We start from the raw sequence: 497082 nt of genomic DNA, 5'->3' as shown, positions 1-497082 counted from the left end.
GTACTGGTCCAAGCAAAAACTGCTTCATCTCTACTACCAGGTATTAGTCTGCACACTCTCAGCTGTGTTTCCAAGCAACATGAATTCCCTCATCTCTTTGATGCATTTCACCTCAGTTTCTGTCACACTGAGCTCCTACCTCACCTTCAATTGTGATACAGCCTGCTGTTGGTGCTTCCCAAAAGTTCTTGTCTGAGTGCTGGTGTACTTTGTAACTAGATTGTGGCATTTGAACAGCCGCAACACACAGATCCATACCTACATTTACAGTATTCTGGATCTGTTCCAATGGCTGCCCTAACAAGGATATTTTTGAGACCTCACAGCTTCAATCATATCCATACTTTGAATTTCTGGGGCATCTCTGAATATCATACCTCATGTGACTTCACAGTCCTGGTTAAGAGGAACTCGAGCATTAATGTTTACTGATAGTACAATTTCATCTTCTATATTCTGGGATGATCCACAGTAAGCTATCAATTTCAATATATCGAAGTCCCCCTTCTGGGACTTAACACTAGATGTGGATATTTCTGGTCCATTTGAAACCTAAGATGACATTATCGGGTTCCAGTGGGGATACATGCCCAGCTGTTCTCAGCTTTAAGGATACACATTCCTTCCAACATCCGTGGAAAAAAATCCCTGACTTATATAAGGAACCAAAAGCAGAGACAGCTGCTCATTATACTTTAGCATCTCTCAGTCACAGTATTAGACACATCAACCGTGTTTATGATGCCCAATATTTTTGAAATGCCAAACAGACTACCTTACTGTATTGATACTTATTGCATGACAGTTCTTACTTGTATTGCCAGCATGTATATATATTTGCCATTGCTAAATGTTTAAAGTGTTAAGGTCCACCAAGGCTGCATGTGATACTGGCTTAATGACATGTGCCCCTTACAACCTAGAAAAGCAAATGAGGAATCTCACTCACATAGTTGCAGTAAGAATTAACGTTTCCTAGACCTTTCACCCACCTGATGTTGTGTTAATACCCTTGTGGATCTGGTTCCATGTGAAAAATATTATCTATTGTATCATCCGCAGCTACACTGATTCTACTTGTCCTGATTTATTCTGATTTGTCCTGATATAAAGAGTCCTGCTCTTTACATCTTTTTCTTTGGTGTGTTCAGCCTGGAGGAGACTGAGAGGAGACCTCATTGCAGTCTACAACTTCCTCATGTGGGGAAGAGGAGGGACAGACACTGATCCCTTCTCTGTGGTGCCCAGTGTCAGGACCTAAGGGAATGGCCTGGAGGGGTGCCAGTGGAGGTTTAGGTTGGATATCAGGAAAAGGTTCTTCACCCAGAGGGTGGTTGAGTGATGGAACAGGCTCACCAGGGAAGTGGTCACAGCACCAAGCCTGACAGAGTTCAAGAAGAGTCTGGACAATACTCTCAGGCACATGGTGTGACTCTTGGGAGTGGTCCTGTGCAGGGCCAGGAGTTGGACTCAATGATCCTGATGGGTCCTTTCTAACTTGCCATATTTTATGATTCGGTGAGTCCTATCCTTCCTCCTGTCCTCTATCACTCATTTCCTGAAGGCACTAGATTTCTTTATTTCTTCTCCTTATTACAGGCAGAAAATTGACTCAGCTGGCTAGAGTAGGGAAAGAACATTTCTTGTATCCCAAATGGTAACTTTCTGCTTTACTCTCACTTGTAAAAAAGGTTTCACAGCACCAAGCCCAAAGCCCCTCTCACATCCCTATGCAGCATCCTGCTGTTATGCATGCCCAGTCCTTTTAAAGAAGCTGGGGTCCTGTGAGAGCTGAATGAAGAACGTCATTTTATTCAGTGCCTAACATAAGGCATGGGGGGTGGCTGCCCACACATGCAACAAGTACAAAAATCTGTTTCCAAGATGCTTCCCACACATTTCCAAATCTTCCCTTGTTCCCCTGATACTATCCTGAACCTGGAGCCTAGAGTCAGGACATATTACCCCACCTTTTATTCTTTTATCATCTTCTCTGAGTACTCTACTTCTAGACTAAAAACTACTAGAATGTGCAGAAAGCTGTGGAAGACCTCTCTTGTTGGAGGGACTACAAGGTGAAGGGACAGACAGAGAGATGGGCTTTGAGGCATCAGTGCATCAAGAACAGACTTAGGTTCCCCTTCTTCCTTCAAGTAATGTTTTGTTGTATAGTACCTTTCTACATAAGCACAGAACAGAATCACTTTCTACTAAACTTATCTCCTGAGAAGAACCAGCCACTTTCCACACCTGTCTAGTCATGTGATTTGGAAAAAGAGACAGCAACTCAAGGAATGCAGCAGTGGTGCCTCACTGTCTCTCAGGGGCCCATTGATGGACTGGGAACATTTACCTGCCTGAAAGCTCAGTTTCAGGCTGGTGGCATTTGTCCTTAATGGGTATTAGCAGTGCTAAAAAGAAGACTTCTGACTGTCTCTTTGACAGTGAATTACTTCTGGTGACTGAAGGCCTGAAGAGTTCAGTTCCTCGCTTCTCTAAATTTTCTTTTGACTGCTTTCTGGGATGGTATGGGACTCTTACACATGCCAAGAAGGTCTCCTACTTGACAAAGAAAGGAATTGGTTGAAGAAATACAGGTTTCCAAGACAGAAGACAACTCCATTGAGGACTGTGAAAAAAGGTCAGAATCACCCTCATGTCTAAACAGGGGGTTCAGCTTGCTGTGCAGATCAATGATAGGTGTCTACTAGCCCAGACCATGCTGGTATTTTAAGCAAGAATCCATAGTGAGTTGTTACTTCTCTGGGGTAGAAATATAGCTCTGCATTAGCCTGTGTAGAGGCAGCTCATATCATTTCTTCAGGAGAAAGAAAATCAGCTCATTTTGTGAAATAAGAAAATCTCAGTGGGACAAGAATGAACAATCACAAACCAGTTATATATATGAATATTACTTTTTAACTAACTTTCATATCATTTCCATGTGTTGAATGAACTAAATCATTCTAGGATTTGTTTACCTTGATCTGGTTTTCTTTAGATATAGTACTGTAAAGGGAATATTGATCCTTCTTTTAAAAGAAAAGTTCCTAGCCCGTTTACTTGTAACCATAGAATTTAAAATATATGTAAGTGTACTATTGAATCAGTAGATTTAAGGAAATTAACAACTCAACTTTACTTCTGTACCAAGATCCAGTGAACTTTACCTTTGTGCCAAGATGCAATACACACAACATTGTGTGAAGTTAGTAATATTTCTGGACACATCTTATTGCTAACCCCTAGCTCTCTTCAGAAAAAAAAACTTTAGCCAGGTCTGTTCATAATGAGTGCTATAGGTGCACAGGACTTGCAAAGAGGTGAATAGTGAGAGCAGAACACACAGAGATTGAGAGGGGAAAAATTTTTGCTTCACAATCCATCTCAGAAGGCCAAAATTGACTCTAAAGCAAACAGACCTATACCAACAAAACTGTTTTTAGTAAATGTTTTCCTGGTCTCTGCCTAGGAAAGGAAAGTTGGGTTATATTTTCAGCATTCATAACTCAGTCATTTTGACTGTTTATTGTGAAAAACCGTGATACAGATAATATTGATAGTTATACTATGTGTGGATGTATTACTTTAAATCAACAGCAATTTATTTTAAAAACTTTTTATTATAGATTTTCTGCATGTACCAAGAAGTCTCTTCTTACTGCAAATCTGAGAAATTGAGAGTGTCTGCCAGACAAAACAGCTGTATCAATAGGTAATTTTTTCCCATTCCTCTGGTTTATGTGGAGCACTGTGTGAAACCCAATACTGCTTTTCAACCCTTTTTCTCTCGGTTGCAGCTAGCAATCTCTGGTTGGGAAAAATGATGAAGATAACTTTTAAGGGTATCAGAGAGTGACAGGTGCTCATTGGTCCTTAATTCTCTCTTCTCTTCTCTTCTCTTCTCTTCTCTTCTCTTCTCTTCTCTTCTCTTCTCTTCTCTTCTCTTCTCTTCTCTTCTCTTCTCTTCTCTTCTCTTCTCTTCTCTTCTCTTCTCTTCTCTTCTCTTCTCTTCTCTTCTCTTCTCTTCTCTCCTCTCCTCTCCTCTCCTCTCCTCTCCTCTCCCCTCCCCTCCCCTCCCCTCCCCTCCCCTCCCCTCCCCTCATGTGCATTTCTTATTGTTTAACTTTGCCTCTCTCTATCAGCAAACACTTTGTATGTGGGAAGCACACAACACACAAATTCAGTCCTGCTCTAACTGCAGTAATAACAGTTGGAGTTCTTGATGGTCTGAACATGCATAAGTCAACAGGCACCCGTGGGATGCACCCGTGATGCTGAGGGAGTTGGCTGATGTCATTGCAAGGCCACTCTGGATAAATTTTAATCAATCATGGCAACTGCAAGAGGTACCTGAAGACTGCAGGAAAGGAAATGTTATTCCTATCTTGAAAAAGGGCAAGGAGGAGCCAGGGAACTACAGGCCAATCAACCTCACCTTGATCCCTGGAAAGGCAGTGGAGTGGCTAATCCTGGAAACTAGTTCCAGGCACATGAACAAGAAAATCATCAGGAATGGCCAGCATGGTTTGACCAAGTGGAATACATGTTTGACCAACTTGATAAATTTTTACAGTGAAATTTCTGGCCAAGTAGATGAGGGGAGAGCAGTGGGTATTGTCTGCCAGGACTAAGGGTATCCTCGGCTGTGTTAGACAAGATATAGACAGCAGGTCAAGGGAGGTGATCCTACCCCTTTACTCAGTGACTTGTGAGGCCAAACCTGGAGAGATGGTCCTGCTTAACCTAGAGAAGAGAAGGATGAGATGGGATCTCATTAATATATGTAAGTAACTGATGGGAGGGTGCAAAGTCAATGGATCCTGGTGCCCAGCAGGACCAGTTTGTGCAGTGGGCACAAACTGAAACACAGAAGGTTCTGTGAATACGTCAGGAAACACTTTTTTACTCTGTGAATGACCAAGCACTGGCACAGGTTGCCCAGGCAGATGTGGAGTCTCCATCCTTATATTCAGAAGCCCATCTGGACATGATCCTGGCCAAGCAGCCCTAAGTGATTCTGCTTGAGCAGAGGGGTTGGACCAGATGAATTCCATAGGTCCATTCCAACCTCAACCATTCTGTAAGTCTGTAGTTCTTCTCATAAGAGTAATTTAGACAAGAAACCTTAGAAGCTTAAAATCAAATTTGATCAGTTTAAGAAAAAAATTACGTAAGAAATTTGTCCGTAATAGGACAATACTAGAACTGGTGATAGTGGAAGTTTCTCATTCATATGTGTCTTCCTTTAAAGTTACCCTTAAAAAATTCAGTAATTCTTTTCATTAAAAATACGTACTGATAGAGGTAAAAATGAGATCTTTAAAATATTATAAAATTATTTATGCTGTTTAATCATGCAATGATATGTGTGTTATGCATAATTTAGGTTGCTTTTTTTACTTAAAAAATAATGAGCTAGGTATTTTACACACACAGCCACAAGAAATCTTCCCCATAATCAAACCACTATGTCAACTCTCTTTATGTTTAATGAGCTGGCTCAGTTAGAATATACAGCAATATCCTTTTTTATTATGGCTGGGTGTATAATACAAGGGGTCTCAATAACAAAGAAAGAGCTGCAGGAGTTGGCCAAATGTGAGCTTCAGCAGAGACTCACAGACACAGTTTTTTCCATTCTTATTTCTAACTTCTACTGCTATCCCCTCTCTACCCTGCTCAGATTCATAGTTTATTCAGCTCCCTTCTATGAATTTGGAGTCAGCAGCTGGATATTGTACATACCCAATCCCTTCACGAGTCTTGATTATTTTATCATCTTATGGACTGACCCTCAGAAGTGAAAAGTCATGTGCTTGTGACTCAAAGGGAATTGTTCATGAGGGTCTGCGATTTGGCAAGAAGTGCTCAGTAATTCTGTGTTTAAAATATGAATGCCTTCTTTGTACACAATTTTAGAAGTAACAATAAATCTATTGTATTTCTATTCCAGTGTGTTGTAATACAGCCTGTGCACCAGCTGTTCCTGTTTACAGCATGAGAAAACCCTTCATCTTAAAGGCTCATTTAAACAGAAAGCCTGCTGTATATTCTGATCATGCCATAAGCATGTAATTCTTATGAACAATTATATGATCTAATCATATTATTTGATGATTATTTAGATCTAATTAGGTTAGGGTTGAGTGAACTTTGATCTTTCATATTATATTTTCCATAGATATCTGTGCATGGAGATGTATATACAGATTTAACTTAGAAATAACATGTTTATTATTATTCTCGGTCTACTAAACAGGTAGTAAGGTGCTAGTGTAGAATTAATTGGTTTGGTTTAATTAACTGAGTTAATTTGCATCTTCTTCTGTTTTCTCAAAATCGCCCTATTTTTTAATCTAAAAGATTGTGTCGACATATGCAATATGTAGAGTGCCCTTCTATTTATGTAATACTGATAATAAGCCACCACACAATTCCTCTTAAATTCTCAGTAATGAAGTGCTGGCATGTGTCTGATTTTTCTCCACATGGTTTTAACGAAGAGCTTTTCAGTTTTACTAGTACATAATTAGAATATATGCATAAATCCCACTCTATTGCTCCAGTGTAATTAAAGATCTTTCTTCAAGAAGAAAATTATAAAGCTTTTCTAAGCAGAGTTGCTGAAACCTGAAATCCTTGACTAAATGCATTTTTATGCATGAATCAATCTTCTGAAATAGTTCTGAAAACAATTAATAATGGTCTGCTTAAGAGAAAGCATCTTAGTTGTTTAATGTGGGAGGGAAGTTTCTCAACATTTTCTTCTGCACAACTTTCATAACAGTGTTAAGAAAAGCAGAATGTTCAGGCATTCTGCTCATGTGGAAGATACAAAACTCCTTTGTGCTAATTAGCTTTAAATAAAACTCCTTTCAGGTAAAGTTATTTACATGTCTGGATGTCTTATAGTATATACACCAGTAAGGTATAAAGCCGACTCACTCTAAAAATAGACTATTTTTGGCTACTCAAAAAATAGACATTATAGAACTATATAACTAATATTAATTTATTTAAACTTTACCTCCTTTTGCCCAGGGTGCAGCAGAGGCAGCTAACAGCCATAACACTTTGCATATCTATTTCTGGGTTTCTTTTCTTGCCTGGGTTGGTTGGAGGACTTCCAGGAATTTGTCTAAGAATTTCGAGGTGGCTGCTGGAAAAGTGTGAGTACTAGAGGCTTTTGCAGAAGCCCACATTTTCTCTACTCTTCCTTTTATCACCAATGTTACAGAAGCTTTTCTTGCTGCCCTGAATGTCCCTGACTGGATTTATTTCTATCAGAGCTTTAACTTTCCTAACCAGATCCCTGGCCATTTGGACAATATCTCTGTCCAGGTTGCCTGTCCTTGCTTACACCTTCTGTACGCTTCCTTTTTGTGTTTGGTTTTGTCCTTGCTTACACCCTCTGTACGCTTCCTTTTTGTGTTTGGTTTTGTCCAGGAGCTTCTTGTTCATCCACTCAGGCCTCCTGATGTTTTTTCCTGGCTTTCTCTTTCTTGGGATGCATTGATTCCAAGCTTGGAGGGGGTGATACTTGAAGATTAACCTGCTTCCTTGGCGCCCTGCTCCCTCTGTACCAAGCAGATACCTGAAGAGGCCCAGTCTGCTCTCCTGAAGTCCAGGGCAGTGAACTTGCTATGCCTCATCCTCACTGCCCCAAGGACCTTGAACTCCACCATTTCATGGTCTCTGCAGCCAAGCCTTCACATTTCCCACCAGCCCCTCCTTTTTGGTGTCTCCACAATGCCAGTAAGATCACTGCCCTGCAGTTGTGTGCACATCTCTAATTCCTTGTTTATGCCCCATACTATGTGCCTTTGCATAGTCCTTTGCATTTGAGTCCCTCATGAAGCTGACTTACCAGCTGGAGTAGCTGAAGCTCCTTTGTGATGCTCTTCAGGTGCTCTCATGCTGACCTGATCCCTCTCCAGGTGCTGGACATCTCTTCCTGGCACTGGCATCAAACTGGTAGGAATGGAATGGATTGACATTCCTCTTCCCTGGAAACTTTAAAGTTATTCTAAAACTTAGTTTTATATAGTTAATTTTACTTTAAATCATTATATGATCCTATTATGAATAAAATATTTCCTCTGTCATGTTCCCTTACTGGTAGCTGCACAAAATGTGAAAATATCATGAAGATTTCATATGGTTTCTCTTCAAGCACAGAGACTTGAATGATCCCAGATTTTGTATTTATTTTTAATCAGAAATGCTTCTTGGAATTGGACACTGCCACTTCCCAAAGGAACTGTGGTTGAAAAAAATCACTAAAGATAAAAAGATGAGATAAAAAGAAATAAAATGCCTTGTTTTTAAATTGAGTTCTTGAAGAAATACCATTGCTAAAAGGGAAAAACAGTAGAGATAAACCGCCTATGAAGCTCGATGCATTTCTAACCTAGGGAGTAGAGCACAGCAGTTTTATAGTCAGGAGCAGCAGAGGTTCTATTCATCTATTTTCTGCTTCTTTTGTTTTCTCTGCTTATTCTGATTCAACCACCTGTACAGTTTCTATTATTTTGATTTAATTACTCGGTACTGCTTCTTCTTATCTGGGCAAGTGCTGATATTTAATCTCAGTTGCATAATATAAGCAAGTTTAGCACCTCTGAGCATCTCTTTACCTGTCACAGCAAAGGACAACAAAACGTTTTGCAGTTCTTTCTCTTTTTCATTGATGGATGTCTGTGTTGTAAGCCTATGTGATTTCACTATTTATCCACACTTTTGAACTTCGTATTTAAAAAAAAAAAGTAAGAGACTGTGAGGAAGGTCCCAAATCATCCTTCAAAGTCCAAAATGTATCTCATCAAGAATGAGGGTAAAATATATCATTTCCAAATGACTGTAAGCATCACAACACTAAGTAATCATCTCTGTAATTTCAACTGCTCCTAAAAGTAGTGGTTTCTATGGATAACACTAAATTAAATGCAGAGACAGATGACAATAATGCCATGCATATAAGTTACACCTGTATCTTCCTGTGTAGGGTTCCTTGAAGACAATACCTATAATGAAGACATAAAATAAGTGAAGAAACTCTCCCTGTAAAGAATGAATTCTTGAATACAGAGGCTATAGATGAGCACTGAGGGAGCAGAACTTGCTGATGAAGCAATACAGTTGGACCTGGAAGACTACAAATAAACACAAAAAATTGTAGCTCTGGTGGAAATACATATGCTTTCCTGAAGGCAAAATAAAAAATCTATTATGCTGTGGAACATATGTACAAAAATATCTAGCATGGCTTTCATGTTGTCAGTTATTTCTAAAGAAGTGGAATTAATAATTTTATGTGCTGTGTAAAGAATCGCTTATATCTGCTGCTCTTCATTGTCACAGCAATTTTATTTCTCAACAACTTTCTCGACTTGAATCATTGCCATCAACTTCACCTATTACTTGTAGATGTGCTTTATTGCTTTCCTATCCTTCTCCTTTAGGTGGCAGATTGCTTCATCTGGATGTTACCTTTTCAGTTAGTAAACTCTTGATCTTCACATCTGTTAATTTCACAAGGAAGTGGAGGAGGATGTTAGTATCTATCCACTGACCACTTACCTACATCACGGAACTTTGTCAGACGTGACAGGCTGTTTATTAGTTGTAGTGTGTGTTATTAATATATATTGGTGGATTAAAGGACAAGATGTTGTGACTGATAGCTCTTTTACCATACCATCTAAAATTAGACTATAAATACTTATTTATTTTTGTAAAACTGTCATTTAAATTCAGCAGAACAAGAACAAAACTGAAATTGCATGCCTTCTACCACTGTGACTGAAGTTTAAATTTAAACTCGTATTATTTCATCAGCCCAGTTAAAGAATTTTGCCATTGAATCACTGTTTAGATATGGTTTCTACAGGTGCTTTGTGACAGACACTTAGCATATTCCCCACAACCTGAGATCCTTTCCCAGTTCTGTGAAACAGGTACACCTCTACAGAAGGTTATATCTGTTTTAAAAGTGAGCCTGAAAAGGCAATGCCGAAGAGCTGTAAATTATATTTACGATTTGCTATTGTAATCTTAATTTAGATACTTTATGCATCATTACAATAGTAATTTACCACATAATCTCATCTTTTCACCCCATATTATCCTGTGCTCAAGGGATAGTCTCCACATAGCAGACAGTTACTCAGAATCACTTTTTAGTCCGTATTCTTGCACTCAAGAACTATGAAATTCTTACTTTCCATAAGGTGATAAGGTGACAATTTAAGAAATGTAAGCATCCAGCTTCCTAAATCAATGGGAGCAAATCACTGCCAAATAAATTAGGTTTAAAATATTGTGTTTATTGCTTTAGAAATTGAGTGAATCTTTTTCTACTATAACATTTTGCAATAGGGTCAATTATTTTAATTTACATGTACTTACATGTCTGAACAAAAGCACAGATTATTGGCAAAAAATGCCAAAATTATTGATGAATTCTAATGCCAAATTTAATCCGCATCTGGTGAGAGCAGTAAGATGGGCTACATTGCTGCAGCAGTTACAAATTAAAATAATCATTCAGGAGATGCACAGGATGGGATTCACTTCACCTGCCTTCTCATGACTACAGTACAGACAGGTATAGAACTCTAAGCTAGTAATTCAGGATTTCCCTTATATACAGAGGGAGAAAATAGCCAATTTCATGCTACTGACCTATGGCATCCAACCTGCTTCAGGTGCCAACATTAAGATGAGACAAACAATTCTTTAGAAACATCTGTTTTATTCTACTGATTATATGAAAGGGGCCTAAATGGGTAGCTCAGAAAATTTCTCTGCTGCTCAGAGGCATTCCATCCATATTAATTTATGTAAAAACCATGGTGCAACTCACCAAGCTGAAACTTAAGTGTTGCAGACAGAGAGAAAATATATTTCTCCATTAGCTACAAAACTGCCTTGTCTCTTCTGGAGATCATCAGCCATCTTAGCTCCATAATGCTAATCCTTTCCTAGATAATGGTGATTTCTCTCCAGTGAACTAGCCAATGGGAAGATACAAACCTCTAGGCATTTAAGGGCTACATCATGATACATGTATAGAAATGGCCTGAATAAAGGTCAATGCCTACTTCTGGCATGTGCATCTCTTGTGAGCTTGATTCGTAGCGCAAATATTCCTTGAGGGTCAACCCTGGGATAGGTTTAAATAGCCACTCGTGATGAGTGGCTATTTCCTTGGCATTTTCCCTGATCCTCACAAATTGCATTTTTTTTTCCAGCAGAGTATCCTTAACTGTGAAAATTGCCAGAACTGATTCTCTTTCCCTCTAATGCAAGAAATAGAATGTTAGCATGTAGAAGAAAACTATGTTGAGAAACATGAGGAAGAAACATGTTGAGAAACTCAGAAAAGCATCCACATTTCATTACATATGAAGATTTTGTGGCATGTCTTAGGAAATATTCTATATAAAGTAACAAAAATCTTCATACTATGACATCATGTCCTTGAATACTTGATTCCAGTTTCCTTTCTGTCTCTATTCATGTTCTTATCTTCTTTTACCCCATGCAGACCTATGTTTCTTACAGCCATTATTCCTACTGTTTTCTTTCTTACTCCACTATGGACTTAGTTCCTTCCATGTCTCTCAGGCTTTGAATAGTGCCTTCTCTTTCTCTGAGAAGTGTGGTCCTCTACAGATTCCGGTGCATGATCAGATTCTTTCTAGAAACTTTCAAGTACTCATCTGTTCAGCGTTAACCACTCCATTCTTTCCCTTTTGTTTTAAATTGTCATCACAAAAATTCTTTTCTGTCTGGGTTACAGTTTATCTTCTATGGGGTGGGATGTTATCTTTCATGTTCCTCTAATGTGCCACATGCGCTTACACTCATATATATTTGCATGCTTGAACATAATTTTGAATAACTATTTAAAGAGTAGCCAGAGTAATATGCATAGAGCATGCCACAATACCAAAATATATTACAAAATCATACAAATAAATATAAGTGAACATGAAGAAACCTTTCTGAACAGATGTTATCAATTACTAACATTATCTTTCATCACGTGCTGTGCCTTCTCTGTGTCTGCTTTCCGAATTTGTATAAATGGCAGAAACACCTAGAGATGAATTTTGCTAAGAAACCTGAGCATTCAAAGAAGCATCAGTTAAAAGTGTGGGAAAAAAATGTTGCAAATATTTATGTTAGGGATCCATAGAACCAAAAGTTAAACCCTTATTTCACTACAATGGTGGTCTCAGTCACCATTAACCTTCACCACTCAAAGGGTGGATGGACAATCTGTGATTTTTTTTCTGGATATGCTTGTCAAACTGAACAATGTTTTTTTTCAGGTATTTTTTTCATTGCACACTGTCATCTCTATTTTAGTTTAAAGTCATTCAGGCATCACCAAAAGCTTTTGATAAAGAAACTCTTTAGACATATTAGTCTCAATACGTGTTTAGACTAATACATCTAAAGAGTTTCTTTACCTAAAAGGGCCCTATTGAGCTTCTGGGATAGTAAGGATGTACCTAAACTGTGTAACACAGGCACTCAGCAGTGCACCTGCATTCCTGGTTACTCCATCATACAGCGTCAGCGTTCTGTGGGAATACACCACAGGCCGAGCTTTGCATAAGATTTTCATGCTCTCGGACCCAAGTTTATACATAGGCCTAGTGCACACTGACATGGAAAAACTGAAAAAGCCCTTTAGTTGCAAACTGATTCCATTATGGGAAGTAATAGCAGTGTATATCCTATGAGCACTTATTTATTATTTTAGATAAAGCATCTCATATACCTGGGAATGTTGTGTTTGCCCCAGGTAGCCTCAGGACTAACAATGGTGAGACTATTTAAGACATCTTTTTTGTGGAGAGAGCTCTTCTCCCTTGTGAAAGGGTATGCTAAGCAGCAACGACATTCTTACTACCCCAATACTTGGACCAAACCCATATCCCACAGCAAAAGTGAGATTATAAAGATTCAGCATTAAATAAATGCACTGCTTTGTTGGATAAAAGCATACGGGGCTGATGAACTATTTCATTGGCCTACTTTTTATTACAGCTCTGAAATACTCTTCTTGATGGGTATAACTAAGGGTCCTACAGTCAAACAAATTTTGAATAAAACTATGGCCAACACAAGTGGCAGCTCTGAAGACCTTATTTCCTTGGGCATAAGCAACTGCACTACGAAATTCTACTGACCAAGAAAGATTCTTTTCCAAGCCTATTTTTGTGCTCCTCCTGTTCCTGAAATTCAGCCCTGTCAAACTTATGATTCACAGTGACAGTCTGCTGCTTTCCAAGAAAATTTGAATCTCAGTTTAGGTACTGAAATAGAAATAGGTGAATAGGTGCCAAGGACAATGATAACCACACTTACAGGCCTACCATAAATCAGGAAGTTTTTCCTAAGACAAGACAGAACGTTTAATTAAGTGTAAAATATTGACTTGTGTGGATAAAGAACATGTGTAGAAAGAATGTCTAGCAGAATTACTGCATGGGAAAAGTACAGAACCCTTCAACTGAGTCCAGCTCTCATTTGTTGCCTTTACTGCTTATTTCTGATGGTTTGGAAGTAACATAATAAATAGAAAATTTACTGCAGTCATCTAGACAGCAGTTTTTAATGCAATAATAAAACCAGATTTGATATATCTTCCTTTGTTATTTATGTCAGTGAAAGAGCCAGTAAATGTACAGCAATGTAACTAAGAGCATAATTTGCCCTACTAGCTGGAAAAATCAAAGCTGCAGGGAATATACAGAATGAAAAACCCATACCCAGTAGACAAAAAGGTTAGACTCCCAGATTGCCATGTCTCTGTCCATCTTCACTTCTTAAACTGTATACCCTTCATAAAAAAGCTGTCTCCTACTGGTTGATTTTAAGACACTTCATCCAAAGGTGGCTGCTAGGATCGCTAAGAGCATTAAACATAGATAATAATAAATATTGTACAATGATTACTTGTGTTGTCCTATGCTATGCTGTATGTCAGAAACAAATAATGATATTTCATTGAAACAAGTAATCCAAAGAGTGTACCAAGTTTGGGATTTCTAATATAAATATTTTATTAAGATTCGGATATTTCTGGAAACTTAAAGACTTACTTGCCTTTGTTTTAGTAGTCAGTAAGAAAGCAGTGAACTTAAAATGACTAAAAGCTATTTTTTTAAAAGAGATTTTACATTACTTTTGAAGTTCTGTATAACCATGAAAAAACAATTTTTACTATAATTTAATTTTTCTGGATGGGTGCATCTGGCAGATAAGAGATCTGAAAATGGGATTCCTTCCAGTGCTGTAAGAGGGTCTTGGATAAAACTGGACAATTCCTCTCTAACCCTGTGCAGTCAAAAGAATTGGTTCTATACTCAGAGATATCTCTCTGTTTCTAAAGTTGCTTACACTTCCCTTGATTTAAATAGCTGTATGAAATCCTAACTAATCTACAAGGAAAAACAACAACAACAAAAAAAACTTGAATAAAAATAAATTTTAAAAAAACCAAACAAAAGAAAAACAAACATTCCCCCCCCCCACCAAACAGCACTCATTGCTGTCTCAATAAATTCTTTTGAATAGAAAATAAAGATCCTACAAACACCAGATAAACAATACAATTTCTTATGTAATACTTCATTTGTAGCAATCAACATTTACATTTGATGGAATTCAGTTCCTCAGGATGTTAAAATGGTTCTTATCTGCATTTAATTGATAAAACTATCTTTTAAAATGCTAAGTATCTGTTCCATGACATTATGCTTTTCACATTAGATAAAGCCAATGACAAGAAAATGGTTCACTCCAGAAATGTAAACATCTACAGAAGTAATGCTTCAGAACAGACTGAAAGTACATAATAATGTTTACCACTTCCCATGATTCCATTTGTGTATCTCAGATCATTCTGTATATATTAGGAAAATTAGCCATGCGATTTCTGACATTTTTTTCACTTTATAGATACTGTTGCCAGGTTTACTTAATCTGGGCAGTATCTACACCTATCACAGAGCATTCCTCTCAGAAATCTTCCTGAAACTTCCTAGTGGAATGGTTTCCATTAAAGGAGAACTAAACTAAGGTCAAAATTTGCTGTAAAACACACTTTTGTATTTTCAAGCGCCTTCCAGGTCACTCCAGAAGACCATGATATGTTTGTGAGATGGCTAGCAACATCCACTTTGTCTTTAGAATTACCAATAAATAGATATTTTAACGAGCAAGAGACACTTTTTATTCAGGTCAGAAATCAGCAGATTTCACAATGTGTAAAAGAATAGTCTAGAACATTGAGCGATAAACCCATGGACTTGGAACATACAGGAGTCAGTGATGAGGCTTGAACAAGGTAGGCACAGGAACATAATTCCATACTAATTGTGTCTCTGAAATATTTTTATTTTTAGGACAGGTGATTAAACTGTGGAGAGCTTCAGAATATTAGTTTTCTGATGAGAGCTAGAGAAATTTCAGTGTCTGATTGTAAAAGACAGAACAGTTAGGGTCGTCTCCATGCTTATTTAATCCTGAGCACATAAGAAACAGGAGACAATAAGGCATGCATGATTCATTTTGGAAATGGGCAAGTCCGGAGAGTTCCTAATGAGACTGCAGTGCATAAATACATACAATATGGCAGAAAAGTCACTGGTTCAGAATTCTTGTTCAGAAATATAAACTTCTAAAATTGTTGTGAGAATTCCTGAAATTTCTTCTGACAGGAAGGACATGCTAGGGCAAGCAAGGATTGTAACTGCTCTCACATGCTCCGAGGTCCCCATGCTGACCTTTTATAAGTGAACACTTTTTTCAGCATGATCAGCAGTGTTGTACCAGTTATTCAGCTGTTAATGAAGAAAAACTTAGCTGTTAAAACCCAGTACTCTTTAGAAAGAAAGAGAGAAGAGGAACGTGTCGCAGGTATAGCAAATAACAAAAGAAAATGGGCATAAATTAACCAATGACAGTGTAACCCAATTTTCTCTCTCTTTACCTATCTTCACAAATTCTGTGGGCCATGTCAGGAAGGAAGAGGATACTTTTATAAATACTATTTTTAGTATTTTACAGTGTGAATAATCATAATATTAATATATTATTATAATGTATACAATATATCTATTTATAATTCACAACCATAAAGTAAATGTATCATCATGCCTCTAGGTCTTTCCCCTAAATGTTGCTGGTAACAGTGAATTAAATATAGTTACAAACTAGCTACTTTTCTTTTTCTTGCTACTTTAAGCTCTATTAAGAACATTTTTAAAGTTCTACTGACCTCTGTAGACACTAAAACACAACAGAAAATTCTCACATCTGGAAAAGTGAACTTATTTACATGCATTTTCTTAGCAGTCAGTCCATCAGCTCTAGTTTTTAATGAAGCATTTTGTTTTCTTCTGGCAGAACTATTTATTTGTGTTAGAAACATGCATAATTTCCAGGAAAAGATTCTTGCAGCCACCTGTAGATGCTTCATGAATGACTGATCTACACAGATGCCATAGGTAAAAGGAAAAACAATTTGAATTGTAAATTGAAGCTTGCAGACTACTAAATCTTGCTGTATGCTACTCTGGGCAGTATGTTGAAGACCCTGGAGATATTTCTTTAGCTGTCATTTGAAACAGGCACAAATAAATGAACCAAGGACAGCAAACCATTAATCACAGCTACACTATCAAGGCTAACCTACCAAAAGGAGTGACAATGTACAACTGCTGAAAAAAATAAAGACATGTAATGAAAGATTTTACTTTTATGTTTGGTACTGAGGATGGCTCACCTGAAGCAGACTTTTTCATCTCTTTTCAACTGCTTTAGGGAAACACCATCTCTCTTTTTGGGACTGCTGAGGTGGGACAGCTGCCTAGACACCGATGAAGAGCATGTGAATTTTGCTAGAAGAGATGAACTGAACAGAGCTCACAGTGAGAACAGAGAGGAACCAGATGGACCCCTGAAATTTGAGCTTAATGTTTGTCACCAGGATCCAGAATACAAGTCCCCAGCTCCCTTGCCACATGCTCAGGTCAAACTGATCACCAGCTGGGAAGCAGGATGGAATGTAACAAATGCCATTCAGGTAACCTTTTATTTCCACACTTATTCCACTCATCATTTAAAAAACTGGTCATCACTTAGCCTGCTCTATTTTACTTAGCTGTACCATCATTTTGCTTATTCTAAAAGGTTTCTATGAATTTATTACTCACATATTTGAATCTTTCTGCATAAGATTAGCACTCTGATAAAACAGAGTTCCAAAGAGAAAAATGATACATATGTCATCTGAAGTTTAAAAAGTGTTTAAATTAGGTGGAATTGAAAAGGTGGTGATTGCGCCTGTTTTGGAAGTGCCAACATTATCTTTAATAAGCATATTTGAATTCAGAGATGTTTGATAGAAATGTGAAGTAAACATCTGATAAAAAGAGGATGGTAAGAGCCAGACTGACGTCAGACATAAATTTACTGACATGTAAATTAAACTAGAAATAAATTGAAGCACGAAGCATAAGAAGTGTAATAATACTTGTCAGTGTTAAAGAAAATAGTTAGGTTGAATAGACTGAAAGCATTTGGTCCCAACATTCTGTGTGGAATTTGAGTATCTTTCCAAATCCTTAAATTTAGCATTAAGTGTTTCAGAATCTTTTTCTCACTTTTCATGATTCATTTCCTTACATAATTCTATCATTACCACTAACTTTCTGTCTGACATGGTAAGAAGAAAGCAGCATCCACAGACACATCTAGTCCCAGTAACTGTTGCTTAAACACTTTTTTATGCCACTTTAATTATAGAAAAATAATCTTTCCAGTGTCACACAAGTCTGACTATGCCGATGTACATTTGTTTACATATCCAGTTCATCCCTCAGCTCTGCAAGGGAGGAGAAAAAAGGACATATTTCTAACCCTGGTGTATTTTCAAACATGAGCACCACCACATGAGAGCCAGTGCAATAACAGGGCACAGTAGCATATCATACTCTGAAAGTGTTCAGCTGTGAATAAAAGTGTGAAGTCCTAAAATACCCCAACTGCATTCTAGTAACACATTTTATCTTCAATCTCCCTCAGCAGCATCTAGTCAGGACAGGAGTCTGGGATGAGAGCCCATTGTCTCTGTGAGTTTTGCATTTGATTTCACCAAAGCCAAGATTTCATTCTGGAAGTCAGTTTTGTCAGTATTTGCTGTACGACCTTTTGGCAAATCACATTCTCTAACCCATTGTTTTCCTTTCTGAAAAACAAAAACAATAATGCCTCTGTAAACATATCAAAGTCCCCAAAAAACACTAAATGTTGTGTACAAAATTACTGTTAATTATTAATAATATAGCTTTCAATTAAAAAATAGACTGATAATGTATTTTAACACAATCAAATATGCAGTTGTCTATTTAAAATCAGGAAAAATTCAAGCTAACTTATCCAATCAAATCAGTAGCTATGGTCTTAGTCAAAACTCTCAGCATGCTGAGTGTTAATTACCATGGCTCTCATTTGGTCAAATATTTTAGAAACTAGCATTAAAAGAGCAGTTGGCTACAGCCAACTGTATTGAGGTTTTCTCCTAAGGCAGGCTGAAGGTTGCAAAGCCTGGAAACTGCAGTTTTGCTAATAGTATAACCAAAGTGCCCTACTGACACTTTATTAAACTGTGTGCTTGTGGGACCAGGTATGTGAATCTGTGTACACATATTTGTATTATTCCTATTTCCCAATACCCGGGATTGGGAGCAAGTCATTTGGTTTAGAAACAAAGGCAGAGAGCAGAGAAAGGGAAGGGGAAAGGCAGGAGAGGAGAGAGGGGAGAATATTGAATGGGCATCTGTCAGTAGAAAATAACAGTTTGAAGAAATTTCTATGAATAGCTTTGAAAAGAAAGTCAGAGTTGTGAACAGAATGATTAAAACAATCTAAGTGTTCTTGACTGGTGAAGATAATCTTTGATAAAATGACAGTTGTTTTGCCCTACCCAGAGGAAAGGGCAGAAGTGTTTTGCATGACAATTAGAGGTAAACATTTCAGCATAATTTTTAAGTGTTCTAAACAGTTATTTCAGTGAATTCAATTAGTCTAAAAATGAAATTATTTTGCAATCCAGATTTATTATGGGAACAATTAAATCTTTGGTCTCTGAAATTAAATACAAGGGTTTTCTCACAGTGTTTTAAATATGAGTCTTTTCAAACAAACAAGAAGAGATTTTTATTTTGTTCTTAACTTGAACTGAAAAAATATGCACTTTTGGTGCTGATACTGTATGTGCAAATGATTGCTTCAGACATTTAAGTTTCCAGGGAAACATGTTTCGTATTTCAGCACTGCACAGGCAAATCAAAACCTGTTTTCAGTTAATCTGGGTAAGGACAGAGACCATAAAGCTGAGTTAATTCAAATGGGAAAATGTACTGCATCATCTGGCAGAGTGATGCAAGTTGCATTTGTTTGTATGTAGCAGTAAAAGGCCAAAATTATTTGTAATGACTTGTACACTAGTGCTGGATAGATAAGCAAAGCAGTAGTCACAAAGAAGAAGGTAGTTAAATTCCAATGGTACAGTATTTCACAGCAGAACCAAAGGACAATAAAGATTATTTGCCAGTCACATGTAGTAGGATTTTTGCAAAGACTATGGAGAAAGCCAAACTAAAAGAAAAAGGCATTCAGTCTATAGTGTCATGAAGGGGCACAAGACAATGAAGAAAAACCAAGCGAGAAAGAGAAGTGAAATAATGGAAAGAAGTGAAAAAATGTTAATCTTACCTATAATTTATACCTGTGTACTTTATAAATGTAATTTATACCATTGTGAGTTGATCTCCACTTAGATCTCAGGAGGGCCTAACAGTGAAAAAGATCAACCGCTTTACCAGAAAGCTTCAAGTGTCTTCCAGTACTATGATGCCTGAACAATCTTTAAAATACAGGCTAATATAATTGCACAACTTTTCTCAGAATGTTTGGTAAAACATGATGTATCAAATCTGGCTGGAAAGCAGCCCAACAGAAAAGGACCTGGGGATGCTGGTCAACAGCAGCGGAACATGAGCCAGCTTGTGCCCAGGTGGCCAAGAAGGCCAATGGAATCCTGGTCTGTATCAGCAATAGTGTGGCCAGCAGGACCAGGGCAGTGACTGTCCCTCTGTACTCAGCACTGGGAGGCCACACCTCAACTCCTGTGTTCATTTTTGGGCCCCTCAGTACAAGACAGACATTGAGGTGCTGGAGCATGTCCAGAGAAGGGCAACAGAGCTGGAGAAAGGTCTGGAGCACAAGTCCTATGAGGAGCAGCTGAGGGAGCTGGGGCTGTTTAGCCTGGAGAAAAGGAGGCTCAAAGGAGACCTTACGACTTTCTACAATTACGTGAAAGTAAGTCGTAGCCTTGCAGGGGTCGGTCTCTTCACCCAGGCAACCAGTGACAGAATGCAAGGACATAGCTTCAAGCTGTGCCAGGAGAGGTTTAGCCTGAACATTAGGAATTATTTCTTCACTGAAAGGATTGATAAGCATTGGAACAGACTGCCTAAGGAGGTGATGCAATGACTATCCCTGGAGGTGTTCAAGAAATGACTTGCCGCAGAACTTAGTGACATGGTCTTGTTGACAGGGTGGTGATGATCTTAGAGGTGTTTTCCAACTAAAATGATTCTGTGAAATCCAACTACACATTCTCTTTGATTCAATGCATCTAATACCTAATGTTGCCAACGTTCATATCCTTACTTTTGCAAAAAATTAGGTTGTACAAAGATTAGAAATACCTGCAGCAATGGAAATTTTCTTGTTCCATGATCAGAGTAACACAATATGGTGCTTGACTACTGTCAGTGCTTCCAGGAATAACAATAATGAAATTAGTATTATTAATCATTACTTTTCAATGTATCAATAATAAATTAGCAATTATTTCTGTAGAAATCATAACTATTCTCATTATATTTATATTCTGTGTATTATACATGAGTTTAGAAAAGACTCAAGACTTCAATAATCATAATTTTAAAACCTGAATATCCGTATTCCTTTCACTGCATGCCTTTATGACCATATTTCTGTACTGAGTTCCAGTTTTAACTTAGGTAACTGCAACTCCTAAATGCTTAACTGGAAAACACACTGATGCTGAGGAACAGAATTAGCAGACATGCCTCCAAAGTATAGAGGCAAACATCTGAGGAGTGTCTAAAAACCCCTCTCTTTAAGCTTTACTGACACAAAATGTAAGCATTTTCCAAATATAAATATTTACATGCTTGTAGTCTTAGAAAACAGATCATTAGATGTGTAATGATATAAATCCTCTCATCCTGAACCTTAAATAATTTAGTCATGTTTGGCTAAATAGCCACTTGGATTTTAACTCCAGCACTTGATCTAAAGCATTTATTTTCCAGACGCAAGAACAAGGATCAATCCTTTCTTGAGCACAGAGCAGTAATTTCCTTGAATTATATGTTATATATTGAAGCTGAAGGCATATGCATTGAAGCTAAAGTCATACTCTGAACTAAATTACAGACATCTGAGAGAAACTAACTTCTGCATTTCATATCAAGATGTGGTATGGAGAATTGAAGGGAGATGCCCAATGCTGATATCTAACCTAGGACCAGAAAGTAATTCAAGTTTCCAAATGAAATGTCAAAAAATGACAGCACAAAGTAAAATTCCAAGATAGTAGGACTATTGTGGTGCCCATAAAAATTCCACATAGTGAGTATGATTTTAGCTGAAATGTGCCAGCAATACTGGCAAATTTATTTTTCCAAGGCTTGCAACCACAAACCCTTATAGCCAGAACTGCAGACCCAAAAAAAGCCCAGTGAGGGCCGTCTAAATTCTGATCTGTTTTTTCTATGATAGAATGTCACCATTATGCAACGCAATTGATAAAAGATATATTTTAGGGGAGAAGACTCTGTAACTAGTGTTTGTACCCTGGTTTTCCCTTCTGATTTTCTCTTGAGGGGACAAAAAGATTCCAGACATACGTCACTACTTTGTATAACCTTTTATTTCAGCTCAGACCCTGTGGTAGGCTTCTTTTGTGCACATATTCATATAGTACAGAGAAGGCTGCATTCAGGATATATATCTTCTCTATTCCCAATCCTACTTCTTATCACAAAAGCTTTTTATCAAAAATGTGTTATCCTGCAACAAAGAAATAACATCTAAATCAGAGAAATATCTTTATTTGACATGTAAGCATGGTGCAGCCAACTGATTTTGAGTTAACTAACTGCCATTCCCATAAATCTCATTAGACAATGTACTTTATCAGTCTGCTTTTTCCTTGGTCAGCTGCAAACACTAAAAAAAGTTATGAAGACAGAACTCCTAAACACAGAGAAGTGGCTCATCTAAAATGGTTCCAGGAATAAATATTTGGATAATTCTCATGGGATTTAAGTTGCTGTTTTGTAGGTTTTGACTTTTATGTCGTATGTCACATTATTTGGGCAATAACCAGGTGTGAGGGAGGGAGTATTGATGGATTTACGTTAACATATTCTACTGTAACTATTATGGAAACGTTAGGATGTCAAATCAGTTTCCATAGCCCCTCCATGTCAGGTTTTCCATCAAGTAGAAACTGTGATATAACATAACTAGTCCACAAAATTATTCCTTGGACATACAGATAGTCCCAACATATGGACTATTGGTTCAGAAAGCACAATACTAGCTCCTGAAGCCCAGAAAAAAGCACATGGGTTACACAAGCAACAGACCAAAGTATTGCAATTCTTTAAGCCTTCTAGGTGTTAAAATGACATATCAAAATATCTGTAGAAGTTAAAGCAGACCTTAGATCATGCTTGCCCTCACCACGTGTTCAAAATTGCTGTTCTCAACAAATGAGTTAACAAGAGTTACAGGAGGCGTCTCTCTCTGTGTGTCCTTCATAAATGATTCTAATAGCCTCAGTAGTTTGGCTACAACTGATATACTTTATTATATAATTTATTATATTGATCTAATTTAAGCTAATCAGCATATATCTCATATGAGAGGGAAACATTCTAAAATATAATACTCAAAAAACCCATGGAATTTAACATGCAACCTCAGCCTTAAATCTCAGTATCTTGATTACACTGTGTGTAAGATAGATATATTTTTAAATATTTATTCTTAACCAATACTTTATTTTATATCTTGAACAGATTTTTACCTGAGTTTTACAGACATACCTGTCTAATGTTTCATTCTTTTGATAACAGTAGCCAGAATCACTGCTGGGCCTAAAGAAATATGAATAATTCTGTTCAGAACCTCAAATTATAATCTTACATTTCAAGAAAGTATTTATTTGACACTTGATTTTTAGCAATGACAATTATCTATCATTTCCAACAACTTCAGCAGAAACTCTTCTTGCCTTGTACTTTTGAAATCTGTGTATTTCAGCATCTAAATTTCAAAGCCACCATGTCTTCTTGAGTTTACTCCTAGAAACAGCAGCTTGGTCACTGCAATGCATAGTATACTTATCCTGGGATTGATGTTCAGTTTGTCACAGTCTGGTAAAGAAAGTGCTTGAGAAAATTTGCAAGTGGCTATTTCTTGTAAGTGAGGACTTCTCATTGACTTTTCAGTTGTCATATAAGTTTGAAAATTGTTTCATCTGGAAAATCTACTACTATTAATCTTTTAGAGCAGCTATTTTATAGATGTGAGTCCTCCTACATGAAGCAGATGGTAATAGAAATTGTGTGCATGTAAAAGGACAAAAGAACTAGGAAGTAAGCATATAGTAGTATGGCAAGTAAACTGGGAGGGACCAGCTCAACTCTTCTCCTCACAGTGGTGCTTTCCACTGGTAATAACGTGAATTTTTTGCATTAATTGGAATCTGCAAGTTGCTCTAGCATGCTGCCAACAGATCTCGTTAGTAAGGACATAGAGTCATAGAATCACGGAAGATCCCGAGATGAAACGGACCCATAAGGACCCATCATTGGGTCCAATACCTTGCTCCAGCACCTGCAAGGTGCAGTGCGTGGTCCTGCCTTCAACACTGACAGAATTCCTTGGGTGGATGCACTGGAGGAGTCTGTCAGTATTTTAACCATTTTATATCTCACTCAACTTAAGTACATCTCCATCCAAGGGCTTCAAACTCTGCCATTATTCAAAGGCCAGCTACTATCAGTGGTGTTGCTAGAGCTTAATAGACAGTCTGTCAAGTGACAGAGGTATGATTTACATACTCATTTACATATATTTGCAGAAAGGGTGTGTTCATTTCCATTTCTTCCATAACACATATGAAACAAATGGTATGTGTAAGTACCTCAGAAACCTGAACATTGTGCCTCCTCCTCCTCCCAGGCCTCTTTTTATTTCATTTCACCATTAGGAAGCCTTCAAAGCACCCAGGAGATGGCCTGCTCTGGTGGTGTTAATGCCTAAAAAAAGCTCTTGCATTGGTACATAGATAACTTAGAAACATGCACACACACTACACCACTCCTTTTCTTTGCAAGACTTTTTTATAAGGAAAATCTTACCTGCATTAATACATACGGTCATGACCAGCTTCCTCTTCTCTGTACTGCTGTCCCTATCCAGGCACACAACTAATGCTGGCAGTCTCTCCTGAATGTCTGCCTCGTGCCTTCCTCCCTGAGGTCATTGCTTGCACCAGACTCAGGCTCTTGGAGCTCCTACGGACGCAGCTGATAGACGCCACATCCTTCCCCCTCGCCTTTGGGAGTGTGGGACTGAGGCAGAGTGTGTTTTCCTGGGCCCGTTCAAGTTCACATCTTATTTAGATCCTGCTGCTGCATACATAAAATATTGGTCTGTCTTTCCAGCAGTCAAGCAGTTAAACAGAGTTCCTAGTCTTTCATCCAGTGTCTGCCCACACCAGAATTCCTTCATTCCCTGTGTGAGTCCTTGTCCTTGCTACCATGCAGGCCTGTCATCTGGCATCATCTTTCAGTCAGGCCTCTTTCTAGAGACTCAGACTAGGTCCCTGTCCTGCTTATTTTTATTGTAAAACCTCACTATTACATAATCTGGTTTACCAATCCACAAGGCTAAAACTGATATGAGCACTTATAATTCCCTGTCTGGGTCACAATAACACACTTTTCCCTAACCTTTCCAAGCTCACCCCATGCATACCCACCTGGAAAGCTGATGCAGTTCCATAACTCATAAGACCACAAGCTTTTGCAAGAAAGTCTTCAACCATCAAATCAAATGTAAGCTGCTCATTTTTTCTATAATAATCTACTATTTTTCTTCCTTCATCTATTGACTTTGGTCTCTCTTTTTCCAGTTACAATTACCATTTTCAATTTGTTAAATACTTAAACAAGCATTCCTATCAACTGATATGAAGATATTCCTCTGATACTCTTAGAAATGTCCTTTTGATGAAAATTGCAGAGTTATAAGCTACATTGAAACCAGCGTTTCCTCTCTTGACTCACAGTACCTGGTATTGACTCAAGGTTTCCTTGACTCCCCTCTCCACCTGTATTTTTTTCGCGTTATCTTTCCCCTAGATATTAAATTCTTTGGAGAAGAGAGCATCTCTTTGTGCTTTGTTTGCACATTGCTTTACACAATGGGATTACATTCAAGAACTTCCAGGTGCCCCAATACTGAAAACAATTTTGAAAGTGAGTCTCAAAATGTTTCCTATTTTACAGAAACTCCTTACAAAATAATGATTGTTTAAATGTAGCCTGTGATAAATCAGTTTGACATTTGATTCAGTTTCCCCTCTTTTCTCTATAAGGAATTGATTCTCCTTGCTATTGAGACTCATTGTAGAGGCTGAGCACAAGATAAATCAGCAAAAGAATGTGATAAGAGTACCTTTAGAATATTCAGCCATTAAAATGGGCATTCCATCTTAAAATCCAGATGGCAAAGAAAGAAAATGACAGAAATATGATATCAAAGATAAATGGATAGTGGCGTTATGAAAATTTTACTCTTTGAAACAATAAATGTTGCCAAAAACAAAGTATCAACTAGTCAGCTGCTTGAAAGCAATGATCCCTTTATTCCATGGGAGAACCCAATGTGCCACGACTTGTTGCAGAACAAGGATCTCTGGCTCCCTCAGGTGAAGGGAATAGCTGATGTACTTTCCCACTATACTAAAATCAAATTAATCTACCATACTTTTTGGTGTCATCAATCCCTGCAAGCATTTTTAACAAGCTGAATTAAAACAGATGGTGTAATTTCTCCTTCTCTTTTTTAAATTCATGGTAGGTCACGTGGTATTTAAATACACTGTTATTAGGCAGCTTTGAATTTCTGTATCTGTTATATTTGGCTACTTCATTGTTGTGGTGTTACATTAGACAGTTAACTTTCAAAACAAAGCCCAAATTACCTATTATAATTATTCACCAGCTTTCTGTGACTGAGATCATTTGTATACTTGTTCCTCTCTATAGCATATGCCATTGACCAGCTATCACTACTGGAAAACATTCTTCTTAAATATGTTCTTTCTGCCCCTGTTCTTAAACTTACGAGGTATGTAACTTCAGCAAATTTACTTTAATAAACTGTATTTAGTAATATAACTCCTCCCAGGATAATATTCCTCCCAAGACAGCAAGAACAGAGTGACAGGCAGCAGAAAGTAAAATATTTTGTCAGATGGTATTCCTTTCCTGTTTTTTCTAAACTTCTTTCACTTCCATTAGCAAATTTTCGGAAGGGAGCTCATTTTTTTATGAAGTAAAAGAGTGAGCCCTAGGGTTTGTCAAGCAATAAAAGTTAACAAGCTCAGCACTTGCAAATGCATAGGAGAATTTAATGCTGAAAGTAAGGGACATCTGAATTATTATAATGTGCTGGTAGAATCAGAAAGAGTGATGTTTCTCTAGCAGGCTTTCCACATGGTAAAGTTTCTTCCACACAATCCATAGACAGTTAACCTTCAGTTTACTTCAGTGTATGTAATTCCTGACAGCAGTAGATTCACTGAAATGGTACAAGGTCTGTCTGATTGAGCAAATAGAGCTATGTGAGAAAATAAAAAGCCCTAAATACTGATTATACACAGCATTGAATATGATATATTGTAACCTAGTTTTAGCACAGTAAGCTGTATAAAACATTTTACCCCTAAAGCTAAGTAAAAGAAATTGTCTTCTATTTGTATGTCTTCTCCCTCTTCTCCCCACATACACCATGCTTCCTGGAAGGCAATGTTTCTCTGTATTCTTGGCCAGTGGCACTGGTTTTGCCATATGTACAATGCTGTGTTACTAAATAACTAACAAAAAAATGAAATTTAATATTTACTTCTTGAAAATGTAAACATATGAGTCAAAGTGAAGAAACATTCACTTCAGCTCATACACACAGGCTGCTATCCATTTCAGTTTCTCTTAGTCCATTTCTTGAATTGACACAAATAACGGCACCAGTAGATTATGTTTTGTAGTCTTTACAACAAACATTTTTTGTTGGTTTATGTTATCAGTAGCAATGGCAGTTTCAGGCCTTTTCCTTTACTCTACAATATTTCTATTCATGATGTTTTTTATTGCTGTTTCCCCCTCCAGAATCATGTTTGGTTCAGGCTAGTTCCTCCCTGATAAGCAGAGAACATTTTTCTTTTCAATTTTAAAACCCATTCTAATTTAATTATTTCAGACTAAATCTGGCTATTTCAGAAACTGTGAATTGTTCTATTGAACCTTGAAAAAAATGTGGATTGAGAATAAGAATTATAAACAATATAGACCCAATATATCTTATTTTTATAAGAAACTTGTTTCTTTTTTTTATAAGAAGTTATCTATTTTTTTCTGTTATAATGACTGTTACTGCTCTCACTTTACTGTCACTCTAGAAGTTGGCACTGAAGTTTATTCTATCTCACTACATTTTGAACCCATTCTCTTGTCTCATTGTCTACATGATTTCTGCAACTCCAAATGACATCTCCTCAGCCACCTTCCCTTGAGGGACTTGAAAATCTCCTTCTAAGCTTTAGTTGGAACCTGGAGTTTAAAATGAATTCTCCAGTCCTGCCCTTGTTGCCTTTACTTGCCTACTGATTTCTTTCACTTTGGCTGGAAAGCCAACTGCTCTCAGACAGAGCAGTTTCTTTTATACTTTTTGTTGTTGTCATCTCAGGCAAAAAATAAAATACCTGCACAAAACTGTAGGCTTCCCTCTGCTCCTTGGATGGGATTTCAGAGACTCTTTACTATCTCCTAAATTGTGAGGAGCTGCCATTCCACCCTTGAAGGTCTCCTTTCCTATTCAGAAAGGATAATCAGCTGCATAATGCATACTTTCCCTCTAGCTTTCTTCTTATTCCTGTCTTATGCTTAGTTAGGTATTTTTCATATCCAGTCATTTTTCCTCACAGCCTCTTGCCCATCATATTCTCCTACACCTTGTTTCTGCCTCATACGGTTCACAGTCTTATGTTCTAGTGTTCTGCACTTTACCTGAGGGCACTTTTTTTCCCCTCTTCCTGCCTCCCCCAGTGCAGTTACGTTCCCAAGTTATCCAGCTTCTTGTGCTTCCTTTGCTCTTCCAGGGCCTGCCATTGTCTCGTGGCCTTAGTAAAGGAATTCACTTGACTCTACAGATGACAGAGAGAGACACAGGAATCTCTGATGGAGATTCACAAAATCTAAAACAAGTGCCCTGCACTGTGGAAACAAGTAGTCATATGGTGATCCTTATTTCTATCCATCCTTTCTGGAGCTACCAGACCCCTTCCAATTCAGATATTCTGTGATTCTGTCGTTAGCTTAACTTTTTGCTGTGTTTAGGTAGGAAAAGTAAGGAATCCTGTTCCTAGTAAGAGGACATCAAAGCAAGGTAGATTTGTCATGTGTGTCTCTTCTGCTACTGTGTGCACTCATTCATTGAACATCTGTTTTAGACAGCGGTTGGGTGAGATTAGCCCAATTCATAGATGCTAAGAAGAGATAATTTCCTTGGGTACCAAAGAGAGTAAAGAAAGTAGTCACTTTAGTAACTTCAGTTACAGGCACTGAGTTTTCACCTAAAATTCATTAATTACACCTTGTGAATAAATTTCAATTTTGCTAAAAATTTGAATGTAAGAAATGAAAATTATTTAGGAGAAAGGAACAAAAATCAAATGCAGCCTTGAAATTAATTTCTCAAACATGAGATCACTACAGATTTTAGCACCAAAGTAGGAACAAAGGAGAGATTCAATAGAGCTGAGAAGTTTTCTCTGCACTATGAGAATGACTCAGGTTAAGAACAGAAAAGAAAACTCTTTTTTCAAATATACAAACTTTTACAGCAATTGCTTAGCTAACTGTTTTAATAATGAAAGAAATGCTTTTATTTCAATCCATACAGACAGTTTTTGTATGTAAAAGTTGAGAATAAACCTGAGGTCTTCATCAAGGATCAAAAATAATCAAGGTCCCCAGTTTCTTCCCTCAGTTCCTCTCCAGTGCAATTGCAGACTAAGAAAATAAATAAATAAATAAATAAATAAATAAGAAAGAGGAAAATAAAACAAAACAGACAACACAGAAAAGGAATATTACTTATTTTATAACTCCAGTCTTTTTTTTCCTTGGCCCGTAGAGGTCAAGGACCTCTACCACAGTCTGTACAACAGAATGAGAAATACCTCCACAAGTAGTAATACTTCAAGTATTTTACATCTAGAGACCTTAAAAAGATGTTTTCAATGAGCATTTTATACATTATATGCCTGGTTTCACAATGTAGAACCATATTCAATTTTTTTTTAATTTAAATGAGAGTTTACCTAACTTTGCTTTTATGATGAGTGCTCAGAGCATGCAATAAAACCCATTCACATTTCTTTTCTGACCTTTATTTTTTTCTCTTTGTTATTAATTATGCATATTTGGGAATGTTTGTCTAATCTACTTGAAATTAAGGGAATTATTCTACTTTGTTAAACATTAAGAATGATGTGGTCTTTTATGACATTATGGGACAGAGACACCTCCATTATCAGAATTCATTTGCAACCTCAACTTTATTTGTATCTGTGCATGATGAATTATCAGGCTGTAAAATCAGTTGCTGCTTCTTTTATCCTAAAGGTAGAAGCCTCCAGGGGTGCCACTGAAGTTTAAGTGAGGTTAAGAGAGGAAAAGCAGTAGAAATTTGTGTCTATACCCAGCCTAATGGTAAACCAGCATTTTTTTCTCACGTATTCCAGAGGAATAGAGTATGGTACTCTGTATCATTTTAGTGATTCCTGCAGACCAAACATAATAGCATACCACTATTTATGTCTTTCATCTAGACAATTAACTATATTCTCCCCAGGCTGTGCTCTGGGACAAATTTCCCCTTTATATGCTGAAGTCTAGGAGTCATTACAGCTTGAGTAAGAGTCCACCTAAATTTGGTGGTTAGGTCTGTACTGAGGAAAGAACAGGATAATATCTGCCAGGGGAGATATGTCACCTTTTATTCATGACAAATCCTATGCTGGTGTTCAGAAAATACAACTCAGCTTCTATAAGATGTAACCTGTCTTCCTTTTCAGCTCTCAGAGGTGCATAAGGTTTTTTTCCAATGCAAAGTTCTTTGCAGTATGGTGTTGTTTTCTTCCATTTCCCTTCAGCATTACTTGTTAAAAGTGACAAGAACTGTGGCTTGTCCCATCCAGGCAGCATTCAAGAAAAGCTCCTAATGAGCCAAATGCTTTCTCACAGCCTGAGTTTGAACTTTCTATGCACTTGAATTCTTCCTTTTGTTATGTCAGTGCACGCTCAAATAAAGTTATTTGACTCCCCACTGCTTTGCTTTGCTTGTATTCTCCCAAAGCCCCCCCTCTGCTTCCCCTCAAGCTCTTTTGGCCATACATTCATGGAACTCACTTGCATGTTGCTGTGCTGGATGTTTGGATCACTTGCCTGCCTTCAGGTGAAATCCTGGGCTATAATGAGTGAAATAGGTAAGCAGCCAGGGAGTCTATGTTGCTCACCAAAACTAACTTTCAGAATAATGTTTGTTTTAGTTTCAACTGACTTACTTTTTTTATCTCTTTTTCCTCTCTGATGCATAACACATAATAAGAACTCTCATTCTCCTATGAAAGGATGCTTTCTCCTTTGGGACCAAGCAAAAAAATGTTTTCTTAAAAGGTAATTTGCTTGGGAGATTTTCTTTGTGTGATTCAGTTCATTCTTGCAGAGAGCTCTGGATTTATGCAAACTAACATTTTCCATCAAACCATGAGGAATTAAGAATCAAGCATATTTCAGTTTGGGGACAAATATTTAAACCAATAGCAAAGCCAATGGGATCAGATTTCACATTTAGTAGCAGCAATTTTTTTTCTTTGTTTTCCCAGACATTTTCTTTCCTCTGTTCACTTTTCTTATCTTTAGGAGATTCTTAAGACTAATATATCCACTAAAAGGAGAAAAAAATCAGTGGCTTCTGTCAGTCAAATGGACAGATACATTCTGCTGTGCAGACCATGCAGCTTCTTTACCTGCTTAACTTATCACAGTATCTTCTGAGCAGTCTGTATCTGCCTTATCATCTACTTATGGTACCTGAAGGATTGACAGGTAAGCACTTCTAAAGTTTCTGTCAGTATATAAGGCAATTGAAGGCATTAATCACAGAATAAACACCTTAGTCACTGTTGTCCCTGCAGCTGAAAGAGGCTGGCACTGGCAGAGAGAAAGAATAAGAAAAATCAGGAAAAACAAGATTGCTGGGGTCTAATACAACCATCCCTGAAGTTAAAGGAAGATTTTTCACTGACATTAGAGGAGATGGATCTGCTGCTAAGGTCAGACAGGCCATAGACAATATTTGAAGTTTTCCACGGAACAGCTCATTGTATTTTTGAATTCAAACTCAGCTGAGCTGTGAACAAACTGTGAAGTGAGAGGGAAAGTAGATGAATTCTTTTCCTGAAATCTATAGAGCAGTGCCAGGAGTTTGGGTAGCCAGCCAGGGAAATGGAAATTCTTACTGCTGAGAAGTAATAGGATATAACTGATATTGCAAATACGTGATGGGATGATCTATGCACCTGGAATTTAAAAGTTATTAGATAAAACATGTTTACCTAAAAAGAACAGGCAAAAGAAATGAGGGTGGCACTCTATGTTAGAGAGATGATTATCTGTGTTAGAGCTATTGTCTGGAAAGAAAAATTGTACTGTTCTTGGTGACTTCAGTTTTAAAGACCTACGGTAGGTGTTCTATGCAGTATGTAGTAAAACACCATTGAAGTTTCTAAAAATTACAGATGGTAATTATCTAACACAAAAAGTATTGAACCTAGCATAAGATAATTCTACTTTGAGCCTCATTACATTGGATAAAAGGGAACAAATTGGAGGATCTAATTACATTAATTATGGGAAAACAGAGTACTTCATACCTCAAAAGTGAATTTTTCAAACCTGGAGAAAATTATGAGAGATAATTCATTAGGAAGAATAAATACGGACAACCCATTGTGAAAGAAACTTTAAAGTTGCTTAACAAGAATTTATGAGATGTCCAGAAGGCACACCTCATAATTAAGAAACAGTATACCAATGTGTTAATACCCCTCCTACTTCAGGAGTTAAGTGAATGTATCAATTAAAAAATTTTTAAGTATATGTATATAGCAAAAGGGAGAAATAAAAGGTGAGAGTAATAACTATATGTTACAAACAGTAGCAAAGAGAGGAAAAAATGGATCTCCCAGTAAACAGGACAACAAGAAAACAGTTTTTAGGAATTAGTAAAAAAAGAGGCTAGGTTTAGTGTAAAAATTCAAAACAGAAATACTAACTGTGGCAAAAATTAAGTATAAATGGAAGTGTGTGTCTATCTATGTGACTATGTATGCTTGTCTGAAAGTACCAGGAAAAACAGCAGAACAAAGTTAAAAACGAGGGTCTGCATTAACTGCTACAGAGCAGCATATAAGTGATTTCATTTAAAAGGAGAGGTAGAAAAACTCACCTATAACTAAGTGTTAAGGGAACCAAGTAGAAGAAGGTATTTATAAAACATGCAGATAAGATAAACGCTTCTGTGAAAGCCAGGAATTTTGCCTAATATTTATGAGGGATGAGACAAAATAATGAGGCAAAATATCTAAAACTGCATCTGTTCCAGAAGAGTATAGGAGGTAAATCAAAAATCTGTTTGTCATCACTAATCAAGATGAACACCAGAGACATAATGAGCACTGGGCTGGTGGCATCTCTTGTCCCCCTTGGTGCACACAAATGATCCTGGCCAAGTCAGGGAGACACAGGCACCAGAATATGTGGATGTAAGTATGGGAAAAATTAACTTAGAGATTTTCTCATGTAAGAACACCTTAATCTTCTCTGAGATCACTCACTGAATTTTGCAACAGTGATTTCCTACTTTAGTAGAAGGAGGTTCTAAGACTCTTCTTAATTCTAAAAAAATAGATGCAGCTGTTCATAAGTAGTTCCTGTAGAGAACCAGGAGGACCTGCTCATAGCACAGGAGAATGTGCCATTTTGTAATTTTTCAGGATATGCATTATGCTATTCTGCATAAGACATTTAAATGTTATGTCTCAGAGTTTCTACACTGTGTGTACACACTCCATGCTCAGCATGGACATCGCTGAAAGGAAATTCATCTCAGCTCTGCTAATGGCCTATTGTAAGATAGGTGTGAATTTTAAATTGATGTGTCTAATTTTTCCAAGCTTAGACTTGGACAATTAACTATGAGATAACCTCAACTGTTATTTAAAATGGATGTTGAAATGGATCTCAATAGTATTTTGAAGGCAGAATGCCCAGCAAGTTTTCACTTGGGAGGCATAACAAAAGACACATCTGACCAGGTAATATTCTTATTCAATTACTACCACATGTGGACTCTTCAAGAGATTGTGGATATCATCCCAATATTTTAAAAACCCGATAAATCCTGACTAGTGAAACCTGGCAACAATGCTGAGAAAAAGAATGTAATTGTTGCTACAGTTTTTAATTGATAGAGAATAAAAAGCTAGAAATATAATTAGTGTCAATCATTATGTTTCTAGAGAAAGAGTTCTTACAGTCCTTATTAAACACACTTCAAATTATTCTTTTATGACATTGTAATTTAGTCAGTGAAAGATAAATAATATATTTACATTTTTAAAAGGAATTTTGACACATTAATATACAACATGCTGATTTAAAAATTAGTGCAACCACAGAGTACATCTTAAATGGATTAACAACTGCCTAAGTGACAGGTTCCAAAAAAGTAACTGTCAATGTGGACATATTGTCAAATGAATGAGTTTCTAGTAGTGTTTAGGAGGTTACCTGGTAGAATGATCAGCATCTGGTCCAGTATTATTCAATGTAGTCAACAGTGGTTTGGAAGAAGATGCAAAATCACTGATGATCACGGTGGTGACTGAGAAAGGAAGACCATGGAGGTCAAGCAAGTAGCTTCCAACAAGCAAGTAGCTTTCTTATCATGGCATGAGATTAAGGGATGTGCTATGTTTTTAAATTTATATTAATAAAGTTCCTTCTTTGTATAAATACCACAGCAACCAAGGCTTGCATCTGTTTGGGAAAATTATGTATTTCAAATAGCAACAAATGTTAAACAGCATAATTAAATATTTTGTGGAATTATACTGAAAAGCAGGGATCTTGAATTTATCTCCCTACTCTTCCAAGATGATTCATGTAGGATGCTTTCCGGTATAGTTTCTATGTCTAACCCATGTTCATGCAAGGTATCAAATGCATAGTTGGGGAAAATAGTCAAACTCAAATGAACCATTCCAGTGGAGTAACTACACTCCACTGAGTGGAGTGAGAAAGGCAATCAGAGCCAATTTGGAAGTCTGGCATATCAGCATGTATTCTGCATATAGGAGAGATGTCCTAAGGGAATAATTTTCAGTTAAATTCTTCTTCATTTCTTAATTTATTTTTCCATATGATTAAATCTTAAGGTGAGATAATTTTCTCTGTCTCTGTCTTGATTTTTAGCATTTCTTTTGACTCCATTTAATTTTATTGTCTTTTGGCATGCCTCAACTCTGGCCATGATTTGACCTTCTTTACTTTTTAATTACTTTTCAGTTTGCTTTTTTTTTTCAAAATGTCATATTTCAGGTTAAAACAACCTATGAAACAAAATATTTTGCTTGGGACTAAAAGCTTTAAAACTGAATATGAAGGAATTTTGATATCTTTCTCTGAGTGTCTGTCCATGCTCACTTTTCAATTTTTTTAAACACATTTTATTCCTTGGGGGATGCTTGTCCTGAGGTGAAGGAGTGTGATAGCCGTATGATAGCAAAAAGCCCATTTTTTTATTCAGCACTGAATCAGATGTCAGCTATTTTTAAATAAGAAGCCAGCCTTGGCGGTGTGGGAAACACACACACGTAGTTCAAAGAGTGTAGTCAAACCATCAGCAAAGTGTTTTAATGTGCAGATGTAGAATGGAATTCCTGTTCTGCTTGTTTTTTTGAAAAGCCTATTGTAGGTGGATTGGTGATTCCTGGTGACACCTGTCGTACCTGGATGCTTCTGCTTGGGAGTATTCTGACAAGGCAAACAGCTTCTAGCTGATTCCGACCTTTTCTTACCTGCCCTTTCTGCTCTTCTCCTTGCTATTTCTCCAAAGGCTGGTCACCAGCTGAGCCCTCAGTTCTTTGTCCCGCCTTGGCCCAGCTGCCCACGGCTGTCTGCTCTGGGTGTTTGACCAGGACCTCCATCCAGACACATTGACTGACACAGAACAGTGCACTTCCATCCTCAGTCTAGGGTGAAAATACCCAAGTCTTGCAAATGTCGTGGGACGCAAGGGAAGATGCAACCCCCTGGGCAAGTTTGGGCTCTCTTCTCACCCAGGGTGGATGGAGTGATGGTAAATAACACAACCACTCAAGATGCTCCATGGCAGAGGATAGTTTCAAAAACTCCACCTCCTCTGTCCCCAGATGTGTGAGTGCTTTTTCCCTGTGATATTCTATTCCATGAACAGATCACCTTAAAGCAGCAAATTTGAGCTAACACATTTGACTTTGCTCTAGAACAGTTGGAAATAAAGCCACTCAGACTAGAACACTTCCCAGACAGAATGCTGAAACTAAGAGTTATGAGGCAATTTAGGGAACAGTTCCTTTTGCTGCTCATTTTTTAACTGATGCCTCACAGCTAAGGCTGTCTGTGCCATAATTTGGACATGAGACACAGGATCAGAAGATTCAATAAACACAAGTGCTGGGACCAGGCTGGACGAAATGTGCAATGAGAAATGGTGCAAGAATTACCTGAGTCCCTTTTTCCACTAGCAAGGAACCATTGAAATTTTGTCATGCTCTATCTGCATTCTCTGTGCACTCACCTCTCATGAAAGGGGCACAAAAGGCACCTTCATCAACATCCATGAAAGGATTTCTTTAAGGAGGATGAATTTTCCACGTAAAAGTCACTTTTAGGAATAATCTAAAGTTGCTGAGCAGCTGCAAGCCAGAGAATACAGACTGGTGCCTGTTATATTACATCGACAGTAAAACAATTTATTAAAAATATCTCTTTTTTTAGCTAAATTATTTAAACTTGATAATGTTCTTGATAATTGTCCTAACAGAAAGTATTGCTTTTGGAAAGGTAAGAACTGGAGAGCAGGTACAAAATTAATTTTGAAGCCTGGAAGTTTACATTTGTTCTTTGAGTTCTGGTGACCATCAATTACAGTTTTGGTTATTTTGTAGAATTTTGTTATTACTATTCTTTTATTTTAAATAGAAAAAAAAAAGTTCCTGGAAAGGCAGAAAAAGCATTGTTCTTTCACCACAGACATAGTTACTGTATTGGCATGGTCAGTGTTTTCTCATTTCTCTCCACTAAACATGCTCTATATTCAAAAAGCTGTAAAACCAGTTATGTCCACAATGTTTGCTTTCTATTAGTAATTGAGACCTGAAGTTTACAAACTCTGGAAAAAAAGATGTCAAAGACAAAAGCTGAAAGAAATACTTAGAGTTTCTATAGAAATGTTCAATTTAGAAATTCTAAACTCTAAACTTTGGAGCAGACAACCATACATAATTTTAAGAAAAAATATATATAGGCAAAAGTGGGTTTATTTAATAAGGTCTGAATTCACAAAATGAAAAAAAAAATTCAACCCAAAAAAACCCACCTCTATCATCCTGTGGTCTGTGTTAGCTACTGAATTAAACTATTTGGTATAAACAACAGCAAGGAGATGTTAGAGGTCAGAATTACGTTATGCTCTGATTAAACTGACAATTACGCATGGAAAAGCAGACACCTGTGGGAAGGACTGTAAATGGCTGTGATAAGGTCTCTCAAAATCTTCTGCTTTGGTTTAGGCTGAGGCTGGTCGTCCTTAACAGATTGAATTCAGCAGGGGAGAAGCCATTGTGTGGGTAAGGCCTATGCTGACACTTACCTGCAGGTTAATTATACAGTGACCCTTTGGGTCAACAGATACAGTTTGAACTCCCGTTGCAGATTAGGCAGCAAAATAATACTGTGAGTATGGAACAAATGAGATAAGCTTGGTACAAACTGCAAGGAACTGAGAAAACATCATTGTTCTTATGTTAGTATGGAAGACAACTCTGTGGCTTTATCTTTTTGATTTTTTCATAGACTTGGTTTATTTGTGGTGTTTTTAAACTCAATCTGTTATGTAAATGTTCTCCAAGGATTGTTTTCATAGAAAGGAAATCAAATTCACTTCTTTAGGCAGCTATCTAACTTCCCAGTCAGTGAAAGCCATGATTAAAAATGGCATCATATCAAAAGCTGTTACATGTGTGCTACCTGCAGCCTGGCTGCAGCCAGATATCTAATCTTTTTAAGAAAGTAGACTGCTTGATGGCAAAAATGGTAGAATTTTGAACACTTATGTGAAGTTCATATACAAAATAAATGCTAATTACACTGCAAGGTAATTGGGTCATGAGACCGGTATTAGAATGGAGACATTGAGAGGAGAGATTTGGGTGACTAAGTACCACAAGCTGTGTAGTTGAATGTGCCAGCTCCTAAATGAAACGGCATCTGCGACTTATACAAAACCAATGCTGTAAATGAAGTCATGGAAAACAACCAAAAAAGATATCTGGCCAATGACTTTATTATTATTTCAGTAATAATAACTGAGCTACTTCTGTTTCAACACATAAAGGCATAGACCTTTCTAGCTGAAATATATTAGTGCATGTATTTAATTCTTTTGGCTCAAATCCAATTGAAAGCTGAAGATACCTGCTTCTAGAGTGAAGCCTGGTGAATTAGACAACATTGCTCTTTCATATGATAGGTACTCTATTTTTCTCATTGGCTTAGAGAAAAAACACTCCTCTAATTTAAGGATTTTTTTCTTTCCTGATTGATGGTCATCCCACAGTCTGCCCAAAAAGAACTGCTATTTTGTGTCTGGAAGAGGAGAAGACTACTTTTTATATGTTGATGATTATTTAGTGTTTTAAAAAATGCCTCTCTTCAGAGCCCTCTTTATGAATCACGCTTGGGAGTACTTGAATCACATGGAAGTGAGATGCTAGGTATAAGCCCTACAAAGCTGAGACAGGCACCTGATTTCTTGATGACCTCTATCAGAGATGAGCTCTTAGACTGCTTTCACAGAAACTGTCTGATAGTCATAAAACCAGAGAAAGTTCATGGAAAACACCTAAGGAAGAAGTATGCCTGAAACTCTGGTCCCCCACATGGCCTCATGGTCATGATTGTGCATGGTAAAGTCTAAGATTAAGATTTATACCATTAAACTCACCTCTTCTGTTTTGGCTCCTGAAAGTCAACAGCACTACCCACTCAGGAAGTGAGGGAAGTGTGGGTTGCCCCTTCTGTGGAGAGACCTGTTTCTGTTGGGGGTTCATAGGTTTTGCAAAGCAGATAGGGTTGCTCAGGTTTGGTTAGAAATAAAATCTAAGTGTGTGTGGTCCAAGTCAACTCCTTCTGTCAGGCCAGAATAAAAAGCATGAGCAAAAAATACTCAGATTTCATCATGTGATGGGATGCAGTAAAAATATTGAAGTGAAAATTTCTGCAGAACTAGTTGTTTTTCTGCAGGAATGTGTTTTGTTTCCTCCTTACCTTTCTTCAGTTGTCATGAATAAAAATGCCTGACCAGTGTGACTCATGTGCAAGTCCGAATTTCAGGTTTGTAACATAAAAAGAGAAATGTCATAGAAGCATCTTTCTTAAATTGGATGTTTTTATTAATAACTAATTTTCAAGGGCTGTGTTGGTTTTCTGCTGATGAAAATGAAACTACATAAAAGTGTAATTTGTCCCTTAATAGAGAGAAGAAAGAGGGAAAAAGACAAAGAAGTGCTCATAGTGTTCTGTGAAAAGTAAAATTCCTTCTTTTTTTATCAGATAAAACAAGTAAAACTGTGTTCTTTTCAAAAACTGTTTAGTGAAAAAAAAAAAGTTTTTATATGTTTTGCATGTATTTTTAAACACCTAAAGAAGTTTGCACAGTGTAGAATCTCAGCAGTGAGAACAACCATTTTAGCAGCGGACTTAGCAAGAGCAAAGGCCACATGAGGCAGAAGCTGTGGAGGAAGCACAAGCATAGTCTGATGCACTCTAATGCCATTTTCTCTCCAGAGGTCTGTTAAAAATCCTTAGACTGAAGAGAATTGTCATTACTGAATCTATCTACACTGCTGTTCTTAATTGGAGTGAAACGTGTACAGATGATGCTAGAGATGCTTAATTTTACTGATACTGAACCTGTTTCATTAATATGCATGTTGACTGAATAACTAACTATGAACCTTCTAAAATGTGCTTCTAATCACATCAGCATTAAATATTAACTAGAAAGCTGACTCTGTCATTCAGTCACATTTTCATTTTCCCAGCTTATCATTATGTGGGTGTTGATAGAAGTAGTTACTTTTGCTGGTAATTTCATTTATCATAAATAAACACATTTCTCATGGTTGTTATTTACTTAGCAGAATGGAGCAGTCCTTACACCGTGCAGCTGGGTGAAAGCAACGTTCGATGGAGGACAGGTTTGGGGTGCAACTTCTAGTAAACATTTTGCCTCAGGGATTTTGTGCTATCTCTCTCTCTTTTTCCTCTTCAGGGAATATTTGTCCTAGGATTGCCGTATGCTCTCCTCCACAGTGGATACAGTGGTCTACTTCTCATTGTCTTGGCTGCAGCATTATGCTGTTACACAGGCAAAATTCTAATTGCTTGCTTGTATGAAGAAAATGAAGATGGGCAACTGATACGAGTGAGAGACACGTACGAAGATATTGCAAATGCCTGCTGCAAAAAGTTGTCTCCCAGTCTAGGTGGCATAGTTGTCAATGTGACCCAAGTGGTGGAACTGCTCATGACATGTGTTTTGTATCTGGTTGTTAGTGGGAACTTGCTGTCTCATAGTTTTCCATATGTACCAGTGACTGAGAAAACTTGGTCTGTAATTGCATTTGTTACTCTCTTGCCTTGTGTATTTATCAGAACTCTCAAAATTGTTTCCAAACTCAGCCAGCTTTGCTCTTTGGTTCATTTTGTTATCATCCTTGTAGTGATAACTTACTGTCTCACACAAATACATCAGTGGTCCTGGGCAAAATTCAGACTCTCCCTTGAGTTTGAGGACTTCTTGGTCTCTGTAGGGGTGATCATCTTCAGTTACACTTCACAAATATTTCTTCCCACACTTGAAGGTAACATGAAAAACCCAGGGGAATTTAGATGTATGCTAAATTGGACTCACTTTTTTGCCTGTATCTTGAAAACAACCTTTGCACTGACTGCTTTCTTGACCTGGGGTGAAAAGACAAAGGAAGTTATTACTGACAACCTGCCATCATTTTTTGAAACCCTAGTGAATTTATGTCTCTTAACCAAGGCTTTTCTTTCTTACCCTTTGCCCTTTTTTGCAGCCACAGAAATTGTGTGTTCTTGTATTTCCAAAGGTAACCATTCCAATTACAAATCTCCACTACTTGCTCTGGCTGTAAGAGGCTCATTTCTCTTGTTAACTCTGTTGATGTCCATGTTCACACCACATTTTGCCCTGTTGATGGGTTTGTCAGGCAGTGTAACCGGTGCTGCTATGACTTTTCTTCTTCCTTCTCTCTTCCATTTAAAACTTAAATGGAAAAAACTGTCCTTCTTAGAGAAATGTGCAGATATCTCTGTTTTTATTTTGGGCTTCCTTTGTAGCCTTGCAGGCATAGTTTGCTCAATAAAAGGGCTGCTTGAAGTATTTGGAGGAGTGTAAAATATTTCCTGAATGACAAATAAGGATCAAATCTTATAAATGCTTTCACCCTGTTAGTCAGTATATATGAGATTTTGTCACTAGGTAGAATTAAGCATATGCTTAAATGTTTGCAGATTCAAGTCTTTAACTAGAAAATTATGTGGCTCTAAGCAATCTGGAAAATAACATTCATAGCCAAAAAGTACAAAATCAGGCCTCTTTAAAACATTGAGAAGAAAGGTGTTGGAGATGGTTTAGCATAAAAATAATTTTAAGTAATCCTACATAGTTTTAGCCATACATGACATGCACATCCTGAAATTACTACTGCAAGGGATTCCACCAATTTAGCCAGAAGGTTCATAGGGTTAGATACTGTTCAGTCTCAAAGCTATCAAAGCTAGCTTACAGGATGTAACTTGGAGAGGTCTATTATTGAAAATGGATGAAATATTATTTCACCTCATTGGCAAACTGCAATTCAACATGTGAACAGAACAAATTAGTGAATTTTGGTTTTTATGTAAGACAAATTCTACTACTTGTTTTTTAAATGAATAGGCAAAAAGAGAGCTCAGTTTAAAACAGCTTTGAAAGTGTGCTTTTATCACAACTTCAAATGGGAATACAGTCAAAGGCGCATTCTAACAGTTCAAAGTCTCGGAAAAGAGAATTTTTTCTGAAATAAGCTATAGCCAGTGACTGCAGCTTTTCTGCAAGTCTACCTCCTAAGATTCACGTCTCTGCAATGCAGCTACTCTATTGGTTGAGTGACTAGAAGTCTCGCTGGTAGCATGAAAAAGTTAACATGCAGTTCACTTTCCCTCTTAGGCAGGAAATTTCTTAGATCTGTGTATTTTATCTGATTCTATTAAAAGCTCAATGAAGTAAATCAAGTTCAATAAACAGACACAGTTAACTTCCGGTACAATTTGGTAGATCTTTAGCTTTAAAAGATATTGGATTAATAAAAAATCAGCATTGCAATGTATTTCACATTAGTGATAAAACATTATGACAAGAAGTGTCAGAGTGCTCTAATGAATACATATTATCTTATCATACTAAATCTCTGTTATAAAACATAATTAAAGTAATTAATTCAAAGAAGAAAGTGTGTGTTTTTATTATGAACAATTTCACACAACCTTGTACTGTGTCATATGGAAAAGTCTTTGTACATCAGTGTAAGACTGGGTGACAAAGAGCCCAGCACTATCTGCTTAACTGAGCTATTTTTGCTATGTAGTGTCTCAGCATTAATGCTTCTGTCCTGCGTGAGCAACAGTTGCCTCTCAAGGCTAATTTGCTGAATGATAAATAACATGCAACTAAACTAAAGGGAGGAATTCTGGAAAGCCTTGTATGTCACTCTGTTCCTTTCTTGTCTACTAATGTACGCCTGTCATGGGGAATAGCGATGAAACGTTTATTAAAATAAATTGCATTACTACAACATTATCAAGAAAACTGTGGAAATAGCTAGTATCTTAGAATTTTATTACTTATTTGGTGCAATGGGTCAAATTCTGCACTCAAATCCTCAACAATTTTAATGATATTTGATAAAATTTGTGCGGGAACAAATAAGAGACTTTTTATTTTTATGTAAAATGTCAAAAATACTTTGTTCATTGAAAGGGTTGAAAGCTTATTATTACTGCTATGACACAGTCAGAAAGATATTATTACTTGGATGATATTAATCAAAGGATATCATTACTTTCTGAGTGGAGGAGCTTCACAGATAAACAAACACACAGGAACAGTATTTGTTCTGTTTATCCTGTATACATCTCTAAGGACAGAGGGAGGTTGTCCAAAGAGTTTTGTAAAAAGTCTTTCAGATACTTTGCTTAAGAACTCTCCAAAAAAAATCTCTTTTCCAATCTCCTACTTTTATTTAATGTGCTTTGTCTCTAACTCTTCAGAAAATCCTGGGATTCCCTCAGTGCATTTGCTGTTGGGAAAACCTTGAAAACCAATATAAGCAATTTATTTTGTGGCAATTTTAGGAATTCCCTAGTTCATCACTGTGATTCAAAATTGGCTTTAGCTGTACTTTCTTCTCTTAGCCTTTTCAAGAAGTCAGTGCCCAGTCCTTTCAAGTCAAAGATGGTCATTCCCCATTTAATCATGCTCCCTCTTATATAAGGTCTTTCCTACAAGGATAAATGCTTCCTGCTTTATAACATATGTACTATTATTGTCCTTATTTAATCATTTATGTAATTTCTGTTAACATCAGGGAACAGCAAGGGCTATGATTAACAAGTCAATACAACTGTAAATGCACAAAAGTGAAAGTCATCCAAGTGCAAGGCCTCAAGAAGACACTTACAAAAGCCACTAGATTAAGAGAGAAAGCATAGTTCAAGACTTTTTGTGGCCAACACTCAGCAATTTTGATGTGTGCCATTGTTGTGGGACACAGCATATGTATGAGCTTTGCTTTAAAGCCATGCCCAGACATCTTGATGAGAGACTGCCTTCTGGGGTCAAGTAAGTGAACCTCCCAGTTTGGAAAGGCAGAGATGCATATACATACCCTACAGACCAAGCCTGAATCTGGTTCTCAGCACATGATGAAGACAAATATTCGTGATGTAAGGCTAACTCACTGGATTTCATTTCCTAAAACACACAACTGCATCTTTTTAGATATAAACTTATTTCTGAACATTTCCCAATGGCAAAATTCTATTAAAAGGGCACATAAAATAATTGCAACTTTCTATATTAGACATTAAAATACCATCTATAGAATATGTTTAGAGAATCTGGAAAGGTGGCGTTACTATAAATTATGAACCAAGAGGATCTGCATTTATCTAAGTAATGACTGCTTGGAATTTTTGTCACTAAATTTATACTACCAATCATTAGAATAACTGAAACTAGGGAACTAAAAGGCTGACTAAATATTAGTATATTATTTTGGCCACTCCTGGATTATTCATTGTAATATGATGGTGCTTTATCAAAATTAATTCTGAAAGCAAACAACTGACAGTAGTGAACATGAAGAAAATGGTATAGAACAAATTTTGTGCTGAAATAAAGCATTTTCAAACACTCTTGCTTCATTTGTTCTGTCAGTAGAAGTATGAGTAAAGGAACCTGCTTCCTTTCAGCAGCATCACAGGCATTGCCCAAAATGCTTCTCCCATTTTGTAGGGAACACCAAACACTGCATTCCTAGTTCTGACAGTAGTCGTGCAGATTTAAGTCAACCAGATTACCCTAAAATTAAAATATAGGCTCAGCTAAGTTATCTTAGGAATTTCAAGTGTTTATTTATTAAGGCTTTTCAAAGATTAAATCTGAAATTAGACCGAAAACCTTGCTCTACTGACTCAGTGGGAGAACAATAATTAACTTATGTGGAACAATGCTCTAGCCTCTGTGGTCCATTAACAATACTTAATTTACTTTTGCACCAAAATTGGTCATCACTTTACTTCATCACTGTAATTTATTTTTGACATTACTCTACCTCTTCTCTTTTTCCAGCAGTGAGATTGATATTTTTTCCTGACAACGCTGCTAAAATGTTACAGAGATGTCAGAAGAGTGGTTGAAAAAATTCTTGAGGCTAACACTATTTCATTAACTCTTCATCCTTGATTGCTCACTTTATTTTTATTTTCTGAATTCTGAACTACATGTACAAAATGCACGACATGGTAAACTCTGAAGAAGTGATTGTATAAAAATTGAACAAATAAAATGTCCTGCAAATGCTTCATTAACTCAAGTTACAATTTTCAGTGCTTCTTTTTAGAACTACCACATTTTAAAAACTGATAGCCGATTTCTAGAAATCATTTATCCAGTTCTTCTGCATTATTTATAATTATCTGGATGATATATTGGTCTTAGAAAATATTCATCTTCTAAAATGGAGTAGAAAAAGAAATATATCTCAAAAATATTTCTATAGTATTCTGAGATTTAGTTGTCCCAAGAGTTCATATGGGATATAAAATATTGGAAAATTTATTGTGTTCTTTAGTTGCTCACAATGTATGTAAAAATACATAGTCTAAAAATCCACCTAAATATTTTTGTTCTCAGCATAAGTATTTGTCAAGCTGTTGACACACTAAAGTTAACTTCTTCATTTTTCCACAGCGTCATTACCTTTATGTGGTCACCCCTCAGATGTCCAATATATTTGTCTTCAAGCTGTCTCTTAGAGGGGTGGGAGTTCCAAGATCTTCATTTTACAGTTTTGGGATGAATACTCAGAGCAGAGATGAACCCAAGAGGGAATCCCAAGGAATTTCTAGGTTAATACTTGTTGTTGTACCGTGCCTTTGTAGTGATCCTGACAGTCAACATTTCTTTTTTTTCTCTCTTATTCATCCTTCATTTTATCTCCTCTGTCAGTTTCTGCCAGGATAACATGAAGGTATATAGCACAGCAAGCACCGCATTACGCAGCATAAATATTTAACTGAAAGCTGCCTTTCTCATTTGTTTTTTTTTTCTTTCAAGATAGAAATATAAAATTAAATAGCTAAATAATAATATATAGAGGGATGCAGCACATGGGAGACAAATTAAAGACAGAATAAATGCAACACAAAAAGCAAAAGAGGAGATGAGGGAAAAATGTGGAAGAGGAAAACTGAAAACTGGCAAAAGTTTGAGAAGTAAAAAGGAAAAGAAACATTACAGAAATTAAAAAGCTCTGAAGGAGAGAAGGGAATGGCAATGTGGGAGAATTCATTTAATGTATGATTTAACATCATCTATAAACATTTTCTACAGTTTTGCACAAGCAGTAATTCAAGCTATTCCAGTTAACGTAAGTCAATATATTCTCTGTGTGAACAGTTTTCCTTTGTTTCACTTCCCCAAACCTCTTATGAATTCAAAACATTTAAAATAAAATCATCCTCATCTGCGTGGAACTACTTCCATATTTTATGTTTTCTGTTACCCAAAGGAATTTGAAAACATGCTAAATAAATAGTATTATAAACAGATTCGCTTTCTCTGTGTGTCTTTATCTATTCCTCTTCTTGACCTCTACTGCAGCAATGATTCAGAGATATGCACTGCTTCTAAGCAGTTTTTGCCTAGCAGCCCCAAAGCCAGTGCAGAAAAAGGTCTTAAAATTGGTAAAAGATTTTTCACCATGACCACCATAGAGGCTCTTTTGCACTTTGGGCCAGAAACAAAGCTAATATCCCTGCAGAATTCTCTGTCTGGAAATGGCTTAGATCGATTTATGTGCCTGGTAGCAAACTGCACCGAGGTGGGAGTTGGGAAAAGCTAACACTGAGATGGCATTGTACTTACCCCTGTTGCTCCTTGGGTGACTCAACATGTAAAATGGCAAATTGTACCAGCATATAAAATAAAATATCCTTGTGAGGTCCTTCACGCTTGCAATAGGATCTAATTAGACAGTTCCCCCAAAATCAGCAATGTGTGGGAGCAAGATCCAGTTCCCTCCAGAGAGTTTGGAATAGACCAGCAGGAGATAAGGCTGCCTTTGGATGTAACGTGACTTCTGATCCAAATTCTGCATGGATGCTTCAAAGCAAAGTTTTTGCTCCTACATTAAGACAAGTTTTGCTATATGCTTTCTATGCTAAGCTAAAGTGCCAATGATGGCACAAAGAATTATAAGAAATCAAGGATTTATTAGTAGCTAATCAAATAAATAAATGGGGAAAAGGATGGAATAATGGCCTTAAGGAACAAATTCGAAAGTGACTGGAGAAACAAAGAATGGGAAGAAAAGATTGAGTGCAGTAGAAATTAAATTGAAAGGTATAAGGTTAATCTTAATTTCACTCTGTGCAAAATTGAACACAATTTAAATCATAGATAAAATTTAAGGATTTCATCAAGGTTATCTTTTACCCTGATCTTTTGGCTTCAGTGATAGATTGAAAAGGAACTGTGTTCAATAAATAATGTTCTTTTGTCATGGGTTACCATCTACAATGCTGTTTTCCTACACAAGGCTCTTGACACCCATAAAATTGTTCCTACTCAAGGCGGAAAACAGCAAAAACAAAATAAAAAAGGCAAGAAAAGTAATAATTAGCAATGAATTCTGAGTGTAGCCTACCTTAGGCCAGGACCCCAGACAGCATGGGATGTACAGCTAAGTCAACAGGTGGCCATATTGTTAGCACTGTAGCAATGATAATTATTTGCAATAATAATGTAATGAGCAAAGATGGGGTGAAGGCAGAAGGATTAAAGGAGAGCATAAGCCATGCTACATCTACCAAATTCCTAGTGCAGCTGCTTCAGGGACACTAAGCCTCCTGCAGACAGCTGCATCCCCCTGTTGCCATCTGTGGCTTGCATCTCTGGTGCTACTACTGCCGACAACTTGCACAGTTGCAAAGGCCTAACCCTCCATCTGCAGAAAATATCTGCTCCCACACCTTCTTGCAGGGAGCATGGCTGCCACCTGATCCGTAGGATACCAGGGCTTTCCTGAGATTTAATCAGCTGTTAACTAACCCTAGGAGTGATGTCTAGAGAGAGGAATGTCTTGCCAGCTGAGACATCAGATGGGAATGTAGGATAGGCATTAAGTTATCAGTTTTATTAGACAACACTAATCTCATTGGTACAGACTTGCTAATTACACTTCAGGAGAAAGTTTTATTACAAATGGTCTGATAGAAATCTGAAATGGGTCAAATTTTAAACGTTGGTTAAGGTAAAACAATCCAAGTCAAAGTGGGTCCACTGACTTCCAAAAGACTTCCAAATGAACATAGTGAAATAGATCAGAAACAGAAGATTTATAAACACATTTTCCCTTCCTTCCGTCTCGCCCTCAGTCCCTTAGGACTCACAGTCAGAGACTTACTGTGCCACTGTTTCCCCTTGCTCCCCAGAAAAAGACTTTCTCATCAGTTAAGACCCAGTGTGAAGACTGTTCCCTGTTCTTCTTGAATAGACCCTCATTCTCCACTTTTTGTGGATGTGCTCTTTGTCCCTGCCTCTCTCACTTGCACATCACAAGCAACTCACTTCTGTGCATTTTCAGCACCCTTCAGGAAACAAACCACTTCCCTAAACCTCCACAGGTTGCTTTTGGCCTGGTATAGCAGCCAGGGCAAGGGAAACATAAGCAGGCAGCCTTCTCTCCTAGATCATCGGTGCTGGTTCAATGTGCTGCTTTTACATGATAATCCACAAACAGGCATCTAAACTCATGGGCTGGCTAATACAGGTGATCATTTGCATTAAAAAAAAAAATTCTCCCATAGTCTTTCTAATTGTACCAGTCACACGCCTTGCTGTTGTGGGCCCAACCATAATACTCTGGAAATGGAAGTTGTGCAAAACAAGGTACTACCAAATAAAATATATCTGCTTTACTTACTGTGGGTAAACCCAATCTGAGCTTGATAGTTTACATGTCACAGTGACTCTGTGCGTGAAACATGTGAGACCATCAGGCCCTAAAACACCAATTCAAATCAGTTAAGTATTGTGCTCTCAAAATCAGTTACCCAACCAAATAAAAATTTAAAGATCAACATCGTGGAGGTCTTATTATTAATCTTGCCATAATACAGCCATACAGAGAGTTCCAGGTCAGAGCATAGTGTATCAATTGGGTCTGGAGTACAGCAGAGCTGTTTTCAGAGCCCTGGAGCATCATCAAACAGGACAAGAGGATACAAATTGCAGTGGCTTTGAGAGTCATTAAGCCCACAGATCTCAAAGTGTGAAGGGCTGGATCAGAAGTCCTAAAGAAGTCTTATACTCCTAGGATGGACAATATGAGCAGCTCTGAAGGACACTTCTTAAATAAATGTCTAATGCAAAGCATTATCCCTGATTGTTTTCCATCCAGGCTTAACTTAAAGATCCAACACCTCAATTATGCCTCAAGGCTACAATCTAAGACTTACTTGCTGGCCTAACCTGTTTACATCCCTAGGAACAAAAAGCTGACCTTGATTTTCAATGACGCTTCTATTCTAACTCCAGAAACTGGAAATGTGTTTATTTGACAAGACCCTTAGCTGAAGCAAATGCAACACCTTACTTGCTGTTCATCTTTTCTGTCAATGCAGCATTTTAGCCTAAGGCCTGATTAGGATTTTTTTAGGGTGATTGGACATGATAAGCTCCTGGAATAGTGCTAAGCCAGTGTAATTGGAAGAGGTCTTAGAAGAGATCCAGCCTCTTAATGACATATGGTCAAAAGGTTACTTTGAAAACCAAGAGGTCTTTCTGACTCCGTTTTTCAGCTCTGCAATTTCTTCTGGACTGAACCTGGGAATGTGGTTCTGAGACTTTCTTCTAAAGATAGAATAAAGAAAGCAAAGCTCTGCTTACTTTGTACGATAGTGTATTGGAGCACTGTATTTTACTGCTTAATGTTATTAAAACTACTGATAAAAGATTGCTTTATATCAATCGTTAATTTCTAACACATAATATATTATATATAAGAACCACAATTTAATTTACCATTGGACTGAAACAATCTTAGAATACATAAGATAAAGCACAGAATAAAATTGGATAAGACAGAATAGGTTAAGAAAAAATAATTTTATATCTTCCTGAAAACAAATACCATTGATATTGCAGGGAGAGGCAGTTGTAAATGAGAATTACTAATATTGATCACATTTAAAAGTATGATTGAATCACAATATGGTCAGAATCTTGCTTTTATGCAAGAAAGTCTATGTACAGCATCATCTATTTAGGAATTACAGACCTAAGTTATATTTATTTCACTGAAGATTTCTTCCCCCAAATTAAATAGCAGAAGTAGAGAGCTCTGGAGGGAGATAGGTACAACAAATCCATAAACCAAGACAGAGGTCTTTGAGAAAATATGGAGTTTCCTTGACTACAGTATAAATCCTAATCTTTGAAAACCTTAGCTTTATGGAAAAATACTATTGCATTTCATTTCATATAAAAAGCCTATATTATATTCTCCTTTAAAGCTCTTGACAAAAACAGTTGACAAAATCATCCAGAGCTGTTTTATGATGCAGCCTACTGCAGGAAAGGCAAAACAGAGAGCAATCTGCTGTTTTAATTACATGTTCGAAGCAAATGCAATATCTGCAGCTTTACTAAACATCGACCCTTTAACTGAATGTGCCCTACAAACACATTAATGCCCATCTGGGAAATAATCCAATGAAATAATCCAATCATACCAACAGAGAACGACTGTTAGATTGGCAAGTGAGGGCTCATACACTTTGGTCAGTAGCAGGATGTTCTCTATTATCCTGTTGCCAGAGCTAATAGAATTCCATAGAATTATTCATCTTTATAAGAAACTTGAAAATCCAGTTGACTTGAAATGAGTCAAACTACCATCACTGTGAAATTAAGCCCTGTTAGGTTACACAGATATTAGTTGGCAGAAAAATAAATGTAAACTCAATTTCTCTTTGCTAGCTTCACCCCTTGCTTCACAAAGGTGCTTTTTTTTTCCCCAGCAAAAGGGAGATGATATTGCTATTGTTGGCCTCCTTAAGTTTATTGTATGTGAGCTGTGGTACAGAGAAAAAAATTAATTCAACGGAGGAAACTGTTCAGAAAATTGATTGAATCCAGAAAATCTCCCAACTGCCTGGAAGGACCTAGTTCAGTCTCAGAAACAAAGGCTACCTGCTTATTACCTTTGAGACTCAGAGAACACAATATGCAACAAGTGGAAAGGAAAATTTTCTCCACATTACTACAATGGTATTTACTGCCACCAGTTGTGCCTAAACTACAGTGAAAGATTCCGAACTTCCCAGTTTTGATGTTACAATGGCTAACAAAGTCATAGAACTGGCTAGTGTCTCACAGCTAGGTAAAATCTCTCTGAACCAGTGAGGTCCAGCCAACTGATATTGATTATTATATTTATTTAGAGCCACTGCATTTTGATAGTTATGAGGAAATTTTGAAGTGTGGAGAAGGAGTTACATTGCTGGCAAGATACATCTGCTGGCATAAACACAAAGCTGGCAAAAAGATAAGATAAAAAAAGAAGTAAGTGATTGGCCCAAGACTGGAGAAAGCAAGCTTGTCTTTCTGTTTCCTGCCCAGATATTCTATTCATTCTGCCTAAAATGTCATGATTTTAAATTGCATGTATAGGTCCCTAACTACTGGTCAATGCAATGGGTTTTTTTAAAAAATTGACTGTCTCCAAAGGAAAAAAAGTGAGATCAGACTCCAACTATTTGATTAATAGCAATTTGAGGTTGCTAACAAAGTTCCCATTCATGTTAGGCTTTTTGTTTGTTTGAATGTTGATTCTAGAAACCAAGAAAGCATTTAGTTAATTCCTCTAAGGTCTTGAGCAAACAGCAGGAGGTAATAGCTTGTATTCATTTCTAACCTTAAAAAGCAAGGGTTTTCATGAAAGTCAAACACTCACTGGCAAAGTGCAAACTGTAAAGGAGTACTTTACTCCTGCTGCCTTCATCAGAAACTGTGGAAAATGGCCACACTGAAGACATGAGACCCTCTTTCCAACTAAAAATTCTAATTTGGCAACAAAGTTGCAATAATAAATCAGTTTTCTGTTGGAATTCATAACTGTGTAATGTTTACAGTTACTAAGCATTAAAGAATACCTAATTTTGCTGTATGTTGAAAAATGAAGCAACTACAGGAAAGCTTTAAAATTTTTTACTTCTTTTTATTTTTCATCCTCACTCAAAAGATTCCTTTAGGATATTTTGGAATATTTTATTTTTGCACTATCCAAATTATACAGAATTTCACACACAACTTCCTTGGAGCAACATCGTTGTGTGAAATTACTAAAAATCAGTAATTTATTAGTTCAGACCAACTTTTTTCCTTTCATTTTCTCAGGATCTGATGAAGTAGTTTGCATTCTTGGGAGACCAAATATTAGCAGTAGCTATGCCACTCCCTTCATACCTAAAACCTAGCCACATTTATGCCTAAGACAAACAGAAGGTAGATTCTGACTGAGAGTCTGCACACATAACCAGGCACAAGAGACTTCAGAAATTAACCTTGTAACCCTATACCCTTATAATCTTGTATGAGACATTCCCATGCAAATGAGGGACTGCAACTATAGCTCACTGTGTAAGATCAAAAGTCCATCCAGAAGTGTAACACCTCTCTGTCAGTGACCAAATACAGATGTCTGGGTAATGGTGTACAAACAAAGCCAGAATATGTCAACACTTCTCCACAATACTTTTTCAATCTCCAGTGTTGAGTGGTTCAGCAAATTCCTGAAGGAGAGATATTATCTGTATTTGTGTATTATCTGGTGAATTTTTCTTCTGTTAATTAGCTTTCTGAACAGCTGTACAATTTTAATATCAAAATATCCTGTGGGAAAGATTCCACAGTATAACTAATTTAGTTAATTTTCAACCTACGTCTCAAAAATATCATTTGAACCTTCACTTGCTTTTGTAGAAAAAAAAATATTATTGACTGTCTTGTCCAGGCCATGCTGGCTGTACAAAATTAAGTTGTCTCTCCCAGCTGAACATTCCTAAACAATTCAGTTGCTCCTCTTATGGAAGCTATTTAGACTCTGGTCGCTGCTATTGTCCTTCCTTGAACCTTTTTTCAGCTCTGCCCTGTCCCTTCTGGGCATGAGAGATAGGAGGGAACACCAGAAACTGAACATGGTATTTTAAAAGTGTACATAACCTGACATGCTGTTTTGTTCTCTATTTGTGTAGTAATCATTTCCTGCTCTTTTATTGGTAGCATTGCTCCTGCTGTGGTGGCTCAAGGACATACCAAAGCAAGCAGCTTGGAAATGGAGGCAATATGTTTATCAGAGCAAATGAAAAAAAACCAAAAAACTTTTGGCATGCGTTTCACAAAAGGGATCATATGTTGAAGAAGAAGTGTAATACCTAAAAATTGTTTTATTTTGTACTTGCTTCTTTGACTTTTAGTGAATATAAAACTGACATTTTTACAGAAGTATGTATTGCATATCCAAGACCTTTCTTTTTGTTGAGCTGCAGCAGAAGTACAGAGTTTGTGACCCTGCATTAAATTAGGATTATTTTTTCCATTTTTTGTGTTACTTCACAGAAATCAAAACCATAGAATGACAGACTCATAAAATATGCTGAGTTGAGAGGGACATCAGGATCATTGAATCCAACTCCTGGCCCTGCACAGGACACTGCAAGAGTCACGCCATGTTCCCGAGGACATTGTCCAAATGCTTCCTGAACTCTGACAGATTTGGTGCTGTCACCACTTCCCTGGGGAGTCTGTTCCAGTGACCAGCCACCCTCTGGGTGAAGAACCTTTTCCTGCTATCCAACCTAAACCTCCCCCTACTCAGCTTCATGCTGTTTCCTCCCATCCTGTCACTGGGCACCAGAGAGAAGACGTGCCTGCCCGTCAGCTTCCCCTCATAAGGATGTTGAAGACCACAATGGAGTCTCCCGTCGGTCTCCTCTCCTCCAGGCTGAACAGACCAAATTACCTCAGTGTGACTTCCCTTCCAGACCTTTCACCATCCTCGTGGCCCTCCTTTGGACTCTCTCTCTATTAATGTCTTTTTATTGTGGCTCCCAAAACTGCACACAGGGGTCGAGCTGAAGCTTGCTCAGTGCAGAGCAGAGCGGGACAATTCCCTCCCTTACCCGGCTGGCGATGCTGTGCCTGATGTTCCCCAGGACACAGTTGGCCCTCCTGGCTGCCAGGGCACTGCTGACTCAGGTTCAACTTTCTATTGACCAGGACCCCCAGCTCCCTTTCCATGGGACTGTTCTCCAGCCCCTCATTCCCCAGTCCACACACACAAGCAGGGTTACCCCATCCCAGGTGCAGAATCCAGCACTTGCGCTTGCCAAACTTCAAATGGTTGATGATGCCCATCTCGCTAATTTGTCAAAGTTTCTCTGCAAGGTCTTTCTGCCTTCGAAGGAGTCGACAGCTCCTCACAGTTCAGTGTCCTCAGCAAAGTTACTTAGTACTGCTTTGAGAATAACTGGTCTGCAATCTCAGAATCCCTAACTGAAAGGATTGCAAAAAATTATTGTCAGAGTCGCCATCTTCCATACCTTCCATATAGAGGTAGTTTTCAGGAACGTATTAGTTCAGCTGTATTTCATCCTCAGTTTCCTTTAGATCTCCTGGCAGTTTGCTCCCCGGAGGAAAGTGTAGTGCCGACTTGCCAGCTGGGGTTAAACCACCGCAATTTGTTTTACAACCTCCTCCACAGACCAGTTTAAAAGAGATTCTCAGACTCGTCCTAGTAAAGGTGACTTCTGGAGTGTGAATTTCTTAGATCTTCCTCGCTGAGGAAACGTGCAAGAATCCCTTTGGATTTTCTGCTGTAATTCCTCCTCTCATTGATATGTCAATTGACCTTAATGACTCCAAGGGAGGCAGCCCACGCCGCAGGGCTTTGAGGAAGAGTTTGCTTTTAGTTTTAGGTGTTTGGCAAGTATTCCCTAAGACATTCATTGTTGGCCTGTGATTTGTATCATTATGTTTAATTTGCCACTCTTCAGGTTTTCTTCCCTTTCGCTTGCTTGGACATGCTTTGGTTTTTTGCAGGATATCTTCTTACCTTTTTCAGCATTTCTTTTACTGGTTTTCTGTCCAAATCAAGACTGTAAAACTACATACTTAGGTGGATAAAACAGAGACATGCCTTTAGTATATAATTATTTTTTAAAAATCTTTAACAATCCCCCCCAACACATAACTATTTCTTTCATTATCTTTCTTTACTACTTTTTAAAGTCTCTTTTATTAGTTGTTTTCCTTTTTTGCCATGTCATATTCTCACAGTAATTTCGTTTATTTTTCTGCTCATTCTTTCCTGCCCTCTAAAATTCCTTGCTCATAATTTGGTATAAATTGCTGCATTTCTTTACTTTTTTGACTCTTTTATTTTCTGTTGGCTGGAACCTATGGAGCACATTTTTGGGTTCAGCTGTGTCACGTGCTGATTGCAAATGCTTAAAGTCAGGTAATTGTGATTAACATACAGCCATTAATGCACCAGAAACAGAATGTGTCATGTAATGTAAGCAAGAACTTTTCTGAGCTGCTGCTCAGAGTTAAAGTATATGCTGCGATCTACACACTTAAATGAAAATCAATAGATAGCTGTGAAATGAAAACACCTCAGGGAGATTCAGGTTCTACTGAAAGCATTCTCTTGGGGGAGGGTGCAAACGTATCAGACACGAGCAAAAGCCATTGATTGAGAGATGAAGGGAAAGAGAGTTCCAAAAGTTCTCTTTAGGAGGCTTATTCTGTCCTGTATCCTTAGCACCCTACAGATAAGCATCAGGCAAATTTAATTCTTTCCTTCAATTGGTTTAGCCACAGAGAAGAATTGCTGTCCTAAAAAAACATGTATGAAATGCCCAGCCTAAGATGACTCACGTACTTAGAAGACCTATAGATCTTGCCTTTATCAGAGACACCGAAAACAAATTTTCAAAGGATGGAGTGTCTGAGATGACTGATGTAATGAATTACCTAATCAATTTTCTGCTGAAGGACAAGGCAATTTCCTGTCTAGACTATACTGTAGAAGTGCTTGATACTAATTTCCAGCAAGCAAAAGAATAGCTGTCTGTGACTGTTTCTGTTCACACAAAACCTGCAGAAAACACTGCAAGTTTTTTAAAGTAGTACTGAACTGACTAAAAGGCAGGATACACAATAAAAACATAACATCCTGCTCTCCTCAGTGTTTCTATTGAGAGCAGGCAGTGTTTATTTCCAACTTACCAGTTGAAAAAATTGTGATATTAAAGCCAACCTTGCCTCAGGTCCTCTCTTACAATCTCTAGGCTGCATGACTGAACTGTGATACTCTCCTATCTGTTATATCAAATTAATAGAATTATTTGTGAAATAAAATGCCTTTTGAAAGTAAAGGTATCACAATTTGACTGATAGGTTGCTTCCCCTGCTCAGCCATTTTTGTCTCTATTATTAAACTGCAATTCGAATGACAACTTAAAACAATTCTTTTTGTTTCTGAACTGGATTAGTCTCATTAAATGTACTATTACTTTGCAAACAATTTCATTTCTTTGATTATTTGTCACACACTTGTTGCCACTATATATGTTCTGTTGGGTACTTGCTATATGTCTGTTACAGGAGAATCACCTCTTCAATGTTAATGTTAGTAGCTCCTTGAAACAATTAATTCTTGAGTTGCAGCACTTCCATGTGTTTTTATTCATCACATATATTCAGCTAATGGCATAAGAGAAAAAAAAATTAAAATTACAAAAATTATAAAGGTGACTTATGAGCACTGTGGTCTTCCTTAAGGACATGCATACTTCTTGTGGTTTCACAATACTTTATTCTAACATCAGGAGCTGATTTCCATCTATCAATACAATACAAGAAGAAAATTTTCAGAGGAAAAGTCAAAAGAGAAATATTTGCCATCAGTTCAAGACTCAAGTACTGAATGGTACAAATGCTCTGAAACTTTTAAATGTTGAGAGTACTCAATAAATAGAAATAGATGCTAAATGTTTTTCAAATTAATCACACTAAAAAGTAGGTGGGAGGTTTTGGGGGGGTGGGGAGGAATGGGTATTGGGTTGTTTTTTTGGGGAATTTTTTCATAAAAACACAGAGACATAAACAGCCTGGGTTGGAAGGGGCATGTGGGGTTTGTCTTGTCCAGTCTCCTGCTTAAAGCAGATACAAATTAGAAGTCAGGTCCAAAGTGGATATGCCTTTGTCTTCTCTACATCCTGAGGCTGAGGTACTCAGATCTTCACTGCATCTGCCCTTCTGGCCACCCAGCTCAGTCCCCTGAAGGCAGAGTTTGGGGCAGAGAAACACTGAGCTGAGCTGGGGATCATTAATGGAGAGAGAAGGATCAGACGGGATGGCAGATCTCATATACTTCTGCAGTCCTGGGTACCACAACCTTTGTCTCAGGAGCCAAGGAAACTTGCTCCAGAGCTGCCTCTGTACCAGACATCCTCCCCACAACCTAAAAGATGGTAACGAGGTCACTTCACTGTTCTAGGGATATTTTGTTCTAGCATATTACTTAAGCACACTACTGGATATCCTTTGATAAGTGAACGTCACATGAGATAAACCAATAGGTTTACAATTTCTGAGCTGCATTTCCATAGGAGGTTTATGTTTGGTGATTCAGTAGGTTGTACATTTCATCTTGTATTTTCTTGCCTTTACAATAGTTTAATTTAACAACTACAAAAAAGGATTTCCACATCATTGTAGGACCAGGAAAAGAAAAGAAAATAGAAAGAAAAGGTCACTTGTTCACAAAGGTTTTGAAATCCTATCCTGAAATTATGGTTATTGTTATGGCCCTACTGAAAATCAGAAGGAGTTTTACATCACAAAATGTGGAGCTATTTGAGTTAGTCTGTAGACACTAGAGTACATAAAGCATTTTAAATGCCTGAAATAGAAAAAGTAATACAGTTAACAGTATTGAGTATATTTTTGGCACTAAACAACTACAGATCTTATTCCTGACATATTTAATCAGTCCTATTAAAAAAAAAAATAGCTTTTAGGAATACCTGTGCTGGAATAAAAAATGTGTATGGACTTCATCATTTAAGCCTGTGTTAATGAACAGATTAAATATCCACTCTGGAGACATTGGGAGTACTAGGACAAAGCTGTAAGGCAGGTACCTCTCTACTATCTCAGTGCAAGCAAAGAAGGTGGATTTCTGACTGTAAAAGTATTTTCAGCAGCTCTGAAGATCAAGTTAAAAGAGTATTTGAGATTGTTCAAGCTTAGTTACTACGTTTTATGATGACAGAAGGAGTGACATAGGCTGTCAGCAAACATCTCGAAATTAAATCTGCATGCTATGTAAAATAATACTCCTCCACTTCCATGGCACTACTGTGGACTTCCTGAAATGAGATACGAAGGAATAGAACAGTTAATTATATTCTGATGTCAGAATATGATTAACTTCTTTTTCAGAAGAAGAGGTCAGTTTAAGAATCAAACTTTCAATACCACTTTCCCAGTGAAAATTGTTTCCCAGTTATAAACTTCCTGTAAAAGAGATTGCACTAAAGAAGCACCTATACACATCTTGCTCTTGTATCACAGGTGCAGGAACAGTGCTTGCTTAGTGCCAGAATGAGTGCGACTGCAAGTACCTGTGGAGCTAAAGCCGAGCTATGGTCAGCTAGTACAGCTCAAATTTCTACTCATCTTCAGGGCAAATCTAATTCAAGGCAAATTAATTTCAAATTTTTAGAGTTTATCTGCTTACAAGTCTCTCAAATATTATATCAAAGTGCCTGTCTCCTAATGCAGGGATGACACAGCCATTTTAAAATGTGTACAAGAACACACTATGCACATTGAATGGTGGCAGAGGTGTCAAAAATATGGTGTTGTGTACCCAGTAGGCAAATTGATTGGCAAGTCAGTACCAGTGACATCTTTGCATTTAGCACACCCATTTAGCACCCTGACTGGGCTTGGAGGCAGTGCGAGGGCAGCTCCAGCATTCCCATGGCAATGGTGTGCTTTGCAGGTTATGATCATAAGAGAAGGTTAAATTCTCCTTTGTCTTGTGCATTATGCTGTCATTTAAATCTGGTGGATTGAGCGCAAACATGCATCAGAGCAGTAGTGGTGCAAGTACACCCAGTTACACTGGAGCTGGGCAGGGGGTAAGTTTACATCAGTGAAACCGCCTCAAGAAGCTGCCTCGTCTTCCTCTCCAGGTGCTTGGTCCCGACCCCTTGACTCTCCCAGCACCCTGCTGGTACAAGTACTTCTTCAGCCGTTCATAGATCTAGCACAGATTCCAACTGAAAAAACTGGCCTTTGTTGTGGGGTGGTATATTTGTTTTAATCCAGGTCAGTGCCCCATACAGTTGCCATGCAGAGCTCTGCAGACCCAAGAGTTGGCACAGGAGCTGAGGCAGCAGCACTGCTGCTGACATCAAATCACCGCCTGAGGGACAGTGTCTTGTTCCAGAAAAAGGTGTGTCCAATAGCCAAATACCAATTACAGAAAAACCTGTCTAAACTGGAATTACATATGGCACTTCCCATAACAGCAGAGAAAATTACTGGAATCTCTCATCTCAGGTAGTAGTTATGTGGTCGGTATCATTGGACTCCACATCTCCAGGCCTGCGTTCCTCCAGGCTGGCATCACTGAACCTACATCCGCAGGTGGAAGCCTTGTAAAACTGCCTTAGGAGAATAGGCATGCATGCACACATCACACACACATGCACACACACACAAGCATGGTTTCCACAAGAGAAAAAAACTCTACACAACCTCTTTGAGGTCTGTGAGGCTCTATAAAAATGTTGGCAAAATGTTTCAAAATAAGCCTCAGTCGCTTTAGCCTTTGCATTCTAACTGACTGGTTGCAAATTTTTGGATTGCTAAAGAAGGAAAAGTGTAGCATTTTTTGTTGCCAAAGACCAGTGCAATGATCACACTTGACTGCCATTTCCCTGACTGCATCATGTTTTATATCCTCTCTGCATGAAACAGTAGCAGTACATTAGGTATATTACAACAACATCTGCCCTCAGTAAGAGGCAATATGCTCTTGTATTGCATAGGAAAAGTCTATGAATGAAGCTGATATAATTAACATCCATTTTGAAGGCAACAATTATTAAATAAATAAAAACAGAAACTAAAGAGTAACCAGTGCATTACCATGTATACAGAATTTTTCAGCCATCGGTATCCATTTTATTCTGGACTAGTTATTTTTCTCTTCTATATTAGCACAATTCTTTGTCTTTTCAAGACACAAAGCTATATGCAGACATGTACATTTCATCCTGATGCCAGTATAGATGATACTAGATTATACCAGTATAGATAGAAATAGATGGTGTCTCTGGACCAGATCAGAAGCTGAAGGAAATTGGCTTCAATGTATCCCTGACAGTTCATACCAGCTGAGAAACAAGATTGCTCTCTTTATGTGAAATGGAGTTTCAAAGACAGATCAGAGCACTTTTATAAAATGACCTCAGTTTCTTCAGCAAAGAATTATCTTTATACTCCCCATCTTTCCAATAGGTGGTTTTCTACTTTTTCTTTCATTTATCCTAACAGTTAGTTTGTTTGATCTTTTTCTCTTCAATTTTTTGTGGTATGAAGTTGAATTTGACTTGGCATGTTAGGGTTTGTTTGGGCACTTAGAAACATATGTAAAAATTTGTTTAGGCAGCTGCAAATAACACACATATACCTAGAATGTACACACATACTCCCTATATCCTACATGATTATTATATACCCCAAATGGTTATTAAGAACTGTCATATATTGAACATGGAATTATTTAAACGCCAAAACCCTGGAATATCTGAAATCTTCACCCCTCTAATGTTAGGGATCTAACCATTAGGACTCAGTCTCAAAACCTCCACCTGATGAGCAGACTTACTCATAGGGTTTTTTAAATAACTCGTTCTCTCGGGAAATGGACACATTTGATTCTTCCTCAGTCAGAGTTTTCAGACCTCAGTCTCTTACCACTGAGGGAAATATTCTGAGCAGGATAGAGAGCCTGGAGGGTGCAGCTGTGATGGTTGTGTGTCCCTTGCACTGTTGATGGAAGTGGGGCACTGTGCAAAGGGGCACTTGGTTCCTCTGGGGCTGGAGCACATTCCTCTGCAGCTGAGAAGTAAAGACATGAAGCGGCAGGAGAGTTTCCTCCTTTCTGAATCAGTAATTCTGCATTTTGTGGGAGACTCCCAGCCTGCCAGAGCTACCTTAAGGCAGTCTCTGACCTGGAGTCTGGCACACTCTCCACACAGATCATGGATGCACCAGAGCAGACATACAGGACTCCACACTCTTTCCAGCTCTAACACAAACACAGAAAGGCAGGCTATATCATGTACCTTAAAGACCGGGATGCAGTCTGCACAGGAATTTTTCTGAAACAAGGTTATTAATTCTAACTTTCTCATTTGAGTCTCATTCACTCTCTACAGTTATCTCTATCCGTTATCCAGATACCTCCATGTAACAGGAATATGAAAGGCTTGTTTTATGGTCTAGATTCAAGATTATTCTTTGTCCATCACATTAAATTTTACTATCCTTAGTACTACTTGGTTTCTAAAAAAATATTAGTTTTTTACTTTTTATTGACCTGTGCTGGTTACATGAGAGAGCCTTTTCTCAAACACAATTAATTACTTGCCCAAGTCCACCTGATTTCTGGATTCCTGACAAAATGTTTTAAATTCTTTAAAATACTGAAACTCACCAAAGTACCTGAGCACACACTGGACTTTAAGCATCCTCTCAAGACAACCTTTCTTCAGAGGGACTCTTAAGAAACATGGTTTAAGTGCATGTTAACAACTGGTTTGCCGACAAGAGGCTATACTGCTTTAGATCCCATCCTGTTCTGGTTGAAGTCATAATAAAAGGATATTGTCAAAAGCAGTGACTATTGAATTAGTCTGTTAACCTCACTGCTTTGAGACTAATCTGGGAAAAATTCCAATGTGCTTAATTTTACAGTAACTCTTCAGAAACTCATAAAACTTTTTCCTTACATATTGAAATACAAGGTATCTTATATAAAGAAAACAATTTGTACCCTCATTTCCTTGAATGTAATTTCATTTAAAAAAAAGAAAAACAGTATACAAGAAAACTTCTTGCCCTTACAAGGTCTTAAAATAATTAATAATATGAATTTATATCATCTTTGTAAGCAAATATATTAGAACAAATTTTGTGCCATGGCCTGTTTGGAACAGAGTGATTAATCCCAGGTACACCGGCTGAGGTCACCAATGCGCTGATGGTACAACACCATTTATGACTTCAGTATGTTTAAAGTCTCCTGATAAATAAATGGGGTGTTAGACTAATTAATACTTGTGAAGTGCTCTGAGTACCTAAGATGAAATTTGTTGAAAGAGCACTGTTGGGGCCCCTCTCCCAGGGCTCCATGGCAGGGGAGGGACCCCAACAGAGCACATGCTTTTTTCTTATTCTTCTGCAGAATGAAAAGCAAAGAAATTTACAGAATTGCAAATAAGTACTTGTTAATCAAGAGCTTTAATTAATGAAAAATAACAGGAATTTTCTGCACTATGTCTGTGAATATCTTCAGAAGAAAAATATTTCGGGTTTTATGCACAGTTGTTGATTTCTGACTGGTATTTGACAAGCACAGAGCTGGAAGATAAGCTCAGAGGAGGGTGTGCAGGGAGGAGGCTGTTGCCCCTATATGCAATGCTGAGCCTGGATGCTTCACCACGGACTATGATGCTACCAGAGCTGTCACGGGCTCCTTAGCTCGACTCTCACTTGTCCTCAGCTACAGCTTATTTTTCATAGCAGGTGTAAGAGGTTCTAAGTCTGCTCAACTAAAATTAAAGAGACTGATGTTTATATATGAACGTGCTCCTTTCACCACTGGGAATATGTATCTGTTTAATGTATAGAATATAGAGTTATTCAGTGTTTGTTTACTGGCCATGTCCAAAGAACTGTTTGTTAGTCTGCTCAATGCATTCTGTTCTAGCTTATAAAAAATCAGATCTTCTCTGTGGAACATGTATTCCCATGCTCATCTTTCCTCTCCCCACATGCTCATTTCAAAGTTCAGACATCAGGTTTCACCCGAGAGTGACAACTGTGCACACATTTTTGCTGAAAAGCTAATGGACCATCACATCCTGCTGTGTAATTTTCTCACCATTCTTTGAATTCTTCAGGATGAAGATGAGGATGGCTGTATAGCAGGCTGCCTGTAAACCTGCAGTCTAGCTCAAAATGGACCTGGATCCTGTGTACCTGGATTCCAAGACAAATGCTTTTATTTTCTAGACTATGTTGGAGATCTAGCACTAAAACTTCAGCACTGGCTCTCTTTGATCTACACCATATGTATTTTGGCAACCTGGCCCTGACACCACATATCACTGATGTGACCTCTGTTTCTTTACCATGATGTTTATGAGATGCAATACAGACTTTAGCTGAGAGAAAGCAAACCTTGCTTTTGTCCACCACTATGATGCCTGGTCTTCCAACAATGGTGCAGGTTATTATACTGAGTTTAAACTCTTAGGGATTTTTTTCTAGAATTTAGACAGCAAACAGTTGGCCAGTGCAGTTTACTAGACAACGCACATTTTTCCTTCTATGGACAAAATCTACCTTCTAACTGTAGCAGTCTGAGGAAGGTCCAAATAAAGGTAATCATTCCTAATATCCACTGTAGAGGGAAAAAAGGTTTACAACTACTTTTCTCAAAACAGCACAGATAACTTTTCATCTCTTTTTATCTCAGTTAAGAATCTCAGGGAAGAATCTGGCAAGCTAATGTGCAATGGCCTGCAAAACATTTGCTACCTGTACAAAAAATTTCCCACTGGGAAAGCTCAGGCTTTCAAGAAATCCTGCAGGAAATAGCTCCTTATCCAGCTACAAGCACCACTCACAAAATGAAGCTCTGTTGCTAAAGGGATCCAACATTACAGAGAAATTTATCTTTTACAGAGATTTTCCTACCTCTTACTGTTTTCTGCAGATCCGTGCAATTTTTTGTGTATCTGTGGGTTAAAGGAATCTTGGCACTTGCTGTATCAACAAGCCAACTCTCAAGCTTCAGCTCTCTTATCTAAAACCCATTTTCTAACTGTAACCTCGCTATTTATATATATATTGATCCTATATAGGAAGAAAAATGGCCAGTGCAGTTTCAAATGGTGCGAGTGCTCCTTCCTTTGATAGATTAGTCAACAGAATAATAGATTGCAATGTAGGATTTTTTTTTCCCCACAGATTAATTTCACTCTGTTGTGTTCAATATTATTAGAATTGTTACCACTGTAGCTGATGTATGGCCTGTGATATCTCACTAACAGAGTGCCTATCATGTGTGCACGTGTGCATGAAGACTGGCTGTTTTATCTACCGTTTCAAAGAAGCTTAAAAAAAATATGTGTGGAGCATTGCTTTCCTTGCAGCTGCATGGACCACAGACTCTTATTTAGTCCTGAAATATTTAGAAAGGTGAAGTCAATAGAAACTTTAACCTTCTGAAGTTGAGTCTTGATTTCGCAGGTCCTTTGCTTACTAACTTGGTTTGAAACATACAGGATTGTGCTCCTAACTATGCTGCAATGCTGCTGTTGAGATTACATGAGGGCTTGGTAAGAACAAGGCTTGTCAGAAAAATCTTTCAGCAGCCTCTAGCTCTACTAAGACAAAGTAAGTTTAACAGTGACTTTCCACCATTATATTGGAAGCAGGCTCTCTCTCATATGTTTTATTAAAATAATTTGCAACCCAGATTAGCTTCATTGACACCTTGCTCATGGCTTCTCTTGTCAGCCCTTGTTTTTCCTCACACTGCTAGAACACATTACTTATGTTTTTTCAACAGTGTGAGTGTTTATGAGATGAGATATACTTCAGATTTTGAGTGGGAAATTAGTTAATTATGGATATTTTGCCTTTTGAAAAAACACTGGTTTTTAGTCTGTTTTTATGTCCAGGTTTTAGACCTTCATCTCTCTTGTAATCTATTGATTAAGGCTGTCACTTTAGTTCAGCTAAGGATGCTCAAGGATACCAGTTGTTTCAATGTTTATGCATTAAGATCACTAACATTCTTTCAAACTATCCACTTAAAGTCTTTGGCAAAACTCTTTGTTTTCCACAAAACTAAGCAGAACCTGAAAGTTAAGTGTACCCTGTCCCTAATTATGGCTTTTACAAATTATGTTTGTTTTCTGGAACTGTGTCTAATGCAAGTAAAAGGCAAAAAGAGACAGAGTGATCCCTCTAATTACATCATTAGCACCATCAGAGTGTTTACCTGGAAGGTAGACACAGGCCTGGGTACAATCTTGATCTGCATGGAGAGCTGGCAGCTATGACTGCACTTGGCAATACCAGGATAGACACCACACCCCTGGCAGTAAGAGGAAGCTATTTCCCTCTACTAACTCCTGCCCTTACAGCCCAGTAAGTCAACACACTTAAGAGGCACAGGAACCTTTCATTCTTGCTTGGCTGTTGGTCTCTTAATTTATCACTAAACACATTTTTCACTAGGTTATAGGGGTTTGGCTGTCTCCTGCTCTCTTCTTTGAAGATTTTCTCCTGTGCACAGATATGGAAATGTAGTGAATCAGAGAGCATTCCACCTAATAGTCTGCCCATAGACCTGCTAGTCTTGGGAGGCTCCTTGGGTTGCCCTATAACCTATGGTTAACAAATTTATTTGAGAAACTGAAACCACCTTCAAATTCCTGCTTCAGCTCAGGTAAAGGACTGATCTGTACGTTGCCGGATGCCCCCATGATCTGTGCTTCTCAAGTCCCTCTGTGAGCAGGGCTCTCAATCTCTCAATTCTTTGCTGTGTTAAAAGTCACTGAAAATTACAGACTTCAGATTTCTCCAGGAAGTTATGAAATGTTTTGGATGTCATATTGCTCATCATAAGCAAAACCTTTGGGACCCAAAACAGAGTAGCAATAAAAAAGATGTTTTATGTTCCACACTCTCCTATAAAAACAAGGTAATATCTGCTTTGGAAGGAAGGATTCCAAGGAGTAACCTGAGACCCTTTGCTCAGGAGTACAGAGACAGGCTGCTATTTGGAAAAGTCCAATTTAAGCCTCCAGAACAGTCTCACCACTGCAGCAGTTCCCAATGTGAATAAGCTTCCTGACAGAGGATGTGTGAAGCCACAAGAATAACCATCTGCTGTCTCTCCACAAGCCAGTTTACAAACTCTTCCAGGATCCTGGACTCCTTGAAGGTGCACTGCACTCCTCCTGACTGGGGGAAAGCCTCAGTGGACTATATATGAGTCGTGACTGGACTAAAATTCTCTCTGTTGCTTTCACTCTATGATTTTGTCTCAAATGTAATTAATGAGAAAATGACCTATACTCCTTCTCCCTTCTGTGTGTCTGAGATAATACCCAGACTTATTTCCTTTAGCAAATAGCTTTACAGAGGGAGTTCAACTTCCTTGTTTTCCAGATTAACTCAGGTTAATTAATAACAAATTCTTCGTCATTAAACTAAGGATAATTCCTTAGGGAAAAATCCCCTTTTGTTTCATCTCATTCTTTTATCATTGTCCAAAGAGAATTTTCATTTCATAATGACAAACCCTAAACAATTCTCTTTTGATTAAAACCAAAAAGTCTTATCATACTTATTCTCATGCTTCTGCCATTCCTGCAAAGCTCTGCAGGTACCAAAAGCCACTCCCAGATCACCCTCAGTCCCAAAAAACAAACTGAAATTTGCCCCTTTCACCTCCCCCTTCTCTCTTTCCACAGACTGAGGACTACTTGTATCTGGCATTTTGGAGCAATCTGTGAGTAAGGCATTGAGAGATCTGAATCTAGATCTTGTATTTAGAACCAGTTATGGGAAGTGGAACATATAGTCTCAAAACATGTATTTTCCCTTATAGTACATTTGGAGGACCACAGTCAACAAATACTTGTGGAATATTTCAAGTGAGTAGAACTGTCCCAAGTTGTTTATTTGTGATTTCACTTCAATAGATTTAGTGACATTTTGGCACTGACTGACAATCTAGGTATTTAACCTGTCTAGATATAACACAGACAAGGTCATATTAATCAGCAAAGTAAACAGTGAATTTGACATACTAGAGGTGCTGCAAAAATATTAATGAATAAAAGATGCCAGTTTTAGTTCAAGTAACTCCAGTTCCAGGATCTCCAATAACAGAGGTATGTGTACATGTGATAGGTGAAACTGTCTTTGTGAAGGAGGATCATAAATCTTACGTTAAAGCAGTCTGTTTCCACCACAGTATACCTTAATGTTCATGTGAAACAGAGCCTGTTCCTAATGGCTCTATCCACAAAAAAAATTCAATCGCTTTGTGTTGATTGCTTGCTCCGGACACCAAAATTCCCTTTAAAAAGAGGCAGTTAAAGCTTTCAATTTTTGTGTTTCCTGTCAAGGCACTGAGGGAGGTGAGTGAGTTTTGGGACTGCAAATACTTAAAACCATCTCAAAGCTTGTTACATAGGAAGTGAGGCAATTCACAGGGCAGAATACTTTGTACTCCTGGCAGCAATATCTTTCCTTGTTTAAAGTTGCCTTGTTTGCAGAAGGGCCACGCATGGGTGTACATGAAAGCAACTAAAGCTGCTGTTCACAAGGTTCCCTAAATACATTAACCTTGCGCTGGAATGGGGCAGGGATTTACTTTAATGGTTACAGCAGGAGCAATGAGATTCTTGAATTGAACTCTCCCTTATATCAATATTTAACTTTGAGGAAGGCTAGAATTCAGAGAGATATTGCTTTTCCCCCCTTGTTTTAATTGGTATCATCTTCCTCTCCCAAGATACTTGAAGATTGTAATAAGAAATATTTAGATCCCTCTTTCCACATTCATTGAATATACTGATATTATATTTTATTAGAGTCTCAAATAGCTTACATCCTCTTCTTAATAACCGTATGCCTTACAAGCTTCTGTTTCCTCAAGCTACAGACAAATCCTATTACAGGGAGTAGATTAAACTGGGCCTTGACAGATCTTTGCAATTCACCGACAAAAAAGGACAAGTTGTCTTACTAATAAGACGACATCATGATCACACTAATATTATGCATCTCAGTGCTCTCAGATGCAAAAACTTTTATGCAAACCCCCTCCAGCAGGCACATTACCCAAATAAAACCCAAGCAATTTTCTTCTAACAATAAGCTAAACTATCTAGTAGAAAGAATTACTTCAGTTTCATATTGCACACCAAGGAGCCATCAGTCAACAACTGCATGCTTGATCATGCCCTCTGGCTCCACATCCGCAAGGGACCCAACTCATCCAGATTTTCTTCTGCCACTATGAATGATGTGTATACTTTTGTGTACAAACATGAGCCCTGAACAGAGGGCAGAGACAGGGCTGAAGGAAGAGAGCACAAAGAAGCATTTTGTTCTACTTTCTCTTAGGCTCCACAGTGTAGCAGAGGATAGATTTTTGGTGGTGAATGCAAGGGGAGAGAATCACAGTGCACAGAAAAAGCAGTTGTACCCTTTAAAATGCTCTGAGCTCTCTAATAATGCCTAATTCATGAGGATTTTAACCAACATTCTTTTAATCAACAGAAACCAACCTAAGTGATCGGGTGCTTTCAGTCCCATTTTAAAAGTGGCCATGCAATTTCTTCAAATCATTTTGATGTGTGCAAGGATAAAGGAAACTAGTGGCACCACCAAGAGAGTATCAGACCAGCTTTCAGGGCAGTGGTCTGAGAAGAACCTCTTGCAGCAATTCTGTTATCCAGGATTTCACACTCCTGGAGAGCACCCATGACAATTAGCAATCTTTGATTCCTTGGACATTACTGCAGAAAAGTTAATAAAACCATAAATAGGATCTACTTCTGAGATTCTGGTCAGACTTTCTTCATGTTGCTGTTAACTGAATAGGGCATAAATTCACACAGATGGAGTTATTTCAGACAGGGATTATGGCTGCATGGAAAAAACAGTAATGAACCTTCTCCATCAGTATATCCTTTGGAAAGATTTGAGACGAGTTATAGTCTCAGGTACTTTTTCTGTGGAGCCCCCAGGACACCCAAGAAATCTCATTTCTCCAGGCAGTCTGAATGTGCAGATGAAAGGAGAATCTACTCCTTATTGAGCAACAATAATTTAAAATCTCTATTAACTTACCTACTGCTGTATTTTTACCTTTCTTGAGTTACAAAATGGTAGAGCGGTCATAACACTTTCCTTACAGGCTACACTATAGACTGTGCAACTAAGACAGATGGAATAGAATGGCTTCAGGATAAATATGAGAGAGCAAAAACTAATTCAAAAATTTAACATATATAAAAAAATTAACTTTTTGCCATGTTCAACAGGTAGGTCTAAATCTCCACACAGGAGTATAGATCCATTTTTTCTGTTCTTTTTGATAGCTATTTTTTTTCGTTTTGCAACAGACTGGCAGAAAATGATTGTGTTCAAGTGCTAGTTCAATAAAATTTGGGGCAGATATATAAAATTCGAAACATATATAGGCAGCAGTATAGGATCCTGTTGCCAAATCCATTTAGTTGTATTCAAACTCACCATGTTTAGCCAATTATAGTTATGTTTACTGTTTAAGACTGGCAGTATCTTAGGTTTGTTATTCTCCCCCTCATACTAATCATACTTGAGTACCGCTGACTTGAGTTCTGTCCAATATTTTTTGTCCATGATCTTTCTGTAGACTTTTTTTTCAAAATAAAACATCGTATAAAAAAGTCAGGAATTCAAAGTCATGGTTCCCATGGTAACATTAAATCTTTCACGTTGCATTGTACATGCACTAAAAATAAACATGTAATAAAGTACTGCATTTTGTATGTCAAAGGGAGCAAGTGAATAAGGCCAAGTACAAGGTCCTGAATGTGGGCCAGGGCAATCCCCAATACAGGCTGAGCATAGAATGGGTTGAGAGCAGTTCTGAGGAGAAGGACTTGGGATGCTGGTTAATGAGAAGCTCAACATGAGCTGGCAGTGAGAGCTTGCAGCCCAGAAAGCCAATCATATCCTTAGCTGCATCAAAAAAAGTGTGAAAGGAGGTGATTTTTCCCACTCTACTCTGCTGTCATTAGACCTCACATGGAGTACTGCATCCATCTCTGGGGCTCACATTAGAAGGAGATGGACCTGTTGGAGCAGATCTAGAGGAGGGCCATAAAGATGATATGAGGATGAAACATGTCTCCTCTGAAGACATGCTGAAAGAGTTGTGGTTGTTCAGCTTGAAGAAGAGAAGGCTTTGGGGAGACCTTACAGCAGCCTTCCAGTAGCTACAAGACAGCTGAATAGGAAAAATTTACAGGGGCCTAGTGATAGGACAAGGAGCAATGGCTTCAAACTGAAAAAGAGTAGGTTTAGCTTAGATGTTAGGAAGAAATTCTTTCCTGTGAGGGTGATGAGGAAATGCAACAGGTTGCCCATCCCTGGAAGTGTTCAAGTCCAGATTGGATGGAACTTTGAGTAACCTGCTGGAGTGGGAGGTCCCCCCCTGCACATGTCGAGGGGGTTGGAACGAAAAGATCTCTAAAGTCTCTTCCAACTAAAACCATTTTATGATTCTGTCAAGTGACTGCAGCTTTCATTTTACTTGCCTGGATTTTACAGATTGAAGTTTCCAGCCCCAATATCTCAGAAATGTGGTTTTACACTGACACAGATCCATAATGTGCAGCATCTATTTACAGCAAGTACATACAATCTGCCGGATGGGCAGCACTGATTTACACCAGCTGAGCTTGGGACCATCTGTGCATGTACATTTGGGGATGTGCTGAGTCTGCAAAGGGGCAGGGGCAGCACATTCCTGTGCGGCACACAGGCATTCTGGGGAGTTCCCTTACAGCTTCAGCAGTGCCAGAAAAAGGGGGCAGGGGCACTACAGACCTTACCCAACCTGTCATTGGCATATCATCACAAATACCAACAGGAGCAGCAATACACTTATAGGCCAACCTGCTTTTCTCTACAGTTTGCAGCCCCTTGGCAATTGGAAGGTATTTCTAAATGGAAAAATATACTAACAAAGTAATTATAAATTCCATGCAAATCGAGACCTACAGTGTCTGGAAGTGCAAAATAAGGAATAGCAGCATAAGCAAAGAGCTCCCCTCCATATTGAGGAAGGAAGAAGTGTTTTGTATATGCTTCTTGTCTTCAAATGGACTTAAATACAATCAAGGGCTTGTGGGCACAGAGAAGGGTTCTGAGATACTTCTTCTCTCCAGAGATTGTGGAAACCAGAACCCAAAGTACATAGGGACTTTCAATAGCTCTTTTATATGCAAGGCATGATACCTTTCATATGAAGGTATCCTCAAAATCATATGGGTATCTGATGTTCAGTCACTGAGACACAATTTCCTTTTACCTCCAGAACATGTTTGTACAATTTTGGTGTCCCTCATCTTAGACCATCTCATCTTTGAAGGAGTTGTTTTCTCATCACTGAAGATGCAGCCTGAAATACCACATGGCTCTTACTCATGACAAGCCTCTGAGATGCTGTAATGCTACTAATGCATCCCATAAACCACACTAACACAGTTTTGTTCGACCTGCAGTTACTAAATAAATGTTATCCCTTGTATATCTCCATTTAAAATGAAAGGATATCTGAAGAGTAACTGTGGCATTAGGTGAGTTTAGCTTAAAAACAAACAACTCTTTGTGTTTGAGGTTGGGTTTTGTTTGTTTGTTTTGTTTTGAAAGATCCTAAAAAACAACATGCAAAGAAAGACATAAAAACATGCATGGTATAAATGTTATGATCCAATAAGGATCATAAGCAGTAGGCAGAAAAACAGGATATGTTTGTTACTGGAAGAGGACAGGGAGGCAGTATCTCTATTACAGTGTTTTTTCATGTGTTTTGGAAAGAGGCAATCCATACATACCCTTAACTTACCTCATACTCATATTTTGTGAAATGAGTTTAATGTAATGACTGTATCTCAAAAATATGATTCCTGTCCTAGAGGGTAGAAGCACTTTCTGAACATTTCCATGTGACTGGTATGATGTTTGGACTTAGTTAAGTACATTTTGACTCTGAAAGTAGGTTTGAGTCCATTTGCTACACCTCTAACATGAAACAAGGGACATCTCCTACATGTTTAATGTCCAGATTATGTAGAGGCCTCCGAATTTGTGAATGTGTGAAATTCAGATGTGTGAAATGCTTTGCTATGAGTCATCAGAAAAGAGAGCTCACTTTAGAGCTCTTCGTGATGCGTGCTTGTGCTAATGATGATGGGTGAGCCTCTCTTAAACTTTGTGTTAAAATGACACTCTTGTGAAACAACAACACATGTCAACAGGAAAAAAAAACTCTGAAATGCTGTGACCAGCTCAAGTTCTCACCTACTTCTACAGTAATTCTAACACCACTTCCTGTAATACAGTAATTCTCAGCATAAACTCCTGTTTTGGAAAATTCATGACTTTTCACAATCTTTGTCAGTTCATTTACTTAGTTAAGAATTTTCTCCCTTCTTTGGAACCATTGAATTCACTGGCCAGGTTTATGCAACAGTAAATATTCAGTGAAAGGTGTATGTCTATATTGGGGGACATGTCTATCTTCTGTACCTAAGGGGCCAAGGGATTTTTTTTCACAGAAAGCACACACCAAATATTTAGCACAGTGACGTTCTATGTAACAAGCTCTAATGGAATATCTGAGGTTTTACTGATGGTTGGCATAAGTTTTCAGGAAACATAATGCTAGACTGGCCCCCCTGGAGTGTCTACCTCAAATGAACTCAGATGTAGAAACATTTTCCCTTTTCCAAAGAGAAAACTGTGATGGCAGCTGGATAGCAGAGCTGTTTCACACAGATGTTATTGAAAGTAGGGTTTGCATCCTAGATCAAATCAACATATGGCATACTAGGTACAATTTTATTTTTCTATCTTTACTGCTACTGTCTAAAGTTATTTATTGCTGGCAAGACTGAAAGAGGAACAAGCTAGAAAGTATTCCACAGCAACTGCTGTGTAGGACACAGGGATACACCCTCTTTCAAATGGATGAAGTATTTTAAGATACCCCTGGTGTTCTACAAGTCTAGTGGCATGGATCACAGGTTCATGCCTCATCTGCTTCCCTGCAAACTTGGTCTCCTTCAGGTAACTAGCAGATAAGACTTACCTGCATGTACTGCAGTGAAGTTATCTTCTGTTCCTGTTTGGTAGCAGATAGTGAGAAGAGGTGATGCCTTTCTGCTCCAGTTAACTATGTCCTGACAGAGGTCCATGCATGCTGTCCCTTAAGGAAAATAAAAACCAAAAAACCATAAGAATATTTTCTGTTTGTCTGTCGGATTTTTTAACTGTGCAACTCCTATCAGACTAACTGTATGTGTAAATTCAGTGTAATTAGACACATTTTAACACTTCTCACCTAATACTTTAATCCCCTCTAGACCAAGGATATCCCCAGTTAGGGGGGAAACACAAAAAGCCTATGCAGTTAGGATGTTTCTGTAGGTTAAGGCAGTGGAAACACTTGACACACAGAGCCCGGTTTCTGACAGGACTAATCAGCCAGAACTTGGCTTGTGAGTCCCTTGATTAACCATAAACAAAATACCGTTCTAACAAACTTTACATAGTGCTTTGGAGGGTCAATCCTCCATCCCATACTCTCCCAACTCTACAGTATTGACCTCAGCTATAGGGCATTCACACTTTCCACTCCTAAAGTACTCTTCCACAAGATGTCTTTTCAATCGTTTGCCTTTCTGTTTATCCCAGGTGAACTTCTCCAGACTTTGTCCCTTGGGAGCTTTCTCATTATTCTCTTCTTTGCTCTGAGGCCTGCAGTCCTTACTGGACATCCAGCTCCAGTGTAGAAAAAAGCAAGAGGCTGTTGCTCTGTGCCCATCTTCCTGCACCCTTTCCAACTGCTGCTTTGGCTGCCATTGCATTTTCTTCCGACCCTCTGGAAAACCTGGTAGGCTTTTTTCTTTACTTTTGATTCTCATTTTTTAGGGTTCCCTATCTATTTACATGCTCCAGGAGACTCTTGCAAATATCTCAGTCTCTTACTCCAAAGTTCCTTACAATTCCTAATAAGAAAATGTGGGTATGAGAACATATACTTATTAATTCACTGATGCACATGCACTTTTAGCTCTTCTGTATGTTTAATTCTTTCTTTCTGTATATCTAACTCTCTTGTTTCTCTGTAGTTCCAGGGGAATGTCTCATTTTTCATGAGATCCATGCCAAGAACTACTTATTTTAGTTCAGATCATCTGATTCTTGCTAATTACTTAAGGGAAAATGATCATGTAAGAAACACCTGGAAAGAAGTACAGATGAACTACTGGACCCCAAAAGAATATTTCAGAATATTATAATAGACCAATGTACATTTGTAACATATCATATCTAGTAATTATGTAAGTGCCAAAGTTAGTTCCTTTTACATAAAAAGAGCTACTACAAATGCCATACTTATTTCATTTAAAAGTACTTGAGGAAATACATGTTCTTTGAATCAAATACAGAGAATTAGAAACTTCTGAGGAAGAGGCAAGACACAGAAACAAAATTCCAGTGTTGAGAATTACCTGCTGTTAGAGATTCAAACTGGAGTAATGAGGTCATTAGTTTTATCTTTCTTTAGTTTCTACGCTTTGTGGGTTTGGTTTTTTATACATATTTGTGCAATACCTAACTGTAAGTGGGTGCTTCTATAAAACAGCTCACAGTTAATAAGCTAATGTAGACAGAAGAAATTACAAACAACTCAAGCAGCTAATATGTTGACTATTAATTAACATGAGCGATTTATTCAGTGTTGTAGCCAGACATAAAACCAGACTGAAAGATGAAAGGGCAATTTAGAAAAAGACTATAACTTACACCGTTATCAGCTGCAATATCTGAGACCTCAAATACTGGCCTAATTACAGCTCATCTGAAATGTATCAGGGCCTTATCCTCTACAGGAAATATTAATAGAAAATTACTTGCTTTTCAAAGCCAGTAAGCCCATCTGCAGGTCCCATATCAGCTCCCTCCAGACATATATCTTTTTACACATGGGTGGTCTGTCATATGATGATTGACTCAATCTTGACAAGAAAAGGGATAGAAAAATTATCGCTTTGTGCAGATATGACCACTTGTGACTTTGGCAGGTGAATCAGTACAGATTGCCCAACACCAACTTAATTGCAAGAGATAACATTTTCATCAGTTCTTCCATTTTCATAAGCACCAGCCAACATGCTTATCCTTTCTGTGTTAACTAATCCCCTCTCAGATTATGACTCCTGCCATATTTTGTCCATTGGGACCAGCCATAGGTAACACTAATATTCAGCAGCACTGAAGCTATTGAGCATTCTTTTGCATAGCAAAGTAGCATTGAGTAGCACTCTGCTACACAAATGCAACTACTTGCAGCTAAGGTATTTCTCACTGTCAGCAAACACATCACACTTCCACCTTTTACTGAGGTGGTATGTATGTATGCATGTTCAAAGGCAGATGAAAAACTGTTCTGCGAGGATACTGGCACCCTGGGTTATGAGCAGAAACAGTGATGAGCAGGTGGTTTGAATACCAAAACTTTACCAAGCTTTAAACTTTTGCCCAGGTTTAGGATATTAACAAAATTACATAGGATGATAGTCCCTCAGACCATGGGAGGGACTAAGCCAATTCTGAAGTATATTCAAATCTCTAGGATATTCAAATCTCATCAAACCGTGATTTTTATATTTTTCCTCCCCAAAGGCTGGCCTTTGGTACTCAGTTGAGGTGTTTTAGCCGGTCACAAGGATTATTTCTAAACTTGCTCATCTTGATTCTCTTGTAAAGGAAAAAAATCTCTGTTCTTGCCTTTCTGAATTCATCTGAAACCAAAAGCAGGAGGTACTATTACACCAAATGGGGCCAATGCTTACTCACATTTATTTACAAAACAGATGCTTTCCAAAAGTAAGGTACAAGAAGGAACACAAACACCTAGTTACAAGATCAATCTTTAAGCTATGTTTTAGAATAACCTTTCAGTGCACCTGAATGTCACTGAAGCAGAGAAAGAAAGGAAATCAACGACTAAAACCTCAATTGAATAGTAAAGAACTGGCAGATGTGGAATCTGAATATTATAGCTTCTAAGCAGAAACAGTAAGTCTCTCAGTGTGGGACACTTTTTTGTTTGTGTTAATTATATTAATTAGAATTAGAACTTCCACCACTCCAATTTCTTGCAGCTGTGTGGTGCTAGCTGTTATTGTTATCACTCACAAAAAATACTCCAACAGAGGGCACCAAGAAAATTACTTACAATCTGAACACCCACACAATCCTGTCACATTGGAAAGACTGCAGACAGCACAACTAATAAAGTTATTGTGCTATTTTGAAAGAATAATAACATGTTTGAAGAGACTACATTAACCCTGTTGTAAAGTATTGATTGCACTCTATAGTAAAGGAAATGAAACAACAAAGACATAGTGTTTTAATTCTTTTCTTATTTGTTCTTGCTAGTTTTTCCCTTTTTCAATTTACACCTATATTTGAGAACACAGAGAATGTATCACCTATGGTTCACAAAGGCAGTTTTATTTTCATAGACACTTTTTCAGCAACTTGATGTTTTTAGGATTATAGTTCAATTCAAGCAAGTGGTTGTGAATATGAAAGAAATTCCCATCTAAAATGGCTTGAATCCTGTTTATCATGTTTCCTTCTCTGTAAGAAAAAAAAAGTCAATTAAAATGCCAAAATATGTCTGCTGATTGGTTCTGGACATTTCAGTTTAGACATGTTACCAAAAAAAGGTATAATTATCATTTCAGTTGCTAAGAAAATGCTCTAATTTCATACCAGTGCATTACAAACAAGCAAAGCAAGTAAGGCCTTTTGCAATAATTTGCTGTTGTTTTGAAAGCACATCTGCTTGCCTACATCTAAAATACAATGCCCCAGTATAAAACTGTTATAGATGAGACTGAGGCAAATATTCAGGATGATTTTAGGATTTAACATTTTCACAGCATTTAAAGCACTTATGTCATTAAAATACTGAGATTCAGTTACTTCTACTAGATTTGTTTAAACCTGATAAAAGCTACTTTCTTATTCTGTGCTAAACTGTAAATTTAAAGGCAAGAGAACAACTGAATTATCAGAGAATGATGGATAATACAAACATCAATACATAAAAATCAGTTATCATTCTGTCATATTGTAAATGAACACAATTTGTAATCAGTCTCTGTGGTGATTTCATATATATATAAAATCACTTCACCTTTTTTTTTATCTCCTCAAATGGTTCTTATAAGAGCATGATTCCTGTAATTGCATTTCCTTCCTTTTCTATGAGAGTATCTGTAAAGACATTTGGCATCTCATCAGCAAAAACAGCAGATGGAGAAAGGCCTTCCTACGTGCTCTGTCAAGGGAATTGCAAGTTTAGGTGGGGTTTTAATAGACATCAAGGATTTAGTGACATGCCAAAGATTGCATGCCTTCACTGTGCTTATTATTTGTGCCTTTCTCTTTTAATAGAAATGAAAACAATTACTGTGCAGAAAACATTTAACTTCTCTCTGAGAGTATCATACCATATGGTGTGGGGGATGTATAGCTGACAAAATGAATGTAAAAATGAAGCACATACACTTCAGATGATGCTAGTTGAACTAAATTTATGCTTGAAATTTTAACTGAACTGATAGAAAAGTTTACAAATAGCAAAAAACTTCCTATGCTAAAAGCACTTCAAATAAAACATTAAAATACTTGTTAGTGAGTTTGACTTTATTTAAAAATGGCCTTGGGGACCAAAGAACATTTAAACAGACAACTACGTAGGCACTGTAATTATAAGAATTAAATCAACAGAGTTTTCCCAAATAACAGTCTTGTTATCACATGATAGCACATGAAATTGCAAACAGAGCACATACTTTTCTCAGTTACTGGGAAAAGAGATTTTCCTGATAGGACATGATATTCACAAATGAGGCATGAAGATATTTGTACTGGCCATTCAAGGAGAGGAATAAAACCCTTTTTGGTAAGAGAGAAAATTCACAGCTTGTATCTTGCATATTTCTCAGGGAGTCATTAAAAAAACCTGTATCTGATGACTTAAACCCTCAGCAAATTTACCAAAAAACCCCCAGACTATCCTGAATTTTCACTTTCTGTGAGTAAATAAATGTGCTCCCAGAAAGTTCATTAGCATTCTCAAAATCCTACAGGACATGAAGTCAGTGTCAAAATTCTCCATGTGGCACACGTGAAATGCTTGGGCTTGTACAGATTCTAGAACTTGATGAAAAGATTTTGTAAAGGGCCTTCAACAGCCTAATCTCTTTCAATCTTTCATGGTATGAGTTCCCTGCTTGTCTCATAGAACAGAGAGAATTTCTGTCATGCTCTAGAATTCAGTGAGGAAATACAGAAATAAGAGAACTCACCATTAGGTAGACCTTCATTGACATGGTGACAATATTCACATCCTTGCAGCAAATCTTATCTGCAGAAAGCGGGAAAACAGAAAGAAAAAAAAAAGAAGATTAAATAAGATTTTGGGACTTTGGGAATAGCATAGCATAGAAATATTAGTTACAGTGTTATAAAAGCACAGGGGAGTTGTACCAAGAACACTGCAGCTGCGCCAAGATCTCTTGAATCAGGTTTCAGACAGCTCAGTATCTGCATGCACAGGGGAGAAACACGAGCTATTAATTGCAATATTAATCATATATTACCACTGTAGTATTGCAAGCAAGCATGTCACTGCATGTCCAAGACCAAATGTCAGTAATCTCTGCAACTGCTGAATTCCTTACACCAAACTGCTACAGAAACTTATTTTCTGGGGGAAAAAGTAAAGGTATGTTTCAATTGGGCTGCCTGAGCAGATCCCTGACCAAAATTCACAACAGTGACATAATTTTAAAGTCATTTTCTGAATACTAAGCACCAGGCATAGAACACAAAGAAAGGTCTTGAGGAGTTTCTCTGCTCACTTTTCCTATGCATTTTTTTTTCCTGACTTCTCTTTCTCTTTGATCAGAAGATTATTCTGGCCTCAATATCATCCTTTCCCTCACCACTGCCTGCTGTCCAAGGACAGCTGCATGCCCAGCCAATGTGCTCCTTTTAGTGCCCCCACCAGAGAATGATGATTTAATTTTGGCTTCCTTGAAACAGGAATGTGCTAAGAAACCAATAATTTACATTTCTGGTGTACCACTTCCCAAAATGGTACTAAAGCATTTCATGGTCTGTAAACCTCTTAAGCTATACCTTTGAAAATCTTTTGAGGTGATCAGTGTGCAAATAACACACATCTTCAGGGTGCTCTGCCCGCTACTCCTGAACTCACTGAATTTTATAGCTGTGCAAGAAGAGTCACAAAAAACCTAATGGCACATCCCCATCAGTTTCAAAGAGGCACCAAAGCACAGAAATGAATGTGATCAGTCCCATGTATCATCAGCCAAGATTGTTTTCCCCATACAAACAAATGCAGAAAATAAGCTCTTTCTTTTCCTTTCAAACAAAGGACACTCAGATTAGCTGAAAGGCTCAGGTGACTGGATACAAGACATTAAGACATTTGTCTGTGAAATACAGTTCAAATTCAGACCAGAAAGCTGAAGTTCTTAGACATCCAGATCACAGAAACTGCCAATGCTGTGGTGGGTAGCTTTGGCAAAGACAAAGGATTGCATAACCCGAATAACTGAAACAACCTCTAGCATCCTGGATGTTTCCCTGGGCACGCAGAATAAGGCTGAAATACATTGGTAAGATGTCTCATGGAAAGTTGCATTTTTGTTAGTTGCGCTGTATCTGTACTGGGGATAAACAGAGGGTTCAGTCTCTCAGGGCTGTCAATCTGTCATCTTACACACACAGAGAGAACAGGTTTTGCCTTTTAAAAGAAAGAACACTGTGAACAGAAACTCATCATTAATCAAGGCTTATTTCTCCATGTGAAGGAAAAAAAAGCAAAGTCAAGTCACCATCTCCACATTTGGAGCTCTATTCCACTTCACAAGCTGTGGATAAAGAATATAAAGTAGAACCAGAAAGTTTGTCCTTAGAGAGAGGAAAAAGAAACACTTAGGTCTCTGTGTGGGATATGCTGGTCTGTGGAAGTTGAATAAACTTGTACAATACACAATGCGATGACTCACAGAGCTTGATGGAGGAGCACTGTATGCTATCCATCAAACATTTGCTTCAAGACAATCCTTGAAACTTTGAACACAGCAGGGTGAGTAGATCACAAACCTCTCTGTAATCCCTGCATGCTGCTAGGCACTCTACCTGCCTTATAGCAACAGTGGTTATAAAAAACCCTCCATGTGCCAACCTGAAATAAATTAATGAGACTAGTTATAATTTATGACTGGATAGGTAGGCTTCCACTTTGCGATCCCAAAGAGTTGCTGGAGTAATCGTTGTAAGCATAAACCAATAGAAAAACCCATCTCCTCCAGGTGTTAGAATTGCAGATTTCATTGTAAATCAGGCATGACTCAAATCCCTGACAGTTGATGATTAAAAAATTACAGTAAAAATAATTTTAAATCCTTTTTAACAATATATTCTTATTAGTTTTATTACTGACAACCCTCTCTGAGATCTATTGTACATAGATAAAACAGTAATTAGTGTAGGCAAAAGCAAAGACTAATTTAGAGAGAGATTAGCAAGAGCAATTTTTGGAACTTAAAGGTTGAAACATTTTCAAAATTAAGTTTATTAGTCAATGAAATCTATTACAAGGCAAAGTGTTGGTTAAAGACTTAGACTCCATGAAAAATAAAGACTGAATGCTTCTACAGGCCTTTAACTTAGCTGAACACAAGTGTGATCATTTAAAAGAGGGTATCATTGGATGACACCACTACTGATACTCTTACACATAAAGCACACAAATGATCCATTCTATTGGCCTTAAAAGCTAAATTTTGAAATCTCAACAATTTTTACCATTTTTAGTGATTTAATATATATTTTTCTCTCGGTGTATTTTGAAAATGCCCTCAGGAAGGGTGCAGGGGAAAGCAGGGAGGCAGGGCAGAGAGTTATGAGATCTGGCCCAGTCTAGCAAACTATTATCATAAGGCATGATGAAGGAGGCTCTGGTTTCAGTGGGACTGTTCACAGTACCACGTGGAGAACTTCTGTTGCTGGACAGAGCTCTCATTGATTATATAACAACCAAATAACCAGACCTGAAGTGCTACAAAATGCATCATCTGAGTGCATTGAAAAATAAAGGGAACATATTCTCTAATCTTTATACTTGTAGATGTTACTTGCAACCTCAAATGCAAAAATGTAGGCAGAAGTGAGATTTTAAGCAGACTATACTGCTTAATAAATGAAATATTTAGCACTCTGGAATTAACAATTCTAATCCTAAATGCCAGGCAACCACTTTTGAACTGCTACCATAGCTAATTACTCCAGTGGGAAAGGAAACAGCAGAAAGGGCATTTCAGCTGTGCAAGGACAGGTTCTCTCTGAATTTATATTTTGTCCAAATAAAACCTGTAGTTAGATGGAGTTCATAGGAATCTTAACCCTTCCTTCTTAGGAACTGAAGGGTTTCTGATAATTGTCTTTTTCTTCCTACTGAATAAGCAAGTGATTTTCTCTAAGACTAAGATAATTTATATTTATAGTTTTCTTTTTTCATTTTATCATTGTCTATTATCTCCTCTGGGAAAATGATGTAATGATATTGTTGTCTCAGTGGTGTTATAACTAGTGCTATGATTATAGTGGTGCCACATGGTGAATAGTCATTAAGTGCTGGCACTCAGGTGGGCACTGGAAAAACAGTAAACAACCAGCTACCTCTTCTCACTGGTACACCAAATGAGAGAAACATGCCAAACTATTGTAAACAGGACCTTAGAGGTATTATGTCATTTCCTGGAGGCTGAAATATTCCTGACTGAGAAAACCTGAAGATGAGGTCCACTAGAAGTTACTATGAAACATTTTTTGGGGCTCAGATTCATTCATAATACCTCCTTTGAGGTGTCTGAGACTAACAGACTACTACTTTGGAGTATGAGCAGCCAAGAGGGGGGACGAATAGACTAGAACGTGGAGAAAACCAGGCTGAGATACTACAGATTCCCTCAGGTCTCCCAGACCGGTTTTGAGCTAGGAAGATAATAAACCACCCAAACCCAAGCTGAGGGTGAAAAATGGCCAATCCTTCATACAGAAACACCACCTTGCAAACTGTATCAATGTTACTTCTGCCATCAGTACTGTAAAGATGTAAGATTCCTGTTTGCATCCTAAATGTCCCTGCCTAGAAGAGATGGCAGCTCGAGAACAGGATGGGATAATGCAGAGTGCAACAGTAAAATGTATTGATCCAGCTGTCGAACCTGGAGAAATGACTTTCGTGTAGGCCAAAGGAAGATCCACAAGCACATTTCAATCTGCAAATATTGCTGAGAACCTGAGGACTGTGGTTTTTTCAAGGGAAGGGGCATCTGCAAGGAGTTAGGTAAAACAAAGGATGTGGGCTTATTTACAGCACATAAAAGGAAGGTAATGTAATACAGTATATTTGTCACAGAGGATGAAGGTTGACATGGCACTTGCCATAGGTATTCTTGAACTATTCTACTGTCCTCTAGTCTGTCATTGTTGAGATAAAATGGACAGTAATACAACTCAGCTGAGTAAGTGAAAGCCGTGATAATAAATAATCATCCCAGCACAGACAGGAAAAAAAGCATCCAAGTTCATTATAAAATCTGCCAGATTATTCTACATAAAGTGAAAAGTCATTTTCCTTTGATCTTCATTGAAAGGAAGAGAGTTCAGAATCCAGTGGAGGTACATTTTTAAAACTAAAATAATCAATTGGACCGGGTAAAATAATGCTCTCACAGAAATGCCTGAATGAACCATTTTTTAGAAAACAACAAATTCTATGACAAGCTTCCAGGTAAACCCTACTTTCTGTTCTACAAATTTTTTACTTTTCAACACTCTCCAGACTCAAATAAAATTATTATTAAATGTATTACAGTATCCTGTTTCAGGTAGCACTGTCTTCCTCAATGCTTTTCTCTCCAACTTCTCTGATTTGTTCCTATAAAGTTGTTCTAGACAAGGGAGAAATCTTCCAGGTATTACACAACTAAAGCTGGATATAAGAAATGTAAGTTTTAAATTTAGAACTTAAAAAAAAAAGAAAAAAGAGAGAGAGAGAGAAGAATAGAACAACTTTACACACAGCTTCAACCTCCTGACATACAGTAATTCAGAGTGAGTCACCTTCCATCCAGCAAAGAGAGAGTATGGTAATTCAACTGCCGATAAACTCTTTGGGCAGAAGGTAGCCTATTTTGGATAAAATATATACACATCTATTCTTGGAGTAGATAGCCTTTTCCATTTTAGTAGCTTATTTTAAAAACTGAGAATTGAAAACTTCATCTCTAAAATGAAGGGATAAAAGTGGAAACTCAGGGCTTTATGGTAGATACCTGAAATCTTGGAGTTAAAGTACACAAAACTGAGGTAGTAATATTCTAAGAACAACCAGAAAATAGCTGTCAGACCCCAGAGACAAAGTCTTTATGAGTTTGTGAGATTTATCTGATGAGACTTTCCACTTTTGAAGAGAAGTTTAGTAGCAGACTTATGAAAGACTATTCTAATAGAGAAAGCTTTTGTGGAGTGACATGAACAATCACTATACCAGATGTCAGTTATGACTTGTGAGTCTGCTGAGTATGTATTAATGTGGCTTGATTAATTTCCCTTGGGGATGAAATCTTCCTAAAACTATAGACAAGATGGCAACCATGATTTTTTGGCAATTCTTTCTGCAAAAGTATTTTCCGAGCATTAACATTTCCTCAGGTTTATATGAGATGAAGAAATAATTCAATATCTATTCCTCCTTCTTTGAGAGGTCGTATATCCCTACCCCAGCTGACAAACTTACATCATCGGCTGAAGAAGAGAGGGCTATATTTTGTTTAGCATCTTTCCCTTCCTAGGTCTCCTTTTCCCTGCAGGTAATATCAGTAAACCTCTACCAGGTATGAACTTTCCTTTTCTAGTGGGCTGTCACTGATCAGCAGTGTAGCCACAGATATGAAGTGCATATAGCTGGGACCCAGTTTAGCTTTCAGTTGGAAGGCAGTGAGATTGCAAAAATAAATGTGAGTATAGTCCTGGACTTTAAATATCTTTAATCATATTCCTGTTCCCTTGAGTACAGACTGAGTGATTGAAGATTCCAATTCTTATTTCTGGCTATCATTAAAATTTGTGAGGGTGAGGTTGAATCATATACTGGGCTCCTTCAGTCTCTTTCTTATTCAAATCATAGCCATCTTTTGGGTAACAGCAAGAACCTGAATACATTCCTTCATAATGGATAAATGTGCCAGAGCACTGGCTAATATTTTTTATATTGTCACTTACTCATGGTTGTTTATGCTCAGGGTTGTTTTCTTTAGACCATTTTATATTCAGGCAGACTTCTCAACACCCTCATATGTATCAATTTCCAATTAACAAGAAGACGTGGAAACAAAAATTTGGATCTCATGGAAGTTTGGGACACACCACTGTAACACCAACAGTTATTACAGGGGGACTAATTTTTCTCCTAAAAGTCAAGCCTAGTTTTCTTTCATTTTGGTAACAGGTTTACAGTAGTCTACATAGGACATTTATGCCTGGATAAGCCAAACAAAGTCCCTACCTATCCCATCACACCTGCTCAACACTACTGAGTTCTGCATTACTTAAAAGTCATTTGTGATTGATAAGCTTTATTTATTTCACTTCAAAGTTTTCTGATATAGGTCTTCCTTCAGATAAGGGTCCTACAATGTGTGCTGTTGAGGATCTAATGGTAATCTCAAGAACAGTATATCTGTTAAGGGAAGGAAGACTGAATTCTCAATCTATTGTACTTCTAAATAATTAATTTGCCTTCAAGCCCCCTTAATAAACTAATCACTGGATGTAACACAACTGGACATAGCAGCACTGTGAGAGATCTTGAGGCTACAGATGACTTGCATGTCATTACTACCCCTAGATAAATCACACCATTCAAATGAAGTTGTTGAAATTTTGTCAGTAAAGGGGCCCATGGTTTGACATTTACAAATGCATTTCAGATGTCTCTTTTCTATGAGATGTCTCCTCTGCAACTTCTGAATCTTTTAAACTTTGGGGAAAAAAGCCTAGAAAAAGAGATATCATAGAATCATAGAAAGGATATTCAAGATCATCCAGTTCCAACCACCCTCCCCCAGGCAGGGATGTCATCCACTAGACCAGGTTGATCAGGGCCCCATCCAACCTGCTCTTGAACACTTCCAGGGATGGGTCATCCACAGTTTCTCTGGGTGACCAGTTCCAGCACCTCATCACCATCACAGTAAAGAATTTCTTCCTAGTGTCTAATTTAAACCTACTTTCCTTCAATTTAAAGCCATTCCCCCTGTCCTGTCACTACACGTTCTTGTAATTAGTCTCTCTTCATCTTTCATGTGTACTCTCCTCCAGTAATAGAAGGCCACAATTAGGTCACTCCAAAGCCTTCTCTTTTCCAGGCTGAACAAACACAATTTTTTTAGCTTGTCCTCATAGGAGAGTTCTTCAACCCTCTAAACAACTTGGTGACCTCCTCTGGATTTGCTCCAACAGGTCCATGTCCTTTCTGTGCTGGGGATCCAGAGCTGGATGCAGCACTGCAGGTTTCACAGGAGCAGAGCAGAGGGGCAAATCCCCTCCTTTGCCCTGCTGGCCACGCTGTTTTGGATGCAGCCCAGGATACACTTGGCTTTCTGGGCTGTGAGTGCATGTTGCTGGGTTATGTACAGCCTCTCATCCACCAGCACCCCCAAAATAGTATTTAAGTGTTTCAAGGCCTATCATTTGACAATTCACAAACTGCATGCTCTTTACAGGTTCTCAAGACAAAATTATCCAGTTCTGCACTTCTTTATATGTACAAAATATCTCCATGTTGCTTCTGCTAATCACAACATGCTAAGCCTGGGTTAAAGGTGGAGGAAAAGTGTAACTTTATTTCGCATCATGTTGATTTTAAGTTCATTTCTTTCACCCGTTAACTTTTTACGAACATTTTACTTGCTGAATTTTAAGTGTTCATGTTTACTCAATTAAGCCACAAGAATATGCAGGTTTTCCTAATAAGGAAACAGAAGCAATACTGTGTGATTTATCCTTCTGATCACAGACAACCATTTAGCCCCAAAAGCTGCTGCTAAAGTGGTAACTCTAGAAAACCCATTTTTGTGTTTTCCTTTTATATTAATTTTTCTATCAGCTTTTTGTTTTCACTGCATCACATTAACACCTGCAAGACCTCATTCAACTCAACCATTCTCTACTGTTGGATCTCTTTGTCTACTGCACTTCAGTGGCAACAAATGCTCTAAGGCCATCTGTCCATTTTTCTTCACAGTTTCTCATGAATCTTTGCAGAGCACATTGAGTGTCTTTTTGGAGTTGTTCCAAAACCTGAGCAAACACCTTCAACTGAGTTCAAGCTCAGCTTTAGTGCTGTGGACTTTAAAGCTGTACCTGCTTTCAAACCACTGCAAGCAGCAGGTGCAGGTACAGGTACAACAATCTAAAAAAAAATTGGCCAATCAGTACAGCAGTGAAATGTACTTTTGCAAGTCCTCAGAAACTTTCAAAGCCTTTTTGGTGTCTTCCCCAATGGCACAAAATAATGTTTCCTCCTATGTTTCTGATGAGGAGTATGAATATGAAGCTGTGATGAATGGCTTGGGGATAGAAGTCGACTGGTAAAAGTCTTGTAGGTAATGTGGAAAGGTGCATTTGCTTAAACACATACATACAGAAAATGTGTTGCAAGAACTTGTTCAAAACCAAGCAGTTCTGAGGAATTTAATGCCTTCATAATCACCAATCAATGAATCACTCAGTTATTCCGAGTTTCATCTGTTAGCTGTCTCCCAGAGACCAGCTCTCAGTGTCCCTTGCTTTAGCCAAAGAGTGCCTTACAGAACAAGACCCTATTAAAACAGAGACTTTTACAGAACTTGATATTTAGACAAACTCAGGGACCAGTTTCTTTCTGGGCTGGATCTCAACATGAGGAATGCAGAGTACAATGTAATTTTGAAGAGATGAAATTCAGTAAAACAATTTATTTCAGAACAAGGCCATGCCTCACTCCTTCTTGAAGGCTATTCCCATGCTATATTTCAATTGTCAACTATTTTGTCTGCTCAAAGAAAAAATAGACAGTATTTGGTTAACAACAGGAAATGTGCTCTTTTTAAAAAATCACAGGCTATTTTATCAAAACTGCAGAAATGACAAGCAGACCCAAGTAATACCCCATCTCTGGATAGATGGTGGAAAGTTCTACCCTGGAAGGTGGACATTGCCGAGAATGGTGGTCAAGTGAGAATGGGAGGCTCAGGATGGGAAATTATAGGATGATAAAATAGAATAATAGAATCGTTAAGGTTGAAAAAGACTTCCAAAATCACAGCGCCCACCCTTTGACTGAACAAAATGCCACACAGTAATCTCTGTAGCCACTCAAGCCTGTCACTAGCTTTGATGACAGGGGGCTGAAGAATGTGAGCAAGAGCTGCAGATACTCTGTCACCGGGCAGTTCACCTGTCGCATGTCCTGGTCTCACCATGAACCACAAGTATCTCGGTGAATGTGGGCTGCTCATATTTGGAAGTTATTATCCAGGTCCACCTGTGCACACATGGTATACATCAGTGAATCCTCATCCTTTTCAGAGCTTCTGACTGTCCCACATTTGCTTCCAAAAAGCAGCTGTATGAGGGGAAGCTGTTGAAAGGCATCAGTAAGACTCTCAGCATTGTCTCTTCCTCTTCAGTCCATGTGTTCATGGTTTCTTAAAACAAGAGTGTTGGCTGCTGATTCTCTGTGAAATTAGCATACTCTCAAAAAGTCTCTGTGAGTTCTAGGCATTAAAATAACACATGTAATTGAAATTTGAAGTATATTTCATAGAGGTATTCTTTTCAGAAGTCAAAATACAATGAAACCCCTGCCACAGGTATTGTTGGATAAGGAAACCTCGATCAATAGAATTCTCAATATTCTTTAGGATCTCCAACCTCGAAGAGCTGGAACTTCAAGGCCTTGGATCTTGCTAAGGCTCACAAAATAAATGAGCAGATTTTCTCAAAGGAAGCAAATGTGCAGAGGGGTGGAAAGTTGGATGGTAGCAGCAGGATAATGAGAATACTTGACTATCTTTTTTTTGAAAAATTTCATTTAAATCTCTCCAAATCCCCTTGTGCTCTAGGAGAATGGTTAAAGGTTTCTTTAAAAAAAAAAGAAGGAAGAGGGAAATATTTTTCCTGGTTAGGAATACGTAATTTACTATAAGATATCTAGACTTTACTTACTGTTCAAATACCATAGGAACATACCATGTTAGATGTGGATTCTATCTTAAAGCACTGGAGTATTGCTAATTTAAGATATTTTGCTGTGAGATGATATATTGTGCTAGACATCTGTCAGTCACTATAGATATAATTAAGTGATAGCCTGTGTTAAAAAATATGTTATGGTGGGCCTAGCAACACCCAGAAGTATAATGGGAAGGTTTTAAGCAGGAATGCAAAGAGGGTAGAGGCATCTAGTAGAGTTTCAGAACCAGTTTCTTGAAACTGACAGATTTATTTGACACTTTATTTAGGTGTTGTAATTATTAAGATAAAGACTGCACCTTCCCTAAGTTCCAAATAGCCCTCGGGCTGGAGGGAAGGGTGTTACTGTGGGGTGTCTCCATTTTTCTGCTATTACATTAGACTCGCATTTAGTATACAAGTTGTTAGCTCAGACACTTTTTAAAAGACCTGCAACAGGTAATATAGATTTGCTTGTTCGTAACTGAAACACAAAAATGGGTAAAACATTTAGAGCTCTAAAAATGTAAAAGCTGGAGAAAAATAAATCCATTCCTGTCATATAGCATAAAAAATACCTCAAACCTGAAGTGTAAGTATTTGTCAGGATGTCAAGTACGGTAGAAGGACACATAGAGCAAACTACACATAATAGTTCAACAGATGCAGACACACAGAGGGAAAAGTGGAATTGTATGCACACCTCACCTCTACCTCTCAAGCTTGAACTCACTAGTCACAGAAAGAATAGCAATCAAAATCCTTTTTGTTGCTTTTTAATAGCAATGGAATAGTGAGAAAGGATGAAATCTCAGGGGACTCCTACTGGAACATATGTAAGCTATCTGGATAAAGCCCAGATGATTGTTCATCATCAGTAGGATCCATCACCTCAGACCAATGAAATAAGCAGCAACCTGGAGCTGCACGTTCACCATCACCTAACCACCTCTCCCACTCCAGACAATCTGCAGTGCTGACCACTGGAGATAGCTGCAAACCTGTCATGGAGGTAAAAGGGAAGGAAACACTGGTCTTCCTCTCCTCTGCCCTCCCAAACAACTCCCGAGTTATTTGGCTTGAAGTCACTTTTACAGTGTTAGTTGCATAGCTCCCAGCATGAAGGCAGGCATCAGATACCCACGTACTCCCTCACACCAATATGACTTGGTACATCTTTTTCATTAACAACAGAAATGGTGGTGTATCCCCAGGCATCAGAAGCTGGGCTGGCACATTTTTTTTGTTCACCTTCCTCAGAACAATTTCCCATCTGGTACGTGGCCCATCCTTCCTGAAATACTGGGTGTCATGAGATCATCTCACACAGCTCCCATTCTTCTTGAAGTTTGAACAAAGAGCCAGTGTTCACTGAAGCACATCATTTTATAGTTCATGGTAAGCATGCAATCTGATTTTCAGCCACTCCACCCAAATGAAGGACAGGGTTTTCCAGGTGTAGAGTTTTTTTAGTGTTGGGCATGTGTGAACTACACATTATTTTGTATAACACATTGTGGTTCACTTTTTTTTTTTTTTTTTTTTTGCTGTGAAAACTTGAGGGCTTGTGGGGCTTAAAGGCAAACCTATCAATTGCCAGACAACGGCTGGAAAGGATTTTGAATCACAGCAAACCTTTGATGAACCTGTATTGAATTTCGAATTTGCAATAAAACCTGTGAGTTTCCAGTGGTTTCAGGTTCAGTTGTAATCATTATACAACATCTCTAATTACAAATTGCCACGCAAAAAAAGAAAATCTAATAAAAAATAAGTTAAAATAATTGGAGTAAATTATGTTTATTTAAACATAAATTCCAGCACTGGTGACTTTATCTGTTATTCCAAATGATTTTTGGAGTACTAAGCTCTGGCAGTGTAAGTACCTGCAGTGCTTTTAGAAACAGAGAATAAGGCCTTTATTATAGGGCATACCTGGGGTCTGGATCAGGAGAGAGTATCCTTTGTCGCAACCCCGGGTGTCAGAGTCGCACAGCTGCACACAGACCTGTCTGAAAGGTCAGATAGTGATCACACGTGGAAATGATAGGATAATGGCAATACTGTTTATTACCGTTCCAATTGCGAACAATGAGCCTTTACTGGCGTTAGGAGCCAGACAAGTGTTGCCAAAGAAAGCAAAAACACGAATTCTGACTCGAGGATACAGCCAGGCTGTTTGATGCGCGCTGATAATACCACGCTCGCCGCCCGATCTATACCGCGTTTCCAAGAGCGGGATGAGCCAACAGATCCCACCCGAGGCGCAGGGACTTTCCCCCGCAACCAGCGCCCGAGACCCGCCGCCCCCGGCCACGCTCCCTGCCCCGACCTCCCGCCCCGCCAGCTCAGCCGGCGCCCTCTCCCTTCCGCCCCTCTCCTCCTTCTCCTCTAGAAGCGGCAGGTTCCCCTCAGGCTGGAGGTTGAGAGCAGGGGGCTCGCACAGCCGCCTGTAGCAGCTCCGGTGCCGTACTGAGTCGAGCCGAGCCGAGCGGAGCCGCACCGAGCCAGGCTGCGCCGTGCCGGAGAGGGCGGAGAAGAGCCGAGCCAGCCGAGCCAGCCGAGCCGAGCCGTGCCGAGCCGCGCCGCGCCAGGGACAGCCGATCCGAGGGGAGCGGAGCCGATCCGGGCAGCGCCGATCCGAGCCGGCGCTGCCCCCGCGCCTGCAGCAGGAGGCGCTGCCGGGCGCCGCTGCGCCCGCGCCGGGCTGCGGGCCGGAGTCCCACATTCCCCGTGCCAAGTGCCGGGGAGCGGGGGTTGGACGTGAGCGCTCGGCTCCTCCCTCCCGCCCCACTCGCCCAGCAGCAAAGTAACTCCGGAGTACGAGGGGAATCGGTGCCACCGCCGCCGCGTTCGTCGCGCCGCAGACGGCTGCCCCAGCGGGCGGCCCCAGGGCCAGCGGGCGCCCCTCGGCGCGGGGGTCTCCTGGCGAGGCGCCGCGGCGAGAGGGGAGGTCGAGCTGCGCTCCGCCCGCCGCCGCGGGCCGGGGCAGCCCCGGCCTCTTTCAGAAACTTCTCCGCAAGTCGGTATGGGCAGGGGGGCCGGCGCCGCCGCCTCGCTGCCGCTGCTGGCGGCGCTCGCCCTGCTGGCCGGCAGCTCGCCCGCCCTGCTCGGGGCGGCCCGGGCCCAGCTCTCGGCAGGTGAGTTCTTGCTCGGCGCCCAGGTAAGGGCGGGCGGCGCGCCGGGGTCGTGTCGTGCCCGGACTGCCTGCCGGGAAAGGGAGGGGAAGGAAGGGGAGAGGGTTGGGAAGGGTCGCACTGCTCCGGGGCCCGGCTCCCGCCCCGAGGACCGGCGGTGGGGCTGCAGAGGGGCTGCCCCACACCCCCACCGCCTCCGCTCTGCGGGGCGCGTTGGGCGACCCACGCGTGTGCGCAGGCTGCTGGTGCGGGGCTCGCAGGGGCGGGCGAGCGCGGGCTTCGAGCGCCTCACAAACTCCCTTTCCTCACCTCCTCCTCCTTCTCTCCCCCGGCCAGCCTCCCAGGTGCCGGCGGGGCTGGAGCTGTTGTCGCCCCTTCCCCCGCTCAAACTTTTCCCGGCGTTTCCCTGCCCGGCGCGGAGGGCGCAGCCCGGCCGCTCCCCTCGCCCCGAGGCGTGGGGCGGGGAGACACGGGGGCCACTGGGATCCCCCCTCCCCGCACTAAAAAAAGAGTGGTGGGTGAGAAACAGGACGGAGAGCACCGATAGGGTCGGCGTCTGTTTTGTGTGAAAGATGCGAATTTCTCGCCCCTTCCTCCCCGGCCGCCCAACGCCACGGGGTCTTGCGGAATTAAAGCCCGCGGAGCCGGGCGGTGGGAGCTGCGGCCGGCGCGGTGGTGAGTTGTTGGCCCCGGGGGAGCCTCGGGGCAGAGAGTCCGGGGCTGGAGCGGCCGCTCCGGGAAGAGGGGGCAGCATCTCCCGTGCTGCGCCGGGGCGATGCGGGGCACTGGGGACTCTTGCGCCGGACCGTCACCCCCACCTGCTCCGCTATAGTTTATGAAGCACCCTTCGTTTGCTTGGGGTGAAGCTTTATCGTGAACGTGTTCTTATTTTTCGCGGCGTGAAGTGTTACGCGAAGGACTGGCTGAAATAGAATTAAGGCTCTTGTTTTTCTTTCTTCCCTCCCCCACTTTCTTTTGAATAGTACTTGCGAATGCATCGGGTGCATCAGTGGGACAGGCATTTGAGATCTTTATCATAGGCTACTGATTTGAAAACTGCCGTTAATAAAAGTATCTACACTCTTGAGACTTTAAAGGACTGATGTGTGATGTGACTTTAAAGGGGCTTTTCTTCTTTTCCTCCTGGTCCTCCTATAAATTAGTTTTTAATTGAGACATTTGAAATGTCATCGATTAAGAAATACGCTGAAGCAGTGCTGGTCTGAACAGATTATATCCATCCTTGTGTGTCTGACTTTGGTGTGTATAATTTAACGTCTCTGTGTCAGAATTGTAAAATTACATAAGCGCCTACGAGCCCTTTACCCGGGAAGGGAAATGTACCATATACACAGCTGGTATGTTGTAGAAACAGCTAAAATAAAATATTCCCAAGCGTAATATCTTTTCATTCAAAACCATAGCTAAGTCAGACCAGTGATTTTGCTTTACTCTTAACTCATCAGACTAATGTTAACACCAAAGGTAACACTTACGTAAAGATTTTTTTATAAGCTCGTTCACTGGTGTAAGGAGAGTAGGAAGTTCTGATAACTTATATGGTCTGTGGTATTTTATGCTAAAAATGTGGCATGCAGCCCATTTTGGAATTGCAAGTTCAAGGAGTCGGGTTGGTACTGTAGGGTATGTGTTAGGTAAGTGGAAAAGAACGTTCAATATCCTTCTGACCAGAGTAGGTGAAGCTTGTCATGGAGTTGAACAATTGTATCTAGGAAACACAAGATTAATTTTTGTGTGTGTGTGTGTGTATAGCATGTCAGTAGCTAGAGACTTTAGTTTCTACTGCCAAGTATCAAGAATACTGATGTATTGAGCCAGCTGGAGGTTTATTAATCGGAGACACTCAGACTTTTTTGAAGGTTTAGCAAAATAGAGTTGTTAGTAGCTGGTTCTATCATTGTACTCAGTTTAAGGTATGGTTCTTGGGCTCTTATTAAATGCATTTGATATCCACAAGTAGAGCTATGCCCTACAGAATTTGGTAACTGCCACAAACTTTGTTTCGTTATTCTAAGTCAGTCCCTGGAGTGTGTGTGTGTGTGTTTGTGATTCTGTTGATGAGACTTCTTTATCCTGGTGTTAGTGGATGCACACAAAGGTTTGGGTTCGTATGGCTGTTCCAGTGAGAGCCTTTCTGTAGCTTATAACGAGAAGTTTCTCTGGTGCACACTGGAGCATCTATTTTATACCTAGTCATCTCCACTGTTCAACATAGGTACTGTTTTACAATCATGTTTCATTGACTGCCTTCCACCGTCCTCACCATAATATAACAGCCTGTACTTTTCCAAGTTAAACTAAACCTAGCTGATTCTTAGCTCCCTTTTTATTAGTATTCTTCTTGTCTGAGCTGCAAGAATTGAAAACTGTTAATTTTCCTTTGTCATTAATGAAGGTATTAAATCAGTCTGGACCTTTCACAAATCTCTCTCTCATTGTAATTTGATTTTTATTTCCTTTTTATGATGCTCTGTACTACTCCTGAGCATGAACGATAGCAAGATCCAGAATTCTTCATAAAAACTTTGACGTGTTTATTAAGGGTCTAATCAAATTAGTATGAATTTTTTGAAAGTTGGCCTTCTTTGGGAACTGCGTGTGATGATTTGCCGTCTGTTCTTCCTCCTAACACATTCCATGAAAGCAAATGAGAAGGAGCAGCAGCAACTTAGGAAAAAGAACAAGATACATTTTGTAATTTGTTGCTGTCTTAGAAATTGTGTATATCTTCTCCGCCCCCTTCGTGCATAATCGAGACATTGTATCTTTTATTTTTCTCCCCAGATTTCAAATGAAAAAACCCCCAAGCAAACAAAACCCCAAGCAGCTTCTCTCTGCTCTTCTCCCCCGCCCCCTTCCCCCCAACACAGCCATAATCCGCAGTGTAATGTTTTCTGGTCTCTGTAGATTGTTTCTTTACACCGCTGCTTTCCATGACCCTTCAACTTGGGTGCGTGCCTGTCAGAATCTAGGCCAAAATGTTTTGGCAGTGTGTTCTCTGTTGAAGTCTAGCTATTCCTTATATAGCACCTCCTTTCATCTGCAACTCCTACAGTTTGATAAAGAACAAGTTCAGCTTGTTTTCACAACTCAATCACTTTAAACTTATATTTTTTGAATATTATTTTTAGCAATTTGCATATTTTCAAATTTGAAAAAAAAAAAGGAATATTTAAAAAAAAAATTTGGAAGAATGTTGCCAGCTTGTCAACTAGCTGATAGAAATATGCATTGCACTGCCTCTGATGGTGTCTGTGCAAGTGTGTGGGGTTTTTAATTACTAAATAAAAGATATGAGGATAAAAATTCTATGTGCATCAGCTTACCTGAATGTATTTAACTGTGGTATTTCAGACCACAGGTTTTTTAAGCATAAAAAGCACTGTATGTTTTATGAGTTCAAGTAATTTATTAGAATAGTTATTCCTTAGATTTTTGCATGCAAAATAGTTAGTGTCACAAATGAACATGCAAGAGTAAATATTTCTAAGTTAATCATTTTCCCTTCCCCTGATAAAATAGTTATAGTCTGTTTTTGGGAGTGAATCTAATTCAGAAATTTGATATGATAAAATGGAAGATATTATTTGTTTAATAACATTTTTTTCCATTAAATATACTTACAGAGAATAATATGAAGATTGTAACCAGCATATCTCTTGTTTGTAATCAAGACAAGTAGTAGAAGTAGAAGTATAGTAGAAGACACTGAGAGCTCTTTGAAAATGTTGAAAAATACTTTAAAGTAATCAAACTCAAATTAGCTCTTTGCCACCAGAACAGCAAAAGGTTCTTCAGTCACATTTTACCTTGAATGTGCTACAATTTGCATATATACGAGATATACAAGAGACACTGGTGCAGGTAGGGGTCTATGTATAAGAGACTTATCAGTAGCTTTTTTATTTCCCATCAAGCTGTTAAAATGTATTGACAAATTATATGGAAAATGAGTGAAATTGGAAGTGAAATTATTTTCTCGCTTTCATCACCTCCTTCTCAAATGTTTTCTTCTCTTTATATATTCAGTTCCTTCCATGGCACTGTTGGTTCACAGATTACTTGTCTATCTGTATTTTCAAGTGCCATATTACACTTATACAATGGATATAAATTTTCTAATTGGAATTTAACTGATTCATGTGAAATTGAAAGCACCCACAACACAATGACCCCGGAAGTCCTGTTTAGTCCCTTTTTTCTGAGAAATTACAATACTGCTTGATTAGTGTGGTAGTGATGTACACAGTGCACCTTAAAACAAGGAAGAGGTCTTACTCTTATTTAAGATCTAGTTATGATAATTAATAAAAATTTAAAAATCCCAAGGAGGGAGGATCTGCACACGATGGGGTGGGTGGTCCACCTAGTCCAGTCTCAGATGGTGGGCACTTGGGGAGAGGGATTTTTGTCAAGGTGAGTGACTTCCTCTGATTATTGTCTATCCACAGTGACAAAGTGTTAGTATTTTGTACTGTAAGTGGACTTTGTAATCATGATTGTGCCTGATGACATTTTCAGCCTGTATTGCTTTTAGCATTTGCCTTGCTTTCTGGTAAGGAATCTATGAGTTGTATGGGAAAAGCTGTGGTCCTTTGTTTTTTGAAATAGCTAGTTGTATTTCATATATCCTAGCTCTTGTATTAAAAGATGAATAATAATTTATCCCATTTTGCCTTCTTCATGCTACACAGAGTTTTTTCACTCTATCTCAACTGTTCTTTTTCTAGTCAGAAAAGTCCAGTTGCAGCCATCTTCTATGAAGCTACCATTCCATATCTTCTTTTTATCCTCTATCAGCCTTCTCTTTCTGTTCCAGTTCTACATTGTTCAGAGCATCTGTGAGACAGCTGCCCAATGGGTTTATACAGCCCTTAATAATGGTTTCTGTTCTGTTTCTTATCTATAGTGTGATCATTCCTGTCATTTCCTTGGCTTTTTTGACCATTTGTCTCACTCCTGGTTGTGAGCTGAAACATCTGTGGAACTATTGCATTACTGAAGAGCTGAGATATTGCATTAAATGATGGTCTGTGATGTGGCTGTGACAGTGGACAGCAGAATTCTTGGGAAGGAGAGAGTCTTTAACCAGCCCTTTTGGAGGAAGGAGAGATGTTAAGCAAGGCTCTTGAAGGACCTGTGACATCATGTTGGGTGTTTGGGAGAGTTTAATGCTTACCACAGTAGTTTGTCTCTTTCTCTTTCTTGAGATGCTCTTGTTAATACAAGTAAGTTAAAAAGAGTTTATCCTCTTACATGTAAAGATTGACAGTGTCTGGATTAACATGCAGAGAGATCTGCAGCCTTGCTGTGGTGCTGCTTCCTGCTCTTGAGTCCTTACGATGTCTTTGTACGATCTCTGTTGGGTAGACCTCTAGGTCATCTCACCTCTCAGGAGATGGTATGTGACTGAGCGTCAGCATCTGTTTTGGTGAAATCTCTACTCTTTCTTTTGCAACACAGATCCTGTTGAATGTGTAATAAAAAAATTACTTCAGTTCTGTTAGCTGAGTCAGTTAGGATATAACTTGTGTTTTCAGGTGCTGATGGAATCCCTTCTGTCATAGCTTATCATGGTCATGAAAAGATGCCTTTGTAGTGCTGCTCTCAGAAGTGTGTGCTCAGATTTGGAGCTTCATTTGCAATCTGCCTATGCTGTTAAACTAATCTAAATTACTGCTGCCACAGTGGGGGGCATTTCTATCACTTGAGTAGCTCTTGGGTCTTTGCCTGTGCTAGGTCTGGCCATCAAGTGGCCTGTGGGTGAGTTGGTTTAGCTTTATGCCAATCTCCTTGAAGGGAGGATGGGGCTTGGGATTAGTTCCCTATTGGTTCACTGATGTTTGGGAGGATGAGGGCTGATGGTGGGAAGGCTCAGTTTGACAGCTGTAATTGCAGTGCAGCTCATGTGAGGTGAACCTGGCACTGTTTTGAGTCACACTGGATCTACACTCTACTCACCATGCCAGCTGAGGAAGTACAAGCAGGGGCCAGGAGGGCACAGACTGAGGTGGGAAGAGAGGCCTGGTGCTCCCTCTGGAGCTGGAGGGGTTAGACTGGGTGAAGGCGTTTGAGGCTGCGTTCTGGCTGACTGCACACCAACTGATGACAGCGTTATACTAGTGTTTCTGACATGCAGCTCTGAGTAAAATGGGCTTAAATGTGTTCTTTTGTTCTAATAGGTAGCTAAGGCATTTATTATATAATTGTATAAGCAAGGAGTGGCCTATTCATGGCACTTAGTAGAGAGCAATTGTGATGTCAAGCAACAGAGGACTTGATGGAGCTGACACCTAGATACAAGGCTAGAATTAAAGGATGTTGTGACACCCAGTTTGGGGCACAGCAGGAACTGGTTTACAGCTGTTTTCTGTGGTTTCCACATTTTTCCATGCATGATCTATCCTTGCCCATACTCTGGGGTTTTTAAATAGGATTGCTCATGAGATGTGGATGTGGGTAGAAGAGGAAAAATGGCCATGGTTTCTAAAGGCCAGAGTGAGCCATTTGGGCAGTGGTAAATGGCACTGGTGAAAAATTTGCATCATCTGGTTGAGCATAAAGTCCTTCTACACCTAATTTTGTAGGTCAGAGAGGTCATTACCTTGTGCTGTTTCCTGGTAAGCCTTGACTACAGGTGGCTTTAAACTAGTTGTTTAAAATTGTGCGAACTTCCCAGCTGAAGTCACCTATAGTGCATACCTGCTATGTATTTGCAAGCCACTTAGTCTGCTCTTACTAGGAGGCCATGTAGTTGAAAGTTGTGTTTGCATTTTCAGTAAAAGATCTGAGGGATTAAATTTCTTGAGGATTGGTGCTGTGGAAAAGTTCAATTCTTTGTCCAGTACTAAGGTAATATGAGGTTATTTTTGTTAGCCAGTGTATGAAAGATTGGACCTTTCAGTTTGTCAGAAAGTCATTTACTTCTGTTGCCACTTACTAAAAACATGTGATTATATTTATTAATTGAGTAGGAAAAGAAGCCATTTCTCAACTACCGTGTCATGAAATTAATTCTACTGACTTATGAGACACTGTTGAATACTTTCAATCCAAGTTCTGTTGCAATGAAATTATGCTATGTTCATTCTAATTATTACACACTGGTTACTCAATTTATTTTGAGGTGGAGCTGTATGCTTTCTTTTGTGTGTAAACACTTGTTCTGTAACAGTAAAAACGACTGATGAATATTAACCAGAAGAGAAAAATGCTATGAAGAAGAATTGTGGCTGTAATTCAAGTTAATTCAAAACTGCTCAGAGTTCAATTTTTGACTGGATAACTGACTTCTTGAACTATTTTTTGTATTACTATTTCTGAATAGAGGTTGTGCTTCTTTGTGAGTACTATAGTGTGGTTTATGATATTTGTTGTTTTTAAATGATTTATGGTTTTAAGTAAAAAAGAAAAAAGACTATTAAAGCTCTGAAATTTTAGGCTGTTTTTGCCTTCTTCACTACAGTGAAAAATAAAAATACGAGACCTGGCAGAGAGTTGCCCTGTCGCTATTAATTAGAAAAATGCTCTGATTTTGTATTTTGACACCTCATTGTATCTGTATCACAGCTCTGTGATATTAGGCTAGAGTAAGATCAAAATTGTCTTGGTTCTCCTAGTGTCATCCTATTTGCCTGTTCTTTGTAAATGTGAAAGCACTTATCAGCCATGAGAGTGCTGAAGAAATGTGACTGAGTTCATGACTAGATAAGTTGTCAGTGCTGACTGCCGTCACTCTGTTTAAAATACTTTAAAGGGACACTTTCTTATAAAAATAAAGGCAGTTTTATGTTTTGTTCAACTTCTGATTCCTTAGAAGAAATGCATTTTTACAATTGCAGAATGTACTTTCTCAGACATCTCTCCAATTAGTATGCTTGAGTCTGAGTGCTGCATGCATTGTAAGTAGACAATACATATCAAAACACTGTTGTGTTAACTTCAGTGCTATTTGTCATAAGTTTTACAGAGGAAATAATGGTGTTGGCTTAAGAATGTTAAGTAAACAGAAGACGCCAGTCCAGTTTTGGAATTACTGAATGATTGGTCCCATAATCCCTTCCCCCATACCTGAAATAAGAAGTGGACTGTCATTTTCCCTGCTGTTCTCACACTCCTTGTCCCTGTGGTGGTGCATCTGCCTCCCACCTTCCCCAGGCCAGTGTTTTCTTTAAGTGACCTTAGACACTTGTGACAGCCCCCTCTGCCCCTTTTTTTTAACCTCCTTGGCTGTCCTTGTTTTTTGTTGGAAGAGTTTAATGTTTTGTGCCATAAGTGAAGGGAGGTAAGGTAGATGAGATTCCTTACTCAGAATGGTTAGGTATAAATAAATAGTTGAGTATAAATATAATTTGACTTTTCGTGAAATTTTTGTGTGCTCCTTTGCTTAACTGGTTAGCTGTATCTGTCTTTGTTTATGCGACAATGTGGTTTGGTGCATTCCATGTTCACTTTCCAGGCTAGAAAATTTCCAGTTAAAGAGGCTTTCCACTCTTGCACAGCCGAATTGTAATAAAATTATCTTTTCAGTCTTTTCCTTAGCCAATTCAGAAAAGCCAAACAAATATTCTCCTTGCAGTTAGTTTTTACCAGTAATCAGTCCTGACTCAATTTGTGAGTATACTAGAAATTGAAAACTCATTCCACAGGCTGGCCAACTCTTCAGCATATGAATACTTTGTGTGTGTGGTCTTGTTTAGTGCAAAAGGTCTATTTATGTTAAGTTTCTTGCATTTGTAAATCTCTGAGGGGTTAGCTTTTCTTCCTTGCTACCTTTTCTTTCAGATAGCATAATTCACAACCCCCACCACAAAGAAAACCCTTTGTCTCCTTGCTTTACTTACTTGTAAGAATGTAAGTAGATATGTAAGTGTGAATTAAAGAAAGATAATTTCCAGGTAAGAGCAAAACCCTTGGCGTGTAATGATTTGGATTTCTGAATCAGTTGAAACGAGGCTTGGTAATGAAAGGGATTATAATTTTCCTGGTAGACACAGGCTAAATAGATGGGTGTAATGTCACGGCATGTAAAGGTTTAAAGGTGGGGTTTTTTTCTTACTGAGGTGGCTGAAACCTGGAAGTGAGAAGTTGTTAATCAAATTGGTTTTTGTTTTAACTTTTAATATTTTTGAACCACTTCTGTTAGTAGTTACTGACTTTAGATGCTGTTATTAGCCACTGTGGCTGACTTTTTCCTTTGATAAAGTTAGTTTAATGGTTTAATGCTTTGATTCTTCTTACATAAGCGGGAAGGTGTTGCATTCCTAGGTGGTGTGTTATTCCCAGTACTTTTTTTCCTCTCCCGTTTTTTTTCCCCTTCTTTTTCCTTTCATTTGAAATACCTGTAAGCTGATTTGGTTAAGTACTGTAGGGTAGGTTAACAGCTCCTTCTGAGTCATGTTGAAGGCATGAAGTGCTTCCAGGTCTGTAGTTCTTTCCAGGGATGAGCAAGTTCCTGGCCAGTTTGTGTACCCTGTTGTCTGCACAGAAGCAGTTAACTACCAGACTCAGTTTATAGGTTGTTTTAAAGGCATTGAAATGGATATACTAAACAGCTTTTTGGGGGGTGGTGATTGTTCTCTCTGGCTCACTTATCTGCGTTTTTTGAGCTTATACTCCAAATGCTCAACTCTTCTGGTGATTTATTGGTGTTTCTGTCAAATGTTGAACAAGGAGTTGCATTAAATGACCAGCATTTTGGAAGGGCAGGATTATGCTCTCATTTAGAGAGGCTGCACAGATGTTCTTTACGAGCATTCAAAAGAGGGGAGTCTGTACATTGCTTTAAGGTTGACAGAAACCATGTATTTTAAAATCCTTGGTCTGAGCTTTATGGGCTATGTGACAAGGCTGTGAACCTGAAAGAGTAGCATTTGTGATTAATAATGACATTTGCAGACCCTAGGAATACTGGAATATCTGTTGGATTGCTTTGCTTGCATAGTGATAGTATCCAGATGCTAAGCATAAACATCTCTCTCTGTTTGCTTAAGCATGGAAATGGAAATGAAAACAAGTACCAGATAATTTGAGTTTCTGGGAAATAATTTTGGCCATCCATCTCTTTAAACAGCTACTCTTGCCACCTGAAAGCAACCTTAAGTAATTAATGGGCCAGTCCTTTTCTATGATGAAGAAGTTGAAAGAATTAGAATAATTATCTTTTAGTGGAAGTGAATATGTGATTAAACAAACAACAAAAAAACCCCACTGCTCTTGAACGTGAAGCATTTGCATCGTGAACCTAAACCTAAACAAATACCATCATTAGCAAGTGAAGCAAAAGGCAAAGAAAATACTCAAATTTACTGAGTTTCTCTATTAGGCAGACCCCAGAGGACACAGGAACAAGTGAATGAAGTTGGTAAATGTTTATTTATTTCCCTAATAAAATAACAAATTTATTCACTTTTGAAGTGCACAGCAGTACTGATGTCAATTACCTAATAGGCAGTTTGTTAAGTTCTTACCAAGTACTGTTTCCTGGGCACTGCTTGTGTAGTACTTGCAACAAAGCTGTAGTGGAAAGTAGTTTTGGAGAATTTCTTGTCTTGAATAATACTTTGAAAACGGGTAAGCAACATAATCTTACTTTGATTTATGAAGAATAGGGGAGGCATAAGTGCACTACTCCTTTGTCTTTGAAGGAAAAGCAACTGGTCGCATATTTATTGGAGGACAAAATTAAGTATTGGGATCCCAATTTTGTAATAACTAAGTCCTTAAACCTTAAAGATCCCAAGTCCCCTTACATGTTCTTCCACATCAGTTATTGTCTTGTGGTTGAGGATCAAGTCTTGTGATGGTGGCAGCATTTTAGCTGTGCTAACAAAATAGAAGATTTGAAAAAGAGTAGCGTAAAATTAAGAAGTGGTAGAAGGGATCTGTAAATCTATTGCAGAAATCTTGAAGCGGATGAATTTCTTCAGTACTGTGCCATGAATGAGAAGGATGCCTTTTTTTCTCTATAAGACACAAAATGTGGACTGAGAATGAAAGAAGTTAAGCCCATCCTTGTTGCTGCTCTTCAGCTTTTGGTACTTTAGGAATAACTTGTATTTTATCATCATCTTGTTACACTGACAGGTTTGTGGGCAGTAATACATAAAATTCTAAACAGCTCTATTCGTGCTGTATGTTGAGTGTATTGCCAGGTGAAAGAGGTCAGAAAAACAAACTAGCCTACCAGCCTGTGGGATGAATACCTTCTTAGTTAAGACTGAACTACGGGTAGGCAGGGGGTTTTGATCACTTTCTTGATAATTCTCCAGTTTTTTCCATGTGTCTGCTCAGCTTTTGTTTTATTGGTGTGGGGTTTTTTAAACTCCCAGATTAGGGTACCTTTATCTTCCAGTTTACTATATTAAAAAGGCCTTGTCAAGGTGGAATCCAGGTAAAACTGGTTTCTATTTATTTCCTAATCCTTTTTTGAGACATTCTGCATTAAAGATGACTGTGTATGGTTTATCATGGTATTCTTCCTGTCCATCTTTTACATTCTCTCTTATCTGCTTGTTTACTGCATCTCTCAACTGTAGCAATTAAGTATCTGATTAAATTTACATTCCTTTGGGTAAGAATTAAGAAAGAGCAGGCAGTATTTGACCTCAGTATTTAAGCAAAATGGGTCCTTCTTATATAAAAGATTATTTTGTCTATGTTTAGGTCCAGAGAAGTTGCTATCTTGTTATACTTTTGCAGTTCAGAACACAACTTAGGAAAAGAGTGGGATTGAACTTTAGGATTTCTGTAATCTGTCAGGGGAAAAAGCAGACAAAGTATAGCAACATTAAGAACATTAGAGTTGCACATATTAAAAAATTCTGTCTAAATAAGTTGTAATTAAGAGGATTTGCCTTTAGCAGTATAAAAGATAAACTACCAATGATTGTATCTTCTATGTAAATGTTCAGTAATTGATGTATAGCTCATAAATGGACCCAGTGGCTGTTTGATGAATGTGTTTATACATGATAAAATATATAAATACTTCTAAGTCCCTGGAGTATTTTTGCTTTCTTTCACATATGACTGATCAGTTTACCTAAGACACAGAGTAGTTTGTTCTCAGACGCAGTTTACAGATTCTGGCATGATGAAATGTTATAATAGCAAGAGATAAAATGCACGGGCAAAGAAGATATTCTTAATGGGGGACTGTAATCAGTGTTTGAAAACTGGCTAATGGATTGCAGAAGATAGCAGCCTAACAGACAGACAGCAATAAAGACCATGTATGAAAATGCAAATACATGGTAAAATTAAATGAAGTCAAAGCTTGGCTAAATGTTCTGTATTTCAGTTTGCTTTCCAAAAACTTTGGAATGAAAGGCTTGGATAACTAGGAAGTCATCCTTTTTTAATTTAAACTGTTAATTTTGAATGTCTGTGAATAGAAACATTAAAAAAAATAATTTCCAAAGGCAAAATAAAGTTATGTTTGGGTAGAGCTGTCTGCATACTTAGCTGCACTGTATTTTGGTCTTGGAAACTTATGAATTGCTCCAGAAAGAAATTAGAAGGATCTTGCCAGTTTTATCTGTGATGCTAGTACCTCTCAGGGCAATTCTGTTTTTGTGTCTTAGAAGGACTATGGCCGTATCTGCATTGGCAAGCAATCTAGTGCAACAGATGCTGGTTGCAGAATTGAAGCATTACAGAAAGTGAGGCACTTGGAACCATTGCATGTGGTGTAGCCAGGCAGGGTTACCTCAGATTTCACAGTCTCTTTCCTGTAGGCTCATTTTTTTCTGGTGTCTTGGATTCCTAAGGATCTCATGGTACATAGTCCACTAACTTTGAATCAAGCTTCCCTGAGAAGTCTTGGAGCATTTCAGATGTGGATCTTCTGGTGTGCTCGTCTCTGACTGTGGTGGTGAAGTTCACCCGTATGAGAACTGTGCTGAGAAACAAACTAATGGTAAATGGCAATCAAGGCATTTATTTTCCTTCTCTTTTGAACCAAATTCCCAACACAGGTACGACTTATTTTAAAAAACCAAACAAAATAACCCCCAAAACTATAGGACACTAGACAGGCTCCCTGCTAGAGAGTGTATAAAAATCAGCAGGACAAAAAACTGAAGAGGAGCATGCTCTGAAAAAGTAACAATATTTTTGAAATTATGTCTCTTCCCCTTTTCACGAGCATGCATCTCTACTGTGGTTTTAAGTGTTTGGCTAGTAGGCTTTTCAAGTGGTGAGCAAATAAGAGATGAAGATGATGATGTCTTAATTTAGTGATGAGTGTTTTCAAGGCCAAGAAGCTAACCTGGCAGGAAAAACTGAAAGCTTGTTTAGATAGTGAAATTAAATACTGTATTCATACAATGCTCTTTATTTGGGTGGGAAGAGCAAAGATTGGCCTCAAAATGTTTGAGGCAGATATCATGCAGGCTGTAGATCTCTGGTTCTGTTTTCCTCTCTGAGATTCTGTTGCCCCTTGCGATACTCATAGTTGAGAGACCTGAAGTACTTTAGTCTCATTATGTTCCTGTGATTTCTGTTGTACTATACCCCTCATTTAGCACCAAGACTTGACTCAATCAGAGTGTACAATGTGGCATTATGCTTTAATTTCTTATGTTCTAAATGATGTCCTAGTTTGTTACCTAGGTGTGGGGTTATCCCATCCTGCAACAGGTAAGTGAAATTTTATGTGAAGCAAGACTGCACAAAATTATACCCCACTGAGAGAACTAGTCCTTAATAAGGCAAGCATGTCAGTGTGTTTGCAAGTAGCGTTGATGGTAATAACACTTATTTGTAAAGACACCAATAACGTCTCAGCCTGGCAATAACATCAGTAACACCTACAATGATTTTGAGGGAAATGGTTGGTAAATGGGGCCAAACTAGTAGTTTTCCTGTGAAAATCTCTGAAAAGAGGTAGGGGAGGGAGAGAGAAGAGTTGTTAATAAAAATGAAGTAGAATATATTAAACTTGAAAATGGAATATAAATCATAGGAAATTGGAGTTAAAATAAGAATTGACCAGGAGCAGGGGGGAAGCTGCATGCTAAGACCAGCTGAGATGTCTGCCCCTATAGAGTTTAATATCTCACTATGTGTGAAGAGTGTGATCTGGAAATGAGATTAAAACAGGAGTTGACCAGAACCAGGAGATGAACCATTGCAACTTCATGGAGGTGTCCACCCCCAAGGAAATTAATATCGCACAGACTAAGGAAAATGTGATTTGCAAAGAAGATATACATGCATTCTCTGTCTCAAGGAGATCATCTTATAGGACTTGGATAGGAAGTAACCTTGACTTTCTATCAGAGACTAATGTTCTGTTGTCAAATAGATTCTTCCAAGGCCATTTGAACATTTTACTTTAGCAGATTTAGCAACAAAACTACTATTGAATGTTTTATTAATGTTGCAAAGCATATTGTGGCAAGTTCACTCTTCTCATATTTAATCCTCTTCCTTGCACAGTAACTAATAAGCAGATCAGATTTCTGATTAAGCAATGGAGGATCGATGTCATTATTAACATACGAGACAGTTTTTTTTCTACCTCTGTTAGTGCAACAGCTCCCAAAAGCATGGAGTGTCAGAGATGAGATTGTTCTTTAGAAGGAGGGAAATGCAAATTTTTCATAGTTTATCTGTTAGAAAACAGTGGAATATGTTTTTTTTATTTTATGGTTTAGTTAAATGCTGTATTTAACACTTTAGTTGCCCTGCTTTTTCTTGAGTTCTCCTAGTAAATGTTTTCAGAGAAGTCAGGGAAGTATATAAAACTAGTTATCTCAAAATACAATTCCAGATGAGATATATTTGGTTGCACACTGAGTATATCTGATGATGAAGAAAAATTTTCGAATCTTCCCCTGCATCCCCAAGTTTTAGCATCAAATCTTTCAGGCATATAAGTTTCCTTTGGCTAGAAGTCATGTGGATGTCAGCTATCAAAGTTGTGTGTTTCACTAGGCACTCAAAAGAAAAGCATAATTGTAATTCATGTTATAGTAACAATACCTACACTACCACTTATTGCTGTCTTTCCATTTTCAATGCCAGTTTTCTAATGGAGGGTGACCAGTGCTCCTGGTTCTGTTGGTGGCTGTCGTTGAAATAGAATGATTTACAGAGTAAGTTGTGGTGTCTCTTTCTTCTGCTGTGTTAATCAGGACACATGGGATGTTACTGTGAGCCAGAATAGTTTGGGGTTGATGATTTAATTTTGAGTGGATTTGTGAACGGCGTCTGGACCAAGAACATTAGTGCATGGGCCAATCCTGGCAGCAGGAATACCTGTGGGTGCAGGCTGGATAGTGGCTGGGTGATGCCCTGCGAGAAAGGGGTCTGTGGTTCATTGCTGGCTGGGTATGCGTGTGAGGTTTTTTTGTTTGTTTGTTTGTTTGCTTCCGTGGGGCTTTTAGTTAATTTTTTATTTTAGTGAGCAAAATGAATTACATACTGGACTGCACTGAGAGGATTGTAGCTGGCAGATTGTGGCAAGCTGCTGTCCCCCACTACTCAGTGCTGGTGACTTATGTCTGGAGTATTTTGTTGGGAACTGTGGCTCTTGCCCTCTCCCAGGTCACAAAGGATGTGGGGAAGCTGAAGCCTCTTGGGAAGTTACTGAGGTTGGGGCCTAGATGGTGTGACCTAGATGGTGTGATCTCCAAGGGGCACCTGAAGGGAGCCGGGCTTCTTTAGTCTCAAGATGAAGAGTAAGGGGATAATGTTAACAGGAGGTTGCAAGAACTTGAAGGGTGGTTATGAAGATGACAGAAACCATCTCTTTGATAGCAGCAAATAATACAGTAAGGGGCAGTAGACTCAAATTGCAGCTTGGGAGGCTCAGCTTGAGTACTATAAAACATTGCTCGTGTGTAGGAGGGTGGTAGAGCAGAACAGACTGCCCAGGGCAACCCCTGTCCATTGAGGCTTTCAGTCCTCAGCTAGACAAAGCTGTGGCTAATGTTATAGTCTTGGTGATAATTCTGCTTTGAAGGGGATATTTGGCCTAAATGGCCTCCAGAGGTGTCTTACAAGCAACACTTCTTTGATTCTAGTAGAACTGTACCCTGCAATTTCATGGGGCGTGGGAACAGGTCGATGCAGGTTGAAAGTGCAGGCTCCAGCCTGGCAGAATGGCTGGCTGGTCTCTGCTCCAGAGAGACATTTTGATAACCTTTGCTCCTTCTCTGAGCAGTCAGACTGGATTTTTCTTTTTTTTTTTTTTTTTGTGAAATGATACATTCACATCTAACCCAGGAACGGGTTTGCAGAAACACATGGACTTCTTTGCTTTTTTTTCTTCCCCCCCCCCCTCCCCCCAACTCTGTGAGTTGGGCAAAATTTATGCTTCTTCATGCAAACTCATTTATAAACTTGATTCACTCTGCAAATCAAGCATGAAGACAGCAAGGGTTTGGAGTTTGACTTCTTGCTTCTGTTATATGGAAAGCATAGCTCTCCTAGTAAGAGGATGTCTGGAAGTTCTTCCATGTGATTTCCATTGTTCCACGAAAGAGGCACCTTACAGTTGTATTCAACACTTGCTGAGGTAAAACCTCTCATGCCTGTTTAACCCTTGGCTTTTTGAAGGAGGTGGTGAAATGAAAAACTCCCTTTCCAACACAGAGGACACCTTATGTGAAGTTTTCTGCCTGTCACAGACATGTGTGTAAATACACTTCTCTCTGTTGCCAGACCTTTTCTCAAAACATGCGTGAAGGTGATGTGTCCATATGTGACAATAAGGTCACATTCAAATTAAAAATTAATTTAAAACGTTTTAGTTGAATCATGTTAAAATTCTGTGTGGATTGCTTTCATTCAGTATTAAAATGTTGTATTAAAATTCAGTTTAGTGTAATTCACCTTAGGAATGGATTAGGTTAAATTGGATTAAAGTAGACTAGTTCTGGAAAAAGAGGCTCCACAAGTTTTTCAAAGTGAAGTAAAATGACTTTAGAGATAATTTAGACTAATTTTCATTGTTCCAATATGTCATCCTATGGTACATAAACACTTTTGTCAAGATTAAAATAAGGTAGGTATATGATTCAGCTCTTCCTTGCTCTGCTGAGGATAAATGTCAAAATCTCTGTTTTTTTAATGTTGAGCCCTTGTTTTATCCTTCTCTTTTGGGAAGTCTCTGAAGGCCCTGTTGAGCCTTCTTCCTCAGTGTATCAGGAAGGTATATTTTTCAGGTTCTCCAACAAAGTTACTTGAGAAGAAGTGTGAACTCAGATGATATATTATGCTTATTCAAGTTGAGCTGTGCAGATTGTGTAGCTTTTAGTACAAGGCTATTTTTAAAGTTATCAATAAGGAAATGTGTAGGAAGGGGTGTCCCCTACAAAACACCAGACACTTAACTAAAAGTATGGCATTAAGGTCTGTCAGCAAGACTGATTTATCATTTGTGTAGTGCTTTCTTTGAGACTTGGTTGGCTTTAGCCTCAGAAGTATTTCAGATAACTAAGGTCCCCGAGGCATCTAGTGATCTGTTTTGGGGCAATTTAAGGAATTGTGATCCATGACCATCTGCTCTAATAATCCCGGTCAGAGCTTGAAGATGCAGATCATGGAGAGGGAAGTGTGTTTACTCCTTTGTGACCACAGTGGATGGCCGTGCTTCTGCTTAGCAAAGGGGGCCTTAACTCCTTCAGCCGCTTTAACCAATCCAGTGGGAGCTCGAGCAGTGAGCACGCTGTGTTGGCAGATTCTGAAAGGGATTAAAGTCTCCTTGAAGCTGTGTGCTCTAAAGTTGTTACAGGCAACCTTCTCATGGTTAAAAATCAAGAAACAAGCTGCTGCTTACCAAGGAAAATGTGCCCCCTCTGCCAAACCCTCAAATTCAAACAGCCCACAGAATAACACCTTTGTGCATGATGTGTTTGATGTGATGTATACTAGTATTTGTGAAACAAGCTTTTTCATATTGTCAAAACTTTTTGAGCTAATATATTCAGGCTATTTTGTATTTGGGAAAAGTAGTTACCTCTTCGTATTTGTTTTAATATATGATAAATTAAGTGATGACTTTGTTGTGAATTTAGAATTCGAAATGGAAGCAGTCTTTCATTCCAGACGTACAGACACTTTTGTTTTGTAGAAGATCAGTGCAAAATTTTGTAGTAATTTTCTGTAGGTTCAATGTAAATTATTAATATCCAAGTAAGTAATTTTGATTGGCTATTGTGCTTCTTGGTACTTAACTACAAGATTAAAAGAGTAGATTGAGTTCTGTTTCGTTTAGCTAGCACAGAATTCTTCAGCCATTTCTGTGGGCAAAATGCCTTCTGTTATGGGATCTGTGCTACCTGCAAAGATCATTCGATGTCATTTAGTTAATATCACATTTGCTATATTTGAAGGAAGAGTCCTTCACTTAAAATGCATTCAGTTTGGGGTTACATAACACTAACCTTGGAGACTGTTGTGATTGTAGGATTTTGCTTCCACTTCTATATCCCATGTATGTATTACTGAGTACTGTCCTGTCACTTCTGTTCCTCTTTTGCATGCTATAATTTCAGTAATTTGCATGCTGTAAATTCAGTCTGATGAAGAGTTTGATGCACACTCTGGAAAATTGCACATGGCTAGCAACCTGTTGTCATGAAAATAGACACTGAGGGCAAATATGCAGATAATCAAAAAATGTTTGCTTTAAAATTCTGATTTAAGAAAGATCAGGAGCTTAAGTGGCTTTAGATGGGGGGAAAAACCCTCTCTCCCACTGGTTGCTGGTAACGTTCCCCATTGGAATGATAGTGCTCTTGATCCACATATGTTTTATTTTTTTCTTTTTTTTTTTTTTTTTTTTTTTTTTTGGTACAGTACATCATTGTTGATGACTCCTTGCCATTCAGAAATTCAGGAATAATGATGATTCAAATGCTTTTTAAATAGGAAATCCCATAATATTGATGAAAATGAGGAAAAAATGAGAAGCTGACAAACAGTTGAAGCACCAAAACCAGAAGACTGTGTTTAATAGGATATTTGTCTTCATTTTTTTTTATTATTCTGTATTTTTCCCCACTCTGTGATTTAAAAGAAGTATGAAGAAAATGTTAAAACACTACTTATTGGCCTAGACTTTGGATCCCATTCTTAAATACTGCCAGTATTGCATCTTATTGAACATCCTTGAAATACTTGGTATTATATGATTGGAATTTTAATTTCCTGGAATTTCTGGGAAAATGCTTAAACTCTAAAGGGTTTTTCTTGATTATTCTTTTTAAATTGACTGTGCTTAGGAAAGTTAAGCAACCCCATTCAGAGAATACTCCAGGACTGCCCAAAGCAATTAGCATAAACTTTGTGGTTTCCAGTTAAAACTTCTCATTCACAAGAAAAATCTATCCCATTTTTGGCTTGTTAGTTTGAATAAAAGAAAAACTTTTAGGCTTTCAAGCCTGCATTTGTAAAATAATTTCAAATCTAGTGTGTAGGCTTCCAAATTGCTAGTTGAAGACTGGTTTGTTTAAAATATGTCAACACCAATTAAATTTAAATTCTGTTTGGTTTCATGTATTGGAAGTTGTTCTTTGTATGATCTGGAGCTTTCCTTGGATTCCGTAGTGGTAATGTGTGCTGCTTGAATGAGTTAACACTGCTGGCAGTTCAAGTAGAAAGAAAAAACCTGAGGAGAAATTATGTTCAAGTGGGTAGCCACTTGCAATATGATACCAGTCTTGGAATTCCTAGAGCCAGATTAGTATGATCTGGTTTATTCCTACAAATACGGACCTTGGGGCTTTCTTCATTGTCAAGTGAGTACGTTGAAGTCACAGTTCACTGCGGAGCCATGCGTATTATGGATATTACATACTTCTAGCTTGAACAAGGAGGGAAAGAAATGAGAAGTGTGAATGTTTTTGTTTTCAGGCTCGTTTCTAATGTAGGGAGAGAGGCAATTTTATAGAGCATTTGGCATTCTTAGAAGAAAAACTAAAAAAAACCCCTAAAATCTGCTTACATTCAGGAAGATTGGTATTTTATTTATTTCCCCTTCTGTGTTTCTAAGAACATCTTAATTAAACAAGAAATCTTTCAAGCATTGCTGGAGCAATGCTGCAAAATTGTTGTACCTGTTTTCTCCAAAACTATGATGCCTGTAGCAAATTCGTGAATTAAAAATGTCTCACTCTCCACTTTTTACCTGAGACAAGGAACATTTAAAGGTTCTCAATAAGGTGCATGTATGCATCCTTATGTAATTTTAACTTTTCTGCATGTTAGTTTATTATTATTATCCCTCATGTGTTTTGTGCTCTAATTATTGAGCACTCATTCCAATTGCTTTTACTAATGCAAACAGAAGGAAAACCAGGAGAGAAACCATGAGTCAACTGAAATAATTACTTTTCATGATGGCAAGTTGAAATTGATTTATTCAGGTGCTATGTTTCTGCATTTTTCTAGGATTATCAACTGCAAGTTTGATTCCATCATGGGGTTATAGATTTGTCTGGCCTAATGTATAATTTGGAGCTGATTTTTACAGTGCATTTTTGGGATTTGTTGGAGGGTTGCTTCCAGCCTGCCTCCAGCATCTGGAGGCAGGTGCTTAGGATCTTGGAGTTCCTCTGAAACAGAAACTTTGGCTGGTACGAGATTGCCCTGGCACCAGGATTTTGTCATTCAAATCTTTAGTATTTCTGTGACCTTTCTGCTCAGCCACCTCTGAGGACGGTAACAAACTTCCCTGTGAAGACACTGGAAGGAAAGTTGGAAGAGACTGGCTGAAGCCTGACTTGTCGGCTGTGGAAGTCAGTATTACTCATGGTAGCTTTAGGCTGTCATGAGACTTTGGGCTGAACTTTACATACAGGTTTTAGTGCTCTGGAAAGTAAGTGGTTATGGTAATTGTGTCTTCAATCCTACTTCATTTCTACGAATGAAGTGTGGAAGTAAGGGACTTTTTAACTTCTCCCCAAGCTTGAGTAGATTTTGACTGCTGTCTAAAAAACTTAAAAATGTTAATGCATCTAGGTTAACATGACAAGCAGTTTTTCTTTTCCTGGTTTTCCATGAGATAAGGTTAGGAGCAGGTTCCTTGGCAGCTGACCTGAATTGGTGCTTCTCTTGGTACCTCTCTCTTCCTCTTTCCTTGGCATGAACCTCCCTGTTCCGGGTTTGCCAGTCCAGCCTGATAATCCAGCAGGAACCTATTCCTTGAGGTGCTACTTAGGTGGAAGGGTGGGCCAGGAGCAATGCTGTTGCCGCAGGGAGGCAGCGGGGCCAGCAGCGATCCTGGGAGTGCAGGGTCAATTCCCGATCTGAGAGAGCTCCAGATCCTTGGCTTTGTGGCTCAGGTGAGCATGAGTCCAGGCACAAAGGGTGGAGGCCATAGTTGGTGTGCCACTAGGTAAGAGTGATGAATATTAATCATGCCCCTAGGCGTTCCCTTCATCTGTTAACCTGTTTACTGGCAAACCTTTCAATTTTTTCCCCATCAGACACGTCTGGATGGCTTTCTAGGGCTTCAGAGTTAAGGCTGAGTGTTTTTCTTTAACTTGGGTTGACTGCCTGCTGTCGGCTAGGAAGGATGAAGTGCCCACTCCATTTCCCCGGGCTCCTCGCAGTTACAGCTGCAGCTAAAAGGTTAGAAATTCTCCAGAATTCTCCATCCACTTCTGGGAGAAGGATGCAATTTATTTCATTCTGAAGCACTGTGCAATGCTTGTTGCCGCTAGTCCTAGATGAAAATCAAAAAATTGTGCACTCTAATTTTCAGCCATATGTTGGTTTAACCAACTCAAATGCCAGTATTCTCTGTAAGCCTCCTCTATGTAAACCTCCTCATGCCTCCTGTGTTATGTCTCCTGTGGCCTCTTTGACACTTTATTAATATCTGTTTTCAACTGCTCGAAAAGGTTACAATGTTACTTTAAAGGGTTTTGCGTTTTTGTCATTGTGATGTTATTTTTCTCCTGCGATTTCAAGTGGTAAAAGGTCAGAATTGGTAATCAAATCTTACTGGACTGAACTTAGAATATATGCTTCCCCTTTTACCAATTATTTTGTGTCAGTCTGTTTGTAACTTTCCTTGGATAGCATGTGGAAAACTTTTATAAGCATGAGCGTGCTATAGTTAGTATGCCAGCAAGGTGGAAACATTTTTCAGGTTGTATTTTTTTTTCCTAAGTAGTCCTCCTTTGGGGTTAGACAAATAGGGAAGCAGTCTGTTAATGACATTACTAATTTCATATGGGAAGACTTGAAAAGGACAGGCTAATGAGAGAGTTGAAGTGAAACGATTTCATGTTTTTTATTCAAGGTAACTTTGCGATCCTTCTGGATGACATTAGTCCTGTCTGAAGGTTTCTGTAGTGATTCATAAATTTGAAACCAGAGAGTATTTTTGTAAAAGCAAATATGTAGTTTGGCATAGTAGCTTAATAAGTCCTTTTTCATAAAAGACTGAAAGTGCTACCTCTTCTAGATGAATCATCCTAATTATATCTTTCCACTGTAATTGCACGTGCAGTATTATTAGGTGGCATTAAAGATGTAAATGATAAACATTGCAGATTTATTCTTCAGATTGTGGTTTCAGGGCTCTCTTTCCTGCTTTCTTGGTCTTGACAATGTTGCATGGAGGTAAAGTCTGCTGCTTCTAATCACACTTTTATTTTATGAGTTCCATGTACCATTTGGTGCAAACCAGGTTGTAACTGTAACTCTTTGAACAGATGAATCTTTTTCTTGGACTGATCGTGGAGGGATAGTGTTATGCAGCTAAAACCCCAGAATTTATTAATGGCACAGTACAGAAATTGCGACTCTCTCTAGGACTTTTGTATGTGGCTTTCTGGGTTTTTGAAGGTGTCTGAAGTGGACAAGTGATAGTAATTAAGGTAATTTTGATAGTCTGATTAACAGAAATATGTGGTCAGGGACTTCTCTGTGCAGCCACTCTGTGTTACCAGCACTGGTGTTACCATTAACCTGTTACCACATTTGCATTTACTACAGCTGAGGGTGTTTTGTTGTTAGTGATTCTATTTATATATTTATTTATTTATTAAATAAAAAAGAATCTTGCCAGTGACTGCTATGGTCTTAAAAGTTTACTTTGTAGAAAATTAGACAGGAAACTTGTGTCATACTCAGTACTGACCTTGAGCATGTAAATACACAAGCATCTGATTTTACAGACTCCTCTTAGAAAACATTACTTTTAAAAATATCTTTTCCTGGCTTAATGACCTGAATTTTTAGCATTGTGTTCTCCTAGGCCTAAACTTTGAGTCAGATTTTATAGTTCAGCAGCATTTAGGGCAGAATCCCTGTATTGAAACTCCATGATGATCACATTGTGAACAGGAAAAGTGGATTTGAATGTACAGATTTGAAACTCCTTGCTCTCTTTGGTTTTGTTTGAGTAGGTTTGGATATATCTAGGAGAAACGATAGAAAGATTTGTACTATCGTTCTCTATTGTGCAGGCAAACTAGCACCTGTGCTGTCGACTTAACTCATGGTTGAGTCATTCACGTCCAGTTTGGGAAGTAAAGGGGTTCTCTGGGAAGAGACAAACTTAGCCTAGAGAGGTTGCTGTACTTGTCAGTACAGTCTGGATTTTGTCCCTCTTTATTGGAGGGACAGAGAGCACTGTGATGTATCTGAGAGGTGTTTGTTGAGTTTGTGACAACCTAATCAAAATTGGCAATATTCATTAATGTTAAATTTCTGTTGTTAAATACCAAAGTTCATTTTGTTGTTAAATACCAAAATTCATTAATGTTAAATATGTAATGTTAAAAATTGTTTTGCCCATAATTGTTCAAATCAACATTTTTCTTATTTAGTCCTTATAATATGCACTGGAGACTAACTCAGAGTTAGCTATCTCAGTGTTAATTGGAGCATTAACTGTTCTACCAGTCAGACTCCTAAAAAAATGGAATCTCTCATCTTCAGCAGTGGATGTAAAGGGTCTGTGAAGAAGGTGAGGGTAATGCCTGGGTAGATATAGTAGCATGCTTTTTGAATATGGCATTCTTAACTAATAACTTTGCTACAAAATTACAATTTTAGACTGTCCTCATCTGGAATCTTGTTGTAAGGTTGAAGCTGGTTCAAGATCTTTTAAGAGACAGGTTTTACAATGTTGTCCACTACTGCTAAGTAAGGCATTATTTTAATGCTTCTGGGACACGTCAGAATAGATGCTTCCATTTTCTCACCCGTCCTGTTTAATTAATTTTTGTTGGTCATTAATTCTATGTCAATCCCTTTGTTCAAGAGATGGAAGGAGGACAAGACCAGTAGGATTTATTTAAATTACTTATAATGTTCCCGTGGCCATTAATATAATAGCTGAATGCTTTATGAAAGCTATGAAATTTGATGCAATAACTTCCCTGTTTTTAAATAAGGTTTGTGGGATTTAATACTTTCTCTCAGAGAATGTCTGCAAATGAGTAGCTGAATGCATGACAGAAAAAGAGGAATAGTGTTGAGAATAATGCAGAGTAATGCATTTTGCAATCTCTCGTTACAAGTGCAAAGTGTCTGTTGGAGGTAATAGAAAACATGAAATTGTAGGTGCTTACAAGCTGTAGTTACAAACTTTGAAGTTTAGGGGAGTGGCAATTTATCTTTTTTTGAAAAGTAGTCACTTTAAAATACCTAATTCTGATTAATTGTCTGGTACTGTGCTTCATTGCAGACAGTTATTCTCTCTTTTGGGTCTGCAGTGGGAAAACCTCTAACCGAGAGTGCTGAAGAAGTAATCTTCCTCTTCACTGACTGCTACATTTTATCTTTGGAAGAAACCCTTTGAGAACATGCTTTTTATATGGTGCTCTTGATTTTTTTGTATCCTTTCACTCTTCCATTTGACTTTTGTTCTTGTTGGTAAGGAGTAAAGTTTGGAAGTTACCAAGTTTCATAACTTCTGAGCACCAGTACAAAGTCTGAGGACTTCTGCCGTGAGCGGTGGTCAAAGTAAAGAGCGAACCTTAACTATGTAACTATTAAGTTTTGGCACACATTTAAACCTGGAACTTGTTTGAACTTTCAAATATTTCTAACAGAGCATTTTGTGAGGGAGTTTGTGGGCATGCTTTTGTTGTTTCTGTAGAGCTGTAAATGTGAATAATATTTCCTGCACAAAAAAAAGTGTGTGATTTCCCTTCTCTAAAAAGCATATGAACTGAAACACCAGAGAAGCTGTGGAGCAGTAGCTTAAATCAAGGAGGTAAAAGAATGAGCAGGGAAAAAAAGTATAATCTGCATCTGAGTTGAGATGAAATTCCTTATTTTATTCTCAGATTTTAAAAGTACTTTTAATCAAAACTTAGTAGAAAACCTTTACCTGCCTATTTTAAGTAGCAATTTTTATGGGAAACAGGAAAGCTGGACATAGAGCAGGCTATGAGCACATAATTTACGATCCAGTGTGCAAGCACATATGAATGGAATAACATAAATTAGTAGAGGAGGCAAAAGTGCCATTTTTCATAGAGATTGAATCTACAGGACAGCATTAACGTTGTAAACATTTTAGAGGAGGTCAGTGTTAGCCAAGCAGTGATTTATAGAGAATGGCATAATTTTTTTTTTGGTCAACACACAAAGTAAAGTTTAATTTCCATCTGTATTTCCTTATTGCTTGCTGGTGTTTCTTCCACTCCCTCCTGGTCTCTCACCCCTCCCCTCACCAGACAAGCATTCCAAAGATAGCCCAGAAATACTCTTGGGTAAAATCAACTTGAAGGCTCTGGAGTGCTTGTTGTAAGGAAGAGATTAGATTTGTTTGGACAGGAATGTAGAGTTGAGTTGCTCATAGCGTGGTGTCACGCAAGTGCATGTAAATTGTTCTAACAAACAAAGTTGAACACATTTTATTTTACATGTGATGCTGTTACAAGATCTGTTTCTGTAAGTAGCCTATGTTGAAGACAGCAGGAAGCATCAATTTCAGATGCTTGTAAGCCAGTTTATAAATTATGAAAGTTGTGTGTGTGGCTTATTTTGTTTGTTTGTTTTCTTTTGGGTTTTTTCCCCCCTTTTATTTTTGTTTAGAGAATCGTGGTTAATTTAAAAAAAAAAAAAATCTGTGTAATTATATGTGCACTAATTATAAATGCAACATTTACCTGACAACCACAAAATCAATATGTTTTGCCAGATGTTTAAGTAGTGTGATTTTTGCAGGCACTGCACATGTGAGTTCTATCTTTTTATCTGTTGACATAGAGTCTTGGGTGGTAGTCTTGGGTACGACCACAAGAAATGTACCAAACCCAAGAAAATAATTTTTCTGATACATACACATACATTTTCATGTATTAATTTTCTGACTGGACTTTAATTTCTCTTGGAATTTCAAGCTTCACACATGCAGCAATTTCCTTTAAAGCTGCGTCCAACTTATTTGCAGAAGCAAATCCCTTTTGTCAGTAACAAGTAACCAGGAAGTAAAATGAAAAAAAAGCATTGGAAAAGAAACTTTAAGAAAAGATTTGAGATGAATGCTTTGTTTCTCCCTGTCTTGCACAAAAGTCTCTTTTTCTTCTCAAGCCATTTAATTGTGGGCATGAAGGGATTTTTGTTGTTCCCAGGTTGTTTTTCCAACTAGCTTGGAACTATCTGAATGTTGGATGGGGGACGCCTTGCCTGTTGCAGTGAGGTTTAAACTTTCTGCTGGAAGAGCTTCGTGTAGCCACGAAGCTGACTGAAAGCTGTAGGTGTTGGCTGTGTATGGTGTCTCCTTCTGGTACTGCAACCCAGGAAGACCCTCTTGGGCGGGGTCTCCAGGAAGACAGGTGACATGAAGAGAAAATGGATGGATAAATATCCAGGTGAGCTCTCCTCAGTTTGCAGGCTCTCAGGCTTGTTGTAGAGTAGGAATTTTGTAGGTACTTGATGGATTATTTTTTGACTGAGGCAGATCTGCTTAATTTTTTCCCATTTCAGTAAAAAACTAATACGCTCTGGGGGAAGCTGTTGTTGGGAGTCAGCTGGCTTGAGCCTGTCATACTCTGGTTTTGTGTCTCCTCAGTTATTTGGTTTCTCCTTCTGCCTTGATCCACCCTTTTTTTCCTCTTTTGGTTTGGGGGAAGCAATAGAAGCTTTAAAAAAAAAAAGCAAAGCTCGAATTCCCTTCCCCCTCCCTCCCCCCCACCCCCCCGGTTTGTTTTATTTGTAGATTTTTGGGGTATTTTTGTTTGTTTGTTTGTTTTGTTTTGTTTTCGTTTTCTCTGCCAGTGAGTTTCTCTCAAGACCACCTCTAGCAACTCCCCCTCTTCCCGCTTTCCGAGCATCTTCCGGAGCCGTTCCGGGCTCTGCAGGCCGGGAGGGGCCAGGAGGTGGCGGTAGAGAACACGCCGGAGCCGCGGGCGCTGGCGCGGCTCGTCCCCCGCGGCCGCGGAGCGGCGGCCGGAGCGCGGTCCCCGGCCCTGTGCCAGCAGAGGGGTCCGCGCCCTCCCGCCCACTGTGGGAGCCCGTGTTGGAAACGCCGCGTGTAACGAGAGGTTTTTGGGTTGGCTGGCTTTTTGTTTGGTTTTTAATTTTTTTTTTTTTTTTTGAGATTTTACTAGCCCTAACTAGGGAGAAGAGAGGTAACATAGCAATGCGTGCATCTACATTTTAATAAACATGTTCCTCCAAACCCAGAGTACAGCATAGACAGTGACTGGCTTATTTAAGGTTGTGTGAACTTTTCCTCTCCTAAATTCCCGATCTGTCCTCATCTATTCCTTATCTTGCAAAATTGGAATATCTTGGATTTTGTTTAACCAGACGTCCTCTTTTCCCACAGGTTTGTAGAAATTCATGAGCTGGAGGTGTGAAACTGGAGGAATGTTAAAAGTTAAGGAAAGCCCTTTAGCTTTATTGGAAAGCTGAAACAGTTGGGAGTTTGAATGAGCAATCGTAGCAGTGAAGTACCTCCTCTCCTCTCACTTCTGTCTTCATGCTGTCACGAAAATGTAAATTTTATTTGACCAATTTAGAAGCCTGTGCAACTAAGTTGTGCCATATGAGTACTAGTTCTCACACCCTGTCTTTCCCAAGCCCACAGCCTTCTTGGCAAGGGCCATTCTGCACACTGTGGTGCAGGTTGACATCCCTTGGCTGGTACATCAGGCGTGTGCCTGGTAACAGAGAGCACCACGCTGTCCTGCTGTTTTTGAGTTCTGTTGCCAGTCTAGAGATGGGGACAGGGAATGAGACATTGGTGGTGTAGGACTGCTGTTGTCTGCGGACAGGATGCCCATAGCCTTTCCAAGGGCTGGTGTGCCCCTACACCTCCGAAATGTGGGGAGGCTGGAGCTGACCTCCTCAGCTTTTGGTGGGTGAACTCCAAGGAGATCCCCTCTGGCTGTCCAGATGCTTATTAACTATCTTAGCTCTATGGGGCCACCTACACTAAATTTTAGGACATTTTACTTATCAAATTGTATGATTCAGTATTTTACAGTCTATTCAAAAAACAGTGTAAACAAACAGTAACTTCAATGCTAACTTGAATAGAAGTGTTAGTTGTGTATGTTAAGCCATCTCCTGTTTCGCTCCTGAGACTTTGGAAATAGCTTCCTATTCAAAATTATAATTAGTGTAACTTGTTATTATTTAATAATTGTGATGCCTTATGTTTTCTGTCATCCATATCTAGTGTTGAATTGCTTCCCACAGAAGAACAAAGAAGTTCCGTTTTTGTAGTTTCTCTTTTCTGCTCCCTTCCCTCCATTTTGAAGTTCTGAAATGCTCTAAAAGGCTCTCCTGGAAAATCAATTTGCTGTTTATGTTGGTTTAATGCTTAACACTCCCTGCATGTCCTTTGTACCCACAGCTGTGGAATGCTCTGCTGCAGTTGAATTTGTGCATTTTCTGACACGCAAAATACAGTGAGAAACTTCCTTATGAGAGGAAGGGCTTTAGGTTCATTTTCAGTGTTTAATTTTTTTAAAAGAACATCAGGAGTAACAATTCAGTGCACAAAGATTTATGTCCAATCTTGTACAAGTGTTCTGATATTGCAGTTTGATAATTAATTTTATATTCTGCTTAGTAAGCTTGCAACCACTTTGGATTTTAGAACAGGAGTGCTACTGCATTTAAATTGCTACCTGCCCCCTGTATTAAGGGGAAATCTAAAGTAGGAAGGAATAGAAGTTGGAGTGTGCTAAGTATTGTAAAAGTTAAGTGATATAGTTTCTTTTCTTGTTATTTCTGCTGTTTGTTTTCCACACTGTAGGGAAGAGTGATTTATCATCCCAAAATCAGTTAATTAATACTTGTTGTACTTCGTGTGATATAGCAAGACTGGAAAGCCTTTTTGTGAACTTACTGTTTATCTCTAACACGTCTTTTTAGGTGACTTGCTCATGTAGAATTTACTTTGTCAGAAGGAGAAAAGGAAGCTCAGGGATGCAGTGGGATTATTGCATAGATATTTTGAGCTGCAGTCACTATTTAGGATAAAAAAATCTCCTAAGATTTTCTGGGGGCTTTTTTCCCCCCCATTAAACTTGTTTCAGAAAACAGAGAAATGATCTAACAGCTAACTTTTTTTTTTTTTTACTGTTGTTTCCAAACTTCCAAGTTTCTAGCAGTTTCTATATATGAACCTTGCTGATGATTTCACAAGGACCATCAGCTACTTTGAAGTAGTTACCGTCCTTTTGAAATCCATACCAGAAATAGCAATAAGCTAGGAGACAACAGGAGAAGGAAACCTTGTAGTTGTTTGCATGTATCTCGGGATTAGCTGAGTATGTAACTGTGAGGAACAAATGCCTAGTGGCAAGGCTTTGAAGAATATTGTAAGAGACGTTAGTTAATTTAAATTGGAATTTAATTTGGCAATTGATAAGGGACATTTGCAACATGTTTATAATGAAGAAAACAAGCTTTCTTTATAAGTATGCCAAATTGCAAGTGGGGAAATTAAAATTAGTTAAAAAAAAAAGTGAGAAAAACCAGAATACTAACCGTGATTCTAGTTGTAAATCCTTTAATGGATTTAGTGAAGTTGCTAAAAATGGGAGTCATGCATTTAAGCTACTGGAAAGAATTCTGTGGGTCAGAGAAAGTCTCCTGAGTGCTCCTAGGCACTATGAAACTTAGAGGATAGAAGTGAAGTCCATGATGGCAATACTGCCTCGTAGAGAAGTCTTACCAGTGACAAATTTTGAACTGAGGACTGTTATCAGCTGCTAACAAAAAGGAAGAGTTTGCTTTTGAGATAAGACTGGAAAATTTCCAAAAACTCAGGTTGTGGAAGAGTGCGTGTGTGTGACTGTGTATAAATGTACCGTAGACATTAGTTGGTTTCAGTACCGGCTGTTGTCATCAAAATGAGCAATTTATGAAATGATTTTTTTTCTCTTGATGCTGGTACTTACTGTCTTTTTCAAGGGTTATATCAGGAGAGGATTTCACCCAGTGCATGCAAGAGGTCGTAGGGTATAAACAGAACAAATGTGTGGTATTGAGACACAGAGCTGCATGCTAATCAGGGCAAGCGTGGACTTTGAAGGACTGTGTTTGTGACCTCTGATGTGCCTGCAGGGAGTCACTACACAGACTTGTGCAGTGTTTTGAACTAATCAGGTCTGTGCAATGATACCTCTAAAGCATTACAGTGTTGGAGTGAGCCTGCCAGGATGTTTCAGTCCACAAATACCTTGTCAGCATTGTCTAGTGGTGCTCTGGAGAAAAACAGGTTCTGGCTGACAGCAATTATAATATAGTTAACGAGGAGGGTGCAGCTCAAACTCAGACCTTGAGGGTAGAGTCCACTGTAATAGGATTTTCAAAGTATGTCAGAAGATATGAGATAAAAAGATATGCTATTGATAGAGGCTTTCATAGCAGCTAATCAAAGGAGGTAGTTACCATGAAGAGCAGCTGCTTATCCAGAGTGCTTTCAAAGACAAATGGAGAGGTCGAACTGTGCAGTGAAGGGCAGTTCTGCACTACCCTTTAAGAGGGGGAGGTGACTCTAACACGATAACAGTCCTTCTGGGGTCAGAGAGTGAAGAAAAGGTATTAAACCAAGGATGGCCTACTTTAGTAATTTTCACTATATTCACATGCCATGCAGTTCTGAGACTTTGAGGTGTATTGGCTACCAGATAGCTGGGTAACATTGTACTGGAGACACACTCCATAAAGTGCAAGGGGCAAAATACTTACCATGTTTTCATTTATTCAGATTTGGAATACCCTTAGAAGTGCTTTGATAATATGGGGAGAGGAGAGAAGGAGCAACTCAGGTTATCTTTGTGTATTCAATCATTTTATTTTTTTGACATGACATGGATAACGTTTTGTTTTGTTTTTAAAAGGTTTTATGATAGGTCCCACCTTTTTGATTCCTGTAAGCTGACTTGACAGAGTCTCTCCTCATTATTAGTGAGATGCGTCTCAGTCTGACAACTGAATATGAGAAAGTTTTGTTTCCCATAAACCTGGGGACAGCGTGTAGTTATTAGACTCACACATCTGTGTGTTTCAAAGCCTTACCAGCAAAGTGACTGACTTCGAGGAGGGGGACACTGAAAGACTTTTAACCCCTGCAGGGAGATTTTGTGGCACTATTTGCTGTGCTGCTGGTCCTCTTGTAGTCACCAGTGCTATCTTCAAGTCTGCTGAAAACAGGTTGCACTAATTTTAATGAGACATAAGTTAAATGGGCCAAAGTTATACCTGAAACCAGTTGTGGAACACTTGTAGATCTGTCCCCAGTCTCCTAAAAAATTAAGTTTACAGCACTTGTAGAGCATTCTTTTACTGTGGTGCCTGCAGTCCCAAAGGAGTCATAGTTTGGAGCTACATTTTTAAGTGAAATATGGTTGCAGATCTTGTTAACCATTGGAGTTCAGCTGTGCAGCAACAATGAGAAGCAGCAATTGGTGATGGTGTCCAGAGCAATGATAACTTGACACCTCTGAGGAGAAAGGCCCAGAGCAGGGAGGTGCAGTGCAGTCCTAGAAGAGTTACCGTTTGTACATTTGATGGCAGGGTGTCCATATATCTGTCACTTCAACTACTCTTTCAGTACAAAAAAAGTAGTTTGTTGCTCTTGAGAAAATATTTTCAACCTAGCTACAAAATTATTGCCACTAGGATGACTCTGTAGGTGAAAGCCTTGACTGCCTAAATCAGGCTTTAATTTCTGGGGTATCTACTGTTTAACTCACCAAATATATCCAAGGGAGTGTATGTTGAAGTTTATAATGCAGTCTCCGTAACGCAGAATTACTCTATTCTGTGACTGGTCGTGTTGTGTCCTTCTGTGGTTAGGACAGTGTCTGCATTTGTGGAGTGTGCTGTCTAGTTGGTTTTCTTCAAAGGAGAAGAAAGCAATGGAATTAGGAGGGAAACGGTAGCCATCTTCAGATAAGAATTTCTTACAAGAATTTCTTTCAGATGCTTGTTTAATGTAGCAGAACATGTTAACAGATGGAAATACCAGGCCCATTTCAATGGTGGCTGATAGCATGCCTCAGCATAAGAAATTCTTGAAATTCTTCTGTTAGTCACTGTGAAAATATAAAAAAAGGTGGTGCTTAGTAGACAAGAAACATAAAGTTGGCCTTCTGTTATTTATACTTTGACGTGTTACATAAACTGCTTGATTGTACTAGGAAATGAAGTAAAGTTTTTTAAAAATTAATCCCAGAGAGACTAGACATGTTCCAAAGACAATCTTTAAGGACTGTCAGCAATATTTGTGTTTGTCACCTGATATAGGAAGCAATATAATGAAATAGCTGAAAACTCTGTATCTTTTCTGTGATCTGTTATGTCTCAGACCATGGAAATATCAAGAGATTTGTGTTAATGTTACTACCCTTTGAAAAGGGCAAGTGATCTACTTAAACTTTAAAACATTGAGCCTACAATATTTTTGAACTTGGACCAAGAATCATGTGCAGTTGACACTCTAATGCATAGGAGATACTTTCCTGTCTACAAACTAATAGAAAATATGAATGATTTTTTTTTTTCAGTAAATAAAAATTTCGTATATTGCACAGTACAGCAAAACATGGTACAAACTAGGAAACATTTCATTGTGATTTACAGGAGATGATTTTTTTGTCAGTTTTAAGTATATGGAAATGTAGAGGTTCGCAATAAGCTGTATGCACCCTGGAATTGAAAGACCTTCGTTAGACAGTTCAGACACCAGTTACTTTTGCATTTGATAGGAGACCTTCCATTTGCAGCTTTTAACCATTTTTAAAATGCAAATGAAATGGGAATGAATAGAAAATTTGATGATTGACCGAATACTACTTTATAATATTATGGTGTGCTAATGTTAGGATCTTAGGTGCTCAGTTTTTGGGTACTGCAGAGATTGCTTGTTACCTGAGAGGTGAAACAGGTGATTGAATAACTAATGTAAGTGTTATGCTATATTTTCAAGGCAAGACAAAAAGAGGGGAGAAAGCTGATTAGCAAAATTTAAAAAAAAATTATCTAACAGTTTGATTTCACAGCAAGCAAGCAAACAAAGCCCAACAAACCTACTGTGGCCTTATTCAGTCACTTCCTCTGAACAATTTATTTTAGATTCATTATTCAAGAGCTGAAATCTGATATACCTCTAGATAGGGAAATTTGGAGTGATATTGGAAGACTCACGAAAAAGTTCATCCAAGCTAGGAAAATTTTTGTCTTGGGGAAATAACTTTGTGTTCTGTATTTGAGTACTACTTATTATAACTTGTCATGTACTTTTCTACCCTGAATGCATCAGTCAAACATTTTTGGAAGTACATTGGAACAGACTGCAGCATTTTTTAAAGCTGAGCTTTAAATTGTTGATTTAAGTTTTATCTCTGAGCAGATTTTGTTTTTTCTTCATCTTTAGAACAAAACAAAAAACCCCAAACCCTATATGAATTCAACCACCTCAACAATTATGTTTATCACCGTAGACTGTACATCTTTAACATCTTCAGATACGTAGATGTTAAGCTAGGAAAATGACATTCTCTTGGTACTTTTGTTTAGTAAAATCCCCTTTTTTCCCTCATGCTTACCCTTGCCCCTTGCTCAGCCCCTCCCCCAAATTGGTTTCTATTCATTAAGGTAATATGTAGAATTAGTCACTGTATGCAGATTTGCAGAGAGCATTCTGCTTGTGATGAAGCGGTGGACATTATTCATGTAGAAAAAAGCGAAGGAAGAGGACACCTGGAAAGAAATTTACTTTCGGTTTTAAAATCAAGTTTTATATTCAAGTCATCTTCAAACTGGGTTGATGTTCTTAATCGTTCTCTCTGAATTTTATTTAATTATGTTAATCAAGGAATAGCTGAAGAGTAGCTAACTATTAAGCTATTCCTAATGGCTATTCTATTAATAGATAAGGGCTAACATAGCAGTTAGCTCACTGATTTCTTTTTTCCTTGACAAACTATGTCTCTTTTCCCTTGCTTCTCTTGCACTGTATACAGCTGATCCCACTGACTGAAGATGCTAACAGGGAGTAAAGCATTCCCACCAGTTATTCATAACACTGGTATAATGATATATTTGTTTTATGCAATATGCTTCTAGCTATGTTTAACTTTCCCCTATTTTTAGAGATAGTGCTTAGAACATTTTAAATGAGCTTAGAATCAGATTTCTTCCTCTAACATTGTGTAACTGAACCCTTTAAAATTAGCAGAATATGTTCCAATAGAATTGAAACACCTGTGGCAATTGCCTGAGTGTGTAGACATATTTATCTCCCTCTAACTACAAAAGATGTGGGTTAGAAATGTACTTAAATACACCATGTCCATGATTCATGTGCCTGTTATAAAATGGAGAAAACTGACAAATGTTGTTGATTGTCCTCTCAAATAATGGATTTTCTCTTATTTTTCAGTCTTTTGTTACCTTGTTGTTTAGTGAGTCAGATTCTTTTTTTCTGCTCAAGCTAAAATCTTAGGAGGTTGAAGAATAATCTCTCAGTATGCCATTAATGGTCTTGTCCTTGGTAAGGATGCTTTAAAAATGCATTTTTAAAATTCATGGAATCTTAAATACAGCATTGCTGCTGTTGAACTCATCTTTAGCAGGAGTTAGGGAACTTCACACATTCTGTCACCCGTGCAGTTAAGCCTTTTTATACTTGGCTTATCTGAGCAAGGAAGTTGTCTGTTTCCATTTGTAAAATAGCTGTGACTAAAGGGGGTCTTTTGGGAAAAGGTTAGAAGTTCCTTGCATTAGGAAGTGTGGCATCCTTCCACACAGATGTAATATTTGCTGAAAGGAATTAATATGTGCTTCTGGTGGAATCCTCAGCTAGGCTGGTCTACCTATTCTCATGATGGATTAAAAAAGAGCCAGGGAGACTAGCCTGGCTGTTACTTATCACAGTTGGGTGAATACAATCTCCAGCTGTTAGTTCCACCTTCCAACTCTCAAATCCTTTAGTTTTACCTGTCTGCTCTTTCACTAAGCCTGTATATATAGATTAAAAAAAATAGTTAGCCTGTTTTATTTTTTGAAAAGAAAATCTGGCATAGGGAGCACTCACACTTTTCTTGTTCTTGTTGCATAGATTTGGAAATGGGATTTAAGTGCTTTAAGGGCCAGTGATGAAAGCAGGATGGGCAGTCTACAATGCAGGTGTAGAGTATGGGGAGACAAGTATGCTGAGGTCAGGCCACCTTTCTCACTATCTCTTCTTCGAGACATCCACTCCCAGTGTTCATAATCTGGATGATTTTGCTGTTCCGTACTTGTCTCTACAGGACTTGTGTTTTTTCCTTAATGAAGAACATGAAAGAACTTGTAGGGCTACAAAAGGAAAGATTTGTATTGTTTTAAGTAGATCTTTCCTCTTTATGATGTCAACAAACCCAACATAGGAAGTTTTATGGGAGTAGGAAATTTACTGGGGACACGGTGGTACTGGTGGAGAGGGATCCTGAAGGATGTTTTCAGTTCTTGTTATGTACTAAAAACTTGTTGTTTGTACGTACTGTATATTGCTGCCAGAGGGGGAGGTTTTGACTTCTGTTCTACTCATTTGTGTAGTTTCTCTGATGCCAGTGGAAGGATGAGTGGCCCTGTCCTCAGACAACTTTTCAGGGATAGCATCTGGTTATGCTCACTGACTTCACCAGAACTAATGCAGCTTTAGCATAGATCTTGACAGGCTTGAATGCTTGTCAGTGTTGTTTTCCTTTTATTCAAATTTGGCACCTAATGCATTCAAAGACATGCTGGCAGATCACCTAATTGAGAGTTTTGTATTTGCTTGGTTAGAAAGATTTGCTGAAATAGGATATGCTTGACAGATTGGTTGCAGACCTCCTAGGGGGAGAGATGCCATTATTAGTGGTTTAAGTGCCAAGTTGTAGGACTGCATAGCATAGTTGTAAATATGGATATATTTCCATCACATCTCAGAATAAAACCAGTTTAACCTGTGATCTCAGAAACTAAAAAATAAGATATTGGCACTTTTCTGATAAAATGGGCTACGTAATTATTTAGATGTGTAGTCATTGTTAAGTTTAACCTGTGTTATTTCCATTAGGGCATTTTGTGCTCTGGATAAGTATTGTGAACTGTGAATCAGAAGTTATAGATGTAAGGATTCTAATGAGTTTATTCATGGTCTGCTGGCACACAAAATGTTATCTAAATTTATCTGATTGCTTCTTAGTTTTGTGGCTTCAAGGAAGTTGAGTTGATTGAGGAATAAGGCAAGTACTCTGGGAAAGTACCTTTGTAAGGTGAACCTGCTATTTGTGCAGACTGCAGGTATTTCACTTTTGCTACATAGTCTCAAAGGAGAATTGGTGTGTGATGCTCAGCTTGACAGCCAATTATATGCTCTTGTGTGACTGCTAAGTGAAACTGGCTACTTGATAGCGAGTCTATTTATTCTTGCTTGTACTTCACAGTTTCTTTGTAATAACTATTGCAAGAGGTTTAGGACATGTCATAGTCTTAATGAATGTAGATAAATAAAAAAGTACTTGCAGTCTTGCTTTGGCTTCAGGAAGTAATTTTTCAGCAGTCATGATGTAGGAACAGGGTGTAGAAAGCTACTTTGTAGAAGTCTGAGACATATTTTTAATAAACAAAAACAACTAGACAAAACTATTGTGAGTTTCTGTGAAATTTGCTTGCAGTAAATTATCATGAAGGCTTTATTTCTGTGATTCAGGTAATGAGATATTGGGCTTTTTAGTCTGAGGTGGCAAGTGCTTTTATGGTCCTGGTTCAGTAGTCAGAACAGTGACACATGATGGGGAGAATGAGACAACGCAACATCCCGGAATGGTTAATCCAAGTTTATGTTCAATTGCAGAAGAATGAAAGAACAAATACACAAAGAGAGGCTGAATCATTATCTTGGTTTTGTAAATAACCCTTTCCCAGAAGCCATTTTAACATGGTCACACATGAGGCTTTTGTGTTGGAGTTCCCATGTTGTATTAGATTTTAAGGGATAAGTGAATGAATCTTGCTGTCACCTTCATGACTGGGAGTACTAAATTACAAATAAAAATGCTGCTTGCATGAACAAAACCATTTGCATGCTAGTGGATAATGAGATGTCCAACATTTATAATAAACTTTTATCATAGATTAAATCAATATTCAAATACATATTAGATTTTTCATATGCCACCTACCATGAACTATTAAAACCTGATGGTTCTCCTGTAGTTTTCTCCACTTTGAGCCTAGAAGGAGGAAACAATTAATGATCATGCGGTGTCAAAAAGTCCAAGGCAGTTGCAGAACAGTTATCTGTGCACATATTTAGAGAGTGAAGAGTAGCTAGTGTTGACTCACAGATAGCATAATTGCCTCACACATAGCATAATTTCCCTTCCTTTTTTATTCCCTCAGGCCTTGCAAAATTGTTTTGTATCCTGAAACATGTTTAATGGAGCTATTAAGAAGTAATGCCTTATGTTTAGGAGCTGCACTGCTATCATGGGGTACCACCAATGAACCAAAATCACTGAGATCACAGTACAGTTCTGAATATTTAAAAACAACTTCTAAGAGCATATTTTTTTTAATTGAGATGATTTAATATACAGGAGATCTTATTGTGACAAAATGTCAGTTTGAGACTTCCTGGATTTATTCAGGCTGTTGAAATCACAGATTTTTGAATTTTAAAGTATTCTGGCTGTCATAGTTGAATTAATACTTCAGTTATTACAAGTGATTAGACCTAATAAACTGTGGTGGTAGTACTAGATACAGTGTCCTTCATTGTTTATGCCATTTTAGAAGATGAAAAGAAATCCTGAATATTTACGTCGTAAGAAAAAAAGGCTACAGTGAGATACATTTGATGTGCAACTGTTCCTCTAGAAATGACAGAATATGAGCGGGTTAGGCTGTGTGTGATCTGTTTAAAATTTAATGGTGATTTCTGTTTTGGAGGGTTTGTGTTGTCCTGACTGAGTTTGCTTTCAGTACCCAGGCTGGGAATTGCAGGTCAGCAGAGTTTTTCTTTCTATGTAGGCTTGGATGAAAAACATGTAAGGCTTTCTACCCATTTTTTTTGTGGTCTGAAGGGCTAAGAGGTGGTGCAGTGCCAGAGGGCCATGGCCCTGCATTCTTCTATGCTTTTCTCAGATCAAATGAGAAGTAAAATAAGGGGTTTTATCCTCTTCCTTCTTAGCAGCGGTTTGTGTCCAACTTCCCTGTATAGCAGAAGGTGTAGGTATTTGAGCAAGTTGTCACAGGCTGAGGTAGGGCATGAACTTCAAGCCTGCTGATGGCTGTAGCAATTTTATACCCCTGTGTATCCTGTGGTGCATGTGGAAAGATACTAGTGCCTAAGTTATGTTGAAACAGGATTTAAGGGATAGTCAATGAAGCCGGAAGAGAAGGACTGGCAACTGTTTCTTTGTAATGTAGCACGAGGTTGAAGCAGAGCTACTGAGTACCAGCAGCAGGGGGTGAGAGATTGTCCTTGTTGTTCCTGATTCTGAGTAGTGGGTAGTATCTGTACCCCCAATTACTTCTGCTGTGAACTAAACTGCAGGTTATTTGAAATTTGTTTTAAAACCAGGACACTTTGGACCCTTCCATAATCAAATACAAAATGATATTGCCTTTGCAGTCTACTAAAGAAATGGTTTGGAGGTCTGTAATGCAGAAAAACCTGGATAAAATATCTTTAAAGTTCTCTGGGATGCATTGAATACAGGGGGAGAAAAATAGTTTGAATTTGTGATAGTTATAGGTGTCTATAAAAAGACTTATGACTGCGTTCTTGTACTGAAAATATGCAGACATGAGGTGTTTTTTAGATTACAAGAGTGACTTGCAGAACAGTGAGAAAAGAATCAAGAGATAACACATGTAGTTCCTAGATGCCCGTAATCTGCCCTGTAACTGGTCAATGTGTTTGGAAAAGCTAACTCTAGGAGCTCTGCTTCCTCATATGTAAGAAAATGCAAGTTGTGGAGAAATAAGCGTGGTGGTGGTAGCAGAAATGTGTGACTTAAAAAATAAAAACCAGACTCATGAGCAACCTGTAACATGTATGAAAAGTTTGGTGTTAGAGCCTCTTGGTACAGCTATATTTGTGATGTAAATTCAAACCTCTTAGAAGGTAATTTAAAATGGCCTCTATCTGGACAGTGTTTCATTTGGGGATCTGTTTTCAGCGTGTAAATTCAAATATTTTTGTCATGCTTCTCATGCTATTTTTCCATCAGGTTATTGAAAGATGATTTTGATTGTTTCTTGGAAGAGTCTACACTGTGCTTAGCTGTCATGATTTTTTTTTCTTGTTTTGTTTTGTTTTCCCCCCGATTGACAGTTTAATCTTTCAGAACAGTTAAAGACAAACTTTTCAGGGGACCTTTCTGAGCCATGATGAGTTACTAGATTAGTTTGACTGCCATCAGGTACCAAATCTGTTTCAGCAGGGTGTGTACATTTGAATGTTGTAAGAAAAATCCGGTTTATTTTCTTCAGAAGGTCTTTTAATACTTAGGAGTTATGGTAATGCTGCTAGTAGGAAAAGTTTAGAAAACGGTTTTTCTACATAGAAACCTAACCCAGCTTCAGAGAACATTAGCAAATTGAATGATTTTTTATTGCCATTTGTTAACAATGTCATCCTCCCCTTCTTTACTGATCTCCAGTCAGTTTTATGTTGCCTATGTGAAGTCGGTGCCTTCTGCTTTGTCTTAGTTGACACTTTACTAGAACTAATGACTAGCAGCTGACTGTTGTTTTCCAGTCATGAAAATCTAATGGGATATGCATTTGTATAATAAGTGTTTGAATTCTGCTGAGGACTTGTGAAATTTGGAGAGTGTTCCCCTGTTTTTCCTTGAACCTACAGTTGATTATGGCATCTGTTGTGAAAGGACTATTTCTGAATGATTTGGGGACGTGCTAGCAGGCAGATAGTGAGTGAAAATTTGCCATTGAAATGGTCAGAAGTTTAGTTTATGTGCAGGATCCTGAAAAGCATCAAGACTTACAATGCTTTGACTTGCTGGTATACTTCTCTACTTTTCTGCTTTCTGGTTCTTTACAGTTGAAATATTTTGTGCGCTTTGAGTTTACATTTCTGTTTTAAAAAATTTCAAATGTTAGTGGATACTTTCACACTTCAGAAGTGCAACATTAGGTGCTGTATCTGATGCAATGGTACTATGTGCCAGAGAGGTAATGAAATACTAAAGAGGTGCTCAGCATTCCATATATATTTACCTAATCTGACTGTATGACTGCCAGATGTTTCAAGGGAGTCATCTGTCTGAAGTCTGACTCCCTCAGTGAGCTTTTGGGGTGAGGGAAATGGTCTATGTCATTAACCTTTGATTGTATGTATTGCACTTGACATAACAAGGCAATTAAGTTATTGACAATGCTTTTTTAATGTCAAAGTTGTATGCTACTCAGAAACAAACCCTCTTTGTTTGGGGATATAGATATGTTTCTTTGCAAACTAGTTCAAGACTGGCAGTACACAGACCTATTCTGTCTGTGGGAACTTAGGGAAATCCTGGAGGGGGCATGCTGGCATTATTCTGCACTTGGCCAACAGGAGGTAAATAACAGTTAGAAGGAAGAGTGGTTTCATAGTCATAAAAAGCAGTGGTGGTAATTTTCATGCTATGTGTAACAGAAGGTGTTTAATTAGGTTGCAAGTTTGCAGTGGGGTTTTTTGGCCATTTGTTTCTCATCAAGTCATAAATCCCTTTCTTCATGTAAAACCAAAGCTATTTTTGTTTGTGGCTCAATGAGCTACAGTTTATGCAACAACAAACCCATCTTGGTTCACTTATATCTGAATGACAGTACAGAATTTTTTCCATCCACCCTGGATTACCAGTATTGGGATACCTGATTTATACCAGGTGTATATTGAGGTACAGGAGTTGTGTGTGGACTGTTTGTGTAAGCAGATAAGTGGCACATACCGGAAAGGTGCATTGTTGCAGGGACCTGCCTCTTAAGCAAACACAGCTCTTACTTTACTAGTAAAATACAGATATTTTGTTTACATTCACATTTTAAGCACAAAGATATGTGTTATAAATAAAGCTAAGGGAAGGTGATAGGTTGGTTAGTAGAATTTCTCTTATGTTATGGAACGCACTTGTTTTTGCAAAATTTATTGTCTTTCAGTTGGGGTTTGTCTGGCAAAATTTTCAGCTTTTTGGTATCAAAGTGACTTTGGAAAGGAAAAAGAATTGATGAAGTGCTTTTTTGCAGATTGTACTTTCTGTTCTATGACTTAAGTTAATGGATTACCTTGTTAATAAAGTTACCTAGTGACTTACCCTGGCCTTGCTGTTGACTGTGAGTGGGAAGGGAACTGGTTAAGTGACAGCCGTCGTTCGAGATCCTCTGCTCCATGGGCCAGTGTTGATGTTTGGTACTTTTCCATTAGCTGGAAGCACAGATACGTCTGTCATAGCACTGAATGCTTGACTCTACATTTTTATCTCCATGATAGTAAAGTGCCTCAGAGAATAGAAACAAGTACAGTGCTTCATGAAGTGTGTCTTGCACAGTGTATCCCTGACCTTATTGTGTAGGAGTCCCTGAATCTGAGCCAGCCCACTCCTCGGATGGTTTCCCTGAGCTGTGGCTGTACTAAGGTTTGCTCTGTATAAGGCGGGATTTGAGTGAGGCACTACTTAGTAGTGGGATGAAATCTGAATGGTTTTGACTAAGTGCTTAACATTTCTCTACTCACAGTTACCTGATTTATGTAACTTTTTTTTGGAGTGGGTTTTTTCTTCTTTTAAATTTTGTATTATCTTGCTCCTCTTCTGAGTAGCTTTGTCACTAAAAAGGTCAGGAGAAATACAGTGATGAAAATTTTCTAATTTCTGTATGCAATGTGAAGAATAGCAGTGTACTTTGTTTCTAAGTTTGAAATTAAAAGCAAAGATATAAGCTAGTATTTTAGGAAAGAAAGGATATGGTAGATTTATTTTGCTCAGTATCCTATTCACATCTCCTGGTGTTCATTTTTGTTGTGAGCCAAGGGCAGAGATATTGACTGTAATCAATTCCCCTTCTCTTATTTCTTCTCCTCTGTGTCACAGTTTTTTCCTTGTGACCTGTGCCTTTACAGTTCTATAGATGAATGTAAATATCTTATGGAGCAATCTCTGTAAGATGAAGTATTCCCATATTTCAGCTCTTTCCTTTACAGCTTCCACCATGCCTTGTTAAAAAAAGAGAAGAGATAAAACCCAAGCCTGTGACACAGAGCAGAAACATGAATCTATAAATAACTGTTAATAAATGTCTCTGGCTGAGAATGCAAAATTATGTTAAATGTCAAAGGATTTTTCCTTTCACCTTTGGTGTAATCTTAGTGCTTATCTGTAGCAAGCATTTTTTTTCCCATTGAAAACAGTTTCTAAACTGGAATGTGTCAGTTTATAGGGGCTTTGTATCACCTCATTAGAAAAGCAGGAATTCTTCTGAGGGGGAAAGGAAATATGAAGAATCCCAGATGCAGTCAAAGCTAGGAACAAGTTTTCTAACTTTAAGAGATATGGAAGAGAATGCTTACAAGTTGCAAGGATGCAGAGAAGTGTTCCCTTCCTGCTGAAGCTTTGCTGGCTGAAGAGGCTGATGCTTGTAGCTGCTTGTAACTGCTGCCATGCAGGAGTGATGCCCTTGTGACCTCTGCCTCCCCTCGCTGCACATTCACTCTTGCCCATTTGTCCAAATCAATTGTGTAAACGGGGTTTGCCCCTCAAAGTCACTGCTTTATTTTTAGTTGGTAACTCACTTATGTAAGGAATTCAAAACGGCATTTTTTCATAAATGGTCTGCCTTATTTAAAGGGTTGTGGGAAGGAAGAAAAAGAGAAGGATTTAGGGATCTTGTGATGATCAGCATGTCAGCATGTGTGGCCCATACTGGGTAGTGTGGAGTTCAGCTGCCAGTTAATGTGCCGTCTCTAGTCCTGTTGGATGGGATAGGATGTAATTGCTTTGGAGAGGCGGAGGGGGTGTCGTTCTATTTTTCGAATATTGGAGAAATCCTTCTTTTTAGTGCAAGGCTGTGTATTTCCTGGTTTCCCAAGGAAGGCTCTAGCTTGAGATTTGGTGATTTCTGACCACTGTGAAGAGAGGCAGCTCACTTGATACCACGAGGAGTAGATGCATAGATTCTGCCTCCTTCTTTGTGTGTGCGCCTGTGATTGATGTTTTTCATTGCTGATCCTGACAAGTGGCACCATTGTACTGAGGTGAGGTAGAGAGAAATTGTCAGATTGCTTAAATCCCTGTGAAGGCTGACAGCAGAGCTGTGGTGGAGGAAGAGGGAATACAAATAACTGTGAGGCTGATTTCTACCCCCTCACCCCCTTCCTTCTGCCCAGCCCATGTCTTTTTGAGTATGAGGGTAACACAAGGCAGTTCCACGTGGGAAAGTTAAGGAATTAATGTGCCGTATCTCAGTGTTACTGTACTGGGGCTAAACAGATGGTGTAATTAGCCTACAGCGGTGAAGAGCTATTTTTCTGATAAGATAAAAGGAAGTAGTTGTAGGTGGTAGAAGAAGAGTCTCTTAAATTGGCAGGGCTCACAATGTTTTTATACAAATGTATGAAGTGTATGGGTCTTATAGGTCCTTTCCAACTGCAGTTATTTTTTCTTTATATTTTTGTTTGTTGAGTGGCTTATAAGGGAAAAATATTTTCAACACTTTTACCAAGCTCATCTGGAAGAGTGAAGGAATCAAAACCAGACATTCTCTTCTCTTGGTTAATGGTGATTGTATATCTTTGAAGTGATGGTGAAAAAAATCTTCCTTCCTTGAGGAGGGCTGGGGAGGCTGTTGGAGGATGACGAGGGTCTGTAGGAGGTCTGTTCTTGACTGACCCCCACGTGTTCTGGGTTTTGAACTTGTTTGCTTTTCATCTCTGTTTCTGGCTTATTTTTCTGGGATATTTTAAAAAGACAGGAGCAATTATAAATAAAATATAGAAGAAATAAACAAGAATAAATATGGCTTGCACAATTTGAAAAAGAAAGCATCTAAATGAGAACAGTGGAAAAATGAAAAAATGGCATCGGGAAGAGAGGAAAAATGGCTATATTGGGAGAAATACATCCACAACTGGAACAAGATTCAGTTTTTTTTCATTAGTTTGTAAGTCCGTTGAATTACTTTTGCTTGCTTATGAAAAGAAAACAGGCATACTTGCTTTTTAATCCCAGGTCTTCATGTTTTAACCCTAAATCAGTAGGATCTCTTCTATCAATGACTTAGTCATTCTGATTTCTTGATAGTTTGGTTAAGAATGGCTTCTTAGATATATTTCATAAAAGACCTGGCATTGGTGAGTAGAAAAAATGGCAAAAACATTTGCATTGAAGTTTTTGTTGTTTTTTTTTTTTTTCTGATATTTTTCTTGCTTTTTCCCAGGAAGCAGTTAGGCTTGGTACATTGGTTTTATTTGCCTTTGCTGATAGAGGCTGCTTTCTGTTGTGCAGTGGTAGCTTCTGCCTGTGTTCAGAGGATCTAATTTCTCTGTTTACTTGAAGGGGAGAGTATATAAAGCTTCCCAATATGCTGGGATCTTTTCCTTTTCATCAAAAAGACTCCAAACATCCCTCAAATCTAAATTTGAGCCTTATTTCACAAACCTTGTTTTTGCATCCTCTTTCCTGGGAGAGGAGGTGTTTGGGGAGGGCTGTGTTTTGGTGGTTGTCTGTATTAAAATACTTCTTCAGGAATATCCACTGGACTCTGCCCCCCACTACTCTCCCCAACACCACCACCCTTGCCCCAGCTTGTATTTTGAAGGACACCAGAAGGTAACAATAATCTACAAGGTGACTTATACACTTCCTTCAAAGAATGTACCTACATCCAAAGGGAAGTGGAACAGGAGGGGGAGGATAAAAATATTAAAGGAATGCAAAAGGCTTATCCTAAACATTGTGTAGTTGTTAATGAAACCATTAGGGCACTAGTTTATACAGTGAGGCTTTTGGTTGTTTGTTTTTGGGTTTGTTTTTTTGGGGGTGGGGGGATGTTGGTTGCTTTTTCTAAAAAGATTTAGTAGATTTTCCATTAAAAGTGTTGAGAAAGCATGGTGATAAGTGATTTTCATGAAGTCCCTACATGATGAACATCAGTTGGGTGTCCATTTTGTGAATGTGGGTCATAATTTCTTTTAGGTGACTGACGCTGTTACAGAGCTTTCCACTGTCATAATCTCATTTCCTCTTGCAGCCATGGGGAATGAGCACACCTGAGTGGATACAACCTCTCAGCACCACTTACTAAGAATGTTTCATCTGGTCCTGAGTGCTCCCGAACAGGCAAAGGGGCCAAAGAATCCCAGCAGCAGCGTTCAGGTTGAACTGCAGCCCCTCGCTCTCACTGGTGCCAGCTGCCTACTTCCCTTGGCTTGTGTTCCCTGAGCACTTTGCTCCTTGGCAGGTGTGGCAGGTTAGAGCACTCAAAGGAAATGGAAGAAGATTTTTAAATTTACCATTTGTCTATACTTTGACTCCATTATTCCTTCAAAAAGGACTACGGATTAAACAAACTGAGGAGGGGAAAAGGATAAGAATGGTATTTCAGGAGGGGGAAAAAAAAGCACATTTTCAAGGAATTATATATAAGGTAATAGTATGTTAAGGATATTTTTGAAAGTTCACTTAATTCCTGCCTTTCAAAAAGGTTTTAACACTGTAGCTGACATTTAGGTACCTAGTTTTAATCAAAGGGAGAGATGGTTGGATTTAGATTAAATATCATTCCTGTCAGCTCCTCTTTTGGTTTAACAAGAGTCCGTGTGTGTGCATAAATACAGATGTGGGTGCATATCTATTTTTTTAATATACATACTTGTGCTCTGTGTGTTGTATATATAAAAATAATTTTATGTGAATACAAATCAGGTGTGGGAGGATGTAAATTTCTTCTACCTTTCTTTTGTGAGGATAGAAACTTGAAATACAGTGATTATGTTCACTTGTATTTGTAAAAAGTCTACTGGAGGATTAAGAGATATATTTATTACATCTTGTTCTGGCATTGAGAAGGATGAATAGCAGAATTGTTCCCTGTCAGGTATTATCCTGAGAAGTTATGGTGAATTTCAGTCAGTTTATCTGTGCCCCCAACTTCATCAGTGTTGGAAACACTCTGTTCTTAAACTACGGAACAAATTCAGAATGCTTTTTTTTTTTCCTGGATATGTATTAGTTTATAAAAATTTGTGTCCCTCTTTCAGCTATTGAATTTAATTTTCTACTGCCCAATGTGTGCAATTGTTTTGAGTGAAGATTTTTATGAATAAAAATATGTTTTTAATTGACAAGACTGTCAGTTTTGAATCCCTTTTAGATTGGAGAAAGAAGGTATTTTTGAGTTTGAATTCTCCGATATTCAGATGTACAGGAGGATGCTTAATGGCATTGCTTTTCCTGCTTGAAAGTGTATTGACTAGAAGCTTACCTTGTTGCAGGCACATACACTTTGTGGACCAGAGTAGGTCCTCTGCAACTGTGTAGCACTCCTAATTTTGAATTATGGTGCTTTCCCCACCACTGCTTGTTGAACAAGGCCGAATAAGGTTATGGAAGTTGTTGTATGTGTTGAGTTAATGAGCTCAGTGAGAGGCAAAATGCATAGGCTGAAGAGATCAGAATCAATCCTTGGCTATTGATTAAACACACCTTGCAAACCCATCTGAACTTAATCGAATCTCTTGATTTAAACACTATATAACTATTGTATTTTTTTCTTAGTTCAGTAAAAGACCCAGATGTCTGCTTTGACAGACTGAAAAAAATTTAGGCAAATTTTCAAGGTTGAAGGGCTGTCCTGAAGTTGATCTGTTCTGCATTTTGTCATGCCATGCTCTTTGCCCTGGCACAAATGTGAAACCAGCTTGTGGGGAACAAACACCCTGGCTGTCTTTTGCAAAAGACAAATACATCACTTTGTAAATAAAACAATGTAACATGAGTTTAGAGATACTGAAGGGCAATTCCAGAGTCATTTTTATTTAATCTCTTTTTTTATCTTTAAATACAGGGATTGTTCTGGGGAGCGTGTGTGTGAGATAACTACTGGAAACATTCACTGAAGCTCTGTATTAGCCCATTGCTTAAGACAATGCATTTCCTTTTTAGTAGCTATTGCTTGCTTTTAAATATGTGTACAAACTAGTTTGGGGCAAATATTTCTGTTTAATTAGTTTTGATGCATTCACTGTGCTTAGTTTCTCTACTTACTGTGTCTTCCCTCCCACTCCTCTTTATGTGAGGACAAAATTACAGTCACGATAGCAACTTTCTCGTTAAATTTATTTGCCTGTGGAGGAAGTGATTTAAATTAAGTGTGATGCTTGGCATAGTTCACAGAAATCGCTGTGTCCCTGTGCAGCTTTGCTCGGGTTAGCTAAGCTGTGTTTGAAGGCCAGGGCAGCCACAGAAAGTTGGAGGTCCTCTACTGCAGCTGGCAGGTTTGCACATGATTTTGCCAGTATTATACAGCATCCTTACATCAGCATATGAAGAGCTGAAAATGTTTAGGAGGTTTCAATTTACAGATGTCCTCATTCTAGAAATCCACCAGAATTATCCACTTTGGCAGAAATTCCTCAGTAGTCTGGGAATAACTGTACAAGAGATAATTTAAGGTGCTTTTAAGAGACTTGTGATAAATCTCTCATATCTTTAGAATGTAGTTCAGACTTAAAGTGAATGCTGATCTTTTAGGGGTATATAACTTACATTCTCATTTACTCTTAAAGGTGTATCTCAGAAGAAAAAACGGGGAAGCTTTGCTGCTATTATGTCTCAAATAAGCTGAAGACTCTGCTCTCTGTTGTCCTCTGACAAAATATTTTAGGAATTTTGAGTAGTCGGCTTTGATTCACTCAATATACTGTGCTTGTAGACTTCTGGGATTATTTTATTTCAAAAGGATAACAGGGATGGTGTTGTGTTAATGTGGAACCATTCCTTTTATCTAAAGCAATGCAGTAGTTCTCATTTTGGGGAGCTGTCAATGCTATGTGCTGTTCTCTTGTCTGGGGACCTACAACAATGCAAGAGAATGGGAAAGGGTAAAAGAGTTCTTGCAAAAATGTGGAAGAGACCAGCTGCTTGTGATCTTAGGTAGAAGTCTGAAAAACCTACAAGGTCCAAATAGCCAGAGCCACTTGATTTGTCCTGATTTTAAAACACAAAATAGGTTTAGGAGGTTGGGTTTCTTTTCTGTTTTAGAACTACTTCATGTTTTCTAAATAGAGTGTTCTTTTAATCCAAAATCCCTCTACTGTAGTCATTTTAGTACATCAGGGAAAAATCAAAACCAGAAAGCCAGACCAGGTGTGTTGATGCCCTTCTTTCATCCTTGGCATTGGCACTTTCTTTGGTACACAAATGTTACATAGCCTTTCAGTGCAACATCTGTCCTGTTTAAAAGATATGCAGTTGGGTCAGCTGTAGGGTAAAGAAATTAATTCTTAGTCATAGTTTAAAAACATTTTAATTACAATGATGATGATGATGGTGTAGTTTTTTAACTCTGCATGTACTGAACGTAGTTGGGAGTGATCTCGTTCTTCATGAGTCATGTTGAATTCTTATTTCTACCCCCATCTCTTTGTGCGTGACATGTTGAGAAACACTGCTGAGGGAGTGGGTTGGAGTGAATGGTTGTGCCACAGGACACCTGCATATCCCAATCCTTCATTCTAATTAGGTTTTAAAGTGTCCATACATTGAATTTCATAAATTAAAAACAACTGATGGATGGCAAGGAAAGTGTGTGATGAGGCAGTGCATGTACTTTTTTATGCCTTGAGGAAATGGAATGGGAATGTTACACTTTGGGCAGACCCCAGCTAGATTTGTGGACAACTGGGGTAAGAAAATTTTTTGAGACAGAAATAAAGAGAGAATGATTCATAGGCAAGGGTGTCTGGAATAGAGAACAAGGAAGGATGAGTCAGCAGGAAAAAGAAAAGCGATGAGGTTTACAGAGATCACAGCTTTAGAGTGAATGTAAAAGGGATTACAAAGAAGTTTGGGCTGGGAGGGAGAAGTCATATAAAAATGTCAGGTATACAGCATTGACTTTGCCAAGTGAAACTGTAAGAAACCAATCTGGCCTTGCAAGCACTCAAGGTGAAGTACTGCCTAGTTTTCTAACACAGAAAAGTAAGTAAGCATTTCCCCCCACCTCTTGCTCTTGCTCCCCTCACTGCCCCTTCTCCCTTTGCACACTGAGCTTCCAGTCATCCTTAGTCACTGGCAGGATGTCAGTATTTCCTTAGGACCTTTAATAGCAATTTCATAGTGACTTGAAAGTGGGTATATCTATTTATGGAAAACTCAAAATAGTCTCAGGTCTTGACAAAGGGAAGTTTGTCATTTAATTTATGTGTGTTAGCTTCAGGCTGAACAAACAATAAAGTACTTTAACCTTGCATGTGCTCACTTGGTACTAATAGGCTTTCTTGAACAACGGTTTAATGTGTGAACCAAGTCCACTTTAAACCTGTGGAAGTATCTGTGGAGATTAAATTTATTTAAGATTTGTCTTTGGAATTATGCATTTCTTTTTCCAAATGTTTTGTGTTGGAGCAGCTTGATGGGTGGGTAGAGTATAGTAATCATGGTTTGAATGGCTGTAGTTTACAGTGATGTTCTTGCTATTCTTGGCTGTAGGCAGATTTCTGTAAGAGTGGCTTAAAAGCACAACATTGCACATGTTCACATTTTGAATGCTTTTTTGCATTTTTCATATTCTTTTTATATCATATCCTATCTTGCAAAACCAAATGCTTTTGCCCTTTACCAGAGTACGTAGAAAAACTATTTTTAAAACTTCTTTTCCATCTGTTGGTTTCACTTATTAACAGAGAAGAAAGACAGTGAAGGAGGTGGAAAGGAATACAGCAGTGCAATCTGGTATTTAACAAACCAGAGCACATTTAAAATTATATTATATTTATGTAGCTGTTTCATTCAAAATTCTCCTTAAGAAAATCTTCCTTCTGTTTTGAAGGGCCTAAAATTGTCTAAGCACGTCAGTGGAGTAATCTTGACTTACATTAGTGTTTGTTAAAATAAGAGGTGAGACTACCCTACTGGTGATTCTTCCTCCCCTTCTCCCTCTCTGTGAGGAACATGGAAACAAAACTGTTCCTAAATCTTCAGGATTTTTCTTCTTAAAAAAGTGCTCTTAAACAACATTTCATAACAATTTAAATTGAATTAATAGCAAACATGCTGAATGTTCATCTCTATGCATTTCCTGGCAGAATTTCAGAGGACTGTTTAGAACCAGGGTGGAAGTAAGTCGCTAAACCTTTCCAGTCAGAATTGGTTCACATTGATTTCTCTACCTCTTAAGCCAACATGTGTGCTCATATAAGGAGGAAGCAGTATTTGTGTTTTCACTAGTTCTCTTCAGTGATGGACTTAATTAAGTGACTCAGATTTCAGTGAGCTCAGCCACTTCAGCCTTGTTTTAAATTTGAATTAATGGTGGAAAAAGGAATTGCGTGCTTGCAGCTGTATGCTTGTTTTCTCTGTGCCCCATCAACAGTGTTTCTTATCATTAATGCTAGTCTGCTGATTTTTTGCCTACCCAGGGGGAGAAACAGTCTTCTTCACTATCTGGTTACCATTGTTTCCTGATATATTTGTGAGTCAATATGTTTGCTTATTTTTAGAGAAGTGGAAGGAAACAGGGGAGGCCCAGGAAGTTGACAGAAACTGCAGGGAAAATAGTTTGCAGCGAGAGATTCACCTTTCCTGCGGTGAGTGGCAGTGGGTTAGCCTTTCCCCCCTCTCCTCTGCAGGGTTCAATGGCAGGAATCACATTGCTTGCTTTTGAGCTGCTGTAGACAAGGGGTATTATTGGCAGGCATGATGATGACTGAGGAAAACTCTTTGTGTGAAGATGGGGTAGGAAGGTGTTGGGTTTAAACGGCCTTGGGTCTAGCCAGGCCTTTTATCTCTGGTTACTGAAAGATTGTGTATCTCAGAGTACCTCTGTGATGTGTTGCTAGTCAAGCAGTGTATATGAGCTCCAATCCTTAAATTAGGGTAAGAAAATAATTATACATTTCGTAATAAATGATGCTAAATGGTAGAATTTGGCAAATTCCATTCTGTTTCGAGAGTCACTTAAAAATCATAGTGTTTTATTGCCCTTGTATAATGTCTGAGAACCTTGATAAGGAGGTCACAAGTGGGTGTGCAGTTGGGCATGTTTTCTTTTTTTCCTCCAGTGATGTGAACTTAGTCAAAATATTTGTTAGAAACACTGAGTTTAAAATTATATGGCTCTCTCCAAAGTGGTGAAGAAATGTTTACATGTGCTGCTATCAGGAACACATATAATTTTAATTATATTTCCTGCCTGCCCTCAATTTTGAATAGCACAGCTGGGAGGTAACTGGAAAGAGGACAGATGAGAGCAAGATGATTGTGTCAGAAAAGTTTGAGAACTCTGTCCTGGAAACTCTTTTTTAGAATGCTTCACTTTAATAGCAGCAGTTGAAAACTTTTCTCGCGTTTGAGGTCCTGCACCCTTTATCCTTCCTATGGTAATGGAGAACAGATTCATGACTGAGGAAAGCTGCTTCCTAGGCAAGGACTTCTTCCATGTTCAACTGTGTGCCCCCAGATATTCCTACTCCAAGTGGTATATATTCTGGCACCAGGCTAACCCCTACCCTAACAGAACTCTCTTCAGGCACTGCCAGAGCAGTGTTTTGTTGTGACTAAGCCATGGCACTATCAGCTTTCTTATTATCCCTTGAGCTTTATCTAATTCACTTTGGATGCCTTCATATGCCTTCATGTAATTCTGGATTACTAACTGTCCAACTCAGTCCTTGACAATAGGCCAAAACAGTGTATTTCTTCACACTGGAAAGACAATTTTATGAAATGATGAAGTCAAATGTCTTCATGCCAACCCCATGCCCACCATCCCAGTTTTGTTTCACTTTTTTTCTTTGTCATGTGTTTTTGAAAACAAAGTGTAAAAAAAGGACCAGCAGAGAGGATGTTCACAGAGTATTAATACAGAGGCTGTGGAGGATGACTCATCCAGGTCAGGTCACTTTGCAGTACAGATTATGGAAGCAGAGTGAATCTGTTTGGGACCGTGTGCTCTCACAAACTTCAGGTTAGCGCAATATAACTAAAAGTGAATGTGTGATGAACCCCTTCGTTTACAATACAGTGTAGCATTTTTTTGCATAGAGCATCACTTTAATGGGGTGAACAAGCTGAGTGAGAGATTAGTGTTCAGTGAAGATGAAGGTTGTGAAACACCTGCTCTCCTCTGCCAGCCCTGTTGATGCTTTTGTTGTCATTTGATCTATTCTGTCTGGCCTAAGATTGCTCTTCTAGAACTCTGTTTGGAAAGCATTTACATCACACAGCTTCCTCTTATGCAGTCAGTATACTTGAAGTAAAAAATTTTGTAACAGCGATTGTGGAAGATGGAATGTGCAAATCTAGTAATTTGAAGTCACATGGAAAATCTTCCACCAAATTTGTGTGATTCAGATTCTACAATCTAAATGTAGAATAGATTCCTGTATGTTAAGTAAAACAAGGCTTCTCTTAAAGATCTTACTGGACTTCTTACCCTTGGTTTGCCTTTGCTCATTTACAAGTTGAGCCAAGTATTAAAGGTGATGGGGAGAAGTGCAGGCATAACTTGAGATCATGAGATGTGGTTCATTTCAAACCATGTAATTCAGTTTAATTTGAAATTTAACCACATTTAAATAGATGGGCTGCCAATTTATTTTCTAATGCAGGCATGCCAGCCTTCTGCTACTAATTGTCTGTATTAAAGCCTTCTCAATGCTTGAGTTCGTCAGATTGCGCATGACTGGCATAGTGCAACATTGCATGGTTACAGCCTCTCTTCTTGTTTGCAGCTCTGTAAAGTATTCTATGCACATTCAGTAACTTGGAATTTGGGCTTCTCTAGGATTAATCATCATAGATAAAATCCAGGCCTGCACATGATTTGCTTTCTCTGCCAACTTGTGTAGGGTGGCAGTCCCTTGTGAAGGAAAGGCTACATAAGGATGGTGGAGGGTGTGGCTGAGGATAGGCCAGTGGCATGTTGCGCACTCACAGCTGCCTTCCCTGGTACAGAGGCATCTAGAAAGCCTTTGGGAAGTCCAGATTACAAATTGGTACTACAGCAGCAGAAGAGGCTGTTGAAACCTTCTGGCTTGGTTTTTCTGGGTAGTTAGGAATTGTGGATTCCCCTTTTCAGCTCAAGTCTGGTCTGGTCACCTGGCAAGACTATGGAGGGCTCTGTAGCTGTTACCAGCATTTCTGCATGAGTTTTTGTTGGCACAGCTCCAGCGCTTGCAACTTTAGACCAGGGTGTCTCCCCAAAAATGGTATTAAAAATTACAAGTGTCCAGTGGGTATTGGTGCTCACCCTCCGTAGAGCTCCATGGTCATTGGGAAGGAAATGTGAAGCAAACTGTTACCCTAGATCATGTTGATGTACAAGAAGCTCTCTGTAGGAGAGGGAGTGGTTCATCATGCAGAAAAACTGTTTTCTTAAGAGTCAATATGCTTAGATTCCACATAGTGTTTATCCTTGTTTCAGGGCTCCATCCTCCCTTAAATTTAATCTCTTACTCTGTAAAGACAAATAGGAGGGCACTTTCAGAACAAAGGTGATTTACTAAATGAAGAAATATACTATTTAAATTTCTTAGTATAGAAAAACAATTTCTTTTCTTGTACTTAATATTCTCTCAAGAACACCTGCCTATTGCACTTTGGCAGTTCCTGTTCCTTCTAGTTGATTTTTGGATTAAAAAAATATATGTTCAGATATATTACAAATCAGAATGAAAAAATTCTTATGCCTTCTAGCTTAATATTTGAATTCACTGGAAGAGTGAAAATTACCTTTGCTGCCTCTGTGTTACACACTGTATGGTTGCAGTATTTTCTAATAGACATGAAGCTATGGTGAGCTTTTAAAATAATTTTGAGTGGCTAGTAATCTTGTCTAAAAATGCAAAAGTTTAGGTGTACCCTGTTGGTATGAATGTTCTAAGTGTTATTTTTTTTCCCTACATACAAAAATAAGGATGCCTTCTTTGGGCTTAGCTTGTGAGCTCTAAGATCCATATTAGGTATGTGGTTCTTTTTTTTCAATTGAGCATTTTTTTCAATTGAGCAGACTTGGACTAAACAACAGTCCTGATTTTACATAGACTGCAAACTTCTGAGATCCACCACCGCCCCCTTTCCCCTTCCTTTGTCCAAATTGGCAATAATGGCTTCACTCTGCTCCCTGTAACAAAGATAGTCTTTTCAGTACTTTGTGCTGTTTCCCTGTATTTCCTCCCATTGCCTTCACACTTGTGTAATTTTTTCTGTCCCGTACTACTTTCTCAAATTATCCTCTTTGCTTGTCTGTTCCTATACTGTTTTATACTAGAGTAGCAACCTCTAATACGTCTCTCTTTTAGTCTGTTCTAAATGAAATACATTGTGTTACATAGTTGCACTTGCCATTTAATGGGGGTTATTTTTTATATTTATATACAAAGAAAAACACTCCAAGGAATGTTACGTTCATTTGGATTGTGAGGGATGCAACCCTTGCATGGATGTGCTCATTTGCAGTTTATGGCTTGCCCCTTCTGACTTTAAAGACATTCTTCTCAGGTTTGAATAGGTGTAGGTGTTTAATGAATGTTAAACCTGTACAAATGAAAGATGAAGAAATGTGCCTGATGATATGAGTCCTTAATTCAAATTTCAGCTTAGGGGAGCTTTGTATAGGCCCTTGAGAAATTTGTTACTTGCTATTATGCCTAATGTGAGTACAACAGATTTTAAATAGCTTGCTTTGTCTGTTCTTCCATGACCTGCTCACTGCAATATGGAAAGCAGATACATAGCTGTCCAAGTCTGATTTGGAGTTAATCATATCTATCTTAACTTCATCCTGAGTCTTAAAGATAGGACTCTTTGTTTAACTGTCATGTGGACTCAGTTGTCTAACTGGAAAAGGGAGTCTGTCATGTCTTGTATCTTTTACCAGTGAGTTAAGGATGATGTTTTTCTAGGTGTGCTTCTAGTTCCTCTTTGCTTTTATCAACTGGGGACTTGCTTTTCTTCCCTAGTTAAACTTCTTTAATTGAGAATCGTGGCGCCTTCTTCAGTAAACAAGGCAGCAACTGTTATTAAGTCTTTTTTTCTCCAATAGTAAGCTCTCCCTTAATTGTTTTTGTAATTTATTTTTTAATGATTTCTACTGGATGGAGTCCTTTGACAGGGCTCTCTTTGCTGGTCTGCTGCAAAGAGACAGTCTAATCTGTGAGAACCTAGTTATGAACAGAAATTGTTGGGAAGGTTTCCATGCTTTTAAGGGGATGTGTGGATAGTCTTCCAATGAACTTTCAATTGACAGTTAATATTCTTAGAGACAATAGGCTGGCTTAAATGCACCTTCATTTTTCTTCATTGGTCTTCAGAGCTAAGTGTAAATGTTGAATGTTAATTATTCAACCACAGAAACAAATGATGTGGTTGATTGACTTCCAGGTGCAAATGCTATTATCAGGCTCATATGAGTGTATGTGAGGTGTTATTGTGTGGCCATGGTGGTGTCTTTTGGGTTAGAGTATTCCACAATGTCAATACTAAGTATGCTGCTGAGCTGCTGCCATCCTTGCTGGGTGAGGAGGCACTGGAAGTTGGGTTGAAAACGTGCCACAGGAAACCTTGATGCTGTGGTAGGAATCCCTGTAAGGCTGTAAGGAATCTGCTGGGTTTTTTGCTTTATTTCCCATTCTAATGTAGTCTTCAGGCCCCTCACACAGCAAATGTCACCACTGGGACCATATGTACAGTGCCTGTACTTCAGAGCTTTTTCCAGAAAGGTGGACAGCAACCCTTACCCCCACACTGTGCTGTTCCTTGGGCCCAAAAGAGAAAGGACACAATCACAGGTGGGGGCCTGAGGGGCAGGGGTTTGAGAAAGCAGTGCTGTATGCAGCTGTGCAGCACTGCAAATCCTCATTATCCTCTACCTCCTGAATCACGCTACTACTGTGGTATTGATGTATAATCACCCATAGCGTGGGAAGCAGTGTTAATGTTTATTGGCTTTGTCTTTACCCTGCTTGTTCATGCCAATTCTCATCTATAATAGAGCTTGCATAAAGACATATAAATGCATAATGAATACTGAACATCTGTACGTAGTACTGTTGAGCACTTTTTTGGTAAAAGTGTTTGGAATGCTGGCTGACTATTTAAATACCCACAAAGGAATCTTGTGATCTCACTGTGTTTTATAAAACTTGTCCTAAATATTTAAAGACAATTTTGGGATTTCAAAAATAGCTTTATCGGGTGTTAGTGCAGCTCTTGAGTTTGAATTGTGCTTTTTCAGTAGGCATGTGTTTAAAAGAGAAAAGTAACCCAAAATTATTAGATCTAAACTGTATGTAGTAAAATAAACCTTGACTATGTAACATGTTCAGTATTTTTCCTATTGATGCTCACTTGAATTTCAATACCCTCCACAAAAGTTCTTTTTTTTTTTCCTTTTTTTTTTTTTTAATTCCAGTTAGCCATTAGGCTTGCAGATCGTTATTTAATGGATAGTATATTAATGGACTTCCCACCCTAATTACTAAAATGAGTGCATCACAAATGCACTAGTCAATCAATGACTGAATGTGTGTGTTGGATCTTGAACGCTCTTCTTTTTCACTCAATTACCTCAGATATCCTGAGAGTTTGTCTTCTGAATTTTAGTCACACCTCAGTAATATTTAGAGATACAAGCTGTAAACATTTTGTCATTGAACTCAATGCTATTCATGAAGTGTTCTTTTTGACTGTAATTGGAGGTGGTGATTTTGTTGAATGAGTAGAACCTTGTTTGGTTCTGCCGCACAGCTCTTGGAGTTCTATTAGTGATGATAAAGCGTGAGTTGGAAATGTGAATGCGTGTGTATCGATACCCATCTGTCAGTTAGATACATATAAAGGCACTCATATATAGGCTTATGTATATTTAAGGCTCTGGCCTTTATTGTTCTTATGTTGCTTTAATGTAAAATCCTTACTTTAGACTCAAGATATGCAACTCAGCAATAATGCATTGGATTTATATGAAGGTTCAAACTGCAGAATGGTTTGTGAAGCTATTTTATTGAAACCAGTCAAAAGATGCATGCTATGAGCAGTAGCAATAAGACGTGATCAGGGCTGTTTTCCATGTGCTGTTCTTCTCCTAATTACTTAGGATATATTCCAGAGACCAGGCTAAAAACTCTCTTCCAGGAATGGAAACCAAGAAAATGAAATCTCATTGAAGAACTTGAAATTCAGTAAGAGGATTAGTACTGTGACTTGTAAACAACAATAACAACAACAAAGTTACTTAAGCAACCTGTGCCATTTGACTCTGTGAACCAAAGCTGTTTTCTTTTTCCAGGTGCATCCTAAGGTATGGGCAGTGGGAGGTGGTTGTTTACACTCTGCCTGCTGTGAGCCTATTTGGCTCATTTGTCTTCTAGGTCAGGTGTCTGGCCAGAGAACCCCAGAGTGCTGAGGTGAATCAAAGAAAAAAATGATCTGTTTTAAGTTGAAATTATTCAGTGATAGAACACTGTGAATGTAATAAACTTGCTGTTGAAAATACAGGGAGCTGGTAAAGCCTAGTTTTTACCTGCATCCTAACTGCTGGGCCAGTGGCCACACAGGCAGCTAAAGAGGTTTTGTGTAGAGAGTTGCATGTTAAGTTGCTGAACACTTGCTTGCTGCTTTTTTTTTTTTTGGTCATTACTAAGAATGTTATGAATTGTTGCTAAGAGTTACGAAAAAAACCCTCAACAATTCCAGGTCAAATAGACTTGAAAGAAGATCGCTGGCTACAGTACAAGGCTCGATTGACAATAGTGCAGTAAGGCAGTATAATCCTATTTCAAAAGACATCTTTCAAAAGACATCCATTTTCTTCCCCTCTCATGTGGATTGTTCTGGAAGTGCTGAATAGCTTCTTAATGAGTCATAGGTTGCAACCCAGTCTGTGCCGTGTGTGTAACCCTCTTTCCCCCTTTGGTCAGTTTATCACAGAGCTGACACAACACAACTCTTTCAACATAGCTTCCAGTCAATTATTTTGAGGCCTTGGAGTCAGCCAGTATTAAGAGCTACTGATAAGAGTGCAGGTTTTGCAAAAATGTTAATGGAAGATAGGGAATGCATTTTTATCCCTCCAGGCAATCTGTCTCCTTGAACCACGGCTGTCCCCTGCTAGGAAGAGAAAATGACCTTCATAGTATGACAGCTTTTTGTTACTAAAGTTATACCTACTTCTATATTTCATTTTTTAGACAAGCCTTTGAATTCAGAAGTAAGCATTCTGGTGTTTCACAAGAAGACTTCAAAGAGTGTGTTGGTTTTAGAAATGAGGTTTTTCCAATGTTTGCATCTTCTGAATGAATCATTGAGTTTATTCGCTAAAATGAGAATAAACATTCTACCTTGGCCCAGCCATAGACAGACTAGATGCACCTATCAACAACTTCTGAATTTTTAATTTTTTTTTTTTTGAGGAAGACATTAAAGTAGATGTGTCACTCGTTTTTCGTGTGTTCTAAAGTTTTATTTTCAGAATGGCAATATCCAAGAGCACTGGAGACAGTGTTTGCTATCTCTTTAATATTACTGAGAAGTTATATCTCTGTAACCCTAAGTAAATGTGATAACCACTTTCAGTGACTTAGGCTAGTTAAAAAAAGCATGTTATGTTACAGACTAAAGAGATGATGCATATAGCTACACACCCCAAATAAGTATGAAAGGAACTGTTGGTGTTGTAGCAAGCAATCAGTTATTGGTTCACTGGCTTCTTGTAGTTTCAAAATCCAGAGTTTGTATATATGAACGCAGCAGATCTGCACTGAGGATTTGAAACTATTGTACAATCCATTGTGTATTTTGAAAAACCTGTAGGAGAAAATACCTAGTAAGTCAAGCTTTTGGACTTTATATGAATGTTGTCTTTCACTTAAATGATGTGAAACATGGATATAAATCTGAAATATGTTTGTGTATATATAAAGCAAGCAGATTAATTCAAGATGAATTTTGTGGAGGGAGATAAACTTCTGATGTGAATACAGAGAATGATGCCAGGATGAAGCAGAATTTGACAGAACTGTAGTACAAATCTGTTGTGATTCCAGGTTGAACGTTTTTTTTTTTTTGTGAACCTCTTTCCATGGCTGCTGACTTCTGCTGTAATTTTGCTTCTGGTCAGATTTTATGTTTGTGATACTGGCAATGCTGTTGTATGATCATTTAACTCTGAACTCCAACTGCTTTTGGAAGTAGTTTCATATACCACCAGCAATATAGTAGATGTTAATCATGTAAATGGTGCACAGCTAAAATGTAGAGACGTGCCATGCTAAAGTGATTATGGTTTCAGAATGTTACTTAACCTCTGAAGGCTACCTTTCCTAATTTTTTTCATGGCTTAATCTGAATCTTTCTCATTTGATTCCTTCACTTATATGAAGTAAGTCTGGTTTATGCAGAAATGGAAGTAGTAAGGAAGGGTTTCAACCTAGTAGAAGGCAATGTACTCGTATTTAGAAAAGTTTAGCCATGTAACTATGAAGACAAAGATGTAGTGGACCTTGATTATGGCCTAATGCACTAATTAAATATTTGAAGTGTGTTTTGATTTTCTGCATTCTTTTTTTTTTTTTCTCTGTATCATTCAAGTGATGTCATGGCCATAAAAATGCTTCAGCTTTCTGAAATTTGATTCGCTGCTGTAAAAGTAGTCTTTAATTTGAAAGAATCTGCTGTGAGATATGTAGTGACAGTAAGTTGAACAAGAGACTGTGAGCTGTGCAGACTACACTCTAAAAACTGTTTCTTAGGTGCTGCAGTTCTAGGCATGTTATTTAAGACATGTTAGAAAAACTATGCAAAGGAAGTTTTTAAAACCATGGGGAAGTCCAAACATTGTATGTTTCAGAATTTTCTGTTGTCAACAGGGCATTATTACTCTGTTAATTAAAAGTTTCAGTGTAAAAAGCTGTCAATCATACCCTGCCCTATCTCTCCCCAACCCCACATCCCCACAGATAAATGCTTATTTTCACACATAGAAGTTACATTTACTGTTAAAAAATGAAATATATTTTTCCGGTGTTCAGGTATAGTTTTATTTCTCTATGCTTTATCTGTTTTATGGTAACTTTTCCAATGAAGTTTTACAGGTTCATTAATTTTTGTCATTGTTGGTTATTAAAATCTTTTGTCTCCTTATATTCATGGCATAAATCCAGCAGGGCTGGATTTAAGATTATCTGGCTGGTGCCAATAGAAGCAGCAGTTTGAATATCACTGTTTAATTTCCTCTTAAAATGCATCATGTTGCCTTTGGGGCTCTATACACTGGAAATATTCTAACCTGTTTTAAAACTGGTTGGAACACTTGTATAGATCATGGTCTCTTCTGCAAACAGCGCTGGTTTGTCTGACCTGTTTTCTCTTGAAATAACTCAATAAAATGACCCCAGACTGCAGTGTTAATATGCTGCTTATTGCTCTTTAAACACATTGGGAACCTCTTGTTCTACTTAGAACTGCTCCTATACAACTCTAGATTCAAAATCACTTTGCTTTTGTTTCTTCTTTTTTCAGGACTATGTTGTCAAGCTTGCCTTCTAAAAGGTCAAGAGGATTTGTAGATGTGAGCACAAATTTAAGAGTGCTAATTAGAGAAACCAATGTAGAAGATACCTATTTGAGGCTTTTATCTCCTACTAAATGGAGTTTGAATTGTCTTGATTTGTGCATAAATTTGGGTCAGACCTGGAAAACTGTTCTGACAAAAGATTTGTTCATAAATCCGCTATTTAGCTGATAGCACAGTGCTCTGTATTAGGACGTCAGGGTTCACTTCACTGTTATTATTGTTAATGTAAATCTGGCCATTTCTCTGTGTTATGTTGTCTTTTTGCTCCTGTGAGACTCATTTTTTTTCTGAAGTGGCAAACTACATCAGAATGCTTTATAACTGAACAAAATGTTTTAAGGTCTTTTCTCCTGCTGGTGTGGGGGAAAATGTACCATTAAGTCCTCACAGCAAGGAAGCATCACAGCTTTTTGTTTGGGGCTTCTCAACTTCTTCTCTATGGAAAACAAATCCCAAAAAAAAGTCACCACAAACAGAAACATTTTTGTCTGGGCTGTGATATAAAACTATTGTTATTTACTGGCTTTACAACTTTATCTTAAGCACTGAAAGTTGTCTTGTTTTGATAAGAGTGTTTAAATTATTGAATCCCAACTGAACTTTTTTTCTTCTTTAATTTCTAGTATAAGCTGTTATGGCTTTTTTCCAGAAGCTCTCTGCTGCATTTTTTTCCACACAGATGACTAATACTGGGTATGACCATAGAGTGTTTTGCATCAGATATGTCTGAGCATGCTCCAAGCCTGAGGAGCATCATGTCAGCTCTTATCCAGGGGTTGTGTTGATCCAATGCAAAGCTCAGGCCAGGCTAATGTGATTTTTTTTCCAGTCTGGGTTCTTTAGTTCAGGCTGGCCACCATGTTAACACAGCTTCAAAGCTTTCCAGTGGCTCAGAGTGCTGGCAGGGCAAACTTGCTTCTGCTGTAGAACTGGGGCAGAGCAAGTCCCTGTCTGCCCACTGCTGACTGTATTTAGTGAGCCTAACAAATCACTGCTTTCCATAACCTGCTGTCCTGCGGTTGCACCAAATGGCGGACCTTGGAGGAGCACCTGCAGGGAGACCTTAGGGCTGTGGGCACATGGCTGAAGTGACAACTGCACTTTCATCCCTTTAATAGGTAGGTAGTGAGGAGCCCACCTACTTTTGGAGCAGCATGGATTAATTTTGTGTGTGTTACTTAGGATGCTCTAACTGCAACACTTACTTGGTAATGGGAACACAGCTTTTGTTATTAGAAAAGGGAATCTTTTATGTTTGTGCTTGTTAAGGGAGATTTCACTGTTCCTCTTGGACTTGGCTTTGTCTCTTCAATAAAAAAAGACTGTGGATTTTGGTAATTAGTGAGATTTGCACATCAATACAAGAGTAGATGGTTTTCAGGTGGTGGTGACAAACCTTTAGTTGCATATACATTGTCTTTAATAAAGGACATAATTAGGCTTGGCATTCTTTACTCCATTAGCCAAGTTCCTAGCCTTAGAAACCAAAATGGCTAAGCTGTTCAGATGGTCTCATTCCCTAATCATTGACTGTCAGAGACAAAATGTAATAAACCATAGCTGCAGTTCTTGTACTGGGCACTTTTATTCTTGTTGCCTTTACATTTAGAATTTTTTTTTTTTCCTGGCAGATTTTTAGAACATCCCCTCCTCTCCCGCATACAACACCAAAAAATCCCCACTTCACTAAAACACTAAAATTGTTATACTTTACTTTTCCTGTTGTAAAGTACTAACATGATGTAGCTGAAAGACTGAACTTGGTTTTCATCACAGGACAAAGCACAAAAATATCTGCTGGAGAGGAGGGATAAACATGACCAAATATTTTTATAGTTCACAAGAAATCTTGAAAAACATTTTGTAGATCTTATTTTTTTTGTCATACATGAGAACTCTTGCACATTGCTATTTTTAACATTAGGTCAATGTATCTTCACTTCTAGGTTGAATCTATACTGACCTTTTAATCAAAAGCTAGTGCTGCTGCTGATATCCTCTAGGATGAAAAACTGCTGTTCTGTGTGCCCATATTTTGCTTGCAGGGCAGAACATACCACTATTCTCTGTTTTGTACTTTTTGCATTTATTTGCTGCTATTTAAGAATGAATTATAGAAATAAAATTACAATTCTTAGTATGCAGACAGATAAGATGGAAGACAATCACACGAGCTACATTTGAAAGAAAAGTCAGACTGGAGAGAAATCTGTGAGAGGGATTTGTGTGCTATCAAAGCAATTTGGTCCCCTGTCAGCTCGTGCATTATGGAGGAAAAATTATGGAACCTTCATAGAAAGTAATTCTTATTCCCTGTAGCACAGTTCCCTTCTAAATTTTTGCTTTCCTCTCTCTGCTTTGTAAGCAAGAAGGAAGTGCTAAATATAGAGTAAATAGAGTTGGAGTCATTTAATGACCATTGAGTTGCTTTCATTTACTAACCAGAAGAGTGGGTGGTCAAGTAGGTGGTTCTATCAAAGCTCCTGTATGTAGTGGAAGCTTCATGTTCTTTCTCACTTTCTTCCAATAAAGTTTTGTACTGGTGACAAAATAATGAAGCATACTAAGAATCTAGAATATATAAATAAATTTTGTATAGTTTGATGAACATTTCAACAACAACAGCAAAAGGTCCTGTTTTCTTTTCTGTCAATTTTCTGCTCTTTTCTCACTTAGCAAGTTGTGAAGCTATAATGAAGGACTGATGCATAGCCAAAAGCATGGTAGTGACCATCATCTCTGGAAGCTTCATGTTCTGACACTCTAGAAAAGCTAATTAGGAACAGCAGTGGCCCAGCAAGGAACTGTTGCAGTAGTTTGTTATCAAACCTCAAGATCTATTGTGGGCTCCGAGATGAACTGAAAAAAACCTGATTGTTTAGGAATTGTTAATCCACCCTGTCTTTAGAGATGCCTCAGAAAGCAGATACTACCTTCTAATCTCTCAAGAGATAATTTGAAAACAAATGAATCTGTAAGAATAACTTTGGATTTTTTAAGCACAGTGTTATATGTTTGCAGAAATACAAATGTGGTACAGGTAGTTCTTAATAAAAGCTAAAACTGTTCTAGTTTTTACAGGACTTGGTTCTCACAAAAATAAAGTGGAGTAGAAATAATTGGAACAGAGTATTTCAAATGGGATAGGTGAAAACCTCCAAGCCTTTTACAATAAAGCTATATTGAGTAATGCTCTATTGAACCAAGGCAATAGCTGCCTCTGTCTGATCATCAGCCTTCTATGTCAGTGCAAGGGGAGTGAAACATAGAGCAAAAGTGTCTTACTGCCAGTGCCCCCTGGTAAATTCCATTTTATTAAGAATGTTAGTTGTAAGCATATTTTTGTTCATTCTAATATTACATATTTGATTGAAAGTAAAAATGCAGAAACTTTACCACTATTTGATCCCTGTTTATACTAAGAGGATATATAAAGCATTTTTTTTCTACACAACAGTACCTAAAGAATTACTTGTATAAACGAGTGGACCTAAACTTGACTAAAGCTACTTGTTACTTATGTAATTGGTATCTTTAGGCACTGACTGACTTAAGACTTGCTCATTTAATTGAGAGTTTGACATTTATTGTGATAATTTGTCATGAAGTAATTAACAACAGTGATTCTAAGTAGAAATATTTTTATTGAGTTTTCTTCCAATTATTCATTTTGTTTGAATTGTATTGATGACATATAAAAAGAATTCAGTATCAAGTATTTTTTTCTTGGAAAAAATAAAGCATAACATCTAATGCTTATTCACTGTTAACCTTCTCTTTCACATTTTAATACTTTGTTTCTTTCCTTTCACCTTACCCATTTAAAGTAAGATGCTGCTGATAAAGAGGAGCAACTCTCCTCCTACCCATTCCTGTCTATTTTTGACAGCCTGAGTTGAAGAAGGCTGCTATATCAGAAGCATTACCGTGTGTGTAAATAGCCCCTGTATGCATAACATCTCAACTCAAAATCTGTGTTAAAAAGTTCTTGTAAATTTAGCATCAATCTGCACTTACGTACTCCTACTATATTTAATCCTGAGTACCAGCAAAGGCTTACTTCACATATACATATTTCAGGCACAGCTGACGAGAGGACTCTTTGGCAGGTTATGTCCTCGGGCAGAACCGTGTCACTCCAGTGCTGCTCCTCATCTTCTTTCTCTTCTTGAACTGATACTTTCTTCTTCTTGAATTCTTTACATCAGCAGCAATGTTCACTGGTCCCTCCCACAGGCCAACCAGTGTATTTGTATATCCAGTATATCCAAAGCTCTGACTACTTTCTGTCAGCTAGTTGCTTGCAGATTAAAGCACCGGTGTTTGTATCTTGTAGAAATGTAAGAGCATTTAATTTTCATGATTTTACTCTTCAGAGGAAAGAAAGATGAATCTGAAGCAATTAGTCTAGCATATGAATTGGTAGCAGGAGGTTTAAAGGTGACCTGAAAATGTTGATTGAATAAACTCAATTCATTTATGGCTGTATAATTTAAAACTAATTCAAATTAGATCTTCCTCTGCTTGCTTTCTGAAATTAGAGTTGTGAATTTCTGGTTTGCAAGACCTAAAAACAGCAAAGAATTAAATTACTGTATCTAAGAATGAAGATGTCCACTTGTTCCTGATGGCAAAAAAAGACAAGATTTTGAACCCTCTTCAGAGTAGCGTTCATATAAAAACTCTCTGGCCTAAGGAAAAAAGGTCTTTAGTTCTTCTTGTCTTCTGCCGTCTGAGCTGTTTCTAATTGTCTTTCAATATTTCTAAAGAAGTATGATTGGTTTTGGTGGTGTAGAGTTCATGTATTCTTTTATATTTTCTCTCTACAATGTACAGATGCAAGGATGATGGGGTGAGGTGATGAAATTGCCTTGCTTTATCAGTGTGGTGAAAGATCCTTTTCTTAAAACCCGCTGTATCCTGATAGTGCTATTCCTACTCTGGCAAAGGAGACTTGAGGAATAGGTAGGATCCTGACTTTTCATGGTTTTTATTTGCTATTTAATTCAGAGTTAGTGAAGATTCTAGAAGTATTAATTGCAGAGCTATTATGTGGTAGGTAGTCATTTGTCTTGAATAATATTTGAGAACACTTATCTTGCCTAACGTTTTCTTCACAAAGTATGAGAAGGGATTTGGACCTGCATGCCTTTTTGTAACTGAATGCTGAAGGAATTAAATTTTTTTTTGACAGTCAGTCTCCTTCATGTTGGGTTGCCTGTTTGCTAAGCAATTAATTTATTTCTAGCACTTTTCCTCTTTAATATTTTCTAATTCTCTAATTTATAGATTGATTGTAGTAGTACTGAGTGGGTTGAAGTAGATGGATTAGAAGGGAGGTAGCAAAATATTTCTGGTAATCAACTTTCAGATTTCATTACTGCTGCTGTTGATGTATGTGTAAAAACCAAACCACAGCAGTTTTTGGTAATGGAATTTCTTGCATTAGCCTGTGACTGCTCTGGGTTAAAGCCTGTGCTCTGTGAGTTTGTTGCTCGCCATATTTGCGTGCAGATGTGCTCCGCTCAGCTGTAATGCAGCTGGGTCCCACGCTGCCTGCTTGCACCGAGGGATTCTCTGGCCACCACACAGGTGCTTTGGAAGCATCCTGAAGTAGCAAGGCTGAGTGAAACCTTGTTCCTGTGTGGTTTCTTATCCTCTGCTAGTGAGCTGCCACTGACAAGCTGTGATGTGACAAAGCTGGCAGTAATAAAAAACGTGATGTTTGACACCAAAACAGATCTGAGTACAATAAGTCAGATGAGCTTTCAATCTTTGTGACTGTTTTAGCAAATGTGTATTCAAAGTGAGCAAATGGCAGAGCAGTGTGAGTCAGTAGTGGCAGCTGGGGTAGTGATGCCATCTGTAGTCTGAAATGACACTCAGAGTAGCGTGGAGTTGCACGACAGCTACATGTAAGGTAGGTGGGCCCAGACTGATACAGGATATTCAGGCTGTGGAGTAGCAGCACTGAAGAGCAGATGTCCAAAGAGTATGAGGGATCCCTGGGAAGATCCAATATTGCTGCTGTGTAGACTATTACTGTGATTTTTGGGCTTAGAGGGAGGGTGCTGCATCCAATTTTATCAGGTGGCCATAGGAAGTCAGAGACCTACTGAGAGTGTTGCTGAAAGAGAACAGATGTGAATTGTTTTGTTAGAGCTCTTTTTTGGAAATGCTCTGCTACTGACTTGCAAAAGCATTACTAGAGATGGAAAATATGCCAACTGCAGTACCAGCACTCTGCAATTGCCAATTTGCAATTCCTGCTTCCCTGAGGATTAAAAAGGATTGACAGTAGCTATCAACAGAAGTCATCAGCATAGATAACTACTTTATGGATTGAAGGGTAACACTGATTAGAGCTTTGAAAATGTGGGGCGCTACTCCTCATACCCACTCTTGTGGTCTGTTCAGTTGAGCTGTTCTTGTAGAGTCTGAAAACAGTTGCTGGTGTTGCAGAGTAGGAACAGATCACTTAGGGACTGTTCTGGGTAGGTTTGTTAGTGGACTGTCTCAGTGTACCTTCTCAATGGCATCAGTCATCAGCATTTTCTGCTATAAATCTACAAAATGGTGTGTCTAATTTAGGACCTCAGAACACAGCCAATGCTAAAAATCAGCTCTACCATCTTGACTAGTCTGTGAGATGGATTATTGGAGAGCCTTGTAACTCAATATAACTGATCTTGGGTGTCCCTGAAAATTAATTTTTAAAAATTTTTTTGTTATTTAAAGGGAAAGTGTTAAGAGAATGGAGCTAGTCTCTTCTCAGTAGTATTGCTCTCAGCTGAGCAATACAACCAGAGACAATGGCAGAAACTGATGAACAGTTTCTGAACTGAAAATGAGGAATGACTTCTTTACTTTGTGGGTGACCATGCATTGCAACAGGTTGCCCAGAGAGGTTGTGGACTCTCCCGCACGGGAGATATGGAAGAACTGTCTGGACAGAATTCTGAGTAAGGTGCTCTAGGATGATCCTACTTGAGCAGGGAGGTTGAACCAGATGACCCACTGTGGTCCCTTCCAACGTGCCCCATTCTGTGATTTATCCTGATTTGAAGGTGATACTTCTCTTTAGTGAGAGGGCTATAGACAAGCAAGATATTGAGCTAATGGGATCAAAATGGTGTTGATATGCCTCAGCTTTCTCCTAACCCCTGCAGCATACCTGCCTTCCCGGATCACAAAAATGAAGACTATATCTAAATGCTTGAAGCTGTAGTGATGAGTCTACCAAGTTAACTCTAGCTGATACTAATTTGGGCTGGAAAATGAGGAGTGTTTTCCATATAACTAGTCTGTATAAAGATCAAGACAAAAGCATAATGGTGTGTGGGTCACTAGTCACTACAGAAAAGGTGCTGACAATGTCTGTCTCTTTTCTTTGGCTAGTAAACAATGTGTTAGCAAAGTCAGTAATTTTCAATTCTCCTTGCTCTGTAGGTGGTATGAGATTCAAGCAGAATAATGCTATTGGCCTCTCAGTCTGGTTCTCAGCTTTGAGCTGCACTAGCACTTCTTCATTCTCAACTTCAGAGATGGTATCAGGGCAGCTATTACTAAAATATCTTAAAAAACTCTGAAAGCTTGCATTTTGTTAGCTGTCCACAACACATGTCCCTTTGCCAGGTTGACTATTCTGACTCTTAAACAGATGTTGTTGGCAACGTAGATGAGTAGGATGGTATGATTTCCTTTCACCCCTTTTGGACACCTGTGAGCAACTAAAAGGAGGAAACACAGCCAACCAAAGGGTTTGCTTGCCTAAGCCTCCATGCCTTCTCATCTCCCTCTAAACACAACTGTCTTATTTCTTATACTAGCAATGGAGTCTTGTAATCTTCTTTTTTTTTTTTTTTTGGTGCTTATTTAACCCCTCATACCCTCTTTCCCTCTAACCCTCTGGGTTGTTTTAACTGTCTAAACCAGTGGAAAGCAAATCCAAAAACAGCAACAGAGGAATGGGTTTCCGCCAGTTGCTGCCATGAGTTTTGTTGAGTTGAATTGGCTGGCTTTCTGTAAGGGGGCATAAACAGTGAAAGGTAACAAAAATAAAGTTTGTTCTTTGAAAATGGAGAGAGAGGAAGTGAAAGTGGAATGCAGCCAAAGTGATGGGCTATAAAGAGAGTATTTTCAGCAGTGCTGTGAATAGATAAGAGTGGGAGAAGACTCATTTGTCAAGGGCAGAGAGGAGATGCCAAGGTGATTGGGTTAAGGGGAGATGAAGGCTGGAAGAGAGTGTGGCTCAGAGAAGCTTTTTAGTTATCCTTCAAAAACTGAGTATAGCAGGAGTGAGGACACATGAAGAGGCTTGAAGGAAGATGTGAGTGTTGAACGATGATACCTGTAATACTTGAGAAAAGAAGTGCTGACCTGAGATCAAGTGTGTAGTGAAAGAGTAAAAGGGTGGTTGTAACTTGTGCTGCCCTACTCCAAGGTTGTCCAAAAGGCAGGCTGAGGTTCAGTTTAGACAGAAGGAGACCACTTTAGATCAGTGTTATGATGAGGTCAACCCCACAGAAAAAGGGTTTGCAAATGCATTTGTAGATGAGGGCACCCAGAGATGAGATGCAAACAAAAAGACATGGAGTCTGTCTTTGTTCTTTCAAAGTGTATGCAAGGAGGGGACAGAACCTCACTGTGCTGGTGGGTGATGTGGATTTGTACTTGAACTTAAAACAGCCATTTGTAATAGTCTGTACCTGTCACTTCTTTTTTCTTAACAAATTGTGGTATGAACAAAACATATCTGTTTTTTCATTGTCTCATACTTTTTTGGGGTGGACTGTGATATGGCAAAAAATAAGGGAGGAAACTTCTGGTCACACTTTGATGCTGTTTTATCACAAATTTCTTATATTCCTCTGGTACTAAAGTGTTTCAATTCAAAATCAGCAAAATTTTTATTGTGCTTGCTGCTTTATTCATTGCATCCAGATTATGTGTTGGTTATTAAGTATTGATTTTTCTATTGCATAAAAATTGTTATGCTTTCTTGGGCTTTGGTCTCTATGAATTATTTTCTTCTGAATGTATTGCTCTGCATTATGTTCTGTATTTTAACCTTTAAATGATAACTTGGTAGTGCAGATCCAATTTTGAGCTTTCTTTAAATTATAATAGAGAAAAATTAGGAAACAGAGAAGAATATTGCTTTTGTGGAGAAGCTAGAGTTTTTATTTTAATTTTTAATTTTTTAAAAAATTATTTATGGTGACAAGTGATGCAAGCATTAGGACACACATTGTCCACTGAAACAGTTCACATTTTTTCTTCAGGCTTTAAGAAAACAAAACAAACCCCAAATGCGAAGCTCTCCAAATATTTTCTCCTTATACAAGATTTTTGTTCTCAGATGAGATATAGTAGGAATTTTGAAAATTATTCTTTTTAGCAGCTTATCCTGCTGCAGCCTTTCTTTCCTTCCCCTAGAAAATTGCATGCTGTTTTAGGTAATGGCAGACCAAAAAATGAATGCTTTGTCGTATACACCTTTGTGAATATAGTTCCAAAGGATAACTGAAAAGATATTGTGAAAACATGGGCATGTAATACTGGTATAAGTTCTAGCTGAATATGTAAGTGCCTTGTCTAATTTGAAAAAAGAGAAGCTAGTGCAAAAGCGAAGTGTGAGACTTTTTTTCCTTTTTTTTCCCTTTTAAATGTTCTCTAAGCCTTTATTATTTCTATTATAACCCTTAGGAGATGGAAAACTAGAACCACACAGATTTCTGGGTGTGGCTTATAATTTTGTAAAGAAATGTTCAGTATTCTTTTATAAATTTTCTCCCTTTTAACTCTTGAATCACCTTTTGGCTATTATTTAGCATCAAGCTGATGTTTTCATGAGAATATTTAATTCAGTCTTAAACTCTAAAGGCTGAGTGGTGAATTTATGCTCTGACTAGTACTGGCACCCTATCAGTGCCTACCGGGACAGTTTTCAGCCGCAGGTTTTTTTGCACTTAACTTCTGTGCAATGTGCAACATAAAGGGATATGTTTTCACTTGTGTGCTGGAGTGGTAAGATTGTCAGAATAGTGCTTCTCTGTTCTCCTTGCTGTGCTTTGGGCAGTCTGCCTTCAGGACACGGACGGATGATTGGCTTCAAAAAGCTACGACTTCATTGCACAGCATAAAGCAGGTTTTATCCAACCTTCAGGCTTACACTATTTTAAAAAGCCAACCCAGTGAGAATGTTTCTCCATTTAAGAAATGGAGATATTAAACACAACTTGAATCTGCTTGAAAAATACTATAATATAGTTAAGTATTCTTGTAATAGTTAGTTTTAGTGAAACTCAAGTGCAGATTTTCAGATAAAAACACAAGTTTAAAGTTCTTGAGTTCAATTCCCTGGGAAGCCATAAAATAATGTTATCTTTGTTTTTTAAATGGTAGTATTACTACTGTTCTGATTGTAAATATTTTTATTCTAAAATAGTGATTTCTTGCTAGAAGTTTATACGCCTATTGCAATTTCTCTGTTGAGAGTTTTTTTAATTGCACAAGTAAAGCCAAGTTTGATGGCATATCAGTAAGTTTTGTGCAAAATGGTGTGCTGATTTGTGCTGTTTGTTCACCAGATGTCTTGCTGAGGACCAAATCTGATGAGAGAAGAGATACATTATTTTCTTACATGCACGATTTATATTTTAAATCAGTTCAACAGCAAGTAGTGATTTGGCTACAAGATGTAAAGGAAGAAAGTGAGTTGTTAGCATAATGTGGGTTTCTCTGAGCGTTAAAGAGCTTTCCTGTCAGATTACTCTCTCCCAATGTAATTTACCTAAAATATTTTCCTCATAGTTAGAAAATATTTTGATAAATCTTACTTTGCTGAAGAATGAAGTAAGAACTGATACAAAGAGTAGTGTGTGAAATGAATCATCCATTTGACATTCATTTGATTCTGTAGGGCACATGTAAGGGAAGACTCAGATTTGTAAGTCCAAAAAGGAAAGGTAGAAGACAGAAGATAAAAGAAAAATCTCTTATTTCTTTGTGTTTGCTGTTCTCAGCTTGTTCAATATGAAAAGTTCTCATATAATTCTTGTTTTTATCTTAGATTTTCTGTGATACTTTAGTCCATCTTTAAGCATAATATCGCAAAGGACAATGTTATACTTGTCTTTGTGATTGAATAAAAGGTGTTAAAACCAGTAAGGAAGTGCAAAACTTCATTTTGATACCAGGGAATGTATGAAGCATTGCTGAGGAAAGCTTAAGATAAGACATCATTTTAATAGGAGATTATGCAAGGAGAGCCCAGGAAAGGATGGGCTGCTCCATATAACCTTGATTCTAGGAAGGTGATGGAACAGCTTGTGCTTGAAGCCATTTCCAGATATGTGAAGGACATCAGCAAATACTTTCTGCTTGGACATCAGTGGACACTGTCTTCCAAACAGGGAAGGTCCCACTGAGCACCAGGAAACACTAATACATTAACGTGGGGTTTTTTTGTTTTGGTGGTGTTTTTTTGTTTTGTGGTTTGTTGTTAGTTTTTGGTTTTTTGTTTGGTTGATTGGTTTTTTGGTTGTTTTTTCTTTTAACAGTGTGGATTACTGAGCACCGGCACAGGTTGCCTAGGGAAACTGTGGAATCTCCATCCGTGGAGATGTGGTCTGGACATGGTCCTAGGCACCTAGCCTCTAGATGGCTCTGCTTGAGCAGAGGGGTTGGACCAGATGGCCTGCAGTAGCCCTTCCACACTCAACCGTTCTCTGATTCTGTAGATTGGGGCCCAGTATATCTTGAATTTGTTATTTGTTGGTCTGTATCTCATCCAGTCTTTCACTAAATTTGGAAGTTTGGCTGTCTCCTGTTGGTGTAGAAACCTTCACTGCTTTCAAAATAGTTTTATACTGTTCTTCTTTCTAACCTTCCTTTCATCTTGCTGGATTGTATGAAAAGATATGCAAGATATTAAAGTACTTACCACTTTTCTTACTACAAAATCAGAAACTAGAGCAGTATCTGCACTTCTGACACAAAAGTATTTGGCTCTTAGTTTGGCAGCGCCTGTGTGTGTGAAGGTATATTTTTAAACTCAGTATGTACTGCTCATGGCCCTCCTATTTATGTGCCAAGGTTTGGTGATTCACTGCTAACTCAATTCTTTGTGTACCTTGACATTGTTTCTTGAAAGATCTCTTCTGAGAGGTTCTTGTCATCCTCTTGAGGCTCTGGATTTATACAATGACCGAACTCTTCAATCATCACTCTACCTTCTTGTTCTTATCTCCTTCTGAGGCTTCAGAAATGATCTTTTGTTACAGCTTCTGTTATTTTCAACATCAGAGCTCTTCTATTTTCTTGCATTTAATTTGATCTTCCTTTTTGCATGACCATTTAATATTTTATGCACTATCTTATGCTCACTTCCCCTTAGGAAGTCCTCAGCTTTCATGTTGGCCACATTCATTTTGAGCTCTGTGCCCCCATGTACCTTGAGCTTCTTTTAAACTTCAGTCTGCATAACTTACATACTCTTCTCTCATTTACTCATTTGTCTGGCTTCTGCACTGATGCTGTGGGAATTTGTGTTCGTTGTTCTCAAAGAGGAAACTTTTTTTTTTGTTGAATATTTGCTCCTATTGCCTAGCTGGAAGCTTTTGTTTTTGTCTTTTGAATGAAGTTTTAATAACTGATAGAAAAAGAGATGGGTTCTAGAACAAACTTTAAATAACTTATATTGTCCCCTGTCACCCTACTTTATGGCTAAACTGTCAAAATTGTAATAGGGTGGCACTGAAAAGCAGCGTCATGGAAAGGGACCTGGGGGTCCTGGTTGGCAGAATGCTGAATATAAGTCAGCAGTGCTCTGGCATCCAGGAGTGCCAGCCCTCTCCTGGGGTGCATCAGGCACAGCATCGCCAGCCGATCAAGGGAGGGGATTGTCCCACTCTGCTCTGCACTGGGGAGGCCTCACCTCAAGTTCTGGGGGCAGTTCTGGGTGCCACAATATAAAAAAGAGATGAAATTATTAGAAAGTGTCCAAAGGAGGGCCACAAGGATGGAGAATGGCCTAGAGGGGAAGCTGTAAGAGGAGTGGCTGAGGTCACTTGGTCTGTTCAGCCTGAAGAAGAGGAGACTGAGGGGAGACCTCATTGCAGTTACAACTTCCTCGTGAGGGGAAGAGGAGGGGCAGGCACTGATCTCTTCTCTGGGGTAACCAGTGACAGGACCCAAGGGAATGGTCTGGAGTTGTGTCAGGGGAGGTTTAGGTTGGATATCAGGAAAAGGTTCTTCACCCTGGGGGTGGTTGGGCACTGAACAGGCTCCCCAGGGAAGTGGTCACAGCACCAAGCCTGACAGAGTTCAAGAAGCATTTGGACAATGCTCTCAGGCACATGGTGTGACTCTTGGGGATGTTCTGTGCCCAGGAGTTGGGCTCGATGATCCTGATGGGTCCCTTCCCACTCAGCATATTCTGTGATTTTGTGATGTGTAGTTGTTAGGCCTGCTTTTGCAGTTGAGTTGGTGGCATGATTAGTAGAGATAGAAGTTGAGCTGTGAACTTATTTCTTCCAAGTCCTTATTTAATTTTTTTTTTTTCCCTTGGAGAGTAGGTTACAAAATAACCTAGCAGTCAATCTGCAGAAAATTTTGTGATTTCATGTACTGTTAGTAGGGCTATCTTCATTTAACACTCCTGCTGAGTTTAATCTTATTCTTATCCATTGCTTTTTAACAGCATATTGTAAGAATGTTTAGGAGAAATGCCAGAGCCTGTGATATCTATATAAGATTTTTCTATAGATAAGCACTATCAGTGTCTTGGAAAAGGTATTGTTTTCAGAAGCCGCATTGTAAGACGGAATATCCATAAAAAATAATGAAAGTGAATAATTTATTTTTAGAACCCTCAATTGTGTTCTTGAAGTCAGAGAACTTGCTTGCTGTCATTTTATTATTGGTATAGGTATGAAAATATTTATTAATTTCAAGTACATGATTCCACCCCTCAATACCCCAATTTTTTATATTCAAATGGTATAACTTCTTGTCACCAGTGCAATTGGTCAGAAGTTTGCTCAGTGTACTGCAGGAATACTGAAGCTTGCAGCCTATAAGCTGAAATATTAAATAGCTTTGGTGTTCTGTGGATGTTTTAACTTACCTATTGATGAAAATCTACACATAATTTCATGAAACTGTTGATTCTTCTCATGGTTTCAGAAATGTCTTGTGAACTGAAATGGAAATGGTCTTGGTAGCTTCAGTTATAGAAAGTGATCTGCGTATGTAGGGCTGTTTGCTCTCCACTGCCTTTCCCATCCCAAGGAAGGATGAAAAAGACATTAAGCAACTGAGACTTTTCACAGCTACCTCCTATCACCTCTCCAGTAAAGAACAGAAGAACTTCTTTTCCCTGGAGAATAAGAGGAAATTTAAAGACACTTTTGTTTAGATTATGTTTTGTTTCGTTTGGAAACTGAAGGACAGAGAATGTAATAGAGGCTGATCTTTTGAAGAAAAAGAGACCTTTGTCTCTTTCCTTTTTCTATCCAGTTCATTGCTGGTAAAGCATGGAAAAGATTCTTCTTGGCAGTGAATGTGAAGATTTTTGAAATTCGAAATATACAAGGCTTTTCCAGGCTGGGTATAGAGAGAGAGAGAGGCTAATTTAATGGAAGAAATTTAATAAATGGCATGGCCAGGTAGACCACATCTAATTGTGAATCTTCTTGCTCTGCCAATATTTGAGGTTAGGCTAAATGCTGCCATTAATAGTGATATGTTACTCTGAAGAGTACAGGAAAGGATGTCCACCTGAGGCTTCTTGCATTCTCAATAACTTGCACCTAATAAGTATCAAGTTCCCATCTTTCCTTTCTAAAATCAGCTATGATTAAATTAGCTATTTATTAATAAGGAATATGGAAGGCAGAAAATGAAAAGAAATATGCATAGATCAGACTTGATTGTAAGCTGTTTAGCTTTTTTTCCCCCTACTCTTCTCCTTTGTTATTGCACTACTTAATGACTTTTGGAGGGTGGGATTGGTTCTAATTTCACAGTGATTTATAGCAAATACTGATTTAGGAGAGGTTTGTCCAATTCCTTGTCAGAAAAAAATGTATTTATAGGGATGTTTAGATTATTTGACTGTTACACAGCACCAACAAAAGCCCTACAACTAAAATATAATAACGTTAATTTAGGAATAAATTACAATATTTCCTATTTTGTTGTTGGAGTTTATATTCCATTGGTGCTATTGAATGAGACTTGGAGTCCCATGTTCAAGTTACTAAGCTAAGAGGGTGATTAAAACTTCCTGATATTAAGAACAAGTTTAGAAAAAATTAAAAAACTTTTGCAGGTAGTTGAATTTACTTGGCTTTTACTGCTGTTACTTGAAATCAGTTGTTTTGTATAATGAATTCTAGTACTACAGAATAAGATACCACTCTAAGGAAGATAAATATTCTTAGTATTTAGTATGACTTCTCCTTGTAACAGAGAATCTGTAATTCTCCTTAAGTGCAGCTCTTTTCATGGTTATTTTTTTAACATTAAATAGTGCCTCTGATCTTCTGCCTTTTTAGATGCCATAGGTTAATTAAGGTTGTTTCAGTGTTAATTTCAGTAGATAATACTTAACATAAGCATTTTAACACAAGTCATTAAAATTTATTCTCAAACTGCATTTACATCAATTCTTAGTATAGTCTCAATAGGTGTTTGAATGCTCTGCAGTCAAGGTGTTTTAAAATGCTCATAACAGAAATAATGTAGTGCCTTTAGGAGATGAAAACATCCTGTGCTTCAAGGTATGCTATAATATGAACAGGTAAATTAATGTGGTAGGTGGGTGATTTTTAAAAGCAGAACTTGTACCTGTATGTATATGACTGAAAAGAGACCTGCTATAGCTCCTTTATACTCTTCAACCTTTGAATTCACCATTCAATGGGAGAAGAAAAAAGTAAATTTTCACAGGACTTTTACCTGACATCACAGATCAACATAATTTTGTACTGGGTTCTTGCCATGGAGCTATCTACTTTGATAGATTTAGAGCTATTCATTATGATTTTACAGCAGGTGGTGGAGAAAAATAAAAGTGTGCTCTCAAACAGAAGGAGCAGATTGTTCCACTAGTCATTTGAGCTGAATGAGAAAAGAGTATTTCATCCCTGATGCGACACCTTCATACATGGAAGTCCCAAAAGAAACCATTGGTAACTGAGCCCTGTGTACAGGAGAAATTGTGCTGACAAAACTTTGTTTTGTGCCTCTAGTAGATCTCTTCTCTTATGCTGTTGGTTTGCTGTTTCCTTCTCCTCCTGGTCTGCTTGTTCCTAGTGGATGAGTTTCCTCGCTCACAACCAGCTCCTTAAAAGGGAGGGGCATGAACTTTGAGATATTACTAGTGTGTTTTGCATTCTGCATAACACCAGAAGTGGTTAGATGAAAAACAGATCTCAGAACTAAACTGTTAACTCGGATTCTTTCAACTGTCTTTCAATACATGCCATTCTGTGCCTGAAAAAAATCCTTTGCCATGCTGATAGGTTATAGTACTAAGTAACGGAGAACACTTCCAAAATCTAAATATTAAAACTGCCATACAGAATATTTACATGCTATTTGGGAATAGCATCTTTTAGCTAGAAGTCAGTAGATCTCCAGTGCACCATCCTTATAATGCTATTAATAATAAATGTTATGAGTATCTTAAATTTAATTTAATGTTGTTGTGCAACTGCCTGTTTCTATTCTATATAGTAGAAGTGCATAATCTCTAGGAAGTGCAGTGAGAACATTGGAATTGTTAGATAAAGATCAGTTATTCAAATTCAGAATCAGTTTTTTCTTTTTGTCCTGAGCTGATGAGCTGGGAGGCCACAGTAAAGTTGTACTGGGCATCCATTTATCAGTGGGAGTTATTGACACGTCCTTCTTCTAGTCTTAAGCTTATTTTTATTTTAACCTGGTGGAAAAAAGATCTGTTTAGCTCTTCTTTCCTGGGTTGTGATAAAAGGAGGTAGGATAAATCCAAATCACAGGGCAATGTCAGTGCCAAGTGTTGCTGCTAAGGAATTATCATTATGATTTTAAAACTGTGCAATTGATTTTTAAATCTAAATAAATAAATAAGTATTTAAAAATAGCTTTTTATAGGTATTTTGGATTTGTGTGGCGAAGTTTTGGTGGCTGGGGGGGTTACAGGGGTGGCTTCTGTTAAGAACTGCCAGAAGCTTCCCCTGTATCTGTCAGAGCCAGTGCCAAACTCCAAAACAGACCCTGGCTGAGCCTGTCAGAGACAGTGGTAATGCCTCTGGCATAACAGATTTAAGGGGAAAAATTTTCTGTGTGGCAAAAGGGTTTTTAAGATTTGATATTATTTTTCATTACCCTACTCTGATTTGATTGGTAATAAATTGAGTGTGGTTTGCCCATGATGGTAATTGGTGAGTGACCCACAGGTATTTCAAAATATTTTTCTCTCCCCTGAGGAGGGGATTGATAGAGCAGCTTTGGTGGGCACATGGTGTCTAGCCTGGGTCAATCCCCCAAAATAGATGATGCGTCAGTTTTCACTATAATGTCTTTACTAAATCTTCATTAAATTTTGGTTAATTTTGGATATTTTATGATTAATTTTGAGATTAAATTTAGGTTAATCTTGATGACCTTGTTATTAAGCAGAGCTTTAATTTGTTTTCTGAGAGTTCAGTGTGGGATATTAATCTTTCTTTTTATAATGAACATTTAAGATTCTTTATCTTTCATAGATGAAAATGGACATGTAGGCAGGAAATTTTTTGAGGCTAGCATGATTTATCACTTATCTTTTAGAAGGACGTTGAAGGGGAGTGTGTGTTCTCGGTCTGTTTAAGCTGAAGTTGATAACGTAGTGAAGCTTACGAGAAAAGATAATGGATACAGTGAATTGTTGTTTTTCTTGGTTTCTGTGAAAGGTAAATGTTTCCCAAATACTTCACAAGCAACTGAGCAAATTTGATTGATCCAAAATACAATTAGTAGTTTGACAAAATAATCAGAGATATTTAAAATTCTGTCTTCTTATCTATCTATTCCAGCTGTTGGTGGGGTGTTTGTTCCCGATGGACAACCTGTGTTTTTCTTTTTGCTTGTCTTTGATTGTTGAGGGTGACTTGATTGCTGCTGCCACCTCCGCAGGTGTGGCAAGTCATGACTCTGGTTGATGCTGTCCCATCCAGCTCTTCTGGGCCACGTCCTGAGGGCAGTGTTGTTTGAAGAGAGGAGATTCTACTTATTGCCTTCCAACCCAGTCCCTTGACCCACATTAGGCTGCTGAGGTCAGACCAGTCTGGTGTATTACTCTGATCACTGCTGCTGCTGCCATCTTTTTCAGAAGCATGATAATAGAAATATAAGGTAAATATGGATTTAGGTACTGCAAGATCCAAGAACATTTGAATGTCAGCACTGTGTACTTCCAGCTGGGAGATTGAGCAGACGTGCACAAATCACAGTGGTAGGATATGTGTGCTGGTAGGTATGGACAAATTCCAGTGGCAGGGTAGTATTGAAGAAAAATTGTAAGTTATGCATCAGTGGTAGCTAAAGGAATGTGGTGGTGATAGGTAATGGGACAGTGGTTGGTAGTGAAGTACCATTTTATTGAGTTTTGGAGGAAGTTACAAATGTCTTAGTAGGAGATTTCTGACTTATCATCTGTAGGATATTAGTGGACTGTTGTCAAAGCGTTAGGCAACAAATGTGAATGGCTATTTGAGTTCAGCTGCTGAACTTCAGTGGAAGGTAGTGAATGTTCATCAAGCTGATCCACTGTCTTCCCTGAGCAATGCTGTTACATTATTGTGGACAGTGGCCCAGTAGCTGAATTAGGGTGCTAATAAGTCCTGGCCTACTGTGTGCTTTTGTCAGATGTGGTTTTACGTTTGAGTGGTTTAAGATTTGATTTAAAATGTATACAGTTTTGAACAAATGACTGGGAACAAAATATATCACTCCAGGTTTCACCCACCCACCACCTCTTCTTCCTGTGTTTTCCACACAGCATGTTGCACCAGGTTTGTCTCTTTCTGCCTGGAATTACTGAAATAGCATGCAGGCAATTGACTGTTAAAAGAGAGAAGGAGAGGTCTATATTTGCTCATGTTTTAAATCTTAAGGAGTAGTCTGCAGGGGATTTGAAATGCTTGGCCTGTCTTGTGTAGTACTGGATAAAACACTACAGAATTAGTTGTTTACCTGCCTTGAAAAGTCTCAGTATGTTGGTAAGAGGTAAGGTGGCAGTGTGCTCCATGAGAGGAAGCCATTGGTTCAAGCAGTTGTTACAGGGTTGATTTTGTAGTGGGTTGATAATCTGCCCTGATAAACTTTGCTCATATGTATATGATAAACGCACACTTGCTTGTTCTGTGGGTGCAGCCATGAGGTTGGGATTGCTTGCTGTGTATTAAAAGGCGAGTTGTTATTGCTAATCAGAACCCTGATAACTAAAATTAATAGTGGGTACAAAGACAAGCAATTAAGGACATTCATCTTCTAAATGAGACTAAAAGATTCATTGGTGGTTTAAATTTATATACTGAGGGCACTTAAACCATTAAAAAGGGTAATGGGTGCCCTGCAGGCATGTGCTTCAAAGCCATATGTCATTTCGGTGCTGGGACAGGAGACTGATAACTTCCCTTTAAGGGAAACTGCTATTCATTTATCAATAAACTGTTGAAGGAAATGTACATTTTTTTGCTGTAGAGTGCTCATAGAGGTGTAATGTAAGTTAAATCAAAATGCAAGATTTATGTTCTAAGTATTTTTGGTGTTTTCATAATAGATTTTAATTAGAAAAGTCTCTCACTGGTAACAGAGGGCACTGGATTTGGGATTTTAAAAAGTATAAATATTTCTCTGACACACAAATATTTCTCTCGTGCCTTGCAGTCTTTGACAGTGACACTGATGTAGTAACCAACAGGGAATAAGATGTTGGGGCTTTTTTGTTGCTGCTGTTGATGCTCTGCTCATGTTTCACAGGGTGATGTTTGAGCAAGTTTTGTTAATACAGAGATGAATATGACGTTTTAAGGGTTTATGGTACAAGGATTTAGCACAAATTTTGCTTCAGTGTAGAATTTTCTTTCTTTGTCCTTGCCAGCTGAAACATTGGTTAACAGGTAATTCTGGGGGTGCCTGGGTATGTATCTGGCAATGGGTTTTGGTGAGGTAGGATTATCTAAAACTTGGTTTTGTCATTCATTCAAAATTACAAATACTTTTGCAGATTTTTGGGAACTATTTGAGTTATCCCTAATAAAAGATGCAAGATAAAAGATCTCTTGGTGTGGGACACAGTACAGATTTGTTTATGGAATTTAGTAAAAGGAAATTACTCTTCCCTAAATATGAACACTGTTTTTGCAAACTCTCTGCCTGTTACCTGATACTTGAATATTCTGTTTTGGGTAGGTTAAAAGCATTTTCATTCTCAATTTGGTGACATACATGCCCATTCCTCCTTTCCTTTTTCTCTGGCCTTTCTGAGTTCTATACCATGTATGTCTTGTACAGGGGGCAGGAATGAGCACAGGCTGTAGTTCTTGATGGTCCTGAATCTCCCCTTTCCCACCTCCAGCCCATTTGCCTCTGGGGTGTATATGAGCTGGTGAGACCCAGGCAGGCATGGAAGAGTGTTGGCTGTTTGTGCTGTGATGGTGACTCATCAGAGGGCAACACTGGACTTTATTGTAATAACGGGTTTTTGTTTGTTCTCAAAGTACTTGTCCCATATTTTGTATTTAAAAGTCAGACAACAAAGTTAATACAAACACCCTGTTATTCTAGAAGTGCCTTAGCAAAAGGAACTTTTGTTGTGATAAGTGTTGTTATTTGGATTGATGTGCCTGAATTACTGAGGACAGGAAGAAGTGGATGCAAGAAATATCTCCACTGACTTCCAAAAATGGTCTATAGTCTAGTTTTTGGGTTCTTATATAAACTTCTCTGGATTAAAAAATACTGCCTAAATCATAACGAATGCAGTGTGTTTTCTCTTTCACTCTCTCCTGGTATTGCCTTTTGTTTTTGAGCAGGAGGAGCAAACTCTAGGGCTGTGTGCCATGAATAGAGAGAACAGCTCATGCAGAATTGTATGCATGACATCTGTATTTTCTTGCCTTTATGCTCTGCTTTTTCCTTTGACCAGGCTCTTTTGATTCCTTTGTTTCTTCCTTCTCAAACTTTGATCTTTTTCTGTGATTGTCATGCTTTCTTCTCTTTTTCCCAGACTGTTTAATGGCCTTGAGTTAATAATGGACTAAAAAAGTTTCTGAATGAGACAGGGCAGATATTACTGTTCTGCACGGGAATTCTGTCCTTTTTTTTTGCCTCCCATCCTTTACATTCCTCCCATTTTTCTTTCTCTCTGTCACTTCTCCTCAGAACTTCTGTTGTAAGGTTTTGATATCTGTTGTTTTTGTGACCCTGAAAAAATGCCTTGCTATGTTATGCTAGACTGATTTAGTAAATCAAGATTACCAAATTCATTCTGCAGCAATTATTTAATTTCTAAGTAATTTTAATTAATTTTTCTGACTGTTTTGGGCGCAGTATTTATCCTTGTTGTCAGTGTTTGGACTGCTTATGTTTTCAATGCATCAGAGTTTTTGATTTTCGTCTTTGACCTTGGTCCATTATTTTCAGCTGCCCCTGTGGTTTAGATAGCATGTTGCTTTTTGTCATGCAGATAGGTTTCACTTGGATTGGTGACTTCAGGCTATGATTTGCTCTGAAAGAAGGTGCTCTTGGGGGAAATTGGTTGTGTGGAGTAGCGATGTTTTTACCAAAGAGAGTGGAACACTGATGGGTGAGTTGTTTGCAGGCTTTAGCTTTGTAAAAGCAAGCCTGTGAACTGTGGTACAAGGCTGTGCAGGCACTGCAGTTGTGGTGGGCCCCTGAGAAACACTTCTACTTGACTCTTGAAAGATCTCTGCTTTTAAATAAACTAATAACAAGTTTCTTCTCTAGGAGGATGCACATTTGATGATGGTCCTGGGCCCTGTGACTACCACCAAGACCTGTATGATGATTTCGACTGGGTGCATGTCAGTGCTCAAGAGCCTCACTATTTGCCACCTGAAATGCCTCAAGGTGAGAAACCTCATAGATATTGAAGGATAAGTTTCTTTATAAATTTGGAGCCTCACTGAATATGGCCTCAAGGCCATGCTCTGAGATCCCCATTCTAACCTTGATAAGGGAGGTAATAAAAAGAAACAAAACTAATAAATGTAACAGTCTTGGTAATTGAGAAGCTTTCTTAGATCAAATCCCCCTGTAAAGCTGGGATGAGGCGTAGGGAAGGGAGAAAGGAAGCCACAATTTCCTCTTTATTCTGTGTGGAATTCCTCTTGACTTTAAGTCAAATTCTGTGTTTTATATGACAGCTAATGTATCGATTCAATTATTCAGGTAGGCACTAGAAGAAATGGTGAAAAAGGGATACATGCAAAAACCCTATACACTGATTCCTTCCCTCCCCTCCCCCCAACCTCCTATCATCCGAAGGTAATCAGAAAAGCTTTGATTTATGGAAATATTGCTGTTGTTAATTACTATTTAGGACAGGTAATGAATAACTGAAGAGGCACAGCCTACATGACCTTGCCTGCTCACCTTTGATGAACAGCTTAATCGGCGCTTCCCAGACAGCATGATATGCTGAGAGAATGAAAGCATTTGAAATTCAGCTACATTTTCCAATTAATAATACATTAAGTAATTAATCATGCAGAGGAGGAAAAAAGGTCATGGCTATTTTATTTGTATCTAAAAGGTTTTGTGAAGTGAGGTGTGTGTGGAGAAGGAGTGGGAAATGTTGCCACACAGAAGTAACCTCACCTCTGCACCATTCTTTCCCCTGCTTTTTCATACTGTTGTGAGTTATTAATGGTGGTTGATCTATATAATTTTACTTAACTGCTACCTAGCTGGGTTACCCCTGCTTTGGAGTCATCAATACGAGCAGGTGTTACCATGCCCAATAACTTGCAAAATAGTTTAATTAAGCAAGACCCACAGTTTAGTTAATGGTCTTCTTGGTGCTTCCGTTTTGCATAAGGAAGAATAAATTTAAAGCCTGAAGCCTCAACATTCGTGATGGTCTTATATTAAAAAAAGCTCAAAACAATATCTCCCCTAGTAAGGCTGAAATTAATTACTATTCTGTTTGCATTTTTCAGAATCTACATGTTTTTTTATAAAGGTTGGAGGTATCTTAATTGTGATGGAAGCACTATTTTGGGAAATTTTGGTATTTTCAGACTTTTGGCACACCTTGTCTAGGAAGAAGAGCAATTTGAGGAATTTTATTTTGAATGAACCTAAATGACGAGATAGCTTCTTGCTTACCCCAAATAACATACCTGTCATCCTTAGGCAGTTTTCAGTGTTAAATGACACAGTGCTCTCTGGTATGTGATTTCTGTTCAATTCTGCTACAGACTCTTTTTTTCTCTGAGTGTAGCACATGGATTCTTTCAGAGGAAGTTCTTATTTTTGCATCTGTATGCAAAATTGTGGCTGCTCAATAAAATCTATCAGAATAAAGGAATTTTTCAGGGATAGTCCAAAACAGATACAGCAGAAGCTCTGGTTATTATTATTTTCTTTCTTTGGTCAAAATGCTAGGCTTCTTGTTAAAATGCTAGGCCAAGCTTGATGTTTGGTGACTGAGATGTGGACTAAAACTAAGCCTCAAATCTGTTCTGGTCTGATGAGCTTTCCCTTAAGAAGTTCAGAGTCTTCAGATTCTGAAGATGCATGCCATATCTAAATATTTAAGTTCATTTGTGTTTGAAATAGCATAATTTTAAATTAAGTCTAAAAAGTTAGCCTGGTTCTAACATGAGTGCTGAATTCTTCTGATGGATCTGCAGGAAATGGAACAGCAAGAGGTTCAGGCAAAAGCAGAAGGAAAATAATTGTGCAGTCATCTGCTGTGCAGTGTTTTAACATTGGTGACCCTTCCTGATTACTGTTGAAACTGTAGGCTTGAAAGCATTCTACTATTCATGAAGAAGTTATCCAAGCAGAATAAGATATGCTAATGAAAGTATAGATAAAATTAAACTACTGCAGTTTTCAATTTGAAAAATGATATGTTTTCTAATCTGTAGAAGCTAGGAATCTCTTAGGCTCCACTGTTTCCTGTTCAGTCAGTGAAAGAGAGCAGAGAAGGGAAGGAGTACCTAGAAAAAACTAAGTAGCAAAGAAAACGAAGTCCTAGGGTAGGGGCTGTTTTCTTTCCATCTCTTCTTCTCAGGCTCTATAATCCTTCACCTCAGCACAAAGCTCCTTGATCGACACCTCCTCTGTATGGACACCCTTTGCAGTGTCTGGAAACCTTGACTTTCACATCTCTTTGGAATACAATAAAATGGGGGCTCCAGGCATAGATTTGTCTCAGGAGGAGCACTGTTTTACCACTGTGATAAGAAGGTAATACCCTTACAGTGAGTATGCAGCTTTCAGGGCTCTAACTTTACCAGGTTCACATGGAATCATTGTAGTTATAGAGGCTTTTACTCAATTTTCAAATGACAATTTTTAGTCTTCAGTGTCTTCAGTACTTCTTCAGAAAGACTTATTAAAAAAAACCCCAAACAACAAAACTCCCCAAAATAAAGAGTGCAAGAGAGAATAGGATACGTAAAAAAATAGTAAAAGGGAAAAAACTGACAACTGCTAATGTTATAGCAATTGCTAAATTGACAAGGGCCAATGTTTTACTTTTGATTCAAGGGGGGTGGTGGTTTAAATCAATGTTGTGCTTTGGAGAGCGATGATGAATCATGAGAAATTTCAGACCTAATGGCATGTGCTTCAGAGTGCTATGAAAATATGAAAACTTCTCCTAATGGAAAACATTTTACAAGTGTAGCAATAGTAAATGCTATTGGTAAAGCAAGTATAATTACCTCTGACTAATTAATGCAACTTCAGATATTTTTTTAGACTGACCTACATTGTGTTTCTCAAGCTGTGAGCAGAGGCAAAAGCCACTTACCTCCTGTTATGGGAAAAATGAATGCAGCAATAATGATTAATTTAAAAATAAAGTGAGCACTTAAAGCAGATGCTTGAGTACATGTTTAAATACCAACTTGTAAATTGTCCAAACTGCAGCTTACATGATAAAATCTTTGGATTACTTAGTAAGACCTGGAAAAACATCTGATTTCCAACATTAGCTTTCTGAGAGCAGTGAAAGCAACTGTGCTAGATCAAGCTAAAGACCTGCTGATGTTGAGTGTAGCCATTAGCAGTTGCCTAGGCAAGAAAGTAGAGGTAGGACAAATAAGTGCTGATCGACGCCCTGGCTGCTCTCCTACTTTCCAGCTGTTTGGCATTTAGGAATGTTCTCAACTAGAAACAGTCTTTATTAGTAATATTCTCAAGGAGTCTACTGTTTTGCCCTGTCAGCCTTGTCTTACTGTGTGCAGGCTCCTTGAAGGCTTCAGGTATCTGCTATGGGCTAAAACAGAGTGCCAGGTTTTGTTATGGAACATGGGGAAATGCAGCTCTTCTTGCTTGTTTTGGACTTGCACGTGACTTCTCTGCTAAATATGTTGGTCTTACATACAGGAAGTGTGCACAGCTGAGTACTAATCCTCACCTCCCACTCACTCATTTTTTTTTAAATACCTCTTTAATAAAATAGACACTTTTCTCTGGACCATAATTCCTAGGTCAAATGGTCCAAGACTACTGAAATGTTCCATAAGTGGAAATGGTTCTGCAACTGCACTTTTGCATTTTGTGGGAGGCAGGGCTGCTAAGCAGGTGTTGTATTTTTGTAGACATGGTGACAAAAAGTGAAGTCCAAGTATTTACCTTGTGGTCTTTGTCCCTCTAAAGAAAGATATCTTCTAGATGTTAAAGCAAACCCTTTAGAGCACATATTATGTTTTCATGTGTGTTATTTTTATACATCATGCTAAACAAGATAGAAATTGGAGAATGCTCTTAAGCTGAAATCCAGTTTTGTCTGTGGATATTTTCCAGTTATTTTAGGGGATTATTCATTGTGTTTGGGTAACTTAATTTTGCAGAATACAAGAGTAAATAATAGTGCTTTCTTATACCACTGGAGATGTGCAAAGGGAGATTTTATCTATATTAATAATACATTTACTGATGGTTTTACTCCTAGATAGATAGTTTATTTACCCTGTTTGCTTTGCCTGTTAAAAGCAGCATTACTCTGGGGCTATGCAAGGTCAGGGCATGAGAGCCTGTAATGGGCTGTGCGATGGGAGCCACTTAATGAAGTGCCTTTTTAATGTAAGAGCTATTACCCTCCTGGTTACAAATGCATTTTGAAGAATGTCTAAATTATAGTGGACAATACTGACGTGCTGAGATGGACATCTTTTTTCTGATCTCTCAGATGGATAATGTTCCTGGATTGGATGTGTGCTAATTTTTTAAAATTGGTTTTATAGAAATCTGAGAAAACTAAATTAACAGCAGTGGGGGTGGTCCTTAGCTGCACTTGTCATCTGCCATGACTAAAGAAAAACAAATTAAATCTTTAAAGGTATTCCTTAGTATTATAGAGTTTTGCAAATGCAAATGTTATTTGTTACAATGAAGAGTATTGCAGAAATAATTTTGTCACTTTACAGAAATTGTATATAACCTGTTATGCTGCCTTGTTAACGAATAAAACTAAATTCACTACTCTGAAAAAAAGGAAAAGAAACAAAACAATCCTGAAAAGTAAAACATTAACATATTCTGGTTTAGGTGGATATTTTGGGGGAAGATTACAGAGTTATTTCAGAATGGAGAACGTATATGGTGAAAGGTATTGGAGGAAATCTGTTGACAAATAATCTTAGGCTCTACTTTCATGGTTCTTTTTTATGGTTTTTAGGTAGAATGTCTGACTGCTCATTACCACATCCTGTCATGCCCAGAGGCATTCTCATGTTTCTGCCTTCTCCCAGTTGTTTTGATGCGCATGTGGTTGTCTACTTGTGTGGATTGGAAATAAAAAAAGAAAGTATGGAGCATGGGTCAGTTTGTTAGCCCAGTTAGCTCATTGTGCATCTTTAAAAAGATTTGCCATGCTTGTGCAGCTGATGAGGAGCATATTAGCTCTTGGCATGAGTGGGTACAGGGCTTGTGTAAACCTCTAGGGCACCTGAAAGAAATATGAAAATTACATCCTTAGATTTGCGTGCAACTTAAATGTTACTGTACAAATAGTGTTGAATATTTGTTGTGATCCGAAAGGTCAGTTGTTCTCTATTTAAGTTCTGTCTTGTACAGAAAGGAAATAACTTTTGTGTCACCTGCATGACCCAAAATGAATTTCAGCGCAGGACCAATGTCAGTGTTTATGAAATGTATAACTGAGAGAAGGCAGCCAAAAGGTCATGAAATTTGTGTTTTAATATAGATTTCATATGGATGTAGCTCAGAAAGGAAAGCTGTAATGTGAATGTCATATAGATGAGACTTCTGGCCTTTTACTTCACTTAAACCTGAATTTTTCTCCTGTAAAAATGAATCCACCAACCCATGAATAAATTTAAATTATGTGGAAGTGTAAGGGTATAGTCAGACGAAAGCTAACTGGGAAGCAGTGTCTAGTGAAAAAAGATGCATTTCTTGAGGCATGGAAAAGATTGAGAGCTCGGCAGTGGGAGAACCCTCACCATGTCCTGGGTTACAGAGCTCTTGCACAGTGATGCTGCTCCACATGTGAAGTGGCAACTTGCTGTTTTGTGCTACAGAAGGGTGAACATCAAACAGGGTCTCTTTCTGGGTCTCTTTATTTTAAGAGAGGCGAAAAAAGTTTACTAGTCCACTGAGCAACTAAGAACTGAATTTTCAAGATCTTGCTGCTCTAGGACTTGCTTTGTTGGTGTAAAAATCAGAGAAACTGTGCGTGAAGGAATTTGTTGACTAGTCCATAGATTGGAAAATGCAATCCCAGAATGTAGTGGTTCTAAAATTTGATAATTGAAAGCTTATCTGGGTCACTCATAATGTTATGAAGTAAATTGCAAAAGCTTGGGTCATCTGTTTGGAGCCGCTAAGAAATTCTGGTTGTCTTTCCCCCCTTTTACATTTCTTTATGTGATAGGATGGATATGTTTTATTTAAGGTGGCTGAATTTTTTTCATTGGATGCTTAAGTCTTCATATTCTCCTTCACCCCAAAAGCTGACTGGCATTTATTTCCTGCTTAGCTTGTCAATGCACTGCAGAGCTGAATTTATTTGAAGTACTTCTTTGATCAGAAAAACATATTTTCCTGCCTTTCTTGTTCAGTAAACCTTGTGCTTTTTTTTTTTTTTTTTTTTTTTGTCTGTGTTATTTGGTAGTAGCATCTTTAACAGAAAGAAGCCTACCTTGTTAGTCCAGTGCAATTAATGTCTGCCTAAGGAATGTGTGTAAACATCCTGATCCTATTTGGCTCATTCAGTACAGTGCACTATCAATCTATTGACTAATTCCAAGAATTCCCTGTTGTTCTCAAAATACATCTGACTTGGTATAAAGTGAACAGCAGAGGGGCACAGGGAAGGCTTTATAGATATTGCACAATGTATCAGTGCTTTTGTACAATTAGATAATCTGGTTTTTGTCAAGAAATTTAGGTGTGAGTTTAGTAAAATTTTTGTACTAATAGTAACAGCTTTGGCATATGAGTAACAAATGTCTTGGGTTTTCATTCATTGACACAGACTTCTTACTGAATTTGCACAAAATTACTTCACCTTCAAGGCCAGCTGCTACATCCGCTTATCTACACTGATTTGGTTGGTTTTGCTTTTTGTTTTCCTCTTCTAAGTTATAATACTATTTTGTTCAGCCTTATCCCTTCTATCCAGTGTAAGCTGTATAAAATGCAGCCTTCTGAGAAACTGCTCCTTTTTCCTTGTTCTTTTTTTTTTTCCTAGTTCAATATTTGAAGTATGTTTGTATGTTGTACTGAATCTGAAGTACTAAATTAAAACAAGGGGAGAAACCTGTTTGTTATAGATAGAGTTTCAAAGTAGTAGGTCAACCTTGGACAAATCCACCTTTGCCATCCTGATACCATCAGAGCATTTGTAACAGTATTCTTGCTTGTGACAGAGCCTTCTGTCGAGTGGTGCAGCTTTCTGGCTTCTGGTATCTGTATCTCAAGGAGTTCAAACGGTATTGGTCAGCACTGTGAGCAGGGAGAAATGACCAGTTCTGGTCAACTCTTGCCACTCTTGATCAGAAGCCTGGGCTGTAAGTGGAAGTGTTTCATCGCTTGCATAAAGTCAGCTGCTGCTTCGGGAATTGTGAATGTCAGTAAGAGGCATTACCTGCAACTGCTATTTTGGTAGCATTGTGAAGGGTGAACAAAAAGCAAAATGGTGCTGTGCTGGCCTTTCAGAATTGAAGGGAAAACAGGGTTGAAAAGCACCTTGGTAGCCTGGAAGGTGTTACAGATTATTTGAGGCATTTAGAGGCATTCAGAGTGGGCAAGGCTAGAAGTCCAAAGCACAGCAAGGAGCAGTGTTTGTTTGGTTTCTCACAGTTTACCTGCATGGAGAGGAGCAAGCCAGCCTGGCTTTTGAGTAGTGTATCTGCCTGTTGTGCCATTGTCCTACCATCATTTTCACTCTCACTTTCTGCTTGTGTGTGTTTATATGTATTTATTATTTTCTCCTGAAGATAACAGTTGCCTTGCCTTCAAATTTTCTGGGCTATTTTGGAGTGCACTGGAGGGTCAGACCTGAATTAATGTAGTGCTGCTTCTCACGTGGCTTCATTTGGCTCAGAGCACAGGCAGAGCTCGTGTCCTCCTGCTCACAGTGCAAGGCACAGGGTCAGCACATCTGGTAACCTGGAACCCTCTGTTTGGCACCCTTTGGCTGGACCCTCTCATAGAAAAGATCAAAAGCAGACAACTAGTGTATGTGAAGTTATTTTATGTTTGCATGGCTGCTTCAGCTTGCTGTAAGTGTAGGTGGCATTCTTCCCTGTCCCTGTCTACATCTGCTCCTACTCTTTAGCTTTACATTTCTGTAGGAAAACTCAATGCTCTGCTTTCTGTTCCCACTCACCTGTGTGCAATTTTTAGCAGTAATAAAATCACATCTTGTCATGTAGGAGATGGAGAAGAAGTGAGATTAGAAGTAGGGGAAAAAAGTAAACTAATTTTACTATTTGGAAGAGGATAAATAAAAACAGCACCTAGGAACAATTTGGGGAGGAGAGTGAAGGAAAAATATTGTGATGTATGAAAAAGATTGGTGTTCAGACAAGATGGAAAAAAGCCCTGTAATAGAATGAGTAATGTATAGTGGTTGCTAATGCAGGTTATTGCTTCTGAAGCAGTAAACTTCAGAAAGAAATGCCACGTATTTCTGTGGCTAGGGTGTTATGGTAACCCTTTGTGCATGGGTATGTCCCCTTCCCTGGGCTAACTTCTGACTTTGGCCACAGCAGATATGAAGCCTCTTAATGGAAGTGAAGCTGTGAGATACTTTGAATTCACTGCAGAGTAAAAGCATCCCCAATTTAGTACGGGACCTGTTATGCAACTGTAAACTAATATCTGAATTACCTACAAATCTATAGCCTGAGCAATGACAACCCCAACAACAGAAGCAGCAATGCCCATAAAAATAAAAACCTTTAAGTAAGATGAGATAAAATTCAGTAAGCCATATAATAGCAAAAAAACCAAAGGGAAGTGATGCTTTCCTTCATGTTTTCAATGTACAGTGCCTGAAATTTTCCTGTCTGCTTAAATATTGATTTCTGAGGTCTAACCCTTTTGCTGCTCAGCATGTAATTTATGTTCCCTTGTGCTTTTGCTGCAGATCTGTGCTGACGCAGCAGTCATTGATGTTTGTTAATAGTGACTACAGCTGCAGTATTAATAAAATTACTATTTTATAGAACAGATTTTGAATCAGCTGAGAAGGTTCAAACTTTTCATAACTTGTGGTGAGCTAATGAAACAATTACAGTCAGAAAACTGCAAAATATTTAATTTGGGTGTTTTTATCATTACTTACTATTGCTATTTGTTCAATTTGTTTTTATTGAGCTAGTTAGTAAGGTTTATTTAATCTCTCTTTCCCTCTTTTCTTTCTTCCCTGTCACTTTCCTCCACACCCAAACCTCTTTGCTGGGATTATTTTGTTCCCTTTCCCACCTTGCTACACATAAATACTTTGAAAAGGCAAATCTGTCTTATGATGGTTACACAGATTTCATTTCTGAGCATGTAGGCTGTGAAGAGGCAACTGCCAAGGTGGTGCTTATTAGGGAAAGAGCAGGTTTGTGTCAGGTACAGGAACAGATTCAGTTCCTTTGCTTTGCTTTACCTTGTATGTGATGTTTGTGTTTGTTTCTGAATCTTGTTTAATCATTAGCATGTGTAATGTTATTTCCACACACACACTGACATTCGAAGATATCTTTTTTATTTTTTGTCTCATCTCCTCCTGGGCTTGAAAGAGTAACTTTGTTAAAGTCTGTTTTAGAGTAGATTTTAGAATATTATTAAGAAATTAAATGCATTGAGGACATGACCCACTAGAAAAATACTACTCTTAAAATGCAATACATTATTTCTCTCCAAAACATGTTGCTTCTGTCCAAAGGTGAGTGGGCTTTTATCAGATTTAAACTGTAGTTAAAATTAGCAAACAGGAAAACTTGAATTAGATCATACATTTTAAATTTGTTTGGCATTTTACATACTGTCTACCTTGCAGAGGAAAAAAGCATATTTTCCTCTACCCCTCTAGGGTCCCCCACCCCCATACTCTCAGCAGACTTGAAAAAGCACCAGTCTTCTATCAGGACCCTACTTTGTATGGAAAGGTATAATTAAGTAATAGTCTGAACTAATAAAAGCCCAAGGGTGGGATTTTTTTTTTTTGGGGGGGGGTGAGTGATTATGCTTTTTATTTCCTGAAGAAAAGAGGCATTTGATACATATTTGTTTCAGGGGAAATAGCTTTTAGAGCTCCCAGTCTATTCTGCAGTATAATCACACAGAAAAAAAAAGAATAAACATATGGAACTTAGAGGTAAACTTACAATGCACAGTGCTGGACTATCCAGAGGTACTCCAGTTAACCTTGTGTTCCTGAGGAGGGAGAGATGACCTAGCTCTCCACCCATTGCTGAGTTAGCAAAACCCCCAAACTTCCTTGTGTTCTTCTGTCTTTTTAAAGAACAGTTCTCAGGATTTAACAGCTATTTACTCTGTTTGGGATCAAACTATTTTTAGCTTCAAAAACCTAGCCTTGTATAAACATGAACCAGACATACTGTACTCTTTTAGAGAAAGTCAACAAACAGTATGAACTAAGCATCTTTCTCGTGCATTTGTGTTCTCTTAACTTATTCTCGTGAATGAGGGATCAGTAAGCACATGGCATACAAACAGAAGCAGCTGTTGTCATTAATTTTTCCTCTTTGGTATAGCTGACATCTGCTAACATAGCCTTTACCTTTCTCAGCTTCTCCACTGTGTGTGCCAGGCTCATGGCTGGCTTTGAAATCTCCCAACTTGTGGACTTTCTTAAAAGAAATAAAGAAAACATGCAGCTGAGTGAGATTTGCAGTGACATTAGGAAGTATCCCTTGCACTAGCAATCGAGACGGCTTCCTGCATCTATTGGTTACAGTGCTTGGGAGCAGGTTGCCTTGGCTCCAGCCTTTGTAGGTGGTCTCTTATCACTTTCCTCCAGACTGACGGTAAGAGCTCTGCTTTCTAATTAGACTGCAGTTGCAGGTAGATATTAAGCCAGTATAAGTTTCCAATTAGGTTGCAGCTTCACAGGTCACAGTGAGCCAGCCTAATACCTTACTGTTGAGTAAAGGGATTATTCTGCTCATTTTACTCCCTCTCCTCCCTGGCCTTCATGTTTCACCTAACTTCCTTAGCTAGTTTTAGTCATCAGTGATCACTGAGAACTGATATAGCTCATTATCTCTGAGAAAATGTTGTTGTTTTTCTGGATTCATCTGACTTAGGGAATTGACTTGACTCGAGTCTGACAAGCATCATAGCTAGCAGCACAAGGGAACGAAGGAGCTGAAAGGACAAGGGGCATAAAAACAAGAGGAGAGGCAGGCACAGGGAGTTGTTAGGTCATGCCACCTGTAAGCTGGAAACAGCAGTTTGTGTTTTGAATTTTGTGATAAATATAATCTTAATTTCCACCCTGTCAGCCCCAGGTTTTTCATTGCATGGTCCTGCTAATGCCTTTGTATTGGATCTTGTCTGAAGCCAAGAGATGGGTCTGTTCATCTTGTGAGTAAGACAATGGATATTCACATTTGTGTGTAAGTTCTTTCTCCAAATGTGGAAAACCATGTAAGCAACTTATTTGGAGGATTCAGACAGGTATGTACTTTTGAGTATGTTGATTGCACATTGTTGGAAAACATTCTCCACTGGAACTCATTGAGTGTATAAGGAGGAGGAGGAGGTTACCACCAAGTGAAAAATGTTGGTCACCTGGAAGCAGGTGACTGCACAAAGACAGCTGCTGCATGAAGCAAATATGGCCTATTCGACAAATAGGTGTTTGTACAATGGCTTAAAGAAAACATGGGTAAAAGTGGACAATGAACTTCTTAGATAAAAATGTCTGGTGTTTTCCTCTAGACTAAATAAATTTCGCAATCCAACCAGCTGACCTAGTATGAAAAAACCTTCTCAAAATTACTATGGAAATTTGCTTACATTGTATGAAATCCATGTTACTCACAAGGTACACAATTTATTTTGCATATATAATTTATATTTATATAAAATTATATTCATGTAATATTCATGTGGAATTTATATGAAGATTTTGATTAAGGAATGTGAAAGAAGCAAAGCGGCAAAGCAGTGTATATAGATTGTGGGTAAGGATCAGAGAATAAATCAGCGCAGGTGATATTGCTGTGTGTGTCTGCTACAGCCTATCAAGAGCAGGAAACAGATGAAGCCTTCTTTATGCAGTTGGTGAAAGCGTCACAGCCAGAGACTCCCAGAGATGCTGCCTTCACAAACAAGGAAGAGCTGTTTGAGTATGGTTAAGGGCAGCATCAGCCGAAATGATAATGAGCCTTGAGTTTGAGATCCTGAGAAGAGTCCCCAAGGCTAACAGCAGAATTACAGACTTGAATTTTGAAGAGCAGATTTTGACCTCTTCAGGGACTTGCTTGGCAGGATCCCATTGGGAGGTACCCTGAAGGGCAAAGGGGTTCAAGAGACTTGGTGGATCAAGGACAGCCTCTTGGAGCACAGGGACGGACTGTTGCCTTGTGCAGAGAGTTAAGCAGGTGTGGCAGAGTGGCATTATGGATGAACAGAGCCTGTGCACTAAAAGAATTCACAGAGAGAGAAGCAGGGAGAGGCTACTTAGAAAGATATGGAGACATTGCATGCTCATAATAGGGACAGAGTCAAGAAAGCCAAAGCTCACCTGGAATTCAAGGTAGAAAAGGAGCTGGAGTACAACAGGAAAGGTTTCCTCCATAAGTGCTCTGGCAGCAAGAGGGAGGCTAAGGAGAGAGTGAGCCCATTGCTTAGTGAGATTAGGGACCCGGGGACAAAGGAAAGAGGATGTACTTGATGCCTTCTTTGCTTCAGTTTTCAGGGGTAAGGACTTATCCCCAAACCTCTCAAGGGCTGTGAGAGTGAGACTACCTGAGGAGATGTGGACAGAGGGATCACTTAACCACTTGGGCATGCACTAGTCTGTGGGACTAGCTGGAATGCATCCAAGGATTGGCAGATATTGTGAGGCTGCTTTCTCTATCTTCAAAAGTTCTTGGCACTTGGGGGAAGGTTTGCAGGACTGGGACTGTCAGGGGAAGGTTTGCAGGACTGTCACACCAGTTCTTAAAATGGATTAGAAAATGGGTACAGGGAAGTACAGATCATTATAGAAACAGTTTCCAAACAAGTGAAAGGGAAGAAAGGGGTTGGTGGGAACAGCCAACATGGGTATGAAAAGGGTATGGGTATGAAAATCATACCTGATGACTCTTACTGCTTTCTGTAGTACGAGGTGAACAAGGTATCATGTGTCCCATAACTTGGCTTTAGTAGGCCTGTAACACAGTTTTTCATAGCTTAGTTTTCACTGAACTGGGGAGATACGAGCTCTGCAAATAAATGAGAGGAAAATTGGCTGAACTCCCAGATTCAAAGCTGTGATCAGGGGTGCAAGTCCTGCTGGTGGTCAGTTTAATGTCTTTAGTGTGCTGGAGGGCAGGGCTGTGCTTGAAGGATCATGGACAGGTTGCAGAAGTAGACTGACAGGAACTTCATGAAGATTAACAAAGGGAGATGAAAGGTCATGGCCCTGGGGAGGACCAGCAGCCTCATGCAGTAGCACAGGCTGGGGCCAGCTAGCTGAACAATGGTTTTGCAGAACCTGGGAGTCCTGGTGGAGCATGAACCAGCAGTGCTTCTTTGCAACAAGAGTGGCTGATAGCCTCTTGAGGCTGCTGGAGTACACACAGGCCATCCTTCCTTCCTGCTTAGCACTGGAGAGACACATATGAAGTGATGTTCCTGGTTCTGGGCTCTCCACGACAAGAAAGGCACGGGCATGCTGGAATGAGTCCAGCAAAAGGCTGCCAAGCTGGTCTGAGAGTGGACCACAGGATATTCAAGGAGAGACTGAGAGAGCTAGGTGTGTTCAGCCTGCAGAAAAGAAGGCTCAAAGGAGACCTTATTTGTGGTCTAGAAATACCTGATTGGAAGATACAGGAAAGATAGAGCCATGTGCTTTTCTCATGGTGGTGGGATGAGGGGCAGTGGACACAAATTGGAATATGGAAAATTTTGGTTTGTGTTTTTTTAATGAGTGGTAAAATCAGAGCAGATGCCCAGAGGCGTGATAGGCCTGCTGTGTGGTTTAGCCTGATCTGAGCAATGTGTTGGACTAGAATGGCCTCCGGAAGTACCTTCTAACCTGAACCACTCTATGACTTCATTACAACAGGTATATGAGCATGTTGGCTAAGAATTAATATAAATTAAGGACTAGAAAATTAAGATGATGAAAACTAAATAGAAAAAATAGACTAGTGAGTTGAACAAGATGGAGAATGGTGTGGGTTTTTGCCTGCCATGAATTGGTATTAGGCAGTAGTAGTACAGATCTGAGGGAGCGGATAGTTGTGCTCAGGAATAGACATTGTGCAATAATCCTTATTCTGGTAATAATGTATTGGCTTTGGGTAATGTACTTTCTTCTCCTACTGGTAATGATGATATCAAATGGCAATAGCTGAAAAAAAATACATGTTAAATCTGTAGGACAGGGCACTATCCATGCAGGACCTTTTGAATGAAACCCTTGATTCCAGATTTTTTCAAGTCATTTAAGATGACCTAGATTTTTTTTCTTAAAGACTGTAGATTATTCTAAGTTTTTGTGCTTTTCTCATTTCAATGTGATGATGAACTCGTTGATGCGATGTTGTCATTGTATGAGCTGGGATTTTTTTGAAGACCAGAAATTATCCAAAACTTTTGGTTCTTTTTAAAATAATCCGCTTGGGTAACAGTTGATATGGTATTGACTGCAGAGCAGTATCAAGGGAAGAATGAGGCTTAAAGGTGGTAGCATAAGTAGACTTTTTTGTTGCTGTTTTATGAAGGTAGTGTTTTCACAGAGTATTCTTTGTTTTGGTACTTGTACTCAGTCAGCCCTTTATGACTACTTCTGTTTGTGGGACTGCAGCTCCAAAAGCAATGACTCAAGAGGTCTCAGGAGTGACAGGAGATTTTACAACCATGTATGGATATATGTACAGTTGGGGTATAAATTGTTTGTGGGCAGATGTAATTGCATCTGCAGTGAGCATTTGCCCTTGTGATGTTGTCTATTTCAAAACCAGATGCTGAGAAATGGAAAAGAACAGAGAACAGAACAGTCAACCATGTTTAGGGTTTGGAAAGCACCTCTTGGTGAGACTGAAGAGTGACTGCCTCTTGAGTCAGTCTGGAGGAAATTTCAGCTCTTGTGAGAAGGGCCAGAGAATGGCTGCATGAGGAAAAGGTTTAATTGGTGATGACTATTTAACCTAGCCACCAAAGACACTGGGTCTAGCAACTGCAAGCAGAAGTGATATAAAATCTTCGCTGCTCTATTTTAAACATTTCTGTTCTCAGTGAGGGAAGTTAACATTAAAACAATTCGGGTTACTTTAGATTTTTTGTTGCTTGTTTTGTCACTTTTCCATTTTCAGTGACTGTAACTGGCCTACTTCAGATCTTGGTTTTGTAGCTTGTTTATGTATTTATTAGTTTCCACAAGTGCAACTAAAAAAGAACTATTTATCCAGTCTGAAGTGGAAAGGTGATTGCATGGATGTGTGTTATGAAGGTGCAAAATGAATATGAGCTGGAATGCAAACCCTTGAAGGCAGCTAGGCCTGTCTCTTGGGAAGAATGTAGTTTATTCAGACGGGAAGTTGTTGAGTAGAAAGATTTATTTACGTATTAGGTTTTATAATTTCAGTGTGTGGCAGCATTTTAAAGTTTGTACCATGGATTGCCAAAATTTTCAGATTTGTAAATTGGGAAATTGTGGCATGTCCAAGAGTTCAGCATCTTCTCCCTGGATCAGGATCACCCCTCACCAGCCCAGAGATCCTTCAGTCTGCTAACCTGTTCACCCCATCTTCTAAAACCAACCATCTTCTCTGTCTTCTTCCCCCACTACCTTGAGACAGTTTCCTTTTGCTTCAAGCTCATTCAGGTCTGAGATCTCAGGGGGTGACCTCACCTGCTCTGTGTATCAGCAAGCAGGTCTGAGGAGTGGAGCTGGGACCTAGTACCGTGGCTATGGTCACTCTTGAAACCATGTGTATCTTGAAACTTTGTTCTTCTTTTGCCTCTTTCTCCTTGATCCAGCATAGGTGGATCCATTGATCCATTGCAGGTGCGATCCCCAGATGTGAGAGGTCACAGCACTGCTGGAGTCATATGAATGCCTCCTTGAGGGACCTGCATTATTTGTATATTATTACATATTTTTTTATATAACATTCATCTATTTAAAGAAGGCTTCAATAAGATTTTCCTAAATAAACATCACATACAAAGCTGTCCAAACCAAACCTCCAGCTCCTTGGTTGTGAAGCTTTGTGTACTATTTAGAGCTTGTTTTAGAGGTAGCAATATTTTACAATTTCAGGCTTTTAAGAAAGAGGAGCAAAAGAGTGTTTGTCATCATGACAGCTGTGGCAGGTGTGTATTTACTGAACAGGCCCTTGTTAAGCCAGCAATTTGAACAGATACCTCAGGTAGGCTCCCTGATGTCAGCTAATTGGTTACAAGATAGCAAGTGAAAATTAGAGATTAGTGAGAGTTTTAACTTTTCCTTGAGTAAATCCGAAATAGTGGTGTTTTGGGGGGAGAACACGTTCAAATACTTCATTCAATGTAGTCTGCTTAACTTGAGCACCAAGTTCCCTTACCGAGAGGAGGAAAGTGGTATTCATCCAGATCTGTGCTAGGTGTTTCCTATTGACTTTTGGAAAGGGAATGCTTTGCTGCTCCTTTTTGAGTCATACGCTGACTGTTTCTGGATTGCTTGCAGACTTTAGCTGACTTTGCTTCTAGGAGAGACTTTCAAATATATCTGACTTAAATAGATGAACATTTATCTTCCATGTGTTTTGATAGCTTCTCCTAAAACATTTCCTGTTAACAAAGATATTTGCATGTAAATGTTTATCTCTTGCATTCCATCTGCTCCATCTCTTTCATCCTTAACTCAAATCCTAATTATGGTAGCATTTATGATTTTTCCACAAGGAAACTGTGATATCACTTATATAGGATGTAACATCTCTATAGCAATATTTGAAAAGATAAATTTGAAATTTTACTTGATTCTTATCTTAATAAAAATTTGATAAGTACAGGGAATCAAATCTCGTGGTTAAGAGTGTAAAAGGGGGAATCAAAAAGTGTTTTTCACCGTTACTCAGTAGTGTTTTACTGAACTGGAGAGAGACGCAACACAATTGATTGTTGCCATAATGCAGAGGCATTGAGTTTAACAGATGAATGATGTTTATTTACTATAAATCTCAATGTTGTTCAAGTGTGCAGTAGGCTTTATTGTTTTTTATTTTATTCAGGTGTCCTGCATTTAGCTTTTACTTAGACAGTTAAATAAAGCAGAAAAAAATTTTGTAAAAATAACAGAGAAAATAATTTGTGTCTTGGGCTAAATTAATGTCTGGATGCTGGAATCTTGTGGAACTAAAGCTTATGATACTCTTAAAATATCCTAGCAAATTCCTCTTTAAAGATTTGCATCAAGGTTTTTATTATTTACCTACCCATAATCCTGTAGATAACTGCTTAGGATACTGCAGTGTGTTTGCAGAAGAGATCATTATAAAACATAATTCACTGTGTTAGTCCAGTTGCAGATGGACAGTTATGAAGACAACCATCCCTAAGTTGCGAAACAGCTGCTTTGTGGGTGTGGAGAGTGCCACATCCCCATCACCTGTTTATCCTCCTTCACTTTGAGACTCAGCATGACTTGTTGGAAATGTATTGAAATCTTTTGTGGGTAGCTGAGCATTACAATTGAGAAAACTGACTTAAAGGGAAAAAACCACTTAAGTGTCAGCTGAAAAAAAGATCTGTTGTGTCCTTCCATCCCTTCCTCCAAACATAAACTGTAAATGTTGGACTACAGACTCTGTCTCGTGATTTGATTCTCTTTAAAATTCTATAATTGTACAGTTACAGAGAAAAAGAAAATCCAGTATTAATATAAAGCTGAAAGTTGTAGTCAAGGAAGTTTATTGACCAAAGTATAAGGCTGTAAGCTAATGGACTTATTGCTTAAATTATTTGGCAGGTTTCATAAATATTTTATGATTTTGTCTAAATGTTCATATTTTGAAGTAAAGTTTGAGAAATAAAACAAAAGCATGATCTAATCTAAAATGTAAGTATTTTTTAATGTAGACTACTATACCAGTCTGCTTTCAGATAATTTCAAAAATATTATGGAATGTTTCATGGTAAACATAAACCTAATGTTGCTTTTAATTCATCATTTACCACAGCAAAGTCTCTGTTCCGTAATATCATCAGCATATTAGTTCTCCGTAAGATCTAAACCACTATAGATCTTGGGAAAACAAACTTTGATCAAAGATCTGAACTTGAAATACATGTATTAATTCTTCCCTTAGGCTTGGTAGGATAGTGAATATTTTTTTGTGTTCAATAAGAAAGTTAATTTTAGTATTATTAAAAACCTACAGTAATCTGCATGCTTCCCTGATGCCTTTGTACTTGATTGAAATTTATAGCAGGAAGAAAAATTATACATAATGATATTTGTCTTTGACCTTACATGTTGATTAGAACCAGAGATAGTTACCATTTTATTTAATTGCCTAAAATGATGAAAAACATTGATTTTGTACTTTGTCATTTCATAGCTATCCCTTCCCCTTTTTGCTCTGACTTATCTTCATCCCTCTCCCACTCTCCTGAAATGCTCTTAGCTACCCTTTCATAGATAGGCACAAGGTCATACAATAAAAGGATATCTGAAGCTGCAGCAACATGACTTCAGTGTTTCACAATCAGTTTGTTTGCTTACATTAATACATATGCACAAAATGTTAAGGATTCTGCTATTCCTTTCATTTCTTTCCCTCCCCCAAGTACCTTCCTATGTGCTAAATGAGAGTAAGTGATGCACCAAGGAAGCCTGAGGCAAAAGAACTAGCATTTTTCATACATATTTGCACTGCTTATCAAAAAAAATTAATGACTCGTGTTTTAATCTTCTCTCAATCTGATGAGATGCAAGCCGTTTGCAGAATTCTTAATTGACCTTTGAAATATAATCACGGAGTTATTCACTAAATTAATTCTTCTGAAAAGAAGGTCTGAAGACTAAACCCTTCTAGAGTAGGTGGGTGTATTGGAACGCAATGTAAACAAGGAGCAAGTAAAATGACCTGCGGTTTGCAGGATGATTTGTTTGCTTTTTATTTACAGAAGGCTGGCTTAACATATAATGTTTAGGGAATTGTTCTTTTTGCTTTACAAGCTAGGGTGTATAGAGAGTTAACACTGCCATAGTAAATGGCAAAATTTAGGTCAAATGTATTTGATTTGCAATTTGAGGTTCTGTCATAATGAGGGAGAAGAGACAGTGAATGGCTTTGATTTACATTTTGTTATGGTAAAATTGATGTGATGAAGGCCAAGTTATTGATGCTGTGAGCTTCATAAAATGACAGCCAATCTACTACTTCTGAAGGCAATAAAAGTCTAGATCACCAATGAGAATAATCAGGTATTTTTATGGAAAACTGATATTTTAAGCATTCCTTTGCCCAAGTGTTTTCTTTTGAAGACCTGCTTAAGTATACAGTTCTTACAGGATTCTTCATTTTCACTTGTGAGCTTGCTTTCATCCAGTGGGCTCCCTACCTGACACTAGCACAATGGCACTTATAAATCTGACCAAATGTGCAATCTTGCACACCAGACGTAGGAAACTGGGAAATCTTATCAACGTAACTGAGAGAGTGTAACGAAGACTGGGCCAGGCTATTCTCAGAGGTGCCCAGTGACAGGACAGGAGCCAATGGGCACAAACTGAAACAAAGGAGATTCCTTCTGAACATCCGGAAACACTGCTTTACTGTGAGGGTGACTGAGCACTGGCACAGGTTGCTCAGGGAAGTTGTGGAGTCTCCAGCCTTGGAGATACTCAGAAACTGCTGTGCACATAGTCCTGGGTAAGCGCCTCTAAGTCACCCTGCTTGAGCAGGAAGTTTGAACTCAATGACCTGCAGAGGTCCCTTCCAACCTCAACCTTTTCTTTTTCTGTGAAATCTTTGAATTTTGTTTTCTTATTTTCTATAAGTGTAAAATACTTCTATTAAGATTTAATGCTTCTGAATAGCCAGACAAAAGAGCTTTCCAGCTCTGAAAGTACTGTCCATCTCTTTTATTGTTGTGTTCTGTACACATGAAAGCAGATTTGATTTTGTCTACAGTTCTGTTAGGAACAAACTAGAATTTCATTGGAAAAAACATTTCCTTTTGAGTGTTGCACCGCTCTTATGATTCCTCTGTTACTTTTTCCGTCTGATACCGGCACCGGTGCTCAGAGTAGGTTTTAACTTAAGCACAACATCTTCACCTTATGCCACTTTAGTATTTTTAATAATAACAATTTTAGCTTGATTTTTCTGATGGATTTCTTGTGTTGGCAGTGTTAATTTATATACAGTTTCCTGGGGCAACACAGACAGTTTTATTACTGTTATGGCTTTTCATTATAATGAAAATTCCACAAATAAGTGACATGGATGTCAATATTAGAGATCTATGAGAGAGAGAGGAGGCAAGAGTAGATTTGCTCAAATTTTCATCAAGCTTTTTCTGAGTTTGTTTTTTTTAAATAAAAAAACCCCTGTAAAATAAATAGTTTCATTTTTTATTAATTCATTTTAATTACTATTTTTATAAATTATTAATTTAACAATAAATTTTATTAATTTCATAAATTTAATTTTTAATTAATAATTTATATTTTAAAAAGAAACATTTAATCTACTTGGAGATAGTACAAGTTTGTAAAATTGCAGAAGGTAGTTATAATTTTCTTTTAATGTTTTTCAAGTTTGATGTTTATGACTTGCCATGTGGTATTAAGCGTATGCATAAATTGCAGTTCATTGTGCCCCTAACTGGTGCGATATAGTAATTTTAAATCTTTAACCACTCCATTAAAGGATAGAGATTTTGGAGATTTTTTGCTATCTAAGAGAAGAGAGCATAATTAAAGGAGGTGCAAACCCACATTTATAAGATATATGGCACATCTGGCAGCTTGTGTGAAGATGTTTGTTTGGCAGTGGGAATGCCTGCAATTTTATCTGCCAATCTGACACAGTAGGAGTTTAGCTAATGAGGTTGCTTAGCAAAAAGTGCATCAGGAGGAAGTCAGGGTTAAAAATAAGCATACATATGAAGAGGGAGCAAAAGATTTATAATGGATATAGAACTGTTCCAAGTTGTTATGGCAACTAACATTTTAGACCCATAATTACCTATTAACAATGCTGCCAATCCTACACAAGATTGCATTTTAGTTACGTGTTTTTCTTCAATATTTTTTTAAAATCTTGACATATTGCCCAAAATAGTCAGTCTTTTAAAGATGTCAATGATGAAGGAAAGTCCGTATATTTTCATTTTTTTTGTACAGCTACATTGAATAAAACCCCAAAACTTAATGGAATAAACTAAAAGAAAACCAAGAAAAACCCAAGGAAACTCTGTCTGATTTTGTTACTGAAGCATTTTTTTCCCCCTAAAACCTGAAAAACAGATGTTAAGATATAAATCCTAGTATTACTTGTTGCTCAGGCTTAAATAATGAACTTTTTGAACATTTTAAAATCAAGATAATAATGCTGTTTACTTTCTCTATGACAATTTGTGGGAAAAACATTGAAAATATATAGACATAATCAATTAACAACCAGAAGGCATAATTTAATTATTTGCCCTAATTGTCCCACAATGGAGAATAAATTTAATTTTTTTTTGCCACCCCTTGAAGTCAGCTTTTTTTCATCTGTGTAGTAGACGTTATGACAAACAACACTTCATAAACTTAAGGGTGTAAGCTCTTCCAAGAGAGAAGAAGAATTTTAAGTACGGGCTTTTTACTTAGCAGGATTTTCTTGTCTCTGAGGACTTACTGTGCCACAGCACTGTTGGAAGATTTGGTATAAACATAAGTTTGATCAAATCAAAATAAAATTATAGCGACATACGCACATTTATTAGTTACAAGCTACCTTGGAGTCGTCATAATGTGACATGTAGTTTGCCTTGAGATTGGTCTCATTTTAGGCTTTTTTTTTTTAATTTGAAGAGAGAAAATGTCTACCTTTTTTTTTTTTTTTCTTTCCCTTTCCTGTACTTCCTGCATTATCTGTGCAAGAAGGATGAGACAAATAAGAAGAAATAGTTGTAATCTAGAACTTGCCATTTTTCTAATCAAGGGGGCCTGGAGTAACATCAGTTTTTCGAAAAAAGTGTGAAATTTTGAAGACAACTCAAGGAAAATAGACTTCTCCAAAGATGTGTTTAGGTACAACCCTCTAAATTTCTTTCAGGTGGAGCTGTGGCAAGGCACTGGATATTTAAGGACTGTGTTTTTCTGCTCATCTCAAAAACTGAAATTGTCATCCCTATTAATTAAGTGTTTTTGTGAGCACCTCCTTGCTAACTGGCTGACAAGTTTTTCTTAACTAAGAAACAACCAATTCGAGTATAGTTGATTCTTCTTCCAGATCAGATAACTCCATGGTGAGGTGTCTTTAGCTTTTTAACCCTTCAGTTTTTCACATGTGTGCAAAGACTGTGTTGCTTAGGTAGCTTGGAAAACCAGTGTACCTTAAATTTGTCAGGTGTTGCATAAAGTTCTTGTAGTGTTGAAGAAGGCTGGGTTGTGTTCTCCTATGTTTTTTGAAGGCCATCACTAATGTCACTGAATGGTTGGATTTGTATTCCTACTATGACAAGGATAAGCAATTGTTTAACACCCCTGAGTTCGAGTGTGTGAGTATTATTTAGCATAATGTAGTAGAACCTCTTTCCTCTTGCGCATTTCTAGTAAGGGCATATTTGCAATAAAATGAAGACACTTGCTGTTGGTAAGTGCGGTGTTTGATATATTGATATATTGATATTTGATGTGTGCACAAAACGGTGACATCACGTTTTCTGGCCATTTGGAAAGTAGGGAACTAAGCTCGAAAGAAAGCTGGCAGCCTGAGCTGGGAATGCAAGCTTTGTCAGCCATAATTAAAGAATGAGGTTCCCAGAAATGCTCAAGATCTTATTTTTTTTATCAAATGTATTGGAAGTGTGAACTATGTATCAATGAGGAAAACAGGAAAGAATACAAAGCCTGAAACATTAAATACAATTCTTCAAACACATCTGTCCATGACAGAATTTTAGTAGGAACTTGCTAAAAGCTTAGAATTTAGTTCAAACCCCAACCTTTTTGTGAGATGTTAGAAGCTAAGAGCTTGGAGGGGTCTGTTGAGGACAACAAATATTGAAGGATTAAAAAGAAAATTCCAGGTCATCTTATTACAGGGAAGATGAACGAGTTATTTTAAATGCATGTACACAGTAGAGGAGTTTTTGTATAAGAACATCTATGGCTGTGTTTACAGGAAGCCCTCAGGTACTGTCCACTGCAAGGAATCACTGGCAGCAGGGAATAATATTCCAGGAATTCAAAAGAAACTGGAGCTGTGAAATTGTGGAAGTATTATTCTGACCATTGCTGACACCTGAAAGTGCAAAAGCCTGGTGCCATCTTTTGCAAAGGGCTGGAGTAGGAAGGAGGACAAATAGAGTCATCACAGTGGGAAAAGTTACCAGTAGGATTTTCACAATATATTCTGTGACCTTTGCTGTTCCATGTCAGAAATGTTTTGTGAAAGGAGGTAAATTCTGGGACTAAAGGATTCTATGTAAAATAAAATTAATTACGATGATTACACTTGCATCATATTCCAGAGAGCTGCAGAAAAATCTTATTGAGTTTCTGGATGACAGCAAAATATTAAAGTATGTGAAGCACAATGCACCAGTTGTGCTTCAATTTACTTATTCAAACTTTGGAGAAATTCTTTGCTTACTGCAAGAAGTGCCTGGCAAATAATCAAATACTGAGTTGCCGTGGAACTTATTGAATGGGAAAATGGAAAGCATTCATAGGCTGCAAGAAAACTGCACTCTTGTCCTGCATGTAGATGCTACAGAGAGACAGGTTTTATTAGGACTTACTTTGCTAAATTGAAGAGGGAAAACACCAACAATTAGTGGTGCTTCCTTGTCCTAGGCAATTTTAGGTAATTCTATGCAATCAACCTGCTGGTGGTTGATGCTTGTGCAGGTGACATAATCTTCCAGTCCAACTCAGTTTTAATAGCACTGCCTCTGCAGATCTACGTTGCCATTCTGGTACAAATATGTTAAATCTCTTTTCACTAATTTGTAGCGCTGTTGTAAGCACGCAGGTGGTGTATTATGTGGTTAAAGAGAGTGTGGTCAAATTGTGGGCTTGGGTTGATGGAATCTTCTTTACCAATGGTGCTTTCATGCCTTCACATGATCAGAGCTGGGCTGAGTATTATCAGAAAGGATATAGAAAATTTAAAAAGATAAAGAAGCAGAATAAAGAATAAGGGATAAAGAATGATGGCTCTTTTTACCTTTACTTGAAGATGATGAATTTTGAAAAACAGCATGTAGTGTAGAGGAGCTTGAGCAAGAGAAGTCAGACATTGTGTGCTTTCAGACATTACACATAACCATAAACCAAACAGTATATATGAATACAGAATAGTTTTTCTTAGAATACCTTTAGTAGGGTGAGACAATAAAAACAAACAGCACAACATAATGAAGGATGATATGTATGTTTGAGTGTAATAAATTGTTTTGACAGATGAAAGTGCTGGATGAACTAGTGAATGGTAGGACTTTTAGTATGAGAGTTTGGTAATACACAGTGGCTTATGACATTTCTGTCTTGCTTGCTGGAATAATGAACACGGGAGAAAATTAGACCTTTTCTTGTGCTGTTCCTTAAACATCCCAAATGGCCAGGGCCACAAATATTATTATTTTAATATTTAGTGATATAATGTAACAGATTATTTCAGAAGCTCCTGCCTACTGCTTTCTCCAGCTCTATCCTGGCATGACTTGGAGAGAAAGTGGCTGCTTGTACACTACCTTCGAGAAGCAGGGACATTGGCATGACAGTTTAGTATTCAAATTTTGAAGGAGGTGGACCTGTTTTGAAGACGTCCACAAATAGATCCAAGGGTATTAAAAATAGCTATGAAGTGGCTTGTGAAGCTGGCCTTCTAAGTACCTTCCTGAAAGTCTGACCCTTTTCCAAACAATAGGGATGAAAATTACTGTAAAACTCAGATTGTTTCTGTGGTGGGTAATAACAGGACCTGGATATTCTCAGCTTCATGCTGCAAGACTTGGTGACAGCTGGAAGAGGTGTGCTGGGAACTAGCTTGTAGTCGTGGATGTTGCTTAAAAGATTGGCTTTTACATTTAAGCAAGGAGAATTGGCTCATATTCTCCTCTTTTGAGAAAACATGACTTTTTGCAGCACTGTTGTTGTTTGGTTACACTTTCTGAAAGGTGTGGGGCCTTTTTGCATTTAGTAACTCTTTAATTTATGTAACAACTTCAGCATCTTGGATTAGGGATTCTTGAAGTAGAGGCAGCTCAGGAGGAACTCTGAGTCTGCATTCATTTGATGGAACAACCTGGTTGTTTTGTTGTTGTTGTTTTTCAGTGGTATGTTATGTAGTTCTGTGGTGTCTTGAAGCTGGAAGAAGCCTTGTTGAGTAATCAGAAAAGTATGAATCACTGATTAGTTTATTTATATAGTCAAGAGTACTGTTTTCTGCCGAGAAGTGAATAAAAATATACTTTAATGGTAATAGAGTATAACTGAAACAAAAAATAATTAATTTTTAAAGTTAATTTAAAAGCCTTCTCTTTTCGCCTTTCCTTCCTTTTTCTACACTGGAAAGCATGAAAGCAGCATTCAACTTTGGTTTTCATTCATTTAAGGTGTGAATTTTGGTTCAGATAAAAATATTCTATTAAAAATACCCAAACCAAACACAAGTGTTGACAAGCTGTGAACAGACAGCTGTTCCAGACAACCATGTTTTTGCATTCCTTTCTACTACACAGAAGATTTGATTTGATAATCTCATAAAGAGTTTATGCGGGAAAACTCTGGTTGTTGTTTTTTTGCCCATATCTTCTCCTTCTTGTTGAAAATTTAGACAGCAACAGACAGCTCCTGAAATTGGGAATGCCAGAGGGGGATGCATCTTCAGTCTCACCATTGTTAGTGGTAGAGTGGTAGCAAGGGAGATGAGTCTGATAGCCAGATTCTAGAAAGCTGTGCATGACAGTTGGCTCATTTATGTATCCTAGGCATCTGCCTTTCTTTATAAGCTTCCAAAAATGGTGAGGTCTTTTGTGTATATGGTACTTATTCTTTTGCACTGAGAAAATAAAAAAGGAAGCAAAAAGTAGTGTCTCCCTAAAGAATGTTTTTATCTCTTTGTTTCTGTGCATGTTTTTCCCATTACTGTGTTTCTCCTGAAATTTAGGCTGTAGTTTTTTAGGTTAAGGATCAAGTTTATCCATACCAAAGTAGCATATCCACTCAGTGTCTCATGTAATTCACTTTTGTAAATAAATATTTTTAAGCTGAGTTGCATGGACTAGACAGGAAGTCTGATTAAAATGTGGGAAACTGCTAGTAAGTGTCTAAAGCGTAGAACTAGCAAGCTACACGTAACTCATTGGAGATGATTCTCTAGTAGGTCTCTGCAGGAACATCTAAATTCAAGCAGCTTTTAGATATGAGCATATATGTTAGAAGGACTTTTCTCATTTCTTAAGTTATTAAAACATATTGGTCAATGGGAAGTATTAAATTGTATGAAAAAGTGAAATAAAAAAACCAACATTGCTTTTTGCGTTCAGTGAATACTTGAAAAACTTAAGCATTACCATTCCTTGCCATTTGTAGTAATCTAGAGGGTGTTCATGCTAGACAAGAATTGTTTTTTTACAAGTGTTCATTTCACAGGTTCTTAGTTTCTGCTGTTTTTGCAGGAAGATTTTATCCAGTAATAAAGTTAAGCGGTAATCTGTTCTCTATTAGATTCAAAGGTTTTATAGACTTGATCAATGGTGAGTGTCATGAAATACACACTGAAATTGTTTTCGGTGCATTGTCGCCAGCCCCTGTTGGTGTCATTCTGCTCCCACTTCCTAGGGAGGTGAAATTTCTTAGATATTCTTGAGATTAGTAAATTCTTAACTATTTTTCAGAAGAACTTGAAATTCAGAGGGGAGTCCAGGTTAGGAAAAACAGCTTAGTTTAATGTAAGTAGTCTTTTATACATTATATGGCTAGGAGGGACAGGGGATAATTTTTTTTTAGTTTTCTGTGAAACACATTTTCCCAGAGATTTTAGTGATTTGATTTATTTCAGGTTAATGTGTAGGGCCCAGTTTAGTGCCATGTTGCATTTGCCTGCCTAAGGGAAGCACTGCGTATTACGTAGGTTGAATTAGGGAAGCAGTGTGCATGGACAAAATGTTTCTGGGGGAGACCCAGAATTCATATGAACCAGAAAGAGCCTCTGGTAGGTTGAATCATTTCAACAGTGAGGCAAAACCTTGCTTGACAGAAGAGACACCACAGTACACATGCTGGAGAGCAAGAAGATGAAAGATAAATCTGACACTTTGTCAGAGGTGGAAGAGATTACATCTTTGTCTCACAAAAAATTAGTCTGGGAGTAAGTGGGAGAGGTTGCATGAAGAGCCAGAGGTCTGATGACACACGGAATTAAGGGATCCAGGGCTGTGTTTGCTGCACTGTCCATTTCTCCAACTGTAGTTCTCAGGTATTGTGCTGTTAGTGCTGGTCTCATGGTTGCTGAGAATTGGTTTTTTTTTTGGTAGGAGGTAAATAATATATTTTAAAAGGTTGGTAGTGGTTCAATATGACTGTTTGATGTTGGAGGAATGAAAAATGAGTTTTCATCACCTCCACCCTCATCCAGAGCTTGATATGGGGATTTGTTATGACTGTGGGTTAGGTATGAGGCATATTTTATTTGGAGAAGTTGGAACAAACAACCCCCATCGTTCCCCTAATACCCCTGCCCCCGAACGCAGTAAGCGAAAGTAGTTCCTCAGAATCTGATTTATTATAGGGTCTTATATGAAGAATTTAAAATTGCCTGGTTTTGAGGAAAATAGTCATCATAGAGAAGCATACAATTTTCTTTATACCATTTGCTTAATACGGAACATTACTGCTACATCAAATATGTGAGAAAAGGGGGGTTTTGCTGGTGCTATTTTCCATTGGCACTTAGTCTTTCTGAAATCTGAAAATTATTATTAATCCCCCTAATAGGCAGAATTATTTTTGAACGAAGTAACAATTTATCTTCAACTATCCAGTTAACTCTTGTTCTCTGTCCTCTCTTCTAGCCAGTTCTCCTTGCTAGACATAATTTTCTTTTCTCTGCCCCTCTACATTTTGAACTTACAGTTTTATTTTGTATGATTCTCATATATTAGTAAGGGAAATAAGACACTTAAGAGTGTCCTTGTGATTTTATTTCAACAATTTTAAACCCTTTATACTTCCCCTAGTCCTTTGAAAAATATCCATACCATCATTCATTCTTATACTCTATAGAATCATAGAATGATGGAATGGTGTGAGTTGGAAAATACTTTAGAAAAACTAAAGTTTTTTCCAGCTCTAGTTCCAAACTCCTCTACCATGGGCACGGACACCTTCACTAGACCAGGTTTTTCAAAGCCCTGTCCAACCTGGTCTTGAGCACTTCCAGGAATGGAGCATCCACAACTTCTCTGGGAAGTCTGGTCCAGTGTTTCACCATACCTGAGCCCTTTTAAGATATATATAACAACATCAATTAGTATGAAAGATAGAAAATTATTTGGGGTGTTTTTTCCTAAAACGGAGCTAGATGTGCAATAAGTAATAAAATTTTTCAGTTGCACTTGTGCCTCTGAAATAAATCTACATGGATGTTACAGACTTTTCTTGTCTGTACCTGAACAGACTAAAAAAAAAAAGTCTTGAAATGAGATGTTTCAAAGCAGCCCTCTAGTAGTTGCCTCCATAGCCTTTTTGCAAAGACTCAGAGAGGGACAGAGCTTTAGAAAACCTGCATTGATCTCAATGTGTTCTTTCTGCTTCATTCAGTCCCTCTTTGGGAAAGGTTGAGGAGAGCCCTGAGCAGGCTTTGTTTGGGTGTTTTAAGGCTATTTTTATTGCTTACAAAATATTTGAAGTTTTTTGTAGTCTGGAGGACTAATTATCCAGCTATCCACAGACAAGGACTGGAAGAGTTCCCAGTTTAGGCTTCTCTGTTACTTGTGTGCCTACTTAGTTGAAACAAAACCCTTAAGTACTTTGTTTTTATTGTTTATTTGCTTAATCTTGTCTATGAAATTCAAATAATAGAGAGGTTTCTGTGAAGCAGATACTGGCCTTAAGCATATTGAAGTCACTAAATTCATGCTATCTTCTGAAGAATTGCGTTACCAGATATTTACTAACAGCAATCTTGTTTTTGAATTGGTAGCCTAAAAGTGGAAGGTTTTGCTTTTTAAACATGGGCAAGACCTGTGTACAAGAAAGGCATATCCTGGAACACCTGAAATATAATATTACAAGAGAGTTGCTTTGGGAAAAAGATCCCCCCTGGTTTAATGTACAAAATAATTTAGTTAAAGCTCTGTTTTAAGAGGACTTTAAGAGGTTCATTTCTCAACCTCCCATACTGTGCTGCTGGACTTGGTCAGGCTGCACACTGCTTATCTTTATTTAACCTATTGCTATCTTTCTCTTGAACTCCTCTCCTCCTGCTTGTCTGTCTTTTCAGCTTTCAGTCTTGCATCTAAAGTCATTCCGTGTGTTACAATTGTGTTTCACCCTTTACCCTCCTTTCCTTTAATACTCCTTTGTTTGTAATCCCATTGTTTGCCATTACTTTGAGATGTCTCACAGCCTTGTATCACAAGCTGTGTTGCAGAACATTACTGCTTTTTTGTACTGCAATGTATTCTAGAGGTGGTCCTGTGGAACTCTGTCCTTAACTTTTCTGCAGCCTCGTGGTTGCCTTTTACCAAGTGTTTGTGTGTGTTCTTTTTTTTTTTGTGTATGTCTAGCTATGCTTTCCTTTCACTTATATTAATTTTCATCTCTGCTGTTCCATCTGGTTTTGTGGTATGTTTTTTCCACCAGCATATTTGATGTGATTATTTTTATGTGGAATTTCAGGGTGATGAAATCCATATATATATTGTATTCTATTGAATTTTCCCTTTGGTTTTTGTCTGTTTGTTTTTTGATTGTTTTGGGGGTTTTTTTGTGGGTTTTTCTTGGAGTTTTTTGTGAGTTTTTTTTTTTTAAATTTCTTCCCCCTTATATTTAGTTTTTCCTGGACAATAAGGTTCTTGCCATAGGAGTATGAACTAGGCAGCGGAACAGAGCTTCAAAGTGAAGAAGAATGTTTTTGCCTACTTATCTCCTAGTGATGAGTGGTCTTGAGTAGAAATTAATAAACCTAAAAGAGAATTGTGTAGTATTAAATGTGTCTATTGGCTAACTCTCAGAAGTAATTCAGAGTAATATTGAGGTGTCTGACAATGTAATTAGGCTTGCATGTTATTGTCTTGTTCCTTCCTCAGCTTAATTATACACCACCCAAAATGATTCATGAAAGGCGAAGATGTTTTCTGTTGAATCCAATGGAACAATTACATTTCTGGAGGTGATGCAGGAGTACTCCAGTGCTTTTCACTACTTTGGGTACCACAGGTTCATGTGTGTCCAGTTTGAAATGAAAGGGTGGAATGGAAATTTTCCAGTATGTTGCTTAAAGTGAGTCTCTCTGGCACAGCAGCACTTTCAATAGTGTTATGATTTATCAGTATAGAATTCTCTTTCCATACCAATGTGATGCCCCTGTCAGTTTAGAGTAAGTAATCCAATTTTTAAGGCTTTGAATGGAGGTGAAACTTCATAACCATCCCTTCTTTGAAGACAGGAGCAATGTTTCTAATTGTTAGAAATGATAAATAGCTGTCTAAGTAATTGTGCCTTATAAAGACAGTGAGGCACTGATCACTCACAGTAGCAAATGTGCTTGCTGACCTTTGAATTAAAGGAGAAATTGTGGCAGATATTAAAAATTATGGCCTGTTGGTAGTTTTTCTTCCCAAAAGTTATACCTGTCTGAGATTTTGAACTTCAGCAGCATGGTTTACATAATACTGTCATTCTTTTTTTTCATGGAAACTATTGATTCATTGGATATCATATGATATGAAAGCATTAGCATTCTCAAGGAAATGCTAATTTGCAAAAAAATTAATATATACTCTGAATATAAATTGCAAAAAATAAACTGTGACAATTTGTTGCTATGATACAGAACTGAGTTCTGGCAAAAGAGAAGTGTAAAATTAAGGGCAGAGTGGAGTAATTGTTTTAGATAGGCTACAGGTGTCTGGCATTACATAGATGTAAATATTATGTGTATTTGATACATGCTTTTATTTGCTTCTCTTGGCTTCACCCTCCTGTATCCCTGTACACCCGCAATGTCTGAAGGTGCCTTTTGTGTAGAACAATTGAGCCTTGCAGGAGAGAGGCATTTCTCCTGATGATTCTAGCAATATGCATCATTCTATGTACTGATTTTATCACACACTGTTCAAATTAGTCCATTAAAATTAAACATCACTGAATACTTCCATAGCCACCTGTGCTGTCTTAATTCCTGTTTTGCTAAATAACTGAACCATATGGTTGCTTCAGGCCTTGCCTCGCCCTTGCTGTGTTGAATGTTACAAAAATGCTTGATAATATTAAAGGAAAAAAGTGCTTCTTTCAAAATAGATCTTACATCTTTCAAGGTATTATTTTTATTCTGTTACGTTTCTTAGTAAATTTACAACTAAAATCATAATTTGTACCTGGCGTTAAAAGAAATTAATGGGTTTTATTAGCTGTATAGACTTTAAAATTATTTTCAGCTTTTGAAGGTATTTATTTGGTTTTTTGTTTTGCATTTTCTTCAGATGAAACAGCAGCTTACTTGTTCCTGCGGGTCTGTGAATCCGTTTATTTAGATGTTTATGTATCTTTTATGTAATAATGAGAACACTGGAGAAAGGAATGTGAGATGGCAGTGGTATAGAGCCAGCATGCCTTCTTGCATTGATAACTGATGGATTTCTTTTCCACCTTGCCACTATCTGCAATCAGGTACTTGGCTATTCACAGCTTTCCCAAAACCAGCAAGCCAAAAAAGCCCCCAACCCAAACAGTTGATTCCTATGTAATTATGTGAACATGTCTAACTAATTTCTATTGTTAGTGTCTAATTTTTGCTTGATGAATTAATACTCAAAATGAAATTGCTGCGTCACGGGTAACTTTGCTTTAATAGGGGCAAAGATTTCCCAGAGCTGTGAGTTTCTTTGCTTGCACACCACTGTAGTTTAAGAAGGTGCATCTAAAGAAAGCCTGATATGTTTACTGGGTGATCTCATCATTCCCTCATGTCCCCTGGTTGTGCAGCCCCTCCATGCTGGGCTGGTGTTACCTGATGTCCAAGCTCTCGGGGTGCAGTTCTGGACACTGCTCGGCTGCCAATACGCATGCTATGCTGTCTTCCAGTTTGTGCCTTGTGTTGTCCACCAGTGTTCCAGCATGTCTTTTCCTTCTAAAAGTCTACCCTGTGGTAGCTGTCAATGGCCTTGTCATTGTACTGCAGAAGCTGCTGAACTGTGGTCCTCTCGCCCCCCCTTTCCCAGTTCCACCATTTTGAACTAAGAAAGGACGGAGGGTCATGTGAAAGGACAGTTTCAGAGCTGTGCAGGGGACACACAAGACTCAAGGGTGTGGGAGGCTGTGGGCCAGTCTGGATGGCCTGAATGGAGTTACCTGTGAGTGCCCGGGGCCAGGGAATAGCTGCTCTTGCTGCTGACCTGGCCATTTTAGGAGCAGGCATTGAAATGAAGTGTCTTCTGTCCGCCAGAATTGATGATCTTCAGCTCCATAACCATGTCTTGACAGTATATTTAAAGGGGTAGTGAGCCAAGGTACAGATACAGGAGAGTACCAAGAAGGAAGTTCTATGATGTTTAATGAAGTGCAAATTTATTTCTCTAAATATATAAGGAGAAGAGAGTGACGCAGTAGATACCACACCTCTTAGCCTGTGAGGCTTATTTCATTAAGCTTAGGAAAGAAACATTTGATGAAACTGAAAAGGTTTTATGGCAGATGAAAAGCTGCTTGGAAAACACTGATAGCATCCAGTCTTTCTTATTGTTTTTGTTAGTGCCATGGATGATGAAATAACAAATGTTCTTTGGCTGAGGCTATTCAGGTTATACCTGTGAGCCTATTTGAGGGTAATCTGGGGTTCAAAAATTATTATGGTGCACTGGGGTAGTACTCATCAAGAAGAATTGAAAAATAATGAAGAAGAAATTATTTGGTGAAACTGTGCAGGCTTATTACTCCATTGTGAAAAAGGCAGACAGAATTGGTTTGTAAGCAGTGTTCTGTGTAAACATATATTAAATAATCTTTTCAGGGTTTTTTTTTTCTTAGTGCAGTTAGAAGAATAGGTATTTTTATTCAGTTTGGAGTATGGAAGGAAAATGCCTGTTCTGGGAAATCTCAGAGGAAAGCAGCAGAAATGACAAAGGGATGAACAGCAGCCTTTCCTCTGTGCAAAGTCCAAAGAAAATTAGGATTGTTTCTTCTACTGGAGAGAAAAAGGAAATGGAAACTTTCAAAAAGTTAAGGGTTGGTGCAAAGACGGGGGTAACATAAACTTCATTTTGGCTCGTGATAGGTTAAGCAGTAATAATCTTAAATTGCAGTAAGAGAGATTCAGGTTGATGATTAGAGATAATGTTAATTGAATTCTGGGATTGAGTGCTTAATAACTGTCTCTTACCAGAGTCGTAAGTGTTCTGCTAACTACTGTCACAGTCTTTTGTCCTGAAGTGTTGCTATGTGCATAAATACCAGGAACAGTTTTGTCTTCTCTTTATGAGAAAAAAACATACACAGAATCTATTGCCTATTTTTATCTCTTTCTGTTGGAAAGAGTCAAAATCCCTTTTCTTTCCCCTAAGTGCTGTGCATTTCCATTCTGTATAGGGAAGATTCTGATTAGTCCTTGGTTAGTCTCAAGAGGGTTGATAGGTAAAACATAACAGGAAATAAATATTTGATCTTTTTTTAAAATAACCTATTTTAGTAACTACTCTCTCATTATTAACAGCTGTACTTGTTTTCTAAATTTGTTTGATATTCCCTTCACAGAGATTTTTCTTGTTTTTAGAATAGTTTAGTGTTAAAAGACAATACCATAATACCATCTCTCTTCTTTTCTGAGACGCTACTTGACTTCTGAGTATTTGATTTGGACATTCAACACATTTGAAGGCAGTGTTATGATTCATGGTTGTTAACAACTTTAGTTTTCCTCTATGGTTTCAGCAAATTCTAATTTTGAAAGGGAAGTTTCAGGGACTGAAATTATACTCTTAGTTCAGGATAAGTTATACATTCCCTTAGGAAGTACAGCTGCAAAACCTTTGTTTAAAAGCCTAATTGCAGCTGAAAAAAGAAAAGAAAATAGCTTCTTGGATGACTTGGTACTCTGATATCTGTATGGTGCCACTGGAGAAAACAAAAGTGGGAAATAAATCACAGAATATATTTGCATTAAATTACCTTTGGAACATGACTTCAATGTCCTAGTAGTCCTAATAATTAATTACAATGTTTGGCTAATGAATATTAGTGTTAAAAGTTCACAAATTGTCTGAAATGGAGGCAAGGTTCTCATCCTTCATATGGTACATATTTGGGTAGATTTATCAGGTTTTTTGTACTTTTCAGAAGTCTAGGTTAATCATATTACTTGCTGCCAAGAAATTGCTCCATGTGCATGAAGTTACCAGCTATATATTATGGGCTTGGATGCATATGTTTAGTATTTTGTTGGCATTGTGAACTTCAGTATTCAAAATAGAGGAGGTATTAAATAGGATTAGCATGTATAAACTCACTATTTGGAAGCAAAAAGCTGTTTCAAATGTTCATGAATTGGAAAATGTGGTATCAGGAGGAAAGACGCGAATCTTTATAAACTGAGATGTGTTCTGAGATGAAAACAAAACTCCCCCAAACAAGAAAAATGACCAAACCCCATTAATAGCTGTTGAACTTCAAGTTTTGTCTGAAACAGCAGTCCTAGTTCATATGCAGTCTTTCCCCTTGCTGTTCTCCTATTGCTGGACACTGAGTCCGATTATTTCTTTCAAAACACTATAAAAAATGCTACTGTGCTAGCATGAGTGGTTTTTATAATAAATATGGTTGTTTCCATCCATTTCAGAAGTATTTCCCTGTAGAAGAAAGATGGTGTGTACTAGAGTGTAAAACCAGTCGAGCTGCTAATATAATTTGAAGGGCAAGGGTTTTATAAGGAGAGTTTATTCATTTATTTTAAAACAACTAATTTGGATGGAAAACATAATGACCTCTCAGGCATCCTAGGCTCCATCATGGCTGATGGAGATGCAGCAGACGTCAGACTAGGTGTAGGTTATAGCCATGACTCTGGGTGTAATGTCTTAATGCTAATCAGTTAAAGTGTTTGGGAGAGAAGAGTTGATGTCTGGGAGTGGAGGGATGTTAGCAAGTGGTGAAGCATGACGAGAGTTGTCACACACCATATATCCCATGTCTCTGTCTTGACTGCGAGCTCCAGCATCTAGGAGAGCAAGGAATTCTAACTCCTGAACTTAGGGTTTTAATGTATTTCGTAAGCCTTCCTAGGTATCAAGACAAATGTTTTAACCATGTTTTGGGTGGGGGGTTTTTGTCCATTTTTTAAAATTTTCACAGTCTGTATGAATTCTTTCTGGTGTGCAACATGTATTTGGGGTTTTTAATCTTGTTTCTGTGGTAATTAATATAGTGTTGTACGAATCTCCATACTCTTGGGCAGTGCATTCCTTAGTGTGTTTTTTGCATATGCATGATTCATGGATTTTGACTGTTCTCTTTAGGTGTTGTTAAATTATTTATTATAATTATCATAGAGATACGCACTATAGGATTGCTTGCACTTGCAAGATCAACATTACCATCAGTAACTGGAAAATCAAAATAAATTCCAGAACTAACTGTCTGTATATGATCCTTTTTTAAGCCTCTTCCTTTCCATCTATGTAATATTCAGCTCTTTATGGGGCATTCAGTGTCAACACACCCCGCTTGTTAAATTGCTCAAGATTTTATTTTACAAATATGCATAACCATGTGTTGATGGTCTGGAAGACAGATGGAAGACTTCCTTGGAAGCTAATAAATTTCAAGGTTTCCAGCTTTTTTCCTTAAACAAGTACTTGAGTTCATTAGAGAGTACTGCAGTTGTATTCTCAAAGGCTTGACTTCTGGTTGTTCTCATCTTGAGCATGAGTCACTACGAAGTGAAGTATGTACTTCAGAGGGGAGTTCAGATAATATTTTGAAGAACAGCAAAAAAATTGCTATTAAATCTGTCTTCTGAATGCATAGGGTGAATATTTTTTCCGCTATTTAAGTATTGTTTTATATTGTTTTTCAGAACTCCTATCAGTGGTAGTCCTTCTCAGCAGTTGGTTCTTAATTCATGTTGTGCATTTAACCAAGGAATATACAACTCCTTAAGTGTAGGTCCTACACCTGTAAAAGCAACAAAACCTGGAAATAACAAAGACTCTTCAGGTCACTGTTGCATAAAACAATGTTCTGAGAAAAACTGATTTCATAACAGGAAACATAACTATTTGGTGCCAAGAAAAAGTGGTTGAAAATAAAGGAATGAATATTCTTCCTGTTACCAAAAAACCCCTAAAAACCCCAGTGAAAATATTTTACAAACCTCCCATGCTTTAAATAAATTCTTAGACTACTATAAAAAAAATAGGACGTTTAATTTCCTCTTCTGAAGGTCTGTAATAGCAGTTGTAATCCACTGTCACATATGACAATGAGCCTTTATTTAACTGTTGGTGATGCTTGGGAGTAGTATTCTCAGCAGATTGTTAATTCTTATTTTCTCCTGTCACGTGCTTATCCAGGGAATGACCAGTTTTGTTTCTGTTTTCAGTTTCAGTGTTTTAAGCTGATAGGAGTAAATATCTTCTCAATGCACTTTTAATACTGTTGCTTTTGGAAGAATGACTAGTGTGTTAAAGATGCTCTGAGTGTGAATGTGCATCCAAAAATTATATTTTCCTATTCAGTTAAAATCTAAATGCCACTTAGAAGGAGAAAAAAGCCTAGAGTGTTTGCAGAGTATTTTTTAGCTGGCAATGAAAAAAAAAACAGTCCTAAAGACTCCTTTTGAGTCGCCTTTCTCTAAATAATTTCAAGATAATTGCAAGAAGTTACTTGTAACTATTTTTTTTAATGGGGAGTATCCCACTTGTCTATCTGTGTTACGACTTCTGTTTCCTCTCTTATCTTGATGTGGCTCTGGTTCTTGGGCTTTTCCAAGGGTCAGTTCATTTCCCTCACCTAGGAAGAAATCAAACTTTTCTGTCTCAAGAGGAGGGCACAGGAGACCTAGGTCATTTATTACTGGATTTGTGTGCTGCTTTGCAAGGGTCTGATGAACATAGATGGAGGAGGGCACAAGGTAGGAGTAAAAGTCCTGTGAATTTCAGTGGTTGTGAGCTTTTAGGTCACCTTGACTGACATTTGTGAATTTTTTGTGAAGTTTTTTTGTGCACTGCAGCAAACACACAGCAGCACACCAAAGACTTAAGCAAGCGCTCAGCACTGACATTTTCTATAAGACTGTCTGCCCTAGAATACTTTAATAGCTTCATATATCACTTTAATTTCTTTTCAAATAAATAATACTCCACAGAAATAGATAATTTGATCTCCATCTCTTGTAACATTCTCAGTAAAGCATGTCTCTTTTATCAGCATCTGAAAAATCTAAATGCTGAATGTTCAGTGGTGGTGGTGATATGGCGGCATCCTAGACCTGTAGGTGGATACAGAATGGCCAACACTGGTCTTTCATCCTGGAGGGTCTGTCAAAAAATGGGTGGAAAAAAGCCCAGACACAGAGGGAGATGTCTGTTTGTACCTTACTGACTGCATTATTCAGTCAAGTAATATCAGAGCAGCTTACAGGAATGGTGAAGTAAAATGGATTTAAGCACTTCCGTACATGTTTTTCACACAGTGAAGTTGTTGCAAGTGTTCGTAGGTGTTGGTGTCTTCATGGGACTGAAATTTTCCCAGGAGGTGCAGGAGTGCCTTGGGGTTTGGCAACTTTAGCTGCTGCTCTGGGAACTGCAGATTAAAACATCTGACTGGCGCTGGGCTGTGCAGGCACAAATGGTACCCGGTTATTTGATATCCCAAGTGGAAGGCTTCATCCTGAGTTGATAGTAATCTAGAGTTGGAAGTTTCTTGGAAATTTTGCATAGAAAAGACATTTTCTTCCAGAAGGAAAGCTGGCCAATGAATGAAGGAAAGCTGGCCAATGAATGAAGAAAAGCTGGCTGCTCTTTGGGCAGCCAGATCAGCCCCTGGGTGACTGAGAAGCATCCTGGAGTCACTGTGCCACCATATCTGGGTTATTTATGGGTTTGCAGCAGAAATTCAGACAGTTCAGAGCTGTTGTTACTTTTGTCTTAGCCATCCATTCACGGACTCCGATGTTAAAAATTCATGACAGAGTGCCTCACTTAATCCCTAAATAAGTATGAAACTATTCCCTGTGCCTTTTGGTTACTGAAATGCAGCTTACTGTTCCGTAACGCTGTCCTTCCATAAGCTTGCCTGATGCACTATATCAAATGTCATTTTCTGACTGCTTTGTTGGAAGAGGCAGTTCAGAGCAGCACAACACAACATGTATGCTCTCTTGTACAGACTCTACAAGATGCATTGCAAATTTCAGTTGCTGGAATTTTTCTGTCTCAAGTTTTGGAGTGCTTAAAGTCTACATATTAGCTAAAGGTCCATCACGTGAAAAAAGAGGGAGAAAATTATCATACCTCAGAAACTGGTATGTCATCATGGCCTATTTTCTCTGCATCAGTATGAACAAATCCATGGGATGTTGGTGTTATGTATGAGAAAACTACAAATTCCAACACTTCCAAAGTGTGTATTTTTTGTATTTATTCATTTGTAAAATGTTAGTATGGAGAACAAAACTTTTGTAGCTACATCTAGCCCAAGGAACAACTTTTAGTCAGAAGTTCATAATGAACTTCGTTACAAATACTGCAGGCCTTTGAAACATAGAGGTTTTTCCTTTCTCTTTTTCTCTTTTAATTGCAAACATTTTCCTGTTCTCATGGAATTGAACAAGTCATGAATGATATTAGTATCATGACAGTAGAATCATAGGTGTAAATACAGGTAAAATGTTGTAGTGCCCATGATATTAATTCTGTGGCTGATCTGGTGCTGTTTTCATTTGTCTTGCCTGGGTCAGTCTTGTGCTGTGCTGTCTTGTCAGGCTGCGTCCCTGTTGCTTGACCTCCGTGGGTGTGGTTAATGGGGGAAACCCAGTTGCATGACCTTGCTGTAGAGCAGGGCTTTTGGCATCAATGACTACAGCCTGGAGGGCAGGACACCTTTTCTCCTTCTGTGAAATTGCAATACCAGCGTGAAATTGATGAATTGATGAGCTCTTGCAGTCCATGAGGCTGAGTTTCTGTTCAAATTGAGAAAGTGCTCTGCTTTTATTTATACAATGTAGCTTAATAACCTGCCTTGGCTTTGTTCTTTTTATAATTCTCCTTCTCTGCAGGAAGTAGGAAACCCCAAAAAGATTTGCATTCTCCAGAAAAATTTCCCCTGCCTGTATGGTGTATTTTTGTTGTTATTTTAAATCTCTGTATTAAATTGAGTGTCTTATCTTGACTTGCATTTGACTTGTGGTGCTTTGGAACTGGGCTAGGTAATGAAGTTGAAATTCATGATCCTGAGTAACCCCCCACTTTCACTTTGACAATATATAAAGAAATTGAAACAAGCCTTCAACAATATGAGTCTTGCATAGGGAATGATATTGTAAACAAGTGAAGTAAGTGGAAAAATACCTCTGAGTTATAGCCATCTAAAGAAATTTTGTAGAAATTTTGTGTTGTTTACACCAATAACATTATTTTTGAATTTTTTAAGACGAAAAGAGGTAAAATCAGGATATAATTATATTGAATGTTTCAAGTGTGTATCAAGTAATGTATCTTAAGTGGGACTATAGTGTTACAAAGTAACATTTTTCTCCAGACACACTCCTTAAGGAGTATCCTTAACTGACGGTGCAGGGCTCTAAAACTAAAAACCCTAACAATGTCTGTAGTTTTCTTCATAATTTCCTTGGGTTTTCTGCTTTTTTTTTTTTCCTCCTATCCTAGGGCTGCAGACATTTACTGTATGTTAGGTAATCAAGGGCAAAAGAGAACAAAAAGGCTATAATAGTTTGAGGTTTTATTAAACCCAAGCACATGGAGGTTTACCTGGAGTATATTTAACATATTCATAGGCTTTGTCTTTTTTCTTTTGACAAGAATATGCTTCCTGCAAGAAGAAAAATTTAGGAGCTTTTGACTTTTTTCCATTAGCCTTTATTTTTTCCTTTCTTGCAAATTACAAAAAAGAAATACAAGTAGAGGACTTTCTCAAATTGTCACAGGGGAGACACTCTCCAAAGAACAAAATAGGCATAAATACTATTGGGTGTGAAATAATTCTGTGAATTAATATAGATGGTTTTGAACTTCTCTTCGCAGCCTGCTTCCAGTTGCAAGCCTATTTCTCTGTTTTAGTGCCTGTTCATTGCCTGCAGTCTCTCATAAATGTTGCGTAAAACATAATCAGGGACTATGTTACACAGTCATTATCAAAAGACAAAAAGGTCACGTAGTCTCGAGCTTTAGGATAAGGCACGTAAGTGCCTGGACCCTCCATTTCATGTAGTTGACATTGCCATGAAGTGAAGAAAACCCCTTCTTCTAATTTTATGGGGAAGACTTCTTTTCAGCTGATCTTTTTCTGTGAATCTATTTAAGCATCTTCACATTATGCTCTACCAAAAGGGGATGTATATAGTCAGGTTTTTTCTCCCCCACCAGCAAACCACAAAATTGAATCTACTTCTGTACCTTTAAATCTAGTTGCATATGAAATTTGTAATGTTCTGAACTATTTTTTTCTCACCTGAAGCTGAAAGTCCTAGTAACTGAAGGAGCAGATTCACAGGCAGAGAAATTACCACAGTATGTCCCTAAAATGGAGATGGTTTGATGGTTAGTTCTTGTTTGGAGGAAAGTGGATTTGCAGGAGCTGAAGACCAGCCTGCTGAAAATTACAAGTTTCACACTTCAAATACAAACCCGTTTTTCAGGAAGCAAGGAAGTGAGAGAAAATAATTTGATTGGGAAACTGCTCTGTCACATTGGTACCTTACAGCAGGCAAATTTTATTTTATTTAAGGATTTTTTTTTTAATCTTAGCATGATTTCTTACCTTCAGTTAACTGCTGGATGATAAGAGAGCTTGGTTTTCAGTAGGGGATAAAAACTAAGACTTTTCACAATCAATTAGTTAAAGAATTCATTTATTCTGAAATGATCTGTCCTTGCCACTGAACTAGGACATCAAGTTTAGTGCTTATCAAAATAAATAAAAGACAGTGAAATCTATGAGGTATATACAGCTGTGTTTAATAACATGGCTCAGGGAAAGTCTAGTAGCTCTTATTCCATAGCCGTGTAGATGCCCTTTAGCAAGTTCATGAATTTAATGATGAATAGGCATCAAAATCTTCCTGAAAGACTGATCCTAAAGCTGAACTGTTTGCATGAACTGGATCAAAGCTTAGGAGGCAGTGCCATTTAGCTGTTTCATAGTCTGTTGTTTCCATTTTGTGTAGGAGAGAATTGGATTGACCTTTTACATCAGGATTAACATTAGAAGCTATTAACTGGCAAATAGATAGAAGGCACTTCAGAGAAGAAAAGCTAAATGAGAGGATTGAGTTTGATTTGGAGAAATCTAAACTACATTCAAGTAGGAAAAATTAACACTTGAGCTTCTTGGGAGAAAGAGAACACATAACTCTTAAAGATTGTACATTTGCAAGAATGAAGAAGATTCTTCTGGGAATTACTGAAAGAACAATGAAACAAAATCACTGTCAAACTACAAGAAAAAATTTCAAGAAAAATGTTACTGATGAGTTGTGTGCCTTTTGTAATGGCTCTAACTGCCAGAGGAACTAAAGACGACATACTAGAGCATGGTGAAATAATAGGGAGTGAAAGGAATATTTAAGAACGATGGGTATTTGTCCAGGCATAAATGATGACTTTGGATACTTCTTACATTTTTTTGCAGCATCATCCAAAGTTGAAATTCACCCTTTCTGTCTTGTAAGAAGAAACAATGAACTTCTGCTCTTTCATGTTAAGTTTTTCTTTCTCCATTGCCCCAAATATGTTGGTTTGGTTTTGTTTATTTTTTAAAATTTTCTTGAATTTTTCTTTTTTAACCGTTTTGGTATTTAATGGAGTAACTCACTTGCAACTGACTTTCTTCTTGTAAAACCTTAGTGGAAACAGAACACAGAGTAGTGTTTTTTCTTCCTTGTTTTCAAGGGAAATAGGTGTATATAGCATTTTACATCTGCTTGTGCCTGACCTTGCTAGGCCAGTAACAACGGGGGAAAAAAAATCACAGAGCCTGGCTCTACTGGGATTTAATAACGCACTTAGTACTAACACTAACTGCTGCTCTTTACCTTTCTGGCATTTGTGGTGTGTTGACCTTGGCTAGCCCCTCACCCTGCCCTTTTTTGGTCCTTTCCTCAGCAGCACAAGGGGGAAAATAGGGTGGGCAAGCTCATGGGTTGAGAAAACGACAGGGAGATCACTTATTTTGTAAATCATCAGTTACTGTCACAGACAAAAACAGATTCACCTTGGGGGAAAACTAACCCCAGGCACAGGGGGATTGGAACTGGGGGCTGCAGTCAATCCATTGCACTTGGTGTCTGCTGCTCCTTCCTTCTCACCCTATGTCCCTGCTCCAGCCTGTAGCACCACTGTGAATAGTGAGCTGTAACATTTGCTCTAATCTCTCACTGAAAATCTCAAACAATTAGTTAATCTCAGGAATTAATGAGATTGTGAGCAGTTCCATTGTTTATACTTTGCATTTCTGCCAAGTCCAGTAATATCGTAAGATATCATGAAGATTTTACAATAATATAATTATTAATAATTAATATTATGGTATTGCAAGCATATATAAATGAGGCAAAACTACTAACTCTTTCAAACATATTGTATTTCTTTACAAGTAAAGAATGACTTTCTTATGAAAGGTGTAAGAAAGTATTTTGTATGTTTTCCAAAGATATCATTTTGCTGTATAGTTTGCTCTGGCATTGGCTTCTGATTTTCTTGGAGTAGGTAGATGACTGAGAAAGGAGCAGAATTCTGTACAGTTGCATAATACAGCTGCTTAAGTTTAAAAAAAGGAGGAGAAGGGAAGTAGTTTTTAAGATGCTGAACAGATGCCTTGGCTTTGTGATAAATGGTCTATGAGTGCTGTCTGGAGCATTTCATGAAGTGCTGTAGGACTAACATGTAGATAGATGTATGCAAATTCATTGCTAAGTATTTTTAAATGATGAAAAATGAGACTGAGAAAGTGGAGTACTATAAAATATGTTGATATGCTAAAAAATGTATGTTGAAGCTTCCAAAGGCTATAGCAGATTCCCCTACTTTAGAAACAAGATCTTTAAATACTTCTAGTTTATTTGTTATAATTTAAATTTGATTTTCTTTTCCTTCCAGTGGTTTTAAGAGAAGTTGGGAGAAACATTTTAAAAATCTGCAAAGGTTGATTCTGCAAAGGTTATATTCTGTTTCTTCCTTTCCCCCCCAGACTGACTTCAGAAAATGTTGGCGGGTTTATCTTCTTCTGTATCTTAGCTTTAGAAATATTAGAAGTAAATGGGGATTTTTTAGTGTTTTTTTTTTTTTTTTTGGGGTGGTTTTTTTTTGGTAGGAAAGACTTGAGTTGCTTTTTGTGTATTGCTTTAAAATATTTGCAAAACACAAGTAAGAAAGGCAAAGAGGCAATTTAGATGTCCATGGATAATCAGTGCTAACAGTGTGGGAAGCAGTCTGTCATTTTTCACCGACCCTTTTCAGTTTTCTAACTCTTATGTAGAAGGAAAAAACCCCAGATTACTGATGTACAGCCTCCCCCTGCCACATTCATAGTATTTAGTAACAAAACTTTTGAAAATCTTATTCTCTAGTCTGATGATCAGGTGCTTGTAAGAACATATATATTACTAAAATAGAGATTACAAACTAGCATATTACTAAGTTTATTCTAGAGGCAGGGGGCATAAAAATTACACACCAGTGGATGTGGTTTACAAACACTTTCTCAGGCAATCATCAACTGATTCTAGACCATAATCTTTAAAGATTTAAAGTAACAGTAAATCTAAATAATATAATATGATTCTTTTGTGTCTTTATAAATGGGTATTAATGATGAAGAAATAACCAGGAGTTGCTATTTTACCAAATTCTCTAACAAAAAATAAATAAAATAATGGATTCTGTATATAATTCTTAATATGAACTACTTGCTTATGTTACATTATAGTCATTTTCTTTAAACCCCTTCTTTAAGATGACTACTAAAAATATAGATTTCAATGCACTGTGCTTTAATAAGAGCAGCTTTCCTTCTAAAATATTTCTTTCTCATTTTTTTTCCTAAATTTTTTAGCACAGACTTGCTTTACAGGCTAGTAAAGATGCTAAATTAGCCTCTCACACAGATGATTTAATTCCATGTACATAAATTTTCATCTTTTCCTGAGCAACAGCTTGTGAACAATTTTCAGAATGCCTAATACAACTGTTTAGGACATACTAGAACACAATAGTTCCTTGTTGTCTAAAACTCAAAGGATAACATTTGACGTACAAAATGGTAATAATTTATATGACTATACTTCAGAGAAGATTTTTTACCAGTATTCATGCACATACTCCCAGGACTTCTGCAAGACTACTCATTTGGGCAAATGCTCACATATCCATTACTTTTTTAACTTTAGGTTAAATTTTTTCTCTATTTTTGATGGATTTAACCTGAACTTTCCTCATGAGGAAAGGCTCTTTATTGTGATGCCCTTTAGGACTGAAAATAAAAGGAAAATCCATCAACAGGAAGGTTCTGGAATCATTAAGCAGATATGAAGGTAAATTTTGGTTAAGAAATTTTCCTGTAGCAATGATTTAGATCATATGTTGAATTGGATTTTCTCACTTGGTTGGAAAGTTTGGCCTGGCATGCCCTATCTAGCAAGTTTTTTTCTCTGAGGTTCATTAACCAGGTAGTGCCTGGTATGGAGCTGTCCCTCTTGAAGAAATGGATCAGCTCTGGGCTAGGTTAGATGGCAGCCTGTCTTTACCATCCATTCTGAAGGACAGCAGGACAGACTGATTCATCATTATTGCCTGTATAACCCGCTGAAACGTATGATTTCCTCTTTCTGCCTTTGTAGCTAGACAGGCACAGCCTGTTTTACTTTGTGTATATTTGTAACACACATTTACAAGGTGGACACTCTTCTAGCTATAGAAACTTCTGTTATCCCCTTAAATCCGTTGGAAAATGGAGGAGCAAACAAAACTTTTCCAAACAAGTTCAGCTTGGTGTCCTAAGTCAGCTATTTCCACTGCTAATATATCTCAGATTCGAGTCTGCCTCTTTTTTGGGGGGTAGAAAAAGGTGTGATAAAGCTGCATTGAGGAATGTGAACCTTATTTTTCGTTTTATTTTCAGAAAATCTGCAGAGCAAGGTGAGAGAATTTTGGCCTCAGTGACCTCAGAATAATGATTATGCTTTTCTTCTCTTGTTATTTTTTCCCCTGTCTATCTGTGATACTATTTCCAATTATCTGATCCTAAAATGAGAGAAAAGTTTGTAGGTGGAGGCATCTAGATAGGTACTCAGAGGTATGTGATATCTTCTGTACATACTGCTTCAGTCATGTTTTAAGCCATTTTATAGCTTGCTGGATTTCATTTTGATGTTTCTGGGATAAGAAAACCTATGCATTTCATCATTTTTCACAGTGAATAATCAGTTTCTTAGTATTTATCTTTTTCCTTACTACCGCCTTTATTTTCCCTCTTTCCCCCTCTCCCCTCCCTTAGGATCATATATGATAGTGATTTCCTCAGACCATGACCCCGGAGAAAAGACTCGACTTCAGCTTCCAACAATGAAAGAAAACGATACTCACTGCATCGATTTCAGCTACCTTCTGTACAGCAAGAATGGAGGAAACCCAGGCACTTTGAATATCCTCGTTAGGGTGAACAAAGGACCACTGGCTAACCCCATCTGGAATGTCACTGGCTCCACCGGCAAAGACTGGCTTCGAGCAGAGTTGGCTGTCAGCACTTTCTGGCCGAATGAGTATCAGGTAAACTTGCCATAAATTCACGCCACTTTATAATATTTACTGCAAGGTCCTATTCACTTTGTGTTGTTTTAGTCTGTTCTGATGGAGTATTCTCCCAATGTCCTGAAGTGAAGTGTTCCATTCAGTATAAATAATTATGTGGGAATGGATATTTTTTATAGCGGGTGAATGTTCATAGTTATCTATTACTGTATAATAGGAAAAAAAAATAGCTGGAAAAAAGCCTTGTTAAAAGAAATGGTAAGGTTGAAGTCCAGGAGCATCAAAAATTATAAACTCCCAGAAATAAATTGCCTGTGCAACTGTAATTTGTACTTGTCGTCCCTCCTCTTTTGTATATGCCTGTGTTACCATGTCTAATTACATGACTGTAAACTATGGTTTTTTCCACATGACATTTGCTTCATTTGCTGTGCAGGCAGAATGGTGCTCACCTAATGAGCAGCTGTTCAGGATGTGTTTTTTTCCCTGTTTGTTTGCTATGGGACAAAACCACCCGCAGTGTAGGCCTGTTGTTTGGAGGGAAAATTTGTTTTGTTATTACTAGATGCTGTTATTTGATTTGTTTGATTAACCTAAGAAAGTACCTGCAGCTGTTTTACTCAGTGGGTATTTGATGTGAAGGATAAATCTCATACATGGGCATTTTTGTTCTGGCGTGTAGGTGTGGGAAGAGTTGGATTACATGTGCTCATCTGAGTTGTTACACCATGAGGTGTTACACCACAATGTGCTTACAGGCCCCTATCTAAATATTCTTCATCAGTGCTCTTGCAAAGAGTTTGGATCTCCAGAGTAGTTATTAAATGACAGAAAGTGGCTGCTTTATTAATGGTTTTGTTGAATAGTGGTACTGTAGGATTGCTTCTTAAAAGTGCCTTTATCTAAAGTTTGTTGCAATTGCCCACCATCAAAATAACATCCATGAATAAGCTTCAGTGCAAGCAGCCTTACTTATACAGTGAAAATTATGTAACTTACTATCATTTTATGGGATTTTTTGGGGGTTTTGTTTCCGTGGTTTTAATGATTTTATTTATAAAGAAATTTCGTCTATAAAGAAATTTTATTGATAAAGAAATTTCAGTGGCATTGAAACTGGGTAAAATTTGATTTAAAGGTCTGAAGCCTGGTTCCAGAAAACTTGGCTTTTGAAGAGGTGTTTTATTAACCCTTTTTATGTTGCTAGAAAGTACCATTTGGTGTCCTTAAACAAACCTCGGGAGCCTTTTATAACAGTACAGTAGTGATCAAGTATAGCAGCATTATATGCAGTAAATCAGTTTTCTGCTCACAGATGGCCAGGCTTGACAATGAGATTGGTGGTTGGAGCCTTATCTTAGCAACACGGCCATTTTTCACTTACGTTACAGCCTCCACATTATCTCTCCACAGACTCTGCTTAAATTCATTCTTTCCTTTGCTTGGTCGTCCAACAGAATATTGAAATCATGTGTAACCCAGTTTATTTTTAAATTAAAAATAAGCCTGGAGTAGAACTGGAGGACTGTTAATGCAACCTGCTGTGATTTGTGTCCAACTTGCACAATTGCTTTTATGAACAGGAGGGGAAATCTGCATGTTATCTGTGCACAACTGCTTGTTTGCACGAACAGGGTTGTTATTTTTGTGGTTTTGGTTCTTTCAACTCTCAAGGTTCAGGTTCAACATTGCTCTTGGTAGATTTTTGTTTGTTTGTTTGTTTCTAGTTTGTTCCTTAGTTTTGAGTTGAGTTATGCTTTGGAATGGAAATATTTTTTTCATTTTTCTTGTTAGAGTTCCATGCTGTACAGTTGTACCTTGTGATTTTGGCACTTTTATCTACCTGTTGGTCAGTGAGTTTAGCTAGTACTGAGGAAAATAAGCACTGGTTTCTATAACAAGATAGAAGTGGTTCTTTACTAATCTGGGAATTGGATCCCTGCCTGTACAAGCAAGGTCACTGCTAAAGATCACTGCTGAGCACAATTGTTTGCATGTACTTTGTTACAATCAGGTCAACTTCACTGCCCTTTCCTTCACTTTTAAGTGAAGGAGGAGAGTAGAGATTATCAGGGGCTGAATAGCACAGGTTCACTCTAAGGAAGTCTCATGTGGTGACTTGGAAGTTAGCAGCCTGGCCAAGTTAGTTGTAGTAACAGTGCTGCACCTTGGCTAATTAGCTCCTAAAGAGCATTTCTGTCCTCTGCTGTGCTCTGTTGAAGCTTCATTGCCTCCTGCTCAAACTAGCACAGTGTTTTTACATGTCACTCTAGTATAAAAAAGAAATTAGTCTTATGCATTTTTGGATGGATTTAACACCTCCTTTTACTCACAGGAATATATTTTTAAAAAAAATCAAATTCCTTAACTTTCTTTAACTATATTCTGCTGGGCAATTATTTATATATTTATTTTCTGACAAACACAGTACAGTTTATTATAGTAGCTTTACTGGATAAAACTTTTTACCTAGTTTTGTACCCTGTCTCTGCTGGCAGATAGAGTGGAAGTTTGTAGAAGAGTTCAGGAACAGGACAAACTCATACCTCCCCCAGAACACACTTCCAGCCTTGAGCATATATGTGTTTCAAGAACTTTGAGTTAAGAACATAAGTGGTGCCTTTCTGTATTCCTGTTAGTACTTTTTTTTTTTTTTTTGGCAATGATTTAAGCTTCTAGTGTTTACATTATATATGACAAGGAATTCCAATGTTAATTCCATGTTAGGACTATTCCTGGGGGTTTCTCCAAGCCTGAGGCCTGTAATTCTTCACTTGTCGTATTTTGCACTCGCAGAGTTTCAGAAGTCCTGTAATGATCTGTCTTCTGTCTCCTGCTAGCAAGACATCTGCAGCTTCTATTCTGCTTGTTTAACATGAGGATGAACTCTTGAAGAAAAGGGCTTGATTAGAGAATCCCTTGGGATCAAGTTGATTTCATTTTGGTCCTTGCTGGTTCTGGAATCTTTTTTTTGTCACCCTGTTGGATATATGCCACGTTTGACCTGACTCAGGTTTGCTTCAAAGGAAAAATATTTTGTGATTTTTATTGTTTAAACTTTGTAACTGACTAGGAGTTTTGTCACTTTGTTTTCTTTGTTGGTTATTACTGTAATTAATTTATTTTGGTTGAGATGTTTATTCCTGTCTGGATAAGTTGTTTTGTCTAATGCTTCTGTTCATTTCCCCAAGTTCTCTCCTCCTTTGCACAGTAGGGATTATCCCACTGCTGAGGCCTGTCTCTTCCTTTCTGCTTCTGCCACAGTCATTTTTCCACTTCCCTTGCTACCTATGTCATTCCTTTTTACTTTGATTTTGTTTGTTTGTGGTTTGTTAGTTTTTTTGTACGCAGTCTCCCAAAAGTCTCTGTTTTGCAAATTTGTTTTGCTTCCACAGGATCACGTCTGTGCTCAGTCACATATGAGGTCCATTTTGCAATGTGAACCATGGGCTTTCCATTTTTGGTTTTACAAACCTGATGTTTATATCAGAAACTGGTAAAGAAACTCTTGACTTGGAACCATAAATTTCAAACTTGTAAAAAACTAATTACTTTGTTTCTTTATGGTTCTTTAAAAATTCACTATACAGTAATGGTGTTCTGCAGTTTAGCAAACATGCTGGCTGGGATACTGACTTCATAGGCGTGATGTTGCACCTGGAAGTATAGCTAGCAAAGTAAAAATACTGAACTGCACTGAGCAAAAGGTCTTTTATTAGCTCAAAAATACTGCAGGAAAACTCTGGAAAGTCAAATAATTCTCTTGCAGGATTGTGAATCCTGATTTGGATAATTAATTTGTTCTTTATTATAGTACCGATGATTTATAGGATTTGCAAAAGTTTAAATTGCTCAAAGATCTTGGAAAATTACTTTCCTTCATCATCTTGAAAGGTCTCAAAACTGTAATAGAAGTATAACGGGGAATGGTAGACTGAAGATTAAGTAATGGTGTGTACTGTTGGGCCATATGCCACATAAGGTAGGAAACAGATTTCTTGTGAAATATGAGAATTTTTGCCTTTTTGGATATCAGATCACTATTCCAAACTCGTAGACATGTGAGACTGTAAACAAGCTGTATACAGAAAAGTTTGGGAAGACAGGGAGTTAGAAGAGATTTAGTCATTTATTATAGCTAAGGAAGGAAAGCCACAAGTGAAATGGAAAGCACCTGCGTGAACTGCATAGAACTGAGTTATAGGCTAACTTTAGAAGAAACCCACCCTCCCAAACTCCAACTTCCTATTTATAAGGCAAATGTCCTTTTTTATATATGGACTTTAACCTTGAGATACTCTCTAACATCAAGAAAATACAAAAATCATTAAAAAAAAAAATCAGCAACATTCTAAAAGACTGATGTATTCATAGGCCTTTATTTAAAATATTTTGGAACACAGAAAATTACTGATAATAATACCAAAGACAAACTTTATAAATAAACTTGGAGCTAGTGTAACTTTTTTGACTAGGTAGGAAAAAATAATGTAATGCAGAAAGCGCTTTATTTGAAAATTTTGAGCAACACTGATAAGCAGCCAACCAGTTACTGTTACAGCTCTCTGTGTAAGTCTTGGATGTTGAGTTGCAAGACAGTGAAAATTGTCTGATGGAAATCTCAGCATGAGGAGGAGTTCAGGGGCAGAGGAGAGCAGTCTGTAACCATGTGTGAGAGGCAGTGCTGAAATACGCTAAGTTATCTGGCTTGGGAAAAGACCCAATTTAGACAAATATGATAGAGTTCTGCAAAACCCTCACTAATATAAAGGAGACTCCACTTGCAGTTCAAGAATTATGGGCCTTTTTGGTCTGGTGGGTAAACCAGATGGAAAAAAGTGAATGGAGGTTGGTCACACTGCAGGCTTTAGACCCATGAATGTGCCTGACAGCAATAGCTGTTGTGGATGCCCAGCCCCTTCCACCCCTCAAGAGTATGTGTGCTTAACTTTTTCTCTGGATTCCTAAACGTAATTTATATTTTTTATTCTGTGGTTGTTTAAATCAGTTTGGTCATATTTTGTGTAAGTTTTTGCCTGGCTGTAGAAATAAAAGCTATCTTTGTCTGCCACTACTATTCCTACACCCATTTCTCTTGGCTCTTTTCCTCTGGGGTAACATAATATTTTAGACTTTTCTAAATTGAAATTTAAAATTAAGCCTTTTAAATTCTTCCAGTTTCTAAGGGTGCTCAGAAATAAAATATGAATTAGAACATTTTTGGAGGGGTGGTTGGTTTCATTCTAGCAGAGATATAAAAATTGTTTCCTAAAATATGTTAGTAAAATATGGGTTAGCTGTATAATTAAAGAAATCTAAGATAGTAGTTAATAAACTGAGAGATTTTTTTTTTCCTAAACTTGGAATAGCTCTTGTTTGTAGGTAGTATAAATCACTGAATTGTTCCTTGTATAGGTGCATCATTCTTTATCACTCCTTTTGAGGAATAACTCCCTTGAGAATACTTTGTGGCTTTTAAGAATTTAAGGTGATTGTCAATAAACTATTTTTTTCTAGTTCATTAATGCACAATGAAATGGCTTATACATTTGTTTGTCTCCTTTGTTTTCCTTCTTTCTTTTATAGTTTTCACCAAATGAAAGCACTTTTAACTGCCTCACCGCTTACCACTATCTCTAATGTTTGAAAATATCTCCAAAGAGGAATGATGTTGCTTTCTCATCAGAAATTTTCTAAACCCCTAAGTGTTCTCCTGACTATTACTTGCTAGGCAGCACTTAATCAGAAAACTTCTTCTTTATACAGTTAATTGAAGAGTTACTCAGAGGGAGACTTTTTAAATAATGAACTTTCTTATTGCTTTTCCAAGCCTTGCTAGTACAAAAACAACAGCAGCTTTTTTAACTGCTAGGATAAACATGAATACATGCAAGCAAATCTGTCACATTTCTGTCTCATTTCTTCCAAGATATTTATTGATTTGGTGAGGACAAAAAAAGGCATAATTTCCAATAGAGTGATTACCAGAACCATTTTAATAATTTAGTTCTGCAGATCACAAAGCACTCACAGCCCTCAAAGGACTTGTACAAATACTGACTCATTCCAGTATTCAAACTGGGAAATCATAGTGCAGGGAGTGAAAGTGAGCATTGCCCAAACAAGCCTCGTCACAGCTGAAGTGCCAGCATCTAGGTTTTCAATAACACCATAAGTATTGGAGACTTCTTGGAAATTCTTTATTTTTTCTTAGAAATGACCAGCAGGCTTTGACTGTTAGTTCAGGTCTGTGGCGTTGTTTCAGCAGGGTATGTTCTGCAGGCCAGCCACAACGTGCTTTCTTTCTGTCTAGAATTAGCTCATTTATGAGCACAGGAGCTTCCTGAGGGACAAGGGAATGACAGTAGTGGGAAAGCACATAAATAATGATGATATATGCTGTTGGCCTCTCCCCCACCTATTGTGTTGTCTCCTCCTGCCCACCACATTTTTTTTTTTTTATTTAGGAACTTTAAAATTGCCTTAAGGAGATGTATGTAATAGCTTTCCTAGCTTGATGGGTTTGATCTTTGTTAGCCTATCAAAATAGATGAGACCTAATTTATTTTGGGGTCTGCTGCATTAAAAAAGAGCTAAGCTGATAAATTAGTATCAAAGAATTTTTACAATTAAAAATAGCAGAAATTATTGTTAATCAAGTGAAATGTGTCAGCCGTGTCTAAGTCACTGATCCAAGCTGTACTTCACCATTGCAAGCAGAGATGGCTCTGCCTCCACAAAACACCTAAAACTCCATTCCAGCAGGGGTGTAGAAGAAACTACTTTGTATAGGCTAAGGAACTGTGGAATCTGAGCAATTGCTTCTGTTACTCTATTCTTAGTCCTGAGTTGAAAAAAAATTGAATTTACAGAATTCTGAAGCTAAAGAGTTTATGTGCTGAAAAAAGAAATGTTAGCAGCTTACTGCCTCCCTTTTCCTTTGTTTAAAATTTTCAATAGTCTTTTCCACTGCTTTTCTTTGTTATATTAAAATTTGTAGGTTTCTTTTGTTCTACTGTGCTCTGGGTTTCCTGTGCTATATGTATGATCTGAACTGAAAGGAGAGTAGAAATATTATACTTGGAGTACTGAAGTATTGTAAGGAATTGCATGGCTCTACATACAAGACTCAATTCTCTTTCCATCAAATAATGCAGTGCCAATGAGGCTGATGAAGATTTTGACCTTTTTTCACTGTTCATGCAAAATAGTGATTATCTTCAGGGTGCAGTGATGAAAATTTAGTAGATGCTTGATGTTTTCCAAGGCAGTGAAAGATTTGGAGGTTAGTATTACCTTGATAATTACTTAAAAATCTTAAGTGGAACACTACTGGTTGTAAACCCATGAGGGCTTACTTTGAGATAAATACATAATACTTTTAGCCAGTGCCTCATTTCTGGGGAGATATATGTGACTTTAACCTCAGCACTCTTCCAGGAAACATTCCTCGCATCTGCAAGGTGGTATGCAAATTTTGTTTTAACCTTGATTACCAAGATTATGAAAAGCCTGTAGCATTCTCCTCCCTATCGTACTGCAAGCACTGTCAGGCAGTGAAGTGGAAAACACACTATTGCTAATCAGCCATCTTGGAGTGCCTGATTAATTTTTTTCAGAAATACAAGATTGACTTAAATCATCATGTGTAAATAAAGAAGTTCTGGATATGGTTCCTTTTGTCGAGATTATTCTTTTTTAGGATTTTAGTCTGTAGTTGAAAAGCATAATTACTTGTTACATAAGAAGCTCAGATTTTGAAATATTTTTATCAGCTTCTGCAAGATCATATCCCTTTCTAAGAAAAATTGTGAATATCACACTATGAAGGAGCTGCAATGATATACTCTTCCACTTGGCTCTTTTATTCACATGAAAAGTGAAATGAATGAAAGGGGATTATGGCAGAAATCAGTGATATATGCTTGAAGTAGATGGTTAAAAGAAAGCAGAAACTGATAATACTTTCATTTCATTATATGGCTTCTGAAAAGATTGAGTAATGAATTGTGCTCTGCTAGGGGTTTCCAGTCTACCCCTAAGTGAAAGAGAATAAAAGAAAAAATATAATAGTGCAGTATTGAATCATTATCAAAAAGTTCACTAAAATCTCTGCACTTCAAAATTGGAAACCAATCAGTCTCCAAATTCATGGGCCTTGAAGTATCAGGGTTTTCAGTTTAAAAGTCTGAACTCATCAATTCAACACTGATAAGATACTGTGTTAGGTAATTTTTGCTATGAAGCATTGTATGCTGTCGGACGTCTGGATTTTGCCTGACCACCCCCAACCCCCAGTGCCTCTTTGGTGTTGTGGTTTAACTCCAGTTGGCAATGAAGCCTCACACAGTCCCTTCCTCACTTCCTTCTGCCTCCCTGGTGGGATGGGGAAGAGAATTGGAAGGGCAAAAGCAAGAAAATTTGTAAATTGAGATAAAGACAGATTAATAGGTAAAGCAAAAGCTATGAGTGCAAGCAAAGCAAAACAAGGAATTAATTCACCACTTCCCATGGGCAGGCAGGTGTTCAGCTGTCTCCAGGAGAGCAGGGCTCCATCACATGTAACAGGGCTTGGGAAGACAAATGCCATCAGTCTGAATGACTCCCCTTTTTCTTTCCTCTCCCTTCTTGATATGCTGAGTATGATGCCATAAGTTGTGGGGTATCCCTTTGGTCACTGGTGTGCTTGTGGAGTCAGATGTCCTGGCTATGCCCCCTCTCAACCTGTGCATCCTCAGCCTACTCACTGGAGGGGTGGTGTGAGAAGCAGAACAGCCCTTGGCTCTGTGCAAGCATTGCCCAGCAGTAACAAAAACATCCCTGTGTTATCAACACTGTTTCCAGCACAAATCTAAAGCATTGCCACATGCCAGCTACTATGAAAAAAATGAACTCTACCCCAGCCAAAACCAATACAGTTGGAAAAAAAATAATACTGAGAATTATGCAGCTACTTAACTTTTCTTTTGTCCTTTTCTGACTTTTGTTATTAAGTGCAAGATGAAATGCTCAGGAAGAATTTTTTGAGTATGTGCACACCATGCTATAATGTATTGGTTGTTTTGATGGTTTTATTTAAAATATTTTCTCTTTTTCTGATGCTAAATGATGAACAAGCCCGAGGCTTGGAGTAAAGTCAAAAGCTGTTCTTCATCCAGACTAATACGTAATAGGAATCCCATGTTGACTGGTGATATGACCTCCTCAGAGAGAAATAAGTACCTCATATCTTTATAATTCTCTCTACCCTGTATGTGTTTCTTTTCTGAAGTTTAGACTTTGTTTGAGGTGACATTGAAAAAACAACTGAGATAGTTGCTCTGAAGGAGAAAATAATCAAAATTCAAAGATGAGGAGGCAGTGTATCAATTAATTTGCACTAGAATCAAATTCTGATCAAATGTACAAGGTCGGTGTATTTAAAGAAATAAACAAACAAGTATTGTTGAATTTTCTGCTTTGCCCAAAAGATATTACAAAGCATTTTAAAGTCACCCCCACCCTCCATGCCCCATCTTACCAGAGTGAAGTAAATTATACCCCTATCCTGGAAGTTCTGAAACACCATCTGAAGTAGAACAATTTTCTGGTGCTAAGATAGTGATGGGAAGTTTGTGAACTGGTAATTGCCCAGTGGGAGATAAAGTGATGGCACAGTCAGGCAGATAGTTCTCTGGGCTCCAAGCCAGGGATAGTTGCATTGCTGTCTTTACAGACACGTTATTTTCCTCTTAGAGAGTTCTTCCCCTTTTCCTAGTCAGTTATGGAGCTCCTTCACTATTTTCTTTAAATGTCTTTATGTGCAGCTCCTAGAAGATTTAAAGAATTGGTATAAAACTTTTTGGAGTGGATTTCTTCTGTGAAGTACCTTGACTACATAAAAGTGCATCCTAAGCTGTTTTTTTCCTGATGTTTTTTGGTTTGATTTGTTTTATTGTGGTCTCAGTGTCTTCTGGAGCCTTTTGTATGTTATCCATGAGATCTTTGAATGTACTATTCATTTGCGGGAATGGGTCCTGTAACTGGAAACCTTTGTGATTTTGCTGATGCCCGTGCCAGGATTACTGCATCTCACCTTGAGTCGCAAACAAGCAACAGCAAACGGAAGCCCAACAGTGCTGCTAGTGCTAGACAACTGCAAGGCAGAGCAAAGACATGTTTTCCATGCTCATGGAAGGTACAGATTGTGTGGGCACCCCTGCTAATGCAGAGCAGGGGAGTTAATGGGGTTGTTGCAGTGTCACTTTACTGACCTGCTGTGGTGTGAACAGCATATTTACCGGGGGTGGTTGTGTGTGCCTGCTTGCTGCTTGTGTGTGACTTACCTTTAGAAATTTCATAATGTAGATTTTTAGTCTAGAGTCAACTTTTTGGCTTGGCTTACACTTTTGCCATAATTTTCAATTTTGCTCTCTTTACTATGTTCTCCAGGCAATGAATGTGTCTCACAGGTTGTGAATTATTCAGTAGGTGGTGTCTGTTGGAAGAAAATAACTCTCACCTGGAAATAGTAGTTGCAGTTTGCTGCTATTTATGGAATGAAATTACTTACAAGAAAGGAAAGCATATTTGTTCAATGTGAATAACTGTGATAAGCCTTTAAAAAAATTAAATAGCACAAGTCCTGTAATTCCAGTCCTCCTAGTGCATTGTTGAGCTACTGAAAGAGAAATCAAATATTAGGGAATTTCTGGTAGCATTCATCTTGAGGTACTAGACAGAACAAGAGGTATGGGTTTCTGGGGGTATCATCCTGCCACTGATTTTTTGTGGAAGGAAGAAGAAACAGCAGCTGTGCCAGATTCAACAGCAGACACCTAAAGGATCTGCTTGCCTAGGGCATTTCTAGTGCACTTTGCAAGGAATAGAAAACAAGGAGAATGGAATGAGTGATGATACTGCATCTTCCAGCTGTCAAGCTTCAGCAGTAAAACACTTTTTATCTAGTGTATGTGGCTGCCCTTTGGGTGTGCATTATGCTCATATCATGTACCTTTTCTAGGTTTGATCATTAGTTGATTTGGTTGTACCTGATTAGCTTCAGGTGTTGCAGTTGACTGGTTAACTTCACAAGTAGATTTCATCTGAAAATGAAAAAAAAACTTCCCAGCAATAAACAAACAAACCCAACAACCAAAAGTTCAAAAATGAAAATCTGCTGTGGACTTCTAGGCAGGAATGGAGACAGATAATCTTCATTTAGTCTGATTTTTTTTTTTTTTTCTTCTATCTTTGTGAAATCTTAAAGGCACACATGCTCAGGTCCACACTCTCTCACTTGATTGAAGCCCTGTTTCTCACCCTCTTCTTTTCTACCATGCTTAAGGGATTACTGTAAACTTTCAAACCTCCAATAAATGAGTTAAGAAAGAGTTACAACCTGCACCATCTGTCTTTCCACCCCCCCCTTCTTTCTTTTGTGTTAACTTTTGTATTCAGTATAAGTGTTTTGTTGTATGTCTGCACTTGCAACTTGTTCTTTCATTCAGAGGTTTAGTGGTTGAAAGAAAATCAGCCACTGATATCCCTGAAACGCCATGTTTAACTCTGATGAATTGAAAGTTGGTATTTCCCTAATTCTGTTCCCTGCTTCCCACTCCTGCTATACCCAGAGCTGTAGGCAAGAGGGCTGTAATGCTGTTTTTCCCCCTGCCACTGTCCATTTTCCAGCTTTCCTTGGAAAGGGCTGCTGCCCTTGGAAGGGATGTAGAGGAAGCTGGTGTTGGTCTTCCCTCTGCACTGCCACAGGTCCTGCTGTGAAATTACTTCCAGGATGCTATTTGGCCTTCTTTGATAGGGTGAATATGTGCTGCCCTTGATGCTATGCTTGTACTTGTAAAGAACACACAAACATAACGCCCACCGTGTTTTTTTAAAAAATAAATAAAACAATACTTATTAATGGTGAATAATAATACCACCACCAAAGAAAACCCCTTTACCTAACCCTTCCCTTTTTCCATAATGGTAAACCAAGTGAATTACAAGTTCTTGTTACTATATTTCTAATGCTTTTTAATGTAAATCTTAAATGCAGAGAAACAATATGTTTTTCCATGGGAGAGAGACAAACCCTGCACATCGATCCAAATTTATTTCCTATATGAACTGAATTATTAAACTATTTGTACTGTACTGGAAGTTGTGATAAGTTATCAAAACATGGTTATGCTTTTTTGATACAGGTTGAAATATCAAGCAGCTTGCAATGCATTTCCAGGTTGCTAACCAATGTTTTCTGTCATAGCCAGATGACCAGTTGTTCATTGTGTGACAGAGAAATCAGAACAAAGCCAAAATTTGCTTGGTTAGCACATTTCTCTTTTAAATAAAAATGGTACATGCAATGGGACTTGTGCGTATATGAGTGAGCATATGTTTGCATGTGCCTAGGTTTTTTACTTTTGTTTTTTATAAAGATAAAAATGAACCTTAAAGTAAAGCATCATCTTTGTCCCTGGACTTAATTACGAGGACTTAACAGCATGTATTTGGACAATGACATGGAAATTAGCAGCAGCTGTCTGGTTTTCCAAAAAGAGCTGGAACATCAGATGTACTTATCTTGGTAGCATTGAATTCAATCTGAATTTCACTTCTGGGTGTTGATTTACTACTATTTGTCCAAAGTATAATGTGTAGCATAACCAATATTTTTCAAAACGCTATGCAAGTAGTTTCAGTTTTGTTTGTCTTGTTTCAGAAATCCTACTGAAATGGAACATGGCATGTGTTTTAATGTATTATTTGTTTACATACATTAGATAAATGTGGCATAGCGCCTTGAAACAGAAAAATGTGTTAAGTGGGTATTTTGTCACAACAAAACAGTTAAATCAGACACATAAGCTTTCTTTGGCTGTAGCTTTACAGAATCATTGGTTAGGTTCAACACATTGGATTAAAGAACTGCACCCCAAATTAAAAAGGTTCCCCCCCCCCCCCTTTTTTTTTTTAAATCCCTTCCAACCCTGTAAGAGTTTAAACCTTTAATTTTTCTGGAACTCACTTCCCCCTCACCGCTTTCTTTTTTCCTTCCTCCCTTCTCCCCCTTGTTAAGGGTATTCTGTGTGATAAGATAGTACTGAAAAGTGTGGGTGCTTCAGAACCTTGTTGGTTGTGGTCAGATCTGTAATGGCAAAGAGTGATGAAATACAGGTGTCTTCACTTCTGAAGTTAGAGAGAATTTTATTTTGAGCAAGTGTATGTCTTATTCTGGAAAAGGGGTGACAGGATCAGTAGCAGAGACAATAAACTTAGTTTCTTTTATGGATATTCTTAATAATCACAGAGAGGGTTATAATTTTGCTCAGAAGTGAAGTCATAACAAAGCTAAGTAATTTTCTTATCCGTCTTAGTTAGATTGTTAATTAAATTGGGAAAACTAATGTCTTCATTTTAAAATCCAGAATAGTCCAAAAGTCTACTGTAAAGTTAAAACCGGTTCTGCGAGTGCTGCGTATGGCTGAAATTCAAGAGCAGTTTCCCTGCTGTGAAAGACCTTCAACCCAAACTCTGCAGAAAGTGGTCTTGGTAACTAATATATTCCAAATTCTTGTACTTTTTCAACAATCTTTTCTGACAAGTTTGAGGGGAGAATACTTTAATTTGGGCCAGGATGGGAGCAAAGCACAGCACATGAAAAACAAGTTAATTGCGCCATTTTGCAAATGCAGCCTCATCCCCTCCATGCAATTTAGCTTCCTTTCTGAGCAGGTTTGTGCTGTATCAGTAAAAAATTAAATAAATTACATACTAAAAAATTGCAAGCTCTGCAAAGCAAAGCTTAAGTACACCACACAGCAAAAAACAAGTCTTTCCATTCTGGGCTTATAAGTAGCCTAAGTTTGCTGAAGAGTGTGATGCTTCTCTGCTGGGTGTAGTGGGCAGGGTTGCATAGCCAGAGCAGGAGGGGGATGCAAGGGAGTGGTTTGGGGATCAGGAGGCTCCTACACTTTATAGCCTATGGCTCAGCACGGTACTGCTTTTGATGCTGAGACCTGTGTTTGCTTAACCTGGGCTGTGTCAAAACTACCTGGGACTTCTAACTTGCTGCACTGAGCAAACCAGTCCTTATTGATTTTTGGGGAAAAAAAGGTTGTATTTCCATTTAAGATCTGGGAGGTTGTTTTCTCAGGGCTGATTGGGACAAAAGCTTGCTCCAGTGCTGTTTGGAGACATGGATTTACTTTAGGCAGGTTTGTAGCCTTTGTGTTTGGGAAAGGAAGTTTCTGAACCCATGGCAAAAGCAAAATACTTGTAGGGCTTTTGTCTCAGAAATCTGCAGCTGATCAGGAAGGGATAAATCACAGGTAAGGCTCCAGAGCACAAGCTGCTGGAACAGTCAGCACCAGAGAGTAAAGGTGGGGAAGACAATGGAAAGTTGTCTCTTGAGCTTCAACTTCCTAGAACTGGGACATCAGTACAAGGCAAAAGATCTTTCTGGAGGCATCCTTTAAGGGCCAGTTAAGTTGCCTCTCGAGAACTGATGGTGACAAGAGTGAATGCCAGGAGTATTTCTAGGGAGATTTTATTTTTGACAAAAAATATCAATTATTGAATATTTGCTTTCAGAAAATACATGTCAAAGTGATAGTAGGATCTGCTTCCTTAAATGTAATCAACAGGTTTAATGTGTTTATTTGCAAAACAAAACAAAACCCAAAGTAATTAATATTTTTTTAAATTGGAAAAAAAAATCAAGTGCAGTTTTTGTAAAAATGTAAAACCAAAACCAGATCAATTTCAAGCCATATACACTGTGAACTGTAGTAATTCCAGTATTGTTTGGTAAAGTCAATTAATTCCAGAGTGAGAATAGGGATAGATACTTGATGCCTCCAAAGATCACACAGAGGAGGCGTGCCGCTGCAAATGGTACTCATTTGGGTAGAAACTCCAAGCTGAAATTACTTTTTTTATAACACTTCTCTGAAAGTGTTAGATGAAGCTAAATCTGTATCTGAAAAATGATCCAGGAAAATTTATCAATCACAGAAACTGGACCTCTGATTTTTCATAGGTATCGTTCATGTAGTTTCAAATCAGATTAGTTAATTAAAGAAAATGGCACAGTTTGTGTTTACTCTAAAATGTGGTTTCATTTGACTGCTTCAGTTTTAACAGTTAAATTACTGTAATTTTAAATGTAGTGATTTTTCATGGTGTACAAAGGGGCCCTATAGCAGATCTTAATTTCTTTTCTAAATTCTTTATTTTCATGTAAATATTATGAATTTGAGTTGATGAGTAATTTTTACCCTCACTTTTTAATGTTGAAATTTTTACAGGTGTGTCCTCCTCTAGTTCCAGAGTGATGATATTTAACGTATAATTAAACATTTAGAGCTATAGAACTTGTATCTCTGCTCTAATACAGTTACAAAGTTAAATTTGCTATGTAGAGAATAGGAATAAAATTTGGTTGCAAAACTGATAAACTGCAGAAATATGCTAAGTATTCAGGAAAGAAAGTTTTCTAGAGCTTTTTGTATACAATACATAAAAGAGTGCTAAATAAGTCAGTATTCTACATGCTAGAATGGCGTAAAATTTTTCAGGGAGGGGTTGATATTCTTCTGAAATTCTCCAGGGAGAATTTTCACACACCCTAGTTGAAATAAAACTTGGATCTGTAGGTTTTACTGGTAAATCTGGATGTGGTTATTAGTGGTCTTTAGTATGTTTTTACTTATTGTTGTTTCTTGTGGTTGCTAATGTACCTAAGCTTTGGTTTTCTTAATATTTAGAAGATGTATCAGGTGGCTGCCATTGGAGACAAGTTCCCACATAATGGTGGGAATAGTGTTTCCTTTTTACTTGCTCTTATTGCCATGGCAGATAGCAGTAATTAAAGGCAACTTTAAATATGACGTTTTAGTTTCTCTTTCAGGTTTTCTTTCTCAAGCCAATTAAAATGGAAAATACCCCCCTATTCTCCATCCCCTGATTGTGTGTTGTTGTATTATCTCTTCATTTCCACAGAGTTTGTTGGCAGCTTCATATAGGCAGCATAAAGCACCAAATTACCTAAGATTCAAACCTCTGACAGCTTTTTTTCTCCCTTGTCTTCCATCATCACCTTCTACCTAATTTGCAAATTCATCACCCATATTACAGCATTTGGTATTTTAATTTTATAAATGAATCTTTGCTATTTTTCTCAGAGGAGTAATTTGCTCCTTCATGGTTGTTTCCTTTCCTGTAAATGAGTTGTTGGTATTGTGCTGGCTGTAAGCTGCCTTTTCTAAGGGTGATTGATGTTGAGCCGGCATGCTAAGGCATGGTGCAGGCCAAGGGAAACGTTGGTCCTGAAAACAAGTAACAACTCAGTTTGAACATGAATTGGTCCGTCTCTTCTGATTAGCCGCAACATCTCAGTACATGCATTTCCTGAAGTGGAATGTAAACAGTTTTTAAGAACTGATAATTGATACAGATATTTTGTGCACCACTAATCTATGTCATGTCTTGCAGGCATGTATCCATCATTGAAATCAGCCTCTTCAGAGTTTTCGGTAATGCAGATTCAGTATCTATATGAGTCACTGTGTCAGCTCCAGGTTGTCAGTGTTATACAGAAAAGAGGCTGAGGTCTGTTAACTGAGCAGTGTACTATAGTTAAAGATGATTTGCATGGGGCATTTTAAAAAATGGTCCATTGGTTCATTGCCAGTGAAATAAAAGTGGGCAACTTAGGTGTGTAGAAGTCCAAATCAACAATAAAACACAGCCAGAATACAGTACGGTGTGATCGCTGACAGACAACTAACACCATACACTGGAACTACAAGTTCAAGAAATCCCCAAGGAAGGTCCACTGTGCTAACTGGCTTCAGCCTCTCACATTCAGATTTGTAACACAATCACCAGGTCCAGTTTGCCTGGCATTACAGTGGAGATGGAGACAGTACCTGCTGGGCTCATCTTAGTCCTTCCAAGGACACAAATAAAGATGTAGTGAGAGCAATGTGCAGCTGGAGAATAAAGTGATTATTCATTTTACAGTCAGTCTGCATGAGGAAGATTTGTGATGAACACAATGTTAGCTTAGCATGCATTTTCATACAGTAAGTATTGAGAATTAAGGAGCTGTCCTACTCGAAAATGGCACAATGACTATATTTTGTATGTTTAACTTCTATATGGACCTGGGGAACAAAGCCAATACTGCTGGATCTAATGTCAGTTAGCAGTCCTGAGGCTTAACATTTTTTGGTATCTTCAGTGATTATTTCTAATACAAGGATTAAAAAAGAAGTTCAATTATAAAAGCTTGTATTTCTCTACTACTGTAATTTCTCCAGTTACAAACACTTGAGACAAATTTTATTCACACTTAGCAGGTATATGCTGTAAACCAACATAGCCTCGTATTCCTGTGTGTCTTTTGAACATGCACATGTTGAAAAGAGCCTCCTGGCCCAGGTAAGGCATTTCTGGGCTGCTCTCAGAAGAAGCTGATTTGGCGAGTCAGGCCCATATTGACTTGCTTCTACTTGTGGTGAGTCTGCCTTAGCAGTGCCCTGTGTCACGTTGGTTTTGTTGTTCTTGCAGAACAGTTCAATTTCAGGGGAAAACTGAAAACCAGGCAATTTCAGGGGAGAACTAAAAAATTCTCGCAAGGCTGCAATTGACCTCTTTTATCTTTAAATCACTTCCATCAGAAATAAAAGATGATTATTTCCCATGTATAGTTACTATCATGTCATCTTAGTTCAGGTTATTTTCACTTACTCAAGAGGCAAGGTGGGAAGAATCTGGGATGACAGTGGTGCTAAGCTGAGCTCATCAAAGCTTCCAAGGTTTTAGAGTTTGTGTGCCAAAGAGGCAACCGAACTGCAGTGAAAAAGCAATTAAATTACTCAAGATAAAAGAACCTTTTGATAGATGTGTGGTTTAATTTAACTTCCTAAATTAATATGAAACATAACAGTAAAAAGCTTCTGCATCTGTCCATGTAGCTACACTTGCTCGACATGAAATTTCTTCCTCTCCCTCTGATTTCTGAAGGACAAGGCCATGCTGGCACATTCTGCACTGTGTAGATAGTGCTGTGCAAGTAAGTAGACCACATTGTGATGAATTGTGGGGATTGCTTTATCTTTAGTTATTCATATGCACCTGCTGTTGAATAGTTCTTTATTTGGCTATTCTTATTTTAAAATATTGTACTTCTGTTCACTCTTAGAGACTGGTTCTGCCAGAATGCCCTCACCTTGAACTTGTTCATGAACAGCTGTACTGATTAACTGCATGTAGACAAGACTGTAATCTTTCGTGATGAGTACAAATACATGTTTATCCAAGTAGCTGAAACTGTTAACAGATGGCAGATGGAAGTAAAAACATATTGTGTGCACTGCTCCTTCTTTCTGTGTTCTTCTCCCTCCTGTATTTGGGGAAACTAGAGAGAGAATTATCATGTGTTCTTGAAAAGTTGTTGTAACTACTCTGCCAATGAACTTTCAAACACTCAGCTTCCAACAAAAGAGTTTTAATGTTCTCATGTCTTTGCAAAGTTGGAAAATGTCAAATACCAGTTCTGAGAAAAACATCACAGAAACTCCTTGTCATCTATTTAGAGCAGAACACAGATATTTGCAAGACAGAATGTCAGTCAGGATTTGAAGTGGTGGTTTTTTGTCCATTTGAATGGAGAAGTACTGAGTTCTGTTGATGTTATAAAATCTTAAAATACTTAACTTACTGTTCAGAACACTGATTTTCAAAATGATTTGCAGGAACTTACAGAATCATGAATTTGTATTTTTTGTAAAAAGGGAAAACATTTCTTCCTCGAAGTGTATTGAGCAATATGACTTCTCCTTAGTCACGTTGATCAAAGGGTCACTTTTTTCTGTACCTTACAGCAGTTAAATAAAATCCCCTACAATTTTGGAAGCTTGCTTGCCTTTTTTTTCTCCCATTGTCATATCTATCCCAGAAAAGAACTAGGGAAATACTTTTTTTTTGTTTTTGAAGTATGTCTAAGGCTGTTGGTCATTTCGAAGTGTAAGTTCTTTTTTAATAAGAAACATTTGGAAGGGACTGATAGTGGCAGGAAGTTGAAAGGACAAAGAGTTCTGATGTTTATTGCCATCTTGTTAAATTAGTTTTTGCTGCAGTTAATCAAGTTACATGGGTTAGCTGTCAGAAGTGAAGTTTGAGAACCCTGTGGCTTCCATGTGGTTTTTGTTTTTCTGCTGCACTGAGGGATTTGTTTGCTTTCTCTGAAGTGTTTCAGTTTCATATTACCTTGTTATTCTCTCTCCCCATGATAACTTTTTCTTTTAACTTGAAGTTAAGCTTAACGTTGGGTTTATGATACGATACTGGATAAAAATGGTAGGAAATATTCTGTGATTTCTCTGCTCATCTTGTTGCCTGAATTACAGCACCTTCAGAGAACTGACTATTTTTTCCATGGGAAGGCTTCATTCACCCACTTTTCCAACCTAAAGAGCAGGAAACCTGGTGGGCAGGTTTTACAAGCGAGCAGTACAGACAGATTAAAACTGTCAGAAGACTGACAGTTGAAAATTCGAGGAACTGCAGCTTGACTGTAGCTTTACTTACTGAAGGCGTAGGAACATCCTTGGGGCACGATTGTAAAAGGAGGCAGTTAAGTCTGACTGCATTTTCACATGAGATTAGGAACATATTTCTTTCCCCACCATCTCCAGTGTGGGTCAGCCAGTGTCTGCTTGACCCCACACAGCTTTCCAGGATTTAGTAGGGGAAGCACTACCTGGCCACAGGAAAGTATGGGGCTGCTTCATCTGTGATTTCAGTTTTTTTATTGAAAAATAAACAGAAAAGCTGTTACAATTCTAATATATTGAAATTGTTTCCTTCCTGTTTGTGGTAGTACAGCGCCACTGCTCCCACTCTTCATGCTTTGGGATTCGTTGGACCAACCCACTGGTTAAACCACTTAGCCTGGCAGAAAAACTAACCCTGAAATAAAAGTCAGCAGAATTTTTCTTTGGCCTGTGGAAGGAGGGGCTTTGATGCTGTTAAAAGGCAGCACTGAGCAGCCAGGAGCAATGAGACTAAGAAGGAAACCAGCCCTTGCTGATAGGAAAGTGCTAATAATGTCAGCTGCTTGTTAAAATGTTGCCAAAATGATCCCAATTTCCGAAAAAACAGGTTTTTTTTTTATCTATTAAGTTTTTTTGTTTATGATTTATTAGTTCATTTAAGATGCTTACTTGTGTTTACATATCTGTGAATCCCTAGTGTTTCTTAATGTGCTCAAAAGCTGAAAATTACAAATTGCTGCAGTACAGACATTTGTTTGGGATCTGAAAGTAATCCTATGAATACCATCTCGATTTTAGTATTTTTTTACCCCTGTTTTCTGAACAAACAGGGATCTATTATTGAGGTTGTGAAATAAAAAGAAATTTTTATGTGTTTATATATAAAAATTGAGCATTCTGTGTTACCTTTGAAAAAAAAGTCACTTGTTATATGTGCTGTGTTACAGAGATCCCTTTCATGAGTCAGAGTCAGTCACTATATATCTCAGAGTGCTCACTTTTAAAATTTTGTTCACAGTTTAAATGGGCTTTATAAAGCAGTTTTGTTACTTAAAAAAAATTAAGTCTGCTGGGTCAAAATGTTACCAAATTATATTTATTGGTCTGAAATAGTAATTTGTGCTGTATCTTTCTAAACATAGTCTTCACTTTCTACTGTGACACTCAGATTATCATTACCCCCTAGTAGCTACTCTAATAGTAATCATGACTATCTAAATATTGTTATTTAAAAAATGATGTATGTAAAATTATTTTTAAGAACCTGAAAACCCTTAAGAGCATTTGAAAGTAGCACTTGCAATGTAGTAAAGATGGGAAAGCTGATATGGAATAAGCTATAATTAACAGCTGCTTCTGTTTTCAAAAGACAGCTTTAAGTATGTTTTTCATATTAGAATTTAAAGAGATAACTCCCACTGCTGGAGCCAATTTGTTAAATATGGAGAAATTGAATCCTTTGAAGGCTACTGGAAAGATTGAAAACTGGAGTTTTGCACTAGACAGCTGTTTTGTCTGGCTTCTGGTAGATGAGATGTCAAGCCCATACTTTAGCTTAATCTTCACTTGTGATTCAAGGAATGTTAGAGAATACAAAAACTTAAAAGCAGCTTCTTTTGGGACCCTTCAGAGAAACTAATTATTATTAGCGACAGTATCTAATGACCTTTTCTCATTGTGGCCTGTTATGATACCTTCTCCAGTGCACAGCAGTTTTTATTTTGCTTCCAATCATATTAATTATAATAATTTTTGTCATAGCAACCAAGTCTTACAATGTTTTGTTGCTAAGGGGTTTGTTAAAATGAAGATAAAGTATACTTGATTGGGGATTTTTTTTTATTGTTAAAATGAAAGCAAAGTACACTTAATTGGGTATTTTTTTAAAAATTAGTGTGATTTTAAATGAGAGTGGGTTTTTTCCAAGCCTTCTGACAAGCTTGGAATCTTCTATTCTGCTAAATATGTAGGTTCATTACTACTTTTTATTTCCTTTAATAAAGGGTAAGACATGCAGAAGAAAGAAGAAAAAAAAAAATTAAACTCTATGAGAAATACTCCACTATTATTCTCTCTATCATTATGGAGATATTGGAAGGATCCTTTGCTCCTAAGCAAACAGCTCATTTAAAGAGCCTCTTCAAAATAGAGTCAGCCCCACAAAAACATGGAAAATATGATTTTTCAGAGAAACCCTGTGAAAAAGTGGAATGCTGTGAACAGCTATGCTATGACGGTTAGGACTGTCCTTCAACTCTTATCCGAGAACTGTACTCCCAACCTGGCTGGGATGGTTACTGTTAATGGGATGTACTAAGCCAGTAATACAGGTTGGTGGGGTAAATGTTAAGATGCAATGTGGAGAGTAAGGCTTCACTTCTATGAATGGTTATTTCTTGAGGTAATTAGTTAGGAAACCTACCTAAGAGGAAACTTCTGTCTAGCCCCGGAAAAAACCAAATTATTATTATTATTATTATTATTATTATTATCTCTATAGCTATTTCTTAGGAATCATCCTGTTGCATTCCATAGGAGCAGTCTCACAGGAGTGAGATTTTTCTGTGGCAAAACCAAAAATACATCAAAAGGAACAGCTGAAAGGTTAAAGCACTTTCAGCTAACATGGACTGACCGTCCTGCGTAAGAGGGGTCTGGAAGAATAAGTGTTAAGAGGGCCAAGAATATCCCAACAGCAATGAACCCAAAAGCTGTTGTGATTTAAGACCAGAGAAAAGGTGACTATTACAAGGAGGAGGCAATCTTTTAAACAGTGCGAGTCATGCCCTAATGACAGTAATAAAAAAAGGGAGTTAGAATGTAAAAGAGTAACACACCAGGCCTAGAGCACTAATGGCTGAAATAAAAAGAAAACCACTTCCCCCTGCCCCTATCCCATCCCCCCCACCCTGTTCTCTCCCTTCCTCCTTCTTTCCCCCAGCTTTTATTGATGAGCACAGCACAATATGACATGGGATGTCCCTCTGGCCAGTTGTGGCCGCAACTGTCCTGCTCGTGCCCCCTCCAAACCTGCTGCCCACCTGCAGCCTCCTTGCTGGTGGGGCAGCATGGAAGCAAAGCCTTGATGCTGCGCAAGCACTGCTCAGCAATAGCTAAAACATCCCTGTGTTGTCAGCGCTGTTTTGGTCAAATCCAAAATGCAGCACCATATGAAGAAAATTACCTCCATCCTCTCTAAAACCAGCACAAATAGCTAACACAGGAATAAATGTACAAAATGGAGTATAAAAAGATCTTCATCCTGTTCATGCAAATAAATTGTTCCTCTTAGACCTCTGAGCTAATGGAAAAGAATTATGTGAGGACAAGCATAAGGATGATTCAGTTGATATTTTTTAAGATTCAATAAGAAAAATTTTGACTACAGGTTTAAATTTTCTTGTGAAAAATATCTATAAAAAGAAAACTTGCAGTTCATTTGCCTATAAAAAAAAAGAAATTATGGGTAGGAGTAAAATTTGTGGTCATAGATTAGGACGGTGAGAGAAAATCCAATACTGGATTTTCAAAAAGAAGTCTTCTAGAAGGTATGCATCCTCACAAATGAAATAAAAAATTGATGGTTAAGTGAGAGGTAATTTTTTCCAGATCATTCAAGATTGTTTTGGATAGCCAAAGCTAAAATTGCCTATGAAAGGATGCAAAAGCAATACAAGAGTGAGCCAAATAAATTTAATGATAAAAATATTACAGAATAAATGATGTGTTTGAGAAGAAATTTCAATTATTAATTTGTATCACATGGTGATCACAGATGATGGCAAAGAAACGGCTGCCAGGAGGAAAGAGCTATTGGAAAGATTCTGGATAATTCCGTGAAATATCATAGCTCAAAAAGGTAATCATAAAGAAAAATAGAACATTAAGACTTTCAAAGAGAGAATTAATACATAAAGAATGGAGGAGAAGAGTTCTAATAGCATTAGGTTTTGACTGTTCTAAAATGGTGCCTGCCATACAGCCAGGTAAACTGTGGTTAAATAAAAGAAAAAGGCAGTTTTAAAAAAGAAAAAACAACTCCCTAAATTTTCAGGATAGGCAATGAGCCTTAAAGAGCAGGAAATGTGGTGAATATATGTTTTCATGACATATTTCACACCAAGTGGAGAAAAGGGTATTTACTTGCCATTTATGGTACATCATGTAAATACTCCTGTAAATATTTTTCGGTGTAGTATTAAACAATGTAGAACAATCTGATTCAAGTTTTTTCTGTTTCATATCTGATAACTTTAACAGTGTCGTAGGTTTATGAATAAATGTAAAGTTGGTCAAAGTGTGAAGAGCAATTTTAGAGTTATATTTAATTTTGGAACTCACATTTTGACAGTGAAAATGATGGTTTGGGTCAAGTAAAAAGTACAAGAATTTTGGAGCTTCTGCTTTGGAGAGTACATAATAGGATACCTTGTATAAACTTTTGGCATTCTTAGAGGCAAGAGAGACCAATATTATTGGTGGTCAAATGGTACAAGTCAGATTAGTTTAGTGTACTTTTTTGGCTTTAAGACATTTAGAGGAAAGGTAAAATTGTCTACTCTCAACCTATTCAACTTTCATATACTTCAGAAGTTCTAATCGAAAGGGTCCTTCAGACATGAAATGCTATCCGTGTTGCTAAGTGTCATCTTCATTTCCTGATGTTTCTCTTTAGTACAATAAAGAAGATGTCTTCTTGAGGGCTATAGCTTTTGGTCTTCCATTTTAACCATCTTTGGTCCTGAAAGGGCAAACAATAAAATGGAAGTTCCTATTATTTAGTGTCCTGTAAGTCATCATTTCCAAGAAGGAAAAAAATATATAATTATAATCATCTTTCTCACCGTCCTCTTGTTGACAGCATTTTCTCACTAAGGAAACATACATCTCATCAGCTAGGAGATAGAAATCACTAAACTGCTGCTTAAAAGGGCACATGGCATTAAAGAATTTTTAGAGCTTGGGATCTCTCCTCCTAATAATCAGAAACCTCTGGATAAAAAGTTTCCTTTTCTGTATGGGTAGAATCAGATTCTGATGCTTTCCTCTGCTTTCTCTGACTGGCATTCACGAATTGTATGTGTATGTGAAGAAGCATATAGATATATAGCCTATTTTTCAAAAGTATGTGGAAAAGCAAAGCCAAAGAAATAAAACTATCTAAGTTCCTAGTGTGGACTTTGAATCTACTGCCTAGAAGATGTTCAAGAGAAGACAGAACTACTCATCTGAGGCATGTACAACAAAAAGATAAGAGGCAACAGTTACAAGTCTCTGACTTGATGTAGGGGGAAAAATGAGTATTTAAGCACCACTGTTATTATTCAGGCCAACATTTGTATATTTAGCTTTATTAATTTCCCTGTCTGCGCTTTGCACACCATCCTGACTATGGATGGAGTATATCACTGGTATGTATTTCATAAGCACTTGTCCTGTGAAATCAAGAGCCAACTCTTGACATGTGGGCAAAACCAGCTACTCTTAGTTGCAGAGGAAGGACTTGCAGCTTTCAAAGAAAAAGGAATTAATGCATTCCTCACTGGCATGATGGACTGAAATATAGTCAGGCAGGAGCAAAATAATGAAGGCTAAACCTCTCTCTATGTACAGAATGAAAAATTTGAAAAAGATGTGCAAAGCACTTGCTGACTCCTAAAAAGCAGAAGTTTACAATAAATATGTGTGAAATGATCACCATATGAGGTTGCATAGTATAAGCTGTGTGTGATCTTCATGGGTGGGCTGAAAACATAACTGCTAGGCTGTGCTCTGCGCAGTCATTGACATATGATGGCTCTTTGATTTGTATAAAATATATTTATATTTTATTGATTCATAGCAAGCACATTGTTATAGCAGCAAGCAGCTTATTTACAAAGGCAAAATATGTAATGTAAATGACAGTGAATCAAAAGAGCGTTTCAGAAATGTGAGCAGTGTGATATGCCAGTAAAATAAACACTTGTTTGTTTGTTTTCAGTATGTGCTGAAGCATATGCATTGAACCTTCTTAGGTAAGGAGAAATAATTCTAGGTAAGTGGTACTCCAGGCAGGTTATTAACTACTCTTTAAAGAAAACAGCAAGAGAAAAACCAGAAACTGAACGGACTTCAGTCACTTAACTGATAATGTTAATATACATTATATACTTTTGTGTATTTATAGCCCCGTAAAAAGTAGATCACTTACAAGTAAATGTTCCCAGGTAAAATAATTGCTCTCTTAGATGCAGGCATTTTGAATTCATTTATGATAAAAATATTCTTTGTTTTCAAGAATAATTATGGAGTTTTGGTAAGGCTCCATGGTCCATGAATACAGTAAGTTTCATGTTTCCTAGCATTGATCATGTACATTCTCTATATCTGGGGGCAAAGCAGTAGACCTGCTCCTTTCACAAGTCTTGCCCCACCTATCAGCAGCAGTGTACGAGGCTACATTTTCAAACCTTAGCTTGCAAACTGCTTCCTGTCCTGCTGAGACAGTCAGATTTCAGACCTCTCTTAAGAAGCATTATCATATCTGTTGGATATAAGTGTGAAAAACAGATGCAAAATCAGAACAGGTAGAAAAGTCCTGTATGTACAAAACTGTGTAGTTCCAGAAGGTAGGACTAGGAAACAAACCAGTGATGGTTGCAGATCTACACAGGACATGGGCAAAGGATCCTAAGATTTGACTGTAAATGGAGCTGCTCAATAAGTGACTGTGGAACACTGAGGATGAAGGGGAGAATGTGGCCATTTTTCTGTCATGTCAACAGGTGACACACAACAGGCAGAGTAAGGGAAGGATAAAACCTGATTTCAAATCCTTTGAGACTTTGCTGTAGTTGGACAAGATTTTTATGCTTAGCAAGAGGCTTCTATTAACTGCACAGAGAAATGGCTTGCCTGCTGTTCAGAAATACTGTATGAACACGGCTTTTTGTTTCACATATGTTTTATTTTGTCTTTCAGAAGTTAATTTAGTGCTTTGTTCTTAGAGAAGTAACTGCTGGATTTGCTGAAGTCAGTTATTGAATTGGTCAAATTTGCCCAGTAAACACTGAAGACTTTTTGTTTCTGTGGAGTATTTAGCCACATGTGTCTTTGAAAAGTGGCTTTCAGGTAAATTGGTCTTGCTGGTTGGATCAAAGCAAGCATATGCTTCGCTGGCAGAGACAACCACAAAATGAGATGAGTTAAAAGACTTTCCCCCCTCTCAGGGAGAAAATAGCGTAGAGGAGTTAAGAAGCAAGATTTCAGGCTTCTTTTTTTAGCTAAGATGCTTAACTTTTATATACAGGTTCCTGCATGAGTGAATTAAAAGGACATCAACAGGTATTTTCAGATAAGCATGTGAATAAAGAGTGGTTGGACTTGATGACCTTAAGGTCTTTTCAATCCTAAATGATTCCATGATTCTATTAATTTATTTTTTGCTTTAAGTAATTAAAATTTCTGTTCCAGACTTGAGCTGCCAGCTGTGGGACATTGTCAACTTCTGGCTTTATTTTTACTATACTACTTCACAAATGAAGATATTGTTTATGTAGGAAGCTTTCAGGTGTCTGTTTGAAAAATATATTAATATCCTTGAATAAAAGTCTCATGGGTTTGCATGAATGAAGTGGAGCATTTTAAATGAAAAGAATCAAATTACTATCCTTGAAACTCATTTCAGAGGATAGCAAAAGATACTTTATCCTTTGCAGAAAGGTCAAGAAACAGTGAGAGAGGAGATGGTCAGGGAGATTGGAGGGGAAAAAATAAAGAAATGATGGTTTGGGAAGTAATTTTTTTTGAAAAAAAAAAAAAATTGTACATCTCTCTTTATGTGTACTCTGACTTGATGAATTGAGCAAACTTACAAATAAAGACATTATCTTGCATACAGTGGTTGGTTTCCTTTTGTTAATGGAATGTCTTTTCATGAAGTGACTTCCTACAACTGGTTTTGGCTACTAATCTATGAAAAGAAATGCCACTCTTTGGTTTGTCAGTGAAAAACATTTTGACTTGACCTGATTTTATTGTCAAATCTATTAATTAATGGCCTAGATGGGGAGGTTGGGGTTGGTTTGGGGATTTTTTTCCACTTTAGTCTTACTGATCAAAAAAACAGCTAAGTCAAAAGAGACAATAAATTAAGTATGGTATGAATTCAGTATAAAAAATGTTCATTTTTAAGTCTGTTAGATTTTATTTAAATTTCAAAGGAAATTTTTGTCGTTACTTTCATGTAGTTTAGGTATAAAAATACTTGTATTGGCCTGTGAAGGTAGCCCTTGTTATAAACAGGGCTGTTAAAATGGTGTTTTTCCCAACTTTTACATGGAAAGAAAAGTTTGTGTATGAAGTATGGCAAGTGCTTGTCTAGCTACTCCTGTGTGACACCTAAGTAACAGTCTTCCTCACATGCAAATATTGGAATACAGCCTTCACTGGTTAGTTTTCAGAGAGGACATGAGACTTTCTATAGGTACAGTATTCCATTCCTTATTTTCCCTTTCCTCAGGCTACGTGCACTAAGAAACTTAATTTCAGCCAACTGCTGTGAGCCTAATTTCACATTGCATCAATTTTAGGAACTGCAGCGACAATTTTTATTTAACCTCTTTTTTCTTTTCTTCAGTAAAAACATTGCTGGAAAATGGAAAAATGTAAAACCAACCAAACTCAAACCCCGATTTTTTTTTTCTGTCTTATCCTTTGATTAGTTCCTCCACTGTTCACTGGGTAGAAGAAGAGTTTGAAAGTAAATAAGAATTGAACAACTGAGACAACATAGTAAATATTTACAGTTTTTGATGTATGGATGTGTAAGTGCATGGAGGAAGTACCTCAAAGAGCATCTTCAGAATGAATGAGCTGGGTTTTTGTGTGGTAGTTAATGTAATGGTTTCTGTTAGAGCTCTGTAAGCTGGTAAAAGCATGAGGTGCTGTAGTGACTTAATCACACAGAGGCACAAGGGTCTGCTGAGGATAACTGCATGGAAATAAGCATGCTGTGTCATTCCCTTCAATGGTACTTCTGGCTTTCCCCCCTTGGAAATTAAAACGTTTGATAATTAAAAAGTAGTTGGTTTTGTATTTCATACGTATTTCTACTTCAGTTAAGGACTGTTCTACTATTGCAGACTTGTGGTGAGGATATGTTTGGTTATTTCTTTCAAAATTATCTAAAATAGCCTTTTAACCTATGTTCAGCTTATCTATTTTTGTATTCGTTTAACTCATAATGGTAGCAGGATGGTATTTGAGGCATAGTGAGAGATGCTGCTGAATGTCTGGGCTTTTTACTTCGTAGAATTCTGCTTTAAAGCTCTGGAACTTAATGACTTTTTTCCTTGTTATTAACTGTGTACCTCAGTCTTCTGGCACTCATCAAAAATTCACTTTGGATACAAGATATAAAGTTTTTTCTAAGTTGAAATCAGACATGTCTAAATATCTAAACTATAAATAAACCAGCTTGAATATTACATACCATCTGTTCCTGTTTCCCTATACTCAAAGTTAATTGTTATGATAATAGAATACTTTCTTTTCTCCTCTGGACCTTCATATAGTGTGTGGATGAAGTTTCTACAACAAACAGAAGTTTGTATTGAAGCTCTCTTACAGTGTCTTGAAATCTTTTATGCTTCTAGAGAGAGTGGCAATAAAACAGTAAGGGGGAAAAAACCCCTGTGTGCAAATGCATGCATATGTTAATACCCTGACGTGTCCATAAAAAATTGCTTTGCCCACAATGAAAGCATTTTGTCCTCATAAGTCCATCCTGGATGTAAGACTTGAGGCATTCAACACTTTATGGTGAAATAATATGAGATGAAGAGGAAGGAGGAAAAGAAATCATGACTGTTAGTAAGGGATTGTTCTCCATATCTCTCAGACACAAGATGAATAGTACCTGAGTTCCCTAGATATTCTGACATCCACTGAATTTATTGTTCTACAAATACCTTGAGTTTTTTCACATCCAGAGACTTGTTTACAGCGCAGAGATGGATCACACAGGTTTTTTTCTTTAGTTTGTATTGTCCTTATTCATCACTTATTTTTGTCAGGGCTGTGATGTTTGACTTTGGTTTTGTGCACAGGATTGACTAAGTTTATGCCAAGGATAGCCAGATATGCCAAAGGACAAAATGACTATTACTCAATTTGTCGTATTTGCCATTATTAAACAGTAATCACTGTAAGGGAGGGGAATAGAAATGCTTTGAATAGCCCTGTCCTGTCACTGCTAACCTTGATTGAAATGAAAGTCTGCTTTGCCAAGGTACACTGTTTATTTCCCATTCCGATTGCAGAGGAGAAGCCATCCGCTGCAATATCAGTCATTGTTGCTATCAGTAAATGCTGGTAAATTAAAGGTGATCTTTGAATATTTTGTAGTATTTTGGTGTGTCAGTTAATGAAACATTTTCTCTTTACTGCCTGTAAAGGAGCTAGCGATAAAAGTTATGGAATCATATTTATGGTTCTCTAAGCAAGGTGTGCAAAAGTAATTTTAGCAAATGTTATGAAATAAATTTAAAAGGATAGGTTTTGTGTGGTGTTTGTTTTAAAATAATTAAATCTGGGTAAAGCTTCTGTGCTCAAATGTCAGGAGTTGAGGTGTAAAGTAAACATGGGCATGGAGTTAAAGTTACTGTTCAGGTTTGCAGTTTCAGCTTGCTTTTCAGAAGTAATAGTCTTGCTGCTTTAGCTGATACACGACTGACTGAACCTCTCTGGGGCATTACACCACCATGAGACAAGATTTAATCACACCAGTTTTCTTAAATCTTGCAAGTGCTTCTTATTTAATATTGTATAAATATTTGGTTACTCTTCATATTATTTATGTGTCCTTAGCCAAAGTATAACTTACCTGACTGAGCAATTAAATACAGAATATAATGATTGTCATTTCAGGCCAGGATAGCTGACGAGAAAGTGCAGTGCAGGAGACAGCATATTTTTTATGTGTCTGTGTATGTTCTCGTATCTAGTTTCCAATAACAGAAACTTTATCAACTTCCTGCGATTGGCACATCTCAAGCTCTGGTTATTGACAGGATGGGGATTGCCTGAACGCGGCCGACACACTCCGCTGAGAGACTATAATTGTTGGTGCTGTATGAACACTTTGGGGAGATTAGATCTGTTTGAAACTCTGGAATCCAAAGAGCTGGGTGTTGTAACTGGAAAGCCTTGAAACTTCAGGCTGAGGTTGGGCTGACATGGTTGGCATATCTGGCTTGAAACTGTAAGGAGAGAGGGTCTGAAATGCATGGCTGAGGTACTTGGAAGCAAAGCAAAATCCTGTTTATCAAATTGTTTTTACATATTTCTCTGTCATGTTAAGTTTTGCCTTCACAGACATATGGTCTGTTCATATCAAGCAAGAGTAGAATTTTCCTTTCTTATATACAGTGTGAAGTCTGTGTGTGTATGTGAGAGCACAATTTATATCTCTGTATGGAATGGAAACGGGCAGAATAACTCAGAAAGGTACTATCAGCTGAGAAACTGTTAGAGAAGCAGCAGCAAAAGAAAGTACAGCACTCCAATTTCCAAACTGATAAGAGACAGATTATTGGAATAAAATCTGAAGAATGTGAACAATACAAATAACTCATGAAATCTGTGACTATTTTATTTCCAAAATTCTTTAGGCACTGGCTCTTGTATTACTAGATGTTTTGGAAGTGAGGTAAAATCTAGGACTATCTGTAGCGTGATCTAGGAATATTATGTATGTGTTTTCTCCTCTCTATTTGGTGATGCCCATTTTCATGACAGCAGTGGGCACCAACAGACATGCCCATGACCCCAGATGTGCCAAAGTGATCAGCTGGAGTTTGGAATTGGTGCCAACTGAGTATTACTTTGGTCTCTTTGTTGTCTTGTGATGACTTGGTGTTTGTGTTTCCAGTCTCATTGTTTCATTTATTTTATTTGTGCACTGTCCTTTCACTCAGCTGTCTTAGATGGAAAAAGTTTTCTTACCTCACTGGAAGTTTCCCTACTATTTTAGCTTTGTATTTCAAAAGTAATAGAAATTAATTTTAATTTATAACTATTTTAGTGTTCAAGGGTGTCAGCAATGAGGAAGCAGAGAATGAGACTTAGGCTTAGTGTAAAGTTCCTGTGAAATCCCAGTGCTTACAGGAACAAGAGAAGCCTCAGATGACATCTAAATAGAAGACCTAAAAGAAAATTGTGCTATGGAAGCTAAGTGCACTCAATTTTTGGAGAGAGGACAGTAAGACAGCATGTCAGGCAAGGATGGAGATGAATCTTAGCTTTATTGAGGGATATATTTTGATGGTGGTACTTTTGTTTTGAAAGATGAACCAAGGAAATGGCGTAGTGAAATTTTTTTTTGGAGATGCCAGCATGGAAAAGAGACAGAGAATTAAGGAAGATGGAGCTGTAGCTGCAGGAAGCCTTGTTTTCACATTGCAAATTGAGTGTATTCTCTTGGGAAGGAGAGAGGGGAACAAGATAGGCAAGGTGGCAAATGAGGGAGAGTCTGGAACACACAAAGCTGTCAAGAAATGCCTGATAGAAGGGAATGTTGTGTTGAGGAAAGGAAAAATGAGGAGAAATTAAGTTTGCATACAGAGAATGTTACATGTTAATTTTCCCCTGAAATTATTTTTATTTTCTAAGAAGGGTGTTGCAAAGTCTGACATTGAACAAAAACATTGAAAGTTGTTTTAGGATCTCCATGTTTGTTTTGGTAGTGTTGTACAAGTTACCTTCAAGTTAAGGGACTGTTTCTTTTACAGAGTTAAGACAAGAGCTTATTCAGTGTTGTATGTCAGGTGCAGGTATCACACATTGCAATCAGTACCATGAATTCAAAGCTGCCAGGAGATGTGGGAAGGAGAACCTAAAAGTTACATGGAAAAGAGCTGGGTCTGTTTTAAGCAAAGGAAAGCGGAGAGGAATCTGGTAACTCCGTGTGGATCAGTTGTATTTATAAGAATATCTGAAAATGTTGCTAACTAAAAATGGCATCAAGAGTCTGACAGTTTATCAGCAATCTTTGGATAAACATAGTTCATATTTGCTGAGACTCAGTGCGCTGTTCATTGTGTGTAATCAATACCTTGTCCAAATTCAAAGTGTGTATTGTCACATGTAAACACATTCATGCATGCATCTCTATATCAATTACTAAATGCAGAAATATTTTAATATGCTATAATTGGATAGCTTGTTCTCCTCTAGTATCTCTAGTATCTCCTCTAGAAGTTGTGTATATATATAACCAGATGTTAAAAATATATATAGTTGAACCTTGTGCTACATTTAGGCTTGAAATTTTATTTAAAAGATTTTTGAGAATTGATATCCAGAAGAAGTAGTGTAAACAGATCAAGGCCTATAGTTTTTAACACAGAAATGGATTTGGAATAATTTTTGTGGCTCAAAGAACTGTGAAAATAAATATTAATGCATTTAAAATGTGAACATAAAGTAAATGCATATTCTATGGTGAACTTTGCTAATTTAAATCTACATGGATTTTCCATTAGGAAACAATAGAGAAACTGACAGATACTGGCACTGCCTTCAGTATTTATTGTGGTGGAGCAATATAGTCTTGGCTTTTGCCCATATTCATCTGTGGTTGTTAAAGCTGTGTTTTAATGTTGGGAATTTCTTGTGGCCTGTGGTGTTTTGCAAACCTTTGTGAACTGAACATGATGATAACCACCTGTGACTACAGAAGCCTGAATCTGGTGAAGAGAGAAATCATCATTCCAATCGCAAACCCTAATTTGCTCCCACTTAAGAATTGCCTATGTCATCTCTTATAAAATGTCATGTAAGTGAAAAGCACTGTGTTGAACATAATGAGAAGTGCTGTGATACAGATATCAACTGGATCCACTGGTGGGATAATGCCCCTGCCCCCTCACTGGAAAAAAAGGGCAGTTTAAATATAGGTTTTGACTTTCCTTTAATAGCCAGTGGCACAATCTTTAATAACTTACTAGGGCTTACAATAATGAACAATGAACCTTGAGAACAGAGATTGTAAAATGTGTTTGTCTTGGGCTTGAAGTTTATCTTAACCTATCTGCAGGTTACTAGTAAGGATATCCTTCTCTCTTATCTGCTCATCATAGATAAAAATTGTCATTTTATGAGGTGAAAGGTTAGTACTCATTATGCAATCTTTTTCTGCCATTTAATAATCCATTTGTTCGTAAATTATTTTATAGGCACGCTAAAAATATGTTTCAAATTAAAAGAAGCTGTGGTAAGTTTGCTCTGCTCATTATAAAACCTAAGCTGTTTCAAGAACAGTAATTGCTTGGTGTTTCACAGCTATTTTTCTGAACAATTTCAAAAAACCAAGTTGGTGCATTATCCTGAAGAAGTTCAAAGGATGTGATTATGAATGGTTCTTGGTTATTTCTGTCTTTCAGGAGACAATATTCATTTGGAATTATTTTTGCCTTCCTTTTTCTGTGAAGAAAAATGATACATTTATGTGCAGTACCAGAGACCAGGAACATTGCTCATTTTGGTAGGCAAAATTGCTGAAATAACTTATGTGGTACACCTATAGAAGAAACAAAAAAGGTCTGCTCAGTATTAATCTTCAGCACTTAAAAAAATGGATTGTTTTGAGAACAGAGAGACCCTTTCCTCTTGAATTTAGGATTCATCATTCCTTTGTTTGGTTTTTCAGTTTAGCTTGTTTGTTTAAAGGCTAGTCAAAGTATCAGATGTGTTTGCAGATTGATAATAGAGGGAAGGTGGAAAGGAAAACAACTAATAGGACTTTAGTGGATATATTAAAGTTAAGGGTTTTAAGGGGGGCAGAGGACGTTCTTTGCCCCCAAGTCTCTGTCTTGTTAATTTTTATCTTTGTGTGGTGTGCTTGACTTGACTTGTCAGTAACTTGTCCTCTCTGTTCTGATCCAGTTTCATTTGTTGAGCTCCTTAAGAACTCTTTCATACTTCTCCCTGCAAACTGAGAATATAAGCTGAATAGTGCTAGCCTTCTACTCCAAATAAATGGAAGAAACTACAAAGATTCTGTATTTAATTCTTTTACTGTTAATGATACAATGCCTGAAAGCTCTAAAATTATTCCAGAAAAATATACCTGGAGAATCCCTTCTGAGTTAACATATTGGTCATGGCCTGTGGTGGGGTAATCTAGATCTGGTATCATTCCTGCCTGATGTTTATCTACTTAATATCACAGACAGATTCCACAGCTATTACTTTTGCTGCTTCATCATCTTTACTACCTATTTCTGATGTAGAAGTACCCTGAAAAATAGATATTTCACCGTGACAATCTGAAATGCAAGTTTCTGCTTTAAGTATGAAATTAGGGAATTAATCTGACTTGTCTGATTTCATTAAGCAAGGCATGTGATATTATGTGTAACCAAGTAGTAGTGACAGTTTAAATGGTTTCAATGTTACTGGTCTAATGCTTTCAGAAGTAGGAAGATAATTTTCAGAAAGACTTGTTGAAATTGCATCTTAGTATCTGGAGGCATGGCATATCTGGTGTGTTTAGGGACCTTTTCAAGGACTTTGTCTTTGTAGCTCACTGGGTAGTCTAACTGAAGGCAAAATCACCAAAACCTGGTCCTGAGTGTACACCCTAGACATGACATGTAAAAGGATGTCAGTTAATACACTTTGAAAGATTCGGTTAGTGCTTTTTTGTTTGTTTGGGTTTTTTGGGGTGTTTCTGGTTTTGTGCTTGGTTTTTGTGTTTTGCTCTTTTTTTGTTTTACTTTACAAAATTAAATTTTAAGAGTGAAAAACTGTGGATACCATTGTGTATCTATGGAGGTGTATTCTGATTCTCTTTTTAAAGGTGTATCAATTTATGGAGACAGAAGCAAAACTTTAAGCTCTTTCTTCTTTAATTTCATTTTTAATGCATCACGTTCTTGAAGACCACCTGGTTCTTTTGCTTTTTCATTCACAAATGTGAATTTGATAGGCTTTGCTGTCACTTTACCAGCCATGAGAAATTAATGTCTTTCAGTTGTAGCAGGAAAAGAAAAAGGGAGTTGAACCAGTTATTAGGTGTGGCTTGGGGTTGATCTTCTATCCTAACCCTATGTGGAAATTTTGCTGTTTACACTAAAGTAAGGGTGTAGCCTGTCAAACTGATTTGTTCAAAGCTACTGTGGAGCAATGAATTAATGGTTAACAAAGTTTAGCTTGCATTCCATTGCTTCACTGTGACAAAAGCCATTTTATACTTGATTTCTTTGTTGTAACGTGCTTCTGGAGAACTTGCTTGTGTTGCCTTTTCCATGCAATTGTTTTACCTGTAAATTAAGGCCCTATGATTATCTTTGATAAATATATGGATTTGCTGGGTCTGTAGTTACTGCTGATAAACTGTCATCACCAAAAAGGCAGTAATAACTGCCCTCTTAAACTTCTGGTTCATTAAACCAAAACACAGAAAAGCTTTGAGATGAAAAAAAAGAAGGAAAAATATGAAAAAAGCATACAAGATAAATTAGGAGTTACTGTGAGTCTGCTCCATAGTCCAGGGCAGTACGATTATTTAGGCTTGGATTCTCACATGGAAATACGGGAATTAGCACAATAGATTTTGGGCTTTGGGTTATAAAAAACCTTGCTTATTCAGATGTCAGCATTTGACAATGATGTATCTGTGAGCTCACCCTACAAGTGCAGATGTAGGGCAAGGCTGCTGGAAGCACATTGCGTTGTCCCTTGAATGTGTCTGTGCTTCTCTGTGGCTATGGATAGCATTTTTCATGGCTAAAAATGATTGCTGGAGAACCTTTTATTGATGAATGATATTTTTTATATATATATAATATTATGTATATTGTATTATTTTATACTATAAAATATTTTATATTTTTACTAGGTTTTTAGTGGAAGTGGATAGCAAACCTTTCCAGGTGACATAAACAAATAGTGCTTCCATCATCCCACAAATGATTCATAGGCAGGAATCATCACAAAACAGGCAGGTGTTAGTTGGTAGCCGGCATTCTGGCGGGATACATCTAGTAAATATTAGTAGTTGTGAAATGCATACATGAAAATTTTCAATTAACACTTTCTAAAGTGAAAAGGTGTTGCAGTGGGGATACTGCAACACGCATATATCAAACCAGGAGTCCCGTGGAAAGGAAATATATATGGACAGACAGATTCTTGATAGCTGTTTCAGAGATGTTTATTTCTCCAGCCGCATGGCCGGAGCTCTGCCGAGGAACTGTTCCAGTCACGGGACCAAGGGTCCTTCTGCCCGCGCAGGGAACACAAACCAACCAATGGGAACGAGGCTGAGCAGGGACAGGGAAGCCCCGTGTCTGTGCCCTCAGGGCCCCTCTCCCAGGGCTACACGGCAGGGGAGGGACCCCAACACCTCACCCGTTTTATTTTAATAAAAGGAGAATGAAAACAACTGGATAAACATAACAAGAACCGTTTCAAAACAAAACAAGCCACCCTCCTGAGTCTTTAAATGTCCAAACAGATTCTGTGGAACATCTTAGGGCTGACAGAAGGGAGACAGAACTCTCTGAGCATGCTTTGTGGGGAAACTGAGGCAGGAGAGGGTTTAACTTCTTCCCTCCCCCTTTTCATCCCCCACTCAGCATTGGAAAGGGATTTTTGGGGAAACAATTGGCAAAAGCATGGTTTTGTGAGGGAAACCATGGATGAAAAAACGGATTGGGAATACACTGGGGGTAATAGGACATAGGGTAAAAGGGCAAGGTGGGATCAGGAAAGGGAAACTGTAGGGGGGACTTACAATAGAGATACTGTCTAACATGACTACGGTTTTTTGCATATATACTGCCTTTTACAGGAACACCATCAGGCCCAGTGACCTGCGATGCTTGTAACCCTTTTCTCCCTAGTACAATATTAAATTCCACCACCTCTCCATCTCCCAAGCTTGGGATGCATTTTTCAGGGTTATTCTTTTTAATAGCAGTTCTATGCACGAATATGTCTTGCTGGTTGTCACACCTTGTTATAAAACCATAATTTTGCTTAACATTATACCATTTTACTATCCCTAAGGTCTTAGTTACTATGATTTTTTCCTTTTTCCGAGTGGCTGCTGTTTTCTGTCTCGCTGCGTCTTTGCTCTCTCTTTCGGTCGCTCCCGTGTTGGAATTGTCGGGGCTGCTGGTGCCTGCGCGCTCTTCCCGGGGTCGCGTTCGGGGCTGCGCGGGCCGGGTCGGGCCGCGCCGCTCAGTTCTCCGTGCGTCGCCTCCTCTGGTCGCAGCTTCGCTGCCGATGCCGGGCGCTGCACCCACGTCTCGGCCGGGCCCCCGAGCGACGACCCCCCCGCGCCCCGCTCCAGCGCATGTTTCGGCTGGGCACGGCTCCGTTCCACCGCCACCGCCGCCAGCCGCCGCCCGAGCGCCGCCCCTCTCGGCCGGGCGTTCCCGGGGCTCGCTCCACCACGCGCTGCACGGGGCCATTCGGGCACCGCCGGGTCCCGCCGCGCCTCGCTCCGCCGCCGACACTGCGGCTCGCGTGGCTCCACCCGCGCGCGGGAACTGCCTCGCTGCTGCTCGCAGAGCGCTCGGTGCACGTGGCCTGGGCCGCACGGTCCCTGCGCCAGGCTTCCCTTCGCCAGGACACAGCTGACACTGCTCAACAGTCTCGGTAACTAAATAATATTCACGAAAATATTCTTCCATCGGCATATATTTTGACTCCAGTATTAACTGTGTCCAAACGGTTTTCCAAAAGCCCTTGGTAAGAATTAAATCCCAAGAAACATAGAAAAAGTTCTTAAACAACCATGCCAGGAAGTGTTTCAGTTCTTTTTGAGCTTGAATCAAGCTAAAATTTACAAATCGTTGTTCAAGAATCATTTTAAGTTTAAGATAAATGTCCATATGCGGCTCTGAGAGCCAAGAGTCTTCCCACGGTTCCTCCATAGTTTAGATATGGAATAGCAAAGCAAAACCAAGAAGAGGAATCCAAAGTTTCCAGGGTTTACTCACACAAATCAGTCGCTTAGGGATCGGGGATCGTTCTGCTCTCAAATCTCCACCATTTGTTGCAGTGGGGATACTGCAACACGCATATATCAAACCAGGAGTCCCGTGGAAAGGAAATATATATGGACAGACAGATTCTTGATAGCTGTTTCAGAGATGTTTATTTCTCCAGCCGCATGGCCGGGGCTCTGCCGAGGAACTGTTCCAGTCACGGGACCAAGGGTCCTTCTGCCCGCGCAGGGAACACAAACCAACCAATGGGAACGAGGCTGAGCAGGGGCAGGGAAACCCCGTGTCTGTGCCCTCAGGGCCCCTCTCCCAGGGCTACACGGCAGGGGAGGGACCCCAACAAAAAGGATTATATTTAATCCAACCCATAGTGAGTGTCTGGAAGATAGATAGTGAGAAGTGAACTTAAGCCCTTCTGTTTAATATAAGTGAAATAAAACTATTTTGTGGGACAACAGTTTCAGAAAATCAGAATGGTCAAAGCTGAAAGGCACCTTTGTGGGTTATCTGGTCCTGCTCAAAATTTTTCCACATGATAGGGAATTCCCAAAGGTCTTTGAAAGTCGAAAAGGACCTACCTCTATTCCAGATTTGGAGAAGTGGCATTATGCCAGGCTTTGTTTTGTATTGCTGCATTTTCAGGTAGCTACCCATGTTCAAAAGGACTGCTTCTGTGCCACTGGGAAGAGTTTCCTTAATATTTTAGTCTATCACAAAAACAAACAAAGCATAGAGTATTTCATATGGATTCTTAACTTTAACTGCTACTCTCCCAATTTTAGCCTTCCAATATCATGATTTACAGTGCTACCAATGTTTTGTTGCCCATGGTTAAAAGTCATGCCTTTGTATGTGGTGTTACTGTTATTTTTAAATCTCAATCATTTAAGAGATTTCACCTTTAAACAAATGTTTTGGTTTATTGAAGATCTGGTGTTCATAGGCTATATAAGGATATTTTTTCTTCAAGTTCTTCAGTCAGTTAAGAGCAGGGTGGGTTTTTATAAAACTGTAAGTGTTCCCGTGTGACAAACTACTACTGCTCCAAAGCCAGAGCAGCTGTAACTCATCCGTGTGTGGTGCTCCATCCAGACATTTTCTAGGCAGAAGTCTAGAAACATTTGGCATAAGCAACTTAAGAGAAGTAAACAAAGATAAGTGCTGAGATGTAGAGATGTGGGTTTTTTTTTTTCTGATGTTCCTTATAACACAGTTGTTTCCAGGGTCAGTGGGTCTAATTTCTAGCTTTTCCTGCCATTGTGTGACTGTCATATATGTCCTTTCAGAGGCTTGTTGTGCTTCATATTAATTGTGTTTTGCTGGAACATGTATCTTGTTTGTGGAGGTAAAATATTGTTATTAACTGTCCTCATGTCTGAATTGTTTAGCTCACCAAAACCTCACCTACAGTTCTTGCTTTCATGTGAAGAGATGATTTTATATTTGTGTCGTGGATTTGGTTTTTGTTTGTTTTGATTTTTTTCCCCAAAAAAACCTCCTACTGAGTAGGTAGCTAGGTCACTTACCACTAATAAATTGACTAAAAGATCACCCTTTATTACCCTTTGTAGGCATGTTTTTTGTGTGTGATTCTTCACCAGAGAGCACGAACTGAGATGAATCTTGGAGTACAGATTTTCCTATGCCAAGTGAAGCTTAAATATAATGTTAGGGATGAGAGGAGATGTGATTCCCTTGAAGTCCTTGTCGGTGACTCTGAGATGGCTGGAGAATCTGACATGACAAGCTCAGCTGGATACCAGTGAGAAGATAGCCTTAACTCCTTTGGTTTTCAATGTCAGGAGGTGTTACTGAGGATAAAAGAAGTAGTAGGGTGTTAGCTGACTTGGCAGAGTTGAGATCCCAAAGTTTTCACCCAAGTGTTTGATTTGCTGTGCTGAAGTTCTCTTGGGTCACGTCAGCTGCAAAGGCTGCCTCACAGCATTACTTGAGCATTCAAATGGAATTAATTATGTTTTCATGATTTCTAGATTAGTTCAGCAAAATTGTCTTTAACTTTGGCAAGGGAAACACTTTTTATTATGTTAACAAAATTTTTTTATGTTAGATAAAATTTCTTTAGCTATCCCTTTCAACTAGTTTCCATTAAGTGTTTCTTTTGTAACATGACACTGTTTTAATGTTTATATTAATTTTTAGTTTCTTGGTAATTAAAACCTTTGATTCAGTGTTTTAAGATGCCTTTAACACTGTAAAAGCATTGAATAGGGCTAGAAACTTGTCAGTGAATAGGATTTGTTACTATTTTATATATAATCGGTCTTGCTGTGCATGGCTTTTCATCTGCAGAGATTATTTTACTGCAAGACAAACTTTCTTCTATGTGCTGTTTAACCTTTAACAATTCTGTTGCAAGTACTAGGTTTAAGTATATTTGGAATCACCCTACCGTGCTGTTACAAAACTGAAAAGTAATCAATGAAAGAGGTGTGTATGAAGGAGAAAAAAAAAAACCATTTTCTTTTTATGTTCTTATGAAAGACTAAAGTTTCGTATCTGTGAGGCTAATATAACTCACATGTGGTGAAGTTAGTATAACTTCACTGCTTCTTTTGGTTTGAATTTTGCTTTGGTTTCTTCTTTGTTTGGTTTTGTGGGTTTTTTGTAGTTTGTTTTTCAGTGGTTTTGGTTTTTTTGTTTTTTGTTTTTTGTTTTGTACTGTGGTTTTACTGTGGGTTATCACAGACATGATAACTTCTGTCTGCACACAGGTCTCTAGTACCTTTCCATGAAGCACTGGAATTAATCTATGTACAAGTTTGATTTCAGATTATCCAGCTAGTAGAAGCCCTACAATGCCAGAACAAAAATATGTTGTAGGTTGAATGCTTCATGGAAATTACAGTACCTAGCTTTTTCCTTTTAAAAACTTTTTTATATTTTCATCTCCAATTCTTCACCTCTCTCTAATTATTAGATCCTAGGAGGAAAATATTGTCAATGAAACACTACATTTTTGCTGTAACTAAACCTTTTAATGCTCACTTTTATCTCACTGAGACATTGCTTTCTATATATGATGATGTGGCAGGACTGCTGCCAAAACTGGGAGATTGTGCCTCCTTCACTACCATGACTGGTCAGAACCAGTCAAGAGGAGAAAGGACAAGGAAGGTCTCCAAATTATACTGAAAATACCCTTCTTGGTAGTGGTGGTGTACTGCTTACAAGAAAACAGTTTTTACAAGACCTAGGAATAATTGTATCCTTGAAGGTAGGCTTTGGGCTACAGAGGTGTTTTCCCTCTTTCGTGAACTACATTTTGCACTTAATTGACTAGGTACGCTTTGGGAGTGCTTATTTTGATCAGTGCCTCAAATGAGCTAATGATGATGACACCTAAGCTTTTGGATCCTGGCAAGAGTTAAAAATTCAGTGAGGCCAGTCCTTAAGAAGCATATTTCTTATATTCCTGCTAGTGCAGACTTAGCCTTCTTGATGATTACAGGATGCATTGCTAAGGCTGTGAAGCAATATGACAGTTTGAGTATTTCTTAAGCATTAAACTTCAGTAACTAAACACCTGTAGGAGTCTCTGCTGTAATAATTACTACTTTTTCCATTGCATTCAAACACTGTTGAGTATTTAAATTGGTCAAAATATTTATTTCTGGAAGAATATTAGATGAATAGTGATTTTAGAGCTGTGATTTTGGATTTTAGAGCTGGGATGTGAAAAGGTATGTGGTATTTTACAGTGCCTAAATCAAAACAACTTTTTATTTATTTATTTATTTTATATTTTGCGGCACATCATACACCTAATTTCCATTTTGGAGCCCTTTGCAAGCTGACAAGTATATAGGTAAGAGTGATGAGATTGACAGAATCTAGTTAGGTTTCCAAATGTCCCTCTGCACAAGCTTAGAGTGAAGCTGAGCTGCCATTCAATGAAATACTTCCTTAGATACAGAATTGTTTCATCATGTTCATATGGGACCAGGGTGGGTGCCAAAAAACAGTGCAAGCACAGAAATTGTTAGGTAAAAGCTACATTGGAATAGCAAGGACAGTACATAATTGTGAGGTCCTGCAGAATGACTCATCTACTGTGAGTGATTGAGAAATAAAATGACAGGCAGATTTCAGTGTCGATAATGAGATATAAAATAATGCACACTACATAAAATCTAAGTTTCACACACAGAATGATGGACTCAGCTGAAGCTTGCCATTGCCACTCTGCAGCAAGATCATGAGGTTCATAAAAACATCAGCATATAGCCCTGGGATGGTCAAAAAAAGCAAATGAAGTGTTGAGAATGGTTAAAGAAGTTCAGTATAAATTAGGTAATGATGTTAGGCTGTTGAATAAATTATGACTCACCCATATTTTGATTACTGTGCGCCAGCTCTGCTCTCATTATCTTCAAAGAATATAGTGCTGTTAGAAAGAGCTTTAGAGAGAAGGATGAGCATAATCAAAGACAAGGGAATGGCTTTTATATGAGATAGGCTAAACAATCTGGGACTCTTCAAATTTGAGACAAAATTACTTTTACCTTTACATTTGGGACATATACTAGAGGTTTACAAAGTTGTGAATAATATAAAAGGCTGGCTGGGATCAATCTGTCAGTGATTTGGGTCATTAAAGGAAGTCTGGTATAAACCATACAAATGGAAATGTCTCTTAGTGCTGTCAATAGTAAACCCATGGATTTTTCCAAATGACACTGCATTCACTAAAAGCTTGCATGCTCATAGGGGAGAAAATGGCCCAATATATGGACAAGAGATACATTAAGAATGGCTAAATATGTAGGAGTGCATCCAGCTCAGGGAGTTCTGGCACTGGATCTTCATTTGTATCTGAATGTAGGTACTTCATAAACCAGGATATGGAATTTTATTTGGAGAAGTAAATGACTATTTGTGTATTACCTTGCAACCGTGCAGAAAATTCTGGGATCAAGTCTAACTCCCTTGAGTAGCATTTGAATTACCTGAAATATTCAGCACTTCCCATTCTCATTCATGGTGTCAGTTCTGGTACAAATGAGACAGGTTAGTTGTCTCTATAGCCCTGCTCTGTGCCAGTCCAATTCATCCCCTGGAAACAGTTTCTCCTCTCTATTAAAGAAAGTGAGCATCTCTCAGAAGTGCACTATATGAGCACGCAATTAAATTGTAATAAGTGGAAGGACATTTACAGTTGCACAGACAACTAATGTTTGCTGGCTAGAGTGATAATCTGAACTATTTTTCAGCTAAAACGAAAGTGTCGAAGCCATTCTTTCTAGGACTGTGAACTGAACAGCAGTGCAGAAGAAGTGCAGGATTCACTCCCAAAGCACTGATGTCTTATTAGGATAAGCTTTCTCTGGTGAAAGCAATGGCTCAACAGTCAGTTTTTTCTCAAGTACCGTGTGTGTATTTGAGGAAAAGAACTACCTCAGGTTCTTGTCTGACTTGTCAGCATTTTGAATTGCTGTTTCTGCCTATATATGCAACTCTCCTTTTCAATTTCCTATTGTAAATGTGAACAGATGTTATCAAATTAAAGCCTGATAATAATTTTTTAATTATTATTAAAAGAATTAATTTTTTAATTAATTGCTGCACTTTTTGCTATATTGTCTATAGTTATGAATGCTTCATGATTGTATTTGTACCAATTATGAATTTAAAAAATGGCACTATATAGATGAAATCTTGGCTCTCCAATATCTGTCTTTTTAATCACTGTATTTTTCTTTTGCTTACCTTGTAAACCTTGTTCCTTACACCTTTTTATAGACTTCTCAACTTTCCATATTTCTTCATATTTTCTCTCTTGTTTTGTTGTTATTTTTCTTCTCATGGATCTCTGTGTCTTTATCTTTCTATTTTCTGTGGTTTTCTCCTTTTCTGATAACTTCCTAATCCTGCTGGGTGGAGATTACTGGAACTAATCTGGCAGAGGTAGAAAATCCCAGTAAATTAATTCCCAGTAGTGTCCCAAGAAAAGTAACTTTCTCTCCTCTGACCTCCAGTGTAGGAAGGTATCAACATACAGGAGAAGGACACACTTATATGGGCGGAGCTTTCCTGAGAATTGGATCTAAATTATTTCCAAGTGAATTCATAACAACCCACTTAGAAGGAGGTGCAAATTTAGTTCAAATCTCAACAATGATGCTCAAATTTCTTGACTGGACTTTAAGAAACTATGTGCTTTCAGAGTTTGTGTATGTTATAGAACTGTATTTTGTTATAAAGAAACCAGTCTGTCAGGAGGACTTGAAATACAAAGATTATTTCTTACTGAGTTGTCTTCCATACCATGCAACCATTTAAATAAAAAAGATGATAATCCAAATTACTAAATAATTAAAGATACATATATTGATGTTCATTACCGGGAGCAAGTGCCAGCTCTCTGAAGCTGCCTGAAGAGTGGGTAGACATTGTCAAACAGTACTCTGGTCAGAGAGGTCATTGGACAAGGCACGTTGTGAAAGTAGGGCTCCCAGACACTAAATTAATTTCCATCAAGCTGTTGTTGGCCAAGGCAAGAAGAAGAGGCAGAGAATGAAGTGGGTTTTGTAACTAAATTGAATTTGTGTGCAAATAAAATTAGAAGGAAAAAAAAAAGAAATTAGTTAGAAGTGCAGTCTTAGCAAGAATGTCTGGAAAAACTAGAAGAAGGATTGTAGTCCAGTGCTATCAAAATATACATGCCCTACAGGCATTCTCTCTCTGCAGTAAAAGCACAATTTTGGGAGCTCTGTGAACCACCACCAAACAATTCTTAGTTGTTAACTGCCCGCTAGGGGTGGGACAAGATATTGGATGTGAAGACAGTCTCTTCTTTCCCTTCATGCACAGGAATTTCCTCATTGCCTTGCAAGAATGAAGAATGAAGTTAATAACTACTGCATCAATCTCATGCTGCAGCCGTTCTTTTTGTTGCCACTGGGGAGTGCCGCACAATTTCTGTGTTTTCCTGTGCAACTGTGCTGCAGAAGGTTACAGGAGACTATATCATAACCCCTAGGAAGAATACAAATTTTGTTAAAATTGGTTGAGCAGTTGTGTGCTCTGATGCCTTACCTGTCTGAAAGTAATGGCAATTTTTTCAGAATTGAATCATGTTTGCACATTTAGTTGAGATAAAGCAGTATGCAGTTAAACATGTTTTTTCTGGCGTGTTATGAGCAGCAAATCCAAAGCAAACCATGTATATGAATGGTATGGAACCACAACACGCTGAGTAATAAATATTCCATTCAGTTGTCAAACCTTGTAGGAACTTCAACTAAATGAAAAAGGCAATGTGTCTTATATCTGCACGCTTGCCACCGGGGGAATTCTGTAGAAATGAGTGTTGTAAACATTTTTTCTTTCATTTTGACAGGTAATATTTGAAGCTGAAGTCTCAGATGGAAGAAATGGCTACATTGCCATTGATGACATCCAGGTCCTGAGTTACCCTTGTGGTAAGTAATGATTAAGAGCTGCATTTTTCTCTGTCTTTTCAGGACATATTTGATATTGCTGTGGACTGCTCAGTTTTCATCACTCGATCACTGATATTCTTTGTTCTTTCAATAGTATTTTTGTTGCAGCTTCCAGGAAGAAATGTGATTGCAATAGTGATTTACCTGGGTGAAATCATTTTCTGCCAGAAGTAAATTATACAAGGATGAAAAAGCAGGAATTCTTCAGTGTCTTTTTAGTCATACGCAGTTGGTGTGCATAATCAAAATGGGTTTTAATGTTAATGTGTTTACTCACTGATTAAAGAAGACTGAATTGGCAGATGCTTGTAGGAGGTTTATCAGATTTTATGCCCCTTTTCTTTTTTCTCTCTTTTTTTTTGTTCTGAAGAGACAAAATAGATCAGAAAAAAAAAGGAAAGAAAGGGCTTCTGGCTATTGAACTACTAAGGAATTGTATTTTGTTTATTTTTTTGTGGACAGACTTCAGGCATTTGTGTTTGCCTTTCCCTGCTAATCCTGGGGAATAATTGCACACATGCAAACGCAAGTTGTGAGAATGAGAATATTCTACTAATAAAAAATTGTGAGGAAGAAATTGTTACTGTGCATTTCTGGCACTTGTTATCAAAATTTTTTGACAATTTGTTTCTGATCAACTCTTCTCATCTGCCCCTACACATGCGCTTTCTAAAATATGATTTCCTTCTAATGTACCACATGGCTGATAATTTAATTGCTTTCTGAAATGACCAGGATATAACAATATCCTGCTCCAACTTTGCAAAATTATGCCAAATAATAAAGTTTCAACGGCAACCTCACTTCTTTTTTCTCATTTTACCCCAAACCTTTTAAAACCATAGCTCTTGGGGGCTACCAAGCTTACAGAGAATTTGAGTGAGTTATCTTTAATATTTCAGCCAGCCCAAATATCTGAAGTCTGTACTCAGCAAAGCTCTGCTTGGATTCAGAATCTGGCTTTCATATTTATTTTCTTCCTCTTCTTTGTGTTTTGTTTTGAAGTGCCAAAACAAAAGGCACTTGGTTATAGTCATCCCAGCACATTATCAGTATGTTACAGTATTCAGACAAGCTCTTTTTGTTACTGATGTTTAAACCCTGTTTGTTCCAGCTTAATGTTTTTTTCCTGTGCATCATGTTTTTTTAGTAAGCACAACAAAAGAACAGTTCAGCTACTGTTTTCTTTAGTAGTTCTTGAGAAAGGGGTGGGTGAGCTGTGTGATGTGCCCATTCCTCAAATGTGTCTGTCAGCTTTTGTAGGTCTAGTAAATCCTTCAGGTGGTTGTGCCACTGAGGTTTCCTACAGGCTTTGTCAGTGTGGGAAATAGATTTTTCAATCCCTGAAATACTATATTCAATGTTACAAATGATTTTATTTTCCAAAACAAGAGCTCTGAGTTGCATTGCAAATAACATAAACAGTATCTATTTGCTTGAGCAGTATGATGCTAACTGGGTTTTTCTCAGTATGATGGATTTCATACAGTCAAAAGTCTTTGGGATAATTCTTGTCAAGTGCTGCTGACATTTTGGCATCTGATCTCCTTCTTTTGGCTTCGATTTTAAAAAGACTTTATTATAACACACGTATAACATAAAGTTAGTAGAATCACCAGTGGAGAAGGGAAATGACTGAAAGCACTCCTCAAACACAGATGAGACAAATCATTTTCTCTCTTCTGTTTCTATTTTTTAGCCAAAGATTGTTAAAATATGGAGGTTGTGGGAGATAATAATGTTTCTGGTACCTTTACTTTTTTGTAATAACTTCTGTTTGTAATTTTTTTCCCTCTCTGCAGATAAATCTCCACATTTTTTGAGGCTGGGGGATGTAGAGGTCAATGCAGGGCAGAATGCTACCTTTCAGTGCATTGCTACAGGGAGAGATGCAGTGAATAACAAGTTATGGCTCCAGGTAAGGCTAAATCATGCAAGTCTACTTGGCTAGAGGACAAGCTACTTTCTGGAGATGAAATATTTAAAATTCAAAGCCTTTTGTTCTTCTGCATGGAAAATATGTCGTTTAAATGCAATTTTATCTCTGTTCAATCGAGAAACTTGTAATCAGTTTTGCAATGTTGTAAAGCTTGGATTAAAAATTAGAACTGGTGAGGGCACTGCGGTAAGGTTGGCCCTTAAAGTCATTGTGGGCCTTCTCTCATGGTAAATCAACTCCTCTGTAACAAAATGTATTATTATTAAATGCAGATAATTGGCATTTGAGATCTAGTAAGAGACAGATGTAACACAGCTGTCAGGAATTTTGAGGATTTTTTTAGCATCTATAGTACCTGTCCAAGCAGGTGGCTGGAGGGATATGGCTGTACTTCTGTGTGTGTATCAGTTTTACTCAGCAGCATATTTATGGAACAGCATAAATAAAAGGACTACATGTCCTTTTACTCTGTCTCCATAACAGGACGAACTTTAATTTTTACCTATGTATAACTGTGAACAGTATTATGTCGGAATTTAAGAGATTACTACAACCAGAATATAAACCTTCTTACTGTGAAAGAGGACAAAAAAGAAATAAACACCACCATCTCTCCAAAACACTAAGTCTCCTCTGTATTGTTGCCATGGGGTACTTATATTTAAGACCACTGGTTAAGTAGAAGGATGACAAAGTTTCCAGTTGCTCTTAAAAAAATTAAATTTTTCCACTTAAAAAGGATTAAAAAAATCACTTAAGTGGTACACGTACAAGTTTTGTGCATTCTTTAATTTTTATGTAAACTGTAAGTACCAACATTCCTTTAGAATGGTTTCTAAATATGTCCTCTAAAGCTTTATTTTTTTTTAATGTATATTTATATTTATTTTCAGAACTAAAAATTATGTAATTTTTGGGAAACGTACTCTTAAATTATCTACAGTCAGAACTTCAAAATACCTATTTTTTGTCACATTTTTGTTGTATTTTGAAGTGAACTATAATCAATTATTTCAGTCTGTTTGATTTTTATTTTAATAGTGGATCTGAAAAACCTTGACTGTTGCATATAGGCATGTGATAAGCTTGAAATTTTAAAGAGATTTTTTAAAAAGATGATTAAAAAATCTGATATGCAAAATGTATTATTAGACAAATATGCTGCAACATTAAAAAAGGAACACAAGCAGTACCTTCATTGCATTTAGTGAAAAGGTAGCACAACAGTAGGAATGATTTGTACTCCATGTCTTTGAGCAGTAATTTGTTTAAATTGAGTACACATGTAATGCATTCATTCAGAAAAAGCAGCTTGATTTTAGAGACTTGCCAAGTAAAGCACACAAAGCACAAAAAATGAAACTGGCCTGGGTTTTGCTATATCCAAGGCAAGACAATAGTGATAGGAGCATTCCAGCAAACCTGTGAAGCGCCACTTTCAGTTGATCATGGGTCAGAAAGACCCAATAAAGAGAGCCAGCTGGAAACCTTCCCTATCACTCAATCCTTGGAGTCAGATAACTCTGACAGATTATCCTACCTAACTTTCACTCCCCTGAGAAGCCCAGCTCACGGCCAGATCAACTCAGAAAACATATGTTTTGTCCCTCCATATGCTTCATGGGTAGTTTGTTTTTTTGTGTGTGTGTATGTGGATCACAGATGTGATAATTTCTCACAGTGTGATAGATAAAGAACTTTAAAGGTTATCACTCTGCTTGCCTGGGCTTGTGAAGTTCTCTGATACTCTTGAAGATACCTTGATACTTGAGCTTCTGTTCTCTTTCTTGTCTTCCTGTAAACAGTACTGAATTTTCACCAGTTTAAGGGTGAATTTTTTCACTCATCATTCCAGCTCTCAATTCTGCTTGCCCAATATAAGTGTGAATCAGCAACTTTCCCTATATGGATAATTTCCTTAGAACTCAGAGTAACTATTGTTGAGCACAGCTAAATGTGAATTTACTCCTTATCCTTAAAACCTGGCATGGATATGTATGGGCCTCATGAAACGCTGGAGTGTAACTTGGAAAAGGTTCGCTTTAACCTTTGACCAAACTCAAGATTAAAAAAGCCCGAATAGCCTGAAAGGAAGAACTGGCAGATCAAATCAAATGCCTAAGTAATTGTTTTTGAGAGCCTTGAGCTGAAACATTCCAGGAATGTATTTTTTTCAAAACAAGAAAGGCCATTATAAAAAAAAAAATTGCAAAAATGAAAAATAAGTGGATGATGGTGAGGGAAAAGACACTTGCCAAGCACATTGTTTTAGAGAAAATAGCTTTTGGTTATGTCCTTATTGAAAGAGAAAAACTATTTCATTGAGGAGGAAAAAAAAACCAGCAAAAAATTTGCTATTAAAATACATTCTTTTATAAGGAAAGGTTAAAGGAGCAATCTGGGACATCGGGGCTTTTTGTATCTGAAGAGATCTAAGATTTCATTTGCTTGCATTGAAGTAGTAAATATGTGCAGGTAGAGATTTTGTTGAAGACTCTATCAGTACTGTGGCTCTTGCAGTCTTCTGTTTTGAGAAGAATTTAAGTAAATTCAGCAGCACATGGAAAAAAATAGCAGCCAATCTGCTCCGCATTCAAAGTCCTGCAGTCCCATGGCTGCTTCAGCCAGGTTCAGTCTGAGCTGCCACGGTCTCAGCTTCACCCTCTTGGTCCCTCTCTGCACTGATCTGGAGCTTTTGCTGCTCTCCAGTAAGTCAGTTCAGGAAAGGGATCTGACTGGAAAAGATTTTGACTCCAATTGGATTTTTGTTGTTGCGGGGGGTTGGAGAGGACTGTTTGTTTCATTATTGTTTTTGTTTGGCTTTTGTTGATTTGTTCATTGTTTTGTTGTTGTGGGTTTTTTTGTAATTTGTTTGCTTGGTCTTTTGATTTTTTTTGTGTGTCTTTTTCCACAGCTTGATTCACATCTAAATTACCTATATAAATAATGCCAGCAGGTGGAAAAAGATTGAGATGTTTGATTAGAAGCAGGGAAGAGGAAAAGATGATAACCACATGATGTGAAAAGAGGATTTTGGTAGCTTGCATCCTTGTAGACCTATGTAAACTTCAATTTTGTTTTAGTTATTGGGCCCTGATCATATACTAGACGTTCTATCTGCAAGTACATTTCCATGCTTATGTTTTTCCCAGTGTATATATAATTAAGTGCACATATCTTTATGTGCCTAAAAATAAAAATGGATAAAAATAGGTGCGGCATTTCAATACACTGTTTCCTGTGTGTTTACTGCTGTAATGACAGTATTTTCATCAACACTATTTTCTATAAGTGTATGTCTGTAAACTTTTCAGACAAATAGGGATTAACATTGAATTGAACTTCTCCTGACTTTCACGGCTGCAGATTCTGCTTGTGTGTTTGTTTGTTTCTGGATTGTATCTGGTCTCTTGTCCCCTTTGATATCCCTTTCTTCCCACCTCTGTAGTTTGCAGCTTCAATGGACCAATGCTTGAGACAGTCAAAGCTCTGTCATTGAAAGATAAGCAGTAAAGATAACAGAAGTTTTCAAAAGTTGAAGCTGCATTAATACAGAACAAATATTTGCACAGATAAAGAGATTTAACTGGTTGAACAAGATCTGAAACACACCTTTTGTGACAGTCTGAATAGTAGGTGTGGGAGCAGGGCAGAAATGCAGCTCAAATTCTTTTGTTCTTCACCTTTTCAGCCTGATCTGCTATCAAATCTTTTACAGTTGTGAGCTGAAGAATTGAGCTGAAGAATTCTATTTACGACCTGCAATTATTAGCAAATTCTGAAAGGGTTGCAAAGTCCTTAGTTTTTGTTTAAAAGTTAAACAACATTGATGTTGTTTCTGAAACACATTCAGTCCTTAACAGTGCCTAATATCTTTTTTGCCTGCCATTCTCTTCCAAATGTAATGCTGGGGAGCTTTTTTTCTCAGTATTTTCTGCCTTCTCTTTAAGCTTTCTGCTGTAATAAGTCACATACCAACAGCTGTAGTTTGATCTTACTGCCCACACTGAAGCAGTTGGGTTGTGTGACAGGAGTCCCTAAACCCAAGGTGGTAGCCTAGGTTTTCTACCTGTTATGCTTTGGTATGCTCTGATTTATGAGCTTTAGGAATTAGCAGAAGTTCTTGTTGAAAAATGCTTTCCTGGAGGAGGTGAACTTAAGTGTGTGTGTAGTCTTAAAAAAATGAATATAGTGTGTATAGATATCATAATTAATCAGTTCTTGCCCACTTACTGATTTTGTTTCTTTCTAAAGCCTATGAATTTTCTTTCCTTGAAAAGACACTTAAAGAATATGGAATTTTTCTTTTATTAAAATTTGATGCACCTTGCTGCTTTGTGCACATTGATTTTCTAAATTAGTATAAAAAGAACCCCTGTTTTATTCTATTTATTTGCCTGTGAAATGCCATGCATTCCACTGGAGTTATGTCAGCAAATAAGCTTGCAAACAAGTCGCTTCTGCATGGTAATCCTATGCTCAGAATGGATATATGTTACATATTAAATGTTTGAAAGAATAGTGCACAGAGGGCATTTCTAAATATGAAAATGCAAGAGTCAGGGGGGTGGGCTCTGTTTCTTATTTCATTTGAAGATTTCTGTTTGCAGAAAGCTTAATTTCTTTACTAAGATAGTAGAGAAACAGAATTGACTGGGTAGATTAAATAACATTTGGGTACACCAAGACTCCAGAAAGCAGTGTATGTATTGTCCAGCATTTGTTCTGCTGATCTAATTGAGATATCAGAGCAATAGGGTTTTTTGCATAATCGGGCTGTGTTTAACAGCTTCCTGAGCTGGGAACAATTGTGGCTCCCAGAAGCCCAATACGATCTTCAGTGTCTTACCGATGTCCGGTTTAGCTGGACACTCGTACAGTGCAGAGCATAGAGCTTTTTGCTAGAACATCTGTTAAACCATATGTCTTGGCACCTGGTTCAGATGGCGATAACTGCGGCACTAATGAGTCCATCCATCATTGCTGAGCTTTGCATTAACATAGCATTGGATTAGGGAAAGCGGCTTGTTCTAGCTTTGCAGTCAGACGTGTTTTGCCATGGTCTGCGGTGATACCATTTGCCTTGGCGAATCTGAAATTCAAAGGGGTACCGGCTGCATGCATTTAAAGGTTTAATATGCGCCTTGTAATCCTGGGCAGATTTGCCATCTGAGCAGTGGTGAACGGGCCAATCTGTCAGCAATAGCTGTGGGTGCTGGCTAACCGCCCTCCACTTGGGCTGCCAAGGCTGGCGCGGCAGCCCCGTGCCCACCCGTGGAGACACTCGTCAGCGTTAATACGGTCTGATGCAGCCCTTCTCTCTGCCAGAGGAAAGTGTCTTTCCTTGTGGAATAACAGATAATTAAAGCAATTGCCTGAGAGTAATAATTGAAAAAGTGAAATTAAACAGCATTATGGAAAATAAAATGCAAATTGCTGTAAAAACAATGGAGTCGGGCTGACCTCCCAGCGGTACCAACTGTTAGTGGAGGATGAGCGAGCGTCTGTTCGGGCTTGAACAACTGGCTGCTTCTCTCTCCCTTTGTAGAGGAAACTGCCATAATCCTCAATGTCCTGTTCACCAGCATCTTGGGTTTTGGTGCTTATTGCCACAGAATGGCATGTGATATTTAGCATTCATTTTTCTTGCTAAGTACTGCATATATGCACTCTTTAACAAGTCTTTGGACTGGGCACATGCAGATGGTATCCTGCAATGATGCATTGTGCAGGACCAACATAGTATTCCAGGAATTTAGATTAGAAAGGGTATATAAGAACTCATGCCTCTGCCAAAGGGTTGAGGGACAAAACATTGACTATTTGGTTTTGCTTTCTGGAAGGCCTATTTCCTCTCAAAGGAAAGAAGCTATGCCACACAAGTGCCTTCCGCCTGCTGTGAAGACATGGATTAGTATTCAGCAGGAGGGTTGGAGTGTGGACCATGGGCCTTTGGGGTAAACCATTTAGCTAACCCAGCAGTGAATGCTGGGAGGCTTGCTTTTGGTCTTGGAATAAGTGCATCTATAATAGGAGAGTCACGTCCAATTTAACTTTGTTTTACATCATTTGCGTGTTACTTTCTATGGGTTTTCTAATGTAACTTTTCCTTTCGAGATCCTACTGCATTTTGATACAGTTAATTAACTGGTTAAGACACCCTTTCTTTAGTTTGATGATAAAATATTTGCTGTTACAGTGCACCTGCCTAGTCACCATGTTCATTATATTGGAAGAATGTTTTTTGTTGGTTTGCACAAATTTTATGACCCCTGAAAGTTAAGAAGAGCTGAGTATGCTCTAAATGTTAGAAAGGCTTTGTTACTTTGCTTTTTTATTCAGTGCAGCCTAGAGAGAGTTCAGAGAAGATGCCTTGCTAGCATCCACATGGTTTCAGCTGTGGAACTGTGATGAAGAGTTTTGATCCCCTTTTTGGTTTTGGTTAACTGTCAAGTTTGATGTTTTTTGGTTTTGAACTGAAATAAGTCCGTCAGGCCTGCTTGCCCTAAGGAGGAGTGGGAGCTATGATGTTTTGTGGAGGCTGTGGGAGGAGAGAAGGCCTATGGCTCTGGTTTTGCTCTTCTCCCTGGGTGTCAGGAGAGGTGGATGAGCCTCTGAGGAGCCTCTGGGGAGACAGAAGACTTTTTTGGATTATCAGCATCATCTGCCTAAAGCAAGTACTAATTTGCACAGCAAGCTGGGCTGCTTGTGACAAACCTTCTTTCCTCAGCCAGTAAAATCGCACTCAAGTCAACATCATCTTACCTTTATCTTGATTACTGACAGTGGCTAAGCAGGATATAAGTTCTTTTTTTTGTTGTTGTTTTGTTGAGGTTTGTACAGAAGCTTCACTTTCATCATTTGTCTCATATTGGTTGCTTTTACTTAGAGAAGATGTTTTTGAAAAGAAGACTCAGAATAGGGAGACATAAAAGACTTTTTTGCAATGACTTGTCTATTCTACCAGCACTTTCACCTTATCATATTTATGTTCTGTGATACATATTCTGGTTTTCCAAACCTTTTTTTCAAAGTTGTATGAAAAGCTGCCTTGAAGTGGTCTATGAGGCTCCTTGTAAATTACTTGACTTTAGTTTATTCTGTATCACAGACTCCTGACTCAGACATGGTTAAAGAATATTCACCCATGAAAAATACAGTATTCAAACTTTGTTTCACAGAGGTTTTTTTCCTCTGTTTTTTCCCCCCCTCTATTCACCTTTGATGCTATCTATGTCATTTAACCCTGAATGAACCATTCTCCCTCTTGTCTGCCTCTGTTTATCGGCTTCATGGATAAATATGGCAGTTTCCCCTAAATGTCCGGTCATCCTAGGTTTCAGCAACATGGAATACTGTAATCCTCCTGGTCTTAATTTAATTCTGCCCCAGTTAGCTAAGTCCTCTGGTCTGCATAGCTAGCAGTCATTTAGTTTACACAGCAGCCTTTGGAGTTGCCCTGTAGGCCTTCCCTGGGGTCCTTTGGTGGCTGGAGTATCTGCTGCTGGGGGCTGTGCTGCTGAGCATGGCCCCAGTGGTGCTACCTTCCCCTCCTGCCATTTTGTACTTTACAGGTAGAACAGCTGCAGTGGAAGTTTGGTTCTCCTGTGTAGTCCTGGTAGTAACTCCTCAGTCAGCCAGTGGCTGAAGCCCCCATGTAAGTGAGACACCTGAAATTAAGGTGATGTTTACAAAAATATATACTATTATAAATTCCTTGGCCGTTCTGTCCTGTGACTCTTGTCTGTTATTTCCTGCATTCAGGTTGTCTTCTCCTCAGTAGTGTGATGTGCGGTAGGTAGCCTAATACCCCCAGGCCCTAGTTTCCTCAAATAGCTGCAGGTCTTAATGAATTACAGAAGAATAAGAACAGCTGGTAGGCTTGGCTGCTTTTAGAAAAGGGTAAAATTGTCTGCTGAGAAATTTTTGAGGAGCTGTCTTGTGGTGGTCCTTAGTAGTAGGTTTTTGTGCAACTTTTTTCCTTCATTGTTTTCTACTTAAGCAGATTTTTTTGTTTTGTGCTGCAGGATAAATACTGTAGTTCAGTGTGAGCTGCTCAAGGTGATATAGACTTTAAAACACTGCATCTGGAATCCATAATTTTGTGAATTATGTGGTTTTGGTTGTTTGTTGTTACTTTTTTTTAGTCAAGAGCACTGCATTCAAGAATCAAAGGTTTCTGGAAAGCTCCTTTATTTTGTTTTAAAATATACTTTTTTTGGGTTTTTTTGTATGTTCAACAATTTTTCAATTAGGCTTAAACTAAGAGGCTTTAAAATGCTCAGAGAAAGTGAGTGTTGTGTTCACTTGTGTAGTGGCATGGCCAGGGACACGGTAGTTTGAATTTTGCTAGTTTGCCTCTGGTGGCTTTTATTATAATGAAATAAATTAGAATTTCCACCTCTAAAGGGCCAGATGGCTCTCAATTGAATTATTTCATCAGAGCCCTTGATTTCTTCAGTAGGAGGGTCAGTGCAGCATGATAGAAATTTGAGCTACTTCAAAGGGGACAAGTTTGACTAAGAGCAGTGCATATTACCAAGTGTCTTGGGGTGACATTTAAAGTAATTGTGGATTTCTGTACTGCAGTGCAGCATGCAGGATAAATCTTGGCTTGTCGCATTTGTTCATGATCTTCAGTGTATGTTTGCATGGGAAAAGCTGTGTGGTTTTTCTTGCTAATAAGTGAATGCACAGTTCATTGGAAAGTAGAATCTTATTCTGGTTTGCTATGCATGTAGGAGACCAGAAAGTTAAAGCAAGTCCTATTAATTTCCTACTTAAAAGATATTTAATACTTCCTCTTAATAATCAAACAAAAGAAATTGCTACTTCCCCTTCTTTTATACTAAGAATATAGGATTATTTAGGCATATTATTTAATCTATATTTCTAATTCATTATCTGTTTGAAAAAAAATGATTTCTTAATCTAAATTTTATAAATAAAATTGGAAAAATAATCCCACTATGTTCAGTAATTCTATCTTTTGTGAGGGAAAAAATTAAAATTTATTTATAATTTCCTCTGATAAATGTATGTCATGCTTTATTATGTTCCTAGTATGTTAGTAAATTTCAAAATGTCAAGAATATATTGAGACATTTGTGTAAAAGAAGAAAATACAATAATAATAACAACAACAACAACAGGAGCAAAAATAATAATATTTTAGAAATTGTTTCAGATTTTTCTCCATTTGGAAATTGTGTCCTAAATGCTGTAAAAGAATATGTGTGTCTGTGGAAAAGTGACAGATAGGTGCATATAAGTAAAATTTAAACAGTAGAGTTATTTGTGTTGTTTATTCCACTCACTTTTTTTTTTTCTTTTTTAGTAACATGATCCGGCAGAAATTGTGCATTATTGCTGGCATTCAAACTATCCACAGACAGCCCTCGTTCTTTTTTTCCTCTCATCAAAAAAAGACATTTCTGCCTTTTACATAATGAGTAAACCCAGGAATGTTTTGGAACATGTTGTTTACAAATTTCCCTTGCCTCAAGGCAGCAGAGATTTACTGCCCTGGGCTGCTGGGGGCATCTTTCCAGCCCTTGTGCTGCTGGGGAAGTTATGATTGCAGCTTTGGGGATTGAGTTGCTCAGACAAACTGTGGACTTGTGCCCTGCTCACCACATATAACTTGCCCTCTCCTCTACTCCCAGTGGCTGTGCAGTGAATCTGATCACAAGCTAATCCATTTGGTGATGATTATATATGCAGAGGGGGAATATTTTCAGGAAAGTTTTTTATATTCCAGGTTGGTTTTTTCGCGTGAGCACAGGAGGGAAGGTGAGGAGGGAGCGAGTGCAGGGCAGCTGATAGGGCACTGCTGCCAGCGTAGCGCGGTGTCACTGCAGCTGAAATGTTGACATCTTCTGATCTCTGGAGGCATCCCAGCATCCAGCTGAGAGCCCGAGAAGGCAACCAGAGTTGACTGTAATTATTAGCAGTAGAGCAGACTTATTTTAAGGTGTTTACAGTAAGAAAGGGATGGGGATGTGTAAGGTTGAACTGTCCAGGCTTATAAAAATCACTGGTGTGAAATAAAGGGTTCTGGAAAAATTTAGAGAGAACATTGCTGCAGACATGTATCTTACTGCTATAAAAAAGCAAAAAAAGCAAAACCCACCACTTTTCAGCCTGAAAAGTTGAGGGAGAAAGGCTGATAAATTTTAAATTTGTATAAGATATGCACTTAATTTCTACCAATTAAATAAGATGTTGGAGTTTAGGTTCTTCTGGTTGCACTCATGTTCTAAACGATCCACTAAAATTGCATTTCATATTTATTAAATGCTTGATTTCTTTCATGAGGCAAAAGAGAGATATTTAAGACTAATTGTTAATTTACCTAAGATTGTTTTCAAGCTGCATAGACTTTGCTGTTGACTTTATTTAAAATATAGATGATCTAATTTCATTGCCTGAAAAAGATTTAATAAAATCATGTTCCTATCATATTAAAAATAACTTTGAAGTTAGAGAGATTTATTTAAGACTCTAATTTTAAATGCCTGAAATGACAGAATTAAGGAGATTTTTTTCACAGGCTAATATTTCTTTTAATCAAGTGTTTATAGAGGGTAGTTCTTTGTGAAGCCCAGAGTTATTCTCACAAAAGAGGAGAACTGCCTGGTGGTGACCTCTCTTAAATGAGCAATTCAGGGTTATCAAATCAGACAGCAAGGGACTGGAGGAACCAAGGATCACACAGGGTACAGCCATTACCCATTAGTATAACTCCACATTAATTTTAAATTGAATTTTTAAAACTTAATTGAGCAGCATTTTCAAGCTCTGTTCAGTGTGAGCAGGACATAAATTGAAACAGTATGTACCAGGAACCCTTAATAAGCGGAGACCACTGCTGCCTTTCTTCCCTCTCTTTTAAAATCAGTAGTAATGCTCTGACATTAAAAAGAAGAATTTAATTAAGAGATCATGACAGTGCATCTGAACTCTGACTGGCTAATGGCTTACCAGTGTAAGGGATATGAGCTGAAACGAATGCAGGGTTTTTTCTTTAACATTCATTTTTGGATGAGAACTCTCTTCTGTTTGAACTTTTCATCATTTTAATGATGGAGAACTATTCTAATGGATAAGCTGTACATGAAGAAAGACTTTGAAAATGTAGTTGTACAGTTGAATTCCCAAGAAACAAATTCTAATACAGAGAAATTAGAGCAACTGCTCCAAGTCTTGTAAAATAATATGGTAGGAAATCACTGATGTAAATAAAAAAGAAAATCTGAGGTGGTGTTGTTCTAGAACTGTAAAGCTTGTACAATTTTATTTTGATCAATTTCTCTGAAATTGCATTAATATTTCATTTTAAGTGGAGTCAAATTCACTTTGCTTCTCAACTTAAAGCGTGCAGATGATCTTAAGTAAGCAAGCTCTGATCTTCAGAGCGTAAATTATTCTATATAGCAAGCTTGGATGTGCTTCTCTGCTGCAGACTAAGTGCTTGGTGTTCCAGTTTAAAGCACTGAACTTATTGAAATTAAGTCCTTCATTTTAGAAAACTCCCTAATATTTATTTTTCCCTTCATAGCAGAATGACTGCATTACATGGTTTACTTGTCAAGTCTGCTATCATATAAGTTTTAAAAATACACCATCAGTTTATTATTGGCTGCTCGGTATTTTTGACAATCACGTGACAAATTTGTATTTAATGGGGGAGCTTGACTTCCCTTTGCTGGGTGGCTATGGTGTGGCAAGGTCATAAGGGTATGGGGCAAGCCTGAGAGGAAGAAAGTATCATGAGGTTTATTTTTTGGGTTACTTCAAGGCACTAGATCCAAAGGTTATATTAAGTTATCATTTCAGACAGTCCAAACCTTTGGTAAACACTGGGGGGAGTGAGGGGGGGAGGTAGGGCGTGGGGAGAGAAGGAGGGTGGGGAATGCAGGGCTTGAAAATTCTTCTTTCAAATTTAATATTTTCTATCAGGAGAAGCCGGCTGGAGGGGAAGGTGCTCCTACCACAAAATAATTTTACTCTTGTTTAAGCATCACCAAAATAAAGCCTTTAACATCATCCCTCATTTGCTTGATTTTGGAATCTAATAATTTCATTGACTCCTGAAGTTCAGTAAGGCCTTTCATTTGCAGGAGTATTTGCAGGCATCAGAAAACTCCCTTAATTTTTCTAAATGGGAGTCAGAGACCCACAGAGCTGAGGAGGGAGCCTGTGTCTGTCACTGGGTGACTTGGCTGCATCACAATTGGTCCAGGTATCCTAGTGCCCAACATCCATTGCTTTTGCCCTGGGAACACCCACTCAGAGACCACCCCTGTGATAACCAGGCTTGTGGTGGTTTTGGGATGATGACAGTTTTAGGGAAAAACAATGAGAGTACCTCTTGGGAGTGTGCCATTTTGCTCTGGAGATCTGTTTTCACTCTTGGTATCTTGCTGCTCTTTCTGGCTGTGCCCTGCAGACAGAGTTTATGCCTGAGGAATAGCTCCTTTTTGTTCCTGGGGAAATGACAAAGAGGGTGGCTGGGTGAGGGAAACTGGATGGTGTCTTCCTGCAGTGAGAAAATCACACCAGTAAACCTGTAGCTGGTAATGGTGATGGCATGGTCTTTTTAGTGGAATATGAGTGACTGAAATCTGCCTGCTTGGTGTAAATAGAATTAATCTGTTTAAATATATTAATAGTTACAGTGAATGCTTGCTTCAGTGAGTGTGAAGTAGTGATGGACCCCTGGTTAATCTACCACAAAACTGTTTAAAGTGACTAACCCATGCTAGGACGACAAAGGGTAGATGTAAAATGAAGCGTCTGAGTGTTATGAAGTACTCCTGCCTGTGACAGGAGGCTGGCTGATATACACATGCAACATTAAATCATCTCCTTTTTCTGCCCTTTGTGTTTTGCCACAGGCTTTCACGTTATTAAATTCCGTGGCTCAGCAGTAGCGCTTTTTGTGTTAGAAAGCTTGGAGTTTAAAACCTCAATGAAGTTTCTCATTCCTGGGGTTGATTAGAGCTAAAAATGTCCACAGAGGTCATGCTTTGCTATGCATTGAGCAGAATGGGTGGTTACAAGAAAATGCTGACATTTTTCTAGGGACTGAGCAATACTGAGTGCTCAGAAACTATATCCTGGTCAGGGAATAACATATAGTTGATCCATGGGATAGAGCAGTGACATTGCTTGTTCGCTTGGTGCATGTTTCTGGGGGTTTTTTAATGCTGACTTTTGGTGAAGGGTCTGTTTTTCAGTTGAAATCAAAATAGAGCATTTAATGTGAATGGTAATAAGGAAAAAGAATCCCACAAGAGCTCAAACTGTTTCTATCTTACTGACCTGTCACCTGGCACCGCAGCTCCAGACAGATTAAATTTTTCAGTGATTTGTGGCAGCTATGATTTTTTAAGAACTCTCTAAGCTCCTTCCTTTAAATGAGATCTGTGTTATTCCTCTTTTAGTGGCTTCCTGCCCTCCACTTTTTATGTCAGCTAGCTTTAGACGGATAGGTGGTGCTTAGTATAACAAAGCTAAAATTTTAGAAGGTATTGAGCTTGGACAGATAAAAGGTAGCATTAAAAAGGAAACATTGGTTGGTTGGTGTAAAAGAGCTGTTGCAAACCTTTGAAATCCCTCAATGCCAGGTTTGTTTAAATATATCTTACAATACACCCAGTTGTATGTGTCGTAAATCTGCTTAAAGTTGAATGAATTTTCTTGGGAGTACAACTGCTACTGCTGGGCTGTCCTAGGATGATTTCAGCTATGAGGCAGTTGCAGCTTAGTATGTCATGGTCATGTTTCGTGCCAGTGCAAAATCCTGATGGTGCTTTTCACTGCCAAACTTGATTTTTAAATGCTATTGAGTACTGCTTGTTTCTTGATGCGACCCCAGCACGGAGCTCTTCTACCACGGAAATGGAACACGAGCTGAATGCATTTGAGTTGAGGTTTTGGTTTTTTTGTGTCTTCTTTATATGATGATAAGGATAAATGTCTTTTATATCTTTTGAGATAACTCTGCTGTGGTTACTCTTATTTTCAGAGAAGAAATGGAGAAGATATTCCAGTTGCTCAGACTAAAAATATCAATCACAGAAGATTTGCAGCTACCTTTAAGTTGCAAGAGGTGACAAAAACCGATCAGGATTTATACCGCTGTGTAACTCAGTCAGAGAGAGGTTCCGGAGTGTCAAACTTTGCTCAACTTATTGTTCGAGGTAAAGTTTTAATTTTTTTCATTTTATCCAGTTAAATGCTTGTAATACCAGTGCTTTCTGCTTACATTTTTTATTTAGCCTCCATTTGCCTTGATCTGAAATGATCATACAAATATAACCCTGTGAAATTGTCAGAAGATGAAAGACTGATTTGTAAAGCTTCTTAAAATTGCTTTCCACAGAATGCATCTGTGTAAAACCCTGATCCCACAGCATGTGGAATGTGCCTGCATGCTCTTCTGTGGATGCTATGTATTGAACTTAAGGTGCAAATCAGATTCCACCTATACATAGTTACCATTCCCTTTTAAAATCTGTTGCCTTGAGCACACTGGTAGTAGAACAAATAATACATTTTTCTGCTATCTGCAAGACAGGTAGATAAAGAGTTGTAAACTTTCACCCACCCAAGGATGGGGAGCATTGTGGAGAGGTTCTGTGATGATTTCCAACACTGAAGTAAAAGGAAAGAAAACTTGCTTTTCCCACTTGAAATATCTTTTTGGTTGAAATTAATTCAAAAGCCTGCTGGTGTGAAACCATAGCTTGTTTGTGGTGTGATCGAGTTGGTAATTTTTTTTTTTTTTTCATTTTATGCTCTGGAAACCTGTAATCTTGACTGGAAAAGGATATGGTTGAACATAGGAGTTCAGTTCTCACTTCCAAAATTGTGTGCTGTATGACCTGTAAGCTATTGAACCACTTCTTACCTCATTGTGTCACCTCCAAAACTGCCCATTTTATTATGAGTTGTGATGAGGCTTACTGGTTTGTAAAAGGGAGAGAGAAGTGGTGTACAAAATCTATTTGTGGGGCTGCTGCGTGGTGGAGGGGCTGTTTTGGCCAGGTAGGGGCAGGGGTCTGACACACAGTGGGTTCTTGCTCGGTTTGTTGGTGAAGCAGTGGGCTGTTTGCTCAGTTTGGCATCTTGTAGTCAGACACTGAATCTGGAATGGGGACAGGGAAAGCAAGTTTATCCTCAGCCTGTAAAAATAAAAGTAGTGTAGGAAATGCCCTGACCTATTTTTTATCTGGTATTTGCTGGCAGAGGTCTTTTCCCTGGGAGACTAATTGATTGAGGTCAATCAGGTTTTATGGCTTCTATAAAACATCAATAAAAATGGGCCTTGATGACTACAAAGATTTAGACAACATGTTAAGAGCTTCTTTTTATTCTGTTAGATGTACTTTTTGTCTAGCAAACTGCAAGATGCTCTTCATCCTAATAAATTGAAATAAGTCCTTTTGAAGCAAGAAAACAAACTTTTGTTGTTAGAAAGGCAGGGAAAATCAATGTATTTATCCAATAAATGAAGTTTTCTATTTTTTTTCTAGTATAAAACAGCAATAAAATGATGTTAAGAACACTATTTGTCTCAAAAAAAACCTAAGGCAAGAATATAAAATTTCATAGAACCATCTTTTAAAATGCATAATCTTGTCCTGCTGAAAAACGTAGGTAATTTCATAGATAACACCATATTTATGGCTCAAGGCATAAATCTGATATTTAACTATATATATAGCAGCTATAGAATTGTTGGGGTTTTTTTTTATTTTAAGGTTAATTTTACTCTTTGTGTGCTTTTTATTAGAATTTTAGCTGTTTTTAAAATATAGATATACACACACATACATATATATATATATATATATTTATAAAAAAGTATTTTAAAAACCCCCAAAAGATAAACCTTCCCAAACCATTTTCATCTATTTGACATCATGGTAGAGAACAAAGATATATGTTTTATAGTTGGATTTATTGCTTGCTGTTGTATTTGAAAAGCAATATACAGTAATATATTTTCTTGTTTGTCTGGATAACTGCTAAATAAATCTTGTTAGCCAAAAAAGCATACCCATACCCTTAGGGATCAGCTACCCTGGTGTTAAAACTGTACTGAAAATTAACCATAATGACAGGTCCTATATCTCAGTGGCACTTTAAAGCTGACATCCTGCTACATGGATACAAAAGATGATAATTTTAAAGGAAATTTTTGGGCCACTGATATGAATTGGCTTTAATAAGAGCTGGCATAGTATTGCCCATTGTCAAAGATGACCCAGGGGGAAGAGTTTATTAGTGAGTTTCCTTCTAAACTGGAAGTGACAGGGCATGCTTGGGGCCCTTTTGTTGCTGTTTGTAACAAATGAAAATTTCGCTGCAGAATTCTCATGCTGAAGAGTATTGATCTGTGTGTTCTCACAGCCAGAGGAGGGGAAAAAACCAATGAAACACAATTTACTTTGTCATGGCTTTAGTATTGCTTCCAGATAATTCTGAGTAATGATAGGGTCTTCGGTTTGTAGAAGCCAAACTTTATTGACAGCAGTGTTTATTAGAGAGCCAGGGATGAGGAACAGGAGTTGTTGCTCAGTAGCTCAAAACCTTGCTGTTTAGATACATGGCCAAAATATGGATATATCTTGGGATATGTTTATACAGACATGTGATACCATAACACAGGTGTAGAGGCATCTGACACTTTCCTGATGAGCAGACAATAAGTTAGTCTTGGTAATGAAAGTTTCCAGTTCTATAATGCATATTAAGTTGAAACATCTTTATTTCATTTTGAGCTTTAGCAGAAGAATTACTTTTAGTGGAGTTCTAAACTCTATTACAGATGTAGTTACCTGGGGGGGATGGTGTACATTTAAAGACCCTGAAAGGGATAACTCAATTGCTCTGATTAGTTTTTTGAAGAAAAAATTGAACTAGAATAGGATTTATAATTAAATTAAGAGATTTTACCAAAAGTAGTTCCAGTCAATGATTTAACGTCTCACCTTTGTTTAGAGCTCGTCTTCAGCTCCCAGCTCAGTGGCTGCATTGTATTGATTTTTTACATGGTTTCTATGGCATTGCTATTATTCTTGAATGCATGCAGAAGTTCTCCCTTTCCCCTTCCTTTTACAGGAAGTTTGGTGATGTCATTACTGTTAGTTGACTTACCCTCCTGAATATGTCCATCAGATTAATTGTCTATTTATATTTTCCCTGGTAAATTGGCAGTTTCTGGGAAGGGAGTTTCTTGAAGTCTTCAGGGTTGTCTGCACTGGAACTTGAGGGAGATGCTGGGAGAGAGGGAGGAACAGTACCCGTGATAGATAAGAGTGAACAAGAAGACACTGACGGTTTCTTTCTTTTTCCTTGTTTCTTGTTTGCTTTTGAGAACAAGTGTATCATGATCTCAAAGTCTTTCTGCTCCCTTTGCTGCTTAGTGTGGAATTTTAGAAATTAAGTGCCCAAAGTGCCCACACCTGTGCCCTGGCTCGTGTATATTTGATATATAAAACTGTGTAGCCTTTCCAAGTTACAGTATCAAATGTTCTGATCTTCAGTCAGTAGAGAACTTTGCCCCATAATCACTTCTTGCACTGTTTCATTGTTCTGAGCTCTTAAAAATGTACTGGAATGTTTCTCTGAAGTTGTCAGTATTCGCCAGAAAAGTTACCTTGTGCATCAAGAAAAAGGTAGTGCCCAACAAAGCTGTGATCAACTTCTTAGTTGATGTGGCATGTTAAAATGTCTGGGAGATGGGGATGAAGCTGATGTTACATGCTCATGTGGTTAGTTAGCAAAACTTTGTAAAATAACTCAAATTCAGTTTGTCCCCGTTTGGAATGTCTTACTCTTGGGCAGTGTTGCAGGGACTGTGAATAAAATCACCATTTTCTTTGGCTGCAGTACTTGGAAGATACAGGTGATAAGCCTCTATTTTCATTTTAACATATATTAATAACAGTTTGTTGCTCCGATTGTCAAAAAAAAAAAAAAAAAGAGCAAACTACTTTCTTAAATGGTATGATAATGAATTGTACTTTATATAAGGTGTTTGTATGTTTTCCCAAGTCTGTTTTCTTCTAAAGTAGCTGCACATTATTAGCAAAATAATTGTACAACACTTGATATTATGCTATTAAATGCTGCAAAATCAGCAGGAAATATGGTATATTTTATTTTATGTAGTGGATCTTGCACATATGAGTTGGAAGAAAGTGTTTGTTAAAGATAAGTGATAAAAATATGTGAATCAAAATGTATGAATCAAATATAGTATTTGTTAACCTATGGATGGTTCTATCATGTCTGGTTCTACTGCTAAGTTTATAAGTTTATTTGAGTCATAAATTGCAGCAATTTTTAATGTTTTTATGATGTAAATTCTTTTTCTTTTCAACATTTCTTCATTCAACCAAAATGGCTCTTCTGTACTGGGTTCAAAGCAAGGGGAAGTCTCTGCCTTGATTTATAGTTCCAATATGGAATTGTCTTCATCTGCCTGGTAAATCCAAGTTAGTAATAGCAAACAAAGGCAGTGTTCCTCCACTGTCTTCTGAATGTTCTTCCAAAAGTTATAAGTTCTGATGAACTGACCTGTTTTATCAGTTTGTGGATATCATTGTTTCTTGTATTTGATTTGACATTGCAAGCAGTCTCTCTTCTGAGTCATCAGGTTCAAGTTTTGGTGGAGTTTGGTGGGGTTTTATTCTTCTTTGTTTGCCTTACTGGGCTGAGTTTGCTATCAGGAGCAGTTCTTGTTATGCAAGCCTGACAGTGATTTTTCTGCCTTTTTTGTCTGAATCTCTTTAGGGATTTTGTATAGGCAAACTAGTAATTTGGCTGGTTCCCGGTGATGCTAGAACACTGTGAAGATGGAGTTTGCCCCTGGCAAATAATGGGAGCACTATTTTTTTTTTTCTTACAAGAAAGCTTTGAAATATTTCCATTTGAGAAAGCTGTGGACTGAAACGCACTTTCCAAATTTCACTGGTAGTTGTTTTTTTCTGGAAAAAAAAGGTGAACTCTCTAAACTTGCTTCAGATGTGTGTACTCAATTTTGTGACTTGGCTTATTTGTTCAGTATAATAACAGACTTAAAAATATGCCAAGGAGAGCACTAGGTGGCAGGTAAAAAGTAAATACATCAGGTAGCCTGAATTTATACTCCCTGCCTGCAAATAGACTGAAGTATTTTTATACCAATTTTGCAAAATGCCCCATATTTCTGTCCTCCATTATTAAGTTCTCTGATAAATAGGAAATTCATTAAAAAAATTTTCCCCCCTTCTGGTGCTATTACCCAGCATCATAAGTATTAGACAGTTCAGGTTTTTGTGATGCTATGTAATGTGTTCAGAAATTCTCCAAGAGACAGAGGCTTTGGACTGTATTTTTGAAGAGTCTTGAAGAGGGCCTTTGGAGTGTGTTTTTCTGAATGAACTCAATTTCACACCAGAGAGGAAATTAGGGAGAGAGATTTGCAGTGCAAGTCCATTTATTGAAATCTGTGGGCTTTACATCATTACCTTGTAAAAGTTTCCTTTTCAATCATCACCAGACCTCAACAGAGGTATGCAAATATTTTATTTGAGTCAGAAGACCCCTGTGGCTGCCATTCTTGATTCATAAGATGCATTCCTGGAGTATTGATATTAATACTGCTACACTTTTGGATACTCAGCTCATCTTCAAAATTACTTTTTACTCTAAGTTTCCTCATTAGTTGTAGCCTAGTCCTCACATGGCTGTATCCCTGCAGGACGAGTAGATGACAATGTCATATTTACTTTGCAGTGTTTGGAAAAATAAGGAAATTATTTTGTGAAGTTTTTCTAAACCTTGCTAATAAAACACAGGTTATATTTTGAGTGTATGTTTAGGTATAAGCATTCTTCAGAGAGTCCAGGATCCAATTAAGTTGATCTTTTTATGGCATTCTCTGGTTTTAATTTCTCTACTGTATTAAGATCTTATCCTCTTTAAGTAGGTTTAACATGTGAATCTTCCTATTTTCAATCCTCTGTTTCTTACAGAAGGTAAAGAGGGTCTGTCACCCTGAAGTCAAATCCCAGCGTTCTTTACATATAAAGAATGAAACAAGAATATAGGAAAATGCCTCAGAAAAACTTTACGTTCATAATGAATAAATTGAGCCAGATAGGAGTCTCAGTTTTGTCATTCATCTACATATCAGAAAGAATAGCAGCTTCACTTTCAGGCAACTCTTCTGTGGAAGTAACTCTGCTCAGCTCCTTTGCTGAGGCAACATTTGTCTCTGGTTTATATCATTAATAGATACATTGCTCATTTTCTTTAGGAAGTGCAGGAAAGTTGCTTTTGCTGGAGAAGCAGGAGAAAACAGTTTTGGCTGGATTTTTCAAAGGAGCCAAAGAGACTTTGTTTCACATGAGGTAACAGAAATGCCAGGGATTTGGCATAGGCTCCATTCCATCTTTCTGCGTTGAGTAGTCTTGGCTGCACAGGTTTACATTTGAAATGACAGTCACAGAATGGCTGAGATTGAAAGGCACCTCTGGAGGTCATCTGGACCAAACTCCCCCTGCTCAAGCAGAATCACCTAGGGCCAGTTGCCCAGGATCATGTCCAGATGGCCTCTGAATATCTCCAAGGATGGAGATTCTGCAGCCTCCTTGGGCACCCTGTGTCAGTTCTCAGGCACCCTCACAGTAAAAAAAGTGTTCCCTGATGTTCAGAGGGACCTTTGTGTACTTCACTTTGTGCCCAGTGCCCCCTGTTCTGTCACTGGGCACCACTGAAAAGGCTCTGTCCTCTTTGCACACTCCCTTCAGGTGCTCATACGCATTAGCAATATTCCCTGAGCCCTCTCATCTCCAGCTGACCAGTCTACTTGAAGTCTTTCTAATGTGAACTGGTGCTTTATTGTAGTTCTGATGTGTTCTTCAGGAAGACCTGAAACATTTAAGGTAAAGCACATGTTTTGCCTTTATTTCATAAGACATGAGTTTTGTACTGATTTTATAGGCTAAATTAATATTCTCATTAGGCAAAACCTAACATTTTCAGTGCTGCTATGCATCTTGTTAATGTATTGTCTGAACTTAGAGGTGACTGGTCTGGATCAGAGCAAAAACCCAAGTCCTGTAGCTCTGTGTCCTGCCCTGATAGCCAGTGTTTGGAGCAGAGTATCGGGGAAAAGTAGATGTAGAGGCATCCTTTGTTTACATAGAGTTTTTCTGTCCCAGGGGTCTGTGGTTCAGACATCTTCTAAGTAAAGGACAATAACCTCTCAGCCTAGACAGAGGTGTTGTGCCTTAGTTTCTCACTCATAAGCATGCAGGAACCAAACAGATTCATGATTAACTAATTAACTTACTTGGTGCAAGGGCCGTTTTCTATTTATAGTTTTCATTGCCTGGTGTATACTTTTTCCTGACATCTGTGATGGATGTTGATGCTTTGTGGCACTTTGATTCACAAGTTCAAGCAGCATGAGTTCCTCTTGTGTTTCCTGCAAGGCTTCAATACTGCCTGCATGAGAGCACATGGGATAGGAAACTCTGTGAAAATCCTCTTCTCTCTTCCCTGCTCGCTTCTCAGGGGCAAGAAGCATGATGGGAATGCTCTTTCCACAGGCTCCAGGTGGAAATCAGAACAAAAGGAAAAAGAGCAGGAGGAGGAAGGCTGGGGATGCTGACAATTTGCTGGATCTATGTTTGTATGGCTATTTTTACATCTTTTTGAGAGCTGCTTTTCTATATGTGAATATCGTTGCATTTCTAGGCATTTGATCACGTCTAGAACTACAGATAGCTTTTCTTCTGTCATTCCTAATTAGTAAGTGTGACACTATTTTGTGTGTCATTAGGTGTGACCCTGTTCTGTGTCCAGGAATGAACACATAGCAGGCCTGACTGGTTTTGTGATGGCCGTCTTTGACCAAGTTACATAAACATTCAGACAGGAATGTGCTTTCAAAGCAAATCTCCAGAAAAGGGCCCTTCCCTGCTTGCCAAGCAGTGGACTGCTACTTGCTCCTGTCAGGTCTTGTGGAGACTTTGCCATGGCTTGGCAGCAAAATAAATACAGCTGCAGGGTCAATGAAAATCAATGGAGGCCTACAATGGGGGGTAACCTGGGATGAACTTGACCAAGTGGCTCACAGTGGCAGAGGAGTTAACTCTGTTCTGTCAGGCTTAGTGCTGGCTTTAGGTAATATTCCTCAGGGGTTTTCTGCTTCTGCGGCAGATCAGGTATCACCTGCTCTGCCTACCCCAGCAAAGACAAGATACGATGCAGCTTCACTCAGCCTGAATCAAAGTGGTATTGCTGGTGATACCCCACATGTGGCATCAGCGACTGCGTGAGTGAGGTCTCACTCTTTAGGTGCACTCCTATACCTCTGCCATTTCCTCATGTGCCTCCTTATTGTGAAAGTACTCGAGTGAATCCAAACACCAAATAAAGCATTTGGGAAATTAAAATGTGATCACATTGAATAGTGGGATTCTTGTTGGCCTTTAGGCTTGATAGGAGTCAGTGCAAAGGAAAAAAAGAGGCACGGGAAAATCTTTTGACAGGTGTCACTTCAAGGAGGAAATAAGGGGGTTCTTTGTTTCTTATATCTGTGTTTTATCCAAGTGCAGTGGCATGAAGATCATTTGCAGTAATGTGATTCTTCTCATTTTAATTAGAGATGTCTCCAGACTGCCCTACCACATCACTGCTGTATTTCACTTGGATAATTTCCCTTCCAGTATCTGGTCTGTCTCTACATTTATTTAAATCAAATATTTCATTTGAATACTGCAGCTCGGAATGGTCTCTCTCAGTTTAAATGCCACAGACATTAGTGTGGAGGTTAAAATATTTACTTAAGTATAGACAAAGTTCCCTTACCTGCCATCATATTCCAGTTTGGGGGAGGGGAAAACCCCTCTAGATTTGACATCTCTGTATTGTGCAGAGTTGTTAAAAAGGGTGCCAATGAGTAGATGCATGGTAATGATGAAAAGGAGTGCATTTGGAATTCAACATAGATGGCAGAAATGCAGGGTGTCAGAGAAGCCGTATATTAAAGGGAATTTGAATTGGAAACTGAATCCCAACCTGCCACTGGGGGCATTTTGATCATTTTGATTTATTAAACTTTTATAACAGCATTCAGATGAAGCTGAATTAAAACGCTTAGTCTTGGGTGGTTTATGGTACACAAGTCATCATGCTAGTGAAGTCTCATCGTGATCAATGTAGAGTTAATTTAAGTCGCTTTTTGAATGCAGGTATACCTGTGTGCTTTAGTATATATTTAAAAATCTAACAGTGTTCTAATACTGAATCACTTAACAAAAATACAGAATGAAGCCATACTGACATTTATTTTCAGCTGCATTTGAGTGAATCTTGCTATTAAATTGTAGTTGAACTGCAGGAAAACAAACTGCGTATATATTCTTATACCAATTTTAAATATTGATAAATATACATGCATTATAAAATAGCTAGCTGTGAAAATACAACTATTTCCTTGAAAAAGGGTCATACTGCTAAGGACATAGATGCTTGTATTGTACTGTTCTGACCATCTCCCAGCCTCAGCAGCTGGACGTAGTCTCAGTGTGCACCATCCCTGCAATAAAAAGAAATCAATTACTATTAGAGTGGCACCGTAGGTTAAAGGCATTACAGGTTCACACTCAGTTTTGCAGCAAGGAGATGATACTTCGCTGCAAATGGGGAATGATGCAAAAGATGGATGAGACAGAGTTCAAGGAGCAGTACTGTGAGGGTCTGGCACTATCATTCCAAGCTGTCTCAGAGACATGATGGATGATTCAATGGCAAGAAGCAATAATACCCGATGATGAGAGATTCGTCTCCAGATCTTGAGCCCACTGCATGCTGTCTACCTGTTAGTGTTCTAGTGGCATAATGGTTCCTGATGTGTTATGAAGAACTAAACTACTGTACTTAAGCAGCTAAATTGGTATGTTGAATTTAGTAACCTAGATTTTTTTGGCAGCTTCTATGAAAGCAAGTAGCATATCAAATGCTCCTGCACATGGTAAATTTAATTACCTCTTATTTATGCATGGTACCTGTTGACAGGATCTTGTAAACTATGCTAATATGATAGGTAATTTGTTACCTCAAGAAATCACTTTCTATGTGCCCTCTGATCATTATCATGAAACATGATAAGTGATCTAGCACATGAGGTGTAAATGAAAATGAAGTACATACTTTGATTCTATGTCTAAATTGTCGCTCGAAAAGTTGTTGCAATTATAATGGAATTTATCTCATAAAAATATGCTCTGCAATGTATCAATGACGTTTAATCATCTTGATTGGGGAGTTATTTGAAGATAATTTTAAAGAGATTATAAAAAGTTCACTCAGAGTAGTTTGCATAGAAGATTTTTTTCTTTCCTAAATAGTTTTAAATATTTGTCTGTTTAATAATTCATACTGCAGGATTTTTCTGCAGTGTTAACTGCTGGAATATTTGCAGAATTATATAGAAAGGAGTGAGAAACAGATCTGCCTCTCCTGAAGAGGGAAACTTAGCTACATGCAGAAAGACAGATTTCTTCCTGCTGAGATGCAGTGTTGAATTCAGATGTGCTGGTTTACTAGAGAGCTTGTCATTGAGATTGATATGAAACTGCTAACAGGCATGTCCTGGAGAACATTTAAGGAGTGTTACAAGGAAAATGAATGTGTTTCTGTCCCCTGTTCCCCAGATATGTTCACATTGCTAATGGCAGAGTCTGTGTCCCACCTCCTTCATGAGGAAGGATGACAGTGTTGCATTAGGACTGATGTTTGAATTTTCATCTCTTCCCTAAATTTTTTGTGATTTTTATTTTGTTTCATTTTAAACTTCTTTGTTTCCAGGATCTCATCTACAACATTTCATGTAGTTATTCTGCGTCCATTTTCTTAGCCTTTTAGCATATCTTGTAGTGGCAAACATTTTGAGTGTACCATCCCAGTTGATGTCTATATGTGGTATCAAGTGCAATTTTTCACTTTCCTGAATTCTTTATTAGTAAACCAAAGAGAAAATTTCTGTAGATGAGTTTGGGGACTAAACAGAGAAAAAACACAGTGAACAGTGTTAGAAAAAAGTGAGAGCACCTTCTTAGGAATTTACTTATATTAGAAACCTTACAGACTAATAAGAATGGTCAGTAGGGATGGTAGGGAAAAGCCTCTCAACAGTCAAATTTACAAGAGTTACCTTTTTCCTTCAAGAAAGGAGGATGAAAGTACAAAATAACACAGAATGATAGAATTGTCAAGGTTGGAAGAGACCTTTAAGATCATCAAGTCCAACCGTCAATCTGGCAGTACCATTGTAACCCCTAAACCACCAAACCATCACCCAGTGCAAGATCCAGACACCTCTTAAACACCTCCAGGGATGGTGACTCCACCTCCTTCCCAGGCAACCTATTCCAATGCCTGACCACCTGAACAGTGAAAAAAATTTTTTGAATATCTAATCTGAATCTCCCCTATCTCAGCTTACGGCCTTTCTCTTTGATTGTCTCACTGCAGGCACAGCAGGAGAGATCAGTCCCCACCTCACTGCAACCTCCTTTCAGGGCATTGTAGAGAGTGATGAGGTTTCCCATGAGCTTCCTCTTCTCCAGCCTAAACAAACCCAGCTCTCTCAGCTGATCCTTATAAGACACGTTTTCTTGACCTTTCATGAACCTGGTTGCCCTTCTCTGATCACAATCCTTAATCAGTGTGATCTGAAAGACATAGATACTGCATAGTGTTAGTTATAAAGCAGGGAGAACTTTTGATAGGTTCCAGGTTTATTAAGAATGATAGTCCTAACTTTGTGTGAATTACTTAATTTGAATGAATAAATACCAGCAAAAATACTTTGCTCAATTTAGAGTTTTTCTCTGGATATTTCCATAAATAAATGGATCATAAGGCAAATGAATTTGAACTTTATTTGAATGTACCAAGCATCTTATAGTTTGTGGAACCTAGATTAATCTTTTATTAACTTTTTTGATATTTATAGTAGCTCTTTGCTCCTTGTGCCTGTCTTGTAGTAGATCCTGTAAGCCATATGGAACTGTACCTGTTTGTGGACACAAGGAAGAATACTACAAAGTGTCAATGCCATATGTGTTTTTAGTAAAGCTGTCTTACGTTAGTAAGCTGGCTTACTCATTTCCTGAGAAAATCAAGAATATTATATTGATTTCCTGATCTTTTTCACCATCCAGTAAAGATTAAGTCTAAAAATATTTTTTTTCTTTTTCTTTTTTTACCTGAAATTGGAGTTCTGAGTTTATGTGAAAATCTCAGCTTTATTCTTATGTTGACATCCTCATGGTAATGTAAGTTGTATTTTTAAACAACTGGAGATATAAAGGCTACTGATTTTGAAGGGAGAGGGGGTAAACTAGATGTTTTTCTATGGCTTAAAAATTGAGATTGAAGTCTCATGACTTTTAATGCTTGCTTTCAACTTTACTCTGACTTTGAATGATGTTGACAGCAGTTGGAAATGTCTTGACTAATGATTTATTCTTCAACTTTCCACTTCTCTTAGACTGGATGACTTGCATAGCCTAGAAAAAACAAGCTACATTTAGTGTGATCAAGTTTGTGATCTATGGGCTGCATCACCAGCCATGGGAATATTTTCCCCTTCTTTTTATTGGAGATAGAAAGGAGCAGCTGTTTGGCAGTGTATGAAGCTTGGCAGCTGGATACTTTTGTATGTTGTTTTGTTTTGTTTTTTTAATATGTGATGTTGAGGCACAGTTCCTTCTTTGAATGTGTACAGCATGGCACTTGGCCACCTTAGTGCACTGAAGAGATCTGCAAGTTTGCACAAGTATGGCATGCTGCAATCCTCACTTTTGCCAATGCCTTTTCTGTTTTGGTCTTTTTCCCTATTTTGCACCTCTGGACTTTCTGCAATGTGATTTAAGTCTGCCATTTTTGTCCTCTACCTGTTGGTTGCAACTTCTATCAGTGGAACAGAGAAAATGCTGTCAGGTTGAATGTGGCAATAAATGACAATGATGTAATTGAAAGGTGATAAAAAAGTCTGTTTTACTAGAAAGAATAGCTCCTTTTCCAAAAGGTTTTGTAAAGGTAATATAATTGGACACTTCAAGAAAAAGATTGGACTGTGTCTATTTTCTGGCTGGCTGCAGACATGTTTAAGATGTATTTTGAGTTTAGGCTTACAGACTTCTTTCCTGAGATTTGTCTTTGTTTTATGTGAGAAATTGCCTCCACCTTTTAATATTTACTTTTTGTTGCTAAAGTTCTTTACCTTCAGCCACCTCCTAATGCCATTTCAGGAATCTGTTTGACCTTCCTCTTGCATTTTGCCTTCAACACAGCTGCCTAAAGAAATATTTAATGAGTTTTATTTTTCCTGGGAACACCTCCAATACCTACTTGACCTCTAATTAGGTATGTGGACTATGCAACACAAAGAATTGTGCCCTAGTGACACTTTTTTTCCCTCCAAATTACTGTCATTATCAGTGACATTTTCACAATTAGAAACAAAATTATTCTTGTTTTTTTACTTTCAATTGTTCCAGGAACAGCTTTAGTATACAGCTTTGAATAATATTATAAGAGGTCAAAGAACTGATAGAGAGAACACAGGCTGGCTTTTCATTCAGGCCAAATCAAGTGATGGTTTCAAGAAGTTCACCAAGCAACTTTCTGGAGTTGCAGACAGATAAGACCGGTTTAATCGATGTTTTGTTTTTGCAGATTTTGCTGCCCTTTACGTAAAACCAAAAGAAGCCCTAAATTAGGAATTGAATGGTATGTCAGTACTTCCAGGCTGTAACAAAGAATTTTTAAGACGTGTCATGGAAGGAAGACAATGTTCTTGCTCTGAAGCAGAATGTTTTGTATGGGTGCTATTGCTTACATTATAAAAAATGGAGGGGACAGGCAGGGGAACATATGTGCCGAACAGTACGTGCAAACAGTCACCTTATTAAGGAGACTATCCCCCAAGACATTTACATCATTAGGACTTCTGATAATTAAGATAAACTATACTTCAGTATGGAGAAAGCCTTCTGGCCAACTGACTAAGCAGATGCCAAGTGGAAGCAAATGAAGCTAAGTAGAGCTCTCAGGCAATTAACAGAAATTAATGGACCAGGTACATACAGTCTGTTTCCTGTGGGTGTCAGTTCAGTGTCCTTGCCCTTCCTGCACTTTCAGCTCAGATGACTTTCAGGGGTTTAGCACCTGAGGTTTCCTTATTGAAATTTGCTGGGATTTATCACCTGCTTAGCAAAGCTCACAGGATTCCTATGGCGGATTAGAAATTTCACAGGATTCTAGAATTTTAATCGATTGAGTGGGAATAATTGAAGCAATTCTTTCATGACAAGAAACCAGTTTTGACTCATAGCATAGTGTTACAGAGGGAGACTTCCAGAGGGACTTTCACTGAGTAAAGAGCTGAAACCTGTCACTTACTGTTTGGTCTGATTTCAACCTCATTTCTGAAAAAGCCATCTCCATATTGCCATAATTTATGAAGCTTCCTAATCTGTGAGGGAATTTCTTGCATACTCTGTTTTTGACTGATTCTGTGCCCCATGAAAGGATTTATACACCAATTATTTATTTGTTTATTTATTTGTTAGACCCTTCCTTAAAGATATATATGTAGGCATGGGCAATGTCTATTTGTGCATCAGTATCTGATATTACAGTAGAGGCAACAAAAGGCATGGTCCTACCTCTCTTTTCTCTCCGACTCCCCATTTCTGCTTCTTTTACATCAGAAGCATGCTTGTCCCTCTCTCCAGTGAGCTGACTGGGGAGCTAAATTTGAAAAACTCCTGACACTGCAGAAAGAAGTGGATGTTTTTGTGTCAGACTAGTTTACTTGTAGTAGAACCACTAGTCTGGAAAAGATGGAAAGACCAGAAAAGAGGTGGTAGTTCACTCCCCACAATGATGTTGTTGTTTTGGGTTGGCTTAGATATAATGTTAAACTGCATCCTCAGCCTGCTTTGTGGGTGGATTACGCTGTGCTGCAAAAATCTTGGTGCCCACAGAGAATTGTGATGTGGGAATTGTTCCTGAGATAAACACTGTTGTCTTGGGGGTTTTATTTGGTAGCAGCTTCCTTGTATGAACATGCCCTTAGAGAAGCTGATATAGCAGAAGGGGGCTGACAAGAGATGCAAGTATGTTCCCTCAAGCCCACACTATCTTTTCATAGCTGCAGAGATAACCAGATACCAGAATGATAGGCCTTAATGTAATGGGCCTGAATAGAAAAACCCCATAGTAAACCTCATCTTTGTGTTGTTACGGAAAAGAACTGGTGGAGTGTCTATGGAAGAGGAAGAAATTGACCAGGAAAAGAAACGGTAAATAAAAAGGAAAAGAAAGATAAGTAAAATATTTCTCTTGAACTGGACATTCAGTTTAATTTCAGAATGCTCTTCAGGCCATTTAAATACATAAATACAATAACATTTGGAGTGGCTTTTCAACAATATACTAATGAAGTAAGCTATTATGGTTTGTATAGATGTAATTAAAGCATAGAAAAGCAAACATAACTGTGTAGTTGTTTTATCAGTAGTATTCAATGAATAATAAGATAGACAACTATGCACATATCACTGTGCTGCTCTGAAACATATTTGAAATTTTCACCCAAAGGAAAAAAATGGGGGAAAAATGCATTCTAGTCAAAGGATTTGTTGAATCTAAATTAAAAATATTCTTCCACTGAAGAAAAAGTGACTGATTGCAATATTAGAAGTAATTCAAATTTCTCAAAAGGATATTTAAAAAGAGGGAGGGCACTGTAAGGTGTTCATAATTCATAGAAGAGAGAAGGCAATACAAAGGCAAAAATAGTATGCTGAAGAGTAAAGGATTATGAACTTGGGTGAGAAAAATGCCATGAAGACTCATAGGTGGAATAACAGGTGTTTTGTGGCTTTTTAATAATTGACTAATATATGATGTAAACGGGGCATGAACAGAAATGCTTCATTGAATAACTTGAGAAAAATTAGGCAACATATCAAAGGGAAAATGTTTTGGTCTCTTTAGTGCTTTCAAAGGGTATTTTGAGCTTCAGCAGTGTTACTGGCCTGCTTCTGTTACCCATTTTTTGTGTTGTAGAGAAAGAAATGATAAATAATTCAGGCCAAGAAAAGTATAAATATCACCGAGTTAGAATACTCACCTACACGGGAACTACTTAAACTACCTGTGAAACAATGGTGGACAGCAGGGCAAAACATTTTGCTTTGGCAGGACAGGCTGTGTAGACAAGTGGTAGTTTTATCTTCTTTTAAGGTATTTTAGCAGTTATAAGCCCCAGTATTGCTCATGGATGGGCCTGCAGTGAGAAGCATCAGGGGAGTTCAAGCAAGCTATTTTACTTGCTGACTTTGTTTACCTTTGTTGTTCATTTTCCCCACACGTTGAAGCGATGATGGGATAGGAAAAAAAATGTCCTAAGATGTATGTGGAATGACTTAGCGAAGGTACAACATAATTATGGTCTTCTTACTACGTCTATATTACGTTAACCATTCAGGGATGTAAATCAACAGAAAACTGATCTCTTTTCAGTTGGCTAGCTTATATTGCTTTGGCTCTGCAAAGTAGCTTTTGTTTTAAAATCTAGAGCTCTCCATTCAAGCATCAGAACAAAAAAAAAGAAAATTTGATAATTTATAATTAAATGTGAAAGAAATGTGACCACACAGTCATGGGCTATCCACACTCTGAAGGAAGAGGATAGTTGGATCATTAGTAGATGTATGGAGAGGGCACTCACCTATAATGCATTACATGGATTGAAGCCTATGGGTTATTTCCAGTATTGTCCAATAGTCAATGAGTAGCTTGACAGCTAGCAGCAGTTTGGTAGCTTTTTTTGCTTCTAGAGAGCATGATAGTGAGTTCAGAAAATATTGCTACTGGGCCAAGATCTTCTTAGTTCAGTGTATAGGCTTAGGGAAAGATGCAAGAATGAGAGAGGCACACAGTGATCCACTCCCTTCATACATCATTGAGCATCTAGCAATCTATAGCTTAAGACTTACCAAGCCAGAGACTATATCAACGTATCATGTGTGTAATATCAATGACAAGCCTTCTACAAATTCGTCAAATAATTTCTGAACTTATGTTTTTGCCCAGTTGGGAGCAATAAGTTCCCACAATTAGCTCAAGTTACCCACAGAAGAAAGTACTTCCCTGCAAAGTTGCCATCTATTTTCACTCAAGAAATAGCAAGTCTTTCCATATTAATCAGTTTCATGCCACTTGTCATTTCATAAACATCTAGCATGTATTCCTTCAATCATCATTCTTTCCTGTTGAGTGTTGCAGATTGATTAAATGTCTCCACATAGGAAGCTGTCCTATGTCTTCAATAACTTCTATTTGGCCTTTTCTACATCTTGTCTTCTAGCTCATCTGGCAGGAGGTAGGAAGACCAGATCTATATAATTTATTTTAGATAACATTATGAGTTTACACAGTAGCACAAGATATTATGCTTTCTTGGTGTTCGGTTCCTAATAATCACTGATCTCTTATCTTTTTGTCTGAATTGAAGTGACGTGGTCTTGAAATTCCCAACAGAAATTTTATTCCTGTGTGATTATACTGATTTAGAGTCCATAAGGGATTCATAAATCTCACTGCACTGCTTTGTATTTATCAGCTTTGACTTTATTTTACATTTTATTTCTTAATTCTTCAGTACCTTAAGGAAAACAAGAAAAGCTGGATGTGACTATTCACAAAATACCAGCAGCTGTAAGATAAGGCTGAAGATAAGGCTGTTGCTGCTTTAATTGGAGCCGTGACTAAAATCTATGTTTTCTTACTGGCATTGTAGGTAGACATATGACTTAATGAATGTGTCGAGGAAAATGGTTCAGCCTCAAAAGGAGGGTTGTAGAGACTCCTCTGGGAATCTCTGAACCTGTAAGGTAAGGTGCTATCATTGGAAATGGAAAGTCTCTGCACAAATTCTGACTCCAGTCAGACAAGAGGAATGTATGTGGAATGCCCTTATGCTGAGAGATTGAATAAGTGACTTCTCTATAATTCTGCACTATGTTCTGAACGCCCCTTTTTATTATCTAGTGCCTCACCTGCAACTAGGCTGAAAAATCAAAACGTCATTTTGGAAATGCTAATGTAAATGTTTTTCTTGCAGCTGTTTTCTGAATTTGGATGAACTCTTTTATCTTAACCCTCTCATCTTTTATTGTTTTGCTGCACACATACACACCCACTCTTTCCTCCTCACTAAGAAATGCAACCCCAACTTCAGCCTCTCCAGCCCATTGCATTCCAAAGGAGAAAGTTGGGGTTTTTTGGTGTGTATGGAGTTATTCTGTTTTCAATTTCTAAGTCACTGCACTTAGGAAGGTATAAAAAATATGTGCATGAGACTAGTTTGTGGTACCTCTATATTCTTGACCGTAACCAAAGTTAACTATAAAACAGGTTTCCTGTACTTGTGTGGCCCTGATAAAGGGATTATTTGAAGACTGGAAAGATGCCAGAATCGGCTTCGTGCTCAAATTGCCTAGCCCCTGAGTTTTCACTGCCTGAATGTGGGTACTAAGGAGAGGGATTTGCACCCTGAGAATGTGCCTCAGAATTTGGGAAAAGAGGCTATGCCAAGTGGGGAGAACTTAGAGATACAAATCTTGCTGATCTCTGACTTCTCTGTCCAGTGACCAAGAACTTCTTAAAGTAAAACTCTAGTGAATTTTGGAAAGAAAAAAACTATGTTAAATGAAAAGAGGAAGGTTTAAGGGATTTTTTAAAATGTCAGAATGCTGTGTTGTGGCTTCTTATGCTTGGAAAAAAGTTATGTGCATCTATTCTGAATGTTTCTGTGAGTCCAGCTTGCCTTTCCCATTACACATTGGGGAGGAAGGTGAATAACAGGTGAAGGCTTTCTTGAGAGCAGGAAAGATGATGTGTATTGAGAGGTAGAAGCCTAAACAGAGTTAAGTGGGGCAGCTTCACCAGCCCTCTGACTGTGTTGACAAAACTGCTTTTTTTATGCCCCAAACTCACATTTATCAGAAGGATAGAAAGTCCCATGAGAGAAGTTTCCTGGTGCTTGCAGTTATTTAGAAGGAAACAAACCAGCCAAATTCTTCAAAGAACACTCACACATTAAAAGTTTGAGGCAGAACTTTGGAATTCTTCAGGAAGAGTCGTGATTTTCCTTGTCTTCATGAAAAACAGTACTTAAAATTTCTGAAAAAGTACTCCTAGCTTTGTGTACTGGGGACAACAGAGCTTGCTGGTAAAATTGCACAATTTTTTTCCCCATGATGGCATGTTTTTGTTACCAGCACTCATGTAAAATGTAAGGGCTGCTTTCAAGTATTGTTACTGTCTGTTTAACTGGTAATATGGTGACAACTGATTTATTTTTGTCTCTGAGTCTTTTTTAATGTGCTCTTAGGTGCTTGGTTCAACATGCAGAACCAAAAAAAAACCAGTCTTCAACAAAATGCCCATTACCCACAGGCCATCTAAATTTTGGGTCATAAATAAACAACATAGTTTGCTTGTGCAATCTTTGAAAGTAGCAATTACCATGATGGTGCATATTATTACCAGTGGATCTTGTATTTGAAGAGGAAAGCTGTACTGTACAATTTCTACCCTAATAATTTCTTCTCTTATTATTTCTGTAGAGTTGTTGATTTTGTTTGCCCTTCATATGTGAATACACGAGGCTGGTTACAGAACTTTCAGTGTACCAGCCCAGGTTCAGTAGATGTTGGTTAGTATCATATTCAAAAATTAAAACATGCAGTAGTAGAATAATATATTCTTAAGTTTGCTCATCAAAAAATTAATAAGATAACTTAGAATGGTTAAAATAATATAGAAAAAAAATTTTTTTTATTATTAAAAAAGCATTATTTATTTCAGATTTTAAAGCTGTGATGAGGTCGGAATTGGCTCAGTTGCCTGAATTAGGGCAGTGTATAAGAATTTCATTTTTCTTGCCCCATTTGATATCCCTGTCTTCAGTTTAACCATTAAATATCAAAACTCCAGAATTTAAATAGAGAGAAATTAACAGAATTCAGGAGCACAACAGGCAGCAATCACAAACCAAGGATCCAGCACAATCAGGATTCTTAAGCAGTGACTGGAGAAGGACTTCTGGAGAGGGGGAAGAGCTTAATAAACATTCATGACATTTCCCCTGATACCATCTCAACATCAGATTCCTTCCATCAGTGGTGGTGAGCCTGGTGGTTGTCTGATTAGTTGGTGGTCCACCATCATGTGGTTCTGAGGGAACATTTTTACAAATTTGAGTGCAAAAGCTGCTGCCTCTCAGGTGAGTGGCACTGTGGATTAGTCGTGCTGTAGATCTCGATACAATTGAGCTAGCTTTTACTGACTGTCCAGTTGGACTATGATTGGATGGGTCTATTTCTTGTGAGACCAGAAAGACAGTTGGTGACTTCCTAGTCAGATTTCTCCCAGTGTAAGCAGTCACATTAACCGTGTAAATAATACTACATAACAGTAAATGTTTGTGTCAGCTGAAATCAGATGCAAAATTTAAACTCTTTTACTGTACTCTGGGAATTTCTATTCCAGAGTCATATTGATACGTTGAACCCTTTTTGCAACAAAACAAAGGCAACATGTTTTTATCAACTCATCTAAAATCATAATATCTTGTAAAAAATTCATTAGTATGCAGAACTGGTGGGGTTTTCTGTTCTGATTTGTTTTTCTAGAAAGTTCTTTCAGGCTTTTCATCACACTCAGAATCCATTTGGCAGTGGGGTGGATGGCAGCTGCTTTGTTACCTTCATTTCATAAGTATTTCTTAACACCTGTCCAGGTGCTGTGGCAAGGATGGTGGTTCCTTTTGGCTGCTTCTATCCCCCTACCCCTTTCTGAGGGTGGCTTTCATGGTGAAAACAGATGTACTAGCCAGCACCTTCTTAAAAGGCAGTCTCAATCTTTGCCTTCTCTTTTCCCCTGTCTCGAGAACCTGAACTTGTGCTTCTGTTTCTGTACTGACACTGGCTCTTGTCTGAAACCACTGTGAGTTTCTGCAGGGGCCCAGGAAAGCAGGGAACTTCCATGTACACCTCTGCAAGAGCAGTTTTAAACCTAAACCATCATGAATGTAGTGTAGATGAGTGACACTGCAAGCAACATTGATGGTGGGAAGTGAAGGAGTAGGGTTGCCCTGTGAGGTGCATGTTAGATGATGTGTATTTCACATCTGTGATGTAAAACTGTGGTGTAAAAACCATTTTGGTTTCTGTTGGTTTATTGCATAGATTGAGGGAAGTGTCTCAGTGCTTCCTAAAATTAGTCCCCTTCTCTGTCATTCCAGTGTGCTGCCTTCTGGCATTTTTGGCAAGAAATATTTGGACACACTGTAATAAGACATGTGAAGACATTGCTGGTGGGAACATCTATATGCGTCTTAGAAAAGATTATGAATAGAAATAGAGGGATTTGAGCAAGAAAACAGCCCCTCAAAAATAAATTTGCTCAAAAGTGGCAATGGATTCTGTCATTTCCCCCCCATAGATTTGCATAGGCTGAGCACACACGAAATCTCTCTAGATATTCATTAATGTGTAACCCTTATATTGCCTTGTATCATTTTTTCCTTTGGTGGTAGTATTAAAGTGCTGACAGAAAGCCTTTAACATCAATGAAATGGGATACCTTAGGAAGAACTTTGCAGAATGCCTTGCAAGTCCAAAGGGGAAGGTTTTCTGTTAATCTCTGCCCCCTGTGCATTTGTAAGGTCTTGCCTTAATAATAAGTGTGTGACCTGCTTGCCTTTCTTCCTTCCTCCACCTCTGTGCATCCATGATTTAACCCATGGTTTGGGTTAATAGTTACAGTAAAATCAGTCTCACCTCTTACATGGTTAAATTTCTGTAATTGTTATTAAATACAGATGTAAATGCTTGGAAGCTAAAGCCATGCCAGCTATTCCTGTCATCTGCAGATACTTTAGAGTTCAGTAACCTTCTGGTACAAGGATGTGTACAGCTCGCTGCATTTATAGAGCATGATACTGTTTTGAATTCTACCTCACGATGATACTGTCCCAACAGCACATGGCACATTTTTCTCCGTCATTCAAAAGGCATGCAGGAGAGCTGGTGATAAAAATTTGTGTTAGTGTTGGCAGGTTATCATGTGACTTCCAAAATATGGCATACAGGAGAATTCCAGGACAGGCAGGAGTGCTATTTGGGTGAATTTTTTTAGCTTTCAAGTTTTATAGTTAGGTAGAGCTAGTGAGGTATAAATCTCTATTAGATTTGGGTTTTTGTTTGTTTGTTTTTCAGGGTTTTTTTGTTTTGTTTTGGGGTTTTCTGTTTGGTTTTTTTTTCTTTTTTTGTTTTTGTTTTTGCTTGGGTTTTTTTGTTTGGTTGGTTTTGGTTTTTTTATTTTTCTTTTTTCCCCCCCTCTTCTTAATTTATTTATTTATTTATTTATTTATTTATTTTTGTTTAACTGAATTCTATTGAAATGCTCTGATTTTGTTGCAGGTGTTTGAATTTTTTGAGTTTGATTATAAATATGTCACTGTAACTTCTGTCCATCAGAACGTTTCTATATTTGGGTTGTTTAGGCAGTAAACTGAGTGTGTGAGTGACTACTGACTACATGACTACTCAGCATCGACAGATATAAGAATAACGGAAAAATCTTCACAATCTCATTTTACTGGACCAGTTCGGACTTAAAATGAAATAAAAACAAAAATAATGAAAGTACTTAGAAAATAAATATATTCCCATCACACATTGCATGTAAAAAACATGCATTACATAAGCATGTAAAAGAAAATTCTGGAGTCTCTAAAGCAATATTTTGTTCTTTTTCAGGCATTCTTTCTGTAATCTTTAGTTTTATTCCTTTTCATCACTGACAGCATGTGGATGTGCATGCAGAATGCAGTATCGTCAAATTGCAGAGCCTTGTAGAGTTGAGGGTAATCCTTTCTTGGGAAGTACCAATTTTGAAGAAGGCATTCAATTTTCCTCTCAACCTGCTGGTTCCTGACAATGAAGCAGATAAAACATTTCTTTCCAACAGTAATCTCAACATTGACATCTCAAGGGCATTACTGATACATGTGGATAATGAAGTCATTGTGATCAAGTCTTTGCTGGAGACATTTCTATAACTGACTCATTTATGCTGACTGATTTTTTTATTTTTTTTATTTAAAATTTGAATGACTTCTCATTACAGGCACCTCCTTTTCTTACATTTATTCATTTTTCCTCTAGGATTGTGCTGCATAAATGCCTTTAACACAATGCAATCTTTTTGACAAAATGTGTCATAATCTTCTAATTGATTCCCATAGTAACATAGCCTACTATCATTCAAAAAATAAGCATGTGTACTGATCATAAATTGTGTAGAGAGATGACATAGTCCAATTTTTATTTAGACTTTTTTTTTTACATGTAAGCTGGGCATGTTCTTAACCTTGTTTACAGTTTCTGCTGACAATGCTAAAGCTGCACACTGTTCCTTTATTTTAAAGGAAGATAATAAAATGAACATAGTGGTGTTTCAAATCAAGGTGAATAAAATGCCACGGTGATGCATAGGATATAACATCACTATGCAGAAGTTAGCAGTTTTCACTGTTGAAATAATTCCTATTTCAGCATTTTAGGTGGTCAGTAACTGCCACGTCACCTAAATTAAATATGTTTTAGCTGCATGAGCTTGCAGACTTTTTTGTACCTATGACACAAACTTTATGTATTAGCTGCTCAAAGCTAAAACAGTAGCTTGAAGTGAGCTTGTGACTTGTTATTCCTGTTGGCAGACCCCAAATTAGAGACATTATGGTGAAATATGTCAGTACCCTACCTAAGCCAGTATCGTGATCTCACTGTTCAATTTGCCATTTGTTTGTTGCTGTTTTCTCTCCAGTGACTGATTCTCTAGGTAGTTACCTGAATTTCACTGTTATAGATATTTATTTTTAATGTTTATTTAAAACTGATTCTTTCTGGTTTTCCATTTCAAGTAATAAAAGACAATGAAAATGGTCTTGCAAACTCTCTGAAGAGAGTTGGATAAATCACTTGACACCACCTGGTCACTAATCCATTACTTACAATGAGTTCTTTTGTTCCAGACAACTAACTCTCTTAAGTAAAATATAACATTTTGTAAGTATTCTGTCTCAACCTCTGGACTAGCAGCTAGTGCCAGATACTGTGCAGTTGTGATAAATTCTTTTTTATAGTCACAGAAACAATTTTCTGAAGTCACAGAAATAAAGTCTGTGTAAGTGGAATTGAAAAGAAAAAACGGGTTTGAGAAAAACCTTTGTAGCAGAATTGTAGATCATGAGCTGTTCAAGTTTCTCCATGCAGCCATCATCACTTATGGTCACAGGACAGCAGCTGAGATAAGTCAGAATTAGTTTTTGATTGTGTTGGAGTTTTGTTTGGTTTTGGCTTTGGGGTTTTTTTTTTGTTGTTTTGTTTTGGATTTTTTTTTTAAATAAAGGTAGGCTTGTAGCTATATGGAATATTTAACTTTAAAAGCCTACTGATTTCTACATGAAGAAGTCATTCTATGGTATGATATGTCAAAGTTAGTTATTTTTATGAAAACGACTTTGCTGCCTTCTCATCAGTACAGTGCCTTCCCCAAGCTACCTGTAGAAGACAAAGATGAGATCAACAGAAACTTTCCCATCAGAAAAAAAAATTAAAAATGTACAATTGTTAACAACGTAGAAAAATAAAGCACCTGTTAAAATGAGTTAAACTTGACAAGCAGAGAGACATTTTTGTCCATTGGGAGAAAAAAAAAAAAAAGATGAAACAAATTTATTAAGAAAATGGTAAATGAGTTTATGAACAAATAGAAAAGCCAAGCAATAGCTTGGGGAATTATTAATTAAGTGGCCAAGGCTTGTGAGAGCTCCAAAGGACTTGCAGCTGGTTGGGTTTTTATTGTGTTAATTTCTCAGCAGCATTTGGTCTTGCAGTAGTGGACATGATTGTAAAATTTCTCTGAGGGGAGTTATTTTGAGCATTGCAGCTGGTTTAAGCAAGTGTGCCTTCCTGCAGCCTCTGCAATGTGCCCTGCCCTGCAGTCAAGCTCATCCTCCTTTATTCTGACATTTTTCAGATGCATTGTGTCTTTTGGGCAGGAGTAATCTGTGTAGCTGATGTATAGTATGTCTGGCTGAGAATAAGCTTGCACTTGTTCTTCTCCTTTGTGACAAGAATAAGGTGGGCAGCTCAGGTGAGAAAAGCAAGTACCACTATGTGGTGTGCAAGCAAGAATCCCATGAGCTAAATCCATAATGGCAGCATTTCTCACTTAAGACTGGGTGTGTGTCTGCACCTATGAATTGGGTAGTTAATATTGTCCTGATGTAATTTTATTGGACTTCCCATGTGAAGTCTGATTAGTGGTTAGAAGGTCTTGGAGCAACCTAGACCTAGAGGTATGTTTTTAATAATGCTGAAAAGGAAAATATGCCATGTTCTTGTAGGTTTTTTGGTTTGGGGTTTTTTTTCAGTCTTTTTGCATTTCCTTGTTTTCAGAAGCCAAGGAGAGTGCTCAGTTCCCATTACTGAACTGCCCTCAATGTGCTGCACAATCTATTTGATGCATAGGCTTTTGGGATTTTTTTATTCATCTTCCATGTGTTATTCAGCAAAACCACTAAGGACCAAACTACTCACTAGAGATGGAGCATATAGGGTGACAGACTCAGCTGTGAGTGTAGTCTGTCATGCACAGAAAGAGAAAACTTGAGACCTTGTTGGAAATTTAAAAATAGACTGCAGAGGCTTCCTGTGACTTCAAGGTTCATGATACCTCTGCTGTTCATCAGGTCTGTGCTTTCAGCTTGGCATCCCTCAGTCCTCTGCATTAACTTGCTTTTTGACTGAGTAGAAGAATTTCTCATCAGGCAAGTTCTGTTTTCTGTAATGCTTCCCCCTTAGCTGGCAAAGTCCCCTGTTTGTGTTAATACACCTTGTATTGGTGCTGAGGTGTGGCAGGTCTTGTCAGAGTAGAAGACAGCCAGGTGTCCTTGCAGACAGGCCGAGTCCAAAATAAACTTATTTGTCTTAAAATCTGATTGATTTTTTTTTTCCTCTCAGAGCAGAACTTCCTATTAAAGATATGCCACATGCAGAATGATTTTTTGCAAAAATTAAAAAAAAAACCCCAGTGTTTGGGCTCAAAGCCTCCATGGTTTGTTTTTATTTTCAAACTGTTCATAATTCATTTTGTCACCACCTTCATGACCACTTAATTTCTTTCATTTATACTTCTTTGGAGCTGTAGGTATTCCCCCAACTTACAATTAAGGAAATGCAGAATTTCTTACTGTTATTGTCGTTCACTTAATATTCTCATTGTTACATTTGTAGCTTAATACTCTATCTGCATTTAAGTTTTCAGTCACTACTTCTGGTTAATTCTTTTTTTCCGTGGGATTGACTAGCTTTTAAGACCAAGAATTTTTCATGTTTTTTGAATGTTTCCCTGCTAGTACTTGACTGCCATAACTTTTTCTTCTAAATGTCATTCATGTTCTCCAAATTTCAAACAATATTTCTACCTCTTCTGGTTTTCAATACTTTTTAAAACTAGAATCTCCAGAGCAGTATGTAATCTTCCAGTACACGAGGAGTACTGAAGTAGTGTAACTCTTGCCCCTATACGCCTTGGGTATCTCAGACTGCATAGCCAGTGTGGTCAGGCACTGAACCTCAACTGAATTCAACTAGAAAACCAGAGAGCTTGTAAGAAATATGCAGACATACTTAAACAGCTTTGCGAGAAATTTCCCTAGAAGAGGAAATGAGTTTGATGTAAGTGGGAGCTGAGTCAGTCTTGAATCATTTGTGGAGGCATCTTTGCTATACTCCCTAGAACATCCAGTATTAGCTGTATTTACATGACTTTATATTTTTGTTACTTTGAATTATGACAAATTTTAAAGGAACTTTGTATTCTTTTGGTTGACCTACTTTCTTGATAGTGTATGGTGTAATTAAAACATCCATTTTAATTTCTGGGGAGGTGAGGCTGATGTTGGGCATTCTTTTAATAAATGAATGTTTTGTTATACTTGTAAAAATTAGGATTTTTATGATTGCCCCTCTTGTGTGTATTGGGTTAAATAGTTAATACTCAGCATATCAAGTGTATGGCTTGGTGTGAGATATTTCACAGAACAAGCTGACCATGCTGTCACCAGAGGGAAGGCACAGTGTGTGCGTGAGTGGAGGGGACTCGCAGGCTATTACTGCACAGCGTTAATGTGTGCAGGGGCTGTACAAGGCACAAGTGGGATAGAGTGGATGAAGGCATGCACCTGCTCTGTGTGCTCAGGCTCTGTGGTGACCAGCCCTCTCCTCCCTGGCTCTTCAAACCCTTCTGCTGTGTAGCAAGAGTCTCTTGTGTCTGGTACATGTTATGCTCAGAAAAACATGACTCTTGTATATAAGTAATATTTTATCAGGCACGTATCATCCAGTATCAGCTTTTCCTCCAAAATGGAACAATATGTAGAATTCTGCTTTAGTTTTATTTTTATTTTTTCTTTGAACTGATCATTAACAGTATGATTGCCAGTAAGATACTAATTAAACCACCTTCCTTTGTTTTAAACTTAAGAAGTATTTAATCTTGGAAGGCAACATGGTATAGTATGCATATATTACTTGAGAATATTGGAAGTTTTATGCATATTAGTTACTATAATAATAACACTAATGACCTTTTCTGGTTGTTTTTTTCTGTCTGTGAAAGCATAATTATTGGCATACAATGTTTAATATTGAAGATATGACACAACCACTTAACTGTAGGAAGACTGGTAGTGGAGGTTGATGCTGCATGCTTATTCTAGTCATTGGTGCCTAAATATAATACTACATTTAATATACAATGTCATATACATACTGATGTGAGCATAATGTACTGCTAGTAGTTCAGCAGAATGGGAACTTAGTACTGATGAAATGTCAGTCTTAATTTTTTATTACCTTAGCTGTGGGCATTTTATGTCAAAACCAGAGCTGACCAAATACTGCAAAATGCAATGCATGAAAACACTTTCATTTATTTAATGTCTTGAAGATGTACAAGTGGTCTTTTAATATAGTCTTTCTGAGATGTTAGTGGCCATGAAAATTGTAAGGGATTTCATCAGATTTAACACCTTTAAGCACTAGCTAAAAATACAGGCAGAAAATGAGTCAGTAATTAAACTAGTTACATTGGAAAAGGAATCTTAAATTTTGTGCTTAGCAAAGGAAGAAACGAAACTCACCATTCAGGGTCTTTGATCAAATTGTTAAGTGTATCTCAAATACCTATCAAAGTCCATTCTACTGATGAGTTAAACTGTCCATGGGTTGAAATATTTTTTCATAAATTATTGTTTGTAACTTTATGGCTCTTCACAGAGGGCTCATGGCTGAGAAAAAGGGAACGAAGCTCAAGGAAAATTGACTGCTAGGAATACTGTGTGTCTTAGCCATATCTCCTCATAATATTTGGGGAAGGTGGGTTCTTTTTGGCAGAAATAAAGGGCACAGTTCTCCAGTTGGGTTGCAGTGATCAGGGCAGTGAGAAGGTGGAGGGAGGTCACCGTACTGCCCCACGTGGCTTTGGGTCTGGTGAGCCTCAGTTTCCTGCAATTCTCTAACCCAGGCTCTGAACATCTAAACCACCACCTGGCTTGGCTGAAGCTGAGTTTTTATGTTGTTTAAAAGCCAGAACAAACTTCTGAGAGGCTGATTTTCTTTAGGGTACTTTTTCACATATCTCCTTTTATTTTTCGTGCCTTCTATAAGAGGTTTTTCATTTTTGGCAGACTGTCTTCTCAGGGCACTCTGCAAGTGGATTATTTACTACAGGTGGACCCAGATTGCTGGGGTAAAAAGCCAGCAATATACACTTCCTTGAAGGATGTAAATTGTGTTTTAAAACTCACTGAAAGAAAAGTATTGTTAATATGTGTGATATTTGCTATGGGAATAGCAACCAAAACATTAATAATGGCTTTGTTCTGTCTTTTTAGCTATCAATGGCAATTTTTAAACTGTAAAAGTTCCAGGTTGCTGTATATACAAAAGGAAATTGTGATTTCAAATTATAAATGTGGATGTGGTTATAGAATAATGAATGGGAATAATTAATAGAAAGTTAATTGGGTAACATCAGAAAAGTTTATTCTGGTATATTGGGATTGCATGCTTCAGTTGATACTTAGTGTACTTTTGGGATTTCTGGTTGCACCTCACCTCTGGTTCTGATAGTATATTGTATTATGAAGAATATTAATAATGCTGCAGAACAATTACTTGTTCATTTGCTAACTGATTAAAATTCATGCATAATTTATTGGTACTGGGAGAGACTTTATAAATAAGTCTCCTTGGCCTCAAGAGCTTAAAAACAAAATGCGTATGCTAATATAAGAATGTGCTTTACTTCTTAACATAAAAACTTAATAGGCAATGGTATGTTAGTCTCATTAATGTGAGGTTTTATTTGTGATAATCATGCTCTTAATCAAAGTGTATACTTCTAAACATAGCCATATGTTTTAGAAGTTTATAACTTGGAGTTGGCAGTGCATCATGATCATCAATGAGGATGTTTTCTGCTATAATATACACTGACCTTAGCATACATTAGTTTGACATTTAAAATGTTAGCTCCAAAGCAAACAAACTGCCCTCATTATGCCCAGCTGCATTTCTGAGCTTTGATGCAGGTAAGGGATCTAAATTAATTCATATGCACATTTATTGCCAAAACATGGTAAAACATTAATAATTGCTTGAGATATTTTCTATAGTTTTGTATATCCCGAAGCAGAAATGGAAACACTTTGGAGCATTCACCTCTTCACTCTGGGAGGAAAAAAATCAGCTCCCATTACAGCCACTATGACAAGGCTACAGACTCCCTGGTCTGCAAACTGAGTGTCTTGAGAAGCAGTTAATTTAGAAAAAGGTCTGCAAGATAAGTGCCAAAATCTGGGAAACCTGGTTGCTTATAGAGCTGGTGAATATACTGTTTGGAACAAGCTGTGGTATCTGGAAGGGAAGCTTTGCTGCTGGAAATAGAGAAGCAGACAGAACCAGGGAGTCATTAGCTGAACGTCAGCATGCAGGGAAGATGGGACATCAAAGGAAGTCCACCACTCCCCATCACATTTTCTGTCACTGACACTGATGGGATCATCCCTGGGTGGCAGAACACGTGGAATGCATCTGTGTCTTAACTTGGTTGTGTGGAATGTGGGGGAAGTGGTGCAAGGGTCCCCTGCTAGGGAAATCTTATGGTCTGGGGTCAAAAGTTATTTTTAATGTACTGGCCATGAGATCCCCTCTACCTGCTCAGAGTTGCTGATTTGTAAGTTCTGCATCGCTACTGTGTGAAACCCCTGTGTGCACTGAATCTAGCATCATTGCCTAATTAACTGAAACAAATTAGTTGAAATATAAGCCATCTGGAATGAAAATGAACCCTCCATGTTTATCAGTGAATTCATTTTATTAGAAAAATACCTGTTGCTTGTGATTTGTTTCTTAAAATAAATCATGTTGAGGCAATGTTTCTATGTTAACATTTCTCAGAGTAAGGAGGACCACCCCTTCCTGTATGGTCTGTCATTACCTTTTTCACTGTGCAGCTGCATTGAAATATTTAGGCAGGCAAAAGCTGATGAGAAGAGGGGATGACAAAAGGCAACACACATCCTATTGTTCAAGTTTCAAAATCAGTTAATAACTTACTAAAGAATAAAATACTGTATGTTGTTGCCATATGTCTTTATTTTGTCATTCTCCTGGCAGCTTTGCTCAGTTCTGAATATTCTGAATGCCTGTAATAGGCATCTATATCCTTTTCCCTAACTACATCCGGTGGGTTTCAGATTAGCTGCAGTGATACTCATTTTTAAGAATATTCTGTGCAGGGGTAGTGTATCATCTCTTGCAGCTCTTTCTATAAGGAAAGTACAAACATGGTTTCAGTCAATAAAAAAAAATCTCAAGTTATTGGTATAGTAAATTATATAAATGAGCATAGTTTTTTCAGAAAAAAATCTCAAGCAGCAGCAATATATAAATCAGACAGGATTTTGTGGTCTCCAGCTGAGCTTTTTAACAGGAAAAAATAGCATTGAGCAGATGCCAGTAGTGCACCACTCACTCCCATCAGCTGAAATTCTCCTCAGCTCTTCTTCATTGATGTCAGTTTGAATTTGCTTCTGAGGTTTGGAATTTTCGCTGACCAAACTCTGACAACTTTCTGTGTAGAGAGCCCTCCTCTTAGTGGGAGGAGGGCTTTTTCCAGCTTTTGTTTTACCGCTGGCTTATTTTTTGTCTCCCCTGCAGAGCCACCTCGGCCAATAGCACCCCCGCAGCTGCTGGGCGTTGGGCCTACATACTTGCTCATCCAGCTGAATGCCAACTCGATCATTGGGGATGGCCCCATTATCCTGAAAGAAGTGGAGTACCGGATGACGTCCGGGACCTGGACCGAGACCCATGCAGTCAACGCACCAACGTACAAGCTCTGGCACCTGGACCCTGACACCGAATATGAGATTCGGGTCCTGCTCACCAGACCGGGCGAAGGTGGGACGGGGCAGCCAGGACCACCACTCATCACCAGGACCAAGTGTGCTGGTGAGTGTTGCTCTGGAAAATTAACAAAAACCCAAAATCTTTTACTTTATGGTTTAATTGATTCACAGGCGTGTTGGCTCCAATTAACTTCTATCAGGACTTAAGGATTCACTTCACGCCCACAGGATCCCCAAGTTTCTGGATCAGTAAGGTTTTGCTTCGTCCTCTTCTTTCCCTGGTCATTGTCTAGGTTGGTAACCCTTGGAGGCTAGGTTAGGAGGCGGGAAGTTAGAAATCCAAGAAAACATTTTACTCTTCCTCAGGCAAGGAATGGAACTTGATTTCTGGAAAGTACTGACCTCCTTGCTTCTTCACCTTGATATTTTCAAATGCATTTTAAGTAAACTTGCACATAGAGGAAATTGCATGAGAAAAAAGAATATGTTTAAGAAATAGAGCCTTGCAAAAAAAAGTGTAGTGTACTTCTGCATAATTTGTCTTTTCCCAAGCAGTTACACATGGCCTGACAGAGTCTCCAAGAACTAAAATATGAATACTAAAATCTCCAGCTATGACTGTTCCCAAGGGAAGTGATCACAGCACTAAGCTTGCCAGAGTTCAAGAAGCGTTTGGACTGCGGTCTCAGGCACATGGTGTGACTCTTGGGTCTCTCCTGTGCAGGATGGGGAATAAAACTCAATGATTCTTGTGGGTCCCTTACAACTCAGAATATTGTATGATTCTCTAAATTGTAAAATACAATTGAAAATATTAATGGAGTGTTTTCTCCAATTTTGACTGCTATCACCAAAATCATGTGCTGCTGAGCCCTGCAGTCTGCTTCCTGTTTCTTAGAGTGCCCCTGCGTGGCCAGCACCATGAAGACAAAGCACTGCCAACTTGTGTTATATGCTGTTCCTTCTAAAGCTTCTTAAAGTTATTTTAATCTCAGCTTTCTCAAGAAGAAAGATAATGCCTATGTCTCATAGTTGCAGGGGAAAATAATTATAGATTTGAATCTCAGACTGTGAGGAAAATAAGCAAAACTAAATTGTGGGTTTTCCTCTCCTAGTCTCAGGACTTCTAGGGCCTGATGGTATTTTAAAGTTGGCACAGTATTAGATTTAGCAAAGTGTGCTGATAACCATCTATTCAAAATTGCAGTAAAGTAATCAGAACAACAAACCAGAGTGTCAGGTTTCCATGTGTCATGTATATACGTGCATATGAGAATCAGAAATATGAATAGTTTTTTCACAAGTTGGTGACATCTCTGATGGATGACCACTCATTTTGTTTACTTAAGGAAGAGTGTCAGGGTCTGGATCAGAAGCCAGGAATTCTAGCAGATTAGCTCAGTGGGTATGAAATCCAGAAAATTAGAGAATTCTTTTTAAAATTGGGAATGGTATGGTCAGAAGCTGAGGCACAAATCTGGAGTAAGACTAAACTGAAGGCATCTTTTGGAGTTTGTGATCATTTTTATAATTTAGTCTTTCTTTCCAGTGAAGCAAAAAGATCTATGTGTCTATCTCAGTTAAGATGTCAGTCTTTGAGATCTAAGTAAGGTTAAAGTATTGGTTTATTGCACGGAATTGGTTTAGACGTTCTTCTGAAAAAGTAGGAATTGGAAAACAGCTTCTGTTTTAAAGCCGAGACTAAGAAATCCAAATGTTCAGGCTGTTTTCCTAGCATTTGAAAAAAATGTAACTTTAATTTACTCAGGTTGTGACAGAGTAAAGATTTTTAATGGGAAAGGAAAAGAAAGTAAGTAATGATTTATGTGACATGTTTTTAGAAGCCAGCTAGGGAAAACAATGTTATTGTGAGTGTGGGTTTATTTTTAAATTTTTTTAAGCATAGCACTCACATGTAAGGCTCCAAAATCTAGTCTGGCTTGAGAAAAAATTTCAACTCAATTTAATCCACTATGAAATTAAGCAGATTAAAGAAACACTTGAGAAGAAAGTTCTGAACTTCTGTGACAGTATTATTTTAATAATTATAAAAGTTCAAGCTGTTTATCTTGTAGCAAGACTGATTCTTCCTATTCCATGAAAATGAAGGCAAATAATTTTTACCATTAGCTAGTTTCAGTTAGAAGAAGGTGTGTCAGCAAGGGTTTGTGAAGACTGAAATATGGTCCCCAGCACCAGGGATGAGTCAAAACAGAACCAGCTTGAACAGCAGGTCACCCTGCTGCCTCCTCACCTGTCTGGAAAATGAGACAGACCTTCCTTTTCTGCAGTGTTCTCCCAAGGCTTCTGATAGATAACTGCAAGTCCAAGTCAGTATGATTTTTTTGTCTGGATATACATATATTTTGCTTGTAAAAAGCAAATTATAAACATAAAAATTAGTCTCTTCCAAAGAGAAGATTTGTAAGAAAAGGTAAAGGTAATAATGGAATATCTCACCCTGCAGTCCCTGCTGCTGTTTGTATTGTACAGGCGACTGGCAGGTGATTGACTGTGCTATATTAGATTATATCTCTGCAGCAGTATCTTCTTTCTGGATCTTCTTCAATTATTCCCAATTCTCATTTCTGACAAGATCACTTTTTTTTTCAGCCAGATACTCTCTTTTCTGTCAATGTTCTTTGTCAATTTTGTCTTTCCCTAAGTTTCATACATATTAGTTCGAATTCTGAAACAAGTTCTAATTGATTATCTGCTCGATATCAGATGGAATGGTGGGAAATAAATGAATTTTTAACATGAAGTTTGACTACTCTCTATACAGATTAAAAAGTGTGCATTAGAGAATGTTGATCTGATGAGATTGTAAGGATTGAAGTTTACATTCCAAGTAGCAGCAACAGCAAACTCACTGAAAAATAATGAGAATAAGCTAGGGTTCTGCTCTTTGTTTATTTAGTGCTTAAGCAAATATCAGCATTATTTTCGAATGAAGTTTAAAGTATTTTTTCCCCATAATTCATTCAGTATTTATAATTTCATGCTATTTTTAAATAATGTATTATTGATCAGTTGTTCTCTGCTTTGCTGGAGATATACTCTACTCTTTAGCGATTTGAGTGATGATTGTACTTTCCTCATAGTCATATGTGCACTTTTATTATTAAGTATTTAGATCAATTTATGTCTTCCTCATAGCAAAACTACTGTCTGGTGACTCATTTACTAAATGTTTCCACTAATGCTAAACAAAATTGTTCTTTAATGAAGAAATAATTCTTCCACTAGTTAAGTCCTCTGACAGCCTATTTGTCCACCCGGCATTTCCCAGGTAATCTTTCCCGTGCTGAAGTGAAGGCATTTTGCTAGATATGTTGTTTTATCAGTCTCTGATTAAAGATAGTGCTGAGCAATCAAATATATGAAACCACTGAGTGTTTTTAAGTGGCTGAAGTCTGAAACATCTGAAGAAAACACTATTTTCTGACATTATCCTCTGTAAGAGCCAGGTGTATGCTTTGTTATTTCTTCTTCTAAGCACCACTGATGATGACATGATCACGGCATTGTGTTCCCAGCTGCTGATGCTGAAGGGTACTGCCTCCCCCTCAGTCCTCACAGGGCACTTGAGCTTTATTTCATTATGACTTCACCTCTTGCCTGGTGTCATTGCTCAGATTATTCGCTTCTCTGGGTTTTAACACCAAAACAAAAGGTAGAGGGTAACACTTCATCCAGAAGTAATCCTCAGGGCTGTTTTCTGTGGCTTTGGAGTGTGTTGTCCTTCTGAGTGTATCCTCTGAGTTGTGATTGCCTTTCTTTCCTTGGGGGAGTGGAGGGAGAGGGACAGGGTGTAGAAAATACGTGATAATCTAAACTTGTCCACTTAGCCTGCCTTTTCAACTGCAAATTAGAAGTTGTTCTCTTATATTGGCTGCTGCTTCTGAGTAACAGCTCACAGCTCAGTTTTATGATTAACTGATTTTTTAGCAGCAAAGGAGGTCAATAGTTCAGCCTGTCCAGAGCTTAATATATGTACATGGTGGAATTGCTCGCTTCTACTTTACTGAAGTCTAGCACAAGGGTGTGATTTTTCAGAAAAGCATGAAGAATTGTAAAGCAGTTGGAGAAAACAGTCCTGTGTGTCTTCATTTTTTTTTTTTTTTTCTTTGTTTTGATAATGAAATGAACAAGGGCAGGGGGGAAAGCTTTATAGCTTTAGCAGAGCTGAGAAACAAAAAATATTTATCAATGATATTATTATTATTACTATTGTTATTACTGTTATTTCATTGTTCAAAAGCATTATCCATCACAGAGACCTGCTATTGGTAACAGTCAGCCTCAAGGCATAAGAGCAGGAGATGCTGGTTCAGTGATGCAGTGCTGGCACATGATCCCCTGCAATTGAAGGCTTGGGAGCTGGGCTGCTTTCTGCTGCCTTTTTGAAGTGCAGAATATTTATGTACAGTTTCCATGTATGTTAATTTCGAAAACAATATACACGGAGTACAGGATACTGCTGAATTCTCCTCTAACGAACAAAAAAAGCAGCACATGGGAAATATTGAAAAACAAAAGCAAGCTCAAAGGCTTTTGATCATTGTCTTGGGGTTTATAACAGAGGGACCCCAGTGATGTTGCCATCAAGAAAGTGACCCTGCATGACTGCCTGGGGAACTAAAATGTTGTTGTGGTTACATAAAAATTGTAAATGATTTTTCAAATGAGTGGAGTGAAGGGGACATTGCAGTATGGAATCTGCATGCGCTGATGTGGGACGTGTACAGTGCTACTGCACGCAGTGTTTGTTGCCTTTTACACTTGCAGAGTGATGGCAGGGGACCTGGGTTTACAGGTTTTACTTTGTGCTGTACATGAGAATTTAGGATGTTGATATATGAGACAAAGGTTTTATAAAATTGGGTAGAGTCAACATCACAGGAGGCTCCTGGAATATACAGCACTGAATGGATAAGTTGTGGTCTTCGTGTCCCTTGCAGTAGTGCAACTGCAATTGTTTAAAACTTTGAAAACTAATAAAAATACAGATAAATGCGTAATTTTCAACTGTTATTTTTTTTTAAAGGGGACAGAGAGAAATATTTACCTTTAAAGAAAAAGAGCTGTCTTCATGTTTCAAGCAGAATTTTACCTTGTTTCCCTCAAAGTAGGTATTATTATGGACTTAGACTATAGCTTCAAGGGGAACATGAATACATTTTGAGTGCTTAAATTACATGTTTTTATTGCTCATATTTTTGTTATTTACAGTTTGAACACATTTTAAGAATCAACTAAAGATGAACAACTTGAAATGAAATGAATATGATACTTCTAAAAATTACTTTACATTTGTCATTCCGGAAGAGGACTCATTACACCAATATTTATAAGTTGCTGTTGTTTCTACAAATGTGTTTGGCACTTGTGACTGTTTCTGGGCTTTTGGCCAGGTTCTAATTGGAACCATTTAAGATCTCAATATCTGATTCCAAATGCACCAGAGCCTTGTTCCATATAGGTTTACCGGTTGGTTATGATACGGGGCGGGGTGGAGATATTAAGACAATGGAAGAAGTCTGGACTAAGGAACTTCATCATATTCCCTTTAAGACTGAATACTAAAATTGTTATTGAGAAGGCATCCTGTAGAAGAGTCACCTGATTTGGACCATCATCTGGCACCCACAACCATGCTCTGTTTATTGTGCTGCTTGCCATTGCTGAGATACCCATACCACATATAGAATCCTAATGATGCTTATATCTATAAGAAAGGACTGTAGTGCAGCTGACTTACCTAGCAAGAGACCAGGCAGACTGCCCAGCCAAGTTCTTGTCAGATTGTGTAAATTAGGCATGGTATCCTGTTGGGGTCCCTCCCCCGCCGTGTAGCCCTGGGAGAGGGGCCCTGAGGGCACAGACACGGGGCTTCCCTGCCCCTGCTCAGCCTCGTTCCCATTGGTTGGTTTGTGTTCCCTGCGCGGGCAGAAGGACCCTTGGTCCCGTGACTGGAACAGTTCCTCAGCAGAGCTCCGGCCATGCGGCTGGAGAAATAAACATCTCTCTGAAACAGCTATCAAGAATCTGTCTGTCCATATATATTTCCTTTCCACGGGACTCCTGGTTTGATATATGCGTGTTGCAGGATCCGCACTGCAACAAATGGTGGAGATTTGAGAGCAGAACGATCCCCGATCCCTAAGCGACTGATTTGTGTGAGTAAACCCTGGAAACTTTGGATTCCTCTTCTTGGTTTTGCTTTGCTATTCCATATCTAAACTATGGAGGAACCGTGGGAAGACTCTTGGCTCTCAGAGCCGCATATGGACATTTATCTTAAACTTAAAATGATTCTTGAACAACGATTTGTAAATTTTAGCTTGATTCAAGCTCAAAAAGAACTGAAACACTTCCTGGCATGGTTGTTTAAGAACTTTTTCTATGTTTCTTGGGATTTAATTCTTACCAAGGGCTTTTGGAAAACCGTTTGGACACAGTTAATACTGGAGTCAAAATATATGCCGATGGAAGAATATTTTCGTGAATATTATTTAGTTACCGAGACTGTTGAGCAATGTCAGCTGTGTCCTGGCGAAGGGAAGCCTGGCGCAGGGACCGTGCGGCCCAGGCCACGTGCACCGAGCGCTCTGCGAGCAGCAGCGAGGCAGTTCCCGCGCGCGGGCGGAGCCACGCGAGCCGCAGTGTCGGTGGCGGAGCGAGGCGCGGCGGGACCCGGCGGTGCCCGAATGGCCCCGTGCAGTGCGTGGTGGAGCGAGCCCCGTGAACGCCCGACCGAGAGGGGCGGCGCGCGGGCGGCGGCTGGCGGCGATGGCGGTGGAGCGGAGCCGCGCCCAGCCGAGACACGCGCTGGAGCAGGGCGCGGGGGAGTCATCGCTCGGGGGCCCGGCCGAGACGTGGGTGCAGCGCCCGGCAGCGGCAGCGAAGCTGCGACCAGAGGAGGCGACGCACGGAGAACTGAGCGGCGCGGCCCGGCCCGGCCCGCGCAGCCCCGAACGCGACCCCGGGAAGAGCGCGCAGGCACCAGCAGCCCTGACAATTCCAACACGGGAGCGACCGAAAGAGACAGCAAAGACGCAGCGAGACAGAAAACAGCAGCCACTCGGAAAAAGGAAAAGATCATAGCAACTAAGACCTTAGGGATAGTAAAATGGTATAATGTTAAGCAAAATTATGGTTTTATAACAAGGTGTGACAACCAGCAAGACATATTCGTGCATAGAACTGCTATTAAAAAGAATAACCCTGAAAAATGCATCCCAAGCTTGGGAGATGGAGAAGTGGTGGAATTTAATATTGTACTAGGGAGAAAAGGGTTACAAGCATCGCAGGTCACTGGGCCTGATGGTGTTTCTGTAAAAGGCAGTATATATGCAAAAAATCGTAGTCATGTTAGACAGTATCTCTATTGTAAGCCCCCCCTACAGTTTCCCTTTCCTAATCCCACCTTTCCCTTTTACCCTATGTCCTATTACCCCCAGTGTATTCCTAATCCATTTTTTCATCCATGGTTTCCCTCACAAAACCATGCTTTTGCCAATTGTTTCCCCAAAAATCCCTTTCCAATGCCGAGTGGGGGATGAAAAGGGGGAGGGAAGAAGTTAAACCCTCTCCTGCCTCAGTTTCCCCACAAAGCATGCTCAGAGAGTTCTGTCTCCCTTCTGTCAGCCCTAAGATGTTCCACAGAATCTGTTTGGACATTTAAAGACTCAGGAGGGTGGCTTGTTTTGTTTTGAAACTGTTCTTGTTATGTTTATCCAGTTGTTTTCATTCTCCTTTTATTAAAATAAAACGGGTGAGGTGTTGGGGTCCCTCCCCCGCCGTGTAGCCCTGGGAGAGGGGCCCTGAGGGCACAGACACGGGGTTTCCATGTCCCTGCTCAGCCTCGTTCCCATTGGTTGGTTTGTGTTCCCTGCGCGGGCAGAAGGACCCTTGGTCCCGTGACTGGAACAGTTCCTCAGCAGAGCTCCGGCCATGCGGCTGGAGAAATAAACATCTCTCTGAAACAGCTATCAAGAATCTGTCTGTCCATATATATTTCCTTTCCACGGGACTCCTGGTTTGATATATGCGTGTTGCAGGATCCCCACTGCAACAGTATCCTCTTTTTCAAAGGAGCGCGATGCTGATGACTCAGTTGAATTGGCAGTAAACTGCAAGTTCAGACACTGCCCTCCCCTAAATTAGTTTTCAACTTTTTTTTTGTTCGCTGTATTCAGGCAAGCTTAGTATCATTTATATGGTACTTGCAGCTGCAAGTTCCCTCTGCACTAACTGGAAACTTTCTTCCTGCAACATTGCGAGTGCCATGTTATACAATGAGGCATGGGTGCCCTGAATTCTCTCATGCTTTATTTTTCAGAAGAGTTTTGTTTGTGGCTAGTTTTTTACAGTAGAGTGTCATAATCAGCAGTAAGTCACTGTGATGCTCTTCACTTAGAATTAGGGTAGCAGACCTAGGCACGTGGGCTCCTCTAGCATGGCCACCCACATTTCAAAGCCTCTGTTGTGTGCAGTGGCCTCTTCTGCCTTCTTTCTGAAGTGTCTACCAGTGGGCAGGGGGGGATGAGTTACCTGCAGCAAGACATGGTTGTGGTCATTGGCACTTGACACGCTGGTCAGTCAAGGTTTTGGTGCAAAGACTTTGGTTAGAGTTACTGGTTCTCTTTCTGATGAAGGACACTAGGTCAGGATACGCCTTCACTGTGTGATAGAGGCAGGGGGAGGAAAGGGAACAGCTGCCAACATCACACAGATCTCCCCTGTGTCTCAGCAATTTCTCCATCTCATCTCAGCTTGGTTTGTTTGGCAGCTTTTCCCAGGGCAGAGCATGCCACAGCACACTGAGACTGTCATGATTTATCCAAAGTGCATGTAACTAGTCAATAGATCACACTTCTGAGAGGAGCACTGTCTGTGGCAAGAAAATATATTGCAGTGCATTAATCCCTGGTGCCCATTCCAGCTGTAAAAGAATGGATGTGGACAATAATTCATATTGCAGCGCTTGAAAGTGCTGTGGGTGCACCCAGGCCAGATAACTCACAGCCTGATTAGAGCTTCTCCAAAGCTGGGGGACTGATGTTCACAGATTTTTGGTCTGTGTCTGCTTCTTAAAAACATGGCTGCAGGTTGAGATAATCTTTCCCTTTTAGAAGACTGGAGCTCTTTTTTTGAACAGAGACTTCTATTTTTAATTTCAGCTGAAATAAATTTTTTTTAGCATGATTGATTAGTGTGTTTGATGCTTTAGTTTGGTTTCATAATTAAGGTCTCTCAACTGTTCAGGAATGCAATATTAATTTTATGGCGTTTGAGAATTGGTAAGTACGTAAATAAAACAAATTTTTAAAGGACTGACTTTTATTGTATTTTCATTTATCAGTCTATTAAAAATTAATCAGGGAAAATTTTAATAAGGTTTTTTAAGTTGCTCTGATCATTGCAGCACTAAAATGTTTTGGCAGCATACTAATTTTTCAGTTATTTTGGTGCTTCTGGCAGAGTAGTGTGGATTAGATACGGAGGGCTGTGAGTAGCAGGAGTGGAAGGGCAGAAGAGGAAAGCAGTACCAGCAGCGTGTGCTGGGGTAGGAGATGTTGATGAGATTTACCAAATGCATTCAATATTTTTTCTCTCACCCCCATATGTCTTTCTCCAAAGCCATTACAAAGAGATATCATGTCTTCCCAAAAGCACTGGTTCTGACAGGCATCAATTCTTTGGACTTTCTTCTGCTAGATAAATATTTGGTTTTCATTTAATTCTTGTTTGCTTTTTAATTATTTTAACCTTGTTTCATTTTAATAGTGAGCAGCATAATTCTTTCACCTAATTTGAATCTAGACTGTATGAAGCAGAACTGAGTGAATTTCACTCTCTTCACCTTATTTCTCAGTAAATCCTCCTGATGGTGCTTAGAGGGGGAATGGACCATGTGGTGCTTTTGTATGGAATGATAATGAAATAGCCTCCTTTTTAACAATGAGTTGAGGAGCATATTAAGTAGCAACTGATGTCAAGTTGCACCTCAGGTGATCAGTAGGTCTAGAAACCTAAGAATGACTTGTCAAGGCTCTTAATGTTACCTTGTTTTGCTTGCTGTTTTCAAACAAAAATCTGGAGTAGTCCTGGAAAGCTCCAGATCACTTGAAAAACAAATGTTAAAAATAGTGACATGAAGGCTCAGGATCACCCAATTAATTAAAAGCTTGTCATCTTGACTTTAATTCTGAACAGAATAATGGAACAGCCAATAGCAAGCTTGATTAATAAAGAATTAAGGAAGTAATATAATTAGAGACAATCAACAGATTTATAGAATGCTCTTGTCAGAATAACTTGATTTTTTAAAAATTAAATTACAGATTTGGTTAATAAAGCTGATATTGTTCTTCTCTAATGCATTTAATTTTATATAAGGCATTTTGATTAAGAAACCAGAATAAAATCAAGTCAAATGGAGAAGAACTGGTTTATATAGCTAAAACTGGTTTTATGGATTAATTGAATAAACATTTCTGTTTGGGCCCTATCAGGAAAAGTTCCATGCAAATTTATAAAGAAAATGTAACTATGATAAAGCTGGCAAGTTACAGAATATTATGAAACTGGTAGAAAAAGAAGCCTCTTGAATAAAGACTTGAGTTCTAATTCACAGTGGTTTTAATTGGGTGATTCTAATCTATGTTTCAAGTATAACATTTGCAGTATAATAAAAACAAAGCAGGCCATATATACAGAGTGGGAAAAGAGACCTGAGAGTGATGGACCATTAGGGATGATGCCTAGGCACTGGAACTAGAAGAAGTCCTGTAGTCCTTGGCTTGTAAACCAGAGCAAAATTTCTCACTCTTTCCTTAGTATAGGAGAATGTTTTAAAGCTTTTGAAGGTGTATTCTTGAAATTGCATACCAAATTAGTTTTCTTCTAACCCGAGTCTTTTATCCCCATCTCTCCAACCGCTCTCCAAATCTGTATAGCATCCTTTTCTACAGAATTAAAGGTATGGCATTGTGCAAGAGTTTGTTGTCAGGAGGATTAGGAAACCAAAATAAAAAAAAAAATCTTGCAGAAAGTTGGAATCTGGAAACAAAATCTTGTTGTTTATGCGTGATGTGACCAGAATTAATACTGAGTTTAGAGATACAGACATGATTTAGACCGTGATTTCTCATGGGGTAAGAACTTATTTTCCATGTTTCACATCTCCACCTCAACTGCATAAGCCTTTTATTCCTTTGTATACTAGTATTTTTCATTTCAGGTTACCTTTGAGAACTATTTCATTTTATGGATTTTGTTTTTCAGGTCATTAATTGCTAAAAGCTATTTCATTACCCTTGGAAGTATCAACATGCTAAATTATCATTCAGATAATTAAACATTTCAGATACTATATCGGTACCATAAGTACATATTTTGCAGTTTATTACCTTTATTTTAGAGAAATTGTGCTCAACAAGAGGGACTGGTGAAAATATATTTGACAATGTACCTTCTTTTGTCTGCAAAATGAACTCTAACAATTAGGCTGAAATTTCAGAGCATGAGCACCCACTGGGAATATGATGTGCTCTATTCACAATTCACAACCTGTAGCAGCTTAGATGATTAGAAATAAATAAGCTGGTTGAGTAGTACCGTGTTTCCTTAAAGTAATGGCCTTTGAAGACAGCACAGAACTGCAATTCAAGAAACCTGCTCTCTGCTTATGGCCTTTGGCATCACCTTTGACAAATCACTTCACTTTGGTGTCTCATTGCTATTTGGAAAGCAGGGGTGACTATGAGTGTTTCCCCAGCAATTTTTCTCAAATTTATTTACCTCGCATGACTTTATTATTTATTTTTTTCAGAGCAAGCGCTTTTCTTACTTTTGTTGTGCTGGCTGCAATGAGATCTTGGATTTATTTGTCTGAATGCTAAATATTTTGCAATGAGAATCTTATACAATGAAGATCATATATAAGGGGTGAAATTTTAATTCATTCAGTGACAGGTTTTATAACTGATGTAAATTTTGTGGTCTTGTAGACAGACCCTCTCCATGAAAATAAAGACGCACAACCGCTCTGCATTCAGCTCTCAGTGTGACCAAGAGTTCTTTGTATCTGTCCATGTAGAGTTGACTTTTGGTGTTAACTTGATACAATAAGGGGTGGATGGGGAGTGCAGGAAGAATGCAGCTAACATACTGCATAGAAATCAGTGGAGATTAATTTATTCCTGAACGTTTCTTTTTTTTGGGGGGCTTAGCCCTTGCCTATTATCTTCCGAATAGCCATAATTAAGGATCATGCAAGTTGAGCTGTTCTTCTTTTCTTTGTATGTCTGCGACTTCACCTCGAAGACTTCTTAGGTTGCCATTACCAAGTTTTCTGATGCTCAGTTTTTTGTGTTTGATTTTTCTTTTTCCTTTTTTTATTTTAACACAACCATATGTCCCCCTTCAGTCCCAGCTATTCCTTCCATTCAGCCTAGAAACAGAATTTAAAAGTTTAAAGCAAATATGGATGCTTCTGTCTAAACAACGGATGAGGGAACAAATAATATGTTGTAGAAATTATTCATATTGCATAATATGCTTGTAGGTTTGCAGTTCATATGGTGATGAATATAGTATAAGAACCTCTAGAGAAAAAAAAATAAATAAAAAGTTTTAGAGATGTGGCTTATCTTGCCTAGCAGTAATTGGAAAAGGTGAGGGATGTGGATTTGAAAGGCAAGTTAAGATGGTAAACATTTTTCATTGTCACTTTACTGATGGGCATTTTCAGAGCATATGCGCATACTCTATACAACGAGAAAAAAATAGATGTAACAATCGGATTGTGTAGAAATCAATAAATCGTGATGCTTATGCCTTACTGTGAATTATTTAGTCCTGAATTTACTAGTTGTCATGTGCATTAAATTAAGGCAGTTCACAAATATAGGGTTTTTTTCTCCTGTGTTAATTTGCTCTGGTCCCACAGTGAGGAAAAATGTGCTATCACTCTTCAATATTGCTTTCACAAATCAGCTTTCTGTCTCTGTGTTTAAGAAAGAATTTGCACGTTTAAGGTGGGAATTCTGAGTCTGTACAATAATTTCTGTGATGACTCTAAGTGATTTAAAGATCTTTTAGAAATAGATATGCTGTGGGTTCCCATGAGTGAGGCTTCAGCTGGGCTGCTGCATCTCAGGGTGCGGGTTCTGCGGCAGCCATAACCTTTCAGCGCACTCTGAAAGTCTACCTTGTGGGCAGACTTAAACTAGAAAATATCAGATGCTTCTGTTATGCATTTTGTTGTCCTAAAACAAATCTCTTGGACACTTTACATTATTTTCTCAGTAGACACATGTGCCAATGTGTGTTTTATCCACCTCGAGAGCAGCCATCCTGTACGGGTAATTCTGTATAAGGTGCTGAGATATGATGGGCAGGCTTCTTTCTGCCTGTCTAGACCATCACACATGCTAGGAAACAAATGTGCAGCAACTGTAGTAAAGAACAAGTGCAAAAAAAAAAAAAAACAGTAGTATTTACAATCTGTTTTTTACAGTCTTGAATTGCAAAAAATCTGCCTTTAAATTTCCTACTGATATTCTCACCATCCTTCTTTCTCTGTTTCGTGCTATGCCTTACTCCATCTGATATGGACTTGTAGTGGGGGTTAAATATAGCACTGACAGCTCATGAAGAAACTCTTTTGTCTCTGGTGCTAAAGGGCTGTTTTTTGGAGCAGGGTTTGCGGAGCTGTTTTCCGCACAGATCAATTGCTGGTGTGAAAAAATGGGGTACTGGAAGCACTGCATCTTCCAGCGAACCTCTCAGTGAACATGATTGCATTTAAAAAATGTGAAAGTCATTGCATATACCTTTTTGTTGTTTGAAAATTTAATAATTGAATCAATTTCTTTGAATTTAGCAACATTAGGAGTAGTCTCCTTTATGATGAATAAGATCATAAAGGAGGACATGGGCCTGGGCACAATAAGATGCCTTGATACTGAGGTCTGAGCATCCTTGCAAACAGGCAGCATTGGGAAGCAGAGCTCTATTATAGTGTCCAGCCTCTAATATTTTAATTTCTGCAAGTAAAGTGTGACTTTTCATCCTTGCTAAAGCAAGTGTCTAGCAATTTAGCAAGGGACAAAGCATAATGCCATCATTGGAGAGATGCATTGTCAACTTGGAGAGGTGATATTTAAGGAGCCTGAAGAGAGAAATGACCTGGCAGTGCAACAAGACATATCACAAGTGACTGTCTCAGAAAGAATGAGAACAAGACAGACAATTTCCATTACTTCTCAGTGTTAAGGTACTACCATTATCCCCTAAATAACCACACACTCCAAGCAATAATCATGCACTGTCTTCTTCTGTACAAATATGAAAGTGGAATTCAATCTCTTTGACACATATTGCTTCAGCTTGTCTTGTCAAGTTGTTTCTCTTCTGGAGCTCAGCTGATGTATAGTGAATGGGCTTTGTATACTGACTGAAATGGGGAAATAGTTATCAAGTTTCCTTTGATGCTGGCTGCAGAGGTGCCGAGGATGTGCTAGAAGAGAGAGGCTTTGTTTCTTGTACCCTGTAAGTTATTGCCAGTTAGAAAATCAGTGAAACCACAAGCAGTTCTTCAAATTGGTTCCTCTTTTGCAGTCTCTTTCCAGTCTGATCCAAGTACACTGTTAGCTGTATATTAATTCCCATAATAGCTGGGAGAGAGGCAATCATTCTTTTTCCACTGTCTTCCCAGTAGTGTGGAACTCCGGTGCATGCTGGGTTTTATGGCAGGATTTTGTGCTTCTTTTTCTTTGTTTCTTTTTTCTCAGTGGGAACCTGCATTTGCAGTAGGAGATAGAGTCTCTACATTTTTTGTATCAGTCAGCTCCTGCCTGTCAATGACAGTATCCACTGTCATTATGGTATTCTGCACATTGGTGAAATATATTTTATGGTAAACTTGTTTTAATTCTGAATGGATAAATACTATGTTGCAACTGTTAGAATTCTTATAAGGAGAAATTAAGCGATTATGTATAAAAATGAGGGAACTATATAACATCCTCCATTAATAGTCAGTACCATCCTGGAATCTGCTGGTTTATCTTACCCTGTGGTGTAGTGGACAACCCACTAATTCCATATTTGAAATATTTTAAAATTTAAAATACTCGATTTGAGTCAGATAAAAGAAAATTTTAAGTATTCAATTTTTTATGCATATTCAGAATAACTTTCCAAATAACCCAATATCTATTTAGTATGCCTCTGTTTCTGTTTTTCTAATTTTAAAGCAATCAAGTATGTTTTTTCTTAGCTGACTGCATCAGTACAGAAAAGTGATAAACTTCCCTACCATATTCTGGATCATATGGTAGGTTGTTAAACTCATATTCTGACAAATATGAGTAGCTTACAGGCCAGGCAAACCTTTCAAGATGTTCTCTGATGAATACCTGGTGGACCATGTGCTTCTGTGTACAAAATATGTGTGAGGGCTTGTGCACCAGTGCTGCAGAACTTATTTGTGCCGACAGCTGTCAGTAAGGTGTATTCTTTGTTACACCTTTTGCAATCTAGTTGATTATTTAAAAGCTGTATGCAAGGAATACAGGAAAAACATATACACCATTGTGTTTATTGCTTTTTTTCGCCTACACCATCTACATTAGTTGACATTGTATTTTTATGTATAGATTTTTCCATCTTGCCTCAAGGACAATAATAATATAATGCATATGCATAAGGAAACTGAATGAAGGTTGTTACTGATATCTCAAAGGTGGCATTTCTTAACTTTTAAATACTTTATTTTGCTCTTTTACTGCAATATAGCTTTTGTGCATATAATTTGCTGTGAACAACTACAGCAGATATGAAGATCCTTCAAGTTCTTTCACTTGAAAGTTTCTTCTGGCAGAGAGAAAAAGAAAATTAATAAAAAATGTGGTTTGACATTTAAAAGAGAATTATTTCCCTTAAAATGCATGAAAGATGCAAACTCTTAAATTGCTTGAGTTTGCACATTTTAGAGCATTACTCTGACGTTTCTTAAACCTGCATGTGTAGCAGGTTTCTCTGTAGCAAGCTTCACCTTTGTTTCCCAAGCTAATTGCAATAGAAGAAATAGCCTTTCATCCCTTCAGAAGGCTACAGAATTTTGTTTGTCATCTAATGTCTTTCCCCTTCCATTTAAGATCTTGGCTGTAAAGCCAGACATGACCAAGTTTGTTTCCCTGGGGCTTCTTATGTTTTGGGCTTGTGTAGTCACTGTCCATTTCATTGATCCCTACATTTTTTGTTGCTGTTTTTGTGGTGTTCATGGAACATCTGTAAATCAATTTCTTTCTAACACTCTGTAACTTCTGGATTTGTATTTGTGGTACTGCTCTGTGTGTGCCTAGAGTTAACTGACTGAGTCCTCTCTAGCTGCTGGCCCTCAGGCCTTTTGGTTTTTCTGAAGGATTCTTCTGCTCCCTTGACAGTTACACAGTGACAGAGAAAATCCCAGAAGTGGTGAAGCCAGCATTTGCTTACCAAAGCCCCTTTACCCCATCCTCTACTACAGAGAATCAGCTGAAGTCCTTATGCAAGAGGACAGCATTTCCTATTTTAAAATAAAATGTAGGGGAGAGCAAGAGAGGTCTTGAAATGCTCTCAGCTGCCTTAGATTTTCTTAGGAATGAACTAGTTGATGAACTTTACCATCACAATAGCTACTGGTGCTCTAGTTTCCAGGCTGTCTCTAGGCCACGCGGTTCAGCTCACTTTGCCTGGAAGGTGGTGCACTCTCTTTCTTTCTTCCTCCATGAGGCTGCTAACCTGCAGAGGCAGTTCCTGGCTTCCTGTGTCCCCCAGGATGCATAGGGTACATTCTCCCATGGGTTTGAGGGACCAGAGGAGATGGAAATGGTAAGACACCAATTTAGCAGTTTAGATCTAATGTACTGTAAAAGAAGAAGGGAAGAGATCGAGGCACTGCAGGACATGAGGACCAACCTGTCCCTTGCAAATCCCTGCTGCACTTCTGCTGTTGAAAGTCTGGCATGCACCGCTGTAACTAAGGGGCCGAAGTAGACAAGGGACCCATCCTTGAAGTCTGGGGTCAGAGAACAGCATGGGACAATGAGGGATGGCATGTCTTCTCATCTACATTTTGTAGGGAAATTATTCAAGGCATAGATGAAGAACCAACGTCAACAGTTCCTGAAAGAGTCATGGTGAAATACGTGCTTCAAAATCCATCTGTCTTGCTTGCCTTACAAGGGAAAAAAGAAAAAAGAAAGAAACAAAAAAAAAAGGAAAAAGAAGAAAAGCAGACTGATATTCTCTGTTGTGTTCAAGGACAGGAAAAGATCTAGCTTGTTTGGACTACGGCACTGAATTGAAACCTTGCAGTCCCTGATTGCTTCCAGAAATTGCTTGTGAATGTCCATCACCATTCATAGGTGTTGCTGGCAGTATTTTCAGAAAAAGTATTTCAAAGAAATAGAGAAGCCTTTGCTCTGAGATATGAAAGTGTGTATATGCACCTAAACACATAGATGTGTTGAAATAAATATCAATTTCAAGAAAAATATTCTGATAGCTTTGTAAAAAAAAAGGTTTCAACATACTGAAACATTTTTCTGTAAGTTGTTGTAACATCTTTAATAACTAGGCAGATGGTTAGAAGTATTTTTCTCTCCCCCAGTGTATTACAATAGATATGAAGGAGAAAAAATCCATACCTCTTGTATTTTCTGAATTTGAAAAAATAGACAAAACTGTATGTTCCTGCCCGCTGTCATTTGCAAAGAAGCAGCCACTTATTTTCAGTACATTTTTCTACATTGTCAACATAGTAGTTTTTTATCTCAATCAGTCATTTAAGAGGCGTACATAAATGATACCAGCTACCTGGATGTCTGCAGCAACTGGAATTCACCATACCATTTGGAACTCCCTGCATTGTAAGGATGGATTATGATGAGAGAAAGCACTACTTAATCTTAACAGTTGTGTCAAGGAATTAAGTTGGGGTAAAGAGAAAATAATGATAAAAAAGCAATATAAATTATAAATAAATGCAGTTTGAAAGTTGGAAAAAAATTACAAGCAGCCGAGAAGTAAAAAGATTTGTTTTTCCAGTTGAAGATGGTGAGGGAAACTTATTGCGGATTTTTTGTTGTTGGCGGTTTTGGGTGGGTTTTTTAAGATATTGTTAAAGTTAGGACTTTGGAGAAAACATAGAAGAATTGTTAGAAATGGAAATTTTACTTGCGGCATGAATGTTTGAGTATCCCAGCCACTGATATTGAAGAGGTTGGACTTCCTTGTGTGATGCATGCAGTGTAGTAATCTTGTGTGTCAAGATTGCTGCTGATCTCTGCTGGGGCCAAGAACGACTGCTCTTTCTTTTCCCTCCAGCCCCCTTGGTGCATAATTTGCCTCTAAGGTGTTCTACTTTTAACCCTTCCTGAAAGTATTGGTCACTGGTTTTGTGTTTTCATCTGGTATCATCGCGACTGGACCAGTCTTTGGATCTGTGGTCAGAAGGTCAAACTGTTTGTAAGGGTAGACTCAGGTATTCCATCAGAGGTAAATATCTGTCAGCTCATGAATGCTTGCTGAAAGATACCTGTTTCTCTCTGGAGGGTAAATGGGTCAAGGCAGGGTAGAAGAGTTTTTCAGTTGTTGCTATTGCAAGTGATTTCACTTTTCCAAGTACATGTTTAATGATGTTTCCCTTGTGAGCAGTGTTTAGTGATCTCAAAACCAAGCTCCCACTGAGGCATGGCCAATGAAACCTGACCTTGAAATGATAATGCAAGCCATGCCGAAAATTAATTGCTGGTATCATTTTCTCTGCCATTTGATTTTTAATGAATAAAGAATTGCTGCAAATTTTAAAGTTCTTATAGATGTGATGCAAATTTCCCCTTTTAATTTTTTTTTATTTCAAATTGATAGCTCAGTTGCGATTTATTGAAGGTATCTGTTAAGAACTATTTTGATTTTTAAAGTTCCATTATAGAATATAAAGGAAATACAATGGTTTAATGGAATTTAGAAGCTTAATTCATTGGTTTAATATTATACTTGCAAAGCACATAATTTAATTTAACAGTGTTAGAAAAAATTGCTTAAGTCTAATTTATGTTGACAAAAGCAGTACAAAAGTATTTTGCAATAAGCAAGGCACTCATACAGTGCACAAGAAATCGATTTTATATTACGCATTTGTATAATTAAGTAAAGTGCTAACTTCGAGGTATTTCTTATGACAGCCCATAAGGATGCATTTTTTTACACTCTTGCAGTTACTGTTTAAGTTGAAAAGCTCATTTAATTTAAAAATGTTGGCTACCAAGCATGCCAATATAATTGACACTAAAAAAAAATTTAGCTTTACATGTTTTATTATTAAGCAGAAGTAATTCTGTATAGATTTTTTCCTTGTTGCTGTAATTTTAATTACAATATTGTGGATATCCACATTTGAAACAGTTCTCAACTTCAGCTGGTCCAAAGTGAAAGGATGTAAGATAAAACCATCTGTGCTTTGTTTCACCCTATACTCCTCTCAAGCATTTATGTTACCACTCAGCCTTTTCCTCATACTCAATTGTCCTTTTTCTTTTAGTAGTAATTTTATTCACTTCATAAATTTAGCTTTGAGATTTAGAAGTAAGTTATGGAAGTATGTCAAGGTCTTTTCTCCAGCTTCCAGTCATTTGTCTCTTTTTTTTTCTGAAAGATATAAGTTAAGGTGTTTTGTGATGGATGGATTGGTGGATTTTGGAGGGAAGTTGTATATTTAGTATTGTTCAGAAAATATAAAACATGGCAGAGGATGCAAGGAGACTTTCCTGATTTTATTCCTTTCAACCATTTTCCCTAGTGTTGATGGCAATGAATTGGATGTGCTTTACCACTTCACTTGTTTTTCTCATCAACTCTCCAACCCCTGGGTATTCACTTTCCACCTTTCTGTTGTATCAGGATTTCAATTTCCAGTTAAGTGTCAGATACTGGACTTGGAAATTTAAATACGTCTATGGATGTGAACTACTGTGAATCAAAGGAAGGCTGTACTTCTGTCCTGTAAGCATCAGTGTCTGCTTTTATTCCTCTTGTAGTCACTCTTCTCTGTAACACTAATCCCAAACTGCCTTAGCAATACCTAAAATCATACGGGCTTGGTTTTTTTGGTTTTATATGGTTTTTGCCCTCTGATCACAAGGCAGAAAGAACCAAACTGTTGGAAGAAGATGGGAAGTCAACCCTTTCATTTCTTGTTCATGAATTCTTGATGCAAAAGAAACACAGAAATTGCCATATCCAAAGTAAAACAATGAGCAGTGATTTACTGTTTCAGTTTATTATGGAATGTTGTTAAGTCGTGCCTGATTTTTAAAGGACGTGTTCAGCACTTGTTGAAACTAAAGAGAAGGGGCTTCCCAAGTCACAAGTTTCCGAGCTTTTGGCAGGTTTTTTTTTTTAATTTTCATCCTTTGCTTTAAACATTGATAGAATGAAACAACATGCTCACCTTAAAATTTGACACAAGCCTGTTAGACACTTTATGCTCTGCAGTGGCCACAGAATTCTTGGTGTAACCAAAGCTCTAGCTGATTGGGATGACCTCAGTACATAAGAGTGCCATCGGGTATGACCCACTGGTATTTATAAATAAAGTTTAAACACATTCTCATTTTATTTGGACTAGCTAGAAAACTCAGTATTTGCAGAATATTGCATTCCTTAGGTAGAAGATTCAGCTGATACTTTGAGTTTACTACTTAGTATTGAAAAATGTTCAGCAGTTCAGCTTTCAGCATGCAAACCTGAGGTCAGGAAATTGCATACATTCTTAAAACATAGAGTCTGCACCACCAGCATTATTCTAGAATGGTATTATCCTATGTTTTCTGTTAGAAAGAAGATACTCTGTAGTGGTATGAATTTTACTTCTGCGTTGTTTCCATATAAACACTACGACAAAGTTTTCTTCTGAAAAAACATTGGCTCTGCTGCTTATAATTGTAAAATCTTTGTGTAAAGTTGATGAGTTCCAAAAAGCTATTTTTGCCTTTCTAAATAGCTCAGTTCAGGTAGTTGAAGGAAAATCACGAAGCTAGGTAGTTTGTTTTTTCTTAATTTCCTATAACTACAGTGCAATTCCCACAGAAAATAAGAACTAAAACAAGAGTATAGAACAAAATTAAAGCTCAGTTATCTCAAGAAACTAACAATGCAGATTGATTGAAAGAGAACAGGTTGAGTTACTATAAATGTGATATAGCTAATAAATGAATGCAATCATTTCCCATGTAATAAATCTTCCTTTTGAAAGACAGAGTTTGCTCATTCTACTGAAATGTGAAAATAGCAAAAATTAAATAACATCTTTGATTCTTACTCCTTTTTTTGTCAAAAATGAAAAAAAATTATACTATCAAGAATCATAAAAATAAATTAATTGGAATAATCAACTTGCAAGGTATTACCACCATGTAAGAAATAATGATAATATTTGATGCCCTAGAATGAGTGGGAAATCAGCAATATACTGCATTGTATTATTATACCAATGTATCTGATGTCTGAAAACTTAAATAGTCTAATATTCTGAGTTTTCTAATCAACAGTATTTTCTTTTTATTTTCTCCATTTCCAATCCCAAAAAAGCTAGAGCGCTTGCAAAGCTTTATGACAGCAGAGTGATCTATGTCACCTAAAATGGTCCCTGAGTTTTCTAATGCAAGAAGTAATGTGGGATTTGTCACACGAGTGCTTGAGAAAGACTAACTCAGAAGAACAAGAAAATAAAATCATTCTAGATGCCTCCAGTGTGATGATTTTTTTTCCCCAGAAATCTGAAGGTACATCAGTTGTATGGACATGATTAGAATTATCTGTCTTAAAACTTCAGAAAATACCATTGCATCCCTATACATGTTTTTATCGCAGAATATTGTTCCAAGTACTGGCGAGTTCATTCCTTAAAACCAAACCAGGTTTTGCATTACTTAGCATCCTTCCAATAATTCTTCCTAATTTTTTTTGTATGTGCTGGCTGCAAACATTGCTTTACATATAGATGGCTTGAGGCATTGTTGTCCTTTGTCTTCTTATTGCGTATCTCCTGGATGTTACCATCTTGGCTTCCCTTTACCAGGGAGAGTGGAAAAGATCACACAAGGCCCCTCTGCCTACTGCCACACAAAGCCAGCCGTGCACATAACTGTGAGTCCCCCTTGTTGCCAATTTAATTGGAGCTGCTTGACTTTTCCACTATAGAAAATGTACTGGTGGAGATTTTGGGGGAGAGAAGTGCTGGCAGACAGGCATTAATTAACTAACTGCTGCACTGCTAGCGCTTTCAGGGCAGGACCAGGATTTTGATTATCTCTCTGTCCTTTCTTTGGACATATATCTGCAAAAGTCTATTCTGCCTAGATCATGAAATGTGTGTACTTTAAGATGCCTCTGATTAAAATGTCTAGAGAGAGTGACATAGGCCAGCTGGCACAATCACTAAAACTGGAGTTATAAGTCAAGCTACCTGTTTCCAGTTTCATGCTGAATTCCTCAGTAAAGATAGTGCTATTACTGTTAATATAAGGCAGTAGGTCAAACTCTTTCAAAACAATTAACTAATGTGTTGGGGTCTTGATGTGTTATGGTGAGGTCTCCCACCTTCAGGTAACTGCTCAGTCTTCCCAGGGGAGCTGGTGTCTTGACATGCACTGCAAAGCCCAGAGAATTGACTGAGTAAAGAAATGCCATATTTATGTAATGTCTAATCTGATGTGTAAGTTGTAGACATCAGGCTCATATTAACCCATCTGATTTAGTCTGTAAACCAGCTACTGACCCCAAAGTGCTCAAAGTTAATTATTGTCTGTAATTATTTTACTGCTCATTTAAAAATAATGAATGTACAGTGCTTAGAAACAATCAACTATGTAATACTGAACTTTATTACTTTCATTTTTCTAGCATGTAAGGAATTATTTGGCTTTTTCTTGGGTTGAAATATGCTTTACCATAAAGAACTGTAACAGTACTAATTTGCTTGAAATGTGGTTGAATTTATCGCAGCCAGCACAAACTTGCATGCAGGTTTATTTTCTGTCTGATTTCACAAACAGAAAATAAAATAAAAATTAATTTTCCCCTCTGATCTTGCAGTCTCCACCTCCCCAACCAATATGAATATGTTTAGAAGACACATCAGTAATACAACTTTAAAGTATTTTTTTCTTAAAAACACTATACTAAAAATGTGAGGCTCTGTGTATGCCTTGCAGGGTTCTGTGTTTATTTTATTTAACTATAAGTGAAACTAAAAAAGCATTTTTTGAGTGGGTGTCATATGAAGAAAGAATGTTGGTGAAAGCCGGTGTCCTCACTGTCTATCTGAGCTGTCTGTGACGGCTGCTATTGTTTAACCATCTAACCTACTTCCCCTTCTCACTGTAGATATTAACCTTATAAGCACAAAGTCTTTAGAAGTTAATGGCCTGTTATACAAGTCTACTCATGGTGATGGGATATTAAGTTATAAAATGTATTTTGCTATGTAACTAAACCTCGAGTTGTTCTCATAAATAATCGCTTAATTTGTTAGTTTAAATTGAGCGCATCTATTTTTCTGCCTCTGTAGTCCTTGTTATGTTAGGAGTGGTATTAAAATGTGAGTCTGGTAAACATAATCATAAATCTCTTGCCTACCCTGAGACAGTAAAAGAAGTGCTGCTCATCAGGGCTTTTTCCTTTGAAAATAGAAATTTCAAAATTAACAGATTAAGGAAGACAAATTCAGTGTCAGTATGTTCTGTCAAGACCCTTACATGTCCCTGACAAGCCTCGCTGAATTTCATTTTACATTTTGAAATCTTTGAAGAGTTAAATTTGAATTGAAGCTAATGTTACTGACAAGAGGAAAATAGAAGCAATTGCTTTGCACTAAACAAGTTTGAATGGTTGTTAATGTGAATGACTTTCAGGCAGCAAATGTCAGAGAACAGTAGATTACTTTCTTTACCTCGGGCATTTTAAACCATCTCCTGTGGAAGGCCTGACATAATTTTTTTTTCTTTCTCTTGAACATGGGAAGCAAAGTAATTGGAGTCTGGTAATTTCAGCCTATGGCTGATGAAGATAAATCATAACGAGCTACTGGAATGCACACTGACAGTGCACATAGGGCTACAAGAATGTGAACTCTCCCTAATGCAATATTCAAATTTTGCTTCCTTCCGATTAATATTCTAGAAGGCCCCTGAAATTTTTAATTATGAGGCCAACCTCCATTTGTTATTCTGCAGAAATTTTAAGCCAGAAACCAAATGATTCAAAACAATTTCACTTGGTCCAGGACTCGGGCACCTGAGCACCACACCTCTTGCTTGCCATGCCGGGGCAGGTGCACAGGATCCTCTCGCATGTCTGCGGGGAGCAAGAGCTCGTTGTGTTACTTTCAAGTGAAGTTGTTTTCCAAGTGAAATGAAATTACTTCTCATGGCAAGTGGTCACATAGTTGCATCCCAGCATTTGTTTCCATTAAGCTGTGGCTGACTGGCTGCAGAAACTCAACCCATGTGGTGCAGCTGGCAAACAACCCTGCTGCCTCACCAGGCTTCATCTGGATTCACGTGGTCCCTTGGGGTTAATGCTTTTCCCAAGGGAAGGAATGCAAAACTGACCATGGGACAGGAAAGTAATGATGCAGTTTTAGGTTGGGTTATACTTCCAGGGATTTGCACACATTGTGGCTTTGTGCCTTTTCAACCCTTCCTAGCTGACAATGTGCTCCTATCCTTGATCCTCATGACTAGTCTGGGCAGTCTTCAGTAACAGGACCATCCACCCATATGTGATGGTTCTAGCTCTGTCCTTGTCTGGGAAGGAAAAGTAGATACATCCCAAATATTTTATCATAAAAACTCTCCTGCTGTTTCAGCAGACATGTGGCAGTGCCACATCACTGGTTGAGGAAAGGTGTGGGGGAACCTGTGGGAATACAATTTTCTCTTTGGCTACTCCATCTACTGGCCTTGACTGTAAGCAATGGCATAGCTTGCATCCCACAGCAATTTACCCAGTAGGTAGGTTGACTTATTTCTGTGGTCCCAATTGCACTTGTGGTAATACCTGATGAAATTGTTTATGCAAATAGTATATTAACTGGAAGACATGGCGTGGTATTGATCAAAGCTATTTTCTTCTTTTGATGCAATTCATCCAGTAGTTCCTGCTGAGGAGAAGTATTGGGAGCTTAAATATTTCATTTCAGTGGTTTCAAAATGAAATGGCTCCTCTTCTTTGATTTTGACACAGTGCTTTTTTTCAAATTGAGCTAAGCTGGTTTGTAAAAAGGAAAAAAACTACCTGGCAACAATTATATTGAGACAACCAGAGAAAAAGTTTTCTTCAGTTTTACTGAAATAATTTTTCCTTTTTCTATTTTCCTTCCCATCTTTTTTCTTTTTCTTCTTTTTCCTTACTATATTTGTTCTGAACTGAAAATACCTTACAGCTCTGTATGTAAGCATTCCTTGGGGTCATAGAAAGAATTGTTTCATTTTACATTTCAGTACCTTGTTTCCTTCCCTTGTGTTTCACAGCCAGGGAACAGTTTACTGCCACTGATAATTTTCAGGGGACCTGAAAATACAGAGGAGGAGAATGAGCACTTTTCTCTGGGGTAAGCCTTCTCCTCTCATTCAGGACCCAGACCTCCATGTTTCTGATTGAAGATGTCACCTGACACTTGCTGTCAAAGGCCCTACATAGATCAAATGCAGATATTTGTATGAAGAACGGCTTTTTGGTTTTTTTTGAAAGGAAACAGAGAAATCACCTATTGTGTTTCCAAAAAAAATCGAATGGAATGCTACGCAAATCTGTTGGCTTCCACCTCAGATTCAACATTTTGCTTGTGCCTGAATAATTTCACCATGAGCTCTGTGAGGTTTATTCTCCTGGGAAACCTTGCCAGTGAAGAACAGCTCTTCCAGTTAGTCGGTCCCTCTTGAACACCTTTTTTTTGTGGCTGGGAAATTGAGATTTGGCCTTGAACTCTTGAGCTTGCCTGTGGAGTCACATGATGTTTGCCTCTGCTGTTGCCATGTGCTCCAGGGCACTGCTTGTACCTAAGTGAAACTGAATTTTGAGGCTTGTGGTGGGAAAAGAAAGACCCTGGGGCAGCAGGAAGGGGAAATTTTGGGGATTCTATAGCTTAAAAGGTTTTTCAGCACCAGAGGCCCTGTACCCAGAGGAAAGGTGCATACAGACTGAGGCATTCAGCTTATGCATTTAAAATGTTACTCAACCAACCCATTTTCCTCACTGTTCTATGTTTGTAAAGCTTACTGCAGTCCCAGACATTGCATGCAGGCCAGCTCGGTGGAGATGCTCCATCAGTGGCTTCTGACCACCAAACCACTCTTTAGCTGGTAGTATAAAGTTGGTGCTTCCACAAAGATCTACTATCACTTTCTCCATGATAATTAATTGGTAGCTTCATCCGACATCCTCTGAGTATGAGTTAATTTCTCTGAAGTTCTACAACTTTAAATTGTTGTGAAGGACTGTTGCCTGCTAGAAAGAAGCCATATTTTTAAGTGCTATTATTTTAACAGATTCTAAAAAAAGTCATGTGAACCTAGAACAGTCGAAGCCCATTTTCAGAGTTGTAGTCATCTGAAACGAAATTTGTGCCATAAGTCTCAAATCTGCTTTTGCCTAGTCATTGATTTCTTCAAAAATTGCCACTGCGTCAAATTGAAAAAAAAAAAATTCTGTGTTTTTAAGCAGTATGTATCACATTATTGACTACTTCTTGAAGGCTTCTAAAGGCCTATTAAAAAAGTGCTTTCTAGTATGTTCATTTAAAGCTTTTTGTTATGTGAAGTTATGAAAGTTTGGGGAAATCTGCTTATTATCTAGGAAGACATACATTAATGTGAATTATAGTGCCAGGCTCCTCAGTCTGTATTGTTTGGTGCTTAGACAAACACTTTGGTGTTTGAGAGCAATACGACAGTGAGCACGAAAACAAACAAAAAAGGAAGTTAGAAACAGTATTTAACAAACAAACATCTGTCTCATGTCATTCAATAAGTGATAGATCTACTTTTTTAATGGCTGGTACTAAGCTAAATAATTATAACACACCCCAGTAAGCAATGAGGACACGATATAATTTTAAATAAAAATTCAAGTATAGTTGTGTTTTAAATTACTTCCTGCTATAATCATAAAACACATAATTATCTCGTAGGCATACGTGGAGAAGTAGGGTGAGTGAGAACTGTGAAAAATATTTTTTGCTTGCATTTCTTTACAAACTGGGACTTTCTAAAATATATCATACCAATTGTCAGCCTTCAAAAGAAAGCTTTTATCATAAGACCTACTGCTCATGCACACAGAAAAGGAAAATCAGAAGTTGATTAGATTATCATAGTCTTTGTGGTTTTATCCTGCTTTTCCACAATGCAGAATCTGAGTAAGGGGACTTGTGGATTAGTTTTAAATTATTTTTGTGTGTTTTTGTTTGGTTTGGGGTTTTTGAGTACTCTGGTCTCTTCTACTGTATAAATTTTGCTGGTAATTGAAAGTCTTGTGTTTGATCTCTCAATCTATTGCTATGGAAATGAAGGTTATTCCAGAAATTCTTGCTTTATGCATTTGTTGACAGATTCAGAAGGGAGAAAAGGTGAAAAAAAACCCCAAAACATCCTTGATAAAGAAGGAGGGAAAAAGACATTGTCAAAAGTGTTGGTTTAGGATGGCTATTTTTAATTCTTAAAAAGTTCATTGCATTTGGATTCTACATTTGATTTTTGTGTTCCGTATAATACCTGTTCTAACTATTTTAAAATATATTCTTAACATGAGCTGATAGAGGAATTTCAGCATTAAATGTGGATCCCTTTGTGACTTTTAATACATGATTAACTACTTTGCTAGTGCATTTGACTGCTATTCAGCATTTGAGTCAGCAGAATCATTAATGGCTTGTAATGATGTTTGGCTTTTAAGATAACTAGCTAGAACTAGTCATGTTATAAAATGTCATATGTTAGACAGGTCTTCAGTTAAACTTCAGCATTAAATGATGCCTATTTCTCCCCCATTATTTGACTAGAATGGGAAATATGAATGAACTAATCCAGTGCTAGGAACAGAAGAATTCAAATCTTAGAAATCCAGCCCAGGGGAAAGCTAATGGAAATGGGGACATCTCCAGAATTTTGTTTAACTGCAGTAAAGAACTGCAGGAGAAAATGGTTGTAAAAATGCCAGAGAATTATGGAGGAAATATGAACTACACAGCACTCACGTCAAAATGTTGCATCTCCAAAAGAGAGCTCAGGAGAGAGGTAAAAGCATGGTGAATTTGGCTGTACTTGGCTGTTTACTTTTTTCTTTTCCTGTGGAAAGGAATATTGCAGGTGGAAAAAGGGCTTTGAATAGAAACCACAGACCACGGACAGTTTACATGGGTAAACTATTGCAAGACTTGCAATTAACTCCAGATAAAACAGCAAACGTGTCAAATAAAATAGGATACTGTGAGTGGACCCAAAACTTGCAGAGAATAAAGCTCTGGTGGTGAGTGCTAGAAAAAAACTAAGGCAGTTAAACTCCAGAGAAAGGCAGACAGGCAGGCTCTCAAATAGTTGCTGATTATTTCTTCAGGCCATGTCCACAGTCAGGAATTTCTGGGATAATCTGTATGTTGTGGGAAGCTGCTTTTGGTATGATATCCTCACAAGATGTATGTTAGCACTAACTTCTAAAGAGATAAATAAATCCTTAGCAGCTACCTTCACTGGGATATTAGTATTGTGTAGAAGACATCTGGGTGGTGATTTTTTGGATGCACATATTCCTGAGCCAGCACCTGTTCCCAAGCTGATTTCATTCAGTAAGCTGTTTCATTCCTAGCCAGTGCTTGTCTTGTGCTGTTTGTGAGGTCTCTTTCCCTCCCTGTTCTTTTTGTCATTGTGTATCCTGCTTGCTATCCAGAGAGGGAATTGCTGTGAATAAAAGATCATAAGAGAAGAGAACCTAATTTGCTCTGCCCACAAGAGATGCTTTGTGTAAATAAAGAGAGATAATGGAAAACTACCTTCTGTCCTGAAAAGTGAATGTGAATGACATGTGGGTGGAGGCACAACCAGTATTTGAAGGAGAATTTTGTGACAATGACTTATCCTTTTCTTGAGTAAGAAGGCAGGGTTGCCATACAGAATGCTGAGGCTGCCTCAGATTATTTTTTATTATTTCATTTTAATCTTTTATTTTTCTCCTTTATTTCCTTTGGCGTTTGGGGGTGGTTTTTTTTCTTCTTTTCTTTTTTAAATTTTTTTTTCTTTCTTTTATTGCTCAGTTCTAAAACTGAGTAGGACTGGAATATAGCCCTTCTGTAAACTACCATTACTAAGTCTTGGAAAAGTGCTATTTTGACTATGCTGTTGCTTCTTCTTTCCAACACTGAATGTATTGGGTTTCAGAGCTCTACTCTAAATGTCTGCCCTGAGGAATAAGATATATGTAGGGAACTTGCAAGGTCAGAGATGATACAGTGTAGAAATCTGCTGCTTTTTTTTAGAAATCTCAAGTATGTATTTCCTGCCTCTTTCCTTATTCAGTGAAGATACATAAAGGCTAAATGTAGAAGAAATTGAGCTTCAAGCAAGTTTCTAACATAAAAACACAGACTCAAAATAGAACTTGGCAAGTGGATGTTATCTTTCATCCATAGATCACAATCTACAATGGGTACTTTGGGAATTGCAGCCATGCCTGGCTGGACAGGGGAATTTGGAGTCCTTTGCCTTTCCTCTTTCTAAAAAAAAAGTCCTCATAGGTTTGATTGCTTTTGACCAAAGCATATGTGTATGAAAACTTTTCCTCATTTGGAGGGAAAAAAGGGCACTTGAAGGTTAGGGACTAAATTAGTTGTATTTGGTGGGGGGGTGGGGGGTTGCAGGGGATGAGAGGGGGGAAGGAGGGAAATTAAATTCACTTGCTGCAAAATATGTATCAGCCAGACATAGAATACAGTTTCTTTTCCTAGTCCTGCCACAAACATTTGGCACACTGTGTATTTCATATACATATGAACAACATATTTGATGGAGCAGCAGCAAGCAGCCATTCTTCAAATCAGTTAAGACCAGAGTGCCGCTATTAAAATTGTTTTATAGCTAGCAGGCACCCCATATTGTTTGCAGAAGAGCAATTACTGTAACCCATATTTCTGGGAGGGAGGGCGAGGTTGTGTCTTTCTTGCAGCTTAATATTTTTGGTTCTGAGGTTCCCTTGTGGAACTGAGAGGTTTATTAATAAATAGTGTGTATCATATTTGGAAGGCTGCTGATTTTGAGCTGAGCAAAGGAAAGCTTGTGGTGAGTTTCTGGCTCCCAGCCATAGTCATTTGAAGTGGCTTTGTAATTTCTGAATAGGCATGTGCTGTTCCCTTAACTGATTATTCTGAAGTTTTCAGCTTAACTGCTTCCAACAGATTCTTGAGATGTAGATAATTATTTGAATGGTCTGATAGGTGTCCCCTCCATGGGTAGTTGCCCCTGAAATCCCTGACTTTCAGCAGGAGGAAAGCAACTTGCCTAAGCATCAGCCAGGATCAAAGGCATGTCAGATGCTCAGGGCTTCGTGTGCTTGTCCAAGTGGAATTGGCTTGAGGTCTTCCAGGGCTCATCCCTCCTCTGAGAGGAAGGGGGACCTGCATATTCAGTTTGTTTCTTTTAAAGCAGATGAAGTTTTATGAAACTGATTTGTGTTAGTAGCATATACTGGGACCAGTTATGACACAGCTAAATAATTAACAATTTAAAGTTGTCAACACAGTCTATTTTCAATGTTCGTCACTAAATTTCATTGGAATTCTGCCCCTGCCAAAGGAGATTGGACTTCAAACCAGTTGGTACTCACTTTATATTGTTGCAAGCTGCTGAAGAAATCAGAAGTAGAAAATTTGTTTCCTTTTTCCTTTACCATACATTGCAGTTACATCTTCAGTGATTATTTTCTTGATAGAGTGATCCAAGCATTTATTGACAAGTCTGCAAAATATTGATGGCGTTCTGTTTTTCAGGAAACAAGATTTCTAGGAACAGAATTTAGGGACCAGCCAGTGGTTTAAATACCATTTTGGCTGGCAACATTATAAAAGTATTCTTTATTTTTAGAGACTTTTCAGCCCATGCTGTACAATATCAGATATGTTGGATGGAACATAAGTGCTGCAGTAAGTCTTGTATATTTAGTCCATAAAGCATACTATTGTGACTTTTTTTTGAGAAATCTTCTATATTTGCAAGGCATTAGTCCCCTTAGATGGTGGTTGTGAAGGGTTTTTAAGCTTGGAAACCATTCTACAAACACAGGTAAACTTTGTTGGGGGATGGTGAGAGTGTGAAGGCTGAAGCAGTAGGAATAGGACAGCCGAGGGGGAGGTAAAACTAGTGCTGCTTTCAGGCCCCTGTGATATCTGTGCAAATTTCCACCCAACAGAACTGAAGCTATTTCTCCATTATCCTGACTGTAATACTCTGTCCTGAGATTGAAATGGAGTCCTGTATTTCTGCTGTAGAATAGGCAAACTCAGGTGGAGAGCTATAAGTCAACAGATAGGTCTTTCTTGTGAGCAAATAAAGAATCATTTTTTCCACCTATAGCTTGTTGTGATGTCTGGTGTGTTTTAAGGGGTCCATCACCTATTCTGGAAGCAGTGCTCCTGGAGTGGATATCTCTTGGTGCCTTTTTCAGGAGAGTGAAGACTTCAGAGTGAGCTGCACAATGAACTGTTAGTACATCCCTGCAGAGCAATTATTTACCAAAATGCTAGTGAAACTGTATACAAAACTATTTTCTTTTCTTGTTTTATTCAGAGGTCCTTTTTCTGAGAGCAGTGTGATCTTACTTACAAGCATGTTTTCAACTGTTGTTGCACTATTGCTGCTGCTTGATCTCAGTTTGCTTAGAAGTTACTTTTCTCAAGGAAGATGCCAGAGCTATGAAAGCTTAAATCTAAATTGCAACACGCAGAGTAACAACTTTACAGATGAATATAAACTGGTTGAGTTATAATGAAAAATTGCTCCTCACTAGTAACAAATGAAGCTCCAAGGCATAACACTGAGCACACTTTAGGAAGAAAAGATCTTACTGTTTTCATCTTTAAAGTTAGACCTATAGAGAAAACACTGGTATTTTTCCCTGTGTGTGGCATGGTCAGCTGGCCATCTGCTATTAGGAGAATAACAAAATGATTACAGGCTGGGACAGAGGACTTCTCCACCATAAAAGTGTGCCAGCACATGCTAAGGTTAACTTTTATCACCCATAGCACTTAATAAAAGGATTACAGGGATCTCAGCAGAGAAGATTCTGCCTTTTGTATTGTCTTCAGAAGTGGCCTTGATTTATAAATAAGAAGTAATTAAGGATTTATAAGATATGATCGGACACAGTTTCATGGGTCTGTGCAGCAGAGTGAATATATACATTGTGCATGCCGAGTGCAGCAGTAGGAAAGCTGCACAAACTGTGATGAGTAACAAGTAAACTGTGGGAGTTTTTTGCTTTGGTTTGTTTTTTGGTTTTTTTTCACTGGAATCTATAGTGTTTTCTGACTGCTCAGAAGCTTATGCCTGGCATGTGTTATTGCTTAATTATATCCTGTTGTGTGATTTGCAATACACGCAATCTGATCCTGGAAACAAATGGTCTTTCAAAATTATAATGTGTTCTCCATCCTTATTAAGTCTTTGGATTTTGTTGGAATGTGAGTATGGGCTGCTTTCACTCTCTTCAATTTCTCCTTGTAAAAATTAAAAAGTTGTTTTTTACTTTTAAATCTTGACCTATTGATAGATTCTTCCATCAGGTTGTCAGCTATTTCAAACCCTTAAAATCCCTGAACAAATTAAATTACAAATCTTTCTGTGACTGTTCATTTTCTAACAGGCTTCTGTTGTCTTTCCATCAGTAACTTTGTTAAGGGTGATTGCCCTGTAACGCCTTGCTTCTGGCTCCCCTTCTGGCTGAGCAGTCAAACTTTTAGAGGTACAAAAATGTGTAACACCTTTCTGTTGAACCTTTTGAGGAGACATTGAAAAACCATGACATAAGGCAGAATACATAAATAGTTTTTGTTTTAATTAAAAAAAAAAAAAAAGAGATAGAGAATGCCCCAAAAACCCACACCAAAAAAAAACCCCAGCAAAACCAAAAAGATATTACTGAAGTGTCAAAAGTTGTAATGCCTTTAGCAGGATTTTGAATGGGATTTTAAGACCTCTTCATAATTTATTTGACTCTCATGGGCAGCTTCTAAGGCTACTAACAGTAAGGCTTGAGTGTGTTTTGAATGCCTGCTGATATTAGAGAAACTAGGATAGCTGATGTATTTCACAAGCTATTTTACTCCATGTTTCTTAATTATGAACAGTTAGCTTGAGTGGGTGGTGTTTTTGACAGCCTTCTGAAGAATATTGCAAAAAAGTCATTGCAAATCCTCTATTAGAATGTGATACAGACTACAGGGATGTGACATCTCTCTTGTGTTGTTTGTTACTGAATACCTCAGCCGTCGCTAACTGATCCTGTTTTTCACGGTGCGGGCAACTTTGATGTGGTCTTTGTCATATAAAAAAAAAGTACAGAATTTAATACAAAAGCTGTAGGATAGCTGAAAAAAACCCTTAGTGACTCCAAAGCCCAAAATGTCTGAACGGCTTTTGAAATATTTTTTCACGTTTGTCAGAATTTCTCTGGTGTTGGCTCTGATCACTCTAAAAACTCAGGTGGCATTATCATTCCATTCTAGCCCTGCAAATAAAAATTTCTTTAAATATTCACTTGAGTAGTCCCAGCAGAATTAGAGCAATTTGGCTGAACTGTGTTTGCATGCAAGGTTAAGACCAAAGAGGCCAAAGATGTTTCTAGTCATATTGAAGGGAGGTTTTTATGGACTGAGAAATGGATTCTGAAAGGGTAAACCTCCTTTTAGGATCCTGTCAGGATTGTCTGAATGACAACCTGGATAAAGAAGAATAAAATATGGACATGCTTAACAAGAGAAAAGAAGAAAGGGTAGATACTAGTAGTTAGCTCCTAATCTGTTTTTCATGCTGCAGCATTACCTTTTTGTTCTGTTCCTTGGGCACCCCTACATGCCAAACAGACAAGTTTATTCACCGTTCTGCTTTGCACATGAAATGATGACTGAAGTTACCTAAAATGGTGACTAACCAATATCATCTTCCACCAGACATGTGTTTTGTGATGCTACTTTCTTAAAGTACCCCAACAATCTTCATTACAGTGGGTTGTATTTGAGAGACAGGGCAGTCTGCCTCAGAGGGTCAGGAGCAGCCTACGGGAATTCTCCCTTGCATTTTCTCCTGTGCTGCTACTACCAGAGGACAGAACATGTCTACTGAGGTTTTCATGGGAAAAGGAGATGAGGGGATTTTCTGAGCTTGCCAATATTTTCATGGTATTAATTTCATTTTCGTGGTATTTCAGTATTATCTTTAAACTCTCTAAGGGATAAAATAAAGTTTTGAAAGTATAAAAGATGCAAAGTATAATATTATGCATAGCTTGTCAGAAGTGAAAATTAGAGCATGCTCCCTTCTTTCCCCTCTGCCCCAAATTACATGGCTTGTTGGTGCTTTAAAATGTCTTTTGAGCTGTTATTCTTAAATTGGTTGAAGTAGCCCAGGTAAATTTGAAGTATCAGTGTCAGGCTTTGCAGGGACTGTACTGAGTGTGGGGTTGGGAGGGAAACTCCACTCTGGTCTGTTCAGCCTGTCCAGAATCCATTTCACAGTGCCCCTTGTCCTTTCCACTGGATTTTTGGAAAAGCTGTGCTGCAGGGCTACTGCCAGGGACAAGGTGAAACCATATCTCCCTGCTTCAGAGTGCCCTTGGCTTTTTCATAGTTTTGGAGCCTGCTTCTCAGATCCAGGTTAATAGGCTAATGAGTCTGTGAAGTGAGTCAAGAGAATGAGCAAGCTGCTTCTGTTGTGGCAAGAGGGGAGGAAATGAGACCCAAGGGAAGTCTGAGCTTCCTGTGCTGGAGTCATGCCTGAGCTGGGTTACACGTTACAGTTTAACAGTCCTGTAGATCAGGCTTAAGGTTCAGCAGGCTTGCTAGTTTCTGGTCCAGTAGAGTTCAAAACAGAATGAATTTTCTTGTTATGGGGGCGTTGGATGATCCATAAAGGATTGAATTATAGTTTTCCAGAAACCTAAACTAGCTTTTTAATACGTACAGTTGTTACTGAGTATACCATTTGGGTGAATTCAGATACCACTGGGCACAGAAAAATACATTATACAAAGGATTTTAACATTATGTTTTACATCTACTTTTCTGATTTGTCTGCTAAGAGAGCAAAAATAATAAGAGGGAAAGAAGTATGGAACTTAATGAATATTTACATTATTTAACCTATTTTGTTGATTGACTGCTGAGAATATTCTCTGTCTTAATCAGAGATCTGTAATTTGATTGCCTCTTCCCTCCTGCACTTTGCTGTCTTGGAATACAGTTTATGGTCATGCTTCGGACTGCAGTTGCAAACAGGTCCACAGGGAGGAATCAGGCATAGTCTTTGTTCAGAAGTGTTGATGTTTTTCATTATGATTATTACAACTGCAAAAGATCTGAGATGGGGTAGGCTCTCCTTTTTTCCTCACATTATCCCTTGCAAAATACAGCCTTTCCACAGCAGAAGCCTATGTTCTCCTCTTTTGTTAAGTTTATAACATTTGGGGAGCAACTAAGTAATTATGGGATGGCTAGCAACCTTTCTTTTTCCTTCCTAAATTGTAAACTACAGTTTTCTGCATGGCTGTGTATAAGTAACCTCAGCCAGTTATGCATGGCAGCTCAGAGCACCACATAGCCCAGCTTTGGCCAAGGCTTCCATGGTCTGTTGCTGTTGGCCAACACAGATTTCCAATCACCTTAGTCTCTGAAATGCCTATGTCTTGCCTCACACCCAGGGCTGGTGACTCTGCTAGTTTTGTGTCACCTGAGTCTCAGGTTTACATTTTAAGATATTTTATCAGTACCTTCACATTTGGACTCTTCAGGGAAATCAGAAACCAAGACTGGGGTTACTTTAGGGAGAATGAGGTGTCACATACAGGCAGCCGGTGCAAAGCAGAGCTTATGGCTGCGAGTAGTATTTGGGATATCCTGACCCCCATGTAGTATGTGGAGGTAGGAGTCCAGAGCTGTCCTGCAAGGAAAGGGCATGATGGATCTCTGTTCTCAGAAATCAGGGAGAAATGCTGCCAGGTTGTCAGCACAACCCCAATGCCCCTCTGCAGAATACAGGCACCTGCAAGTCATCTGCTTTGCCAAAGGGGATGGATGCGCTTGCTGAGTGAGCTGCAGAGCTGTATTCACCATGACTAAAGCTATTAGTTAAGCCAAAATTTTATGGAGGAAAAAACCCCCAAAAATTAGAGCACTGAACTCAGTGGGAGAGAAGAGAAAGGGTAGGGCTGGATCCAAGGCAGAGTATGTGCCCCTACTGACCACACCATATTTCAGGGTAACTTAAGCATTCCCAAACATTCAGGCTCTCAGAGACTGTTAAGTAGAGGGAAGTTCTTAACCTTCATAGTAAAGGTATCTATAACATGCTAAAATGAATGTTTTGCTAAAGCATGATTAAGTAATAACATACTTAAGTGGAAGTCAGGGATTTACTTCCAACTTCCTAATCAGGTTCTATCTGCCTGGCACACATGCAAGTCATGTAGTCAAATCTTGAAACGTGTGTAAACCTGGACAAGTTTTAAACTAACTATCTTAAGCTACTGGTAGGAGTATTGCTAAGGGAGCAGAGAGCACTGCAAAAGCCAAAAAAACTACCTAGGTACCTGAACAAGCTCAGAGAGCCCCTGTCTGTCTCTGAGATCAGTGCTGCCTCATCTCTGGCCCTACATAGGTTCCTGTGCTGCTGACACAAAACCAGGATGTAGCCAAGCAGCATCACATGGTTTACTGTGGCATGGATGTCATCTGAGCTTTCAAATAAAAGTGAGTACTCATCAGTGCTTTATGTGAAAACAGATTAGATAACCTAAGACCCTGAAAGAAATTTCACCACCTTAATCTTTCATCCACAACTTCAAATTCTGAATGTGTCTCTTCTATAATATTCACCAACATTTTGCTTTCCAATACCAGTATTATCTTGGTATTTATTGCTGGGGTTTTTTTTTTTTTTCCATATTTAGTATTTGGCCTTTGAATCTTGTAATTGGCTGTTCTTAATGTAGGGTTTTTAATGTTAGAACAGGTATTTTTAAATATCATCAATACCTTTCCAATAAATTATGTTTAATCTGGAGTGGGGAGTTGATGAGGGGAATGAAAATTGTGAATATATGATAAAACAGAATTAGTTCAGAGCTGAGAGTCTGAAAACCAAATATTTCAGTGATCTCCTGGTATGTTTGCTCATTTGTATGCAAGAGTTAAAATTCAGTTTAGATGGAAGGAATGTAGATGCTATGTCTCAAAAGTTAACAATGGTACTGACCTAAAGTAAATGATTTGCTAATTATAACAAACCAGGGAGAATGTTTCCACTGTGCCCCTGTGGTGTATGCTTTTTAGGCTGTTCATTTATATTGGAAAAATGTTCATATTTGAAGCAATTGTGCACTGTGTGTAGAGTTTGCAAACAAGATATGAAACTAAGAAAAAAAACGCTCAAGAAAGAATATTAAAGTATTAATTCTACAACTTGTCACTGCCCCAGTACACATTTGCAAATGGAGCAGTAAAGAAGCACTCGTTTTCTGAGAGTTTGCCCACATGTAGTGAGCCCAAACTAACAAATTAAATGGAACAGAATTACAGCCAATACTAATTTGCGCTCTGGCTCACTTACCATGTAATTTTTTCCTGAAATATATTCCTATTTTTGAAATGGTTTGAGTATCAAAATGCTTTAGAATATTTGCTAATAGGCTGTGAATTACCACGGTGAACAACATTCACTAATGTTTATTCCAAGTAGTTATACACTTTTCTGTTTTTTTAACTCATTTACTTCCAGTGTTAGGAAATTTAAAAATTATCTCTGCTGCAGAAGATCATCCATTTTCCTCTGAAATAACATAAGGTTCTTCTCTGATAGACCCAGTACATGTCTGAAGGGAAAAAAATTGGTCCTTGCTGTAAATAAGTTAGAAGAAAAAGTTAAAACAGGAGACTGACAGAAACAAGGCTCAAGGAAACATGGGGCATTATTGGCTTAGCCACTTCACATTAATGGGTTTGTTTTGTTGTTTTGGTTTTTTGGGGTTTTTGGTTTGGTTTGGTTTTTTGGGGTTTTTTTGAGGCATTGTTATCAGGAGAGATTTTAGATAAGGAATAAGGAGGAAAGGAAACTGGCCCAGACCCAGCAGAAGAAAGCACCCATGAACTTGGGTAACACTTACCTGCTTCACAGCTGTGGCCCCATCAGAGATGGAGGTGAACATGAAAGACAGTGAATAACAACCTTTAATACGTACATGAGTTGAAATAAATAAGCATTTATTCAAGCGAGAGTGGGATGAAGTCTTTTTGTTAGCTTGAAGGAAACTCCTTTTAAAAATTTCCTTTCTGCTTCTGACCACTCTTTGTTAACCCAACAGTTGAAGAAGAAAGCTCCCTACCTTCTGCTTTATCTTCACCTAAAAATATAATGTGTACCATGGAAGTTCACTTTACTGGAAAGCCCAAGGCACATTTTAGTAAATGTAACATTTATATACTCTTCTAGATATTTATATTCATAACTCTGGCTGCATTTTGTGCTTTGTTTTGCTTGCATGGATAACGGTTGTGATGGATTTGTTCACCCTAGATGATATTTATTCCTTTTACTTCATTACACATAATCCACCTGTGCTGGATCTTAAGGTCTGTGTACACTTTATACTCTACTAGAGAGCTTATCAGCTTCTCTGCAGGCAGCTCAATTTGAATTTTAAAACTGAAAATGAATGAATTTGTGCTGCTTCTTCAGCTTCTCACAGAGATACCCTTGCACCCTCCTAGTGGTGTGATAACTGGGGGATATCAAGCTTGCAGGGTGTTGTTGATTTTGACTGAAGGGTTTATGATTTCATTCTGATCAGAAGCTACTTCTACTATTATTATTTCTGCACTTCTCCACCTCTTTCTCCTTATGAGAATGTCTGAGATTTGTTGGCTAGGATAAAGACATCAGGGAGAACAAGAGCAACTGGTACTTTTTATTTTAGATAGACTCGAAGTCCAGGCCCAAGTGTATAAATAATGTTCATATAAATGATTCAACTTCATCATCCTGTAAGACAAATTGTTAACTCACACATGGATTCCAAGGCAGGTAGGTGTTTAAGAAGTTGTTGAATATCATTGAAATGCCTATTGATACCTGAGTTACTGAATCTTCTTTACGATGCACACTTAAAGTCTTGATAATGTCAGATTTTTTAAATTGAGTCTATTTCAACTTACAAATGCATTAATTTCTTTTAACTTGTCAGTGTACCACAATACACTCAAGCTAATAATCATCAAAATATGGAATCATAGAATGGTTTATGTGGGAAGGGATCTTATAGATCACCTGTCATGGGCAGCGACAACTTCCACTAAACCAGGTTGCTTGGGGCCCCATCCAACCTGGCCTTGAACACTTCCAGGGATGGGACACTTGTCTGGGTGACCTGTGCTAGTGCCCTACCATCTTCACAGGAAAGAATTTCTTCCTGGCATCTAATCTAGACCCACCCTCTTTCAGTTTAAAGTTCTTATTCCTTGTTCTATCACTATTCTCCACCCAGCCTGTGTTTGTGCTTGGAATTACCCTGATCCAGGGGCAGGACCCTGCACTTGGCCATCTTGAACTTCATAATGTTCGCACAGACCACCCCTCAAGCCTGTGAATCCCTTCCCTCCAGTGTGTTGTCTACATCACTCAGGCTGCTGTCAGCAGCAAAATTTTTGAGCGAGTGCTCAATCCCACTGTTCATATCACCAACAAAGATGTTAAACAGCACTGGTCCCAACACCAACCCCTGAGGAATGCCATCAGACAATGGGGTCTACTTGGATATCGAGCCCTTGACCCCAATTCTTTGAGTGCAACTGTCCAGCCAATTCCTTGTCTACCAAGTGGTTCACACATCTGATCTGGAGATCAACCGATCAATTCTGTGATACGATTCTGTGGTATGTCAGGTTGCTCGGAGCTCCAGCCAACCTGAACTTTAAGACTTCCAGGGCTGCGGCCTCTACAGTTTCTCTGGGGAACTTGTGCCAATGTCCCACCACACTTTCAATATCAAAAGAAGTATTTTCAGACTTCTGTTCCTCATGTGGACTAGAGGATGCCTTTCTTCCTACAAAAATTGTGAGTCATGTAAAGCAGGATGATGTTGAAGTAGAAAATTTTCTTTAGCCCCTTCTTTTGATTTCTCTTGTCATAAAATACATTTTTATAATCTCTCTTTAAGAGTCACTTTATAAAACGATGGGCAGAGTGAAGCAGGGAGAATATATACAATGAAAATCAAATGTGTGTAGTTATCATCCTGTTCTTTTAATGGGGAATTGATGAAACACAAAGGAAGAGATAATTGCTTCTGCATTTAAGCAGAAATGATTTTTATCTTCAAATATTCTGTCCAGTATGTTTTAACACTGAAAAATTCATGGCTTCATATTTCCAGTATCATCAAACAGCATATCCTGTATTTTGAAATATATTTTTGTTTTTATATTACCTATATTTATTTCTTAATACATCTAAAACTCTTATTAAATACAGATCTGACTATGACCTAAGGTATTTTTCATGAAGTGTAACTTTACTGTATTTTTATTGGAATTAATGTAATTAATGCTACTTGTTCTTGCTGGAAATGCAGAAGAAAGGCATTTCTTGATAATTATTAGAAATTCTAACACAGTGCTTTTGTTTCTTGACCCCAGATTTTATCTGTTATGGATGTAGCCTTGGGTTTTCCATCTAAATTTCATATGTTTTCCTTCTTTTTCATTATAGTGCTCAAATGATGTCTCTTTCAGTGATTTAAAATGGTTTAGAGTCATGGATACACTTACATATGATACCAGTGATATTCTTCCTTTTTTTGGTATGTAAAGATGAAAGCCAATGCTATTAATGAAATGTTAACCCATTTGATGTTGCCCTTTTAAATTTTACTTCTTGAAAGTTTATGTATATTTCTTGTTGTTTTAACCCTGATCCTAATAATTTGTTCAGAGGTGTGATTGGATTTCTTTATTTTCCTTCACATTTGAAACCCATACCATTCTATTTGAGGTGCGAGGAAGAGCTATCTTGTTCTAGGTTTTCCTTTTTCAACGCAGAAAATAAAAAGAAAAATATCATAGTATAGTGATTAGCTGGACTCTATTCGTGTTAATATCTAAAAGAATCTATGTGTATGGCATCTGTTTCATCTTAGCTGGCTAGGGATTTGGAGCAATCTGCAGACAGTGAAGAAACTTCATTAGCCATTTAGTGCACCAGTACCGAGTTAAGTGATGGAATACCTTCTCTTCTGTACAGTGTAATTTTGTTGAGGAGATAAATTGCAGGGTGCATTTTGTCGTGTTGTGTTTTCATGTTAGTTGATTGTAATTATTGTTCATGGGGTTACTGAAGTTAATTTCTATATGGGAGAGATATGTAATTTTCCTAGCTATATAATGCAAAACATGTTCAACTGTCACTAATATATTTAAGTTTCATTAGAGTGAATTGTTTATCCTGATTAGACAGAATTGTAGCATGCCTGAAAGAAAAGTAGAGTGGTTATAGGATTTGCTTACAGTTATGCACTCTGCATTTAAACATGTTTATAAAAGGAAACACTCTCTAAAGTAAGTTAAACAAATTAAGTGGGCAGAATTGCGATTTTCCCAGCTGTCCACAGTGATAGTGTGACTTCACTGATACTTTCTTTTCCCTTCTATTTTCATTTTGGCTGCTGGCTGCTAGTTGCATCCCATGCCTTACATTACTAGGAAGAAAATGTATTAGGTCTTAATTTCTGAGCCCTGTGACTTGCACTTTCTAATAAATCTGTAGAATTTGAGGATTAAATTGCACAGCTGTTTGTAAAATAAATTGGATGTGACACAAACTGCAGGTAAGATGTCTCAGAGGTTTTTTTCTAGACTGAAAAGAAATCTAAAATACTCGTGGCCTTCAAGAAAAATCAAAAGTACCTTTTTGGGAATACAATGCTTTTGAGAGAGTGAACTTAAAATCAGCAAACCCAAGTCAGGTAGGCCAGTGCTAGATGGCAGCTGCAGGCAGGTGTGTAGCATTTGCACAGGCACGACATTCAAGAATCCTGATCAGAGGTTATCTGCCCTCTGACCTGCTGCAAAACACTGTGCATAAGTGAAGGGCCAGGCTGATTTCTGCTTTTCCCAAGGCACTCATGTTGATCCCCTGAAGAGACAAGATGTTTTCTCTCAGGAAAGCAAACATACTTAGGCGGCAGGTATTTGAATAAAATGGGACTAATTTTGGAACATATATGGAAATCTGTCCAACATTAGACTTTTTTAGAAGCCTAGCATTTACCTAGATTTTATAGACTGCTTTGTGAGGAGTCAGTTTTATATTGAAAGAGATCTTTCTGCCGGGTGAGACGAAAGCTAATAAAGGAAACATTGTTTCTCTCTCTGTGTTGTCACATTTTCCCTAAAAAGAGCTGTATTTGTATCATTCTGTTACAAGACCTTTGAAGGCTGCATTTCACCTTCACAAAGTGTAGCAGAGCTGTATAGTTTGTTGATATTTTCTGTCATAAGGGAAAGCTCCACAGGCACTTTGGATGTTAATGCTACACTGGCCGCTTAAGGAACAGGGAGAGGGAGGGGTTCAAATCTTACCATCTTTCTTATGACCTGTTGCTTAATATCCCTGTATCCTAGCTCTATATTATTTTAGTAATAATGCAGTTTGTTGGCTGAGTAGTGGAAGTCCAAGGTGAAAAATCAAATAGCCCCTTTAAAAAAAAAAAACCAACCAACCAACCAAAAAAAAACCAAAAACCGAAAAACTTGCCCTTTTTTTTCCTCAAGAATGTTGAGGTAATGAATAGCAAGTTCACTCTGGTCAGAATAATTAGGAATACTATTTTTACATATCCATCATCCCTGGACTCCTTATACTTGCACTGTATATATCAACAAGAGGCTTTTCAGGCATTTCACTGCACACTCTTGTTGTGTTGGCTCCCCATCTTGGAGTCCACATCTAGACTTGTTTCTTCTTCATTAGTCATAAAGTGGTCTGGTATCAAATATTAACTTCCAGGAAAACCACATTTATAGAGTGTAACCAATAGGTGAACACAAAAATTAACCCGCATTCCTTTCTGTCTTCACTTACCCATATCCAAAACCATGCAGTCTTGACTTTGAGAGCAACAGTTTAAGACTGTCAGATGTTAAACCTCTGTCATAAAATTCAGTTACTTTCATGCATATTTCTTATGTATACACTGTATAGGAGTTTTCAATCACACAACAGTACCTAAGGGATTACATTGTGTTCCCTGTCAATTTTTTTTTTTTTTTTTAAATCTCTCAGTAACTGGAAGCTCTTCAACTACAGCTTCCATGAGATGGAAATGCTATTGTTATGATCTATTACAGAGGTCAGTGTTGGAAGAAGATTTCTGGAGAAAACCAGTGAATTTCAATTTCTAATTAATTCATTTTGTGCATCTAAATGTCTCTCCACCCTGTCCAGGCTCAGAGCACAATGCATGCCTAATCTGCCAAAGTCTCCTATTGATCTCCTTTAGGTCAGATTTCCTTTCAAAGCACCACCATTAGTAGTTCGTGTTTAGTTACCAAGGCAAGGAGTTTCTCCTGTCATGCACATCTTGGATTTGGAAAACTGCCACAATTACAAACACTTACTTGTTTTTCAGCGCTTGACAGAATGCCAGAATAGAACTGCTTTTAATTATACAAAGGCTGCTGTAATTGCCTCATCCTTTGCATGGCATATCCATTGTAGATTCTACTTTCAAGTATCGTGGACTTTCTCCAAAGAGGAGGAGGTCTTACTCATCATTGTACTTCCTAATTTATCCATGCAGAGTAGCAATCTGTCCTTCCCTCTGAGCAAAGATTTAAAGGAGAATGACTGACATGAAAGTTTCCATTTTTGCAAGGTTTCCTGCCTCTTCTAAAATATGCCACAAACTTTCTTAGGAATTTAAAGCTATGCTATATCTGTCCAGTGAGAACAGTATATTTTATGATGAATTTCCTCTGCTGTTTCATTATTTTTAGGACTGAATCCCCAAAAATGTAGCTTGAGTGAGTAAGATTCTACTGAGATCCATTTTAGTGAAAAGTATAAATGGATTTATTTATGCAAGTTTGAAAGAAGTTGATAAATGAAAGTTACTTTAGCATCTATTCTTAAACACTGCTTCAACCCACAGTCCTGTGAATAACACAGATTACGAATCTGTGAGATTATATAAGAGGACAAACATTAATAAATACCTTTTATATCTTAAGCATATATTCTCACACTTCTGAATTTCTTCCATTCCCTTGCTTGCTGTTTATTCTGACACTAAATTAAGAAAGTGACTTGTGGAATAATTCATTCTGCACTTTCTTAAATGGGGATATTGGAAAGAACCTTCCCACTGATCAGATTATACTCAGAAAGAAGTGTTCTAGGCTATGATGTGAGTTAGTTAGAAATGGATCCTTAATGACAATGAAAAACAGACAGACAAAAAAAGTTCCCATCCTAAATATACTCTAGAAACCTATTGCCTAAAATTAAGTTAAAAACTTCACTATGATGAAAAATAAGTACTGAATTGTTGCAAATTCTTACAGTGCAGTTGGTGTCATGCTATATATTCAGGATTGGCATGACAATTTTCTGGATGTGGAGTTGTCTGATGACATTCAATAAACTCTTACACATAAAAAGATATGAAGAAATACTTCATTGGTTCCCTTGAATGGTGTTTTTTTTCCTCCTTTCAGAGTGTGAACTTTATTAACATGTTTGACTAACTTGTCTTATATCAGAAAACATAAATACCAAAGGGAAGAGAGGTAGGGGCAAAAGAGGTGTAAGAGATTCTAAAAAAAAAAATGCAGATTTTTCCTAGCATTTCAGTCTTTTATTAAAGATAATGAAATTTAATTTATGACTGGTTTTGGTAATATCCATGCCCAAAACGCCCATAAGTCTTGTCAGAACTAGATAAAACTCAATTTTATAAGTGGAAACGGTTTCCTTAACAAGATTAAAACTGTGGAGGAGCAGTTCTGTGGGATTTGCTGTGTTTACCAAGCTGGCTGCCACTAACCATTAGTTACAGAATTGTTTATTGCTTGCCCTGTTCTGAGTTGCCAGGAGTTTTAGTTGTCTCTTGCATGGGAAAAAAATATCAGCCGGAAGACTTTGGAGATTTCTGGATGCAAGGACTAAGTGCTATATGTTTGTTTGCATCAAAAATACAGAAGCAATATGATATGCCTAAGCTTTCAAGCAAGGACTTGACTCTTCACAAGGAATTTCTGTCAAGGGAGGAGTAGCTTCTTCTATTCCTGTGAGAATGCCACTGGAGTTGTAAGCCTTTGAAAAAATCACATCTCAGCAGAGATTTGTTAAGGTTTCAAAGACTAACCCCCCATAGATTCTGACTATTTAGAACACGACTGACCAGTACTGTTAGAGGTTGAGAACATCTTTACTGCTGTTGTGCTGGACTGCTAAAAGTCGTTTCCATCTAGACAACAGAACAGAGTAGGACACAAGAGTGTGTCCCTGTGCTCTTCATAGTCTGGTAATTTCCTGGCATCACAGGGAGGGAAAGAAAAAAAGGAAAGAGAGGTGAACCTTCAAAATGGGAAAAAACCTTGGCAGAAAGTCTGTGTGAGAGAACAGAGATAGAAGGTCAGTTCAATAGAGTGTAGGTTGAATAGGAGCTGGAAAGCTGCAATACTGAGGAGACAAGGATTGAGGTGGAAATAGCTGGGCAGAAGTCAGGGGGAGCAGGGTCTACTAGGAGAAAAAGGGCTTCTAGGTCTGGGGCAGAGAGCAAAGATGGGACTTGAAAGGGGAAGCTTGTGGGATGACTAGTGCCACAAAGACTGGCATATCTGCCGTAAGAGGAGAGACTGAGAGAGCTGGCACTGTTTAGTCTGGAGAAGAGAAGGGTTAGAGGGAAATTATCCATATGTACAAATACCTATTGAAAGTAGGAGAGGCAGTGGGCACAACTGAAATATGTGAAATACATAAGAAGAAACTTTACTGAGAAAGTGGTCAAACATTGCATAAGGTTGCCCAAGGGACTCTGGAATTACCCTCAATGGAAATATTCAGCACCTGACTGGACTGTACCCTCAGCAGCCTGCTGTAGTTGCTGACCCCACTTTAGCCAGAGAGGTTGGTCCAGACTATCTCCAGATGTGCCTTCTGACCTGAGCTGTTGTGTAATTCTGTGACAAAACAAAAGAGTCTATATGTGAGAAGTAATACTGGCAAGGGGAGTTAAGTAAGGGGAAAATTACATGTGGGTCATGGTTAGCCTACAGGATAGATAAGAAAGGATCAGATTTAGAGAAAGCTGAGAAGTGAGCCTGAAATGTAGTCTGCATCTTACTATTTTTTAAGTACCAGCATAAAGCTGCAGAACTGACAACAAAGTCATCCCTGCAAAATGATGTCCCATGTCACTAGGTTGTCAATCCCTCCCTGTTGCCCCATTGCCTCAAAGCTGCAGTTGTCTCCACTGGGGACTTGAAAGCTCAAAAGCTATTGATGATTCTGGTAGATATCTGCATAATTGCACAAAATGTTCTGTGAAGCAAGTTGCACACAGGTGTCAAAGTCAAGCCTTCATTAGTTAGGAAATGCCAGATTTTGATTGCCAGTGCAGTCTCTTATTTATTCTTCTTCAGGGTGTGTGCCGAGACAATGTGCAATTGTCTCATTAGCAGTAATTTTTAGCTCATTCAGTGAAGAGGATGATTGTGCTCTGGGGTGTCTCATAAAGAATCAGGTGTTTTATAAAGGGGTTTCTTGGCAGTAAGACCCTTACTGGATTTCCAGAAAGTTGGAACTCATTGTCAAACAAGGCAAAAGACTTCAGGAAGAAAAAGAAACCTTTTTTTGATGGAAGAAATTGAGCTCTACTCTCAAAAACCTGGATTCTCATGAAATTTTTGAGCAATTCTAGGTAGGTCTTATTAAACCAACTCTTTCACAAATGGCTATTGATAGAATTTAATCTGGGTCCCTGCACTGGGGTCCTGGAGAACAACCCACAGAACTGCTCATTTTTTTCAGCTACAACTGGATTCAGTGGTAATTTACCCTGCAAAATATTTGGGAATAGTAGCACTGCTGTATTTGTGACAGGTAATGATACAAGAAGGTAGCTGTATGGGGGAAAATGATATAATTTATTAGACCCAGTGGTACACCTGAAAAATAAGCAAGCAAACTTTAGGGCATATGGGCTCGTGCTGAGAATGAATGACTCTGTTTGCTGAACAGTCCCTGGACTGTGTGTGCAGCTTGCCAGGCTGGGTAAGAGGCATACCCCTGTGTGAGGGGTGAGGGAGGCCTCTGCTAGGGAAAAGGGAGTTTTTGACTAAGAAAATTAATATTTTTTGCTCCAGTCTGTTTAATGCACTATTGATATGGTTAGTTTTGTGCCTGTGATGTGGTTAAGTTTTGTGCCTGTGTGACTGGAAAATGTGAAAATAATGCATAGTTATCTGCTTTGGCATATGGAAATAAATAATAGGCAATAAGAAGTTTAGCATCAAATTTAGCTATTAATTACTAAGATGTCTAAGCAGAGAATGCAGTTCAATTCAAAATTTGATAACTTTGCCTGAATTCATTTACTGTTTTATTGTTTTTAACAATATGAAATATTGCCATGATGATTGGTAAGGAAAACTTGTCTGCTTTCACTTGATCTGGTTGTGTGTACTGTAAATGTATTTAAGTAGATTCTTTGGCTCTACCCATGCCACACTGAGTTTTGCCAATTTCTTCCCTGAATCTCCAGTTTTGGACTAGTTTTCTTTTTTTTCCTTTTGAATCATAGTTCAGACCATTAGCTTTTTCTCTTTCTCAGCTGCCTCTGAGCATTCATAGTCCTTGGCAGAGTGCCCAGCAGTGCTTGTCCTCACCAAATACTGTTCACATGCTTTTAAAGTGACACTTGATGGAGAAAAAGGGAAAACTAGTATCAAAATAAATGGCGAGGTCAATACAGGCATAGCTAGAACATTAGATCTTGAGCCCATAGCTCTTTGTGATATATTTGTGATACCTGATGAAATCCACTTAATTTTTTTAATCCTTGCTGGAAAGTCACAGCATGTGATTTCAATTTATTTATTTCTCCAGAGAAATTTTGATGTTTGAGCAAGTTTTCTTTACATAAGGAAACTCTGAGCAGCAGGGAGAGACAACTACAGTCTAGGGCTTTGTTTTGCATATTACTTAAATATTTTTTAAGTTATTTGCTGGCCTCTTTATTAATTGCAACCTTTGAGTTAACCATAAGTGATTCAAATAAAGCATACTTGATTTTCTCCTAATTCCTATAGAGACATGGTTTGCATATCTGAAGAAGTTTCTGGAGGTGTCTGAGGTCTGTATGGTGTATGCAGAAGGATAGTATTCACTTACTTAGGGATCCAAGCGGTGAGGCTCTGCCCAGCCCTCCCCAGAAGTTCCCTCCTGCTCCCAGACCCAAGACAGCCCCCAAACCCCATAACACTCTGATGGGATTACTGGTAGCTTTTTGTTGACTTTTTTTAAAGAGAACATCTGCCATCCTGCCTTTTCTAGTCCTTTTCCTTTTCCTGGAGCAGGGTTGGATGTGTGTTTCAACTGACCCTTGGCTCCAGCCCCAGGTGTGCATTTCTGCCTGGAAAGCACAATGGTGAATTGCTTCCCAGGGGAAGCAGGGACAGCTTGATAGATGCAGGATCTTCACTAGAAATGAAAGGGGCACTGCATGCTTTTGCCTGTCCATTTACAGTTCTGATCTAAGCAAAGTTCTGGATTTTGTAGCCCAGTTCTGGGTACTAGGGACAATAAAGTTACTCACTGTGGTTTCTCTTCAGAGGATTCAATAGATGTAATTTGTCAACCAGCAGATATGCAAAGTAGCTGCAAATTAGAGAGCAAATTTCTCTGAATTCATTTATTTGGATTTGGAATTGAATTGTTACAAAAAACTACTTTTAGTAGTTTTTTGTAAGAACACCTTATAAGAACACCTCAGTTATTTCACTATTTCCCTGTTAGGCAGAGATGCAATTTTATAGGGTAGGGATGACCACAAGTTCCACCATTCCCAGCATTTCCCAGGCTTCTGTGGCCAACCAGGTTATATTCCCTGTGCAGCTGCCATCCTGCCACCACCACGTTGGGCTGGAAACATCGTTACAGCTATTTGAACTTGGTCACCAGCAGGGCTCGACTGTGAGTTCTGGATTAATGTTCAAGCAGCAGAGGAAGTTTTTGGCATCTTTAGGAAAGGTCAGCAGTTCTGAGCAATGTGGAATACAACAAACTGTGAAGGTGGAGAGATAAGATGAGGCTTGCTTTATTGTACCAGGTAATAAATTGATTTCTATGAGATGACAGCTACCCCTTTCTATGAATTTTTATGCATGCTTCTTACCCACTGTTAGTTTTAAATGTATACTGATACAAAGGGGTTTTATTTCAAAAAGTTAAATTTTCCCTAATTAGAATTCAGGTTTTTTTCTCCACGATAGAAAGAAGTGAGAGTATGTCCAGATGCATGAAATAGCCATTTAAATATGCAAATGATAAGAACCTGCCCTAAATTTTGGTCTTTTTTTTTAACCTGGGGACATCTTTTCTTGCAATGCTGGGTTAGCAGCCCTGTTTTTTTTGCATTTTGATGGCTCTGTATTTGCAATACAAACTCAGAGACGTAATCTTGGAGACACTGAAATTTTCGTCAAAAGTTTCAGAGTTGTTTAGGCTGCTGATCTCCAAAATATGCATGCACAGCACCATTTAATACCATTGCTGTTATTAAAGAAATTTTCAAGAAAACCAAGCTACATGTTTCAGTAAGTTGTTTTATTTTCCTTATCTCACTTTTCCTAGATTGGCTGTAGCTGGGCAGAACTTGCTAGCAACCAGGTGGCTGCAGCTGCAGGCAGTGGGAAGCTGGGTAAAAGGTCTGCAAACCTGGTGTGGTTGTGGATTTACTGTCTTCGTTCTCACCTTTGGTCCAGCTACCTTCCAGGGCTGAGAGTTTGGGTGGATTAATGAGGGGAAATTCTTGTCCTTTCTCCCTCTTAGACTAAGGGAGACAGGTCACAGTTTAATTTTCCTTTCTGCTACCCTGCTCATGCTTTTAGTACCGTTGGGATTCAGAAGGCAGCAGGATGGAGCTAATTTGGGCTGGGGAATGCACGTGTCAGTAAGGTCTAGGAGGGCTAAGGGGCTTAGCACTGAGGTGGGGGAGAGGTTCTCATCACAGATCGCCTCCAAATGCCCCCTCCACCACTACAGCAAGAGTAACGCAAGTTGTAAGTCCTCTTATCCTTGGAGAACAGCAAAAGTCAATTCTGCCTGCAGTTCTGCGATGGTTTAAAGCAACCTTAGCTGAATGTAGGCGCTTTAGGATGTACTAGTGGAAACAGAGCGAGCTCAGTGCCAAAGCTGTGGTGTGGTAGCATGGATTCCTTGTCTTTAGATGTTCAGAAGCAGCATTCATTAACCTGAGGAACATTTGCGCAGCTTTCTTAGTAAATCAGGTTGTACTGTCACTCCCTCCACATCCTGACCCACCGTCTTCCTCCCCTCTCCCCTCGGTCTTCAATCCAGTCATTCTTGTTGCTGGCAAACAATGAGCCTGCCTCAAGTAGTAATATCCCCCCTTGGTCCCTGAGGCTGTTAGCCAGCATGAACAGGCTGGGGAGATGCCTGGCGCTAATGCCTTCTCATCTTGCTGAGCTGCTGCAAAATCTGGTCTTTTGTATAATGGTGTCATTTCCTTGTGGGACACATAAATGGTGCCTTAGTTCTGCCTGAGAGCCAGGTTAGCATTTGTGAAAGCTATTAAAAAGTTTGTAGATGTCAAGTAAATGTATATGATTAAATAAGTGATTCAGCTAGTATAATTAACAGATGGCAGGAACAATTACATATTCATATTTCAGGCCAACAACATTTGGTAGACATAATTGCCTTACAGGTGTTAACTGTCCTTTATCACGAAATAAGGTGTCTCTAAACACTGAAGGTACTCAGCAAAGTGACTTGTGGTTATGAACACACAAGGAGGTTAATGGCTCTCCTTTTGCACGTGATGTTGGAAAGCTAAATTCAGCTCCTAAGTCTGATACCAAACCTAAGAAAGTGGAAGGAAAGAGACAAGCAGCTGTTACATAATCTGATTTGTGAAAAAAGTCACTGAGCAATACAATGGGTTTAAATTCAGTTTGATGCTTGAGAAATGCAAAGTCCAAATATGCATTCAGGGAGGAAAAGACATCTGCTGGAATAACTCCTTGGTTGGTTTTTCTTTCCAAATTACTTTTTCTTCCCCTTATGAATTGCATGTCATTTGGATTAGATTTTAGTAAAGATTGTGATAACCTGTGGCCAGAAGAGCAAAAATGAATAAATAGGTGGTAAGTTTATTCTCATTTTGTAACTGGTTTTTTTTAATAGAACCCAAAAGGGATTATTCACTGTAAGTCTTATATAGTAGGGTTGCCAAAGATGATAACTTGCATATATAAAATACAGACACTGTAATTTTGAAGGTTCTTTGTTTTATGTGTTACATTTGGCACTTGATTTAAACAAAAAGAGCTAAAAGAATTGATGGAAAATTAAATAATTTTCATTGGTAGATAAATAGGACATTAATAAAATTTCCATTACCATTTCCATAGATGCAGGAGATAAGGTATACAATCAAGAGCAAAGGCTGATATTTAGTTTTCACCTTTCTTCATAATTGTTATCTAGAGCTATCAAAACATTAGACTTGTTTCACTATTATTATTTCAGCATTGCATTATTTTGATTAAGGCTGTTCAGTAGGTAGTCTAGTTTACTCCTGTTTGGCATCAAGGATTGCTATTTATTAAACAATTTAGGCAGCTTAAACACTAGATTCCACTAAATATGTCCATATTGAGAGTCATATTTATACACAATGGTGGTTCCTGCACTGATTCTGGTCACGGTTTTCAGCTGTGTTTGTCAGGGAACACAGCAATTGTCCTCTTCAGACGTATGTTAGGGGAGAGGGAGCAGAAAGAAATGAGTCTAGAGACTTCTCTCAGATGCAAACTTAAAGAGAATAGAAAACATTAATGTTTGTAAGCACTGCTGGCTGACTGCTGAAGCACAGGTTATACACCTTTGAGCTGCATCAAAGCCTGTTATGATGCTTGGAAGAGTTGGGAGGGCCTGGGTGGAGTGCAGCGCTTCAGCAATGGGCTCCACAGCCTGTGCTAGGCATGGCATGGGTCATGCCCTTCTTGATAGGCTCTCAAACACTGAGACCTGAAGCACAAAGAAATATTCCTCATCATTAAAATGTTTATCTCTTTTGTAAGTTTTCCTGTAGTAAAAATGTCACACGCATTATTCTTGTTATGCAAAATAGCAGCAAATGGCAAAAGGTCAATGGTAGCTGTCAAGATTATCAGAGAATAATTGTAGCAGCTTCATGGCATATCAAATGTGAAGGCTTTTATTTAATAATAGTTCAATGGAGTGGCTGGGAAGTAAATATCAAATGCAAAACAAATGCTATGTGAAAGGAATGCAAGGGGTTTAATTTTTTTTTCACTTTTCTCTTGCTCACTCAATCATTTTGAGTCCCTCTATTGCCACAGCAGATGTTTCATCTCCTCCATCTCTGATTATGTATATCTGACAGTTTGGAAGTCTCTGCAAGTATGACTTGATTATATCATAATTTCTTTCTTTTATAACCTTCAAAATTTTTTTTCAATTTTTATTCTGATGGAAGAGTATGGAAATGTACCATTTCAGCAAAAAGAAGTTCTAGGCTGAGATGGTTTTATAATGTGACATACTTTGAAACTGAATGTCTGTCCTGAGAATAGAGAATTAGATCTTCTTGGAGCAGTTTTGACAAATGCTGCTTGACTTACCAGTTGTGCATTAGAGGCAAACAGGATTGTTGAGATTTTGCTGTTTTCTTACAGAAATGTCATGTATGTGAAAATAGCATGATGCTGTGGTAGCAGTCCCATATGTTTGAGAAAAAGGAAGGAATTGTGTGTTATGTACTGCAAATCTTGAAAGTATAAGGCAATGTTAAATAGAAGAAAAGACTGAAGAGATTAATTTAAAACAAAATATATTAGATGTATTCCAAAGTCCAGGAAAAGACACCCACCCTTTTCCTCTTTTTTAATCTGTTTTCTGTTAGGAGGGTATGAAATTAAATATTTGGATTTTTTTTATTTTATTCATTTTTTATCACAAGTGATAAACTGAAAGGGCAGGTGGTTCAGTATGCAGTAGGTACGTAGGAGAGCTAACCACTTAAATCTTAGTTTAAACCACTTGGATTGTTGTGTATTTCAGTGCTAAGTGACAGTAGTTTCCCCTAGTTTGAATATTGAGTCAGTTTAATGAACCCATTTTAAGGGTTAGAAACCTAATTTTGAATTCTGTGTATCCTGAATTGGAGCATTTTTCACATATGGACTGTAGTTTTCAATTATTTAAAAAAAAAAAAATCAGGTAGGGATTCCTTGCAATTGAAAATAGCATTCACTGTTTTACTCGTTTGGGTTTACTGGGTTGGTATGGCAAGACAGAGTTGCCTAGCAAAACATAATCAGTTTTGAAATGCTACATCAGGGTTTTAACAGTGATTTATTAATTCTGGCACTATTGCAAAGAAATAATTAATTTTCTGTAAAAATTATTTAATATGGATTGCTATGTCTATGCTGTGCATTGTTGATTTTAGAACACCTCTAACCTTGCTTGCATTTTTGAAAAAATCGATAATTGCTTTTACACTATTTTACAAGGCATTATTTAGTTCTGTGTGATTGCGGCGGGGGGGTGGGAAGTAATTCTGATATGTTCCTTATTTGCTGAGTTACCCTGTGTATAGCACAGCTGAGAAGGAAGAAAACTGCGTAATATTTGTACACGAAACAGTGGGGGATGTTGCCAGTGACATACAAAGTGTGCTGGAGGAGGCTTTCCAGGACATTTGATAATTTTGACAGGAGACACATCTATTCAATAGATGAAAGATACAGATGGAAATACATACCTCAGCTAAATCTGAAATGTGATAATTAATAAATGTGATAATAAGTGTTGGATATACTGATTATTTACACAAGAATTATAAAAGCCGCTTTAAAGGTTAGTTGTTTATCAGTATATCAGCTAATGAAGTTCTAATGTTGGGGTGGGGGGAATAAAGTACAAGGAATAGTTTAAAATATGTGTTTGCTGTGTTATGAATAGCCATAACCATAACTTAAAGGATTTTCCCTGAGGTGTTTGGAAAGTTTTTAGTGTGCTGTTATTACAGATGTTGTATTGATTTTCCTGGACTCCATCTCCTAGAGTAAAGTGGAAGAGGGTGAAAATTCAGGGACTTTTTTGACTGTGTTAATTCAATACAGATGTGAAATTTCCTCTGCTAGAATTCTGTTTTATTTAAGGCTTAGTTAATTCAGCATCTAATGTCTTGACCAAAAAAAAAAATCAATTTAACAGCTTGTTTATTGATTTATAGTATTCAACTGCAAGACAGAAGAAAAATGGATGAGAAGGTAATCCCCTCCTTCACACAGCATAGGCCTAAGTTTGTCTGAACCTAAGATGTTTCCTCTCTGTTAGTGTGACTTGATATGATGTGGAAGAGAGGTGGGAGAGGGAAATGGGAAGCTGGCAGCCCAGTTGTAACTTTGGTGGTGTTGCATCCCATCTGTTTTTGTCCATACAAAACCTGAGCTCTTCAGAGATGCCCCATTTAGGTCAAAGCCCAGGAAAAACAGCAGGTAGTACAGGTTCTGGCACTGGTGTAGAGAAGGTTAATCCGGACTTTTAAAATGCTTTTCTGATTTGAAGACTATAAACACATTTTGTGACACTTTTATATTCAGAGTGAGTGCCCTAGTTTTGGATCTCTTGTTTGCCAGTAATAAAATGCAAAATATCTTGTGTTTTTTCCTGGGTGCTGGAATCAAGTATCTGATGTTGCTGTATCTGAATTTGGAGTTGCCGATGACATTGTTAGATCAAACAAAGAGCAGGAAAATATTTTTCCAAGCTGTGGCAGGAGTATCCAACACACCTGAGGCTTTCAAATAGAGTGGTTTGGAGTTTAAAGGTCTAAGGGAGCCAGGTGGGATGGGGGAAGAGGAGTGTCTATGGACAAAGCAAAGAGATGTCAGTTCATAAAGCCTGCTGGAGACCTTGGTGAGCTGTCAGATCTGTCAAGAGAGACCTTGAGGAGTTCTTGTTCTGTGACAGACAAAAACTCTAGTAAAAAAGTTTCCTGAATGAAGAATTTTTTTTTTATTTTATCCAGATAACATACAAATGCTTGCTTTGCTCTTATTACTTACTGCTTAAATTTTTCTTTGTAGCTAATTTATGAACAACTTTGCCTTTTTGAAGGGGTACCAGTGTCAACAAATGTGCTATGCTTTCAGGCTCATCCTAAGACTGAAAAGACACAGGCATCATTCTTGTACCTAAATCTGTGTCTGTACAGGAACATCTTGAAAGGACAGTGGAAAAGCAATCAACTTTCATATAAATTGACAGAAGTAACACTAAAATTTCGAATGCCTACGTGTTTTTTATACATCCTTATGTTGTTAATGCCAGAAGATAGTATTTCGGAAGGGGAGGAACAATCTGACATTGAGTGGCAGAAGGAGAAGGTTATCTGCTTTTATTTTAGTTGTGTTGATACTTGTTCAGGTATTTGAATTATTTGTTGAAAACACTAAAGAAAAACAAGTAAAACTGACAGTGCAACCCCAGTGGTGTGTTTTTCTGACCAGAAGCTGCAGGAGCATTTTAAATGGGCAAGAGGATTAGGTTTCAGAGAGGTGTCTTTATGTTTGGCCTCTGACTCTAATTCAAGTTCTCCTTGGGGAATCTTCAGTGACTTTCAGCAAGGCACTGGTCTTTAAGAAAAAATTGTATCATTGTATTTTGCAGTCAAGCATGACTGCATTTCTTGAGGTGTTTATACAGGGAGAAGGCATAACCCTCTTTCTCCCTGTATTGGCATTCTTTTCTGGTTCTGTTTTCTTTTTCTCTGCAGCTGATAATATGAAATAATTGTCATATTTTAATTCAGACTAATGTGTGTATACATAGTCTTTATTTTGAGTGATGAGGAAAGTGAATTAGTAAATATGTTTGCAGATAAAGTTGTATTTATCTCTAATTTTCTTGCATCTTTGGATTCCAAAATCCAATCAAAATTTTGAGCTGTGAAGAGAGAATCTGCAAAGGCAAGATAGCTCACTATAAATTTATGATGTTATACTTGTAGAATTTTGTACTTGCTTTGAGATTTGCATTTGAAGCTTCATTTTTACCTTTTTGCCTCCTCTGATAGTTTAGAGACAGAATAGATAGTATAGTTTACTGTCTACACAGGAATGTAAATAAATACATGCATTTGGAAGAAGTAGTACAGAAACACAAAAAGAGTTTTGGGGGATGGAGCCCAGCAGTCACCAAAAGTTCTTTGTGTAGTGGTGATAAAATGACAAAAAAGCAGGGTCAGAGCTAGGAGGAAAGATGTGATTTTCTGAGTATGACCAGTATTGATAACTGAATGCACATCTAGTGTCCATGCTTTCAACACACAAATGCAGATTTGGGAGGAATGGAGAAAAGGACCACAAAGAGAGTCACAGCTTAAGATGTTGTATTGAAAAAGGTGACTTAAAGATCTCAATCATATATGTCTATCAGAGAGAAGGAGGTAATTATACAGTATTTGTATGGGGAATAATACTACGGGTACAAAAGACCTCTTTCCTCTAGAGGAGGTAAAATGTAAGAACCTCAAATGGCTGCATGCTGAGATCAGGCTCATTTAAATTAGAAGTAAGGCACAATTATTTGTCTTTAACAGTGGAGCTATTAATCATTGGAACAAATTACTGAGAAAAATGGTGGGAACAGACAATTGCCATAAATTATAACTCCCTGAGGAACTACCACAGGATTCAGTTATTGGTTTCACCAAAGAGGCATATTATGGAACCCAAATACATTAGCTGAAGGAAATTGAACTCAAGCAGTAACACGAGCCACGTAAGGCTGGGATATTATCAGCCGTGTGATGCCAAAGCAGAGTCATAATTGTAATCGTAGCTACAGCTCCATCATTTGTTTTTACTTCATAACAGTATCATTAAAGTGGTTTCTCATCCCCTTGTCTTTTTTCAAGGAAGGTAAGGAAATGAAAGTTGTTGGATTTTCATACTCAGACGGAAATGAGGATAACAAAGATTTTACAGCTTTACTTACTTTTGCAAAGAGTCAGTATCATTTTGCTGTCAATATAATCTGGTATCTTTTGGCTTTATTAAATGTCCTTCTCAAATGCCAAATGCTGATTATTATAATGAGGCTTGTAAAACAGTAGGTTGCATAAAACTTTTTTTCCAACCAGTTCTATTAACGACAAAGCTGGTTTTTTTTGTGGACTATATAATTTAAATTAATTTCTTATGAATCTATACATAACTTCCTCTTCCAATATTTTATATTTAGGTAGGATCTATTAATCATGCTAAAAACAATTAAAACCAACTCAGAGTATTGTAGATCTTTTCTAAGACAGATAGCAGTTTTCCTAGCAAGCTACTCAGTCATGGCCTGATCAAAACAGCTAAGCAAGAATGAGGTTTCAGAGCCAGCAACAACAAAGAAATCAACCAGACATTTCAAATAAATTTCCTTGAGAATCTTTGTGTCAAGAAACAAAATATCTGAATTTAAATGGAGAGCAGCTTGAAAAAAAACACACTTGCCAAACTCCCCAGCAACTGAAGGAAACTTCATTCTATACACACTGCTTAATTAGGCAGTAGTGTTTGTGTCCAAAAGAAGACAAGCAGTCTGTTGTCCTTTGGGTTGAATGCCTACTGGAACCGTTTCTTGAGGGATGCATTCCTGAGGAGCCAAGCTTCAAGTAGAGCATGGATTACATTCTTTGCTTGGAAATTCCTATGGCTGTGGTGACTTTTTCCTCTGAAACCATTCAGAATTTGTGCTTGAAATTCTCTCTTTTCAGAGTATATGGCCTCCTTTCCTGCAGACTATGTGTCACTCTGATAAGCCAGTCTGGCAGCTATGGCAAAAATACCCCATGGCAGATAGATTTCACTATTAAATAAACTAGTTCACCCTCTCAGTAAATGGCTTGATTTAGATGCTTAGCTGTGAAAATCATATATTCTGTTTCTCTCTTCAGTCTCTGTATAAAGCCTTTGCTCAAAACCAACTAATACAGATTAGTCACTTTGTTGTAATGTTGAAAAAGCACTGCACTACCATGGTAGTAGTGAGAAAAGACTGAAGGCATAAATTTCATTAATCATACTGGTGATTGCAGTCAGCACAGCTTGCAAAACTATATTAGCTAGCCAGTTTCTTCCATGACTCCGACATACCTGATTTTTTTCTAGGTGTTAAAATGGGCCTCTATGCCATGTACATTCATATAACTATTGGCCTTTTCTCTTTGCTATAATTTCATTAAGAAGTAAAGGCAATGTACTTAGATGCATCACTGCACACTTATGATGATTGACTTCTGATCTTGGGTTTTATTATAATGTTCAATAGAAGTAAAATCTGACCCAAACCCTCTAAACAAATGAAACAAAACACTCATCAACAAATTTCTAGTAGATATGTATGACAACCTAAGGTTTATTAAACAGGACAACTCCAACCCATTTTGTTTAGATGTCTGCCCCTTGCCAAGTATCTTTAAATAGTGGTGTAAAATATGCAGATTAAAGTACAGTGAATTTCTCAGTCTTGTTCTCTAGTATAAAATCATAGAATCATTTAGGTTGAAAAAGAGCTTTAAGATCCTTGAGTCCAACCATAAACCTAACACTGTCTATCATAAAAGTCTACCGTAAAAACCACAGCCCAAAGTGCCACATTCACATGGTTTGCAAAGACGAGACCTGAATTCTTCCGTTCAACTTTATTTTGCACATTTGTCTTAAATACTTCAGTTAAAAATAGTATTTTTAATAGGAAAAAATGCTTCTGGTATCTGTGAACTGCAAAGTTGCATGTCAAACAAAGCGAAGCTTGGTGAAATTTGAGTGAAGAGCCTTGCCATCTAACAGAGATCAGTGCCAGATGCTGTGAAGCAAGACAAAAAAAAAAAATCTTGTTCTTTCTTAGGGAATTCTCTGCTTTTCACCATATATTTGGAAATCAGATCAAGCCTTGAAGTCACATTTATATCTCCTATGTATCTGCCATGACTATTGTCCTGAGAGGTGTAGAATTTATGTTGTTGGGAATATCCAGAAATAGACTGGACAAGTTCCTGAGCAATCTGATACAATTGCTTTGAGGAGGCGATGGTGTTATACGACCTTCAGAGGTCCCCCCATGCTGAATTTTCTATGATGCTGTAATTTAATCTGCCTTCCAGATAGCCAAGTCAAAAGCAACAAGTGAAGAGTTGCTGGGAAAAGCAAATGTGCTTGGGGGGTTTTTGGTGGTTGGTTTTTTTGACTGTCAGCACATGCCCTTGTTACAGCTCAAGTTAATAGTAATACTGTAATTTTGTGTAAATATTAAAGTATCAAGTGAAATTTGGAAGGCAAGAGCTGCCATAACTTCAAAGTTCAAATCAAGGAGAGGGGGAGAAGGTGGTTATGGAGAATATGGCCAGCTGGAGAATAAGGCTGGCATTACAAGCTGGTATTAATGGATACGGGTACGAATAAAATTAGCTCAAAAAGTAGTGCAGAAGCTGTCAATAATTAGATAGATTTGGAATGTAAATTAAAAAGAAAACTCCACTGCTAGTATATAAAAGCCTTCAAAACAATTCTGAAGAATTTTATATTTTTAGGCATTCTACTGTAGATTCTTAATTCTGCAAATTATCATGATTGTTGATTAAGGCTATGAGCTAGTGGCTTGATTCTGGTGACAAGAGGGGATGGTAGTAGATTGGATGTGTCCTCTTTATGCTGATCTCCAAAAGGTTAGCAGCAAGATGGGGTGCCAAAAAAAAAAAAGTCTGCAGACACCCAGGAGAATTTTTAAGTCTTTCAGTAATAAGGTGGGACAAAGGGATTGTTCTTCTATTTATTTTTAAACATTTATTAGACTCAGCAATAAATCTGATTTAAGTGACATAATGCTAGTGTCCAGCAATTAGCCTGCACTTCCAAATTAATACCGCATTCGCCTGTGTGGCCTTGACTTGACTAATTGGCTGCTTTTCCTTCTTTGCATTCTGTTGTGAGGGTATGATGACAGTGATTCAGCATGTACAACACAGGCATAAAAAAATAATTTAATGCTCCACTTACTCAGCAGGCGTGATTGACACTCTCTTGGGTGACTGCTGCAGCAGAGATGGTCGGGGTAGCACATTGGCACTTGCTTTGCGCTAACAGCGAAGCCAAGACAACTGTTCTAGCACAATATCTTTTTGAAAGCCACAATGTGGTAAAATTATTGAATATGATTGACAGCTTGAACTAGATAGCTCTCTAGATGGGTATCTAGAACAAGAAAGCACATAATAAAAGTTGATGATTCCTGCAAGCAAAGAGCTTATACTTTACATTTGCATGTGAGTGAAAAGTAGGTTTGTTTGCTTTGCATTTAGAAGCACCATCAGTTCTTTATAAAGTAAAATTGTTTGCTCATTAATTAATAAATTTTTATAAAAACAACTGATTTTGAAAGGAGGATAAGTTATTATCCACAGCATCTAGGATTGTTTTTCGTTTGCTGGATTTGCCACCTTTTCCTGTTGTCACTCATCCAGTTTTACTGTCGACAGAAAATACTCTAGGATCATTTTTCATGAACATTTTTATGTCTCTGGGATCATGGAATAAACCAGAAGAGTTCAGACCAAGTTTGCGAAGAGAAAATTGTTTCTAAAATACATTACCTTCTTTTACTGTAGGTGAATTATTTTATGTTTTTCAAGTTTCTGCTTAGACAGGAAAGAATAGCTTGGCAGAACACTAGATGGCTGAAAGTGAAGCAGCAGGGCAATTTCTTGAGAGTATTTTATGCAGCTAAATGGAAAAGTATTATTTGAATTTCATGGCCTATTTTAGAAAACACTTTCCCAGCTTGCTAGTGCCTCTCAACAAGGCTTTTTTGTTGCTTTTGTGTTCTTTTTGCAAGGACCTTCTTTCACAGTGGCTAAGAGGAGCTTGGGAGCTCACTTCTGCAGAGCCCTGCTTATGCTGAGGGAGCTCCAGGAACAAAAGTTTTGCAGGATTAGGTCCGATTTCCTAAAATAGCCTTGCAAATTTTGCAGCCACATGGTATTAGGAAAGAGAGTTGATACCATATCAATTTTGTCCAGACAGCAAATCAATATCAAAAACAAATATTCCATATCATCCTTTTCTTTTTGAAAACAAAGTTTTGAAGAACTTTTCAGAAAAAGAAAAAGTTCCTCTCTGGAAATTATCAATTTAGGGCTGTACATTCTAAAGAAAATTTCATGACCATTCCATTAACAATTCATAGACAGTGCTTTGCCTGCTGACACAGGAATGCAATTTTTTCTCACAGGTGCATCACATCAAGGAACAGTTGAATTGAAATTGGAATACCTAAAATGCACAGAAAGTTGTTTAAAATATCTGTAAAGAAATATCAAATTAAGGTGTTAAGAAGATTATTCATGCAGGTACAAGTATTAGATTGTGATAATCACTTGGCAGTGGTGATTGACGAATGGATTGAGGAGTTTTCTTATTCATGTTTAGTCAAACTTTGGCAGGTGACTGTGTGACTTAAGTAAGAAAATTTCATTGAAATTCAAAAATGGTAAAATTTCATAGTTAACAATTATCCACCTTAGAATATCATTTTCCCCTTGTCTGCTTACCAGCATTTTAAGAATTCTACATACCATTGAAAATGGTTTCTGATCTTATTCAAGATTTTAATGTTAGAGGAATTCTTTGCTTCTGTATTTCTTTTGCCTGAAGAAAACGAGCTTGCTTGTACTATCAGTTTGTGTTCTTAAATTTGTATGAACCAATGAAGAAAATTAAGACAATTTGTTAAATAAATTTCCAACTGCTTAGAGGAAACTCTTCTGTACAGCTACAGGTTTGGTCATTCAACGTTTGAAAATAAATTACCTGGATTGTTTCACTGATGGGACAAAATACATACAGCAGAGGCATTGTATGATACGGTGTCACTTCTGGTTTTAAACCACTTAATGAATCTGTGTTTCATCCAAGGTTTATCATATGCATTATATAAAGATATCTGTCACTATGCAACATATATATTGTGTGATATGTAGTTTTGTGTTATTTATTTTGTGAAAGGGGCTAGAATAAGGTGCAACACACAGTTGTTATTGGGTTTTGCCATACAAACACAACATTGGATGTGTTAGTTCGTAGGCTGTGACCAAGGCAGAAATTCAAGGCTTTGTGTGTTGCAGGCAGTGGGATGGAGGGTGGGTGGTTTCAACTGAGGCCCCAGGGGCAGCAGGAGCCAAATGGAGCAAAAGGGAAACAGAAGAAAATCTTATTGAGACAATTTCAGTAGGTGTGTGGCGACAGACAGGATGAATTTTGATGGATGTTTTATCTGCATGTGGGGAAGTGAACATATCTGCACAGGTCTATCAGTGTACATGCACACACATATATGTATGTACAGGTTTTAAGTGGATATCAAAAGTACTGCCTGCAATTTTCAATTCTTAGTTATCAGAAGTGAATGTGGCCTTTTTTCACAGTCTACATCTGCACTTAGTCTGCACTTTGTACTGTGCTTACGATTTATTTATTATAGACTGCATTCTACATTTTTTCATTTATTTCATGTGATGATATTTATGCTTCCTAACTTGCAGGACTGAAAGTTTTATATACACGAGAAAGGAACTGAAGCATTAACGATACCCATAGAAAATTCTTGTTTAGCTTATTCACACTACTCCAACTTAGTCATTTTGCTTAATAATCATTACATCCTCAGCTCCCAAATATATAGTTTGTAAACAAAACCATAAAAACATGTTTATGAATGTGTATTAGAGAGAAATGAACAATATATCACCTAAGCAATAATGGTGATTTATGTTCAAATAAATGTTTGTAAATGCTTTCTTCATAGCATTGAATAGTTAGGTTCACTGTTAAGGTGGGTAAAAAGTGTATACATGTGTGTGTAAATGCACACTACATATTCTTTATAATTGTTATTGTTTTAGATGATATCTTCCATTCTGCTTTAACATAACCAGGCCACTAATATTTAAAGTCAAAGGTTCACTTTTTTTCCTATCCCTAATAGTTTTGTTAATGGCTTTACAGAATTAAACTGCACAACCGTAGTCTTGAACAGGCTTCTTAGGCATTTTGTAATGTCAGGCTTCCCCTGTGTTTACTCTTGCAGTCGGATGCTTGTTGACATGCTGATTTGTGTTTTACACCACTAGATAGGTTTTGTTCATTTGGAGGAATGAGATTAAAGAGGTCATGCCAGCTTTTCCCCTCCTTTGCTAGATCATATAGTTCCTTTGGATTTAAACTCAGATTTAAAAAGAAAAAAAAAGTGGATTTTTGCAGCTAAGCTAAACTGGAGAAATCAATAGAATTTATTATCAAGGGATGTCTAATCTCTCAAGCTAATACAAGACTTTGCAGCTATTGATTACATGCTACGGATGCATAAACTGTTAATCATGTTGGAGGCAACAGAATAAACGTACTATCAAGACAAAATGGGCAAATAATTGTCGGCGGTGCAGTTATAGTTATCTGTTCACTACACCTAGGATGCAGGGAGAGCTGTATTTTGCATCCAAAAAATACGTCCTAAGTATATTTTATTTGCGTCCAAAAAATAAGTCCTAAGAATATCCCCTCATTGCTACTGGAACTAGTGTAGTAGAGCTGATTATCTATGTAATAATTCAAATGCTTTTTTCAGCTCCCTGAGGTATGTGGTCAATAAGAAATTTGTAAGCTGGTCTAATAAATCAGTCACTAGATGAAGTGAAAAGAGAAAAACTCATAGATTTTCATGCAATAGCATTATAGCCTTTGTTTGCACCAAAATAAATCGGTAGTGTTAACACAGTATAAATACCATAGTTTCATTTATTCTGGGTTCATATTTCACATGGCAAACAGATGGATATACTAATGCATAAGAAGTTCATTCTTTTTGTTTGCATCCATATTTGTTTTGTATTCTGTATGTGTCACACATTTGAGAAGGGAGGTGCACAGCAATCCCTATGATTTTTATTGTGGGAATATGTACCTGTTAATATTTTCTTTCTTGTCAGACTGCAGAGAAGACTTCAAATTGCACTACTTCTGTCAACTTCATTTAGCTTTTGTTCCTTTGGTCTTCACTATTTCTCAATGCTTCTAGGTTTAAAAAGGTTGAAGGCTTGAGTTTTCAAATGTGGCCGCCTAAAATCAGGCCTCTTAACTGCTGACATGAAACAAGATTAAAAATAAATCAAACCAACACTAAAAACAAAAACTCCAAAACAAACAAACAAAACCAACCCAACCAAACAAAAACCCTACCACCAAGTACCTCAATTAGACTTTCCATTTTGCATTTACCTACATGGCAGGTGTCCTGGTTTTTGTAGATTCTGAGAATGAGGGAGTTCAGGTACTCCAACAGTGGAGTAATATTTTATTCCAATAACATATGAGAAGGACATATCGATCCAGTTGGTAATGTAATGTGGTGTGCTTTTGGCTTGGAATACACATTTAGTAGGTAGAAGAGAGTCCCTGACTGAAGATAAGTAGTTCATGAGCTATCACTATGTAGCTGTTAAAGAATTGGGGCCGATGCTGATAATTGATTAATGCCTTTACTTTAAAGCTGTCTTTAACTCTACTTGGAAATGGTAAAAAATCTACCAGTTACAGACAAGAAACTTGAATAGAATTGGCAAGAATTATTCTGTCATAAAGACAGGCTGGTCATAAAGACAGACTGAAATGCATGGCATTTTTGGGATGTCTGAAGGATCTTCCTGTAATATCATCATATTGTTAAATAATGGAGTTATTGGGAATTAATCTGAACTAAATTCTTTTGGATTTGTAGGTTAATAATCCTTGGAACACAGGAGCTTCATCATGGATATACTAATACAGCTCACCTTATCCAGGGATTTTTGTTAGCTTTGTTCATAACATGACTTAATTACAGTTTGCTCCTTTGACAATAGCATGTCACCCCCAAAAGTACAGAAGTAATCACAGTTGATGTGTATAGGTCTTAGACTGTGGCTGTCTCTTGAAAAGTTTAGCTTGGTCCTTTTTAATGAGTCATACACTTCTGTATTCAGCAGTCCTAACTAAGTTCATGATCTGAGGAACTTAGTATCTATATAAAAAACCTTTATGCTTGATTCATTATTCACTAATAGCAAAATAACTGAGAGTAATGCAGCTGAAATAAGCAACCAAGAAACCTTTGCAGTTTTCTTACTGCACTTCTGACAGCTTTGGGCTGTGCTTCCTTTGACTTTCTTCACTCTTACCTTTCTTCCAGCTTCTTTATCAGGGGTCTTTCAGAAGAGTTCTTTATAGCAACAGGACTGTAACTTTTGGGAACATTTTGTTTTTGTAGGACCTCGCATGAACCAAGAAAGCAGCAACAACCACAGTGACATCTTAGAATAATCCTCCTTTATTTCCCACATGCCAAGCAAGGAGTTACCCTGGAAAGGTCAGGAGAAGACACAGGACAAGGAGATTCATGCTCTTGTAAAAGAAAAGTCTGTGAAATTCCAGTGGCTGTTCAGACTGAGAATATTAACAGAAATAGAAAGACTTATTTTTTTCTATGTAGTTTTTGTTTTAAAAGGCAAGACAATCAAAGGAGCCTCTTTGAGAAACACTGTGCTTTAAGTTATGGGGTTATTACCTGTACTTTTTAAATAATGGTCATACATTTGCTTTTCTATGTTAGAGTTTATATTTAACATAAGCCCCACATCTCTCTGCAGCTCCCTCAAGTACACAAATTTGTGCATTATCACGCCTTCCAAGTCCAGTTTGTTTTCACCTCCTGTGTCACCAATGAAGGCTACCTGGGTTACTCTTAAACTTGATATGAATTTCAGTCAATGTAGTTAAAGCAGAAATTGGAAGTCAGCTCCTCCGTATAATGACAGACTAGAAAGAGTTCAAGGGGGAGGAAGGATCCAAACAGCAACCCAAATTAAAGAATTGAATGCACAGACAGTGTGTAGACAGGATATGCTGGTTTTTGAGAAGCACTATCTTTATCTGAAATGCTTGTGCTTTAAAATTTGTCTGTTTTTCATTTCATGTGAACAAATGTGCATTCTGGTTTCTTGTCAGAAGATCTAATTCTCCCACCTCTGCCAGGTACATGGAAATTAAACTGTCTTGCAGTCAATATTTAGGATTTCTGAGGAAAGGCAGCAAAAGCACAGCACATGTCACACTTTGCTTAGCCTCATTGTATGGGGTTTTTTTCACAGCTTTTGGGACATCTGCTTCTCTCTGATTGACAGCAGGCTAATAAGTATTATCATTAAAAATAGGTTCTGAGGAAATGCGTGCTCTCACCTTGCTGCTTTGGCAGCTGTGAAGGCTTTTGTTTTCACTCCCATCTCTGTGTAAGTGAAGATAATCTCTACAAAGAGGCTTGATATTGACCTGTCATATCACATGTTGCTTATAAAGCACAAAGAAATTGAATTTCATTTTATCTGTTATCTGGAGTGTCTTATTAAATCATCCTGCAGTTGAGAGGTTGTATGGGGTCAACAGGTTCTGTCTCTTTTGCCATATATCCCTCAATTGTTAACCTTTGGAGAATTACTAAAATGTTCTTTAGTTTACCCCATAAGGTTGGGTTAAATCTTCTTGATCCAGAAATTGTTGTGATTGAGTGGAACATGCATGTATTTTACATGGTTTCTGGATAAGGATTGAGGATTTAGTAATCTGTACAAATGTAGAGATCTCTTATTATTCTGGTTTTTCTGTTCTTTTGATATTCTCCCAATGCTTCTGTTTTTAATTGGTTCAACGAGGCTAAAAACAGTCAGATTGGACAATAGATCTGAGTCAGCAAGCACTTGGTAGTATTTGTGTGCCAAGACAGAAAGCAGAGGTGAGGAGGAGGGAGATAACAGAGATGGGTATTGCCAGGTATTAGAAGCAAAGGGCAGAGAGAGAGGCTGGCCATAAATAGAAGTGGAAGTGGGGTGGAGGTCATAGCAGCAGCCCATGGGCAGGCAAGGTCTGGCAGAAGGGAGCCTGTCATCATTAGTGATGTTCACAAGAATCTAAAGGTCAACCCTGCCACCACCACCACCAAATCCTCCATATGCCTTGTTGCTGGGTTCCTGTTTGAAGATCTAACTCTGCCAGTCAGGATGTTCATGTCTAAGAGCTTGACGCAGTCACAGGATATTGAATTTCCTGCAACAACAGAAGTCCTGCATACTTTCTGCTGTCACCACAAAGGACTCCCTCCAGCATTTTATCCGATGGAGAAAAAGGCTTGAAAAAAATAAATTATGAATATCTTCTCCCAAAAAATTTAAATTTTAAATACAAGATTTAATGCAAAACAACAACAAAAAAAGCTGTTTCATTCAAATGTGAAGCTCTCAATCAAGAAATCTTTCTAAAAGAACAAGCCAAATTGTTGTTTTTCAAATAGCATGTCCTCATGCTCAGATATTCAGTTGATGTCTGGGCACTGTTATGCTTTTTCAAACTTGTTCTAAGAAAACCTTAAGAAAAGCCTACCAAACCTCTTTTTAAGAAAAGACTAGAGTGTAGGATTGGAGTTAGAATTTGGGTAGAAGCACTGGCATGTACATTATAAAGGATCTCTCTGAATTGCTGCAGCTAGGTGTCTGATGGCCACCAGTGACCTGGGAGCTGGGAACCATTCAGTGTTCTTGTGCCCCTGGCAGTAATTCACTTAGTAGCTTTGAATAAGCCATTGACCTTTGTTGTACCTCTTTCTCTTCACAGAAAAGATTTAACACCACTTACGTGTCTCACAGGGGTAATTGGTAAATTAATGTTTGAAAAATATTAAGTGCCTTCTGACATTATTATTGAAACTCCAGCAGACAGGTTAAGGATTGAACAGGTATTTTGAGAGCATCTTATTTCTTCCCTCTTTGTCATAGGCTGCCACTTTGACATGGGTAATGAAACAGAGAAGTGTGAACTCATGTGCTTGAAAGTCCATGTATTTTGGATAAAAGTTCTAGATGTGACTTAGAGAGGAAAGATGGGAAAACAACTGGGAAGACAAGATGTGAATTGAATTATTTGGATTAGCAGTACTCAAAGAGCGTCAAGAGATCAGAAGGTAATTCATAAATTGAAATTAAATCCCAATAGGGTTAAAGAAATGTTCCAGTGAAATGCAAACCCTAAATTGTGATGGGGAAATGGAAAAAAAAAGAGATGAACAATTTTTCTCCCATCAAGATCAAAGCTGTTCTTAATGAGATGGTTGAGATCTTTGGGAAGCCTACTCAAAAATTCAATAGCGTTTTATCTGAGAAAAGTAATTATTCGAAGATTGCTTTCTACTGAGGTGTTACAGATGGAGACTTTGTGGTGTGGTAGTTTAAAATAATTGGTCTTTACCTCTAGAGATTCCCAAGATGAACATTGCCCAGAAGAAAGAGTGAAATTGTGTTTTTAAAGCATCATTTTAGGAGCAGTGGGACAGTTGGCAGAGTTTACTAAAGCTGTTGAGAGACTCTGCAGACTTTAATTACCATCTCAATATTGCAGAAGTTGTTTAATTTCTGCCAAAGAAGGGAATAGTTGTGAGAAAGTGAGATCACACTCTGTCTTTCATTCTTTCCTTTTTGACAGGTGAATAAAGGATGCTTTTCAGTATCTCCTCTGATGCTGTGACACATTTGTAAAATTTGCATAGAATTGTAAAATAATTTTTCTTTAAGATTAACAAAGCTTTTATTTTTTTTTTCTTCTCTCTTGAAAGTGCTGTGCAGCATAGTGTAAATGCAGTTTAAGTCTTGTCATGAGAGATGCAAGATGAAAATGGTGCGGATTTTCTGTTACTGATTAGTCAGCCTCAAACACTAATAGTTTCAGACTTCATGGTCAGACGCCAGGTGTTATGTTGTGTTAATTCCAAAAAATTTTGAATTCAGGTTTGAATTCCATCTCTAGTGGGAGTGGTTGGAGGCACAAACTGGATTAGGAACAAAGAGGAAATTATTAAAATGAGAAAAATCATTCCATTTCAGAAGGAAAACTTAGCCTATAACACATTTCCTTGGTGAATGATATGTTTACTCTTTTAGGCCTCAAACTCTAAATCAGGGTGTATATAAGTAAGTTTTGCACTGTCATTCATGTGAAAAAAAGGCTGATTATACATATCTGTATGTATTTATATATATATATGTATGTATGTATGTATGTATTTGTCTTAACAGTTCTCTTCCTCCATGGCACTTGAGTGTGTTCAGTTTTTTCCCAAATGCTTGAAGTAGCCAAGTGAATACTAATTCCTTGAAGACCCTTGCCAGCTCCTTCAGTAGATCTACTATGTTGCAATTTTTTTTTTTCCATGACTGCCTCACACCTCTCTGTACTTGCTAATGCCCCAGCTATTGTTTTCTCTATAAGGCCCTGTTTTTTCTCCTTCTCTTCAAGTCTCTTATCTCTCAAGGACCTTTTCAATGCTATCTTTCAGTTTCAAATCTCTATTATTAGAGTACACAGCGTGTTCAGACAGCTACTGTCCAGGAAGTCAACTTGCTAATTTGTATTTTTCAGTGTATATATGATAAATCAGTATTTAAGGGCAAAGTTAATATATGTGCTTGTTCAAAATGAAGAAAGGAAAGGATAGATCATGGAAACAAATAGGTGTAATTTTTAATCCTTAGCACTCATCCTGTTACTAGGAATACCTTTATGTTATATTTAGAATTCAGTTGTTTTGATGTTTGAAACTAAATGTTTGCAGTTTGTCTGGCAAACTGCATGCTGAATAGATTAGACTGATTCACGTTTCCTTATTTCAATATACCATCTGTGCTTTTGGCTGGTTTTTGCCTCACTGGAACTCATATAAGCTAGTTACAAAGTTTATGCTCGGAAAGAGAAATCCTATACTTCACTTCCTTCAACAATCTTGACTGTTTTGACCTTAAACCAGAAAGGACACAAGGCTGAAGCTGTATCAACAACAGGCTTTATTTTCTCTGGTGAGGAAGCATGGTGTATTTTCAGTGAAGATCTAGTATATACAGTCATGGTCATAATTTTCATTGTGTAATCATTTTAATTAAGTTCAATGATAAAAGTTAGCCTTGCGTGAGGAATGAATAGAGAGACAGTGAAAGACTGATGACCACTTGGGGAGCATCATGTACCCTGCTGGTGGAAACACAAGTGTGGAGAGCAGCCGAGCTCGGGGAGCAGGTCAGAGGTTACCTGCTCATAGTAATGTCCAATCATGCTTTTAGGGATTTGAAGGAATCAGGATGCAATGGGAATATCCAAAAGCACTTTTTGTGCCGTTTCTGAGGGGTTTTGCTTGAATTAATAGCTTCATTACTCAAATAATAAACACTAATTAATATCTGCATCATTTTTGTAACTGCTAGTTTAGTAAGGTAATTTGTATAATTAGTATACAGTATTGCTTGGTGGCATGATAAATCATAATGTATTATATGTTCACTCTTTACCATTATGATGTATTATCTAATTTACACAGGTAAAAAAAAAGGAAAAGGGCAAGGGGAAAATCAAGAAGGGAAGCCAGCAGTGACAGCTGGGTGGCCTTTTGGTCACTCTTCTTGCATCTGTTGCCTGTATTCTCAATTGCTTTGAATTGCTCCACTGATAATTAACAATTCTTTTTCTCACTGTTGCTAAGTCTCCATCACTGAATAAAGCCTGCAAAGAGAGGACAGAGAGGAATGAAGTAAAAAAAATTAAAGACTGGCAGCTTTTTTTCCTCCAGGGTACCTGTGCAAAGGATGATATTTTCCTGTTTGTTAGGTGCTTCCTTTACTTTTACATTCACATCTACCAGCTACAGTTCAGTGCAAGGATGAAGAATGTTAACAGTGTTTTCTTCATTATGCTCTGTTTTCTAGAACCTATGAGAACCCCAAAAACACTGAAGATTGCTGAGATACAGGCCAGACACATCGCCGTGGATTGGGAATCTCTGGGCTACAACATCACTCGTTGCCATACTTTCAATGTCACTATATGCTACCACTACTTCTGTGGACACAATGAGAGCAAAGCAGATTGCTTGGACATGGACCCCAAAGCACCTCAGCACGTTGTGGATCGTTTGCCTCCCTACACAAATGTCAGCCTCAAAATGATCTTAACCAACCCAGAAGGGAGGAAGGAAAGCGAGGAAACCATTATCCAGACAGATGAAGATGGTATGTTAAATGCTCTTATGGAAATTACATCCAGGTCCAGTCTAGGCAGGTGGAAGGAAATTACTTTGTGTGTTACAATATGTATCCCGAAGGATGGAAGTTCTTTTCTATTAATGTATTAATTAGCCCCCAAATGGTAGCTATGAAGGTGTTATAGCTGTCACCCTGCATATGTAGCTAAAACCGTCCATGCAGCACAAGTCAAACTGGATCTCTCTCTCTCTCTCTCTCACCAGAAAAAGGAGGATGGCTTCCCAGTCATTCAAAAAATGTGTTAATGCAGGTGATGAGAAACACATGGTGGTGTTAGACTTCTTCACAATATTAGGTGTGGTATTTGAAAATCAATTCTGTAAATCATATTTAAATATTGAGTTCAGTGGTTAAAGACTTTATTCAAGATTTAAAACCTCTACAGCAAATATATTTGAGCAGTAATTTATGTTGCAGGTCACAGAATATAGTATCTGCTAACTATTTGAAAGCCCACAATCAAATTAAAGTATTATCTTGACAACTTGAGAATTAGACTCAATGATTCTTATGGGTCCCTTCCAACTCCAGATATTTGATGATTCTTCTTTAAAATGCTTTCAGCAAAGTTTCATTGGCAAGACAGTTGAATTTACCTCAGCTGTGAAAAAATAAAGAATAGATGTAGACATGTTAATGGTGATACATTCAGAGGCTGGGCTATGAATCTTAGTATCAAGGATATGAAAATAAAAATCGATATTTTTCCTTAATAATATTTAAAATGTTGTAGCAAAAAGCAGTTTCAGTTACTTTTTCTTATGTTTAGATTTTGTGAAAGTACTGACAACAGTAAAATGAAAATAGATACTTCCATGGGTAACAAAAAGAGAATACTTGGACTAATATAAGACTGTAGATAAATAAAAAGGTAAAATTGAAAAAAGTAATGTGTTTACTTGCCTGCAAAATAAATGAATGGGAAATATAGCTTTATATAACAGTCAGTGTTAGTGTCTGGTAGTGCTGGTTTTCCATATATTTTCAATTTGATGAGAAATAGAAGAGGAATATATTTACTGTTGCAATAAAAAGAGAACAATTTTTTACATAGGTAGAATATGAGAATATGAGCTGCAGAAAACTATAGACACAGATGCATCATATGAAGATTTACTGACAAGTACAGAATTAGAATATTTCATGGAATTCAAATTAATTTTTTATTTATTTTAAACATAATTAATGATTAATTACTTCTGTGTTTGTGTTTACATTGTAGATATGTATGGTTGCTATTTTCCTTGAGGTTAAAAGAGTAGTAGTGATATTGTTAAGTTCATGGAAAATGGATTTCTTTTCCTTTTAACTGGATTTTCAAGAGAGATTATGTTTTCCAATGGCCTTTGCCTTGCTAGATGTGTGGAGATGGCAGATGGTCACTGTGTCCGTACTTGTCAGGAGCAGAGTCAAATGCATTTTTATACTTTGTCTCCTGGTTTTGTTGTTGATTTTTCTTGGAAGATGGTGCACACAAGGCAGGTTTTGGTCTCAAGCTAGCACACCAGCGTACTGTCAGTGAACTTGAGTTGGTTTTGAACGAGAATTGGCTTTGGTGTCACAAGTGGTGTAGTGTAGAAGAAGCCTCACCCAATGAACAAAAGTTGCCAAGGTAAACTGTTTGAAACAGATGTCGTTTTCACAGAGGGACTGATAAATTTTAAAAGGTACCTATATTTAGATGTGCTGGTGGTAATAATGCTTGTGACCTGAAAATAGCCTCCTGTGGGCTTGACTCTGTGAAACTATTGGGATTAGAATCAGATTTTAATTTTGTGTTACTGATTGATTGGAAGTCTGTGTCTTGCCATGACTACAAACTACTGGGCTTGCAGACAATGTACAATACTGAGAGGTTCACACCTGAGTCTTTCCTTGAGCTCTCACAGCAATAGTAAACTAAATCCCGTAGCTGACTGCTTATGTGTACAATGCTAATTTAGTTCCAGTCCGAGTGATCAAGTATCTGAAACTATTTCCAAGCAGAGTTTGCAGCTTAAAGCAGGACTTGGACTAAGAAGATGAGAGGTCCAATTATGTATGTGATTCTGTGCCCTACATTTAACACATGGTCAGATGAAGCTGCATTGTCTTCATGGTTTTTGCAGGTTTTAGAGTAACCATGATTTTAATTAGATCATGGAGGCATTATCAGTGATTCATTTTGGAGAAGGAAAGTAGAAAAAATAGGGTGTTGTCCTACATTTTCGCAAATAACATTAGTTAGAAATAGCCCTGATTATGATTATCTGAAACCGCCCTATGTTTTATATTTTTCATAAATAGAAATTTTGAAAACTCCAGATGACAACTGATAATTAAATTTTTGTAAGCTTTTCTGAAGGGTGGGATTCTTTACAATGCTGCTTTTTTTCACAAGGTACTGCTAAACAAGCAAAAACTTTATAGACTGTTGGAGTTAGAGATGCCTACCTCATGTTTTCTTGTCTCTCTTCCTCTCTACCATCTTGCCCTCATTTTCTGTTTTTCCTTATACTTTCCCATGCTTCCAATCTGCCCCTTTCGTATCTTCAGTTGTTGTTTTGTTTTAACCTTTCCCTTCATCTCACTGCATCTTTCAGGTCATTTCTTTCCTTCTGCCAGGAGCTTTACACTTTCCTGAACTTCTAGGATTTCCTAAAAGCTTTTAGGTCTTTAAAAAGACTTTAGATTTTTATGAAGCTCTTCTGTGAGACAGGGAGGATCTCTGGTTGTCTTTCACATAGGTTCACATTTATGTAAGGCTGTACAGCTGGGCTGGGGGTCTTTCAGAAATGGCTGGACCCGTCAGAGTGCTGAGTGGTAACTGAGTTGCATATGATACCTGGAGCAGAATTAACTCATGAAACAATTAGTAGAAGAATGAGGTAAGATTCAAAAGCTGTGCTTCAGATCTCTGGAGCTGTGGCTGACAAACGAGGAAGGTTTTAATAGCTTGTAAATCAATATCTGCAAAAGAGTAAAGCCCAGGAATATCAAGACAGTCTGAAAACAGTCTTTCTTCTGACCAGAGCTAGATCTGAATACTTGGTAGTTTCAGTATTTCTGTTTAGCACCAGAAGATGGAATTAATCTTAAAAGTATGTTTTAGTACTTCCAGAAAGTTGTATTCCATGTAAAAATAAAACCCCTGAATGAGACACTGATAAACAAACTTTGCAAAAAGACAATGAAAACAGGGAAATTTGTGAGTCTTTTAAAAGTGAAACAACATCTTTTGCTTTGGGGAGAAACCACACAGCTACTAAGGTTTGGAAGAAAGCTCTTCTGAGTACACAGGCACTTGGCATTATCTGTGCTATGACAGGTACTCTGCTTTTCCTGGCTTGTACAGAAGATGGACAATGTTTGAAGAATTTGATAAAGGAAGTAGAGGAAGGCTCATGCAACCTGTGGCTGCATACATGCTGGGCAAAGACCGTGTTTGGCACTTTGAGACAAAGTACAAAAACCAGCAGTGAATTTATCACTTAGCATGAATCATCAGCATGCACATGTTCTTGGAGCTGCCTGTTGACCAGAGCACTGCCAACGCAGAGGGACCCTTTGTAAAAGCAGTGGATGAATGGGATTAAAGCAGATAAATGCTTCCTTAATTTTTAATTGGAAACAGATGCAAAAGGCAGTGGATTAACAGGAGTAGTGACTTTAGCCCTGAGCGAATAGCTATAGAGAAAGCAAATTGTGAAGCTCAAAGTGTTCAATGGTGATTTTATAACCAGTAAGGGAGTGTGTCATTGAACAGTAGGTAAACAACTAATTGAAAAGGATCACTTGGATTAGGAGAAGTATCCATTTTGGGGCTCGAAGTATACCAGAACTTTGGTCTGGGCCAAAGCACATGCTCATTGGACACAAATGATGTCCCCTGATCTTTCAGGGGCTCATTCAGCTCCATGCAGAGATATTGAGAGCTATGATGCAGGGTTAATATATCAGCTGTCCAATCATTACTCATGCTCCTGGAGAAACTCCAACAGGCTTGCCACTCTGGGGAACTGCAGAGGAAGAGGAAATGTTATAATTAGAAGACAAAAAAAAAGAGAAAGAGTGAAATGCTTTGTATACTGTCTAGATGTGTGTCCTGACATCAGCTGAGATAGAGTTAATTTTCTTCCTAGTAACTGGTACAACACTGAGGTTTGGATTTAGGATGATAATGATGTTGATAGCACACTGATATTTTAGCTGTTTCTAAGTAGTGTTTATACTAAGTTGAGGGCTTTTCAGCCTCTCATGTCCTGCCAGCGAGAAGGCTGGAGGGGCACAAGAGGCTGGGAGGGGATGCAGCCGGCGTACTGACCTAAACAGGCCAAAGGGACATTCTATACCATGGAACATCATGTTCATTTTATAGAATGGGGAGAAACTTGGCCAGGGTTCACTGCTGGGAAAACAGCTGGGCATCAGCCTGTGAGCGGTGAGCAATTGCAATGCCCGTAATTTGTTGCATATATTCTAATTCTTTTATCATTGCTATTCTTGTTATTTTCTTCATTTTTTCTCCCCCATCCAGCTGCTGAGGGAGGAGTGAGCAACTGGCTAGGTGGAGCCCAGTTGCTGGCTGGGGTTAGACTATGACACTGTGTGTAGAGGAAATATCTTTCACCAGCTTCAAGAGGGAGGATTTTATGGCAATAGTTGATATTTAGTATTCTTCTATGATTGATAGTAGTAAGTTTTGTAAGTTGCCTTTACAAAAAACCGAACTGAACAAACAAAAAACCCCATTTGCTATGAGAAGCATCTTCTTCCTTCCTGCCTTCCCAGTTGTTCTGGCACCCTAGGAAAATGATGGAGGAAAGAAGAAAATACGCTTTGATCAAAGTAAAAAAACAATGCTTCAAGGAGCTTTGAAAAAACATGGACATAAATCTTTACTGGTAGCACTTTAAAAGTTGCAAAAACAGCCCACCTGGGAGAAAAGGTTAATAAACTATGTCCATTACAGCAAAGTAGGGCTGCAAAGATTGTTTGAAATGGAAAACTCTCTCAAAAAATGTATAACTCACATAGCTGAGTGACACATGCATAGATGTCAAGGGAACCAGGTATGCTAATCCTAATGGGGGAAAAGTTGGCAAATAGTTGCTCTTAGCAAAGAGAACCCCATGACTAAGAGATAAAAATTTCAATGCGAAGTTGTCCGTAAATGTCACTGCTAAAGGTATTGACCTCAGTTCTTGCTATAAATGAGACACTAGTTATATACATGTCATAAACATTGACAAAATTTAGTGTCAAGATAGTCAAATACAGGAGGAATTTTTGTCTTTAGCAATAGTGAACTGAAACAGAGTATAACCAACCTACTATCATTGATGAAAGGAGCCTGGAATAACTTATCTGTCCTACATCTTGTGAAAATAACCTCCATTCTTTTTTTCAGATGGTAAGCAAGTTTTGCTATTGGCATGTCATTGAGAGAGAAAAAGTGCTTGCAGGACATGTGAGCACTTTTTGTGAAAGGCATCAGAAAAGCTGATTTGTGAGAAAGAAAAAAAAATATTTAAAATAAAAAAAATTTTAAAATATTAGCACAGATTTATTTTAAGCTTACACTGAACAAATGATGAGTGAAGTAAGCTGTTTTAAGATATTGTGGAGACTAGAAATGCAAGCTGGGTTTTATATGAATAGCTAAGGAAAAATTGGCCCTGAAATGCAGAATTATTTACCCTGGCTCAAACAACTTCCTACTTTCATTTCCATTAGGTACCTATATTAGAAATGTTATAGCTAAAAAAGTGATACTGCGTATACAGTTATTTTGTTGAAATGCTGTGTTCGACATAATGATGCTTGCATGTAGGCCAGAATTAGTGGCTCTTTTAGCAGTTTTTGTGGTGGAATGAGGGCTTGCACGTGGCCCCACAAGTTTCTGTGTTCCTAAGCCATGTGCTAGCTGAAAGCAGTCTCCAAATATTGAATTGCATACTTTCAGAAAGTTGTAAAGCTTGTATGTGATGTTACTTCATCCTGAAATTGAGAAACATTTCCAAATCCCAGGAATGAGGTGTACTGAAGTCAGCACTTGATGTGAAAAGGCTTTAAACAAATTCTGCCTTAGGTGTCCAAGCGCCCAAATTTAGCACAACCAGAACTTGTGCATTTGGATATTGGAACAAGCTGGCCACAGAAGTAGTGGAATCACCATCCCCGGAAGTACCTCAGCTCCAGGCTTTCATAGAGTTAGGGTTAGGGTTCAGGGAGCCAGAAAGCCTTCAGCTCCAGGGGCACTGAATCTGCAAAAGGAATGCCCAAGGGATCAAGGCAAGGCATCAACATTGCTGCCTCCACATCCATTGGAGTCTGGGTCACCCATGGTGATGGGGACCTCAGCCTCAGCACCAAGCTTCCATTAGGGTAAGGCTGGAGTTTGGAGAGCCAGGAAACCTACAGCTCCAGGGACACTGGGGCTGAAAAAGGAATGCCCAGTGAAACGTGCACCAGACAAGACTCAATATAAAATCTTTTTTTTTTTCTCAGTAACGTTCAATAGTATTTTGTTCTTTGCTGCAAATAGTCCAACTTGAATGATTTCCAAAGAGGTAATTTTTGTCACCACATATTGTGTAAATGCTCTTATGGTAAAGACTAGCAACAGGAGTTCTGGTTTTGTTTTTCCTTTTTAATATATAAAATTTGCTTCTATTTAAAACTTAGTCTTCAGTTGTAGTAAAGCGTAAAGTAAAAATGGCAAATCCTTCAGAAAAAGCCAATGGAAAGGTGGACCATTTTAGTTTCTTGTAACGTTTAAACAGTGGGAGAGATTAACTGTCACCATCTCCTGAAAATGAGCATCTACTTTGAGAGAAAGGCTGTAAGTTTGCTGCTGATCTGCTGCCCTTTTGATTACAACAAAACAATTTTTCCCAGTATAACCCTGCATATTCCTGCACATAACTTTTACCACAGAGCATAGTAATACTGTGCATGACTTTCAAAGAGTATAATAATAATAAAAATACTCTGTTTACATGCACTTTCATTATTTTGTAGCAGGAAAACTGAAGCAATATAAATTCATTTTTATAGTGGTCGGTGTCAGTTAATACATTGTTTTCCCAGAAGTAATGTATTGTAATATAAATTTCCTGTTAAGTCAGTGTAGAACAACATTTAAGTGACACTATTTGTGAATAACAATTTATTTGTGACTGTGACATAATTTAATGCAAATATATTGGTCTAAAATGAATTGGTGTGATGTCAGATTGATGGTTTGTACATACATTATGCATAGTATTTATAAAGTCCACCACCCCACATGCATATAGAAGAAAAGATTATCATCTATTCACTATATGAATAAATAGCTTTATTAAAAGAGCTCTGGAGTTGCATGTAAATTATGAAAGAAGAGCTTGTGTTGTTTGCACTATAAAACCTTGCTGAGATTCCCTTCAAAATTGTTTTATCTTACTTTTATATATGTGTGCATTTTATGTTTGTCTACTTTTTTACTGTTGTTTATTTTTCTTAAGTTCAAAATCTCTACTGATATCCATATAGTTAAACCCACTTGAATTATTTCACTTCTTCAGATAAGTGTAAATCTTGACTTGTTGGAAGTTTAACATAGAATAATGCGTGGCAAAGAAAGTGTGTTTAATGCTGTTGTCACTGAGAGATGGTGGGGTCACACTTCACAAGGTCAGCAGATGGAAAGAAAATCAATGAGACCATAATATTTTTCAAAAGTGGGTGCAGAGGCCAAAAGGTCTGAGTTCAACTCCTCTAGCAGCTACTTATAGTTTTAGAATTATTCAGATGATAATGTTAAGTAACATACTTCACCTTAATATGCTTGTAATAGTCTTGAGTGTTTTGATTTAAGTGTAAACTGTCTGTAAGTCCAAGGGAAAGAGTGAGAGCTCGTGTTGAAAAAGAATGGGAGCTGAGAAGTCAGCAAAAATGTGCTGTGGTGAGTGGTGGATCTTCTGGAGCTGCTCACACAAGCCTGAAGAAAGCCTTTGCTGTCTGTGAGGAGTTCTCCAAAAGCTATTATCAACACAAGGATGACATTTACCTAGCTAGTTTTCACCCAAGTCCTTGCTAAATATCATACAAGGGTGTACTGGGTCTGGCTCAGATGGAGCTCATTTTCCCTCAGCAGCCCTCACGGTGCTGTGCTTTGCATTGGTACTCAGAAAGGTGCTGATAACACCCCAGTGCTATGGCTACTGCTCTGGCACTGCATCAGCGCTGGCTCTCAACATTCTCCCCCCAGCAAGAGACTGGTGGTGGGCAAGATCCTGGGAAGAAAGGGACACAGCCAGGCCAGTTGACCCAAATTAACCAAAGGGATATTCCATGCCATATGACATCAGCTCAGATGTAAAAGCTAAGGGAGGGAGAAGGAATGGGGGGCAATTCTTTTACAATTTTTTGCCTTCTGGAGCAACCCCTGCATACGCTGGAGCCCTGCTTCTCTGGAAGTGGCTGAACATTGCCCACTCATGGGAATTAAAAATTAAATTTTCCCCTTTGCTTATGCACGTGCAAACTTTTGGGTTTTTTTGTTTTTCTTTTGCCTCTTTAGTAATCTGCCTTATCTCAGCCCACTAATTGTTTTCCATCTTATTTTATCTCCTCTGCCCTGCTGGGAAGGGGAGAGAGCAGCTTGGTGAGCACCTTGGCATACAGCCAAAGTCAACCCACTACAAAAGGGAAGGCTCTTAACACTGTTTTGGAAAGGTGAAGTTTAAGATATTGCTGAAGTCCTTAGTGTCTTGCTGGGAGTCACAGGAAATAGGCAGCGGTGGCTGCCTCCATGGAGAAATGATGTTTGAGTCCTCTGGGTAGTGTTACCAACAGGCTGCCTTGCTGTTGTTCTGTTACCTTGCTGTTGTTCTTTTGGTGGTGTTTTTTTGTTTGTTTAGGGATTTTTTTGCTAATTTTAGCCTTTTAAAAATTTCTGTTTGTAACAAATACTGAAGAACAAAGACACAAAAGAGCAAATGAGGATGTTAAGGTATTATTTTGACTAACCTGAAGATATTCTGTTCTTTAAGCAAATTCTCTTAATCCTGCTTTTCTCTTTCTTCACTCTCTTTACCCTTTTGGTAAAACAGTGCAACTGAGACATTTTTACTGTGGCTGAACTGGAAAATGGAAAGGAAAAAATAACTTCAGGCCATCAAAATGTGTCCTTCAAACTAATATTAATTTATATTCCTTTTTCTGGGCACTTGAACTTTTATTTGTTTCTTTGTTTTAATTCCAGTTGAGTTGTCAAATTATTTAAGTTAATCCCAACATTCATTTTTATGAATTTGTGGGAGTGGATGAAGTTTGTGGGAATTACTGTTCTCTTTCTCTAAATGCTTGTTGTCTTTTTCTTTCTGACTCTTTTGAACTGGGATTCCAAGCAAGCTGCTCATTGCTGTGCTAGCTTCTGTTCTTGTGCCCTTCCCATGCCAGGGGGAAGAGAAGCATGAAACTAACTTGGATCACATAATTCCAGTCACTTTAACATTGCTACTGCTGCCTTAAGCATCAAATTTTATATTGCAGGAGAAGAAAACAGTCATGGAATGAGATGAGCCTAGACACTTCTCCCACCTTGGTATTTAAACAAAAGGTGTAGGAGGATTTATGCAACCCTCAAATGCAGAGCCCTGCACCCAGTTTCAACTGAATATGAAGCATTTCTTTTTAAAGGCACCATACAAAAAGCATTTTGCATGTTTTTGAGCAATCGTGTCTGTTTTCTTTTTACCTCACATACTTTGATGTGGTTTAATGTCAAATTTCATACACTGTGTACATGCCCTGGTGAATATCCATGTCTTTTCCCAGACACAGATGTACATGCACACACACAAAAATGTGCATGCATCATCCAAGGAAAATTTCATGTGCAGCAGGGTATATTCATACCTCTTTTGAGATCAGGGCAATACTGTAGGGCATTCCCATGAAAAATGAAGTGTTGCCTACAGGAAGTCTCTCAATGACACAAACAGCACAGAGGGGCTGTCATTGCATGTCAGCCTTCATCCACTGCCTGGTCTGTCCCTGAAGAAAAGCACCAGCCTGTGATTTTAGTTAACTTCTCCTAAGCCTTCATATGACAATTAGATGAAAGGGTTATGTGAAGCTCTCACCTATTTACTTATGGGCTTTTTTGACTTCATGAATTTATTATTAATGTGCCAAATTGTGTTGTTTGTGTCAAGGGTCAGATCATCATTTATAGCTTGCGTGTAGACTGAAATAAATTCCACTGATGGGAGAGACCACTCACTCTTTCCTGCTGCTAGCACAGACCTGGTGCTTCCTTTGATCCATCGGATTTTAATTTATTTTTGCTCTTCGTAAAACTTCAGTCTGCTTTGATAATGAATATCCAAGGAGTGTCATGCATAAGGCTCACTGAAAGTTGCACTGAAGGAAATGGGTTTATTAGAAAGAGACAGAAATATATGTCAATATATTACATAGAAATAACATTTTTGATTGAAAGACTGTAAATCTGAACAACTTTTTCTCTTTGAGGAGGGAAGGTGTTTCTTTGGGTTCAGAGTTTTTCTAGGCGGTCACTTAACCTCACCCCCTTCTTTCAAAATGTGTGTGTTCAAATCTAGGTGAGCTGCTCTGATAAAAAGGAATTGTATGTGTAGGCAAAAGTATCTTGTAAGCTGTAATGGAAGATAACTAAGTGCTTCTGGCTGGTGTTGATGGGATTACCAGGTGCTGTGAATCACTTCAGGCAAAGAGGCCTGAGGTGACATTTCAGACTTGTTATTACACCAGGGATATTGGTTCCATTTGAAATAAGAAAGTAGGGTCATCTTAGTGAGGTTTAGTTCAAAGCTTTGAAAACATCTCTTATTGGAAGGAATTGAAGTGAGCAGTCTTGATCCTTCTGCACATGAGAAGGTCAAAGGCTGAAAGAAATGGCAGCTGAGCTGGTGTGTTTCCGCATGTTCAGCCCTCCCTTTTAAATAAGGATTTATTTTAAAACAACAGATCATAAGAAGATGTGATTTAGAGCTATTTTGTTAAAAATTTCTCTCATTTGACACTGTCTGTGCCGTAATTATGCCTCCCCTGATGGGGGAGAATTTTAGAGTCTTTGCCAGGAGTCCAAGAGACGAACGGGACCTTCAGCCTTCTCTGCTTTCAGATAGTTGTTTATTAAGTCTTATCAGAGAAATAGGGCCACTAATGTGACCCAGACATAGCACAGAGCAGAGAATGGAGGAGAATGCCAAATAATCAAGATTACACAGCCTTTTTAAAGGTAAATTAACCAACGGTCACTAAAAGCGTACATTATTTTTACTGTTCCACCAATGTATAAGAAATCATCTAGTCACATAGACTGGAACTGTGGAATTCTTTATCCAATCATCCCAAACTACTTCTACTGCAGAATATGGAGTAGTAGAAGAAGAAGAAGGTCTAGAGAACAACAACAATCCTCCATTTTGAAGTTTTTTGCTTTTATCTATTTACTATATTAACAAACCCAAATCCTCTAAATTTTTCACCCTGTGACAATCTTTCATAATATTCTATCACCTAGTTCACACCAGTGTAGATTCTAATTCTTCCCAGAGGGCAGGCAATTTTCTCCAAGGATGAAGGTCAAAACCAGTGTTGTTCAGGGGGGTAGAACCCTTCAAAACAGGCAGAGAAATATTCTCTGCACTCTGGGTTCCCACACTCTCCTTTGGAAGAAGCTGTATAACAGAGGCTCTTCCTTGCCTTTGATTTTTCCTTTTAAAAGAATTTTAGAACCATGTAGTCCTTGTCCTAAGATACGCTTATTACAGAGTTCAGTGATGTTCCCTGAAGTTGTAATCTAGCTTGAACTGTTTCCCCTGGCTATACTATGAGACAATTTGACTTTGCGTGGAGTTTTGAAAACCGTATGTGTGGATAACGTTAACGTTTCAACTTCGTGCTCTCTCTGCACTGCAAATGACAAAATAGACTTTGAAGTGCTTTTTCACACACTCTACCATTGCCTTTTGCATGCAAATGAATACTAATAAAAATAGACCCATTCTCACTTTTGGTTTTAATAGGATGTTCTGTCATCTCTTTAGTTTTTCTGTCTCTTGAATTTCCTATTTTTAAAACTTTCATTTTGTTTGTAGTGCCAGGCCCTATACCTGCCAAATCAGTGAAAGGAACTCCTTTTGAAGATAAGATCTTCCTCAACTGGAAGGAACCTGTGGATCCAAATGGCATCATTACTCAGTATGAGGTAATCATTAAACACCTAACTAGTATAGGATGGGGCTAGGGAGGTGCACCAAGAGTGACAGCGCGTGTTTATGCTCTGTAGGCAGCTATTCAATAGTATACTTCTTTCATTTACTGAATACATGATTTTCTGTAGTGATTAGATATTCAAAATTTGTAATTATGGTGCATATGGCTGTCCATCCCTGTCAAGTGGCTTTGCCACATAAGTGCCTTAAAAATCTTGTATTGTTGCTATACACCGTTCCAAAGCCATGACAGCCATGATCTGGAAAATTTTCTTCATTTGAAGAGAAGGTTACATGAAAAGTAAGATTGTTATTACATTTGGAGCAATGTTTTTTAGCTTTGTTAGATCTTTAGATATCACCCTTAAAAGAAAACCTCCATACAAATTCTGTTTAAAGTGTATTTAATTTATGAGCCTTCTGGGGAGCTTCACAGGAGGTTAGCAGGTAACACCAGCTGATTCGAGCAACAAATACCACACTTTCCAGCACTCCTCTTTTAAAGGAACAGAAGATAAAACTTTGTGTATTAGTGAAGTATAGGAAGGCAAAACAACGAATCAAACAAAACCCCTTAAAAATCTATTTATTTATTTATTTATTGCTTACAAAATTTGCTAAATAGTGTGGGTTAAACCAGGCAGGCAGGCAGTTCAGCCCCACTCAGCCATTTGCTCACTTCCTCTCAGTGGAATGTATCAGTGAAATTTTCCATACATGACCTGATATGTAAAAGCAGTTGATGAATGGGATTAAAGCAGATAAATGCTTCCTTGATTTTTAATTGGAAACAGATGCAAAAGGCAGTGGATTAATAGGAGTAGTGGCTTTAGCTCTGAGAGAGCAGCTATAGAGAAAGCAAATTGTGAAGCTCGAAGTGTTCAATGGTGATTTTATAACCAGCAAGGGACCGTGTCATATAACAGTAATGATGGAGGATGCCTGCATAGCCTTTCAAATAAGGCAGAATCTTCAATAGCACACATCAAGCCCCCACTGGTTTAGTGCTGGACTTGGCATTGGTGGGTTAATTGTTGGAATCCATGATCTTAACATTCTTTTCCAACCTAAATGATTCTGTGATTCTGTGGTATCCTCAAGACAGATGGGTAGCTAGAGGAGCATATCTCTTTTGTTTACTTTCCAGCCAAGCTAACCTAAATCCGTTGTGACCAAACTTTTAAGAGTCACAAAAAAATTGTTTTCCCAGGTCAGCTATAGCAGTATACAGTCGTTTGATCCTGCAGTTCCAGTGGCAGGACCTCCACAAACAGTGTCAAAGCTGTGGAACAGCACACACCACGTCTTCTCCCACCTGCACCCTGGTACTACTTACCAGTTCTTCATACGTGCAAGCACTGTCAAAGGGTTTGGACCAGCAACTACGATCAATGTAACAACCAACATCTCAGGTAAAAGCAAACAACAGCATAAAGAAAAAACAGGGAAGGGGAGGGTGGAAATGTATTTTGAATATCCTTGTAAGACTTGAGAAATTGTGAAATGCTAAAGAAAACCCCCACAAAAAATCCTACCATGTTATGAAATTACATTACTAAAAATGTTTTTGGGTGTATTCACCACAGGGAAGCATAAGTTCAGGGATAAATCCTTGCATGAGATGGAAATTGCACAGCTGTAGTTGATAACAGTTTTTTCTGTGTACTTTCATCCAAAGATTTTGAAGTGCTGTATAAACCTTAACTAATTGGGCCTTTCAACACTCATAGGTCACTAAGAACTGCATCTGTTTTGCAGGTCAGTAAAGTCAGGTGCAGAAAATTACTGACTTACTGAAGGTGACACCACTTAGCAACACACAGCTATAACAGAGTCAGGGCAGTTGGGACAAAGTGTGAATTTATTTTGCCAGATTCATATAAGTCTGCTTCCTTATGCCTTTATTCATTTATTGCAGTGCACCAGCTTCAACACTGTTGGTCTTAATAATGCACTGTAAACTCTAGAAGACAGTAATGCCAAATGAAGTGCTTTAGTACTTTTATAATTTCCTAAATTTCAGTGTTATTCTCAAAAAATAAGATAGTGGGTTATGCAGTTGATAGTGGAAGATAAGTCAATGCTACATTTAGAGAAACTCTTTTTTTTGTGACATGGTGACTTCAGAGCTTGGCAGAGATCAAAGAAGTCAGTCATTTAGAAATTTAAACATCACAAAGCAGGCTATTTTCCTTATATCTGTCATAATGTAACTCAGATTGTCCTGTAAAGAGAAGTTAATAATGTAGTGGAATGCACCTATGATTTTTGTGGGAAACTATTCACGTAGTCTCCTCACAATACATGAAAACACGCACATAAATCAAAATGGGACAAAATTCAAAGCAGAGCTCCTTGAATTATGTAGCAAGTGAAATGCTGTATTTGTCATAGCTAACTGGAGCAGTTTGTTGAATTCCACCCCAGCACGTAAGCACTAGCAGTCCTATCCCTATCCCTTTGAAACACCCAAACAATGCACCAAAAATCCCCAAATGATGTGTTCTGTTCTGTTTATGTAGCTATTAGGTTGTTTTGAAGTCTGATATTTTACTCAGGTTGTTTTAAGGTCCTTGTGTTTCTTCACAACCAATTCTAATTCATAAATTTTCAGATATAATGATGGTGTGTTACTTGCATACTTGTCTTCTAACCTCTTTGTAGAAGGGAAAGAAAAGAGGTGTGTATCATGCTAGCTTGTCTGGTATTTCAGTATTTTGAGGAAAAAAGTGCCTCAATGTGTTTGGATTATTTAGGACTACAACGAATTCAGGCTTCTTCAGATATGCCCTCTTTTCCACACAGAAATTTTGGGAATTTTGTCCAGAATCCAGTATAGCACAACTTTCTAGACAGAGTATGGATCTGTTAGTTGGCAAGACATGGTTAATGCTAAGAAAGCTCAAAGGCGGGCTGTGACACTACTTGTATCTGAACTCCAGCCTGTTCTCCTTTCTATCCTGCTTTACACTGAGCTGTTTTCCAGTTTCACTCTGCATGACTGATACTTCATATGCAGCAATGCATGTTTCAGAAAATGCTAATTTTAGCTTACTGAGGAGTGAAATTATTCCTTTTAACTAAGCTTACAAGTGGTTACTCTGATTCTAGTGAACACAGTGTAAGCAGTAATTTTAAAATTAACATTAAATGAACATTAATTCTCAAATAATATTTCCTGAAATAAGAGCAGGTTTTGTGCTCATCTAGGATCTAGGACTGATGAAGCAAGGCTTTTAATCTTTCAGAGCTCTTCTATCTATTGATATAGTATTGTTAAATTATTATGACTTAAATGATTGACATCCTGCTAGGAAACATCTTTTTGTGAAAGTTCATTTTGAAATATACAGGCTTCATTCATGATTTTGTAATGATACAGCCACATACTTAAAAAAAACCCAAACATGCAGATAGTTTTCAAACTAGTGAAGAATTAACAATGATTAGAAATCTATCATTTTCTAATTCACAGAAAATCCTGTTTCTTTCCTTGCACCAGGGCTGAAATCAGCAATAGTATTACTGGTGAGGACTGTAACAGGCAGCAGATTAAAGCTGGATGGTTGACGTAATTGCCAACACTAGCAATCCCACCCACAACAAATATTGCTGCCATGAAGGCATGACAGTCTGACAGTCCATTAGTGAATCAGTTCCTGAACTACTTCTGGTTTTGACTTCCATTTTGTTTTTTCATAGTGGTTCTGAAGCTGATTAATGAGCAGCTTGGCCGCCCATTGATAGGAATGGGCATGGGAATAGACTCCCCGAACCAGTTCTAGTCCACACATGCATGTCTATATAAGTCCCAGTTTTCCTGGACGCTGGTTGGCATTAGCATTGTTTCCCATGACATTCAAGAGGAAATGTGAAAGGTTCTTAAATTGTTGGAGGAGGATGGTAGAAGTTGGGTCTTTGACATGATGACTGTAGTTATTTGAAGGGTAGAAAAATTGAGGCCAAAATGGTTTTTTTTTGTAGTTTAGTGTTTTTTGTCAGTCACCTCCTCCCTCTATTTCTGTCCTTCTTGAATAAACCTGTTTTAAGTGTAGAGGTGTCGTGATTTGATGGGAAGCGGTTAAGGATAGAGTTATCAATTGTTGATGAAGTCCCATTCATGCTGTAGTAACAGATTATGCCTGATTGGAGAAACTGTTTAAAAATACTCATGTGGCTGATAATGACTGTGGCTTTGTTCTATACTCCAAACAGCCAAAACCTCATAAAAATTCCAAATGTTTTCACTGATTTGTTTCTTGTTCTTTTCCTTCCCTCTCAACATTAATCAGCTCCCACTTTACCAGACTATGAAGGAGTCGATGCATCTCTCAATGAAACTGCTACTACAATAACTGTACTCTTGAGACCTGCACAGGCCAAAGGTGCACCTATCAGGTAAAAATTTAAAAAATATATATTTAAAAAAAAAATAAAATCAAGAGGAGTTTCTTTTTATAGTTGAATATTTGTTGTGTCACAGTACATAGAGCTGTTCATTTCTGAGTGATAGTAATTTTACACCACTATTGTTTTTCTTACCTACACCTAGCTTGTCAATAGACGTGTAACTAAAAAAATCTGGGTTTGGCAGGTTTTTTTTTTTAAAGATAGTCATGACCTGAATCATTCAGCTACCTGACCTGTTTGATATAGGGTCCCCAGACCACCTTCTAGCCATTATAATTTCATTTTACTTTCTCACAGTGCCTCTGAAATATGACACTGAAAGGTGTTTGTGAGAAAGTAGATTTGAAAATAACACTTCCTCTCCAGTGCTTCAAAGTCAGCTACTCTATAGCATATGTGTATGATTGGAAAATTGGAAGCCGTGGGGAAATGGGAGAATAATAGTGATGAATACAAACTATTTGACCTTTTTCTTCTGAGAGTGCTTCTTACTAGGAATCATGTAGCAAGCCATTAAATTTTATTTGGCGTGTCCTCTAATCATATTAAAATGTTTCATTTATGTTAACTTTGAGGGGCCTTTCCATTTCTGCTCTCTGTTGAGAGATAATTTAATTTTGTTTGCAAAGATTAGTCCACATCCTGCTCTTTACTTCTACTTGTTAGTGTAAAAATTTTATGATATTATTTGATTCCATTTGTGATTTACTGATGTGGCAGCATCACCAATATTCAGGGGCAGGGTTGACTAATTGGGGGTTAATTAGCTGCTGAGCATCAGGAGGTTTTCATGCTATTACCCTTGTGACATTTTAGAGAAACAGGAGCTAATCATTCTGTGTTACATTAAGTCAGCTATCAAGGCTCAGCTGATGTTGAGTAACATGCCCAAATCCTAAAAGTAGAGGAAAATTAATTGTTTCCTAAGTCTATTTCCATTAAGGGGAATATAAGTTCTATATGAATGTAGTGGGGATGAGTCACATAACTATATGCATTTTTATGTGCTTATCATATAGTCACTCTTATGATTTATATTATCAAGTTATTTATTTATATTCTGTCAGAGAAGAAAATCCGGATTCATCCCCTTTAAAGGAGGTTTTGATGTGTTATATTTAAAATTGTATTCCCATGGATCATTCATTTCTGAGAAATTGCCCTGGGGCAAACCTGGGATTTTTGTGGAACAGGACTGCTTTCAGTAAGGAACTTGGATTCTTAAAATAGAGATTTTTTTAAATTAATACCTTGGAAAACAGACTTGTGGTCTGAAAATGCTCTCAAATCTGAAGGTGCTTAAACTCACTTTCTTCTAGGGCTTTGTAGTTGCTTTTAAAGACTTTTAAGTGTCCTGCTGCTGGCCCTAATGAAAGCTGTCCTTGTTTGGGTAATGTGATACCTATTCTCTCATGTAATCCATGCAACATCCTTTCAGTCTTGTGTCTGGCCACCTGAGGGAGCTGAGGCAAATTCTTGCCCAGAGCATCCCTGCCGGACACCACTGGGATCTACTGATAGTGGTGCATATCTTCTTTACAGCAACTGCTCCGGGGCAATCCTGGGCTGACAGCAGCAGGGTTCCACCTTCAATCCCACCATGCAGCTTCAGGGTGTCAGTCTTGGGTCCTGGGTTTCTCTCCTGGGTGGGTGCTTCTTTTGTGAACTGGTAGCATGATGGGATGTGGCTAGAGAGTTACTCACGGGGCTAGAAAATTACCTAGATCAAGAAGTTCTGGTTTCTCTGCTCTGTACTTGTAGATGAGTAACTTGCTGCAGAGTAAACCTGAAGCACACAAACTCACATATATTCCATCAGTTTTCCTCACAACATCCTCAGTTCAACGGCATGAGCTTGTCACTGTGGCCTATGAAGATGGCAGGAAAGATCTATGTGCTAAATGTTAATAGACAGTTTGATAGTCATAGTTTCATAGAGTATTAATCGCTGTTGTTTGACTGTGTTCTCAAAAAGCATACTTCTTTCTTCCTTTCTGTCATCCTCCCTCTCCACTTGAGTTAATTTCTAAAATCTAAGATATAACATCAAGTTTCTAACATCAAGAGGCCAAGGAAATAAGTCCTTTACCATAACTGGAGACTTGGGCTTTATTCTTAAAATCAACCAGGTGTTTTATTCCTTACTTGGAATGAGAAGCATTCTCTGGTGGAATGCAGAAGGAATGGTATTATTCCCTTTTCTGAAGGTATGCGTATTTCTGATGTATGCAGTCAGGTACTTTTCAGCAGCTTCTTAATAAGGAGATAAATGTAGCACATTCAAATTCTGAATTGATTCAATGCATTTGCTAAACTTTATGATATATTTCAGTGAAGCTTCACTCCATCCACACTGCAGTTTTGTTTCCTCTAGAAGCTGGCTTACTGCCACAATGAGTGTTACTAGGAAGGTGGGGAAAAAATGGATCACTGTGCCTGCAGCTGTGATGGAGTAGAAGGGACTCAGATGCTGTTATTTAGCCAGACCCTGAAGAATACAACTGGCTTTTTGAAAAGTTTTGTTTCTACCCAGTCCTGTAATCTCGGGATCTGTAGATGGTCATTTCATTTAATATCAGTAGGTTCATGTTTAAAAATTTTTTTAAAAAATAGGAAAAGAAAGAAGAAGTAAACAGAAAACAAGTTTAGTCTGATACTCTTTTGCTTTTACAAACAGAATTATGCTATGGTCAGATTTCCATCATAGCCTCTCCATCAGCACAGCCACTCAGCAAACAGATGTTCCTTATCTTAAGTATAACCTATGAGTGGTGTTTCTTTAAGACACTGCCTAGCTGCCCTAGTCACCACAGTTTAAACATGACTCTAATCATACCTTCCTTGTCAGGTTTTATTGTGCAATCTCTAGCATTCTTTATGGCCTCCTGAAGTTTTAAAACAAAATTACAAACTAGAAATGCAAAGGGAGACAAAGCTGGATGGCTCAGGCTCACTTTGAAGCGCGTATTGTTTCACCATTAATCTTGTGGATGAGATTCCAGTCAGTAGAATCAATGGTGCTTCGGTGATTCATTTGAAGATGTGATTTGTTGCTGTAGTTTTTCTGAAGGTTCCTAACTGAGTACCAGAAAAACAATTTTTTGTTTTCAAATCCTACTGCAGATCAGGGTTACAAAGAGTGTGCATCAGAATCAGAGTAAATTTTTAATGATTAAATTTATTTTATTTGATTAAGTGCTTTTCTTGTACTTCCATGTGAAAAATTAGTTTGTTTTCATTTTGCAGCAAGATTAATTAAGGGGACCATGGCAGGGAGCAACTAAAACAATCATTGTCAATTAGAATTACAAGAGCTGGGGCTGAAACTTGGGCTCGTCAGTCAGTCTGGTGCTTGACAAAGGAGAGGAAGATGTGCCTCCACTGGACACATAGAAAGAAATGTCTAGCAGGTATTTAAAGTCTACTCAGAATAGGGCTGAAGTATGAACAACATTCACCACTGCCATATCTCTTTGGGAGCCTAAATTTTTAGGGAGGGATGAAAAGGAAGATCTTTTGTCAGAGACCTACACCTGTTTGCAATTGTCTTGGTCAATAGGGAGGTACTGTACAGGTTTTCTTAAATTACCAAAAAAAAAAAAAAAAGATTTTGTCATGAAAAATAATTTCTTCATGGAAAATTTCAGCTGAGGAGTTCTTCAGCTGATGTATCTTCAAAATTTCTCTGCTTACCTGGCTGTCTCAGATAACTGTTTGGCCTTTATGATTCTGATGACTTATGTAGCAGGTTCTGAAATTTTTATTACTCTTCAGAATATCTCAGAATTTATTTTATTCATCAAGAAGAAGGAATATTGTCATCTAAGCTTCCCACTCCTCTATCTTTATTTCCCTTTTTTAATCCTTCTCTGCTCTGTGGAAAGACTGGGAAAAAATGCTATTATAGGAATTCCCCCAGCTTCTGTCACAAGAAAGCTCTTTCAATAACTGAATTCTCATCAGCACAAAAAAATGTATAGAAAACCTAAGATAATTGAAGCTAAGATTAGTTATATGTAAAGACACAAGGATAAGCAGCGTACATAGCTAAATTTTCACTAGTACCTGATACCAAAACATATTTGAAGCCAGTGAACACCCCACTTTTCAAGTTACAAATTTAGCTTTGACTTGTTTCATCACATGTTACAGCAGGGTGTCCTTTCTGCCCATTATTATGTGCACATAGAGTAACAGTGCTGCTCTGGAACCACTGCAGTGTTTAGTAAATGGGTTTAAACAGATGGTATCACAAAGGGCCCAGAGGTAAATGACTGTATTCCTCCATGTCTTGTTAGCCTATAATGTTGCATGAAAAATACTGTCAGATCCCCCTTCTAAAGAGGATAGGAAAATCTTTTATTTAAATGTACTTTGTGAAAACGCATTTAAAAAAATAATTTAAAATAAAGCTTTTTTGGAGACTTAAAACAGTTTCTGTTATTTGCTATTTTTTCTCTTGAGTAAGTGTAGATGACTACAATATGTATAGCTGTGTCCTATTTTCCACATATTGTATATTTTTGTACGTAGGGGTCCAAAAAGCATTTTTTGGAAGATATTTTATATAAATTAATTTATTTGAAAGTTTTTCAGAACTTTCAGATTTTATTGTGGTCTCACGCTTAAAATTTTTCTATACCTTTTACATCCTATTCAAAAATTACAGTGTTCTTTTAAAGAATGCTATAAAAAGAGACTTTTAAACAATGATTGTCATGCTGTTTGATTATTTGTTTTGATCTCCAAAGAGACTTGACCCTAAAAAAGGAGATGTGCCTTAAAATGAAGATACCCCATTTATGCCTTATTCTATAAAATCGATGGGGAAAGAGGGGTTGACATGGTAACTGTGGTGCGTCTCCTCTCGGGAGCTGTGTGACAAACCAGACTGTTCCAGGGCACCGTTGACTCCGTCACGTGCAGACATTGCACTCTCCTTCCTCTGTCCCTGCTGGCTCTCTCCTTTGAAGTTGCCAGGGTGTCACAGACAAGCTTCCTGCTCTTCTGTCACTTCTGAGAGCAGAATTTCTGTCTGTCCCCATCCACTGGCAGCTGATGAGAGAAGACTGCATAATTCAGGCAGCAGAGACGTGGTGTCTGTGTCCCAGTGCTCTCCAGTTGGTGTCTGGCCAATTCTGAAATGCTTTTTTACCCTGCCTGGGTCCAGGGTCAGCCCAGGGAGGGAATGAATGCCAGTAGTAATTTCTTATCTTGGGACATTATAAATAAAAATTTTAAAAATATTTTTTATCCTGTCAAGCTTTTAAAATATCAGTGCTTTTAGGAATTTTTGCTAGTACATTTGTTTTGAGGCATAAAGAAATATGCTGGATATACAGGGGTTTTGTGCAAGTGATTTGGTGGTACAGTCCTCATTAACTGGAGATGGTTGATATGTAGAGTTTACCACAGAAGGTGATGTATAACTGAGCTCAGTTCGTGGACAGTTTATGAGAAATAGATATCCCCAGATCTAACTTTTTTTTTTTTTTTTTACATTCTTTTTTCTACCTGGAGTTTCAAAACTGAAATGACTTTGTACATTCTTTTTGGACACATTGAAATGGAAGAAAGACGCATTCCTGCTTAATTTTTAGGTGCTAGGTAAAGGGGATGCTAACATTTTCTTTCAGCTCAAGAAAGACATGAAACTAATTTTCCAGTTTATTTCTTCTCCTCTTTCTTCCATTCGCCAGTATCATACTTTATCTCTGCCACTGCAGTTATTGGGTTTTCTGGGCAGCAGTAGCAGAGAAAATTGACAAAATAATTTAATGCTGCCCCATAAGTTCTGAAAGGAAGAGGACTGTCTTTGCCTTTCAGAGTCCTTGCAGCAACGCAGTGACACTTCAAGAATTTGGTTCAATTTTACCTTTTCTGTTTAGAAAGCTTTATAACAAACTCAAGACAGACAAATCTGCCAGTTTAATTCAAAAGCTTCAGGTTTCTTGTCTACATGCCTTAAAATCTCCAAACCTCCTTTTTTCTTATAAAATGAAGGACTACCTTCTGCTCTCAGTACGTAAATTCTGTACTTCTGAAAGGCAGAGGAAGCTGATAATGAGCTGGTAACATCCTGCAGTCAGGTAGTTCCCCTAAAGGAGAAAGAAGAATTATAATTACTTGTTCTATTTTGAGCAGGTGATTTTGAAAAGTGACCAAACCATGATCCATTTAAAGAGAGGTATTGGGAGATCGAGGTGGTGTTTTGATGGGCTGAATACTCTCTGCTTCAGCAATTTGTAACATTTTATCATTGACAACTGTAGAGGAATGAGGCAGTCTATTTCAGTGGAATGGACAGATTTCTGTCCATCTGTGCTTGTATTACAGCATGTCACTTGTACTTTGGATCTGCATAGCTCTGAGCCAAGATAGAAGCCACAGCAAGGTCAAGAGGTGGAGAAGCCTGTCAGCACATTCTGTCTCTAATGATATGACAACTGCAAATTGGTGCTTCGAGCACAGCCTGGAGGCAGCCATTATGTTGGGTCTTGAAGCTCAGCTTTCTCTAATACTGTTTCAAAGGAAAATGCTAACTTCAGATTGCTTCTGATCAGCCAAGAGTTTAATCTGTTGTAGTTTAACACAGTTGTTCCTGTGTTTCTTCTAAAGAAATAAGGGTTAAAAGAAAGTAAAAATAAGAGGTCTTGTATCGTTGTTTTTCATGAAAAAAATGGATGCTGCTTCTTTCCAACAGCTGAAATAAATAGCTTTGCTGTATTTCCAGCTTTTGATTCTTCTCTGCATCCATCTCCTGTCTTGTCCTTTTTTCCCCTGTCTCACCAGTGCCTACCAGATTGTTGTTGAAGAGCTGCACCCGCACCGAACAAAGCGAGAAACTGGTGCCATGGAGTGCTACCAAATCCCTGTCACCTATCAGACTGCTCTTAGTGGAGGGTCACCGTATTACTTTGCTGCTCAGCTTCCCCCAGGAAACCTGCCAGAGCCAGCCCCCTTTACTGTGGGTGACAACAGGACTTACCAGGGTTTCTGGAACCCCCCGCTGGCTCCTCGGAAAGGCTACAACATCTATTTCCAGGCCATGAGCAGCGTCGAGAAGGCAAGTGCCAACAACACCTTTCTGCTGGAAGGAGTCAAAGACATGCCTGTGGTGACAGTTGGGACTGTTGGAGTTGGATGTGGGAGGTGTTGGCAGTGGCATGACTGAAATACCCTCGGTGCTGTGACAGCATGACAGTGCGGCATTCACATTTCACATCAGCCTCGTGTCATAGTAACTGCTACTAGATGAGAGTTTAATACATCTCACAGTAATTGTCTGAGGGAAGTAATTTCAGGGCTGTGACTCCGTGTCCTCGGTAAATAACATCCACAGTCCTTTCCCCAATTCTCAGTACCTGCACTCCTCTGAAGATTAAATTACTGCAGGATAAACAGTGTGGGCTGCACAGTGGGCTAGCAAAATATTGCAAACTTTTTAAGGCTCTCACACTGGACATCAAATAAAAAGTAAAAATTTTCTTAAGCGAAAGTAACCCCTGGCCCACCATGAGTTTGAGAGTCTTTCTGAGAAGATGTACATCAGGTTTGCACCACTGCTGTGCCGTAGAATTATGGCTATCACTCACCTTCATTACCTCCTTGATGTTTCTTTTTAACTCTGCTGCTGAGTACTGCTACTGGCTCTGTATGCATATGGAAGGAAGAAAAGTGTCAGGGAGAGAGTTTCTGAGGTTCCAGGTGGGAAGAAAAACTGTGGCTCTGCAACCCCCAGGCTGTTCCTCTTGAATGGTTTTTCCTCTTGTAAATGAAAAATGGGGGAGAGGAAAGGTATTGGTGAGAAGGGAAAATGTGGTAGACAGAGAACCTTGCAATATTTAAAAACTAATATTTTGATATGCGGTTTAGAGAACTGAAGTTTCCAGACAGTTCAGACAGGAACTAGAAAGGACAACTAGACTGATAGTCACTGATATCCACCAGAACCATTGGAAATCCACCACGCCTTCCTTATGCTTGGGTCTCTCTGGTGACTAAACAAATCCTTGCTAACAGACAGCCTTGCCTCGGAGTCTTTTGAAGAAAATCTCACCTTTTACCTCTGATTATGAAAATTGGATATGCATCAAGTCAGAATGGGAGCAAAGGTGTTTGAAAACTAGATTTTTTTTCTGATTCAATAGACCACTCCCTTTCTTTAATTCTTATTTAAAGACCTGAATGAAGTAAACAAAGTAAAATAAAAGGTGGCTTCTAGACGCCCATCCTTATTTCCCTCACCTGCTAAAAATAATTCTCTTTGTTTTTGTGGACTACCTGTAGACTGCACTGTAAGGAAATTTGTTTCATTCCCTAAAGTAAAAAAAAAAAAAAAAAAAAAAAAAGGGAGGGAAAAGTAAAATAAAAGTACTAAATAAAAACATAGATATTTATTTCAGCTTTTGTATTTTGACAGATAAGTAGAAAATGAGGAAGAACAGAGAATTTTTTACTTCAACTTGATTTCAGTTTGTGAGAGATTTTAATCCTAAAATGGATTTCTTATGTTTGAAACTTTGGATTGAATTTCTGTTCCTACAGGGATTTAGGGGGAGGTTTTGAGGGGAACTGCAGTGCATTCTGCCAGGACAGAGATCTAGTGGTTGTATGATAACCTCTGAGCTGCAGAATATTTAAACAGAAGCTTTGCTGTAAACCAGTGGGATCACCAAAATAGGCAGAGGGAAGTAAAGTAGGCTCTGAAATACATGGTAGGGTTGAGAAGAGGTGATCCTTGTAGCCATATTGAACAGAAATAGACAAGTAAATCCAGTAACTAGGGAGAACAGGTAAGATTATATTAGTAAACTTTGCGGGGCTTTAATTTACATTGAAAAATTGTCCTTATTGAACACTTACAGTGCCTCACTTTAGAGTTTTGCTAGCTCTTTACAAGCTGTGCTTACAAACCAGCATCAACATATTTTACCTGTTGCTTTCAAATCTTCAAGAGGAGACAGATCCCAGGGGGTGTATTTGGGGAGGGAATACTGGGGGGTGGAGGACTAGAGTAAGCATATTTTGTAGAGTGAAACTGTCATTATTATATTTTCAAATTATATGCCAATATTGTTTAGAGTGATCTAATACAACAGCAGCTGCATCCTCTCACACAACCTTATGCTATTTCAGTATGTTTGCCTTTAAAATAGCTGCACATTCTACAGTAAGGTCAGACAACTCATTTATGATTGACCCTCATCTGTTCAGGTTGTCCAAACTATGCATAAACAAGTAATTTCTCTGTTCATTTGTTTTAATTGTTGACCAAACTTCTGAGGGAAAAGGGGAGACTGGTAAATTACACGCAAGTTGTCTTTGCATGTGCAACATCTTCTGAAGCACATTTCTGTCAGATCACTCTCTCCTGGGCAGATTGTATAGGTTATAGATTAACTGTGGAGGGACACCCAGGCTGCACCTGTGCTCAGTCCACACCCAGAAGCATGAGGGAGCTTGTTGCTTATGAGCTTCAGGCAACTCTTTAATAGTGTCAGGATGTAGCAAGACATAATTTTGGAGGCAGTGGTGAGCAAATGTATCTTTTCTGCTGTACAGTGCTGCTGGAGGTCAACACTGGCTCAGGATTTTTGTGCCGAGACATAAATAGGAGTGCCACTCCTCCTCTTTTTTACTGCTGCACCCTTTCTTTATATTCTTATGGCACAATTTCCATTTGATTTGAATAACCTGAAATTTTGCTATATTTGGGCTGTCCTGCACCTTTTCTCCCCATTGTTATCCTGGAAAGTATAGTCCAATAAAGGCAAATTCCCCAGCCTCCTCCCCTGCTAAGTCCCGAGCCTTACAACAACCAGCAACCTCGTTGGGTTGTACCAGCTGATCAGTAGATCTAAGATGAATTTATGGAGTGGGTAGGGCAAGAAAAAGCCCTTGATCTGACTGTTTGCTTTTCTTTCCTTAACAGGAAACCAAAACTCAGTGTGTTCGAATAGCTACAAAAGGTAAGAGGTTTGTCCCCACACACAAAGTAACTTTTTAAATGAAATGCGGTGCTGCTATTAAAGGATCAAAGCAAAGCCAGTACTATCCCTCTATTTTGAACCACTTGATTGTGTTAAAATGTAATGGTCTGCTGCTTTTTATCCTTTGGTATTGAGCCAAGAGAGTACTGTTCTAGCAATACTCACAATTTAGACAAAATAGGGACACCTCTTTTTTCCCCCTCCTGTCTGTGGTTTTCAAGATCTACTTTTAGAGTGCTGAAGCATTGCAGGCAGTAAATAGATGGACAGGGGAGTAGAAAGTCCACGTGGGTAAACTGTCTGTTAAACTAACAATTATTTCCAAGCAGGGGTGGAAATAACTTAAATGAAGGACATGGCAGTTAATTTTCCTAAGTAAGAGCTCCAAGTGTCAGCGAGACATAGGGGAGGGTTGATTTGAGAAAGGCTTGTCTCTTTGACAGTGAGTTCCAGGGCTAAGGCTGACTGCATAGCTGTGAGAATAAATCATGTTGACCCCATACACAGCAGGTTAATCACATACGGCTCACTCAAAAACACTGTTTCATCTTCAAATGAGGACTTAGTTGTTCTGCTTATTGTTATCTCTTGCTTTGACTGTATTTATAGCCATTTGTTTTGGTGGCTTGATTGCGCCGACATGAGAGTTGTTTGATAGACTCTGGCAGCATAAACAAGAAAGGAGCTTACAAATGCCCAAAGAGTCCTCTGCAGAGGCCCAGTACTTATGTTGTCTCTTTCTAAATGCATATTGATATTCAGCATAAAAACAACTTTAGATATGAGCAACTGGGTATTAAAGTACTGTGGAGGCACAGCAGCCCCATTTTTTCAATAACTTCCTTCAATTTAAATCTTGTTCCAATGAAAAGCTGATGCCTCTAATGAGATGGTAGAAATCAAACATTTTCTTGAGAAACCAGAAAATAAAATGTACTTCTTAGGATGTGTTAATATTTTCATCAAGTGAGGTAAGCTAATAAAAACAGGAAATTAAAACCATGAGCTAAGCCTTCTGTAAAAAGTATATCAGCATTATTTTTCTTATGTTTACCTGGCAAGATGAAATGCTTTAATTAAAATATATTTGCATAAACAAATATTTATGTATCACAAGCATGTATTGCTAGGATTTGAGTCTGGGAGGGTTTTGAAAGCCTCAGAAATAACTTAAAATATTTCAGGGCTGTGGAATGGGAAAGCGATGGTCTCTCTCATAATAAATTTTCTGGATAGTAATAATAAAACAGGAAGGGAATTCACCTGTCATATGAGGAAATTATTTTTTGCTTAACCACATGCAGTCCCCCAATCTCAAAGCAATGTTCATGATAGCAATAGACCTCTTGGTGGTTGCTTGTACACCTTCCTCTGCTGCAATAGTCACATTCCCCCTAATGGCTGTAGACTGAAAGAAAGGGAAAATAAGAATGAGGTTTCTTACCGTTGTGTCTTATATATTGCGTTTGCCACTCTGACTGAAGACAAGTTTTCCTGAAGTAAATGCATTACCTGATATATCAGTGCTAAACTCCTTGAAAGTGGAGCTAAAAATCAAAGTGTTTTCTCTGACTTATATTAATTGGTAGATGTGAATTGCAAGGGGAGGCAACATTAGGAGCAAATGCTTTCTTTTCCTCTGCAGGAATGCATTTAATATGGAATCATCACTTCAGAGTCATGTACATTCATATTTCTCAAATGAGTTATACTGGTATTCTAAAGTATTTACATTTTTTAAAAGCTTGTACTGATTTTTTTCCCATGTTTTCATCATAATAGTAATAACATGATATGTTCTGCTCGAAGAAAAGTATACTTAATATACTGGTTTATGTATATGCTCATCTGATTACCCTGATTTGTTTGTTGATTTGTTTGTTTGATTTTTTGTAGTGTGCAAGATCGCTTTGAATCATTGGCAATAGGAGATGCCTGGTTACATTTGTAGTATTTTCATAGAGAAAAGAGTCCTGTCTCACCTTACCCACCTTACCTAATGCGCTCTAGTAAAGCCAGCATACCTGTGTAAAATCCAGAAAATTGTCTAAACTATGTATTCCATTATGAATGTAGTGTGTAGTTCTGTGTCATCTCCTGTGACTTGAAGCAGCCTACAGGTGGCCAAACTGCATTTTGCCTTGAACATGTTGAAAAGGCATTAAAAATTATAAAAAGCTATGGTGGAAGGGAGCAGGGAGGAACAACATAAAAGGTGCACGTTAAGACAAAATCTCCCTGGTAGTGAAGTTCACTGTTACCAGCAAAGTTACTTTCTTATTTCTTGTTCAAGGATCTGGTGTTATCTACTGTGTATATTCACACCAATAAGATGTAAAGAGGGAAAAAAATATGACAGTAACATCATGGTTTGGTGCTGGAGAAGTTCATTCTTAACAATTTTTTTTTTTTTTGAGAGCTCCCTAGCAACATACTTTACACGTATGTTAACATGTTATGGGTTTCACACGTCATTCCCAGGGTTGCCTTCTACCTTTGGGAATTGATGGAATGCTTTCTTGATTGGTGTCAAACTAATGAAAGTCAACAAATTTAAATTGAAGCACTTGTACTTTTTTAAATCGGTATATTCCAGGTGCTGTGCTCTCATGTGCTTCAATAACAAATGCCCTGAAGTGTCAAGTCATCTAAAAGATGGTGCCAAATCATGACTAAAATATGTTGCTGCTCTTTCCTGGTGTGTCTTCAAAAAATGTTTTTGAGTAAACAGAGAAACGTACTAGTGTTGGGTGTATTGTAATACACTGAGTTAATTTTTCATAGTAAAAAAAATTGGAGCAGCACCTGTTTAAAAAGTAGCCTCCTGAGCAGTTCCTGTATACTTGCAGCTGAAGGATGAATGCCAGTGATTCTTTGATGGCCCTTAATTAGGCTAATAGTAGGATTCCCCCTTTTTCTAGACACCTACTTCCATGGCACTTTTAAGAGCTAACTTTTGCCCTTCTGCAGAATGGAGTGAATTGGCCCAGCCAGTTATCAGAAGTGATGAGAGAGTGTGAAAAGTTACAGACAGTACACAGCCTGTTCACCTAAGCTTTCATTCTTGAGGAAATCAAGTTGAAACAATGTTTAAAATAACTCCTTGTATCACAGGTGATGAGTACAACATACCTAAAGCACCATTTCCAATTACAAATATAGTCCAGAATATATATTAACTGTGAACAACTTTAATTCCTTGGACACTTTTAGCTGATACTGCCTTCCTCTGTTAAGCTGAATCCTCTTCTCATCCAGAAACTCTTAGTAACCCATGATCAGTGCAATTTTTTTTTTCCAACAACATTTAATTGTTCTCTACCTTATTATTTTTTGAATCTATATAGTAAGATTACCCAGTCACGAATAACTTTCCCACACATAGTAACTGAAGAAAGAGAAAAAATAACAAACCTTGTTTTCTGAAGAGCAGAGAAGAGTGCAGAGACTGAGAGTGCAGGTCAGATATTCATTAGGAATGGAAAGATGGAGTAATGCTAGGAAATACGTATTATTTGATAAAAACCTTGTTATATATCATTTCCTAAAGAAAGTTCTTGAACTTCCTAATACTAGCTTATTAAGGCAGATTTCAACTACAGAATCCTGCAATTGTTGAGGTTGGAAAAGACCTCTAAGAGCACCAAGTCTGACCATCAACCTAGACACCATGTTCACCACCAAACCACGTCCACAGGTGCTGTATCCACATGTTTTTTGAATACTTCTAGGGATGGTGACTCCACCACTTCCCTGGGCAGTCTGTTCCAATGCTTTACAACCCTTTCCATGAAGAAATCTTTCCTAGTATCTAATTTAGACCTCCTGGCAAAACTTGACACCACTGAGTAGTTCATAAAATGCACATATCAGAATGAATACATGATAACCAAACCTGCCTAACAAAACTGTTGATAAACTTAAGTAAATAGAAGGTGTGTGCACTTCAAAGTAATAGATGATGTTGGTAACTGATCTGTCACAACCTGGAGTTGAGTTTGACTGTGTAAAACTTTGAACAGGTTTCTACTTGCACACAACATCAGCATTTCATTTTACAGTCTAAAATGTTACTGACTGCTAAGGGAATGAAACTAGATTAACATGGTCAGAGAAGAGTGATGCTTCAAATTATTTAGCATGTAAATAGACATTTAAGAGGACAGAAGGGACAGCAGAGCTGTTATTAAGCAGAGTATATGAAGTTGACATTTGTGACAGTTTTCAGGCTGCCAAGTTTGAGGCTAACACTGATTTATGTGTATTCTTTTGTTTTGCTTAGTGGGCTAGAGAAAAATATTGAAAATTTAATTAGAAGAAATCTACTGTGGCAGTAAATAAAGAAGTGGTGTGCCTGGCAGCTCTATCACAGAGTAGTTAGAGGGAATAAATGAAGTCCAGGGTTTCTCATTCCACATTTAAAACAAGAACTTCATCAATTCCAACATTATTTTCCCTTGTGGTTTTCATTTGTGTTATTAGTTCAGGCAGCATAGAACTTCTCTATCTCTATGCATGTTTGGTTCATACAGATGGATGAAAATGCCATTTGAGATGATGCGCATCTGGAAGTAATTGTGAAAGGGCAGAAAATGACTTTTTAATCTGATTTGAGGAATAAAGAGGTCTGGGTGGTAACATTTCAACTGCAAGTGTGCATTTAGTCCACCATCATTACTGCTCTGAATTCATTCCCACAGCAGTTGGGGATTGATCCAAAGGCCTTTGATGTCAATGGGAGTCCTTCCACTGACATTAATGTGCTTTGGATTAGGTCTTTAGAAGTCATAAATCTGTCTAGACCATAATTATTTCCTTGAAATTGTTCCTGATGATGTTTCTGCTCTTAGGGAAATTTGTGAAAGTCAAATCACCTCCTGTTGCAGGATGCTCAGAAATGTCTGTTACCGACTAATGCACAAATGAAGGGAATATGGTAAATGTATCTGAAAGGAATTTTCTCGCACTGTTGTTGATACATTTTGATCAATGCTGCTACAATGACTTTGAGCTGTACCATCACAATAGGAGCTGGAGACCCAAGTGGCAATATAAATATAGAGAAGAATGCAGGTGTTTCCTAAGTCACGTCTTTTTTTTTTCACTCATTCATAGGAAAAGCATTTAATATGTTTAAACTTCAGAGGTCTTTTGCATAATGTCTTTTATCACACAAAGAGGAGAATTTAGTTGACTTGCTGAGTTTTCCAAAGATGGAAACAGAACATTAGCATGGCATATTTTTCTCTTTTGTATATGAAATTGCAGTAGCTCACCAAGGAACCACATCTGCTAGTTCTGATAAGTAATACCTTTGGTTGTAAACAAAAAATTGCATGATCCCTTGATGGAGTATTTGATGATGGTTATTAAAAAAACAGTTAAGGGAGGGACACCTCCAGATATCCAGACACAAAACCTATAATGTGAATATTTTCATGTATGTACAAAGATTGAAATCTTAGCAATATAAAGATTTCCTAAAGAATAAGAATTTTAGAAGTAAGAACTCAGGTAGAGTATTCAATTTTGTATTTAAATATCAGAGAAGGAATGTTGATACGTTGCAAGGGTCACCATCTTAGCATATATGCTCTTTTAGTAGATGCCTGGATTATTAGGTCTCTTCAGCTATTATGTATATTATTTCATGAATCAGACTATGGGCAGTGTTTTGCATCCATTGCTAGAATGTATGGAGACATAAAGGTAGAAATACAAAGTTTTCAAAAAACTCGTTAGATTTTTAACTGCAATTGAAAATCCTTCATTCTCCTTATAATAAATGTGCATTTAAAAGTACCCTTTGATAATTCTTCTGGGTGCAGGGGTGTATTTCAGCTCCTCTTTTCTTACTGTTCTTTCTCAATTTCTCATTTGTCTTTCCTTAGGTGTTTATCTTCTTTGTGTCATTGTAAAATTACAAGTGTTTAGAGAAGGCAAACTCTATCATCCCCTGATTGGACTGGTCTCAGCCCCTTTTCACACAGGCAGCCTGTGTACACTTTCCTTTGCTATTGTGATTAACTGTACCATTGACTAAAATGGCCTCTTGCAATGCCTGGGGTTGAAGAGTGTGTGAGGTAGATCAGGCAGAGATTGCTGCCTCTAACAGCCTGTCACAGGCATTTCATGTGCACGTTCAGCCTTGGAGCAACAAGAATTTGGCTCATGTGTACTGCAGTGAAGTTTTAGAGCAGCCCTGGGACAGCTCTGTTTTCAAGAAAGAAGGAAAAACGGGTCTTTAGGAATTATAAATTGTGTTTATATGCAGCCAGTACTCTTCAGCCAGGATGACACTTTCTCTGCACTGGCAAGCGTGACAGCACAGTCAGCCCAGAGTAGGTTTTGCCACACACATAATTTACACATAAGCTGAATATCAAACCAAATAAAGCCACAAATTGCTGATGCTGGAAATATCCCTACATTCAGGTATCTTACCACCCTTGTTAGTTCCAGTAGAGAAGCTACAGTTCAAACTGATGAGGTCAAAATCAGTCATACCTGAGATCAGTTCTGTTGAAAGGTTCTTTGGATTGGGAGATTTTAATATAGACACATTTACTGAATTTGGAATTTTATAGGAAAGTCCCAGATTGCTTTGGAATTGGTTATGAAAACTTGAATGACACTCCAGTAGTAATGATATGCTCCAATCCCTAACTGGTCATTGCTGTCCTTAGTTCTGATGTGCTGTTATTGCAGAAGATGTCATGAATGCATTCAGTGTTGGACTAGTAATAGCTTCCTTCCTGCGCTACAAAAATCATTTATGTGGCTGATTGATGATATGATCATTAATAATGAGGAGTCGATGTTAGCAGATCATACATAAGCCAACACAAAAAATCAGATTCTTAAGGAGTATGTATGGCTGGTGGTCGCAGAGCTGGTGGAAAAAAGTGCTTGTCTAGCTCTTTGTTATCCCTGTTACAAATGACTGACGTCACTCAAATTTGCCAAAATTAATTAACCTAAGTCAAAATAATTTAAATGTTTTCTCGGTTAAAACAATTGCATAAGCAGTTCTGAAAGCACAGTAGAAATGACAGTATATGATGGAGTGGTTGTGAAAGGCAACGGGGAGGTAGTCTTCACCGTACTCAGCTGCATCCAAAAGGTCACGTTTAAAACTGCTAGAAGAAATGAAACCTCAAGGTCAAACCTGCTTGAATCCAACTGAAAAAAACCCAAACATAAAATGTTGCATCAGTATGCAACACCTTACCACAGAGGAAGTAATCTTTGCAATTATTCATTCTTGTATTAACAGCTGCCTAATGCCAAGATATTTTTAATAGAAGACAAAATATATTTGAGCAGTAAGGCTGCTCACTGTGCACCTGGACAGGAAGGACACAAGGAGGACATCAGAAAAGAATGGTGCCCAAAGAACTAAGAAGAAATTCAGCAACATCTAAATCAGAAATGTGCTCATTCATTTTTATGAAAACAGTTTAAGACCGTGAAATTAGCGTCACCATGTTTCTCTGTATCTGATTGAACACTTTTAACTACATGAAAATAAGTCCCACCTTATTGTCGTGAACTTTACAAGGGTTTATTAAACTATTTGCATGTCATCTCTGACAGAGCGCTAAGTTCTACAGATAGTCATCTAGAAACAAGGAGCAGCATTGCCAAGTGTAGTAGCACTTCCTAAACACTCCAATGTGTTGCAGAGCAAGTCAGTATGGTAGATTGGCACTGCTGCCAAGTTACTCGAATACAGAGACTGGGACTTTGTCAGCTGCATAAGGACAGGATGGCTCTGAAGTTCAGGAGCTCATGCTGCTTTCTGCTCTGGTGTGAAGTTGTGTACTAACCAGGCTGCTTTTGGAAAGATGCCACCTGGAAGGGCTTGCAGATGGACCTTGTAGGCAGGGTGATCTTTCTAGAAATAACGTGGTTATCACACATCTGTCTGTCACAGCAGGAGGTATCTACAGGCACTGTTAAAACAATTTTTGTGGCCAGGTGAATTCAAAGCATAGGGAACAGAATTACAACCCTGTGTGGTGTTTTCAATGCTGTGAACTTAGGAAGTGTCTGGAGACTTTTGTGTGAGTTCAGCAGTCTGGAAAGGACTGTGAATATACTCCATGGTGCACAGCGATGAAGGTTCTTGATCAGGAGGGACTTCCAGCACCCTTTACTGTCAAAGAGGTCATGAAATATATTACATGCTTTGACACTTTTGTTTAACATCTGCTTTGTTAAATCAACAGGAAAGGTAACCACATTCAGTACCATATAGATGCCAGAATATTTAACCTGAACATTAAATCAGAGGTTCCAGATCTGCTGACTTGTGTTCCTTGCTCTTTGCTGATGACTGAGTATTGGTTATTCAAACATATGTAAGCAGACTACATATTATTGACTGTTTCAGCACCTCTCCCAAGAAGTTTGGCCAGGCCATTTTTCCCACAGGGAAAAAGAGGTCCTGCTCTAACCTTACTGTGGTGGAAAATATCCTGAGGCAGTAGTCTGTGCTGATGCTACACAACTGAAATTTGTGAGAATAGCAATGCTACTTCACCAATATACTTTTTTCAGAACACCCGAGTTAATAGCAAAGGCATGCAGGGAGTAGCAAAAGCCAATATAGTATTTAGGATGTTAAAGCAGCATGTCTGAAATAAGAGGCATCTGGCTTCAAATAAAACTAAATATCTATTGTATGTTAGTTGTTGTCACTCTGTGTATGGCTACAAAACTTGGATGTTTTATCGTCTCCATATCTAGCGTCCAAACCATTTCCAGCTCATTGCTTTCATGCCCTTGCTGCCATAAAACTGCAGGATATTGCCCTGAATGATGCATTCCTAAATTGCTGTCACATTGTTAGCACTGAAGCAAGATTACAGGACATCCAGTTATGCCAGACCTGCTTATCATGCTGGACAACAGATTGCCCAAAACTGGCTTCTATGGGCAGTTGAATTGAAGAGTATAGCTCAGAGGCAGCATAATGAGGTGGTTAATGGATAAGTTTAAGGCAAATCCTCACTTATGTGTCATCAGTTTCACAGTGTAGGAAATTAAATCTGAAGATTTCCTGCTCTGGTGAAGAATAGGTACTTATGCCATCATAACATTCAAATAAAATTTGAATGGCACTGTATGGTAAAAGTGAATATAGTAGTGAAAACGTTGTATCTGCACACTTCACAGAATCATGAAAATGTTGAGTCTTCCTGGGACAATGAAACCAAGTCCTTATGTACAGATGGAAAACAGGAATCACAATCACTCTTTCCATCCCTCATTCTGCTGTGTTTCTGAATTTGCCATTTCTCCAGGCTCAAGAACGATGCATCCTAATGAAAAAGAAATCTGTCAAAGGGAGCAAGAGACCTGCATGGATGAACAAAGAACTCCTGTCGTTACTCAAACATAAGCAGGAAATACACAGGAAATGAAAAAGGGTCAGGCCACTTGGAATGAATACAGAGAGATTGTCAGAGTAAGCTGAAATGAAACAAGGAAGGCCAAGGCCAAGGAGTTAAATCTGGTCAAGGGTGTTAAGGACAACAAGAAGGGCTAAGCCACTCATGATCATCTTTAAAAGGTCATGGAGATCAGAAGAGATAACTGAGGACTGGAAGAAAGCAAACGTCCCAGTCTTCAAAAAGGGCAAGGAGGAGGACCCAGGGAACTACCATCTAGTCAGCTTGACCTCAATATCCCTGGAAAGTCAATGGAACATCTCATTCTGGAGGCCACCTCTATCCACATGAGTGTCCAGTAGTAAATATGGATTCACTAAAGGGAAATCATGCTTGACCAACCTGACTGCCTTCTATGACGAAGCAACTACCTTGATGGTTAAGGGGAGAGCAGCAGGTATTGTCTATCCTGACACAGTCTCACAATATCCTCATAGGCAAACTCAGGAAGTGTGGCCTTAATGAGTGGACAGTGATGTGGATTGAGAACTGGGTGAATGACAGATCCCAGAGGGTCGTAGTCAGTGGCACAGAGTCTAGTTGGAGGCCCCAAGGTTCAGTAGTGGGCCCAGATTGCACTAGATGACAATGGTCCTTCCAACCCAAACTATTCTATGATATGAAGATGTGTATTCTGGTTGTACAACTTATTCTTGGGACCATTAGGTAATGACAGAAAAATCAAATTGCTGACTCTTCGCCAGAACTGTTAAAAGAGGTTTTAATACTATATCCATGTTTTTAACAGCAGATGAGCCTTTTTCCATATCAGAGAGAGAAGGGACAGGATTCTACAGATACTGTAATTGGCATTCAAATTGCCTCAACATATGGAAGGCATTGATTTACACAAGTACAGGCATTTTTTAATGTGAATCTTAATTTTTATGTACACTAACACCATCCGGATGGTGTGAATTTGCTTTTTTTGTTGACCCATTACAATAGAAAACATGTTGCCAAGCAAATCTCAAATTGACCATTGATCTGTTTCTAATTTCACAGATTTTGCAGAATTGAGTCTGTCATTTCTTTTTTGAAATGATGTTGCTGCATCCCCTAGAATTTTGTACCAACTTTTATAAGGACTGGTAATTCAACATGCTGTAATTATTTTCTGCAAATGCAAACAGATTTTCTCACAATTCTTTAGCGTTTCTCATTTCTGGTAGTTCATAAAGATTTAATCCTGAAGGGTCAGTTATCTGATAATATTCCAAAATTTAGAAAGTTTGTAAGTTAGTTCCCATTCTGACACCGCTAGGGCTGCCCGAGACCGCACGGTGTCCAGCTGCAGACATCCTTGGTTTCTGCTGCAGCAAGCGGAGAGGGCCAGCTCCTTCACAAGGAGCGAGCCCCAAACAAGGATATTGAAGAGGTGTTGGAGGAGGCAAAGGAAGAGAGAGGGGTCTCTTTTATGGGTTCCAGCTGGTTTATTGCAAGCGGAGGGTCCAGGGACAAAACACAATGGAATGAGAGGGTCCAAGGTTCTTACTCTCAGGAAAAAAAGGGGGCAGTATAAGGGGAAACAACCAATGGGGATTGACTAAGGGGGAGGAGCCAATAGGGGGGGCTATCCAATGGGGATAACTTATGGGAGGAGATTACATGAGTCAACCAATGGGGCGTCAAAGATGGGAGAACTTTCTAGAACTAATACATAGGCAATTAAGGGAAATACATAAACATGAACTCATACATAAAACTGGGTGGAGAACTCCTAAGCCAATAAACTTGAAACATGTAAACTAAGAACCATTAGGAACATGGGAACTCGCCGTAACCACGGGGAGAGAATCAGACCTCTGTGTTCTGGAGGCCTCTTCACCATTCCTCTGAATGTTCTGTTGCAGTGGTCATCCCCCCATGCACCGCAACACCATTCTTCTTGAAATCATTGAACCGTAATATTTATACAGGGATTTGCATCCATGTGTTCACCTCTCTTAGCATTTACTTTTGTACACGTCTAATAAAAAGGTTATCGTTCCTTGTCCCGGCGTAAAGGCTTTTAAGATACTACACTGTGAAAACTGAGTACTGCGTGCTTCATCTGCTCAGTGAAACATCCAGAAGGAGCCTCTGTCCTCTATATCTCAAATGGGATCAAAGATTAAAATTGCTGTATGTAATAGTGTATTTCCTTTCCTACTTGCACATTTACAGAAAATTCTATACATATCAGATAAGAAGGCTGATTTTTCAGATTACTCCGTCTTTTGAGGAATATATGTCCCAAGTGTCCATGAACAGCAGTCAGATATTAACCATCATGGTTACAAAGGACTTTTGATCAGTAACTTGAACTGTGGAGTGTTCCCTGCTTACGTGTTTCAGCCTAGATTGTGCTGTACACTGAGATGGGAAAAGCTGCTGTCTATTTGCAGCAGTCACTACATATTTGTAAATCTACCAAATTCTTATTTTGCTTTTGAACTTCATTTAGAAATCCTCCTTCTATGATAGGTCATTGGCAGTTTAGTGACTGAGAGATCATAGAATCATGTTAAGGCTGTAAAAGATGTCTAAGATCTTGACCCACTGAACTGTGTCCCCAGGTGCCATATCTGCAATTTTTTGAACACTTTCAGGCATGGTGATTCCACCATTTCTCCCTGGGCACCCTGTTCCAGTGCCTAACCACCTTTTCAGTGAATAAATGTTTCCTAATGCCCAATTTAAACCTCCCCTGGCACAGATAGAGGCTGTTTTCTGTCATTTTGCCACCTGTTACCTGGGGGACACCAACCCCCACCTCACTACAACCTCCTTTTAGGTAGTTGTAGAGAGTGATGGAGGCCCCCTGCGCCTTCTTGTCTGCAGCCTAGAGAACCACAGCTCACTCAGCTGCTGCTCATGGAAAACTGAATTGCATTATATGCTTGTCCAAATACGAAAGCTGGTAATTTGGTTGCCTTTGTATTAAAAGCACGTTGCTTACTCAGCATAAGCTCTGAGGCATCATCTTACTTAGTCAAATCAAATAGCTTTACTAGTGTAGATTGAATTCAAACAGAACTGTAGAGTTTTCTCAGAGTTAGAAAGTGAAATCAATTTATTGCATGCACAGTATTGAGCAACAGAAATCACAACTTCCTGGATGTCCCTTCAGTAGTGGTGAAATTTAGGCAGTGAAATTTTATACCCATGAAACAGAACCATCTGGAAGTATTTTTCCAAATTTTTTCGGGAAGTACAAATGGTTTATGCTTTATTTTTGATTAACCCATTCAATGAACTATTTAGATGAATGCAAACACATACTTAGAACAATTTCCTTTGCTAGTGGTGCTTGCACAGATCAAAACATAATGTGATAGATGGTAAGCACAGGGTGCTGTTGGGTTGGACCTGAACCAGACAGACTTTTGTATGAACTAATGCCTATAGCTTGGAGGAGAAGAGGAAAGCTATGCAGGTACTGCTGCTGCCTGAGCTTACAGCTAGAGTGTAGTGCCTTGCTTGCCTCCAGCCAGCCCACAGAGGGGATGAGCTTGGTAAGTAGCACATGGTGCACAGCTGGGCCCACACAGTGAACCTGGCAGGGACGTGACTGCAGCATGTAGCCCATGTCACTGCTGAGGTGGGGTCATACTGCCAGAACAAGAGAGCCCCCCCAATTGTTACCATAACGCATTCTGAGATTTGGGAAAATGAGGATGTGTCCAACATCTCATGCTAAACAACACTTGGCTAGATTTTCAAAACTCTAAGATCAAGTGACAGCTGCTTTGTATCTAATGGCAAAATTTCTTAAAATAAAACTCCTTCCACATTTGAGTTGCTTGCTCAACGTCTTGTCAAAGCAAAACACATCAGCTGTACTGCATACTCCATTCAGCCATGTATGCAGGCTTCTTGAGTCCTACCCAATGCTGAAGTATTTCATCAAGCCAAATTTTGTTATTGCCATAGCTGGAGCTGATGACATAAGAAAAAATGTAGGATTTCCAACAAATTGTCGTAACCTTCGCTAGGCTAAAGGGGAAATACAATCACACAGGAAAAGCTGACTGTAAGTCTTTCATCTTTTCCTTCTCAGGATGTAGCTACTTAAGGTAGTTAGAAGCAAATTATACTGTGGTATAAATGTTTGAGATAGAAGCATAAATAAAACATCCCTAAACTGGAAGCTAAGTACAGATATAATATATATTTCTTTTGTCAGCTTTGAAAATGGCTATTGTATGTTAAATTCAGTTTTTTATGAGAACAGATACTCAGTTATTTTTGTATTCTGCTGGGTTTTGTGCCACATTAGTTTTGCTAACTATGTAATTTTTGAGTCTAAATTAATTGTCTAACTAGGTGTTTTACAGCAAAGAGAAAAAAGTTATCACCCTAATGAAAAATATGCAATCCTCTATCTGTAAGCATAATGGGTGCCTTGTGATATTTACAGTCCCACAACTTATTTTTATCTTGGTTAAGCAACTTGGAGGACTTGCTAATGGTTTGGGGTAGGGCATAAGAAATAATGTATGGTTTTATGTTTCTGCTGAGGTCTTTCCACTCTCTCTTCCATTTTATTATTACTACTGTCCAGTTTAATGTAAGGTATTTCAACTTTTCTGATGGGAGTTCACTATTGAAGAGAAAGATCTTGCTTACATTGGGATATACAGCATTGCCTAACCATGCCTGTGCTGTCTGCACAGTGTATCAGAGCAGCTTTTCTGCAAACTGAGTAATTAATTTCTTAAACAGCATACTCTAATAAAAAATAGTATTGTAACTTCATTTTCAGCAAATAAACCATGGTGAATCAAAAAGTGTCAGGAGGCAAAAGAGAATGTGTGTTCTTGTACCTGAACAATTTGCTGTGTTTTTTGAGGTGTCTCGTCAATTCAAGGCTGGGTGCTGGATCTTGCCCCATCTCTCTGTGTACGTGTAGATTTCTCTCTTGGAACTGTAAGTCTCATTAGGATCAGAGCATGAGGTCTTGGCTGGGGGATTGCTCTCCTCTGATTTGTAACTATGGAATAAAGAGGAAGAACACAGATACTTTGCCTGTGTAGAGTGAATATGGTTATTGCAGTCATGTATATGTTGAGAAAAAATTTGCTCTATAACAATAACTGACAATTTTTCCTGTTCTCCGAGGATGTTTTTCATTTTAAAGTTTGGCTTTTATTTCATGTACTCAATTTCTCCACTCACATCTAACAATGTAATTATTAGGAAATTCCCATGAGCAGTATTGAAGAAAGATGCTGTCCTAGGGATATTTTAAGTTTTTCAAGACAAAAAGGGCTTAGTATCAGAATTATTATTGATTTCCAGTCACTGTAAAGTACACACACATCACAATAAAAGTTAACTGCCTAGAAGAATGTAAAAGAGCAGTGACTTTAAGTAAAAAGAAATTCCAGATTAAAAAGAAACCAGACTAAAGTAAATGCAGTGAACTGCTTTCTTTGTGTCTGGAGTGTTTTCTTCATACGGTTACTGTAAAAACAATGTTTTCTTTTGTTCTTTTTAACACAGGCAGGAACACATCAATATTTAATTTGACCATAAGTAGTATATGTATTCCATTTAACCCCAAATATATTTTGGACTTCGTATATTTTTATAATGATGATGTGAATTTATAAATCCTTAATGCCCTTAATGCTGCCCATATGTTGTGTTGAAATCTGTAAAAATAAAAGTCAAGAAGATAGTTATGGGCTCCAAAAGCTGAAACCAACCTAAGCCAGTCTAACAGCTAAAGATTTATCAGCTGGATCCTAATGCTCCTAAACCTTTGGCAAAACAAATGTTGCCCTTGAGAACTTATCTCATTATATCTGGGCATCTTAAATCACTCTACAGAAATAATACAAAATAAAATAAAATGCTCTACTTCTAAATAGAAGGCATGATCCTGGCATCTGTGCTTCTGCCCCAAGTACTGTCCTTCTGTGCCACAATCAGCATGAGCTTTTCTTAGATTTATGCTTGTGGGTATATGGACAACTGGAAGTCATTTGGATATGCCAGTTGTCCTCATTATTTTTATTTTTTTTCTCCTTATCCACTATCATTTGCTAAGGATAGTACTAGTTTTACTTTGAAGCGGTATGCAGCCAAGATTACTTCATGTACATTTTTGAATCTCAGAAGGAAAGGACAAGAAAAGCCATTATAAGGACCAACATGAATGTATTTTCCACCAACAGAAGATGACGGTGATTCTTCAGCATGTGGAAAAGCTCTGCCTCAGGTTTCTACACACACTTGCCCAGTGCCTGCTGAAGACTAATCAGATTGAAGCAATCAGGTGTTCTCATCAATTTACAAACTTTTCATACCTATTTGAAACCCAAGACTTCTAAAAGCTACAAGTCATTAGTAGTTTGGAGGCTATCTTGCCCATGGGACTTAGATTTTCTTCTTGTCATCCTAGCTTTTGTTGGTAGCCTTTTGTTAGCTGACAGTTCCTTTCTTCCTTTCACACCAGCTATTCATTTTGCTATATTTTTTCCCATCCACTCATAGTAAACTGATGAAGCAGCACAGCATTATAATGAATTCCTATTTGGTTAGGCGAAAGTTGGATTGTCGTGAGTAATCGAATTACTCCTCTGGAGACAGGATTTCTAAGTAAAGTGATGAGGTGAGGCGATTACAGCTGTAACCCTTACAAGCATAAAAAGATGTGTTATGCTAATCCTTTGTGAATGGGCTGAATTGAAAGTGAGGGAAATAAAAAAGAATGCTCTTGAAAGAAGAAGGGGGGTATGAAAGGACTACTGTGTCATTTATTCCCTTTTCATTCATCCTCTCTTGCTACAGATAAAAAAATAGTGGTAAACTGGAGTACTTTACCTTTCAAGTTTGACATTCAAATAATTTAATCTTTAACTGCCTTAAATACTGTGTAAAAAAATGAGGGGGTGGGAGGATAGGTATAGCAAAAAAAAAAAGTGAAAAAGTGCCAGTTAGTATAGGCTGCTTTTTGTTAAGGTTGCTAAATGCTGTATGACCTTATCTTACCTTGTTGTAAAAGCAGCAGAGCGAGGAAGGGAAAAAGAGACACTGTGGAAAGTAAGAGTTATGCCAAACATTACCTTTATCTGAAAACACTTATAGCTCAAGTGCGAGATTCTTGTAACCCCCAGGCTTGTTTATTTTCTGTTTCCACTCTTTCAGCTGTTAAATAAGAGTGCTGTGTCTCAAGTTAACACCTAAAAGGACTTTTAGAGGTTCAACTAGGAGAGATGGCATGCAAATTACAATAAAGTAACTAACTGAATAGAGCATTATAAATATGTCTTATTAATTGGATAAGAAGAAGCAGCTTGTTTGTTTTTAGACGACCAAACTGGATATAAATGGCCAATGGTATTAGTAGCTTTTGGTTTTCTTCTGTTGAGTTGGTTTTCTTTAAGATTTTGAACAATTTTCATTGTTGCTTTTATTTCTTCCTTTCTGTGTGCTTTTTGGAGGGTGGGACAGTTGACCCCGACCAGCAATTAAGCACCCATTCAGCTGCTCTGCTCACCAGCAAAATGGGGAGGAGAATCAGAGGAAGGAAAGTAAGAAAACCTGTGAGCTGAGATAATAATGGTTTAATAAGTGAAGAAAGGATTAATTTTTTTTTTTTTTTTTTAAGGGATACAAAGGCAGTCGCTCACTACCTCCCACAGCCAGTCCAATGCCCAGACAGTCTCCAAGCTTTGGAAAAATAGAATTCCCAGGTTTTATTTAAGCATGACATCATATGACATGGGATACCCCTTGGGGCCAGCTGTCCTGATCATGCCCCCTCCCAGCCCCTTGCTGGTGGGGCAGTGTGAGAAATGAGGAAGCCTTGATGCTGTGCAAGCACTGCTCAACAATAGCTAAAACAGTGTTATCAACACTGTTTTGGTCACAAATTGAAAACACAGCACCCTAACAAGTGCAGTGATGAAGATTTACTCCACCTCAGCCAGAGTTATCCTTATTCCACCCTCAGACAGACAGATTCCTTAACAATGCTTAGACTTTAAGGTAATGCTTTTCAGCATACTATATTTCCAGTGAGAATGGAGGAAGTTTCAGTAAAATTTCTTCCCCTACATAGGTTTACAGTGATGATTCAAATTTGGTGTTCTGAAGTTTCATATTAATGAAAGTCTCCATTAGCTCTAAATTTGGAAAAAAGATACCAATGGGCACAGGGGAATGAACTGCTTATTTTTCCCTGTCAGATACCTGAAACGAGCTAGAATTTGAGAACAGGGACTTTGAAAAATTATAATTCCCAGAATGTACACTTTACACTTATATTTCCCCCGAATTCCTTGAGTTCAGCTTCCCTGTAAAGTCTCTCTTTACTACTCTCTTACTGTTTTGCCCACATCCCTCTTGAAATATTTAATGTATTAGCTAAGGCAAAAAGACTTTTTTTAACCTCAGAAATTATTCTCAAGCCATTTCTGTTCATTTCATTGTGGCTGGGACAGACCCTTGTGCACAAGGAGCCCTGCTTGAAGTGGGAGGGATAGCCCGGCGCTGAAACTAACTCAGCTTAATCTCAGCTGTAATCTTCCCTGATCCAATGTTGAAGACAGGAATGAAATCCAAGATGACATATTCTGTTACTAGAGTATTTGATGGGCCAAGAATGTGAGAAAGGTCTCTACAAAACTCTGAGCAGGAGTTCCTTAGAGTTGTTACCCTCCTGCAGCAGCACAGGCATAGTGGAAGTGCTGTGGGGGAAGGATATTTGGGTTTAATGGGGAAGTACATACCAGTTATAGAAAGCTATTTCCTCTGGAGTTATGGGATGAGGACTATTTGCCTTTTTCAGAAAAATTTGTTTGAATTTGGCTGTTGCTGTCACTGGGTTTCCAATCAGCATTTGTAATTAAAAGTTCTTAAATATTAATGGTACTTTTTATCCTTGCCAGAAGTCGAGATTAGTGTAAGATGGTTCTATGTAATGAAACTTGGTTTGAATTCACATTCACTAAGTGAACATTGTTAAGTCAATGAGCTGAGTGAGAATGAAATTTAGTGTATTGTTACTAAGTAAAAGATTTCATGTTTCTTGAAAGAGGCTTTGCAAGTGTTCAATAAACAGAGTGAAATTGATATTATATTAAAAATATCTTCTGGTGATAAAACTGATTTAATAAATACCTGCAATGTCTATGAATGCTTAATAAGGCATTTTTTTGTTAGTGGGCATAAATACATTTTTCTGTAAGTGTCTGAAATAAGATTTTTTGCATATGATTCTGCTGGAAGCTTAGAGCAAATACATCTAACTAATTGTTGAAAAATGTTTAAGTATTGCGTTTATGTAAACTGATAGTCCTTAAATTGGCATCTTTGTTCACGACATTTCATGAAGTAAAAGACAGAATCTTGAAATCAGACTTTTCTTTTAGTAGTTTCCGTTAAGAGTGGTTGAACCACTCCTTTTTTGTCCATCCTGGTGTAACCCTCTTGATTTCAGTAGAAGTCCTGCTCTCAAATGCATATGGAGATATTCAGTTTGCCAGGTCTCAAGAGAGTAACTGAATGTAAAGAATATTTAAAATATTTGAAGTAGACTGAACATTTTTTAGTTTAAAAACCTGTTCAGACTAGTTCACAATACAAATAAAAGTTTTTTGAAAAATAAATAGACAATGAAATTTAGTCATTGCTTTTCTTATCTTTAGACTTAACCTGATTTGGATTCATTTGGTCAGCAAAGGTTACTTTTATGAATAATTTCTTTATGCTTAGGAAGAAAGTACTCAGGCTTAAAAGCCTTAAAAGAAACATCAAGGGTAAAAGCAGTGCAATACTTTGAGACAGGAATTGTATGATTGTGGAGCGGGGGCAAAGGTAAGGGAAGGTTAAATGACAGGATCTTTGTTGATATTTTCTGTTAAGTAGAAGGTGACATCACTTCCCTCATTTGAGTGATGTTGTTTGGTTGTTTCTATCTGCACAGTAAGAAATAGGAAGGGATGTATTTGCTCCGACTAAAGGTGAAGGCTTACTAGCAGTGACCCAAGGTGTATATCACAAGGAGGTTCATCTGTAAATGACTCCATGCAGGTTTGATAGTGCCTTCCAGTGCTTCTGCCTTTCAGATTCCTAACACTATTTGCATTCCTGTTCTGCCCATCTCACAAAAAAGCAGAGAATTTATGCAGACCTAATGGTAGTTTTCTGGGGTGGCTGCATATGTAGTTGCATCTGGAGTTCCCATTGCTAACTAACACAAGGCATGGATTTTCTGGATTGTACAAAGTAATGTCTGTAATAGGTCTGGATTGTGCCTTTAGAAGGAAGGAAAGAAATAGGCCACCTCTCTCACTCACAGAGATCCACATTTGGATTTGCTTCTCTTTTTATTGGCATATATCTCTCAGATTCATGTAGTGAGGGATAAAATCCCCATCCAATTTAAACTGATATTTTACAATCACAAATCACTGATTTCATTTACATTTCTTACTTTTCTTTTTCAGCATTTTTTCCTGTGTTCTAGTGATAAAAAAAGGCTTTTATAGTTTTCTTACGAAGTTTAATGTAGACCCAAGTTATTTAATATTTGCTTCAGAAATACATTATTATTCTCCACTTTCTGTTTCTTAAATGCTTGAAGTATGCAAACAGTTTTGAATTTAATTTTATTTTTTGAGTATTTGGTAAATAGCAGGCATGATCATATTGGATTGCACTATGTTTTCATGTAGTACTTACTAGTCTTATCATTATACCAGAATCAGGCAAGAGAAGGTCTATCAGATATTCCATTCATTGGCTAATATATTTCCCGGGTGTACATTTCTTTTCAGACATTCGTTGAAATATGACAATTCATCTGATTTATGACAGCTGTTCAAGCAATCTGAAAGTCATCTCCTGTGTTGGTGCTGTCTGAATATATGAGGTTGAATCCATCAGCCCAAGTTTGAAAATTTTGGCCAGCTGTCTCTAAGAAAGCTGATAGATAACATTGCTTGGGTTTTAAGGAATGAGAAGTTGAAGTGAACCATTCATTAAAGTCGTATCAAGTTAGTCAGTGAATAAATCCATTTTTCCTGCCCTTGAAAAGATGAAAGGCTGTTTTTGCCGTGAATGGCCAGGAATACCTGCTTATAAATGGGAACTCACAGTGTGGAGTGGCCTGGGTGTTTCAAATTGCAGTTCACATTTGCCAAAGAGACAATGGAAATGAGGTATATACAACTGTGTTTTAGCTTGTGTCTCTGAACACTAGAGCACATTGTTTTAATGTCAGTTCTTGTTTAATACAATCTTTGTTGTCATTTTAAGATGTAAATTTGGTTTTGATCATTGTTAGACATAACTCAGGGCCTCAGTATAGATATTTTTGCCACCTCATCTGCAAGAGTTCTTGGCACTCTATCAGTTTAAGGTGATTTTCTCCTCCAAATCAGTCACATTTTAATCAGATCACAACTGAAAACCCTAAAACTAGATTTAAAATATAAATACCAGAACAGTAATCTTCTTTGCTGACAATCCGTTACATAAATCATAATACAATATTTGCATGTTATAGTTGGCTTCATTTATTTTGACTTTTATGTGAATTTGAAGCTTTTGTTAAATATATGGTTGGGGTTTTTTTCCTTTGATACAGCTGTATTTTCCTGGAGAAACTAGCTGAGAAAGCAGCAGCCCAAGGCATATCCAATACAGAGCAGGCCGTTCCATCCTCTGGATAAAAACAGCCAAACACTCTACTACTTATGTAAAACGTGCACTGAGGGGGCACCAAAGTCATTTTCAAACTGGTACCTTTTAGTTCTGCATACTGTACAGCCATTACTACCTTTCCTACATCCTCACTGTCTTTTGCCAGAGTGTGTGCTTTGTGAAATTAAAAACTGGTTCATCTTTACCTTTTATGAACCAGTATAATAACAGATACAAAAAGTTCATCTAACTTTAATCATAGAAGTTCTCTATTACACCTGGTTCCCCTTCACAGTCTTGTGTGAATATTTCCTCAAGTAATGGAAATAACAAAAATCTCTTTATTTTTTTCAGATGAGGGAGATTATTAGAGTTTAAGATTTGAAGATAACTTCAGTATTAAAAGAAAAAAATGCGAAAAAGTAGAGTCAAAGGTTCAGAAAGTGAACCCTTGACAGTCTTTTTTCTTGCAGACCTGTGTTGTCCTGTAGTCTGCAGGACTGCCATCTCTTCTTCGTGGTTGAAAGTTTCTTTGACATATTAATAATGTAGGCATATATAGAAAGAGAGGCAATGACACAGTGTGAAAGGCTTTTAATATCATTACAGGTCCTGATCTGAACTCAATAATCAATGGCAATCAACCCAGAGCTGTGGTTATTGATGTGTTTTTCATACAGTTGTCATTGCATTAGCTGCACGTTGTTGCAGTGTCATTATGTCGGTGTTTTTAGATGTCAAATGTGGTAAACAAGCCTACAGACAGGCTCATGACTTCTTACACGGGGTTTAAGGCTTAGGTAACATATTTGGGTTGGAAATGGTGGTGTAGCAGAATATGACAAAGCTTTTAGCCAGCTAGAGGCTGCTGCCCTCACATCACAGCTGGTAGACTAGCACAGATAAGCACCATGGCTTTGATATTTCAGTCCAAAATCAGGTGGCAGAGCTTAAAGTGCTGGCATAAGACCTTTCAGATGTATTTGGATAAGCAGATTTGGGAGCAACTGCATAATTAGGGTAATGGCTGAGATAGTACTTACAGCCTGCTGTGATGTGCAGCTGGGTGATATCCCCCACTGGTTTGGAAGAGGATATTTGCCTTTCCCTCATGCTCCCAGACATCCAGCTGCTTAAGACAGGTGTCTTAAGCAGTAGTGCTAAAAAGTTCAGGAGAACCTCAAGAGTTTTGACCCATGTAACTTTCTGGGAGCAGATGCTCTTCCAATAGGAAGGCTTTACATGGGAAAAAAGGGTTCTCTGCCATGGCTGTTGCACTCCAGTGCAGTTGTTTCCCAGCCAGCCCAGTGGACTCCTACAAACACTACACCATGTTATTAAGGTATTATAGAACTGAAGAAGATGCAAAAAAATTCTCTAAATGGAAGAATATAGCTCTTGTGAAAAAAAGCATCTTTGCTTCTTTCAGAGTATATCTATTTACTCTTCCACTCTATGTGAAAACATACCAAATTTTACAAGAAACAAAATACCAAAGGCTATCAGTCATAACAGTAATAATCTGGGATACTAATAACAGATGGGTTATTAAAGATTATATATAAACCATACATATATGCTATATATAAAATTTAATCTATGCATGTTCGGAAAAACTAGGACCTACCTCCAAAGGAAGAATTAACCACTTGTTTTCTTGGAGGGTTCTATGTATTTTCTCACCTTCCACCATTCTGAATGGCACATAACAACTGATAACTGCTATCAAAGGCTACTAAATTTAGCACTATACAAACTTTAATTTGTGTGGGTTTGGTTTTTTGGAAAGGACAAAGGAAAGATGATTTATGTTCTTCCTCCTTGCCTCAGTCTTTTGATTCCATCTGCAATGTTATTAGCACCACATTTGGTATAAGAAAATTTTTCATCTTGGGAATTTCTGTATTTTGAGCTATCATTCACAATGAGAGTTTGCACTTTTCTGGTGGAGGAGAGTCAAGCTGTCCTTACTTCTTTCAGTGTAATTACGCAGGTCTGCAATAACTCTGCAATTCCTGCACTACCAGTAAATTCTCAGTTGTGATTTTATAGTTGCTTAAATTAGCAGAAATTATTCACAGAATATTATTTTCAATAAATATAGCAAAATGGAACTTCAGACATTTGAGAGTAATATTTTTCCCCATAAACCATGTCATGTGCCTAGATAAGTGATAATGATCATTATAATGTACTTTCTCTGCTAAACTTCTTAAATGCTATCTGGTGGAAAGGCACATAAAGATGAGGCATTGTGTATATTCGTTATCAAACATTGCTTTTTTTAGTAATTTTAAGAATTAATTCTGAGCTAACAAGCTGTATAGGACTCATTGTCAACACCAGGTAACTTCTCAGCGCGGTGTCTTGCGCAGTTGAAATTTTAAAACATCAAGAGAGATTTTATCTTTAAAAACACATGTTTTTGAAGGCAGTTTGTTTAGAGTAAAACTTGAAAGTTGATGGATTTATAATGTGGCCAAACACTAACTTAACAAATTATCTCATTAGCAAGAGGCTGACTGCTTTTATATGTTCCCAGGAAATAATGCTGCAACAGGTCTAACAGGTCCATTGCGCTTATAAGGGAAGTGATCACAATGACCTTAAGAAATGGTAACATTCCATCCAACAAGCAATTTTTAAATCAGGTAGATCAGAGGATCATTCTTAGCCAATACCCCTTTCCAGAAAATCAGAGAGAAATAGTGGTTTATATTTCATTGTTTCAGCCTGATGACCATGAATATTACGTAGTTATACATCCATTTTTTTAGGTATCCTTTTCAAGATCTGTTAATACACATGCCATGAAAAAATTTGGTTTGAATTTTTAGATCTCTGCTTCCATATTGGCTACTGAAAGAAGTACATCAAGTGGCTCAAGAAAGCCTTATTTTGAAATTCTTTTTTGGCAAGACAGAGAACATTAACCAGATTCCCAAAAAAAAAAGTCACATTAGGTGTTTCCCTGAATTTTTCCAACATTTCAAATATGCAGCTGTTACAGGATGAGATCTGGTATTTTATAACAAGCCCTTAATATTGTCCACAACCTATATTTTAGAACATCGTATCGATTTCTAAAACCTGAGTTCTCACAGAGATTAGGATTTTTTCAGCTAAATCTCCAGCCTTTGCATTGTTAGTGACAATTTTGAAATTATGACCTGACAGGGAACTTCAAAGATTGAAAAACATACTGTAGTAGACCCCTGGAAATATGGTATCCTGATTCCTTTCAAATATTTATTGTCATTTGTTTTGAAGGTAAGGCTGTCCAGAATGGGACAGGAGAAAAAAAGGTTGCATCATGGATTTTCTGGTGTCAAATAGACTAACCAATAGACTCAAATTTATTCACATGTAAAACTCAACAACATAATTTATTCTTAGTGTTTTGGAGCTGAAGGTTCCAAAGGCACCTTAACCACCTGGACTCCATCATGGGCTGTGTCCAGGAGGAGTCTCCCCTCTCTTGGGCAAAGCTGCTGCAAGATGGAGACAGGCCATGTTCCTCTGACCTTGGCATTTGCTCTTTGCTTTGAGAGGTGCCATTTCAGAAGCCTTAGCCTACATTTTTATCTCGTGTCCTGTCCCATTTAAGACAACTGAACTAGAAACTGACAGTGTTACTCCAACTTACACCCCTGTATAAAATGCCTTGTCACAGTTGCCATCTGTATTTGCCCAGAGCTTTTTGTGTCCTGAGGGCACAGTTGCATCACTGAGCCAGCTCCCTTAAAGCTAACTTAGTTATTTCTGCATAAACAGCTGTTTTCTTGCATGAGGATAGCAGCTTGCAATTCAAAAGCTTTAAAACCTGTGGATATATATAACATTCACTGAACATCCTAATTCCCTGTAACCAAATCCTATCCTTGCCATAGTTTTAAAGATGGTAAAGTGCCTGCAAAGTGCATGGGCTCCAGAAGTATGTCTTAGTGGCACAAGTTGTAGAAATGCATTGATGGCACTAATTTTCCCTTTCAATGTGACCCAGGGACAGCAGGGCAGAGTGTTGCAGGAACACTGTCTCCTCAGCATTGTTCTTGCTCTGGCTCTCTTCATCTGCTCATGTCCAAGGTTTCTCAGCTAGTGAGGCAAACAGATTCAGCACTTTCTTCACCTGATACTTCTGAATCTATTAAGGTAAACTCTTTTCGAATTGGTCATAAATTCATGGACATTACTGATCTCAGAGCCCTCATTAATTTTCTTTTCAGGCCCTTATAGCAGCAGAGTCTTGGTTCACATGATTCTGTTTTCCTTAGAGTTTCCTACCAAAGTAGTACCATCAGTGAAGTGATCTGAAGGTCCTGGAGAATTGTAGAGAAGTGTTTGATTTTTTTTTTTTTATTGTATATTACTTACCAAAGCAACATTTATCAACATTTGAGAGGGCTTAACAGCACTACTCAGGAACTGGTCTTTTATACATAAATATATGTATTATACCGGAATTCCAGGTAGCATTATCATTATTGTGGGGTAGTATAAGATATGCTGTGCTAGATTGTTTAATTAATTAAAATGTATATAAATATTTATAAGCTATGTGTTCGTAATTTTAAAAGCATCCAGTGGCATAATATCAGGCTATTTTTCTGCATTATCTGGAAGCAGGATGTGTAAGCAGGTGGTCACCTGTTTACTTGATACCATATTTGTATGCACAGCCAACTGTGGGACTCCCTGTGCTTAACTTCTACAGCTCCTTACACCACCACAAACCTGACTAAATAGAGGTTAGCCTGAAGCTGTATGTATTTCAGTTTTGCATGTAAACTATCAGAAGGGGCCCATAAATAGTGTCTGTATCCATTTCTGCAGCAATGACCTCTTACGTAGAGAACATAGTCATATTTAATTTTGTCCATATGAAGGCTTTACTTATCACAAAGATTTTGGGCCTTGAGGGCTCCTTCTGTTAGGCTCAGCATCTGGACCTGGTGACACCTCCCCCTTTCCCCCAGTGAGGGACACTCATGAGGATAAATTTGGCACATTATGTTGCAACACAAATGTGAGACAGCAGATTTAATCTAAGCATCACCTCACTACCCTCCCCTTTCAGGACAAGTTCCGAGAAGAGGCTGGTGGTGCCTGGAATCCCCCTTTCCAGTGGCAGAGCCTGTTAAATGCTCTTGCTTGGGACAGTCATGAACCTGGTTACCATGGTGACAGGGATGAACCTGACACTTCAGAGCACAGCTCAGGGAATCACACTCTGTGTTCACAATCACATGCAATTTTTCTTTCTAATAAAGCTACCCTAAAAATCTGTAATTTAGAATCCTGGAAGCAAAGCTTAAATGGATCCAAACCCCAGTGAATTTCTGGCATGCCTTCATCTCCCAGAAGCTGTACTCCAAGAGAGGAATTCTTTAGGAGCTATAGGGAAGGGATAATTGTGGAGATTCCCACTAAATATATCTTCAGCTTTCAACTTGAGAAAGCAAAATCAGTAGTGCTGTACCAAAGTGACCCATGTGAGGATATCTTTAAGACCTCACGATTCATGTGTGTAGTTTGCTAGAAAAAGTTGCACATCCTGTCTCCTGATCCCTACAAATATACATTAAAATGTTTTCAGCAAATAGAATCATCTCAGACTTTTTTTAAAACTTTTAATAAAGCTAAAAGGGGTCTTCTCTCACTGAACTTGAATTTATTAATTAAATTTCAGACTTATAAAAATTTCCTTAATTGCACAATGATTATCACTGTAGCAAAGCAGTAACAAAACAAGACTGATGCAGGCAGAACAGTCTTTCTGGGCAGATGATTAAAACACAGGGCAGGCCAGTCTTAAAGAAAATATTTGTCATAGACTGTCAGTTTCTCAACAAGCCCTTTTCTCAGCTGGTAGACTGACATCTCCAGAGCTACCTTCAGTTTCATTTGATGTTATCATGATGTTGCCTTGTTGAACTCATTCAGATATCATTCCTGGATTTAATTAAAGGTTTTCAAATGCCACATAACAAAAGTGCAGAACAGATTATCTTGAGCAGAGCTGTTTTGAATATCAAGCTATGCAGCAATAACACCTGTTTGTGAGAATTCAAAGATCTGCCATAAACAGAAATTAACATTCAAAGAAAATGTAGTATAATAGAATAGCAGCTTTAATCATACATAAAACTAAGTTTCTTTCCTTGCTCACACAAAGGAAACCCAGCATAAAATGCTGTGAATGTTAAGAGAGTCAAATCATATGGTGAGAAGGTTGCATATAAAAATGTTGTCAAAACATCTGATTTAAAGCTGTCTTTTAGAAGGCTGGCTGTTCTCTTAGTGGTACCATGCAAACAGTCCTGACAAATCCTACCAGAATTTTCTGCTTGAATAATTGTATCTGGATGAGTGAGTAGAATATCATTATCTTGATTCCTACACCATCTTCTTGGGAAGGTATAGGTGAATAGATTTTGTGCTGAGTGTCATAAATTCTCTGAGAATTTTTCAAGGCTGTGTGTAAATTTTGAACCACAGAAGGAAGGAGAAGACAGTAAAGAAATATGTGCCATGACTGGATTCCTTATGCCACAGTATACTTCAAAACTTAACTGTAAATATTATACATGTGCTCAATTTTAGAAGTGGGTATTGGATATCGTGGTGTTTGATTAAAAATGCAGTTAAAAAATTTAGAGTAATAAGGTACATCAGGAAATTGTGAAAAGATGGATCCTACCTCACCAACTGTTAGAGTTTTATTGTCCCTGAGTTAGCAGTGCTAGTCTAATTTAGTGCTGTTAACAGTTGAACTTCATGGTATTGATCATGGAAGTTGACTGATTGAATATTCTCCTTTAGTATCTATGAAAACAAGGAGAACAACTTCTTATATGGTGACTATTACTGGCTATGTTCAGACTCAGAATAACTGGATCGAGTTATTTTATGAACTTTGTGAGTGAGACTGTGGAATATGATTGTTGTTACCGTTCATTAGTTCAGGAGAACTAGATAAATTGCTAAAATCCAGTGCTCTCCTCCCAGTCTAGCTCATAAATCTTCAGTGTAGGCAGCTATTTTTGTACAGGGGGAAAATGTAGTTAATGCTCCATTTCAGATCAGAAACTCTTCTTGCAAATTTTATGGAAGATGAATTTGCATGTGTTGAAAACTGTAGGATTAGTTCTTTTTAGGATCAAAATGCAGAAAACATTGTGATATGCAAGGCAAAGACATCATAAAAATTAACACTTATTTAATGGTCTGTTAGAGTCAGGCTGGCCAAAGGAATTAGTAGTCAATAGAGAGTCCATTTTTATATGATCATCATTCTGTTACCACACGAGATTCTTTCTCAGATCAATAAATTAGCTTTTAATAGAGTGTGATGTTCAAGATATAAGAGGATTGCAGGACTACAGTACTAAAAACGAACATTAAAAATTTGCAAAGCAGGTGTTTTTATAACTAAGTATATATAACTAAGTATAAGTAATTTAGAGCATTTTTGCCCTTTTTAGAAACATACAGTAGTTAACTCCAATTATCAGAATAATTGTCTCTCCAATTTAGAGATATCCTGTTAGGATCGTGTCATGGACAATGTCAAAGGCTTACAGAAGTCCAGAGAGATGATGTCTGTAACTCTTCCCTTGTCCTCTGATGTAGTCACTCCATCATAGAAGACCACTTGGTTGTTTAGGCAAGATTGTCCTTGGTGAAGCCTTGGTTACTTGGGTTACCTTGCTTGACAAAACCAGCAGTTCAGCTAACAGAAGAGCCACTTCTGTAGGGAACTAAATCCTGATTGTCTTGTAGAGGGTAGAGAAAGCATGTTCTCAGGGTAACCAGAAGTTTACTTGCTGCTGTAGTCCTTGTGCAAGCAGCAGCCAGGAGACACTCACTTATATGTACGTGTAGGTTCAACATATGAACAGAAGGTTTCTCTGTTTTTCTCTTTGGTTATGTTTGGTTAAGCTTGCACATAGTTATTACAATACACTTTGAGCTATCAAAGTTAAAACACAAGTAATATGAAATGCGTTCAAATGCATAAGTTTCATTAAATTATTCTATGCTACCTTCAAGAGATTCCTCAAAATAATCATTGCATGCAATACACATAGATTACAGTATGATTTATGTCTATGATTGCTTTCATATAGTCCCCAAATGTAGCTGTCTGGAGAATGCATATATTATCTGTTGCTGGAAATATATGTATAATAATCCTGGCTTCATTTAAGTGCCAAAGAAATTTTTCTGCTGATATTGGTGAGACAGGTATCGTTTTGCCAGTAGATTTTAGCTTTTTGGGTTTAGGAGGCTCATGCACTGATTAAACACTTGGTTAATGTATGACTATTCAATGACATTTTTCTCAACTAATTTAGGACTCTGTGGTACCTTTCTAGTGAACATCAGCTTTATCTCATAAGTAGCCTTAAAGTTCATGGAATGAGTTACTGTCCCTTACTTCAAAAACCTTAATGTGAGGAAACAAGAACAAATGGTAAAGCAGTCGATATCCTCCTGGCTTTCCACTGCTGTTCGAAAATCTTGACAGAGAGCTTCATTTTGAAGTTACTGATGATCCAAACCAATCATTTCCTGGAGAGAATATAATAAAACACCTGTCCCTAAGTTAGCCAAATAAGTAAACACCCTTAGTAACCTTTCCATCAGATTTTCTGAGATGTTGATGGTTGTTTCTCTAAAGTAACCTTTATGAATGAAACAACTGTATGTGTGGCCATGAAATAATTTTAAACATCACTCTGGGAAACATGTATATTTTAGCTTGCTCTATCAAATTATAAGGGTCCTATCTTGCTCCAGGGAAATGTGAAACTGTTCTGTCACTCTTTCTCCTTTACTCTCTCATCACTAGTACTCCTTTGAAAATAACCACTGTCCCAATCAAAGCTCAAAACCTGTACTGTTGCATGTATTTTTGAGCCTTCAAGTTTTGAAGTGCATCTCCAGGTCACATCCAATCCCTGTGATTGTATTTTGAAATCTCTCAGAGACTTCACCTTAAATCTCCATCCACACAGCTAAATCTCTTTGCTCTCGCCTTAGTTATTTTGCAGATTGAGTATTTCTTCCTTTTGCTAGGTCAGAGCTGCCCAGCTGCATTCATATTGTACAATTCCAGACACAACAACTATCCCAGTCCTGCACACTTCCTCTTTACCCTTCCCATGTCCTTGCTGTTTCTCAGTACTCCATAGAGCAAACATGATTTTTTTTTTCCCCATTGGCATATTAAGCCATTTATATTTAGCTTAGATTTGTCTTTTGACTCTACTGATTGGCCTTTTGGCTCTACTGCTTATCAAATGTTCATTCACATTTGTTACATCCAGCCCAGCTATTACCGGACTGGGAGTTGATTCATTTTAAGCATGGAGAATGTTGAATACCTTTATCTTCCAGTTCTGCCTCAAAAGTCATGCCCCTCATTTCCTTTGTTAGACAGCATCATTTGTGTATCCAACATTAATTCTAGCTCATATGTGTTGTACCTGCACACACCACTTGTCTGATCCCCACTTTTACCCCTTGACACCTCAACAACACACAATACAAACAAAAGATATTCAGTCCTCACAGGTTATGTATTCAAGTGTGCATGCAGGCATGTATTTACATAGAGAAGGAAGCATTTAGTGTTTCTGAGTAGACAGAGTTCAAGCTGTAGGTGAGAGAGATGATTATAATGATGAATTCTTATGATGATGATTAAGTTTTACGATTAAAGCACTGCCAGATCTCTCACTGTCTGTCTACCTCTCATGTGGGTGTCTGGAAGAGAGTATGTTCCTAACTCAGAAGGTTTTTCTGAGGGTAAGTTGTTACTACATGGTTCAAATACTGCTGAGATGAAGGTTACAGAAACAAGTAATAAAGAGAAATTTTAAACAACAGCATTATCCTTCCCTCGAAAGGTCCTATGGGTTCCCGCACATGGAATCTGAATAGAAATGATCTGTGTAATATGGTTAAACCCAGAAAGTGTTAGATACAATTATCCCTGATAATGACTGCATTGGCTTTCTGACAGGAGTAGATTTTCAAGGGAGCAGTAGCCTTTCTCTCTTATGACTTCACCTTGGTTTTCATTCTGCTGCTTTTGGTGATCTGTTGAGAAGCATCCTAGTTTCAGACTAACGGACACTTTCTGTGTAATGACATAGGCATGACGATACCAACAGTTTGTAACTATTCCACATGAAGCTGCTGCGAGGGGAGAGTTTAAGTGGCATCTGCTGCACACTGGGTGGAGAGTGAGAGAAGAAGGGCCAGAGGGAGAGCAAGCACATGGACCCCTTCATGCCAGTGAGTGGAGGAAAGGCCACAGCCTTAGAAAGCAGGAACTAGAGAACTGGAAACCATTTTCTATTCTACAAGTAAACATCTCATGGGATTTTACCCCTGGCTGAAACCTATTTATATTTTTCGTATTTTTACCAGGCTGGAAAAGCTCACATCCCTGATGCATTGCACACCAGGCTGTTATGCAAAGAGGTGCAGACTGAATTGCTTTGCACTTTCCTGTATATTCTATTTTTCTCTCTGCTGTAACCTGTAGCCTCAGCCTACTCAGCTGTGTTACACAGTGGTTTCATCTCTCTGTAGAACACTGGTTTGTGGGTTTTTTTCCAGGGCCTATAAACAGAAATAAAACTCCTGCTGACTTTAGGCTTGACTTTGTGGATGACCTTATTTAGAGAATCAAAATTCCCAGGAGAATGCAGATCTCAGACCAGATGCTGTAAGGTGAATTAATGTCCAAAGGTGGACTGAAACTGGATGGAGAAGCACTGCAGCTTAGGGTTCAGATTGTGGCTTGGAAAAAAGTGTTTTACTATTTGTGTGTTAATGTTTTCTTACTATTCAGTGTTAAATATTCCATATTTAATATCTGAAAAAATATCATGAAATAAGGTAATGGTGGTAAGTTGATGGATTGTCTCTCCTTTGTCTTCTGCTTTTTAATGCTGTAACTTATTTGGAAATCCAGGTGCATAAACACTTCTGCATGTGTGGAGGTGTATATACACATATGTATTTATTCACCTGTATATATACACATATACTTGCTTTTGCAAGGAGGGCAACAAAGATGGTGAAGGGCCTTGAGAAGAAGCCACATGAGGAGCAGCTGAGGTCACTTGGTCTCTTCAGGCTGGAGAAGAGGAGGCTGAGGGGACACCTCATTGAAGTTACAACTTCCTTGTGAGGGGAAGAGGAGGGGCAGGCACTGATCTCTGCTCTGGGGTGCCCACTGACAGGACCTGAGGGAATGGCCTGGAGTTGTGTCAGGGGAGGTTTAGGTTGGATATCAGGAAAAGGTTCTTCACCCAGACAGTGGTTGGGCACTGGAACAGGCTCCCCAGGGAAGTGGTCACAACACCAAGCCTGACAGAGTTCAATTATTTGGACAATGCTCTGAGGCACATGGTGTGACTTTTGGGGATGGTGCTGTGCAGGACCAGGAGTTGGACTTGATGATCCTTGTAGGTCCATTTCAACTATGCTTATTCTATGGTTCTGTTAAGTTTATACTGTGTCTATGTACATATGTGTAGATGTTTAAACACTTGATGCCTCTGTCTATATTTTGACTACTGTTTGTAGTCAAATTGTATTGACACACACATATTTGAAAATTATCACCAAAAATTATTTCCTTGTCTCTCATGCTTACACATTTAAGTAACTTCTATTTTTGATTCATTTAGCAGCAGCAACAGAAGAACCTGAGGTGATTCCAGATCCAGCTAAACAAACAGATCGAGTGGTGAAAATAGCAGGAATAAGTGCTGGAATTCTGGTATTCATCCTACTTCTCCTTGTTGTCATATTGATCGTCAAAAAAAGGTAAGAAAATTATCTGTGCTGATTAATCTTTTTTTTCTCCCCTCCCTATCAAACAATAAAAAAGGGTGTTTTTTACAGGTCTTTAGAAAAAAAGTTTTAGGACTGGTAGGTCACACTGGTTTTTGGACTAGTTCTTTGTGTTTTCTTTTGGTTTTGCTGTGATTCTTAGGATGTCTTTAAAGAGAGGATTTCTTTATATTTAAAATCTGATAACTATACATTTTCTCATACCTATTTATTTCCAAGGGTTTTTAAGTTGGAGATGGAAGAATGTACAGAATATTAAAGTGGGTGGAATTGAAATTCATGGAGCCTTTTTTATTTTTTAAAGCAAAGAAAAAATAGTAACTTATTATTAATACACTTTTCATGCTTTAACCACTTAATATTATTTTCTCTATGCAGTTCTAATGAGTTATTTGTATCTGTATGTTACCCAGCTTGCAAAATAATGTAATTTTATACCTCTATTTATGCTCTTGTAAACCTGGAGTTTTTTCTTAAAAGACATACCACATCACTGTAAAATTATCTAGTGAGTCCTTAGTGCATGCAATTGTTTAAAAGTGTATTAATTTGAGTGAACTTACATTTTTTTCAGTGCTTTCTTAGACAGTAAGCAATATCGCCATCTTCTGGCACTGTTCAATGCTAACCCTGCATCCCAATCCTCCTCCCTGTAGTAACTTGTGCTATCCTATTGCTTGGTCAGTGTTTCAAAGCCTAGCCTTCCCAGTAGTTGCAAGTCTTTTCACCCGGCTTAAAATTCCATAATATGTCCCTGTAACTCCGTAGTTATAGTACAGAAACTAATTCCTCTCTCTCTGTGCACTCCCTCCCTGGCGGGTCCCCTTCACGTGGCACAAGCTGGTTTCTCTTGGATAGAACGAGCCCTTTGCCTTCCCATGGTGTGTGCGTTGCGTTCCCTTGCCTTTTGCAGGAGTTATAATAAAAAGTATTTTTGTAATTGTTGCGTATATTCCTCTGAAATGCAGCTTGCTATTAATTTTAAAGATTAAGATCATTCTCTATGTTATAATTACTGGTTTGCATTAGATTTTTTTAATTTATTGCCTTTTTACAATTATCCCTGGAGATATATTACTTGGAGAAGAAACGTCTGCATTAGAAACATTAGGTATGCTTATAGTGTTCTGTGTTAGTTAGCTACATATGTGATTTTTCCCAAAAGTGCTTTTACTTTTCTCTGTTGTTTACCTCTGTGGTTGAGAATTAACACATATGCAAAACGTCCAACTCATCATATGCTAAAAAGACATACCAGTATTCTTTATTTACACAACTTTTGAAAAACAAAAAAATAAGTTGTTTTTCAGCTTTTAGGAGGAAATCTCTATATTGTAGCTTTGTAGCAAGGTATGTGCTGGGAAGTATGATCTTAGTGCGTGTTACAGTGGTCCCCTTACATTTAATAGAAAATTCTGTGTGTGCATGTGTGTTTGTGTGTGAGAGAGAGACCATCTAACACTACAGTGTCAGTCACTTCCAGATGTGATTGACTAGTTTTGCAAGTAACAAACAAACAAATCCATGTGTTTATTTTTCCTATCCTTTTTGCCTCTTCCTTTCAGAGTCCTTTTAGGCTCAAATTTTCACTATTGAATTGTTTGACCAAAGTCAGTTAATTATATCTGTGAAGTGATATTTTTAAATTTCCACTTTTGCCCCCTTCCCTCCTCTGAACCTGTGAAGGCAATATCCTTTTAGGAATTACCATCACTTTAAGCACATAATATTTCTAAACTCCTGTACTATTTTGTATTCTAAATAGGTGAGAAATTAACCTGCTTAATGAATCTTTAATGTTTGGCAATTTTTCATCATGATAGTTTAATTGGTTGGCTATTGCGTATGTTGTAGGTGTGTCATTCTTCTCCCCCTCTGCCTTTAGTGAAAATGGGCACTTATTTAATACCAGCTTTAGTCAAGTCTCTTAGAAAAGGCATAGGAAAACTGTGTTCCTGAGTTAAATCAGTCCATCTAGTGAATCAGGGCAATTCATATCATGAAGCCAGAAACAGCTTTAAAAACTCTGACACATTCACATATACAAAAACACACTTCACTTAGTTTTGGTGGGACTGAAAACCAATCTGTCTGAATCATCCTCTGTAGTGTACCTATTCAGTGATCCATTATGTAGTATCCCTTTTGGTACCTGAATTGACCACAGCTTTTTAGATGGAAAAGTCAATAAAACAATGGTTTCTGCATTTTTATTAGTTTATTAAGTCGTATGCACAGCCACCACGATCTCAAACTAATTAAATGCAGCATTACATTTTATTGAAAAATGGAGTACTAAGCAGTTTTGTTCATGAGCTTGAGATGTTTTAGACTTTGCCTGATCATTTTATACAAATTGGTTTGAAGTTTTCCTGAATGAAGCTCTTAACAGCTTTTACAGACTTTTACTGGAGTAATCAAACCAGCTAAGAAAAGGGATACTGCATCTTTAACAAGCAATGCCATTTTTATTTTCGAAATCATTGTTGGACTATTTCCAAATGTCCTTCATTTCCTTCCATTTGTTTACCTTCCATATTTTTGACGCTTAGCATGTCTACATCGGCATTTCCAATTGTAAGATTTTAAAATAGAAAGCATATGTTTGCATCCAGGAAATGTGTGGTGTATATGCCAGTACACACATGTCTGCTGGAAATGTGCAGTTTTCTTTAAAATGTGTGTACTCATATAGCTACACATACTACGCATACAAACATATATGTATACAACTGTGTACTGATAAAGATGTTAACGGGAATGACAAGAAATTGTTTTCTGATTAAATGTATTTATAATGGAACCTTTATTTTTTGTGATGGAAAAGTAAAAAGCATATCTGCTGCACAAGATTTGTACACAGCTGTTCATTTGTCATGACATCTAGGCAGTAATCATTATATTATGCTGAACTGCATGTTGAAATTACACAATCCATTTAATTTTCAAAATATTTGGCAATAAGTGAAATCTCAGCATGTAATTTTCTCAAGTGGTCTTTCTAAAAAAACAAATCATTTTTATACGCTAGGGGTTTTTTGGTTTTGGTTTTTTTTTTGTTTGTTTTTAACTGCATGGCAAAGTAAGGCTAGTTTGTGCATGAGCAAGTTGAAATGCTAACCAAAGAAACATGAATTTTTCAACTTTTTTTTAAACGCACATTTCTCTGCTTTATTGGATGTGACAGAGTCACGCTTTTCATTCACCATTGCTTCTCTTTTTCCACTGTCTGTGATTTGCTTGCCAGGAGGAGCTACTATTCTTACTCCTACTATCTGTAAGTAGAATATGGGTGACGTACTATTTTACGTGTTTTAAAGATGCAGTATCCCTTTTTAAAAAAGAAAAACAGTCTCTATAATTTTTCCAAAGTTCTATTGATTGTTACTTTTTGTTGTTCTCAGGCTTGAAAAATTGCTTGTATCATTGTTCCTTTTATTCTTACCCTGTTGTTTCTTTTTTTTAAAGGGATATTGTATTTCTGACTGTATATTGAGACTTTAGCTTTTGCTACAGATTTTTCCTTAACTATCATTTTAGTTTATTATAATCATAATTTAATTTGCATTATGGTTCACAGCAACACATCAGACTGAGGAAAAAAGCTCTTTTCCCATTTCCTAGTTAGTGAACTGTGCCTGTAAATCACAAACTGAACTTTCTTCAAGTGTCAGTTCAGGAGTGATCTTGTGCACCGCACAGATCACAGGAGTGATCTCCTGTGCAGGTTGTAGGCAGATGCCAAACTTTTATAAATGGTTTATGGTCTGCCTCTTTTGCTTTTGAGGTGCTTTGCATACACATCTTTAAGTGTGGATCTTATTTTATGGCATTGGTTTGTATAAAGTTTTGCTTCACTGAAGAAAAACTGACTTTTTTTATACTTGTTGACCAAATGAGTTTTTGTGGGGACTGTGACAGTTTTGTCTGTGATTGAGCAAGCAGTTACACACCTCCTTCATTTTAAATAAATGCACAAAGCCCTTGACTTCAGAGGAGTTCTAGGCATGCACTTGAGTGCTTTGATGAAGTGGTGGTGTCCGATAATGATGCTCTTCCACATTTTTAGGCAAAATTAGTGGACTTCTTTAAACAAACTTAAAAAAAAAGATAAGCTAGTTTAGGTAACTGCCATTCTCTGATGTATTGTGACAAATTATAATTTCCTTGTTAAATAACAATTGCTTCAACTCAAGATAATTAACCACACAGTTTCATCCTATGATGAAGCACATTTCCCCTCCAACCACTGTAACACCCACCTGTGCAGATTCATCCAACTGAATCCTTTAGCAGATAATGAGAATCATTTACACTTTCTGTCAGCTTCAAGTCCTTTAACCTAATGATTCACCTAACTATCACGAAGCATAGATTGCATGTGCCTTTAGCTGAGTGAGGGAAGGAAAAAAAAGGAAAGGAAAGGAAAAAGAAGTCATCAAACTGAAAGGGAGCCAGGAGCTGTTGAACAATAAAGCTGTCCTCCCACTTCCCAGCAGCTTTGGGTTGCAGTAATACAACACAATAGGCCTTTTTAGGCATTGAAGCAGAGCCTAAGAATTAGAAAGTAGCTACTGTAATAAGCTAATAACATGAAAGCCTTAATAGCTGTTGATTTATTTAGCTTAGCTAGCAGGTTTTGTTACAAAGTGATGCTTCAAAGAAAAGCTTAATATCGTCGAGAGATGAGATGTAATAGTCTTTTTGTTCTGTTTCTGTTAGGAAAAGGTGCTCTTCAGTGTACAGAGACTATTTGAAAGGCTTTGAAACTTAAAAAACTACTTTGAACTAGAAATGCTAGTTTTGTGAAGGCTTTGATACTATTGGGAACCAGTTATAAAGCTCAAGAAGTTTCACTCTTGGAAGTTCTTATGGTCTTCATTTGTTCAACCAGAGTGTCATTTAAACCAGCTCCTCTTAAGTGGAAAGGAATGTGTGGAGTAAATGTATAAAATAAAGCATTTTAGGGGAGACATTCAACTTTTTTTTTTTTTTTTTCATTTAACAACTGCTACAGAACTCCATCAAACAATAGTTTGATGAAAAAAATGATAGGTTTATAGACCACCTTTGGGATTTTTGTAGCGAGAATGTTACTGAGTGGTAATTTTCCAACTATTCCATCCGTAGATGGAGAAAAAGAAGGGGGGAGGGGTTGTGGGAAATGTGACAAAATAAGGACATGAGTCTGATTGGTGGAAGAATATATTATTCACAGGAGGGCTTTGTCCATCCATATTCTACATTGTGGTCCCTCATCATGAACCAAGACTCTTTACTTAAGAAACAGCTCTATGACTTTTTCTTAAATATGCACAAGCATGAAGTACTTTTGCCCTAGAGAACAGTGTAGGTCCTTTCTGGTGAACATTCCCAGGACTCAACAAGTAAATGGATGGATAATTTGCACTAATAGTCTTCATAGAATCCCAGAATTTTTTGTGTTGGAATGGACCCTAAAGATCATCTACTTCCAAGTCCCCTGCTGTGGGCAGGGACATCTTCCACCAGATCAGATTCCTCAGAGCCCCATCCAGCATGGCCTTGAAAATGTCCAGAGAGGGGAAGTCCACAACCTCTTTGGGCAACTAGTGTCAATGTCTCACCACCTTGATAGCAAGGAATATCTTCCTAATATCTAGTATTCTAATATGTAATAAGTGTCTAATATTATCCTTGTCTGCTCTTAGAATGTGAATGGCATATTTAAAGTTGGCAGTCCTTTTAGTCAAGAGAAATGTAAGATAAACACTGTCTAAACAATTACCAGAGCATTTGATGGTATTCTGTGCAGAAAAAGCTTATGAACATAAGCAGTGTTTTAAATATACATTTTCAAGAACTCAGTGTCTTAAGTGATTGTGTCTCTCCCATGTGGTGTCAGATTTATCCAACTAAACAGGTCTGTTATCTGTTGTATTGTAGTCATGGTTTCAGCTGAAAACAGGGAGATTTCAGAACAGTGTAATGCATGTTACAGGTTTCTGCAGAACCAAGGTGCACCTCATGCTGCTCTGCATAGTTCCTGCTACTTGAGATATATGCTTTAAGTGCTGTAGGCTTTAAGTTATAATTAAAATATATTACCTTCTTCCATCTGACTCCTGGAGACAGTGAAAATCACTTCCAGTTCTTTATCAAAAGGGGGGAATTGAGAGATATTTCTGAAATGTGTACTTTAAGAGCATTGGCTGTTAATTTGAGGGGTTTAGTTGTACAGATTAGGTTGGTCTTTAACTGTGATACAGAGTGTAAGACTGTTAATGTCAAGATTGCGATGTTCCCAAACTGCATGAAAGGGTAGAATGATGAGGGTGGTTTTGTTTTTCAAAGAACCAAAGTTCAGTATCAGGAACATAGTGTGGTATTCTCTTGTATCTTGTATATTGAACGGGCAGCACAACCTTTTACATAAAACGTAATATAAATATGTATTGAATAATTATGTTTCTTTTGTTACTTCATAGGTTTTTTGACTAACAAAGTAATTTAGAAGGTTACATGACTCTTTTTCCCAACAAGGCAAGCAAGGGGAATGAATTATCCATTTATAAAATCAAAATAGATATTTAAATGGAGATGGTTGATAAAACTGCATGCACAGATGCTTCTTATTTGTCATTTCAGTTAAAATGTAATTATATTCTCTAATTTGTTTATATTAGTGTAATTACTCCACAGGAAAAAAAATTACTACCAGGCTACAGAAGTAAGCACTTCTGTGCTTACAGCATTTTTGTGTGTGTACAGAAAACACAAGACCATGACTGTTTCATAGCAGGGTGCACAGTTTTACCAATTACATGCTGAAAAAATTGTACAAAGGGAAATAAGTCAAACTTTTCAGTCACTCAGGATTATAGAGAATGATTACTGTAGACACAAATGTTCATCAAATATTAAGGTAGTTTACGTTTTGTTTTTTTTTGGCTGGGCAGCAAACTTGCAAAGAAGCGCAAGGATGCCATGGGAACCACCCGCCAGGAGATGACCCACATGGTGAATGCCATGGACAGGAGTTACGCCGACCAGAGCACTCTGCATGCAGAGGATCCCCTGTCAATCACATTTATGGACTCTCATAACTTCAGCCCCAGATGTAAGTAGAGAGTGATAGATATTCCAGAGAGTAGGTGAATATGGAAACGCAGAAAACAATTCTGCTGTTAAGGAAAATTGTTTTGAGCTCCAGCTTTTCCAGGAACACTGGTAAAGCAAAAGGCTGAGTAGGGATATTTGTGTGTTATCCTTATTGGAATGCGGGAAGTTATTTAATTAAATATTTGCATGTGCTTTCACTATGCAATGATATTTGTTTTAGGGAAAGTATTATACTTATTCTAGAATAACTCAGTTAAAACTTGAAATTGAGTTTTCCCTCATGAGGCTATTTAATGCCAGCACATAAAATATTACTGCATAACACCGTGTCTGTCATGAAAAATAATAATATGAGGTCCAAATTAATTTCTATTTTTTTGGCAGCAAGGACATTACAACAGAAGGAAACATTGATAATTTTTATTGCTGTTTGTGAAGTTTAGGAACAAGCTTATTAATATATCTGCAAATTTGTTCTATATTTGTATTCATATTTTATAGAGATGCCAACTGTCTGGTTTTGAAAAAGTTTGGGCTTCTGACTGTTAAGGGTTATAGCTGCCACTGTTCAGCACTCTTGCCTCCCAACATCTGCTCTATACCTTGCCAAAAGCAAGATACTCCACTGGCAGACTGAATATTTCAAAACTAGTGTATAAGTTACAAAGGGATACAGTTCTGCCATGGAGCTGGTAGGAACCTGGGCTTCGCACAGCTCCATGGACTTGTGGCTTGGCTTTAAATAGATCTGAGCTGCCTGAGCTGCTTCTGAAGTGCCATCTTCTGGGAATGGCACTCCATATCCCTTCTTGTCTCCAATACTGCTTACCATGCTTGAGCAAAATACATCCCTTAAGGCTCTTAAGATCTTTCCTGGTTGTTTTAAGGGAAATGGGTTTTGGAGTAGGGTTTGTTGCTTGGTTTATTGAAGCTTACCAAACTGCAAAATGCTAACATTTTAAGTGTCTCATAACCAATTATAAATGGGAGTTTAGTATCAGCCTGGTGGTTTTTCTACACAGTTTTGGCTGGAACAGTTTGAAAAGTCTCCAAAGTTTGATGTCTTATTGGCATTGAAATTTGTGGAGGCAGGATTGCAGAGACATTTTGATATGGACTGTGATGGTGGATCCCAGGCTAAGTATTCATCAGGAATTTACATGGCTATTAGTGAGCCAGGGCTGCCAGGCACACAGGCAGCCTTTCAGATGGACTGATATGATGCCAAGGCCATGAGCTCCAGCCACCACAGCTGTCCTGGTTGGTTGGCAAAGAAGTCCAACATCACCGATTTCTAACATCCTAGGTATGTGATTTTTTGTGTATTGGAGGATTTGTTTCTCCTGACCATTGTCTGTGCTAATACGAGTGTTCCAAGCTTTCAGGGTTTCCTGAAAGTAACAAACTTTTCAGGCAGGTTGTTTGAGAACTGGAGCTTAATTCTGTCACAGACACGTTGAAATTATAATTTTTTGTTCCAGACTGGAACAAAAACAAATCCTGGATTCTGCCATTTCTGTCTGAAACAGTGCATTTATCTCTGCATGGTTCTTGTGATAATGAAAGATAAAATTCTATGAATTTTATTCAGACATCTGCATCTGTGTGTGATTTTCCTGTACTCATTATGAGCAATCTCTTTGGTACTGCACATTAAAAAAGCTATTAACAGTAAGAATGTATATAATTTTTTTTAATTACCTGGAAAACTTTATAGAAATACCATTTTATTTTGAGATTAGCTATTCAACTATTACATGAGAGGATAGGTTTAAAAGGAAAGAAGTGAGTTCTATGAAAGTGAACCTTTATTGTGAAGTGAAAAAACAATAGTGAAGGAGGAGCCCTTTCAAAAACTAAATTGCATGCAATGTCTTCTTTATTTCATTTCAGTAAGGATCTCTTTGCTCTGATCATTACATTTCTGAAGTGTGAAATCACTGCCTTTCATTCCTCTTTTATTCAGGATGCTTTCTGGAACTGTATTTGTTCTGGTGTTCTCTTGTAATAAAATTAATGGAGTTTAGTTAACACTTGGTTATACTCTGAAGTATATTGTTTTTATTCTTAAAAATACATAAATTAAGGGTAATGTATTTCTTCATGGGCTTTGTTTTCCTACAGTGCCCAATGATCCACTTGTGCCGACAGCTGTGTTAGGTGAGGACCTTAGTCCATCATTATCCATTCCTGCATGAGTTTTGTCTCCTTGCATGGTTGAACGTTGAAACAGCTTGTTTTATGTAAAACTATGCTGTTGCCAGAAAATAATTCTACTCTCAGTTCATCAATTCAGACAACTGACAACAATTTCAGAATAAAAATTATTTTATATACTCATTAAGAAGTTATTCCTAGTCACTGCTAACTGAAGAGTAAATGAGGAAATATGTAAATGGAAAATACTAAAATTTTTCTCCCCAGAGCTTTGAAACTGAGTTCCAATAAACTGACATGTGAAACTAGAGGTCTATTAAGATATCTTTACAAATAAAATTCAGGTCCACATTAGCATTTTTTGGCACCCAAAGCTCAATTTTCTAAGTAAAGAGAATGAGAAGAAAAATAGAAAAGGGAAAAACTTTCAGAATATCTAAGAGGAAACAACAACTTTCTTTGCATGTTCTGAGCAGATACTTCTGTATACTTGTATTAATTACATAATTCAGTTGGCAATAACTAGTAAATTTTTCAGCTTTATACTTACTTTAACAAGAAGAACATACATTGAAATGGACAGACTGCCTATGTCAATTCAGTGCATCTAACACTGAATGCAGGTTTTAGTGTTGTTTTTTTTTTTTTTTTAATAAGATAAAGATATAATTTATACTCACATTTTCGGTTGGATAAACACAATGTGCAGTATTGGGTTTCAGTCAGTTGCTGAGGTTATTTTAGGATAAAAGACAAATATCAGGAAGTGGATGTGAATGTAGACGAGTTGAAAATTAGATTCCTAGAAGTAAAGCTTAAAGGGACCTGGGGGCAATTAAATCCCTTCACTGCTTTGACGACGGACATTATACATATAATACAGATTCTTTATGGAAATCGTCTCATTATGTTTTAAAAATCTGTAGCAGTTTTGCTCTTGCACTGGAATGTTCCAGTGCCTCAGTCCTTCTTAGTAAAAATAAATTCCAATTCATATTAGTATTATTTGGGACCCAAAGGTCAATTTTTTGAGTATTAATTACTACTAACTGTTACTACTAAGTATTATTAATGCTCACCCCTAGTTTTTCCTAACTAGGCTTATCTAGACTAAATCTTCATTGCTGTGGATTGAGCCATTTCCTTTTGAGAGACTTCTAGAAAATATGGAAAACTGGCACATTTCTGTCCTTTCAAAACAGTCTTTTACACATTAAAAGGCTCTTGTGTCCTCAATTATTTCTCTTTTAGTTGAGTTTAACCCCATCATTTCACTTGTAGCTGATGTTTTCTAAATTTGTTGTCATTATTTTCCTCTGAATGCTTTCCAACTTTCCAAGTCATAGGCTGAATTTTAAATTGCAGTGCCCCAAATCAGGCACAGTTCTTGGAAGAAGTCTTAAAGCTGAGCTGAGTGGAATAGGTACTCCAATGCCCCACTTTTACTGTTTCTGCTAAATGAACTGTATTTTCTCCTTTTTATTGTGCTCACGTTACTGACTTGCATTGAGTTATCTGTAAAATCACAGTTATCATTTTCCAGTCTATGACTCCATTCTGCAGTTATATATTTCACTTCCCTTTCCAACACACACTATTGTTGCATTCACCATTCAATTCACCTTGTTGATTTTCACATTGTCTCCCAAATAATCAAGAGAACTTTGAAGTCTGATCCTGTGAGGTACCTTCCCATACTGCCAAGGTATTTGCTGCTGTGGTAGGCACAGTTACAGACAGCTGTGAATACCAAGGGCAAGGAACTAACTGAAGAACAGCTTAATAGTTCCTGTCTGCATTTCCATTTGCTAGTAATTCTATTCTGGGCATGATAATCTCTTCCTATAAGCAAACCATTGATAGCTGGAAGAGATAATATTTTTCATTGAGTGGACTGAAATAGTGGGGAGAAGTGTACAAACTTTTGGGCACACCATATAGTAGAGGCTGGGTACCTGTAATCTTGTTCTTTGGAACTGCATAATTTGGCCTACTCCATTTTCATATAGCCTTTGTTCGGCCCAGCATGACAAAACAGTTTTCTTCTGCCTTATTTAGAGAAAAGGAATATTTTATGGGTTCTAAATCATAGCACATGTTTTTTTATATGAAATTCTTACTACTTTGTAGCTATGCTAGTTTTCTTTTTCTTCATGTATCAGTTATTAATGCTGCTCTCCATTCTGGGTACATTAGCACTAAGTTAGTATGACAATTTTGCTTTTCCCAAGTCCCTATTATTACACGGATAGTATAATAATGTGGCCCTTATATTTTTTAAATGGCTTTCATTGTTACATATTGTGAAGATATAACAACTTTGAATGTCGCTTTCTTTTAGCCATTTTCTAATATAGTCCTGAAATAAATTTCTCATGTTCTGTTCACTCATTGTTTTTTGCTGCTTCAATGGGTTAAAGTGCCTATTACTGGTAAGTAGTCTGTGAGGAATGGGGAGAACTACAAATCCTGAGGTGGTTTGAAATGTGTGTAATTTAGTAGGGGTAACACTACAATAAAAAGTGACTGCTGCATGTCACTCATATTGTTAGGCAGGTTAGTGAGGCATAAATGTACTGAAATTAGCAACTTGGGTGCTAATTTTGAAGAGTTGGATTTCTCAGGAGATTTAATTTCAGACGGCATTAATGGTGTTTGCATTGTGGTGTAATTGTACAAAATTCAACCCTTGGGGCATTCATTTTTTTCCCAGAGTGTTTTGTCTCCTAATCTGGATCCTTTGCAAGGAAAACGGTAAACTGATTTCAAAGAAGTTTAGGAGGGGTTGACTACCCACTTCTCATTCCAATAGCTACTTAGATTAGAATTTTTCTTCCTGTGCAGATTCATTTGATCTGATAATTAATAATTTGAATAAAATAACTATTTCACAGAAGGGATTGACAAAATGTGATCACGTCATGCAGCTTTGACATTTGGTTTTGATATGAGAATTGGTGTAGCACAGAGCATTACAAGAACCTTCTTTGCTTATACAGGGCAAAAATTGTGACTGAAATTAGCACACTCAACCCAAGTTTCATTTTTCTACTAAAAGACCTGACTTAAAATGACCACTCTGTAGTGCTGATTCATCTTCCTAAGTGGAGGTGGTGTTCTGAAGTGGTGGCATAATTGCTTCTCTTTTCTACTGGGTTCTCAATTCACTCTTTGTTGGCTTTAGACAAATTACGTGCTTATACCACTATGGAATTATTCTAATTTATTGTTTAAGGTATAATATTGCTACTGATACATATTAGCCCTTAAAAAGTTACTTTGGTTGATAGAGTCTGGAGTTTCCAAGTACATTAATGTCATGAAGTTTTGTAGCTTCAAATAAAATGCCCCTCAGACATCTTTATTGCTGGATGAAGGACTGCAAAATTTTGTATATGTTTGCTGTTAAATTCTTTTATGTGCTTCACAGTATTCATGTGCTGGAGAGTAAGTGCTTTGCCTTCTCAGAAATTAGAGATGTTTTTGAAGGAAGAGGTTCAAAATAGGTATCAATATGTATAGCAGCAGGTGTTACTGCTCTGTGGGTCCGTAATGCACCAATTTCTTGTGAATACAGATGAAAATCACAGTGCAACAGCAGAGTCCAGCCGACTCCTGGATGTCCCTCGTTATCTCTGCGAAGGCACAGAATCCCCGTACCAGACTGGGCAGCTGCACCCTGCCATCAGGGTGGCTGATCTCCTGCAGCATATTAACCTAATGAAGACCTCTGACAGCTATGGATTTAAAGAGGAGTATGAGGTGAGATCTCCAGTGGTGGGGCTTTGCTAGGAAAAATCCCTTTGAAATGGGCAGCCTTTTGTTTGCATTGTACTGCAAAAGGATGGAACCAAATGTCATGGGCTTAAGTGAAAAACAGATTAACAGGCATAAGATTCTTATATATGTAACCCAAAAGTGAAGTAGTAAATGGAGTCCAGTGGTTTGAGCCTTTGCAACTGCCTGGTAGAAAATCCCTGTGTGTTCCCTAGGGTATAAAAAGAATCTTTTTAACATATTGTAAGAAGTTGCCACTCTTTTGTTGCTGCTCTTTAGTGGAAATGCTATAATTAGTTATGTGAGCAATTTTTAGTGCAGATCTCCTGGATTAGGTTAAAGTAAAGAGTTTAACCTGCCTGGTTTTGCAAGAAACATTGACTGGAAGCACTCTCCTGATTTATTTTAGCATCTCAGTAGGGCAATACCGGGACATAACTCCAGCTGAGAAGCAGTAAAGATATGATAAGAGTAGTAACATCTTGAAGTTCTAATTAAACCTGCCTGAGCATGTCTACTTACAACTTTATTGTTAAAATGGAAGCAAGAAATTCCCAGCACTGGAGGTAGAAGATGAACACAGATTCATTTCGCTTCTGGTCTCTGAATCTGTTGTGATTCTTTGGGATTAGAATATCAGGCAGGACACAGAGTAAAGGTGGGAGTGGGACTGCCAAGTTTGCTCAAAATACAGCTAGGTTTACAATGAGTTTTCTCTGAGTAAGTAATCTCTTCTGACACAGTTTTCAACCTTCTCTCCTTTCTGCAGCTGTCTCTACTGTAAACATAAGAACTGGAATAAATAAATGTGTGGTTTTTAAAAGAATATTATGCTCTTTTCCTCTCTTTTACTTGCTTTGTTATGCTCTGCCTAACTTCAAGGCTAAGCCCAAGTGTTAGCCACTGCTGGGGGGGAGGGTGGTCCCTGATGCCATATCAGGGGTTTTCCTGCTTGCTACTTCTTCTATCGCTATACATGACATCTATTCCCTGCTTTGGGCTTCTGACTGTGCATTAAAGTTCTGATTCCATGGCTACTGTGTATTTTCTGGAGAGAACTTACCCAGGATTAAGAGAACATCTGGAAGGAAGGAGTAGCATAGACCTACAACAGCTGTAAAATATCTACGGGCAATGAAGAGAAAGCCAAGGAGAAATAAAAGCTGCTTCTATCAGTAGTGAGAGATCAAACTCTTAAAAATTCAAAAATGTAGAATAATTTTGCTAGTGGCTAGAGGGAGGGATATGATGAAAGGCAACAAGAACAATGAACATTGACAGAGGAGAGTTCCTGATGGCTCTGTAGGAAGGAAAGCTGTTTTACTAAATAATATGTGGAAAGCAATGTAATGCTGTAGTAAACAGGCTGTGTATTACACTGTCTTGTAAGAAGAGTGATCAGTCTCTCTGTGCTTTCTCAGTTTACTGTCATTCCTCCATAGCAAGAATGTAGAAGCAAGTTTAGCCTTCCGGCAATTACAGGATTTGAAATCCCTCTGGAGTTCCTCAGTGAGTTGCCTATTTACCGGTAGAAGTCAGAGGGAGAGAGGCTCCCTTCTTCTCTAGATATTTCTGTACCATGGTACTGCCTGGGTGACCAGGGCAGGCGAGCAAAGCTGAACTTACTTTTTGGTGGGGCAGTTCTTTTAAGCTGTTATTTTTGGAGATAAATTAATGGTCAGAATGTTTTCTTTCGGAACATTTTTATTTATAGAGTTTCTTTGAGGGGCAGTCAGCTTCTTGGGATGTCGCTAAGAAGGATCAAAACAGAACAAAGAACCGCTATGGAAACATTATAGCATGTGAGTATCGGTGTCCTCGGTTTGAGCGATAGCTCTACTCGTGTGTTACTCGGGCCGTGCTCTCTCTTCCTTTGCAAGTCTCCGGTGGCACAGCTGCTTAATACCTGCAGTGGAGAAGCAGGACAGTGCCTTTTTCAGCTTTTGTTGTTGTTGTTGTTGTTGTTGTTCTTCACAGTTCAACTTTCTTCCTTTTATAACTCAGGCTGAATTTCGCATTTGCATCTCTGTTGTGCAAGCTGTGGTAAGCATATACGGGCAACAAACTGGCACTCACTTGGACGCTGATTCTGATAATTCGCAACTGGTATTGTTTGACCCTTGCAATTGAACATGCAGGAATCACGGTGCTGGACAAGTCCCTGAAGAGTTACCTCTTCATCGAATCCCAAGTGCATTGCTAACTCCTTTGTCTTGATTTCATTAATGTCTCAATATGAACTTGAGCAGGCTTGGGTTGGAAGTGAGGAAAGAGTAATCAGCATTTTTGGTTTTCTAGATTACCAGCAGTGGAGCTGATGTTGAAAGGGACTTTGAGCAAGTAACCTGGTTTCTTTGTGTCTTTTTAACCACATGTAACAGTGCCAATACCTTTCAGCTACACTTAATGAAACGTAGTGAATGTTTTTTGAAGTAATTGCAGACCTCAGACAAAATGGTTCTTTGTAATTCTGTGTAAACACTTCGTATTTAAGGATTGTAAATTTTGAGGCACTTATGACAGCTGATTTTGGTTTTCTAGATGACTTACCATTAATATCTTACTTAAAAATCACACTTCAAAAAGGCTCCGTAACCACTTGGTTTTTACAGATGACCACTCCAGGGTGATTTTGCAACCTGTTGAAGATGATCCATCTTCAGATTACATTAATGCCAACTACATAGATGTGAGTGGAATGCACAGCTTTCTCCCTCTCAATTTGCCATCTTCTCTATGTGAAATTATTGCATGTTATGCTACAAAATTATTGAAAGCTTTCTTTTATTAAGAACAAATGTACACTTTCCTTGTTCTACGTCCTAGTACTCACTGACATTGTTGTGCTTTCTTTCACATCTGACTTTGGTTTGGGCTGTAGATTTGGCTGTACAGGGATGTAAGTACCACTATATGTGAATAACAGCATCCTATTGTAAATATTTAATATAGATATTGTTATTAATTACTTTCCTCTTCTATTTTTATCAGTTGATAACTATGCATGCCTCATCTAATTTATCTCATCTGTTCTTTTAAAAAATTTCTTTTTTGTGTGAATATTTTTTGTACCTGTTTTAAAAAGATAATTTAACCTTTTAGATTAGCTCTGAATATTACTGGATGTTAGGTAACTCAGGTGAGCCTATCTGTTAAAGAGAATTTGCTGTTCCCAATTTTTAGTGGATTTTGGCCACTAGCTTTTCTTTTCCCCTTCCCATGTACATGTGAGAAGCTAGATAGTATGCTGCACCGTAGTTGTTTGAAAATATACCTGTGTAGTAGTCGTAATATATGTTTGGCAGAAAAAGGAGGGATGATGACATTTGTAGGTTGGGTTTGGGTTTTTTTGTTAGTTTGTTTTTAACAATTTTTTTTAGACAAGCAATATTTAGCTGACATTTGTTTTAAGGTGCTAATTTAGGTATTACAAAGTATATACACAAACACATATATATATATTTCAACAGGGAAACTTCCTTACTTCTGCAAAAAATCTCTAAAATTTGAAATTCCATAATCAGAATACAAATTATATTACAATTTTTAAAAACAAATCCAAATTTTGCCAGGTGTTTTTGTTAACAAAATATGACTTTTCTCTAATTAACACCTTAGGAATAAACTAGTTGTTGTATTCAAATTAATTCCAAAGCAATTTGAAAGGTAGTGGAATTGCTATGACACCTGTTTTTAAAATACATGGCTTTGATCGCTTTCCTTTATAATCGTACTTAAGTAGTTTTTCCTGCCCACTTTTAGTTGATAAGTTATTTAAGACCCTTTTGAATTTCCAGGATACAAATATTTAGCTTCAGATATATTTCTGTCTTTTTATTTGGATATTTTAACATGGCAATTTCTGTGAAGTAATAGGGCCATGATACTTTGCCTGGGGCCTTAAACAAGAAAACTCTCTCAGATTTTTAATAATTTCAGTTCCTTGAGGATGTTGTTTTTCTTATTTAGGAGTGAATTGAACCTCACCAGAAGCAGACAAGAAAGCTACAAGTTAAAACTGGCACTTTACAATTTTTAAGTGACACTTTTCTTCTCGAAAGCATTACTGAGTGTAAATGCATGTTGCACATGTTCCACTTCCATAATTTGAAGCTGTAGCTTGATATTAAGGACTTCAGGAGAAATTCTTTTGTCATTGGATGCAATTTTGGTCTCTTGTAAAGCCAAGAGTAAGATTCTCAAAAGTGTTTCCAGAAGCCCCAGAGGAAGCTTCTAGACAGGATAATGAAGCAGTCTGTAGAAAAGAATATAATTTCCTTGGGTACACGGAAATCCTTCACTTTATTAGCAACTTGTGAATACCAAGAATCCAAGGGCTTGTATTCCACTGTAATGCAATACTTCCAGCAAGTGGCCTAATAAAACTTAACCTAGAGAATAATTGGAGTTATTAACATTTGCACATTGTGAAATTCAGCATTGTCTTCTCACGAGCAACATGAAACTTTCCTTCCTCTTTGTAGCTGAATTGCTGGGACTAGTCAAAATATACTCTGAATTATTTCCTCAAGAGCAGTAGCTCTTTGTCTTGTAGTTTTTATGTGAACAATTAGTGCTGTATAGTGCTGCAAGCACTGGCATAGATCCAGCTATCTGGAAAGGCTTAGTTGTGTAGGGCTATCTATTTACATATATATATATGTGTGTGTGTGTGTGCAAGAATGTGTATATACTTGTGTGTATCATGCCCACTATAACTGATGCACACTTTGTGCAGTCAAGAACATTTCACTGCAGTAGGACCTTGACTCTGTGCACACACCAGTGTCTCTGTCCCCATTAGTTAGGACTGGGGCACATATCTCTTTGTGCTTTATAGTGATTCTCTGTTTAGAAGAAGACAAAAGGTGTGTATTTTTTCATATTGGCTAAGTTGGGAACACAGATCAACTGTGAGATAATAAGGTGGCAGAGAATTTTTATTAAATTTTAAATAAAAGCCCCAGTGTATCCAGCTAGGGAAATAATGTCAATAGAGGACCCATTTTTAGATGCAAGGGACCAATCTAGAGTACTCCTTCTTGGTGCACTGCAATGTCTGTTCAAGTCAGATGTTCTTATTTTCATTTTATCTGTTGTCATTCAAACCTTTTTAATATTAACTGGTTTTTTAGGTTTTGAGCTTCATGCTGCTCTTAAATATTGGTTTGTTCTGAAAATGTTGTCTAGAGCTAAGGATTCTGTAGTATCCTTATGCTTTTATTTTCCACTCTCTGTTAGTAATATGGTACTCAAACCAACTTATATTGCTGTTTTAGGGATATCAGAGACCAAGTCACTACATTGCAACCCAAGGTAAGAATCTGCCAGCTTTAATCAAATTGAACAATTGTTCTCTGTAGTGTTCTACACTGTTTTGGTAAAATAGAAGTAGATGAAAATAAAGCATACCCAGTATTGTGAGTTGTCATCTTGTGTTATGGTAAATTAACGTAGTATGTTCGGGTGGAACGTGAATAAATTCAAAAATTGCACTAATTTATCATGTTAATTAGCTATTGAGCAAATCTGTCAGTGATAAATTCAGCTGATAAAGTCAGAACCTACTACCATGATTTCCAATTATGAAGATGAATAGAGAAAAGAGACATGGACAGAGAAGAGAACAGTTTCATCCTGTCTTGAGGCATTTTTCTTTCCATATTGCAATGTTTTATTTTACTGTCTACAACTTAGTCCAGGATGCAGTGAAGACAGTAATGATAAATTAAACTGTCTCAGAAAATCTGGGTAAAGTAAGGCCAGAGGACAAAGATTCTTTGTACAAAGGAGTGAGGGAAATCTTTATCATGTAACACCCTACTAATAAAAAGAGGTGCTAGAGAAAAAACCTGAATTTCTATGGAAATTTTTTGGTTTGTATTTCTGATAAAACTCCTCACAATGAGGAAAATCAAATAGATTAGTCTAAGATTGCACTGAAATATCAGAGGCTATGATTTAAAATGAAAATAATTAGATTTAGGTATGCCATTATTTGATCTGTGAGCATAAGCAGATAGCTGTCTGGAAATATCCTGTTATTTGTCTCTCAGTTGATTGTAGGTGCACACAGGAAAGTTGAAGTAAAGACTTATTTTAAAGCAGGATGCTCAAAGTTTTGTCCACATTTGTTTTTCATTTTTGCGTAAGTGCTGCCTAAATAAGTTTCTATATGGCATTAAGTCTACATTTGTATTTTATTTATGTTTTAGTATGCAAATCATTGCACATAACAGTGAGTAAAGCAGAGAAAAATTTATTGCTGCTTTTGTGTGCAGCCTTTGATCTAACATATGAAGGAATATGTTTGAGTCTTCAAATGTGGCTCTTAGATTTAGTGGTGTGCTTGGCAGTGTTATGTTTACAGTTGGACTAGTCTTTTCCAGATAATTCTGTGATTCTATATCTGTTATATACAGTAATATTTATAGTACTGGTGGATGGTGGTAAAGGAGCTGTTTCTGAGATTATTGTAACAGGGTAAATGCCTCTCACTCAACTGAACATGTCTGCAGCAGAGCAGGAGGCAAAGCTTAAACATGTGCTTCTCATTTGCCTCACAGAAAAGCAGTTAAGTTAGTTTAAATACACTTCAGTGGGAAGTTTCTGGCTCAGTGCCTACTTGTGCTTCCATGCTTTGCCAGGAACCAGATAGCAAGTGCACAATATCTGTACCAGCAGCCCTCCTGCCTGATACTTCACTCTGGCATGGGCATTTCCTTGGTGAACATCTGAAGAAACTCACTCTCAACACTGTTTTAACAAATGTAAAACAAAACTGGAAGTGTAACTATAGATGCAGTCACACACTGCTGTGCCTTGTAGTTGTCAAGCAACTTCTGCCATTTTGCTACATGAAACACCTGCCATTAATTTCTTTCAAGTGAATTCAGTTGAAGTGAGAATATTCAGCATTGGATAGAAGTAACGATACAATCTGGAAACCGGCACAATGGTATGATGTGGTTTCACAAAGCTCTCTTCTCTGCATCATGCATCAGCTCTGAAAAGCACTGGATTTTATTTTTAGCATTCACTTTGACTGTTATTTCTTTGCAGAATATTACCTGGAATTTTTTCTTGCAGGTCCAGTTCATGAGACTGTGTATGACTTTTGGAGAATGATATGGCAGGAGCAGTCAGCTTGTGTTGTGATGGTCACAAATTTAGTGGAAGTTGGAAGAGTAAGTTTTTGGGCTTGTTTTTCTTTTAATGCTGCAAGCTTAAAGAAAAACCTGCTGAAAAGACATACTATTGACAGAATGTAGAAGGGTCTTGTGAAGGACAACTCTGCACCCTGAGGGGCCAAGGGGGAGGAGTCCAGGAAATGTTGCAGTTACGGTATTGTCTAAAAGCAACTTCTGAAAACTGATGCTGTCTTGCTTTCATGAGTAGTGGAAAATTGTCTGAATCCAAATTCATATTTCAGCAGAATAGATTTGTATATTGTCACTCAAATGAGAAGAGTAGTGGAAGAAATGTGCTTCTATATCAGTGGCTAGAAATCAGCAAATTATTTACAGTTTAGGAGCAACACATACCTCAGGGAGGTCTATAAAGTAGATGGGATTACTTGCAACAGTTTGATTATGAGTACAAAATGCATCACAGTTTAGCATAAGTGGAAATATATTCCATAGCTCAGCACTAAAGAAAATACAAATGCTCATTTGGAAGTGAATTTGGCACCTAAGTACAGCTGTGTAAAGCAGTGGAAACTCCTTGTAGCTAGTGCTTAACTTGACATAACAGCCACTAGCCATGACAAGCCACATGAATCCATGGTCATTTTGGAAATAAATGCGGTGTAATGCAATAGATGCAGTACTGTATCCTCAAGCTTTTCTTTTCCCTTGGTGTGAAATCATACCCATTTTTTATTTAGGTCAAGTGTTACAAGTACTGGCCTGACGACACTGAAGTTTATGGCGACTTCAAAGTGACTTGTGTAGAGATGGAGCCCCTCGCGGAATATGTTGTCAGGACCTTCACTCTGGGAAGGGTGAGTGTATTTTGAAAGGGCTTAGCAAAATACTGTTTCCTGGTAGCAAGGAGGATGAAAGAGGCTATGCTGAGGTTTCTGTGGAATACCAAATCTCTCCAGCTTGTTAGCAGGGCCACAGTGTAGGCAGCCTTACCTTACCATGGCAGTTATGCATTGCATCAGCACTACACAAGCATGCATCTCACTGTGGGACTTTGAATTTCCCCAGAAATGTCAACTGCTGCTATCCCCTCTCTGATAGTCACCTTTTCTCCACAGCCACACTTCTGAGTTAAACTCAAGTACCACATTATGAGTCATGCCTGCAGTTCATCCCTACACACAGTGTCCTGACCGCCACTGAGTCAATCTCAATCAAAGGACAAATTCTGTGAATACTCTATGTGATAGAGTTGTGGTCCTATGCTAAATTATTATACTTGCCTTTAAATGTAGCGGGCCCTTGTCCTAGTTAGCAGAACTTCTGAAAATCAGTGTGAAATGCATCAAAGTCTATTTAAAAAAAAAAATCTTCAGTGCAGTAAAACTAGCATACTTAATGTCTAAAGTAAAAATTACAAACTTCAAAATTAAAGTAACCCAGTGACATCTCTAAGATTCCTATGGATCTTTGCTTTAAATAATTGGTGAAATGATGAAAACTGCATGTAGATTCTATCAGTATGTGTGATCATTATTTGAGTCAGATAATACCTAGTCTGTGAAATACCTGGAATTTCATAACCTTTTTTTGCCTTTTACAGAGAGGCTACAATGAAATCCGTGAAGTTAAACAGTTTCATTTCACTGGCTGGCCAGATCATGGAGTTCCTTACAATGCCACAGGCCTGCTTTCCTTTATACGGAGAGTCAAATTATCTAACCCTCCTAGTGCAGGGCCTATTGTTGTCCATTGCAGGTGTGTACAGAAGAAGTAGATTGGTATTTTTCACAACTGTTTATATGATTATTTGCAGTAATCTTTGTGAAGCATCCATCATTTTGAAGTGCTCTGGTTTTGTTCCCTTTTTGAATTGCCTAATTCACACTGCAGTAGGATTTGGAGGTCTACAGCAATGTTTGAAAATAATGAGATTCTAGTACACTTTTCCTAAATAGAATAGTCTGAGATTTTCCTTTTCCTGCAACAGCTGCACCAGCTAAATCATGATACTCCAGGCCATCATTTTAGGTAGCCTTCAACAATTTTGTGACAGTGTTCATGAATGAGTGTAGATACATCTGCTTTGATAGCTTGGTGTTGTATATAATGTCCAAACAGATTATTAATTCAAAGCAAAGTAAGCAAATAGATGAAGAAAGATGGAATGAGGTTAGTGGCAACAAATACAGAATGTTTCTCCTGTGCAGCTTTTGCAAGGTTATGTTGTTGGGACACAGTCCTTTGACAAATAGAATTTGCTTTCTACAAATGTTTGATTTACTAAAACATTTTAGTCAAACGTTTAATTACATTTTGTAGATAAAGTTACTCAGCCATTACAGATTTTAATAATTCACTGTGCAAAAACTCTCCATAGCTTTATGTAAAGCCAAAATAAATCATGAGTGAATCTTCTGGATATTGTTAAATGTGCTGTCTGAACTAGCTTGGAACTTGGCTGCTAAAACATACATTTGAGTTTCTTATTATAATAGATCACTTAAAAATCGTTCTTACTCTTATTAAAGAAAAACAAGATCTATAATATTCTGAAGTGCATAAGTTTAAGCATTCTTCAGATTTCAGTTAAACTAACTTCTTTTTTAATGTAAGTATTGATCTGGGTGATAAAAGGAGGAAACTTCTTTTTTTTGCTGTTACTTAGTGAATCAAATGTGAAGGAAAAGTGTTGTTTTGAACACATCAAAAGATTTTAAGGATGTTGTGATGAGAAGGAGAGAAGATAAAAATTAGATAGTGGCTGTGATGAAAAACTGAATGACTTTATAAAAATGCTCTCAATAATGGTTATAAAGTTTGTAGATGTTTTTCTGGGTCCATTCCTAACAGTATTTACTGTTTCTTTTTAGTGCTGGTGCTGGACGGACAGGTTGTTATATCGTGATCGATATCATGTTAGATATGGCAGAAAGAGAAGGTGTGGTGGATATCTACAACTGTGTCAAAGCTTTACGGTCCCGGCGCATCAACATGGTACAAACTGAGGTACAGCAGTTTGCCTTCGAAGCACCTGATGCTTTTTGAAATGTTCTAGATCAGAATTTCACTGTGAGTCTGAAAAGAGCATGCAGTGACCTTCTCAAGGGGGTATCTCCAATGGGGACCATTGCTCAGTGTAAAAGCTCCCAGAACCAGGGTGGTGCAACAAACCTGCCAACTCTTGCAGTCTTCACAGAAACAAGTGCCCGCCTAACTTGGTAACAAAAGGAAAGAAAGGAGGATCTTTTCAGGGAAGACCTTCTATTAGGCCTGTCTGGGATGTCTCTCCCCAGCTCTGGTATCAGCAATTCCAGGATCCCAAAGGTGGAATTTCAGCAGGCTGCCACTTGATTTAGACAATCTCCAATCACTTTATCTATACATTGACTGGTGAACTTTATTGTTGCATTGCTTGGTTTGGTTCAAGCCATAGCCTTCTCGGAAAGCGCTGAGAGGCTTCTTAGGACAGAGAGGCAGTTCCGCTCTCCCGTAGTCCTTCCAGACGGCCCCATGCTCCTGCTCTGGCCAGCTGTCGGCCCTGCAATACGGTGACAGTAAAGGAGGCGGAAGGGTCTCTTGTGGCGGCCTCAGAGGAACTTTTATTGTTACATGTTGACCAGCTGGTTCCCAGCGGCAGAAAGACAGGTGGTTCGAGAGCCGGGAGGGCTTTCTCAGATCACAGGGGCGGTACATGGGCGGGGTTGGGGTACAGGAACCAATAGGGAGGGCCCGAGGGAGTGGCCAGGGCTAGGGGCAGGGGAGGGGGGGAAACCATGTGAAATAAGAAACGAAGTGGGTAAATAGTGCACCACACTTTATGTCCATTTTACACTCTTTTCAACTCTGTTTGTGTTTGTTTTATTAACCTTGCTGCCAAGCTTTTTCCATTTTTTACTCTTTTGGTCTTTCAACATGCCTTCAGCAGCTTTACAATAAAACTCCTTAGGAATTAAGTTCTAACAGCTCTCATTCTGCCCCCAGAGTACCACTGAGCTTCCAAAGAAACACAGGTTATTGGTTTATATTGGCATATTACCTGAAGTGGTTCACCACTTCTCTCTGCTGCCCTCCGTAGGGACATCTACCTGTGACCACATGGAAATCTCTGCAGTTGGCAGCCAAACATATCAGTGTAATTTGGTGCAGTTTTTATTCCATGCTGCAACATGTGGCAGTTGAACAATAGATGTTCCTGGTCAACTACGCCTGCCACAGGGCCGTTAATCTTTGGGAAGTGCATGGGGTGCATTGTTTCGGTGTGACTGCTTTAACCATCCCAGTTTAATCTGCACTTGCATGTGAATTATTCCTTTCTCTCCCTTTTGCCTCTTACCCCTCACCTTCTCTCAGAGGTTCACATACAGCAAAATAAAGCTGTCATTGCAGCAAGTTCTTGTGATGGTTATATAGTCCACAGAGATGCCAATAGCTCCATAGTTGTGTGGGTAAGGCACACAGGCTGTAGAGCCAGAAGACGACCATGGTCCCCAGACACGTGCTGGTTTTACAGGCACATGTTAAAGTTTGTGCTCTTAAGAACCTCATTGGTATTCATAATAGCTACGTGAGGCTGGCACAGTTCTAGACATGGTTTACATCTATTATTCTTGGGGTGAGTAAATATAATGGGCATTTTGTGTAAAAATTGACAGGAGGCCGAACTGAAATAGTAATGCAGTTATCTAGGACTCAGTCTATGTCAAGGCAAGTTGAGAAAAAATGGGAAGAAATGGTTCTTCCACTGGAAGAACACTGGAATTTATTACTGGCCTAGAGCCAACTATGAGGCAACTGATGCACTAGCTTGCACATGCATAAGGAGAATGCAGCATGCCAAATACTGGCTAATCATTACTAGTGCTTGAGGCAATTTACACTTTCTGCTAACATCAGAAGGTTGAAAGCTATTTAAAAAAAAATTGGTAAAGCCAACAAGTCTTTGGCATATGTGCAGAAACCCACAAGCACTGCAAGAAAACTGAAAATCTCCTGTTACTATCCCTGTTCTGTTGTTTTACTGAATTTAAATTGCTCCTGAAGAAAACATCTGTGTGCACTACACCCCTATAAGAACAAGACTGTATTAAAGCATTATTTAGTGTATTGATGGACAGTACTTTGAATGAGTTTAAGAGTGTGCAGTAGGCCTGTTTATCCTAAAAGAAAGAAAGATCTGTTGGTTTTAAATGGCTAAATTTTTTGTTTCTTTTCCTACTTTGATAGGAGCAGTACATCTTTATTCACGATGCCATTCTAGAAGCTTGCCTGTGTGGAGAAACTGCTATTCCTGTCTGCGAATTCAAAGCTGCTTATTTTGATATGATTAGAATAGACTCTCAGACAAACTCTTCACATCTCAAAGATGAGTTTCAGGTATTCACAGTTCCTACTAACTCTTGATGTGACAACAATTTTTTGCCTCTAGATACATTTAAATTCTTTTAAGGAGAAGGTTTTTCATATCACTTTTATAGCACTTGGTCCCTAACTTTTTTGTCTACAAAATAAAGCACCCATGTTTATGTGCTTTGCAAAGTTGTTTTAAATACAGAATATCCTCCTTTTAATAAAATTGCAGTAAATATCTGTCTGAAATAAAAACCAGTGAGTAAGAGGCAGAGAGAGTTTTGTCTTGCATTTGCACAGCGAAGGCATAGCTTTTTAGGGCTCCAAAGGACCCTCTTTGTTTTATTCCTTTCAGAAGGGATGGTGTCAGGCGGAATGTGTTCAGTGGTACACAGAGTGCCTTTAATACCTGCAGCTTAACCCCCTTGCAAAGCCCCATCATGTCCAGCAAACAGATAGGAGCTTGTATTTGCTAATGTCTTCTTGCTAATGCCTCATGTTTTCTCATATTGCAATATCTTACAGTAAAACTTGGGGAATCTCGAGTCCAGTGTGTGTTAGCTCAGCGTGCTAAAACAAACGTCCTCTTTCCCTTAGACCCTGAATTCTGTGACCCCTCGCCTGCAGGCGGAGGACTGCAGCATTGCCTGCTTGCCAAGGAACCACGACAAGAACCGCTTCATGGATATGCTGCCACCTGACAGATGTCTGCCTTTCTTAATTACTATTGATGGGGAGAGCAGCAACTACATCAATGCTGCTCTTATGGACGTAAGAGACTACCTTCTTTGTCTGCATAGCGTGCCATGGAAAGCTCTGTAATGTGAGAGAGAGCACTTGCTGGTTTAAGAAAGGGTGATTCTTTGTTACTGCAGTGCCCAGTAAAACAGTCCTAATGAAGAAGGGTGAGGGGGAAAGGGTAAGAAACCCCACCAGCTTGTATTTTTTGTTCAGGAGGTTTGTTATCTTTAGTCTTTGGCATCCTCGTGGGACCCACTGGAAATCTCACCTTTTTAACAGCATTATATAAAGCTCTAGTCTCCAGACCTCCAAATCTCAAATCTCAGCAGGATCTCAAAAATCTGCTGTTTGTTAGGAAGTTAATGTTATCTCTCTGAGCATGAGGTTACCATCACTATTTCATAAAAAAATCTTTCTATATTGAGGCATGAGCAACAGAGGAAGAGAAAAATTGTTTTCTTGGCATGTTTGGGTATAGAGTATAGAGCTGGGGGTTTTGTTGTTCATATTTTGAGTTGCAGCTCTTTAAAGTTGAAGTCTGAGTGACAGAAGTACTGTCAGGGGAAAAGGTGAATTAATGGGAAAAATGGAGTTGAACGTGCTTATACGTGCCTGATCGATAAAGCAGTTCACATGCTGCCAGGTACCTGCCTGTGCCTCCATTAGCATTTCTAAAGTTAGTCCCCTAAAGGCACTTTTACAGTAAATACTTATATAAGTGGCCTGATTTCCAGGAGCATCTCCCCTTCCTCAAAAATGAAGTGCTGTCAGAAACTGCCATGTCAAGGAGAGATGCTGAGATAAAATGGCAAATAGCAGCAGAAATCATCAACACTGATTAGTATAGTCATCCCTGAGTTCTGCCTGAGCTAGTGCAGAAAACAAACTGATAGCAAAATGCAGTCCCTAATCTCATGACTACCTTATTGTGTCAAAAAAATAGAGGAGTAGCATGTGTAAGACCAATGTATTAGGGTGTCACAGAAGCTGAACAGATGAATTAGAGCAGTGAACAGAATTCTGGTAGCAAAAATTGTTTAGAATTGCAGTTAAAATTGCATTAAGCACCTGGATAAAATGGATGTGCTATGAACCAACCAACAGACCTTCATAGAGGAGTGTGGTTTGGTGTCAGAGGAAGACAGCACAGGCTGTGGGGGGCAGGAGGACTCTGAGTGTGCAACAGCATGTGGCAGGTAGGGGCATGAACCAAGCAATGTATTAATGGATCAGTAATCAGAAAGTTAGAAAAGGCAGAAGTGGTAGTAATAAAAGGAAAAAAAGCAGCAGAAAAGAAAAGATATTATTATATTGCAGTGAAGGCATATAACAAGATTATAAGTAGAGTTAAAATTTTGAGTAATGCAAGCTTTTTTTTTTCTTGCATTTTGCCTTCTGCTTGTTTCTTTTAAGACTGATTTATTCAGAGAAGATGAACTCCTGGACAAGAAAAAGGGACTTTCAATAACAAAGCAGAAAGAGAAACTTACCCCTTATCTTTCTCTTATCTTGAGAAACATTAGAAATTATGGGGAAGTGAGGTAGGAAAACACCAGCTAGGACATGTTTTATTTCTTAAAAGTACAGGGGAAGAATCAAAATTGATTGGCCCTGTGCTGTCCATGGGCAGATCTAGGAAGTAGGACATGGATTGCCAGTACCCCAACATCCTTCCTGCATTAGAAAAGGTAACAAAAATCTAGATTAAAAGTGTCAGCAACCTCCTTAATCTCTTGTCAAACAAGTACTGATGCTAAAGACATTAACAACAAGTTGTTGGAAGGTATGTCAATATATTGCACATGAAGATCCCTTAGATCAATTTTCAAATAACAAAGCTTCCATAGCAAAAGTGGTTTATCTACCCTACCAGGTCTTTCTCTGAGGTTAATTTAGTCTTCCATGGATGGTTACAAATTGCCTGCAAAAAACTTCTGTTCTATCCTCTTCTGCTTGCTGCTTGTAATACATCTGCCCCTCAGCTGTTAGTTGCATCTCAGTCACTGTGCAAGGCTGGAAATCCCTGTTGGCAGCTGTGTGTAACACAGCATATAGAAAATGGAACCTGCAGTTATGGCAGGAAGTAGTATTTTGCTGTTTAACTTATGCTTTCTGCTGGAAATGGGCCCAGTGATCCTGAAAGTCAGTTCTGTGGGTGTCCCTGTGGCTGTGCACTGTGAAATAGAGTTTGGGATTGAGTTTAGTCCCTGGTTTGGTCACAGAGTTCATGTACAACCTGCTGTGGAGAGGGTGATCTTCTGAGACCTCTGCACCCCTCTCTGCATCATGGGGTGAAGGTTTCCTACTTGGCTCCTGGACGCAGTGCCTAGAGCAGAGTTGCCTGATCCTCAGCTCAACAAGGCCACGTAGAACATCTTCAGTGCCCGGAGCATATCTGAGTGTAAATACAGGGCTTGTTCTGTAACCAACCGCAAGGCAGAGTAACCTCTGAGCAGAGTAACCTCTTTGTTCTTATTGGAGATGATAATATATTTTTAACTTCGACATCTTCGGTGAAATATGAAGTAATTGATGTCACAGCTTTGTTCTATTTTTATGTTTTTTTCTGTTGCAGTGTTTCAGTAGAAATTAAGTACTTACTTCCCATTACTAATAAAATTGTTTGCCTTTACAGAGCTACAGGCAGCCAGCAGCTTTTATTGTCACACAACACCCTTTACCAAACACTGTGAAAGATTTCTGGAGATTAGTGTATGACTATGGCTGTACTTCTCTTGTGATGCTAAATGAAGTCGACTTAGCACAGGTTAGTTTGGAGCTCAAGTTTTCCATGTACCATCGCATGCTTTAATCCCTCTGGATTTACTACATGATGAAAATGTAGAGCAGTGCAGTGACTACAATTATTCTCTGCTTTACAGCAACTAATCAACACTTAGTAAAGGTTAGGTGAGATGTCTGCAGTGGAATAAGGCAATACTCAAGTAGTAAGTTACCATTTAATGATGCCTGTTTTGCTCTGGCACAGGGCTGCCCACAATACTGGCCTGAGGAAGGGATACTGCGGTACGGCCCCATCCAAGTGGAATGCATGTCGTGTTCAATGGACTGTGACGTCATAAACCGAATTTTCAGGATATGCAATTTAACAAGAGTAAGTGTTATTCTAACAATATGTGACAGAAAAATGTGTCACTTTTAATGCTCTCTAGGCTTTTGTGCTTTTTAATTTTGAATAATAGTAAAATACTAATGTTCATAAGACATTACCCAGGAAGGAGTCAGCCAAGCATCAATATCTAATACTAATTTCTAGTACTTTCCTACATCTACAGTCCTTTCCTACAGTACTTTTCTACACTAAGCAGACAGAGCTTTAAGGTGAAGGGACATTGTTCTGAGGCATTCTCACTGATGAGTGAGAAGCATTCTGTGCTCTGTTTGTTTGGTGTACAGTAAAAGAAATATCCCTGTAATTAACATGTACTGACAGATATTTAGTTCATAGCTTTGGTAAGAGGTTTTCTGTGGTGAATCAGGAACAGGAACACTGAGGCTGATTGTACAACCAGCACCTTCACAGCCTAAAATGTGAAAACCACAACATGAAAGGCAGATTGCGGCACCCTGCAAAGCAAGGTGTGAAAAAACTCTGAAAGTTCCTCTGCCTCTAAAGGGTTCTGCCACCACTGTGCCTCGACCTACATTTATCTTTTTCTCAACTTCAGTAGCAGTGCCAGTCTTGCATTCTTGTCAGCTCTTTGATACCTTGCACCATCTTGTCTTTTTGCTGTCCCATAGTGTTTCACACTCTTGCAGCACCTTCTCAAACCCTACTCGCCACACAGTGTTTCCTCTTTAGCTCACCTCTATGAATTGCTTATTTAAGTTGCCTGCCACAAATGCTTGTGACACTGTTCTATACACAATTAACCAGCAATCCTTATTTTACTTACCACAACTGTTTTTTCTCTTCCATCCAGTACTGAACTTATCACCAGCTGCTAGTGTATCTTGAGTATATGTTTAACTCTCATTTATCTTGAAAGACAACTGTGGGGAAAATTGATTACTGTGTACACTAAGATTTTTCTTGTATTTTATTTTATTTTATTTTATTTTTGTTTTATTTTGTCACATTTTCATTTTTCTGAGGGCAAATATCAGTTTTCATGTGGCCAGTATGTTGCTCAAATTTTTATTTTGCTTATATTCAGAATTGCAAAAAGCATTTTCAGCTCTTCTTGAAAACTACAGGAAACTAAAGTGTGGGCACACTGGCAAATATTACACCATAGTGCTTTTTTCTTGTATTTTGAACTTCCTCTTTTTTTTTTTTTTTTTCCATTTCTTCTTTTTTTTATGATGCTTTGCTTTTCTTCTCCTCTACTTGCTTCTGTCTCCCATGCCCTTTTGCTCATAAATCTTGCTTTTAAAAATCTCTCTGCTCTGTTCTTCCTTTTCTAAAATCCACATTCCTACTCGTCATCTTCAGCTTCAAGAAACTAGATAGACTATTTATTCTTCCTCTTATTGGGGCCTTTCTTGTGACAGTCTAATTCTGTTCAAAGATCTCCCTGTGTCACATCTACCACATGCGAGGCTCAGAGACTGGCAGCAAGGCTGTCATGACAGTCTGGCACAAAGGGAAGATTTCAAGGACAGTAGTCATGTTTGTGCACCAATATTACTTGTTGTTCATTTATAATGGGGTTAGTTCATGCATAGGAGCCAAAGGTTTCTCTCTTTATTTCTGAGGGTCTAAGGATTTAATAGTGATATTGTAAATTGATTATTGGTGTTAAGCAACCTTGGCACATAGAATCTATGGAATCTAGGGAGTTTGTTGATTTAAAATTCAGGATAGGTTATATTTGTGATTGATAAACTGTAGTGTTTTCTTCAGTATAGTTCCCTTTTTTACCTCTTCTGACATCTTCCTTTAGCTGAAGTGGTAGAAATTACTGGAAGCCCTACCATGCAATGTATACTATGTTAGAATCTGTACATAATATAAACACCTAGGTTTCATGTTAGTTTTATATTTTGTTTTTCTAAACCAAGATGTAAAGGTGCCATTTTGACCTAAAGCTCTTGGATTTCCCTCAGCCACAAGAAGGTTATCTGATGGTCCAGCAATTCCAGTATTTGGGATGGGCTTCTCACAGAGATGTACCAGCTTCCAAGAGATCCTTCTTGAAGTTAATTCTTCAAGTTGAAAAATGGCAAGAGGAATGTGAAGAAGGGGAGGGCCGGACCATCATCCATTGCCTGTGAGTAACTTGGAGAAAGTCAATTGCTGCTCTTCAAATAAATTCTTAAAAATTAATTCTTAGTTTAAATTTGAGCAGTATTCTTATGGATACCTTCTTTTGCACATGTGCCTGCTACTTTTCTAATATATAAAAAGAAAGAAGTACCACTGCCTACCACTCTAGGTTGGTTTTTTGTCAACTTTTGGATTTTTCTGTGTCAGGTCAAGGAATGAATATTTTGGGGGTGGTACTATAATGATACTGTGTATACTGTCATCTTCTGTACATAATAGCATGTTTTTCAGGTGCAAGAGTTGTACAGATCTGTTTCTTCTGCCTGGTTTCAGTAAGGAAGTCTTTTATACTGAGTGCCAAATAGGGGTTTTTTGTGTCTCTTTTGGATAGTGTGCTACATTTTTCCCCAAAAGGAAGGCCTACAGTATTTTGATAGATTTAAACTATGGATAGATGAAATCAGAAAAAAAAGCTCTATTACACTACATGATACTAAAACTATTGTTGGTAAATGACCACTGGCTGCTTACCTGATACTGAAATGGGAGCTGGTTTGGGAGTTTTGAAAAGACAGCATCTTTTTCTTCCTAAGCAGAGAATAATCAATCTGTCTCCTACCTTATTTAAATAAAACATTTAAAACCTAGGAACTGAAATATGTGTATCTCCTTACTCTGCAAAAAAGTCTTCTGTTTAAAAGTTCAGAATTAACTAGTGACCCGTGTCTCCCTGCACCACCTCAAACTTAATAAGAAGAAATACCTACCTTAATTTCTTTGAAATTAAGATTAAAATGGTTCAGAAGTGTCCCCAAAGGTCAACAAGTTATTAAATCAGTGATGCCTTAACATATCTGGTTGAATAATCCTCATATCATAGGTGAATTTCAGTGAGTGTCTTTCCAGAACTAAGTGCAAAATGTACTTGGCATTGAACTTGTTTTTATTATTTCTAATGTTCTACTTGCCATTGAACTTGGGTATTTTTTTTAATTTCTGATGCATATGTAATTTAGACTTCTAGCATGGTTGGGCAGCATGATGGGCTGTAAGGGCAGAATTCAAAAGCAGTAATTGAGAGGAAGGTCAGAAAAAGCAAATGTCTTAGACCAAACCCACTGGAGCTGCAAAGAAATTGCTAAAGTGTGGTGTCCCTCTGGGACTCAGGAATCACTTGTGCTTACAGAGTGAAAGAACAGAAGTGCGTTTTGGATGCTCTCTTAGGCCACAGTGACATTTAACTCTCTCCTTTCCTTTCCACAGAAACGGCGGTGGCCGGAGCGGGATGTTCTGTGCCATTGGCATTGTGGTTGAGATGGTGAAAAGGCAGAATGTGGTGGACGTTTTCCATGCTGTGAAGACCTTGCGGAACAGTAAGCCCAACATGGTAGAAACTCCGGTAAGCCCCGCAGGGTTACTGCAAACAGCCAGGGAGACAGAGGCTGTCTCATTGTGTGAGCTGCGTTTTCAGTCCCGTGCCCAAAAACCAGTGCAAACCTACCTTGGGCCACAAGAAGAAAGGACAGATATTGAGTGTAAACGCAAGTCAGCATCATGAGAGGACAGGCTTAGCATTTTACATTACTTTTCTTGTAGTGGTTGCATGCTTTTCACAGAAAGCATTCTGAGTTAACAGAATGCACTTTAATTTCCCAAAATAACTCGGTCCGTTTGAAAGGAAGTTGCAGCAGGCTGTGCTCACACAGGTCGTCTTGAAATTGTACAGAGCAAGGTATTTCTCCTTGGTAGGAGCAAGTTGTGAAGTACAGATTTGTAGCTGGATATGTGAATATATTGCTCCTTAGTAACAACTGCTGCTTTGAAAGTTGTACTGAATAATGATAATCTTTTTTACTCAGATTTGTAGTACTCAAAATGATACCTCAGAACTTTAAAATTGAACACTTGGATCTAGTATGTTGCAAGTGAATATATAAAATCATTTAGGTTGGAAAAGATCCTTAAGAGCATTGAGTCTGACAGTTCTATAATAAACGATAAACTAATATAAACAATATGAGCCTGAATTAGCAAAACTGCAAGACTAAATATCTGTATGTACATTGCCAGAACTCAACCTTGAATTTTCTGGTTAATCTTTATGCATGCAGTATGAGTGCCTGTCTATTCAAACATTTGCTTCAGTCACAAAACCCAAATATTAAGGACTGGAAGGTCCTTAAAAAAATTCTCCCACATGGTTGTTTTTCCTTTTTGTAGGTGAATGAAAGCAGGTTATGTAGTGTTTGGGAGTTCCTGCCATTTGAGTCTCACACTGCCAGCTGCCAGTGTCACTTTTCAGCCAGATGGCTGCCTACAGCATAAAAATCAGGGATGCCAATTGAAATTAAAAACATTTTGTAGTTTACGCATAGTGGAAATTGCTTCTGACCCTGTGAACTTGCATATTGTGCAAAATGGCTGTAGCTGCCTCTTCTCATATTCCCCTTTTTCCAGGTGCCAGTGTTTGCTTAATATCAAATAGCTTCTGTGGCATGATTCTCTTAATCATTGTGCATCACTTCTATCCCTTGCCACCACACAAATTAAGATGGCTAACATGTTAACAAATAGAACACCCTGTAGCAGCAGTGACACTGGGCTAGGTATTGCTGCTTTTGCTGCAAATGCTTTGCATTCTCCTGTGCCACAGACATCTGAGACACAACACATTGAATTGCTGCCTGGATTTCAGTACACTGCTGTCAAGAAAACAGGTCAGATCACATGGAAAATTATTTGTGTCTCTGTAAAGGGAGGCCAAGGTAGATTGTGTTTGTTTCTGATAAGTGCCCTGCAAACTTATATTGCATTTCAAAATAGTCCTGAATTCCAGTGCAGCTTTACACTGAAGTTGCTACATTTTTTTAGTTATGTATTTGTGTTGTGTGGATTTTTATTCAGAACAGTTGAACAGCAATTGTTGAGTCGTTAGTTAGAAAACAAAGCAGGGAAACCACTATACAGCACTGTCATGTGCCCTACATACAGCAACAGGATCAGATAACAGCAGTGAGCAGTGTAATAGAGCCTTTACGATATCCCCGCAATTTCCTGTTAATGCATCACACTATCTTCCTTTGCAAACAAAAATAAATCACAAAGGCAGATTTGTTTTTTTAAATCATAAGGACAATAGACATCAAATTAATTTCCTTGGCTTTATTTCTTCTTCCCCTCTCCTCTCTCCTTCCTCTTCCCCATCTCACAGTATCAGCTCAACAGCAGCATTGTTGAGAAGAAATAATAACCACAGTGAGGTTTTATGCTTTAACTTCTCTTTTAAATGTGCATCTGATATTTTGGATGCTACATCAACAGGACTGTACCAATGGGCTCTGGACCCCAAGCAGCTCCATGTCATGGCTCAGTATTCCCCATCCATTCTCTGGCTGCCCAAGCAGCAGGCACCAGTTACTGCCCAATATCTGCTAACTCAAATAGAAGTTTGACAAACAGAGTCGAGATGCTTTCACTGCAAGAATGTTCTGACTGAGAGGAGAGCTTTTCACGTTTGATAAAAGAGTTCAGAAGCTGAAAAGATCAGAGGAGCACATCATTGCTTTCCATGGTCAGGGTCCTTTTTCACTTCACTGGTTAGGGTGAGTTTTTAAATCAGGGCTGGTAATATACTTGTGTAATAGGGGGGAAAAGTAGAAAATCCAATCCTGTCTGGCTTACTAGTTAGCAAAGGATGTTCTTAGTTACAGATATTGCTGCTAAGATTTTAGATTTTAATGTACCTTTTGTTTCTGTACCTTCTCCCCTTAAAGGAGCAATATCGTTTCTGCTACGATGTTGCACTGGAGTACCTGGAATCCTCTTAGTCGGAAGGGATGTGGCGAAGTTCACCAAATATATGAATCTCAGTAAGCTGTTTTGACAACAGTTCTTGATCCTGTGAAGAAAGATTTTAGGGGAAGAAGGGGGTGGGAGGGATTTTAAATTTTAAATGCAAAGTATTTTTCTTATGAAGTTGTGTATCTTAATAAAAGAACTCAATCTGTTTCTATGCTTGTATACAGTATCAACATTTAGTGCCACATAAATACTATTTAATGAAACCCAGAGTCAGAAGAGATTTGCGCAAATTAGACCTTCTCGTGTGTGTATATGCAGCCGTCTCTCAAATGCAGTAGAGCGACCATCTGTTGCATGTATCAATATTTCCTATATGGTATTAATTTTTTTTCTTTTGATACATTGTTAAAGTACAATAACAGTGCAGATTGATAGTAAGGTTCATTCTTTATACGTTTCAAGTGTTGCATATATATATATTATGTATAGTAAAAGAAAAACTGGCTTATTTTGTTTTAATGTGCAATGATGGCTGGATCACATAAAGATCTTTATAAAGAAACTTAAATATAAGCCAAAGACTCAAGTGTAAATATGTCTATATGGAGAAAGCACATGTATTTATTGTTTACTTGCATTCCTTTTTTGATGGCTGAAAAAAAGAAGAACCATTTTTCTTGAAGAAAGCTTTTTTTGCTGAAATCAAGTGTAAACAATTTTTGTAGTTTATTTTTTGTATGTTTTAGTGTAAGTAGAAGACATACTTTTTATGCATAGACCAAGAAACATTGGTATAGTGGTTTTGTTGTGTACATGCTTGTGATTCAAATTCATGTAAACAACTTGATTATAGAAGGTCTTTAAGTACAGGACCAAAATCTAAACATTTTCCTGAAAGTGTATAGTTTTTCACAGTTGCATTAGTTAAGTACTGATCAAAAAACTATGTAAGGAAGTGCACACTTCAAAATGGCCCTGCCTGTGACTTGCACAATATTGGAAGAAATTTTTAAGATCCATTAAAATTGTACAGGAACTAATTGTTTAAAAAATATTGAAGCACAGATCAACAGAACTGTGACACAAATAGATGGATCTGCATATGCCCTTCAGGGTAAAAAAGTATTTGTTTAGCAAATTGTAAAATTAAGCAATGTTAATTTGATGTCTATGAACATGTAAGCTTTGCTTCCAAGAAAGCAAAATTTTAATAAACCAATGCCAGATTCTGATTATTATAGTTGTGGTGTACAAAATATTACTTTGCTTTTGCTTAGCTTGCATCCATTTCTTCACAAAGTTTCCTCTATATTAACAGCTGAAATCATTCCAGTCTCTTCTTGGTCATTTTTAGAAATGACAGTAAAATGCTATGGTGCTTTTAAATATTCTGTAAAGTAAGAGTGAACTAAATTTTTATTTAAAGATTGGTTTATATTTTTTTCCTACTTTGATAGCCTCTCACTTACTGTCCTTGTTAAGGAGTCATTCTTGTCTGGAAGACCAATGTATTTGGATAAGGAAAATCTCAAAAGGAAATAGTATTATTTTTCACCCTGGTGTTTCAGGGAGTATGTCATAAGACTCCATGTGTCTCATGGAAGTGAGGGGACTGAAAACCTGACCCAGAGAGAGCACAAAAAGAGTGCGCAGTGGAAGAATAGAAGTGTTCCTAACCTTGGACACTTGAAGAGGGAAACGTTTCACTCCCTGAGGCGATGGAGTATGTCCTAAGTGTCTTCCTTCAGATACATGGAATTATCCATTCAACACTAGAAACAGCAGAGAAATGTTTAGCGAAACACTGCTTCTCAAATTTTTTTAGTGCCTCCATCTATACTGCAGAGCTCCACCTCTTTCAGATCTAAACCACTTATTTTTTTTGTCACCACTGTTAATTTCTACTTATAAACAGCAAGGTAAATAAATAAGGTTTGAAAATGTTCACCGGGTCTGGTTTCTTAATACTCAAATTGCCCTATTTTTTCTTCTGCCACACTGGAAAGTGGATTACAAGTTACGTGCTTTGTAACATTCTTAACTTTCCCTATGAGAAAATGGCGTTCAACTAACTTTGGCAGTCAAAGTGCTGGGTCTGTTACCTAGAGCTGACTGTCTGGTCACCACATTTTGTGGAAACAACATGCCTGATGCATCCTGCCTGTTAGACATCTGTCTGGCACTAAATGATTTTGACTGTGGAAAAATCTTCCTCTGTTGTCTGTAAAGGATGTTGAGAAGATTAGAAGTCTAGATTAATTTTGTGACAGATGAGATGAGTAGCTCTTAGGATTGTGGAATTCAAAAGCCACATTGTTTACTGTCCAGAATGATATTTATGTTTTGGGTGGAGTTTTTCTCATGGACAGCTGCTGTGTTTGGGACAGTGGGGTCCCCATCAGAATTTCATAATCCTGGTTAAGATCTTTGAGTTCAGCTTCCCCTGGACATTAAGCATGACTGGTGCAAGTGCCAGTATAAATCCTGGCACTGAAGCACACTGAGCCTGCAAAAGAGTCTTCCCTGGGAGCATCCCCCTTGGCTAGAAGATATAGCTGCCACTGGTTATTCTGCAGAGGGGAACTCCACCAGTGTTCAAGTACTCCGAGAGTCATGTAATTTCTGTAACTGTTGCTGACTGTGGTGATCTAAAGAGCTTTTGCAATACCCCGTGATTGAAAAATTTCTGGGAAATTCTTCCTGGCAAGGTCAGGGAAAAGTATGCAGAAGGAATATGGTATGTGAGATGCAGATCAGAAATATCATTCTCCAGTAATAGTACCTCTTGAGGTCTCTTAGGCAAAAGATAATATTAGAATGTTCTTTTTAGTATAAAATCAGAAGGGACAGATTGTGCAGCTCTTCATTGTGCAGCTCTTTCCCCTCTCTTATCTCACCCAGTGTCAGCAAATGCCAGCTTTGTTTTCTGAGGGTACCAGCTCTGTTACCCCAGATAAATGCTTCTCCAGTATCGTTTTCTTACACCCGTACAAGACAAGAAAGGGAAGTGAGGGGACTGAAAACCTGACCCAGAGAGAGAGCACAAAATAGTACGCAGTGGAAGAATAGAATTATTCCTAACCTTGGTACACTTGAAGAGGGAAATGTTTCACTCCCTGAGGTGGTGAAAAGCCACCAGCACCAGTATCGCAATGTGCCAGCAGCTCCTAACCTAGAGTGGTCCATTCAAGATTCCTCAAAATCTTTCTGCTTGCTATTATCCTTGCTGAAATACTAGCACAGACTCAGCCAAGTGGCCAAAGCCTGCAGAGTGCATTGGCTCTGCTTTCCTCAGCAGCACGAAGAGAAGGCTGGACTCACACATGCGGTAAATACAGAAAGCAAAAGGGCATCAAGGCAGAGTACAAAGAAGCACAAAAGGCTTCATCCATGGAGGTATGTGAGATGATTCAAATTTGAAATGAATGAAGTTGAAACTGGTTCAACGTCACATGATGAAAGGAACCAAAAGAATGTACAAGGTCCCAAAAACATGGTAGCTATGTACAAGAAGTTATTCTTTGCCCTAAAGCTGAGAAGTGATGACTCCAGCGTCCTGCTCTGTGTAATTGTTAGTGGAAGGAGTTCTGTGAGCCACTTGGATGGTTTTGGTTCATTTTCTATAGGCCAGTAATCAAAAAGGTAACTTAGGAATGTGTTGAATTTATCTTAATTTTCCCACGATAACCAGATCTTAGGATCCAACATTGAAGAACCACAAAAGGCGTCAAACACCTTGGAAGTGTTTAAAGCAGTGTCATTGAGATGGAATAGCCACTAAACCTCAACACCCTGTATAGTGAGAGGCTTTCTCTTTTTTTTTTCTTTTAGCCTTCTGAATCTGCCTTCCCTGTTCATAGGGACCTAATTCCAGCAGAAGGAGGTGTGAGGAAACTCAGATTTTGACCTTTTATCTGGGTCCTGGGAGATCAGACCCCAGCTGGTCGATGAGATCCTAGTATTTACATTTCCTGCTTCCTGGGTAAATTATGCCATCAGGAAACAACTTGGAAAGAGGTTTCGCCTTCCTGGAAAACAGTCACTGGCATATGAATTTGAAGCTTGAAGCTTAGTATCTTCAGTACATGCAAACAGTTACTGGGATTTATTTTGGTTGGGAAGTTGCTCAGTTAATATATTTACTTCATTTATGCAATGTCCTATATACTACATTAAGAAACAGAATATTCCTTGGAGAAACATGAAAGGCAAAGCTACTGCAGGAGTGTGCTCTTTCAAACCGATTAACAATTTCCAAAATCAAAGGTCTAAAAAAAGCAGACTGGGGAAGCAATGGTAGGCAAGTACTTTGTCACTGAGCCTCAAGTGTGAATTGAAATGTTAAAGTACAAGGAAGGGACAGCCTGAGAAAAAACGTTGCAGAATCATTGCATGGCCAGGCCACCTGGACTGACAAATGACTCTATAAAGGACCTCTTTTAAACTTCATTCTGCTGCAGTGTCAGAAGAAACCCTGAGATCTTGAAATAAATGTAAAAGCTGCTTTTATAGTGCTCTGCTCTGTACTGAAAAGAAAAGTAACTCATTTTCTGCTGTACTTTCCTGTGTCACGTAGAGGTCTGAATTGAGTAAAGTGATCCCAATCTCACAAAAAAACCTTTGTGGTGCTTTATTGATAGTGGTCTTTGTTAAACAGTCAAAGATCTTGTAACCTCTGCAAATTCAAGATAGTCAAGGGTATCTGTGAATATTCACCTATGTCATTAGTTTCTGGGATTGAATAATCTGCTGGGATCAGATTGCGTGTACTGAGGGTGAGACTTGCAGAATATGCAGAGGTTTAGTCCCATAAATTTTCCTGCAACTTTATGCAGAAAAACTTTTGTTATTTTTTTAACTAGGGGCTCCGTTTGAGCAAACATTGAGATACTGAGAATAGAGAAGTGTTTCTAAATTATTTTAAGCTTCCTGGACGTTTTTGCTTTAAGCCTGAGTAAAAAGATGGTGTGAGGTTTAGGTAGTGGTTGACAGGCATAAACGTTATTTTGGCCCATGCTTCTCAGAGATTAATTCTTTCCCTGCTGTTGGGTTTAGAGTCCTAATTTATGCAGAGATTGACATGTATGATGACAGGCACAATAGGATGCTTACCTAATAATAATGTTTATTAACTGTGTCTTGGCCAACAAAGAACAGATGTTTTTGTGCCGTGTTGAGATACAACAGCTTGATTTCAATAGTCTTTTGTAACGCCTTCTAGCTTCCATCTGGATCAGAAAATAGTCCCTTACTTCACAAATTACATCAAGATAAATTTGAATCCCCATATGCTCAGAGATTTTTGTCAAATCTCCTCTAAGTAAAAGAGAAAAAAAGAAGTGTATGTTAAAAAAAAAAAGCAGCAAAAAAGTCTGTCGACTGGACATGGAAGCAAAACATGATCTTTCTTGCGAGCTTGGGAGTATCCTGGAGCTTTTTGGTAACGAGCACGGAAATGGCATCTGGCAAAACACAGTACCTCCAGACTGTGATAATATCTCTGCATTTTCCTGCCAGGTGCAAACCAGTGTGAGCACTTTTCATTTCTCAGTGCAAAACTTTTGTCTTTCTTTTGCGTATCTAATCTTCTAGAGTAGTATCTGAAACAACACAGTATTTTGAAGAGTCCTGAAATGTTGAAGAAAGTGACTGTCTTTTTGCATTCCGATAACAAACACAAAACCAAAGGTTTCAGTATCTTTGGGGTTTCTCTCTCAAGATAACCAGAGAGAGTTGTTTTTTGTAGTAGCCATAAAGTCAAACTATAAGTTTCAGAAAAGTTTTGGGAGACATTTGCTTTGCTTAAGTCCCAGCAGGTGAAATCATAGTGTGTTTGTGATCAAGGATGTTAAACTACTTAATATTCTGTTAGTCTTTCTGACCCACTGGCTGTATCCACAAATGGGCACAATAAATATCCCATCTGGACCCATGATCTGAGCTATCTTCAGCACAGAACCTGGTGCTGTAGCCTTTTTCCTCACTTTCAGGGTGAAGTTGTTATGAAACTCACTGATAATCCAGATTAACATTGCAAAATTGCCTCTGTGTACTGAAAATGCTTGAAAACCCCTGCTCAAGGGGTATATGTGTTCATTTTAAATGAAGTGAAAATCATAGGAAGCTGTGATAATGCTGCAACCTTTTCTGTTGTACAAAATCTATCATTGAAGCTTCGGTTGGTGCGGTTTAAACTGTATAAATAAATTGCTGCTTGGTTTCATCTCCTGAAATGATCAAGGTTTCCAGCTTGCCTTGCAGTTAGAAATACGTCAGCAGTTCTCATAGGTCAGACTTCTTCAGGAGTGAGGATAAAATAGAGAATAAAAGCACTAGGCATATTATAGGTTCTTCTAATATTTCTCCTCCAGCCAGACGAGGTGGTTCAACTAGTGTGAGAGTGAGCTGTAATTACAGCTGTGAGAAAATAACTGTGTGGTTTTGTCTGTGGCAAAGGCTTTAAAAAATTTCTTTAAGAAACAGGGAAGAAGTGCAGGCTTTGTTTCTACTTCAACGTGCCTTCCTTTCAGTCACTTGTTTACTTCAAATTATAGCCTTGCCTTACACAGACCTTTCTAGGATGATAGTCCTTTAAGTAGTCAGAATTACAGCCTGCAGCAATCTCTGTCCTTAAATACAAGCAAAGTGTTGGTATGTGGATTGAAGGTAGCAGGGACGGGTATGATGAGTCCTGTAGTGTATTCAGGGGGTGACTACAATGGGCCTAAGGAATAGGCCTTTAGCTTTTGCACTGAGGGATTTATAAACTTTGTGCAAGAGACAGAGAATAAAGTAGTCAGTGAACTGACTGGGATCAGCACAAAGAAAGGAATCTTGCTCACCAGTTATTTGGCAACAGCATAGAAAGCACTGGCTTTGGATGTAAGAATAAGCAGGATGGAAAGTATAAAAATCTAGACAAGTTTGGAACTTCCCCAAAAGCATGCAGTTATGAAATATATGGAAGGTTATAAAAATTCTGACTGCTTCAGTCAGTGAAAAAGTTTCAAATATTGAGTAAATGTCATGTTTCTGGTCAAGGAAGGTTGAACAATTGATTTAAACCACTGAGGATAAAAGATGCTGAGCAAGGGACAGTGCCAAGGAAAGAAATAGGCAATTTAAGTGAGCAGATCCTTCAAAAAAGGACATTTCTGCAGAGGTATTGTGAAATATTAAAAAAATAATAATGCCACAAAACCAGGCTTAGCACAGGCAAGAAATTTGAGGATCTGATCACATGCCTCATTTCATGACCTAGGAACTCCAGTAGGTTTCTGGAGTCAGTCTGCCTTGAAGCCCACAAGGTACAATTTTGGTGATACCATATTGGTTGATGCCAATCAAGAAAAGGAGAACAATGCTGCAACATTGAACGTGGTCACTCCTCTTGGTTCTGAGGACAAGCAACAAATGAGAAGTAAAGTAAATGTGACAGGAAGTTATAGCTCAAGTGAGATTTCACAGGGTTGGTCTCAGCCCCTACTTCACTGCTAAGTGAGAGCCAAGTGCTACTGTGCAGGCTTCTTTTTGATGCTTCTTTTTAGCATAATTATATATATATGTATGTAAAATTTTCATTTCTTAGAAGAAGAAAATTTAAACTGAGCCAAGCAACATCGGAGATTAGGGTTGAGATGGGAGAGCATTTTTTGGGAGAGCACTCTGAGATGCAGGTGCTTTACTGTGTCCTCCAGGGAGCCACAGTAAAGGAAGATTTCAAAGAGTGAGAAGAATTCTGAGTGTCCTGAAAAACAGAAGCAAACTTGATAAAGGAATAGCTTCAGAGTCCTACATGATTTAGCATTTGGGGAAAATTACAAAAATTGTACTGGGGAGGGGCACATGCTGTGCAAGTTGGTCTGAGTTTACAGTCCAGCATGTCAAAATAAAAATTAAATTATCAGATAACCCTGGGAAAAACAGAGACTAGAATGTGACAATTATTTTATCGATATACACATATAAGTCTGCATTTTCCAAATCTTCACTTTTAAGAATTTAAATAACACACCTGCATGGTCATGCAAAGACTCCTCACAGTACCATGATGTCCTGATCTTGCTCATTGAGTTTGTCAGGAGATGTCTATTCTGAACTTGTCACAGGCACACAAACATTTAAGGAAGACAGATACTCATCTCTTTTCAAGCCTGGGTTCTTTTCAGACTAGATTCTATACTCTTACCTGGCCATTTTTTTCTTCTTCCAATGGCATATGTAAATTGACTGGGATCCAGCAAAAGGATCAATTTCAGTCAATTACAAAAAAAATATACAAAACATTGTATATGTTGCTCAATTTTGTTGTTTCAGTTTGGTTTTTTTTCATTCTTGTTTTCACAGATGTTTTTTTACTCAGCACAGGCTGAAGCAAACCAAGCATGAATGGAACATAGTATTATTTCTGTAACACATTTCAACTTTTCATCAGAGACAATTTCAACAGGTAGCTCCAAATTTGCACTGAATACCTGGACCAACACATCCCACTCTCTAAATTCATCGGAGGTCAGCTGGCACCTCCGAAAGCAAACTTCTTGCTGCTGAGTCTTTTAAGCAAGATGAAAATGACTTAATTCCAAAGTGAAACCTCTGCAACTGATCTTTTGCTCCTTCCAGTGCTTCTTTGTGGTGGGGAGGAGGTGAAAAAGCCTTCACCCTTACAATTCTTTAAAGGTATCTCCAAGTCTTTAAAGGTCCGTGGGCTTTAAAACAATATGAAACAATGAAGGAAGAACTTTGGTAAGTGATATATTTAGGTGTGTTTGATTTAAAAAAGATTCACCCATCAATGTATGGGGGCAGGTTGGTTAACTCCACAGAAGATCCTATGTCTTAAGGGAAAGGAAACAGGAATATCTGGATGTGTGTACTCCAGCATGTATGGTGTAACTGGCTTCCTGTCATGGGAGATCTTGATGTGCTACTGTGAAGTGATTTTTAAATGAAACTAAAATTGACTAGTCAAAGGAGTATGGCAAAAATAGTTTTCCCACACGCACCTTCCAATAACATTACCGTTGCTGGTGTCCACCTGGAAGCTGGGAGACATGCTGCTGTCTCTTTGCCATGGGGCTGGGTTAGAACACACAGTCTGGGCACAGAAAATAGTATTTTATGTATTTAAATTTATTTTAATATTCAGAAATACAATGTTCTGGGAAAACCATAACTGCCTGAAACGAGGTGATGCACCCCAAGTTACAAGCACCTTTTGAGCTAATTGCTCTTTTTGCTCCTGCCCAAGTCAGGAGAGAGGACAGTCCCAGGGCATAGCTCATGAAAAGTGCCTATCATAGGGCAGGCTTGGATGGACAAGGGTCTCTGATTATGTGCTAGTTTTAGGAAGCAACCTCAGCTGTGTGCTAAAACTGAAATCAAATTTTCTTTAGCAGTTTTTTTCAATCTTGGGGCTGGTTTGTTTTGGGATTTGTTATTGGTTTTGGGTTTTTTTGGAGTTTTTTTGCTGTGACTTCTTCCTTTGATTTCATGTTATTTTCTCTTCTAGGAAGAGTCTGAGGTTTTGGATTGGATTTTTTTTCCCCCTTTTATAAGAACCTTCTCTCATATGATATATTAAATCTTCCTTGGCTCATCTTCAGTTGTACTGCACTGGTGGATTTTGTTGGTGAGCAGAGAGCAGAATTCAGAAAAAGAAATTAACAAAATACATTGTTTGTAAAATGGACTTCAGTGAAGTGATGGCTTTGTAGATTTCATCCTTTAGCCTTGGCAAGCCTGAATTAATTTGTTAACGTAATTCTACAAGAACATTTACAGATACTTTCCTCAGAGAGATGTGGAAGGAGTTGCAGACTTTAATTTTTCAAAATGGGTCTATCTATTCATGCTGGCTGTGTGTTAAATCTCACATCATGCTCAGCACCAAAAGGTCCAGGATGCTGTAGTGCCCCACAGGCTCTCAGCAACCCCTGGCTCAGGGGTCTCTGGCAGTATGGTGAAGGGAAGAAAGGAAGAAAGGAGAAGGGTCCAACTGCTGTGCTGTATGCTTCATCCAGGAGAACATGTGCTAGGAACACATTGAAGGAGATGCCCAAGGGTCACAAATGCTCTTGGATGTCAAATAAATGTACATGCAACTAACTGAAATCAAGATGAAAGGCTGGCAGAAGGACTTATACTCCAAAGTGAGAGCCCCGGGATGTTTCCTTACAGACCGTTTGAAATCTTAGATAATTTACCCGTAGTTCGTGGAGAAGGACAAGGTGAAAGGGCTTTGGCTGCATCACAACATATGTTCCATACTGCAAAGCTGCCTACAAGAAGAAATGGATGCAGTGTGTGCTACTCAATAAGTTACTATTTTGCATGAGAAGTAATGAGATTTATTTGGCTTGGTGAACCTTCACATGGAGAACATTCTGGACTGAGTATTTTAATAGGAGAGGGCTAAAATAAACACAAAAAAAGGTTAAAATAAATGCTACCTATGGGTTCTTCCAGAAAAAAAAATATTTTTGTGGTATTTTTATAGATTGTTTTGGAGAAGAACCCCTGTGCTATTTCCTCTTTCCCAGGTGGGAAGACAGGCTTATTGACCAATTTGATAAGGAAAACACATTTGTTTTCCAGCAGTTTTCCCAAACGAGTCTCTAAAGGCTTGACTTCTCACAATGGGAAGTGCACTGCATGCTGTTAGTGATTTCCCTGCTAGTCACAGGCTACCACAAGGATGATGACTCTACAGGACTGGGAAAGATGTTGGCCAGCAGCCATCCCTTGGGTGAGGTAGAGGATGCAACCTGTGCCACCACTGAGGGCATTAGAGGGGTTTTGGAGACAACCCTACTTATGTTAATGGTACCAGGAATGGCAGAAAAAGCAGCATTCTGCTCTTGGAGAGGGAGAAACAGGACTGGAAGAGAAAAAGAAGGGGATGCTTTTGTTTGCCTGTCCATTGTTTATGGTGCTCTCAGATTTTTTTAATGACCAAATGTACTGGATTCTGCATTAGTTTAGAAATGAACTGAGACCCTTCCCTGAAACCAAAAACCTTTATTTCATGTTTGTGTCATGGTTTTTTTGTTTACTTATCATCCAGAAAGCACTTCTTGTATCTGTGCTTGTGACGAAATGCAGACAAACCTCATCTCAGCTGGACCAAATACAGCCTTCAGTCAACCATCCCTAGGGATAAGGAGTCATGAGGGCAGACTGAGAACTCCCTCGACAGTCTCTTCTCCCATGGGCTGAAACTCTGGCAGGTGCCAGCCCAAGAGTCTGGCTGCCTCCTCAAATAAAAGCAACATATAACCTCTTTATTTCAGGTCTTTGTTATCCCACAGCTTTCTTAGACTTTTCCAAATTCCTTCATCTATGTTCAATTTGCCTGTGTATTTAATTAAAAAGATAAAAACCAACAAAACCTGAAACAAAAAAAAAAAAACATAACAAAACAAACAAACAAAACAAAAAGATAAACCAAAAACCTCCAAGAAAGAAGTCCACCAATCACTGATACCTTTATACTGCTTCTCCTTAAGAAAGAGCAAGGGACACCTGGAACAAGACCATAGATGCAGAACACCGAGGCAGCAAATACAGCTGAGTTTTCATATGGTAAATTATAATGACAACCAAAATGCCTCGCAGCTGGGTAATATCAATGCCTTGGAAGAGGTAGGAAATTAAAATCAATTTCACTGATATGTTGGCAAGTGTTAACTGCATTTTATATGAAGCCTTTATTCTTTAATGAAACACAGTTTTCCTGTAGAAACAATTTGCTTTTAGATTCAGCTTCATACACAGAAAGGAAGTAATTACAATTAAGTTTGTTCTTCAGCTTTCTGAAGCTGTTTCTAAAATAGAGCAAATAAAATTGTGTGCTTGACAGACTATCTTTCTGTGGACCTTTTAGAAAGGCTCCCATTAATGATGAAAAAAAAGAAAAAAATAGAAAAGTAGAAAAATAGAAAAAAAAGAAAAGAAAAGAAAAGAAAAGAAAAGAAAAGAAAAGAAAAGAAAAGAAAAGAAAAGAAAAGAAAAGAAAAGAAAAGAAAAGAAAAAAGAAAAGAAAAAAAAAGAAAAGAAAAAAGAAAAAAGAGAAAGCAGTTTGGGGTTTGTATGCATTTTAAAATGATAGCTAGTATTTCAGTTCCAATAAAAATGAGCAAACACATGTGCTACCAATTCATCATTAGCTTGAAAGTCAGAAAAGTCTGTCATTTAAGATAAATATTAAGGATGAAAAAATATTAAAGGTAACCATTATTAAACTAAATGTTTTGTTGATTTCTTTTACCAGCTGTTTAGGCTAAACTGAGGTTTTTAATGCTCCCATAAAGAGGAGTTATTAGTGCTCTTTCTTCTGGCAGTGTAGACATTAAGGGTAAGGCATGTGAGACACCAGTTTTCATTATAGTTCTGTTAAAGCTCTTTGCTTTCAGGAAACGTCAGACTGTTTTGCTTTCCTTCTGTGGAAAATTGACAGTCGATAGGTGAAACTTCAGGAATAATTAGTGAAAGTAGCTATGTAAATTCCATTGGGGGAATCAATCTTTCGCAAATATATTTAAATTAATACAGGGTCTTTTTCTTTGAACAGTGACAGGGTGCAACAAGATTATTTTGGATTCCTTTACCAGCATCTTGAAACCTACATTGCCTCTTTAAAAATGAATTACAGCCCACCCCACTCAAGAAATCACAAAGGGAGAAAATGATATTTGAAATTAATTCAAAAATTTCTCCTACGTGTCTCCAGCTGTCAAAAATGAATTGAAGATATGCCAAATATATTTCAAAACACTTTCTGTAATTTGAAGATATCTCAAGTAATTTTTACTCCCAAATTTTTTACTCCATCTTTAATGGACCCATGCTTCTCCCGAAAGCTGCAGGATGTCTTATTTTTATTTGCCCCTCCTTTTTCTTTCCCCACCAAAAAAAAAAAAAAAAAAAAAAAAAAATAGCCAACAATCCATAGAAACCAGATAGATAATGAAATTTACAGTTTGGGTGTTGAGTTGGGAGTATGTGTTTGACATATTTTTTTTTACAGAGAGTAAAATTCTTTATTTTTTAGAAAGAGTAAATATTGGTGCTGTGGTGAGAGGACTCAGGCTGGGTTTTAGGTATCAGAACTCGTGACCATGGCTTTGCCATAGATTTTCCGTGCAGCCCTGGTTATGTTGTAAGTTCTCTGCTTTGAGTCTACTCAAGCAAAATGATATCCCCAAACTGAGTATGGAAGATAGAACCCAAATATGTTTAATATCTGCTTATTAACTTATAAACTGGAACACTGAGAGTGTCTGAATAGATTTTGTAGTGTGATGCCATGCACAGATCGATAAATATTTCCATTAGAAGAGTGAGTTCATGTTCTGTGCTGTCAAATAAAAAGTGGTAGCACTGGCTGAAGATGGCCTGGATGGCTCATTTTGTATAAACAGTAATTTTGGCAGGTGCTTCTTTGTATTGGAACTCCTACTGTATTAAATATTTGCATTCTGCTTTATCTTCAAAATACTTTATAAACACTTCAGTATCAATCATCTTAATACATTTATAAAGACAGGTAGCATTAATACCTGCCAATAGATGGTGGAATTTTTAGCTTGAGACTTTATACTCTCAAGGCTATTTTTAGCTTTGAGTCTATACTGGCGTAGAGCTTAGAAATCTCAAATAGTGTCCTTTTCTCTGTGGTTGAACAAAGCATTGGCAGAGTTGCCTGCCTTTGCAGCACTTGAACCTTTCAGGGGGCTGAGTGTTCAATACACACCTGGTGCTAACACTTTAAATGCATTAAGACCATTATTCTAATCCCACTTACCAACAGTTGGGGAGACATTTCTGGAGATATATTTTCTATAATTTACTGATGTAAACAGAGCTATTACTCTTTGTTGAAGAAACTTTGGAAAACTTCATGTCAATATTCTTCATAAGACTGTAACTTGAAATGCTGTTATAAGCAAGGCATTTCTATGGGAAGCCACAACCAGCTGAAAGCCATAACTCTTCCTTATTAAGAATCTACTCCAACTTCTATTAAAATCAATGAAAAGATCTTTCTGACTCCAGCAGGTACAGAATTGCTCAATAAAATGTAGAAAATACCCACAGGTTATTATTGTTCAGTTCATAAAACCTCAGCCAAAAACTTACTGTTTTTCACAATGTAACGTGTGTACATGTGCTTCAATTCTTTTAAAAGCACTGGGGTATCCTGGTTCTTCAATAGACTATTCACTGGAGTCAAACATTGGTGAACAACCCTGTGGGCTCAGGCACTTTTACTAACAGTTTTTTGTTCATACCTGCTAAGCCATTTAAATTTCATATGAAGAGCACGTCTGAGATCTTTCTGTCAAACTGTAAGGAAATGTCAAAGAACTCAAAACGTAGTTCCTGAAAATATAAAGGAAAGCTCACAATAAAATCACAGGACATTAAAATGTTCCAAGATTTTAGAGCCAGGAACCACCACAATTCACAAGGGTGACCACCCCCTTTGTGGAGGTGTTAGGATTTTCAACAGAATCATTTTTATACCAAGTGCAAAAACTTGGAACAGAGCAAGATTATATTTTTAGAAAGGCAGATTTTATCTTTATCTGTGGACTTCAACTGATGGTGAAGCAGCATAAAATTCTGTGGGTAATGATCCTTGCTTTTTAACATGGCTCTTAATTTTAATTTCCAGCAGGATCTTTCTCTGCCTCTGTCCGCAGATTTGAAAAGTCCTCTACCCGAATTGACTCATCCTAGGGGGAGTGTGAGCAGTGGCTGTCCATGGAAGAAAGAATGTTTAAAAAAAAGCTAAAAAAAACAAAACAGCTTTCTGGGGTTGGTGAAATATTCCGTGCAATGAGTGCTTTATATTTTCAGGTAAAGTTGGAAGCAATTGTTGCAGGTTCTGGAGGACAAGTAACCTAAATATTAAGCTAAAAAAGTTAGGTTTCTTTGGCTGGAATTATTTCAGTGCTTGAGCTGATCACCTTTGGCTTTGTTGGGCAATTAATCCTATCCACCTATACATACTGAAGTGGCAGAAAAAGCTTGTACACAAAGACCCACCCATCACGTAGTAACGCATGTTACAGCAGTTCATGTTTCAGTCAGGTCTTTAGCCAATTCTGCCTTTGTATCTCTGGAACTAATCTAGGTATAGCATTGTAGGCATTAGATTTTTTCTCATTGGGGACAGTTTGTTCAAGCTGCTGAGACCATCATTTTATGTCACAAGGGCCATTGGAAGGGCATGGCTGTCAGTTTAGTGTTGTGCTTCTTGGGTGGGTTGTGCGAAACGAGTGATATTACCAGAACCAGTGTGGGTTAGGAGAGGAAGACCACAGCTCCTGAAAGTCTCTGTAGCTTCTTTTAATGCTCAGTTCACCTCTGGCACAGTTGAATATGATGGTGTTCACCTGACTTAGTTATTCAGACCATAGATTCTGATAAATGAAGGGTGACACTACAGCTAATCACCCATAGGAATAGATGACCTCTCTCCCTTTCTTTATCAGAATTGTTCTTGATGATGTCGTAGAGTCCTTTATTTATTCAAGGCCTAAACATTCCAGGAGTCCACTTGTTCCCTTGGGAGATTATTTCACCTCTCAATGCACCTGTGTCAGGGAGGATTCCCTACAGCTTAGACTGACTCTATTTTTAATGACAGGTGGAGTTTCTACATTTTTACTGCTTCTGGTCAGGACAGGGTTCATTTTTTTACAGTAGTCAGGAAGGACCATGGCCAGGACACTGAGGTTATTCTA

The 497082-nt window shown here is 38.1% G+C and overlaps 2 protein-coding genes across 19 annotated transcripts; both read left to right on the top strand.

Annotated features, from left to right (window-relative positions):
• Window positions 1-16801: 16801 nt before the first annotated feature.
• LOC125322348 (vesicular inhibitory amino acid transporter-like) lies at window positions 16802-42679 on the top strand. The gene is made up of 2 exons (XM_048296001.1): window positions 16802-17110; window positions 40147-42679. The coding sequence occupies exons 1-2, from the start codon at window positions 16802-16804 to the stop codon at window positions 41296-41298; spliced, it is 1461 nt and encodes a 486-aa protein (XP_048151958.1). The 3' UTR covers window positions 41299-42679.
• Window positions 42680-91228: 48549 nt separating this feature from the next.
• On the top strand, window positions 91229-483275 carry PTPRK (protein tyrosine phosphatase receptor type K). 18 transcript variants are annotated; one of them, XM_048296418.1, is made up of 35 exons: window positions 91229-91448; window positions 174681-174803; window positions 220714-220985; window positions 266873-266954; window positions 268778-268893; window positions 282947-283121; window positions 314370-314663; window positions 386087-386389; window positions 398536-398645; window positions 399863-400064; window positions 402945-403050; window positions 409855-410128; window positions 412997-413033; window positions 445864-445999; window positions 447096-447137; window positions 449274-449303; window positions 452956-453125; window positions 455252-455287; window positions 457705-457716; window positions 458862-459046; window positions 460776-460863; window positions 461674-461750; window positions 461943-461960; window positions 464341-464377; window positions 466151-466248; window positions 466950-467066; window positions 467813-467967; window positions 469083-469218; window positions 471436-471585; window positions 472156-472329; window positions 474935-475066; window positions 475289-475414; window positions 477370-477533; window positions 478793-478928; window positions 481303-483275. In XM_048296418.1, exons 1-35 carry the CDS (start codon window positions 91337-91339, stop codon window positions 481354-481356), a joined length of 4479 nt encoding a protein of 1492 aa, XP_048152375.1. In that variant the 5' UTR covers window positions 91229-91336; the 3' UTR covers window positions 481357-483275. The 18 variants fall into 18 exon arrangements, with proteins under 18 accessions (XP_048152375.1, XP_048152376.1, XP_048152373.1 ...); XM_048296419.1 differs by having other exon boundaries at window positions 445861-445999; window positions 452965-453125; XM_048296416.1 differs by having other exon boundaries at window positions 445861-445999.
• The last annotated feature ends 13807 nt before the right edge of the window (window positions 483276-497082 follow it).

This window comes from Corvus hawaiiensis, chromosome 3 (assembly GCF_020740725.1).
Source record: "Corvus hawaiiensis isolate bCorHaw1 chromosome 3, bCorHaw1.pri.cur, whole genome shotgun sequence".
Taxonomy (NCBI): domain Eukaryota; kingdom Metazoa; phylum Chordata; class Aves; order Passeriformes; family Corvidae; genus Corvus; species Corvus hawaiiensis.
Note: the sequence above shows the minus strand (reverse complement) of the source record. Positions and strands in the feature narration are given on the sequence as shown.

Bases quoted from the DNA above. Each gene is read 5' to 3' on its own strand.
- LOC125322348 (XM_048296001.1), top strand. From the start codon at position 16,802: ATGGCTCACCTGAAGCAGACTTTTTCATCTCTTTTCAACTGCTTTAGG. The intron at 17,111-40,146 runs GTAACCTTTTAT...TTTCCTCTTCAG, and splicing joins ATGTAACAAATGCCATTCAG to GGAATATTTGTCCTAGGATT.
- PTPRK (XM_048296416.1), top strand. From the start codon at position 91,337: ATGGGCAGGGGGGCCGGCGCCGCCGCCTCGCTGCCGCTGCTGGCGGCG. The intron at 464,378-466,150 runs GTAAGAATCTGC...TTTTTCTTGCAG, and splicing joins TCACTACATTGCAACCCAAG to GTCCAGTTCATGAGACTGTG. The intron at 469,219-471,435 runs GTACAGCAGTTT...CTACTTTGATAG, and splicing joins TCAACATGGTACAAACTGAG to GAGCAGTACATCTTTATTCA.